Consider the following 576,716-nt stretch of genomic DNA (forward strand, 5'->3'; position numbering starts at 1 on the left):
AAAAAAAAAAGAATCTTGAAAGAGAGACAAGTTATTTTATAAGAAGGGGGTAAGATTCTTTTTTTTTGTTGTTTTTATATTGAGCTGCATGGGCTGTTTGTATATATTGGAGATTAATCCCTCATTGGTTGCTTCACTTGCTAATATTTTATTCCATTCTGAGGGTTGTCTTTTCATTTTGTGTATGGTTTCCTTACCTGTGCAAAAATCTTTAATTTAGTCCCATTTTCTTTTCTTTTTTTATTTAAACATCTTTATTGGAGTATAATTGCTTTACAATGTTGTGTTAGCTTCTGCTGTATAACAAAGTGAATCAGCTATATGCATACATATATCCCCATATCCACTCCCTCTTGCATCTCCCTCCCAACCCCCATTGGGTGAGCACAAAGCACTGAACTGATCTCCGGTGCTATGTGGCTGCTTCTCACTAGCTATCTATTTTACATTTGTTAGGGTATATATGTCCATACCACTCTCTCACTTCATCCCAGCTTACCCTTCCCCCCTCCATGTCCTCAAGCCCATTCTCTACATCTTTGTCTTTATACCTGTCCTGCCCCTAGATTCTTCAGAACCATCTTTTATTTTTATTTTTTTGATTCCATATATATGTGTTATCATATGGTATTTGTGTTTCTCTTTCTGATTTACTTCACTCTGTATGACAGACTCGAGGTCCGTCCACCTCACTACAAATAACTGAATTTCGTTTCAATTTATGGCTGAGCAATACACTATTGTATATATGTACCACATCTTTTTTATTCATTCATATGTCAATGGACACTTAGGTGGCTTCATATCCTGACTATTGTAAATAGTACTGCAATGAACATTGTGGCAAACGACTCTTTTTGAATTATGGTATTCTCAGAGTATATGCCTAGTAGTAGGTCATCTGGTAGTTCTGTTTTTAGTTTTTTAAGGAACATCCATACTGTTCTCCATAGTGACTGTATCAATTTACACTCCCAGCAACAATGCAAAAAGTTCCCTTTTCTCCACACCCTCTCCAGCATTTATTGTTTGTAGATTTTTTATGATGGCCATTCTAACTGGTGTGATGTGATACCTCACTGTGGTTTTGATTTGCATTTACCTAATGATTAGTAAAGCTGAGCATTCTTTCACATGTTTGTTGGCAATCTGTATAGCTTCTTTGGAGAAATGTCTGTTTAGGTGTTCTACCCAATTTTGGATTAGGTTGTTTGTTTTTTTGATACTGAACTACATGACCAGCTTGTATATTTTGGAGGTAAATCATTTGTCAGTTGTTTGTTTGCAAATATTTCCTCCCATTCTGAAGGTTGTCTTTACATCTTGTTTATGTTTTCCTTTGTTGTGCAAAAGCATTAAAGTTTCATTAGGTCCCATTTGTTTATTTTTGTTTTTATTTCCTATTGTCTAGGAGGTGGATCAAAAAGAATCTTGCTGTGATTTATGTCATAGACTGTTCTGCCTATGTTTTCCTCTAAGAGTTTTAGAGTGTCTAGCCCTACATTTAGGTCTTTAATCCAGTTTGAGTTTATTTTTGTGTATGGTGTTAGGCAGTGTTCCAATTTCATTCTTTTACATGTAGCTGTCCACTTTTCCCAGCACCACTTATTGAAGAGGCTGTCTTTTCTCCACTGTATATACTTGCCACTTTTGTCAAAGATAAGGTGACCATATGTATATGGGTTTATCTCTCTCTGGGCTTTCTATACTGTTCCATTGATCTATATTTCTGTTTTCGTGCCAGTACCATACTGTCTTGATTTCTGTAGCTTTGTAGTATAGTCTGAAGTCAGGGAGCCTGATTCCTCCAGCTGTTTTTCTTCCTCACGATTGCTTTGGCTATTCGAGATCTTTTGTGTTTCCATACAAATTATGCAATTTTTTTTCCTAGTTGTGTGAAAAATGCCATTGGCAGTTTGATAGGGATTGCATTGCATCTGTAGATTGCTTTGGGTAGTATAGTCATTTTCACAATGTTGATTCTTCTAATCCAAGAACATGGTATATCTCCCCATCTGTTTGTATCATCTTTAATTTCTTTCATCAGTGTCTTATAGTTTTCTTCACACAGGTATTTTTTCTCCTTACGTAGGTTTATTCCTAGGTATTTTATTCTTTTTGTTGCAATAGTAAATGGAGTGTTTCCTTAATATCTCTTTCAGAATTTTCATTGTTAGTGTACAGGAATGTAAGAGATTTCTGTGCATTAATTTTTTATCCAGCTGCTTTACCAAATTTATTGATTAGCTCTAGTAGTGTTCTGGTAGCATTTTTAGTATTCTGTATGTGTAGTATCATGTCATCTGCAAACAGTGACAGCTTTACTTCTTCTTTTTCAGTTTGGAATCCTTTTATTTCTTTTTTGTCTCTGATTGCTGTGGCTAAAACTTCCAAAACTATAGTGAGAGTGTGCAACGTTTTCTTGTTCCTGATCTTAGTGGAAATTTTTTTCAGTTTTTCACCATTGAGAATGATGTTGGCTGAGGGTTTTTCATATATGGCCTTTATTATGTTGAGGCAGGTTCCCTCTATGCCTACTTTCTGGAGAGTTTTTACCATAAATGGATGTTGAATTTAAAAGCTTTCTCTGCATCTATTGAGATTACCACATATTTTTTACCCTTCAATTTGTTAATATGGTGTATCACATTGATTGATTTACATATATTAAAGAATACTTGCATTCCTGGGATAAACCCACTTGATCATGGTGTATGATCCTTTTAATGTGCTGTTAGATTCTATTTGCTAGTATTTTGTTGAGGACTTTTGCATCTATGCTCATCAGTGATATTGGTCTATAGTTTTCTTTTTTTGTGTGTGACATCTTTCTCTGTTTTTGGTATCAGGGTGTCAGGGTGACGGCGGCCTCATAGAATGAGTTTGGGAGCATTCCTCCTTCTTCTATATTTTGGAAGAGTTTGAGAAAGATGAGTGTTAGCTCTTCTCTAAATGTTTGATAGAATTCGCCTTTGAATCCATCTGGTCCTGGGCTTTTGTTTGTTGGAAGATTTTTAATCACAGCTTCAGTTTCCGTGCTTTGATTGTTCTGTTCATATTTTCTATTTCTTCCTGGTTCAGTCTTGGAAGGTTGTGCTTTTCTAAAAAATTGTCCATTTCTCCCAGGTTGTCCATTTTATTGACATATAGTGCTTGTAGCAATCTCTCATGATCCTTTCTATTTTTGCAGTGTCAGTTGTTACTTCACCTTTTTCATTTCTAATTCTGTTGATTTGAATCTTCTCCCTTTTTTTTTCTTGATAAGTCTGGCCAATGGTTTATCAATTTTGTTTATATTCTCGAATAACCAGCTTTTAGTTTTATTGATCTTTGCTATTGTTTCCTTCATTTCTTTTTCATTTATTTCTGATCTGATCTTTATGATTTCTTTCCTTCTGCTAACTTTGGGTTTTGTTTGTTCTTCTTTCTCTATTTATTTTAGATGTAGGGTTAGGTTGTTTACTTGAGATTTTTCTTGTTTCTTGAGGTAAGATTGTATTGCTATAAGCTTCCCTCTTTGAATTGCTTTTGCTTCATCCCATAGGTTTTAGGTGGTCCTGTTTTCATTGTCATTTGTTTCTAGGTATTTTTTGATTTCCTCTTTGATTTTTTCAGTGATCTCTTCTATATTTAGTAGTGTATTGTTTAGCTTCCATGTGTTTGTATTTTTTGCAGTTTTATAGTATTGTGCCTTACATTAAGTCTTTAATTCATTTTGCATTTATTTTTGTGTATGGTGTTAGGAAGTGTTCTAATTTCATTCATTTACGTGTAGCTGTCCAGTTTTCACAGCATCATTAATTGAAGAGACTGTCTTTTCTCCATTGCATATTCTTACCTCCTTTGTCATAAACTAGGTGACTATAGGTGTGTGGGCAGAAAATCTAAGTAGACATTTCTCCACATAAGACATACAGATGGCTATAAAACACAGAGAAAAGGGAACCCTCATATGCTGTTGGTGGGAATGTAAATTGGTACAGCCACTATGGAGAACAGTATGGAGGTTCCTTAAAAAACTATTAGTAGAGCAACAGTATGGTCCAGTAATCCCACTCCTGGACATATATGTGAAGAAAACCATAATTCAAAAAGATATATGCACCTCAATGTTTACTGCACCCCTATTTACAATAGCCAAGACATGGAAGCAACCTAAATGTCCATCAACAGAGGAATGGATAAAGAAGATGTGATACATATATAAAATGGAATATTACTCAGCCATAAAAATAATTGAAATAATGTTATTTGTAGCCACATGGATGGACCTAGTGTTTGTCCTACTGAGTGAAGTAAGTTAAAGAGAGAAAGACAAATATCATATATTATCATTTATATGTGGAGTCTAAAAATGGGTACAAATGAACTTATCTATGAAACAGAAATAGAGTTACAGATGTAGGAAACAAACTTATGGTTCCCAGTGGGTAAGCAGGGGTGAGGGATAAAATGGGAGATTTTTATTGACATATACACACTACAATATATAAAATTGATAACTATTTCATAAGGACCTACTATATAGTACAGGAAACTGTACTCAATACTCTATAATGGACTCTCTGGAAATGAATCTAAAAAGGAGTGGATTATGTATATGTAAACTGATTCACTTTGCTGTATACCTGATACTAACACAGCATTGTAAATCAACTATAATCCAACAAAAGTTTCAAAAAACAGGAGGGGACAGGAATACTTTTTTGAAGCGAATATATGGGTAACATCATAAATACGAATATGTAGGAAAAGAGAACTGGGTACACTGGTAAACACTAAAAGTTTAGAAAAATACAAATAAGATTTTGAGAAGGAGAGAGTTACAATATAGAGGATTCTGGTTGTCAAAGAATGCAGGAAGATTACAGGTACTAAAGAATTTTGAGGCTAGAATTGGCATTTTGAAAATACAATTTGGAAACATTAGTGTAGTAAAACTGTGAAAAAGGGGAGTACCAAGAGCATTTGGAAACTACAGATTTCCAGATTGTAGTGGTAAACAGAGTGGAAAGAAAGGAGAATCATCATTATATTATGTTACTGAAGATAATTTGGAAAATATCCGAAGGTGACCTGCAACCTCAGACACTGGCCACTTAAAGATTTTTTTTTTTAATTTCATAAGAAAAGAGGATACTCATAGATGATAATTGTTGTCTTCTGAAGCCTTTGCCTGAGAGACACGCTGCAAGTCTTTAGTTAGGATTATTGAGAAACAGCTATTAATTCCTTTGTTTGAGTATCTTCCCTTCTTTATCTTTGGACATGTAAATTCCCAAAAATAGATTAGGAAAAAAAAATATTTCTTTTTTATCCCTATGATGCAAAATAAATTTGAAATAAACTCCACCATAATTCAAAATGTTTACTCTGAGCAGAATAATAACAAGAAATAAATAATCTCTTCTTTGCTAAAGATCACCTATAAGTTTTAAGTCACATCTCTTTGGTCTACACCAATTACAGAGGGAGCAATTCTAATTATATGGCCTGGGTCCCTTTGAACAATGAAGTGTCCTTATCGGACAGAGGGATGAGAAGAGTGGGAGTAACACCTAGACCTTGATGGATATTGACCTTTATTTACATTAATGGGCATCTGAAACCCTTGAGAGCTCTGCCACTTGGTGTAATGAATTTTTTGTCTCATTCATAAATGTAATCATAATCTGGCCCAGACTGGGGAGGCATCCACAAGTTTGGCAGATCCCAAAACACTTTGCAAATGCAATTTTTAAGAAAGAATTAGTGATGAAATTAGAATACTAAAAATGATATATGTTATTTCAGGTCTGAGTGGCTGGGGAAAGAAGATATACATCAGGAGAAATAGCAGATTTTGAATTGACACTAAAAAAATAATTCCAGATATTTTGAATGTGAGGTAATAGGGAAATATCCACATACTAAGTTGTAGAAATAATTTAACAGATATGGGCTGGATGTCAGCAGAGGAATACTGAGTTAAAAATATCGAAGTTATATACATAGAGGTTAAAACCATATAACTGGATTAGGAGAGAATTTGGAGGAAAAATAGCAAAGATACAAAGACTGAAGTTTGATGATTTTCCACATTTAGAAATTTGGTAAAAGCTATTATTAACAGAAGAGAACAGGCAAACCTGGGAGGCAAAAGGAGAATGAGAAACATTTTTGCTGAAGTCAGATAGCTAAATATTGATCATTTATTGATCAAATTAAAGCCAACATTATCTTTGCCATCTTCTAAAACTTTTAGTAAGCAATACTAATACTTAATTGCAATACAAAAGCATAGTACATACACACATATACATAATTATGTTACAGAGTAACTGGCTTATGTAAGAACATGTAGTGAAAATCAATTTGTAAAGCAAGTATCACCATTACTTTTATAATCCTCAAATGCTCAAAATGTAGTCCTAAGGTCACATGACTCTCATCAATCTGTAATTTGTCCCAGTCTATTTTTTTGCACATCACTGTCTGCCTTAGAAATGACAGCTATGATTCATTTTTTCATTGTCTGAAAACTATGTGGAAGCTATGGTACAAAGTTCTAATCACATCCCATAGTATTAACTTCCATGACATGGTATCTGGACATACAGTTGGACTGTGCTCCAGATAAGGCAAAATTTTACACTGAGTACCCCATATTGCACCCTTGAAAGTTCATTAGAAACCTCCACACTGTAAGGAATTGAGGCAGAACCTTAATCTCCTGGTAAATAGCTTGTGACATCCTGTAACATGAGAAAAACTAATTTTTTTTAAATCTAGATACAGGATTCTGGTTATCATGGTACACAGAGAAATGTATAGTCCTAAGACTCCAGTGGTGAAACATGGGAAAAAACGAAGATATTAAGTTTTAGAGAATCCCTAACTTGTTCAAACACAGATTACTTTTCTTTTCCCCATAAAGTGACATGATGATAATTGACTTCTGCATAAAAGCAATGTAATCTGGTAACTGAATAGGATGTGATCTTAAAAGTAATTTTTTATTGAGATGTAGTTGATGTACAATATTATATGTTATAGCTGTACAACAGAGATTCACAATTTTTAAATGTTATACTACCTGTATAGTTATTATAAAATATTAGCTATATTCCCTGTGTTGTATAATATATCCTTGTAGCTTATTTATTTTATACATAATAGATTGTAGCTCTTAATTTGCTACACCTCTCTTGTCCCTCCTCCCTTCCTTCTCCCTACTGTAAACCAGTAGTTTGTTCTCTATATCTGTGAGTCTATTTCCTTTTTGTTATATTCACTAGATGTTTTATTCTTTAGATTTCACATAAAAGTGATGTCATAGAGTAATTTGTCTTTCTCTGTCTGACTTATTTTACTTAGCATAATACCCTCTAAGTCCATGCATGTTGTTGCAAATGTCAAAATTTCATTCTTTTTTATGGATGACTAGTATTCAATCACATATGTATTACCACAGCTTCTTTATTCCTTCATCTGTTGATGAACACTTCAATTGCTTCCATATCTTGGCTATTGTAAATAATGCTGCTATGAACGTTGGGGTGCATGTATGTCTTTGAAATAATGATTTTGGGTTTTTTTGAATATATACCCAGTAGTGGAATTGTTGAGTTATATGGTAGTTCTTTTTTTAGTTTTTTGAGAAACCACCATACTGTTCTCCACAGTGGCTACACCAATTTACGTTCCCCTCAAGGGTGCATTCCCTTTTCTCAACATCCTCACCAACATTTGTTATTTATGGTCTTTTTGATGATAGCCATTCTGATTGGTGTGAAATGATATCTCATTGTGGTTTTGATTTGCATTTCTCTGATGATTAATGATGTTGAGCATTTTTTCATGTGCCTGTTGACCATCTGTATATCTTCTTTGAAAAAAAAATCAATTCAGGTTTTATGGCCATTTTGTAATCAGGTTGTTTGTTTTTTTGATGTTGAGCTCACCCTTGATTAGTCATGTCATTAGCAAATATTTTCTCCCATTCAGTTGGTTGTCTTTTTGTTTTGTCATGGTTTCCTTTTCTGTGCCAAACCTTTTAAGTCTCATTAGGTTTCATTTGTTTATATTTGCTTTTATTCCCAAAAAGTATTTTTATCTTCTATTTAATTATGAAAATTTTAGTGGAAGCATCCTTTCATCCTTTCTGACTCTGCCAAGGCCTGCCATAGGTACTATCCATAAAGTGTCCCCTTTAGCCACTTAGGAGTGTATTCCAGACAGTGGGCTGAGGGATGCCCAGCTCACAGTATGCATTTCTTGTAGTTTTTTCTGGGTCCTCTCTGAATGGTGATGCAAATTTGACTCACAGCTCCCTCAGAGACGTTTAATATCCTACGTTTGGTCTTTTGCAGAGGCACCCTTTCTGATTCATTTCTTTATACCAATGGTAAATGACGTTCAATGTGGAGGAGGTTTTTTTTTCTTTTGTTGTTCATAAGATGATCTTAAGAAAAAAAGTAATAATCTTTTTACTGAGTTGAAAAACTAAGTTCAGCAAATCCAACAAACATAGCTAAGAAATATATTGGTAGCTTTATAATTTAGTGCATACTAATATTCTCATTTATTTTCATATGTAATAATTTTTTGAAATATTCAATTATTTTAGAATGACCTGCATTTGACCCTCCTAGACACCATACAAACAACTTCTTCAGAAGTGACCCATAAGAGACAAATTAAAATTGACTGATGTATGACAGATACATGTGAAAATTAATCAATCTTAAAGGTATTTCACAAAAAAATTTAAATTATGCTTATAGAAATAAATATCTTAGTGGCTATCGGTTACTTTCTAACGTATGCTACTAGTCAAAACAAGGTTAGTTTTCATAATACTTTAAACTTCTTGTTCCAATGATTCTCAGCAAACTAGGAGTCATCTAATGTCACACAAAGAGAAATTTCATAATTTGATAGCTCAGCCTCACAGAAGATAACTGTGTAACATTTGTGCACTATACAATGATGATTTCCTCTTCTCAGCCTCTTTTGTGCCTGGCAAGCTCAAATGCCTTCACAGAAAGAAAGAAAAATAAATCTTGTTTGATTAATATACCATGTCTACTATCGACTTTTTATAGGCTAATAAGATAGTCAAGACAAAAGGGACTATTTTATTAGTCTCTTTCACAGAAATACAAAAGAAGTCTTGGTGAAGTCAGATAACTTTATAGGGTCTGCTGTAGTCTGAATGTTTGTGTTTCCCCCACCCGCCCCAAATTCCTATGTTGAAATTGTAACTCTTAAAGGTGGGATCTTTCATTAGTATTAGTAGGTGGGACCTTTGGGAGGTGACTAGGTCAAGAGGATGGAGCCGTCATAAATAAAATTAGTGCCCTTTTAGCAAAAGACACCACAGAGCTCCCCAGCCCTTTCACTATGTGAAGGTACAATGAAGAAGTCTTTGACCTGGAAAAGGGCTCTCACCCAAACATTTTTGCACCCTGATCTTGGACTTCCAGCCTCCATAACTGTGAGAAATAGATTTCTATTGTTTATAAGCTACCTAATCTGTGACCTTTTTTGGTAGCAGCCAAAACAGACTAACACAGGCTCTCAAAACAAATTTTTAAAAAGTGAGCTAAGACATGAATGCAAGACTTGTTCCCATTCTAGTGATTTAGTTATTATGGAAGGTCACCTATCAGTAAAAACCTGGGTCAGTATAACTTGAGAATATTACATACAAAGAACTAGAAAATATTAGTTTCAAATTTTACACTTGTATATACAATGTTAGATTCTAAGAATATATTTTCAAAGAATAATAATTTTAAATACCTTGTACATAACATAACAAAATAAGAGGAAATGAAACCCTTAAAATTTTTAAGTCTTTTCATTTTCCAAAGTGATCACAGTTGTAAGACTGTGAGAAGTGGGAAGTCAACAATCGCTACATCTCAGTTTTTGTTTACTTGAGTGGCAAAAAAGTAATTGCTAGAATCATTATGGCAGGTATAGACATTCCCTGAATTAATCATTTTATTCTCACACAACTGTAAATAAAATATGTGTTTTTATTGCCATATGCCTACTCATCATCCATAAAATAGATTTTTTTGTATTACTCTCCTGATACAAATGATAGTGCTGTCATGAAGTATATATATTCTTGAGAAAAAACCTTACTTTTTGAAAAAGCAGACACAATATATCAGAGCTTATGGGAAAATAGACTTATGTAGATCATTCAAAACCTATATAACTTTGCAATCAGACCCCAAATAAAAATAAGTATTAATTTAAATAGTAACACAATTCAGAAGACATGATAGATTCTTAATAAATAAAGCAGTTGTCCAGCGGTACCAACATCACCTGGAAAGTTTTTAGAAATGTACATTTAGAATGTACATTTTTAGAAATGTACATTCTCAGGCCCACTGAATCCCTAGCCTACTGAATCAAAAATTCTGGGGCAAGGCTGAGCAATCTGTGTTTTATCAAGCCCTCCAGGTGACTGCAACACAATTTAAGGCTAGTGAATCACTGTACTACACTATATAAAGGATTTCACCTTTCAAAGTAATAAAGAAGTGAAATTGCCAGATGGCAATAAAATAAGAAAGTAATCCAGATTGCTAAATTATGGAGTCAATAGCAAAATATACAAATGCCTGGTAAGTAGGCAGCCTCTAAATGACTCCCTATGTCTCAGCTTCCTTATATCAATGCCCTGTAAATGCAGTGAGACTTAGTGACTAGCTTCTAATAAAGAGAATACAACAAAATTAATGGGGTATTACTTCTGAGATTAGCTTCTGTCTTACTTCTCTCATTCTTTCAGTTGCTCACTGCTAAATTCTGAGCTGTCCACCTGGCAAAATAGCTTGGATCATCAACCAGGGAGGAACTGGGGTTCTCAGCCCAAAAGCCCATGAAGAAATGAAGCCTGCTAACAGCCACACATAGAAAAGAGCTTAGAAATGAATTTTCTCCCAGTTGAGCCTTGAGATGATGGTAGCCCTGTGAGAAATGCTTAGCCTGAGGCCCCAGCCTAGAAGTTCCATATGCCTGACCCAAAGAAGCTATTTTTAAAAACAAAGTTTGTTGTTTTAAGACACTATGTTTTAGGGGGTAATTTCTAATATAAACTGAGGGGAAGAAGTTCTGGTAAGTGGGTAGACTGCACAACACCATGTTTCTCTGCAATTAGTGTGCTTTGTATTCAGTGCTGTTATTTGATGAATAAACCACAAAAAGCACGGTGGGGGGATCACAAATGATCACATGCAACTACACATGTTATTCATATTATCCCTCACAAACTGACTGTGTGTGAGCTAATTTACTTCACAAACATGCATTTCATGTTGAGTCTGTTTTTCCAGAAGTAGCAATGTTTTTCTTAAGAATAATCATGAAGTTTATTAAAGTACATTTCAAATTTCTAAGGTTTAATCCACTCTTATGATTCCTTTAAGAATTACATAATGGGTATGTTAGAATAGGTACATTTTTCTATTTTGCCATCATTTCCTTTTCTTTCTTTTTTCATCCTCCTTACAAGGAGTCCTTTGGTAGAATGTTAGGGAGAAGATTTTGGTATAGTAATGCATCAAAAAAGAATTACAGTCAACAATACGAACAACAGGAATTGCCTTGCTCTAGGAAAAGGACTTTGACACTCTGAGCATCATCTCATTGTGCTCTGCCAAATTTATTCAATATTTGTTTATTTCCAGAAAGAAAAGACTATATCTAGGATTGAGGAAGGGTGGGGAAAATACAGAGTGAAGGAAAAGACAGGTGAATGTGGCAGTAGTGAAATAGGAATTGAGACAACAAAAGAGATTCCTAGATAAACTTCCAAGGAGAATTCTATGGAGAAAAATGTGATTTGATGGAAGAGCAGGAAATATTTTGCATCACATTTTGAATGCACATATGCTCATCATCAGTGTTTAGATAACACTGTTTTATTTCTCACAATGACCTACATACATACACAGCTTCCCAGGCACTGTGAACCAACTGAAGAGTGATATAAGTATTTTCATTTTTTATCATCCACTTGTCTCATATGTCAAATTTAAATGTATTAATGTGGCCCATTTAAATGAGATAATGTATGTAAAATATTCTGAGTGCCTAAAATAGTAAGAGTATTCAACAATTATGAATAATTAATTCTGTCACTTAATTTTAGCATATTGTTTAAATATATGACTACAGCAATTCAATAAACTTCAATTAATCAGAATCCAACTGAATAAACGGCATTTTGTTTTAATCTACAATTCAATCTTCCTGAAATAAGCTAATAAAAGGAAAATATTTTATACTTTCTGCTACAGGAATCTGAAACTAAGGGAATCCTTAGTTTAATAATAAGCATCTGGACATGATCTTTTAGGGATTCAGTAATACGTACTAACAACTCCAACACCAAATCTAACAACAGGGAAGCCACTTGGAGTCAGCCTATTTTTCTTTACATCAATAGAATTTAATAAATAACTTTAAAAGCTGAGCATTATGCTAGAAACCAAGAAGAAAGGAAGACAAAACCAACAAAGATAGCTCCTGGTATCATGAAGCCAGGTCTGAAGAAAACAGACAGACAGGTCTTAACAAATGAATACAGGTCTTTAATAAAGTAAGTGCAAATATGAAAATATTTGTTCAAAAGTAAAAGATGTGGATGACTTGAGTCACTTAACAGATTGCTACAAGTCACTGTATCTCAAATATATAACAATGACTTTATGTCAAAATCAGCAATTATCTTCCTAAAACATTGAATAAGGATTTCCTGTCCTAACTGTGACAGAATCTCTGATAATGAAGAAGAATTTTCATCCCTTTCTGGGGAAGGGATCAAATGGAGGTTTCCAAGTGTTCAAATTAGGGGGCTCACAGAGCAAAAAGCTAACCATCTTTTCTACTATTCTGACAAGCAGGAGTAGAATTTATTTCCAGACTTTTGCTTATCAACTTCTGATTTCCTTTGTTGTAGCACCCTTAGACAATCAAACAACTCATATCTCATCATTTTTCTGAACGTGTAAACCTGAATTTCACCACGATAATCACCTGCCTCCAGCCGGCTATCACTCAACCACCCAGGTCTCTGTGTGATTTATGAGACTGTGGCTAAGGGCTCAGCTTCAAATAGAACAATTTGTTTCTATCAGTAATAAAATATTTTTGAAACAGATTCTTGGAGTCAATATGCATTCAGTATAATTATCCTATCTTCTACAATTTTAGTATTATTTTACAGTATGATCAGTGATATCCAGAGAGAAAAAAAAAAGCATCCAAGGCACTAAGAATTGAAGAAATATATTACTTTCATTTCATTTAAAGCATTGTCTAAAACCAGGAACTAGACCATATTTAAGAATATTTTTTAATAACAGACTAAAATCAAAGAGTTTTTCTGGCTTATCTGTTATACTCTCTATTCCCTCTGCTATTCAGCTAATCATAATTGATGTAGTAATATGAAATTAATGTAGGGATTATGTTTCAAGTCATGAATCAGTTCCAGTAGGTTGTAGTGTAATAACTTATTAGACTAATTTTAAAAAAGGTTAGAAAACCCATGTAATATCTTGCACTACAAGCAGAGTCAGCATTAATTCAGATATGCACTGTGAAGCTTATGTTAAGGATAGATAATATGTATTAATAAATTCAAAAAACACAAAAACTAAAAATATGCACTCTAAATGGGGTAATTTTTATCTTATTGACTACATATTCAAAATATGAGGCTTGGGTTTTTTTAAGAAATAAAAAGAAAAACAAAACCCTAAAATCCAAAAACATCGTGCTTATTATTATTAACAAATAATAGTCCTTATTTAAAAGAATTAAATACTTTTCAGCTTATACGCTAAAGACAAAAGAGTTTCCACCATTTTTAACAGAAATATATTGTAAAATCAATGATGAGTTTAACAGACACTTATTAAATACCTCTGTCTGTTTAAAACATTGGGATAGATGTAATATACCCACTGGGTTCATGAAACCGTTCCCTGTTTTAGAATATAAATCCTGGATTCAACAAAGCAGTGTAAAATCTTGGGTTTAAAAAGTGACCTAGGGAATTAATTTAAATTGTGTATTTTAATGTATGCCAATCTACCTAATCTAAATGTTAACACTTGAATTATCAACAGAGCTCTCCACTTGCTGGGCATGGTTATGAGAAAATGGAGTAAATATTATTGCAAATTTCTTATAAAAAATATGTTATTTCCAGCCCTTTAAACACAAATTAAAATCCTGTAGTGTCAAAATAAATGAAAAATAAACAAAAACAAAAAAATAAACAAAAAAAATCAGACATGCTTGACTGTCAAAACCCATCATGGTGCTTATGAACTATACTTTTAAAATTTAGATAAGACCACAAAGTAGACACTTTCATTGACAACCTCACTTTCAATAACTTGCTTCATTCCTCAGTCAATTATGACTCCTTTTATCCTTTCCAGTACTCCAGAGTTGTCCCCCTAAAGATTTTACACTGCTCAGTTACATCTTTTAAAGTTCTAAATAAACAGCACATATCATTCCCCGTGAAGATTACACAAAAGAACCTTCTGATTCATAGATTTAGTAATTGTATTAGTCTCTAAACTTGGCTGTGTTTGTTCTATATTCTTCATGTTTTCAGTATCAGAGAGAGTATGTCTTGTCACTTTTAAGCAAAGAATGTAGTTCTGAAAGAAAAAAAAAAAAGGAAAAAGAACCTATGACATATTCACTGCCATAGTCAAACTTGTACAAGGGGTGTACGAGTCAAACTTGTACAGACCGTCACGGAAGTTAAAGAAGAAATGGGCCTTCACAAACAAACTGTCTGTTTCCTATTAAGTTTCTGCTTCTTCATCTACCTTTTGTTTATGCCTCTGAAGTTTCTTTTGGAAGATATTGATGTGATGGTAAAAGTAAAAACTTGCTTTAAGCACTCATCATACAAATTAAATTTTAAGTAAAAGCAATTGGTATTGCTGCTGAGTAAGTTCTTCCTGTAGATTGCTCAGACACTCTGTAAAATTGCCTGTTGACCTACTCCATGGACCAGAGATGCCGGTGGCCTGATAGCCAATCGTATCTATCATAGGTGACATTTATAGTGCAGAGCTCTGTGCAGTTGTGCCAAAAGTACACAGCAACTGCAAACAGGCTCTTTGAGATGATATGATATATTAAATTATATCTTGCACTCTCAATTGAAAAATGAGCATCCTGGAGAAATAAACACTCCTAAAAACCAAACTGGAAAAATATCAAAATTTGAAAGTAGCTAGGTACTTTTATTTTGCTAACTGATCATGTAAAAAGGCATAAAGTTGGCATATGCATACTAATGAAATGTAAAGTGCATCCATCTTTTTAATGTTTTAGGTTTGGTTTTGTGATATATACAGAATCATCTCCATTTTACAGATGAGAAAATTGAGTCTCAGCTGGATTAAGTGATTTATCTGAGTTAAAACAGTTATTAAGAAGGATTCACATGCACATAACATGCACATTTTGATTCTGAAGAATTTTCCATTTCTTTTTATCATGTTTTACATAATAAACAGTACTGTTTAGTTCTGAAAAAATCTTGTTTATGAATTATTCCCTGGGGGAGAAAGTGACTAAACATATATTGTGATTTCAAGGGTGCCAGGAAAGCTTCTAATTCCCCAAAGAACACATTATGTGGGAATCTCTATCTAGGGATAGACATAAAATAACATATATCTTGGACTTGATTGTGAAACTTTGAAATTGAAGCTGACCTGATGATTAACCTAGTCCTACTGTATCCTTTTAGCCATTATGGGTCTATGGCCAAGAGAGAGGATATCTTGTTTAAGTTCACTTATAATTTTACTTTCAGACTTAGGAATAGTATTATAGCTTTTTAAATTTCAAGTTTTTGCCTTTGTTCTATACCATTTTGCCTTTCTTATCAATAACATAAAAATCTGATATCAAGTGATAATATTTTGTGACTCTGATGAATTCATTAATGCTAAGATCACTTTAGTCTTGACCTGGGAATCCAATAACTGTCCTTATAAGAGACATAATGATGTAAAGTTTATTGATATATTAATAAGTAAAAACAGGTTGGCTAGAATAACACTTTAACTTAAATTTTAATCAGCCTCAGAACTATATTACAGGGAAAAGTTATCATCTGTATTTTAGATCTGCACTTGCACCTGTATTTAAGCTTTTAATAGTGGAAAATGAAAATGATCAGAGATTTGTAGCATTATTATATATAATCCATTTCCTTTGGATCTTTACCCAAAATATTTTTAGGTTTGGTCTTTGTTTCATTTTACTCCCCAAAGAGGATTCAGATTAAATTAACCAAGTTTTAAAATTCTCTCAGCTAAGTTTCTGATGGTTGGAGATGCCTATTATACATGTCACAATGGAAAATATAATCATCCAGAATTAGCTCTTTGGAAATCAAAGTATATGACTTAGAAGAGCTGTTCTGTGAGGATAGCAATATAATCATGACTTGCTGAACCTCATTTCCAACTTTCGCTCTACCCAAGAGCACCTGCTCAAATTTATATTTGAGACTCAAATGTTCAATTGAGAGCTCTAGGATTTTGGGAAAAAATACCATTCCCTGTGCTTCTAGGCATGAGCCAAGGGAAGTACAGAGGAAAATGATACACATGCCTGTTCATTGAGTGTAGTTTCTTCTCACTACAACACATCACAGATTTCTGGTGAGCCTATGGGGACATTACTCCTAAAGAGAATTGCTTCTGATTCATGTAGTTGAAAAGGACTACCCATAGGTAATAACTGACAGATTTGTCCTCCTCACACCTCAGCGATAGAATAATAGTTTAATAGCTCATTTGCTACAGACCAAAATCATTAAAATTGTCCAGGTCATCCTTAAAGTTATGATTTGGCTTTGTCAAGAAATCCTGACTCTTAATGATGCTATAGAAATACCAAATCATGGATGACTAATGATGAATGATAGCATACTTCAGGAGACTCAGTAAACTGAGGGAAAAAAAAGATCAAGATGAATAATTAGAATTATTGGCTGCTAGCATGGTAATCCAATGAAAGAATCAAAAAGTAATTTAAGCAATAAGAATCTCAGGGAATCAAGGGGGAAAAAACAACTTTCTGAATCAAAAATTATGATTTCCAAATTTTTAAATTTAGAACAATTCTACTTCCAGCAATTTGGCAGGTATGAAGGGCTTCAAAGCACAGCCATAACACCACCTAAAAATGCTGAAGACAGTTAAATGTATAAATAAACTTCCAAAAAGAATAGCAAGGTATTGATAAAAAATTGAAATTATATGGGGTAATCACAGTTCAGGCATACAAAAATGGAGTCAGTTGGCCTTTGAGGATCTGGTCTTAGACATATCAAAGCACCACTGAGAACTTAAACTTCCTTTGAAATGTACCAGACCCAAGGACACCAACAGCCGTATCCAGAATAACACCCACCAGCTGCAGCCTTACGGTCTCAAGTTCTCCCTTTGTAACTGTGCAACCATTTTAGACCCCAACAAATCCTTATTTAACAAGGACCCTTACTTCTTGCAACTTCCTATTATAATTCTTGATAAACAATTCAGGTAATTAACTGTAAACTTGGTTTTTTTTTTTTTTTTTTTTGCGGTATGCGGGCCTCTCACTGTTGTGGCCTCTCCTGTTGTGGAGCAGAGGCTCCGGACACGCAGGCTCAGAGGCCATGGCTCACGGGCCCAGCCGCTCCACGGCATGTGGGATCTTCCCGGACCGGGGCACGAACCCGTGTCCCCTGTATCGGCAGGCGGATTCTCAACCACTGTGCCACCAGGGAAGCCCTGTATTATTATTATTTTTTTTTCTGTTTATAAGCCTCCCCTGTTATGTAGGTCAGGGAAATACAATTCAATTTGTCTTGAATCAGTGTCTCCCAGGCTGCTGTATCAAGTCCCATTTTAGGTGTATATTAACTCAGGCAAGGATTGTCAATTGGCATTAAAGACTTTGTGACTTTTAAAAATCATTTAATACCAACATAACTGCCAAATCTCTCGTTTGTTCTCTAGCTTACATAGTGGTTGACTAATTGGTTAACATGGGCTCTGAACTTTCTTTTTCTGTATTGCCTTTTTAAATAGCACAAATTACATTCATGTAAAATGCTTTTGAAAACACAACCAACTCCCATTCCAAATTTGAATAAGAAATCTCTGAAAATGTTCCCATAAAAAGTAGAATGATTTAAAACAAATAAAATATAATAATGCAAAAAATAATTTTAATTTTCATACTATTCTGGCAATTTAGCTGACAAAATTTAATCTTTGTAGTATTATAATATTTATTTAAATTGTGTTTTACAGATACCAATGGTGTTTGAATATTTCCAGTCTGTAAGATCAAATACATATGAACCCAAGATAAGAATTTCCTTAATGTTTTCAGTATCCAAATTCAAATTAGAAGGCTCAACTCATAAAGCCTTAACTGACTCCCTGGCCAAAGTTCCATCTTAAAATGGTTGGAAACCAAGATAGAAAATTCAGAAACTCTTGGATGACAGGTCTTTGAACCTCTTTGTGAACACTGGCTTTGGCCTTAGGGAGGAGAAAACACAGCATGGATGCATGAGCATAATATACTAAACACAGTTTTGAACTTCTTGTTATGTCTTTCCCCTACCGATTGCCTTGAGACAACAAAAGGTACTCAAAGCTCTTGCTCAAATGTCCTCAGGAACAAAATTAGGACAACACAGAAACTCTGTGCTTAAGAGGACTTGAGGAAAACAGATTGTGACTAACTTAATTTCAGTGGTTGCTTCCCCCTTCTTGCCCTCTAAATGCCCATGACTGGTGAATTAATATGTAGGGTTATATTCTTCTAATACTGACGTTAGGGGGTATATAAAAAGGGGATGTTAGAAAGCATGAAGCCCTCACCCGTGGAGTTGTTTGGTAGGGTTAAAAGCAACTGACTGTGACTTTCTGGAGCCAAGCACACTTGAACATCCATTGCTTTATCCCCTGAACTCTTTGGGGCTAACTTGGACCAACCTTCACTATTCCACAGTCCTATCAAAGGAGCTGATACCCTGAGGAGAAATATGAGCTCAAAGGCTCAATAAACAAGATCTTTGAAGAGCACAATTTTTCATTTTTTTTTTCTTTTTGGCGGTACGTGGGCCTCTCACTGTTGTGGTCTCTCCCATTGCGGAGCACAGGCTCCGGATGCAGAGGCCCAGCGGCCATGGCTCACCGGCCCAGCTGCTGTGCGGCACGCGGGATCCTCCCAGACCGGGGCACAAACCTGCATCCCCTGCAGCGGCAGGCGGACTCTCAACCACTACGCCACCAGGGAAGCCCTATGCTTTAATATTTATATCTCTGACAGAATCTATAAATCTTTAGTGTGCATTGTTTTGATAAAATTGTGCTCTTCGGGCTTCCCTGGTGGCACAGTGGTTGAGAGTCCACCTGCCAATGCAGAGGACGCAGGTTCGTGCCCCGGTCCGGGAGGATCACACATGCCGCAGAGCGGCTGGGCCAGTGAGCCATGGCCGCTGGGCCTCCGCGTCTGGAGTCTGTGCTCCGCAACAGGAGAGGCCACAACAGTGAGAGGCCTGCGTACTGCAAAAAAAAAAAAAAAAAAAAAAAAAAAGAAAGAAAGAAAGAAAGAAAATTAAAACATAAAGTTTAAACTTAAGAATTTTAAATTAGCTTTAAAGACATACTAAAAGAGATAATACAAGATATTAACCAATATAAAATATGAGTGAGAAACCACAAATAAAATTGAAATACTAGATATGAAAAGTACAGTAGTTGGTTTGAAATCTCAGGAGCTTCCCGGGTGAAATCTGAAACTAGCCCTATATGTGGAAGGCAAGAAGAGATAGAAGAAAGAGGCAGGCCATTGTAGTTTGTAGGTGGCAGGTTTAATAATCAAAGGAACTTACTTATGAGGCTTGCTTTTGGTGACTGTAAATCAATATAACTCATAACCTGCCCATCAGAATCTTAAAAGTTTACACAGAGGCCTTAACAGGGTTCAGTTAGGTATATTGCCTAGATGATCTCAACAACATATTACTCTCTCAAGCCTGCACCCTTGAAAACAGCACTGGCTGTGGGAACAGTGGGCTGAACGGACATTCCAAGGACAGAGAATGGGGGTGAGAAAACTCTGATTGCCCAGGTACAGCGCAGGCAGAGGTCTACTGGCAACACTTAAAATATAAACTATTCAGGAATAAATGAATAAAATTTGTACAAGACCTTACCCTGAAAAACACTAAACATTATTGGAGACAGTAAAGAAGATCTTAATAAATAGAGAAATATAGCATATTTATGGATTAGACAACTCAATATTATTAAGATGTCAAATCTCTTGATTTTGATAGCTTCAGTGTAATTCCAGTTAAAGTCTATATCAGCTTATTTGTAGAAATTTACAAACTGATTCACACTTTTAGCAATCTATCATAAAGTTAAACATATATCTACTCTGTGATCCAGCAATTTTACCCTTGGGCCTTTGTCCAAGAGAAAATAAAACGTTATCTCCACAAATAAATTTAAATACATTTATTGCAGCTTTATCCCCAAATAACCAAAGTTTCAAATGTTGGTTATCTATTTATTGGCTCCTGGCTTCAAATTCACCCTTTTAGACTAATCTGTGAAAAAGGATCTGGGTCCTTTAAATATTTTTGTTTGTTCCATCTAGCACTGAAGTTTGCTCAACAGAATGCACTGGAGAGATATTGCAGAAGAAAAAAACAGTTTTAATTCCTAGTTCCAGTGGACTTACTCAGTTGGCCACTGCTGTGTGTGTGGTTTCTCCAGTCCACAGCTCAGGAATCACTCATCAGCCAGCAGCACTCAGCTTCACCCAGCACCCAGCTTCCCCCAGCAACCACCTTGGATGGCTTTGTAGCAGAGTAACACTGATGACATACCTCCCTGTGAACAGCCTTCTTCAGCACCCTAGAGGTCAGATTTCCAGTAAGTTTTGTAAGATATATTTCTAGCAAGTTCAGGTGGTTGGCACTATGGCTTTCCTGTCATTTTGTAATGCATAGCCACACCTTCTCCAACAAGGTCTGGATATAAACCTAAGGTTAGTATCTTCCTTGGGCACTCTGTCACAACCCTAAGTGTAGTGGCTGTTCCTTATAACTTCTGCTTCTATGTTCTTTACATTTTCCTTTACTTCTTACTAGTCAATCTTTGCTTGTCTAATTTTCTCTTAAAGTTAATCATTTTTTTAGTTTCATTGAATATAATTGACATACAATATAATTGACATACAACACTGTGTAAGCTTAAAGTGTACAGCATAACAAATTGACATATATATATATATATATATATATATATATATATATATATATATATATATATATATATAGTAAAATGATTACCACAGTGAGTTTAGTTAACATCCATCATGAAGAATTAATCATTCTTAGGGCTTCCGTGGTGGCACACTGGTTGAGAGTCCGCCTGCTGATGCAGGGGACACGGATTTGTGTCCTGGTCCAGGAAGATCCCACATGCCACAGAGCGGCTGGGCCCATGAGCCATGGCCACTGAGCCTGTGCGTCCAGAGCCTGTGCTCTGCAATGGGAGAGGCCACAACAGTGAGAGGCCCGTGTACGGAAAAAAAAAAAAAAAAATTAACCATTCTTAACATTAAATATTCTCTGTTCAAATTACTATGTGGTTTCTATCTCTTTATTGGACACAGATTATTTCAGTCCATCAATAGGAGAATAGATAAACAAGTTATATTTTATTGATATAATTACTACTCCATAATAAAAGTGACAAATGTCAAATATGAATGCAAATACACTATGTCAAAAAAAAATAAGCCGTATACAAAAAAAGGACATACTGCATAATTCCATTTACATAATGTTCTATACAGGCAAAACTTATTTACTACTATAGAAATCAAAATACTAATTGTACTTGAGTGCACAGTATTGGCTGGACAGAGGCATAAAGGAACTCTTTGAGGTGATAAAATTATTTTGTATCTTTCTTGTAATTATGGTTTACATGGGATATATATTTGCCAAAACTCACCAAACTTAAATCAAAATATATGCATTTTACTTAATTAAAAAAGTACTTTCAAGAAAATCTATAGGCAATTTTAGCAATAATGTGACAGTTTACAATTTTGACTGGATATAAGACCAATATCCAAAAGTCAGTTATGACTAAACATCAGAAAAAAAATAAATAAATAAATTAAAGGAAAAACTCAATTTACCATAGCATCTCAGAATAAGAAAAAAATCTAACAAAGATGTACAGTATCTCTACAGTGAAATGTGTAAAATTCATTAACAGCTACTTTACAAAACCTAAATAAAGTAAATTCTGTTTATGCATAAGAACACAATATTTCAGTGATATCAATTTTCCCTAAATTGTTACTTGAATCCAAGGGAAATCTAAATAAAATCCAAATGGTTTCATATAAAATTTTATGTGGAAGAATATATTTTTCCAAAATTACATTGCAATATTTATATTCCCATATGCTTTATAGAACCTTCCACTCCCTCATCAAGTTATGAAGCTTATTTCCTCTCCCCTTAAAAGCTCGTAGGCTTTTATGTTTGTTTTAATAAATAGAATGCAGCATAAGTGATAGTGCATTTTTTTCTGAGTCTAAGTGATAAAATACAATATAGATTCACTCTGGCAATATAGCTTCACTTTCTCTCTCTCTCTCTGTCAAGACACTTTTCCTGGGAACCTATCCACCATGTAATGAGAAAGCTTAGGCCACATCAGAGGCCATGTATAGTATTCTCATTGACAGCATAGCCAAAGTTCCAGCCAACAGTTAAAAAATAACCTGCAAGACATATGAATGAACAAGCCTTCAGATAATTCCAGATTCAGTTTTCATGCTATATTAGGTGACACCAATGAGCTGAGAATAGCTGTTACTCCACTACTCTTCCAATTCATAAATTCATGAGCAAAATAAATAACATTTTTGTTTTAAGCTTCCAACTTTTGGAGTGGTTTGTTATGCAGCAAATTATGAGACTATTTCATAAGAACAAAGTTCCAAGAAAACCCAAGACACTTAAAAGCAGTGGTGCACTTGCCCTATTGGTTATTGGGATTTGTAATAAATATATAACAACTAAGAGTGTTGTATTTGTGCAGCATTAGTAAAATGGAGTGTAATAGAGAGCCCAGAAACAGACCAATGCAACTTTAGTAGAAGACAGGTTAGCAGGTCAAATTAAAGGAAAAGGAGGAATTGTTCAATAAATTGATATGGAATAAATAGTTAAGCAAATGCAAAAGGATGAATTTGGATTCCTATCTCATACCAAATACAAACCCAACTTCAGATAGATTAAGGACTTAAACATCAAATAAATAAATAAACTTTAAAATGCTTAGTAGAAAATAAAGGTGAAAATTTTTTTTAAATCTTGGGGTAGGAAAAGTCTTTATAAAAAATGTAAAATGGAGAGACCTTCAAGATGGCAGAGGAGTAAGACATTGAGATCACCTCTACAAATACATCAAAAATACATCTACATGTGGGACAACACCTACAGAACACCTACTGAAAGCTGACAGAAGACCACAGACTTCCAAAAAGTCAAGAAAATCCTCATGTACTCAGGTAGGGCAAAAGAAAAAAAAAAAAGAGACAAAAGAATAAGGATGGGGCATATGTCTCTGGGAGGTAGCTGTGAAGGAGGAAAAGTTTCCACACACTAGGAAGCACTGGCAGAAGTGTAGGGAGAGCTTCAGAGCCACAGAGGAGGTCACAGCAACAAGGGGTGGAAAGGGCAAAGTAAAGCAAAGCAGAGAGATCCCCGCACAGAGGATCAGTGCCGACCAGCACACACAAACCTGAAACACTTGTCTGCTTACCCACCAGGGTTGGTGGGATGGCTGGGAGCTGAGGCTTGGGCTTCGGAGGTGACATCCCAGGGAGAGGACTTGGAATGGAAGTGTGAAGACAGCCTGAATGGGGCTACTGTGCCACAGCTAGCTGGGAGGGATTATGGGAAAATGTCTGGACCTGCCAGAGAGGCAAGACACCATTGTTTTGGGGTGTACAAGGAGAGGGGCTTCCTGCTCCAAGTGCCACAGATGACAAAGCAACGTCTAAGTGAGCTCCAGAGATAGGTGTGAGCTATGGCTATCACCTTGGACCTCAGAGGTAGGCATGGACAATTACTGCTGCCGTTGTTGCCACCAAGGATCCTGTGTGCAAACACAGGTAACTACCCACACCTTCCTGGGACCCTATGCATCATGCCACTTTCAGGGTCCCATGATCCAGGGCCAACTTTCCTGGGAGGACACACGGCACACTTCAGGCTGTTGCAACATCATGCCCCAGCCTCTGCCACCACAAGCATGCCCCACATTCCAACTGTGACTACTGTACTCCACCCTCTCCCCTGCCTGAGTGAGCAAGAGAGCCCTAATCAGCCGCTGTCTTAACCAGTTCCTGTCTGTATGGGGAACAGATATCTGAGGGTGGCCTACAAACAGAGGCAGGGCCAATATCAAAGCTGAACCCCAGAAGCTGTGTGAACAAAGAAGAGAAAGGGAAATTTTTCCATGCAGCCTCAGGAGCAGGGGACAAAATCCTTACAATCAGCTTGGTAAAACCTGCATGTGTGGAATACATGAATAGAAAATGAGTGTTCCCAAAATTGAAGTGGTGAACTTTGGGGCCAACTGTGGACTTGAGGTTTGCTTTCTGCATTTGATTTGTTTTTGGTTTTATGTTTATCTTAGTTTAGTTTTTAGTGATTGTTTTTACTTGTGGGTTTGTTTATTTGTTTGATTGCTCTCATCCTTTCTTTTTTTTTCTCTTCTTGTGAGTGTGTGTATGTATGTTTCTTTGTGTGATTTTGTCTGTTTAGTTTTGCTTTTACCACTTGTTTTTCAGTTCAGTCTGTTCATTATTTTTTCTTCTTTTTTTCTGAACAGTGAGGCTGGCAGGGTCTTGGTGCTCTGGCCAGATATTGGGCCTGAGTCTATAAGGTGGGAGAGCTGAGTGCACAAATTTGGACCACCAGAGACCTCGTGGCCCCAAGTAATATTAATCAGTGAGAGCTCTCCCAGAGATCTCCATCTCAACACTAAGGCCCAGCTCCACCAAACAGCCAGCAAACTCCATTGCTTGATGCCCCATACAAAACAACTAGAAAGACAGGGACACAACCACACCCATTATCAGAAAGGCTGCCTAAAGTCACACTAAATTCACAGACACCTCAAAACACACCACCTAACACGGCCCTGCCCAACAGAGGGACAAGATCTAGCACCACCCAACAGAAAACAGGCACCAGTCTTCCCCACAAGGAAAACTGCAGAAGTCACTGAACCAACATCACCCACTGGGGGTAGACACTAGAAATAAGAGGAATTACAAACATTCAGGCTGCAAAAAGGGGACCTCAAGCACAGTAAGTTAAACAAAATGAGAAGACAGAGAAATATGCAGCAGATGAAGGAGCAAGGTAAAAACCTAACCAGACCAAACAAATGAAGAGGAAATAGGCAGTCTACCTGAAAAATAATTCAGAGTAATGATAGTAAAGATGACCCAAAATCTCAGAAATAGAATGGAGAAAATACAAGAAACGAATAACAAGGATCTAGAAGAACTAAAGAACAAACAATGATGAACAACACAACAAATGAATTTTAAAATACTCCAGAAGGAATCAATATCAGAGTAACTGAGGCAGAAGGATGGATAAGTAAGTTGGAAGATAGAATAGTGAAAATAACAGCCACAGAGCAGAATAAAGAGAAAAGAATGAAAAGAATTGAGGACAGTCTCAGAGACATCTGGGACAAAATTAAATGCACCAACATTAGAATTACAGGGATCCCAGAAGAAGAAGAGAAAAAAGAAAGGGTCTGAGAAAATATTTGAAGAGATTACAGTTGAAAACTTCCCTAACATTGGAAAAGAAATAGTCAATCAAGTCTAGGAAGAGCAGAGTCCTGTACAGGATAAATCCAAGAAGGAACACGCCAAGACACATATTAATCAAACTATCAAATATTAAATATAAACAAAAATTATTAAAAGGAGCAAGGGAAAAAGAACAAACAACATACAGGGGAATCCCTATAAGGTTAACAGCTGATTTTTAAGCCAGAAGGGAGCAGCAGGATATATTTAATTTGATGAAATGGAAAAACCTACAACCAAGATTACTCTGCCCAGCAAGGATCTCATTCAGATTCAATGGAGAAATGAAAATCTTTACAGACAAGCAAAAGTTAAGAGAATTCAGCACCACCAAACCAGCTTTACAACAAATGCTAAAGGAACTTCTCTAGGTGGGAAACACAAGAAAAGGAAAAGACCTACAAAAACAAACCAAAAACAATTAAGAAAATGTTCATAGGAACATACAAATTGATAATTATCTTAAATGAAAATGGATTAAATGCTCCAACCAAAAGACACAGGCTCGCTGAGTGGATACAAAAACAAGACCCATACATATGCTGTCTACAAGAGACACAATTCAGACCTATGGACACATACAGACTGAAAGTCAGAGGATGGAAAAGATATTCCATGCAAACTGAAATCAAAAGAAAGCTGGAGTAGCAATTCTCATATCAGACAAAATACACTTTAAAATAAAGACCATAATAAGAGAAAAAGAAGGACATACATAATGATAAAGAGATCAATCTAAGAAGAAGATATAATACTTTTAAATATTTATTCACTCAACATAGGAGCACCTCAATATATAAGGCAAATGCTAACAACCATAAAAGGGGAAATTGACAGTAACAGAATAATAGTAGGGAATTTAACAACCTGCATTCACCAATGGACAGATCATACAAAATGAAAATAAATAAGGAAACACAAGCTTTATATGACATGTTAGACCAGATGGACTTAATAGATATTTATAGGAATTCCATCAGAAAACAAAAGAATACACGTTCTTCTCAAGTACATATGGAACATTCTCCAGGATAGATCATATCTTGGGTCAGAAATCAAGCCTCAGTAAATTTAACAAAACTGAAATCATATCAAGTATCTTTTCCAACCACAATGCTATGAGACTAGATATCAATCACAGGAAAAAAAATGTAAAAAACCAAACACATGAAGACTAAATAATACGCTAATAAATAACCAAGAGATCACTGAAGAAATCAAAGAGGATATAAAAAATACCAAGAAACAAATGACAATGAAAACAAGAAAACCCAAAACCTATGGGATGCAGCAAAAGCAGTTCTAAGAGGGAAATTTATAGCAACAAAATCCTACACCAAGAAACAAGAAAACTCTCAAATAAACAACCTGCCTTTACAGCTAAAGCAATTAGAGAAAAAGACCAAAATTCCCCCAAAGTTAGCAGAAGAAAGAACTCATAAAGATCCAATTAAAAATAAATGATAAAAAAATGAAGAAAACAATAGCAAAGATCAATAAAATTAAGTTTGTTCTCTGAGAAGATAAACAAAATTGATAAACCATTAGCCAGACTCATCAAGAAAAAAAGGGAGAAGACTCAAATCAACAGAATTAGAAATGAGAAAGAATTAACAACTGATACAGCAGAAATACAAAGGATAATGAGAGACTACTAAAAGCAAGTATATGCCAATAAAATGGACAATCTGGAAGAAATGGACAAATTATTAGAAAGGTACAACCTTCAAAGACTGAACCAGCAAGAAACAGAAAATATGAAAAGACCAATCACAAACATTGAAATTGAAACTGTGAAATTTAAAACTGTGAAAATTAAAAATCTTCCAACAAACAAAAACCCAGGACCAGGTGGCTTCAGAGGCAAATTCTATCAAACATTTAGAGAAGAGCTAACACCTATCCTTCTCAAACTCTTCCAAAATATAGCAGAGGTCAGAACACACCCAAACTCATTCTACGAGGCCACAATCACCCTGATACCAAAACCAGACAAAGATGACACAAAGAAAAAAATCTACAGGCCAATATCACTGATGAACATAGATGCAAAAATCCTCAACAAAATACTAGCAAACAGAATCCAACAGCACATTAAAAGGATCATACACCATGATCAAGTGGGAGTTATCCCAGGGATTCAAGGATTCTTCAACTTATGTAATTAAATCAATGTGATACATCGCATTAACAAACTGAAAAATAAAAACCATATAATTATCTCAACAGACACAGAAAAATCTCTTAACAAAATTCAACACACATTTATGATAAAAACTCTCCAGAAAGTGGGCATTGAGGGAAACTATCTCAACATAATAAAGGCTATATATGACAAACCCACAGCCAACATCATTCTCAATGGTGAAAAACTGAAACCATTTCCTCTAAGATAAGGAACAAGACAAGGAGGCCCACTCTCACCACTATTATTCAACATAGTTTTGGAAGTTTTAGCCATGGCAATCAGAGAAGAAAAAGGAATGAAAGGAATCCAAATTGGAAAAGAAGTAAATTTGTCACTGTTTGCAGATGACATGATACTATACATAAAGTATCCTAAAGATCCTACCAGAAAACTACTAAAGGTAATCAATGAATTTGGTAAAGTAGCAAGATACAAAATTAATGCACAGAAATCTCTTGCATTCCTATACACTAACAATGAAAAATCTGAAAGAAAAATTAAGGAAACACTCCCAGTTACCATGACAATGAAAAGAATAAAATACCTAGGAATAAACCTACCTAAGGAGACAAAAGAACTTTATGCAGAAAATTACAAGAGACTGACAAAAGAAATCAAAGATAACACAAACAGATGGAGAGATATACCATGTTCTTAGATTGGAAGAATCAACATTGTTATAATGATTATACTACCCAAAGAAATCTACAGACTTAATACAATCCCTATCAAACTACCAAGGGCATTTTTCACAGAACTAGAACAAAAAAAGTTCACAATTTGTATGGAAACACAAAAGACCCAATGTAGCCAAACAATCTTGAGAAAGAAAAATGGAGTTGGAGGAATCAGGCTCCCAGAATTCAGACTACACTACAAAGATACAGTAATCAAGACAGTATGATACTGGCACAGAAATAGAAATATAAATCAATGGAACAGGATAGAAAGCCCAGAGATAAACTCATGCCCATATGGTCACCTTATCTTTTACAAATTAAGGAAGAATATACAATGGAGAAAAGACAGCCTTTCAATAAGTGGTGCTGGGAAGACTGAACAGCTCCATGTAAAATAATGAAATTAGAACACTTCATAACACCATACACAAAAATAAAATCAAAATGGATTAAAGATCTCAATGTAAGGCCAGACACTATAAAACTCTTAGAGGAAAACCTAAGCAGGACACTATGATATAAATCACAGCAAGATCCTTTTTGACCCACCTCCTAGATTAATGGAAGTGAAAATAAACAAATGGGACCTAATGAAACAAAAGCTTTTGCACAGCAAAGGATACCGGAAACAAGACAGATAACCAACCCTCAGAATGGGAGAAAATATTTGCAAATGAAGCAACTGACAGAGAATTAATCTCCAAAATATACAAGCAGCTCATGCAGCTCAATATCATAAAAACAAACAACCCAATCAAAAATGGGCAGAAGACCTAAATAGACATTTCTCCAAAGAAGGTATGCAGATTGCCAACAAACACATGAAACATCACTAATCGTCAGAGAAATGCAAATCAAAACCACAATGAGGTATCACCTCACACCAGTCAGAATGGCCATCATCAAAAAATAGACAAACAATTAATGCTGGAGAGGGTGTGGAGGAAAGAGAACCCTCTTGCACTGTTGGTGGGAATGTAAATTGATACAGTCACTATGGAGAACAGTATGGAAGTTCCTTAAAAAACTAAAAATAGAACTACCATATGACCAAACAATCCCACTACTGGGCATATACAGTGAGAAATCCATAATTCAAAAAGAGACATGTATGACAATGTTCATTGTAACACTATTTACAATAGTCAGGACATGGAAGCAACCTAAGTGTCCATCAACAGATGAATGGCTAAAGAAGATGAGGCACATATATAAAATGGAATATTACACAGCCATAAAAAGAAACAAAATTGAGTTATTTGTAGTGAGCTGGATGGACCTAGAGTCTGTCATACAGAGTGAAGTAAGTTAGAAAGAGAAAAACAAATACCAGATTCTAACACATATATATGGAATAAAAGAAAAAAAAAGGTTTTGATGAATCTAGGGGCAGGACAGGAATAAAGATGCAGACATAGACAATGGACCTGAGGACATGGGGGTGGGAAGGTGAAGCTGGGATGAATTGAGAGAGTAGCATTGACATATATACACTACCAACTGTAAGATAGATGGCTAGTGGGAAGCAGCTGCATAGAACAGGGAGATTAGCTCAGTGCTTTGTGACCACCTAGAGGGGTAGGATAGGGAGGGTGGGAGGGAAACCCAAGAGTGAGTGGATATGGGAATATATATATATATATATATATATACACACACACACACACACACACACACACACACACATAGCTGATTCAGTCTGTTTTACAGCAGAAACTAACACGACATTGTAAAGCAATTATATTCCAATAAGGACATAAAAAAAATTAGCTATCAAGACACGAAAACACATGGAGGGACTTTATATACATCACTAAGTAAAAAGAAGCCAGTCTGAGAACACTCCATACTGTTTGATTCCAACTATATGACATTCTGGAAAAGGCAAAACTATGGAGACAACAAAAGATCACTGGTTGCCAGCGTGAGGGACGAAGAGGTGAATAAGCAGAGAAGAGAGGATTTTTAAGGGAGTGGAAATACTTTATATGATATTATAATGATGGATATATGTCATTAAGTATTTCTCAAAGCCCATAGAATGTACAGCACCAAAAGTGAGCCCTAAGGAAAACTATGGACTTTGGGTGATTATGATGTGTCCATGTAGCTTCATCCTTGGTAAAAAAAAAAAAAAATGTACCACTCTGGTGAGAAATGTTAATAATGAGAACAGCTATACACGTGTGGGGGCTGGTGGTATATAGGAAATCACTGTACCTTCATTTCAACTTTATTATAAACCTAAAACTTCTTTAAAAATAAAGTCTTTAAAACGTCAAAAAAATTAAATAACAGTGACTTTATGTGAAAAGACTCCATTCCTCCAAATTAATTATTTTCTATTTAATAAGTATCATTAAATGCCTACAATATGTATTAGTCAAATGGGATAGTGTGAGTTATTACATTGTCCCTCAAAGAGTGGTTCTTTTCCCTCCAACATTGGAATCACTGTAATATTGTCCAAGGTATATATCCATTGACCTCCTGAGAACTTCTGAATGGAATATCTGAGTTGAGAACCAGAAATTCTCAAAAGAACTAATCTAGATGATTCCTTTGTACTCTAAAGTTTGGGAATTATTTGATTAAGTGATTAAAAGCATGAGTTGCTAGAATCACCCAAATCACTAGAATTAGTATTTGGTTGGAGTCCCAGGCATTTTATTTACAAGCATGTAATTTTTATTGGGCAAATTAACTTCTCTGTGTTTCCATTTCCTTGCCATATTAAACTCAGTAAAAGAAAAAAACAATAAAATCTAAGTTGTATTGGTTTTATGAGGATTAAGGAGACAGCACAATGAAGTGTTAAACAAAGATTCTAAAATATTTTGATAGGTATGAAGTCCTAAGATTTTTGTTAATTAGCAAGACTGTAATGGTAAGCTAAGTATACCAATGCCACTTACCTCGATTTTAAAATTTAGTGGAATTTTAAATTTAATAAGAATTCAATGAATTTTACCTCCTCTGTGGGTGATGATGAATACAATAATGACTGAGGCTTAAAAAGCTTGAAGAAAAATTTAAAAAACTAAAGTATAATCACATGCTGTCAGAAAATTATTTTCTAAAGGAGAAAGACAGAGGCAAAGAGGAGAGTGTTTCTGTGGTCCATCTATGTTCTCTATGCTTTATACTTTGCTTCTGGCAATCCCTTTCTCCCAGTAACTTTCTTTTTATATTTAAAGGTTGCTGAATCTCATCATAGTGACCCAGGAATGATAGATTTGGATGATGAATAACATCCTTTGTGGGAAAAAAAATTGTATGCACACATCCTAGAGTTTTAAGCTTAATGTAATTACATGGCTATTATTTTTCTCAGTGGAAGTGATGGTCTATATTTTACCTTTCCTAATTTTCCCCTCTACTACCTTTCTACTTCAAGGTTTGCAAAGAATCAGGAGTTGTCCACTCAGTAGTGATGAATAAATAAAACAAGATTTTCACTGTCTTGAGTGTTATATTCCAGTGGATTGCGATCAGGATGATACAGATGATAAGAAAATACACACATACATAAATTGATAAGTAGGCATAGAGACTACTTGCAGATAGTGATAAATGCTAAGAACAAAATGAAATAAGGTGACATCATTGAAAGCGATGGGGTAAACTACTTTAGAATAGAGCATCTGGAAAAGATTCTGAATAGCTAATATGCTCAGAGGAATGAATTACATGAAAAAGTTAATCATTTAAAGGAATGGAAAATGGAATTTCAGGAATAAAATACACCCTAAATTGGAGATAAGCTTTTGTGTGTGTGTGTGTGTGAAGAAAGCCAAAGTGACTAGAACAGAGTGAGTAAATGTTTCCAAGATGGGTCTAAAAGATAGCCAGGTGCGAGATCATATGTGGTCTTAAAGGACACACAATAGAGAGTTCTCAATTATTTTCCAAGGATAAGGCATAGCCATTGGAGAGTTTGAGCAGTGGAGTGACATAATCTGATTTATGCTTTTCAAAGAAGAGTCTGGCTGCTGTGTAAAAGGTGAAACCTAATGAGGCAAGAAAGAAGGTGAGGTTAGTATTAGGATACTACTGCAATAGTCTAGGTGAAAGAGGATGGTGTTGTGAGTTTGGGTTTAAAACAGAAGTGGTAGTTTTGTGTTTCCATACAAATTGTGAATTTTTTTGTTCTAGTTCTGTGAAAAATGACAGTGGTAGTTTCATAGGGATTGCATTGACTCTGTAGGTTGCTTTGGGTAGTAGAGTCATTTTCACAATGTTGATTCTTCCAATCCAAGAACATGATATATCTCTCTATCTATTTGTATCATCTTTAATTTCTTTCATCAGTGTCTTATAATTTTCTGCATACAGGTCTTTTGTCTCCTTAGGTAAGTTTATTCCTAGATATATTATTCTTTTTGTTGCAATGGTAAATGGGAGTATTTTCTTAATTTCACTTTCAGAGTTTTCATCATTAGTGTGTAAGAATGCCAGAGATTTCTGTGCATTAATTTTGTATCCTGCTACTTTATCAAATTCATTGATTAGCTCTAGTAGTTTTCTGGTAGCATCTTTAGGATTCGCTATATATAGTATCATGTTATCTGCAAACAGTGAAAGCTTTACTTCTTCTTTTCCGATTTGGATTCCTTTTATTTCCTTTTCTTCTCTTATTGCTGTGGCTAAAACTTCCAAAACTATGTTGAATAAGAGTGGTGAGAGTGGGCAACCTTGTCTTGTTCCTGATCTTAGTGGAAATGGTTTTAGTTTTTCACCATTGAGGATAATGTTGGCTTTGGGTTTGTCATATATGGCCTTTATTATGTTGAGGAAATTTCCCTCTATGCCTACTTTCTGCAGGGTTTTTATCATAAATAGGTGTTGAATTTTGTTGAAAGCTTTCTCTACATCTATTGAGATGATCATATGGTTTTTCTCCTTCAATTGATTAATATGGTGTATCACGTTGATTGATTTGCATGTATTGAAGAATCCTTGCATTCCTGGAATAAACCCCACTTGATCATGGTGTATGATCTTTTTAATGTGCTGTTAGATTCTGTTTGCTAGTATTTTGTTGAGAATTTTTGCATCTATGTTCAACAGTGTTATTGGTTTGTAGTTTTCTTTCTTTGTGACATCTTTGTCTGGTTTTGGTGTCAGGGTGTTGGTGGCTTTGTAGAATGAGTTTGGGAGTATTCCTCCCTCTGTTATATTTTGGAAGAGTTTGAGAAGGATAGGTGTTAGCTCTTCTCTAAATGTTTGGTAGAATTCGCCTGTGAAGCCATCTGGTCCTGGGTTTTTTTTTGTTGGAAGATTTTTAATCACAGTTTCAGTTGGTGGGTATGTAAATTGATACAGGTACTATGGAGAACAGTATGGAGGTTCCTTAAAAAACTACAAATAGAACTACCATATGACCCAGCAATCCCACTCCTGGGCATATACCCTGAGAAAACCATAGTTCAAAAAGAGTCATGTACCACAATTTTCATTGCAGCTCTATTTACAATAGCCAGGACATGGAAGCAACCTAAGTGTCCATCAACAGATGAATGGATAAAGATGTGACACATATATACAATGGAATATTATTCAGCCATAAAAAGAAATGAAATTGAGTTATTTGTAGTGAGATGGATGGACCTAGAGTCTGTCATGCAGAGTGAAGTAAGTCAGAAAGAGAAAAACAAATACCATAGGCTAACACATATATATGGAATCTAAGAAAAATAAAAAAGGTCATGAAAAACTAGGAGTAAGATGGGAATAAAGACACAGACCTACTAGAGCATGGACTTGAGGATATGGGGAGGGGGAAGGGTAAGCTGTGACAAAGTGAGAGAGTGGCATGGTCATATATACACTACCAAACATAAAATAGATAGCTAGTGGGAAGCAGCCACATAGCACAGGGAGATCAGCTAGGTGGTTTGTGACCACTTAGAGGGGTGGGATAGGGAGGGTGGGAGGGAGGGAGATGCAAGAGGGAAGAGATATGGGAACATATATATATGTATAACTGTTTCACTTTGTTATAAAGCAGAAACTAACACCATTGTAAAGCAATTATACTCCAATAAAGATGCTAAAAAAAAAAAGAGAAGTTGTTGGATTGCAGAAGTATTTTGGAGGTGGAGAGAAGATTTACTGGTGGATTGAGTGTGTCATATGAGGGTAAGTGAGGAATCAACAGTGAGCTAGGTTTCAGGAATAAACAAATGGTTCAAGATAGAATGCTATATTTATTGGTATGAGGAAGGCTTGGAAAAATCGTTTTGACAATTTTAAATCTGAAAAGTCTGGAACTCAGTAGTGGCTTCCAGGAAAAAAATGAATTTGAATGTCATCTTGGATTGGTTGTAATGAAAGTCATGAGTCTTGATAAGATTATCTAGAGGATTCCTAGAAGAGGGAAACATCTGGAGCACTATGATGTTTACATGTCTGGTAGAAGAGGAACCATAAAAATGGACTTTAAAAAGACATTCATGAAGTAAGAAGAAAATCAGACATCTTAGGTATCCTTGAAGATGAGGATAGTGTGTGTTTCAAGAAAGAACTGCGATCACTTATGTCAAATGTTGCTAAAAGTCAAGTATAATTACAGTGACTTGACCACTAGTTCTGGTCATTTATAATCTTGAAAAGAGTGTTTTTATTGGAGTTTCAAGGAGAAAAGCCTCATTGGAGTAGGTTAGAGTGAGAATGAAAAGTAAGAAAAGGGAAAGAACAATAAAATAAATGTATCTTTTAAGGAAGTTTTGCATGAAAGAGAAATAGAAAAATGGGGCAGTGATTGGAAAAAAATGTGAGGATATGTGATGATTTTTTAAAAAGACGAATTGTATTAAGTCTTGTTACATCAGAGAAAGAAAAAGAACTTGTTATTGCAGGAGAGAAAAAAGCAATTGCAGAAGCAATGTCCTTGAGAAAAATTAATGGGAATGAAATTCAGGGCACAGATGGAGGGACTGACTTTAAATGGGACCAGGAACTCCTCTCCTATCATAACAAAAATTATATGGGATAGAAGTGGGTAGGCTGTTGGAACTGGTCCATGTCTTGTTCAGAGGTAGAAGGCTAGAATGTCAGTAATGTAGTGTGGGGAAATATGGACAAGAGAAGATCCCTGCCCTTAAAAAGCTAACAATTAAATAAATACATTATAATATTTATTTTTTTATAACATACTATCCTTGTTGATAATATTTTAAGTACAAATTTTGGCAATTTTATCTGCTTTGTTATCCAGCAAGATGTTATTTTTTTTTTTGGTCCTTGCACTTAAATGGTGCAGAAGCATAGGAATAAGTTTGCCTCATTGCACTTACCCATCCTTGTAGCCATATGTTTGCAAGCTGTTGGCATAGACTGATACTGCCAGTCATTTTTCCTGACACCATTTAAATCATAGCAATGGCAATAGCAATAGCAATTTCTAAAAATGATGCTGTCATTAATTCACTTCTTCAACGAGCAAGTTCTAATTTAAGGAATATTTGTGTTCAAAGATATTGAATATTTGTATATGAATAAATGAGAATTATGACTCCTTATGTGAGACTCAGTGATCTATTCTAGTTCAAATAAGACCAATCAAAGAAAATATCCTGGAGTAGTGGTTAACAGCCTAGTCTTAACACCAGGTATATCTGAGTTTATATCTCAGAATTCACAGGCTATCTGAACTTGGGAACATTTCTTAACCACTGTTTCTTAATGTCTTCATCTGAAAATAAGGGTAATACTTCTCTCTTTAATTAAAGTGATTTTGATGATTAAATAAGATAATATTTGTAAAGCATCAAATACCTTTAGTGCCTGGAATATTGTACAACAACTATTTAATATTTTTTCCTATGATTATCTATATCACTACTACTACTAGACAATATTTGAGTACTTATCACCTATCATGTCATAGTTTAAACTTTTTAAGATATAAGTTCCTTGAAATCCTACCAAAGTGTATTTAGTTAATATTTTATAAAAAAAGAAATGATACACAAAGAAATAAAGTGATTTTATTAAGGTCACCAAGCTAGTAAGTGGCAGAGTACACACAGAATTAAAACCCTGACAGTATAGTTCCAAGGCCCATGTTCTTAACCCCTATTCTCTCTGAATTTCACCACTACTATTCATGAGTAAAAGATATTCCTTGTTCTTTATCCTGTTAAGTGGGATATTTTCAGGAACCATGGTTCCTTATACAACTCTCATTAGAGAAAATCGTAGCAACAAGGATCTTAGTTATTGCTTTGTTCTGACTGGACATTTCCCATTTCTGGGGAGGAAGAATGTTTCTGCATTCTGGATACACTCAGCATTTCATAAGATGCAATGATAGAAGTAATGGTACCAATTCTACCAGATACAGTTGAAAAGCTTACTTAATTATATAAAGGATAAAATATAAAGGATAGATTTCTTTGAGAGAGAATTCCTTAATCTTCCCAAGTGAAGTAATGCAACCTCAACTACCTACAACAGTCTCATTTCATTGGTACCTTGTTCATTCTTGTACACAACCAAAGGATAACATTTCATGCTATCTGCATGGTTTAATTTTATATAAATTATGTGTTTCTCTCTATTCTCTTTCTATCACAGTAACAGTTGATTTATAAATAAGAGAGAAATCTTGATTCTCTTCTGAACATTTTTTCCTATGCCTAAGTTACTCCAATTGTCTCAGTAATATGGGTTACATAAATACTTCAGCTAAAAGGGCTCTGAATTAATGTGGCTACCTTGGCATCATGTGATAGAAAGTGTTATGTGGTTCTGAGGAACAGAATTAGATTTTAATATCAAATAAAATTAGTAAAATGTTCTTTGTTTTCCAGACAAGAAGGACTGAGGTGCCCCTGAAATTACAGTTCATGTTTTCCACAATCAAAAAGTATTCACATAGACACTCCCTCTGTATTTCCTCCAAAGGTGCTAATAAAGTGATCAGTGAATAGTGTTGAGACAAAGTAACTTTGTAGACTTTTAGGTCAAACAGATTTTGGTTCAAATCCTGGCTCTACCACTTAGCAATCATGTTATTCTGGGTTGTATCTTTAATATTTAACTTACTATAATACATACTTCATATTGTTGTATCAGGTGAGATAACACATAGAACATATTTGACACCCTTTTTACAATACTGTAATCAATCAATAGTCAGAACAGTCATATGTAACAGTTATAATACTTTCATTTACAATTAACATAAAGTCTAAACTAGATTAAACTCTAAGTAAATGTATTGACCCAAGGAAAGGGTAGTCTTTGGGACTGGCTAAATCCAATACCTTTTGTGCTATTTCTATGGGATTTTCCCAACTCTCCTCTCTTATTTAGCCTTATCAGGAGGGGGATTATTGGAAAAAAGACTTTTGTAATCTACATCGCATGCTTTCATACAACAATGTTCAGAGAAAGAAGGAAGATGTCTTTTCTCTTTAGATAAGCCCCAGCAAATATTCCATGCAACTTTTTGGCCTGAACTGAGTAAACTTTCTCATATGTGAATTACTCCTGATGGCTAGAGAAATGTCATAGACTGATCAACTTAGGCTTAGAATATTGCAACAAATAGATCAGAGATAGAAATCTGAAACTAAAATCAGGGAACTTTGGGGGAGGGGGAAAGTCAGGGATAGATGCAGGGAAGGCAACCAATAATGTCCATTTGGCTTTATTTTCATAATGAATGTTTATGTGTGTTTTTCTCCTATGTATTTAATGAGAATCTTAATGTTTTTAAATAAAGTTTCTAATTGTGTTGTTAAAAATATGTGTAAATGTTATTTCTTAGCCTAGTGATGGATAACATGACAAAAAAGCTTTGAGGTCTCAGAACCATGAAAATTCAAATACAGTTGTTAGACTAATACCTGTTTCAAAGTATTATAATAAGAGGATATGTGGTCATTCTTTTTACACAAGTTATGAGTTAACACATAGATTTACACTGTAAAAAAAAAAAACTTTGACAGTGGCATCTGAAAATTCTACAAAGTACATATTTATTAGTGGCGTCTGAAATATGAAAAAATTAGAATTAATAGGTACATAGCAATAAATATTATATATTATATGTATAACTGTATATATCTAGACATGTTCTAAGTATGACACATAATCGGCATTATATTACGTTGTTTTTTAGAATTATTTGGATGATTTTTCTTTATTTCTCTATAAGAATATTGATACATTAATTAATTAATCTCAAGTATAACCCAGCTTTCTGCAAAAATCTAGCTACAAATGCATAAGAATTCTAATAATGAACACCTGGTGTTAATACGCTAGAGCATTTCTAGGTTTTTTTGTAGTTGTACTGCTTGACACATGATGAAGCTATAACCTCCAGTGTGGTTATGAACCCTAACATCTGATGGTAGAAAGGATATTTTAACCTGTTGAAATTTTGACATTTGAATATTTATTCTCATAATGTTAGATGGTATCTGAATATCCAAATGAAAAAAAATGTTATGTTTCTTATGTTTTCTGGATTTTTTTAGACATTATTTTGATTCCATTAATTGGCAAAAATCATAAAAAATAGTAAAACTTGTGAAATTAAATTTGAACAGAGGATAAATTAAGTTAGCATTTGGGAATTGTTAAGTCTATTTCTTGAACTTTTATATTATGAACAGATTTTTGATAAGCAGAAAGAATCTCTTACAGAGGATTTTCCAGTTAATATATTTGTAGATGATATTTCAGAATTCTTTATTCATTTGACAAAAGAGAAGAATGTGTACACTTACTATATTTGAATAAGATCAGATCTAATTATTCCTATTTGTAAATAAGATTTATAATTTTCATTGTTCTAGAGTTTTGCAATAACCCAAGGCAATTTTTAACTCTGCCTCTCTGATTTACCGAAGTACGTGAAGCAGATTCAATCTAATCAGATTACTCTTTTGGCCATGTTCTGTACTGCATTTCCTCTACTTTCCTGATATTCTCCCCAAGGACTTAAGAGCAGCTAGAAATGCTGCATTTCCCCTGCAGCTGACTGAGGATAAAATCTCTTCTAAGACTGCAGTTCTATTTTACAAAGATAAAAGACAGCCTTCTCCACTAAAATCTGAACCAGACAATCATACAGGACTTCCTACTTGATACTGGCAAACAAACCTCGAGTTTGGTTTCCCCAGAAGCAAACGATGATATCCATTTGGTTAATATAACAAGCCATGCCCCTTTTCTATTAGTCAGAGTAAGCAAAATATTACTTGAAATGAGTTTATAGTCACTTGCGGTAGATAAAAACATTTCAGATCATCTGCCCATTTGTTTTAAACAGAAAGTTTCAGTATACTGAAATCTCCTAGTTCAGACCAAGTAGTCATCCTTGAAGTAGCTGGAGAGTAGTGGAAGATAAATATTTACTCTCTTAAAAGCTGCAAGATAAAATGCTACAATGTGCTCTATTAAAATTAAATCGATTAGTGCTTCACACAATCAGTGTGCAGAGTCTGGGCACTGACAATCAGCCATGAAGTGGGAGCTGCCAGTGGTAGTTCCAGGAACACAGCAAGGGTTTGATTAAAGTGAGTTTTCTACCATCTGTGGTCATGTTATGCTTGGGATAGTTCACATATTTGCAAGGGCAGCAGTAAATATGCCAACAGAGGCAACAGGTTTCCTTGAAGCAGAAAAGAAAGTGATCAATCAAGTTAAAGCTATGGCTTAAATCTGATAGCAAAGGATTCATGGAAAAGTGCTGACTTTGGCATTCTATGTGAAAAGACCATCCAGGATTGAAATATGCTAGAAAGATAATTCTTACTTGGACGATTTATAATGAAAATTTTAATTTGTTCTAATATTTGTCCAATTAAATCAGTTAGAGAAATTTTGGCTGAAAGTCAACCTTTACATTAGGGAGCAATATTTTTAAAAGGGTTTGGCTGGAAATGATGGCACCAATGTTTTATTTTATTTGGATGAGAGGAAAAATTAGAGAAGGAAAAGATGGAGGAAGAAAAACAATTGGACAAAAGGTGACTTTTCCCTCCAAAAACAATGTTGCAATCCATTTATCAATCTCCTGGTCCCATAAAATCCTTTTGTAGGAGTCAAGATTGTTGTCCATTCATTCAACAAATATGTATCATGTGCTTACTTCGCAGAAAGTGTCAGTGATGAAGCCCTAAGGGAGATAAACATCCCTGGCCTCCAGGAGTTTACATTCTAGGCTTAACCAATATGAACAAATAGTTTTATATCTATATTTAGTGATATTGCATCTTCTTTGATCAGAATAATCCAGTAAAAAGTAGCATCTTATCAAGTAATATAGTTTTTTTTCTATTTGCAATAAATACGTCACATCTCTTCCTTGATTTTTCAATGCCCTATATTTTTCCTCTTTACTTATTATCATCTTGCTTTATATTTTACACAGAGAATGAAAATCATTCCAAAAGATGTCCATCTCATGATCAAATTTATAACTCACCTGCATCTGCCAGTAACTTATTTCCTTTTTTACTGAAGAAATGGGAGAAATTTTCTTTCTCTTGGCAATTGACACTCTGCTTCTTCTTTATGACTTTACCTCTTTGGTTCTTTCTCTCTTCTTGCATCCTTATGCTCTCTCCCTGTCTGTCTCTCTCTCCCCTAGATGGTTTTCATATGCCAGAAATCATTCCTTCACAACATGTTTCACATCATGACACACATATAAAGTTATAATAATGTTAAATCACACTGGAGAAAACTGGTTAGACTGCCCAAGTACTGAGGCAAGTAGCTCCTCATTTCTTAGGCCATCTGGAGCATGACAAGCACAACTGTGGACCTGAGCACTTATGTAGGAAGATTTACATAAAAGATGAAATGTCTTTAATCTTATAATCAACCAAATAAACAAAACCTTCCTTTACCCCATATGGCCTATTCAGCTCCTTTCTGGTCTCCTTTATATCTAAAATTCTTACAATAATTTTCTGCACGTGCTTTTCCCAATCATTTCCTTATCTCTCTCTTACTCTTCAAAATACTCTAATCAACTTGCCTTCTCTAAAACTGCCATTGTCAAAATCAACAAATCTAATGCATATTTCTTTGCCTTTAATTTGAAAGCTTCCTTCTTTGAACTTTATTTCTTCTTCACTTTCATGATTTGACTTTCATGATTGATTTCAGAATTTCCTGGTGTTTTTTCCTGTGCCTTCCTGATTATATTATTTCTCAGTCTCCATTGCCAACTCCTCTGCCTCTATCTGACTAAGAACTAGGTTCTCTTCCCTCCTGCTTCTTTCTCCTGAGATCTTCTTATCCAGTCACATGGTTTTCATTACCACATATGTACTAATAAAACAAAATTTAAATTCTCAGTGTAGCCTTCTTGTCTTGGCATTTCCATTTGAATGTTCTACTGGTGTCTTAAATTTAATGAGTCTAAAATTAAATTATTTCTTCCTTTCTTCTTCAGGCTTCCTCATCTCAATAAAATTCCACAAAACAATAAGTTTTGTAGTAAATACCTCGAGTCTTCTAGATTCTTCTCTTTTTTTCACCCTTCATAACCAATCCATCAATGAGTCTCAGTAATTTAATCTTTCACACCACATAGAATCTATTCTCTTTCTTTTTTCTTCTACTACTCAGCTCATTTTCTCTCACCTGAATTACTGAAATAAGCTCCTGACATCTAACCTTACCTTCCACCTTTCCTTGGAAAAACAAAATGATCTTCTTAAAACATAAATTAAATTATTTCATACCTCTGAATAAAACATTTCAAAGTACATACAATCTATACTCTTCCATGGTTTACAATGCCCTGAACAATACAGCCTCTGCTTCTGTCTCTAAATTTTCTTGGTTTACTATCCTTTGACTAACAGATTCTTTGCCTTGTTTTCAGTCACTTATTTCTACTATCTAAAGATTTTTCCAAATAGGGATATTTTTGCTTATAATATTCTACCCACTTTCTCTTTGTATGACTGTCTCTTGCTTATCTTTTAAGGCTGAGCATAATTGTTTTCTACTCTTTTTGTTTTCTGACCATCATATCTAGAGTTGGTCTCTTCTGGCATTCCTTCTCAAGGGATACTGTCCTTTCTCTTCATGTTACTTATTTTAATTTTAAATTATATTGTAACTGCTTACTTATCAACTGTTGTGCCATCAGAAGATAAAACTTGTAAGGTTAAAAAACATTTTTGTCCTGTTCAAATAAATATGGCAAAGTGGTGCCACACAGTAGGAGTTCAATAAATTTTTGAGTGTTTCCATTTTAATATGGCAGACTGAGACATATGTCTCATTTTCCCTCTTCTTTCTCAATACCCCATTAAAATATATTGAAGAAATTAAAACAAAAAGAACATGAGGATATTCCATTACTGAATACATTTTTCAACAATGTCTAAAGAACCAAAAGGAAATCACTATTACAGATTGATTAGAGAGAGCAGAGGAAACCACAGTCTAGAATATACACTAATGCAGCTGTATCCAGGGAGGGAGCCAAGGTAAGCAACAAGTTCAGCAAAGGGAGAGGCAGGGATATGTACATAGTTGGAAACAGAGGAACTAATTGAAGTTTTATATATAGAACTCTTGATTTATTTATTCCTCTCCTCTCTACTCTATGTGGATACAGAAAGCTTTCAGTTAGTCACTTAAGCCTAAGTAAAAATATCAGAACTTTATTCTCTATGGAAATTATAAAAATCATCTGTAAAGTTAAAGCTGATACTTTGTTTTATCACACTAGATTAAAATTTTATTCTTTTTGGCATTTAGGAATTTTCCAGGGTAATAGGTAGAACCTCATCCAATACCTTAAAGCAAAAGATGGCTGACTATATTTACTTACCTAAGTACATAGAGGTCTTCTTTACTGCCTTAATTTAAAATATGAATAAATGATACATCACTCAACAATTAACATAAAAAAAACCAAGACAAGTAGAAAAGAATGTCCTAGAGGGACCCAAAAATATATTAGAAAATATTAACAATTACTCAACCCTTGCATTAGTATTCTTAGAGAGATTTAATTGGAATTATTGGAGGCAAAGAACTCTAAGAAAGTAAATGTATAACTTCAAATTTAAAAATAAAACTACAAGAAAAGGAAAATTATTTCGAGGGCCTCTCCAAAAATATAGAACACAAAGACAAATAGATGGTAAATATAATTTTTGAAAATAGAAATCAAAGACAATCAGGATCAATGTAGGATGTCCTATATTTGACTATATTTAAAAAATAGTGGAAACAAAGAATCCAGAGTTTTTGTCAAGAACAGGACCTAGATTGTTCTGAATAGAATGAAGAAAGAGACACATACTTAGATCTATGAGTGTAAAATGTCAGCATTCAAAGTGTTTAAAAGTTATGAAGTATTCCAGATTGAAAATAAATCATGATAAGATATCCATTAATAAATGAGAATTGAATGACAACAAACTTGTTAGTTGTACAAAAGGTTGTGGAGAAAACCATGAGAGTAATAAAAAAATCCAGTCTTTTTATACCTAGCCAAAAATTTCATCAAATGTGGGCAAACAAAGACATTTTCAGGACCTTAAACCTTATCTCCCATGAACCCTATTTTAGGAATTTACTGAATTAGAGTCTTAGAAAAACAACTGGTAGTCATAGCTTAGGGGAAGGGGAAAAGGTAGAGAGATTCAACTTCTCTTAGAGTCCTCTATGACAACTGTGCTACAAGGCTAGGGGCAAAAATTCAAATTAGACAAGAAGGAAAAATGGCTGGCAGTCACAGGAGAGGACGTTAAGAAACAAATAGGAGGTATGATAGAACTGATATCAAAATAGAAATTTGGAAAATCCAAAGGAAAAGATAAAGGTACAGAGTTCAAAAAATGGAAGAGAAAACAATCAGATGTCCATGGAAACATTAGAAATTACAGTTCAAATGAGAAATAAACTTTGGTCTCAGCAATTCTGTGTAACATTTTGCTTAATGGAGGTTGAAATTTAGTGTTTAGTGCTACTATGTAATTAGATTTTACATATTTCATCTTGTGCTTTTCCACACAAGTTAGTACTATTAAATACTGAGATTAATCCACAAACTTATAACTTCAATTGAACATATTCATCATTTGAGAGTTATTTACAGAATTCTATGAGATTCTTCTCTTGATATGCACCTTTTAATATGTCATTATACTGAGGATTAATCACTTCTATTTGAAGTTTAGGTGGAAGCTCCTCAAATGTACAGTTGAATGGATTTTCAAATGTGAAAATTTCTTTTACACTTGCATCAAGGTCCAAAAAAAAAAAAAATCTGGATCGGTAGTTTTAGCTCAGGAAATATATCCACCACAAATTTGCATGGGAAAAGAGATCTCGCTTTTTGTTTTAACTTGTTACAACATGGGAAGTGTTTAAAGCAGCTTAACATTACTTGTGACTCAAACAACAGCAGTTGTTGAAATGACTATGCTCCTGCATACACTGCACATATAAGCACTATTCTGCCTTTTACTTTTAGTTTGATTCATTAAGAAATATTATCATGTCTATAATTAATAGTGGTTGAAGCAATTATTTTCATTCAGAAAAAAAAAAAAAAGCAGTTTTGGTCCTGTGCTCAAAACAAACAAACAAAAAACCTCAATGAAATTTTATCACTGTCAAACCATCAAACTTCTGTGAAGTAGGTCAGGTCAGATTCTTTAGCTTCTATTTCTAACAAAATTTGACACAACTGATAACAGTTAAGTCATAAGAGCAAATGAAGCTCATATTTGCAATAAAAAATGATAGCGGTCACATTTTTTCCACAAAATACCTGCATGAATATTACAATGAATGTTCATAGGCTTTAACCACACTACATTTTCATAAGTTTCTAAACTTTGTCCAACTTTTCCTATTTCTACTACACATGCATTTTTATCATCATCTGTTGTAATATTTCTTACCAGATTCTTCTTCAGATTTTACTGAATTCATGTTTACTCAACTTCCTTGAAAGTATTCTTTCTGTCCACAGAGAGTATTCACATAAGTAGATTTTTTAACTACTTCAAACTTGGCATTGACTCTTCAAATAACGTCTGAGCAGTATCAATATCATCTGTTGACTTAGCAAGAACTACAGAGAAGTACTTGAAATCAATTGCTATGTTTTTTCTTAATTGACTATTGCAATTTTACTCAAGTTCTCAAATCTTTGAACAATTGTTCTCACTCAAAAGCTATTAGTCCTAACCAAGTTTATTTTTTCTGGGTACTTTGATCACTGCAATCAGACACAATTTAATTAAATGGCATTACTTGTTTGGTTTATGAATGAGCCATCCAGAAATATTTTAGTTTCAGCATAATTTTTAGTTTTTATTTTTGTGAAGAAATTCTGACATTATTAAATCTCCCATTTAAAATTTTCTACCTTTTTTCACTTTTCTGTAAGTTAAGAATATTGTCATAAGTACTTATGTTGACATCAATGTATATTATATTCTTTTCATATAATTATAATTGAATAATAAACACAATATTTGTCAACTAATTCTATAATAAAATAAACTATAATCTTAAAAGTATGACAAGATGAGTATGCACTTGAATTAAATAAATAATTCTTAGCTTGAGGTCCATACACAAACAGGTGGCAAGCTGCATTTGGTCCATGGGCCATGGTTTGCTGATCTGGTCAATTTGGACTATATCAAAAGGCTTTCTTGCCCACTGACTTCTGATTGGGCTTGTCAATGGTAGTACTGCCAAAGGATTGGTGGAAGGGAGAAGAATGAGTTTGGAGTATTTATCCCCTTGTTGTTGACTCCTCTCTGTGGGATTATTGCAGGTTATTTACGTACATTAACTGAAGGTTTTAAGGCTGCAACCTTCCACCTGAAGGTTTTAAGTCTTGTCAGGCAGCCTTCTACACACAGCTGTCTCTCTCTTTCTAGATTCCATTAGCTATTTCTTTCATTTGTTTCTTCATGTTTAGGTGTATTAAGGAGATTCCAGCATTACCAACCCTCGTCTAATGCACTGCCCTTATGTTTTCCTATGCTGTGGCTTTATAAATCGTTAATCAAATTATCCTAATTTGTGCAATATATTTTCTGCTGGGACCCTCACTGGTCCAAATACTAATGTTAATTTTTCAGAGTTAATGTATTATAACTTTACATCATTTCAAAAATATTAGGCACTTCCTAAGTGTAACTGCGACTGCATCTATTTCCTTTCCTGGCATACCTTTTTATTGCAAAAATTTGTATTGAGGATAGAGGAGGCTTGCAAGAGAATCAAACCCAGGGTGGAGTGAGGGAGAAAAAGAATCTTACTCTGAAGGTTAACTCCAAAGTCTGGCAGGTAAATTTTCTCTAGTTATTTTTGTGGTTAAAAATGTCCTCTAGCTAGTGGTCTTTACAAAATCCCTCCTAACTTACCACTGAAATACCCAGAAAACACAGAACAAATATGGAAACTATCAACAACACTAAACACTTAGGAATTATTTCTATTCTATTCCAGAGTTGGAGAAAATTTCACCATTTATAACACAGATGGAATTGAATTGAAAAACTAATTTGAGTTTCCCATGAGTATTAGGTACACAACTGCCAGTCTGGTTGAAAATCAAAAGACCCTCTGCTTCTCTCCCTATCTGCGTCTTGGTACAGGAATGCATTTTCTTAACTAATTGGGATACAGTCATACCTGGAAAGTATCAGGGTTGGTTTTGAGACTACTCTCCAACTCATCAAATTATTAATTAGGGTGTAAAGAAAGCATAGCTAAGGAAAATTGCCTTCTGATATATTTTTTTTAAATTATGAATTAAAGAAACATCTCTTGAACATCTACCATATGCTTGTCTCAATATTAGGTGTTGGGAGAATAAGACAATGTTCTCTTAAAGAACTTATAGTTTGGTGTGAAAATAAAACAATTAGACAGAATTTAGAACATGATGTCTCATGGGAGCATAGGGCTTAGGAGGTCAGGGAAGTTTTCCTGAAGGAAGCAATATATCTAAAATGATGTATGAAGTGTTATTTATGCTAGGCAATATAAGGAGATATGCATTGGAAAGAAAAGCATATGCATAGTTGTGAAAGAAATATAATTTCCAAAAGAAAACACTGAGATGATAAATGAATGGAATTCAGAAGAATCCTTTGTCAGATAAAAAACAAGTCCAGACTTTAGGTTTTTGTTTTTTTTTTTTTAATAAGAAGGATTCTATTTGATATTTTTATTTCAAGAGGACAGGAATGGGACTCTGGCAAAGGGGAGATTATCACTGCAAAATGGAGAACATTGGTACCATGAGCTATTCAATGTTCTCAAAGGTTAAGCAAAAGAGGTTTTCTTTCATAAGGAGAAGTAAACAAGACTGGAGAGAACAAGGTATGGGGAAGCGAGATGAAAGTGTGGCATGATTGGAATAGATCAGAGATTGTTTTACCTTGATACTAGCCTGTACTCCAGGGAGACCTTAAGGAAGTACTGCAATGCTAGCCCAGGTCAAAGATCAGTCAGAGTTCAGGGTCCCAGGAGAAGTAAAGAAGCTTAGGCAATATTTGATAATAAGCATTTTGTCCACATTGATCAGGGAGCAAGCAGTTCAGTTAATCATTTATGAAAAAAGAATGGAATTTGGAGATTCTTTGTCTGACCTTGTCATAGGTAAAAAAGTGGGACATTCTTGAACCTTATGTAAGTCATAGAGGAAGAGTGGTTCCATGCTTTAAGATGTTTATGAGAGAGAGGGACAAGCTGGCAGAGTAGGAGGACCTTGAACTCACCTACTCTCATGAGCACACTAAAATCACAACTAACTGCTGAATAACTATTGATTAAAAAGACTGTAATCTACCAAAAAAGAAAAAAAAAAAAGATATTCTACAACCAAAAACATGAAGAAACCACGAACCAGTAGGAGGGGTGCACATGTGATGTAATCAAATCCCATACCAGCCAGTTGGGTGGCCTACAAAATGGAGAATAATCGTATCACAGAACTTCTCCTACAAGAGTGAGAGCTCTGAGCCCCACACCAGACATCCCAGCCTAGGGGTCTGTCCTCTGGAGGAGGAGCCCCCAGAGCATTTGGCATTGAAGACCAGCAGGGCTTGATTGCAGGAGCTCCGTAAGACTAGGGGAAATAGAGACTCCACTTTTAGAGGACACACACAAGGTCTTGTGCACACCAGGACCCAGGGAAAAAGCAGTGACTCCATAGGAGCATGGGCAGACCTACCTGCTGGTCTTTCAGGGTCTCCTGGGGAGATGGGGGCAGCTGTGGCCCACCCTGGGGACACAGACACTGGTGGTGGAAATACTCAGAAATATTCAACTGCATGAACTCTCCTTGAGTCAGACATCTTGCTTGGGTCTTAGCACCAAGACCTGGCCCCACTCAAGAGCTGTAGGCCCCAATGCTGGGATGCCTCAGGCCAAACAATCAACATGGTACGAACACAGTCTCATCCATCAGCAGACAGGCTGCCTAAAGACTTCCTGATCCCACAGCTATCTCTAGATATGCCCCTTGACACAGCCCTGCCAATCAGAGGGCCACGACCCAGATCTACTCACCAGTGGGCAGACAATGACCCCTCCCTCCAGGAAGCCTCTAGATCAGCCTAATCCACCAGGGGGAAGACACCAGAAGCAAGGAAACTATGGTCCTGCAGCCTGCAGAACTAACACAAACACAGGTCAGAACCTACCCAGGGACCAGCTGGTCCCTGGCCCTTGGGTGACAATAGGGGAAGGTACTTCTGGTACACATAGGACATCCCCTACAGGAGGTCACTTCTCCAAGGTTGAGAAATGTAACATAGCTACTACATACATAAAAGCACAATAGAAATTTAAACAAAGTGAGATAGCAAAGGAATATGTTCCAGATGAGGGAACAAGATAAAACCCCAGAAGAACAACTAAGTGAAGTGGAGATAGCCAATCTACCTGAGAAAGAGTTCAGAGTAATGATAGTAAAGATGATCCAAGAACTTGGGAAAAGAATGGATGCCCAGAACAAGAAGTTACAAGAAGTTTTTAGCAATGAGTTAGAAAATATAAAGAATAACAAGCAGAGTTGAAGAATACAATAACTGAAATGAAAAAATATACTAGAAGCAATCAATAGAATAACTGAGGCAAAAGAATGGATCAGTGAGCTGGAAGACAGAATGGAAATGGAAATTCCATTGAATTTCTGAATGGAAATCAGAGCCACAGAACAGAATAAAGAAAAAAAGAATGAAAACAAATGAGGACAGTTTAAGTGATCTCTGGGACAATGTCAAACATTCACATTATAAGGGTCCCAGAAGGAGAAGAGGGAGAGAAAGGGCCTCAGAAAATATTTGAAGAGATAATAGCTGAAAAGTTCCCTAACATGGGACAGGAAACAGTATCTCAAGTCCAAGAAGCACAGAGAGTCCCATACAGGATAAACCCAAGGAGGAACACACCAAGACACATAGTAATCAAATTGACAAAAATTAAAGACAAAGAAAAAATATTAAAAGCAACAAGGGAAAGCAACAAATAACATAGAAGAAGAGAATCCCCATAAAATTATCAGCTGATTTTTCAGCAGAAACTCTGCAGGCCAGAAAGGAGTGGCATGATACATTTAAAGTGATTAAAGGGAAAAACCTACAACCAAGAACACTCTACCCAGCAAGGCTATCATTTGGATTCAATGGAGAATGATTTACAAAGAAGTTTTACAGAGAAGCAAAAGCTAAAAGAATTCAGCACCACCAAACCAGCTTTACAACAAATGCTAAAGGAACTTCTCTAGGTAGCAAAAAAAATGCCACAACTAGAAACAAGAAAGTTATGAAATGGGAAACCTCACCAGTAAAGGCAAACATACAGTAAGGTAAGAAACCATCCACAAACAAATATGATATCAAAACCAGTAATTGTGACAGTAGGAGAGTACATGTGCAGGATATTTGAAATGCTTTTGAAATTAAGAGATTAGCAACTTAAAACAATCTTATATGTATATGGACTGCTATATCAAAACCTTATGATAACTGCAAGCCAAAAATCTAAAATAGATATACACACAAATGAAAAAAAGGAATCCAAATACAACACTAAAAATAGTCATCAACTCACAAGAGAAGAGAACAAAAGAGAAAAGGAAGAAAAAATATCCTACAAAAACCAATCCAAAATAATTAGCAAAATGACAATAAGAACATACATATTGATAGTTACCCTAAATGTAAAAGGATTAAATGCTTTAACCAAATGACATACACTGGCTGAATGGATACAAAAGAAGACCCATATATATGTTGACTACAAGACACCCACTTCAGATCCAGAGACATGCAGACTGAAAGTGAGAGGATGGAAAAAGTTAGTTCATGCAAATGGAAGACAAAGGAAAGTTGGCTTAGCAATACTCATATCAGAAAAAATAAACTTTAAAATAAAGACTGTTAGAAAAGACAAAGAAGGACACTACATAATGATCAACGTATCAATCCAAGAAGATATAACAATTGTAAATATATATGCACCTAACAGAGGAGAACTTCAGAATATATAGGGCAAACATTAACAGACATAAAAGGAAAAATTGACAGTAACACAATAATAGTGGTGTACTTTAACACTTACTTACATCAATGGACCAATTATCTAGACAGAAAATCAATAATGGAACTCAGGCCTTAAATAACACATTAGACCAGATGGATTTAATTGGTATTTGTAGAGTGTACCATCTGAAAGCAGCAGAATACACATTCTTTTCAAGTGCACATGACATAAAAGGAAAAATTGACAGTAACACAATAATAGTGGTGTACTTTAACACTTACTTACATCAATGGACCAATTATCTAGACAGAAAATCAATAATGAAACTCAGGCCTTAAATAACACATTAGACCAGATGGATTTAATTGGTATTTGTAGAGTGTACCATCTGAAAGCAGCAGAATACACATTCTTTTCAAGTGTACATGGAACATTCTCCAGGATAGATGATGTGATGTATCACAAAGCAAGCCTCAATAAATTTTTCAAAATTGAAATTATATCAAGTAACTTTTCCAACCACAACACTATGAGATTAGAAATCAACTACAAGAAAAAAACTGCAAAAAACACAAACACATGGATGCTAAACCATATGCTACTAAACAACAAATGGATCACTAAGGAAATCAAAGAGGATATCAAAAAATACCTAGAGACAAATAAAAATAAAAACACAATGATCCAAATCCTATGGGACACAGCAAGAGCGTTTCTAAGGAATACAGTTGTACCTCAGGAAACAAAAATCTCAAGGAAACAACTTAACCTTACACCTAAACCAGCTAGGAAAAGAAGAACAAACAGAACCCGAAGTTAGTAGAAGGAAAGAAATCATAAAGAGCAGAGCAGAAATAAATGAAATAGAGATGAATAAAACAATAAACAAGATCAATAAAGCTAAAAGATAGTTCTTTGAGAAGATAAACAAAATTACTAAACCTTTAGCCAGACTCATCAAGAAAAAAAGAGAGAGGGCTGAAATCAATAAAATTAGAAATGAAAAATGAGAAGTTACAACTGACTCCACAAAATTACAAAGGATTATGAGAGACTACTACAAGCAACTATATGCCAATAAAATCAACAACCTAGAAGAAATGGACAAATTCTTAGCAAGATACAAACTCCCAAGACTGAACCAGGAAGAAATAGAAAATATGAACAGATAATCACAAGTACTGAAATGGAAACTGATTTAAAAACTCCCAACAAACAAAAGTCCAGGACCAGATGGCTTCACAGGCAAATTCTATCAAATATTTACAGAAGAGTTTACACCTACACTTCTGAAACTATTCAAAAAATTATAGAGGAAGGAACACTCCCAATCCCATTCTTTGAGGCCACCATCACCCTGATACCAAAACCAGACAAAGATACCATAAATAAAGGAAATTATAGGCCAATATTGCTGATGAACATAGATGCGAAAATCATGAACAAAATACTAGCAAACCAAATCCAATAATACATTACACCAATTATACACTATGATCAAGTGGGATTCCAGGGATGCAAGAATTTTTCAATATCTTCAAATCAATCAGTGTGATAAACCACATTAACAAATTGAAGACTAAAAACCATATGATCATCTCAATAGATGCAGAAAAATCTTTTGACAAAATTTAACACCTATTTATGATAAAAACTCTCCAGAAAGTGGGCATAGAGGGAACATACCTCAACATAATAAACGTCAAATATGACCAACCCACAGATAACATCATACTCAATGGTGACAAGCTGAAAACATTTCCTCTAAGATCAGGAACAAGTCAAGGATGTCCATTCTAGCTACTTTTATTCCACATAGTTTTGGACTTCAATAAAACACACAAAAAAAGATGTTTCTGAAACACAAAGGTTGGGGGTGGGGAAAGATTTCTTTAACCATCTCTGTTTTTCAGGATCACAGCATTCACTAAGGTAAATTTAACATTATCATCTTAATGTATTGTGTGTTCTCAGTTGTAGATTTACCATTAACTTCATCTGTATGAAATGTCAGAGACCAATCCTTGTGGGTAAGAGATGATTCTGCTTGAGATCATCAGAACCAAACAAATATGTTCCAGATGTTGAGAAATGAACTAGTTGTTAAAACTTACTCATGCACAACTTCCATTTCAAGTTGTATTGTTGTCATCTGATGGATTTAGGGGTTTATGCACTAACACCAAATTACCTTCACTCTGCAGGGCTTGGGGCCACAGCACCTAAAATGCAAAGTGCTATAAGCTATTACCCTTATTTCCTGCCCAGTGACTTTTTGAACTTTGGAGATCCAAATGACTATGTGTGAGGTGATGGAGTGGAATAAGGAAACAATGTTCTCACTATCTCAAAAAGCAGTACTTCCCCTGGATTATTGATTTTTTTTTTTACCGACCCTGGGTTTTTCGACCTGGGGACAGTTAGTGAGGATAGGGTCAGGTGACTTTTACTCCTCTCTCTCTGTTGTGGTTTCAATGAAGTGACACAAGGTAAGAACATTGTTTTTTTTCCAATTCCTGCCAAATTCTGTCAATGGATGGATTCTGTTTCCCTGTCCTTAGCTGGATTTGGAGATATTGTGGGGTTTTTTCAGTGTCTCCTTAGGAATTTTCATGAAATAGCAGAACAGACTGTATTGGAGGGACTGCTTGTCAAATGCTATTCTTAACCAAAAATCATAAACTAAAATCTTCTTTAAAAAGACAATTTCTGCTTAAATCAATGAGCAAGAAAGCAATTTAGGTGCTCAACAAGAATTTTGATATAGCTCAAAAGAATCTGTAATTAAATATGACAGATCAGCCTTAGAATTAAGCAATTAGCCTATGTCCTTTAGCTTTAAATGAAATAAAGTTTGGGCTAATGTAACTTAATGTCTAATAAATAACTGCAGCAAGTGAATTAATACATGTGAAAACTCCATCATCTGAAACCTTAAACAAAGGGAACTGACCAAGGTAGCCTTAACATTCTTCTCAGAATGACAGAATTTTAGACAAGTTTCTTCCTGACTATAGGCCCCTAACTTTTCTTAGAACATTTACTTTAGAAAACTTTTAATTGTAAATTTACTCCCCAGACTCTGAGATTTAAGTCTTCTCTTAGCCTGTAGCCAGTTTTACAAGCAAGTAATGTCTTTCCCATGGAACTGGGAGCCATCCCTTTGAAATGTAATCACTGAGAATATAGTGCCCCTATCTCTCCTAGTCTCTGGGGGAAGGTAGAAGCCTAACTTTTTCAAATGTCAACTAGCAAACACTGATGATCTAATCACATTTTTGGCCTCCTCCCTAATGTCCTCCAGTGATGTTCTACTAGCTCAACTCAGCACTAAAACTCTACTACCTATCATTTGAACAGAGTTGAATTTAATCTCTCTTTCCTATTTCAGTAGTCTTGAATAAATTATTCCTTGCCTGCTTAACTTTGATAAAATTTTTCTTTGACAAAAATATAGTTTTTACATTTGGCTTTTTTATAAAAATTATGCAGATTATATATTTTAGGTAAATGTGTGCTTATTTGTTTCTCAGTTTGTAATTGAGTAATTACTGAAACTCATCATTTCAGTTAATGTTCCAAAATACTGTGTAGTTTAAGAAATGTTTCTTTCAAGATAAAAACAATGAAATCTGGTGAAAGGAGGGTCCATGCACTACAAGGAAAAACTAATGAGATAACATTTGAAAGAAAGATATTTCATTTTATGAATGTGAAATTTTCCCATTTTCTTTTTTCTTCTCTTCCTTCCTTCTTTCTTTCCTTCCTATCTTTCTTCCTTCCTTCCTTGTTCCCTTTTTATAGATCTCTCTTTTCATGCAATTACTGTAATTGAAAGGACACAATCTGCTTTCCAATCTGTTTCAGTTATCATTTATAAAAGTAAAAAAATTCAGTGAACTTTGGGAAATTTCAGATAATTCATAGCATTTACCCTAAACACAATTTCTGTTAAATTTATAAAATTTCTTGATCACATTTAAGGAGAAAAAAAATGTGTGCCATATCCTGCATTTCTTGCTTTATACTTTATTCAAAGAAGATGAGGGGTGATCTTTAGCATTTGGGAACCAGGAGGTCTGCCAGACTATACAGTAATTCATTTTGAGCTAATTCTAATTCATCCTGCAACTCTCTTTTTATTTTTATTTATTGTTTTCCTCCTTTCTTGCTGTATATTAGTTTTTGCCCAGGTCAATTCTAACTCATATAGTGCAGAATGTTGCTGTAATTGTTAATGGCTGCCTCATCCAAAGACAAGTAGTAGTGATTATAAAACTCAAAAGTACATAAGAATCACAGTACGTACTTGTTAGAAGAGCAAATATTTGGACCCTTTCCTAGCAACTGATTTCAGTGCTCTCTGATGAGGTTTGGAATTTGCATTTTGAATAAGCATTTGATTTAGGTAGGAGGTAAGAGGATCAAATTTTGAGAAACATCAAGATGGAGTAAAACATTTGAATCTGACAAAATTAGGACAATGAAAACATTAATCGTGAGAGACTAAGAGAATTGGATTGAGGATATGTGTATGTTTATTAAATAAGAAGAATAAATGAAAAAGAGGCATATACCAGGCCCTGGTCCTGGCTCTGTAGACTACCCATGAGACTTAATTTTCAAACTCTGCTGACTATGTCTATCTTGTATCAGAGGGGAGCTGTACTTCAACCACCCTATTCTTTTAAAATAAAATATATTATAGTTGAGGTAATTAAAATAAGTTAAATTACCTATAAATATAATTATCCCCCTTTCCTCTTTGTTAACATACATTTACACTCTCATCTGGTCATATGTTGCTGATATTCCAGGATTTTTATTCTGTTTGGCCCTAGGAAAACTGTTAAACATATTTCTTTCACCACATTCTTCCTCATTCCCCTTTCTAGAATGCTAGTAGTTTTTTCTATAATGCTTCAAATAAAGCAACATATTCAATGTATTTCTTTTATTTCTCTTAGATGAGAGAGAAATTAGGAGAGCTAAGTGATAAATGAGTTGATAATTTAGTGTTTGCTTTATGCCCAATATAACTTGTAATGGCTGCCTTCTGGGGACAAGTTTAAAAGAGATATTCATATTTTAAAATGATAGTAATAATGATTAATACTATGTGCCAGATATTATTTATTTTCTCCTAACATTTCCTTGTTTCTGTACTATTATGAAAAGTAAGCATAAGTATACACCTAGTTTCATAAACACAGTTTTCATCAATAGAAAACTAAAAGGAAGTACCTAGAAGAGACAAAGAATATTTTTAGGATTTTACCTGAACTTTGGCTGGTTGTATTCTCTCTTTTAGGTCATGTGGCCAAAGTCCACCTAAGTGGATGTTGGATTGGGTCCCTATTGTCTCCTATCCCACCCCACAGAATGTCCTCCCCCATTCCTAATTCCCCCAGCTCTATCTCAAAACCACTTCCTGTCTACCTTTAGTTGGCAGTTTGAGTAGGATCTACTTGCCCGATCAAGAACAATTTTTACATATGGAGATATGAGAGATAGCAACACAATATAATATATCATAAAATATGTACATTTCTTAGAGATTCTCTGTTCCAACACACCTAAAGAAACAGTCTTCTATTTAGCACACTTTGGCATTGAGTGAGTGAGGTGAAGTGGAGTTATACAGGTAGACAATCCGACTTCTAAAGATTTGTGGGTGGGAATAATTTACCAATTCATATACCTTCTCATTATCTTTCAATTAAAACTTTGCAACACAAATTTCTAACTTTGCTTATCTTACGTTCTTAATGCAGGCGATCTCCCAACATTTCTCCTTTATTATGTGTTTACTGGTTAGAGTTTATTGTTCTCAGACTTAATGTTGTGTGATTTGAATGCCTTCTAGATACTAAAATTGCCATATTCAGGAAAGTACAATTTTATACATGCTTGATCTCATTCAATTTATTTTACAAAGCTTACCTACTGCCTCACAATTCTCACTGACAGTGCAGAATAATTATCATAAAGTAATTCAATTAACTTTTACTTTTCATGTTCTCAGCAAGGTCCTACTTAATTTCCATGCTAAGATCTGTATTTAAACACCAAATTATTAATACATGATATTCCTATCTAAGATCATTTTTCCCTAATTAACTAGATGAATGCATCTTGTTGATGACAGCTTTTGGAGCCTGCATTAACTATGTAGTTAGTTGCCCCTAGTTTTCCTTGTGTTCTTATACTTTAACACAAATAATTAAACAATATTTCATTTGAGAAATGCTTACTAAACACCTACAATGGACCTGAAGCTGAGTAGTACTGTCATATGAAAATGTGCTGACACTGAATTGTACTTCCCCATGAAAGTTGATTGTGCACCCCTTCACATGTCTGCATTACATATGACATTACATCAGCAGTTTGAAGTGGCCGTGGTGGAGTATTTACAACATCATAATGGGCAAATGTTAGATAGCTGGGGTTTTGGCTTTTTTACCCCCAGATGAGCTGATTTACCAGCACACAACTGGTAAATGTCAAGATATCATCTTTGTCCTCAAAGAGCTCAGTGACAGGTAGCTGGAAAAGACAAGTAAACCTCTGAATTTTCATACTGAAAAGATAATACTGGTGGTAATGTAAGTGTGATTAGAATAAGGATGAGGCTGAAAGTGCCTGTGGTGTTTAGTTGAATAGAGCTGGAGACCAAAAATGAAAATGTCAGTGGGGTTGTAAAGGTGTGCATAGAGTTTTGTAGGAGATTGACTTTGAAATAGTATATCGGTCTTCCACTACATTCATGAAAGCTGAACTGCAACAAGAACTGCTCTGCTAGAGCAATAAACTAAACAAAATATGTGAAAAAATAGCTTTCAAACATTGGACAACAGGTATCACTTGAATTATTTTTCTGTTCTTAATTGGCATCCATACTTTTATTGCTTCCTTCATTTAAATTTGGATTCTATATTGTTAAATTAATTTTTGTAAAAGGCAGTTCTCACCATGTCATTCTCTTGATCAAAAATTATATCATTGTAAAAGAATGCTGTAACAATAATAAAATTATAGAGTATTTTATTTTTGAAGTTGTGTGACAGGAAGCTGTATCAGATTGATGTAATGAGAGATTAAATAACAAGACCAAGGTCTCAGAAAATAGGGGTGCTGAAATTCAAATTCAGGAAATTTGTAGTAGTAATTTTTGTAACCATAAAATCCACTTACATTTCAAGAAGATGCTGCTTTATATCTTTTTGCCTATTTCAAATTCCCTGTGTATGGATCCCAATATATATTTCCTAAGTTATTCTTTACTATTTTTCTATAATAAAATTCAATTTTCTCATTTGTAAAATGTAGTACTCATCAAAGAGAATACTATAAAGATTTAATGTGGTAATCACATGCTTAACTTATAGTAAATATTCTATAAATATTAGCTCTCTGCTCCTCCCCTTTTTCCTTTTTCCCTTTATTTTGCTCTTCTTTTACCTCTTCTATTATACCTATTAATATTATATTTTCATATTAAACTGGATAACACTTTTAGCTCTTTTGTGTTCTTTACCTCAATCCATATAGTCCATTGTGTCATTTTTGTGAACATGTCTTATGTTCTCTTCTGTTTTATACATTTGTATACTTGTAACTTTTTGAAATTATACTTTATGTATTTTATATTAACTTGTGATTCCTTACAAAAGAGTACTTTGATTTGCATACTGTAGCACAATGCTGTTCATTAAATAGATTTACATTTTGTCTACTGAGAAATGAGTGGAATTTTAACATGAATTTTGAGGATGCTTTGAAATTTTAAAGGTTAGATCTTTTGAATCAAAGTCCAGGGTTATTATTTTTTAACTTAATTAGAGTTGCAGATATAAACAAAAATAGAAGGTCAAATATACTTTCTGAAATAAGCAGGTATAAAGTGTATACAATCAAGGTGAAATCCCATAAGGGTAAAGAGAAGGTAATTAGGTTAATAAGACAGAACATTTTGCATAAATACAAATAAGTCATGCTTAGCCTTGTGCAAAGACCTAAGAAAAAGCTGAAGGCATCATGGGTTACAAATTACATGTGTCATTGATATAGTTTCAAAAGAAAAAAAATGATACCAGGCTAAGTAAATTACAATGAAATATGCAAACACTCTTTATTTGCTTTTCCAAGTAGGGAAATTGGGATGATTAGCAACCTCCACTAAACTGAAAAATATTCAGGTCATTTATTGTTTGTTTGTTTACCCAATATTTAAAGAATTCTTTTGACATAAGAATATATTCGATAATTAGTTGAAGTGTTTGGATCCACATTATCTAAAAAACCAAGTGTATTTTATTAAATGTTAAGTGCTGGTATAAAAATGAATAACTCAAGCTACATGTAGTGTAATATATAGATAAGAACTGTGTGGTCTTGGTGTATAGTACATTTCTTTGTCTTTCTGGTTTCCATTTTCTTCCTCTTTAAACTTTCTTCCTCCCAGGCTGTTGTGTACTTCCCCCAAGTTCCCTTTCTCTGCTTAGTCAAGTGCACTGGTTATGGCATTGTATTACAGCTAATGTGCCAAATGCTTTAAAATCAAGGTCTATTTTTTGTAATTTTTATTTAACTTAATATATTTCTACTGCTTGGTTTCTATTTTTACAGCATAAATGTACAGAAATAGTAGAAAAACAACTAATATTTATAGAGTGCTTTTGCGCTTAGAAAGCACTTTCACCAGTTTTCTTTCTTTGATATTTTAAAACTAACCCATTTCCTCCCTTTTTTAAAAAAATGCTGAAACATGGAGAGATTGGTTCAAGATGGCGGAGTAGAAGGACGTGCTCTCACTCCCTCTTGTGAGAGCACTGGAATCACAACTAACTGCTGAACAATCATTAACAGAAAGACACTGGAACTCACCAAGAAAGATACCCCACATCCAAAGACAAAGGAGAAGTCACAGTGAGATGGTAAGAGGGGCACAATCACAATAAATTCAAATCCCATAACTGCTGGGTGGGTGACTCACAAACTGTAGAACACTTGTAACAGAAGTCCACCCACTGAAGTGAAGGTTCTGAGCCCAACATCAGACTTCCCAACCTGGAAGTCCAATAAAGGGAGGAAGAATTCTTAGAGAATCAGACTTTGAAGGCTAGTAGGATTTGATTGCAGGACTTCAACAGGACTGGGGGAAACAGAGACTCCACTCTTGGAGGGCACAGAAAAAGTAGTATGTGCATCAGGAAATGGGGGAAAGAGCAGTGACTCTATAGGAGACTGAACCAGACCTACCTGCTAGTGTTGGAGGGTCTCCTGCAGAGGCAGGCAGTAGATGTGGCTCACCGTGAGGACAAGGACACTGACAGCAGAAGTTCTAAGAAGTACTCCTTAGAATGAGCCCTCCCAGAGTTCGCCATTAGCCCCACAAAAGGGCCTGGGTAGGCTCCAGGTTTGGGTTGCCCAAGGCCAAACAAAAGGGAAGAAACTCAGCCCAACTCATTAGCAGACAAGTGGATTAAAGTTTTACTGAGCTCTGCCTACCAGAGCAACACCCAGCTCTACCCATCACCAGTCCCTCCCATCAGGAGTCTCGCACAAGCCACTTAGATAGCCTCAACACCAGAAGGCAGAGAGCAGAGCAAGAACTACAATCCTGCAACCTGTGGAAGGAAAACCACATTCACAAAAAGACAGACAAGATGAAAAGGCAGAGAGCTATATACCAGAAGAAAGAGCAAGATAAAACCTCAGAAAAACAACTAAATGAAGTGGAGATAGGCAACCTTTCAGAAAAAGAATTCAGAATAATTATAGTGAAGATGATCCAAGATCTCGAAAAAGAGTGGAGGCAAAGACTGAGAAGATGCAAGAAATGATTAAAAAACACGTAGAAGAATTAAAGAACAAACAAACAGAGATGAACAATGTGATAACTGAAATGAAAAATACACTAGAAGGAATCAATAGCAGAATAACTGAAGCAGAAGAACAGATAAGTGACCTGGAAGACAGAATGGTGGAATTCACTGCTGCAGAACAGAATAAAGAAAAAAGAATGAAAAGAAATGAAGAAAGCATATGAGACCTATGGGACAACATTAAATACAACAACATTGGCATTATAGGGGTCCCAGAAGGAGAAGAGAGAGAGAAAGAGCCCGAGAAAATATTTGAAGAGATTATAGTTGTACACTTCCCTAACATGGGAAAGGAAATAGCCACCCAAGTCCAGGAAGCGCAGAGTCCCATACAGGATAAACCTGAGGATAAACATGCCAAGACACACAGTAATCAAATTGGCAAAAATTAAAGACAAAGAAAAATTATTGAAAGCACCAAGGGAAAAATGACAAATAGCATACAAGGGAACTCCCATAAGGTTAACAGCTGATGTCTCAGCAGAAACTCTACAAACCAGAAAGGAGTGGAATGACATATTTAAAGTGATGAAAGAGAAGAACCTACTGCCAAGATTACTCTAGCCAGCAAGGATCCCATTCAGATTTGATGGAGAAATCAAAAACTCTACAGAGAAAGAAAAGCAAAAAGAATTCAGCACCTCCAAACCAGCTCTACAACAAATGCTAAAAGAACTTCTCTAGGAGGGAAACACAAGAGAAGAAAAGGACCTACAGTAACAAACCCAAAACAATTAAGAAAATGGTCATAGGAACATACATATCGATAATTGCCTTAAATCTGAATGGATTAAATGCTGCAACCAAAAGACACAGGCTTGCTGATTGGATACAAAAGCAAGACCCATATATATGCTGTCTACAAGAGACCCACTTCAGACCTAGGGACAAATACAGACTGAAAGCGACAGGATTGAAAAATATATTCCATGCAAATGGAAATCAAAGGAAAGTTGGAGTAGCAATAATCATATCAGATAAAACAGACTTTAAATAAAGAATGTTACAAGAGACAAGGAAGGACACTACATAATGATCAAGAGATCCATCCAAGAAGAAGAAATAACAATTATAAATATATATGCACCCAACATAGGAGCACCGCAATACATAAGGCAACTGAAAAGGGGAAATTGACAGTAACACAATAATAGTGGGGGACATTAACACCGCACTTAAATCAATGGACAGATCATCCAAAATGAAAATAAATAAGGAAACAGAAGCTTTAAATGACAAAATAGACCAGATAGATTTAATTAATATTTATAGGACATTCCATCCAAAACCAGCAGATTATACTTTCTTCTCAAGTGCACATGGAACATTCTCTAGGATAGATCACATCTTGGGTCACAAATCAAGCCTCAGTAAATTTAATAAAATTGAAATCATATCAAGCATCTTTTCTCATCACAATGCTATGAGAGGAGAAATCAATTACAGAGGGAAAAAAAACATGAAAAACACAAATACATGGAGGTTAAATGATACATTACTAAATAACCAGGAGATCACTGAAGAAATCAAAGAGGAAATCAAAAATTACCTCGAGACAAATGACAATGAAAACACGATGATCCAAAACCTATGGGATACAGCAAAAGCAGTTCTAAGAGGGAAGTTTATACAAATACAATCCCACCTCAAGAAACAACAAATATTTCAAATAAATAATCTAACCATACACTTAAAGGAACTAGACAAAGAACAAACAAAACCCAAATTTAGTAGAAGAAAAGAAATCATAAAGATCAGAGCAGAAATAAATGAAATAGAAATTAAGAAAACAATAGCAAAGATCAATAAAACTAAAACCTGATTCTTTGAGAAGATAAACAAAATGGATAAACCTTTAACCAGACTCATCAAGTAAAAGAGGGAGAGAGATCAAATCAAAAAACTTAGAAATGAAGGAGAATTTACAACAGGCACTGCAGAAATACAAAGCATCTTAAGAGACCACTACAAGCAAATCTATGCCAATAAAATGGACAACCTGGAAGAAATGGACAAATTCTTAGAAAGGTATAACCTCCTAAGACTGAACCAGAAAGAAATAGAAAATATGAACAGACAAACCACAAGTAACGAAGTTGAAACTGTGATTAAAAATGTTCCGACAAACAAAAGCCCAGGACCAGATGGCTTCACAGGTGAATTCTATCAATCATTTAGAGAAGACCTAACACTCATCCTTTGCAACTTCCAAAAACTGCAGAGAAAGGAACATTCCCAAACACATTGTATGATGCCACCATCACCCTGATACCAAAACCAGACAAAGATACTATTAAATAAGAAAATTACAGGCCAATATCACTGATGAATATAGACACATACATCCTTAGCAAAATACTAGCAAACAGAATCCAACAGCACATTAAAAGGATCATACACCATGATCAAGTGAGATTTATCCCAGGGATGCAACAATTCTTCAATATACACAAATCAATCAATGTGATACACCATATTAACCAATTGAAGGAGAAAAACTATATGATCATCTCAATTGACACAGAAAAAGCTTTTGACAAAATTCAACACCCATTTATGATAAAAACTCTACAGAAAGTGGGCATAGAGGGAACCTACCTCAACATAATAAAGGCCATATATGACAAACCCACAGCAAACATCGTTCTCAATGGTGAAAAACTGAAAGCATTTCCTCTAAGATCAGGAACAATACAAGGATGTCCACTATCACCACTTTATTCAACATAGTTTTGGAAGTCCTAGCCATGGCAATCGGAGAAGAAAAAGAAATAAAAGGAATACAAATTGGAAAAGAAGAAGTAAAATTGCCATGGTTTGCAGATGACATGATACTACACATAGAGAATCCTGAAGATGCCACCAGAAAACTACTAGAGCTAATCAATGAATTTGGTAAAGTTGTAGGATACAACATTAATGCACAGAAATCTCTTGCATTCTTAAAAACTAATGATGAAAAATCTGAAAGAGAAATTAAGGAAAGACTCCCATTTACCATTGAAACGAAAAGAATAAAATACCTAGGAATAGACCTACTAGGGAGAAAAAAGACCTATACGCAGAAAATTATAAGACACTGATGAAAGTAATTATAGATGATTCAGAGAGATGGAGAGTATACCATGTTGTTGGATTGGAGGAATCAACATTGTGAAAATGACTCCACTACCCAAAACAATCTACAGATTCAATGCAATTCCTTTCAATTTACCATTGACATTTTTTACAGAACTAGAACCAAAATATCTTAAAATTTGTATGGAGACACAAAAGACCTTGAATAGCAAAAACAGTCTTGAGGGAAATAACTGGAGTGGGAGGAATCAGGCTCCCTGACTTCAGACTATATTACAAAGCTACAGTAATCAAGACAATATGGTACTGGCACAAAAACAGAAATACAGATCAAGGGAACAGGATAGAATGCCCAGAGATAAACCCACGCACTTATGGTCAAATAATCTATGACATAGCAGGCAAGACTATACAATGTAGAAAAGACAGTCTCTTCAATAAGTGGTGTTGGGAGAATTGGACAGCTGCATGTAAAAGAATGAAATTAGAACACTCCCTAACACCATACACAAAAATAAACTTAAAATGGATTAAAGACCTAATGTAAGACTAGACACTATAAAACTCTTAGAGGAAAACACAGGAAGAACACTCTTTGACATAAATCACAGCAAGATCTTTTTTGATCCACCTCCTAGAGTAATGGAAATAAAACCAAAAATTATGAATGAAACTTAAAAGTTTTTGCACAGCAAAGGAAACTACAAACAAAACGAAAAGAGAACTCTCAGAATGGGAGAAAATATTTGCAAAGGAATCAATGGACAAAGGATTAATCTCCAAAATATATAAACAGCTCATGCAGCTCAATATTAAATAAACAAACAACCCAATCCAAAAATGAGCAGAAGACCTAAATAGATATTTCTCCAAAGAGGACATACAGGTGGCCAAGAGGCACATGAAAATCTGCTCAACATCACTAATTATTAGAGAAATGCAAATCAAAACTACAATGAGGTATCACCTCACACCAGATAGAATGAGCATCATCAGAAAATCTACAAACAACGAATGCTGGAGAGGGGGTGGAGAAAAGAGAACCCTCTTACACTGTTGGTGCAAATGTAAATTGATAGAGCCACTATGGAGAACAGTATGTAGGCTCCTTAAAAAACTAAAAAGGGAATTACTATATGACCCAGCAATGCCACTACTGGGCGCATAACCAGAGAAAACCATAATTCAAAAAGACACATACACCTCAGTGTTCATTGCAGCACTATTTACAATAGCTAGGACATGGAAGCTACCTAAATGCCCATTGACAGACGAATGGATAAAGATGTGGTATATATATACAATGGAATATTACTAAGCCATAAAAAGGAATGAAATTGGGTCATTTGTAGAGACATGGATGATCTACAAACTGTCATATAGAGTGAAGTAAGTCAGAAATAGAAAAACAAATATCGTATATGAACGCATATATTTGGAACCTAGAAAAATGGTACAGATGAACTGGTTTGTAGGGCAGAAATTGAGACACAGATGTAGAGAACAAATGTATGGACACCAAGGGGGGAAAGTGGCAGGGTACTGGTGGTAGTGGTGTGATGAATGGGGAGATTGGGATTAACATATATACACTAATATGTATAAAATGGATAACTAATAAGAACCTGCTGTCTAAAAATTAAATTAAATTAAATTAAAAAGTAAAAATAGGGCTTCCCTTGTGGCGCAGTGGTTGAGAGTCCACCTCACGATGGAGGGGACACGGGCTCATGCCCCGGTCCGGGAAGATCCCACATGCCGCGGAGCAGCTGGGCCCGTGAGCCATGGCCGCTGAGCCTGCACGTCCGGAGCCTGTGCTCCACACAACAACAACAACAACAACAACAAAAAGTAAAAATAATAATGCTGAATCTCTAGGAGTTTTTGATTTGCTTAGGGAAATATAGCTAGTAAATGGCAAAGCAAGGATTCAAACTTCATCTTCTACAGTCTGCAAAATCTCTGCAAAGTGACTTTCATCAGTGCAATACCAGGACTTATATACTTCCTTGCTCTTGGTAGGAGAAATATTCATTCTAAACTTTAAATAAAATTCATCCCTACTGCTCATTGTACATGATGGTGGTTTCTTTTATTCTTTGATTAAAATGTCCAACTTTAGAAGCAGAGAGTCCTCCAAGTTCCAGTCAGTTTATGATGGAGGATGCATTGCTATGTCCAGGACAACAATGAATTTAGGTAGCAAGGTTGGCAATCTTGGCAATGCAGTCTCATGCAACAGATGGATTTTAGTTGGACTCATCAGGGGGTGCTTACCATGAACACCTACAGGTGTGATCCAGTAAATTCGATCAGTAACCATGACTTGTGTGGCAGAGCAAACTTCTAGTCCATTGGCAAATCTCAAAAGGCAGTAAACTTGTAATAAGATTCCTTAAGCAGAGTATTGGCCAGAGTTATGAAAACATCCTTTTGTTCTGCCCATCAAGAGAAGATCACCTGTCCATTTTCAGTTCAGCACAGTTGGTGCTAAGGCTAAATAGTTCCGTAGACACCATAAGTTTTAGCCAATATTTCAGTCCAGGACACCATCAAAGTTGAGCTCACTCAAAATATTAGTGACCTAGATCCAGGAGTTCAGGGGAACCTTGTGAATCAAAGCCCCTTATCAAGCCAGTTTTACTTTCAGAGGCAGAGGGGACATAAACATTCTCCCAAAATTATAGCTGCCATTTTTTCATATAAAGTTGCAATGCTGCTGGCATGTAGCCTAGTGCATTCTTAGATATACAAATTGCATTTAATAAGGGAGGATTTTTGGCTCTTCCCTTTCCTTGTTTGTTGAGTTTGAGCTGACCCACCTCAAAATGGGAATATCAAAGTGGAAAGTCACACACTTCTGTTTCAGGTATTTCATTTCAATAAGCGCTCTAATGACAAGTCAATAGCTGCTTTACAAAAGGAGTTTACTTAGTCACCATGTCAGAGGAGACATGACTGCCAAACCTGAAGAGATACCATGGTGTAGAGGCTGCTTTTCATTGTCAGAGGTTCCAAAGGCAAAATCCTCAGCACTTGTAGCTCAAATGGAATATTAGGGTTGTGTGACTCCAAGTACTAGCATTGGTTTTTGGTACCAGTGACTTTTCCCAATTAGGGGAGCTCCTCTGGCACTTATGAACATTCAGCAGGTAAAACATCAATACAATTAATTATACATTCAGTAGTTTAGAAGCCACAACAACAGTACATTGAATTGTCTCAATGGATCCCACCAACAAGGTCACTTAGTTTTCCTTCCCCATTATAAACTCTGCCTAAAACTTATATGTTGAACTTGGGTACCACTTCCTCCCATGGAACCAGATATTATGGAGACTTGGGAGGACTCTACCCAAGAGAATAATAAATTTTGTAATTCTCCCCTCCCCAAAATTCCCCAACATTCTTGGAGTATAGCTTTTGGTTTTTCTTGGAGACAATAAGAACTACATCTCACTCTTAATAAGCTTTCTTATTAAAGTAGCTGAAGTTGACATCTGGGGAGAGCAGGAATCAGTGAGGATAAAGGGAGAGAATGCTACACACCAATAAGCAAGGTACATTTACTTTGGTTTCAAGAGGTGCTGAATTTCTGACCTCAAAAATGTATCTATGTTTGTCTCACAAGAATTTAAATATTGAAGGTCATTTCTAATTCTCCAGTGGGTCACCTTTGTCAGCATTGTAAACGATCTGGATCAGCAAAAGCCTCAATTTTAGTCAATGTCTAATCTATGTTTTCCCATAAGAGTTTTGTTTTGTTTGTTTTTTTCAGGGAATTCTTCCCTAGAGGATCAAAGCTCTCTTATAGCATCCAGAACCCGTTACAAAACAATACAAAACAAAATAAAACCCCTCAGATCTCCAACTATCATCTTCAAATGGATTTAAGATAGGCATAATAGACTGCAAGAGGGGCTAAGATATAAGACAGCCCAGTTATTTCCAGTGTTCCTCAAAGAGCATCGCATGCCCTTTCCCTGTTTCTGAAATGAAGTAGCCAAATTTTTGATTCACCTTGCTTCTGCCTATACCTCTTGTGAATTTTCCTCCTTCCATGCTATTTAGGTGCCCATTTTTATAACTGCTGTTTGAAAGTAAGTAGAACTACTTCTGTCCTTCCAGGATGAATCTTAGCACTAGGTATTACAATGGATGGACCTGAGGCTCCTCACCATATTGGCAAGAAACTCCTCCTTCCATCCACCCTCCCTCTCCCTCCATCCCTGTCCCCAACTATGGGAGAATTAACAATTATAGCACACTGTTCAGATAGCTGTCTTTGAGCCTACATTCAAGTTGTCAGAATGCAGCTGCTACCCAATTTTTTTCTAATTAACAGGCAATAAAGTTGAGAACCATTATTTTCCTGGTTGACCATACAATTTGATCAACATGTTTATTACCAATTTCCATGGATTTCCCATAAATTCTATTAGGCTGCGTGGCTTTCATTCTTCCTCTTCCAGAAATTCTTGTCTCTATCAGCATCCCATCTTCACTGCCAAAACATCTTTCTAGAACTGCAAAAGGTCTGATATTTTTACTTAATTTGCAAGGTAATAAGTTAGACTGCCACAAAACAGAGACAGTTTTGTGGATGCTGGGAGAAGACATGAGTCTCCTGTGTCAGAGACAAAGGACTTTATTTTTCATGACAGTAATAGTAGCAAGAGTATCCAAACTTTTGCATATATTACATGAATTCCAATTCTCCCAGGATGAAGAGGGCCAAATGACCCTTGCAAACATAGTGGGTTTCAGGAACTTGAATATTCTATAATAGGAAGTAAGCATGTTTGCCCTTTGCTTCTATAGGAATCATTGTCTCATTATGTTAAACAGCAAACAAGGCTACTCTTTGCTTCAGAGACACTATATCTTCTTAGTCTGACCACTATGCAAAGATCTTTGAAAAGAGAGCCCAGAACAAAGGGCAGTTAGTGAGTCACTCATGAGACATGTAGACACATGAGAGCCACTGAAAATCATCTCCTAACAATAACAATAATGTGAAATTATCACTAAACATAAATCACAATTTTGATAAAAATTGCATTGACTCTTTTAGGGAGGGAATTGGAATTAAAAATATCTTTCCTAATGAACAAATACTTCCCATATAAATTTGGTGCTGTTATCTATAGAATTACACACAGTCCATGATTTAAGATGGCTCAACCTACAATTTTTCAACTTTATGATGGTGAGAAAGCCATAAGCATTCAGTAGAAACAATATTTTGAATTTTGATCTCTTACTGGTCTAGCAATATGCAGTATGGTACTTTTTTGTGATGCTGGTGGTGGCAGCATGCCACAGCTCTAGTCAATCAAGTGATAACAGGGTAAACAACTGGTACAATTGTTTTTCAATTTCAGTACTAATTCAGTAAATTACATGAGACAGTCAACACTATTATAAAATAGGCTTTGCATTAGGTGATTTTGCCCAACAGTAAGCTAATGTGCATGTTCTGAGAACATTTAAGGTAAGGTAGGCTAAGTTATTATGTTTGGTAAATTAGGTGTATTAAATGCATTTTGATGATGATCTTTCAACTTATGATGGGTTTATCTGGAAGTAATCCCATCATAAATCGAGGAAGATCTATAAAGTGAATGGATGACTATCTCTTGTAATTTATGCATTAGTATTATACAATCAACCCTCAATATGTATATATTTTATTGAAATTCAAATATCTATTTCCTTTCCCCAGATTAGCTAGAATTATCATTGTTGCACAGCAACTATGTGTTCTCAGAAATAGTGCTAAGATGTTTGTTGAACAAGAAAGGATGGAAACAATTCATGGGGGATTGTATGTGAGCTGGACAGGGTCAAGAGAAGCTGGCGAGCTCCTGCTTGATATATCTTGCTGATACTGAAAGAAGGAGGCATTGTTGATATTCAGAGGGCCTTAAATTCTAGTCTGAAAAAGATTAATGCATGTTTACCATGTAATAACATGCTTTAGATAAGAAAGCTAACAAGTGTTGTATTTGGTAACATCTGTTTATATTTAATTGAGTAGTGACTTAATGGCATCCGTATGTAGAGCTGTTTTACAAAAACTACACATTGAAACACAATTTTGGAGGGAATGGAACAGTGATTTTTTCCTCAAAGGTGGTACTTTATAGTAATTTACCTCTTGTTAGCTATAAACTACAATTTTTTACACAATTTGGATAGTAAATTCTGATTTATTATAGTGATTGAATTAGTAACACAAACATTTCATAAACTTCTAATTATTTTTACAATTGTATTCTTAGCATATAAGCATATAATGAAAGAAGTCTTTTAATATGTTAATGTATCTATATGTTAATATAACATAAAAAGGAATAATGGTGTCTGAATAACAAAGCTCACAATGTGGTTACATTTAACAAACTCTAAAATAGTAATAAAAAAAAAGAGTTGGGATTTTTAAATCTAAGTTCAGAGCAAGAGAAATACTAGGATAGATAGAAATAGTCATACTATTTAGAGGTGATTTTAGTTTAAGCCATATATTAATAGAGACCAAGTTTGTTACTCAAATTACATTTTGCTTCTATCTTCTCTAACCTGAAGAACTATTTCAATCTAAAAAGCAAGAGGGAAGAAAGTCCATGATGGTTGAATAATTAGCAAGAGTAATCTCTTTACATATATTCATGTATTCTGTATCCCCAAATCTTTGAATCTATAGTTTCCAAATGTAATATGCAAATGATTTACTGAAAAAAGTAATGAAGTAAGAGTTAAGAGAGCAGCTGGTTTAACCTTGAGCAATTCATTTAAACTATCTGGTATTAATTTTCTAGGCTGTGAAATGAGCTTTTTGGATTAAGAAATGTGTGGGCAAATTAGATTGATGTTATATCTACCTTCTAACCAACCAGTTGTACTTCCTGTCTATAAATAACATTGCAATTATTAGGAGTTATAATAAGTCATGATCAAAGGCATTACCTAAGACATCTTGTTCATCACCAAAAACATCTTGGCTTTTAGACTGGAGAAACATTGGAAGATAGCACACCACCTTCCAATGTGAGTGCCCTTGAGACATGGACCACATGGTATGGTGACAGTTACTGTCCAATTGATCATTGCAACTTTCCAAGTAAGGAAAGGGGGAACAGACTTTGATCGACTGTTTAGTTCTTCCTAAGGACTGTACTAATACAAATCCTTAATGAGCTAAGCTTTTATTGGCCCAGTTCTGCAAACAGAGATCTTGAAATATATTAGCAAATAAATGGAGGAGCCAGATGTCTTTGCCATTTATTTTATATCAAATCTATTTTCTATGCAGTAAGTCACACCACTACTAAATAAAAAATTAAATGAAATAACATTGCTCTTTCTGGATGACTCATCTTTTGAATAGGCTTCATAATGACTCGAGGATAAAGATCATGGTTTATTCATTATGATCCTCTGAGCCTAGTGAAAAATCTGTACACACTAAGTGTTCATTAAATATTGTGTATACATTTTATTGAAGTTCAAATACTTGTTTCCATTCCCCAGATTAGTTAGTACTATCATAGTTGCAGAGTAACTCTGTATTCTCAGAAACAGTGCTAAGATGTTTGTTGAACAAGAAAGAATTGAAACAATTCATGGGGGAGTGCATGTGAGCTGGACAGTGTCAAGAGAAACTTGGTATATCTTGTTGACACTAAAAGAAGGATGCATTTGCTGATGATCAGAAAGTTTATGAAACATAATGGTATTTTTCTCATCAATGTATAAGATTTTTATTTAATGAAAACTTGTACCTCTCATCAGTTTTCTACTTGATGTAACAGTGCAGAACATTGAGATACTAGACATTTTAACTGGTAATAAGTGTGAGAATAGTTTTAAAACATGGAAAACCTAGATGAATTTCTGAGGACCCACACAACTATGTTTCATGGATTATTTAGGGATTAATAGTTTAAAGGATTCTCATTCAAAATAAATTTAATAAGTTTAATTAAAAATAAATCTATTATCAACAAATGCTTTATTAGAAGCATATAAAAAATAAAGAATATCATAATAGTATGGATGAAAGACTTGAAAAGTGGAAAATAAAATGGAAAGCAACAAATACTTTAGAATGATTAAAAGAAAAGTATTATATATAGAAAAAAGGAGATCCATCATGCAGATATTTCTGAATAGAGAACAAAATAAATGAACAAAAATACTAAAAGATATGACAGAAGGAAATTTATTAGAATAGTGATAGCACTGAATTTTACCAAATTAAGCAGATATAACACATTCTTGGGAAATTGATTTAAAAAAAAAAAAAAAAAGCAAAACAGTCAACAGGCTTCCAAGATCCAAACCAAGTGAAATAAAATACATACTTACATGACTAGCCCTAGAAATCTCCAATGAGTTTCATTATTTGATAGAAATAGTGATCTCTTATTTTTATATCAGCTCAACTTACTATTTAAGTTCAAAAGCAGCGGGTAGATTTTTTTTAACCAATAGAAATGAGGGAATATAGGAGCCATGAGTCCATTTTGAAACAACTGCTCCATGGTAAAATTCAGAGCATAAAACAAATATCGCATTTCTTACATGCATTGGATTGGTTTATATAAGTATCATTCATTCATTCTTTCAATAAAGATTTAACATTCTTCCTTTCTGAAGCAGCCGTTATGCTAGGTCCTGGTGATTCAGCAGCAAACAATTTAGCGGAGGTCCCTGATCCCATAGAGCTTACATTTTTTGTCTGGAAATTGGAGGAGGGGGGCGGAGATAAAACAATAATTTATCATGGTGACTGGCAGGTTGAGAGATCTTTCAGATAACTATTTAGAAAAGGATTCTCTGAGTAGGTGACCAGTATGCTGAAGATACTAATTGCAGCATTTGTACATGTACAAATGGTCAATAATTTATCAATATTTTGTATATTCTATATTCAGTTGCTCCCAAACTCTTCTAGGGATAAACTGGCCATAATTCTACAATTTCCTGGATTGTAGTCGTTTCTCACCATTTAAAGCTAACCTTACTTTTTTTTGTTTTGCTTATAAATTGATAACTGATTTTGTTGTATTTCTTAAATGGAAATATTTCAATTGTGCATTCATTTTAATAGCTTTATTGAAATATAATTGATATACAAAGAAATGCACATATTTAATGTGTACAATTTGATGAGTTTGAACATATGCAAACAACTTAATAATATCACCATCAAGGTAACAGACATATCTAATTTGTCCCAAAGTTTCCTTGTATCTCTTTGTATATGACTCTTAAGTATTTATATATAAAACATTAATCTCTTTTCCATTAAGATAATAAGGATATTCTTTAATCTTTTCATTAGTTGGATTCTAAAACAGTTAACTTGAGTTTGCTTTCCATGAATAAACACAATACAAGTCAAACACCTCCACTGTGTTATGTTTTAACTCATTTCTGCCAGAGTGACTCTCCCTCCTGGTCAAATAAATATGTTGGTTGGCAGGATAATTTTGCTAAGTGAAACAAATATGGTTCTTTTGTTGCAAAACATGGGGTTGAATCCTGACTCTACTCCTTTACTTGCTGTGTGACTTTAGGCAAACTACATATCTTTTCTCATACCAATGAAACGTGCATATTTGTGGCAAGACAACTGAACTAAAAATGTTTTTGCCATCACCTTTCTAATTTCTACCTTTAACATGCTAAAGGATTGGCCAAATAATAATATGGCTTTAATGTGGTACACTCATGCTCATGCTAGTTCCTAAGAATGAAAGACTGACCTACTCCATTATATCTTCGCAAAGACCAGAGCTGATTTAAGTCACTGGCTCTCCATTTCTGTTAAGAGTTCCACTTTTATTGACACTACTTAGGCTCTTTGTAACTCACTTTTAACTTTTCTCTATCATTTATCTTTTGTTCTTTTGACTGTTCCAGCCTCTGTTCCATATAATTCTCACTTTTTTTGTGCAATTGCTTGCTGATGTGAGTGTTGTTATTCACCTGGTAGGAACCATAATGATTTCTGAAGCATTAAGCATAATCCTTTTTCTTATGTTATGCTTGGTTATCTTCAGTTGCTAGATGTTCACAGGTCACTTTTACAGAGCCATAAACATTTTGTTAGTTTCTCCTTCCTTCCCTTTTACTTTCTTACTCTTCCTCTCTACCTTCCTCCCTTCCTCCCAATCTTCCTTCTTTCCCCCTTCTTGTTCTCCTATAATTCTGATTGTACTTCTTTCTTTAGCCTTAAGGAAGTCTAAAGTTAGACTTCTAAATAACTGAGATGAAACTGTATTTCAAATATATCATGTATATAATTTATATGTATATAGAGTTCAGAAATAACTTTACTCAATTGTACATATTTATACACTAAGAACATTAACCATATAAAATATCTAGTCAAATTTGAATTTTAAATAAACAACAGATAATTCTTTCGTGTATGTCCCAAATATTGCATGGGATATACTTATACTAAAAATTATTTGTTGTTTATCTGAAATTCACATTTAACTGTATTTTTATTTGCTAAATTTGGCAATCTTAACCCAAGTATTTCTTACAGGCCTGATAAATTAGTTTTTTAATCAAGCAGTGTTAAAAATCATTTTATAATTTTGAATGTTAAAGCTATGTCAGTTGTCCACCAGGGAGATGTAAACAACATTTACATCAGGAAAATTAGAAATTGCCAAATATAACATGACAAAATTCTTTATGACCTATATTATACCTGTCACAATAAAACTACCTATTTTCACTTTATAATAATTGAATATATTGTTGTATTATTTATTATAACCTATCTCTAATTTATTTTATTGGAATTAGAAACAGAGACATTTATTTACAAATAGGTAAATAGCCACCTTATACTGAATCAATATACTGACTTATTCTAAAACACTTAGAAATTTATTGATATCCTGGAGCAACAGATAATACAGAAGAAAAACTAAATAAGGAAGTTTGCAATGAGAAGCAAATGCTAAATCAGAAGGAACTTAAGTGGGGAGGGGAAACATGATTTTTTTTTTCTCTTTCTATAAAAGTATTTCTTATGGTAGAACAATTTCACATATATGTCAACATAACAGGCTATTTTTAAATAGAAGCCCTCTTTTAAATTATAAAATCCATAAAGAAAATTGATCATCATGTGTTGCTGCACCTACGCAAAAAAAAAAAAAGAAAAAAAATCATTGACAGGCTTCAAAGCCTTCCTCCTCCTCTCAGACATGCACATTATGATGACCTCTAGTGGTAAAGACAAGCAAATGTGCCAGCATACGCAGACACACCCAGACACACAGGCATAGAATAGCTTTTAATCAAGAAGCCTCATGTAGATATAAAAACTCACCTTACTATTACATCAATCCATGTGCTCTTCTGAATTCAATTCAGGGTAATATAAAATATAATTTAATATACTTAGTATAGGCAGATTATGAAACTTACTAAACTAACAGAGAAAATAGATTAAAATACATTTGTATCTAGTACATAGTAACACAATTTTAATTTTTGACTTCTTAACAATACAGGTATTGATTATGACTTTGAGTTAACATCAATTTATACATTCACAGAAGCTGAGAAATTTAGAATACTTCAGAAATTATTTGACTCAAACTCTTTATTTGACAAGTAGAATATATTGAGCAGAGAATGATTGGCAGGCTTGCTTAAATTCCATCAGCTATTTATTGACAAAGCTAGAACTAAGAAACGTCTCTAATACTACCATCTCAATGCAGTTTCTAATATCCACCAGTGCCTCCTAATTAACAGTTCACAATATTTGCTATAAGAGGAAAAAAAGAGCAGAACCTTGTGGTTTTGTATAGGGACCCAATATTCATTAAAGAAAGTCTATACCTTTCCTGAAGGAAGGTATTAATCATATTCTCTACAGACTATATTCATACCCTAAGAAGCAGGAAATAAGGTCCTATATTCTGATTAAGGTTAAGATATAGCTATGTATATATATCAATGACAAATAAAATTGAGGAAATTATTAAAATTGAATTTAATAACCTTAAGCCATTATGTTATAATAAAATAGGATCAAGAAATATAATAATAATATGAAAATATAGATTTCATTTGAATAGAGAACATTTTACATTAAATTTTAGTATGACATTTTAGTAAGAGCTCAAAATATTTAAATAATTATGATGTAATAATGGACTTTTTAAAATTAAAAAAAACTGGGGGATATTTTAGAGAAGATTCAAATCATAGATAAGAAAATGAATTACCTATGCTCTTCAAAGCCCCCAGAAACCTTGAAATTTAACATTTTATGGGAAATGTATTTATGGATTATTTTGTTTAAACAAATTGTAGGCTCATAAGCAGATTTCAAATACATTTTTCTGTTCTTGGTCAGTATCCCATATCATGAGTTTTCATATTTTTAATTTCACTTTTAAATGGAGGTACTTGAATGGCTTCTGATAAGGTGTTTATATATATATATATATATTTTAATGATTCACAAATTATTTTAGCTATGAAAAACTACATAATTTTGGTTTGGAAATTTGATCAAAATGACAAAGGTCATATGCACTTGGAAGCTTCACTGAATATTTTGCTTTGTAGTAAAACTCCCATTCCTGGTTGTTTTCAAGAAGTAGTTGAATGACTACCTATTAAGAATAGCTAAATTAATTTTTTCTTTGGGTGAGAGCACCCCCTCCCTTTCCACTTAATGAAGTGTCTCTCTAAATTTTGGATTAACAGTTCAGTCCTCACTGTCCTATGAAGTTTACTCCCAATGCAATTTAAATGAAAATTAAAAATTAATAAAAATTTCATGTAAACAATATCCAATATTTAACTTCATTGTCTTATTTCCAAGGCTTAAGAATCATCTAAGATTCTCTAAAGATATAAAATAAGTTATTTTTTTTACTAATTTTTATTAATTACTATTGGAGTATGGTTGCTTTAAAATATTGTGTTAGCCTCCACTGAACAGCAAAATGGATCAACCATGCACATAGAGATATCCCTTCATGTTTGGACTTCCCTCCCATTTAGGTTACCACAATGCATTAGGTAGAGTTCCCGGTGCTATATAGTATGTTCCCATCAGTTGTCTATTTTATACATAGTATCAATAATGTATATGTGTCAATCCCTGTTTCCCAACTCCTCCCACCCCACCCCTTTCCCCCTTGGTCTCCATACATTTGTTCTCAACGTCTATGTCTCTGTTTCTGCTTTGCAAATAAGATCATCTATCTATACCATTCTTCTAGATTCCTTATATATATATATATGTTATTATACAATATTTGCTTTTCTCTTTATGACTTCACTCTGTATGACACTCTCTAGGTCCATCCACGTCTCTACAAATGACCCAGTTTCATTCCTTTTTAATGCTAAGTAATATTCCATTTTATATAAGTACCATATCTTCTTTATCCATTCATCTCTCAATGGACATTAGGATGTTTCCATGTCCTGGCTATTGTAAATAGTGTTGCCATGAACGTTAGGGTGCATGTGTTTTTTTGAATTATGGTTTTCTCTGAGTATATGCCCAGTAGTGGGATTGCTGGGTCATATGGTAGTTCTATTTTTAGTTTTTAGGGAACCTCTATATTGTTTTCCATAGTGGCTATATCAATTTACATTCCCGCCAACAGAGCAAGAGGGTTCCCTTTTCTCCACACCCTCTCTAACATTTATTGTTTGTGGATATTTTGATGATGGCCATTCTGATCATTGTGAGGTAATACCTCATAGTAGTTTTGATTTGCATTTCTCTAATAACTAACGATGTTGAGCATCTTTTCATACGTTTGTTGGCCATCTGTATGTCTTCTTTGGAGAAATGTCTATTTAGGTCTTGCACCCGTTTTTGGATTGGGTTATTTGGTTTTTTTGATATTGAACTGCATGAACTGCTTGTATATTTTGAAGATTAATCCTTTGTCAGTTGCTTCATTTGCAAATATTTTCTCCCATTCTGTGCATTGTATTTTCTTCTTGCTTTTGGTTTCCTTTGCTGTGCAAAAGCTTTTAAGTTCCATTAGTTCCCATTTGTTTATTTTTGTTTTAATTTTCATTACTCTAGGAGGTGGGTCAAAAAAGACGTTGCTGTGATTTATGTCAAAGAGCGCTCTGCCTATGTTTTCCTCTAAGACTTTTATAATGTCTGGCCTTACATTTAGGTCTTTAATCCATTTTGAGTTTATTTTTGTGTATGGTGTTAGGGAGTGTTTTAATTTCATTTTTTAACATGGAGCTGTCCAGTTTTCCCAGCACCACTTATTGAAGAGGCTGTCTTTTCTCAAATGTATATTTTTACCTCCTTTGCCATATATTAGGTGACCTTAGTGTATGGGTTTATCTCTGGGCTTTCCATCCTGTTCCAGTGGCCTATATTTCTGTTTTTGCACCAGTACCATACTGTCTTGATTACTGTAGCTTTGTAGTATAGTCTGAAGTCAGGGAACCTGATTCCTCTAGCTCCGCTTTTCATTTCAAGATTGCTTTGGCTATTCAGGGACTTTTGTGTTTCCATACAAATTGTAAAATTTTTTGATCTAGTAATGTGAAAAATGCCATTGATAATTTGATATGGATTGCATTGAAACTGTATATTGCTTTGGGTAGCATAGTCATTTTCACAATATTGATTCTTCCAATCCAGGAACATTGTCTATCTCTCCATCTGTTTATGTCATCTTTGATTTCTTTCATAAGTGTTTTACAGTTTTCTGAGTACAGGTCTTTTACCTCCTTCAGTAGGTTTATTCCTAGATATTTTATTCTTTCTGTTGCAGTGGTAAATGGGATTGTTTCCTTAATTTCTCTTTCTGCCCTTTTATTATTAGTGTATAGGAATGCAAGAGATTTCTGTGCATTAATTTTCTATACCGCAGCTTTAACAAATTCATTGATGAGCTCTAGTAGTTTTCTGGTAACATCTTTAGGATTTTCTAGGTATAATATCATGTCACCTGCAAGCAGTGACAGTTTTCTTCTTTTTCAATTTGGGTTCCTTTTATTTCTTTTTCTTCTCTGATTGTCATGGCTAGGACCTCCAAAACTATGTTAAATAATAGTGATGAGAGTGGGCATCCTTGTCTTTTTCCTGATCTTACAGGAAATGTTTTCACTTTTTCACCATTGAGAATAATGTTTGCTGTGGGTTTGTCATATATAGCCTTTATTATTTTGAGGTAGTTTCCCTCTATGGCCACTTTCTGGAGAGTTTTTATCATAAATAGGTGTTGAATTTGGTTGAAAGTTTTTTCTGCTTCTACTGAGATGATCATATGGTTTTTATTCTTTAATTAATTAATGTCGTGTACCACATTGATTGATTTCTGTATATTAAAGAATCCTTGCATCTCTGGAATAAATCCCACTTGAACATGGTGTATGATCTTCAATGTGTTGCTGGATTCTGTTTGCTAGTATTCTGAGGATTTTTGCATCTAAGTTCATCAATGATATTGTCCTGTAATTTTCTTTTTTCGTGATATCTTTTGTTTTGGTATCAGGGCGATGGTAGCCTCGTAGAATGAGTTTGGGAGTGTTCCAACCTCTGCAATTTTTTGGAATAGTTTCAGAAGGGTAGGTGTTAACTTTTCCCTAAATGTTTGATAGAATTCACCTGTGAAGCCATCTGGTCCTGGACTTTTGCTTGTTGGAAGATTTCTAATCAGAGTTTCAATTTCAGTACTTGTGATTGGTCTGTTTATATTTTCTATTTCTTCTTGGTTCAGTCTTGGAAGGTTGTACTTTTGTAAGAATTTGTCCATTTCATCCAGGTCGTCCATTTTATTGGCATATAGTTTCTTGTAGTACTCTCATATGATCGTTTGTATTTCTATGGTGCCAGTTGTAACTTCTCCCTTTTCGTTTCTAAATTTTACTGATTTGAGTCCTCTCCTTTTCTTGATGACTCTAGCTAAAGGTTTATAAATTTTGTTTATCTTCTCAAAGAACCAGCTTTTAGTTTTATTGATCTTTGCTACTGTTTTCTTCATTTATATTTCATTTATTTCTGCTCTGATCTTTATGATTTCTTTCCTTCTACTAAATTTGGGTTTTGTTTCTTCTTCTTTCAGTAGTTGCTTTAAGTGTAAGGTTAGGTTCTTTGTTTGAGATTTTTCTTGTTTCTTGAGATAGGATTATATTGCTATAAACTTCCCTCTTAGAACGGCTTTTGCTGTGTCCCATAGGTTTTGGGTCATCGTGTTTTCATTGTCACTTGTTTCCAGGTATTTTTTAGTTTCCTTTTGAATTTCTTCAGTGATCTCTTGGTTATTTAGTAGCATATTGTTTAGCCTCCATGTGTTTGTATTTTTTATGGTATTTTCCTGTAATTACTTTCTAATCTCATAACGTTGTGGTCAGAAAAGATACTTGATATGATTTCAATTTTCTTAAGTTTACCAAGGCTTGACTTGTGACCCAAGGTGTTATCTATCCTGGAAAATGTTCCATGAACACTTGAGAAGAAAGTGTATTCTACCACTTTCGGGTGGAATGTCCTATAAATATCCACTTAAATGATATTTATATCTATTGTGTCATTGAAAGCTTGTGTTTCCTTATTTATTTTCTGTTTGGTTAATCTGTTCATTGGTGTAAGTGGGGTGTTAAAGTGCCCCACTATTTTTGTGTTACTGATGATTTCTTCTTTTATGGCTGTTAGCATTTGTATTATGTATTGAGGTGCTCCTATGTTGGGTGCATCAATATTTACAATTGTTATATCTTCTTCTTAGATTGATCATTATGTAGTGTCCTTCTTGCCTCTTGTAATAGTCTTTATTTTAAAGTCTATCTCATCTAATATGAGTATTGTTGGGTACATCAATATTTACAATTGTTATATCTTCTTCTTGGATTTATCCTTTGATCATTATATAGTGTCCTTCCTTGTCTCTTGTAATAGTCTTTATTTTAAAGTCTATCTCATCTGATATGTGTATTGCTACTCCAGCTTTCTTTTGATTCCTATTTGCATGGAATATCTTTTTCCATCCCCTCACTTTCATTCTGTATGTGTCCCTTGGTCTGAAGTGGGTCTCTTGTAGACAGCATATATACAGGTCTTATTTTTGCATGCATTCAGCTAGTCCATGTCTTTTGGTTGGAGCATTTAATCCATTTACATTTAAGGTAATTATAGATATGTACATTCCTATTATTATTATCTTAATTGTTTTGGGTTTGTTCTTGTAGTTTATTTATTTATTTATTTTTTCCTTGTGTTTCTCACATACAGAAGTTCCTTTAGCATTTGTTGTAATGCTGGATTGGTGGTGCTGAGTTCTTTTAGCTTTTGCTTCTCTATAAAGCTTTTGATTTTTCTGTCAATTATGAATGAGATCCACACTAGGTAGAGAAATCTTGGTTGTAGGGTTTTCCCTTTTATCACTTTAAATATGTCCTGCCATTCCCTTCTATCCTGCAAAGTTTCTGCTGAAAAATCAGCTGATAAACTTATGGGTATTCCCTTGTAGGTCATTTGTTGCATTTCCGTTGTTGCTTTTAATAGTTTTTCTTTGTATTTAATTTTTGTTAGTTTGATTAATATGTATCTTGGCATGTTTCTCCTTGGGTTTATCCTGTATGGAAATCTCTGCACTTTTCTTGATTGACTATTTCTTTTACCATGTTAGGGAAGTTTTTGACTATAATCTCTTCAGATATTTTCTCAGGTCCTTTTCCTTTCTCTTCTTCTTCTGGGATCCCTATAATTCGAATGTTGGTGCACTTGACGTTGTCCCAGAGGTCTCTGATACTGTCCTCAATTCTTTTCATTCTTTTTTCTTTATTCTGTTCCTTGGCAGTTATTTCTACCTTTCTACTTTCCAGCTCACTTTTTCTTTCTTCTGCATCAGTTATTCTGCTGTTGATTCCTTCTTGTGTATTCTTCATTTCAGTCATTTTGTTATTCATAACTGATTGTTTGTTCTATAGTTCTTTAGGTCCTTGTTAAACATTTCTTGTATTTTCTCTATTCTATTTCCTAGATCTTGGATCATCTTTATTATCATTACTCTGAATTCTTTTCTGATAGCTTGCCTATTTTCTCTTTATTTATTTGGTCTTGTGGGATTTTATCTTGCTCCTTTGTCTGCACCGTATTTCTCTGTTATTTCATTTTCTCTAACCTACTGTGTTTATGGTCTTCTTTTTTCAGGCTGCAGGGTTGTAGTTTCTCTTGTGTCTTTTGACTGACCACTGTTGAGTGAGTTAGGTCCAGGGGCTTGTGCAGGCTTCCTCGTGGGAGGGCCTGGTGTCTGCACTCTGGTGGGTGGAGCTGAGTCTTTTCCATCTGATGGGCAGGGCTGCATCAGGTGGTGTGTTTTAGGGGTGTCAGTGAGCTTAGTATGACTTTAGGTAGCCTGTTTACTGATGATGAAGCTCTGTTCCTGTCTTGCTGGTTGTTTGGTGTGAGGTGTTTAGCACTGTAGCCTGCAGGCAGTTTCGTGGGGCTGGGTCCTGTGTTGATATGGATACCTTCAAGAAGGTGCCAATTAATATTCACTGGGCTCAGGAATTCTCTGTTGTTCCAGCATCCTGGACTCTATTTTCCCTCCCCTGTGGCCCAGGCCTGACCCCTGGTTGGGGAACCAGGAGGCTGTAAGCTGCACAGTGCAGCCCAATAAAAAATAGAGAAAATAAAAGAAAAAAGAAAAATAAAACAAAACCCAAGCAAACAAACAGAAAAACAAACAGAGAAACAAAGCTCAGGGCAAATAGCAAGAACAGCAGCAAACAAATAGCAGCAACAGCAACACAACACTCTCTCTCTCTCTCTCTCTCTCTCTCTCTCTCTCACACACACACACACACACACACACACACACGAAAAAAAATAACCAAGGGAACACAACCAAACAAGAGTATTCTACTATGAGAACAGTTGATAAGGATTATACTAATGAAAACAAAGAATGAAAAATAAAACAGAAACAGAGGCAAGCAAACAACAACAAAAAATCAAATAAAACATAGAATATACAACTAAAAAGAACTGAAAAAAAGAGAAAGAGAAAAAATATATATAAAAAAATGAAGAACAAAAACAAGAGAAAAGCCACAGAGCAACAAAAAGGTAAAGGAAAAATATAAAAATAAAGACATATATATTAAGAAAATAACACAAGATTAAAAAATAAAAAAATAAAAGTAGAAAATCAAAACTGAAAGATAAAAAATAATAAAAGCAACAACACCAACAACTGAACAAAACGAAACAAACCAACAAAGAATAATAGTAATAAGAATATTTTCCTGGAGCCGCCTCCCAGGAGGTCTTCCAATACCTCTAAGTAGGTCTCTGGACCTGCTGTGGACACATTGGGCCAGTTCAGACTCTGATCTGGCTCAATTCCTGTGTGTATTTGCCCCCAAAGTCCCGTGCTGTGAAGGTTAGACTGTTCTAAGGTGTTGAAACACTCTTTGTCTATTCAGGTATTCTGCAAATGCAGGATTTACCCAGCTGATCTTGGAGATTTAATTCACAGCTTGCACTACTACATAGAAAGATCTGTGTTTCTCTTCTTTAGTTGCACCACCCCTTGGGCTCAGCTTGGTTTTAACCCCACCTCTGCATGTGTGCGCCCTCAGGTGTCTGATCCTTGTCCAGGTAAGTGGGAGTGAAAGCCATGGCTGCTTGGAGCACAGTTGGGTACTCCCAGTAGCTGCAGTGGCAGGAGCTGGTGTATGAGAACGTCATTGACCCCACCCCTCACAGCGCTTCTCAACAATGGTGCCTCGCTTTCCAAGCAGATCATGCTTCCTCTTGAGCATTCCTGCCCATGTGTCCCCTTACTCCCGTCCCTTCTATTGTGTATGTGCAGCCAACTGCGTTTCTCTCTCTAGGTCTGTTCTTTCAACCCCATGCTTTAGCCGTCCAACCATGCCAGCTTCAGCAGACTCTCCCCCCAGGCAGGGGCGTCCAGGGCTGATTCCCAAGGAAGTTTTGGGGTGGGCAGTGCTCAGGCCGCTGGAGCTTACACAGGCAGAGTCAACCCCAGTCCAAGGGCTGGGCACCCCTCCCAATGCCTGCAGAGGCTGAAGAAGCCACCTAAGGGGGTTATAATAGCGGCTCCGCCCCTTGCATGTTGCTCGACAATGATGCCTTGCTATGGTGTCTCAGGCTTTTTCCACAGACCTTCCCAGTTGTGGTGCCCCTTGCTCTTGTCCCTTCAGGCTGTCTTTTCACAGCCAAGAGCTGTCCTGTTCCTGGGTCTGCACTCCAAATCCCTCCTTCCAGCACCCAGCCCCCCTTTGCAACAGGCAACTCATGATTTAGGCTGGAATGCGCAGAGTTGCTGTGTTGATCATACGTGTGGTTCTTACTTTGCCTGGCCTTCCACAGACCGTCTGCTGCATTCTCCTTTGATCCCCCAAAGTTCCTTTTCTGTCCCAGCTGATTTCCCCTCCATGAGGGAGTCTTTCTTAATGTGGGTATCTCTCCTCACCTGCAGCCTCCCACCAGGGTTGCTGGTCTTTTTTTTGATTCCTCTTTTCTTTTTTCCTTTCTTTTATTCTTTTAGGTGTCCAAAGTCTACTGCTACCATTCAGCAAGAGCTCTGTGGGAAATGTTCCATTTGTTTTTGATGAACTTGTGAGGAGCGACAAATTCCACATCCTCCTATTCTGCCATCTTGACTCCCCCCTCAAAAGTTGTCTTTAAATTAACTACACTAAGAATTTTTTTTAAAGTAAAAGTAATTAAAAACGAGTAAGTGCAGATGTAACATTGATATAGACAAAATCCCAAAAGTGTTATTATGAATATATATATATATATATATATATATATATATATTCTTGCTCTAGAATTATTTACTGTAATGTTTAAATTGTATTTGTGGGTAGTATATTTGGTTGTCCTATAGAAACTATAAGAATCTAAAGCAAGGCATAAAATATTTTTCTGACTTCTTGGGTTAATAGGATGATGATTTTACTTAGACATATATGATGATACTGATGTTGAAGAAAATATTGGGTATAAAAATTTAGATAATTTTTTCTAATTCATTTTTAAGAATTTTTTAGATAAATTTTAATCTTACTGAGAATAATCACATATTTTACCAAAAAATAAATAAGTATTAACTATAGTGTCAAATTACAATTTACATACACTGACTAATACTCTTATATTGAAATCACACTGCTTACATTTTTATTATATAAACAAAAATTCTGTTTTAGTCTTAGCTCATTTGAAATGACTATAGCTATTTTTTCAAGGAAGAAATAAATTCTTGTAAGTCTCCATATTCCCAACATTGATTACTTTATAATTTACAGTGAATGAGTCACTTATTTTGACCTTGTGAATGACATAAAAACACAACCTTTCCAATGTAAACAGAATGATACATCTTAGTGATATTAATAAAACAATGACAACATTTAACATATATGGTAGGGAAAATGAATCTTTTGGAGGGATTTTATAAATGTGTATGGATACTAACTGCGTATTAGACTAACATGGTGATTGAAATGCCCTCCTTTTCAACAGAGGGGTGAAAGTGAGTCAGAGAATGAAAGATGTAGTGGACAATCAAGTTCAATATAATATTAAGTTTCTTAATAACAGTAAGCAGCATATTAATTATTCTGCCTACTCCAGCATTCAGGGAATTAGAGATAAGTGAGGTTAAATCATTTCAAAATGAAGAAACATACAATTGAAGCACTAGATAATATAGAACTAAGATTATTTTACATCTTTTCTTATCTTTCTATTACTGTCTTTCCTCTAATTATAACTATACTGCTATGGGTTAATTCACTTTTATTTTTGGTCTTATATGTAGAAAAAGGACATTTCAACTTAGATGTTTAGTTTCTCATTACTGTTGGAAATTAGCTTATAAAATATTTTCTGAACTCTGTAAGTTTGGATTCTGAGTCAATGCCTCTAATCTAAAATAGTCACTTCTATGTCATACATTTTTATTGTGATCTTACAGCTTTATGGATGCCAATCAAATTTCCATTCTATTTTCCATTTCCTTTTCTTTCCCTGTGAACTAATAAAAAGTGCATTTAATATACTGTGTAATAGTTCAAAAGGGATTAATTGTATTTTGATAAAAATGTTAAAGACTGCCATTCTATAGCTCCTTTTCATTTGCTAAGAAATGAAAACCTTTATCATTTCTGTTAATACCAGTAAAATACACAGTACTTGTTCCTCTCCAATACAAACTATTAGGAATGTTCTCATAGTGTCCTCACTCTGAACATTTCTAACTCTGTTTTCTTTTTTAACTTCTTTTGTTAACTGGAGTCCCAAATGAGTCTTTGCTACCTGCTTGCATGTGTATAACATGCAACAGTCACATGCTGTAATGATACCTTATGTTGTTTAGCATTTAAACATTTAAATATCTCACCACTCACCAAGCTATAAGTCTGATGATCCACAGAGTATTATTCAATTTTATTCTGCTATAATTATTTATATGGCATGAGTGAAACAGCAACAAAACTATTTCTTAAACCGAGTTGTTTGTTCACAGTGTTTTCTTGCATGTCTAACTAGTTTATAATGAATCTTTTTCTTTAAAAAGTGAAATAAGCTGTGAATCAGTCAGAATACATGTGTTTTTTACCTTTGTCTACTAGGCACATGACTTATTTAACATCACTGACCCTCAACCTCCTTTTCTGTATAATGAGGAATTTGAAGAACAGAACCTTAAAAATTTCCTTCCAACTTATAAATGCCATGTCTAGGTTGAAAATGATGTATAAGCATAGTAAAAGGGGGAGGTTTCAATGGACTGGCATGAAGAATAATTGGAGACCAAAAAAGAACATAGGCATGCACACATATTGGAGGCTACTGCAGTGGTTAGTCATGAAATGACAAGGGTATGAATTTATAAGGAACAGTGATAAACTACAGGTGCAGGTGAAGGAATGAATCACAGTAGTATTGGACAGAAAGACATGACAGCTACTGGTGACTTATTCAGCATGGAGCATAAATTAGTATTAGAGTCAAAGGTGTGTTCAAGATTTAGTGGAAAAGTTGGTCTAGATTGAAATGGGGAAACTAAGGGGGTACATCATCTAAGGAAAAGGTGGTGAACTTGTTTGGGAACATAATGAGTTTTAGGTGAAAGTGATGATATGAATTCTAGGCCATGGGGTTGAGCTTAAGGCTGGAGATATGAAAATCACCAGAGTAGAAGTAACGGACAAAACTTTCTGAGGGAGATGGTAGAGTGAGAGAAGAGCAGCATTAGACTCTGAGCTTCTGCAAATCCTGGTATGTGTTGTAGCATACCAAGGTCTCTGGGAAGAATATAATTGTAGTGCTGGAGAAATGGCCTCATAGGGTGATGGACACAACTGTGGGCACAGACAAAGCTCCCCCCATAGCCTAATGGTATAAAAGGCTGTATACCCACTATTTCTTTTCTTCTTTCAACTGGTGTGCTCCTCATACTTCCCATTCATTTGGACCTCCAAACTTCAGATAATCCATGATAAAGAAATAATAGGGAGGCACTGGAGGCTATCTCCACTCACCCACTTATATCAAAATCTTGCCTCTAAGATTTGCAATGCTAGCTATTTCCTTATGTTGATAGTAAATCCACATGAAAACAAATTTAAAGTCCAATACTTCATTTTCATCTGTCTTAGACCTTAACCAACTGAGGTGGTCTATCTTAACTCATTTCACTTTTACCTTTTTACATCCTCAATTGCTTGGTTTTTAATAGTGGTTAATGAAGGGGAATGAATGAACAAATAAATGAGCAGAAAACCAAATATTTGAGAAACACTCATAGTTATGGAGGTAAAAAGAGAGCGTAAGTCAATGAAGAAAATGGAAAAAAATCATACTTTCTTAACAGACTGATAAGAGCTAGCAACTTCTCAATTTTACCATGTGTATGAATCATGGGGGATCTTGGTACAGCCAGAGACTCAACATTTCTGACAAGCTCTCAGACCTTAAGTTTCTACCAGGGAGCATGCCTTAGGTGACAAGGCTTTAGATGATTGTTCTATACATGCATGCCCCTGCAAATAAAAGACGCATGAGAAAATGCCCATAGCTCAGCACTAATTCAATATTCTCTGAATTAAAAACAAGCAAACAATAAAAACACTGCAGATTCAACTGACGGAAGTAGGGGAGAAAGCACATTAATTGATATGATAGAAGAATGAACAAGTTTATGTAACTTTCCAAAGCTATAAACTCCTTTCTAAGGCTCTAGTTTATTAAGTTCAATGATGGTTGTAATATATTATTTACCTCCAATATTATTTTAGGTAGTTATTATTATTCACACATCCCAGCATCCCACTCAACTGCTCACTTTTAAGTATCTGTCATTTGCTTTTTGTGAGTTATATCATTTGCTTCCTCAGACCCTTTCTCTCCTATGTAATAGTCTATTGAATTGCTATTAACCTTCACCAGGGGCAATTATTCCTTTCTTCTGACTTCCTTATTCATTTTTTCAGTCTCTTTTGGATTCTCTGTTCTCCATTCACATGTAATTCCGAGATTGTTCATTAGTTTTGTGAAATTGTGAGAAGAAAGAATTTGAGAGAAAGCACAGTGAGAGCCAAGAGCTGGGAGGAAAAATTTCATTAACATTAAAAGGAATGGTGATATTCTATATCTTGACTTACTGTGGATAGGAAAACAAGTCCTTCTCCAAGAAGATCACCAACTAAGAAGCTAACACTAGTAAGATATGAGAATAGAAACTTCTTCATAATTCTACCCTTTAAAAGATAATCCTGTTTAACAGATGAGAAATGAAATAACAAATTCACCTGATAAAGGAAGTGATTACATTTCCATAGGTACCCAGCTGAGTCCACATGGAGAATTGTTATATCAGGCATATCGTACTAGCACAGATACAAGGTCTACAAAGAGCATAGATATTAAATGCTTAATGGAACATATGAAGGAAAAAATATAAGAACTTCTACATGGTAACTATTTCCACAGAACTAGCAAGTATACAAAAAGGTAGTGATAATTCAATCATCTCCTCCTAAGAAAATTTTTAAGATAAAGTCTAAAGCCTGAAACGTACTCAAGACTCTGATTTGACCTCTACATATCCATGCAACTTCTGACTTTGACCTTCCTTTATAACACCTTGGCCTCCAGCCCTGACAAACCATTTGTAGTTCTCCAGATCTTGTGTTTATACCTCCGTTGCACACAGGTCTGAAGTATCCTTCCTTCTTTTAACTGCCTATTAATTTTTTACTTTTTCTTCAAGATACCCTTTGAGAACCACTACTTTTGTGATGTATTGTCCAAGGACCTCAGGGAAAATCAACTATTTCTTCCACCTTGTTCTATATCATCTTGCATACATAATTACCTGAGTCCTTACAACATTGCTATAATTATTATATGTCTGTCTCAGTATTTTATTTCTGTATTCTGGAACTTTGAATATTCATTCATTTCAGTATATTCATTTATATATTCATTGCTCATTGAATGCTCACTAATGAATTTTTTAAAGTTTGTAAAAAATGTTATGATTACTAATCACTAATTTGAGATTATCTTTTGAATTTAGGATTCCCTACTTTCATTTCCCTTACGATGGGTCTCCAAGGACACCTCACTAGTACAGGCCCTTACAGTTTCACAGCTGGACTTAAACACTGTTTTAACTCTCTTTGAGCCCAGTCTTCCCCATGGCCAATTTTATGCATAATTTTGAAGATAATCTTCAGTAGATACCTATCCTTATATAAAATGTTTTAGCAATCATTGTTCACCTATTTAACTGAATGTTAACTAAATATTTCATTGCCAGCCCTTCCCCATATCTTGCCTTCCATAAATACCCTGTTAATGTATCTCTCTGTTCTGAGCTCAGCTATTTTCTTTGACAAACAGGTTGCTTGCAGTGAGAAATCCCTCCTTGTTGATAGGTCAGCAGCATTTAACTTGCATTCCACTTCCTTGATAAAGTCTTCTAATATTCTGGCTCATTTAGCAAGGACTTCACCATTTAGAACTGTTTTCTCATGTAAATCTTGTGTAAGTTTGTTTTACCTCCCTCCCTTCAATGCTATCTCCAGGATGAGTAAAACAACATTTTTTTTTCCCTGTATCTCTTCTCACTAAAATTTTGTACTTTGCTAGATATAATATATACATAAAAATAATTCTTAATTTATTAACAAATATTTCCCACCACATTTTGTTACTCTATATTGACATATAACACCTTGTACCTTCTATATAATGATCTTGCTTTCATGTTGCCTTCTAATTGTTTCAGGTACATAAATCAACTCAATCTACAGGTTATACAACTGTTAAGAGCAGAAACAGATTTCTATATGGAAAGTCAGTGGAGTGTATTGGGAAATGCACCGAAGTGGGAGTCAGAAAACTCAGGTCTTAATTCTGCCACTTGAATGATCTGCTGGAAAGTTATCTTTTATTACCATCGTTTTATCCACGTGTGAGATGAAAACAAAATCCTCAGGGATGTTTGTGAAAATTAAATGAGATACTATGTGTGGAAACATTCTGCAAACTATAATATGCTATACAGTATAAGGTATTTCTTATGTCTTCAAAATTCTTGTGGACAGGACATGCTGTGCACAAAACAGACTGTCAGGAAAGTCTCCCTGAGAGACTTGAGTCAAATTGGGTGGGTCATATTTCCTACAGTTTTTAAAGCATTAGTCAAAAAGTCCCATTCCTCAGCTTTATTACAGTCCAATGCAATTTTTGGCAAGATGTGTTTCAACATTTTCCATCTGCATGACCTCTTGTAGCTCTACTTCTTGCTTTACCAATTCACCCATGAAATTTGCTTTGTCAATTCTCTCTTCCACCTCACCGAGGTAGCTGCCATACCTGGAACAGTCTTTATTCTCAGCCTTGCCTACATTTCTTTCCAGTGGGCTCCTCTTCCCCTCTGCTGGTTGCCAAGGAGAAGCACGTTTATTGGCACGGCCCCCAAACAGATGCCTGCCTGTCTCCCTTCCCCCTTTCTCTTTCAGCCAAACCATCACCTGCCAAGGGCTGGTGGTTGCTGCCACCCCAGTCCACTGCCTCACACTGCTGCGGCTCGAGTCCTTTTTGGCATCCTCTACCGAAGTTCCCCTGCCAGCAGCCTCCCCCTCTTGACTGCAGCTCTCCTCGCTCCCGCCAGTCTCTCCCCCGCTTGGTCTGCGCGCAGCCTCTTCCTCCCGCCCTAGCCAGCTGCTTTACTCGCCTTTCTTCAGGCTGCTCCCTCTCCTTTCCTCCCCAGCCCTTCCCCAAGCTCCCACAGCGCGATCCTTTCAGGCGCCCCCGCCCTCTCTGGCCCGGTGTTTTGTTAACACCCGGACCACCTCTCCGGGGTCCCAGTGTGTACCTGTTTCCACCAGACAGAACATCTTTGGGAAGTGAGCATTTTCCTCGTGCTTTGTATTTGACTAGATTTCCCTCACGCCCCCACCCTTTGCCATCCCCGCGAGCCCAAAAGGCGGGATGTTATGATGGTAGAGAGAATTCAGGGAGACAACAGGCCACATACTTGGTTGGTGGGCCCCAACAAAGTTTTGGACGCTCAGGACTTGCCAGCTCAGGCTTTTTAAACTTGGCCTGCTGGCAACAGACCCGAGCCCCCAAGCAGCGCACAGTGACCCGGGCGCTCCCTCAGATTCCCAGCGTTTTTTCGACTGAGGACGACGGTCGCCCACCGGGACCAGGCCTGGGCAGCTCCCCAGCCCATACCAGGGTCCGCAGTCTGAGCCCCAGCCAGTCCCCGGCAGGAGAGGGGCGCACTTGTTTCTAGGTGCTCGGCGGAAGGTGGGCGAGACGAAAGAATGGAGCCGCCCAGGTTCTTGCGTGCTTGTCTCGAGGATAAGGGGTGGGTGGTATATTAAACACCACGTCTCAATTCAGGGCCCTTCTCCCGGGCTGTCTACTTTCAGTGCGCGGTACAGTGGCAGTTCCCCTTTACCAGCCGTCTCCTTTAAGAAGCGCGCGCGTGCGAGTCGGGTTGTGTGAGTGTGTTCGTGTGCAGATGTGTGTGTGTGTGTGTGTGCGCGTGTGCGTGTGTGTGTGTGCGCGCGCGCGCGCGCCGAGGGCCCAAGAGTCAGGCAGACCCCGGGAAGGAGGAGTTATGTAGATTACGGATGAACGTTCTGGAGGGGAGCGAGGAGAGGAGGGAAGGAGAAGCAGAGACGAGAGAGCGAGGAGCGGCCGAGGCCCTTCCCGCAGAAGCAGGAGGCGGTAGCGGCGGAGGAGGAGTGGGCGGTGGAGGAGGAGGACGCACCCTCTGGAGGCGGCGGCGGCTGCTGCGGCTGCGACTCGGTTCTTTGAGCCGGAACCGCCGGTGAACTTGGGCGCCACGTTCCCGGCCGCGGGCCCACGAGGATGGTGAATGCGAGCTGCTGCTGACTCTACCTCAGCCGCTGCTTCTCTGGGGGCTGCCGAGCGCGGGGGCCCTCTGTCTCCTCCCCTTGCCGGGCTGTGGGTGAACCTGCAGGCTCCTTACCCACCCGGAGGACTTTTGAAAGGAAACCAGGGAGGGAGGGAAAGGGAGAGAGGGAGAAAACGAAGGGGAGCTCGTCCATCCATTGAAGCACAGTTCACTATGATCTTACTCACATTCAGCACTGGAAGACGGTTGGATTTCGTGCATCATTCGGGGGTATTTTACTTGCAAACCTTGCTTTGGATTTTATGTGCTACCGTCTGCGGAACGGAGCAGTATTTCAATGTGGAGGTAAGAGTACGAGGGCTTTCTTCCTTCCCCCTTGCCTGGGCTGCTCCCTGAAACATATCGTTCGCTCGTCAGATCCTTGTAGCTCACAGCAGCCAGGGTCTCAACACATTGTTTCCCTTCCAGCCGCCAAGACCCGTGTTGAGTTTCCCTGTCTTAGGTGATGGATGCGCGTGAGACTGAGAATCCGTTATCCCCAGCAGCACAAAGCACCGTGCTGCGCGCTCAAAGACACAATTGTAGCCGATCCATGCTTCTTATCAAGGAAAGAGGCGAAGACCTAGAAGACCTACATATAGCAAACGTGTAGTTTCATAAAAGCAGTTTGAGTTTATAATAAATAAACTGCTCGGGAAACACAGAATTCATTGCTTGGCATAATGTGCTGCCTTGGTATTGTTCCTGAAATCTTTTTCCCTGTGTTTTGTGCCTAACAAAGGAGGTTAAAATCAAAGAATCTAGAGGAGAGCGTGGGAATACTTGATATGTTTAATAACATTACTTTGTGATAAAACACTTGACTAGACAGAGTCTTTTACTCATTTAGACATAACTTAATACACTGTAACTAGATCTGGCTTCACAGAGGACATGAAATCCATCTCTTGAAGTGTTTTCGCTTCCCCTCCCCCGCCAATTGAAAATAAATGTGGCCCAATGTAATAGTTCTGAGGTGTGTCTTACAATTTGATTTCACACTCTCATGGCAAAACATAGAGGATTTAGACTGTCATTTGCTTTACTTTGATAGCTTTGGGAACAGACAGACACAAAGCAAAAGGGAACTTAAGGATAACGACTTGTCAGACCTCTGCCAAAGTACTTTTCCTGTCATCAACTCAGCACTAAAGCCAGTAACATGCAATAAATCAATGGAAGCTTGTATACACCTGGGTTCTAACCAGTTTATCACCTACACGGTGGAGTACAAAGACAATAAGAGGGTCTTAGTAAAATATACTCCTTTTGATTAGATCTTCTGTCACCTCAAAAGAATTATTAAGTCTCTGAAGAATAATGTGATTTTTTCCCCTATATTGTTGATTCTTTAAAGCTTATTTTCATTTTGTTGGGTGTGTGTGTTTACACAACAGCAGAACCTGTTGCACAGTATTTGAATGTGTTTCATGTAACAGATTTATATACAAAGTGTGCATAATAAATGCCATATGTGAGGGCATATTCTGAATATAATTCTCTGTTGTATAAACTGTTCTTAGGACTACATGTAATAAGTGATGGTTAATAGAGAAACAAAATATTTGAAAAAGTAAGAACCATTATCAAGAATTAAGTTTACAGATATTAAGTATGATTATATTACACCCAAACCCTAATTCAAACCAAAACTGTTTAACCCTTTGAAAAATACAACTTTGTTTTTCTGAATAAAAGAGATGGAAAGGTAAATCTGGTAAGTCCAGACTTTTCTTGGTTGCAAATTTGAACTGTTGGAATTGCATGCCACAGATGGATTTTTGTTTCTAATGTTTAAATCAAGAGATAATTTAATGTGGAAATGAAAAAAAGTAAGCAGTTCATAGACTAGAGGAATGAAAGTGGCAAGCTGTTATTTATAAGGTTATAAACAGAAGGGCCTATTGCTTCAGATTGGTGGTGGTGGTGATGGTGGTGAGATGGGGTGTGGGGGAGGTGTTAAAAGTAGGGGCTAGTTTTATCTTGCTCAATCTGAAGAGGGAGGGAGAGCCTGGATTCATGGCCACCTGCTTTAGGAAAGTCTTAGATTTGCTTTCAGAGATTATTGGGATAACATAAGTGTATTGATGATCATTAGCTTTCCTTTTTGAGCCTAAATAAAATGTGCGTGTATTTCTTCATAGTTTGAATCCCTCAATCAGTTCAATAAGATATTATTATGGGAGAAAAAGTTATGATTTTGCTAAAAAAAATTTTATTTTGAATTTCTGTAATTTCTGTTCTTTCTTCAAGATACATTTTAAAAATTGTTCATGGAAAAAAGAGGGTTTTTTTTCCTTCCATTTTTAGAGTATTTAACTTATTCCATCCATATTTATTACACAATGCAAAGATTTAATTATGAAAGATAAGAGGCATGTGCCATCTGAGACCTTAAAAAGGATATTTGATACAAAGGAGATTTTCTAATTATTTAAAGTAGATTATGTTTCAGAGTTTGTATTATTCCCAAATAGCATTTTTTAAGCATTTGAACATATCCTTAGTTGGGTTTATATACTTATTTGTGTGTCATGATAACCTCCTTTTTTTAAAATCATAAGAATAGCTGCTAGGTAATTCAGCATACTATAAAGAACACGGATGACAGGATATTTTGTGACATGAATTTCTGCCTGATTCACTTTTATTAGATGTTTCTTTTTGGTAGGAAACAGTAATGGGAAGAATAGTCCATCACATCTTCAGAAAAGGCATTTATATTGTGTTGCACATTCTGATTGCAAAACATAAACTGAGACTGCTTCATTTGACTGATTCTTAAAGACAGTCTTAAATAAACAGTAATGGTATCAATCATGCATGAAGCTCATATGATCACAATTTTTTTTTCTAGCAAGCGCACTAAGTTATTATAGTTGGAACGAAGCTTCTAAGAGATGCTTTTTATGCTGACAACTGAGATTACAATGCTTTATTCCTCGCTGAGCTTCACAATTGGTGGGACCCCTATACTTTTAATTTCTACAATTTAATGTTTAAAAACCTGTGTTCCCTCCCCATCTAGGTGGGAGGGAGTTGGGTAGAGGTATTCATGTTAACTCTTTCCTGTCTGATTTTGAAAGTATAAATATTTGAAATTTTTAAATTTTAGAGCAGGAGATATTTGTTAATATGCTGATGAAAGCCTATTACAGAGAAAGAGTGCATTTTGTTTGTTTGTTTTTGTATTTAAGAAGCAAAAAGGAACATCTCTTACAGCTAAGAAGGGTAAGACACTACCAGAAGCAGTACTATGGAAGAGATTCAATAAATTCCCCTCCTTATATATTTCTGGTAGAACACTGTTTAATGCTAAAATTTCACTATACATTTGTTTAAAGATTTTTGTATATCACTGGATCCATTTATTGGAGTGCGCCTTTCAGTGTGTAATCATTAGCATGATGCAAAGGAGGTACATTGCTAATATTAACTAAAACTCAAAGACTGCTGTCATTGGACAGCAGTCTGAATCAGACGTGTTCATTGGTCAGAAGAAGCTAAATTGTTAGCAGAGAATCATGATTTAATCTGTACGCTCTAAAAAGTCATTTTGTGGCTAAAATAATTTTCATGTTGTAGTGGGGATTCTCATGATCCTGAGACTCCTTTATTTATTTATTTTTTTAACACTGCAAACACTTTTGTCATGAAATTAAGATAGAATATAGTTCATAATCAATAACTTTCATCATCAACTTTCATAGTTTGTCAAGTGTTAAATATTTATGTGAACATGTTCTTTATTTTTTTAAACAATAGCACACATTTCTAGTGAGAAAAATTATTTTAAGCCAATTTAATGGTAAAATAAAAGCATGTGATACTCTGAATGATGCACATATCAAAGCATGAGAAGAATGACTTGGTGACAAAAAGAACTTGATAAAACAAAAATTGATTTTGTTCCTTTCTTTGTTAAAGAAAGAAGAGAGATTCTAGATTTCTGAAGGCTGTTTTATGACAAATACTATGAATTGTGAGTGTAACCCTCCTACATTTTTCTTGCAGTGTTTAACTGATTTAGTATTTATTCACCTTTGTCAGGTTTATCTGAATCTACCTAAAAGTTCAGTTTCCTTGGATTAGCTTTGTACTGCATATCATCTTAGCAGGAATTAGTGGTGAGACATTTCAGAGATAAAAAAAAATATATTTTACAGATTTTAAAATGTCAGATGTTGGGATCTTTTCTCATATCTCTTATTTTCTACTTGCTTAAATAATCAACATGCATTATTTTATTTGCTCATGGAAGGATGGTGACAACGTGATCTGGTCAATCTCCTTGAGTAAGGGATTCTGACTACATCCCATAATTCTCCATGGTAGCAGTTTTATACTGGTCAATAGCAGGGGCTGCATAACTGATTCACAAAGGTTTTTAACCTGCAGCAACATTCCATGCTTTGGAATCCCAAGTTTGCTGGCCATTCAGAATATCAAAAGAACCAAGAACTCTGACAAAGAGGCCAGAAGACTCACTAGGCCTCAGGTTCTTCAGCTTCTCCTGTGTGTTCCACCTTAACTGTGCCTTTCTCTGTTCAGAATTGCTTGGTCAGGTTGCCCAAATCTAGGGTTATTCATGAAATCCTTACTATTGAGCCTATACCAGTGAGGTAGATTGTCTCATACTACCCCTGAGAAATCCACAGAAAATAACCATCCAAGTCCATCCCTTTGTACAGCTGGGTTTTCGCTTTCAGTCTCTTCATCCCTATCAAGTAAGAATAGAGTTGGGTTCAATAACAGCTTTTTAATCTCTAGAGTCAGGTGAAAAGTGATAGATCTGGGCTTCCCTGGTGGCGCAGTGGTTGAGAGCCCGCCTGCCGATGCAGAGGACGCGGGTTCGTGTCCCGGTCTGGGAAGATCCCACATGCCGCGGAGCGGCTGAGCCCGTGAGTCATGGCCGCTGAGCCTGTGCGTCCGGAGCCTGTGCTCCGCAACGGGAGAGGCCACAACAGTGAGAGGCCCGCGTACCACACACACACACACAAAGTGATAGATCTAAAGTTTATAGCTATTTCAGGTTATTAACATGAGAAAATTTTAATGCACTTGTTCAGTGGTATAATTATTTTCTCTTATGTTGGATTAATCAATTATTTTATGTAAATTTATTTTTCTGCCTGACCTACCCCAAGGTACTACTCAAAATGTATCTGATCAGAATATTTGGTAAATGACCAACTGAAATTATTTCTGGACCAAAAAAGGACATTGAACATTTAAATCAATTAGTTAAATTTGTTGAGTGTCAAAAGACAAAGACTGATTTCATTGTGCACCTTCAGGAACTTTCTGACCCTTCAGCATATATATTTCAAATTGAGAAAGTCATTTTTCATGTTACTTTCCATCACAATTCATTTTAAATATCTGTGAATGTAATTATATTCATCAAATAATTTTTTATTGTGGTATAGTATAGTGATTAAGAGCACGTATTCTGATTACTCTTCCATAAAAAAGAATGAAATGATGCCATTTGCACCAACATGGATGGACCTAGAAATTATCGTACTAAGTGAAATAAATCACAGAGAAAGACAAATATCATATGGTATCACTTATATATGGAATCTAAAAAATGATACAAATGAACTTATTTACAAAACAGAAACAGACTCACAGACATAGAAAATAAATTTATCATTACCAAAAGGGAAAGGAAGGGAAAGGGATAAATTAGGAGTCTGATATTAATAGATACTACTATATATAAAATAGATAAACAACAAGGACCTACTGTATAGCACAGGGAACTATATTTGATATCTTGTAATAACCTATAATAGAAAAGAATCTGAAATGGAATATATATATATATATATATATGCATATAAAATTGAATCACTTTGCTGCATACCAGAAACTAACACAACATTGTAAATCAACTATACTTAAATTAAAAAAAAAAAAAAGAGCTCATATTTTGTCACCAGATTGCCTGGATTTTAATCCCAGCCCTTTTACTTGCAACTTAATTGTTAAGTCAATAACAGGCAAGATAACCTCTGTGAGCCTCAGTGTACATATCTGTAAAACGGAGATACTAACAGTACTTGTCTCATAGGGGTTCTGATGATTAAATGAATACATGTATATCATATTAGGTAGATAGATAGTGGATAGACAGCAACATGCCTTCTCATAGTTAAATACTCCATACTATTTAGATATTGTTAGTAAAAATAAATGCTGATTCAAAGGTATAATAGCATCTAATTACAGAAAGTCTATCAGGTTAGGATATACCAGCTGGTCTAGGAAGATTTTATTTTAATACTTTTAAAATTTTACAAAATGTAATACACTAAAGTCAACCAAGCTAACATCAGTACATTTTCTTCCCGTGGGTTTTTCTTAGTTTAGTTCAGGAATGTGATTTTCACATTTTGCCTCATCATCTGTTACTATCATAGAATGTCAAGTTCAGCTGACACCTTCTTTTATAAGACTGAATTTGCTGAAATCTGTTTATCTTTTCTTCTAATACCATGGAAAAGAAATAGACCTTTATGATTCAATGGGCCTGTTTATTTTAACTGGCTCAATGCCCAAGTGCTTCCTATTCACGTTAGGAGTAGGATTTGATATATAACTTAGACCAGCTCAATGTTATACCCCAAATTCAGACCATAAACATCTTTTTTTTCTTTTAGTTAATAGGGGAAGGAGGAGGATGGGCAGAAAAAGATATTAAAGTGGTTTATTCAATGACAAAGAAGTTTAAAATAAAATAACTTGTGCATGTAACATTGGGAATAGAAGATAGCTAGCAATATAGTATAATGTAGCCCTAGGACAGAGGGTCAAGGGACGTGGCCTTTAACTTTGGTTCTTATACTAACATAGCCTTGATCTTCGGCAAAAAGACAATTGAACTAACCTGTCACTAAGGCCATTTCCAAATTTGAAGTTCTATTGTATGAACCTCCAAGCTTTAATTTATATAGCCAAAAGGGGAAAATGTACATATTTATCCTGTAAATTTTGGGGCAACTGGCTAACAAATGTTCAGATTTTTTCTTTCTGAAGTGCCTATCATGAAGAAATACAGAATGTGCAACTTAAATCTAACATTTGTTATCTTCTGTAGTGACACAGGGTGTTCCATTTTGGAAACTATCCTAGCCTTCTGCTGAGTAGTAAAAACACTGGCAGCAAATTATATGTAATTTTAAAATCAATTTTTTGCCAAGGTAGCAAACTTTAAAAATTTAATGTTAAAAACATGGCTTGATGTTATTTTGAAAAATACGTGTCATCTACAAGTGGTACTTCAATCATAGAAAGGCAAGTTGGAATGAAATCAAAATAGTTTTTTGGGGGAGGGTCTCAAAATTCAAATCCATCTATATCTATATATAAAAAATATACACATATTTTGTAGTGAAATGAAGTACTTATACTGTATATTCCTTTTGCCCACTGTGGAAAATAATTTTGGCGCCTGGCTCTTTGAGGGTTATTTTTGTTCTTCACAACACATTTGATTTTGAACGTGAAAAATCAGACTGCATTTGTTTTATGAAATATGCAGCTTATGCAAACAGCAAAACTATTCCAGGTTAAAAGGATAAACTACTAAGTTAAAATATGTGACACTCAACTTTTTTCTTTTGCCTTCTTTCCTTGGGAAAGTCATTTATAGATTTTGAGGTTATTCATGTAATCCTATTTGATTGTTGCTTCCTATAATTTAGCACTCTGAATAGATGTTCTTTGTCTTAGTGTCTCACCACTACCATTTGGCATTGTGCATCCTTGGGTTTGGATCAGTGGAATATCTTGATGAGCCACATAACAAGTTTAGGCAAGAGAGTAGGAGTAATCCCACGATAGGCTCCTAACCTTTGATTGTGACCTGTGGGTGTAGTATATAAAAGGAGGCTAGAGGGAGCAATTGAGCTGTTTAAAGATTCCAATGGTAGAACTTGGTTTAAAAATCAAGGCCAGTAGGTGCAATTAGATGTCTTAAAATGAATCATAGCCAATCATAGAGAGCTTAAGGAAATCAATGAACTATTCACGATTTAATGTGTGACTTAGGTTTACTAATAGCCATTTGGTACCGGTTATTACATATTTGATGAACTAAGAAGGAAATGAACACTTCTGGAGGAGTTTGGGAGGAGTTCTGGGCATGACAATATGACAAAGATTGTTACAATGTAGGACAGCTTTATATCTCCTTACACTATATATCGTAGTAACTGTAGATGCTTTTGGTATTCTCATTTTAACTAAAATGAAATAATTGTAGTCTTACAGATCAGAGTGGGATAAATCTAATTTGATTATGCCTTTTAGATATATAGCAAAAATCCACTTTTAAATGCTTGTCAGACTGTTATTTTATTTTTTAATGTTTACCAGGGTAATTTACTGAATAAATATTTTTTGATGAAAACACGTTTTAGAATATAGGTTTTACCTCTTTATCTTTTAAAAAAATATGTAAGAAATAAGCCACAAAAGTGTGAAATAGTGCTTTACCTTTAATAGGAACCTCAAATATGTTTTCAGTTGACCAGATTGTTATATAAGTGGAGATTAAAAAGGGGGCAGTCACTAATGCATTAGGGAGTGCTGACATTTAATTAAGATATTATAATCCACTTACAAGCATCATTCAGATTTTTTAAAGTTTTTAATCTAGTCAATTAAGTGAAATATGGATATATGAAGTAAGCCATGGCCCCACAGACAGATATTCTCAGGAGAGATAGTCCTTAGAGTGATGTATTCAAATGACCAAATAAACTACTCAATGGGATGGAATTTTACAGTATTTGTTTTAGTCATGCTCAAGTTATGGGGGAATAAACTGCCATTGTTTTAAGGAAGCTGGATACTTTTATGAACTTTATTTCATGTCCCCAAATTGCATGCACCTGAGGTGATGTCAGTGGACTACAGGCCTGTGCCTCTGCAGGTGCTGATGCAGTCAGACCCTAAGTGACATCAGTGGAAGCATTTTTTCCATGGGAACTTTTCACTGTTGAATTCATACCATGTGTTAATAGTTTCTCATTGTTTATAGCGATTAGAAATTTGAATTTGTTTTAGGTTTCTAATGTCTGTGTATTCATTCTCCCTTTAAACAATTGCAAGCCAGTTCCTTCTTGTAGCCCTACTTTTTCTTCTAGTTGAACTCTTGAGGGACTTTGTATTCTAGATATATTACAGGACACCAGGCTTGGAAATTGCGTAAAATTTTACAAGAAGCTACATTTTTTACTCTTCTCTCTTTCATTGTGAATAAGGCAGAATAAATTCAAAGAACTTCCAGAGTCAAATGTACACTCAATGATTTATATGAAATTGATAACCAGCTTACAAATACTCACTCCCAGTTACAGATAAAATTCTTTTGGACATCTGTGTGTTTTAATATTACAACAGCTCTATTCATAGAACTTGCTAACTTGCTCCTGTATGTAGATGGAGTGAAATCGTTTGTTAGTCCCGTGGATGAATCAAGCAAATTACTAAAACAGTCTTTGCCTTATTTTGACCATTCATAAAATGGATTTGTGATCTTTATTGCTTGTCTATAGCACAGGTTTTGTAATGACAGCATTGAGACAATCCCAAGCAATCTCTTTCTTAGGTAAGAAAAGGGTATATCTCAGTTTTTTCACTCCCGCAGATAACTGGGAATGTAGAAACAATTATGTGCCAGCATTATATTCTAATTAGACAAGGTCCAAATAGCCAGTAGAATAGAAATACCTGGAATTGATTTCACTGAACACCTTATTTTAATGATAAGAAAAACAGAGTTAATTATCACTGGTTGAGCATTTGCTATGTGCCTGATAGTATTCTAAGTGCTTCATATATTTTAACTCATTTACATTTTATTACAATCTTGTGAGATAGCACTACTATTTCTCTTTCACAGATAAGGAATCTGAGGCATGGAGAGGTTGAGGAACTTGCCAAGGCCACCCACCCCTGAATTTTCCTGAAGTGTAATAGCCCAGAATCAAAGCAGGCAGGTTGGCTATGGAGCCCAGGGTCCTAACCGAGTAAATACAGGCAAGAAATAACTCCCAGGTTCCCAGTAGGGACAGTGTAGTCCAGTTCCATTGCTCACATCTTTTATATTCCAAACTGGAAAGAAATCATTGACATGCATAAAGAAAATGCTAGGTCTATCCTAGTATAGAGACTTACCTGGAGTAAAAACTGAATAGACTGTTGTTGATTTGATTTGTTGATTCAAGAGTGATTATTTGGTGCTCAATATAAATTTATTGTTTAATACCCTTTATGATTTTTTACTTATAGAAAGTTGGTAACCTATGTTAAATTGCATAATACTAAATGTGGCACAATCTTAATTATATGTAATATTAAATTAATCATAATATCTCATTCCTTAACTATTTGTTATGTTGCATGTTGTCACATTAAATGTGAATTTCAAAGGTTTTAGGAAGATTTGATTACATTCCAAGATGAAAAGAGTAGAACATGTAAAGGAAAACCTGTTAGATCTGTGTTCCAGTGCCCTGCTGGGGAAGAATATGTATGTATATGGCTGCTGACTGGCATGAGTTCTGGAGTTTGTTATTTTTATATATTGCTTTGATTGGGTAGAAGCTACAAGGAAACAGATATATTTGATCATTTCTAATATATTTTTTTTTATTTTAATGTAAAAGAGAACTTACTCAGAAGTAGATCATTTCAGAGGTGGATGAGGTGCCTCAGAACTCGCTGTTTGAGAATAGGCCTGATATCTGGTTATTGTCTTTATTGTAGAGGCAATGGAAACTTCTTGGTGGTTGACCTAAGGATGTTTTAAAAATTCTTCAGTCCTTAAGATTGTTGCTGTATATAGCTTTCAAGGCTCACTTAGTTCATTTATTAGCGTTTTAAGGAAAGACTATTTCTAAACCAATTTACAAAGGTGACTTTATAAAACATTCTCAGTGTTAAGTATCCATTCAGCTATCTGTCACTTTCTCTATAGGCAGTATATCATAATGGCTATACGCAAGAACTTTGGAAGGAATGCTTAAAAATCTTAGCTGTGTCACCAAATCTCAGTAAACTTGAGTGAGCCAAGTTACTATTTATTTCCTCATGTGTAAAACAGAGGTAATAATACTCAACTCAAGGGTGGTTCTGAGATTAAAGAGGTAAAAGATAATGGGTCAAGATAAGTAATAGCCTTCTGATTTACTATTCCCTGCTGAAGTAAACAAACAAACAAAAAGGACAAACATATGAAACAGTGGTTTTTAAATCACTGGACATCAGGTAGTGAAGGACAGTCATCCCTGAAAGATGGGAAACAAACAAGATGAGCCCTATGATTATATCAATTTAGTTCATAGAGAGGGTTTCCAGGTGATAGTACAGGGAAGGCAGAACCAGGTTGAGCCATACAGACTCCTTGAGTTAAGGAGATGAAGCTGGGAGTATGGAGAAACCAAGGAGTTTAGAATTCACAGGTCAGAATACCAGAAAGGAGAATTCTGCAGAGAGAGAAAGCACTGGAGATCTGCAGAGCATTCCCCTTGAGTATTCAATTAAGAAGTGATCTGCACATTCCTGTGAAGTAACTAGTGGAGGCCAGAGAAAGAATCAACCAACAGGATCAGAGGGGACCATGCCTGCAGATCACACAGGGCTGGGAATAGTGCCCATTCTCACCAGCCACACTGGAAAACCTCATCATTTACAGGGTGTTGGGTAGAGTACTCAGAAGCATCTTGCTCCAGTAGTGGGAAAAAAAATCCCTGGACTGAAAACTGCTCTAGTTCTGCTTAAAAAGTCTTAAAAGCAAGACCTTAAAGGATCAAACTTTTTCTAAGTGACTAAACTGCTTTTCACAATAAAACTCAGTAAGACATATGGGAATACAAAAATCCAGCATTCAACAAGTTAAAATTCACAATGTCTGACATCCAATAAAAAAAATTACCAAGCACGCAAAAAAGCAGGAAGACACAATACATAAAGAGGAGAAATATCAATCTGTCTAAACTGTCCTCCCTCAGTGATTTCCATCACTTGGCACCACCTACCATATGTGTGTTCATGCGAGAAAAGTGGGCACCAATCCCCCAACTTCCTGCCCCTCACTCGTTACTTCTAATCAGTTGTCATTTTTTTCCCCTATAACATGCATCTTCGGTCTGTTCATTTCTCATATGTACTTGGCTACAGCCCTACTTTGAGCCTCTATAGCCAGTCTGGACATGCTGTATTATCCCATGGTCTGTACGACCTCTCATGATCAGACCCCACCCCTCTTTGTAGCCTCATAGCTCAAAGTTTATCTACTGAGCCCTGTGATTTAGCACAGCACTCAAACGAAAGATCCCTGTACAGGCCTAATATTATTGAAAACCCCCAAAAGTTTTTATTGTGTGATTTGTATCTGTCTATGTTTATAGTTCTAGACAAATAAACCTGAGAAAGTTTAAAAATATTTACTTAGAAATTCGTTTAAAACAATAATAATTAACTTAATGTATTAACATAGATAACATATTTTTATGAAAAGCACATTTTACAAAAGAGCAATTGTAAGAAAAAAAGATATTGTTTTACTTTTCTCCAAATACCTTTAATATCTGGCTTAACAAAAGATAGCTGGATTCTCATATTTGTTTCTTTTATGTTAAAGTTTTTAAATTGAAGTATAGTTAATTCACAAAATGCTGTGTTAATTTCAGGTGTACAGAAAATTGATTCAGTCATATATATATATATATTATTCTTTTTCAGATTCTTTTCAATTATAGGTTATTACAAGATATTGAATATAGTTCCCTGTAGTATACAGTAGGTCCTCGTTTATTTTTTATATAGTAGTGTGTGTATGTTAATCCCAAGCTCCTAATATATCTCTCCCCCTACTCTTAAGCTATCCTCTTTGGTAACCATAAGTTTGTTTTCTTTGTCCGTGAGTCTACTTCTGTTTTGTAAATAAGTTCATTTGTATAATTTTTTAGATTCCACATATAAGTGATATCATATGGTATTTGTCTTTTTCTGTCTGACTTACTTCACTTCATATGATAATCTCTAGGTCCATCCATATTGCTGCAAATGGCATTATTTCATTGTTTCTTGTGGCTGAGAACAAAAAAAATTAAAAATTTCATGGAAATACAAAAGGCCCCAAACAGCCAAAACAATCTTGAGAAAGAAGAACAGAGCTGAGGCTTCAGACTATACTACAAAGCTACAGTAATCAAAACAATATGGTACTGGCACAAAATAGACATTCAGATCAATGGAACAGGATAGAAAGCCCAGAAATAAATTAACACACTTATGGTCAAGTAATCTATGACAAAGGAGGCAAGAATATACAATGGAGAAAAGACAGTTTCTTCAATAAGTGGTGCTGGGAGAACTGGATGGCTACATGTAAAAGAATGGAATTAGAACATTCTCTAACACCATATACAAAAATAAACTCAAAATGGATTAAAAACCTAATACTAAAAACAGATACTATAAAACTCCTAGACATAAACGTAGGCAGAACACTGACATAAATTGAAACAATATTTTTTTGGATCCATCTCCTAGAGTAATGGAAATAAAAACAAAAATAAACAAATGGGAGCTAATTAAACTTAAAAGCTTTTGCATAGCAAAGGTAATCATAAACAAAACAAAAAGACAACCTATAGACTGGAAGAACATATTTGCAAATGTTGCTACCGACAAGGGATTAATTTCCAAAATATACAGACAGTTCATGCAGCTCAATATCAAAAAAACAACCCAATCAAAAAATGGACAGAAGACCTAAGCAGACAATTCTCACAAGAAGACATGCAGATGGCCAACAGACACATGAAAAGATGCTCAATATTGCTATTTATTAGAGAAATGCAAATCAAAACTACAATGAGGTCTCACCTCACACCAGTCAGAGTGGCCATCATTAAAAAGTTTACAAATAATAAACTCTGGAGAGGATGTGAAGAAAAAGGAACCTTCCAACACTGTTGGTGAGAATGTAGATTGGTATAGCCAATATGTAGAACAGTATGGAGATTCCTTAAAACACTAAAAATAAAGTTACCACAAGATCCAGCAGTCTCAGTCCTGGTCATATATTTGGAGAAAACTCTGATTCAAAAAGATACATGTACCCCAGTGTTCATGGCAGAACTATTTACAATAGCCAGACATGGAGGCAACCTAAATGTCGATCGACAGATGAGTGGATAAGGAAGAAAAAAAAAATGCACACACAAAATGGAATATTACTCTCATATTTGTTTATGCATTCACACTTGCAATATTATAAATCATGTAGCCCTGGTCAACACCACTGTCAATTGCAAGCTAATGAGAATGAAAAGGCAAATAATATCCTGTTAAAATATTATTGACCTAGCCAACTCCTGCAAGAGTTTTAGGACCCACAGAAGTTCCAGGATCAAACTTTGAGAACCACTGTATCAGCAGCTATACTGTTAATCTCTTTTCCTCCTAGATACCAAGATCCATTTTCCTTGGAGTCTTCATCAAAATTCTTAACCCTTTCATTTATTTCCCACCCTTCTACAGATTCTTCAGTGCCCAGCAAACATCATCTGATCTTCCCTAATTCCCATCTTTACCCCCATGAGAAGATGAGCCCATTATGCATTTATAATAACTTTTCTTATGCTTCAAAGTACCTATCATAATTATACAGAGTGTTTTACCTTCCCTCAAAGTTAGATACTGATATATTTATTTAAGACAAAAAGCTCACCCTTAAATTACTGTTGAAAATCCATTAAATGGCTTATTAATTGCTAAGACTTGGCACATGGACATGCAGAAGCCAAGTATCAACTTCTGTTTCTCAGCACCTTTGAATTTTGGTCTTCCTGTCTTTGGAATCATATAGGCCAAACTCATGTTTCCTGGGGAAGAAATTTAAGGAGACTTGAATTAGGTAATTTTTCTCTCTTTTTGCCTGGAGCATATGGTTAAATTTGCTGTATTACATTAAATCCATGTGCAAATAATCTGTTGTAAATGGTTTGTGTGTAATAAATTAATATCTCTAACGGTAAATTATAACTTTATGAGACAGAGTATATCTGCCTTGGTCACCACCACTGTATGCCATAAGCCTAATGCTGCCATGCAAAAAGTTGAGAGCTCAGCAGATACGTGATGGAGGAATGAATGGGTTACATCATCCCTATTCACAGGTGTTAAATTTCTAGTTTAGCTGACATCTTATGATCCATTTCAATAGTTATCTTTTCCTTTAACTCATTTTGCCCATACTAGGTGAAAATATGCTGTGTATATCTTACATTTACTTTAGTTACTTTATTCAATATATTTAACTTCTAATAATAAAAGGCCATATTTATCTTAGTGATTAATGGTTAACTAGTGAATAGACTGCACCCCTGGAATTTTTTCTAGTTATCATCATTACATTGCATCAGTGTTTCTGGTATAAATAAGTGTTTTTTATCTTATTCCACTGATAGAACATTTCTATAAATACCTATTGGCTTAGCATCAAAAAAAATGTAAAATTGGTCTTTGTTTTCAGAGGGGTGTATCAGAACATGTAGGGAAAATATAAAAGGAAAATAACCTTGTTCTGGTTCAGTGACTTCAGTTGTAGTTATTACTATTAATAAATGGCAACCTTCTCAAAAGAATATTCAGGAAAGAGCAAAAACAATTTTACTTGTATTTCATGGGACATCTTAAATCATTTCAATACCTCTTTTAGCTACATGGATGAGAAATAAATTGATATGCTGTCAAATTTTGCATCCATTAGCATGTAAAACCTAAGAGTGAATAATCACATAATAATTTGAATTTCTTTTAAATAACTTACATTAAAATTAGATCATCTTTAGTGTTCTAACAAGCACAATATTGAAGACACATGAAGAACTGACTCAAGAGATGTTAAAATTTGATGGATTTTCTCTTGCTGAACTCCTGCATATTGTTGATTGTCAGGATAAGAACAGCAGAAACACAAGACTTTCTTCAGTCTTTCATTGATACATGTACTGTCTGTCTGGATTACATCTTCCTTAAGAGGAGAGGAAATATAGTCTTCTGAATATGAAACAGTCCATTATTAACTTACTTTTGCATTTTAAAAGAAAAATGAGTCTTCTATTATAGCATCATATTAGGAATGGCAAACTTACTGAGTCTATTAGTTGAGGACAGCCATCTGTCTAAGGGTTTTCAGTTGCATTTATTTTTTTCGAAAACCTTGTTTTCTTTTCTCTGTGTTACTTGAGTAATTTCCAGAAACTTTCTAGACACACATACACACATAATGCATTCTTTCCTGTGTTCCTTCTTTTTTCCTTCTTATGGAAATACATTATTTAAAATATTCTATACATTTTAACATAACAATACACTTTGGTGAATTTTTCTTATCAGTACATAAAGAACAACCTCATACTTATAACTTACATATATGGTAATTTATTTAATTATAGCCTATTGCTGGATAATTAGGTCATTTTCAAGGTTACTTCTATTATAAACAGTAATACAGTATGCTTACCTAAGCTTGTGTGAGTTTAACAAATAAAATTTCTGGAAGTGGAATTGCTGCATTAATGACTATATTTATTTATAATTTTGGTGTATTTTGCCAAATTGCTACCCCCAAAATACATCAGTTTAATCTTTATCAAGAATGCTTTAGCATTATTGATTCCACACATACCTACCAGTACTTTTAATTTTTTTCCAAATCTGATGGGTGAAAAATTAATTTTTATACAAATTTAAACTAATACAAACATTTGGCACTTAAAAATATTTTAATTAATTAAATTTTTAATTCAAGAAATTTTTCCCTGCCATTCTTTGTCTTCTTTTCTTACTGATTTATAAGCTTTATACATATTTATTAAGAAAATTGACCCTTTTTCTGTCATACATAATAAAATGAATTTGTTGATATGTTTTGGTTTTGCTAATTTATTTTTTCAGGTTAATTAGTCATATATATTATGGATTTTAGTTTTGTATCATGCTTCAAAAAGTCTCCAGCATTTCAAATCTGTTTTTAAAAACAATTTTCTTTCTGTCTTTTTTTTTTTTTTCTGTTTAAATCTTTGATTTGCATAAAATACTTTTGGTACAGGCACTAAAATTAGACTATAACTCATGATTTCCTCAAAATTGATTAATAGGTGCTTTGGCACTATAGACTGAGTAGTAGTCTTTTCCTGTATATCACATAGGTTTTGTTGAGAACTAATAACTATAAAATACAGTGGTTTAAGACAAATTTGATTAGGTTTGATGGATCCAAAGGCTGAAGACACCTTGTTTTCATATAGCTTGGCGAGGGCAGCTGTGCTGTATATGTCACACATGCTCTTGGAACCAGAGGCATATGGGAACATGTTCCCTTGGTGATGGCAAAGGTGCTGGAGAGCAAGCAACCACATCAGTTCTTATCCTCGTAACTAGCACACGGTCTTTTCTGACCAAATTCTTTTACCTAAAGCAAGTTGGTTACTTGACAAGGCCCAAGGTCAAGGAGATCAGATGTGCACATTGCCTCTGATGAGACCAGGGTAAGGGTGTGGATGTAGGAGGAGTGAAGAATTGGGACTAGTAATTCAACCTATGACACTTTTACTGATTTAAATGCTGCCTTTATTATATACTAATTTTTACATATATCTTAGCCTATTTCTGAATACAGTTTTTTCCACTGATTTATTTAAATCTTCCTGGGAAAATACCAAACTATTTTGCTTATTCTCTTCAGTAATGTTTCGCAACTTTCTATAGGCATGTAGTTAATTTATTTTTCCTTTTTTTTGTTGTTGCTATTTAGAATGGGAACTTCTACTATACTTACCAAATGATTTTTATTTAAAGAAAAGCTAATGATTTTTTTAATATATTAATTTCAAATAACCACCTTGTTAAATCATCATATTGTATCACATAATTCTTCTGTAGAATCTCTTGAGTTGTCTGGGTACATGATCATGTCATTTATACTTAAAGATAATTTTACCTCCTCAATTTTTTCTTTAATTCATTCTTTTGGGTAATTGACTTCCAGAGCAGTATTAAGTAATTATTGTGATACTAGACACATTGTCTTTATTCTGACTTTAGGGGAAACGAAGACGCATTTGTTTTCAATTGTCAATCATTAGCCTTTAAAATAATTAAAATCCTAGTCACTTTATCCAGGATAGTTACTTCTAGAATCTCTGTATATTGCCTTTAGATTAAGATTGATGGTGAGTACACAGCATGTTTAGCATGACAAAAAATTGAAATTTGGTCTTATTAAATAATGTTCTTCACCTTTTTCTTGATTTTAGTGTGATTTTTCTTTTAATATTTCCTATAGTTTCCTTGAAAGTTTGACTCTTTGACTTATGTATTGTAGTATTTCCATGAATATTACAGTGGTTGGATAGACAAAAATCATTTTCTGAACAAAACAACAAATGGATTGATTGATTAATTTTGTGATGGAATTTGGGCATTTTATTCTAGACTTTTATTCTGGATTTTGTTTCATGCAAAGGAAGCCAATTTGAACTACCTGAGTGATAGAGGAGGTTTATTGGAAAATACTAGCAGAGTTCACAAATTGTGGGGAAGGGCTGACCAAGCCAGCCTGGGGCAACTGCAGATATCTTAAAGCTGAGACCTTGGAAGAGCTTTCTCTCTTACCCACATCTCTGCTTCTCTTTCTTGGTTGGCTTCATTCTCTCTTGCTGCAGATTATTTTTCTCCATGTGGTGTGGGTTTTCTATCAGCTGGAAACCATTTCTCTTTATCACCTTTCTGGGAGAAAATAACTTCCCTCTGTCAATATGCACACACTTCCAGCTCAACTATGAAAAACCCTAAAGAAGGTTTCTGATTAGTCCAGTTTGAATCGCATGCTTTTTCCTGTATGTAGCTGGAGGTAGTTTGTAGGGTCCATGAATGACAGCTCACAGTACAACTGGATAATGGAGGAATAGCACTTTCCACAGAAACCTGAGAAGGCATGTTGGACAGAACTTCAGCAATAGAGGTCTAAAACAGGTGAATTGATTTATCCTTTTTCTTTTCTTTCTGCTCTTCCCTTTTATCTGTCTTCCCCTCCCCCCTTTATTCCCAGCTGCCAACCCCAACACACACACATGCATTTACCTTCTTGACTATCTTTCACTTCCCTTTTCTTTTCACTGTCATCCATCTTCCCTCCATTTCTCTGGACAAGTTAGGATTAAGATGTGCCTTCTGTTGTAGCATTGTTACCTATTTGGAGTGAAGTTTCAGTGGTAAAGGAGTAAGAATAGTCATCACGCACAGATTACTCTGTATAATAAAAACAGAAATTAGAATAAATGAGGTAGATTTTTGAGCTAGTGTGACTGAGAAAACACAAACCCAAGAGGCTTAAGGTTGGGTTTAAGCCTTAGGTTAAATTTTGGATTTACACTCAATATTTGTACTCAAGAGGTGACAAATAAATAACTTTTTTCTCCAGAAACTTCTTTGATTTTATTTGAGAGGTGACAGCAAAGTGCTGAGTCTGTTGCTCTTTGCCCACTGCCCCCCCCCCCACAAGTCTATATTTTTCATGTTGGGACTTTAACCATAATCTAGATCAATGCTTTTCTGGGTGAGGAGTCTGAGGACATGGCTGTGGACATGACTTCACCTCAGGCTTCACTGAAAGTTCATTGCAGAAACCAGAGTAGAAAACAGGGCTTCAGACTCCAGTGTTCTTGAGAGGATTTATGAGGAATTGTGCTATTATTGAAAAATGGGCATTCTGCTATGCTATTAACAACCGAATTACAGAAATTACCACTGTAATATGGATTGGATAAATGTTATTTTATTTTTATTTGGATTCTGGCCCTCTGTTGACAAAAATACCTTGTGAAAAAATAAAATGTTTTAGCCATTTTAATATTGATGTATGAAATTATTTATGTATTTCCTAAAAAACAGTTTCAATAGGGCAAAAGAATAGAAAGAAAATATTAGGACATTACCAAATGCCTTCTAAATTCAGATTTTGACAAATTCATTTTGTCCGAAATAATTTTACTTGAGATATGCTTTCTTCCTCAAGAGCAAAGATGTTCACATGTTCTAGGCACTATTAAATAAGTGCCTTTGTTTCACCTTTGTTTCAATTTATCTGTAATGTTACAATTAAACACATTTCTAACTATATACACATAATACCATATTCATGCATGTATATATATGTGTGTGTGTGTGTGTGTGTGTGTGTGTGTGTGTGTGTGTGTGTGTGTGTGTGTGTTCTTGAAGGAAAGGTATGGAATGCAACAAAATATGAATGCATATATTGAAAGAGAGCTTTCTGAGTGATTTGGGAAAATAGCTTTTTATATACATCTAGAGATTTTCGTCTTATTTTAAAACTTTGTAGCAAATAAGTCAGGGTGATATTAAAAGGAGATAACTGTTTTCCTTCTTCCAGAAGAGGATAAGACACTTAAGCTCTAAGAGTTCTTTCTTAGGTCTTATATATAAGACTTATTGCAGATATAAAATGGAGAGAAGCTGAGAAGGTGGAATATTGGTGGAACAAGAGAAGGCTGAGAAAGGACTTTTTCTCTCCCAATGCACATTATCCTTAGAAGAACTAGCATTGCAAAAATGAATATTTGTCCTTTGATCCAGGATTATTGAATGGAGCTCTATGAGAGGTAACCCAAGTCTTTTATTGAGCTAGGTTTAAAATAAAGGATGATGCTGTTTTTATGGCAAGATAAATAATTGATTAAATTTTAATGTGTTATTATAAGGCAAAAATAAATATTTAAATGATACCTCCTCTCGTGTTAATATTTCAACTTCCTGCTTCTCCCCATCTTTAAACTCACACATAGAAAATAGTAAACTTTGTGATTCTTCTTGTTTTTCCCATCTACCTGTTTCAAAGTCATTTTTGTGCTTGTGACTGATGGCATTTCATTAGCTGGTAGAAGAGTTACTCCACTTCCAGGCTCTTAAAGAACAAGTCCTTCATGTACAGTTCTTTTTTTCAGTCTTAGCGGATTCTAAGGCTTATGTATTTTCCCATTCTCTCTCTCTCATTCTCTCTCTCTTCAGTGAGGGCTTGAGGGAGTGAGTATATTATTTATATCAAATAATTATTGGATAATATTTTAATAAGGAAAGTTGGAATTCACAGTTTAAGAGATAGAAGAGTAGAGTACAATAGAATTCACATCCCAGTCTTCATGATAGAATGTATTTTAAGTTTAGTAGTTGATACTATAAAGGTACTGGCCACTCTTTTCCAGAGAGACCACTTGCATATGGTTTACATTGCTTTCACATTTTTAATGTAAATGTTTTTCGCATTTCCCAACATGGCAGACATTTATATTCACTTTAATAGGAAATAAATATAAACCTACGGATAAGTATGTATACTAGTTTGTGTCTAGTATCTAGCACACACAAAGAATAGATGTTAAGACCTCTGCTGTCCATGTAGTCTGGAGAGACAAGGGATGCAGCCATGAAAAGAATATAGAATAGGCCATGTGTTCCCAAGTTCTGATGTTTCTAATATAAGCTGTCATTGATGGACTCCCTTATAGACTCTTTTATTCAAGGTTAGAGAGGAATGACTTTGTAAGAAGGGCTTTTATCTGTTTTATGAGATACAATGGACAGGTTTTCTTCCAGGTCAAAAAAAAACAGGATATATTGAGACAGTATAACAATATTGTTACAAATCTCCTCAAACTGACTCAGTTGATGACATAATGACAGTTCAGATCTTAGGTGGCAAGAAGTTTTGGTAAATATTTGGATAGCTACAAAATAGAGAGGAAGAATCATTCACTTTTATGTTTGTATTGTATGAATATCTATGGTGGTGCTTTTGTCTAAGTGTTATTTGAGGATGAGGAAGAAGTGGGTGATGGAAAATGGGACCTAAACTCCAGGATCCTTCCCTTGTTTGCTTACTACTTCCAGGTGGGAACCAGCTAGGGAATCAAGAGACATGGTATTAGCATTAATTGAGGAATTTGAAGTTTGGAGGACTTTTTTCTTTGCCTTTTTATTTAAACATCATATTGATACAAATTAATAACTTAAAGCATGAGACAGGAATTTATACATTTACTTTCTGAACAGAAGAGGTCAGCCATGAAAAAAATGAACTAATCTGTTTGCAATATATTCTTTTCAAATTAAGAACAGATGCATATGTATCTACAGAGTGTAGGTAAACAGGACTGAGCTTTTCACTGAATAAGCTCAACTTTATTCCTCTGTCCATTGTACCTTTTCTACCATGGAAGGTCATCTCCACCCCATTTCCCCGATACTGTGTGGTTTTAAAAGGTTAAGCTTAAAAAGAAAAAAAAGATTGGATTTGTACTAAGCAAGTTATAACCTACAAATATAATGTTAAAAATGAGCTAAGACAATTTTACTTATAGGCTGTCCATGTTTAAAAAATTCAGTGGATCCATTTAAAATTAATTATAATCATGTTTTGAAATTTAATTTGCTTTTTCAAACTGTGTACTCTTACCATGTAACACATGTATTTGAAGTAAAATACCACTGAAAAAACAATATAGATAACATTTATATAGGCAATCATAGAGTAAGTAGCACTGAATTGAAAAGATGCCATCAGTATTTAAATTTTTTGTTCATCATCTCTTGCTGTCACTTCTTTTTGTGCCATGGAGATGTGGGTCTCAAACTTCAATGTGTAGATGAGTCATCTGGAGGAGCTTGTCTAAAGTGATGATTCCTTGGCTCCTCCAGAAGGTCTATTTCAGGATGTCTGATGTAGAACTTCAGATTCTACATTTTGAAAAATGTTTCCCCTCCCCCAAAATGATTTTAATGTTGCCAAACTATTGATCTGGCTTTTAGAAGTACAGTTATAGAAATTCCTCAAGGATTGTTATCTGAGCAGTTCCACAGTTCCACGTGTTTTCCATTTCTTTCCCTAAATTGAAATCAGGTTTATTGGCCTGTAATTCTCTGCTTCGCTTCTTGTCCCACACATAAATTTGGCAATTACAAGCAGTACATTTTTTACCTCCCAGTCTACCCTTTGATACTTAGATGGATCTACTCTCTTACACTATTCCTAACATGGAGTGTTTAGGGAAGAGGAGGTGAAATGTTTTAAGGCTATTATGCGTTTTAACTGATTGTATTCAAAATGTTCCTGCTGCATTTTTTTCTTCTGTTTTCCAGTGGTGACCTGTCATTGGCTTTCTCCCCTTTTCTCTTTACCTTCTAATCACTTTGAACAGGCACAGGTATGATTTAGCTACCTTTCTTACTTTATTTTTTTCTCTACCTATTGTTAAGTCTAGATCTTTGCTTTTTGTACAACTGAACTTACTGAATTCACTTGCATATGGTAGAATTATAAGTTTGGTTGTGTTGAACATCTTTTCTCCGATTGTCATCTACATAAACTTGGCTTCTTTGCCTTGAAATATAGCCAAGATTTATTGAGCATTTGCCATTGTGTCAGATACTGTGCTAAATGTTATGTGTATTACCTTATTCCATTTTTAACTTTCTGAGGTATATATAATATTTAAAATTATTATTTAATATTTCAGTTATTAAATATTAATGTTTAAATACTAACATTTTAAATTATTAAATATTATATAATTATTTAAATATTTTAAAAGAAAAATGATACCAACTATCATATTTTATCATATTTTACCATATTCATTTTACAAACAAGAAAACTGAGGTCACAGAGAAGTTGAGAAGCTTGCCTAACTAAAGTCATGCAACTAGTAAGTGTGAAAGCTGGGAATCAGTTCCAGACAGTGTAACTCTAGAACACACTCAGGCAACTACTACAGAGCACTTACAATATGTAAGCTCGGGTAGACTTTCCGTTCCTGATTGTTTCAAGTCCCTTGCCAGCAGAGCACCAGGGAGTCTTTAAGAGAGACACACCATCATTTCTTTTCTCTAATAGGCAAGGCCTTAAACCTTTGGTGATTCATCCTGAGCTTTGGTATGGACCACATTCAGAGAAATCATCTCTGCAGTTAATCAAAATGATTCATGCAGCTTTATTCTCTCCAGCACCCATAAGGGACTGTTCTCAGGTCTCAGAGACCTTCTTGGTTATTACAGAGAAGTTGTATGAGTTTGGGAGAAGACCTTCTATAGGGCTTCTTTTCCAGATATTGACATTTCATCCTTAGAGCACTCTAAAATTTTTCTTCTGTTAATAGCACAGGTGATGGAAATACTCATACTCACTATATGGCCTTCAACAAACTGCTCTTGGGAGGTCATTTTTTCAGATCTGAGTACACAGTAGAGTGTCTGGCACATGTGTCTAGCTTTGTGGGAACTAATCCTTTGGACAAAGTCATATCTTAGCCAACCTGTTAAAATAGAAGGATTAAAGATTATAGCTATTGAAATTCCAAGTTTTAATAACATATTATATTATTTCTTTACAATAAACATACTGGAAACTTCTTTTTACTTTTAAAATAATAATTTTAGGATTCCTAGTCACAGTAACTTATTTTGAACTTACTCTATATTAAAAGAAAAATGATACCAACTATCTTGTTAGGAGTAAATGTGGCTGAAGCCACCGGTTTAAATAATAATTCCCTTCATTTCATACATCTTTTAGAATTCTCGAATGTAGAGTAATATTCTTATTCACCTTTTTATCCCAGCATCATGCCTGGCAATTAGTAAAAGCTAAATAAATGATTGCTGAATGATGGAGACTGAGGAAATTTGAGGCAGGATAAAATATTGGTTTATAAACATATTCTTGGTATTTTATTCAGACAAGTATATTAATAATTAGGATTAATATACAATTAATCTAAATGTTTATATATATATTTCTATTATGAAACATTTTAATGCAATCTAGCAAAATATTATGTCTAAAGTTTTGATTTTTCTTTTTTTTTCAGTCATGCACATTTATGGTGCTGTTTTATATCTTGTTAGAGAAAAATGGTACAGTACAAGGTTCATGATAATATAATCTGCATATGAAAATATATCTTGTAAAAGCAATGTATTACCATCTGTGCTTCACTTATAATTTCCAAAGAAATTACTACCCAATTTCCAGAATTACCTTATTTCTTTAACCAACATGTGTTTTATGAAAGCAGATTAAGGGTTGGAAAACATTTCTGTATTCTTTCCAGAAACCACCATGTTTATTAGGTTTGAGCAGTAATAAAAACAAAAGGCATTTAAAAATATCTTTCTTTGATAGACTCAGCCACTTTGGAAAATTGAGACCATCACTGAAAGCACACATAACTTAAATTGCTCTTTTTTAAAGGTATAAGATATGTTCTTTATTATGTAAAGTTTTCTCTGAAAGAGTCTATGAATACAGAGTTTATCGGGATCTGCCCAATCTATAGGTATATATCACTTTTTTTTTCTATTTCATTTTATCTTCTTCAACTTCTTATGTTGTGGATTACTTCTACCAATAGCAGTAATAGCACTTGATATTGTTGGGTTTTGCTCAGCTATTATTTTCCTTCCTGAATCCTTGGAGAGCCTACATTCTGGATTCCAGGGGTAAACAATCAAGTATTTGGTTATTGATGGAAAATTGGAATTCAATGTGGAACATAACTTCCAAATAAGTGGAGACTAATTTTAAATCCAGGAGGAAATGTGGAAGCAATGTGTGCCCTTGTTAATTACTAGTCACATCTGTGAATTAGAATGAGGTTTAATTCCTACATCCTTCATGCTATATCCCAAAGGATTCACAGTATTTTGTAAGATGAAGGAGATACTTACAACACTAATCCCTTGAAAATAGGAACTGAGACCTAAGTGGATGTTTCCCTCCTGTATTTCATTACTAATAGTGAAAATGTTAGGTCCAACAAAAAGAAACACAAATCAAAACACTGACACACACACACATAGCTTAATCATCAATTCATGCAGCTTCATAGTTGGTATGGATTTCAATGCCAGATGTTGCCTTAGGAAACTGTAATCCAAGCCCAGATGGATTGTCAAGAAAGCTTATTGTATGTGCATGCATTCACATGTGTGTATATAAATATGACAATAAGGTTTCCTTAGTTAATGAAATGTTAGGATTTATAAAACCACTTTATGAAAAGTCAATTAAACACACAAATATCTTCATGTATCAAGTTTCAATAACTTTCCATTTATGCTGGCTTGAATGACTGTTAATAACAATTGGACTGATGGTTGGTCTAGTTTTGAAGTGTTTTAGCATGGTCCTCAGGCTTCTTTTTATTTTTCCTTTTCTTTCTTCCTTATCAAAATATAGAATGCCTAAAAAAGTGTCTGTCACATAATAGTTGCTCATCAAACATCAGCAAACAGGACTTGGAATAACTAGGGATGCTTTATATAAAGAGGGGTGTTGAAGAGGGGGCATCCACTGGCCTGAATTTAAATCCTAAGTTTACTTATATTATGTAGTTTTGGATAAATTGCTTAAACACTGAAACTTATTTTGCTTTGCTAAGTTACCTATTCTATAGAGAATAGGATAATAGTGCCTATCTCATAAAGTTTTGAGAATTAAATGAGATTTAAAAATATACAGTATACACTTTAAAATATGTCCAGTATACCTTTATTTATATGTCCTTCAAGTTCAAAGAACATGGGTGATGCTCACTTTAAATGGAATGGATTAAAATTTTTAAAAAGTGTTTATTCTTATTGTCATTTAAATTATGATATTTGGAAGAAAGAACAATAGCTAATTAAATTGGATTTTGTTACTCTAAGATGTTTTTAATTGATAATGGGTTTGATTAGATAGGGGCTTACTTCCAGTTCAAAGCTACTTTATTTATTTATTTATTATTATTTTTTAACATCTTTATTGGAGTATAATTGCTTTACAATGGTATGTTATTTTCTGCTTTATAACAAAGTGAATCAGTTATACATATACATATATTCCCATATCTCTTCCCTCTTGCGTCTCCCTCCCTCCAATCCTCCCTATCCCATCCCTCTAGGTGGTCACCAAAGCTACTTTAAACTTTCATCAATCATCAACTTTTAGAGTTGTCTTTTTTAAAAAGTAGGTCATTTTGGGAAGGAGATTAGCTTAGATCAACATCAGCTAAATAAATAGTGAGGGGACACAGTGAAGAGAGAGAAAGTAGTAAGACATGAATTCTCAGAACCTAGAAAACTTTTAGTGTTAACTGTTTTAACTATTTTTAAATCTACTTAAAATCATCTATGGCATATCTTATGATATAACCAAAATTGCAGTTGTGATATTTAATTTACTTTTAAAGTCTTCTATTTGTAGTTTTCATAGCTGAGTGTTCACTACCTGGTGTTCATGGAATTCTAGAGAGTGAAGTAGATAGACATCAGGGCACTGTGAACTCCCTGAAGTCATGTGTAGTGTTTTTATATGTGTATATTCCAGAGATTCTTTCTTCAGATTCTCAAAGAAATCCAAAACCACCATCAACTGAGAGTAAAAACTACTGTCACTGTGTGTTAATATAAAAAAAAATAATATTTAGATTAAAGTAAAAGAGGTTTATAGGTTTTTGTTAATTTTTAATATATAAACATAATTTCTAATTAAATGCTAATATTTTCCACAAAGTGTTTCTATGCATATTTGATGTTGGTGATTGAAGTAAATAATGTTTATGGATTTCCACATTTGGGCTTTTATGAATACCAATGAAGGAAAGATTGTTTAGTAATCTAGATTATAAATAAAACCTGTTTTGTGAAGACCTCAGAGAGCAATCTTTTATGACTTACAGATTTAATTTTCCCAATCATATGATTTCTGTTACATATTTAACTTTCTAATATTTATTGATTTTTTAGAAGGCTTTTTGCTTACTGGCAATTTAAGTACGTAATAATCAGTATTATATCAAGACTGCTTTAGCTAGGATAGTACTTGTACCTAATGCTGATGGTTCCTCACCTGGTGTTCACAGCACCCTAGAGAATTAGGTATGTAGACATCAGGGCACTGTGAACTCTATGAAGTCAAATGCAGTATTTGTACATTAGTATTTCCTTAAGATTTTTTCTTCAAATTCTCAAGGGACTCCATAAGCCTCCCCAACAACTAATAGTTAAAACTGCCGAGACTGTGAACTAATATGAAAATTAAAAAAAAAATAGTAACAAATTAAATGAGGTTTAAAGGATTTTGCTAACTTTTAATTTAAAAATATAATTTCTTATTAAATGTTAATCTTTTCAACAAGGCAGGTAATTATTTTAGAATAATTCTTACTTAATAATTATTGATTTTGGCTTTCAAGGTACTATTTTCAGGAGGCAGCATCCATTGTGCAATGGAATGAGAATGGACTTTATATCGAGGTAGACCTAAGTTAAAAATAACACCTCCTCAAAATACTAACTGTGTATAACTTTAGGGAAATTGTTTAACATTTCTGAGTCTGTGTCTTCATTCATAAACTAAGACAGTAATGCTTACCTACGACTGTTAGTTGGAGGAGTAAAGATAATATTTATAAAGCATATGGTAAACAGTAAGTTCTCTAAAAATGCTAATTGTTTTTCACATTTTAAAAACTGCTATCTATTGAAAATGCAATTTAATTTTTTGAATTTTCTCTCATATTTCTGTTTTTAATCAATTTACCTGGAATATTAATTTGAAATAAAAAATGTTGCTAATGATTAATCTCTAAAAATCTAGGCTTGGCCTTCCCTTGGACTTTTTATTCTCACCTTCAGCTTTTATTAATTTGTTCACTCCAAGTATATTTTTCTACTTAATTAAAGAGAGAGAGCTTTAGTTTGCCTCTACCCCCAGTCTGGAAAAGTTTGTGCCTCCATGCCTCCTCACTCTAAGACACTAAGTTTACTTTCTGACCTCTGGTAAAAGCAGGGAGTGAACAAAGACCCTTAGACCAAAGCCCTGAAGTGCCTGTCCAAGGAGTCAAATCCTTCTACAGAAAGAAAGATCTTCTAGTTTACTTCTCTCATTATAGTATCTATTATTGTAGCTTCCAGTAGCTATTGGTTTTGGCATACAACAATACTGCTAGATTGAGGAGGACTTTAAAATATTTTAGCCACATCCATAGTAGAATATATGCTTATGTCCCTATTTTCTTTAAAATTTGACCTTATTTTTTAACTGACTTCACACATCAAGTTAAACAAGGTTTAATTCATTGGAAATGGATAATCTCTTCAGTTCTTGAATATTTAAGGGAATTTTTCCTATTCTACTTATGTAAGCAAAATGTGAGTAAAAATGGATATCCAGCATAGGTTATGGTTACTTCTATATCCAGAAGGTTGTAAACAAGTAAGGTGTCATGATTTGGTGAACACTGTTCTTGCTTTATTAATTTGGGATTGATGTTTAAATTCAATATGAAATGAATCAGGAATTCTCATTCCTCTCTCGCTGTTTTTTGCCTTAGAGTGTTGTGATTTCAAATTGTCCCTCACAAGTGAGATGGGACTTATTGAACTATTGTTAGATAGTTAAATTTAATACATGTCTACAAGGTCATAAAACCCTTGAAGTAGAAAATATTTAGAGATGGAAAAACCTTCATTAGACATAGACTTGAGGTCAAAAGAAAATTCTGAAATTATAGAGTCCATTTTTTTTCATTATACAGAAGAGGAAATTTCAGTTCAAAAAGGTTATAGATTTTCTCAATAGCATGGCTATTAAATGAAAGGACCCAAGCTGACAGGACTCTTTCCACTGTACCACACATAAAACAGGCACATGTCAATGTTTCTCTCTACATATATATCTTAGGGTCACATGATGTATAATGTGGGTGTTTCCACTGTATACTCCATCCTCCTTATTCATGGATTCCATAATTGTGAATTTACCTACTTGCTATGATTGATTGTTAAACTCAAAATCAATCAGTGATATTTTGCAGTTAATTCACAGACAGGCACAGAGAGGCAAAAAATGTGTGTTTCACCAATATACACACTCCCAGGCAAGGCCAAACAGGATAGAGATGGCTGGGGATAGCACAGTCCAGCACAGTGCAAGAAACTCTGGCTTAGTTGCATGGGGTTTGAACCCCAACTCAGACACCTGTTAGTGGGTTGACTTCAGGCAAGTCACTTAACACTCTGAACCTTGTTTTCTTTTTTGTAAAATAAAGAAAATAGAATTTACTAATTTAAGTTGTTTTTAGGATTTAAGATTATAATCACTGTGAGATGTGTAAGTGTATTTCCTCTTGAAGTCATGATTCAACATTTGCTAGTGTTTACAGTGATTTTTCAGAACATAAACTATTGCAAATAATTAGAAATGACTAGTTTTTAAGTAAGATCTAAAAGAAAATGTTTAGTGTGAAATGACTAGCACTATTGCAAAAAACACTTCCTATGTGAATGTGTGTTTTTGTGCATGTGTATGTGTGTATGTGTGATATATACGTATTTTATTTCTTCAAGCTTTTGAAATCTATTGCTCTTTTATTTTTATAAAATTTTCTTCCCGACAACAGTCTTCTGATGTGACAGTTGTTTTGATGATGTGCTTTATGGGTCAACTGTGTGTGCTATTACAACCATTTTCTATTTTGCTAGCTTTTGTAATAGCTTTAACATTTTTTTCCCTTGACGAACAACGTATAAATTTTAGATATATGGAAACATATGAAGAAGAAAAAAAAAGTGATCCATATCCCTATGACCTATATTTTCCTTATATTCTTTTTTCTCTGTGACCCCTTATCACTCTTATTCATCCATCCAATGTGCTTCTCTCTCCAAGCTATAAAATCTGAGTGGAATGTTCTCCCCTATGCCTATCTCCCAGTTGTGTGACTAGCCCATACTTGTCAGATATCAGCTTGAACCTCTCTGTCCCCACTCTCCACTGTATGCATGAAGGGCCCTACCTTTTCTCTAACTACAAGTTGAAATTGTCTTGTTTTTGTTCTGACTCTTTCTTAGACCCGTGAGCTTCTTAGTAAGGTAGAAAACACTGGAAGAGAATGATCTTAGAGGACATTTAGGAGCTTGATTTGGAATGTGGAGTTTGGGGCATTTGTATGTAGGGAATAAGAAAGCTGTTTGTAATACTTATTTAATCTTGACAAAAAGTTTTGGCTGGACTGTCACATATAAATATGTGAGTTTGAAATACACAGGTAGTAACCAGAGTCAAAGGCATGGTGAAGCTTACCTATAAGGAAAGGGGAAAGTATGTTAGGAAAACAAGAGAAGACCTAGAGAGGAGCATTCAGGGGCTCTTACAGTGATTGGCTTTGTGTAGCAAAAGTATATACAAAGGATATAGAAAATAAGAAGCTGGAGGGACAAGAAGAAAACAAGGAATGTACGGGGCTGGGGAAGTAAGGGGAGAAATTTACTGAGGAGGAAGAAGTGGGTAACATTTAGACATACTGTTGAGAAGTGGAAAGAGCTCATTGAATTCTTCAGTATGGACCACTATTGCTCACTCATTGAAATTACCTTGGAAGAATGATGGTGGTGCTCTAATCCTGACTGGAATAAGTTAGGAGTAAGCAGTTGTTGAGACAATAGATACCATAGAAATAGGAAGCTGGCTTTGAAGAGAAAGAAAGGTTATCACTGGAGGAGGATGAGATGACAGTTCTACATTTTTTTAAGTGGCAGATGCTTAAGTATGTTTAAAAGCCACTGGAAAAAGTTCTAGAGATGGACAGTGGTGATGGTTGTGTGTCAATGGAAATGACACTGAATTGTACACTTAAAAATAGTTAAAATGGTAAATTGTATGTCATGCATATTTTACCACAACAATAAAATTTTTAAAAAAGAAAAACAGACATTGGAAGGATCCAACTGAGAGGCAGAGGTGAAATATACAATAAAAAGAAGAGATAATCAAAAGTTTTGTCTCCAAATAAGGCAGCAAGGAGTTAGGACTAACATGGTTAGAGGGATTTGCCTTCGGAAGAAGAAATAGTTCATCTTTCATAAGTGAGAAAATGAATGACTTTTCATGGGGTAGTTTGGATTTTATTGTCTAAAAGGCCTTGGGGATAAAGTAAGATGGTAAGAAAGAAAAAAAAAATAGTCCTGTCCTTCCTGGAATTTATAGTTTGTCAGGGAGACCGACAATTAAAAAAGAAATAACAATAACATATACTAAATGCTGTTGTAAGGAAAATAAACCAGTTATGGGAGCCTATTAACAGGGGCACAGTAGAGACTATCAAGAATGAGCAAAGTTCACCTGGAGCAAATAACATTTAAGTTGCAGCCTGATGGCTAAGTAGGAATTAGTTAGGGGAAACAAGGACAGGGAAGAGTGTTTCTGACACAGAAATTTTAAAAAAAGATAGAAAAAAGAAAGTAGCCTTAGGAAAAAGTGGGAGTTTGAAACGTTCGAGAAAGGAATTAAAGCAGTGTTTAGTTGGCGGGAGTGGAATTATTTTAGGAAGACTTGATGCAAAAACTTGATCTGTAGAGAGAGGCACATGGTGAGTAATGGCATTCTGCAGCATTCTGGCCATATCCACTGTCTGTCATCTACTTCTTAGAAGCACTTCTCAGTGTTTCCAGACCCCAGTGCTTGTCTTCACTTGGCTTTAAGGAGACAACAGGTTGTATTGAAAAGAGCACTGAATTAGGAATCTTTAGAGCTACATGTAGTACCGTCTCTATCATTTATTGCTTACAAGGCCTTGGGCAAGTTATTTAACTTCTGTCTTAAAGTCAATACCATCATTGTAAATGGGAGGAATTAAGTTATAAGATCCTTCAGATACTTCTAACTAAACAATTCTTCATTATTTTTATTGTTATTATAGGCTAGATATGCACATATGCAGTATGTACCACATTGATAGTAAAAGACAAGTATTGACAGAAATTATTCAAGAGCTGTTTACCTATGTCTGTGATACATAAGCAGCATTATTTGTAAAAGCTGTTAGATTGGTGTGATAAAACACTGCTTTGTGTATTTTGAGGGTTAACAGTACTGGGCTGCCCTGGATAACATAGAGCCAGTGCCTGTTGCCATTTCATGTTACCTTCACTAAAACAGATGAAAAATGTATCTTAATGGTGCCAACAAGTAAATTTTCTTAGAAAGTACTGCTTGTGGACAAAAGGGGATGATACTTTGGGATAAACGATTTATGAAATCCATTTATTGTTAACAGTGATCACTCCAACATTTATTTAGTGCTCAAGTACAAAGTTATTAGTACCATTACATACTTTGAAAAATAATTATAACACTCTGCTTTAGTACTGTTAATGTAAAATAAAATAAAAAAAATAAAGAAGGAAGGAAAGATAAGCAAAGGAGGAATATGAGTACAATGGTTCTGTGTATAATAAAATTTGGCCACAATTATAATAAAGTCCAATATCATCTTAACCCCTGTTATCTTTCAACTCCCACAGTGAAACAGAACCAGTGGAACTCCATTGAAGAGGACTTATAGTGTTTATTAAATGATCTACTTCAGTATACCTAGAATCTATTGCCATTTGAGCCAAGGCCAGAATACTATGCATAAGAGATGCTTAGTAGTTAAAGGTGATGAATAAATGCCTCTATATCAGAATTCCATGTAGATACCACATAAAACATTCAATCCAGGAATGTAAAGTATGTTTTAAAATTAAGATATTTGTTAGTATCATACACTGTAATAATAGATTACAGAGAAAGACTGTATGGTCTTTTCAAAGAATGCCAAAAAGATTTTGACAAACTAACTTCCACAACTGTTTATTTTTAGAAAACAATAAAATATTGTTTAGTTGAATTTAGTTGAATTCAATTACACGACTACCTACTTAATAACCCATTTATTTACCAGCCTCAAGAAAAATAGTGTTCAATTGAAACATTTTTAGTTAATTCAGGGGAAAATAACTGAAAAGGGATCATGTTCACTATTGTTAATATTGTCATAGAAGCTCCAGTCAGTGTATTAGGAAAGAGGAAGAAAGAAGCACATACATATTAGAAAAAAAAATTATGATGTATTCAACATTGTCTTTGATTCCATTGAATGAATATTTATAGTTTTCCCTTTGTTATATTTTTTAACTCATTGTTTTCATGTGGAAAAACTGAGTGTTTTAATATTAATTCCTTACTGATATCTCTTAATATTTCTTTAAAACAAAATGTGTATATTTTTAGTTACCAAAGAACAGACAGGAATTATTTGTACAAAATGCCAAAACCCTTCCATGGGACATAAACAAACTTGTGGATGTATGGTGGTCTGGACAGGGGAATGTTTAGGAGATACTCTCAGAAATTTCCAGAGCAAATGAGTAGACATTTTTGAGACAAAGAAGGATTCCTAGATTGATAGTGTAGCATGGATAGGTTTAAGAAAACCAAGTCTGGAAAAGTACTGGCTGTCCATCCTATGATGGGCATCCTTGCACAGTGCTGCTCATGAGGTTCAGGTCAGGTTCTCTGTGTTATACAGAGTCAGATCTCTGAACTCTAGGTCTAGGCAAATGCATTGATTAAAGGTCCACAGGTGACTGCTACAGTCTTCCTGGTTAAGAGCTATTGACTGGAAGGATCACCAGCCTGGGGGTCAGTAGGCTAGGATTCTAATTTGATTGTGATATTACCAACTTCAAAGGTCGGAGTATCCTTCTCAAGGCAGCCAAAGCATTGTTACTACTTTGTCATATCAAGTTTGCTTTACGATCAGTTTGAAAATGGTTTCACCTTACTCTGAGCCTTCCACAGGTGTTTTGGCAAAGAAGCAGATTGGGATGCTTTCTTACCCTTGAGAGCTCTCTCTTAAGTCTTGTGCTGTCTACTCTTTCCTGTGGGCCAATAAAGTATTTTTATATTCCTTTTTGACTTTTCAGATGAGTTTAAGATGGATCCTAACATAGTATAAATAAATTCTTAGTTAAAACTGTATAATTTGTTTTGCTTTTTCTTTCAATCATCCTTAAAAGGTATTGAAAGGAGAATGGTTTATAATTCTATATGAATAGATAACCAGAGGAATTAAATTAAAATTTGAAATTCTAAAGACGTAGCCTTTGATCCAAGGCTTGCACTCTTTGGCCTTGCTGTATTTTATGACTTTCATTTCCTGCTTTGGGGTGAAATTTCATCTTTATTACTTTGTGTTCTTCTGATTTCATGTGAAGTTGGTAAAAGAGAACAGTGAATTGCTGATATGTTAAAATACTGGGCAAAATATCATAAGACTCTAGGGATTCAGAAAAGCAGAATGTAAATTTTAAGAAAATGTAATGATCTCCATAATTTAAATAATTTAAATGTTCAATTTTTAATTATTAGTGTACAGATTTCAATAAAGTTGTAAAAATTGGTTTAGTACAGACTGAAATTTGTTTATTATTAAATGATGTATTTATATTAACTCTACTTAATAATTGTAGTGATCTTCAAAATTTTTGATCAAGTATTTTAAGGATTAAATTTTTTGAGCATGGCTCAATTTTTATTTTATTTGGTTATTGATAAATTCTATTCATTGACTAAAGCATACCCAAATTAGAAGTAAAAAAGAATGATATTTAATAAATCAATAAGGAAAGAAGTTCTAATATTTTATTCCATCTCCCTGGTAGATTATCTTCCACATTTCCTGTGATGAATAAAGTTTCTATTATAGACCAATATCCTATTACATCAAATCTCCAAATTCCATTTTAAGTCTGAATTTCAGTAGATTTTTTCCTCAAAAAAATCTGACAAAAGTATTTTCTATTTATCTCTCATCTCTCTGTGTCTAACTAAAATGAAATATTCTATTGTCCACTGAACTCACATCTTCTTTTTTTAATTGAAGTATAGTTGATTTACAATGTTGTGTTACTCTCTGGTGTACAGCTAAATGATTCATATATATATATATATACACACAAACATACACATACACTTTTTCATATTCTTTTCCATTATGGTTTATTACAGGATATTGAATATAGTTCCCTGAGCTATACAGTAGGACCTAGTTTTTTATCTATCTCATATATAGTAGTTTGTATCTGCTAATCCCAAACTCCTAGTTTATCCTCCTCTTTCCCCTTTGGTAACCATAAATTTGTTTTCTATGTTTGTGTGAACTCACATCTTAAGACATAAACCTTAATCTCTTTTTTAAAAAACATATAGAGGTGGTATTTTGGTAGTTTTAGCCTTTAGCCATTTTTTTTACTTGATTATAGCAGCATGCATAGGTAGAGCTCTCTTTGTTCTACAGATAAATATGTTTCCTTTTTTCGTGTCAATACACAGAAATATAAGCTTTGCTGATGTGGTTTCAGTTTTAGAATACTTTTCAGAAACATGGCAATCCTCTATATGGAGAAAAAAATGCATGAATTAAGTGAACACAGCCAGATTTCAGTACTAATTTCAGGATATCTTTCTTAAATTATGAGACAAGTAAAAAGAAAACAGAGCAAACCATATGTGTACAAATTGTGCTTCTTAAAACAAATGCAGTTTGGCTTTTTATTAACTGACAGTTTTGTAAAAGCACAGGCAGTTTCCTCAACATTATCCATGGATGGAGAATCTGCTTGGTAATGAGAGACGTGGGAGAGGTGTGGGGAGTGTTGGGGAGACCATTGAATTCTGAACCAGTGAGGTTCATCTACCCCTGGGGACCCCCTGTTAATTTCTGCTGCCACTAACCTTCCATCTTCTGGGCATTACACTTCAGTCCAGGCAGTTTTATGCTTCTTACCTACAAGTACCATAGCTCCCTGATGCCTCATTGTGTTTCACTGAGGACTTTGTTGCTTATTAGAATTCTTTTTAGATGGTACCTTCTACCTTCTAATAGTAAGAATGTGTAGCAAACAGTTCTCCATTTTTTGTTTTTTCCTCTTGATTACCAAATGCAATGGCCCCTTTTATGGTGAAGTGGAGGTTGCCCCTTTTGCGGCTGTAATTAGTGATGTCCCAAAAAACTCCTGTCCACAACTTTGTGAGGTTGTTTTTACAAACCTTTCTGTACCTACTCCTACATGAGAACAATGCAGTGAGTGATTCAAACTCTCAAAACTTTCATACAATGTTCTTTGCTGTTGTCCTAAAACTTCTGAAATGTTTTCAGAAGGATGTTACCTTGCCATGGAATACTGTCCTTACTTAATACTAGACCAGTTCTGCCCAATCAAAATATAATGCAAGCTTCACAGGTAATTTTAGACATTCTGGTAGCCATGTTAAAAATGTAAAAATAAACAGATTGAATAGATTTAAATAATATATTTTCTTTAATGCAATATACCCAAAATATTATCATTTCAACATATAATCAATAAAATATTATTAATGAGATAGTTTCATTTTTGTCCATTGCTTCAGTTTTTCAATTTTAAAATGTGGTACTAACCACACTGCAAATTTTAAATAGCTACATGTTTCTATTACCTGTGACACATGTAATGGACAGTGAGCATTGGACCAATAATTCACCCTGTATGTATTTCCCTTCTTTAATTGTATGTAGCTACGTTATCCATGCAAATACACCAGTTTGGATTACATGATGTCCCCCAGATAATAAAGTAATGCTATTCCAAGCAAAACCTTATAAAATCTTCTCAAATTGCTTTCTAAAATGTGAAAACTTCCCCACTCCAAGGCAATCATTTGTTTCTACCAAATCACAGACATGATTCTCGCATTATTCTCCCATTTTAGGTCAAACAGTGAAATTTCACAATTTATACTAAAGTCTCTTCATGTTCTCATTAAAAAAAAAAACTTTTTAAAAAATGTTTGGCTATGCCTCCTGGCATGTGGGATCTTAGTTCCCCCACCAGAGATCAAACCCATACCACCTGCAGTGGAAGCACAAAGTCTTAACCACTGGACTGCCAGGGAAGTCCCTTCATGCTCCCATTTTTAAAATATTCTGAGCCATCTAGAAGAGTTTCACTTAGGTACCTTTTGGAGCCTGAGTCATTTCTTCAGCTATAACCTTGACATATGTTTCAACAGTAATTTATATAACTTCTACAAGTACTTCTAAGACTGAATACCCTTAACTATATGTCTCTTATACTTCCCATCACATCAGAGTCCTAGGGAATTAGCAACCTGCATGAAGATACTGTAGCACCGATATTGCAATATATCCAGGTCTCAGGACCAAACATGGCCACTGCAGCAGTTTAGGACCCAATCACTGTACAGCAGCATTTCCCATGTGGTAGATGTGTTCTCACAATCCATTACAAATCTTATATTTTAGACCCACATTGTGGGACTTAGTGTTACCTGGGGGATCAGGGTAAACAAGGGTATCAAAACAGCCAAAATTATAGGCTTCAGGATTTTATCTTGAGTGGTGATGGCTTAAAAACTATGAGACCAGGAGGAAGAACAGATTTAAGGGATCAGTGATAGCTATTTGCATTTGTCCTTTCTGGGCTTTTCTTTCAAATATTTTTAGGCATTTTACCTGCCATGTACATGTAACCAGGTATATGTAACCAGCATTAGCATCTTACTCAATGAAGATGTTCAATAAATTTGAGGGAATTCAATGCAATCAATTGTGCTGGGAAACATCTTATAAATACCCTTAAGATAACAGCACACCAAATATCACTGTGTGAGTGACTGCCTACCAGAGAGTAAGGATAAAACTGTGTTCTTAATTTCTCAAAAAAAACACAAAAGTATCATTCTGAGAATACACTGGACTGATATTGATGATATAAAGCTATTCTTATAGTTGAAAAGTAAATGTGTTGAAAATTATTCTTTGTGTTGTTGGTCATACACATAGTACAGTCTTGATAGTGGATCATAAATTCATTCCATGTCAAATCTACCATCTAAAAGGTAGCCAATTTTATAACATATCCCTTAGTAATAGTTAAGCAAACACGATCACCCTTATGGTTCACAATGTTGCTTTCAAGCCTGGATAAATATTAGTTCTCAAGTAACCAATTCATCTGCATCAGCCCTGGTAGATCAGGAAAGAGAAGGATGATACATGTTTGTTTCCAGTATGCTATCTCTGGAAGAAATCTGTGAATCCCTTGATTAGAATCTTCCTAAAGCTTAGAAGAATTTCTTCCTAATAGCACACCTGGGTGTAGATGTAGTTCTGAAGGCTTTGGGATTTTGTCTGAATAGCCTGAATAGAATATTCATAATTAAAGGGATTTGAAGTAAATACTGTTAATCATAGTGACAAATTAAATATATAGCAGAGATACATCCACAGTAATTAATATTGAGCAGCTGAGCTTTTCACTGCTTTTGCTCATATTCGAAATTCCAAATGTTTTGAAGTGGGAATAAAAATTTTAAGTGTAAAAGTTGAACATCTTTAGTTTTATTTTGGTGGCTTAAGAATAGTTAGTTACTATGTATTGCATATGCTCTTTTGCCTAAAGCAGATTTATTTCACTATTCTTTTAAACTGTGTAATGTAATTAAGATGTTTTAACTTTACTAATATTCAATAAACAGAAAAGAATCTATTATGGTGAAAATCTTATAAAGTGAAAAAATGTTTAGCCAACAATAAAGATAACTGCTTTAGTTTAGTGAATTACTATTGAATATATGTGATTTAATACATTCAACTGAATCATTATTTATTATTCTTTTTCTTAAACATGGAAGCAGAAAGAATGAAACTTGACCTAATTAACATTGAATTCATTGAACCAATGTAGAATGATAAATGAAACTTAACAGGGGTTGTCATATTTATAATTTAGAGATGGGGAGTGGTAACTTCTCTTCAGTGACGGGTAATTACCAACCCCTAAGTAGTATTGGGTAAAATCATATGAATCAAAATGACTATTTTATATACTTTCCTTCATGACATAAGACATGGACTTCACGGACAAGAAGCAAGAGATTTTAGTATTGTAAATCCTATTTAAAGGAAAACTTAAAAATATTTTCTTTGAAATCACAGGTGACTAAATTTTGTCTTCAGAGTTATTTAGGATAGCTCTTCACTGGAATTTTCCAAGAGATTGAATGGAACATTTGCATAAATACAAAGCAATGCATTTGAAAGCAGGAAGCAGAGAATTACTTTCATATCTTATTTAAGCTTTTGTAGAGACAGTAGAATTATCCTCAAAGGAAATGAGTAACACTCAAGACCAAAGATGCAGCAGACCATAGAATATTGGCTGAATATTAAAATACATATACATGCACATGCACACATAAACACATTTTAGCACACATTTAAACACATACAGACACACACATTTATACTTTTAGAGGTATAAGAAGCTACATAAACTCTTGCAATATAAGCTGTACCTTTGTTGTGTCTGTGTCACATGTGGGTACCTCACTGTTGCCATTATTTCTTAAGATAATTTTCATGGCTTGATTCTCTGTATTCACTTCTAAAATTTTTAAAATTTATTTGCTTAAAATTTTAATTTTTTACATGGTTTAATTGAAATGTTACATGATCTGAGTTATACCAGCCTTTAAAAAAGTTGTGTGCACTGGATTTCAGAAACATGATTTGAAATTGACAACTAGAAAACGGGAATATCTATGGCATCATTACAATCCTACTGTTTGTAAAAGGATTGGTAGTGCTGTTAGTTGATTTTATGAAGGCAGACATGAGGACATTAGATTCATAGCTTACAAGAATATGAGAATAGATTCCTATCTTGCCTACAAAGAAAATAAACACTGCTATATATTTTTCAAATGTTGACAATGGCATTATTTATAATGTTGGTGAGCAGTGTTCTCTGGGATTGTTATTGGAACTATGAGCATGAGTAAAAGGCCTCTTGATACAGTTTATTAGACCCAATTCTCATATTTTAATATTAAATAACGTATGGCAAGGACTGAATAGGACCAGAGGAATTCTGAACAAAATGGCTAATCTATATTGGAACTAAAAAAGCTTATCAATAACCAGGGGTAGTCTATATTAGTCTTAAAGATATTAAGGAATGGCATTCCATAACTACTTAGCCATATTCTACAATTATTCATTAATTAATTAATAAAATTAATTAATTAAAATAATATTTTTATTCCAAATAATCTCATATTTGTTTAACATATCCATCATAACTTTTTTTTTTTTTTACTATTTTAATTGTTAGCTGTTCCTTTGGATCCTTTTCTAGACTCACAGAAAATAATGAGAAGATTGACCTACAATTTCAATTGTCGTGGTTCCTTTTCAGAAATGGCACTATAAGACTAAATTATTTATATTCTTATCTGTTATAGATGTTTAAGTTCCCCTCAGATATCTTGCCTAGCTAATCATTGCTTTAACTATAGTGACTTTTATTGTTTACTCCTTAATGTGACTCTCTTTCTAGAAGACAATAATTTTTTTTGTAAGGATAGATCAGAGAATTGGGAAATGATGAAAAAATATGGCTTTATGTGCAAATATTTTTTTGGTATGACTCCCTTACATGGAGCACTCAGAGATGCAGCAAATATCAGTTTCCTTCCTTTCTTCAAGATCACAAGAGAAGGAGTCTGGTCAGACCCATTTACCTTTCACAGGGTTAACATTTAATTATTACAGATAGAATCTTCATCTGGGCAGTGTGCCTGATGGAATCTGTTTTCAAGTGAATTTACATGTTGTCCATTGTTTCATTTCCATACATTTATTTAACACATTTTTTTAGCATCTACTTTATGCCAGGAACAGTAGTGGGTACTCGAGATATAAATCTATATAAGACAGAGCCTCTTTCGCGGAGGAGTTTTCCCCTTCTGTTCGTAAAAGCAGGTGAAGGTTCACTCTCACAGTTCAATGAGAAAGGCAAGCATAGCAGTGATCCCTGGGCTTCAGGAGCTCACAGGATTTAGGACCAGTCTCTCATCAAAGCCAGGTTCTTTACTATTTAGCTATTGAAAACAAGAGAGACACCTTTTTTTCTGGAATGATTTATTTGAAGCCAGCCTTGTAGCAGAGATTGAGCTCTGGAATTCCATTACAGTTTTATTTCATTTGATTTGTCTAAAAGTATGGAATCATAGGATTTTGATTCTTAGTCTCTGTGAAATCTCGAGGTCAGATAGTCTAGGCTTCCCTTTAATATTCCTGACATGTTCACTTTTGGTGATCATTGCTCCCCTTACTGCGTGCTTACAAAACATCTCTGCTGGAATTTCACTAGCAATCAAAGCTCACTGGTCTACAATTTTGAAAATTCATCTCCTGCCAACCTTTTCTACATAGGTTTCACAATTGTATGCCTCTAGGTTTTGGCTGCTTTCCTGCTTTCTGTGACAACACAGATATCCATCATGGTTATGTGATCACATTTACCTGCAAGTTATTCCATTTATTAGATATAGATATAAGCATAGAATTATAGATATATAATATTATACAATATTAATTATTATATTCCCCAGAATATAATTTGTTTGGATTTAAAGATAACTGTAGTGAGTTCTTAGTCTCACTTTTCTATCTCTCTTAGTCATGTTTGTTCTTTCACTGTTTACAGTGTTTTTTCTTCATAGAGAAGTAGAAACAAAATAGAATTTAAGTCATTTTGATCTTGCACATATGTTTCAAGCACTAAGCTATATCTTCTTTTTTATTTTTCTTATTCTGGCATGACTTAATAGCATGTTCTCCTTTTGTGAGATTCAGAAGATTATTGAGGATTAATGGTTATGATCTTGATGATGATGATGTGATGCTATAAATAATGATAATGTTACCCCTAATATGACAGCCCTTATGATGATAACGATGATAATACTACTCCTAATATATACACTCTCTCATTTAGTTTCCATAAAAGCTTTATGAGGTAGCTATTATCTCCATTTTATAGATGGACAAATTGAGAGCTTAAATACCTCTTAAGTTGCTGAGCTAGTGTTCATATCCAGCCTTCTGTAGACCCAAAGCCATGTTTATAACCATAGTGCAACATACAGATAAAAATTTTACATATTTAAACAAACTTTTATTATCTAGCAAGTTCCTTTGTATTTGTTTTGTGGCTGCCCTTCTTACCACTTCACTTTTAATATTTCAACATTTTTTTGTCTGTGATTCTCAATTTTCAGGTAGTTTCCATTTTAGCGGTATATGTGGTCTTAATAAAACTTTTTATCTGGAACTTTGAGAATCAAGTTTCCTAAAGTCTGAATCCATGACTGATAATGCCTGATGTGCCATTCATTGGCTCATAAATAAATAAGTTTCTATCAAGATTCCCCCTGTATGCAGTTCACTAAAACATTTTTTGGTTAGAGTCACATATAGAGATGAACATCTTTATTTGTTTCCCTAACCCAAGTTATGGAAGAATGGCACAAAGTACATCAAGAATCAGGAGTCCATCAGTGTTCTTCCATAGTAAAATAGAATTCTAGTAGGTCAGAAGTAGTTGAAGTTTCTCATAGGTCTCTTTTATGTCAGTTTTGTAATCCATAAATTATCACTTATTTCTTCATCTGATATGATAGTCTTGGTATACTCCTCCATAGAATACTGTGTTTTTCCTCATTCATCTCATATTAAGTCCTTTTGGAACTTAAATGATATCCTAAGTCCAATTCAAGTGTGCCTACTTTACTTTAGTCTCATTTGTTTTGTATTCATACATCTAGCAAATGTCAGGTACTCTACCAGGTCCTGTATATACAGAGAAGTGAATAAGGGAGATGTCCTTACTTACTCATCTTTCAAATAGTTGCTGGAATGTCTGGAACTTGTTTGGATTCTGATTCAAGTAAGCCAACTCTTTCTAGGAACTCTGCTGGGAAAATAATTAATTATGTAAGAATAATAAGGTTCTATGAGTGTTAAAAGAGATACCAGCAGTCTTTGAAGGCACAAAATAGCTTTAGCCTACCTAGGCTTTTAAGGAAACATTTTTTTTTTTTTTTTTTGCGGTACGCGGGCCTCTCACTGTTGCGGCCTTTCCCGTTGCGGAGTACAGGCTCCGGACACGCAGGCTCAGCGGCCATGGCTCACAGGCCCAGCCGCTCCGCGGCATGTAGGGATCTTCCCAGACCGGGGCACGAACCCGCGTCCCCTGCATCGGCAGGCGGACTCTCAACCACTGCGCCACCAGGGAAGCCCTAAGGAAACATTTTGAAGGAAATGACAATCGGTCTGAAACCTGGTGACATGTATATGTGTTGCCTTTAGATGTTTATTTTGTGCCAAGGACTTTTTTTATAGGCTTAGGTCAGGCATATATTAATTCAATAACCATTTCATCCCTATCTCTATTTCTGACTGCAAGGAGTTTCTCTGATTCTCAGTGTTTATATCTATAAAATGTGCGTAATATGTTACTGTAAATATTGAATGAGGTATCTGTAAATGTTTTTGTAAACTATACATTGACTAAGTTAATTTCTCTTTGTATGCTTCTAATTATATGTAAGACACTGTATGGGTTGCAGTGGGCATACAGTAATTGCAGACCCTGTTCTCCAGTTCCGGCACAGGTTACCCACTCTTCTTTCTTTTTCTCCCTGATATTTAGACAAGTGATCTGATAAACTCTGTAGGAAATTTGAAAGTGGAATTATAACATTAGATGTCCCAAATTCATTAAAAGTGCTTTATTGAATACATGACTCAAGTCTGGTTTTCAGTTTCCTACTTAAGAGTTATGGCATTTTAATAATCCTGTTATTCATTTATTCAACACATATTTATTAAGACCTTCTATGGGTCACCATATTGGATTCTGAGGCTATGGTACTGTCCTTTGCATTAAGAAACTGGTTTTGAAGGCAGTGCCATCCCCAAAGGGTGACGTGCTTGAATGTGAACATGAATCTGTCAATTAAATTCTACAACAGTAGTGTTAAAGATGCTATATACTTGATTCTAACTACATAAAAGAAACAAGAGGTAAAAACTTTTTATGTCTGCATCTAATAGTTTTTCTAGTGTCAGTGAACATGTGAAACATATGCATTTTAAAAGAATGGCTTGTGAAATAAACTCCTTTTATTATGTCTAGTTTTCCTTTGAATTCCACTTAAAAACTGTTCTATTTCAAATGGGTCTCCCAAGAGTATACTAAAATGTTTTAATAGGTTATAGAGCTTAGTAGTGACCAGTAGTGTGGGTGCCATTCCAAGAGCTGAGTCAGAAGCCAGGAGGTCCACCCTGGTCTCAGTCTTGTTTTGCTCTTCTTAATCATTTCTTGTGTGTTTCTGAGTAAATATGTATTTCTATCATCTCTCTTCCTGTTTCTCTATTTCATTACTGAGCTTGGTGCTAGGTCCTTGTCTACTTTTATCCTGGCTCATGCTGGTTGCCTTATGAAGTGTTTTATTATAGTGACCATACTTGCTGTTTTGCTCCTTTTGATATTTAGGGCATTCACAGTGAAAGACAAGTAGTGGCTTTTATAACAGGAACATTGTTAGTTGGGCTTAAATGCCATAGATCAAGCCCTTTTGGTGGCTGCAGATAAAACCTGAATGACCACTCTGTCAGTGAGTTGCACTGTCAGATCAAATATTGGTCAAATCTTTTCAGGCCCCTGACAGAAAGATCTGAGTGATTTTAAATTTTATTACAATGCACTAATAACTGATTAGTATTATTTCCCATGAAAAAAGTTTAAAAATTTTAAAGGCAGTGAAATGCTAATGTTGAAACACCTTGGGGCATTACCAGTATACCCCACCCTTCTTGTGGTGTGTTCTGCGAACTCTGTGTCTCTCCCTTATCAGCAAGTGCAGTGGTTTCTGTTACAACCCAGTGTTTTAGCTTCTTATACTTGAGGAACTCTGCATAGATTCCCCATCCCAAGTTACTGTAAGAAACTCAGCCTGCCTTTGTATAGGGGATGCAGCTAAGAACCATAGTAGGTGTTCAGTTTTTTCACAGTGGGGATGGAAAGAATGGAAGAATAGTAGGTGGAAATATTAAGAAAAAAAGAGCAATAAAAAGTGGGGAATTTTGGAAGAAATAGAAAAATACCTATTGACATGATGAACGCAAACAATGCATTTGCATCAGTGTTCATCAGGTGGACAAGAAGGAAAATCAAAACCTTTGCTTAAAATCCAGATGCTTTGATGGCTAGACCAATGATTTTCTAACTGGCTTCTGTAGAGAAATTGGCTTACAAAGAATAAGGGAATTTGAGTTATTGTGACTCTGGCCCCCACCCCCAGCCCTTTAAACCAGAGCAGCCTCTGTTTTATCTCTTTTATGTACTAGACTTCCTATTAAGTTTTTATTTGAGGGAGGAAAAAAGAATTGTCTGGAAAAAATGGAATGCAAAACACAGAACTAGACTATACACTTCTTGAAGTTCTTCCTTGTGTTCGTAGGCATGTTTGTTGAATAGATGAATGAATTAATTTTGATGGAAAATCTGTTGTTTGTTGGAGATTCTAGTATATTTGGCAGGATTTTTCCATTTAATAAGAGAAAGGATTGTTTAAATCTACCTTTTCCTACATATACCATATTAAGAACTGCAGTTCCTTTCCTTTAACTTTTTCATTCACATTAGTATATAATGATAATGCAGTTTTCAATGTCACTGAATAGGAATGTGGTGTGAATTTTAGAACCAGTTATAGAATTTCCTTAAATATTTACCCCTTAATTTCTGCATTTTCCACTTTTTATTTATTTGTTAATAAACTATGATGAGTTTACACAAATTTGACTCTACCAAATATAGTACAACCTAAATTTCCTCATGAATTTTCCTTTCAGTATTTAGGAATAACATCATTTCACTATGTGCTGTATATTATAATTCTACAACGCTTAATTTTTAACATAGAAAGGAAAATTCACAACTAACCCTGAGATGGCATTCTCTTTTATGCATTCAGTGAGTATTTATTAAGTGCCTGCTATGCACTAGGTGTTGTGTTGGCTATATAAAAGTAGGGCAGGTGTGGTTCTTAGCCTACAAAAGCTCACAGTCTGCTGTGAGGAGGTAGGAAAATTAATAAGTGCAAGGGTGTTATGTCCGCAGAGAAATCACAGTACACTGGAGAAAGTCTTGGCTAAAGGAAAGTGCTTGAAATCTGAAGTGAAAAGACTTAAATTTAAGACTTGACCACTGCTACCAGTAGTGTCTTGGGCAAGTTACTTAACCTTTTGGACTACTTTTAGTTTTCTCAGCTGTAAAATGGCAATGGATCATCTCAAAAGTTTTATAAGAATTAAATGGCCATGCTTTATAAAGTGTTTTGCAATTCATAAAATTCTATAGAAATTTTAGGGCTCTCTCCCTCTAGGCCCTCCTGTGTAAAAGAAAATGCAAGTTCATGAGGTTTCTAGGCAGGTGTCAGGTAGCAAAATGTGGAATGACTAAGAATGATATCTTAGTTTCCCACAAGTACCATATAAATTAGCACTCATCATATAAGCATCTTCTCTCTGTATACAAATTCATTTTCTGTGTTCTTCCTGCTTTGAGGCCTATTTTAGAAAAGTTACTAGATTCTCAACTAATGTGGCCAGGTTCTGTAAGGAAATGTATAAAGCAAAGATTTTCAGGAGTCATGAAATAGCTATTTGAAGGTAATTGCACTGATTCAGCATGACTGAAGTCCAAATGATAAAATTGGTTAGAAAAAGACTGCGATATGTTACCTTATTCATACTCTAGGGCCTCCCATTAAAAAAACAAACAGTTGCTCATCTCAGGTAGGCACACTTCTTTTTGTTTCTACAAACTACTAAGTAGATCATCTCTTAGCATTAAATGGAATTATACTACTATGAAAATTTTCCTCAAAATTGTGAAATGCCCATTTTTCCATAGTAGGAGGGAACTTGGGAGAATTGGGTATCAGATGGGTGGAAATATGATGCCACAAAATGAACCCTGGTTAAGGTGGCAAGAAACCTGTTTCTTATGTAATTATATAACAATTTCACTGCATCGTCTGATCTATAAAATGATAAATGTATACTAGTTAATCTTTAAAACTGCTAACAGCACTGTGATCTTATAAGAAGTTATTGAATCTCAACTTGAATTTCACTTTTTTTTCCAACTCAAGAAAATTATGTTGAAGAATAGCATATCCAGTAATAACTAGATGCTATTAGACTGATGGATATAAACACATCTATCTATCACAGAATCAGAGACTTGGAGGGAAATTAAGACTTTATGTAGTCAACTAGGTCTTAGCCAGAGGTTTGGGGAGGGAGTTTGGAAGTGGGTAGGGGTGTTTTTGTTTTTTGCAGTAATAGGGACACCTCTAGCATTTTGGGGGACAGTGATGCTAAAGTCTTACAATGTTTGGAATTGTCCTACATGATGAAGAATTTTCTTTTACAGAATACCAACGATGCTTCATTGAGAAATACCAGTAAAGCAAGCTCTCATTTTATAAATGAGAAGGCAATTCTAAGTGAAAGATAATGGTCCTGAACACTGAGCAAATTTGTGACAGACCCCGGATTCCTCTGACAACCAGGTTATCCAACTCCATTTCTTTGTTTTCCTAAAGCCCCTTTTGTCAGCATAGATTTGTTTTCCATCTGCTTTGGAAAACTCTACCACCAAACTTTTTGGATTACACAAAAGTTGTCTAAAATATAATGTCATTGGTCAGCTTTTGGTTCTGGTTATATTACTTTCTTCCAAAGCATAAATCTCCCTGTAGTCATGGATTAGCCAAATATTACATTCTCAGAGAACAAAGATGAGATGATATGCCTTATTCACAATAGAATTGTCAGTGCCTCATGCAGTTTCTGGCTTTCATAATATCTTGAATGCTTGACACCTTAAGTGGGAAATCTAGAATGGATTTGGAGTCAAAAGACCACAATGAAGAGCATGTCCCAGCTAAATTACTAGTCTATGAGCTTGTAGAGCTACTTGACCACTCCACGACTCAGTGTCTTTTTCTGAAAAATGGAAATGATAACTTCTACCCTGACTTTGTCTACCTGAGAACTGAGTTTGAGGACTGGTAAGAATGAATGCTCAGGCACTTTGATTATATTCAAATTAAACTTTTCTTCAGTAAAGTTGAAGGGTACTACTTACAGCAAGCAACTTAGGTAGCATCAGATAGGGAATATTTGTTTAGTTTTACAGGTCTCTAATTCCGTCATGGTAGACATACTTGAGGAGGGGTAATACTAGGTAATGTCCTGCCGAGTCACCAAAACCTCTCAGGGCTTTTTTGCCCTGGTATCTGAAACTGTAGCATGATTTCTTTATATGTCTGTATAAACTATCTACGATTTAGTTTGGGGGCACTGTTTTTGCAATATACAATATTATAATAGCCCCATGTTATATAATGCTTAACCATCACAGAAGAGCCATATTACCACTTCGGTGTAATAATGACTAATCACTGGCATGGCAATTATATTACTGCTGTGTTCAAGGCCCAGGAGATTCTGAGCATGACAGGCCTGGCGATGGCCTGAATCATATCCCAAAGGATTGTTGTGAAAATTGAGATAATCACCTACATATGCCTGATACTGAGATGCTCAGTTTATGATGATTCTTCCCAGTGTTTACTCTAGGTTTCTAATATTTAAAACATGCAAATATTTAAAACATGCAAAATATTTCTACATTATCAAAAATATGGACTTATTTCTGATAAATAGCTATTGGCTGCTTTCCTGTGTCTAGCACTGACCTAAAGTGATATATACATATACATATATATATATATATATATATATATACACACACAAATACATGTATGACACTTATATATCACTATATACTTTTGCAGGGAGGTTGTAGGAGAAAATTATATCAGTCATGCACATTACACATTTTGTAGAGGACTTGTAAGCACCAGCCCCTAAATAGGTGGTATTATGGGTTGGATTGTGTTCCTGAAAAATTTATATTTTGAAGTCCTAACCCCCATTTCCTCAGAATGTGACCTCATATGGAGATAGAGTTTTTACAGAGATAATTAAGTTATAGTGAAATCGTTAAAGTGGCCCTAATCCAGTATAACTGGTATCCTTAAAAATAGGGGACACAGAGACATGCATAGAGGGAAAATGACATGAAGAGACATAGGGAGAAGCTGGCATGTACAAACCAAGGAAAGAGGTCTGCAACACTCTTCCCTCAGCCCTCTGAAGGAAATAGCCCTGACAACACCTTGGTTTTGGACTTCTAGCCTCCAGAACTGTACACAATATATTTCAGGTGTTTAAGCCACTCAGTCTGTGGTACTTTGTTACTTCAGCATGAGCATACTACTATGCAGGGTGGGTGGGAATTTGTCCTCACAGAGCCCCTCTCTGCCATGGCTTTCCTGTAATTTAAGCCTTGCTTTAAGTAATATGCCAGAACAGTTTATATATGCTGTGATACATTTAAAAGGATAAATGTCTTTGGAAAATTGAAGTCAGTATAGCTAGATATCCAAAAAGAAAAGACAAATTGAATTGCTTTTATAAGGAAATTACATATTTTTTGTCTTCTATTTGTTTTTGAATATATCTCTTGAGACAATGGAAAACGACATTATAATAATGCATAAAGCAAAGAGTCTTTTTTTTTAACATATTTATTGGAGTATAATTGCTTTACAATGGTGAGTTTGTTTCTGCTTTATAACAAGGTGAATCAGCGATACATATACATATATCCCCATATCTCTTCCCTCTTGTGTCTCCCTTCCTCCCACCCTCCCTATCCCACCCCTTTAGGTGGTCACAAAGCACCGAGCTGATCTCCCTGTACTATGAGGCTGCCTTGCACTAGCTATTGGTTTTACATTTGGTAGTGTATATATGTCCATGCCACTCTCTCACTTTGGCCCAGCTTACCCTTCCGCCTCTCTGTGTCCTCAAGTCCATTTTCCAGTAGGTATGCGTCTTTATTCCCGTCCTGCCCCTAGGTTCTTCATAAACTTTTTTTTTTTTTTTAGATTCCATATATATGTGTTAGCATATGGTGTTTGTTTTTCTCTTTCTGACTTACTTCACTCTGTATGACAGACTCTACATCCATCCACCTCACTTCAGATAACTCAATTTCGTTTCTTTTTATGGCTGAGTAATATTCCATTGTATATATGTGCCACATCTTCTTTATCATTCATCTGTCGATGAACACTTAGGTTGCTTCCATGTCCTGGCTATTGTAAGTAGAGCTGCAATGAACATTGTGGTACATGACTCTTTTTGAATTATGGTTTTCTCAGGGTATATGCCCAGTAGTGGGATTGCTGGGTCGTATGGTAGTTCTATTTTTAGTTTTTAAGGAACATCCATACTGTTCTCCATAGGGGCTATATCAATTTACATTCCCACCAACAGTGCAAGAGGGTTCCCTTTTCTCCACATCCTCTCCAGAATTTACTGTTTGTAGATTTTTTGATGATGAACATTCTGACTGGTGTGAGATGAGTTCTCATTGTAGTTTTGATTTGCATTTCTCTAATGATTAATGATGTTGCACATTCTTTCATGTGTTTGTTGACACTCTCTATATCTTCTTTGGAGAAATGTCTATTTAGGTCTTCTGCCCATTTTTGGATTGGGTTGTTTGTATTTTTGATATTGAACTGCATGAGCTGCTTGTAAATTCTGGAGATTAATCCTTTGTCAGTTCCTTCATTTGCAAATTTTTCTCCCATTCTGAGCATTGTCCTTTTGTCTTGTTTATGGTTCCCTTTGCTGTGAAAAGCTTTTAAGTTTCATTAGGTCCCATTTGTTTATTTTGTTTTTATTTCCATTTCTCTAGGAGGTGGGTCAAAAAGGATCTCTCTGTGATTTATGTCATAGACTGTTCTGCCTATGTTTTCCTCTAAGAGTTTTATAGTGTCTGGCTTTACATTTAGGTCTTTAATCCATTCTGAGTTTATTTTTGTGTATGGTGTTAAGGAGTGTTCTAATTTCATTCTTTTACATGTAGCTGTCCACTTTTCCCAGCACCACTTATTGAAGAGGCTGTCTTTTATGCATTATCAAAGATAAGGTGACCATATGTGCGTGGGTTTATCTCTGGGCTTTCTATCCTGTTCCATTGATCTATATTTCTATTTCTGTGCCAGTACCATACTGTCTTAATTACTGTAGCTTTGTAGTATAGTCTGAAATCTGGGAGCCTGATTCCTCCAGCTCCATTTTTCTCTCTCAAGATTGTTTTGGCTATTCAGGGTCTTTTGTGTTTCCATAAAAATTGAGAATTTTTTTGTTCTAGTTCTGTGAAAAATGCCAGTGGTAGTTTGATAGGGATTGCATTGAATCTGTAGATTGCTTTGGGTAGTAGAGTCATTTTCACAATGCTGATTCTTCCAATCCAAGAACATGATATATCTCTCCATCTATTTGTATCATCTTTAATTTCTTTCATCAATGTCTCATAGTTTTCTGCATACAGGTCTTTTGTCTCCTTAGGTAGGTTTATTCCTAGGTATTTTATTCTTTTTGTTGCAATGGTAAATGGAAGTGTTTCCTTAATTTCTCTTTCAGATTTTTTCATCATTAGTGTATAGGAATGCAAGAGATTTCTGTACATTAATTTTGTATCCTGATGCTTCACCAAATTCATTGATTAGCTCTAGTAGTTTTCTGGTAGCATCTTTTGGATTCTCTGTGTATAGTATCATGTCATCTGCAAACTGTGACAGCTTTACTTCTTCTTTTCCAAAATGGATTCCTTTTATTTCTTTTTCTTCTCCGATTGCTGTGGCTAAAACTTCCAAAACTATGTTGAATAATAGTGGTGAGAGTGGGCAACCTTGTCTTGTTCCTAATCTTGGTGGAAATGGTTTCAGTCTTTCACCATTGAGGATGATGTTGGCTGTGGGTTTGTCATATATGGTCTTTATTATGTTGAGGTAAGCTCCCTTTATCCCTACTTTCTGGAGGGTTTTTTTTCAAAAATGGGTGTTGAATTTTGTTGAAAGCTTTTTCTGTATCTCTTGACATGATCATATGTTTTTTTTCTTCAATTTGTTAATATGGTGTATCACATTGATGGATTTGCATATATTGAAGAATCCTTGCATTCCTGGGATAAACCCCACTTTATCATGGTGTATGATCCTTTTAATGTGCTGTTGGATTCTGTTTGCTAGTATTTTGTTGAGGAATTTTGCATCCATGTTCATCAGTGATACTGGCCTGTAGTTTTATTTCTTTGTGACATCTTTGTCTGGTTTTGGTATCAGGGTGATGGTGGCCTCCTAAAATGAGTTTAGGAGTTTTCCTCCCTCAGAGCAGAGAGTCTTGATTCTCACAATTGATTTCTTATATTTGTACTTTATGTAGAAGTGTGGTAGCAAAGATAGTGGTGTATAAGCATTCCTCTTGAATTCAAAAACTTCAGCTTACTCCAAAATTGCCAATTACCTGAAAAGAAAATTTGAAAAACAAGGAGTTTAAAATGCTTGCAAAACCCAAAGAAAGTCAAAAATCTATAAAAGAAACAACCAGTGGCCTATATAACTGGCACTGTATTGATGGAATCCAACAAACCTGAACATGCAGATTCTGCTGAGTAGTAAGCAGTTCTTCTTCCAGTAAAGAGCCTCAAGGTGTGTACTTTCTGCCTAATGGATGCAGAAACAGTAGAGAAAAAGTGGGTGGATCAACCTCTGTATCTGCTGAAGCTCCAGAAAAATGCTTTAGAATTTTATGACATGTAATATTGGTAGACAGTTTATATTACCATGCCAAGGTCATAGAAAACTGTGAGAATCAAATAAAATTCAAACACAATCTGCAAAAAGGAAATATTTTTTAATACTTATCTTTTCTACCTTTAATAAGTGTGGACATAGTTTTGATTCTTTAGTCAAGCCTGTCATGTGGCTCCACCCTGAAAAATGTCTGGCAGTCTTCTTTAGAGCTAAATTCAAGCAAATTTTACTATTTACTAAGAAGTTTATAGCTTTTATGTTTCCCATGCCTACCTTTTTTCTTATAACAATACATCTCACTGCTGTGCATAGTCCTGAGTGTTTATGTTTTATAATTTCATTTGTTTGTTTCTGATTTTTGGTGAGAGTGGAAGTTTAGCATCAATTGGCCAGAATTCAACTATCACTTTATTCCTGAGCATTGAAACACTCTTGTTTTGTCCCTGTGCTAGGCACTGGGATACACAAAAAGGAGACATAGTCCTTTGTCTTAAGGAACTCAGTCTTTAGAGGTTACTTACTTACTATATAAGTAGTCTTGACCAGGTTACTTTCTGAATCTTTGGTTATTTTTAACCTGATAGGTTTGCTTTGGGGATTAAATAATATAATGTGTGTATCATGCTAGGTGTAGTGCTCAGTGCATAGGATACACTCAGTAAATATTGTTATTCTTCTTCCATTGTGGATAATTATATGGCATATATGCAGTGTATATATATATATATATATATATATATATATACATACATACATAATGGAAAGTGCTTTGAGGTACTTCTCTAGTATTAGAGATGGGTGATGATTCATGATCTCCTTTGTGTGATATATTTTTGCCCGATGATTGGTAGAGAGTCTCAATTGGAGAAGGAGTTTTAATTGAGTGGCTGGATGGAAAATATATCCTGACTAGTGAAGTAGAGTGAGAAGTATTGATTATATTATCAAGTACAGCAGTGAAAAATGAGTGGTAGGACAGGAGTTCAGGGGATTGTACTTTAGAGATATAGTACAGTTTTAAATTGCAGAGGGTTTTTTTTTCCCCTCATAAAACTGGGCTGTTGAATATATAATAAAATGTTTTTTTTCTCTGGGGTGGATATTATGACTATCCATGTGAAATAATATTTGAATCAAAGATGGCATATTTGTCTGCTAAATGCTTTCTAATCTTGATAAACTAAATACCAAAGTTAGGAAAGATCCAACCCATTGTGAGTAACTACCTAACCCTAGATCATGGTAAAACAATTGTTTGTAGTGATGTCCTTGACACATAGGGGAATGATTAAATTAGGACCAATATGTTCTGCTTAATAAAGCTGGGAAATTTGTACTATGTTTGAGGCATATTTCAACAAAAAGTGTTAAATGCTGTCAGCATTTTCCTATGACAGTCTGGACTGAAATGAGCTGTTGGGTTTTTTTTTGTGTGGTACGCGGGCCTCTCACTGCTGTGGCCTCTCCCGTTGCGGAGCACAGGCTCCGGACGCACAGGCTCAGCGGCCATGGCTCACGGGCCCAGCCGCTCCGCGGCATGTGGGATCTTCCCGAACCGGGGCAGGAACCCGTGTCCCCTGCATCGGCAGGCGGACTCTCAACCACTGCGCCACCAGGGAAGCCCGGGCTGTTGGGTTTTTGAGTACGAGGTGCTTCTTAAAGTGCATTCATTATCTGAGATCACTAATGTAAAAATTAGCCATTTAATATTTGGAAGCTATATATGACTTAAAACAATTATTCCCTTAAAATGGGAATAATTTACTCTTAAGGCACTTATATACTGAAGTCTGATAGCCAATTGTTAAAGTACCTGTTAACTGAGGAACATGACAGAATTCATTAATGAAACATGAGGATTGTTTGGTTTTATAGTTATATTTATACTTTGTATATGCTTTGTATAGGCTTTATATATGTTTTTTCCTAATTTTTAATCTATACTAAAGTTGCTAAATCTCATGTGATTGTCATTGTTTGAAATTTTTTTTTTATTTTCACTAATAGTTTGGTCTTGTTTAATCGGCTTTCCTTCTTGGCAGAAGTAGAAGAGATCTGTCTTTTGGATACTATTTGTAAATGGATTAAGTCATTTACGATGTTAGACTATGGAGAGATGATATCCTGAATGCTCTGTTGGAGTTGTATACAGTAGAAAAATTAAACATATACTTATTTTAGCTACTTATTCAGAGATTCAATAACTAACTCTAGAAATCAGAAAAAATACAAACATTTTGGTGAAAAAGTAAGATGATTTGATGATGTCTAAGAGGGTCAAGGAAAATAGGTCTTTTACCTTCATTATGTTTTAATTTGTTATTTTATTTTGCAAAAACAAACATACATTCAGTAATTATTAGTGTTTTGTGAAATATTTTCTATGAGAATACAGGTAAGAAATGTACTCTTCTTTATGAAAAGCAATAGAACAATATTATAGAAATATAGAAAAGTAGAACAAAGGTGAAAAAATGAAACATAATTTTTATCACTTCCAGTATTCTTAATGGTCTGTTTTTTTTCAATGATACAATTGTGGGCCTGTTTTTGGAAAAAGTATAGACTTTTTCCATACGTAGCTTTTCACTTCACTTGGTCAACTAAGTTAAGCTAATGCTTTCTACCTTTAGTAGTGGCAACAAGTAAAGTTTTTTTAAAATTATTATTTATTTATTTATTTTTTGGATGCAGAGCAAGGAGCCAACAATTTAGCTACTTATGAGATTATGACTTATTCACATCAGTTTACCTGAATGACTGAACTCTTAAGAAATCCAGCTTCGAGTCAGATTGTTTCTGGTTTCACTGACAAATAATAATGGGGAAAGTGGGATGCTCGTTAGTAGCTGGAGCTGAAGGATAAGATCAACATGGACCTCGAGCATTTGTACCTCTTCCTAAAATAATCTTCCTAAGAATCAGTATTTTTCTTGTCTGCAAAGTTTTTAATGCAATCAATGTTACATTTTAACATAACTATAATCCTAATTGTTAGGATCTCTCTCTACACTTCATTTTTTCTGCAATTTTTAATTATTTGCCTAGGATTTGGAGGATTCATTCTGCAAAATACTATTGTTATTTTAGATTGTGGTAGATTTTACTATCAGTAGGGGTGTAGCAATATAGGGATAGGGATGTAGCAGTATAAAATGCCTTAAATTATATACAAACTACACCATTACCAGTATACAAACATTATCATTTTCATTTTTGTTTTTCTAATATAATACTCCCATTAATATTTGGTCTAATATACTCTATTATCTTTGAGACATTTCTGATGAAAACTCATCCAGTTTCCTAGATTAAACTATTTTTTTCCTAAAGCTGTAATTTTGGTTTGGCATAAAGTATCCAGGTAGTTACAGAGATGTTATAATGTAGATAGCATCCATCTCTGGTTCCCTAAAGGTCCTGCCTCTGGAGTTAGACAGACATGGGTTGAAACAATTCACCTACGAGACAAGGCACTCATCTCTTTGTGTCACAGAGACTTCATTTTCTTCATCTGTAACATGGAGATGATGACTGGTGAAAGGAGGAAAGTAAGGGAGGGAGGGAGGAGGCATGCTTCCGCATACTGTCACCACATGAAGTTCTTTGGACTTTATGGTGGTTCTAAAATCCTCATGTTGTTCTAAATGGTAAATGAATTCTCTGAATCACAGCTATGCAATTTGTATGTTAGATGTAACTCAATCAAATATTTTGACTTCAAATTATTTTCTATCAGTAGTATTCTATTTTTTTCTTTTTCTGCAGTATTACAACTTTTATACTATGCCTCTTCTCTATAAAAGGAAATTACAAGTTTCTAAGTTGTTGAGATAGGAGAACAATGGTAACATGATTCATTTTGCCCAGTTCAGAAATTTAAAAAAACACTTTTGGAGTTATAAGCCTTTATTATTTTCTCTTATTGTAAACAGTTATTTAACACTTACTGTGCACCAGGTGATGTGGAAATCACAGAATAAAATTTTGCTCAAAAGGCATACTTTTCACAAATAAGGTTCTATTTAGTCTTGCTTTTTTTTAGTGATTTCCTTAGTTTTAGAACAAAAGGCTACTAAGGAAGGGGAGACTTAGGAAAAGGGAATGAGGGCTTAGGCAAAGAGTAATCTTTTAAGTTGGGGAGAGACCTGATGTGTTAGACAGGAATTTGTATGCCTTATAGCTGACTCACTGGAAACTCACTTTGGTAAGCTAGTCATAATTTTTGAAATTGAAAACCTATTTTAGCTACTGATCTTAAGTATAGGCAATCATCATTCATGAAGGCAGGCAAGAAAGGAAATTATATACTACCCTAGCAGAGGTGTTAGCACAGACAGCTTGGACAGAGCAATGGGGAGGAAGATGTGAAGTAAGTCCTGAGCAAGAGAGAAAGAGAGACATCATTGAACTGCGACTCACCTAGATACAGGCAGTGAAGTTAGGTCCTCTTCCAATGTGCTTTACTCCTCCTCACCATCAGCCTACACTTCTATTCCTAGAAAATATGTTTCTTTCAGAGAGCTGAGAAGTACCTTTACAGAGGCCAATATAGTATTCTATATAAATGTAAATTTTATTAAGACAAAATTCACGTGTTGTTTCTTTTTGTATCACCTTTAATAAGAGAGAGAGACTCAGTGTGTCCCATAGGGAGTGCAGTCTGTAAATATTTATAAAAATTAAATGGCAGGGTATTTGCTCATTTAGTCAGTTTAACAAATATTTATTCAATGCATGTTATGAGTCAAGCATTGTTCTTAATATTTGTTATATGTTCATGGTTGAAGAAACAACTTCTGGGCTCATGGAGTTTATGTTTTAGTGAAATTCATAGCAATAAATTATAAATAAAATTAGAACAAGCTTTACTGTAAGAGATATTAAGCCCCATAAATTGTAGATCCCTTAGAGGGCATTAATCCATCTAGAAATATTCAATGTTTAGTAGGAGCATGAAATATGCCAATGTCAGTCAAAAGTAATCATGAAATATGCTTAACTTTTCATTTGTTTCTATTTCTCTTTCCCTGTTAGCTGCACTTTTTGTTCATACATCAAAATTCTGCACAGACATGACTGATAGTAACTCAAAATTCTGCACAGATATGACCTATAGTAACTCTTCTTTACTGCTGGAAGGTGACTCCTTCCTCTGTTCTCTTCCTTATGCAGGTTTCTAGAGAGCATTGTCCACAGGTATTTACTATTACATATACATGGATATCTTCCTAAGACATTCTGGACTATTTAAGAGCAAGGACTATTTGTGTGTTTGTTGAATGAATGTAGGTCCTTAAGTTTAAATGAAACCAACTTTTCTAAGAGTAGATTAACTGGATCAATTGAAATAAAATCAAATTCAGCTTCATTAAGTGTTTCAAGAAGTGCTATTAAGAGGATGCAAGGTGACAACTAGTTGTAAAATTTAAGAAAATTAAATTATTGAATTTAAAGTAAAAGAAGGTGAGAAAAGGCATTATAGTGAAAGCAGTGGCCATTCTTATTTGGGATAGAACAAAAGAAATTCAGCAGAATTGTAATGAATCTATGGTTCTTGTTTTGAAAACTGTCATATTATTATGTTCAGAATTGCTTAAATAGGTTCTGAAACAAAGGTAGGAAAATACACTTAGCTATGGTGACCTAACATAAACTTCTTGCAAGAAAAGCAGGTCATGATACGTCGACATTTTTATTTCTGCTAGGGAGGTTATATGCTGGTGACCCCAAGTTAGGAGTGTGTGTTGCCGCCCTTCTGATGGGGAAGAGATGATGTGTGTGTGTGTGTGTGTGTGTGTGTGTGTGTGTGTGTGTGTGTGTGTGTGATGGGGTGATTATGGAAGAATGGAGTGGGAAAGGAGAAAGGAAGAAAGCAAGATGATGATAAAGTGATGCATACATGCTTACTTCAGTAGTTGGTATTTCTTCTCAGAAAAAACCATAAGAATTAGCTATAAAAGAAACTTTGCCTGTTTCTTTTCTGGGTGTAAGTTGGTGCTTAGTCCCAGACAGGAAATCAAGCACTCAGATATGTATACAGGGTAGAGGAGAAGGGGAACTGAGGCCAGCAGTGCGGCATGACCTTGTGCTGGCTGAATCCAGCCCTGGTTTCAGTAGGTATGATTTCCTGCTGGTGTGGGAAAAGCCAATAAAGGCTCCAAAGCCCTAGAACACTGAATGGCTTCAGTATTCAGAACAAAAAAGAAAGCAGCTCAGAGCAGTTTTGATAGAATACAAAGGTGTTCAAACTCTTTGTATTTATCTAGATCTTATCTAATATACTATATTTTACTAAAGTTAAAAAATAATATTTTTCATTAATTGACAACATGTGGTTGTTTTCATTTATATGCTAGAGTACCTGTTCAAAATGTGGATGCTTCCAAAGTCTATTATGTTATGATTGACATCTAGGATGTTTTCCTACAAGTAAAAGGCTTTCACAATTGGTCTATTAAACATGTTTCCACAAAAAGGAATTCATATGTTGGGAGGAAAGTTTTCCATGGATCAACCACTGTTAATTTTGGGAAAGACTTGCCAAGTTCTTTGTGTATATTTTAAAAGATGATTGATTCTAATTAATCACAAATACTTTGATTCCTTCAGTTAAGGAGGAAAACAAATTATGCTTCAAGGCTTTTTCATCCTTTAAACAGTTTTTTTTGTTATTATACACAAAAATGTTTATTGGGTAGAAGAAGATCATAATAAAAATAACACTTGTCTTACAATCAAGAGACCTAGGTTCTTATCTTAGGTTCTTTAGCTGTATAACAATGGGCACAACACAGTTTTCTTGTCTGTGAAATGAGAGTTTTTTGAGCTAAAATAGTTGACATCTAGGTCTTTTGAGCTCTAAAATACTAGTTCCATTAGAGTAACCATAGACAAGTCTTTTGAGAATATTAAATAAATGTTAAATATTATTGGCAGAAATTTTTGCAAAGGATTTCTCTGAAAATAAAACTAAGATTGTGGCCAAATGGAAGGAACTGACCCAATTTCTGCAACCTAGAACTCCTAAACCAGTTCAGTGAATGGATGGACTCTTCCAGGGACTTTTTGCTGTCTCAAAATTACTCTAAATCATGATAGATTTGACTCCAGAAACTTTTGGCAAACTTTTAAGGACACAGCACGAGTTAAGACTACTGTTCACCAACAGTAAACCTTTGTGTTTCTTTGTTATTATAGGAACCTCAGGGAAGCAGCAGTGTAGCAGCAGAGGAAAGCCTGAATTTCGTTAGAAAAATGGGAAGATGCTGTTTCTTTAGGCATGTTATTCTCATTGCACTTCTTGCCTTCATTTATTATTTGAAGGGAAATGTGCATTATTATCTCTGTCACTTTAGGGGCAGGCTTGACATCAGAAAGGAAAGGATACTGATTTGAAATTTGTTAAACAGCATGAAAGCTCTGTTTATGTATTTGATTTCAACAATAACAGTGAAACCACAATAATGATAGTTAAATATAGCTTTTCCCCAAGGATTATCAACTTTATTTCAAAGGCCCTTTTTATGCTTGATCGCTGTGTTCTTTAAATTTTAACTTTAGACTTAGCTGTTTTCAATAACTCCAGCCTTCTATAATCTTTTAACAGCCTAGCATTATTCAAGGAAAAAAAATCTTTAGAATGAGCTTCATATCACTATCTTCTTTAAGTTTTATTCTGTTCTTGAATCTCATTTTCAAGTTGTTAAAAGCAATAACACAAATTGAGACTAAACCAAAATGTAGTTCTTTTATGTACTCACTTTCTGGGATGGTCTTCAAATTTTAGTTTTAGTTCCTATCCTGAAAGAGGTCAACAATTCAACAAACATTTATGGAAGTTCTACTACTTGCTGAAGCTCTATTATGCCCTGGGGATAAGTAGATGCTTAAGCCATGTGCCCACCCTGGGGGAATATTTGAGTACCTGTGGAGTTTTTCACAAAAAGAGATTATTTTAAAGTTATGGGGTAAGTGACAAAGGTTCTTTTATTGACCAAACTTTAGTCAGGATCCTGAACCTTCTCCTGGGCCCATCTGTCACTACCTTGTACAATTTAGTTTTGGCATGAACCTTGCTAAGTCACTTTAATCAGAACTTCACCCCCTGACACCATATCTGATCAGGTCACCTATCTTTACCATCTTTCAAGTAATGTCTGATCACTCTGACTTGTCTTCAGTAAGAATCCTGTTAGGTTGGTTTAGCTAGAACCCCTCTGCCCCTTACCCTTGATGGTTTCTCTTTGTAATTTTCTGTCCACTGACTCGCACTCTGCTTCTTGGCTCTTGCCACTTGCCCATGGTGTATTTGGAATTGAGCCCAGTTCTATACTAAGGTCTCTTACCCCTTATTGCAATAGTCCTGAATAAAATTTGTTTTTAACTTCTTTAACTACTGTCCAGTTCTGGTTTTCCTTTGACAGTTATGGTGCTGCAAATTGAATAGGATCAGATTCATCATTGGACCCCCAGACCACTCACCCAGGACCCTAAGTGTGCACCTTTGAAGCCTTTGCTTTTACTGCTGACTGATTGATCGGGGACCCATTGGTGAGTCTGACTCCTAAACCAGTGCTCCAGACAAACATCTGTTGGAGCTGGTAGAGACAGATTTTGATTTTTAAGTGTACACTAAAAGCTGGGTTAGAATCCCAGATAAACAAAGGCTGGATTAGATTCTTAGGCTTCTCCATTTGTAAGAGGCTATTCTCTAGAAGGAACAGAAGCTGTGTTAGAGTTGTTGTTTTACTCTGATGCTTTTGCAAAAGTGCTTTACCTAAGAAGATACTCATGCAAAAACTATAACAAGTACTGATTTCTAATAATACTACTGAATGAAGTAAAAATTTCCAGAACTCTAATGGAAAAACTGGATTAATAAAACTGCCATCCCAAGATCAAGCAAACCAGGTATCAAATAAACATGGAACTAAATAAAATGATGAGGATGATTATAATTTTATGGCTCTTTATTTGAAATATTGCTATTTCTTGATTTCTTTCCAGATTTAAGAAAACTTTTCATTTTCTTCTCTTAAGCTATCTATAACTGATAGCAATTTGGTAAATTATACCTTTGTAAACAGAACTTAAACAATTTATCTTTTTCTCCTTATCTGATCCCACCAGAATTTAGCAACTTTTAATGAGTATTCTTATTTTCAAGGAAATATATTTTTTATGTAAGTTCAATAAGAATCTGTTCTCTTCTCTTGGGCTTCCCTGGTGGCGCAGTGGTTGAGAGTCCGCCTGCTGACGCAGGAGACGTGGGTTCGTGCCCCAGTCCGGGAAGATCCCACATGCCGCGGAGCGACTGGGCCCGTGAGCCATGGCTGCTGAGCCTGCACGTCCGGAGCCTGTGCTCCGCAACGGGAGAGGCCACAACAGTGAGAGGCCTGCGTACCACAAAAAAAAAAAAAAAAAAAAAAGAATCTGCTCTCTTGAACAGATTCACAATTGGAAACACTGTGAACAGCTCACAATTGGAAACATTGATGATTTTGCCAAGACTTTGAGTGGAATGTCATATTTGAGAAAGGTGTGTGTATAATCAAAGGTGACAGCTTTAAGGACCTGTGGTTGATTTTATGGAGTCAATAAAGTCTCCCTTCAAAAAAACGATCTGGTGTTTTTCTTCTAGGGTTCCTGGCTTTTTAGGTTAGTAAGGAAAGTCACTTTTTTTAGGACCAGGAACCTCAGGATATTTTGGGGACCTGGAGAAGGAAGGAATTCACTCAACAGGTATGGCAGGCGAACTCTGATGGTGAGTCCTTGGCTTGGCTTCCTCCCCTAAGAGGCTTTTAAAAGTCTAATCTGAGATTGCTTATGAAAATTTCCAGCAGAACAAATTCAAAAGACCTATGTTGTCAATCTCTATTCTTGCTGCACTTATGTAAATAACCAGGCCAAGTTTAATGAAAATAGACTTACTTTGCAAACAAACTAACCTTACTTTGACTATCTTTGATAGAAATGATGGTGACTGTAGAGAGAAAAATTGTTTCAGTGGAAAACTATAGAACACTCTAGTGGATATTAAATTCTAGTCCTGTTCATTGTTGTTAAGGCTTCGTTATTTATCCCACAAACTGGACTGGATCATGAATTTTTCTAGTTTCCTCTAAAATCTGGCCACAACTATCCAAATTAATGTTTCTAATTTTTCTCCCTTCTGACTTGGAATCATTGAGAACTAAAATTATCTTTTCCCAAAGCCCTGCTAGCTGAAGCTGGATGACTTGATATAAACTTTAAGGAAATCAGCATAACAGATCATGTGTGGGCAATATCATGCCTGCTGCTGTGTGAGTTCAGAAGGTTCACTGGAACACCCCATGCCAACACTAGAGGCATTCAAACTGCAAACCAGGAATTCCACTGGATTACCAGTGCTGCCCTCACTCCACCATCTAATGATACTTCAAGTTTATCATCTAGAAATCTTCCTGACTGACTGCCCACTGAATTCAGAAACTGGATTTTTAACTATTAATCTCAGTTTTTCCTTTATTTTCATGGAAACTCCCCTCATTAAATGCCTGGCTGCTAGCACCATCTAGCAAATTCTCTCTACTACCAGTTCCCAATAGATGATTGAACTGATCCTTAATGAGTGAAAGATAACCTGATGAGAAATGGACCTATAATGTTCAAAAGAAAGAAGAATGTCCCTTCTTCCCTTGAACAAGAAATGGGACTGACAAAGATTCTTTGTTTGATCACCCTGGCGTGTCTTTAGCAAGAATTCTATTAGGTCAGTTTAGCTCAGAACCCCCTTACCCCTGATGCTGCCTGTTTGTAATTTTTCATTTACTGAATAACCACACCCCTCACCCCCATCACCCTGCTCCTTGGCTATAAATTCTCAATTACCTATGCTGCATTTGTAATCAAGTTCTCTTTTTCCTATTGTAAGAGTCCTGAAAAAATTGTTTTACTGCTTTAACTACTGTCCAAATCTGTTTCTTCTTTGACATAAGTGAGAAGGTAAAGGTAGGGCTGGGAATTCAAAACTCAGAAATCAAGGAACCATATTCCTCTGGGTCACCGCCTAAATTGATATATCTGGAAGTGTCTTCCCACCTTCCCAGGCACTGGTAGCCCTCAGAAGAATTTTTCCTTTGCATCAAGACCTTTTCACACTGGTGCCTAGGACCCTGCTCCTGTACTCTGCTCCTACATCTCTACCCCAGGGGCTCCTGAAACTGCTTCTTCAGATGTTGAACTCTTGTCCATAGAGCAGTTGCTATATTGGATGACCATGGGCATCAGGGACAGTGACTAATATAGCTCACTGTCAGGGGGGACTTGTGAGAGCAAAGATCGCTGCAGGGCACTGAGGATCGTTAGTAGTACCAACAGCAGCATCTTTTGGCTTCTATTTCTGTGTAGTGGTGCTGGTTAGTGGCCAATATTTAGAATTGTGAGTGTGGGTTAGATTCAGGAACAAGTTTATTATATTCTAAGTGTCTTGGAACTTCTCTTCCTAGAGTGGGAAATAGGTCAGAATTCTACCCCAGATAAAGCTTTATTTAAAAGAGAAAACAAAGCATTAGGTTACATGACCACATATATAAGTTATTTAACATTATATTTTTTTATGGAAAATATATTTGACCATTCAAAGTTTGATTTTGGAAAGAAAGAATATTAGCTCATTTATTTAGGTGAAAAGATTGGTTCTTGTTAGACACAGGCTAATTGTAAATTAATAAAATTATTTTTACAAATACAAACATAGTAACGTTGTTCGGTCCTGTCTTTGATGAAGAAAATGATAGAAGAATTTTGTTCTTATTTTTAAGTAATTAGAACATGATTTATGATAAGTTTGGCTTAGAAAATATTTAACTATACAAGACAGAATTGGTGAAGGAAGAATAAATGGGTTAAAAATACTGCCCAGAAAAATCACAAGCTGAAAACGGAGATGAGCTGTTTTAATAAGATCAGGGAAACCAGGTGCAGAGACGTTACAAAGATAAGCCGGGACAACCTTGAGGTTCAACCAAGTGGAGAGATAAGAATGACCTCTGGATAAATGAAAAGATAGAGTAGGAGAAAATGAAACTAGCAACTGCTGAGAAGTTCCTTAAAGCTATGACTACAGAAATGGGGATCTAAATGATTGGATTCCACCATATTCAAAAATGGACTGCCCATGCTGTACGCTTTACTGGTGGAAAAATTAGACTCTTGCTCAAGTATTCATTAGTGTGTATGAGTGTGGGAGTGTTCTGTGTTTGATGCACATATATAAAAGGGTTTTTAAAAATTAACCCTTCTCTTTTCTGCTCATCTTTTGGCAAATAAGTATGTGTTATTTTTAACTCAAATGTGTCAAGTCTTTATTTACAATGAATGCTGTTCAAGGCAACTCTGTTTTATTAGAGGAAAGCTTTGCTTTTAGGTTTGAAAACCCTTTACTGGTTCAAAGTCAGGCTCTACTAGTGATCCAGGATCTCGGAGAAGCTCTGTTTTCTAACTGTAACTTAGGATGTGTGTGTGTGTGTGTGTGTGAATTCTTTCCGTGTTTTTTTTTTATTTTATTTTAGAGTACATTTAGATTTACAGAGAAGTCATGATGATAATACAGACAGTTCCCGTACTCTCCAGAACAAACTTACCCTATTATTAACATCTTACATTAGTATGGTACATTTGTCGCAATTAATGGTCCAAGACCTATACCCTATTATTAACTAAAGTCCACACTTTATTTAGATTTATTTAGTTTATCTGGTGTCCATTTTTTGTTCCAAGATCCCATTCAGGACACCACATTCCATTTAGTTGTCATATCTCCTTATGCTCATCTCTGCTGTGATGACAGTTTCTTAGATTTGCCTTGTTCTTGATGACCTTGACAGTTTTGAGGAATATCAGTCAGATGCTTTTGTAGAATGTCCCTTAATTGATACTTGTCTAATGTTTTTCTCATGATTAGTCTAGTATTATGGGTTTTAAGAGGAAGACTACAGTGGAAAAGTACCATGTTCATCACACCATATCAAGAGTACATGCTATCAACCTATCACTGTTGTTAATTTTGATCATTTGACTGAGGTTCTGCACTATAAGCTTACTCTTTTTCCCCCCTTTCCATATTGTACTCTTTGGAAAGAAATCACTATGCATAGCCCACATTTAAGAAGGGTGGAATTATATTTTACCTCCAGGAGAATAACTATTTTATGAGAGAGATTGTGACAACTAAATACATATAAATATATATAAAACTAAGTGTATATAAAAGATTTGGAAAATATACAGTACTATTTAAATAAATATTATTAATGATAATCATCATAGTAAGAGTGTCAAATACATGCTAGATGTGCTATTAACCAGCATCTCTGCAAGTAATTTACAACTAAATTATAAAGTTGAGGGAAGAGATGAAGAGAAAGAAAATACAATTTTAATTAAGGAAACAACAGTCTTCCTAAATAATTGTTCTATCAGAATTTTCATTTCCACTGTTGCCAAGTGTTCTGAACTAGTTCACAGAGACGTGCTCACTTATTTTTCAAATCTACTACCTAGTTAGCACATGTTTTTTTCAATTTGAGCCAGATAAATCAAGTTATCTAATTTGCATTATCCTTTTACATACCAAACTTTTATAGACTCTCTCTTTACAATCAGTCAATTTTTCAATGTGAACTAGAGTGATACAGAAATATGGAAAAATATAACCCTACTATGATGTCATTTTAGATGTGCCCATTGGATCTGAAAAACAGAACAGGAATTAAAAACAACTCTTACACAGCAAGAGTGAGTGACTGCAGCCATCTATAGGTGTGTGTATGTAGGCGTGTGTGTGTATATAATATATATATATATATATATATATATATATATATATATATATATATATATATCTCCTGAAACTTCAGTCTTGAGTAAATATCCGTAAAGAAAATTTCTTTTCAGTGGACAAGCATACTCAATGTTCATTCAACAAAAACTACAAAAAATATTATAATAAAACAGTCACATTTGTAATTCATTTTGCCAGAAAAGTACTGGTAATATCTTTAAGGGTTAAAAAATGCAATGAATAGAAAACACAAAAATAAAAGTTAAAACTTTAAATTGTCAATACCTAGAAATGGAAGTTGGCTAAACTAGACACTTAATACATTTATAGATATTTATGTGAAATATAGAAAACAAAGCCTGTGTTTTTAATCAATTTTTACACAGAAATATAGGTATTAAATTGCCAGTAAAAATCAATGGTACATATTATTTTTCAAATGTTTTAGTGCAGAGACTTCCAGCAACTAACATAGAGCCTAGGAATTAGAAGTTTGCAATAGAGCCATGATTGGTTTGGAATTTCGAGACCAACGGAGAATTCCTTAAACTAAGGGTATTATTCAATCCTTATGCAATATTTCAACTTTAGAGGAACCAAGAGGTAGTATAAACACAGATTTGGATTTGAATCCCAACTGATTCATTTATTAGCTGTGTAACTTTCAACAAGTCACTTAGCCATCCTGTACCTGTTTTATATGTTTAGAGGTGCAAAGACGATGTTTGTGAAGAGACCAGTACACAGCAGTTGTTCAATGAAGATAAGTGATTATGAAAGTTGTTTGTTACTGACCTCTAGTAGGTGATTGCTGCTTCATATATCTTCTTTTGAGATCAAAAATAATAATACTGCTTTGCTTTTATTTTGAGAAAATAAGTATTAAAATTTTCTATATTTCTCAGGCTAGAAGTACACATAACACTCCTGGAAATTAATGTTACAATTGAGTAATCAATTATATAAATTTGACTGGGCTAAAGTATTAATGCAAGATCTTCTGAGAATTTTAAGTTCATTTAACTTTACTTATGCACTTAAAATGTTTCAGGTGTATAATTAAAAATACTGGAAAACAATGTGAAATATGGTTTAAATTCCTACAATTCTGTTAAATGTCAATCTTTTATCTGTTAAGAAGCAGGAAAATATTTGTTTCTAAAATTTTCTTAGTAAAAATGCTATTCAACTTCACTTTTACCTAGATCTTGATATTAGATTTTGGAACTTTATTTATTCCTTCTTAATGTTTGACAGAGCAGTGGTTTGTTTTTACGAAGCTGAGAAAATAGTTCAAAGGGGAAATAAAGTAAAATGAATTTGCTATTCAAAAGCTGAAAGTGTAGGCAATAATGAAAAACTTCCTATTAACTGTAGTGATTGAGAAATCAGTTAGAGAGCTGTAATTGTCCATTAAGATAATGAGCACCATGAGCTAGAAACAACATGTGTGGAACAGGGGCTAGTACCAAGCACCATGGGAAAAATTGCAACTCTTAGTGGGTCATAAAAACTAGAGGAGTGTAAAACTACACCAAAAGAACTACAGACACTGAGGGCTACTTTAGTAGATTTCAGGGGCTTCTTAATGACAATCTTGTACATATTTAATATGAATTTTAAGAGAGAAAATATTTTCATTTTCAACTGGCCTTTTGCATATTTTATATTAAATTAGTTATCATTCATAATTTGCTCATTACTCTACAAAACGACCTGATTTAATAGTTGAGCTCCCTTTATGCTTTGCCAAGGAAAAATAAGTTGATCCTAAGGAAAAATAAAATTGTTCCTATTTGATACTACTATTAATTTCATTTTGGTTTCAAAATGAAATTGATAGTAGTATAACATTTAAAATTGTATCTTTTTTTATTTGAGGGTATGAAAAACTTGGAACTTTTTATCTTGTTAATATTAACATTTCAATAGAAAATTTATTTAGTGTCTTCTATATGCTGGCATTGTTAACAGGTGCTTGGAATTAAAAATTAAGAAAGACATGGTACCTATGCCCAGTCTATTAAAACAAACAGACTGTAATCTTGTGCAATATGTTCTATATAGCAGAGGTTTATACAGAGTTTTGCAAAGTTTATGGCTAGGGAACTAAGTATTGATATTAATGATTTCTGAAGTTGGATCATGAAAATACAATAGAAATTTGTAAGGCAGAAATGGAGCATTTGGGATGATGAAAATGTATGTTTAGCCAAAATATTAAGATGTGAAATAATTTTGGAATAGAATAGGTGTCTCTACAGCTACAGCATATTTTAAATGGTGGGGAAATAGTAGAAGCTGCTGATAGAAGGCAAGGTAAGTTGGTTACATAGATGAATGTTGCTTATACAACTAGACTATTAATGTGTGCAAATAGTGTCAAAATGAAAGAGGTAAAATATTTTAGGAACATTATACCTAATTTATTTAAGCACTTTAGCGCTTGTTGAAAGGCAAACAAAATTTTAAAATCTACTTTCTAGCTGAGCTCACTTGCTTTGGAATATTAGAAATACACCTTGTTGGATAAAGACAAGTTCTCTCTTGCTCGCTTTTCTCACAGATTATTCTTTTCTCTACTCTCACAGCCCTACCTCAGACTTGTAGGGTTTCACAGCTACAAGCAGGAGTTCTTATTGCTTTTCCTTAAGGCCATGGTCTGGAGGAGATCTTGGTCGAGGAAGACCAAGGATAATACTCCAGAGAAATATTTGTCTGGCTGGGGGAAGGAAGTTCTCAGGTGTCAGTTAACATAATGTGGCTTCTATCCCTGAGCAAGTCCAAGTCAGAAGTCCCTCGTGACATAAGGATGTTGAGTGGGGAGGATACCCCAGGAGTCAGGAAGGATAGGTGTTCTCGTTAAAGATTAGGAGATGCATTTCTTCGTAAGGCGGGGGATATGATGTGAGCATAATTGTAATATCTGAATGGTCTTCACTACTTCTTCCTTGCATGTTTACTCTGTTTCAGTTCATCCATTCATTAGGCCTCTGCTGGACCTAAAGGCAAGTTACGAAGAACAATTCATGTTCTAGGCAGTCACTCAGCCCTCCAGTGGAGTGCCTCTTTCTGATCAGTAACTATGATGTCCACCCTTGCCTCTCTGGCTTTCAAATGTGGCTTTTTCCTTAAATCAACCTCTGTCCCCATCAGACATAATTATTTTCTGTCTACCCTCTCCCACTCCCAAAATTTCAAATGACATTTTGAACCTTGACTCTTCTATGTATCATGTGGTTTTATCTGCTTTTACACTTTGTTTCCACCTTTGCCTCTGGGATGAGGGTTTCTGGTTCCAAGGATCACTGAGGAACTCTGAAATTTGATTCATCCCAGCCAGCTTGTGTTAACGATAGGCTTTTTAAAACGAAACAAAACAAAACAGGATATCAAATATAAGATTTCTCCAAAATCATAACAAGCAGGATTTCAAATTAAATTTGATGAAACTACTCTTTTAAGTCCTGTAGTAATTGTAACTGTATTGTGATTGGAAAACACACTAAAAGTTTATTTTTAACCATGTCCAACACAGCCCCTGCAACAAAATTCTTTTCACCAACTTCTGCCTTGAGCACAGTTCCTTTTTCCAGTTCCCACACCAGGCAAGTCCTCTGTGTGTGTTGTGATGAGCATATGTGTTAGAGATTATTATCCTCAGAGTCCGACAGTAGGAATACTGGAAGCTCTGGAAGCCACGGAGCTTAAGCCAGGAGGTCCTGGGAATGAATGTTCTCCAGGAAAGAGGGAAAAGGGGCACCTGTGGGAAGCTGTGCCTTTGATGAAGACCTTAGCTTTTTTCACCTCTGGTTGTCTTCTACATCTTTGAAACTTTTATTTACATTTTCTGTCTGTTTATTCCTTTCTAATGCTTTCTGGGGACACTCCTTAATCTATACTGCCAGCTCACTAATTCATTCTTCAACCTGAACCATTCCACTCTTCAGTGTTGAGTTTATTATATCCACAATTATATTTGTTCACCCACTATCTCCAATTGTTTTCTTATTATATCTTTTTATGCTCATTCAAATAACCTGCTGTATAGCACAGGGAACTCTACTCAGTGCTCTGTGGTGACCTAAATGGGAAGGAAATCCAAAAAAGAGGGGATATATGTATACATATAGCTGATTCACTTTGCTGTACAGCAAAAACAACACAACATTGTAAAACAACTATACCCTAATAAAAAATTCTCACATATTTGATGATATTTAATATATTTCTTCAAAATATTTATCCTGTCTGGATCCATCAATTCTGATTTATATGGTAGATGGTTTTGTACATTGTCTTTCTTTTACGGAGACTATGCTATAAGTGGGTGGAATCTCCAGAGATTATTAGCTAATGAAACCTCAGCCTCAGTTTATGTCTCCCAATCTTTGGGAATTGTGTGTGTGCATGCCACTTTGGTGCCTCTCTCCCCCTCCCCTATTCAATTCTAATTTAGTTTGTCTGACAGGGGCCCAAGTTTCAGTTTCTTCAAAGCTGCCTTGGTGAAGTCAATGTGCAGCCATGTTTAAGAACCTCAGAGCCCTGACCATTGTAGTGGGAAGGAAATGCTTGGGGATAGCGGGGTACCCCTACTCTGTAATATGTTCCATGCAGCCGGGAATGGCAATGAAGTGATTAGTGAGTGATCTGCCCTGAGCAATGTGAAGCAAAAGAAAAACCAATATACCCAAGCCCACACCACATCCATGATCCAGGACTTGCCTTTTCTCTGGACTGTTCCGCCTAGAGTTGCCCTAGGGATTTCCCACTTTTTGCATCAATTCTCATCAATCTCCCTCTCCTTTGTGCACCCTCTCCTGGACTGACAGGAAGTCATTCTTGTTAGGAACCACAAGGGTAAATTCTCTAGCTTGTTAGCCTTTCCCTGTGAACAATGGCAGAGAATTCACAGTAACAACCACTATTATACAAGGACAGACTCTTATGTATCATATATTTTCCTGATGGCTGACACTTCTTTATACCCCCTTGATACTTTGTCCTCTGTTATAATGATGACAATTTACATTACTTAAAAAGCTATAAAATTCTTAAAATGACAAGATTAAATATACTTTATAGTAAGAAATATATCTATTAACTATTTCTACTTGAAATATTCTGATATAATTTTGTTGAGGATTTTTTAAAACATTATTTTAAAATGTCCTACTGTATTAAACACTGACTTCTGGATATATTTTAAAATTTTGTGAAGACTTAAGATAATCATAGTGAATATTATTGACTGCCCCATTATGTTTTGCAGTTCTTGGAACTATTCAATAGTTGTATTCTTCATTAGTTGGTTATTATTATTATTCCTTATGGCCTTCAGAAGAACTGCTTTCTCTGATTCTCTGTTTTATTCTGTAATAGTTTAAATAAAGGGATATTCATTCTGTTTAGAATCATATAAAAAGTAATACACTCAGAGTGACAGTTTTATGAACAAAATTCAATACAAAAATTTTTGAATTTTTTAATTCTGGGAAACAATGTTTGACACATTTCTTGTTTTGAAATTATGTCCAAATAGTTGAATTTGCTGGATTTAAATAACCACTAGATGAGAGAGATGGTAACTCTAATTAAATAGTATCACTTATCTCCTGATATGATATTTTCCTTAAACAATAACAGACTTGAATTCCTCCCTTCACTCATTAGCATATAAGCATCCTTAAAAAAAAATCTAGAGCACATTACCAATTCCCATAACAGATACTATGATGGTTCTATGAAACACATCCATAAGCATCTATTATCTTTTAAGGTGAAAGCTGGGCTGAATAGTGCTTATTGTTCAGTAGATTTTTATAGAATTGTCTTTATACACAGATGATATGTCACTAAACTGAAATTTTCTTTTCAGCTGTCTTGAGAGTTGATGTGAGATTGCTAGACAATCAGTCTTAAAGGTGACCAGATTGGCCATTCTGCTCATAATTTTGCCTGTATCACAGATGCACTCATATACTCTATTAGTCTATTTCTTAGGGGTGCTGTAGAAGAGATTTAAAGGTGCATGTTACTAAATTGGAAATAACCAAATTATTTGACAGATTCTATTTTCCAGATATAACAAGTGGTTCATAAAAACATTTGGCATACAATTTGACAAATCATCTGAATGAAAAATATTAGAATATCAAAATTTTCTTATAAATATGATCTCCAAATCAAAATCTAAATATCTTTATAATTTCCTCACTTTTTAAAAAATCAAGACACTGTTATACTGAAATAAAGCAGGACCATTTCACCTAGGTACTTGATAGGTCATTTCACTACTTTAATGTTTTCTGTAATGCATGGCTTACACAAGAAAACTTATTCATATTATGAAATATGATTTTTGTAATCATACCTTCCAATAGGGTAGAGCCCATGAGGAAAATAAAACATATTATTAAATATAAAACATATTCTCTTTGAAAATAGCCAGCCAAAATTTTGGCAAAACAAATATAAGCACTATTTTAGTTAGAATGAAAATAGATTGCTTTATACAAGTGTGTATCAAAAAGATCTTTTAAAATGTAATCTGACTTTGAGATCTTTACTTCATATGTTTCTTTACAGGCAGCAAACTAGCAGAACAGAGGAGATTGAGAATAACAGCATAAAGTAATACATTTCACAGGATCTTTACATATTTTTTCATAGACTGTGCAAACACTGACTATCACACTGAGTTGAAAATATTGGATTATTTTCAAAGAGGTTTAAATACTCAAGATAGGCCATCTTTTAAATAGGTTTAACCAATATTATTTTATCAGATCACTGGTTGTTCTTTTATTTGTTATTTAACCTGCTACAAAATTAATTTTAGGTGACCATATTGCCACAGAGCACTTTTTCTACTTAGAAAAGTTGGATTGAATTTTGTGTTTCCTGTTAGCTCTAGAATGTTTTATTAAAATCTGAATGTAATCAGTCTATTTTTGCCATGATTGATTGATTTTCTCCCAGCTAAAAAGAGACCCCTATTAAATAAAAGTGGTAAAAGACACCATCTTCAGAGTACATTAAACAAATCAAAATTCTACAGTTGCTTATCTGATAAAAGAATGATTCTTCCTAGTCTTATTGGGTCCTTGGCTTTATTTTGGTGGAATCTGCTGAGAATTTTTACTCCATCTCATGCATATCTGGTCTCCTCTATTCCTCTTGTAATCTGTGCAGGGTAATCTCATAATATCTCAGCTGTTCTTTCTTCCTCTGAGGCAGTTCCAGTAGTAAAACATTTCTCTTTGCCCTTACACAGGATCTGCCTGGGAGAGACTAGCTCACCTGTCAAAATACTGTAACTGTTGATTTCTAGCCCTGCCAGAGAGTACATCCATACTACTGCCAAACTCAGAGGGTCTGATATTTTAGGAACTCCTAAGGTCATCTATTTATACTATCCTTAGATTCTTAATAGTGAGGAATAGATTTTGTAGTTATTGGTTCTCTAGTGGAGTGGACCTTGTATGGTAAAAACTGTGATATGGGAACATAGGTATATAAATATATTTAACCAGAAGAATTTCCATTCTAATACTGGTGTATTGAGAGTCACACCTCTTAGGCATAATAGGCAAAAGAGGAAACCTCCACACTGAGAAGAGAAAGGTCAAGTAAAACATATGGCAAATAAAAAATAAAGATTTTGCCTTAAGGTGCAGGGAAGAAAAATAAAGTGAAATTAAATCAGTCTGGGCCTTAAGCTCCACATTCCAGTCTATTGGTGTGGATGGAAAGGAGATAAGAGATATTTCACTGGAGCTGAGGACATGTGTTTGGCCTGAGGTTTATTGATAGCCCTAGGAACATAAATCCCTGGGTATCGGGGAGACATCTAAGTAATATCTAATGAGACTGGAAAAGATAATAATTGAGTAATAGCAGAAGGATTTTCAAATGTTTATGACGCATAATTTTGTTCATGTCTATGAAAATCATGAAGTGAAAACAGATGTTATAACAGAGTAGTTAAGAGGGAAGCCTTCTGAGTAGCGCAGCTTGTGTTCAAACTCTAGGTCTCTCTTTTACCAGCTGTGTGACTTTGGGCAGGAGATTTCACTTCTCTGTGTCTTGGTTTTCTTATGTTAGAATGTATAGCATAGGGCTTATGGTTAGGATCAGTTAAGTTAATGAATGTAAAGTACTTACAAGAGTGCATGGTACATTTAAAAAATAAAAGATGCTTAATACATGTTAGCTATAAAAATGCTATTAGAGTAATTATGATATTATAATTATAATGTTATAAAGGAAAGGGGAATTTGACCTGTTTTTTTCATCTAGCCATGAACTACTCATCCCTAAGTAGTTTTCAGAACTCACTCTCAGAGTTTGATAAGGCTTTTATTTTCAGGCCCATTTCAGGTCACATTTAAGATCCTGTATTACATGTATTTTTTGTATATTCACAAAATAATAGCAATTTCTTATACTTTTCTGTTTCCTAATTTATAACAGTTTTTTTTTTTTCAAGTAGATAAGGCAGATATACTCTACAGATGAGAAAAGTGAATCTGCCTAGAAGTTTGTATTTATGAACCTGTGATTTGATAGAATATACTGCTGGCACAGGCCAAAGAAACATTTATGATTAGAGTGGTAATCAGCTGTTGCCTTGAGCATGGGAAATGTCATCAACTTAATTTTTAAAGGTTCTTTATTAGGATTTTTCACTGGGTAAATTAAAAAAAAACTTTATTTTTACCTTTAATAAAAAAACAATTCTAGTAACTAATTTACTTTCGTAAAATACTACATTACAGCTGTCTTTTGCTTTTGTCTTTTGCTTCCTTCTTGGTTAATACTTTGGCTCAAATGAATGGCTTTAAGAGTAAATTCTAGCAACCTGAGCTTTACATTATCTTCAACAGGCAACCCAAGGATTATTACCTAGAAAGAAGCTCATTATTCATCTCTTTTGAGCAGTTGCCCAAATGAAACAATGGTGTCATACATTATATTAACATGCAGCACAAAAGATCCCTGCTTACTAAACAATTCTGAGCTCAGGAAAAGCTTGGATCTTCTTCCAAATATTAATGTGAAAAAATAAAACAAAACAAAATACTTTACCTACATCAGCAGAAAACAAATGTTTAATGTAACTCCACAATAAATTTGAGGATTCTTGTCCTAAATACTGCTTTTTAAGCTTTACAGTCTTATTCTATCTTCCTCCAGATTCTACTGCTGCATTTCTCAAGTGATAGCATGATGACTAGAAATAAAATTAGGAAGACATAAGTGACAGAAATTAAATGCTTCTAGTCTCAAGAATGGCCAGGGCTGCTGTCACCCATAATTACATATGGAGCCTTGGATGCTGCCGAGAACCAGGTGTTTGTTGGCCTTTGCCTAGTGCATCAACTCTCTGATGAGTCTTTTCATCTAGCTTCCCTATAGTTTGTGTTGATGGAAGTATGAGCAAAATCTATCTCTGCCTTCTTAAATCATGCCACAGAGAATGATTCCAAATGCCATCTAATCCAGAAACTAAGCCTCAACAAACATATACGACCTTGGAAATATTTTTATCTTTCTACTCTAAAACTGATTGACAACTGTAACTTTCATTTTGGGGCACCATTCTTTAAGCCTGAAGTTGAGGTTGGGAAGAAGATAATAGCTTATTGAAATGACTGAGCACTCACATTCCTGAGAATGGAAAGTCCTGTAAAACGTGCTTGCAAATATATTTAATTTTGGCTTATGAGATCATATCATGCTCTCAGATATGTTAAAGGCATATAGGTTTACCATCACTACAACTAAATGACTATCTAGGTAACCTATGGCCATTAAAAAAAAAGATACTTGGGTGATATATATTAACAAATAACATTATTCTCTAACTCATTTTTTCACTGATGTAGGGATATAAGGATTAACTACTATTTGCTGGCTAACCTGAGGAAAGCTAAAGGTCAAATTTTTCTTATCATAGTATTTAAATTGTGACTATCCAAGTCTTTTATTATCATGACTTGTTTTGGCCATGATAGAGTTCTTCTATATTTACAATTTCAGAATACTGTTTTTACTTTAGAATGGACTCAAACCATCATTTTCAGAGTGCGTGCAGCACTCAGACTAGGAGTTCACCATGCCTGAGTGGAAGTTATGTGGACAACTCAATAACAGTGCATTTCTGTGGTACTGCACCCTCTACAATTTAGGAGAGCTTGGTTTTAAGTCTTCTGTTGGGGCACAATTCTTTGTATTGCTATGTCTGCATGAGGGAAATATACTTAACTTTATTGTAAAGTATCATTTGGCTTAAAATATCTCCTCTTCCACTCCAATCTTTGTCTGGAAGTGCCCAGAAATGATATTGTTGATTAGGCAGGATAAATGTCTAACCATTTGACAACTCACCTAGAAATCTTGCCTAGAATTTTTACTACAAAATGTAAGACACAAATGTTAGGAGCAAAATTAAAATAGAAAAAAAGTGATAAGTACAGTTTTTTCATGTTTAAATACTACTAACTACAGCTGTGTGCTCTATTCCTGTCACCATTAAGAGAGAAAATTATGTCTGTTTTATTACCTTATTTCAAGGTTTAACAGGAACTGGTTTCAAGTTTTCTTTTTTATTTTCTATCTACATCTAAAATATTATATATGTTATCTGGCTTAAATAAATATTGTGTGTTTTCTAATATGTCATTTATTTTTTCACCTTTATTCATGTATAAATGACATGTAAAATTACAATACATTTAAAATGTACAATGTGATGATTCGATATACATATACATTGTGAAAATATTCCCACAGTCAAAGTAATTAGCACATCCATCACATCAGACGTTTATCTTTTTTTTCTTTTTGATGAGAGCACCTAAGTTCTATTCTCCTAGCAAATTTCAGTTATACAAAATAGTATTATCAATTATAGTCACCATGTTATGTATGAGAACAAAAGATCTTATTCATCTTATAGCTGAAAATGTGTACTCTTTTTACCAACCTCTCCCAAATTCTCCCACCCCTCACCCTTGGCAGCCAGCATTCTGACTCTGTTTCTATGAATTTGACTTTCTATTTTTGAGATTCTACGTACAAGTGATGTCATGTAATATTTGTATTTCTCTGTCTAGCTTATTTCACTTAACATAATACACTTCAGGTTCATCCAGGTTCTAAACGGCAGGATTTCCTTCTATTTAAGGCTGAATAATAAGCCATTATATATATATATATATATATATATATATATATATAATTTTCTTTATTCCTTCATTCTCATGACACTTAGATTGTTTCCATACCTTGTCTATTGTGAATAATAATGCAATGAGTATGAGAGTACAGATATCTTTTTGAGATTATTGTTTCATTTCCTTTAGATATATAACCAGAAGTGGGATTGCTGGATCATATTGTGGTTCTATATTTAATTTCATGAGTAACCTCCATAATGTTTTCCATAGTGGCTATATTAGTTTACATTCTCACCACAGTGTACCAGGGTTCCCTTTTCTCTGAAACTTCATCAACATTTGTTATCTCTAGTCATTTTGATAATGGATACCTGAACAGGCTTGAGGTGACATCTCATTGTGGTTTTTGTTTGCATTTCCCTAATGATTAGTGATATTAAGCACCTTTTCATATACCTCTTGACCATTTGAATGTCTTCCTTGGGAAAAAAAAATGCTATTCAGGTCCTTTATTTATTTTTAGTGGGATTATTTATTTTTTAGCTTTGAATTGTATGAGTTCCTCACATATTGTGGATATTAAACCCTTATCAGATATGTAGTTTGTAAATATTTTTTTTTCCCATTCTGTATGTTGCCTTTTCATTTTGTTGATGGTTTCCTTTGCTGTGCAGAAGATTTTTAGTTTGACATAGTCCTACTTATTTATTTTTGCTTTCATTGCCTTTGCTTTTGCTGTCAAATCCAAAAGAATTGCTGCCAAAAACAATGTCAAAAAGAATAAAATACCTGTGAATAAACCTACCTAAGGTGGTAAAAGACTTATACTTGGAAAACTGTAAGACACTGATGAAAGAAATTGAAGATAGCACAAACGGATGTAAAGATATCCAGTGTTCTTGGATTGGAAGAAATAATATTGTTAAAATGACCATACTATCCAAGGCAATCTACAGATTCAATGCAGTCCCTATCAAAATACCAATGGCATTTTTCACAGAATTAGAACAAATAATCTTAAAATTTGTATGAAAACACAAAAGACCCCAAATAACCAAAACAATCTTGAGAAAGAACAGAGCTGGAGGAATCATGCTCCCTGACTTCAGACTATAATACAAAGCTACAGTAATCAAAAGAGTATGGTACTGGCACAAAAACAGACACATAGATCAATAGAACAGAATAAAGAGTCCAGAGATAAACCCACACACTCATAATGTATGAATGTTCCCTCTTTTTTCATAATGTATGAAAAAAGAGGGAACAATATGCAATAAAGAAAAGAAAGTCCCTTCAATAAGTGGTGTTGGGGAAAATGGACAGCTACATGTAAAAGAATGAAATTAGAACATTCTCTCGCACCATATACAAAAATAAACTCAAAATGGGTTAAAGACCTAAATGTAAGACTGGATACTATAAAACTCCCAAAGGAAAACATGGGCAGAACATCCTTTGACATAAATCATAGCAATATTTGTTTTTGAATCTGTCTCATAAAAGAAAGGAAATAAAAGCCAAAATTAAAAAAATGGGGTCTAATTAAACTGAAAAGCTTTTGCAAAGAAAAGGAAACCATCAAAAAGAAAAGACAACCTACTGAATTGGAGAAAACATTTTCTAATTATATGACTGATAAAGGGTCACTATCTAAAATATATACACAGCTCATACAACTCAACTTCAAATATCAATAAACAACCCAATTAAAAAATGGGCCAAAGACCTGAATAGACATTTTTCCAAAGAAGAAATGCAGATGGCTAACAGGCACATGAAAAATTGCTCAACATCACAAGTTATCAGGGAAATGCAAACCAAAATCAGGTGAGATAGCACCTCACATCTGGTTATCATCAAAAGAACACAAATAACAAATGTTGGCAAGAATTGGAAGAAAAGGGAACCCTGGTATACTATTGGTGGGAATGTAAATTGTTGCAGCCACTGTGTAAAGCAGTGGGAAACTTCCAGGTTCATCAAAAAACTAAAAATAGAGCTACCATGTGACCCAGAAATTCCATTCCTGTGTATATATCTGGAAAAAACAAAAACACTAATTTGAAAAGATACATACATTATTTACAACTTCCAAGATATGGAAGCAACCTTAATGTTGATCAACAGATGAATAGATAAAGATGTCACACACACACACACACACACACACACACACACACACAATGGAATACTACTCAGTCATAAAAAAGAATGAAAATGAAGAATGAAATTTTGCCATTTCAAGCAACATGGATGAACTTGGAGAGCATTATGCTAAGTGAAATAAGTCAGATAGAGAAAGATAAATACAATATGATATCACTTATGTGTGGAATCTAAAAATTTCCACAAACTAGTGAATATAAAAAATACAACAAACTAGTGAATATAACAAAAAAAGAACAATCTCACAGTGATAGAGAATATGCTAGTGGAGAATGAAGAAGGGGTGGAACAATATAGGGTCAGAGGATTAAGAGGTACAAAAATAAGCTACAATGATATACTGTACAACACAGGGAATATAACCAATATATTATTATAACTACAAATGAAGTTTAACCTTTTAAAGCTGTGAATCACTAATTTATGTATACTAATTTTATACCTTTCTCCTTTACTAAATTCTCATGGATTTTACTGCTTTTTTTCATAGATTGTCTTGGATTTTGAAAGAATTCAATTATATACTATCACCTGCTAGTAATACTAGTTTTACCTCTTACTTTCCACTCTTTGGCCCCTAATTATTTTTTTTCTAATTACATTGGTTAATATCTTCAGTACCATGTCTAACACAGGTGCTGATAGTAGACATCCTTATATTATTCTTGGCTTTTGTTGGAAACCCTCTAATGTTTCCCCATAAAATTAAATGTTGGATCTTGGATTGTGATATAAAATTGATCGAAAATGTCAAAAAAAAGTTGTGAATCACTATATTGTACACCTGTAACATATAATACTGTACATCAACTATACTTCAATAATAAAAAGAAAAACAATGTCAAAGAGCTTACCGTCCTTTTTCTCCTAGAAGTTTTATGGTTTCAGGTCTTATATTTAAGCCTTTAATTCATTTTGGGTTGATATTTGTGTATGGTGCAAATAGGCATTCAGTTTAATTCTTTTGCATGTGTATATCCAGTTTTCCCAGCACCATTTGTTGAAGGGACTATACTTACCCCATTGTATATTTTTGGTTCCTCTGTCAAAAATTAATTGACTGTATACACATAGGTTTATTTCTGGGCTCTCTATTCTATTCTATTGGTCTATGTGTCTGTTTTTATGCCAATGCCATACTACTTTGATTACCATACTTTTGTAATATAGTTTGAAATCTGGAAGCATCTTGCCTCAAGCTTTGTTCTTCTTTCTCAATATTTCTTTGACCATTTGGGGTCTTTTGTGGTTGCATATGAATTTTAGGATTTTAAAACTATCTTCTGTGAACATTGTCATTGGAATTTTGATAGGTGTTTCATTGAATCTGTAGATGGCTTTGGGTAGTTTGGGCATCTTAACAGTATTCATTTTTCGAATCCATGAACAGATTATCCTTCCACTTATTTGTGTCTTCTTAAATTTTCTTCATCAAAATTTTATAGTTTTCAGTGTACAGCTATTTCACTGCCTTGATTAAATTTATTTCTAAGTACTTTAATTTTTTGATGTTATTGTAATTGAGATTGTTTCCTTAATTTCTATTTTGGATAATTTGTTCTTGGTATATAGAAACATAACTGAGTATTGTAATTCCTGCAAACTTACTGAATTCATCTATTAGTTACAACAGTATTTTTTGTGGAGTCTTTAGGGTTTTCTATGTATAATATTATGTCGTCTGAAAATAGTGACTATTTTGCTTCTTCCTTTCTGTTTTGGGTGTCTTTCATTTCTTTTGCTTGCCTAATTGCTGTGGCTAAAACTTCCAGTACAATGTTGTAGAAAAGATTTGAGAGTGCACATCCTTGTCATGTTCTTGATCTTAGAAGAAAGGCTTTCAGCTTTTCACTAATAAAAATTATGTTAACACTGAACTTGTCATATATAATCTTTATTATTTTGAGGTACATTTCTTGTATACTCAATTTGTTGAGACTTTTTATCATGAAAGGATGTTTAATTTTGTCAAATGGCTTTTCTGCAGCTATTGAGATGATCATATGATTTTTATTCTTCATTTTTTCAATGTGATGTATCACATTTTTGATTTGCATATGCTGAATTATCTTTGAATCACTGGAATAAATTCCATTTGATCATGGTGTATGATCCTTGTATCATGCTTTTGAATTTGGTTTGTTAATATTTTGTTGAGGTTATTTGCATCTGTTTTCATCAGGGGAATTGATCTGTAATTTATTTTTTTCTTGCAGTGTCCATTTCTGGCTTTGATATCAGGGTAATGCAATGGCATATAATGAGTTTGGAAGTGTTCCCTCCTTTTCTAATTTTTGGAAGAGTTTGAGAAGGAATGGGATTAGTTCTTCAAATATTTGGTAGAATTCACCAGTAAAGCCTAGTCTTTGTTGGGAGGTTTTGATTACTGGTTCAATCTCCTTACTAGTAATTGGTTTGTTCAGATTTTCTGTTTCCTCATGATTCTGTCTTGGTAGGTTGTATGTTTCTATGAATTTATCTATTTCTTCTAGGTTATCTAATATGTTGGCGTATAACTATTCATAATGGTTTCTAATAATCCTTAGTATTTTTATGTTATCATTTGTAATGTCTTCTCTTTCTTTTCTGACTTTATTTAAATCTTTTTTCTTTTTTCTTTACTCAGTCTAGTCAAAGATTTGTCAATTTTGTTTATCTTTCCAAAAAATCAGCTCTTATTTTCATTAATATTTTCTTTCTAGTCACTATTTAATTTTTTCCCACTCTGATCTTTGCTACTTTCATTTTTCTACTAACTTTGGGCTTAATTTGTTCTTCTTTTTCTAATACTTTTAGGTGTAAATTTCAGTTGTTTCATTGAGATCTCTCTTTTTCATTTATGTAGGCATTTATCACTATGACTTTCCACTTAGATCAACTTTTGCTGCATTCAATAAGTTTTGGTATGTTGTATTTCCATTTTCATTTGTATCAAGATAGTTTTTGATTACCCTTTCGATTTCTTCTATGACCCATTGATTGTTTAGTAGCATATAGTTTAATCTTCACATATTTGTGAATCTTCCAGTTTCCTTTTTGTAATTGATTTCTAGTTTCATACCATTGTGGTTGGAAAATACACTTGATATTGTTTCAATTTTCCTAAATTTATTAAGACTTGTTTTGCAGCCTAACACATGATTTAAACTGAAGAATATTCCATGTATTCTTGAAAAGAATGTGAATTCTTCTCCTGTTGGATGGAATGTTCTATATACATTTGTTAGATCTATCTAGTCTAACATGTATTTTAAGACCGATTTTTAAATTTATTTTCTGTCTGGATTATCTAGCTATTGTTGAAAATTGGGTATTAAAGTCCTGTACTATAATGGTATTGCTATTTCTCCATTCATGTCTGTTAATATTTACTTTATATATTTAGTTGCTCTGATGTTGGGTGCATACATATTTATATTTGATTATATGCTCTTGATAAATTGACTCCTTTATAATTATATCATGTCCTTTGTCTCTTATTACAATTATATGCTTAAATTCTATGTTGTCTGATATAAATACAGCTATCTCTGCCATTTTTGGTTTACTTTTGCATGGAATATCATTTCCCATTCTTTTATTTTAAGTTAAGCGTGTTCTTAAAGCAGAAGTGAGTCTCTTGTATGCAGCATGTAATTGGGGTTTGTTTTTTAATCCATTCAATGAATCTATGTCTTTTGATTGGAGAATTTAGTTTATTTACATTTAAAATAGATATGGACTTACTGTAAGATCCTGTTAATTGTTTTCTGTCTCTTTTGCAGTTCCTTTATTCTTTTCTTCTTCTATTGCTCTCTTCCTTTGTGATTTGATGATTTTTTTGTAGTGGCATGCTTTGATTCCTTTCTCTATAGTTTTTGTGTATCTAGTGTAGGTTTTTACTCTGTGGTTTCCATGATACTTACAAAAAACAACTTATAGTAATAACTGTCTACCTTAAGCTGATAACTTCAAATGCATAAAAAAGCTCTACATTTTTACATGTCCCCTCAAATTTTATGTTTTTGATATCATATTCACATGTATTTATACTGTATATCCATTAACAAATTATTTTGTTAGAGTTATTTTGAGTACTTTTGTCTTTTAACCTTACACCACACTTTTAAGTTATTTACCCACCACCATTGTAATATTAGAGTATCCTGAATTAAACTATATACTTACTTTTACCAGTGAGTTTTATACTTTCATATGTTTTCATGTTACAAATTAGTATTCTTTTATTTCAGCTTGAAGAGCTCCCTTTAATGTTTCTTGTAAGGTCAGTTAAGTGATCTTCAGTTTTTGTTTTTCTAGAAGAATCTTTATCTCTCTTTCATTTCTGAAGGGCAGCTTTCAGGGGAAGAGTATTCTTGTTGTCTTTGTTTTTTTCCAGCACTTTGAAAATATCATCCCACTGCTTTTAAGCCACAAGGTTTCTGCTGAAAAATCTACTTATAGTCTTAAAGGTGTTATTTTCTATATAACAAGTTTTTTTGTTGTTGTTGCTTTTAAGATTCTCTCTTTGACCTTAAATTTTGTCAATTTAATTATAATGTATCTTGTTGTGGGTCTCTATATTCATCCTATTTGGCATTGGTTAGGCTTCCTGGACCAGGATGTCTATTTATTTTCTCAGGTTAGGCAATTTTTCAGCCATTATTTCTTTGTATAAGTTTTCTACTCCTTTCTCTCTTTTCCTTTTGAGACTCTTGTAATATATATATATAGTCCCATAAGCCCCTTAAGCTATCTTTACTCTTTTTCATTCTTTTTTTCTTTTTTCCCCTTTGATTGGATGAATTCCATAGCAGTGTCTCTGAATTTTCTGATCCTTTCTTCTGTTTGTTCTAGCTGTGCCTCTACTGAATTTTTCAGTTCACTTATTGTATTCTTCAGCACTATGATTTCTGTTTATACTTTTCTCTCTATTGAAATTCTCATGTTCAGTATTTGCACTCCTGATCTTGGTGAGCATGTTTATGACAGTTAAATTGAACTCTCTGTTTGGTAAATCACTTATCTCTACTTTATTAATAATGGTTTCTGGAGATTTATCTCATTCTTCTGTTTGAAATATTTGGTTGGCCAAAAAATTCATTCAGGTTTTTCCATAAGACAGTATGGAAAAACCCAAACAAACTTTTGGCCAGCCCAATATATTTCTTTGTTTCTTGATTTTCCTTGATGTTCTGTGTTAGTTTCTGCACAATGGCTCAAAGAGTCACTTTTTCCAGTCTTTATAGACTGGTCTTGCACAGGAGATGAACCTTGTCAATAAGCTAGCCCAGGCTCCTAGCTGCTGCTCAAACCTTTGTAATTGTTCAAGCCACGGTCCTTGTTCTTAGTGGCTGCCTGTAGTTGAGGGTGTCCCAAGACACCTCAAGACCTTTCAGTGTCCCAAAGGAGAGGACTGCAACAGCACCGAGATGCAGGCTGATTAGAAGCCAGACCCTCAGGCAGTAGCTGGGCACATGTGCAGTTGACTACACAGCCCTTCCAGGCAGACACTGGGAGAAGCGCGTTTTGCCCACTCCCTCTGTACTGAGTCTTTGTGGTATAGCTGTGGCAAGTGCTCACATGCCCATTAACAACTGCTTCTTTGTCATAATTCTGTGTGGCTATGAATGCAACCCCACTGGCTATCAGAGATAAATTATTTGGGAGCCCATTCCTTGAATGGCAGCTGTAAAAGTTGGACCCTGTATGTATACAGTTTCTTTCCTGATATACTGAGGTATTTTCCCGAAGTACTGGTAACTTGGTTTTATTGTTGGAATGAGCTTGAGGGAGAAGGCAGGAAAGTGCCCACCCACTCCCCTGGTCTCTGAGGGGGATCACATCCAGTACAGTATGAAGATGCATGCTCATTAAAAGCTGGACCCTCTGGGCTTCCCTGGTGGCGCAGTGATTGAGAGTTCGCCTGCCGATGTAGGGTACACGGGTTCGTGCCCCGCTCCGGGAAGATCCCACATGCCGCGGAGCAGCTGGGCCCGTGAGCCATGGCCGCTGAGCCCGCGCGTCCGGAGCCTGTGCTCCGCAACAGGAGAGGCCACCACAGTGACAGGCCCGCGTACCGCAAAAAAAAAAAAAAAAAAAAAAAAAAAAAGCTGAACCCTCAGGCAGCAGCTTGTAATGTTGCAGTCAAACACCTTCCAGGGAAAGACTGGGAGATGGTAGTGTTTGCCTGCTCCCTCTGTGCTGAGTCTTGGGGGAATAGCTGTGGCAAGTGCTTGTGTTCCTTTAAGAACTAATTCTTTGTTTGCTATAATAGTGTGGGACTCATGAATGCAAGTCCTGTTGACTTTCAGAGCCAGGTATTTTGGGACCCCATCCCTCAGGTGGGAGCTTTAAAAGTTGGGGCACCATATGTGTGGTCCAAGCCCTTCACTCCCAGAGAGAAGCTGGGAGTTGGGGGGTCCCTTCTGATTGTATGGCACTGTGCTAGGGGTGGGGTTTATAGTCAGAGTGTGTCTCAGCTTTCCCTATGGATTTAGGTGTGTGATTTTCTTATTCACCCCACGTGAAGGAGTCAGTCAGCTGGTTTCTGGATTTCTCTCAGTGAATTGCTCCAGGTATAGCTGTGTGCATTCAGTGCATATGTGAGAAGAGGGAAATTTAGAAGCCTCCTATGTCACTATCTTGGTCCTGCCTCTTAAAACCTCATTTAAACTGAAAAGTTTATATACTTCCAGTTGTTCAAGTAAAATTTAGATTAATTCTTAAGTTCTTATGTTTTGCCACAGCAAAAACAGGTATTCTAAAATATTGGTTTTGAGATACTTACCTATAATATAATATGTACATCATATTTCCCTTAGTATCTTTGCATATCCATTTTAGCTAAAAAGAGTACTTAGTAACAAATTTTTCTCTGTATATTTAAAATCTTCTCCTTCAGTCACAATATAAATTACAATTAAAGATAAGCATGCTTGTTGTTAATTTTTGTAAACATGTTTTCTTCTGAAAATAAGTTGAATATTATATCTGTGAGGTGATATTATTCAACCATATTTTGCTTACAGTTTATAATTTTTCTTATATCAGGTATTTATGAAATACAAAGTATTTTTCCAAAGTTTTATTTTTTAATATGTTGATCTTTTGAAGGAGATATCTGGTGCTTTGCTATGCCATTGAAAAAGGATATCGTCTGTATACTCAATGGAAACCTTACCATGGTTGGTCATTAGCTTGGAAGAGAGTCCTGTAATTCACTAGACTTTCAGTGGTGGACTTTGATTACATTTCCATTTTCTGAAGGGCAGTATAAATTTTTAATATATTTCTTTGAAATCAGTTTTTTTTAATGAGAAAAATAGTACTATTACTGAACCAAACTTGGGTCTACTCACCTGCATGCAATAAAGCTAATCTACTGACACCCCGTTGTGGTGAGGGAAAGTGCAGGATTTATTGCAGGGCACCAAGCAAAGAGTCCAGAGCAGCTAGTACTCCAAATACTGGAACTCTTGGATAGGTTTCATGAAAGCATTTTTAAAGGCCAGGTGAGGGGTGGGGTGGGGGTTACAGGGTAGGTAATCAGTTCATGCATAATTCTCTGACTGGCTGATGGTGAGGTAACAGGACAGTGTCATAGGGGTTAACATTACTGATTCTTAGGCTTCAGTAGGTCTGGGGGCTATGTGCTCATGGTCATCAAGTAGTTAACATCTTCCATTTCCTGGGGGCTTTAGCATCTGTAAAATGACTCTGGAAATGTGCACCAGAAACTATTATCTAGGTACTTCAGAGCGGAGCTAAAGTAGAGGAAGTGGGAGAGAGGTCTGTCCTGGGAAGGGTCTTGCTCAGTTGGGAATTGGGAAGCAGAATTAGTTCTCATAAGTTGTCTCATCAGCATAGAAATGTTGTAAAGAAGGGTAGCTTTTCCTTAGGCATATTTCTTCTAGGTTAAAATGATTCCTGGTGAAATATTTTTCAGCCAAGCACAGTACACTTCTCTAATGATAAAATTGTGTCCCCACAATCTTGCATCTTCTCCCCTGGTGACTGTTGTTCAGACATATGAACAATTTCCTTGCTGGGAAAATCCTTATGTTAATAAATATTGACTTCAGATTTGTTAATTGCAGTAATTAATATAACATCCATGCAAGCAGGGATTTTGTGTGATTTCTTCACTTAATGAGAGTGATTGGTGACTGGTCAATAGTGACTGACACATTGTAGATCTTCATTAAGTATGTTATTTTTTTGACTGAAAAAAATGCACAACCTGAAAGTTAAGAGTTATGTTTTGTTCAGTGGGCAAACCTGAGAAGTTAGGCCTGGGATGCAGCATCTCAGATAATGATGAGAAACTGTTCCGAAGAGGAAGTGGGGGGAGCCAGGATATATAGGACTTTTGGCAACAAAACCAGATGGTTGGAACATCAAAAGATTACTGTTAATAAAATTAAACCAGATATCTCAAGTTAAGGAATTGAGTGCTTTTCTATGTATGGAAAGATGCATGAGTCTGGCCTCACTGAAATCATTCCTTTGATATGCACCTCAGCTATTTGGGGCCAGTATCCTGTGTTTTATCATCCTGAGTTTCCTCAGGGTGCACCGTGAGGGGTGGCTACAGTGACTGAATTGGCAGTGGGCAGCCCCTTTGTCTCCATCCTGAATCTCCCTCAGGGCTCACTGTCTGGGAGGCTGTAATGTGATGGCTTGATGGCTGCAACATCCTTTGTTTACAGATATAGCAGGCAATATTTTGGTTCACAGTTCACATATGCATGAATGGATGCCTGACTGACTGAATGAATGGAGTAAAACTGATCCAAGCTAACCATTGGCTCTCCACAATAGAGATGTGGATGATGTTTCTATGCCGAATACAGTTGTGTTTTTCCTTATTTCAAGTTAAGGGGTACATCATTGTTCCCACCTATAATGGAAAACATAGAAAATTCTGTAAACTGTTCCTTCATTTTTTTTGAAAAAAATTCCTCTTGGTGATATTTTTGTTCAATATTAGAAAATATCTTTATCATAATCACTATTTAATTGAACTTTTTTGTATAGGGAATTCTCTCTTCATTAAAGAATTTATTAACCTTACAATCAACTTGATAATATAAACGTTTTTCTTCTTATAACAAAATTAATTTTAAGTGATACTATCATGTTCCTCATAATGCAATCAAGTTGTAGAATTCATTAGTCTTCTGCTAATGTGTTTCCTTTGAGAGCTTAAACAAAACTCATTGATTCATTTATCCGTTCATGAATTGAGACATTTGTTGAACACCTACAATATGTGAGTCATTATACTGAGGCCAAGAAATGCAATGGCTCAGGGCTTCACTGGTGGCACAGTGGTTGAGAGTCCGCCTGCTGATGCAAGGAACACGGGTTCGTGCCCTGGTCCGGGAAGATCCCACATGCCGTGGAGCAGCTAGGCCCATGAGCCATGGCCACTGAGCCTGCGCGTCCGGAGCCTGTGCTCTGCAACGGGAGAGGCCACAGCAGTGAGAGGCCCGCGTACTGCAAAAAAAAAAAAAGAAAAAAAAGAAATGCAATGACTCAGATGTCTCTGTCCACAGATGTTCAAAGTCTAGGAGGGAAGGGAATAACTGTGGTTAGTGAGTTAAGTGCTCAAGCATGGGGAGCATGTAGGCAAGGCATCAAAACCAAACCAGGAAATCATAGAGTTTTCTGTAGGAGTTGGTGAGTCAGATGATTTTTGAAGAGACAGCTCCACGCTGGCTATATAAAAAACATGGTTGTTCTGGAACAGTGATGGCAGGTGTACAAGAAGAGCAAAGAGAATCTGTGAAAGTATGGAGAAGTAAAATAGACATAGTGAATAGTTGTGGCTATAGCTGATAGTAGTACATGTAAGTCAGGAACTCTCTATTATATAGCAAACATTTGTGTGGTAGAATGGGTGGAATGGCTTCTTCCGCTTTTTATATTAAACTCTCCACCTAGGTAATTTCATTCACTCCCAAAGGAAATGCACATGTTTATCAAGAATATATGAAACACTAAACATGCCTATTGGTGGACTATAAAGTTAGCTTCAACATATTAACATGCAGAAACCATTTTTTGACAATGCAGCAAGTTAGAAGTAAAAAAATAAAGACATGTTTGAACATTTAAAAGCATGCTTCTAAACAACTCAGAGATTAAAAATAAATCATTATGGAAATGATAAAATATGAACTGAATGAAACACTTACTACCTGTCATTCCATGTGGGTTACAGCTGAAGTAATGCTTTACAAAAATAAATTTATAGTCCAAATGCTACATTAGAAAGAATAAAAGTTAAAAATTCATTAGCTAAGCATTCAACTTAGAAAATATACCCAAATATATCCAAAGATTTTAGGAAGAAGGAAATAGTGAAGGTAATTAATAAATTAATGAAGTAGAAAAAAATAAGCATATGATATAATAAACATAGAATAGAGTGGATCCACAAAGACTTATTCATTTTAGAAAGGCTAATAAAAATAGACAAAACTCCAGTAGGATTAATAATTTAAAAAAGGAATTACGCAATTACACTGGAAGTAGAGATGTAATTTTTATTACTACAGAGGTTGAATCACTAATAAGAGAATATTATGAACAACTTCATGCCAGTAAGCTCAGAAAGATGGACTGGAACAATTTGTAGATCACTGCAGTGGCCTCAAAATCAGTCCTCTAGACTTGGTTCGTAAGTCCTCTCAGTTCATTATCCACACAGTAAAGTGATCAGTTTACAAGGAAATCCAATCATGCTACTCTTCTGCTTCAGTATAAGCCAAAAATGATTTCTTGCTAGTCTAAGGGGAAAGTATAAAATCCTCAATGTTTCCTGCAAGAGGCGTCATCTTCCTTCCACCTCTCCATTTTCATCCGTTTCTGCTCTGTCCTTGTTTACTGCTCTCCTACCACATTGTTTTCCTCTGCCTCTGTTCCTAAAAAATGCTGAGTTCCTTTCTGTCTCAGGCTCTCCACCCAACCTATTCTCTCCATAGAGGCATATTTTTTCACCACATTCTCTTGAATAATTCTTACTTAGCTTTCAGATATCAGCTAAATGTTACTTCCTCCATGAGAGCTTCCCAGATTCCATAATCCCAGATTAGCTTGCACTAGTACAACCTTTCCCATTATTCTGTGCTTTTCTTTGACAAGTTCAATCCCATTTAGGTGTGATTATATTTTATTTATTTTTCATTATTCATTACATGTACATATACATTTCATAATGGCAAGAATCATGTCTGTTGAATTGACTGCTTTAATCCCCAGTGCCAGCCTAAAATCTGCCCCATTGTAAATTTTCAGTCCACTCACTCATTCATTCAGAAAAAAATGTTTATTGTGTATTTTTATGGACTTGGCTCCCTTAGAAGTTATGGCAACTCAGCAATGAACAAAACAGACAAAGTTGCTGCCCTTGTGGAGTTTAATTGTATCTATGTGTATGGGGATGTATGGATACCAAACAAAATAAATGAGTGAAGTGCTGTCTGATGGTGATAAGTGCTGTAGAGAAAAATAGAGATGTACTTTTAGAGAGTATGGACAGGAAAAACTTCACTGGGAAGTTTATTTGAATGATGATTTGAGAGTCTTCTCTAATACTTCCAGAAAAAATATATAATTATTCCTTCCTCAGGGCTTTTAAATTTTTATTTATAACAACTTCATTATAATTTTTTGTTTTATTTCATGTTGCTTGCCCAGCTTTGACAGTGGATGCCTTAAGGAATCTTTTAATTCCCGTCATGCTTGTATTTTCCAGTTAGTACTTTTGAACAAATTAAAGGATACTTGAATGAATGAAGATGTTTAAAGATAGACTGCAATTTATTTATTTTACACAGAGCTTTTAAAAAGGCTTTATCAATATATAAATAACATACAATAAACTGCACATATATAAAGTGTACACTTTGACAAGTTTTGATGTATGTATAAACTTATTTTGTAAGCATTTCTTCCTGCCTGTCCCCCTAGTCCCAAAGCAACCACTGGCCCACTTTCTGTTCGTATGGATTAGTTATCATTTTATTGAGTTTTATATAAAAGGAGTCATTCTGTATAAACTCTTTTGTGTCTGGCTTCTTACATTCAGCATACTATTTTAAGATTTATCCATGTTGTGTGTATCAATACTTCATTCTTTTTTATTGCTGAATAGTATTCTATCACATGGATGTAACAGAATTTATGTTTTCCTTGTTGATGGATTTACACAGGGTTTTAACCATTTGTCTGTGACTTACCTCTCCACAGACATATTAGTAGTAATAAAGTCTGCACGGATTGGGGGTAAAGAAACACCAAATACTAAGGTTGAAAATAGAGAAACAAGTGTAAAACTATTTATTCTAGATATTTTCAAATTAGTAGACATTTGTGTATTATAATATAGAGGTCTGAAAATTGCCTGTAACCACTGGCATGCTTTTTGGCTACAAGGAAGACTAAAGAGATGCTTGAATATTGGTAGAATCACTACTTGCTATCTCTATTTTTAAAATTATAGTAACTATAAAACTGTATGTTTAACTTCTACATTGGAAATCCTCTAAAACTATAGTTAAAACCTCATAAAGACAGTGTGGAAAAGAAAATTGCATAATCACTTTGCCTTTGCATGAAAAAAATAGTCCTTTTAGATTAATCTGTCATTTTCCTATTATGACTGCTAGATAAAGGGGGTATGAAAAAGTAATCTATTATTTTTGTATATGTATTATGTTTAATGTCATCACTTTTTTTCTAATGTTAAGTCTTAACCATAAATTAAGTGATCTTAAGTAAGGACATACTGCATCTTTCTTTTTTTTTTAGTTTTGAGTTTAATCAGCTTAAAATGCATCTGTCTATGTAGGGATACATCTCTCTCTCTCTAGCTATTGGCATCTATTAACATTTTTTTTTTAGAGTAGTGCTAGTCCAAAGAATAATTGGGAAGAGAATGAAAACAATACTTCTTCATTGTACTTTCACTTTCAATGCACTCTTCTAGAAAATGCCTCTCTGCCAGTGTTTTTGGACTGGTTTGAGGAAGGAGAGAGAGTCATCCAAATAAAAAATATTCACAAAGATGTTAGAATTTTCATATAGATATAATCTTCTTTTACAGTAGACATATAGACTTGTAAAAACTTACTCCAATTGCAAAGAAAAAATATTTTAATGTCAGACATTGGGGCTTGGCTGAGAGGGACAATTGATAGGGCAATGCCACCGATCTCTAAGATGTCAGCTTATCATGCCTGCAAGAAGGGCCAGTTCAGTCATCTTTGGTAGAGCTTTAAATACAAAGAATTCAAAATATTAAAAATAGAAGTATGGAGGAGAAATTGAAAGGGAATCCAGAAAAAAGGAAATATGACAATATTGCCTTGTTTGTAGGTAATTGACAATTCTTAGTAATTGACAATTGATTCCTAGATTTAGTCCTCCAATAATGGAAGCTGCTTTAGCAGTAATTCTAACTTTTTAAACTGAATTGTTTTGATGTATTTTTTTTATGTATTTCTTATCTCCCATCATTTAAACTATTTTATTTCTGGAATGTAGTATTGTTTAGTGATTAAAAATATAATCAGAAAAATCTGGATTTGAAGTTCTTCTTTCTCTTTTCTTATTTTTTGGATCATGATTGAATTATTTAACAGCTTCCTCTTCAAAACTCAGTGACCACATCTAAAAATGAGAAATTGTAATTTCTTCAAAATTTCTGTGATTGTTGGGATATTAAATGAGAAATACACATTAATGCTCTATCATAATGCCCAGTGCATAGTATGTGCTCAGTTAGTGAAGATTAATGGTGGCACCCATAATTATAAATTTTGATATTCTTCACAATATCTTTTTCCTTACCACTCACTCTTTCCTAGACACTACCCCTATACTGAAGTTAATAATGTGAAGATAAAAGGGGCACCTTCTCAATTAGGCAGTGTTAATAACTAATATTAAGTTTATAAAGCACTATATATACATCATCTCATATAATCATTTAAAAATGTGGAAGTATAGGGCTTCCCTGGTGGTGCAGTGGTTGAGAGTCCGCCTGCTGATGCAGGGGACACGGGTTTGTGCCCTGGTCCGGGAAAATCCCACATGCCGCGGAGCGGCTGGGCCCGTGAGCCATGGCCGCTGAGCCTGCACGTCCGGAGCCTGTGCTCCGCAACAGGAGAGGCCACAACAGTGAGAGGCCTGCATACCGCAAATCAAAAAAATGTGGAAGTATATATTATCACCCTATTTCATATAGTAGCAAACTGAAAATGCACAAAGAGAGAGAGAGATTTTAAGGAATTTGTTCAAGCAATTGTGGAGGCTGACAAGTTCAAAATCAGCAGGCCACTGAAGACCCAGAGAAGAGTCAATTTGGCATCTAGAGTCTGAAGGCAGTCTAGAAGCAGACTTTTGTCTTCCTCAGGAGAGGACTCTTTTTTTCCTCTTAAGGCCTTCACCTGATTGGATGAGATCTATCTACATTATGAAGAGTAAATCTGCTTAAAGTTTATTGATTTAAATGTTAATCTCATCTAAAAAATACCTTCACAGCAATATCTAGACTAGTGTTTGACCAAATATCTGGGTACTGTGGCCTAGCCAAATTGACACATAAAATCAACCCTCACAAATGGTTAGTGATAAGTTGACCTTTAGGTCCCCAGGATACAGGTTGGAGGTCACTTCTGTTCACTTCCCATACTCCTCATTCAGTGTTGCATGATGGACACCTTTCAACAGCTGTTTTTGCCACTAGGTGAAGGAGGTTGTTTGCCTACCAACAGTGTGGGCCTTGTGCAGCCCTGTGAATGTAATCTCCAGGCATGTAGTACAAAAAGATGGAGAGTTTGTATGTAGATCACCTAAGTTAAATTTGCAAAGTAAGGAATTTCTTAATAAATCCCCAACATTTTTTACCCATGCTTTAAAAAATGCATAAAAGTAGAGAAGACCAATTTTTATGTTATTCAATGTATAATTTCTATATCTGATTTTTGAGTGAAAAATTGTAATCTATTCTACTCAGTGTTAATTCTTTACATTTTTCCAACTGAATGAAAGAAAAGCAACAAAACAAAACAAAACAAAACAAAACCAAAAAATATGCAACAGTGGTGTAAGTTTTTATAGTTAAAATAGTTTTAATTAAGGATTTCTGCTATATCATCATCTGATTTGTCCTCTTCTTCAGAAGGACTATATTTGAAAAGCAATAGGCACTTTAGAAGAAATTCTTAGTATTTTAGTAATCATGTAAATGTGCTGTTTACATCTGTGGAAGCAATGTCTTTTGTTTCTCTTTAGTGATCTACCTACTTTTTCTTTTCTTCCTTCCTTTCTTCCTTCCTTCTTTCCTTCCTTCCTTCTTTCTTCCCCCCCTCCCTTTCTTCATTCCTTTTTTTCTTTCTTCCTTTTCTTTCTGTCCTTTCTTTTTTCTTTTAACACTCTACTGTTTTCAGAGAACAAATGCTAGATACTGAGATAATGGTTTGTATTTTTACCAGTGTACCTCAAAACTTTTGTTACAATGATGTGAGGTAAACATAAATAATATTTATTTTAGTAGAATACAGCAATGATAAAAATTAAAACTTGAAGCTGACCTTTTTTAAAAAGTAAATAAGCCAATCAAAAAGAAAAAGAAAGGGCTTCCCTGGTGGTGCAGTGGTTGAGAGTCCACCTGCCAATGCAGGGGACACGGGTTCGTGCCCCAGTCCGGGAAGATCCCACATGCCGCGGAGCAGCTGGGCCCATGAGCCATGGTCGCTGAGCTGGCGCGTCCGGAGCCTGTGCTCCGCAATGGGAGAGGTCACAACAGTGAGAGGCCCGCGTACTGCAAAAAAAAAAAAAAAAAGAAAAAGAAGATTTTTAATCCTTTTTGAAAATTTCATTTCTTCTATCACAGTATTTTCTCATTGGCTAAAGAAATGGCATAAACTTTTAAATATACTTCAAAATATTACAAAAGTTATACATGCATATGGTATGAAAAATACTGATGGATAGAAGCTAAAAAGTTAAAGCCTTATACATGGTCTCCTTTGATATGTGAGTTTTCCCTTTACAGGTGGCACTGATGATCTAGATCATTGTGTGTATAATCCAAGGTATGGAGAGGAGACAGGCAGGATGGCCCTCCTATGATGGGCTCACATCTGTAAACAATTCATCACACTATAATTAATTTCATTTTACAAGGCTGGAGGGAATGCCTGTTACTTTGAAGTTCTTCCTGCCTGCCTCAGTTTTCTCTGAGAGAGTGAATGGCATATTGTTTCATGTGCTATGTTACTAATAGTAACTAATAGAGACACTAAGTAGATGAAATCATTTCCAAGATAAAAGATTAATCATAATGATAGAGTAATATGCCTATGGTACTAAGGCATACATTTTCAGTCTTTGAGAACAAGCAAATGTACACACAAACAGAGATAACCAATAACAGCTTCATCCTCTTTAGCAAACGCTTCATTCCATGTCCATGTAGTAGGCAAGATACAATTAAGAAAAGCTGAATTCAGTAATGTGAATTTGAATCAGCTCTGTTATTAGCCAGATGTCTTTGAGCAAAAATGCATATGTCAATGCTTTCGGTTCTTCATCTATAAAATAAGACTGTTGGACTAAAAGAGTTTAAGGTCTTTCCACCTCCAAAACTCTTGTCAGAATTTTTATGGAAAATCTTATGGAAGATGGTCTTGTCAGTAAAATGGAGATGATAAGATTTAGGAGGATTATTAATTACCAAACAATCTGATGCTTATATGCTCATTTAAAATTAATTTATATAAGACTTTGAGCAGTCTTTGAAATAAATCTTTCATCTCTGAAAATGGAGATATTTATAACCTGGACTGACTTGTCTATATCACAGGAGCTGTAAAGTATTATATCAATGTATGTTTTCTTTAATTACTACTAATACTAATTCTGCCTTAAGTACTATATAGTGTGAGAAATCTTGAAAGAGATAGCTGGGAGTAAGTATTAGAGCAGGTTAGATCAGTGTTGGCCCAGACCTGAAAAGTGAGTCAGCAAGGAGAGAGAAGACAACAGTCTCAGTCCTGGGGTCAGTTTTAATTATTTATGTTCATGTTAGGCAGAACATTCTTCCATCACAATTATCATCACCAGCAACTAATGTCATCAGCAATTAACAGTTGAGGAGTGCTTATTTTATGCCAGGCACTGTTCTAAGTGCACTACATTTAATCCTCACAAAAATTAAATGGAATACATATTTTGGGGTCACACCACTAACTATAAAGTGGCAGATTTGGATTCCATTTCAGATTGATTCCAGAGTATGTGCTCTCAACCATTCCACTGCACTACCTCCTAATTTTTATGTTCAGTTTCCTCTGTTTACATGCTCTTTGTATGCTTTCTACTTCCAATTTCCATCCCTGTGCACAGATTTTTTACTTTCTGAAACCCTTATTTTTCCAGTAAATCATCAGTTTCAAGGTGAAAAGCTGGTGGTTTAGTTTACTGCTTGTGCATTCCTGCTAAGAAATCCAGTTATTTGACTGAAGACACCTAAGCCCATGTGCCAGTTGCCTGACTTGGATGTTATGGGTTTTTAAGATAAAACATGTAAAACTTCTTTAAAAAGTCATTTGGATGTAACTCAATATGTATTTTAACACATATGTTATTATTTTTTATCAGTGATTCTTAAATTTGGGGGTGATACAGAATCCTTCAAGAAGTTGAGCCTATAAAATCTTTATTCCAAAGGAAAGAAAGAAATGTATATCAACACACTTCATGAAAGTTGGGACTGCCTGAAACCTTTCCTAGGGCCACAGGTTAAGAACACCTGATCCATGGTTGAAGCTTTATTTATCCGCACATAGTAACTTTAGTAATGATATAATCTTATTATATTAACTCCTGAAAGACATTCAAACAAGGAATGAGTAAATGGAATAAAAGGCAATATATACTTTGGGGTTTTAAAAGGCAACCAACTCCTTTCCTCCATTAGTCTTTGACCTTCCTTTACTGCCCTTCTTTCCAGCAAGTCTGCTTTACTGAGTTACCAGAGTTAAAAGGGCCTAGCTCTAATTGTGTCTGTAAGTACAGGTCAGAGCCTAACCCTGAATTTTCTATATTTGTTCTAATAGCTTTTGAAAGAAACAAAGGATCTGCTCTAGTTAAAGAAGGGTCAAGGAAGAAAAGTTAGTTAAATGATTAAATCAGAAAGCAGTTATTAACTTAAAGACCACTGCTGGGGAGACCCATGGAACCCTGAGCCATTAAATCAGAAAGGGCTTGCATACATAAGTCCCAAGGCCAAAACTATTCCTGAAGTGGGTGGGTAAGAAAAGTGATTGTGTACACTTCATTTGGATTATATCATACTCTTGCTGAAATACTTTAACTTTTATTAAATTCCCAGGAAAACATGAATACCACATTTTAGATCTGTGGCACATCTAAAATTCTAGTTTATATTTCAGATGAAATCTGTGCTTCAAGATGATAGACTCAAATATGAATAAACATATTTGGTTAATTAAATGAGTTTCTAAGTAATCCATCTGCTATTTGGTAATATGAGCACAACTCCACTTTATGTTGTTTTATTAAGGATAAGTGATTTGAGGTTTTTCCATCTCTAAAAAATGAGCATAAATAGATTTTATTTATTAAAGCATCCGCTCAATGAAACACTGATTTAATCATTCATTGCTAGGTTAAAAAAAAATCTTTAACTGAATAATACTGTTCTCCAGAAGCTAGACTTATCTTCTTGAAGTTGTACATAATATATGTCATTTGCACATTTGGCCATGAAATAGAATCATTACTGTGAAATAACTAGACTTGACACCCACTTTGGGGACCATTTAAGGAAAGCAATTGAATAATATTGGAAAGTCCAGTGCTTTTGTATCCTGTACATTAAATATTGGTTCAATGTGAATAAACTTTGCTGTATGAGAAGTTTCCATGATACGGGCAGGCTGTGTCCCAACAAGTCTCCCCATTCATCATTATTCAGCATTTATTTCAATATGTGCAGGCAATATGCTGGCAGCTTTGTCATTTAAAGGAGAGAAAAGCCCCATCTCTGACACTGAAGAGTTCAACTTTGGTAGTGGAAGGTGCTCATCTGCCCAGATGGAATGTACTCTTGGAATGAAAAGGAATCATACTTGTATCATATGAGAATTAGTACTTGGATTTGACCATCAAGGAACTGAAATTAATAAGGGAAAAGTGGGATGAGAAGGGCATTTGAGGCTGATCAAAGGAACTACTTAAAGGCGGAGAGATCTGGGAATAATGCAGAAAAGGGCATACCATCTGGTCTGGATGAAACATGGATTGCCAATAGGAAAAGTGTAATGACAGAAATCTAGAAAAGCAGCTGCACCATAAAGTAAAAGGGCTTGAATTTCTGGCTTAGAAGCTCACAATTTATTTTGACAGGCAATTTTAAGGCATAAGGGGTAGGGGTAGAATTAAAATAATATCTCACATTTACTGAACATTTACTAGGTACTGAGTAATCTGGCTAGGAATTTTCGTATTTTATTTAATCCTATGGAAAATTTAAAAGTAGGTGTGTTATTTTTCCCTATTTTAATAGATGAATAATCTGTGTCATAGAGACATTAAGTAAGTTGTCCAAAGTCACTTATAATAAATGGCAGAGCCAGGGTTCAAACCTGGATCCCCTTGACTCCAGAGTCTAACTCTCTTATTTACTATACCATGATTTGACTTAGACCTTAGGAAGATAACTCTAGAAACACTGTATAGCTTAGGTCATGGAGAGAAGAAACTAGGGACTGTGAAAAAAGTAATGAGACACAAAATCAAGGTACTACTACTAGAAATGCATGGAATGGGCCTTAACATCAGTGCAAAGCTCAAAGCAGGGAACTTGGCCCAGGTGTTACTGTTTCCAGAGGAAGGATCTTCTTTTTTAACTAGAGTACACTTAGATGACACCTTTAATCCATCTGATCCAAAATATTTACTGGTTATACATTACTGGCCTGTATTAATCACTGTTTTTTCTCAAGTTGTTTTGTGTATGTAAATGCTTCATTTCTTTACGTAGCTTCTAAATTCACTGAAAACAAGAATTGTCTCTCATACTATCAAGCCTATGCCACACAGCCTTAACTGGATGCTAAATAAAGTTGTTGCTCAAAAAGAAATTGTCCGGGCTTCCCTGGTGGCGCAGTGGTTGAGAGTTCGCCTGCCAATGCAAGGGACACGTTCGTGCCCTGGTCCGAGAAGATCCCACATGCCGCGGAGCAGCTGGGCCCATGAGCCATGGCCGCTGAGCCTGCGCGTCTGGAGCCTGTGCTCGCAGCGGGAGAGGCTACGGCAATGAGAGGCCCGCTCACCGCAAAAAAAAAAAAAAAAAAAAATTGTCCACTTATATTGAAAGTCTGTTTGCTATTTATATTGGTGGTATTTGATTAATTTCACCGTGTGAGATAGTTACTGCTGACTTGCATTGGCTCCATTGTCAGAGAAAGTATGCTTGCACAGTAATCATATATTTAACTATTCGTTTGTAAACTGGCCCTCATACTCAGTGGACAGGGAGAGACCAAAAAAAGAGGCAGACCACTCCAGATTGGTAGGTAGCAGTTTTAATGAGTAAGGAAACTTAATTATGAGGCTTGCCATTGGTGGCCTCAAGACAATAGATCTCATCTCCAGACAGTATATCTTCATCATCAGAATCTTAAAAGTTTGTATAGAGGCCTTAACTAGATTCAGTCACACACGCAGTGTGGATAGTCTCAACATCACATGTCTATCTCAAGGCTGTGTCCTTGGGACAACTTCTGGGAATATGGAAGGCACATTCCTAGGACAGAGGAGAACATGGGAATCCTCGAATTGCCCAGATCCAGCACACAGTTTCAACTGGTGATCTCTTGATGACCTCCCCCAACTTTAACATCAGATGTGTAAGGGCCTTGAGTGCATCCTCTTAAGACTGAAAATATATAGAAAACTTCAGTATATACTGTGACTGTGTGTATCTGTGAAGAGTCTCAAATCACAGAACCATGTGAGGATCATTCAGTCTGTAATCCTGTTTTTTAAGTGGCCCGTGGCATTTCTGTTGAGAAAATTATGAGAAATGATCTGATATGTAGTAATGAGAACTCAAAAATATATAGTCCATTCAATATGTAGTAGTAAATGTATTAATAGCTCTGTGGAATTTGGAAAGTATTTGGCCAGTTTTATATACTAAGAAGTGTCTTTCTTCTGTGTCCCTGATTCATTGGAAGGTTGATTCAGTTTTCTCATCTGTAAAATGGTTTTCTGTGTAGTCTATGGTTAAGTCAATGCAATTAAAGAAATATAACATAGTTTCTTATAAAAAGCACTCTGAAATCTGAAATGAAAGCTATTTCAGAAGTTCAAATTGGCATTGAATATCCATCAAGGCTTAAATTGACGATGGGGACCATTTCTTTGCTTGCCCATATGTGAAATTTGATCCTCATAGATCAGAGTCTGGAGAAGTAAATGAGTGATAACCTCCAGGTTTCCTCCCCAATCCAATCACTCTTTTTATGGTTTGATATCTGTGCAGAAAAATAAATCCAGAATTTTTAAATGTCTTGACTCAGGAAGAATCCTTAGCATTGTTTCATGTTAGAATCTGGAATGTTTTAACACATTTTAGATAAGAAGATGAATCAGAACATGACATTTTCAAAGTTATAATCTAAAACTATGTATATATGTTTATCACATTAAAATATTTTGGAGAAAAAGTTTTTTAAATGGCCACATCCTAATACAGAACTTGTTTTAACTTTAGCATATTTGAAAATAAGGAAGTTAGAATCATTTTGGTGAAGCTAATATTTTTAGATAGAGGAAAGAGAGAACCAGCCAGTTATTTTCACAGGTGTTATTTAAGCTGTATAAGACTTGGGCACCTTTAACACTTACAAGCTGGTTACCTGGGTAACCTCCCAGTGACCTTTTATGGCTCTCATGAGCTTTAGTTGGAGAAAAGAGCTGCATGGTTTAAATATGGCATGTATAATGATTGTTTTGCTTTCTGTTACCACTGGACTTTCATTTCTGGACTTGGTAGAATGTGTGTTCTTTAAGTACTTTCCTGTGCTAACAGATTCTGCCCAAGGAAATTAAGTAAGGAGAAGCTGGATGATTTTATATTCTACTTTATCAAATGAACTGCAGCACACACTGGAAATCTCATAATGACTAAAGAATCAATAATTTTATGCCTATATTGGGTTAAGTAATGGCTCAGTTTTGAGTTGGATACACCCCTGTTATTTCAGTGAATCATTATAGAATCTATCCACTCTTTCTGGTCTGTTGATTCCACTTTCTTGTCTCAAGTCTACTGTGGATACAAAGAAGGATCAAAAAGGAAATTTTATAACTGTTTTCAAGATGGTATCATAGATATTTCAGGTAAAATATCTAGATAATATTTATTGAGGACCTTCTTTATGTTGAGCACTGACATATATATCATCTTTCAATTCAGCAATATTTGGAAGATGGAAGTTTTAATCCCCATTTTAGCAATAAGTATACTGAGACCTGGGAAGGTTATATGACTTCCTATTTCTGCACAGGTAGTAAATGCCAGAGGTCTTTTACTAGATGACTTGCAGTGACTTGATTTCTGAGTTCTAGGATTTTGTAATTTATATAATTTATGTAATTTATGCAACTTCATGTAACTCCCAGAATAATCATGGATAATTCACATCAGGTGGCAAATTTGAGAATAAGAAAAACCGTGCAGCTTGTTTATCCAGTATTTATAAAATGGCAGAGTAATCTTATAAATCATGATCACATTTCTTAGAAGACATTAATGTTGCTTTTTATTATTGATATTATTATTGAAAAATACAAACTCTAAGTAGCTCACAAGCTCACATATTGTCTGACTTTCTAGCCTTCACCCCATAAACTGGCTCATTACATATTGAGAATCAATATAGTAAAGGGAAAATTTAATTATTATTTTCCTATTGCTTTCATTTCTATCTGTCACTAAAAAATAATTTGATCTAGTGACTATCTAGTGGTAAGTATTTAGATTCAGTGTGAAATAGCAGTCTAGGTTCTCTGGATCTCAGTTTTTGATGACTAAACAATGAAACATCACATGTTCAAACTGCCATTTTTTTCTTCCCATTAAAGGTTGTGTGTGCAGACTGCTCCAGAGTTATATTTTGAGACATTAGCCCTTGACTATATCTCATTTAACCTCAGTTACTTAAAATAGTTTCTCTTTACTGTTCCTAGGGTAATGTGGTTCTAGGGCAGTGGTTCTACAACTGCAGTCCCCAGACCAGCAGCATCAATGTCACAAGGGGTCTTGTTGTAATTGCAAATTCCTGGCCCCACCCCAACCTCCTAAATCAGATCTTGGGGGTAGAGATCAGCAATCTGTGTTTTCAAGAAACCCTCTGGATGACTGTAAGGCACTCTAAAGTTTGAGAACCCATGTCCTAGAGATAAGCCAAAATGATGAATATTACAAATAGGTAATTCCGAGGTGTGTGACACTCAGTTTCTGTTTCTGTGTAAATCGTCTAATTGTTGATTACATTTTGTTTCTGAATATAAGTTTTCCCTGCTATGGGAAAGTAGAGCATTCCTCTTTTGAAAGTTGAAGTGGTGTAAAGCAAAGAAGCAATTACCTTAGGATACATCTTGCTAACAATGCACAAAATAAATGGTCGTAAAACACAGATGTTCACAAGACATAGTTCAAAGCTATGCCGGCTTGATGCTGAGCTGCTGAGTGTAGTTCCAGGGAAGGAGCTTGGTGGTGCCACTCTTGCTGCTCTGGTGCATGCTGCCTCTATAACTCCATTCAAAACAAATATTGAACACCATTTTTGCTTTTTGGCTTTTTTCATAAAGGCAAAATTCCTGTTTGGATTTCTTTTGTTTAGCGAGAACAGATACTAATGTAGGTCTTTTGTAAAAGTGAAGTGACGTAAAGTGTATTTTAGAAAAGTGGGGAATACCTGTATTTATTTACTTCTATTGACAAAGGGATGTGTATTTTGCCAGGATAATTTTGTACAAGGATGAAAAGACAGAACTACTCTGTCAAAAAGGGAGATGTAAGACAAAAAATTAAACTATACTGAATATTCTAACCAACTCTTAAATATATCATTTCTGCCACCCTGTGTTCCTGTATTCTTTGTTTGTTTTAATTTTGTTTTTGTTTGTTTGTTATTTTCTCCCAGTTTTATTGAGATATAATTCACATACAGCACTGTATAATTTTAAGGTGTAGAGCATAATGATTTGACTTACATATATCATGAAATGAATACCACAATAAATTTCGTGAACATCCATTATCTTATATAGATACAACAATAAAAAATAGAAAAAAATTTTTTTTCTTTGTGATGAGAACTCAGGATTTACTCTCTTAACAAATTTCATATAAAATGTACAGCAATGAAAATTATATTTACCATGTTGTACATGACATACCTAGTACTTATTTATCTTATAACTGGAAGTTTGTACCTTTTGACTATCTTCATCCAATCCCCCACCCCCGACCCATCCCTCAGCTCTGGTAACCACAAATCTAAACTTTTTCTATGAGTTTGTTTGTTAGTTTTTGAAGTATAATTGATCTACAACACTATGTTAGTTCCTGGTACATACAACAAAGTGATGTGATATTTCTATTTCAAAATGATCACTATGATAAGTCCAGCTGTCATCTGTCACTATACAGAGATATTGCATTGTTACTGACTATATTCCCATGCTGTACATTTCATACCTGTGACTCAAATATTGTGTAACTGGAAGAATGTACCTCTTAATCTCCCTCACCTATTTCTCTCTTCCCTCCACCACACTCCTCTCTGGCCACCAATTGTATGTTCTCTCTAACTATGACTCTGTTTCTGATTAGTTATGTTTGTTCATTTTTGATTTTTAGATTCCACATATAAGTGAAATCATACAGTATTTGTCTTTCTCTGACAGACTTATTTTACTTAGAATAATACCTCTAGATCCATCTGTGTTTTCACAAATGGCAAAAGGTTATTCTTTTTTATGGCTGAATAATATTACATTATATATATATATGTGTATATATATATATATATATCCATATTCTTGGTTGTAGGTTTTTCCCATTCATCACTTTAAATATATCATGCTATTCCCTTTTGTCTTGCAGATTTTCTGCTGAAAAGTCTGTTTACAGCCTTATGGGAATTCGCTTGTACATAACTAGTTGCTTCTCCCTTGATGCTTTTAATATTCTCTCTTTATCTTTAATTTTTGCCATTTTAATTACACTGTGTCTTGGTGTGGTCCTCTTTGCATTGATCTTGATAGAGACTCTCTGTGTTTCCTGGGCCTGGGTGTCTGTTTCTTTTCCAAGGTTAAGGAGTTTTTCAGCTAGTGTTTCTTCACATATGTTCTCTGCCTCTTTCTCTCTTTCTTCTCCTTCTGGGGCCCCTGTAAAATGAATATTATTATGATTGATATTGTCCTAGAGGTCTCTTAAACTGTTCTCATTTTTTAAAATCTTTTTTCTGTTTTCTGTTTAGCTTGAGTGATTTCCATTACCCATCTTCCAGCTCACTGATTTTTTTCCTCTGAATGATCTTATCTGCTGTTGTTTTCTTCTACTGTACTCTTTATTTCAGTTATTGTATTCTTCAGCTGTTTCATTCTTCTGTAAATTTTCTGACTCTTTGTTAAAAACCCCTAACTTTTCACACTGTTCATTTATTCTTCCCCTGAGTTGAGTTCTTCGAAAATCTTTATGATCATTACCCTAAACTCTACTAGGTAGGTTGCTTATCTTCACTCCACTAAGTTCTTCTTCTGGGGTTTCAACTTGTTTCTTCTTTTGGAACATATTCCTCTGTCAACTTATTTTGCTTACCTCACTGTTTTTATTTCTTTGTGTTTGGTAGGTTGGTTATGTTTCCCAGTCTTAGAGAAGTGGCCTATGGGGCCCAACAGGACATTTCCGCTGTGGTCACCAGAGCTATATGTGCTAGGGGTATCCTCTATGTGGGCTGCCTGGATTCTTCTGTTGTGGTGTGCTGATTACTATGGGTGGTCTTATAGGTGTGACTGGCCCCCATTATGGTTGTTTCCAGACACTGCCTTGTGCAGAGCGTACAGGGCACTGGTGTTTGAGGCTGGGTCATAAGGTGGGTGGCTGTGGAGCCCCAGGAAGTCTTGGGGCTAGTACTGACCCACTGGTAGGTAGAGCTCAGTCCTGGGGTTGCTAGCTGTGGGGTTGGTAATCCCGGAGATAGTGTGGCCTTCAGATGGGTGGAGCTCGTTCCTCATATGGTTAGCTGCAGGGACCAGGGTGACCTGGAGCTGGTGACATCCCACTGATAAGTGAGGATGGATTCCAGAATGGCTGGCTGAGTGCTCAAGTTTTCCTGGAACTGGTGTTGGTTTGGTGTTGGGCAGGGCCAGGGCCCAGGAAGTCCTGGGGTGGTGCCAGCATACTGGTGGGTGGACTAGGTCTTGACATGGCTACTTATGGGGCCACAGAAGTCCAGGGACTGGTGTTAGCCCACTGGTGGGTGGTGCCATGTCTCGGGGGCCCCAGGGCTGGTCCCCCTCCCACAAGTAGGTGAAGTGGTATTCTGGGTCTAGAGCTGGCCCATTGATGGGTGGTGCCAGGTCCTTTGATCTCTGGTGGGTGGGACCACATTTCCCTCTTGCTGGAGGATCAGGGGGTGCTAGAGCAGTGGGCCTGCTGGCAAAAGGGGCTGTGCCTTTGCCCAGCTAGCTGCTTAGCCTGGGAAGTCCCAGGACTGATGCAGCCTGGCTGGTGGGTAGGGTCATGTCCTGGCACTAATAAACTAGAGGGAGGATGTCAAAATGGATCTTACCAGCACCAGTATCCCTGTGGTGGGTTGAGCTCCCAGATATGGCTGCTATCAGTGTCTGATGTCCTTAACAAGAGTCCCAATTGCTTTCTGCCTCTCCAGGAGGCTCTCCAAGATCAGCAAATGGGTCTGACCCAAGCTCCTTTCAAATTACTGTGTCTGCCCTTGGTCCCAGGTGTGTTAGATTTTGAGTATGCCTTTTTAGGAGCAGAGTCTCTCTCTTCACCACAGCCCTCTAGCCCTCCCAAAAGTAAGCACCACTGGCCTTCAAAGCCAAACATTCTGAGGGCTTGTCTTCCCATGGCAGGATTCTCAGCCTCAGGAGGCCAGTGTGGGGCTTGGACATTTCACTCCTTGGGAAGAACTTCTGCAATTGTAATTATTCTTATGTTTGTGGGTAGCCTACCTGGGAATGTGGTTCTTTATTGTGTCTCCGCTCTTCCTACCCATCTTGTTTTGATTTCTTCTTTATATCTTTAGTTGTAGATCTTTCCTACTAGTCTTCAAGTCATTCTCATTGATAGCTGCTCTGTAAATAGTTTTAATTTTGGTGTGTCCATGGGAGGATGTAAAGTCAGGGTCTTACTACTCTGCCATCTTCTCCTTCCTTTGTTCCTATATTTTTTAAATGCCAAATTATTTCTTCTCAAACTCATATAGACTTGAACACACATCTGCAAGACTTGCTTTCATTTCCCTTGTTACCCACATTCATTGGTCTGTAAATTCAGCAATTTTACCTTCAGAGTTTACTCAAGTCCGTTCTCTTTCTTCCCACAATCACCACGACATTAGGTAATGGCTCTGTCCCCTTAACTGATCAGGTGACTATAGTATTTTTTAATCTAATATAATTTGTACAGATAAAAGTCACTAAAATACTACTCTGATACTGTAGTTCATCTGTAAATAAAAAACAAACTAAATATAACAAACCCTTGCTTACCTCATAAAAGTCAAATGTCTTATTCTTGCTAAGGCTTCTCTGTAATCTAGTTATAACCAGGCTTTTCTGTTCTACCTCCCCTCTCCCCCCACATGTTTTCTAGTCAAACTGAGATTTGAGAGCATAATCTTTTTTTTTTTTTTTTCCTGTCTTGACATTGTTTCCTCATGCTTTAATTTACTCTAGAATATGTGTTCTCATAGAATGTGGTCATCTATTAGAACCGTTAAACTCATTCACATTTTTTCAGCTTTATTGAGATGCAACTGACAAAAAAATTACATATATTTAATGTATACAACATGATGATTTGATATGTTGAATACTGAGAAGTGATTACCACAATCAGGCCAATTAACACCTCCATCACCTCACAGTTACCTTTTTTTTTTTTTTTTTTTTTGGTGGGAGAACACTAAGATCTACTCTTCCAGAAAATTCAAAGTATTTAATACAATACTGGTAACTATAGTCACCATGCTGTATATTAGATTCCCAGAATTTATTCATCTTATAACTGAAAGTTTGTGTCCTATGACCAGTTGTTCCCCCGTTTTTAAAATATGTATTCTGGAAAACTCAGAATATATAAAAAATGTACAGAACATAAGTAGCAATAATCTCATGTCACTTCATTCTTACCACTTTTATATGGGTGATTCTATTATTTATCCTCTTCTTTTGTATATTCTCATCATTGTAACATTATTGTGTATTTTTTTTGTAAACAATTTTTAGAGCATATTTTAAGTTCACAGCAAAATCAATGGGAAGATACAGAGATTTCCCATATAACCCCCACCCCTACACATGCATAGTCTCCTTATTATCAACATCCCCCACTAGAGTGGTACATTCGTTGCATTTGATTAACCTACATTTGTACATCATAATCACCCAAAGTCCATAGCTTACATTATGGTTCACTCTTCGTATTATACATGCTATGGGTTTTGACCAAAACATAATGACATGTATCTCTCATTACAGTATCAGAGTATTTTTACTACCCTAAAAATCCTCTGTGCTCCACTTGTGCATCTCTTCTCACCTCAACCCCTGGCAACCACAATTCTTTTTTACTGTCTCCATAGATTTGTCTTTTCTAGGAAATCATATAGTTGGAATCATATAGCATTTAGCCTTTTCAAATTGCTTCTTTCACTTAGTAATATGCATTTAAGTTCCCTCCATGTCTTTTCATGGCTTGCTAGCTCATTTCTTTTTAGTGTTAATAATATTCCATTGTCTGGATGTACCACAGTTTATCCATTTACTTACTGAAGGACATTTTTGTTGCTTCTGAGTTTTGGTAATTATGAAGAAAGATGCTATAAACATATATCTGCAGTTTTTTGTGTGGGCATAAGTTTTTGGCTCCTTTGGATAAATACCAAAGAGCATGATTGCTGGATCATATAGTAAGAGTCTGTTTAGTTTTATAAGAAACCACAAAAATGTCTTCCAAAGTGGCTGTACCATGTTGCATTCCCACCAGCAATGAATGAGAGTTCCTGTTGCTCGACATCCTTACCAGCATTTGATGTTGTCAGTGTTCTGGATTTTAAACATTCTAATAGGTATATACTATCTCATTGTTGTTTTAATTTACATTTTCCTGCAAACATATGATGTGAAGCATCTTTTCATATGCTTATTTGCCATCTGTATATCTTCTTTGGTGAAGTGTCTTTTGAGGTCTTTGGCCCATATTTTCACTGGGATGTTTTCTTTTTTTAATTTAAGAGTTCTTTGTATGTTTTGGCTAATAGCCCTTTATCAGATGTGTTCTTTACAAATATTTTCTCCCAGTCTGTGCCTTGTCTTCTCATTTTCTTGAAGTATTCAGTTTTGTATAGTGCTTACCATAAAAATTTTTAGGCTATTAAATTTTTGCTTTTAAAAATAATTTTATTAACTCTACAATAGCCTAGCAGGAATGTTCCATAGTTTATCTAATAGTTACCTTCTGAATTAAAATGCAGGCTATTTCAGGCTATATTCATGGGGGTAGGGTAGCTTTTATAAATATTGGCCTAAAAAATATCTTTGTATATCTCCAATTTCCCTATATTTTTGGTATTAAGATTGATGCTCAGAAATGAATTTATTCCATTTAATATTATAAATGCATAAGTAAAAATCACTTGTAATGTGCCACTTAGGAGGAACTACACATTATATTTTAATAAAATTCTTACAATCCTTTCTTTGGCAATCAATTTTTGTATGTAATTGGTACCATACATATTTTACTTGGTATTTTTAATATTTAACATAAGCATTTTATCATGTCATTAGAGGTCATAAAAATCATTTTAATGGCTGTATAATATTTCATTTAAAATGTATCAGTATTTAATCATTTTAATCACTATGCTTATTTTGATATGTCTATTAAAATAATTTGTGAGGAATAATTTTGTACAAATGTATCATTCTAATCTCATTTTCTTAATAATTTCCTAAAAGTGAATCAAAGGGTATGATCATAAATTAAAGCTCTTGAAACATCTTGCCAAAATTTCCAGAATGGTTTGCCAATTTATATTATTGATATTAGCAGGGCATGATATTGCTTGATTCAGTGCTCCCTTTTTAGGATTGAAGATGATAATATTTTAATCATTGCTGAGTTTATAAGGGAAAACAGCATTTTGTTTTTATTTGCATTTTTTTTGATTAGTCATGTTTGAATGTTTTCAAGTTCATTAGTCATTTGTATTCTAGGAATTTTCTGTATATAGTCATTACCAGTCATTACCATTAATTGTGGTTGTATGGTTTTCCATTTGATGTTAATGATATTGAAACTTTGTCAATTAAAGTCATTTTATAAAATAATATGACAATTATTTTTTAAGTTCTTACATATTTTAGGGAGTTTCCTCTTCAAAGTTAACTTAAACAGATTGATTATTGTACTTCAGAAATGAAGAGTCTGCTTATGAAGCACTTGTAGACCACAGATCAGAAATCATACTTTATTCTATAGATATTGCAGAGACTTTTAATTCCTTTGATCAAGAGTGGAAAACACAACCAGATTTATATATTGGGAACAACAAACATAGATCCTGGGGAAAGTATACTAGAGTTGGGGCAAGACTGAAAAAGGAGGCAGCCACTTAGGAAGCTGATTTATAATGTGGGTAAGATTTCTATCACCTGACCTTAAGAAACAGGGAAATGAGTAGAATCAAGACACATACCCAACTAAGACTGATACATCTTTGTCAAATTTTCCTAACAGGGTTATTTTAGCTTCATAAAATTTCTTTATGTTTCTAATTTTCTATACCTTTTTTTAGGCTTTGGAGTTATAAATTTGATGATATAAAAATATCATTATTTCTGTGGTAATTTTCTATCCTCCCTTATGAGTTATTAAATAAGCATTTCTTTACAAAAATATAATTTTCTGTTTTACAATCTCTTGTAATTAATTATGCTATATGTATATTGTATGAATTTAAATTATTTTCTTTTTCCTGTGAGTTAACCAATTGTCTAAAAGTGGAGGTACTTAACTGTCTACGTGAGACAAATTGTGATCTGACTGACTACACGTAAATAGCATTCATTTTAATTTTCTTGTCCATCTACTTTTTAGGACGTTTTCCTTAAAAATATATTTGACTTATGTGTTTATTCTTTCTAGATTACTTTTATATATTTATAGGTAGGAGGAAGAGGGAACAGAGCAGAGCAAACTGAATTGAATCTCTAGTTGTTTTACTGTTCTTAAATATTTTTGTCTACTTATTTCTATGAAAAATAATAATAGTAGGCCCTTTGAGTATCTCTTGCTTTAATATGTTTCAGGAAACAAATTTGTCTTGAATGTTTTTTATAGGGACTGGGTTTTTTTTTTTTTTAACATCTTTATTGGGGTATAATTGCTTTACAATGGTGTGTTAGTTTCTGCTTTATAACAAAGTGAATCAGTCATACATAAACATATGTTCCCATATGTCTTCCCTGTTGCGTCTCCCTCCCTCCCACCCTCCCCATCCCACCCCTCCAGGCTGTCACAAAGCACCGAGCCAATATCCCTGTGCCATGCGGCTGCTTCCCACTAGCTATCTACCTTACTGCGTTTGTTAGTGTGTATATGCCCATGACTCTCTCTCGCCCTGTCACAGCTCACCCTTCCCCCTCCCCATAACCTCAAGTCCGTTCTCTAAGAGGTCTGCGTCTTTATTCCTGCTTTACCCCTAGGTTCTTCATGACATTTTTTTCTTAAATTCCATATATATGTGTTAGCATACGGTATTTGTCTTTGTCTTTCCGACTTACTTCACTGTGTATGACAGACTCTAGGTCTATCCACCTCATTACAAATAGCTCAATTTCGTTTCTTTTTATGGCTGAGTAATATTCCATTGTATATATGTGCCACATCTTCTTTATCCATTCATTCGATGACGGGCACTTAGGTTGTTTCCATCTCCGGGCTATTGTAAATAGAGCTGCAATGAACATTTTGGTACATGACTCTTTTTGAATTTTGGTTTTCTCAGGGTATATGCCCAGTAGTGGGATTGCTGGGTCATATGGTAGTTCTATTTGTAGTTTCTTAAGGAACCTCCATACTGTTCTCCATAGTGGCTGAACCAATTCACATTCCCACCAGCAGTGCAAGAGTGTTCCCTTTTCTCCACACCCTCTCCAGCATTTATTGTTTCTAGATTTTTTGATGATGGCCATTCTGACTGGTGTGAGATGATATCTCATTGTAGTTTTGATTTGCATTTCTCTAATGATTAATGATGTTGAGCATTCTTTCATGTGTTTGTTGGCAGTCTGTATATCTTCTTTGGAGAAATGTCTATTTAGGTCTTCTGCCCATTTTTGGATTGGGTTGTTTGTTTTCTTGTTATTGAGCTGCATGAGCTGCTTGTAAATTTTGGAGATTAATCCTTTGTCGGTTGCTTCATTTGCAAATATTTTCTCCCATTCTGAGGGTTGTCTTTTGGTCTTGTTTATGGTTTCCTTTGCTGTGCAAAAGCTTTGAAGTTTCATTAGGTCCCATTTGTTTACTTTTGTTTTTATTTCCATTACTCTAGGAGGTGGGTCAGAAAGGATCTTGCTTTGATTTATGTCATAGAGTGTTCTGCCTATGTTTTCCTCTAAGAGTTTGATAGTTTCTGGCCTTACATTTAGGTCTTTAATCCATTTTGAGCTTATTTTTGTGTATGGTGTTAGGGAGTGATCTAATCTCATACTTTTACATGTACCTGTCCAGTTTTCCCAGCACCACTTATTGAAGAGGCTGTCCTTTCTCCATTGTACATTACTGCCACCTTTATCAAAGATAAGGTGTCCATATGTGCATGGGTTTATCTCTGGGCTTTCTATCCTGTTCCATTGATCTATCTTTCTGTTTTTGTGCCAGTACCATACCATCTTGATGACTGTAGCTTTGTAGTATAGTCTGAGGTCAGGGAGCCTGATTCCTCCAGTTCCTTCTTTCGTTCTCAAGATTGCTTTGGCTATTCGGGGTCTTTTGTGTTTCCATACAAATTATGAAATTTTTTGTTCTAGTTCTGTGAAAAATGCCAGTGGTAATTTGATAGGGATTGCATTGAATCGATAGATTGCTTTGGGTAGTAGAGTCATTTTCACAATGTTGATTCTTCCAATCCAAGAACATGGTATATCTCTCCATCTATTTATATCATCTTTAATTTCTTTCATCAGTGTCTTATAATTTTCTGCATACAGGTCTTTTGTCTCCTTAGGTAGGTTTATTCCTAGATATTTTATTCTTTGTGTTGCAATGGTAAATGGGAGTGTTTTCTTGATTTCACTTTCGGATTTTTCATCATTAGTATATAGGAATGCCAGAGATTTCTGTGTATTAATTTTGTATCCTGCCACTTTACCAAATTCATTGATTAGCTCTAGTAGTTTTCTGGTAGCATCTTTAGGGTTCTCTATGTATAGGATCATGTCATCTGCAAACAGTGACAGCTTTACTTCTTCTTTTCCAATTTGGATTCCTTTTATTTCCTTTTCTTCTCTGATTGCTGTGGCTAAAACTTCCAAAACAATGTTGAATAATAGTGGTGAGAGTGGGCAACCTTGTCTTGTTCCTGATCTTAGTGGAAATGCTTTCAGTTTTTCACCATTGAGGATGATGTTTGCTGTGGGCTTGTCATATATGGCCTTTATTATGTTGAGGAAAGTTCCCTCTATGCCTACTTTCTGCAGGGTTTTTATCATAAATGGGTGTTGAATTTTGTCAAAAGCTTTCTCTGCATCTATTGAGATGATCATATGGTTTTTCTCCTTCAATTTGTTAATATGGTTTATCACATTGATAGATTTGCGTATATTGAAGAATCCTTGCATTCCTGGAATAAACCCCACTTGATCATGGTGTATGATCCTTTTAATGTGCTGTTGGATTCTGTTTGCTAGTATTTTGTTGAGGATTTTTGCATCTATGTTCATCAGTGATATTGGCCTGTAGTTTTCTTTCTTTGTGACATCCTTGTCTGGTTTTGGTATCAAGGTGATGGTGGCCTCGTAGAAGGAGTTAGGGAGTGGTCCTCCCTCTGCTATATTTTGGAAGAGTTTGAGAAGGATAGGTGTTAGCTCTTCTCTAAATGTTTGATAGAATTCGCCTGTGAAGCCATCTGGTCCTGGGCTTTTCTTTGTTGGAAGATTTTTAATCACAGTTTCAATTTCAGTGCTTGTGATTGGTCTGTTCATATTTTCTATTTCTTCCTGATTCAGTCTTGGCAGGTTGTGCATTTCTAAGAATTTGTCCATTTCTTCCAGATTGTCCATTTTTTTGGCATAGAGTTGCTTGTAGTAATCTCTCATGATCTCTTTTATCTCTGCAGTGTCAGTTGTTACCTCTCCTTTTTCGTTTCTAATACTATTGATTTGAGTCTTCTCCCTTTTTTTCTTGATGAGTCTGGCTAGTGGTTTATCTATTTTGTTTATCTTCTCAAAGAACCAGCTTTTAGTTTTATTGATCTTTGCTATTGTTTCCTTCATTTCTTTTTCATTTATTTCTGATCTGATTTTTATGATTTCTTTCCTTCTGCTAGCTTTGGGGTTTTTTTTGTTCTTCTTTCTCTAATTGCTTGAGGTGCAAGGTTAGGTTGTTTATTCGAGATGTTTCCTGCTTCTTAAGGTGGGCTTGTATTGCTATAAACTTCCCCCTTAGAACTGCTTTTGCTGCATCCCACAGGCTTTGGGTCGTTGTGTCTCCATTGTCATTTGTTTCTAGGTATTTTTTGATTTCCTCTTTGATTTCTTCAGTGATCTCTTCATTATTAAGTAGTGTATTGTTTAGCCTCCATGTGTTTGTATTTTTTACAGATCTTTTCCTGTAATTGATATCTAGTCTCATGGCGTTGTGGTCAGAAAAGATACTTGATACAATTTCAATTTTCTTAAATTTACCAAGGCTTGATTTGTGACCTAAGATATGATCTATCCTGGAGAATGTTCCATGAGCACTTGAGAAAAATGTGTATTCTGTTGTTTTTGGATGGAGTGTCCTATAAATATCAATTAAGTCCATCTTGTTTAATGTATCATTTAAAGCTTGTGTTTCCTTATTTATTTTCATTTTGGATGATCTGTCCATGGGTGAAAGTGGGGTGTTTAAGTCCCCTACTATGAATGTGTTACTGTCGATTTCCCCTTTTATGGCTGTTAGTATTTGCCTTATGTATTGAGGTGCTCCTATGTTGGGTGCATAAATATTTACAATTGTTATATCTTCTTCTTGGATCGATCCCTTGATCATTATGTAGTGTCCTTCTTTGTCTCTTTTAATAGTCCTTATTTTAAAGTCTATTTTGTCTGATATGAAAATTGCTACTCCAGCTTTCTTTTGGCTTCCATTTGCATGGAATATCTTTTTCCATCCCCTTACTTTCAGTCTGTATGTGTCTCTAGGTCTGAAGTGGGTCTCTTGTAGACAGCATATATAAGGGTCTTGTTTTTGTATCCATTCAGCTAATCTGTGTCTTTTGGTGGGAGCATTTAGTCCATTTACATTTAAGGTAATTATCGATATGTATGTTCCTATTCCCATTTTCTAAATTGTTTTGTGTTCATTATTATAGATCTTTTCCTTCTCTTGTGTTTCTTGCCTAGAGACGTTCCTTTAGCATTTGTTGTAAAGCTGGTTTGGTGGTGCTGAACTCTCTCAGCTTTTGCTTGTCTGTAAAGGTTTTAATTTCTCCATCAAATCTGAATGAGATCCTTGCTGGGTAGAGTAGTCTTGGCTGCATGTTTTTCTCCTTCATCACTTTCAGTATGTCCTGCCACTCCCTTCTGGCTTGTAGGGTTTCTGTGAGAGATCAGCTGTTAACCTTATGGGGATTCCCTTATGTGTTATTTGTTGTTTTTCCCTTGCTGCTTTTAATATGCTTTCTTTGTATTTAATTTTTGACAGTTTGATTAATATGTGTCTTGGCGTATTTCTCCTTGTATTTATCTTGTATGGGACTCTCTGTGCTTCCTGGACTTGATTAACTATTTCCTTTCCCATATTAGGGAAGTTTTCAACTATAATCTCTTCAAATATTTTCTCAGTCCCTTTCTTTTTCTCTTCTTCTTCTGGAACCCCTATAATTCGAATGTTGGTGCGTTTAATGTTGTCCCAGAGGTCTCTGAGACTGTCCTCAGTTCTTTTCATTCTTTTTTCTTTATTCTGCTCTGCAGTAGTTATTTCCACTATTTTATCTTCCAGGTCACTTATCCGTTCTTCTGCCTCAGTTATTCTGCTATCGATCCCATCTAGAGTACTTTTAATTTCATTTATTGTGTTGTTCATCATTGCTTGTTTCATCTTTAGTTCTTCTAGGTCCTTGTTAACTGATTCTTGCATTTTGTCCAATCTATTGTCCATTCTATCTCCAAGATTTCAGATCAACCTTACTATCATTATTCTGAATTCTCTTTCAGGTAGACTGCCTATTTCCTCTTCATTTGTTAGGTCTGGTGCATTTTTATCTTGCTCCTTTATCTGCTGTGTGTTTTTCTGTCTTCTCATTTTGCTTATCTTACTGTGTTTGGGGTCTCCTTTTTGCAGGCTGCAGGTTTGTAGTTCCTCCTGTTTTTATGTCTGTCTCCAGTGGCTAAGGTTGGTTCAGTGGGTTGTGTAGGCTTCCTGGTGGATGGGGCTAGTGCCTGTGTTGTGGCGGATGAGGCTGGATCTTGTCTCTCTAGTGGGCAGGTTCACGTCTGGTGGTGTGTTTGGGGGTGTCTGTGGCCTTATTATGATTTTAGGCAGCCTCTCTGCTAATGGGTGGGGTTGTGTTCCTGTTTTGCTAGTTGTTTGGCATAGGTTTTCCAGCACTGTGGCTTGCTGGTCGTTGAGTGAAGCTGGGTGCTGGTGTTAAGATGGAGGTCTCTGGGAGATTTTCGCCATTTGATATTATGTGGAGCTGGGAGGTCTCTTGTTGATCAGTGTCCTGAAGTTGGCTGTCCTACCTCAGAGGCAGAGCCCTGCCTCCTGGCTGGAGCACCAAAAGCTTTTCATCCACAGGCTCAGGATAAAAGGGAGAAAAAGTAGAGGGAATTAGTAGAAGTATGAGGAAAGAAAGAAGGAAAGGAGGGTAGGAAGGAAGGAAGGAAGAAAGAAAGAAGCAAAGAAGGAAAGAAGGCAAGAAGGAAAGAAAGGAGGGAGGGAGGGAGGGAGGAAGGAAGGAAGGAGGGAAAGAAGGAAAAAAGACAGAAAGAAAGAAGATACAGTAAAAATAAAATAAAGTATAATAAAGTTATTGAATTAAAAACTTCTTATTTAGAAAAAAAAAAAAGGGACGGAAAGAACCTTAGGACAAATGTTGGAAGCAAAGCTATACAGACAAAATCTTACACAGAAGCATACACATACACCCTCACTAAAAGAGGTAAATGGGGAAAAATCCTAAATCTTGCTGTCAGAGACCACCTCCTCAATTTGGGATGATTCGTTGTCTAAAGGAGGGAAGGAAGGACGGAAAGAAAGAAAGAAAGAACGAAGGTAAAGTATAATAAGGTTATTAAAATTAATCATTAAGAAAAAAAAATTAAAAAAAAAACATGGACGGATAGAACCCTAGGACAAATGGTGGAAGCAAGACTATACAGACAAGATCTCACACAGAAGCATACACATACACATTCACAAAAAGAGGAAAGGGGAAAAAATCATAGATCTTGCTCCTAAAGTCCACTTCCTTAATTTGGGATGATTGATTGTCTATTCAGGTATTCCACAGATGCAGGGTACATCAAGTTGATTGTGGAGCTTTAATCCGCTGCTTCTGAGGCTGCTGGGAGAGATTTCCCTTTCTCTTCTTTGTTCTCACAGCTCCCAGGGCTAAGCTTTGGATTTGGCCCTGCCACTGCGTGTAGATCGCTGGAGGGCGTCTGTTTTTTGCTCAGACAGGATGGGGTTAAAAGAGCCGCTGATTGGGGGCTCTGGCGCACTCAGGCCGGCGGGGACGGAGGGGCACAGAGTGCGGGGCGGGCCTGCGGTGGCAAAGGCCGGCGTGACTTTGCACCAGCCTGAGGCGCGCTGTGCGCTCTCCCGGGGAAGTTGTCCCTGGATCCCGGGAACCCGGCAGTGGCGGGCTGCACAGGCTCCGCGGAAGAGGGGTGTGGAGAGTGACCTGTGCTCGCACACAGGCCCCTCGGTGGCGGCAGCAGCAGCCTTAACGTCTCCCGCCCGCCTCTGGGGTCCGCGCTTTTAGCCGCGGCTCGCGCCCGTCTCTGGGGTCCGCGCTTTCAGCCGCGGCTCGCGCCCGTCTCTGGATTCCGCGCTTTCAGCCGCGGCTCACGCCCGTCTCTGGGGTCCGCGCTTTCAGCCGCGGCTCGCGCCCGTCTCTGGGGTTCGCGCTTTTAACCGCGGCTCGCGCCCGTCTCTGGAGTTCCTTTAAGCAGCGTTCTTAAACCCCTCTCCTCACGCCTCAGGAAACAAAGAGGGAAGGAAAAGTCTCCTGCCTCTTCTGCAGGTGCAGGCTTTTCCCCGGACTCCCTCCCGGCTAGCTGTGGTGCACTAACCCCTTCAGGCTATGTTCAAGCCGCCAACCCCAGTCCTCTCCCTGCGCTCCGGCCTCAGCTCGCAGCCCCGCCCGCCCCGGCGGGTGAGCAGACAAGCCTCTCGGGCTGGTGAGTGCCGGTCGGCACCGATCCTCTGTGCGGGAATCTCCCCGCTTTGCCCTCCGCACCCATTGCTGCGCTCTCCTCCGCAGCTTCGAAGCTCCCCCCTCCGCCTCCCGCAGTCTCCGCCCGCGAAGGGGCTTCCTAGAGTGTGGAAACTTTTCCTCCTTCACAGTTCCCTCCCACTGGTGCAGGTGCCGTCCCTATTCTTTTGTCTCTGTTTTTTCTTTTGCCCTACCCAGGTACGTGGGGAGTTTCTTGCCTTTTGGGAGGTCTGAGGTCTTCTGCCAGCCTTCAGTAGGTGTTCTGTAGGAGTTGTTCCACGTGTAGATGTATTTCTGGTGTATCTGTGGGGAGGAAGGTGATCTCCGCGTCTTACTCTTCCGCCATCTTCCGCCTTCTCCCCCGGGACTGGGTTTTTTAAAGCATCTATTTGTGAGTTGCCATGAACACAGTTGAAAGGCAAAACTCTAACTAAGAAAATATTTTTAATTTTCATAAAAAGTTTTCCAACTTTACTATAAAAATTATGTAAGAAAACAGGGGACACATCACTTGGAAAAATGGACAGAGTATGAATCTGCAAGTCACACACACACTCAGAGTCCAGTTTTGCTAATGATCTAATAAATATAAATGGAAAGAATAAGATACATTTTTCCTATGAAATTAACAAAAACAATTATAATCAGAGCATTATCAAGAGAGTGGAGAAATGTGTGGTCCCAAACATGGGTTATGAGAGAAGTGAAAAACAGTACAACTTTTCTAGAGGGCAATATGACAGTATCAAGCTTTAAAATGTTTATTCATGTTGATTCTACTTTGGCACTTCTAGGAATTTTCACAGGAGAAAAATCAGAATTACACAAAAAGCTTTTTAAAAGCTTATTATGATAATGACTATTTTCAAACAACCTAAATTTCCAGCAGTAGGGAAGTAGGGATGGCTTAATTGATGGTAAACTTATGCATAATAATCCAATGCAACCACTACACTTCACGTGAAACAGAAAAATATTCATGAGATAGATTGGAAGGATGAAAACAAGTCTATATTCAGCATGAACCTAATGCACAATTAGGTGTTTGCATGTGTTTGTGTTTGGGGAAGGGTGGGGTGTGTGTTTGTGTATTTTGGTGTGAGTGTATATGGTATAGTATGAGGTTTAGTATGTATTTAAGTGATATGTTTGTGGGTTTGAGTGATAGTGGGAATTTGGAGATGTGTTTGTGTGTTTGGGGTGTGTGTATGGATTTGTCGATCTGTATCAGTATTTATGGGTGTGTTCACGTGTGAACAAATACTCAGAGATGAAAGAATTCAAAGCCAAAACATTGAAGTGATCATCATAGTTATAGTTGAATAGGCAGGATTAATTTTATTAATTATATTTTTCACCAATAAATGTATTTTCATGTGTGAATTAATGTATTCCATTATACTTAGAGAAAGATTATCACAATTAATTAAAACAAAAATATTTTTCGTAACTATAATGAAGTATCTCTTAGGATTATAAATAACCTTCCAATTCAGATAAATATGGTAATAAATTCTACTTGGATAAAACAATCTGGATGAATTTTAAGAGCAAAAAAGTGGAAAAGCAACAATTTGTATACATTTTTACTATGCTATGGAAATAGTTCATGTGAAGTGTGAAGTTTTAATTTGAACTAAATAATTTTAGTGTGAGCTATTCTGTTTCCCTTCAGTGCTTTTTTTTTTTTTTTTTCAGTACGCGGGCCTCTCACTGTAGTGGCCTGTCCCGTTGCGGAGCACAGGCTCCGAATGCGCAGGCTCAGCGGCCATGGCTCACGGGACCAGCCGCTCCGCGGCATGTGGGATCCTCCTGGACCAGGGCTTGAACCCGCGTCCCCTGCATCGGCAGGCGGACTCTCAACCACTGCGCCGCCAGGGGAGCCCCTCTCAGTGCATTTTTATCCATTTCAAACATAAAATATCTTATGGATGTTTCACATTAAAGCTATTTAAATTGAAATTATATGGTTTCAGAATGTATTTTTGATTTGAAAGAGATCCTTTATCCTTCAATGTAAAATGAAAGTTAGTATTTGAAATATTTAAACAGGTGGTGCTTGTTCATAAATGATTTGAAGTGTTAGGATTTATTTAACACCTCACTCAGGAAACATAGCAGAAAAGATCAGAGGTTAATCTAATCCTTTAAGCCAGAGACTCCCAAATTGTGTTCAGAGATGTTAATGGGTATTCTGGAAAAAAAGTACATAAATTAAAGGTTGTGTGGTCAAATAAGGTTAGGGAATGCTGTCTATTATAATCCTCTCTTGTTGATTTTCTGTTCATATTAGCTCTCTGAGATCCAACAGAATAAAAGCTATTTAGCTTTGTTTAATTCAATATTTACCACATAAGTTTGACTTTGGAATTTTTTTGTTTTTTGTTTTTTTCATGGATTGCCCATTAATGTGTCATGAAAGTAGAATTCTATAATTTGAGAAATAATGTGCTAAATTCTTCAGTTCAACCATAGTAACAGATTTACTTTCAGGTCAAAATAGCTGTTTCCAACAGTCTTGCATGGCTGATTCATTCAGATCATCCTCAAAACAAGAACAAAATATAGCAGTAAATAGTTTGTGGTAAAGTCATAAAAAATTATTTCTAAGAACTTGATATACAAATGTCATAGTAGAGAATTTTTATAAACTGACTAAAGAAAAATCTTTTCACAGGCAATAAACATATGTATATTAGGGAAAGACAATTATTGATAGAGAAAAATTAACCCCCCCAAATCTGCTTATGGTATATGTAACTATTTTTGCTATATTTTGAGTCGCTTCTAGATGATTACATATATTCTAGTCAGACATATGGTTCATATTAGATAGTGTCCAGAATCCTATAATATATTATTAAAGAGAAACTAAAGATAAAAATGGACCTCAATTTTTTTATAGCCTAATGTGGATGCATAGAATGAGAACAGACCAATTTCCTTCTTAGTAAAATCTACCATTAGATACAAAGGACCAGTACTAGCATTTTAATGTTTTGAAACTGTTTTTAACATTCAGATAATAATAGTAATTCCCTCACAATCCTCCAGAAGCCTAATTCATGTTTTTATCCTTTTGATTCACTACCACTCTAATTAGTTTCTCTAATGGCTTTCCCTTTCACAATCTATGCATCTTGGACCTCATGTCCTCTGTCATGTCCCTCATGCTTATTGCCACTTCTTTTGGACTATGAAAATCTGTGGTTTCTAGGTCCATATCAAATGCTTTCTGCCTGGTAAACATTTTCTGATTATCTTAGACTTAATTAATTATTTCTTATGCAGGTTACTATTGATAAGTTTTTAAAGGTCTCACCTCCACTCAATTGTAAGCTCTTTAAAGGGAAGTTCCATGTCTCTATACATGGGTCTCCTCTACAGTACCTGGTATTGTGTGGAGAGGACAGATCTGGAAAGATCTGTTGAGGTGAGAATGATATACCTGCTTGCATTCTATAATTACTCTATCCTAGTAATAAAATGCTATTTCGGTATGCATAGATTTATCAACTATTTTATCAAGATTTAAAAATCATGAAGGAAGAGCATGATTTTCTCCTTTAATAAAAAAAAAACACATAAAAAGATGGATATTTTGTAATACAACAAGCCAAAAACTTCCTAAAGCCTTGATGGAAAAGAAAACATAATCTGATTTGTACTTGTTTAAAATAATTATCTGTTTATAGGCCTTTAAGTTCATGTAAATCTCAGTGACACATTGGATAGGAGTGTAAAACATGAGTAAAACTACTCTTTTCTTGACTTACTTTCTGGATTTTGTTAATCATTGTTAGAACTTTTTTATTTACTCCCCTGATATATTAATATTCTCTACTATTTTGAATTCACTTTTAGTTTTTAAAGATTATTTCAATTCATCCTATCTACTGATTATATTTTATTGTAGTTTGGCAGTAATACATATATATTTTACTTTCCCAGGGATTTTATTTTTTGCTTCCTACTTCTTTTTTTTTTTTTTGCATAAGAATTCTCTTTTCTTTGAGGGTATTAATTGTAAGGATATTTTTTCGTTTGCTTTTTGACAGTTTTTGTGTGTCTGACAGTTTTTTGTGTTTTGCTTTCTCTTTAATTATTTTTTTAGTGTTATGTTATATGCTTTCTGCCAATTCTCACTTTGGAGGTTTTCTTTAATTATTTAGCAATCTTCAGCTATCTGTACCTGTGTCAGACATAGGCACTAAAAAGCTTGTTGAATAACAAGACCAGGCTTGCCAATTGGGGGTCTCACTGTATACAGTTGTGTAGTGATCTGGCCTCTAGGCTTTCATCATTTATAGAATTTTCTTTTAGCATTTGATTTCTCTAGAAAACTGTTACTGCCTAAGGAAAATAAACTTGCCTGCCAGCCTGGGACCCAGGTGGGGAGGACAGAAAGTCTCACCATTTAGTGTGCAGACTGTCACTCAACCAACCCTCCCCCCAGTAGCCATTCCAGTGTCTAATCTTTGTGCTTCACCCCCAACTTCTACCATGTCTCCCATCCCTCAGTTCTGAGTTGTTTTGGTTAAATTTTCTTAGAAACTAATCACATCTAGCTGCAGGATAGTCATCTGGGTGCACAGATGACCCAGATTGGATTCTTGAGAATCTGACTGATCCTTATATAACTTTTAGACAATCTTTGGGAGGTTGTTTTCTTATTTAGTAGAGTTTCAGGAGGGGGCAATATAAATGCATATGACTCAACCTGCCAGAAATCTTAAATATGTCACTTGTACATATGTAAAAAGTTAGTATTTTAAGTTATTGTACATATTTTTTTTTTTTTTTTTTTTTTTTGCGGTACGCGGGCCTCTCACCGTTGTGGCCTCTCCCGCCGCGGAGCACAGGCTCCGGACGCGCAGGCCCAGCGGCCACGGCTCACGGGCCCAGCCGCTCCGCGGCATGCGGGATCCTCCCGGACCGGGGCACGAACCTGCGTCCCCTGCACCGGCAGGCGGACTCCCAACCACTGCGCCACCAGGGAAGCCCAATTGTACATAATTTTGATGTTATAGCACTAAAAGCAAATTGGTCCATAACATCCACCTCATATTGACCTTTCCAAAGTGATTTTCTTCCTTTTGTGATATCACTTTTTTTTTGATTCTCACAGTGTAGATAATTATTCCTCTAAGAAATAAAGATCTTGCAACTCCTAACAAGTAAACCTAGTAATGATTATCAATGGATGATTCTAGCTGAAAAAAATATTGTATACACATAATCTGAATGTGAACAGTCCTCTACCAACTTACAAGATACACATGAATTGACTTGGGACCATGATAAATGACAACATGAAGATGCAATCAGTGGAATCTAGGCATATAGTTTGAAAGAATCTCTATAGAACAATATGGTTTCTTTGACAAATAATTGGAAGAAAATAAAAAGGTGAACTTGGGGAACTTATAAACTATAATAACCTAAAAGACTTAAAAATCACAATGTACAGAACCTATCTAGTTTCTGGTAAAAGCAAACTATAAAAATAAATTACAAAACAGGGAAATATGGAAGCTGACTGGATATTTGAAGCTATTATTAAATTATGGTGAATATTTTAATGGTAATAATGGTAATGCAATTCTTAAAAGTAGGTACTGAAGTAAATTATTAGTGAAATGATATCATGCCTTGTGATGTCTTGGATTTGCTTTACCATAATCTGGGGGAGGAGTAGGTAGGGGTAGAGATGAAACAAGATTGGGAATATATTGATAATTGTTGAAGGTGGTATGTGTATATTAAATACATTTACCATTCTCTCCACTTTTGTCTGGTTTGAAGTAAAAAAAAAGTCAAGTCTGTTTTTACTCCTTGCAAAAAAAATAAATGTATCTGCTTCTGAAAAATTCAAATCAGAATTCAAAGCTCTTCTAATTCAAAACAAGAAAATGGCATCAAGGATGCTAGCCTACAATTTGTAACACAAAGCTCTGCATATTAAGCTACTATATCTGCACTGAGATATGCATACTTATCAGGTTATTGAAATAAATAACCCTGGAATATTGTAAGGTTGTGTTTTATTTTAATCCAGTGAATATTGTCATTTGTATAAAATATTCTATTAAATAGCTATTTGTCCCATAGCTTAGTGTGTCTCTGTGTTTTTAGTGTACCAGAGAGCTGGCTCTACAAATTATTAAAATGAATGAGACTCTGATCCCAAAAGGCTACTTTAACAAAAGGTCTTATGGGTGAATAAAGTCATAGTCTTTCCTTCTTATTATGTGTCAATATTACTTCAATGCTCATCACTCTCTAGTGGTCCATGAACTTATACAGAGGAAAAGCCAAAGTCCTTAAAACAGACTGCATGATCTAACATTTCTTGGTTCTCTGGAAATTTTTTTGACTTTATCTCCTATTGAGTTGTCTTTTCTTACTCTATTCCAACTCTAAAGACATACTCTTGCCTGTGTCCTTGACAACTGTTAATTATTGCCTCTGCCTGGATCTGCATAACTCATTTCTCCACCTTCCTCCAGTCTTTACTCAAAATGTCATTTTCTTACTGAGGTTGTGCTTTACTATCCTGCCACTAATTGGGCATTTCCCTCCCCTATCCTCCTTTCTTGCTTATTTTTTTTTTCCTGTGGCTCTTATCTCTATACAATATTCTATATATTTACCTTTTGTCATCATATTTACTGTTTGTTTGTTATTTTTATCACCTCACCAGAATGAGAACCATACGAGGGCCAAGATTTTTCTCCCTTTTATGGTCTGCTCTAATGCCAGAGTGACTTGCTGTAGTTGGTACTACATAAATGCTTACAGATTTGATTTAAATGATCTAGCAACTATGGGCTACAAACTATATAACTTAGATAACCTTTAAGGGTTTCTAAAATGTAGCAATCATAAACTATTATTGGTTCTTTTCTGCAGTTTACTTAGGATGTCAATGCAACATCATATTATGAAGTTTGACTGATGTGCAATGCACCTCCTAAGCACGTGTGAAGCCACAAGGGCATTCTATCAATTTTCTGGATGGATACTTGACATCCGGCTACCATTAATGTTTTCTAGGTTTAGTGAGGATTCTCAATTGATGGCATTCTTGCTTTGGATTTAAATTGTCCTAATTTAGGTTATTGAGATTTTCTTACTTCCTGTTCATCATAGACTGATGCATATTTGCATCAACAGTGTCTTTGCTCCATACTTACCCAGTAGTAAACTAACAAATAAGGATAGGATGTACTGTGTCTTAAATATGATATTCATGCCTTTATTCCTAAAGAAGATGTGTACATAACACCCCCCTCATTTTTTTCCTTCGAGATGTTTTTCTTACTAAAATTAGCCAGGTAATAAGAGTAGAAGATCGTAAGATTTTTTGCCTGATAGTATGGACCATAAAAAAAGTGAATAAATTAAACAATAACAATAAATGGTATTGCCAGTCTTCTATCTTCTCTCAATGCTTTGTCATACATATTTGAAAACCAAGGTCAGGGCAGGGGTTAGGGGACAGGAGATGGAGAGACCAGTTCACATAGACACAGGCACTCCCTATGAAGGAGATATCTTCAAGTATCTAACTGGCTCAGCCAGCTGATTTTTTTGAATTTTCCCATAAACGATTATGTAATTTGCAAAAATAATGTTATTTTTCTACTTTTTTCTTACTCATATTTTCATATTTATTTTTATTTTTTGTCTTATATGAATTAACTGAAAATGATGAAAGTAGAGATTTTTTTTTCTGATTTTAAATATAATTCCTCTAGATCAAATTATCTGTGGCATGGGAGTAGGAGGTAGGATTGGTGCTGATGGAGATATGAGATTGGTTATGTAGAGAGGGATTGATCATATAACTGAATATGTTAAGGGGGATGGAACCTAGTTTTCATATTGGCAAAGAAGGGTGTTAGAAAGGCAGAAAGAGAAAAAAATTGTTTGACACCCTGTGGTGGATTAATATTATTGAGAACTGTGTTAAGAAATGGTTTTAAACACATATGTATATAGATTTAGAGAGATATAGATTTAAATCTATGTGAGTATGTGAGAGAGCAACATAGTAATAAATATTAGTGTAAACATATGTGTATGTGAATATGTATGTACACACAAACACATATGTGAATATACATACATATATCCCCTGGTTTTATACATTGAGAGAACTGAGATTAGCGGCAACTCAATAACAATCTTTTCCTCAGATATTACCTTCTAAATATTATTCACTAATAAAAGCAACTGCAACTCTTTAGAAAATGACTGATTCCAAGGCAGAGGCTGGGAAAGTATAAGAAGACCATTGAACATCTTATTGCACTAGAATAAAAGAAAGTGCTTAAACAATTGTGGGAACATGTCAAAAGGACACAAATAATAGCTTTAAGGCCCTCCTATTAGTCTAACATTAAAGTAAGTAATAATAGTAACAGATTAAAATCCATTGAATAAAATAGTAAATCATGAGTCCATACAGATGTAAATTCATAAGTAAATAATTTGAAAGTTCATGAGGAACTGGATATTTACATAGTTTCAGAATATATCATTAATTTATAGTGGAGGAACCTGGCAGACATGACCTAATCAAGTGATCCAAGTAAATGTCATCATTAATGGGACAAATTTAAATATTGTACCACTTGATGGATGCACACAGAATTACTTTGAGATATTCCTGCCAAAGTACATAGCCAAATCTAATTATAAGACAATATTAGGCAAACCATAGTTAATGGATACTCTCCAAAATAACTGGCTATTAGCCTCCCAAAATGTCAAGATCATGAAAGTGAAGAAACGAGTGAGGAGATATTCCAGATTAAGGAGACTAAGGTGACAACAACAGGTAACCCAGGCTTTTGAACTGGATCGTTTTGCTATTAAAAACCTTATTGAAAAATCTGTAAATAAAACCACCATATGACACAGCAATTCCAATCCTAGGTATATATCCAAAAAATAAAACCACTAATTAGAAACATGCACCCCTATGTTTATAGCAGCACTGTTTACAATACCCAAGATATGGAAGCAATGCAACACAACTGTCCATCAACAGAAGAATGGATAATGAAGATGTGAGATATATATATATATATATGCTATACAAAATGAACGAAATTTTGCTGTTTGCTACAACATGGATGAACCTAGAGGGTATTGTGTTTTGTGAAATAAGTCAAACAGAGAAAGGCAAATACTGTATAATATAACTTATATGTGGAATCTAAAAAAGTAATACAAACAAGTGTAAATAGCAAAAGAGAAACAGACTCACAGATACAGAAAACAAACTAGTGGTTACCAGTGAGGAGAGAGAAGAGGGGAGGGGCACATTAGGGGTATGCAATTAAGATATACAGACTACTATGTATAAAATAAATAAGCAAGATTGTCGAGATCGGTTCAAGATGGCAGAGTAGAAGGACATGCTCTCACTCCCTCTTGCGAGAGCACCAGAATCACAACTAACTGCTGAAAAATCATAGACAAGAAGACACTGGAACTGACGAGAAAAGATATGTCACATCCAAAGACAAAGGAGAAGTCACAATGAGACGGTAAGAGGCGCACAATCACAATAAAATCAAATCCCATATCTGTTGGGTGGGTGACTCACAAACTGGAGAACACTTATACCACAGAAGTCCACCCACTGGAGTGAAGGTTCTGAGTCCCACGTCAGGCTTCCCAACATAAGGGTTGGCAACAGGAGGAGGAATTCCTAGAGAATCAGACTTTGAAGGCTACCAAGATTTGATTACAGGACTTCAACAGGACTGGGGGAAACAGAGACTCCACTCTTGGAGGGCACACACAAAATAGTGTGCACATAGGGATCAAGGGGAAGGAGCAGTGATCCCATAGAAGACTGAACCAGACCTGCCTGCTAGTGTTGGAGGGTCTCCTACAGAAGCAGGGTGTGGCTGTGTCTCACCTTGAGGACAAGGACACTGGCAGCAGAAATTCTGGGAAGTACTCATTGGCATGAGGCCTCCCACAGTCCACCATTAGCTCCACCAAAGAGCCCAGAGAGGCTCCAGTGTTGGGTCACCTCAAGCCAAACAACCAACAGGCAGGGAACCAGCCCCACACATCAGCAGACAAGCGGATTAAAGTTTTACTGAGCTCTGCCCACCAGAGCAACAGCCAGCACTACCCACAACCAGTCCCTCCCATCAGGAAACTTGCACAAGCCTCTTAGATAGCCTAATCCACCAGAGGGAAGACAGCAGAAGCAAGAACTACAATCCTGCAGCCTGTGGAACAAAAACCACATACACAGAAAGATAGACAATATGAAAAGGCAGAGGGTTATGTACCAGATGAAGGAACAAGATAAAACCTCAAAAAAATAACTAAATGAAGTGGAGATAGGCAACCTTCCAGAAAAAGAATTCAGAAAAATGATAGTGAAGATGATCCAGGACATTGGAAAAATAATGTAGGCAAAGATCAAGAGGATGCAAAAAATGATTAACAGAGACTTAGAAGAATTAAAGAACAAACAAATAGAGATGAACAATACAGTAACTGAAATGAAAAATACACTAGGAAGAATCAATAGCAGAATAACTGAGGCAGAAGAATGGATAAGCGACCTGAAAGAGAGAATGGTTGCATTCATTGCTGCAGAACAGTATAAAGAAAAAAGAATGAAAAGAAATGAAGACAGCCCAGGAGACCTCTGGGACAACATTAAATGCACCAGCATTTGCATTATAGGGATCCCAGAAGGAGAAGAGAGAGAGAGAGAGAATGGACCCGAGAAAATATTTGAAGAGATAATAGTCAAAAACTTCCCTCACATGGGAAAGGAAATAGCCCCGCAGTCCAGGAAGCACAGAGAGTCCTATACAGGATAAACCCAAATATAAACATGCTGAGATGCAGAGTAATCAAATTGGGAAAAATTAAAGACAAAGAAAAATTATTGAAAGCAGCAAGGAAAATACAAGAAATAATATACAAAGGAACTCCCATAAGGATAAGAGCTGATTTCTCAGCAGAAACCCTACAAGCCAGAAGGGAGTGGCATGACATATTTAAAGTGTTGAAAGGGAAGAGCCTACAACCAAGATTTCTCTACCTGGCAAGGATCTCATTCAGATTCAATGGAGAAATCAAAAGCTGTACAAAGAATCAAAACTAAGAGAATTCAACACCACCAAATCAGCTTTACAACAAATGCTAAAGGAAATTCTCTAAGTGGGAAACACAAGAGAAGGAAAAAACCTACAAAAAAAAAGCCACAACAATTAAAAAACGGTAATAGGAACATACATATCAATAATTACCTTAAATGTGAATGGATTAAATGCACCAACCAAAAGACACAGGCTCACTGAGTGGATACAAAAAGAAGACCCATATATATGCTGTCTATAAGAGACCCACTTCAGACCTAGGGACACATACAGACTGAAATTGAGGGGATGGAAAAAGATATTTCATGCAAACGAAAATCAAAAGAAAGCTGGAGTAGCAATACTCATATCAGATGAAATAGACTTTAAAATAAAGAATGTTACAAGAGACAAGGAAGACACTACATAAAGATCAAGGGATCTATCCAAGAAGAAGATATAACAATTATAAATATATATGCACCCAACACAGGAGCACTTCAATATATAAGGCAACTGCTGACAGCTCTAAAAGAGAAATTGACAGGAACACAATAATAGTGGGGGACTTTAACACCGCACTTACACCAATGAACAGATAATCCAAAAAGAAAATTAATAAGGAACACAAGCTTTAAATGACACAAGAGACCAGATAGATTTAATTTATATTTATAGGACATTCCATCCAAAAAAAAGCAGATTACACTTTCTTCTCAAGTGTGCATGGAACATTCTCCAGGATAGATCACATCTTGGGTCAAAAATCAATCCACAGTAAATTAAAAAAAAAAATTGAAATCATATCAAGCATATTTTCTGACCACAACGCTATGAGATTAGAAATCAATTACAGGGAAAAAAATGTAAAAAAACAAAAACACATGGAGGCTAAACAATACATTACTAAATAAACAAGAGATCACTGAAGAAATCAAAGAGGAAAACAAAAAAATACCTAGAGACAAGTGACTATGAAAACACGACCATCCAAAACCCATGGGATGCAGCAAAAGAGGTTCTAATAGAGTATTTTATAGAAAAACAAGCCTATCTCAAGAAAAAAAAAGTCAAATAAACAATCTAAACTTACACCTAAAGAAACTAGAGAAAGAAGAACAAACAAAACCCTAAGTTAGCAGAAGGAAAGAAATCATAATGATCAGAGCAGAAATAAATGAAATAGAAACAAAGAAAACAAATAGCAAAGATTAATAAAACTAAAAGCTGGTTCTTTGGGAAGATAAACAAAATTGATAAACCATTAGCCAAACTCATCAAGTAAAAGAGGGAGAGACTCAAATCAATAAAGTTAGAAATTAAAAAGGAAAAGTTACAACAGACACTGCAGAAATACAAAGCATCCAAAGAAACTACTACAAGCAACTTTATGCCAATAAAATGGACAACCTGGAAGCAATGGACAAATTCTTTGAAAGGTATAACCTTCCAAGACTGAAACAGGAAGAAATAGAAAATATGAACAGACCAATCACAGTAATGAAATTGAAACTGTGATTAAAAATCTTTGAACAAACAAAAGCCCAGGACCAGATGTCTGCACAGGTGAATTCTATCAAACATTTAGAGAAGACTTAACACCCATCCTTCTCAAGCTACTCCAAAAAATTCCAGAGGAAGGAACACTCCCAAATGCATTCTATGAGGCCACCATCACCCTGATACCAAAACCAGACAAAGATACTACAAAAAAAGAAAATTACACACCAATATCACTGATGAATATAGATGCAAAAATTCTCAACAAAATACTAGCAAACAGAATCCAGCAACACATTAAAAGGATCATACACCATGGTTCAGCAGGATTTATCCCAAGGATGCAAGTATTCTTCAATATACGAAATCAATTAATGTGATACACCATATTAACAAATTGAAAAATAAAAACCATATGATCATCTCAATAGATGCAGAAAAATGTTTTGACAAAATTCAACATCAGTTTTTGTTAAAAACTCTCCAGAAAGTAGGCATAGAGGGAACCTACCTCAGCATAATAAAGACCATATATGACAAACCCACAGCAAACATCATTCTCAATGGTGAAAAACTGAAAGCATTTCCTCTAAGATCAGGAACAAGACAAGGATGTCAACTCTCACCATTATTATTCAACATAGTTTTGGAAGTCCTTGCCATGACAATCAGAGAGGAAAAAGAAATAAAAGGAATAAATATTGGAAAAGAAGAAGTAAAACTGTCACTATTTGCTGATGACATGATACTATACACAGAGAATCCTAAAGATGCCACCAGAAAACTACTAGAGCTAATCAGTGAATTTGGTAAAGTTTCAGGATACAAAATTAATGCACAGAAATCTCTTGCATTCCTATACACTAATGATGAAAAATCTGAAAGAGAAATTAAGGAAACACTCCCATTTACCATTGCAACAAAAAGAATAAAATACCTAAGAATAAACCTACCTAGGGAGACAAAAGACCTGTATGCAGTAAACTATAAGACACTGATGAATTAATTAAAGATGATACCAACAGATGGAGAGATATACCATGTTCTTGGATTGGAAGAATCAATATTGTGTAAATGACTCTACTATCCAAAGCAATCTACAGATTCAATGCAATCCCTATCAAATTACCAATGGCATCTTTTTATAGAACTGGAACAAAAAATATTAAAATTTGTATGGAGACACAGAAGACCCCAAATAGCCAAAGCAGTCTTGAGGGAAAAAAAACAGAGTGTGAGGAATCAGGCTCCCTGACTTCAGACTACACTACAAAGCTACAGTAATCAAGACAACATGGTAGAGCTTCCCTGATGGCGCCGTGGTTGGGCATCTGCTTGCCGATGCAGGGGACACGGGTTCGTGTCCCAGTCCAGGAAGGTCCCACATGTTGCAGAGTGGCTGGGCCATGGCCCATGGCCGCTGGGCCTGTGCATCTGGAGCCTGTGCTCCACAATGGGAGAGGCCACAACAGTAAGAGGCCCATGTACCACACACACACACAAAAAGACAATATGGTAGTAGCACAAAACCAGAAATATAGATCAATGGAACAGAATAGAAAGCCCAGAGATAAACCCACGCACCTGTGGTCAACTTATCTATGACAAAGGAGGCACACATATACAATGGAGAAAAGACAGTGTCTTCAATAAGTGGTGCTGGGAAAACTGGACAGCTACATGTAAAGAAAGAAATTAGAACACTCTCTAACACCATACACAAAAAGAAACTCAACATGAATTAGAGACCTAAATGTAAGACCAGACGCTATAAAGCTCTTAGCTGAAAACATAGGAATAGCATTCTTTGACATAAATCACAAGATCTTTTTTGATCCACCTCCTAGAGTAATGGAAATAAAGACAAAAATAAACAAACTGGACCTAAGGAAACTTAAAATGTTTTGCAAAGCAAAGGAAACTACAAACAAGTCAATAAGACAACCCTCAGAATGGGAGAAAATATTTGCAAATGAATCAATGGACAAAGGATTAATCTCCAAAATATATAAACAGCTCATGCAGCTCAATATTAAAGAAACAAACAACTCAATCCAAAATTGGGCAGAAGACCTAAATAGACATTTCTCCAAAGAAGACATACAGATGGACAAGAAGCACGTGAAAAGCTGCTCAACATCACTAATTATTAGAGAAATGCAAATCAAAATTACAATGAGGTATCACCTCACACCAGTTAGAATGGACATCATCAGAAAATCTACAAACAACGAATGCTGGAGAGGGTGTGGAGAAAAGGGAACCCTCTGGCACTGTTGGTGGGAATGTAAATTCATACAGCCACTATGGAGAACAGTATGGAGGTTCCTTAAGAAACTAAAAATAGAATTACCATATGACCCAGCAATCCCACTACTGGGCATATACCCAGAGAAAACCATAATTCAAAAAGACACATGCACCCCAATGTTCATTGCAGCACTATTTACAATAGGCAGGTCATGGAAACAACATAAATTTCCATTGACAGACGAATGGGTAAAGAATATGTGGTACATATATACAATGGAATATTACTCAGCCATAAAAAGGAACGAAATTGGGTGATTTGTAGAGACGTGTATGAATCTAAAGACTGTCATACAGAGTGAAGTAAGTCAGAAAGATAAAAACAATCATATATTAACGCATATATGTGGAACCTAGAAAAATAGTACAGATGAACCAGTTTGCAGGGCAGAGATTGAAACACAGATGTAGAGAACAAACATATGGACACCAAGGGTGTAAAGCAGCAGTGGGGGTGGGGGTGGTGTGATGAATTGGGAGATTGGGACTGATGTATGTACACTAATATGTATAAAAGGATAACTAATAAGAACCTGCTGTATAAAAAAATAAATAAAAGAAAATTCAAAAATTCCAAAAAAAATAAATAAAAAATAAATAAAAGACAAAAAAATAAAATAAATAAATAAGCAACAAAGATATATTGTATAGCGCAGAATTTTAGTCATTACCTTGTAATAATTTTTAATGAAGTATAAATTATAAAAATTCTGAATCACTATGCTGAGACTAATATAATATTGTAAATCAAGTATACTTCAATAAAAATAAAAACATTATTGAGACAACTGGATAACTTTGAACAGGGTCTGATGATTAAATGATAATAGTATATTGATGTTAATTTCCTGACATTGATGGTTATATTTAGCTATGTAGGAAATTTTTCATATTTATAATAAATACCGTATTCAGGGTAATGTTTTATTATGTCACTGGCAATTACTTCTCAATGTTTCAGAAAAATAAAAGTTCTATACTGTCTCTGAAAATTTTACAAGTTTTTGATTATTTCAAAATTTAAAAACTAGATTTTAAATTCTTAATCTATAATGTATCAATATTTCTGTAAAATGCAGTAAAAATATTATATAATGTCAAAATGTTATAATAGTTTTTAAAGGCTTACTACTAATGTTTGTACTTTACCTTGTAATAGATCAGTCAGAAGCAGTCATGACTTCAGATCTGTGCCAGTATGTGGACTACACTTTGCAGAGCATTGCTCTGGATTACATATAGTCTTTTGTGATAAAATATGTACTCATTATTTTTGGAAAATGGTTCTAGGAAATTGGCTTCATGTTGCACAAATGTGTGTGACATACCAAATACTTACGAACATGCATGGGCATTATGTAGTTTTTTTAAAGGCAGTCAAGATGGAATATATATATTCTGTTCTATTCAATATATTCTATATTGCTGCTTTTTTCTATTCATGGAATAAACTCAACTTGGCATATGCATTAGTCATACATGTCAGTCAGGATCCTGGCAGGAAGAAAGTGGCACACTAACCCAAAAGAATTACATTAGGGGACCATTTTCTGAGATTTAGGGAGGGTTAAGGGAACCTACAGGATAGAGTGAGGGACCCTGAGATTAGCAACAGCAGGCAGTTGTTACTACTTTTAGGATTAGGAGGGCAAATGGATGTGATTCAATTTTCAGAGCCTGGTGAAACCTGCAGTCATGGAAGAATCACTGTCCAACAGATGTGTGACCATAAAGAAATGCATTGAGGGTAGTAGAAGGGGCATGGATATCTCAACTTCCCCTTTCATTGGTCCTCTGTTCTCCACAGTTAGAGTCTCTTTTTGCACAATCCAACTGGAAATCAAATGGCAAGGGAGCCTCAGTGGTGTAGTCCATGGAAGTCAGCCTCCAAGGGTACAGGTCAAAGGGAGATAGAAAAGGGATTGTAGAGAGGCAAATGAAAAATAAACCATGTAGCATTTTTTAAAAATGTCTTTAGTTCAGTTGCTATTATTTACTTTAAAGTTTTCTATCTGTTCAGTCATGAAATTGTCTCTAATTTTCTATCTCTGTGTTTCTTTTCAGATTTAAGTATTAGAATGATAGTTCACTCATTGAATGAGTCCAAATGAATTCTGCCCACTTATTCTATGGTCTCTTCTTCAAGTGTTTGGAAGATTGCTGACTAAAGATTATCACACTAATAATAGACAGGAAGTTGAATCAAGAGTAGAATCAGGGAGACACTTTAAGAGGTCATTATCATTTTTCAGTTTTAAAAGTTTGAGCTCACAATCTAAGGCTAAGGACAGAGAGATGAAAATGGGTCTGAGATGTATTCACTGTGCACAATCAGTCAGATGTGTAGACTGGCTGATTGGTTGAAAGAGGTAAGAAAAAAAAATATGTTGAGATAACTTCCAAATTTGGAGTTTGGTTGACTGGATGGTATCATTTACCTCAATAATTAACATAAGGCTGGGCAATGTTTTCCCTGCACTGGAAGCCACATGAGCAGTGATAAAAGGTTCAGTTTTAAACATGGTGACTGATGTGCTATGGAGACATCTAAATGCAGATGTTTGTGAGAAAATGTGAAATATATTTCTGGAGTTCTGGAGGGAGAGCTCAAATGAGGTTACAGATAAAGGAATCATCAGCATTTAGTTATGGTTTAAGACATTATTATTGTTTTTATTATTATTAACAGCCTTCATATGTTGAAAAACCACAATATGTCAGGATCTTGGTAAAATCAGAGAAGTTTAGTAACTTGTTTCCTTAGGAGAAGATGAATTCTCTAAGTGTAGAGAAATTCAGAAGTCAGATTTTTATAGGGGTGGGGGAGTAGTGGTAAGGAAGAAACATCAGCAAATAAAAAATCTGATTTTTTTTCCAATTTTATATATATTGTTGATATTAACTATTCTAAGTGATTTTTTTTTCTAAACTGATTTTCTTTGGTCTGTAATAATGAGGCTAAGTACATAGCCTCAGGGTCATATAGTCACAAAGTTCATGAGAAAAACAACACCCAGGATTAGGACTAGGAAAAAAAATAAGGTCTTTCTAAAGCAATCTTGTGACCATCATAATTGATCTTATAATTGAACATTTTTTCTGTCTTTGCTCTGAATTTTAGGAAATCCAGATGAGTTGGGTGTATGGCACCTATACAAGATATTACAGTATACATAATCTATATGAATTTTGTCACTGGCATTATCTCAATGTCAACTCTTTTATCCCTAAATGTCAATGTTTTCTATTTTACTCCTATTCAATATATTTCTGTGAGCAACTTTAAATATTGAATGAGGTAGAATATTTTTTAAATGAATACCAATGTAATCATGTAATTCTGCTTCACAGAGCAGTTTTCCTAATTCTCAAACCATTTGGGTTTGCAGGGTCGACCCATTTCAAATGTTAATTTTCAGTATTTATCAAGTCAAAATAACATTTTAAATTAAACCCAAATGAATAACATATGAGAGTCAGTGTGGAAGATCTTAACATAATGTTTACTGGATAAGTGCTCTAATGATATTGCTACAGAAGTACAGAACTCATTATGTTTAATCAGTACAATACAACCCCTGATATTCATTTAAAATATATTGTTTTAAGCAATCTTCAAGAATTATGTGGGATATCATATGTTATACACTAAAAGAATTGCTTTTAGCCAGAGTTTGCCTCTGAATTTTCATATATTTACTAGGTCTTTTAAAATTATAATCACATAAAAGTTAAATACTACAGAGATGAAGTCTTCTGTTTCAACTCTTTACCCACAGTTTCCACTCATAAGAAGTAAACATGTTGAATGATTTTTTAGAAACATGTACAAATTTAAAATGCACATGCAAGCATAACATATAGATATGTATATACATGTGCTGTCACTAATAATTTGCATTCACCTCTTCCTATCTGTTCATATGGGTCCATTTGATTCTTCTTTATGAGTATATAATATTCTGTTATAATAATTTGTCCACTCATTCAATATTTATTGAGTGCCTAATCCATGCCAGGGACTTTTCTATATGCAGTTTAATAGGATATTCATGTTCTCTGCCCTGATGGAGCCTAAGAGTCCAGAAGGTGAGAGACAAAAAAGTAAATTAAATATCTATTTTGGAATTTACTTTAGAGGAATGAAATAGTTTATGCAAATATAAAGTAATAGGAGAGATGTATTTATTTAGGATGATTTGGAAAGTCTTCTCTCTGAGGAGGTGTCATTTGAGCTGAGACATGGAATACTGAACAAAAGCAGCCAGACATCAAGAGAAGGTCAAAGTCTCTTTTCCACACTGTTACATAGTATTCCACTGACATATTATACCACAATTTATTTATTCATTGCCTTCTCTAGTTAGAAGTTTTCTTTTTTCTCTATTAGAAAAATACTGTTATAAACATTTGGGCACAAGTCTCTTGGTATACATGTGCAAGAATTTCTCTAAGGCATATACCCAGAAATAAATTTGCACAGTCATAGATATTTATATATACTTTAATATATTCCAAATTGTTTCCCAACATATTGTGTATATTTACATTCCCAGTAGCAGTATGGAAGAAGGTCTATTGTTCAACAATTTGCCAGTACTTTGTAATGCTATTTTTTTCTTAAGTTATATTACTCTTAAGGGATATGACCTAAAATAATTCCCTCTCAACTTCACTGCCACTTTGATTCTTCTTACTTCCTGGTATCTCCACTGCCACTTTTGTTGGTGTCTTTCCATTGGTACCCCTTAAGTGTTGGTGTTTCATCCTTCTCTTTTGTGTTCTCTCTCTTTCTGTGTCCTACTTCTTATTTCCCTCTCTCTGTTCCACTATTGCCCTCAAAATGCACAGCCCTTATAATTTTGCTATTTTTGTTATATCAGTGTTCACATTGCCAGGGAGTGTATGATGACAAAGATGTAGCTTACCTGCCACATTACAATAGAGAAGTCAATTAAGGGTGAAGGAATGCGACACAGTTGATGTGTGTAAGTAACACTTAATCCATTAGAAGAATTATCCATGGATTGTAAAATGAAGAAAAGGTAGGAATTTGTATAGATAAATGCAATTAGGGACATGTCCTCAGAACAACAGATGATAAGCTATCACTGATGCCTGTTGCAGATTTTCAGCTAGTGTCTTAAAAGTATTGTAAACATAAATTACAAGACATGGCAGGAGGCGAGAGGAATCCAGCAATTAGAAAACAGAATTTATGGTAGAGAGTGGATACGGCTCCTACTTAAGAGGTGGAGATCCCAGACAGGCTCATGAGATGTTCATCAGTAATGGCACATGGTAGCAAAGGAATGGTTTTTATTTGTTTTGTGGTTTCTTCTTAATGGGTGTAGACATCACAGATATTTTTGTCAAGAAATATATCTGTTACCTAAAGTTGTCATGTATTCTTCAGATATTTTGGGAATATAATTATGTTATATAAATAATTATAACATGTACAAATGTGATTTTTTATCTATTATTGTTGAACTATAATATTTTGTGCTATACCCTGTGCTAAGCACTCTTGTAGGGATTTTTTTTTTATTTAACCCACACCACAATCCTATGAATTAGTGATAGTATTATCTCCATTACAGATGTACAAACTGAGACTTACAAAGGCCATTTACTTTGCTCAAGATCATAACTTGTAGGTATCTGATCCAGGCTTGAACCCGTGTCCTACAGACTCAAAGGCTATACCCATACCTACAACGTACTGTTACTTATCAGTGATGACTTAAGTGCCCAATGAGCTGCATGCACACTAAGTGCTATGAGAGGCTAGAGAGGGAGATAAGGAAAGATAAAGACTTCAAAGAAGGTGGGGACTTGATCAACCAAGGCACTTCGCTATATGCAGGGAAATAGTGGTATGGGGCTAATGTAAACATAGGCAGAGCCTGGGAAACACGTTCTATGGCCCATAAATAGACCAATTTGGATAATATCCAGGGAATATATAGGTTTTTAGACAGAGTTGAATTTGCAGAAGTAGATATGTATGAACTTTTAGTTTATTAAATGCAAGGATAAATTTTAAACCAGTATAGGAAGTAAATGATAGCAATCATAGTGTCTTTAACAGGAAAGTTAAAAAAAAGAAATACTATTTTAGGCTAACTAATCTTTCAGTACTAAGTAGGATAAATCAAAATGGAAAGAAATGGAGCCGGGAAATGAATTAGGCAATTAGGAAGTGTCACATTATTAAGCCTGGCCTAGGGAAGTGACCTTGAAGATTGAAAGGGGACAAAGGAGCCTCTTTATAAAAATTTTAAAATGCTTTCAAAGTTGTATTTAAATACTATTACCATTACCCAGTGAGGTTTAAGAGCCCTATCCATGTACCCCTATAGTGTCCATACAAGATTCTATCAGAATATCTGCTTGTTTCTCTGATGATTCAACTATGAAGCTCCTTGATGGCAAACAGTTTGCTATTTCTTTCTATCCTAGTGCCTAGTATTCTGTACAAAAAAAAAAAAAAAAAGTGAATATGCACCAAGCTTAAATAAGATAGTACTAATAATAATACCTGTAACATACTTTACAGCTTGCAGAGTTGTGTCTACCTTTGAAAGATATCATGAATTCATCTACTTACCCATCTCCCCAGCTACTGCCAGAATTGCATTTACTAACTGCTCCACTTGCACTTATATTCCCTTCAATTCATTGCCTATACAGCAGCCAGAATGATACTTTTCTAGTACAGATTTTATTGTATCACTTAAAGGCTTAAAACCATTTTCTGCTTTCAAATTAAAACCCTACAAGTTGTTGCATAATCTTGTCATATAATTCTCTTTTCTAGATTCATTCCCTCTCAACCAGAGTAGCTTTCTTTCAGTTTCTTGAAAACTCAGAGCTCTCTCATGATGCTCCAGTTATCTATTGCAATGAAACAACCTGCCCCAAAACTTAGTGGTTTAAAACAGCAACATTGGTTTTGCCCACGAATCTGTAATTTGGACAAGGCTCAGCCAAGGGAACTTGTCTCTGAGAGTACTACTCACAGGTTAGGAGCTGGAATCACCTGAAAGCATGTTATTCACTTGTTTGGCAGTTGATGTTAATTGGCTGAGGCTTTAGATGAGGCTGTCAGTGGTAACACCTATATGTGGCTTTTACATGTGGCTTGTGCTTTGTCACAGTGTGGAGGCTGGGTTCCCAGGGTAAGCCTCCCACAAGAGAGAGAACCAGGCAGAAGCTGTATCACATTTTCTAACATAGCCTCAAAAGTTAGGCAGCATCATATCCATCATACTCTGTTAATCTAAAGCAAGTACAAGGACTAACCCATAACCAAGTGGAGGGGAAATTAGACTCTTTTTTATGGGACAAATGTCAAAATTTTTACATCTTTTAAAACCACTACCCATGCCTCTGGGCATTTGTACCTGCCTATCTGTCACCTTAATATGAACTTCATTTTCTTTTCTTTTCTAACTTTTATACTTCAAGTTTCAGTTGAACTATCCGCTTACTACATGTGCCTTCTTATCCTCTACATCTAAATTAGGTCCTTTAGTTAGACTTCCACAACACTCCATGTTCTCTTAAAGTACTCGTTACCATCTGAAATGACATATTTACTTAATACTTGTATTGCCAGCCATCAGTCTGTCAGTTCCATAAGACCAAAGATTATTCATGTATTATTCACTGATATGACTGAAAAGCCTAGTCAAGAACCTGTACATTATAGTTTTTCTGTAAATACTTGTTTATTAATGTACAATGGAAGAGGTTTGCTTGTTTTTAAGACCCTTATTCTTTAGAGGAATTTGGAATAGGGCTTCTTACCCTTGAGAAACTTCAATTAACTTATTAACCCTAAAGCATATGTATTTTTAGAATACAGGTAACCTTATTTTAAAAAAAAGTGTTCTTAATGTCATAAAGCATTCAACCTTTTAATTTTCTTAGTTATAGTAAATGTTAAACTCTTTCAACCCTCAATGCTATGCTATTCCCCTAAAAAAAACAAAACCAAGTTTTACATTTCCAAGAACTATATACCCTCAGGGGCAAAGGATGTTGCAAGATTTTGAAGCACAAGATTGTCCCTGGAGAGAGAAAGCTGTTTTGTGAGAGCACCCAGTACTGAAAATGGAATACATGTGTTTTTGTTGTTTTTAAGTATTATTTCACTGTTCACTGTATCATCTGGAGTTATATCAGGAGAATCTATCCTCATTAACTCACCTTCCTGCATCAAATTAACTTTATGTTTAGTGCTTCCAAAAGTACAATATGCGAATGGATTGGCAATATGAAACCTCTTTTCTTACCATTTGGCAGAGATCAGAAAGAGACGGGAGACACCTCTCCTTTGTCTTCAGAGGACTATGCTGTTTTGAAGAGAAACTTTTAGAGAATTTAATTTTATTTTCAAACTTTTACTTTTAGAGAATCATAATAATTTCTAGCCTTCTGAGAGCTGCTCACACTTTCTCTTTGGTAACTGGTAGCATATGGGTTCTGTTGGGCAGATAGGTAATGCTTATATGTGCTTATAGTTTGTTTTTGTTTGTGTTTTGTTTTTTACAGTGAAATGGCCCATCTTCCCACTGATGGGATTCAGCTGTGTGAAACAAGACAGCTGATTTCTGACCTAGAATGTCCTGTGTAGATCAACCTTAATCTTATAAAGGCTAGGTGTGCCAAAGACTCACTCTTCTTGCCTTTTTGTCAGTTGTTAAGATCCAGAGCCATTTTATATCCACACTGAGACTTGTATTCCTGGACATCACCTACCTGCTCTGAGGTTGCCCTGAGCAAGTTGACTAACCCTTCTCAATCTATTTGCTCACCTGTAAGGTGAAGATAATAATACCAACCTCACAAGCTTGAATAGCCTAATATAGTAGAGAGATTAACACAGTGCCTGAATTAATAAATGTTAGTGTTTGGTGTGTTGTTTACACTGAATATCAGTGTTTTCCTAATAGCAATTTTCAAGTAGTAAAAAGAAGTCCCCATTGATGTTTATCTCCAGGTATGGGGAGGGAAGGTAGAATCTGAAGAGCCAAAGAAAAACCTAAAAACTGCTGTGTTCTTTTCCAACAGTGACCCAAGTTGTCACTCATATTTTATCTTGTTCTGTATTTCCTAGAGCTTATCTAGAGGTGCCTGGAAGTTACTAACTTTTGCCATGAATCTGATAAACTGAGGTTTGTTATTCATGTTTGAGGCACTTAATGTGAGTTTGAGGACTCTCATTTGGGTCCTAGTTGTGTGTGTCAGGGTGGGGAGGGGATGAATAATTGGGTAGTTAACTTAGTGAGCAGGAAACAGCAAACAGCAAAAGACCATATGTAAGGTTTCAATTGTGATATCAACTGGGCATTAATGTATGGGTTCCTCACTTAGATATCCTCATAATTCTATTACTCAAGCTCAGAAAATACCAGAAACTGTTTTAGGTGTTGTGCCTATCCTGTTAAATGAGAATAGAAGGATAAAGAACAAACATGTAAAAAACAAAGCTCCCATGTAGCGATTATGATAAATGCAGTGAGAGACTTAAATGGGATGTTACGTGGTGTTGGTGGTAGTGGTAAAGTGGAGTCAGGGAAGATTTCTATGAAGAAGTCTAATTTGAACTAAATTTATAAATATGAAGAGAAGTGTATTTTTGTATTTCATACATAAGAAAAATAAATGCAGTGCCCTAAGGTAGAAAATAATTTAGCTTGCTCCAGGAACAGGAAAAAAAAAAAAAAAAGGACCATGTGCTTCGAATGTTAAGAGAAGGTACTAGGAAAAGAAGTTAAAGGGATGTGTGCTCACTCCCTCTTTCAAGAGCACCAAACCACAACTAACTGCTGAACAATCATAAACAGAAAGACACTGGAACTCACCAAAAAAGATACCCTCCACAGACAAAGGAGAATCTGCAGTGAGATGGTAGGAGGGGCACAATCATGATTAAAATCAAATCCCATAACTGCTTGTTGGGTGACTCACAAACTGGAGTACAATTATACCACGGAAGTTCACCCACTGGAGTGAAGGTTCTGAGCCTCATGTCAGGCTTCCAAACCTGGGGATCTGGTAATGTGAGGAGAGAATTGGACTTTGAAGCCCAGTGGGATTTGATTGCAAGACTTTGACAGGACTGGGGGAAACAGAGACTCCACACTTGGAGGGCACACAGAAAGTAGTGTGCAAACCAGGACCAAGGGGGAAGGTGCAGTGACCTCATAAGAGGCTGAACCAGACCTAACTGTTAGTGTCAGAGGGTCTCCTGCAGAGGCAGGGGGCAGCTGTGGCTCACCACGGAACAAGGACGCTGGCAGCAGAAGTTCTGGGAAGTACTCATTGGTATGAGGTCTCCCAGAATCCACCATTAGCCCCACCAAAGAGCCTGTAGTCTCCAGTGCTACATTGTCTCAGGCCAAACAACCAACAGAGAGGGAACATAGCCCCATCCATCAGAAGACAAGAGGATTAAAGTTTTACTGAGCTCTGCCCATGAGAGTAACACCCAGCTCTACCCACAACTAGCCCCTCCCATTAGGAAGCTTGCACAAGCCTCTTAGATAGCCTAATCCATCCGAGGGCAGACAGCAGAAGCAAGAAGAACTACAGTCCTGCAGCCTGTGGAACAAAAACATATTCACAGAAAGACAGACAAGATGAAAAGGCAGAGGACTATGTCCCAGATGAAGGAATAAGATAAAACCCCCAAAAAAACAACTAAATGAACTGGAGATAGGCAACATTGCAGAAAATGAATTCAGAATAATAATAGTGAAGATGATCCAGGACCTTGGAAAAATAATGGAGGCAAAGATCGAGAAGATGCAAGAAATGTCTAAGAAAGACCTAGAAGATATAAAGAACAAGTACCTAGAAGAAATAAGAACAAACCAACAGAGATGAACAATACAATAACTGAAATGAAAAAATACACTAGAAGGAAACAATAGCAGAATAACTGAGGCAGAAGAACATATAAATGATCTGGAAGACAGAATGCTGAAACTCACTTCTATGGAAAAGAAAGGAAAAAAAGAATGAAAAGAGATGAAGACAGCCTGAGAGACCTCTGGGACAACATTAAACACACCAACATTCGCATTATAGGGATCCCAGAAAAAGAAGAGAGAGAGAAAACAGCCAAGAAAATATTTGAAAAGATTATAGTTGAAAACTTCCTGCACATGGGAAAGAAAATAGCCACCCAATTCCAGAAAAAGCAGAGAGTCCCATACAGGATAAACCCAAGGAGAAACACACCGAGACACATAGTAAACAAATTAACAAAAATTAAAGACCAAGAAAAATTATTGAAAGCAACAAGGGGAAAAGGACAAATAACATACAAGGGAACTCCCATAAGGTTAACAGCTGATTTCTCACAGAAACTTTGCAAGCCAGAAGGGAGTGGTAAGATAAAGTGATGAAAGGGAACAACCTACAACAAAGAATACTCTACCCAGCAAGGATCTCATTCAGATGCAATGGAGAAATCAAATGCTTTACAAACAAGCAAAAGCTAAGAGAATTCAGCACCACCAAACCAGCTGTACAACAAATGTTAAAGGAACTCTAAGCAGGAAACACAAGAGAAGAAAAGGACCTACAGTAAGAAACCCAAAACAATTAAGAAAATGGTAATAGGAACATGTATAGTGATAATTACTTTAAATGTGAATGGATTAAATGCTCCAACCAAAAGGCACAGACTGGCTGAATGGATACAAAAAGAAGACCCACATATATGCTTTCTACAAGAAACCCACTTCAGACCTAGGGACACATGCAGAATGAAAGTGAGGGGATGGAAAAAGATATTTCATGCAAATGGAAATCAGAAGAAAGCTGGAGTAGCAATATTCATATCAGATAAAATAGACTTTAAAATAAAGAATGTTACAAGAGACAAGAAAGGACACTACATACTGATCATGGGATCAGTCCAAGAAGAAGATATAACAATGATAAATATATATGCACCCAACAAAGGAGCACGTCAATACATAAGACAAATGCTAAGAGGTGTAAAAGGGGAAATCAACAGTAACACAGTAATAGTGGGAGACTTTAACACCTCACTTAAACCAATGAACAGATCATCCAGACAGTAAATTAATAAGAAAACACAAGCTTTAATTGACACAATAGACTGGATAGATTTAATTGATATTTATAGGACATTCTATCAAAAAACAGCAGATTACACTATCTTCTCAAGTGCACAGGGAACATTATCCAGGATACATCACATTGGGTCAAAAATCAATCCTCAGTAAATTTAAGAAAATTGAAATTGTATCAAGCATCTTTTCTGACCACAATGTTATGAGATTAGAAATAAATTACAGGGGAAAAAAGTAAAAAGTACAAACACCTGGAGGCTAAACAATACGTTACTAAATAACCAAGAGATCACTGAGAAATTAAAGAAGAAATAAAAAAATACCTTGAGACAAATGACAATAAAAACTACGGGATGCAGCAAAAGCTATGGGATACAGCAAAAGCAGTTCTAAGAGGGAAGTTTATAGCAATACATTCCTACTTCAAGAAGCAAGAAAAATTTCAAATAAACAATCTAACCTTACACCTAAAGGAACCAGAGAAAGAAGAACAAACAAAACCCAAAGTTAGTGGAAGGAAAGAAATCATAAAGATAAGAGCAGAAATAAATGAAATAGAAACAAAGAAAACAATAGCAAAGATCAATAAAACTAAAAGCTCGTTCTTTGGGAAGATAAACAAAATTGATAAACCTTTAGCCAGACTCATCAAGTAAAAGAGGGAGAGGAATCAAATCAATAAAGTTAGAAATTAAAAAGGAGAATTTACAACAGACACGGCAGAAATACAAACCATCCTGAGAGACTACTCAAGAAATTCTATGCCAATAAAATGGACAAACTGGGAGAAATGGAAAAATTCCTCGAAAGGTATAACTTTCCAAGACTGAACCAGGAAGAAATAGAAAATATGAACAGACCAATCACAGTAATGAAATTGAAACTGTGATTAAAAATCTTTGAACAAACAAAAGCCCAGGACCAGATGGCTTCACAGGCAAATTCAATTAAACATTTAGAGAAGAGCTAACACCTATCCTTCTCAAACTATTCCAAAAAATTGCAGAGGAAGGAACACCCCCAAATGCATTCTATGAGGCCACCATCACCCTGATACCAAAATCAGACAAAGATACTACAAAAAAAGAAAATTACACACCAATATCACTGATGAATATAGATGCAAAAGTCCTCAACAAAATGCGAGCAAACAGAATCCAGCAACACATTAAAAGCATCATACACCATGGTCCAGCAGCATTTATCCCAGTGATGCAAGGATTCTTCAATATATGCAAATCAATCAATGTGATACAATGTATTAACAAACTGAAGAATAAAATCCATATGATCAACTCAATAGATGCAGAAAAAGCTTTTGACAAAATTCAACACTCATTTATGATCAAAACTCTCCATTAATGGGCATAGAGGGAACCTACCTCACCATAATAAAGGCCATGTATGACAAACCCACAGCAAACATCATTCTCAATTGTGAAAAACTGAAAGCATTTCCTCTAAGATCAGGAGAAAGACAAGGATGTCCACTCTTGCCACTATTATTCAACAGTTTTATAAGTTTTACCTATGACAGAGAAGAAAAAGAAATAAAAGTAATACAAATTGGAATAGAAGAAGTAAAACTGTCACTGTTTGCAGATAACATGATACTATACATAGAGAATCCTCAAGATGCCACCAGAAAACTACTAGAGCTAATCAATGAATTTGGTACAGTTTCAGGATACAGAATTAATGCACAAAAATCCCTTGCATTCCTATACACTTACAATGAGAGATCAGAAAGAGAAATTCAGGAAATGATCCCATTCACCATTGCAACAAAAATAATAAAATACCTAGGAATAAACCTACCTAAGGAGGTCAAAGACCAGTACTCAGAAAACTATAAGGCACTGAGGAAAAAAATAAAAGATGACAAAAACTGATGGAGAGATAAACAATGTTCTAGGATTGGAAGAATCAATACTGTGAAAATGACTATATTACCCAAAGTGGTCTACAGAACCAGTGCAATCCGTATCAAATTACCAATGGCATTTTTTATAGAACTAGGACAAAAATCTTAAAATTTGTATGGAGACACACTAGACCCCAAATAGCCAAAGCAATCTTGAGAAGAAAAAAAAAAACAAACAGAGCTGGAGGAATCAGACTCCCTGACTTCAGACTACACTACAAAGGTACAGTACTCAAGACAATATGGTACTGGCACTAAAACAGAAATATAGATCAATGGAACATGATAGAAAACCCAGAGATAAACCCACACATCTATGGTCAACTAATCTATGACAAAAGGCAAGGATACACAATGGGGAAAAGGCAATCTCTTCAATAAGTGGTGTTGGGAAAACTGGTTAGCTATATGTAAAAGAATGAAATTAGAACACTCCCTAACACCATATACAAAAATAGACTTTAAATGGATTAAAGACCTAATGTAAGACTAGACACTATAAAACTCTTGGAGAAAATCATAGGAAGAACACTCTTTGACATAAATCACAGCAAGATTTTTTTTTGACCCACCTTCTAGAGTAATGGAAATAAAAACAAAAATAAACAAATGGGACCTAATGAAACTTAAAAGCTTTTGCAAAGCAAAGGAAACTATAAACAAGATGGAAGGACACCCCTCAGAATGGGAGTAAATATTTGCCAACAAGTCAAAGGACAAAGGATTAATCTCCAAAATATATAAACACATCATGCATCTCAATATCAAAAAAAACAAGCAACCCAATCAGAGAATGGGCACGGGACCTAAATAGACATTTCTCCAAAGAGACATACAGATGGCCAAGAGGCACATGAAAATCTGCTCAACATCACTAATTATTAGAGAAATGCAAATTAAAACTACAATGAGGTATCACCTCACACCTGTTAGAATGGGCATCATCAGAAAATCTACAAACAGTAAATGCTGGAGAGGGTGTGGAGAAAAGGGAACCCTCTGGCACTGTTGGTGGGAATGTAAATTGATACAACCACTGTGGAGAACAGTATGTAGGTTCCTTAAAAAACTAAAAATAGAATTACCATATGACCCAGCAATCCCACTACTGGGCAGAGAAACCATAATTGAAAAAGACACATGCACCCCAATGTTCATTGCAGCACTACTTACAATAGCTAGGTCATGGAAGCAACATAAACGCCCATCAACAGATGAATGGATAAAGAAGTTGTGGTACATATATACAGTGGAATATTACGCAGTCATAAAAAGGAACGAATTTGGGTCATTTGTAGAGACGTGGATGAATCTAAAGACTGCTATACAGAGTGAAGTATGTCAGAAATAGAAAAACAAATATCGTATATTAACGCATATATGTGGAACCTAGAAAAATGGTACTGATGAGCCGGTTTGCAAGGCAGAAATAGAGACACAGTTGTACAGAACAAATGCATCGACACCAAGGTGGGTCAGATGAATTGGGAGATTGTGATTGAACTATACACACTAATATGTATAAAATAGATAACTAAGAAGAACATGCTGTATAGCACAGGGAGCTCCACTTCACTGTACAGTAGCAACTAACACAACATGGTAAAACCACTATACCCCAATAAAAAAAAATAAAAATAAAATATTAGAAATATCATAAAAGAATAAAAGACTAAGAGATAATTTTGTGTCTGATACATAACAAGCTCAATAAATATTAATTTCCCTTTAGCTCCACTAGTTCCAAAAAGTAGAAAAAAAGTTAAAAGGTTAACCATGACTGTGCATGGACTTATAAGCCACAGTAAGGAGTTTGAATTTTATATTCAGTTGTTGGGTAACTCCTAAAGGTTTATAATCAAATGAATGATATAGGTTGATCTACTTAAAAAGACAGCTCATGCCACTTCATGCACATTAGGATTACTGTTATAAAAACAGTAATAAACAGAAAATAACAAGTGTTGGAGAAGATGTGGAGAAATAGAACCCCTTGTGCATTACTGGTGGGAAAGTAAAATAGTGAGGCTTCTGAGGAAAACAGTATGAGAATTCCTCAAAAAATTATACTTAGAATTGCCATATAATCCAGTAATTCCATTTCTAGATATAACCCCAGAAAACTGACAGTTGTGATTAAAATAGATATTTGTACACCAGTGTTTATAACAGTATTCTTTATAATATCCAAAAGATGGACAAAACACAAATGTTCATCAACGGATCAATGGATAAATAAAATGTGATATATACATTCAATACAATAGTATTCAGCTTTAAAAATTATATTTGTAATATCACATGTTGTAACACAGATAAATGTTGAAAACATCCTAAATGAAATAAGCCAGACACAGAAGGACAAATACTGTGTGTATCAGTAATGCGAGGTACATAGAGTAGTCAAATTCATAGACAGAAAGTAGAACAGTGGTTACCAAGGAATGGTAGAAGAGGAGGATGGGGAGTTATTGTTTAATGGATACAGAATTTCAGTTTGTAATTATGAAATAGCTCTGGGGATGGATGGTGGTGATGGATGCTTAACAATGTACTTAATGCCACCAAATTTTACTGTTGAAAATGGTTAAAACGGTAAATTTTAAGTTACATATATTTTACTGTAGTTAAACAAAAAACACTTCATATTAGTTGGGGAATGAGAGAGAATAGTAGCAATATGTAAAGCACAGAGGCCAGTTGGAGAATCTTGTAATTTCTGGTAGGTGCTCTGGACAAAGGAGTGGCAGCAGAAATAAGAGTTTCCATTCAATGTAAAATTGGAGCTAAGGAATGATGATGGATTGAGTATGAATGGTGAGAAAAAGGAGAATTAAGGGTGATTCCTATATTTTTGGGTTAAACAGCAGTGTCATAGCAGAGTCTGTGCATTATGGTGAGGTCAGGATTAAAGGGTTAAATTGGTGTGCCATCAACATGTGTATGGTATTTGAAGGATTAATTTTAGAAGAGATAACCGAGGAAACTGTAGATACAGTTGACCAGAAACACTGAGACTTATTGTAGTCTTATTATTATAGAAAGTGCTGGGAAGTAATTAATGAAGTGAGAAGAAAGGATAATTCTCTGGCAAAGATGGTTGTAGTGTTTTTTTTAAACTACGAAACAGAAATGGCCATAAGTATTCTGGCATGGAAATAAGAATATTAGTTGAGCTAGGCAAATTGGACAGTGCAAGGCTATTTTGCATTGGCAATTAGAGAAGCCCTCAGAAGTAGGAGCTAGTGTTATATCCAGAACATAGGCAACAACAGCTCCTTTCATGATGTAAAATGGAATGTTTTGTTTGTGTAAAAGCTACAAAAACTCACAGTTATTGTAGATATGTTTTCAGACGGTCTGCTTTCTCAGTTTGAAATGTGAATAGGGTCTCCTAGCATTTCCTAGGATATAGATAGGCAGTTGGGTCTCTTCCATGTCTAAGAGGCAGCCTTGAAGAACAAAGTTGACCTTGGGTGTAGTCAGATCTCTATTTGAATACTGATTACTCCTCTCTTATTGGTGTGTCCCTGGGTAAGTTATTTAATCTTTCTGGGGTTTTATTCTGTCATTTATAAAAGAGAGATAATAATGCTTAACTCGCAGAATTGCTATAAGATAAATCATGTAAATTGCCTAGTACCTAGTAGGCAGTAAAGGACTGACAGCAGTTGTTATTATTATGGAGGTCTGTTGGGGGTAGAACTGAAATTTCAGTGTGACCAAGAAATGGATTCTATACAACAAAGTAACAAAGGCATACTTGGAGACCAAATTATGAATTTTTTGGAAGTTATTCTAGGGAGTTTACTCTACAGGACTTCAGTAGCTTCAATAGTGCCTGACAGAAAGGAAAAGCTTGGGAATTGTCACAGCCAGAATATATTATATAGATATTGATAGACTGTGTTCTCATCCCTTAGGGAGAGTAAGTGACTATGTCATGGAGAGAATTTAAGGAATTAGCTTCACTTTAAAACATAGAGTATCTTCTTTCTATCAGATCATTGATCTCTGCACTTTCTATTGCATTCCTCCATCAGTCATTTTTTTTAACATTCACAATCTTATTTACCATTATATCTTTGAACTAACTAAACATTATATATGTTATAAAATATCCTCAAAATAGAAATAGTAAGATGAGTTAAGGATGACAAAATTAAATAATAATCTTTGTATTTTACATAATAATTGCATTTATATTGTTTTGCTCTTATTAGAACTATTTTTTCATGGAGAGTTCTATGGCTGACTATGGTTCATTATTTTGAAAATATTGATTTGATACTTTAAAATATGGCAATTTCAAGATTTGTTTATTTCTTTTTTTATTGGAGTATAGTCAACTTACAATATTATATTAATTTCAGGTGTATAACATAATGATTCAATATTTTTATAGATTATACACCATATAAAGTTATTATAAAATATTTACTATATTCCCTGTACTGTATATTACATCCTTGCAACTTATTTTTTTATACATATATCAATTGTTTGTACCTCTTAATTCCCTTCACCAATCTTGCTCCTCCCCCTACTCCTCTCCTCTCTGGTAGCCACTAGTTGTTCTCTGTATCTGAGTCTGTTTCTGTTTTGCTATATTTGTCCATTTGTCTTTATTTTTGGATTCCACATATAAGTGAAAATATACAGTATTTGTGTTTCTCTGGCTGCCTTACTTCACTAAGCATAAGATCCATATATTTGTAATCTCCTTAAAAATTGCCATGGACAAAAAGACACCTCATAAAGATATGTAAATGCAACAGAAAAAGCTATGTCATTAGCTAACTACAAACCACTAGGCTCGTTCTATAATCTTATTCATCAGTTATGCAAAGGTTTTTTGGCAAAATTCAGATGGCAAATTCTCATCTTCCATGATGTCTATCAATTGTTCTTAAAAACAAATCGAAAGGTGTTGCATTTTCATCTTTTTAACAAATGGACTTACAACCTACTGAAATTATTCTTTTGGCATGTTATTTTACAGGTGGAAAATTATGTTTCTGGAATTTTAAAGTAGGAAATTCTGAGACAGTTTTAATAGGTGATGTATTTATATCTTTTCAGTACAAATTCATGTGATAATGGAAACACTTCCAGACATGCATCTTTACAAAAATACTCTCTATATAGGGCATATTTCTTTCAAAAGCATTTTTTTCTCCTAATTGCTAAAACATCACTTTTATCTTAATGGGACAGATTTTATGTTCTTTTTATTCATATTCCCAATGTAGCTATTGAGTAGTATATTGCAGTTGACCCTTGAACAATACATGTTTGAACTGTGCAGGTTTGCTTACATGCAAACTTTTTCAATAAATGTATTGGAAAATTTTTTTGGAGATTTATGGCAATTTGAAAAAACCTTGCAGATGAACAACATAGCCTAGAAATACCGAAAAAATTAAGCAAAAGATATGTCACGAATGTATAAAATATATGTAAATATACACATACTTACAAATTATGTTATTCAACTGTTTATGTTGTCGGTAAGGCTTCTGGTCAACAGCACGCTATTAGTAATTACATTTTGGGGGAGTTAAAAGTTATACTCAGATTTTTGACTGCGTGGGGTGTCACTACCCCAACCCCTACATTGTTCAAGAGTCAGCTGTATTTGCAACCTCTTGTCTTTATGGAAAATGACAGCACTTTTGTCTTTTTGTAAAAGAAATGCAAAATTTATGTAAGTGTGACAACTTTTTAAGTACTTTGCCCTGAGATAAGCAGGAAACATCTATGTGGTACGAAATATTTTCTTGGTCATTCTCCATCACATCACAAAGTATTACAAAATTTCTTCTTTTTAAAATGACTAATCCATAAATCCATTTAAAAATAGCTGTATTTTGCAATGTGCTGGAATCAAGCTAACTATTGAAGGTGACACACTAAACCTGTTTGTACTGTGGAACTCCATCTCCTCCCTCAGGACACCTGCTTGAACACAGATGATGACTGTATGAAGTCTGTCCAAGTGAGGGAACCAGAATCAATCTGTGCATTAAATAAAAGTGAAGTTTATTTTTTCTTATTTTATAGGTAGGAGAGTTCATGCATAAATGTGTGGATGTGTGTATTAAATACAATGCTCTGGTATTTTGTGTCTAAGTTTCAAAGATATTTTGTACCTCTACGTCAAAGAAGCTAAAGCTGCACCCCACCCCCACCCCAGCCCAATAAAGGCAAGTTCAGTCCATCATCTACATGACTTAGGCTCAAGTAATGTCTTTTAGAAAATTCTCAGTAAAGACAGATAAGGAGACAGTGTATCGCAGTACTCTAACTTTCCAGCACAACAACTAACATATAATGGAATCTTATTAAGCGCTGTTGTCTTTTTGTTTGTTTATTTGTTTGTTTTTACCATTAGAGTTCAGCCATTACTGTTTGAGGGGCTTCACTCCCACAGTTGCTAAATACAAAGTACAATTCACTTTTTTTTTTTAAAGCATCTTCATTGGAGTATAATTGCTTTAAAATGTTGTGTTAGTTTCTGCTGTATAACAGTGAATCAGCTATACGTATACATATATCCCCATAACCCCTCCATCTTGCATCTTCACTTTTATGCAGAATGATAAAAGTCTCCTTAACCTTTACATCCTAAGTTTTTAGTTTCTATCATAAATTAGAGAATCACATGTTAAAGTGAAAAATATGGTCATGATGATCATTATAACTTTTAGTAATGGCCCCAGCTATTTTCCATCTTTTTGTCCAGTTGACAGTGTCTCTTGATTGGTAAGATGTTCAGTGGAGTATCTTTTGGTCCTTCCACTGCTTCATTTTCATTTAAGAAGCCATTTAAGCAACAGTATAATTCTAAAGAAATTGCATACTATATATGAAATTTCAAACACTGATTCATTCATGGTGGGGATGGGATGGTGATTTAGAGCTCCTTTAGATTTTTGAATGAACAGAAACACTAATTTTTGCCTCATTAACTTATCCTATGAATTTTCAATTTGACCAATTCTGAATGACTGCTCCCACATAAGTTTTTTGGTTAATAGGTAGTTATAATTCATATTTATAGCCACTTTTCAGACTAGACAATTTAGGTCCTAAATTCTGCTACTCTTTATAACCAGTGAATATATGGAATGTCAGTGAAAAATGTCCTCAAGCTTTTGCTAACTTTGCTGATGGTACCACAAAACAAGGTATGATCAGGTTTTAGTTGTTTATTTTGGTTAATAACAGAATTTTACAAGTATGTTTGGAAGTCTCATATTGAAAATGGAAAATAACTTGATAACAATGAAAATTTAACTATTAAAAATACATTCTTCCAGTTGCATTTTATTAAGAAACTCAGTTAATTATATCAGAATAGATTTAAATATTTTGTTAGTAAATATGTTCAATTTAACATGAAGCCAATAATTTTTAAAATGTATGTGCCAATATAATAAAAAATGCATAATTATTTAAAAGGAAGTGATTGTTATCATAAAAATATACTTATCACCCATTTCTTTGTTCTTCCATACTGAGTACTATAATTTGGATCATATAATCACTGGGTATATGAAGCTTGCATTTGGCTTTACCAAACATTAGCTGAAATGAAACTATGCCTGAAATAACTGGCTCAGTCACAAATAGGAATATGGACTGGCAAAGTGATCTTTCAGGTTAAGTAAGATTCCAAACCCTACTTCCCTTTTCTTCCTCTCCAAGAATTTCTATAATATCTAAAATACATCCCTTCATGCCCTAATAAATTTATTATTTTAATCATTTAATTTTTTTTTCAGGAGGAAGGATGTCTGTGTTTCATTTCATTGTGTTCTCTCATTTCAATGTGTTGGGTCCTGTCAGTGAGGGAGATTTAGGGTTCTTGCCTTTGTGATTCACTTGAGTAAATGAGTAATAATATCTTAATTTTATATTAAGGTATTGATAAACTTATTAGCCTCAACAGCTGGAGGAAAATTTACTTCTCTTGATTTCAGTACTGGACTGAGAGATTAAATAAGAATATATATTCTAAAAATGCTCTGCTTACATTTGCCATTAGGCATAAGAACCATTAACGTCTCCTCGTTGTTATTGCTGTTGAAAGCCATATTTCAGGATACCACCCTGATATATGGATATGGATAGCTAAGTCAATTAATACAGGTTTTCACTATATGGTTACATGAAATGCTTGTGACAAGGACACTTTCTTAATGAGTTTACTGGAACTTTGTGTGTCTGCTGCTCCTTATTTATATTAGAATCTAGTAAAGGCAATATCTATTAGCACAGAATTTAAGTGTTTGCCTTTTATTGCCTGATATATCTTCTTGATCTGCAGAGAAAATAACTATTCTGGTTTTTCCTCCATTTAGGTAATCACTAAGTGTAGGAAATTGGTTTTGTCCACAAGACAGCAAGGTATTTGAATATATTAGTAACAGAGAATGTAATTCAAGGTTAGATTTTGTTGCACCATTTGAGGTTCTGTAGTTGCTTGTTTTAGTGATAATGAGATGGGCTGAATCCTAGACAGTAAAAGGAGTCAAGATTTCCCTCAAAGAAAGCTGTTTGTCTCCTAATATATTTTCTATACTCTCAAATGCACGTCAATCCAGTGAGCAAAATAAAGCAAAGAAAACAAAATAAAAACTAATTTGCCAATTTTTTTACATTTCCCCTTTTTGTTTTGGGACTTGGGGAATTTTCAAGCAATATATGATTCTGTACCCTCTGTAGTTTCTCTTTCATCACAATTCTGACTACTTAAATCTCACCTGCATATTCAGTCTTGCTCATTCCAAGGACAAATCTTAACTTCAGTAGGAACAATTTCAAGAACTCAGAACAATTATTAAGCATAAAATAATAATATGGCTTATTGAGCAAGAATTATGCTGGTGGCTATATATATTCTCAAGCCTCACATGGACCCTACACATACAATATCATTTCCCCAAAATGCACACATAAAGAAAGTTTTCCTTAATTATCCATTATGTGCATTTGAAAACATTGAAAAGACATCAAGGCACAAAATAGGGATATATTTCATACCACAATGTATGAAGATGGATGTCTATGGTATAGTCTTTAAGAGATAAGGTGTACCTTCAAATTTTACTTTGTAGATTTAATTTAATTTTTTATCAAATAAGATACTATAATTTAGTAGAAAACAAAAACGTTATAAAGAAAGGTTTCTTCTATGTCACTTCTATTATACCCCAATTTCCCAAACTTCTTATTGTTCACTACTATAGAATGATGACATGCTAAGCCACCTATCTTGCTCTGTTTGTACAACAAACATGTTTTATTCTATAGAGTAGAATAAGGTTACTTATACCAAAGACTCCTATACTTCTTTGACGATTTCGAGCCAGTGTTTATTCCTGATCTTCACTTTTTGAACCTGATCTTAATTCATTGGTAACTTAAATGTCAGTGTTTACAAAGCACTATGAATTTCGGCCAGAGTGTTTTCCTACCCTTGATGCTGAGTGTACAGTATGGCTTGTATTTGGCTAGTTTTACATCACCATGTTGACCAGATTATCCTCATACAAAGAGCATTAGCATCTTATTATTTAGGGCTGCTTGGTACAGACTTTTTCCTATCATACCAAAAATGATTGGACTCTCAGAATTCTGTGGTCTCAACAACATAAATGAAATAACAGAAAACAAAAGCAAACTCAAGAGAGGATATCCCCTTGGTGATTAAAAAATTATTTAAACAGATATTTGTTTTCATCTGTATTTTATACATTGGATTATATATATATATATATATATATATATATATACACACATATATAGGCACTGAAGATAAAATTACTACTTGAAAGCATTGTAGGTATAGTCACTTACTTTTTACCTTGACCTAGAGTAAAGCTGTCTACAGCAGGCTTTGCTTCAATAAGAAATGTTATTGAGGCCTTGCTGAATTCATACTATAATGTGACACCAATATAGTCATGTTTGATCTTCCACTGTTTTGTGGAAATTTGCATTACAAATTTTAATTGATAATTATTCCTGGTCAATTATTGATGATGTCAGAAAAGATTTCTTGATTAACCAATAACAATGGTATGAAGAATGGACAACTCAAAGTGACCCATAATCTTACTGACATTGATTTGTCAGCCGAGAAACAGACTTTGATCATAAAATGGTAGATTCCTTAGCCTTTCTGATATTTTACAATTAAAAATAGTTATGCACTTTTTATTCATTTGGAGAAACAGCCTTTCATGATGAATGACATAATATAAAAAAGAATTTAGAGAAAAATCACCATTCTTTTTTTATGTAATTCTAACTTATTTGTTTGAAAGCCTAAGGCATAAATCAAATACATATTTTTTAGAGCATGCTATTTTTTCATTATGCACTTAAAATTCATATATTTTATAGTCTCTATTTGTATGTAAATCATAGGGCTTATTAACAGTTTTTTTCTTTGCTGTTCTCACAAACGTGATTGACAGTAGCTTAGCGCCCTTGAGTAACCTAGCAACAAGGTTTCTTACTCTATAGCAAGTAAGAAATGGATGCAAACAAAGTGCTATGGGAAAAAGAAAAGAGTTCAATTTCAGAATATTTGTGCATGTATACTATTAAAAATCACAATGAAATCTAATTTGGGTGAAATTGTTTGAAAATAGGTATTGAATTTCCTAGTAAGTAATATATTGCCAGTGAAATCTTGTCTCCTTCATTCAGGAAAAAAAAAAAAAAGGTCTATTTCAGACTGTACCACTGTTGACTAGGTTACTGAATATATGTCTTCCCTAGCAGCCTATTCATTATAGATTAGATGAGGAGAGTGTCTGGGCATGTTTTCACTATGTGGTAGATGAGTTTACTAGATGGAATTTCAACAGTAAACCTTCGTGACAGTGATGCATTTGCTAATCCCTTAAATAGTTTTAGAATAAATGTTTTGTCTTATTTTCAAGGGGTTGCACTGCACTTTTGGGGGGTCAATTTCTTGGAAATACCACAAAAGATTCCACCTTGTGTTTTACATGTTAAAAAGCTGATATATTTAATATCTCTTTTGGTGAAATTTAACTTCTATAATTGCTGTTTATTTTCAATGAGAAAATAACTCTTTTCTGTTTTAATTGTAAGGTCATAATGGAAGTGTATCAGGTATGGGGAGAAAGCTACAACTTCACAGGGTCATTATATGATGAATAGACTCAGGTGGGAGGGGAAACACATACTGGTGAATACCTTCCGTTAAATAGCACAGCTTTTATTTTGTGCCAAAGGCAGAATTACCTGGCCTTTCTCAATCTGACAGGAATCTTCAAGAAATCTTAGAGCCTTATGAAAGATTGAAGTAAGGGACAGCAGGATGGGATATGAGCTGGACATATGATTGTGCATTTAAAATGAATATATAGAATTGTAAAACTAGAAAGCATCCACTCTCTGGTAGAGATCCCCCCCAGATAACCCAAGTTTTTGTTATTTTTAAAATCTAACCTTAAATGACTCGGATTTTGGCTGTAATCATGACTGGGTGTAAGCTCAACATCGATATCTTCCTCTCACTATCCTCCCAAATCTCTCATCCCTAGGGAAGACCAGAACTAAAATCATGATATCCTTAAGGAGAGGGACAAATATTCTCACCTAAATAGTCTGATTTTATCTGTATGTGAAAAGTTTGGTCACTTACATGATTTGGTTTGAAGTGAATCAACTGTAAATAAATGAAAGGATATCCTTTACATGAGAAAGAGTTCCCTGTCCTTGAAGATATCTAGCTACAATTGGATAGACCAGTTGCATAGAATTCATACCCCAAATGTCATTATAGAATAATTGGTCTACATGTGATGATGCTACTGGTAACAGCTATAGTCAGTGACTAATTATTCAGGAAAATGACTTTTCAGATGTGGCATATGCACATTAACTTCCCCTTTCAGCATAGATGTCTCAGTGGGGTCATACTCTTGAAAAAATATCTTCATTTTGGGAAGTTGAGTTCCTAGAGGGCAGGGATGATCTTATTTGTGATTTTATCCAGTATCTACTATAGTATTCTATACAGTGTAAGCTTGAGAAAAATGATTAATCTTTTTCTTTACAATTAGAGTTTGTGTGTATGTTAGAAAGATCTGTAACAACCACTGAAATTATACTAAAATAACCTAAACTACATAATATGTGTTAAAAAGAGACAAAATTAAATAATATATGCCCTTAGGAGAGGAAATAAAGTTTAAAAATCAACTATAGACCGAACTTAATTACCATAAAATTCCTGTTAAATTGTGAAGTTGATCTAAAAAGAGCTGTACTTGTTATTGCAGGTTTGGTTACAGAAGTACGGCTACCTTCCACCGACTGACCCCAGAATGTCGGTGCTGCGCTCTGCAGAGACCATGCAGTCTGCCTTAGCTGCGATGCAGCAGTTCTACGGCATTAACATGACAGGAAAAGTGGACCGAAACACAATTGAGTAAGTAATGGCATCAGCACTCTTTTTTTCTCAGCTCTTGAGCCAAACTAAGTGGTCTGAAAAACCCTTAGTGAACTCCACCAACCACAAATGGAATGATATTTCTCATGAATGTTTCTTTGGAACTTAATCTATGTTAACTCCACTCCCCTGAAATTTCATAAAAAATTAAAACACAAAATTAAGTTTATTCACCTGGACTTAAGCAATACATTTTCAAATTAGGAAAGAAAATACCAACAATGGGAGTTAAAGTAGATGTACAGCTGAAGCCACTACTAGAAGAGTGGTGATAAGTGATGTGCTGGAGCTGGATTGTATGGCTGGAGGGAGTTGTGTGTGCACATCTCTTTCCCTAAATGATATCACAGCAGTAGCTTGAAATTGGCCAAAGTCAAAATATTGAAACCAAGGAAAATAGGAAACTGCAAATCAGGCTCTGTTTTTGAGGGGGAGGGAATCAGAGAGCCAGTTAATAGCTTACTAGCTTTCTGCTAGTGACAATTCTCATACTAGTTAAATCAAGGGAAGAGTTTTCACTGAAAAGTCTGTGCTTTCAATCTTTTAGTAACAAAGGACTTATTTCTACTCTTTAATAATATTTGTTATTTTACTTATTGTTTTATCAATCATATGTTCATTTATTTATTCAACCAGTCACACTTTACTGGGCATTTTATCTGTGAAAGAGGCATATACAGATCCAAAAGACATAGTCTCTTCTTCAAAGGATCTTCAAGTTAACTGTGTAGCTAGACACAGTCATAAATTGTTTTACCACAAGTACACTATGAAACAGCATTATTGTTTCTAGACAACAAAGGAGGAAATGATTAATTCTTTTAGTGCAGGGAAGAATTATTTGTGTTCATTGTCTTTGATACTCAAAAGTAAATCTACTTCAGCATTTATAATGATCAACACATATTAAACCTACACAATAGGGAAGATAAGAATACATTTTTCTCTCCACTTTTTCAAGTAGAAAACTGAAAGTCAAAGGCTAGTTGAAGTCCAGATTAGTTTCAGAGTCCAGATTTTTTGACATTTACTTGGGGAAGTTTCCACTATACCATGCTGTGTACCTTTGAGAAATGACACATTTTTCTTAAATACCTGAAGTGCCTGGACTCAGGAGTATATAATTAATTCTTACATGTTAAACTAATTTAATATATAATTTTAAAATTTTATTTTGCCTTCTAATACTTAAAGTATGATGTTAGTCATACTATTTCTATTTCATCAAAACAGAAAAAAACATATAACAATGGCTTGAAGATTAAACAGTTTTCAAGCAGTTTGAAAAACTAAATTGGGATAGGGAGGGTGGGAGGGAGGGAGATGAAAGAGGGACGAGATACAGGGACATATGTATATGTATAACAGATTCACTTTGTTGTAAAGCAGAAACTAACACACCATTGTAAAGTAATTATACTCCAATAAAGATGTTAAAAATAAATAAATAAATAAATACATTACCTCTCCTAACATTTTTCATAGATACTTAAATATTGAATTTGATTTGAGTCTGTGAAAACAGAATGAAGAATTAATATAATGCATTCTGTGAGAATGAGAAACCTGTTATTAATATTGGGAATACAATTTTGATATTTTGGATCTACTGCCCTGTAATCATCGCAATTCTCTCTTAATAGTATACTATCAAAAGTTCATTTTAAGTCATAAGATACCTCTTATCCAAAATAAATATAGTGTTAAATTAATAAGCAAAACCTCCAGCAAGCCCTGTGTTTCATTGCTGTGTACAATACAGAACTCCATTTATATTGTACTCTTTATCCCAACAACTTAAAAAGCACTCTGGACAAGCTTTCTTGTTCCCTAACACAGAGCTGATACCTTCTAATTCACTTTTTTGGAAATTATGACACAGTTTTTAAAAATACAATAAATGGTGACTTGGGAAACAAATTATTTTAAATATGCTTATTACTAGATACTAAAATTGAGAGAGTGGAGTCCTATAAAAGGTGTCATTTGTGTTTCCCCCCACTTTTGAAAGGCCCTGCTAATCATTGAAAAGACTCAGGATGGATAAGTTTGATTCCCTAAAATAGCTAGAAAAAGGTCTTTGTCAGGACATAATGGAAGAGGAATGTGTGCAGGATTTATTTGGACCCTTCCTGTGGAAAGGGGTCTGAACAGCAGTATGAAGTAAAAAATGCAGAGGTGCAGAAAAAGACACGGGTCTTTTCCTGGCATACAGTGGCTCAGATTACAGACCAAAAGAAAGGAATGTGTCAGTGTGCAGGTGTTAAAGTAACATTTCTGTGAGCTATAGCATTATAAAGAAAAGATCAACTAAATAAGCAGCCTTAAATTTAAAACCAACCAGTTTTTCTGCTTGCTTTTTGTTTTTTTTCTTTAAAAGAGTTTTGTTCTAACTCAGTTATTTTGAAATTAAAAATGCATCTTTCTCTTTAAAGAGAGTGTTACACTTGGTCGTTATTTCTATGTGAACCCATTAAAGCCTTGTTGAACCCTGGTCCTTTCCCTTCCTAGACTGTGATGCCTCCTCTGTCCTCTGTGTCATTCTCATTTTCACTCATACTAGAAACCCTGCTTCATACTAGAAGCAGCTTCATTTGCTTCCTGTCTGTTTTTTTCCACTGATGTATCCCCAGTCTTGGGGTATTGTTGCTCAGGGTACTCAGCTCAAATTATGTACCATTTTTGTAAGTGTAATCCCTATAATCATGCTACTTAAGCAATTTTCTGTGCTTCTGTAATATTAAATGAATGTGTGGTAACAATCCATGCTGAAATTGCATTCTATTATTTTACATAGTCAAATTATAATGTATGATTTTTTTCATCTAAGTCTTATTACATAAAATATGTAGTAAAATTAGAGACCTAGAATTATTCATCAGTATTAAAATAATGTCTTAGGATTCATTCATTCATTACGGCATTTAAATGCCATAAACATTTATCTAATTTTAGAGTCTTGTTGAAATCAATTGTTTTTAAATAAAGTAATTATATTCTTTTTTTGGCAGACAGACATTTGGCGGATTCAATCTATAATTCTTGGGTAATGAAAAGTAATGATGCCAATTATAATAATCCCTATATTACATTGAAGAAATTAACCATTTTCATGCAACAAATCTGGTTAGTACCTTAAGTGGCATATTATATAGCTTTTGAATTAACATTGGTATTGGAGAGATAGTAGTGGTAAATACTTATACCATCCCCACCCAAAATGAGCTAATTATCATATGTTGCAATGGTTCTTTTAAATTATTGGTTACTTAGCTAATTTTAGTAAGCAAGCTCACTTAAATTCCTTAATAAGTGAATTAATCTATGTTATGCATAAAAATGCAGAGTTTTGCAAGGACGGAAAAGGATAGCAAGGCAATAATAAGAATGAGTCTAATATGTTTTTATAATATTAATAGTAAGTATTTTAAAATTTTAGTTTATCTTTTTATGTGTGCACAATGTTATGCCCTGAAGCATACTTGATGGGATTTGTAAGGTGATCTTTCTTTCTGTTTTTATCTCTCTCTCTTTCTTTCTCTCTCTCCATATATATATATATGTGTATGTGTGTGTGTATACACATACAAACATATATACATTTATACATGTATACTGGATGATCTTAGTAATTCTGTTTAATTTATTTAAATCATGCCCAGAAATTTGTCTTAATTAAAAATTATTTTAAGACTGAATAAGTAGCTTTATTCAAAGAATTATTATGAAACTGTAGTGATATTTGAACTCCTGATTTTGGAATTCAAGTATTTATTTAGATATATCAAGAACTACAAGCTTTTTGGTTTACTTATCCAGATGTTCCATGATTTTTTTTCTTTTGTCTAAATTATCAAGTTAAGACTCTTCATTTTCAATTTGGATATAAAAGATAGATCCATCAGTAATTAAAGATTTTTCTTTGTTATTTTTTAACATAACAATGGTACTCAAAGCTATAATATTATAGCATGGGTCAGTCCACATCTTGGTAGCTGCAGAAGGTTGGTTAACAGCTAAATGAGCAGGGTCCTTAGAGCCCCATTCCAAAAGGTAAAAGGTGAGAGGTGAAAGCTTAAGAAAGAGGTGACGCTGTAACAGAGCTTTTGTTCACATTGCAGATCATGGAGACTTAATACACTTATTCTCTGTGCTTGGGTTTTTAAGTACTTTAACTTTGCAGTTTCAGCTTTGGAAATAACGTGTGGGTCCATGCAGGCTGCTAATGAGTTGATAGTAAAAAGAAACTCTGGACCAGAGTTAGCTGTAGATAGCTATCAGCCTATCTACATTTTGAGCCCTAAGTTAATTTTCTTTTGAAAAATCTTCTTCATTATTATTGAACTTGAATACAAGCAAAGCCTAAGGATTTTTAACATAATAAATATAAGCATATTTTAAAATTTCTAGAAATTTCTAGAAAGATTTCTTGGGACAACTATAATCATAGGTATTACTCTTACCTTTCATTAGAACTTGGAAAAGTTTGGAGGATAGAAACCTGTTTAATATATTATGTTGATGAATATTTTCTAAGATTACTTATGCCTAAGGCACAAAATATATATTTTTGAGTATTTTTCCCTTGGTAAAGGTAGATATATGTACACAGGGCCACTGTGTGGCACAGCCCCAACCCCAAAGCCAAAGAGTGGCATTCCCATCTTATTCTATTGAGGAGCTGCCTTCCTGCAGCCCCACTATAGGGGCATCAGGGGCATGGACTACAACTTGAAGGAGCTTCTTGGAGTCATGCAGTGGGCAGCCCTATATATTAGTTGGACATGAATGCCCAACTAATTAATTTCTTTTTTAACTGAAGCTAATGGATACTGTTTCCTATATAGTGGCTTTTAACATTACTGTAAACTTGCTTAGAAGATTATGGTTACTTTATTTACATAAAACAGAAGATAATGTGTCTGTTGGCATATTTGTTATCAAAATACTAAGAATATCCCTGTCTTGAATAACAAAGTGCTTTATGTCAACATACAAGTCAAAGTGAACTGAAAAATGTAGAAACATAGATATCTGTATGCTGCTGCTGCTGCTTCTACTACTACTAGTATAACTACTTCCTGATATTTTAAAAATAATATTAAAATTATAAGTTAATAATAATAGCAGTTACTATCTGCCAGGACCTGTTCTAAGTATTTCACCTGATTTAACTAATTGAATCCTCACATTAACTCAATAATAGTACAATCATTTCATTTTATAGAAGAGGAAACTAAGGAATAGAAAGAAACAGTAGACTGAATAATAGCACAGGGCTTGTGAGTCAGTGAAGCTGGATGGGAACCCTGGCAGTCTGGCTCTTGGATCCCTGCTTCCAACTTTTATAATGTAACTCCTCACAAGATAACTGATTTTTAGATATTTTTCATTTTTAAATTGAGTTAATTTAAACAAAGACATTAATGATCCACCAAACTAGTTTAAAAATGCTCCGTATTCTAAACAGTTAAACCAATACTGAATATTAGTATTATATTTATGAAAATTGGGGTGGTGCCGTGACTTACAACTTGAAATTACAAAATGTCTCTCTTGTAGCTCACTGCCCCCCACCCCCACCCCCACCCCCCGAGCCCAGTGCTCATTCCCCATGTCTTTGTTTGCTTTAGAATGTCAACTTAAAATTCTTAGCAAGGCTTCCCTGGTGGCGCAGTGGTTGGGAGTCCGACTGCCGATGCGGGGGACACAGGTTCGTGCCCCGTCTGGGAGGATCCCACATGCCGCGGAGCGGCTGGGCCTGTGAGCCATGGCCACTGAACCTGCGCATCCGGAGCCTCTTCTCTGCAATGGGAGAGGCCACAACAGTGAGAGGCCCGCGTGCCACAAAAAAAAAAAAAAAAAAAAAAAAAAATTCTTAGCAAATGAGTCAGTAAAGAAGCACAGGTATATGAGTGTGTATTGACACACTGAAAAAATAAGTGTTTTAGCTATGATACTTTCACAAAAAAGTACGACTTGAAAATCACACACACACACACACACACACATACACTTCAACACCTTTCCTTTTCATATGATGTAGTTATTACCTTGGGTGAGACAATCAATTTTACTTTTGCATGCAAAAGTAAAATTGCACTCTTTACTTCTGCACTCTTGTGTATAGGTAAATATGGGATTTATCAAATTGATATATGAATGGAACTAACATTTTGGTGCATGATAACTAGAAATGAACTGCCAGACTCTAACTGAATAAGAAAATTAACATGCCAATTTTACATTTAATATTAGACAGCATTTAATTCATTGATGAGTTCACTGACCATTCTTGGTATCACTGAGAACTTTAAAAATTGTAAGAGAAAGAAACAAATGCTTATAAAATTAAAGAACAAATGTTTGGAATCACATAAAAATCCCAAGGACAGATTTAGCTCAGATACTGTGTGACATATTTAGTGTCAAGATGTGCTCTGATCATGTTTTTGGGATTTTACATATTTTGATAATTAATACCTGCTAATATCTCTGTGCCAGAATATTTGGGTACATATATTGGTGAAATTAACATAGAGCTATCTTGACCAACCCTCATTAAGTGTTCTTTGAATTAAATTACTAGTTTATATTACCTCATGCCTGTTCTTATGTTTATTTCTTACACTTAAGTCATCTACATTATGATTTAATTTTATATAAAGTTTCACACAACATCTCTCTGCATAGTAAGCATTTGTTCAAGGCACAGAGCTGTAAGAGTTACAGAGTCCTCAAGAAACATATAGGATAGTGAGGGAGATCGGTATGTGCAAAAAAAAATGCATGAAGACAGTTCATTTGCTTCATGTTCTTCACTGGAAGCTTCCCTGGGCACCGGTCCCATACAGGCCTCTCTGGTTTGACTCGCAGGTTAGTAGAAGACAGAGACAGAGATGTACACATTGTAATATACACTATAATACATGCTGTGTTGAGATGGTAAACTGTACCTGTGGGAGTTGAATAATGAGGAGGATTAGGATTGTCATTGTAAATAAGGAGGCAAAAGTATTCCAGAGTTCACTGTATACAAAGGCAGAAAGAGCTTTGTTTCTGTAGAACTTGTGTGGATCTTGGGAAGCAGGGAGATGGGGGGCATCCTTGCTAAGTATGCCTGAATAAGATTCTGTCTATAAAAGAATTTCATACTTAGAATGTCTAGTAAATACATCAGTGTTTTGAAAAGATTTATCTTTAGGAGTGAGAAGGCACTGTTGAGAGTAAGAGATACAGAGAAGTTTTAAAGGCAGAAGATACTACATCATGATTGATTGGATGTGAAGAGAGATCAGTGGAAGATGTTACCTGGATACCTGGCTTAGGCATTAGAAAGACTTTGGGCTGAGATAAGGTATCAGAAGAATTGGTGCAAGTTTGGAGCTGAAAAATCATAATTTTAAATTACATGTAAAATTAGAAATGATGACAAGATAGCTAGATGGAGATGTGAGAAGACTTAACTAATTATATTGTTTTTCTGTTTTTTGTTTTTTGTTTTTATCATGAATGTCTTACCTTAGACTGGAACTCAGCAAGAACCCCTTACCTTATCTTTTATACACACTTTTTTTTCATATATCTCAGCGTATTATAAAAGCCTAAAAATATTGTAAGATAAATGGATCAGGATAGAATGAGTAAATATATAAACAAATAGTTGGAACATAAGAAAGAATTATATGAAATGGGCAAAAGCTGAAGAAATACATAAGGAATTTAGCAGAAATATGTTTCAGCATAGGAATCTAATACTCATCCCTAAAAGCCCTGTCCTTTGGAAGATGCAATGTTTCATTGAGAAAACTTTTACTAGGTCCAACATATGCACAACTTAAAATGGAAATTTACATTAGTAAATTTAAATGTTTTCAATGGCTGTCTTCATCTTTTAACTTTATGTATTGTTAAAGTAATTTTAGAGAATATATCCTCATTGAAAACATATTTCATCTGATAATGTATCAGGATAAATACAAATTGTCAAATTTTATCCCACAATCCATTTCAAAATTATTTCTTTCCCTAGAGTGTTTACTTCAATATTTTCTTTAGCTAAATGTAAGTGTAATCACATCAACATTAAGTAAATTTATTCATATTTAATAATTATTTATTCTTACAGCACTTTCAGGGAGATGTCAGAATAAGTACTTGGTTAAGAAATATAATTTTTGTTGAGCGTATGATTAATGAAATAGCCATTGATAAAAGCCACTTAAATTATCATTAATTAATTAATATTAACCATTAATGCTTAATATTTGTTAGTTGAATATGTATCTAGATCTTACAGAATATAATAAAAATATGTTTTCATTAAAAAATGTCCCTATCCACCTATTTATTAAGCCTCTTTTAAATTTTAGAGGTTGTACAGGTACAGGGAGTATGTAGATCCCCTGCCCTTGAGTGTTTTACACTCTAGTGAAATATATCTCAAACTTAGTGATTTAGAGCAGGAGTCCCCAACCCCACAGGCCACGGACTGTTAGGAACAGAGCCGCACAGCAGGAGGTGAGTGGTGGCTATCAAACAAAGCTTCATCTGCCACTCCCCATTTCTCCTTATCATTTGCATTACCAACTGAACCATACCCCCCGCCATGGAAAAATTGTCTTCCGTGAAACTGGTCCCTGGTGCCATAAAAGGTTGGGGATTGCTAATTCAGAGTGGCCTGGGAGTTTTAGTTAAAAGTAAAAAATCTCAATTCTTGGCTCCAGAGACTTCAGTTCCATAGGTCTGTATAACTTTCTAGGCATTAGCATTTACAAGACATCTCATTTGGTTTGGAGACTTTAATAAAGGGAAAGAGTGATTTCCTGAAGTAACTCTACAATGCATCATAAACTAGGATGGAGTTTGTTAAGTCTGTTAACTGCAATGTCTACATTTTTGCTGGTAGGAGAATAAAAAAGGAGAAACATATAATGCTTATCAGAAAAGTGTTTTCTTTCTTAAAAAGTAAAAGTCATGCTTTCATTGTTGCATGATGTTATTCTTATGTTTATAAAAGCTAGTTAGCTGATTTATCCATGTAATATGTAAACTATTTCAGTCATTTTCATGAAATGGACATCTTTAGACAGTCATCTCTGCAGTCAATTATTTTCCATTTAAAGAGTATAGAAATTATTTGATGAAATATAACAAAAATTAATTATTTTGCTCATTTCCACTTTCTGAAGCCTGTAATGCTATGAAGATTCTGCTTCAGTTCTGTAATTGTTAAATTAAATGGGCTAATGGATGATAAAGCCATTTTGAGTCACTAAAGAAAAACTAATAAAAATCATGTCAATCTTTCTCCTTAGACAAGAAGCAAGACTACATAGAAAACATGACAATGGTCAAATGAGACTCTCTAGAAAAAAATTTAGACAACTATATCTATATAAGTATTAAAAATCAATAAATCAAAACCAGCATTTTATTTTCCCAATGTTAATATTTAAATTTTACTGGTGTCATACTAAACATTACATTCAGAAATAAATTTCTTAAGCAGTGAATTCAGTTACTATTAAAGTTTCAAAGAGAATGGCTGTTATTTGAAAATTGGGATAATGCTTAAAGTGTAAAGAAGAAAAAAGTGGAGAAAGGCAAATGTTATTCTAAACAACAATTTCCTTCTATTTAAGCTAGAAGAGAGTAGCATATATCTTCTTGATTCCTGGAGTTTAGGTCATGTAATAGATTTTAAAAATTGTTGAATGTTAAAGCTGAAAGAGACCTTAGTGAAAATTTATTTTTAAAAGTCTCATTTTCTGAATGAGACTTTCCCAAGGTCATATATCTGTTAACAGCAGATTCTAGTTAGAAGCATCAGAATACCTTAGTTTACAGTTAGCCCAAAATGAATTAGAAAGAAAAGTTATCTAAAGGATATGAGTTATAAACTAGTGATTCTTGATCATTCCAGAAAAAAAAATGCTTTCTAAAATACTTTCTTTGCAAGAAAACTGACAAAATTCTCCTTTATGTTTTCCCGTTTTTATTACCACTGCCATAACTTCTCAATGGATTTCTCTTTGAAATTAATGATTAGCGTTGTTGGTAAATAACTGGAAAATATTGCTTTTTGCAGCTGGATGAAGAAGCCTCGATGTGGTGTACCTGACCAGACAAGAGGTAGCTCCAAATTTAATATTCGTCGAAAGCGGTATGCGTTAACAGGACAGAAGTGGCAGCACAAGCACATCACTTACAGGTAAAAGAGCTAATGATGAATTACTGTTTCTTTTCAATCTTTCACAACTATGTATTTCGACATTTTGTTTGAGATCTTATGCACACTGACTACATGGTAACATATAGTGATGTAATGTTAACATAAAAAAAAATTGCAATTGAGAAGAGAATAAATTGTCCATTTGGGGACCCTGTAGACAGACATTCCTTGAAATACTTTTGTAAGCTAGATCTTCCAGCTTCTTGAATAAATGTTAACATTCTGAAAGACTTTCAGATGAGTATTCTAACACACAACATTCTTTATCAAGTATTTATAATCTAAAAAATTATAAAATAATAAAGTATATAAATAATTGCAATTTAAACAATATATCTTTGAATTATTAACTAACTTTTGGTATCAGAGCAACCATTTAACTTTTTATCTTTTTACAACACTGCAAATGGATCATCCTTTCTTGTCTTCAATGAAGCATGCTTAAGGGATGAGAGTATCTTCCAATCTGGAGTAGCAATTGCTGCTAGTTCATACTCATTCATTAACTGATTGAACGACGTTTTATTGAGTACCAGTTTGGACAAAGAACAGTGCTAGTTACTGGGGATATTACAATAAATAAAACATAGGGATTCCATCCATCCTCATGAAATTTACAGTCACGTGGAGAATTTTAACAATCATATAAATGTGATGATGCCTGTTTTGAAAGAGAAGGAACAGGATGCAAGAGAAATGTAAACCATGTTTATTCAACCCAACTTAGAAAACCAGGGCTGGCCTCCCTTCTGTCTTGAGAGTAATATGGAGTATTAAAGGAAATTCTTTATATGATCACCTTAACAGATACAAAAATGCGTTCAAGAAAATTTAACCTCCATTTATGATAACTAGGAATCAAAGCAAAGAAAGATACTTAATCAGAATAATGGCATCTACAAAAACAAAAATTACAGCTTCATTATGTATTTCACATATAATATGACAACTGTAACATGAGATGTTCGGAAAAAAATCGTTAAGTGAAACAACAAAAAATACCTGCTATCTCTATCTCCATCCAATAACATTGTGCAACTACTTATAGTTGTAAGGTAATAAAAGAGAATAAAAGATATAAGGATCTGTAAAGAAATAAAACTATCTTTAGTCACAGTTGTATCACTTTCTAACAGAACACCCAGAATAAACTCTAGATATTTTTTTTAGAAATAATAAAAGAATATATCCAGCTTTAAAAATAATTAGTAGATTTTATTTTTAGAGCAATTTTAGGTTTACAGAAAAGTTGAGCAGATAGTATGGGTAGTTCTCACTGCCCCACCTCCTCCCAGTATACACACTCACATAGTCTCTCCCATTATTAAGATCTTAATTAGTATTAGATATTTGTTACAATTGTTGAGCCAGTATTGCTCTATTACTGACTAAAATCGATAGTTTACACCACAGTTCACTCTTTGTGTTGTAGTTTTATGGATTTTGACAAATGCATAATATCATATAGTATTACAGTGTCATACAGAATTAGTTTCACTGTTCTGAAAATCCTTTGTTGCACCTATTCATCCCGCTTCTCCTTAGGACACTACTGATGGTTTTAATGTCTCTATAGTTTTGCCTTTTCTAGAATGCCATATGGTTTGAAACACAGTTTGTAGCCATTTCAGACTGCTTTCCTTCACTTAATAATATGCATTTATTTCCTCCTTGTCTTTTTGTGACTTGATAGCTCATTTCTTTTTATTACTGAGTAATATTCCATTGTATGGATGTGTCACAATTTGCTTACCTGTTCACCTATTGAAGACTTCTTGGTTGCTTCCAGTTCTTGGCAATTATGAGTAAAGTTAGTATAAATGTGTGTGGGCTGGTTTTTGTGTGGACATTAATTTTCAACTTATTTGGCTAAATACCTGGGAGTATAATTTTGCTGATCATAAGGTAAGCCTATGGTTAGCTTTTTAAGAAACTACCAAACTATCTTCAAAGTGGCTAAACCATTTTGCATTACCACCAACAATGAATGGAAGTTACTGTTCCTCTACAACTTTGTCAGGATTTGGTGTTGTCAGTGTTCTGGATGTAACCATTCTAATACGTGGTTTCTCAAATTTTTAACTTGCAATTCCCTAATGCCATGTGAAGCTGAGCATATTTTTGTATGCTTATTTGCCATCTGTACATCTTCTTTTGTGAGATGACTGTTTAGATCTTTGCACCAACTTTTAATTGAGTTGCTATTTTAAAGGTTCTTTGTATATTTTGGATTACAAGTCTTTTATCAGATATGTTTTCAAATATGTTGTCTCAGTCTGTGGCTTGACATTCCATTCTCTTTTTAGTGTATTTTGCAGAGCAGAAGTCTTAATTTTAGTAAGGTAGAACTTATCAATTATTTTCATTTCTATATTGTGCTTTTGTTGTTATATCAAAAAAACATTGCCAAACAGAAGGTCACTTAGAATTTCTCCTATGTTATCTTCTAAAATTTTAATAGTTTGGCATTTACATTTAGGTCAATGATCCATTTTGAGTTTGTTTTTGGGAAAGGTGTAAAATCTATATTCATTTTTTTACATGTGGATGTTCAGTTGTTCCAGCACCACTGGTTGGAAAGACCATTCTATCTCCACTACCTTTGATCTTTTGTCAAAGATCAGTTGCCTATGTGCGTGGGTAAATTTTGGTGCTCTTTATTCTGCTTCATTGATCTATGTGTCTATTCATAAACCAATATCACACTTTCTTGATTACTGTGGTTTAGAGTAAGTCTTGATATCAGATAGTGTCAGTTTTCTGATTTTATTCTTCTTCTTCAGTATTATGTTGTGTTTTCAGAGTCTCTTGCCTTCCCACATAAACTTTAGAATCGGTTTGCCATTACAGGCATTCCTCAGAGATATTCTGTGTTCAGTTCTAGATCAACAAAATAAAGAGAATATAGCAATCAAGCTCATATAGCAATCAAGTGATGTCTTGAAATTTTTGGTTTCCCAGTGCATATAAAAGTTGTTTACACTATACTACAGTTTATTAAGTGTTCAGTAGCATTATGCCCAAAAGCACAATGAGCATGCCTTAGTTAAAAGTACTTTATTGATAAAACATGCTAACCTTCAGCTGTTGATGGCTACTGACTGCTCAGGGTGGTGGTTGGTGAAAGTCAAGGTGGCTGAGGCAAGTTCTTAAAAGAAGACAACAATGAAGTTTGCCACATTGATTTACTCTTCCTTGTATGAATAATTTCTCTCTAACATGCAGCGCTGTTTGTAGCATTTACCCACAGTAGCACTTTCAAAATTGGAGTCAAGTCTCTCAAACCCTGCCACTGTTTTAACAACCAAGTTTATGTCATATTCTGAATGCTGTTTTTTTTGTTATGTCAATAATCTTCATAGCATCTTCACCAAGAGTAGATTCCATTTCAAGAAACCACTTTGCTCATCAGTAAGAACCAACTTCTCATCATTTAAAGTTTTATCACGGGATTGCAGCAATTTAATCACATCTTTAGGCTCATGTTTCATTTTAATTCTCTTGTTATTTCCACCACATCTGCAGTTACTTCCTCCACTGAAGTCTTGAACCACTCAAAGTCATCCATGAGGACTGGAATCAATTTCTTCCAAACTCCTGTGAATATTGATATTTTATCTCTTTCCATGAATCACAAATGTTCTTAATGGCATAAAGAATGGTGAATCCTTTCCAAAACATTTTCAGTTTACTTTACCCAAATCCTTCAGAGGAATCACTATCTATGGCAGCTATAGCCCTACAAAATGTATTTCTTAAATAATAAGACTTGAAAGTTGAAATCACTCCTTGTTCCAAGGGCTGCAGAATGGATGTTGTGTTAGTAGGCATGAAAACAACATGAATCTTGTATATCTCCATCACAGGTCTTGGGTGACCAGGTGAATTGTTAATAAGCAGTAATATTTTGAAAGAAATCTTTTTTCTGAGCACTAGGTCTCAACAGTGGGCTTACAGTATTCAGTAAACCATGTTGTAAACAGATGTATTGTCATCCAGGCTTTGCTGTTTTACCCATAGAGCACAGGCAGAGTAGTTTTAGCATAATTTTAAGGGTCCGAGGATTTTTGAAATAGCAAATGAACATTGGTTTCAACTTAAAGTCACCAGCTGCATTATCCACTAGCAAGAGAATCAGCTTATCCTTTCAAGCTCTGAAGTCAGGCATTAAGTTCTCTTCTCTAGCTATGAATGTCCTAGATAGCATCTTCTTCTAATATAATAAAGCTGTTTCATCTACATTGAAAATTTAATGTTTAACGTAGCAATCTTTATTAATTATCTTGGCTAGATCTGGATAACTTGCTGAAGCTTCTGTATCAGCACTTGTTGCTTCACTTTGTGCTTTTATGTTATGGATATAGCTTCTTTCCTTCTTTCCTTAAACCTCATATACCAACCTCTGTTAGCTTCAAACTTTTCTTCGGCTAGATCTGGATAACTTGCTGCAGCTTCTGTATCAGCACTTTTTGCTTCACTTCGTGCTTTTATGTTATGGATATAGCTTCTTTCCTTAAACCTCATATACCAACCTCTGTTAGCTTCAAACTTTTCTTCTTCAGCTTCCTCACCTGTCTCAGCCTTCACAGAATTAAAGAGAGTTAGGGCCTTTCTCTGAATTAGGCTTTCGTTTAAAGGAATATTGTGGCTGGTTTGATCTATGTAGACCATTAAAACTTCCTCCATATAAGCAATAAAGCTGTTTTGCTTTCTTATTATTTGTGTGTTCACTGGAGTAGCACTTTTAATTTCCCTCAAGAACTTTTCATTTACTTTCATAGCTTAGCTAACCATTTGGGGCAGAGGTCTAGCTTTTGTCCTATCTCAGCTTTTGACATGCCTTCTAAACCTAATCATTTATTACTTTTACTTAAAGTGAGAGATGTGTGATTTTCCCCTCACTTGAATACTTAGAGACAGTTGTTAGGTAATTAATTGGTCTAATTTCAATATTGTTGGGCCTCAGGAAATAGGGAGGCCCAGTGAGAGAGAGAGCAATAGTGGAATGTCAGGTCAATGGAGCAGTCAGAACACAGACAACATTTCTTAACTTCACTGTTTTATGTGGGAGTGGTTCATGTTACCCCAAAACAATTACAGTAGTAACATCAAAGATCACTGTCACAGATCACCATAACAAATATAATAATAATTTAAAAGTTTGAAATATTGCGAGAATTACCAAAATGTGACACAGAGACACAGTGAGCAAATGCTTTTTGAAAAATGGTGCCAATAGACTTCCTCAACATAGGATTGCCACAAACCTTCGATTTATAAATAACACAATATCTGTGAGGCACAATAAAACAGGGTATGCCGGCACCCATGAAATAATTTAGCAGGACTTTTATTGTGAACGCCTTGAATATACAGATCATTCTGGGGAGAACTGACATCTTAATATTGATTGTTACCATTAATGAACATGAATATTTCCCCATTTGTTTAGGTTTTTGATTTCTTTCCTCAGAATTTTATACTTTTAATCTTATAAATCTTTTGTATATATCTTAGTCCATTTGGACTTCTATAACAAAATACCATGAGTGGCTTATAAACAGCAGAAATTTATTTCTCACAATTCTGGAGGCTGGGAGTCTGAAATCAAGGTGCCAGCATAGTTGGTGCCCTCTTCTAGGTCACAAACTTCTTGGATATTCACATACATAGCAGAAGGGCTAGAGATATTTGTGGGACACTAATCCCATTCATGAAGGTTCCATCTTCATGATCTAAGGACTTCCCAAAGGTCCCATCTCCTAATATTATCATCTTTGTGGGTTAGGATTTTAACATATGAATTTTAGGGGGACAAATATTCAAGCCATACTCACATATTTTGGATAGATTTATTTCTAAGGATTTCTTTAAATATTTTTTGTACTATAAGTTGTATTGTGTTTTAGATTTCAAATTCTAAATGTTTATTACTGATATATAAGATAGCAATTGACTTTTGTATATTAACCTTGTAGCCTAGAATTTTGCTATAAATCACTCATTAGTTCAGGATATTTTTTTGGTCAGTTCATTTATATTTTCTACATAGAAAATCATGTCATCTGAAAACAAGGATAGTTGTTGTTTTTTTTAATTCCCAATCTGTATTGCTTTTATTTCCTTTGCTTATTTTATTGCATTAGCTACTGCTTTCAGTGCAATGTTGAATAGGAGTGCTGGAAGCAGACATCATTGCCTTTTTCCTAGTCTTTAAGGGAAAAACATGTAATTCCTCACCATTAAGTATAATATAAGCTACAGGCTTTTTGTTAGATGTTTAATCAAGTTGAGGAAGTCCTCCCATTCCTAGTTTGCTGAATATTTTTAGTATGAGTGGAAGTTGTCTTTTGTCAAATGCTTTTTCTGTATCTATGCTATGATTGTATGTTTTTTCTTCTTTAGCCTTTTAATGTGATTGATTTCCTTAATTAATTTTCAAATGTGGAATGAGACTCTCATGCCTGGGCTAAATCCCACTTTGGCATGGTGAATAATTCTTTATATACATTGTAGAGTTTGATTTGCTAATTTTTGTTTAGGATTCCTACATCTATGTTCATGAGTAATATTGATAAGCGGTTTTCCTTTCTTGTAACGCCTTTATCTGGTTTTGGTAGTAGGGTAATGCTAGTTTCATAGAATGGGTTAAGAATTCTATTTTCTGGAAGAAATTTAGAGAATTGGTATGATTTCTTCCTGAAATGTTTAGTAGACTTCACCAGTGTAACCGTTTAGACCTAGTTCTTTTTTTTTTTTTTTTTGGAAGGGTATTAATTTCTAATTCAATTTATTTAATTGATATAGGACTGTTCAGATTACCTATTTCTCTTTGTAGAAGTTTTTATAGATTGTGTCTTTTAAAGGAGTTGTTCTGTTAAATCAGTAATAGCCTTTATAGGCTGCCTTAACAAAAACCTTGGTGGCTTAGACATCAGGAATTAAATTTCTCACAGTTTAGGAGCTTAGAAGTCTAAGATTGAGGTGCTGTCAGTGTCCTTTTCTGGTAAGGCCTCTTTTCCTGGTTTTTAGATGGCCACCTTCTCACTGTGTCCTTATCTGTGTCCTTTATAGGTCAGTTTTAGACCTATAAAGCTTACACAACTATGTTTCCTCTGTGTGTGGTTGGAGAGAAAGAGATTTCTGGTATCTTCTTCTCTTCTTATAAGGACACCAGACATACAGAATTAGGGTCCAACCTGTGACTTTATTTACTATCAAGTACCTCCTTAAAGTCCCTATCTCTGAATACAGTTACATTGAGAGTTAGGGCTTTAATATATGAATTTGGAGGTACACAATTCAGCCCATGACATCATCTAAGTTATCACATTTATGGACATACACTTGTTCATAGTATTCTTTTATCATCCTTTTAATATTCATGGTATCAGTACTGATGTGCCTTCTTTCATAACTGATAATAATTTGTGTCTTCTTTTTTTTATTTAGTCTGGCTAGAGGTTTATTAATTATATTAATCTTTTCAGAGAAATGGCTTTAATTTTTTTTCTGTATTGTTTTCCTGTTTTCAGTTTCATTGATTTCTGTTCCAACTTTATTTTTCTTCTGTTTGCTTTTTTTTCCCCAATTTCCTAAGATGATAGTTTAGATTAATTACTTTTATCTTTCTTTGCCTCCTAATATGCATTTAATGCTATATATTGTATTTTAAGCACTGTTTTTGCTGCATCCCACAAATTTTGATAAGTTGTATTGTCGTTTTAATTTAGTTCAAGTAATATTAAAATTTCCTTGAGATCTTCGTTCTTTGACTCACATGTTACTGATAAGTATGCTGCTGTATCTCCAAGCATTTTGAGATTTTCCCTAGTATTCTTGGTGAATGTTCCATGTGAGATTGAGAGTAATGAGTATTCTGCTGGTTTTGGATGAAGTGTTCTATACATGTTGATTAGATAAAGTTGATTAATGATGCTGTTCAGTTCAACTATATCCTTACTATTTTCTATCAGCAGGGTCTGTCAATTACTGATAGAGTGGTGTTGAAGTCTCCAACAAATGGTACACTTGCCTTTTTCTTCTTGAAGTTCTATCAGTTTTTGCCTCATTTATTTTGTTGCTCTGTTGTTAAACATATATATATTAAGGTTTGTTACACCTTGGAAAAATTGACACCTTTATCATTATGTAATGCCCCTCTTTATCTCTGATAATTTACTTTGCTCTGAGGAAGATTTTGTCTGAAAATAATATAGCTACTATGGTTTTATTTTGATTAGTGTAGCATGGTATATTTTTTATCCTCCTATTTTTAACTGTCAAAATCTACATATGTAAGGTGAGTTTCTTGTAGACAACATACAGTTGGGGATTGTTTTTTTTTTTTTTTAAATCCACTCTTATTGTCTTTATCTTTTCATTGGTATATTTAGGCTATTCACATTCCGAGTAGTTATTTATATAGTTAAATTAATATCTACTATATTTGTAACTTTTTGCTGCCCATTGCTGTTGTTCTTTGTTTTGTGGATTTTGTTTTGCTTTTGTTTTTATATTTCCTCTTTTTCTACCTTTTCTGGTCATATTGAGCATTGTATATATTACCATTTTCTATTAGTATATCAATATTCTTCTTGCTTGGTTCATATACTTCTTGCTTAGATGGTTTTTGAGGAGAAGTCTAATTGAATTGGTATCTTTGTTCCTCTGTAGATAAGGTGTTTTTCCCCCCTCTGGCTTCATTCAAGGTTTTATCTTTGTCTTTGGTTTTCTGCAGTTTGAATATAATATGTCTGCATGTAGATTTTTTCTCTGAAAGTCCTGGATCTGTGGTTTGGTGTGTGACATTATTTGAAATATGTCTCTGTTCATATCTCTCTTCTTCTTCTAGTATTCTCATTATGTTCTGTTACACTTAAATGTCCCATAATTCTTGGATGCTCTGTTCTGTTTTCCAGCCTTTTTTTTTTTTCCTTTGCTTTTCAATTTGGGAAGTTTCAACTGAGTTATTTTCAAGTTCACTGATTCTTCCCTTGGTTATATAGTCTTATGATGAACCTATCAGAGACATTTCTATTAATATATATATAAATATATATATATATTTTTAGCATTTCCTTTTAATTCTTTCTTGTAGTTTCCATCTCTCTGCTTATATTACTCATGTGTTTTTTTCTTGTTGTCCACTTTTCCCATTAGAACCCTTAGGATATTGATCATATTTAATTCAAATTTCTGGTCTGATAATTCAAAATCTCTGCCATAAAGAGTCTGGTTCTAATGCTTCTTTTGTCTCTTCAGTCTGTGTTTTCTCTTGACTTTTAGCATGTTATTAATTTTTTTGAAAGCCAGACATGATATATTGGGTCATGAAACTGAGATAATAAGCCTTTAGTGTGAAGTTTCATGTTCATCTGCTTAGGAGTTTGGCTGTTTATTTTTTCTTGTAGCTGTAGGTGTTGGAAGCTTCATTTTCTTCTACTGGCCTAGTTTTTGTCTCCCATGTTGTCTCTGAATATCCTAGAAGCTCTTTCTTAAATAAACTTTGTGTCTTGCAGCTTTCTAACTTGTAATCCACTGTTATTATACTGAGACTTGTTGGTGTGGTGTAAAGTATTGGGGTGAGGAAGCAGTCTATAATCCTGTGATTAAATGTCAGTTTTTTAGGTGGGCTTGACTTTTGGGGATCTTACACCCAGAATATTAGCATAGCCTTTTACTTCTTTTCTTCTACTATATCAGACGGGAATGATTCAGGGACTTTTGCTTCTGATTCTTCGTACTCTTCTGTGTCTCCAGTTTTGGGGGTGGAACTTTGCCCTGTAACTGCAATTCTCTGATGGAGCTATGAAGTGTTGTTTAGTTTTTGTTTGCTTAGCTTTTTTGTCTTATTGTGAGGTTGGGAGTGACAGCTTCCAAGCTCTTTACATGTCAGAACAGAAACTGGAAATTTTTTACAAGATCAATATACAAAGTAAACCGGCACACACACAGAGTATAATCTTTACAAAAATGACATTTAAAATAGACACAAAAGTATGAGTAAAGAATAAATCTACAAAAGATGTGTAAGCCCTTTAAGAAGAAAATTAGGAACTTTTATTGAAAGACATAAAAAGACCAAAAATAAATGTAGAGATATATTTTGCTCTTAATAGAAACTCTCAATATAATGAAAGTTCAGATCTTCCACAAATTCAATGCAATTTTAACAAAATTCCCAGTAATATTTTTTGTATAATTTAACAAACTGACTCAAAAATCTCTGAGGATTAGTGAAGGCCCAATATTAATCAAAATGTTCCCACTTACTAGATATGAAGACTTTCTTTAAATCAATACAAATTAAGGCAATATGTGGTGTTAGCACAGAGATAGACAAATAGTCCAACAGTGCAGACAAATGATCACAGAAATAGACCATTCATGTATTAAAAAATTGATTTATGCCAGAGCAGTCCTTGTAGATCAGTGAGGAAAGGATGGGCTATTTTACTTATTAACTTATTCTGTGATAATTGGTTATCTATACAGAAAACAATGAAATTAGGTTCTTACCTCATGCCATAGAAAAATCAATAAATACCAACTGGATTAAAGTATAATCAATTTTAGACCTATAAAGCTTACACAACTATGTATATTGATATTTATTTTTTTCCATTTCAGATTTTATTCTTTTTCTGACCTGATTTCCAAACTCTTGACAGTGTACCCTGTTTAGTGTCTCTGCATCCTTAGGTACTACCTACACCATTCAATTTTAAAAGAAAGAAAGAGAGAAACTAAGAGCCATTAGGTTCAGAACAGATCATAATTCAATCTATGTTGTATCCCTATACTGACAATTGTCTCAGTTAGTTTTGAATTTTCAAATAATTAGGTGTTTATCCCTGTAAACTTCCAGATTATTTTTTAATGTTTGATTATTGATATGCACATAATGTGATCAAGAGTTTTGGAGTAAGAAAAGTCTGGATTTTCATTCTGGCTCTGATACTTGCTACCTGTAAAACCAGGATCAAGTTACTTATTTTTCCAAGTCTCATTTTCCCTGTGTGTAAAGTGAGTATTGTAACAATACCTGCCTCACAGGCTTAGGAGACAATAAGTCAGATAGTAGGGAAAAAAACCAAAAACAGCATAGTGCTTGAAACTCAGTGCTTAATAAATGCCGATTATTATCTTAACTCCTTTAATTTATCAAAAAAATCCCAGAAATTGTTGAGAATATTATAACAGGATAAGAGAAAGTTGGGAGTGAGAGCTAAAGATATTACCTTCTAAAGTTAATATATATAAGGTGTTAAGAAGTTGCCTTGTATATAATAGGTAGTAAATAGTATCATTTGCTACTACTTTTTTTTTTACTATGTTTAGGAAAATAAATACAAAATATGACATTGGAGCTCAAAATGATTACAGAATGTGCCATTACAGAATAAAGACAGGAGTTGGAATGGGGGTGGTAGAATCTAGGTTTTATTAGATTGCAAACTCATTATGAGCCAACAGTATAATGTGGCTCAAAAAGAAAAGCTAGACTGTCCATAGTAGATTTATAGAAAGCAAAGTGTTCAAAGCAGTGGAGATGCTAATTTTATCTCTGCTTTGTTGGCCATGCCTTACCTGATGTATCTTTTTTTCTTTGGGCCACCACATTTTCTGCTGCTTCTTGACAAATTAATGTACACTTCTAAAAAGAAATCAAAATACTAAGAGATCTTGAATGCAGGTTGCATGAGGAAGAGCTCAAGATTAGAGACAAGTATTCTTAACATGATGGAAAGAATATTTAAGGGAGAAATTTCCTGTTATTTTCAAATACTTAAATATCTTTTTTATTTTAATTAATTAATTTATTTTTGGCTGCATTGGGTCTTCCTCGTTGCACGGCTTTCTCTAGTTTCAGTGAGCGGGGCCTACTCTTCATTATGGTGCATGGGCTTCTCATTGCGGTGGCTTCTCTTGTTGTGGAGCACAGGCTCTAGGCATGTGGGCTTCAGTAGTTGTGGTACACAGGCTCAGTAGTTGTGGCTCGTGGGCTCTAGAGTGCAAGCACAGTAGTTGTGGTGCACGGGGTTAGTTGCTCCGCAGCGTGTGAGATCTTCCCAGACCAGGGCTTGAACCCGTGTCCCCTGCATTGGCAGGCGGATTCTTAACCACTGTGCTACCAGGGAAACCCTATTTTCAAATACTTAAAGGCTTTAAGAGAAATCTAATATTTTGAGCTATCAGAAAATTAAATCATCCATCCTACAATTCTTTTTTCATCATTGGAAACATATAAACCAGGAAATTTATTCACTTGTCAGGGAAATTAGAGAACATTTGTGGAATGGTTGGAAAGTTCAATTATATAACTTTAAGATCTCTTCCTATCTTTAAAATGTGGGATTGAAAGGAACTTTCTATAATCAGTCCATTTAAAGGGAATGTCTAGGCCCCTACGCCTTCCACTTAAATGACCTCAATGTTTGATGCCTAGAAATGGGAACTTCTGAGGTTGTATCACTTACGTATTCTTAGGGATATATATAACTTTGGCTGATGCATAATATATATGCTGGTTATAACTGTAATACAAGTACTGGTGACCATTCATCTCTTACTTGAATTTTTATGATCAATTTCCTTTTGACAAATTTTGCTTCTTGGATAATCAGGTGTATTTAATTCAATAAATGATTATTGAACAGCATTATGTGGCAGAACTGTCAATAGACAGATGAGTTAGGCAAGGCCCCTGCTCCCATGGAGAATGTAGTCTAGTATGGGAGACAGGTATGTAAGTGAATAATTGTAAAATAGTATATTGTATGTTACTTCAAGACCATACAGGAGCTCCATTTAATCAGAGAACATATCCATTTTATGCTCCCCAGCACCTAGTAGAGTGTCTACTGTGTATTAGGTCCTCAAAAAATAGTTGTTGAAAAAATTAATGAATTTTTAGTAGTCTTTGGTTAAACTTTATTCAAAATAATAATAGGATCTTAATGAGTAACATCATTTTTTATCAAGTAGATATTTATTTCTCAGGTTTACTGAATATTATATAAAGTAGATTTAGCCTAAATTCCTTTTCTCTATAAAATATGAACTCCAAAATAATAACTTATATAATAAATGACCAATGGGATAGGTAATCAACTGCCAGATGCATCTATTTTAAAAAATTATAGTATATTACTGGACATATACCCTGAGAAAACCATAATTCAAAGACTCATGTACCAAAATGTTCATTGCAGCTCTATTTACAATAGCCAGGAGATGGAAACAACCTAAGTGTCCATCATCAGATTAATGGATAAAGAAGATGTGACACATATATAGAATGGAATATTACTCAGCCATAAAAAGAAACGAAATTGAGCTATTTGTAATGAGGTGGATAGACCTAGAGTCTGTCATACAGAGTGAAGTAAGTCAGAAAGAGAAAGACAAATACCGTATGCTAACACATATATATGGAATTTAAGAAAAAAAATGTCATGAAGAACCTAGGGGTAAGACAGGAATAAAGACACAGACCTACTAGAGAATGGACTTGAGGATATGGGGAGGAGAAAGGGTAAGTTGTGACAAAGCGAGAGAGAGGCATGGACATATATACACTAACAAACGTAAGGTAGATAGCTAGTGGGAAGCAGCCGCATAGCACAGGGAGATCAGCTTGGTGCTTTGTGACCACCTGGATGGGTGGGATAGGGAGGGTGGGAGGGAGGGAGATGCAAGGGGGAGGAGATATGGGAACATATGTATATGTATAACTGATTCACTTTGTTATAAAGCAGAAACTAACACACCATTGTAAAGCAATTATACTCTAATAAAGATGTAAAAAAAATATAGTATATTAATGAGTATTCATAATGTATTAGTGGATCTGATAGTATTATGTTATATTATATTAAATTAATTAGTATTGATTTTCCCAGTAAATTCTTCCTTTAGCTAACCTTGATTTTAAATCCATGCTTCTGTGACTACTAAGGATACAACCCTAGAAGTTATTATTTTACTTTAACAATATATGCAGAAAAAAGAAAGCTAGAAATTGCTAAAGAATAAGGAGTTCCTTCCCAGAGATATTTCTCACCATTCTCTCTAAACCCAATGAGCTCACTGAACTTGATTATCCTATTGACAAACTTGTGTATCCAGAGGATACACAGCAAGCTGAGAAACAGAAACTATTTAAATAAGACCCAAAGTAATATGTACCTAGGTCTGCCCTACCTGGAAAGCTAGCATCTTTGGAAATAGTTAAATATTTAATGTTAGCTTTCCTAGAGGGACTCCATAGTCAATCTCCACTCTGATGATTTCTTGTATTTAAAAAAAACGTGAAGTCACATCAACTATACAAACATAATATGGGTAAAAGTAAGTTAGTCTATTTAGTTCTCCTCTGATAGAACATTTTAATACATTCTGAATAAGGATCTGCTAATAATTTAAATATGTAGTTTATTATTTTTACTCTGTTATATTCTTAGAAATTGTCTACTTTCCTAGTTATGATAAATTCCATTTACTTGCTAATCTTTTTTAATAAAATGTTAGTATGCTTTTCTGAACAACTATTTTTATTTATTGAATTGAGTAAATGGTATTTAACCCTGGTCATACCAAAATATCTTGACATAAGCATATCATATAACTTCTGTATCTTAACTAAATACCGAAGTATTCAGTTTTATTTTTTCTTACTTTGAAAATTAGAGATAAAACAGTACCCAAAATTTGAAAAAGATTGATCACTTTATCAAAATTTTAGGAGGAAAGAGTCATTATTAGTATGTAGAATTTTTATTGAAGAAATTGGTATGCATCCAATGATACTGAAACTAGAGAATTCTGACTTTACATAGTAATTTTAGGCATTGGGTAACATGTACTGTCTCCTGAATACCTAAACAGAGTTTACTTGATTTGAAAATGATGAAACCTTTGGCAATGTCCTTGTTACACATTTCCCATAACTTCTATTCAAATGAACAAATATTTGATTATTTTACATTTCATATTAATTTATTTTACAGAACTAATGAAGCAAAATAATTCCTACAGTTCCATGAGTAAAGAAAACACATACATATTTTGGTAGAGTTTTGTTAATAAACCTCTTTCTCCCCAGATTTATTGTTTCTCTAAACGTCAAATTCTAACACTTTTTAAAATTACCCTAGAAATAGTGAAGTAAACTTAATATCTCACTTATCATGGAGAAATTTATGTATTGCTATTGAGAACTGTAAAGCAGAGTTCAAGCTTCTTTTAACTTTGAATATGTAATACCAAACACCAAAATATTTAGTTTTTTTCTTACTTTCATGTTAGAGATAAATTAATACTCTAATTTTGGAAAACAGTCATCACTCTATTAAAAACTTGAAAGGGAAATACTCCATTATTAGTACCTAAATTTTTTATTAAATGAATTGGTAGTGATTCAATGAAATTAAACCTAGAGAATCCTGACCTTACACAGTAACCTTAAAAATAAATTAACATACTTTGCCTTCAGTACCAATTATTCTGATGAACAATGATGTCTTGAATTTCCCACTTCATCAATTTTATTATGCAGGGTTGTATAAGACATGATTGTTAAAGATTATATATATGTATATATATATATATATATATATATATATATATATATATATATATATATATATATATATATTTTAGGTAAATGTTACAAAATTTACCAAACTGAAGGCTTAAAAGAATCAGTGAAATAGCATAATGAAAAAACCCAATAGAGAATTCAAAAAATGAAAACAATTATCTTATTAAAATGGAAAATATGTTCACTATAACCACTCTATTTCCACAAAAAAAGACAAAGTAAAAGCACTTTAAAATTAAATTAGTTTGTTTTTCAAATATAACCTTCATTTTATTTATTTTATAGTATTGTCTTTATTTTGCAAGTATATATTAACAATTTTGTGTATTACGTATTAGAATATTAAGAATAACAGTGTTTACTCTTAATATCATATGATGTCTCTGTGCTCTTTATTATTTCAGTTATTAGTAAATACAAAATATCTCTCAATGGCATAAAATTTCTAAGTTGGTTTTTATGCGTACCTAATTCAGAATTCCAGCTCTAACTCTGAAGTACACTAATGTGTCTTGTATTTTTTTAAAATTTTTATGGGAGTATAGTTGATTTACAATGTTGTGTTAGTTTCAGGTGTACAGCAATGTGAATCAGCCATGTATATATATATGTATATCTGTTCTTTTTCAGATTATTTTCCCACATAGGTCACCACAGAATACTGAGTAGAGTTCCCTGTGCTATACAGTAGGTCCCTATTAGTTACATATTTTATACATATCAGTGTGTATATGACAGTCCCAATCTCCTAATCTATCACTGCCCCCCACGTTTCTCCTCTGGTAACCACAATTTTGATTTTGAGGTCTCTGAGTCTGTTTCTATTCTGTAAATGTTTATTTGTATTATTTTTTATGATATTCCACATATATTTGTCTTTCTCTTACTTACTTCACTTAGTATGATAATCTCCAGGTCCATCCATGTTGCTGCAAATGACATTATTTCGTTCTTTTTTATGGCTGAGTAATATTCCATTGTATACATGTACCACATCTTCTTTATCAATTCTTCTGTCAATGGACATTTAGGTTGCTTCCATGTCTTAGCTATTGTAAATAGTTCTGCAATGAACACTGGAGTGCAGTAAGTGGGAATGTAAATTGGTACAACCATTATGGAGAACAGTACGGCGGTTCCTTAAAAAACTAAGTATAAAACTACCGTATGAACCAGCAATCCCACTCCTGGGCATATATCGGGAGAAAACTGTAATTTGAAAATATACTTATGTCTTGTATTTATGAATGACATCACAAATATTGTAGTTAAGCACATTTTGGAAATTCATCAGTACATAGCTTTGAAAAACACAGTGATGTGTTTTCAAGTCAAAGTGGTACTCCACATTTATTATTCTTTATTATATTATATTACTTCATTTTTCTCAGAACCACTGTGTACTTATATACATATACTAACATGATTTCATTTTTCTTTGCTGTAAGGTTACCCTTTATTTGAATATAAAATGATTTCTCCATTACATACTGAATCCAACACTAATTCCTATTAACAATATCCTCAGAACGTATACTGAATTTGTCTAATTCTTCATATCTCCATGACAACCACTCTAGTACATTTCTCTAATTTCACTTGCTCAAACTTCCAAAATGTTTGGTTCCAATCTTGTCCCCCTAGTCATTTTTCATCAGAAGCAGTGATCTTTGTAAACTGGAAAAATACCAGGATACGTCTCTGCTTAAAACTCTTCAGTGGTTTCCTTTCACAGAACATAACCCACTCCCTGCCAATTCTCTTTCATCTCATACCACTGTTCTGAGCATTCATTTTGCACCAGTTCACAAAGCAGTCGCATTCTCTGAACTGGCCAAGTTTGTTTGCGCTGCTCACTATTCTTTCTGGATGGAAATTCAGTGCTAGGCATGCATGGCTCCTTTTGTCATTGAAATCCCATTTATCATCTACTTATCTCACCTCCTCACCCCTCATTTATAACCATCTATAATTGTATTTTTTATTGTTTATCTCTTACCACTAAAATATATAAGTTCTACAAGATCAGAGTCTTATTCACAGTTTTATGTCTATCACCTAGAGCAGTACCTATTATGTAGTACATTCTTTCAAATGCTTGTCATAAAAATACTTGCCCACTAATGATGGGCTTCTGCGATCCGATAAGGTGGAAAGAAAATAAAAGACTATAAGGAAAATTAATTTAGACAAAATTCAAATTTACAACATTAATCTGCATGCATCGGCCATCAAATAGGTAATATAGAAAAGAAAGCATAAACAAAGTAAAAAGACAACCCTCAGAATGGGAGAAAATATTTGCAAATGAAGCAACTAACAAGGGATTAATCTCCAAAATATACAAACAGCTCATGCAGTTCAATATCAAAAAAACAAAAAACCCAATCAAAAACTGAGTGGAAGATCTAAATAGACATTTTGCCAAAGATATATAGATGGCCAAAAAGCACATGAAAAGACGCTCAGCATCACTAATTATTAGAGAAATGCAAATCAAAATGACAATGAGTCATCACTTCACACCAGTCAGACTGGCCATCATCAAAAAATCTACAAACAATAAATGCTGGAGAAAAGGGAACCCTCTTACACTGTTGGTGGGAATGTAAATCGGTACAGCCACTATGGAGAACAGTATGGAAGTTCCTTAAAAAACTAAAAATAGAGCTACCATATTATCCAGCAACCCCACTCCTAGGCATATATGCGGAAAAACCATACTTTGAAAAGTTACATGCAACACAGTGTTCTTTGCAGCACTATTTACGATAGCCAGGACATGGAAACAACCTAAATGTCCATCAACAGAGGAATGGATAAAGAATATGTGGTACATATATATACAACAGATTATTACTCAGCCTTAAAAAATAATGAAATAATGCTATTTACAACAACATGGATGGACCTAGAGATTGTCATACTGAGTGAAGTAAGTCAGACAGAGAAAGACAAATATATGATATTGCTTATATGTGAAATCTAGAAAAAAAGGGTACAAATGAACTTATTTACAAAACAGAAGTAGAGTCGCAGATGTAGAAAACATACTTATGGTTACCAAGGTATAAGTGGGGGGGAGGGATAAACTGGGAGATCAGGATTAACATATACACACTACTGTATATAAAATAGATAACTTATAGGAACCTACTGTATAGCACAGGGAACTCTACTGAACACTCTGTAATGGCCTATGTGAAAAAAGAATCTTAAAAAAGAGTGGATATATGTATATGTATAACAGATTCCCGTTGCTGTACACCTGAAACTAGCACAACATTGTAATACAACTATACCGTAATAAAAATAAATTAAAAAATAAAAATACATATGAAAAAATTAAAAAAAAATAATTCTTTAGCAAACAGACCTATGGTTGCCAAGAGGAAGGGGGAATGGAGGAGGGATGGATTGGGAGTTTGGGATTAGCAAACACAGACTATTATATATATATATATATATATATAACTGAACTGCCTTGCTGTACACCAGAAACCAACACAAAATTGTAAATCACTATACTTCAATAAAGTAATTTTTTTTTTACAAAAGAAAACAAAACCAGTAATTTAGAGATTAACAAGCTAAACAAAGTTGTTGATGCCCCAATATAGTTTACTCTTTTTCAAAAGAGAGTTCAAAGCATCACACTAAATGGGATACAAAGTTAAAACAAACAAACAAAACACTAAAACAACAAAAGATTTCATAACTTTCTCCCTGAGCAGGCATGAATTCTTTTGCTCTATCCATCCTTTGTCTCAGGTAAAAAATAATAATAATAATGGTGTCTTCCTTGACACTTCCTTTTCCCTCAGAGCTCGTGTCCAGCCATCAGTACATCTTGGCAAGTGTACCTTTAAAATATATCCAAAATCCAACTATTTCTCAATATCTCCACTGGTACTCCCCTGGCCCAAAGCAGTATCATTTCTCACCTGAAAATTTGCAAGAGTTCTCAGTGGGTGTCCCTACTCCTGCTCCACTTCAATATATTTTCCACATAAAGCTCGATCATTTCTTTAAAGCATAAGTCAAATGTCACTTTTCTGCTCATGACACTCCAGTTTTTTCCTCTCAGTTGGAGCAAAAGCCAAACTCCTTACAGTGGTCAACAAGCCCCTATCTCATTTGATTCTCTGTTGCTTTTCTGACCTCATATCTTGGCACTTGCCCTCTGTCTCTGCTCAAACTATACCAGCCACCTTGCTATTCTTCGAACATGCCGAGCATGTCTCCACATCAGGGCCTTTCACTTGCCATTTCTTCTTCCTGGAATACTCCCTGCCCCAACTCCATTTCACTTGGTTCACTTCATCATTTTCTTTATGTATAGTAAATGATACTTATCATCAAATAGTCATTGTAAGTCTGGTCTATGATACATATTAGAAATAGTGAAAACCTTGTTTCAGATGTGTGGCCTAGCTTAGAATTTAATATAACTGATTCTTGAGTGAGAATGTTTGGGATGAAAAACTAGCTCTGCCCTTCTAAATTTTCTTTAAATTCCTCTAAATCTCAACTTCTTGCTTTGTAAGATAGGTATACATGTCCATCTCACTGGGTTACTCAGGGGATATATAAGATATTGTGAAATGCTTGCCTGACTCATAGTAATTAATTAATTCCATTATTATTATGTCAGTATGATTCCTGCCTAATGTTTGTAATTATCCTGACATAGTTACAATTGTGTGAAAAATATAATCTGCATACTATATTTGCACCAGAAGTTATATCTTAAATATTTTTACATACAGCTAAATAGCTTTAAAACAACAAAATCAAATTTTGCTCTTTCAAATTTCAAATCCTGTGTATATTATGGCATGCAATAGAGACACCATGATTTGCATATCATCTAGCCTCCAATTCTCTTTCATTATTGCGCTGCAATAATAAAAATGCATTGCAATAATAAAATAATAATATTCACCTGAATATTATACCCTCCTATGCATTAAGACAGCCCCTTAGTGGAATTCATGGATTCACGGGTGTAAGATTATTGGTTGAAGTGGTCTGAAACTTAGTTATAACTCTTATGAAATTTACTCATTACTTTTCACAAAGATGGTATGAACTTATACTACCACAATATAAAATACTTACATATATATAAATTTGTTTCATTTATGTTCTATTTAGAAAAAATAGAAAAATAAATGATAAAAGAGAAATATCTGATCAGTGCTAGAGAAAAATACTTATATCTTTTTCCATTTGTTATTAACCTCAAGACAAATAAGCTAATAATGTCCAAGTTACTTCTTTAAATTCATATAACTGTTAAATATTTGTATTAAAAAGCTATTCACTCTCATTGCTTTATTTTGACTAGAAATAAGTATATAAGAAAACAATTGAATATCAGGAACTGTAATTAAATGACATTTTCTTTAAAAACTGAGAAATAATTTTGTATCCACTGATTTGTTGTTCATGGATAAGAGCATAAAGACATTGTTTGAAAGCAGCGTGTGTGCACAAAATACTGTGCCCCTAAAAGTAATTATTACCAGACAGAAATTGAATTTTTTATTTCAGCTTGAAACTGCTGCACCTGTTTGATCATTTGGCAAAGCTGCCTTTCTATTGTTGTTCAGGAGACAAAGTGACTGATTGATCTAATTACCTTAGTGTTAACCATTCTGCAGAGAAGATCTTCTCATTTATAGCCTTGGTAGATGAGTACTATATTGCTGAGAATTAAATGACCCAGCACAGGGAAATCTAGCTATAGAGACAGAAGGAATTAATTTCTTTCCTACTTAATATGAGACGTTTTTCTAATTTTTTACTCAACTGAATAGAGGAAAATATGTAATAAACCAATCTATAATAAGTCAGATTATATATAATAAAGCCATACTGATTACCTTTTTTTCTAAATTTCAGTATAAAGAACGTAACTCCAAAAGTAGGAGACCCTGAAACCCGTAAAGCTATTCGTCGTGCCTTTGACGTGTGGCAGAATGTAACTCCTCTGACGTTTGAAGAAGTTCCCTACAGTGAATTAGAAAATGGCAAACGTGATGTGGATATAACCATCATTTTTGCATCTGGCTTTCATGGAGACAGTTCTCCCTTTGATGGAGAGGGAGGGTTTTTGGCACATGCCTATTTCCCTGGACCAGGAATTGGGGGAGATACTCATTTCGACTCAGATGAGCCATGGACACTAGGAAATCCTAATCATGATGGTAAGTGCATAGTTTTTTTCATTATAAATACTTTTATTTTTGGATGCCCAAGTGATTTACTAATTTAAAAACTTAAACTAAACAAATAATTTGTTTTTAAAATTACCGAAAAATACATGAGGCTTTTTATAACATTTTAGAACAAGAATTTGTACGAGTCATTAGACAATAATAGTTTTTCATGTGGCTTTTGATTAAAGATTAGAACTTTACAGTGTATTCTATAAATGCTTTAAAGTGAATTTTGTTTTGTATAAAGAGTCATTTAAAAGTTTCTGTAGTATTCAAGTCATGGGACACACATTAAGTAAATTATGCTATTTTTTTACACTTAATTCCAGTGTTTCCACTTGAAACTTAACCCTGATTGACATTGGTGGTGTAGCTTCTACCATATCTTTTCTGTTTATTTTTTTCCATTATAACCTTTCTAATCTGTAAGTTTTCTCCTTCTCTTTTGTCTCATAATTTCCTTGGTCTCCCAATCTGACATATTCTTGTATGATATCTTTATAGAAACCAGATTCTTGCAAATCTATTCCAACATATCTATCAGTTTTCTAATCCTTATAGTTATTCTAATATGCAAAAATAATGTAAAAATTAAAAACTCAACAGCTAAAAGTATCGTTACTTGATATAAGAAGCATGTGTTTCTTCCTAGGGAACAATTTTGTGTTTAAAAAATATTCATAGAATTATAGGATTCTAGAGTTATAAGATTCTTAAGTCACCATCTCTCATAATTCTTGTAATCAATACTTAAATATTTTACTTTTTCACCACAGTAGAATGTTGAAAATACAAGTGTGCATTGTTTAATGACAACTAATCAGCTAATAAAACTCTTAATTCCTCCTTGATGAGTTAAGCCCAGCCGTCAAATTAAGCTTTGTTAGTTCCTTAGAAGGTTTAGTTAGCTGGATTAATGTAATAGTCTTGCATGTTTAGAACATGTAGGGTTCAAACACATTATGGATAGAATGAATTAGTTGAGTTAAACTTGAAATAACATTAATTTTCAAAGAGAAAAATATAATAAATAACTGTTCATGTTTTCCAAAAGGAAATAAAATATCTAGTATTGAACAAAATGATTTTTGTATTGTTATTAATAAGTGTATTTGCTATAATATAAAATTATGATTTCATTTTTAAGAACTGGTTTGGAGACTAATGGCAGCTATGTTGGGAGGATTCACTATACTGGAATGAAAGTCAGATACTTTGGAGTCAAACAGACGTACATTCCTGGCTAAATGTTCAGTAGCTCAATAACCTGCTAACATACTGTATACTTGATTTCATTCTTTACCTTGTATTGCAGGGCTGGGGACATTGTAAGGAGAAGTGCTTTCTATTTAGGCATGTTTAACTTACTGTATAGCTGAGAATCTAATAATAAAATATCTGCAACATGATAGTTGGCCCATACTTGTTTGATACATAATTCATTTAAAATTAAATGTGTTTATTTTTATCAATATCACACAGGAATTCAAATGAAGTAGCTCAGACTTCTTCAAGTCAATTGCTAAAAATGTTTTAAATAATGGAAAAATATTTGCATTCTAACTAATTGAGAAAAGTAGCACATATAATGGTAGAATTTTGCTGACATAGGCATAACTACATTTGCTTCCAAGGGAAAGATTTTCTTCTAAACTTCTGAACAGAGAAAATTGTATTTTATTCCAATAATGAGTCTAACTGTTAAAGATACTGTAAATGTGTAGCTTTGAAGTTGTGTTAATTTGGCTTTGTGGACTCATAAATTTAAAATTGTTTTAAAATTCTATATGAAGGAGATGGTGCCTATTAAATGGCCTATATTTTCTCTTAAAATGTGGAAATCATCAAGAAAGCTGCACGAATCCTTTAAATGTATTCTCTATTAGCTGTACTTTTTTAGGCATTAACTAATACTTTTAAAAAATAAGTTTTAAAAATATCTATAGGGGCATTTGAAGTGACATAGGAAATGAGAATTTTTCCACTGATTTGAGTATTATAGGTATTATTAATGTTTATTTGTTTTTTTGTGTGATTTAAGAAGTCTTTCAAGGAATATATACATGGGAAAGAATTCAGAAATGGGACATAGGAGCTAAATGTGTACAATCAAGTCGATGGACTTTTAACTCAGACTGTGTATTAATACATTTGATTGCCTTTTAAATTATACTGTAGAAGTATAATAACTTTTTACATATACATATATTAAAAACCTAAACAAAAAATTATTTAATATTTAGTGTTTCATTTGGATGAAAATATTTCTTTACTGGTCCAATAAGAATATTTTTCCTTTTCAGTGAGCATAAAGAAAATGATTCTGCAAAACAACAGTGTTCAGAATTGTAGGAGATTAAAGGAAAAGTTAACTGTTCAAGATGTAATACCATAAAGATTTACTGCTTAATTGAAATTCAGACTTTTAACTAGCAACAGGGCAGCTATGGTAATGTCATATGAAGTACTGATTGTTTATCAAAGGAAAACCCTCTAGCTTTGTTGTGGTACTGTTGAATGTGTGGAGAATTAATGTATTTGTACATCCTAGATCCTTTCTGTAAGGCTGTCTTTTTGTATCACAAATATACAGGCACAATTCTGACATCTTTACTGATAAAACTTTTTGTTTCTTTAATCTAGTCCTCCAATGTCCCCTGGCTTACTTCCCTGAAAATTTTTCTTTCTGTCCTACTCAGAGCTCTTAAGCATCTAGAAAACAGAGAAGCTTGAAAGTTTAGCAAAAATGCAAATGACAGAGCCTCTTGATAAGTACCCAGCTCATTTTCCACATCATATTGCTCAGTTAATGAAGGCAATTTGAATTCTGTCTACCTCAAAAGAGATAAAACAGTGTCTTAGTCTGCCAGTAATCCTTAATTCATTGTTGTGCACTTTCCTATCAATTTGCTTATAGTCATGATACCTTTTGAAAGCTTAAGCTAATGCTCATTAAGGAAATTACACAATACTTACATTAAAATAAATAAATAAGTACACCACACACACACACACACACACACACACACACACACACACACACCCCTTTAGTAAATAGAATGCCTTTTTTTGCTCCAAGATGTTTCTTTTTTTTCTTTAAGGAGTGGATAAGAAAAACATCTGCATAGTAATTCTAAACAGAAAATGTTACTGTGATATGGTTTTTAAAAAGTATACATTGCCCGAATGTGTGTTAGGAAATTTAAATCTAGCAAAATGTTAAGATTCATTTTGAACATCATTATCATATTGTTTCCTTGGCTACTGTATAAAGTTTAAATGGTAATGTCAATGTAAACACGAACTTACCACAAAGATTCTTTCTAATTAGACAAGTAATCTACCACAGTCAGAGGATTACAAATTGATAATCTCCAAACATAAAGGTTATCTATTAAAATAATATATAAAACTATGACAAGAGAAATATCCAGATGCATATCTTATTTTACTATGTAGTTCTATTAACTATTCTATTAACAAAAAGAATGCATTGCCTTGGCTCTGTTTATTGGTGTAAAGGTCACTGTCTAAAGTCAGAAGGTGATCATGAGGTGCTCAGAGCTGTTGTGGCAGTCTATCCACAAACTAAGGAGAGAGCGATGATGATGAAAATTTCATGAGACATCAAAATCCTTAAATCTATTGCATCATTATGACAGTTAATTTTATGTGTCAAGTTGATTGGTCTAAGGGATGCCCAGATAGCTGCTAAAATATCATTTCTGAATTTGCCTGTGGGGTGTTTCTGGGAGAGATTAGCATTTGATTTGGTAGACTGAGTAAAGAAGATCTTCCTTCACCCATGTGGGCAGGCATGATCCGATCCATTGAGGGCCAGTATAGAACAAAAGAGAATGGGTGAATTCTGTCTCCCTTCTTGATGTGGCACCTGCATCTTTCCCTGACTTTGTACTTCAGAACTCCTTGTTCTTGGGCCTTTGGACTCAAACTGAATTGTACCATCAGGTTTCCTGGTTCTTCAATTTGCTGACAACAGATAGCGGGACTTCTTAGACTCCATAACCTCATGAGCCAATTCCTATAATATATCTACTCTAATATAGCCATATATATCCTACTGATTGTATTTCTCTGAAGAATACAAACTAATATAGTCATTAAATGTGAAACGGTCAAATTCTACATCTAAGCCCACAAATTCTTTGAATAGACCAAGTTTAAGTTAAATATCTTCATGATATAATGTTTGAGTCAATGGACATGATTTATACAAACCAGGGAGAGTTAACTTTCTGTAAGAGAGATTTTGTCATTGGTGTGCAAATACAAGTTTACCAAGAGGCACACCTAGGCCTTAACAAGCTGTCTGTCACCTCCCCAATTTTTATGCTCATTTTGCAGCTGTATCTGCTATATAATATTTTTCAGATGCCTGCAGGTTTTGGACTTTGATCTTTGAGAACAGGAAGGGTTAGTTGCCGAACAGATATTACCAAGAGTCCTAGAAGTGCTGCAGTCTGTGGGAATATTATCTGTATCAATCTGTCTTGCGCTTTTTAAAAATACGGGAAGAACTTGATATGACGGGAGAGTCAAGGACTTTTACTCATCCTTAAAACCAGAGTATTTATTGAGATTTTAAACTGTAAAACTATTAGCTGTCTGCCACACAGTTATTACCTTACGATGCTTTACCAAAACTTTCTATAGTAATTTGGATTTGAAAACTATGATAGAGATTTTTTGATTGTTTTTAAAAACCTTCCTTCCCTCCTTCCTGGAATAAACTTCATTTCACTGAGTTTATTTCATTTCACTAGACCAGTGACCTAAAGTTTGATAGTCTTTACTTTTTCAAAACCTCTCAATTATGTTGTTTCATATGATTACTATGCAGGTTCTACTTGGTTCTTTATTTTTAGATCTTTGTGTCCAATTAGAGAATAGAAGATGAATTGATGTCATCACACTCAAAATATTGTTTCATTATATCAGTTTTATTAAAGTATATAGATGGATCATGTACATTAAAATACATGTAACATAGAGCAGAAACAGATAGAGCCAGACATTTCAATGGCTTAACACAATAGAATTTTATTTCTTGCTCATGTGGTGGGGCAGAGGGACTGTCCACTCAATCAGCCAGAGACCCAGAATAATGGAGGCTCAGCCATCATCAAGACATGATTTTCAGAGTTTCCTAAGGCATAAACATCCAGACAGCAGCTGAGCAAACCAAGGTAGTTTTGCTCATTTGCTTATGTGCCAGACCTGCAAGCAGTAAATATTATTTTCCCCCAAGTTCTACTAACTAGAATTCAATCCTATGGCCACATCTAATCATAAAGAAAGCTAGAGAAGGCTTATTTTTTTTTTATTGCAGTATAGTTGATTTATAATGTTGTGTTAGTTTCAGGTGTGCAACAAAGTGAATCAGTTATACGTATACATATATTCACTCTTTTTTAGATTCTTTTCATATATAGGCTATTAAAGAGTATTAAATATAGTTCCCTGTGCTATACCATAAGTCCTTATTAGTTATCTATTTTATATATAATAGTGTGTATATGTCAGTCCCAATCTCCCAATTTATCCCTCCCCCCCACTTGCCCCCTGGTGACCATAAGTTTGTTTTCTACATCTGTAACTCTATTTGTTTCATAGATAAGTTTATTTGTACCTTTGTTTTAGATTCCACATATAAGTGATATCATATGATATTTGTCTTTGTCTGACTTACTTCATTCAGTATGACAATCTCTAGGTCCATCCATTTTGCTGCAAATGGCATTATTTCATTCTCTTTTTTTTTTGACTAATATTCCATTGTATATATGTACCACATCTTTTAAAATATTTATTTATTTTATTGGAGTTTAGTTGCTTTACACAGTTGTGTTAGTTTCTGCTGTACAGCAAACTGAATCAACTATATATATATATATATATATATATATATATATATATATATATATATATATATTCCCTCTTTTTTGGATTTTCTTCCCTTTTAGGTCACCACAGAGCACCGAGTAGAGTTCCCTGTGTTATAGAGTAGGTTCTCATTAGTCATCTGTTTTATGCAGAGTAGTGTATATATGTCAATCCCAATCTCCCAGTTCATCCCACCCCCTCTTCCCTTGGCATCCATACATTTGTTCTCTACGTCCACATTTGTATTTCTGTTTTGCAAATAAGTTCATCTATACTATTTTTCTAGATTCCACAAATATATGTTAATATACGATATTTATTTTTCTCTTTCTGACTTCACTCTCTATGACAGTCTCTAGGTCCATCCACATCTCTGCAAATGACACAATTTTGTCCCTTTTTATGGCTGAGTAATACTCCATTGTATATATGTACCACATCTTCTTTATCCATTCCTCTGTTGATGGACATTTAGGTTGCTTCCATGACCTGGTTATTGTAAATAGTGCTGCAATAAACATTGCAGTGCATGTATCTTTTTGAACTATGGTTTTCTCCAGATATATGCCCAGGTTTGATGAGCAACTAGTCAGTGTCTGCCACACCAATAAGTTGTGAGGTAAAAACAATGCTAGATTGATATTAAATATACTACTCTGCATCTGTGGGTAAGCTGCTTAACTATAATTTCCCTTAATGCAGATTTTAACCTATTAATCATTATTTAGCTTCTGTCATTCCTCTTCTTATATAGTATGTGTAGGAATTATCTTTCTAATCCATCTTCTTATAGAGTATCTATCCTTAAATCTAGGTAGACAACCAAGTCTACCAATGAAGTACAATTTTCAAATTTAACCATTAGTTAGTTTATCAAAATAATGTCTTTAAGTTTTTGAAAAAAATCCAGTTGGTTGGAGTTAATAATTTGATAGTATTTTATTGACTAAATTATCAAGACCATTAATGAATTTCTACCTTACTTTTGTGTAATTGTTTTTTGCAGTATTACAACCATACCATTACAAAACCTGGCATTCTACCATTTTAGTAATTTCCTTATATTTTAAACACAACAAAACTATCAACTAACTGTTCCCACATTTAATCTATAACTCACTTCTTCATTTTTAATCAAATATTGCCACGACTTACCTCCTACACAGTCTGTTGATTAGGTATCAAAGCAGTAACAGAAATAGCCCATGTTGCAATTAACAGTGGAAATTATACTTTGCCGTTGACTGGATGCATCAGAGAACAAGAGAATGGGTCTACAAGAGACCAAGACAGGAATGTTCTACCTCTGTTAGGCACGGCTATGCTAAATGCATTTGCCCTGAACAATGGAAACTGACCTAAGACTATAGAATATCAGCCATTCTCCAGGTTTCAATTGAAATGGTTATTTGGCCAATATGAAGAAAGGTAGGGAAATTAAGAATAATTTAAAAACTCTCTCTGCTGGTTATTGTCAGTCTCATTCAAAGTTGCATAAAGAAGAAAACAGTGAAAAATAAATACTAATAGAAGCCAAATTTAATTGAAATTATTTAAAATTCAGCTTATATATTTAACTCATTTATTCCTCACACAAATTAATAAGGAAGATAGTGTAATTATTTCCACTTTGCAAGGAAATCGAGGCACAGAAAGTTTGGTAACTTGCTTAAGTTTACCTAGTTAGTAACAAAAAATGATACCATTAAAAAGATACTGAAAAAACTACCGGAAGACTCAGGAGAAAAGCCGATTGCTGAAAATACTTTATCGAGTGAACCAGAAAATCAATATTGGAAATAACTCAAAATACCCATAAAGGCTCTCTATGGAACAGGAAAATAAAACCTATTATTGCTTTAAAAACTGAATCTGTCATGTGGAAGAAAATCTTGGTAAGCATTTTCAGAAAAACATAATAAGATAAAATGATGTGAAATTAAGGATAGATATTAGAATACTTATAGATAACTCCAGTATAAGAAGTAAGATTCTTCCAAAAGAAGGAAGAGTAAAAAATTAAGTAAAATAAGTAAGCAAATGCCTATTAGAAAAGTCTTCTAAAGTATGACAGTAGTATGCAATTCAAAAGGAGTCATTGCATTCATTGCAAAATTACCAAATCAGATCCATAAATAAATACATCCTACAAGTAAAAACAAGATCCCATTAACCAAAAGGCAGAAAAAAAAAATATGGGTTCTTCTCAGAGGCCAAAATACAAGGCTAATCATTTTGTGTGTTCTTTTTTTGTTTTTTGTTTTTTTGCGGTACGTGGGCCTCTCACTGTTGTGGCCTCTCCCGTTGTGGAGCACAGGCTCCGGACACTCAGGCTCAGCGGCCATGGCTCACGGGCCCAGCTGCTCCGCGACATGTGAGATCTTCCCAGACCGGGGCACGAACCCGTGTCCCCTGCATCAGCAGGCGGACTCTCAACCACTGCACCACCAGGGAAGCCCCATTTTGTGTGTTTTTTAACCTTTGCTATTCTAATTGCTAAAAATGATGGAAGAAATTATACATAATATTCTTTTATATTCTAATAGCTTCCTTGTTCTTTTTAATATTAAACTTCATCTGTGGTTTTAAAATATTTCTATATAAATGATCTTTGTTTTAGAAATCATATGTGTTCTGAGTGATACTTCCTTATGATTTGGTAATAATATAAAAGTAGAAGGAAATTGTGGAGTAAATATTCAGCATTTATATAAAATATAACATTAGCATAGAGGTCTACTAATATTACTGTATTTTCATACACTCTCCTTTCAACAAACATTTCATTGATCATTAGGATATTAGTAATATGGTAGAAACCACTACTTCATATAGTAGGAACCCAAGGGAAAGACTAAACATTACATAAAATCCCAATAAAAATATTAATAAACCATAACATTTTAAAAGAAGATATTTTACAATCTAGGATAGAAACATAATACAATTATTTATAATACTGACTGTGAAAAGTATCATAATAGTGGTTTTAAAAGAGCACTCTTGAAATACCTGCTTCTAGAGGAGTAGATATTTCAAAGATTCTTCTTATTACTAAATAACTAATCAATGAAGCATACTTTTAACTGAGTAGATGGCACCACATTCAGCAAATAATATCTTCACAATATCAGGGAAACAATAAACTGAAACTAGAGTTTTGAGTAACCTGCATATGTGAAAAGCAGAGACCAAGGTTTATGTCAGGGACAAAGTGAATCTGAAGATTCTGTATTAAAATACCAGCACTTGGATATAGACAATATGATCCAAGATTCATAATATCACACACCCCCACATACACACTCAGATCCCAGTATAAGTGAATACATGTTCTCTTTAGCAGAAAGCATACTGGCTTTAGGCTCTCATATTTTTTTCATAGATAGATGTAATGTAAATGTAAAGATCACTAAACATAAAAGGAAATCAAGCATAATGAATGAGAATCAGCTTTAAAAAAGAGATTATTCCCCAGGAATTTAAGTTACTGAAATTATAAATTTAAAAAGATACAACTTCAGGGTGTGATAGCTCTAAAAAGGAGAGACGGAATCACAGAAATGAACAAGAAACAAGATATTATTTAAAAAGATGAAGAAGAGATGAAAAATAAAACCTAAAAATGTAATAGTAAGAATAAAATATAATAATAATGGGTAGGTTAAAGAACAGACTAAAATTAGCTATAGATAGTGAATAATAAGATAGATCTAAATAAATCCACAAATCACAGTATGGAGGGTAAAAAGGATGAAGCATACAAAAGATTAAGAGATAAGGAAAATAGAACAAAAGATCTAATATAAATACAATTGAAATCCCAGAAAGAGAGAATTACAAAAAAAAAAAAAAAAAAAAAGATAAGAAAAGAAGCAATATCTGAAGGTATACTAATTGATAATTACCTAGATATAAAAGTATAAATCCACAGATGGAATCCCAATTTATTCAAAAGAGTATAAATTCAAAAACACACACACACACACTTTAGAGTAAATGCAAGTTACCAAAGACAAAGGAAAGATTTTCAAAACAGATAGATGGAAAGCACACTTCACCTATAACTAGCCAGGAAATTCCCCAGACAATAAGGATCTCAATAACAATGAAATATTTTGAAATGCTCAGAATAAATAACTATCAGCCTAGAATTATCCAACAAAACTATCTTTCAGAAGTTAGAATGAAATAGAAAATTTTAAAAGGATAAAAAATTAGACAAATTGCAATTCAGTTAATAACTCTAAAAGACTTTCTAACACTTGACAAAATAACCCTATAACAAACTTAGATAAAAGAAATAATTTTGATCAAAGAAATTAATAAATATTCCATGTATGAAATAATAGTAATGTGTAATCTGTACAACTAAAAAGAGAAGAAGCTTACTGAAAAATAACTACATGAAAACCAGGGAAGCAGAGATCAATATTGAAATACTCTAAGATTCTCATATAATTTAACAATAAGGTTAAGGAATTAATTTTATATTCTGGTAAACAAGCATAATAAATTGCCAAAAGCAAACAATAAAATAAATAAATAAGTAAATAAGTAAATAAATAAATATAAATTAAAAAAAATTAAGCAGTGCATAACTTCCAAAATATGCATAGACACCAAAACAGGAACTACAAACTTGCAAAAAGGAGACCCCAAAGCAGTGTTAAAAAGGAGACCCCAACAAAGTAAGTTAAACAAAATAAGAAGACAGAAAAATATGCAGCAGATGAAGGAGCAAGGTAAAATCCCACCAGACCAAACAAATGAAGAGGAAATAGACAGCCTACCTAAAAAGAAATACACAGTAATGATAGTAAAGATGATCCAAAATCTTGGATATAGAATGGAGAAAATAAAAGAAGCATTTAACAAGGACCTAGAAGAACTAAAGAGCAAACAAACAATGATAAACAACACAATTCTCTGGAAGGAATCAAAAGCAGAATAACTGAGGCAGAAGAACAGATAAGTGACCTGGAAGATAATATAGTGGAAATAAATACCACAGAGCAGAATAAAGAAAAAAGAATGAAAAGAATTGAGGACAGTATCAGAGACCTCTGGGACAACATTAAATGCACCAATATTCAAAGTATAGGGGTCCTAGAAGAAGAACAGAAAAAGAAAGGGTCTGAGAAAATATTTAGATTATAGTCAAAAGCTTCCCTAACATGGGAAAAGAAATAGTCAGTCAAGTCCAGGAAGGGTAGAGAGTCTCATACAGGATAAATCTAAGGAGAAACATGCTAAGACACATTAATCAAACTCTCAAAATTAAAAACAAAGAAAAAATATTAAAAACAGCAAGGGAAAGCAACAAATAACATACAAGGGAATCTGCATAAGGTTAACAGCTGATCTTTCAGCAGAAATGCTGCCATCAGGAAGGGAGTGGCAGGACATAGTTAAAGTGATGAAAGGGAAAAACCTACAACCAAGTTTATTCTACCTAGCAAAGATTTCACTCAAATTCGAAGGAGAAATTAAAACTTTAAAGACAAGCAAAAGTTAAGAGAATTCATCACCAGCAAACCAGCTTTAAACAAATGCTAAAGGAACTTCTCTAGGCAGGAAACACAAGAAAAGGAAAAGACCTACAATAACAAACCCAAAACAATTAAGAAAATGATAATAGGGACATACATATTGATAATTACCTTGAATATAAATGGATTAAATGCTCCAACCAAAAGACATAGACTGGCTGAATGGATACAAAAACAAGACCCATATATATGGTGTCCACAAGAAACCCATTTCAGACCTAGGGACACATACAGACTGAAAGTGAGGGGATGAAAAAAGATATTCCATGCAATTAGAAATGAAAAGAAAACTGGAGTGGCAGTTCTCATATCAGACAAAATAGACTTTAAAATAAAGACTATTCCAAGAGACAAAGAAAGACATTACATAAAGATCAAGGAATCAATCCAAGAAGATATAACAATTAAAAGCATTTATGCAACCAATATAATAGCACTTCAGTACATAAGGCAAATGCTAATAGCCATAAAGAGGGAAATTAACAGAAACACAATAATAGTAAGGGACTTCAACACCCCACTTTCACCAATGGAAAGATCATCCAAAATGAAAATAAATAAGGAAACCCAAGCTTTAAATGACATATTAAACATGATGGACTTAATTGATATCTATAGGACATTCCATGCAAAAAAAAAAGAATACACTTTTTTTCTCAAGTGCTCATGGAACATTCTCCAGGACAGATCATATCTTGGGTCAAGTATCAAGCCTTGGTAAACTGAAGAAAATTGAAATTGTATCAAGTATTTTTCCATCCACAGTGTTATAAGACTAAGGATCAATTACAAGAAAAAAACTGTAAAATATACAAACACATGGAGACTAAACAATACACTACTTAATAACCAAGAGATCACTGAAGAAATCAAAGAGGAAACCAAAAAATACCTAGAAACAAATGACAATGAAAACACGATGACCCAAAACCTATGGGACACAGCAAAAGCACTTCCAGAGTGAAGTTTATAGCAATACAATTGTACCTCAAGAAACAAGAAAAATCTCAAAGAACCAAATATTACACCTAAAGCAATTAGAGAAAGAAGAACAAAAAAACCCAAAGTTTTCAGAAGGAAAGAAATAATACAGATCAGATCAGAAAGAAATGAAAAAGAAATGAAGAAAACAATAGCAAAGATCAATAAAACTAAAAGATGGTTCTTTGAGAAGATAAACAAAATTGATAAACCATTAGCCAGACTCAACAAGAATAAAAGGGAGAAGACTCAAATCAAAGGAATTAGAAATGAAAAGAAGTAACAACTGAGACTAAGCAACTATATGCCAATAAAATGGACAACCTGGAGGAAATTCTTAGCAAAGCACAACCGTCCAAGACTGAACCAGGAAGAAATAGAAAATATAAACAGACCAATCACAAGAAGTGAAATTGAAACTGTGATTAAAAATCTTCCAACAAACAAAAGCCCAGGACCAGATGTCTTCACAGGCGAATTCTATCAGATACTTAGAGAACAGGTAACACCTATCCTTCTCAAGCTCTTCCAAAACATAGCAGAGGGAGGAACATGCCCAAACTCATTCTAAGAGACCACCATCACTCTGATACCAAAACCAGACAAAGACGTCACAAAAAAAAGAAGAAATCTACAAGCCAATATCACTGATGAACATACATGCTGAAATCCTCAAAAAAATACTAGGAAACAGAATTCAACAGCATGTAAAAAGAATCTTATACCATGATCAAGTAGAGTTTATCCCAGCAATGCAAGGATTCTTCAATATACGCAAATCAATCAATGGGATTACACATTAACACATTAAGGAATAAAAACCATATGATAATCTCAATAGATGCCGAAAAAGCTTTTGACAAAATTCAACAACCATTTATGATAAACTCTCCAGAGAGCAGGCATAGACGGAACCTACCTCAACATAATAAAGGCCATATATGACACCCCCAGCCAACATTGTTCTCAGTGGTGCAAAATTGATATAATTTCCTCTAAGATCAAGAAAAAGACAAGGGTGCCCACTCTCACCACTATTATTCAACATATTTGGAAGTTTTAGCCACAGTAATCAGAGAAGAAAAAGAAATAAAAGGATTCTAAATCAGAAAAGAAGAAGTAAAACTGTCACGATTTGCAGGTGACGATACTATACAAAGAGAGTCCTAAAGATGCTACCAGAAAATTACTAGAGCTAATCAATGCATTTGGTTAAATAGCAGTGTACAAAATTAATGCACAGAAATCTCTTGCATTCCTATACACTAATGATGAAAATCTGAAAGAGAAATTAAGGAAACACTCCCATCTACCATTGCAACAAAAAGGATAAAATACTTAGAAATAAACCTACCTAAGGAGATAAAAGACCTGTATGCAGAAAACTATAAGACATTGATGAAAGAAAGATGATACAAACAGGTGGAGAGATATACCATGTTCTTGGATTGGAAGAATCAACACTGTGAAAATGACCATACTACTAAAAGCAATCTACAGATTCAATGCAATCCCTATCAAATTCCCAATGGCATGTCTCACAGAACTAGAACAAAAAATTTCACAATTTCTGTGGAAACACAAAAGACCCTGAATAGCCAAAGCAAACTTGAGAAAGAAAACCGGAGCTGGAGGAATCAGGATCCCTGGTTTCAGACTATACTACAAAGCTACAGTAATCAAGACAGTATGGTACTGGCACTAAAACAGAAATATAGATCAATGGAGCAGGATAGAAAACCCAGAGATAAACCCACATGCATATAGTCACCTTATCTTTGATAAAGAAGGCAAGAATATACAATGGAGAAAAGACAGCCTTTTTAATAAGTGGTGCTGGGAAAACTGGACAGCTCCACATAAAAAAATGAAATTAGAACACTCCCTAACACCACATACAGAAATAAAACTCAAAATGGTTTAAAGACCTAAATGTGAGGCCCAACACTACCAAACTCTTAGAGGAAAACATAGGCAGAACACTCTATGACATAAATCACAGCAAAATTCTTTTTGACCCAACTTCTAGATAAATGGAAATTAAAAAAAAAAAGGGACCTAATGAAACTTAAATGCTTTTGCACAGCAAAGGAAACATAAACAGATGAAAAGAAAACCCTCAGAATGGGAGAAAATATTTGCCAAATAAGCAACTGACAAAAGATTAATCCCCAAAATTTACAAGCAGTTCATGCAGCTCAATATCAAACAAAAACAAAAACAAAAACAACCCAATCCAAAAATGGGCTGAAGACCTAAATAGACATTTCTTCAAAGAAGATATATAGATTGCCAACAAACACATGAAAGGATGCTCAACATCACTAATCATAATCATTAGAGAAATGCAAATCAAAACTACAATGAGGTATCAACTCACACCCGTCAGAATGGCCATCATCAAAAAATCTACAACCAATAAATGCTGGAGAGGGTGTGGAGAAAAGGGAACCCTCCAACACGGTTGGTGGGAATGTAAATTGATACAACCACTATGGAGAACAGTATGGAGGTTCCTTAAAAAACTAAAAATCGAACCACCATATGACCCAGTGATCCCACTACTGGGCACATATCCTAAAAAAACCATAATTCAAAAGAGCCATGTATCACAATGTTCATTGCAGCACTATTTACAATAACCAGGACATGGAAGCAACCTAAGTGTCCATCAACAGATGAATGGATAAAGAAGATGTGGCACATATATACAATGGAATATTACTCAGCCATGAAAATAAATGAATTGAGTTATTTGTAGTGAGGTGGATGGACCTAGAATCTGTCATACAGAGTGAAGTAAGTCAGAAAGAGAAAAACAAATACCATACGCTAACGCATATAAATTGAATGTAAAAGAAAAAAAAACGGTTCTGATGAATATAGGGGTAGGACAGGAATAAAGGCACAGAGGTAGAGAATGGACTCGAGGATCGGGGATGGGGGAAGTTTAAGCTGGGAAGAAGTTAATGAGTAGCATTGACAGATATACACTACCAAATGTAAAATAGATAGCTAATGGGAAGCAGCTGCTTCACACAGGGAGCTCAGCTCCGTGCTTTGTGACTACCCAGAGGGGTGGGATAGGGTGGTGAGAGGGAGACACAAGAGCGAGGGCATGTCGGGATATATGTATACATGTCGCTTATTCACTTTGTTATACAGCTGAAATTAACACAATATTGTAAAGCAATTATACTGCAATAAAGCTGTTTAAAAAAATAAAGAAGCAAAAACCAGACACAGGCATATAAATTGCTTTTCAAAGCAAGAGAAAGATATCACAATTTTAAGAATAGTGATTAATTCTAAGGGAAGCAGAGGAATGAAATATGGTCTAGATATAAGTAGATGTAAAGGAGTTGGCAATAATTTATTTTTAAGTTGGGATGATGGATTTTCAGGTTTATGTTATTATGATATGCTTCATAGTTTACATATATGTTAAGGATATTGTTTTACATGTATCAAATATTGCATAATCAGAATTATATTATTAGAAAGGGTCTTGCTAAGAGTACAGAACCCCAAAATATTATTTGATCCTAATCAAATACACCAGTAACACTGAATAGAACTTTTCCTGCAAAAAAATATGTTTGAGTTGAGAATTAAGGGAAAATTATAATTTTGACAGAGAAATGGAAAGAAGAAAACATTAAGACAAAGAAACTACATGGAAAAAATCATAGAGTGTAAAATAATTAGGACATGTTGGCCTAGAACAGGATTTCTCAGCCTCAGCACTATTGAAATTTTGAGACCCATATTTTTGGGGAGCAGGGAGGAGTTTCCTATACATTAATTGCATTATCCCTGGCCTCTATCCATAGATGCTAGTATCAGCCTCAATTGTAAATAACCAAAATTGTCTTCCAGCCAAAACTGTCTCCAGTCTTTCCCAACTGTCCACTAGGGGAAGGAGAGTGCAAAATATTCCTCAGTTGAAATCCCTGGTCTAGAAAATGGGATAATTAAATGTGACCATTAGTATTAAGCTAAAACTATGAAGTTCAGTTTTATTTAATTTGTTGAAATTATTTAGTGACAGGCTGATGAAGTCGATTTCTATTATGGCCCATTGGAATCCACCAAACTCGATTTAACAAGAGAATAAAATGAACACACCTATGATTTAGAACAATTTATTCAGGTTGCAGGATATAAGCTATCTCATAAGGAGAAAATATGAAGAGTTGAGTATGAATCTCTTCAGGGCTAATTTCTCTATTTAAATTGTGTGACTTCTGTTGAATATTATCTCCTATACCATTATTTAATTCAAGATGTATATATATTGAGAATTACAGAGTAATAAAAAAGGAATAGCGTTTGAAAACACTCTACAGGCAATAGTGGATTCTATTAAAATGAGATTATTGTACAAAATAAAACATATAAGCATATGTAATAAATAATTTATTTTTTAACAATAAGATTTGACTTATTCAAATGTGAACATTCTGGTGGCTCCACCCTACCCAAGAGCAAGAACCTTTGATTACTTCTCTGTGGCAATTCTAGTTTAAATTTATCAAACCCACTATTTACAGTTTTTTAAAAAATTCTGATCAGAGTCTCAGGCTGTGTCTTGGATATATTTAGTTCTAAATTTCCTCATGCATAAAAGTAAATACTAGTTTCTGAATACCAAGGTATTCAATTTCAGAGTTGGAAAATTTGTCTCAAGTAGTATATTACTATTATATAATGATTCGCAAAATCACAACCTATTTCCTATTTACTTAAACTTATTTTTACATATATGAAATGGAATTTCACTCTAAGATTATTCCATATTATATTAATCTGTAATATATACAAATTATTCAATCTAAATTCTCCTTTCTCTGATTTTATCTTAACTTTTTAAACCAAAACCAAATTTTACCATTTTCTTCTATTTCATATTGTAAGTTTTCCAAAGGTGCATATGTATATATGTATGTGTGTATAGTACATTCAGGTTTCCTTAGAGCAAAATTGGTGCTTTGTTAGAACTTTCCTTTCACTTGCCAAGATTTACATTTTTTTGTAGCCACCTTCTCCTTTTAATTTTATTTTTAAAAGATGCATATTGGATAAAAAATAAGATCAAGAAAGCTGATATTTAGTTCTAGCAGATTTACTCATTCTATAGCAGTGTCAAAGAAGGAAATACTAACAATAAAATATATATTTTATGGTATATTAAACACATTTATATATTTATGTATTAAACCAGTGACAAAAAACCCTGGCTTAAAATAAAAGTTTTTTACCTAATGAAACTTTTCATTTAGAGCCCTTTTTTTGGGAGTGAATCTACAAAAATCTTAGCTGGATGAGTGGTACTAATGTTTTTTACCTAATAGAAACATGCTGGGGAAATGTTCATTTCTGATTTGCAGTTTATTTCTCAGCAAGGAGATCCAGAAAAAATAAATTAGTTGCAATTTAAACCTTTAAATTTACCTAAACTTTCAACCTAATTCCCTGGCCTTAACAGATAACCATGCATCTTAAATTGAAATCAGTTTATGTAGTTATATTCACAGATCTTTTCTGCCTCATCTTTGACTTTCACTCATTGTTTCCTCATGAATTCTTGCCTTTGGGAAAAAATGGATGTGTTTTATGCCCATCACCCCTTCCATCATAAAGTTCTACTCAGCCCTCAAGACCCTGCCTTTATCTAATCAGACTACCAAACTTTGTCTTAATCATTAACTCTTTTACTTGTAACTTTGCGATCCACAAATATATACAACACATTTACTTTAGTATCTTAAGAACTTAATGAATTCTTACATAATAAATGAAACCAAACCAGAGATGAGATATCTTACAACATGCATTTCCAGACATAATAGATCATATTTTTTATCTTTTCAACATATTTAAAATAATCATTTTAATCAGGTAATAAGAGAACTTCAAGTAGAACGCTTCACACTTTAGCCTGAGGTCAGCTGGTGCAAGTCACCAGAATAAAGTAAAAGAATCATTGAAGAAACATTGGGAAATAGTTCCCATTACCTGGGTTTATTATCAACTCATATTATTTAAGTCAAACTAACCTGACTCACCTTGATTTATTTTCAACCCTGACCATATTCTTTTCCAAACGTTATCTCTTCAGTTCAAGGTGGTGGGGTTGGGGCAATGACAGCAGGAAGGAGATCATTATCATCATAGCCTTCCCTCAGGTTGACTGTTCTGTCCATTTCTATTCAGGACCCTGGGAGTTTATATCTGTTATTATGCTATTTTTCAAAAATGAAGAACCATTTAACACTACTACCAGCAGTATATGAGTATACAATACAATAAATATGATATAATGTTAAAGATAATAAAAATAAAATAATACTATAAACTGGACTTTAAGCACTGTTAGACACCACAGATGAATTTTCATTTCACTGCAACTCTAGTATGTATAGTGTGTTATTATCCAAAAATTACAGATGAGGAAAGTAAAGTGCAAAGTGCTAAGTACTGAGTCCAAGGTCATAGTTTGTGAGTGGGGATGCAGGTCATCTACCCATATAGGATAGCTGAACAATATGAAATTTAAACCACCCAAAGCTACCCACCTGAGTTTAACTCCAGTAACACCTAATTTCTCACCTTGACCAATTTGAATAGGTAAAAATGTAATTTCACACATTTATAATTTTTGTTAATACTAGATGGCACATATTTTTGTACATATTATTCAACTGTATGTGTTTTGTGAATGTTCATTAGCTATTTCTCACCTTTGTTCTGATTGGACCATTCTATTGAATTATTTCATTAATTTGTAAAAGACCTTTAAATAGAAAGGATATTGGCAGTTTACCTGATTTGCTCCCACTTTGTCATTTTCAGAAAGTGGGAGAGAGCAAAACTACCTTATTTCATGGGGAAGAATTAGGGGGCTCCCTCTATTTGGCTTGCCTATGGGGAGTAGCCTGCCTTTATTTGGGTACCAGATTGATAGGCATAGGTTATTTTCCCAGTGTTGTATTACATTTTTTCAGTTTCATCCAAACATTTTATTGAAAAGTTGGGAAAGGCTGGTGTCACTATTTGATCTCAATGATATTTCAACTTTGATGATTTTTCAAATGATATATTCTTTTGTCTTTTCATTGTTTAAAATTTCCCCCTATAATAATATGTAAAATATATTTCTTAATTTCTTCAAGTATAGAATGTGGTTTAACAGACAGTATTTTATCCATTTTCTTTTTTTAATTTTTTGATGTGAAATAATTGGTTTTCTGAGTTCATAGGCAGCAGTTCTTTCTAATCAAAATGTTATGAAATTTACACAGTAAGTCTTATTAAGACTTTTGAAAAATATATAAAAATATTATAAAGAACTTACATATTCAGTATCTTACAAAAAATAATTCCATGGAATTCATAACAACAGTGGAAACCAGATTAATTTTACCTTTCAAGTTTCCATAATTGAATAAATTACAATTTGAGTTTAACTAAAGCACGTTTTGCTGTTGTGGTGCTTTTAAATTCATTGAAACTTGTCCCTTTGAAACATGGAGTTTCATTTCCCTCCCAATGAATATGGGCCCCTAAGTGAATCACTTCTAATGAATAAAATGTGGTGAAAGTGATGCTATGTGATTATGTGTTCTGAGACTATGTGCTAAAAAGCATATAGCTTCTGTTTGAAGCTGGTGAGATATCTCTTTCTCTCTCTCTCTTTCTTCCCTCATTCCTTCTCAAAATATTTGCCTTTAGAGCCCAATCATCATGTTTAACAGAAACCCAGGCCATGTGGAGAGACCCAGGTGGAGAAGGACCTCCACCAATAACCAACACTAATTTGCAAGTTATGAGAGTGTGCCACTTCAGAAGTGGATCTCCAGGTCCAGTCAACCTTTCAGAAGAATGCACATCCAGCCAGTATCTAATTGCAGCCTCATGAGAGACATTGACACAACTTGGAGCTAAGTTTCTTACAAATTTCTGGCACACAAAATCCATGAGAGACAATAAAGGCTTATTCTTGTTTAAACACATTGCTTTTGGAGGAGATCCATGATGTGGCATAAAATAACTGAAACAGCTGTGTACAAAGGCAAAGAAGGATATTTAGAAAATTACCTAGAAAATTCAAGGCAAAGAAATATAGCAATATTTTGTAGATAATAAATGCATGAAACATAAGGGAATATACATATACAAATTACTAATTGAAATATGAGCAGTTGTCTAATAGTCCTAACCTTACTTTCAGTCATTAATTGATGAGTATATAAAACAATGGAATGCTGTTAACTTTGATTCTTCTGCTTACATCAACAATTAAAGAAGAGGGTAGAGAACTGGCCATATTCCCTGCTTTTCTCATGTTTTTTAAATAAGTATGTGGACAAGGAATAGAAAAGATGCCTAAATATACAAAGATGCAAGTTTTGTTTCTAAAGATTTTTACTAGAGTCTTTGTGTAATACAAAAGTGTGAACTACTGTGAATTTAAATAGAATGACCTATAGGAAATATGGAGAATATATAGAAATAGCTACACATATGACAAGGGAATGTTTAATAATGGGGTACCCTAGAATAAATTCTATGACCCATTACTTCATAAATTATTTGAAGAAGAAAATGCATTGAGAAGCATGTGACATTTTATGGGCCCTAAACCCAATCAAGAAGAAAAATACTGAGATAAGTCTGAACAGCTATAAAAGAACTCACAGAGATATGACTAGCCATAAAATTGGAAGATGTGCTTGCTATGAGAATGTATAGGAATTTATCCAGAGAAAAATAACTCATGAGATATACAAAAAGTTAGAATCTGAACAATCAGCTATAAGTGAAAAACTTATTATTTGGAGTCAGAATAGCCTAGAGTTAATTTAGGAAAACAATTATGTCCAAAAAAAGTATGCTTAGAATTAAAATTATCAGAAGAATTTTAAAATGTCTTTATTTCTCACTGCCAAAATCAAAAGAGTGGTTGAGTGTACCTTAAAAATATAAATGCCTTGGCTATAATGGTCAATCTTCTGGTAGACAAATGTTCTCATTGAGTTAAAGGACAGATAAAATAATGTGTGTGTGTGTGTGTGTGTGTGTGTTTAAAGATATCAGAGAGCTGTTAGGAGATCTAGGACTTGAGAAGAAAAGACCCTGGTGAAAAAAGAACCCAAAAGAGAAAGGGGAGCCTATATACTAGGTAATAATCAGGCATTTTGAAAATTCTGAAACTATAGATAGAGAATTGTTGTTAACTTGCAGAGAAACCATGAGAACTTTTATGAATCTTATAGATATAGAGAAACAAAAAATTGGAGTTTGAGGATATGAAGGAAGCCATGACTGAGAGGTCAAGATTTCTGAGAACAGGGAAACAGCAAGAAGTAAACCCCAATACTTTTTTATACCCTTCAGGCTTTTGACAAATTTATAAAATGAACAGGATAAAATTCTAAGAGACAAGAAAAAAGCCACTGAAGCACAGAACACAGTTTTTAGTTGGCTTATGGCAGTAAGGACACAAAAATTAGAATATAAGACACGTCAATGGTGGTAGACTCTGGTAAACACCACATGTTCCAATTGGGACATCTAGAGAGTTACACCTTAGGAGCAGAATCTTAAAAGGAATGTAAACCAGATTCCATTCAGTCTCTGACAAGATTGAGATGATCTGTCCAAATTTCAGGACTGAATATTATCTGGATGAATATATCATCATCTAGGAACTCTGATTATTTTATACACAATGTCTGGCTTTCAGTAAAAAATTACTAGGCAACCCAAAGAACTGGACATAGAGAAAAACTTGAATATACACTCAAATATACCCACCCACCCCACACACACATATGATCCAGATATTGGAATTATCATTCATAGACTTTAAAAAACTATGGTGAACATGTCCAAGAAATAGATTAGAAGATGAGGAGGTTTCAACAGTTAAATTAAATTTATTACAAAGGATCAATAGAAATGTTTGAACTGAAAAAAATTAAATAAGTGGAATGAGTAACTTAGGTATATTTAATAGAAGAGTGACACAGTAGAAGACATGCTTAACAAATGTAAAGATAGATCAACAAAAATATCCAGGCTGAGGTATACAGAAATCAAAGAATCTAAAAAAGATAGACAAGAGCTGAGATATGCAAATAGGACACAATGAAAAATATGTAATGTGGAAATTCAGATAATGGAAAAGGAGAAAATAGAGAAAAAGAGTAAAACCAATATTTAAAGAGAAAATGGAAGGAAAATTTCCAAGACATATACAAAAATCACACCACAGATTAAAGAACTGTTAAAACCCCAACAAGATTAAACACAGAGAAAATTACTCATACATATTCTTAAAATCTGTAAAAAATACAAACACATGGAGGCTAAACAATACACTATTAAATAACCAAGAGATCACTGAAGAAATCAAAGAGGAAATCAAAAAGTACCTAGAAACAAATGGCAATGAAAACATGATGACCCAAAACCTATGGGATGCAGCAAAAGCAGTTCTAAGAGGGAAGTTTATAGCAATACAATCATACCTCAAGAAACATCTCAAATAAAAAACCTAACTTTACACCTAAAGCAGTTAGAGAAAGAAGAACAAAAAAACCCCCAAAGTTAGCGGAAGGAAAGAAATCATAAAGATCAAACCAGAAATAAATGAAAAAGAAATGAAGGAAATAATAGCAAAGATCAATAAAACTAAAAGCTAGTTCTTTGAGAAGATACACAAAATTGATAAACCATTAGTCAGACTCATCAAGAAAAAAAGGGAGAAGACTCAAATCAATAGAATTAGAAATAGAAAAGAAGTAACTGACACTGCAGAAATACAATGGATCATGAGAGATTACTACAAACAACAATATGCCAATAAAATGGACAACCTAGAAGAAATGGACAAATTCTTAGAAAGGCACAACCTTCCAAGACTGAACCAAGAATAAATACAAAATATAAACAGACCAATCACAAGAAGTGAAATTGAAACTGTGATTAAAAATCTTCCAACAAACAAAAGCCCAGGACCTGATGGCTTCACAGGCAAATTCTATCAAGCATTTAGAGAAGAGCTAACACCTATCCTTCTCAAACTCCTCCAAAATATAGCAGAGAGAGGAACACTCCCAAACTCATTCTAAGAGGCCACCATCGTCCTGCTACCAAAACCAGAAAAAGATGTCACAAACAAAAACAAAACTACAGGTCAATATCACTGATGAACATAGATGCAAAAATCCTCAACAAAATACTTGCAAACAGAATCCAAAAGCACATTAAAAGGATCATACACCATGATCAAGTGGGGTTTATCCCAAGAATGCAAGGATTATTCAATATACAGAAATCAATCCATGTGATAAGCCATATTAACAACTGAAGGAGAAAAACCATATGATCATCTCAATAGATGCAGAAAAAGCTTTCAACAAAATTCAATATTTATTTATAATAAAAACTCTCCAGAAAGTAGACATAGAGGGAACTTACCTCAGAATAATAAAGGCCATATATAACAACCCCACAGCCAACATTGTTCTCAATGGTGATAAATTGAAACCATTTCCCCTAAAATCAGGAACAAGACAAGGTTGTCCAGTCTCACCACTATTATTCAACATAATTTTGGCAGTTTTAGCCACAGCAATCAGAGAAGAAAAAGAAATAAAAGGAATCCGAATTGAAAAAGAAGAAGTAAAGCTGTCACTCTCTGAAGATGACTTGATACTATACATAGAGAATCCTAAAGACTCTACCAGAAAACAACTAGAGCTAATCAATGAATTTGGTTAAGTAACAGTGTACAAAATTAATGCACAGAAATCTCTTGCATTCCTATACACTAATTATGAAAATCTGAAAGAGAAATTAAGGAAACACTCCCATTTACCATTGCAACAGAAAGAATAAAATACCTAGGAATAAACCTATTCAAGGAGAAAAAAGACCTGTATACAGAAACCTATAAGACACTGATGAAAGAAATTAAAGATGATACAAACAGTTGGAGAGATATATCATGCTCTTGGATTGGAAGAATCAACATTTTGTAAATGACTATACTACCCAAAGCAATCTACAGATTCAGTGCACTCCCTATGAAACTACAACTGGCAGTTTTCACAGAACTAGAACAAAAAATTTCACAATTTGTATGGAAACACAAAAGACCCCAAATAGTCAAAGCAATCTTGAGAAAGACAAACGGAGCTGGAGGAATCAGGCTCCATGACTTCAGAATATACTACAAAGCTCCTATAATCAAGACAGTATGGTATGGATACAAAAACAGAAATACAAATCAATGGAACAGGATAGAAATCCCAGAGATATACCCACACACATATGGTCACTTTATTTTTAATAAAGGAGGTAAGAATATACAATAGAGAAAAGATAGCCTGTTCAATAAGTGGTGCTGGGAAAACCAGACAGCTACATGTGAAAGAATGAAATTAGAACACTCGTTAACACCATACACAAAAATAAACTCAAAATGGATTACAGACCTAAATGTAAGGCCAGACACTGTAAAACTTAGAGGAAATCATAGGCAGAACAGTCTATGACATAAATCACAGCAAGATCCTTTTTGACCCACCTCCCAGAGAAATGGAAATCAAAACAAAAATAAACAAATAGGACCTAATGAAACTTAAAAGCTTTTGCACAGCAAAGTTAACCATAAACAAGACAAAAAGACAACCCTCAGAATTGAAGAAAATATTGGCAAATGAAGCAACTGACGAAGGATTAAGCTCCAACATTTACAAGCAGCTCATGTAGTTCAATATCAAAAAAACAAACAACCCAACCCAAAAATGGGCAGAAAACCTAAACAGACATTTCTTCAAAGAAGATATACAGATTGCCAACAAACACATGAAAGGATGCTCAACACCACTAATCATTAGAGAAATGCAAATCAAAACTACAGTGAGGTATCACCTCACACTAATCAGAATGGTCATCATCAAAAAATCTAGAAACAATAAATGTTGGAGAGGGTGTGGAGAAAAGGGAACCCTCTTACACTGTTGGGAATGTAAATTGATACAGCCCCTATGGAGAACAGTATGGAGGTAACTCAAAAAACTAAAAATAGAATTACTATATGACCCAGCAATCCCACTACTGGGCATATACCCTGAGAAAACCATCATTCATAAAGAGTCATGTACCACAATATTCAATGCAGCCCTATTTACAGTAGCTAGGACATGGAAGCAACCTAAGTGTCCATCGATAGATGAATGGATAAAGAAGATGTGGCACATATATACAATGGAATATTAGTCAGGTATAAAATGAAATGAAATTGAGTTATTTGTAGTCAGGTGGCTGGACTTAGAGACTATCATACAGAGTGAAGTAAGTCAGAAAGAGAAAAACAAAGGCCATATGCTAACACATAGATATGGAATCTAGAAAACAAAAATGGTTCTGATGAACCTAGGGGCAGGACAGGAATAAAGATGCAGACGTAGAGAATGGACTTTAGGACATGGGGAGGGGGAAGGGTAAGCTAGGACAAAGTGAGAGAGTGGTATGGACAAATATACCCTACCAAATGTAAAATAGATAGCTCGTGGGAAGCAGCCACATAGCACAGGGAGATCAGATTGGTGCTTTGTGACCACCCAGAGGGGTGGCATAGGGAGGGTGGGAGGGAGAGGCAAGAGGGAGGAGATATGGGCATATATATATATATGTATAGCTGATTTACTTTGTTATACAGCAGAAACAAACACACCATTGTAAAGCAATTATACTCCAATAAAGATGTTTAAAAAAAAGAGATACATCATAGTAAAACTGTTAAAATCTAAGGAGAAAATCTTAAAACAGTGATAAGTGGTGAAGAAAGGGAGGAAGAGTCAAATTTACTTAAGAGAGAAACAGTAGCCATGACATCTGACTTCTCAACATTAATATGAGAGTCAAATACAATAGGATGACCTCTTTGACATGTTTAAAGAAAATAATGACTGACCTAAAACTCTGATTTCCAGACAAATAAAATCCAAAATAAAGCAGATCCACACTAGAATAAGTCCTAAATGATTTCAGGCAGATGGATATGCACAAGTCTAAGGATAACCTTAAAGAAGGAAAAGCCTCAATGGAGGGCTTATACTACCAGATATCAAGAGTGTTAATAAAGCTAGCATAAAAATCAGAGTGATATATAGCATCAGAAATAAAAAAAAAATTATTAGTGAAACAGTCTAAAATCCAGAAATAAATTCATATATAGTCCACTGTTTAATGACAGTCATTATATAGCAATATAGTAGGGAAAAGTGGCCTTTATGGTCAATAGTTCTAATCTGACTAGATATCCATATGGATAGAAAAAGATGAACATTGACAGCTAACCTTACACTATATACTTTAATGTGAAAGGTAAAACCATATAGTTTCCAAAATGTAACATAGGAAAATATCTTCATAACTGTGTCCAGAAAGTATTGTATGCAAGACACATTAAAAAAGCATTGACCATAAGTTAGACTTCATTATAATTAAGAACATTTGTTCATTTAAGAGAAAACACCATTAAGAGTATGAAAAGACAAGGTGTTTATTTGGAGTAGATATTTGTAATTCCTATATTCAGAATATATTGTTAGAATAAAATTCTTCATAGATTTCTTGCATTTCTGTACATCTTACATATGACGTAGTAACTACACTTTTTTCTGAGCTATCTTTCCAAACTGTATAGCAGACAGCCTTGAAAGATACAGATAGTGCACCACTCTGGAGCAAAGAGCAGTCATGCTTACTGCCCAGTATAATAAGCATATCTTTCTCTAGAATAAAGGGCAGGCATGCTTAGTGCCCATTATAAAAGATTTTGGTACTCTAATCTCAGATTTCTTCCTCTTTAATACATCACACTGAATGGGCCAAAATCACCCCCATAGAACTTGGGGTAATGGGAAACTAATAAAAATGTACTGATGTTCATGATGCTTGATTTACCATGAGTAATAAGATCCTCTGTCTCTGACCCAGGCGTCTTTTGTCTTCTTTCAGTCTGAAATGGTGTCAGGCTAGCTTCTTACTTCTCAAATAGGACAAAATCTCAGATCCTTCGCAGCCCTTGATGTAATGTCAACAAATCAAAAATAGGTAAGCTAATATAAAAATAGGCAAAATATATGAAGGAGCAATTCACAAAAAGGAATATGTGAATAAGCATGTGAAAATTGTTCAACATCATTAGTCTTCTGGGAAGTATAAATTAAAAACACAATGATATAGCACTCATCCTGCAGAAGAGTTAATAGAAAGATTGACTAGCAATTGTTCATGAGACTGTGAAACAATCAGAGCCCCATACAGTACTGAAGGTAGTGAAAAGTTGCTACTTACATTTTGGAAAACTATTTTTCACTATTTGAGCTGAAGGTGTGTATGCCCAGTGAATGGGCATTTCATTGTATGTGTGTGTACATGTATGGTGTGCTGTGTACAAAAAAGACTTGTAGTATAATATTCAAAGCAACACTATTTTTAAGAACCTCAATCTGGAACAACTTCAATATTTATCAACAACATGATAGATAATATATGGTGTTATGTATTTAACAGAATATTTTATAGTATTGAGAATGAACAATGTGCAAAACCATGGAAGAATCTCACTATATGCTTACCTATAAAAAGCCTTTCATGGAATAGATTTATACAATTTTGTTTCTTTAATGTAGAGTTCCAAACTAATCTTTGGTTGTAAGAATCTTATAACAGTTAGTTTGGAGATGTAGTGACCAGGAAGGAATCACAAGGGGATGGATTGCTAGTAACGTTCTATTTCTTGATCTAAACATTGATTACATGGATTATCAATTTGTGAAGATCAATTAAGCTGTACAATTAGGACATGTGCAATTTTGTAATATGTATATTTTACTGAAAAAAGTTTCAGTTACTGAAATTACTGAAAAAGTTTACTCTGAAAAACTTAATGTAACTGAACTGAGGAAGACATGGGAACCCACAAAATATGGCAGTGATCTCTACTTTACAACCAACATTCTAGAGTGCGTAATATCTCTACTGCTTTACTTCTCCTTCACTTTTCCCATTTAAATCCACCTTCAATCTCTAAGAAATCATTATCACTTCTTAGTTGCCAAATCCATTAACCTTTTTAGCTCATTCCTCTCTTGGTAACTACTTGTATTTAATCTATGTCTCGTAAAACTTTCAGCTCTTTTAAACTTCCTATTGGCTACTTACTCTATGTTCTTCTGTTTGAACTACTCTAAGTTACTCTTCTTCATGATTTCCTTCTCTTCTACCCTCTAAATATTAACCATGGATTTTATTTTGTTTTAGTGTTTTTTCTTTCTACACCCTTTGTCTTTCTCTTTATTCACTACCATGGATTAAACTACATATACAATAAAGACTTGGAGAAGTATAATATTAAGTCACTTTTCCTTGTGAACTCCAAACCCAAATTTCACTGCACCATAGGAATCTCAAATGAATATATTTAAAAGTTACCTTATTATATCCTCAGATCTGCTGCAGTTTTTATATTCTATACCTTTGTTAATATATCAGCACCCATCTAGTCATCTAAAGCAGAAACTTGGTGTCATCCTGAATTTTTTTTGTCTGTGTTTGTTTGTTTCTTTGCCCTTTATGTCAACTACTCTCCACATTAACTTGGTCACATTGATTCTGTTATTTAAACTCTGTTAGGCCATAATACCCTTGCCATCCATGGCACTGCTGGCTTGTTTCAGATTCTCATTGTTTCTCCTATTTGTATTTTGATTAGAACACAACTGGTTGCCCAAACTCCAGTTTCAAACCCCAAGACTCAGTCTTACAACAAAATTATAATGGAACTGTTCATTTTCTTATCTTAGATTTCAATAGCCTATACATAGTTTAATTTTAGCACCTGGAACACTCACAAAACTTCCTTGTACTTGTTTAAACATCCATCTGACAATCATAGACTGAGACTGGGACTTTATCTTATTGGTCTCTGAATCCACTATACTGGCAATGTTTTAGATGTTAAGCATATGGTCATTGAATGAATTTATGTCTCTGTGATTTTAGTTGTTTGTATTTTTCTGTTTATTTATCAGTCTCCCCTATCAGGCTAAACTAGTTTAGAGTAAGGTCTGTGTACTTGATCTGACAGTCAATAACTGTTTGCTTAATGAATAAATGCATGTAAAGGAATTAAGTTTGGCTGAAATTAACTTTGATTAGGCACTTGTAAGGTACTAAAAGATAAATTAAAAAGCTTTACAATTGTTGAAAGGAAGATAATGCATAAAGAATCAGTGGAATAATTGTGAGATAAGTAGTGAATTTATTATGGAAAAATCATAGTAGTTATATTGTTATCTTTTTATGATGGAAAACCTTGTTGGGGAAAATTCTATTCATATAATTTTCCAGAAATGAACAGATTGATATTTCAGGACAAGTCATCACATAAGCCTACGTGTATCAGTGGCATCAGATCCAGGTGTTTAATAGGGTGGGCAGAAAAATAGACTAGCAGGTCACATATATAGCCAAGCAATTTGGTAGAAATTAATAAAAGCTGCAAATAATAAAATGTGGGTACAAAATACAATTGTATTAAATAAATTATTAGGGGAACAACAATATTGTTTCCAGGAAGGGTAATCCCTACTAATTAATTGGGATGTGTTGAGAAGATACTTAAGAAACTCGAAAAAATATGTGGATTTAAATTATTTAGATTTTCAAAAATCTGACAATGGTCAATAGCAAAGACCATAAAACAGGTGACTGCTATCAAACTAAGATAGTAGATGGACCCACTTTATCCTGAAAAGGAAATTGTCTTAGAAACAGAAAATGAGATGTGTGGAAAACACAGGTACTTCTCTGGGTAAAAATAAAGTTTTTTGGGAAGATCTGTTCTAGATGTATAATTTAGAGAAATGCGAATAGCTTTAAGTTTGAAGTTTGGATATTGAATATTCAAATATAAAATAATAAAAACCAAAGCTCTTTGTATTAGTGTGAAGAAAGGTACTTTTACTAATCTAGGTGCTATGTGTCTTTAATAGCTTAGCGGCCAAAGGAGACTGGAGTTTTGAAAGCAATTGCATATGGTTAGCATTTTTTTTTAGAATTGGTAACATATTGTTGGAAATTTCTAATTAGCTGAGTAAGAAGCATATGTTATAAAATAATTTAAAATTATATATTTTTATCTACATTTTCCACAGGTGTTTTACATTTCTATTTGGTAGTGTCTTGCTTTTTCAAGCCTTTGATCCTAAAAGAGGCTCTGATTTATCTTTCCTTTTTTTTGCTTTCCATTTTCTATGTAACAGACAACTGTGCTTAATGATCTTCATGGTGATGATGAATTACAATCCGCTTCTCTCCCTTTATTTTTTACATAGTTGACCTGAAGGTATCACAAGATGGAGGCCAGAAGGATACAAAATGACAAAAAGTGAATATAATTAACATAATAGGTGATGATATGATGGTTAACATGATAGGAACTATGATGAATAGAGAAAAACATACTGAAATTTTTATATTAACTTTTGTAATGATATTTGTCACATTGTTAATGCAAGTTACAAGTGTTGCATTTAATTCTGCATTGTATTTTCAGCTCTAATTTTGTTTGTCCAAAAATTTGGCTACCGAAACTTGAGTTACTAATCTGAAAATATATCTACATAATATCCTTGTCAAAGATACAAAGGGAAGACTCTAGATTACTCATTATTATAACATGTGGAGATGGAACTACTTTAGCAGAATTAAATGGAAAGTGTATTCTTCATTAATCAATAAATATCATAACTCATTCAGTAAAGTTCATTTTAGCCTCCACTGGTTCCTTTTTATCACTTATTCCTTGTTCTGCAGCCAGTGTGGAAGAACAGTGACTGAGGAGGCTTATGCAAACTCCCAGTATGCAGCTAAAGATGAAGAAGCTCCTATATTTCTGAAAAATTCTTGGGAGAGCAGTTCTGAGCACAAACATTTCATATCAGAATTTAGCAAGTTGGATCTATTCTATAATATTTCTGTATCTATTTGAGTCATGTTGAAAAGTAGCAGATTTTGAAGTTTGTAATTTTTGCCTAAAACAAATTTATTAAAGTTGACAGCAGGGTAATTCGATAAGATTCTTATTTCCTCTAAGCTAAAGCAGCATGAATTCCTAAAACATTGTGTGGAATAAAATTCATCATAATCTAGATTATTTATCACTGATACTGTAGAAAATAAAGAAGGCAAAGTATTGAAAGGGAGAAAAATTGCTGACCTTGAGGACAAATCGACCTGAATTTGAATCCTGATTCTGCCAATTACCAGTAATATTCCTTGTTATTTATTTAACAATACTAGCTATGCAGTTTCCTCATAAGGAAAACATAGATGGAAGAATCTCCCTTGCATAATTATTATAATGAATGCAAATACCTAATACAATGTCTGAAACCTAGAAATTACTCCAAAATGGTAGCATTCACTATTATTATTAATGTTGGAGGACCCAGACTCCAAGTGGCTTCAAATGATTCACTTTTTGGTAATTGTACTCTTGTGTAATACCCTCCCTCTGTTCATATATGTGAGCTGCACAATGTGACTCACATTTAATGAATAGAATAGGGAAGAAATCATGGTAAACCACTTCCAAGATTATGTTGTAAATGACTGCAGGTTCCATCTCAGACAGTCCTTCTGTCTCTCTCTTACAGTCACTGTGGAGTAAATCAGAAAACATATCACGGGGATACTTAAGCAACATATGGAAAGCCCATGCGATGAGAATAGCATGTCTATCCAAGAGCTAACAGAAGCCATGGCCTACAGAACTGCCCCTAGTCATGACTTTTGACAGCCCAGACAACAGCTTTCCTTTTACAACCGTCATGAGAGATTTTGAGCCAGAACAACCCAGTTAAACTACTCTCAGTTTCCTGAGCCACAGGGTTTGTGAGATAATAAATGACTTTTGTTTTAAACTGCTCATTTGCTATATAGCAATGAAAAACTAGAACAATATTATCATTATTGAAGTTATTTACAAAGAGTGACTGAAAAATCATATTTTAAGGATTTTTCCCAAGACTTTTCAAGTATAAAAACTTACACACAAAATCTTTAATTTTCTACTTCTTTTTTTTTTTACTAAGGATATATTAATAATTTAGTGGAATAAACAAAATCTGCTTCTACACAGCTAAAAATAGCTTTTGGTAAATATTACTTTGTTAGGATAACTAATGAAACAGCATTAGTGATGGAATAAATAGAATCATTAAATACAGTTCAATTCTCATTTCTTAACATTGACTGCCTAAGGTGGTGTGATCACAATAAAGCAGATACTAAAAGTTTAAACAATGCGAAAAGAGGAGTAAATAATTTATAGGATTTATACATAGGGTATTAGCATGAAGAAACTGAGAGAGGTAAAAATTAATATAGTTTATTGGGGGACTCTTAAAAGTTAAGCTATGTATTGATGAACAGTGGCAGATGGACTGGGTAAGAAATGTTGAACCAGATTATGGGGGTTAGTTTATAATGGGTTATTTGAACTGTAGTTACTTAGACATCATTTTAGAATTTTGAGCAATGAAGTAATGTGATGATAGTGATGTTTTATCAACACACCCCTTCACACAGCACAGGGTGGTAGGTGTTCTCTAGTGGAGTATAGTTAAGTTCCTCAGAGACTTTTGTATCTCTTATGGATGGCATCTGTTACTGATTAAGCAGGCAGTGGATGATAAATTCTTACCGTGTGTATGGAAACTAAGTTCATGAGCAAACATTAAAGGAAATGATATTCCTTTTGGTGTCAGCATTGTTTCTCTTTTTAATTTTGTGTCATAAGGTTACATAAATGTCTTTTATGTTGGTTTAGGTGATGACGTTTATTCAAGGCAGGTTTTGTGTGTGTGTGTGTTTGTGATAATAAATCAATTGAAAGTCATATTCAGAACAGGGAAAAGACTTTGGGTTCAAACAGAACTAAGTACAAACTTGCCTGTGCCACTTAATCAGCTTTTAAGTCATTTACTCCAAATCTTCCTTTCTTCAGCTGTGATTTGAGGGTAATTATACCTACCTGAAGGGGTTGTTGTAAGGATTAACATTCTGGACCATTGTGGGTACTCTGTGGATATAAATTTTCATTCCCTTTTAGTAAATGAGGAAACTACTTTCCAGTTAATTAGGCCTTTTGCAATTAAAAGGTAATTAGTAGCAAAATAAATCTCAAAATCAGGAGTTTGCATGCCTTGCCTTTTTTTTAAGTCAATATTTGTAATACATTTTTAAGTCTTCCTGTCTGCTGAAGAAATTTCCGAGGCTACACTGAAGTTATTATATGAATTTATTTTCATAGGGTCTGTAAAATCATGAAACATAGGTGCCGTATTCATTGCTTTACTTACAAAACATACAGACACACACACAAATTTGTCAAGACATTTAGGTTATGGTTTCCTTCCAACTCATGTATCCTAGAAAGAAAACATTTTTCAGAACATTTGAAATTCATAAGCACATTGCCAATAGAATATTCTGCCAATTCCTAAGCTAAAACCCCAGACTTTCAAATATTTGTTTGCTAAATAAAATTGAGACAAGCTATTCTGCTACACCTCTGCTGAAGTAATTAAAATATGAGAGCGTTTTTTACACAATATGTTGAATAAATCACAGCCAGATGAAAAACATTTCTATTATTAAAAAAGAAATGTCTTTTTTGCTTTCATTTTCATCTTCTATTTTGGTTTCATCACTTTAAAAGCAAGCTTGAAGAAATTAGATAAGGAAGACACTTAGGTGACATCACATCCTTTTGCAAGATTCAGAAACATTTTTCAAAACTTTCTATGAACAACAGGCCAAGCATGAATCTTCTGAGTTTCTTCATATGTGCCATATAAATGTATATATTTTAAGTTCACTACTTTACTAAAATATTTTTGAAGAACTAGTTCACTTAATGCTCACTATTGTTGGCTACACAAATAAGTATCAAATTTGTGATTCTGCATTTAATTTTTTCTTCACATATGAATGATAATTAATTGCTCAAATAAAATTATACATTTATCTTATCACTCTTAGAACACAAATATGAATTCAGATCACTGCTCTAAAATGAGCATTGAAGGAAGTCAAACACATTTGCCTTTCACCATTGGTATCAATAGCTGTAACTAGTTATAAATAAATAAACAAATATATATGTATATAATAGGAAGCTTGCTGTAAAAATACATGATTATGTTAAGGTGTTAAGCTTATCATTGTTTCTATATTTTTCACATTTGGTTGGCTTTTACTAAAAAAAAAAATAAGGCAGTCTAGGGAGTGTAAAAAGGAGGATTGCTTTAGAGAAAAACAAAAAAGAAACACCTTTAAAAATGATGTCAATAATTTATATTAATAATTACAATTATTAATTATAATAAATTAATATAAAATATTAATTATATCAATATAAATTAATTATTAAGTTATATTAATAATTATAATTATTAATAATTAATATTAATCACCTTTGGCTCCCCTTGTTGAGCCAAAATAGGTTCTTCTGGGAAAATGCTTCTGTTAGGGAAAAAAGGAAAAACATCAGGAGTTCTGAATGAATCATTAATATATTATGGCTTCTTTACTATAGTCATGGTTGTTTGATTTATTTATTAATGTTTTATAAAAACAAATTTGTTTATAATTTGTTAATAAATCTCTATACAAACACTTGGGTATAGAGAATTGTTTTTGTTTGTTTGCTTTTCTTTTTTTCCTCCTGAAAACAGAAACTATGTATACCTAAACAATCAGGTTCATAACATCACCAAAAATGAATTATCAGGTGGCAGTGAACTAGGAAAAGCAAAATTCAGAAAACCACTCAACTTTTACCCTCCCAGCTTTTAAATTCTCTAATTCTTTAATATGTTCCCATCTTCAGAAAACATGCAGTTGTACTTGAATATGCGTCAGTCGTTTCTGCCCATGTAAACAATATCCAGTGCAAAGAAACACATTGTATGGGTTTAATCTGAGGGCCATATATACCCACTCAAGTGACTCAGTACACGACTAAATCTATTCAGGTCTTCTGTAATAACATTTCACTTGCTTTCCTGTTAATTCCTCCTTGCTACATCCCTCACATTGTAGTTTATATGCTCTTTCTGTGAGGGACTGTATTATAGACCTCAAGAGCAGGTAATTTTAAGCTTACTGTTCTATAATTTTCATTTTCATTTAGGAGGTAAAAATAAACCAGCTAAATACCTGAGTTTATCCAGGTGCCCAAATAAGCCCCACCTCCATCCTAACTCCTTAGGCTTCTTCCTTCCCCATCCTAAAATTACTTTCCCAACATTTTTCTAAGGATTCTGTACATACTTATGATTGGCTTAATAAGTGTTAGGGGAAGTTATCCAAAGTAAAATAAAAACAAAAATTTCTGGTGTCCAAACATGTAGGCTAAAAAAGCAGGAATTTTATGAACAAAACATATTAATTATTTTGCAAATTATTCTTCTCATATGAAAGTATGAATTGGATTCCAGCATTATGAACGTTTTGATAGATAGGTTGATAGGAGCAGAGGCATGCTGCATGCACAAACTGACCTTGAGCTTGCAGCTGTGTATACTATTTACAGAGGGCTTGCTTGTTCTAATTCTGCCTCTTTGCATCATAGTAAGCCCAATGCTTTTACTCAAAAAGACCCAACCTATCTCCTTGTTGTGACCCAGCCCTGTTTATTAGAAGTAACATATCAATGCTGTTACAGTAAACCTTTCAAGCACTTCTGCTGTAGGATAAGCTTATGTCAGTGAAGAAACGGATATAGTCAAACACATGTAGGAATCACAATCTAGATGTGCTGGTACAAGCAAGTGAATGAAACTTTTTACAACTTTGTTTTACCATTTCTTGCTAATTATTCATTATCCAGTTGAGCTCAAAAATTGCAGCATAGAGTCAATTTTAGATGCTATGGGAAAATAATGTGAAATATTTATAAAAGGATCTTAAATTGATAACTTTTAAGATCATAACCATTTAGTATACTAAATGGTATACTTTGAAAATTAAAATCTAGGTTCAATTTTTCTATCTTTAGCAGTAATGATAGTAAAATATGAAGCAATTTTTAATGTGGATTTTGGTGTTTAAGGGATTATGATCAACTTTAACTTAATGATGGGAAAGAGCATAACTCAAGAAATTATTTCAATCATTCTATCACTCAATTATTTTCCTTTCTAGTTTTCTGTTCCCTTCATCACTGCCTTAGTTTAGGTCCTCATCACCTAATAATTCTGGCTATTAAATCAGTCTTCTAACTGCTGCCTTTGCCTTCAGTCATTTCCCACTGCAATCATACCTGCACACTGATGCCAAATTACCCTACAGCAATATCATCTTTATATTAATTTTTCATGGTATTTGTTGCCTCCTACATAATGATCTAACTCTTAAACCTAGCATTCAGAACTCTTCAAAACTTGATCTTAGCATACTTTCCAACATTGTCACTCATAGATTTTTGATTCAAGACCATGTTTAACCAGTTAGTGCACTAGTTTTTGTAAAGTCAAAACTGATATTTAAATTCCAGTTCTGATACTTAACAGATTTCTGACCCTGGGTAATCCAATGTACTGAAGTTTCAATTTCTTGTCATGTAAAATGGGGAACTTTTAACACAAAACTTTGTAAAGTCTACTAATAATAGGAATAGGAGTAATAATAATAATAGTAGCAGCAGCAGCAGCAGCAACAGCAGCAGTAGTAGTAATAGCAGTAGTCAGAATAGGAGTAATAATAGTAGTAGTAACATACTAGCTGTTAACTACCAGTCTTTAAGCAGTAACCTATGTTTAGGTACTTCACAAAATATTTTATATACACTACATTATTGAATCCACCAACAGCCCTATAAGTAGGTTATTTTAGACCTACTTTACAAATAAAGAAACTGAATCACAGAGAGATTTATAAGTGACTAATCTTTTACAAACAATAGCTGAGTAAGGGTTTTAAATCTGATCTGTCTTAAAGGACTTAAGTGGAGTAAAACTAACTTCAAAATCACATGCAATATTGTGCTAATGCCTTCATTTTTCTTGGGAGAAATTCCGTAGTTTCTCAGATTCTCTGAGGAGCTTGTGAGCCCCCCAAAGCTCGGAATCATTGAGCTAAACTCTCAGTTCCTTAATTAAGAACAATGGACTTGGGAGATTTATCTTTTGAGACTCTGGTACTTCATATTGTCTGGCACACAGTAGAAAAATCAATTACATGATAGGATAAATTGTTTATCAATGAGTCTATAAATAGTTCCTTGCACATAGTGGATGATTAGTAATTATTCAAAAATATATGTCACATAGTTGCTGCTGATCTGGAAAATTGTAGCACTTAATGACAGGATTGTTATACTAGACATACTTAGAATTATGATTGAATAAATAGTACTTACGGTTCACATATAGTAAAAGGGCATATAATTAAAATCAGTTGCTGAAAAGTGGATTTGCATGTATTATACAATTATTTTTGTTTAGGTAGTCACTAAAATTGACCTCTTTTGCACTGGCTACAGAGAGAGGAATGTAAACCTCCAGAATCATCTTGACCATTAAGTTGAGCTGTCCGGGGGAAAGTATAGCACATATAAACCACACATGAATAAATGATATGGGACATAAATGAGAATGTTCTTAGACTCCTAACTAGGCTCAACAAGAGAAGGAAAAACACTCTTGTTAATATCATGTTGTAGTTGCCCACATCAAATCTCGATTTATTTTTTTAGAAGGACTATTTTGAATGTCGTGAAGACATGCCTAATTTACTAAAAAACAACAGACTTCATATCCAAACTATAGCCTAAATTAATAAAACATTTACCTTGGCCTTGATTATCCCACTATTTTCCTAGGGTTCCAATTTACCTGGCTAAAATAGACCAAAGTTATTTTAATTATATTGATTTACTCTAAAGTCCTTACTAAATTTAAAGCTATAAATGTTTGGTGGTGGCATATCTTTGAAAATACATTTACTGATTTTTGGAGGACCTATTAGATGACTATTTGTTTTCCTTATATTTTAATGGCCTGGTGTTTAATTATGCCTTATTATTGTAGACTAGTGGCATGCTCAAAACCTAACTGCATCCAAACAGGCAAACTCTGTAACAATCCCAGAAACCCTCCTCAATTGCTGAAGAAATGTTTTGAAATATAATTTGAAAATGGAAGTCCTTGTGCTGAACCTTTATCCTAATTGTAGCAGTACTATTTCCTTTTCTTTTGAAAATATTTTCTTTGTTGCAAGGCTTTAAGACTTGAAAATTAGAAGCAATGAAAATGATTAAAACTTTTTGAGCAGCCAGAATTGTACTGAGGAAGTGTTTTAAAATATTAAGTTCAGCATTTATTTAGTGGAGAAAAAAAAAAGAAACTATTGTTACAGATTTTTAGAAAGAGTTCTTATGCAGCAACTGTGCAGCAGCTGTGAGCTTCAAACAGGTGGCTTGATAGGGTGGCCCTTGTCTCCTGGATGCAGACTCTGAAGCCTTGAGCAGATATTTAGGGCTGAGGACAAAGTAGAGAAAGCCACTTCCTCAGCACACATTTTTTTGATCGTGGGCCTAGACTGTAACTGGGCTTAAATCAGTTCTACCGGTTACTAGGTAACTTTGGCCAAATCACACAACCTATGAAAGTCTTCATTTCCTGATCTGTAAAATGGTGATAAAAACAAAATTTAACTAATATGGTAAGACATAGTACACGTGAATTTTTTTTTTTTTTTTTTTTTTTTTTTTGTGGTACGCGGGCCTCTCACTGTTGTGGCCTCTCCCGTTGCGGAGCACAGGCTCCCGACGCGCAGGCTCAGCGGCCATGGCTCACGGGCTCAGCCGCTCTGTGGCATGTGGGATCTTCCTGGACCGGGACATGTCCCCTGCATCGGCAGGCGGACTCTCAACCACTGCGCAACCAGGAAAGCCCAGTACATGTGAATATTAACTGATATTCTTCGTGTTGCTTTTATAACATTTTATAAGAACTTTTTGTTTCCTTTAATTCTAGTCTTGGGACATCATTAACAGTACTATATACAGAAAAATCATTTAAAAGTTTGAGCATATGTGAAAGAAAATTAGATTTGTCATTTAAAAAAACTCAATAAAATTTATCTGACACATTTAAATGTTATTCAAAATTGTAACTTTATTGCATTATATTAGCTCGTATATGGTAAACAACTAATAAATTATTGTAATAATAAGCTTTTTTCATAGTTAAGCTATGACCCAATTGAGAGGAAGCATCTAGAGAAGGAGCCAAGGAATCATTCTGAAGCTTGAGGCCCTTGGGGATCAGGTGAAGTGTTGAGGATAGGAAGAGTGGGCAGGAAGAAGGCAAGAGAAGGGCACTAGACCCTTGAGGAACTGGAGGCTTGATGAAAGAGTAGAAGTGGAAATAAGAGACTTAAGAAAATCTTACCCAAGATCATCTTCTATCCCCTTCTATCTTGCAGAACACAGCAGTGATCTAACTCTTGTGTGGAGCTGGGCAGCCCGGATGTGGTTTAGAGCCCAACGCTCCTTTGTATGGAGAGCCTGACTGAGCAAGTGAAAGGGAGTGAGAAAGTATGGGTCATGAAGTTTCAATGAAAAATTCAGTGACATAATTCTGGTTCATAATAAATGCTCAAGACATAGTATTTTATTCTTGTTCTTTTTTCACATGTCTACAAGACTCTTCTGGCTCTCCAGCAGGGACCACAGGTTTTACTGTTCACCAAGAAAGAGACCCTTTCTTCAATAAAGTGCAAAGAGAATAGAAATAAAGGTGCAACCAAGGTACAAGGTTTTACACATTTGAAAGAACATATGAGACAGGAAAATAGCTGATATTTTTATCTTTGGAAGTTTTTAGTCACAGACTTTCCCTCAGACTTAGAATTTTTGCCAAACCTTTCAGTTTATGTAGAGATAATTGGACTGGACAATATTTAATACAATTTTTTATCTCAGGATTATTGTACAAACACTCAGATGCTTCAGAGTAGCTTCTTTTTCTACTCAGTTCTTTTCTTTTTTCAGCTTTTCTTTCCTGTTTCCTAATCCTAACCAAATGGTGAGGAATTAGAGTGCTAAAACGTCCCATATTACTTATCTGTTGATGCATAAAAAATTCACCCCGCAACTTAAAACAACAAACATTTACTATCTCACACAGTTCTGAGGGTCAAGAATCCAGGAGCGCTTAGCTGGGTGGTTTTGACTCAAGGTACATCATGAATGTGCAGTGAAATTATTGGCTGGAGCTGCAATTATTTGAAAGGGCTGGAGAATCTACTTCTAAGCTCACTCATACAGCTGTTGGCAGGAGGCCTCAGTTTTCCACATGTGCCTCTCCCCTCTATATAGGGCTATTTTTACAACATGGGAGCTGGATTCTCCAGAGTGAGTAATGAGAGAGAGAGAGAAATAACCAACAAGGAAGTCATGATGTATATTATGACCTAACGTTGGAAATCAGGTACCTTCACTTCTGTAGTATTCTGCTCTAGCAAGCAGATACAATGAAATACCAGGAGGTGGGAATTATTTGAGCCACCTTGGAGGCTGATCCCATATATTTCTTTAACTTCTCAACTAGCAAAACCAATGTGTGGATAGTGTGAGAGGACAGAGGTTTAAGAGGCCTATCCTATTTAGGCCCATCCTATTTAGAAGGCACTGAGGTAACTACCACTAATCAAAGATTTTATGATGATTTCTGAATTTTATTTCTAGACATGGATTTAAGTATTTTAAATTTAAGTATTTAAGTATTTGAAATTATGAATTTTCTCAAATTTGTTCTCAATCATTTAACCTACAAGTAAAAATTAAGAGTTTCTATGCATCAGAAGCTGTCAGGGCAATTATGATATGTGTTACGATCAAGTTATGTACAAAAAGCCAAGGATACACAGAGACAGAGGAACTAAATTTACCTGGGGAGTTGGAGAAGGATTCACAGAAGAGGTGTTTCTGAGTTTTGTTTTAAAAGGTTAATAAGATTTTGTAAGACTGACAAAGAGGTAAACAAGAAGATAAACATGAGAAAAACAAATGCAGAGTTTCAGCAAGTTTCAGAAGATAACATACAGAATGATATTATATTTTTAAAGCTATAATTTATTTAAACACACATATTTGATTAAATATAAGTAAGGAATTGAGAAATTCAAACTCAGGTTAGTGATTGCCTCTGGAGGGACTGGGACAGCCACAAGTAAGGGAGAAACCAGAGATAGATTCAATGGTGCTAGTGTTTGAATACGTTTATAGGATTATAGATGTCAGAATCATGTATGACAATTTTTACATATGAAATATTGTATAGTCATTTTTGATATTCAGTGTATTTTGTCAGCAGAGGGGACAGCATATGAAGATGCATGGAGGGGTGAATGAGCTTAGAATAAAATATAGAGACATAATTATGACAAGGAAATTATAAATAATGCATTATATTTCATAATATACAGTTCAGTATCCTGAAATTATATTGGAGTATACAAAGGAAAGAAGATTAGAGATTCAATTGAAAGCAACAAACTCAAAACTCAGAATCTTGCAAAAGAAGCAAGTACTATTTCTGTATTAAGAACCAGGAAGCTGATTTGTCCTTTATTGCCTGCATGATGATAAGATCAAGGCATATTACAATTGAGAATCTTGAATCATGTGAATTAATGATAAGTTACAGGAGCAGTTATTATTTTCACCATTAGGAAAGAGGGCTGGTGGATTTTAATTGTCTAAAACTCATCATGTGCCAACAACTTTTGTTCCGAGTGGCATTCAAATCACAGGGTGGTACTTCATTTAACAACTTACCCTTTTAAACTATTGTGAAGCTGCAAGTATGGTTTAATTATATTATTGCCAATCATCTGAAGAATGGTAATTACTTAGAGCTTTTGGCCAGTATTTCTGATTAAAAGTGCTGTGGCAAACTCAGTAGGCCATAGGTTCATGTCCTGAGCCTATTAATTTTCTTCTAAAGCTTTACTTTATTCCTTAGATGAGGAATCACTCCACCCTTGGAAAAGATGCTTAGAAAAACTTGACTGATCTGAAGTGAACATGAAATGTAATGACTTTTGCTGTTATCATTTTGATTTACTTTTTATTTTTTTTCATTTCTCTTACTAGCCAAAAAAAAAAAAAAAGTGACTAAAGCACTATTTTCCTGTGAGAGATTTGAAATGCTTGTTAATTCAACAAGGTCCAAAATGTTGATGGATAATTAACGGTGATATTTATCTGACCAAGAGTGAGAGAATGAGTTCCTACAAGTTTATCTACAAACAAAGTTCAGGATACATTTTTCCTAGGGAAGGGGATGTGATACACAGGAGGAAATTATGAAGATTGGATTCTTTTCCTTTTGAAGAATAAAGACAAGGCATAATCCCTGTAAAGCCACATTGGGACTTTCTGACAAAGAAGTTGTATCTGTTTTGATAAAAGAAGGCCAGGAGAGTCTAGAGGTATTTTCCAAACCAGCGCTATGGTCTTGCTGAGCTTAGCTGTCACCAGAGCTTCCTGGGAACCTTGAATGCCAACCCTTGAGTTTTCTGCTCTTGGTTCCACTGCCTTGTTTTTCGTTGGTCCTTTGGCTGCTTGATGGATCGTTGTTTTGTAATTAGGTCTGTTTTTTTGTTTTGTTTTGTTTTGTTTTTGCGGTACGCGGGCCTCTCACTGTCGTGGCCTCTCCCGTTGCGGAGCACAGGCTCCGGACACGCAGGCTCAGCGGCTATGGCTCATGGGCCCAGCCGCTCCGCGGCATGTGGGATCTTCCCGGACCGGGGCACGAAACTGTGCCCCCTGCATCGACAGGCGGATTCTCAACCACCGCGCCACCAGGGAAGCCCTAGGTCGGTTTTTGATAAAAATAATTATTTCACTTTTAGCTCACTGATGGCATATTCCAGCCAAATTTTACATGTATTTTCTGGGTGTGAGTATGCCCAGAAGCTGAGCGTATATGTGTCCTACCACTTTGCACCTTATTTGCAGTTGCAGTGTCTCATCTATATCGAATTTGTACCTTAACAAAGATGTCTCTGATATGAAATCACAGAGGTGCTCATTCCAGAGTTGGTGTTAGATGTCTGACATATAAAAATGCCTGTGACTCATCTTCTCCCTACCTTCCTCTCACCTGTGAGTATCCTATGAGAGACAACCTGAAGTCTTTTCCCTATTTTACGTACTCACAAACAGTCTCACAGTTCCTACATCTCTTATTAAATGACTCCCTCCTTCCTTCTGTTTTTTATCTCTGCCTGTGACTAGCACATGCTCACTAGATGATCCCTGATAGCATGTTTCATTGTTTGTTTTTTTTAACTCAAAGTGGCATCTTAAAAAAAATCCTGTTCTCCAGTATCTCTGAACTCCTGTGCCTTTTTATTCTCCACTGTCTGACGTTGTGAAATTCCACTCTCTGTCCTTACTTCCTCAAATCATTATAATTCCTCCTCTAAAAACAAACTTGTTCTGCATTTCCCAACAATGCAGAATGTGGAACTATCTTGCAGGCAGTAGAAAAATAAAAATTTAAGCAAAGACAGTTACCGGAAGTTGTCCTTTCTCCCACTATACATTTTTCCCTATATGCACCCTATAATTTCACTCCCTGTTTCGTCCTTAAGTCATGTTCTTTAATTCCTTTAAATGCATTCTTAAGGTAATAATAATCTCTTATATTTGACATTTTGGGATCATGAGTTTTAATTTTAGGCTCTTTCTTCTCTTTGTATCTGTCACCACAGAAGAATAACAGCCCCAACTCATTGATGCTCATGTGGTTCGACTAAACTTTTGGAATTTACAAATATACATGGAGGACTGGCTCTTTTCCTCAGGAGCTGAGTTATGATGATCCAGGAGTGGACAACATGTAGAGGCCATTAGCAGGGGTTTGACTGAACAAAGTCAGACAAAGTATCTCTGAGAGTTTGCGCTAAATAGATTTACTGTGCACGTTTACTACTAGTGGAAGAGATTTTTTTTTATTTTCAGTGAGAAACAGACCCTCTAAGATAAATACGTTTTGTTCAGATTATGTATGAATTGATTAGAGTTTGTATTTACAGAGCTAAGACTAGATTCCTAGTTTTCATGACTGCTAGCCTATGACTTTTATTTTACATTATTATAGGCTACTAAGAAAGAGAAGCCTTAGTCTAGGAGTTATAATAACCTAAGTTCTTGTCACAGCTCTGTAAATACAAAGATTTGCTATTCTTGACAAGATTTGTCCCTTCTATGCCATAATTTACTCATCTGTGTAAAAGTAGGTATTGTAACTACCCTATATTTTTTGCTGAATTCTTAGAATTATGTTCACTATGAAGGTTACATAAGTGAGATATAGTATATTACATGCTTTCTAATTGGAAGAATATTTCAACAGCAGTAGTAGCAATTTCTGATGCTAATGTTCTTTCTTCAACTTTTATTCTTTATTCTTCTCTTTCAGTTTCTAAATTTCTGTGACTTCACTATCATCACCTCCCCACCACCAACCCCCCTTTTAAAAATCACATATTGGATTTTGCCCATAGATAATCCAATGATAAAATCACACTGATAGTTGAAATAAAAAGTTCCCCTTATTTTTCTTGGGTAAAATTTTGATAACACCAATTGTCCTTGTCAATTCTATACTTGGATATTAGTATAATAGTGTCTTTTCTTCTCATTTGCACAGGAAATGACTTATTTCTTGTAGCGGTTCATGAACTGGGACATGCTCTGGGACTGGAGCATTCCAATGACCCTACTGCCATCATGGCTCCATTTTACCAGTACATGGAAACTGACAACTTCAAACTACCTAATGATGATTTGCAGGGCATCCAGAAAATATATGGTAGGTTACCACTGATTCTATTTGGTTAATCCTATAGTGAAGTGCAGAATTTCTGCTATGTTTTCTTTGTTGAGATAGATGCTCTAAGTATATTAGAGAGATAAATACTGAAAAAAAAATCTGGTCTATTGACAAAAGTCTTCTATCAATCAAGTTTGGTTGGCAACAATCCCAGATATCTTAATATGCAGATAATGGGAAAGTCTAGGCACTGATAAACTTTTCTTACTGAGTTTAATTGAAACCTGAAATTATAATAAAGGTCAGTTAAGCTTTAGTATTTAAAATTCTGGTAAAAATGTAATAAATGAATATAACCAATAAAAACAATGAGTCATAGAAGGCTTTCATATAAGATACTGAGACTTTGGTAGAAGCTGACAGATTGATTCTCAGTTTATGATATTTGATGGTTGATAGATGCTAGACAAATCACTTTGGAAAATGCTGAAAATACTCTTGTGTGATGGATGTAACAAAATGAACTCAAAAACATGTAATTATTGACTAAGAGGTAAAAGGTAACAAATGGCTACGTTTACTAACACATAATTCACAATAAATTTCTAGTAGAGTAAAATAATTTTAATTTATGGGGTTCAGTCAATGAATGCAAGGTAAGACAAAAGGAAGAAACACTATTACACATATTTACTATAATCCTAACTCCCTCAATAGGACAATTGACCTTTATAAAGACATTTATTCCACACAAAATTGTTAAGAACTTGACATTTATTATTAACATATAGAGAATATGCTTTACTAAATTAATGAAGTGAAGCTTTCATTTTACAATACAAAAACAAATGTGTGCTGTCTGTAATATTCAGTACTCAGAAGATGTCATTTGCATTTTTAAATATCACAGTTTAAGTTCACTAATCTGTTTTGCATTCATGAATTTTTCAAGTTCAATGTCTCAGTGGTGACCATTCTCTCAAGGTTAACATTAGTTTTGGAAAAAAAGGTCAACTTTTGTGCTGCTCTTTATTTGGGGGATACTGAGAAAAGAGAAATGTCCGGGACTCAAAACTAAATAGCTCATATGTTGAATGAGCTAGCCAATGCCTATGTGTGTGTCATCAGAAATTCTGCCAAAGTAGTTAACTGAAAGGAGGCTCTTTCTCATGACCTCATGAATTAGTAGTCTAGACTGAAGGTCTGCAAAAGAGTATTCTTTCCATATCTAAATAATAAGTGTGAACAGCTCTGTATTTCTTTTTAAAAACATAAATCCCTTGAGAAATGATGCTTTACATCTGTACCAAATTACATCTATAAACTTTGGCTTGATTTAGAAACCTCTTTTTAGAAATACTTCTTTACATTAATATTTTATTAGTGGTGTTTTAATCAATAGGTGTTTTAGATTCAGTATTCAAATGAAACACTCTTCTAGCAATCTGTGAAAACATTTCATTAGAAGAAAATAATGAAAGTCAGGAAAAGTTGATAAAATACAGTTAGATATATAGGGATAGAATAAACTTTGATTTGTTAATGAGCTATTAACAATATTAGAAATATTTGCGTAGAATCGTCTATCAAAATCTAGGATTAACTTTGGTGGAGCTTACATGCATGGTTCCAGTATTCATTTTAATTTATTTATAATTAATACACTACCTACTTCCAAAAAATTATTTGAAAGCAGACTTTCCAATAAGGGCTGTGGTGAAGCTATTTTAAAAATCATTAAAAATTAACAAAGAAGGCCTAGTTACTTGGATCCAGAATTCAGCACAATAAAGACAGTTTCCGATAGACTTAGCAGTGGTTTGTTGGGTAAGATGGTTTGTTTTTTCAGGAAGTATACAATCTTAAAGACCTCTTAACTTGCTTAGTCTGAACCCTCCACTGATAAGTGATTGTCCTATGTAGCATATTTTCCAGCACTATTCCAGTTTTAAGTGAGCCAAGTGCTGTCCTCATATTTTCAAAAGGTCCACCTGACAAGATTCCTCCACCAACAAGACCTCTACCGACAGTGCCCCCACACCGCTCTAATCCTCCAGCTGACCCAAGGAAGAATGACCGGCCCAAACCTCCCCGGCCTCCCACTGGCAGACCTTCCTATCCTGGAGCCAAACCCAACATCTGTGATGGGAACTTTAACACTCTAGCTATTCTTCGCCGTGAGATGTTTGTTTTCAAGGTAGGAAGCTGTGATTTTTTTTTTTTTTAACGGTAGATCAAGTGTCTACAGTGTCGCTTTAGAAAACAAGTTCTCATTCATTCTAACACCACCTTCCCAGACCTCTCACAGTTAGAAGTTTCAAAAAAAGTATCTTAAAATAAAATGCACAAATGGGCTTAAATGTCTAGCAGAAAATTGTTGTAACATTCTATTTTGGGAATGCATTTATGTCAGCAAAAGCTAAAATGCCTAGAAATGTGAGGCTAAAAAGTGCTGCATGTTATGAACAGATAAAAAAGCATAATTTAAATCATGAATAGGAACTAATAGAGATGATTTGCTTGGGAGCTTAGCCACTTCCAGGCGTACTGCAGCTACTCTATCTTTGGTTTGCACATCTTTATGAGATCCTTATAATTTCACTAGACAGTTAAAGCATTTTTTTTTAAGAGGAGTATTGATCATTTTGTTCAGGATCTACTGGTAGCCATTTACGTTAAATCTCCTCTATGAGACCATCACTTTGATTTTACATATACATTTTGTTGTTTTCTTTAGGCACGTATTTATAGCTATCTAATTTATATTGTTTTTTAAAAGGTTACAAGCTAAAACTAATTTTACATTTTGCTAAATGTGCTTTTCAGTGATGTTGAGTTCTCCAACAATAACACTAAAAAACAGTGTATCAAAATAAATTATATATACTAAAAAGTGAATGTAATGTAATACTGAAAAATATTTTCCCCTCAATGTTTATAAACCAATCTTAAAGATTAATGAAAACTGTAAGATTTATGTTGGTATTAGGGCACTAAAATAGCTACATTTTACCAATATCATCCATTTAAAAATAAAATAATGTGCTCTCTTTTTCATTAGACATGTATCAATAAATATTGAAATATTGCCCTACTTATCCTATCTACCAGAGGCCATACTTTGAAAATATAGATATTACATAATTTTTAATAGGCAAAGTACTTTATTTCCTATATTGGAAATTAAGATTTGGATTTAATATAATATGCACAAGAGCATCATAATTTCCTGGAAAAAAATCAATGCTTTTCTTCAAACACATGAATAGATTTTTGAATTTTATAAATGCCCTGCAGTGCTTAGTTAGATATCTCCCCTTTAATTTAAGTAGATTAATAAGTTTAAATTCAAGGAGTAAAGAAAAAAGGCTTACTATATATATATGTGTATATCTATATATATACATATATATAGATATACACATATACTCATACTCATTGTGGCTAAGACCACAGCAACTAGTTGAAATGAACACAAAATGCATTAATTTGTTTATTCTACAAGACACCAAATGACAACTGAAAGATTTTTTTTTCGCTGTTTTGACAGAATTTCCACATCCAAGCTTTGTACCTTGATATGCTGATATCACCAAAGTGGTGTCAACTTTATCTGAGAATAAGATATGAAATTGACTCTGGGTACATTCATTTCATTCTTCTTGTCTGTCTAATTAGATTGCCAATCTCAGAAGAGACCAGTATCTTCATGTCTAATGATCATTTTTACCAACTTTTTGCTCTGCACATTGTGGGAGATTAGTGAGTGCTCTGATTGACAAAAGAAGATCCTGTGATGGCTGGTTCTTGGAATCAGGAATGAGTAACAAGCACACAGACCAATTCTCAAATAAAATACAGTGGCCACTATTTTCAATGTCAAAGCAAGTGTATAAAGAAACATGAGTAAGGCCTGCTTCTCTAAACTCTCATGGCACCTTGGATTCCTTAATCAAAACTCTCTGCAGGACAGAGTTCCTAAACTCTGTCTGCATTTAATTTCTTTGTTTCACTAGCCCCTCCTCTCTTTCTGAGAATAGGTTCTGTAGAAGATATCTTCTGTACAATTTTTGTACTCATCTCCTCTTTCATATAATGAGTATGTATGCCCAGGGTAGTTTACCAGGTCCCCAGGATGTATGAATAGAAAGTAACACCCCAGTCTTTATGGAGCTCATACTCCAGGAGTGAAGACAAACATAAACCTAAGTACTTTTAAGATACAGGAGGAAACGACATGAAGAGAAAGAACTGAAGTCCAGTTGAGTAGGTCAAAACAACTTGACTGAGAAAAGGCTTATGCTGAATTTTGAGAGACACTTCTTAGGCACATTAAAAAGATTGGTATTTGACGTACTAAAATGTTGATGTACTGCGGGAGAGAAGATAGACATATTAACTCTAGTGCAAAGTGATAAATGTTATAAATCAGAAATATACAAGATTTGATCAAAGGGAAAAGAGGATGATTGAGTGACACCTGCTCCTGGTTAATAGCTACGTGGATTGGGTAACTAATATGTACCTGAATGTAAGCTAGGCACTTTACATTGATAATCTCTAAGCCTTATAATAACACTGCAAGATGAATAGTATTCTCTGTTTTACAAATGTGAAAACTGAAAATCAGGGCTTCCCTGGTGGCGCAGTGGTTGAGAGTCCGCCTGCCGATACAAGGGACGCGGGTTCGTGCCCCGGTCTGGGAAGATCCCACATGCTGCGGAGCGGCTGGGCCCGTGGGCCATGGCCGCTGAGCCTGCGCGTCCGGAGCCTGTGCTTCGCAGCGGGAGAGGCCACAACAGTGAGAGGCCTGTGTACTGAAAAAAACAAAACAAAACTGAAAATCAGAAAAGTTAAGTAGTCAGTAGTTGAATACAGGTCTACTTGATTCCAGAAACCTATGTCTTCCACCTTAAGTTTTACTAACTGAAAGAGGTAGGGAAAGCTTCAAAAGAAAAGTGGACTTTAAGATATATTTTAAAATAGTAAATATTCAAGAAATATTTATTAAACTCATGTTGTGAGGTTCTGTTTTAGGCACTGGCAGTGTAGCAGTTAAAACACACACACACACACACACACACACACACACACACAAACTACAGGCTAGACCTTAGTTTCTTGGCGCTTACATTCTAAGTTTTCAGAGTGGACATGTGGTTGAGAGTGCTTCACACAGAGGTTCTGCACCTGCCATGGAAGGCTGTGGGAGGGCATCCACATTGATTGAGCCCCCCAAATCTTGCTTTTCTCTGTTAATGACTGCTGGCCTTTTAACTTCTCTCTCTATACCTACATGATCTAGACTACCTTCACTTCTAAATTAACGTCGTTTTCCCCATACCTGATCTTCCCGCCTGAAGTTACTCTCTGTCAGTCTGTCTTGTGCACACCTACTTTTTAAATGTTCTTTCAATATGATCACCATTAGTTTTTATAGTTTGTTCCTTTATGGCTATCCCTTCAAGTACATTTTAAGATCACCCACTCTTTGATCACACTTTTAATAATGTAACAATTTTCTACTTTTCTTCATTACTAATTCTTTATGCAAACTGGAAACCTCTTTATCTCCTCAACCCTTAACCACTACACTCATTTCACATTAGTTTTACTACCTCAGGCCTCTCTGCCAGTCTCTGCTTATCCATAACTTCCATTCTCAACATCTTCCACATGTCCCAACCTCTTTAACTATTCTTCAACCCCAAATCTCTTTCTAGTGATTTTTATATTTATTCTCTACATCCAATTAGCATGCTTTTTATTTCTATATTCTCTATTTCTCATTTTAATGTGCTTCTTCACTAGATTATAAACTTCAGAGTAGGGATTGGTTCATATGGACTTTGTGGTGCCCGAGCAAATGAATAGGGATCTCAGTATAATATGCATTTAATGAAACTATAGCTATATCATGTTTATACAACAGTAATCAACAGATAGGACATTACTGAATGTATTTCATTCTGGTAGTTCATTATTCCTTGCCCAAGATCTCCATGAGTATTATTTACTTCAATTCTATATGTATGATTTTTAAGTAAAAAATAAGAAAATATAGATATAAATAAAAGGTAATATCATCAAGTAATTTTGTTTTCTAATTGGAAGGAGACTTTTTTTTAAATAGGAGTTTCAGCATAAATCTTTGGGTAGCAATCTTCTTCTTAGGGGATTTGATATACATTGAGCTTCCCAGGCACTCATTTATTTATAGTGACTTCACCTGGATATACTTTCTATATGGGAATATAAATAAATTATATATATATACAATATATTTTATATATTATATATAAATGTATATTTTTATATAATATATTATTATAAATACCATTTTCATATATTATTTATTTATGCATGGGAAAGTTAAGCTTTCCATGCAGCTTCATAATCTTTGGGGAAAGTAAAAACCTAAAGAGAGAAAATGAAAATCAAAAAAAAGTGCCAAGGAACAGAGAAACAAAATAGCAATAACAGAAGAAGCTCTGCCCTTACTTTATAGAAGGTGATTTTTAAGAGTGTTCCCTGAAGAGTGTAAGCTGCTGTTGTGACTGGGTTCACAACAATAATAAAAACTGATTGTTCAAATGAATACTCTCAAAGTTCCTTTGGACAAGATAAAAACATTGAATATTTAGTTATTGTGGTATGAAAGAGAATGGAAAGCAGAATTAGTCAACCTTGTAGAGGATATGTTTCAGTACACTGTATATTGTTACGTATGGAAGAATGCAGTGTTAAATATATATATTCTTCTTAAAGCTGAGGACAGTAAGAAAAACTATAAACAGCACCTAAAGTTCTTAGAGCTCAGAAAAAAAAAAGGCAAAAGAAAAGAAAAAGGATGATTCCATTGGACTACTGACTAGTTCTTTACATCAAAGGGAACAAGCAAAAGTCAGTGCTTTAAACTGGAGCTAGAAAGGATAGTGTTAAGAGGCAAAGGTGAAAGCTGTATGGAAGAGCATTCAAGGAAATACAGTAAAGGGTCTTCACAATTAATATAGAAAACCAAGCTCACAGCCCTGAGTAAAGAAAGCATTTCATCATTTATTCAAAAAAAAGGAAAAGAAAAGGAAGGAAAAAAACCAGAAATCATTTGGTTCCTTTTACTTTGTCAAATGTTTGTCTGTTCATTTGTCACAAAATGATTTGTTCTTAAATATGACCAGCTTCATTTACAACCACCTACTGAAGAATCATAGTTATCATTATTTCCATAGAAACAGATTTATTAACACTAGTTAACTGAAAGTACATTTAACCAAGTCTAGTAAGTACAAAGTATGATCCAATTTCATGTGCAATATAGTTTTGTTTCATAAAAGAAAAGATGTTATATGAGAGAGTGAGAAGAAAGATACTTGTTCAAAGAGATAAATTATATTTCCATAATGTTGGTTTGTGACTAAACTCCTTTCAATTGATCAGAATTGAACTTTGTGACTCTTCTATTCAGTAGTTTATAATCTCTTGGTATTTAATGTCAATTCGTTTCTTATTCTATGCTACACATCTCCCATGGAGCAATATTTGCTCCTTTCATTCATTTTTATTTTATTTTAAAATGTTTCTTCCTTTGTTGAATATTCCTCTGTTTCAACTTTATTGTCCTTGAAATCTGGAACTGTGCCTTTCTCACATCACTTGTATAGCTATATCACATTACTCACACAGAATATTTCTTCAATTTTTCAAGTGTATATTTTGCCTTTTCTGTATGTATGCCATTGAACTTTTGGAATTAAAAGTTGAAAATATGATTTTTCCTTTAAAATGCTTAAATTTTGTCAGGGAAAGGACAACGTGTAATTATCAATCAGAAATTGTTCCTTTAAATTGAAGCCCACAAAACAGAGAACAATAATGGCCCTTTATACTTAAGAGAATATTGGCTTAAGCCTGGGAATAATAAGATAATAGAAATAACTGTGGAGTCCAGGTGGTAACTTACCAATAAGCAGTGTGATCCAGAATAAGAAGAAAACCCAAATGTCAAAATCACTGAATATCTTTGGTCAGCTTTGAAATATCCAACATACAGACCTATAGGCTCAGAGAAGTGAGGAGAGGAAGCACTTGAGAGTTGCATACTAAGGTTCCTACTTGACCTCTCCACTCAGATGCCAAATTCAACATACTTAAACTTGAGCTACTGATCTTCCTTTATGAACCTACCCCCCTGCTTCTCTTTTTCCATTCAAAATAAGGGCAACTCCATCGTCCCATTTATTTAGTAAATAAAACTAAGGATAAAGCCAAATCCTGTTGGCACCCACTTTTCTCCCCTTCCACTGCCACAGTCCTAGCCAAAGGTACCATTACATCTCACCTTCATATTGGAATATCCTCCACATTCGTTCCCTTGTTTCCTCCCTTGCCCCATCCTTCCAACCTATTGTCAGTTCTGCATGCAGAATGATCCTGTAAAATCATGCATCAGATCATATAACTGCACTGTCTAAAACCCTTCAATGTCTGCCAAGGTTCCTATCAAACAATCCCACTTCTTGGTATGTATCCAAACGGGGTGGGGAACACTATCTCAAAGAGGTATCTGCACTCCCATGTTCATTACAGCGTTATTCACAGTAGCCAAGGTATGGAAACAAGCTAAGGGTCAACAAGATGAGTAGATAAAGAAAGTGTGACGTATACATATACATATATATACAATGGTATATTATTCACCTTAAAAGAAGAAGGAAATCCTGCCATTTGTGAGGCTATGGATGAATTTAGAGAACATTATGCTTAGGGAAATAAGCCAGACACAAAAAGACAAATATTGCATTATCTCGCTTATATGTAGAATGTGAAAAAGTTAGACTCATAGTAACAGAGAGTAGAATGGTGGTTACCAGGGGCTGAGGGGTGGAGAAATGGGGGATGTTTGTCAAAAGGTAAAACTTTCATTTATAAGATGTATTTCAGTTATAAGATGGAGTAGCATGGTGACTATAAACAAATAATGCATCATTTACCTGAAATTAGCTAAGAGGGTAAATCTCAAGTGTTCTCACCACAAACACACACACACACACACACACACACACACACACACATACATACACAGATTGATAACTATGTGAGGTGATGGATATGCTTATTAGTTTGATTGTAGGTAATCATTTCACAATGTATACTTATATCAAATCATCAAGTTGTGCACTTTAAATATATACAATTTTTATTTGTCAATAGTACCACAATAAAGTTGGGGGAAAAAAAATTTATTTCAGGTGCCCACAAGGCTCCATGATCAGCCCTTTTCACTCTCCCCTCTGATATCACCTCCATTTTCTTACTCCAATCACTTTTACTCACTCAATTCCAGGCACACCTGTCTCCCCTCTGTTCCTTGAACTTGCCAGGCTTTCTTGTCTTTGCAGGTCTTTCCCTATCAAATACCAAATATTCACATTATCTTCTAGATTTTTGCTGCTATGTGTAAAAGTCAGAAGACTCTCTCCAACCTCTAGTACTGTCCAAACTGTCTGTTGTTACATAGGTCCACATGGGGCTAGATATATGAAAGGGAACAATATTTGTAGAAATTCAGAAACGTTTATTGTGAGTTATATAAATTTTGTGCCATTTTTGTGACCCCAAAGAATTGATTTGTCTTTTACAGTTGGATGAATTCTCTCCCAGCTCTCAACTTAATGATTCACTCATTCCCATTGCACAGTGGTGTGTCATTGTTTACATCAGTATAGGATAATACTTAAAATCCTATCTCTAGACGTTAGAGATAAACTTGGAGTCAGATCCTTCTTGTCATAGGCTCCAAGCAAGGACTGTATCTACTCCTCTATTTACTGCTGAATTGCACAGTGCTCTGAACATAGTAGACAATAAATATTTGTTAAATAACTTACATTCCACAATGGCTAATAAATTCCACCATAGGTATGTAGTAAGTTCAGGAAATGGTAGCTATTATATAACAAGACAGACTTGGCATTTTGAATTACTCGTTATATTCATTAACTCAAATTCCCATGTTATTTGAAATTATCTTAAAAAGTAACTTTTAGCTGAATAAAGATCACAAAAAATGGCTCTAATTCTTAAGATATAAGGGAAAGGAATGGAAGACTTTTTTATTGTTGTTGTTTATATCATATGACTCCATAAAATGATTAAAAATATTTTGTTAGCAGAGTATTCAAAAAGTATTTTACAAACAAAGAAACAAAAATACTTAGAGAAATTGCACAGAATAATCTAAAATTACTCTGTGTCAGAGCTTAATTCTGTACTGCCAGGAAGTATTACCTGATAATATTAATAGTACTTTATAACTGGGGCTAGACTCACATTAGGACAAAGTGAGAAATTGCCAACACAGTATAGGCAGAGAATTAAATAAAATTTCCTTGCACCACAAAATCATAGTATTTCAAATATTTTAGGTAAACATTTTAGGCAGCAACTGGAATTATGTGTAATACTGCATTTTAATGTCAATATTAATTTTTTCAAAATACTTGTATTTAATTATGATTTAAAATTTACCCCTTGAAACATTTAAATTTTTTTATTGATATTTCTGACTGCTTAAGCTGTTGTAGCACATATACAAGAATTCGGTAGAATGGATTCATAGTCACCTGAGTTTCCAATTTCTTCTCTAGGCACTTTATTTTGGGGTAACCATAAACATTTTAAGCACAAATTTGGATACTTGTTTTAGATTCAATAAAACCATTTTTATTAATAGTATAAAACAGAACATTTAAAATATATATATAGTGCATATTTTGGAGACTAAAATATGTTTTATCATGTACATTTTATTTTGTTATTAATTTATAGTATGATTAGGGTGATCCTATATAGTCATGAAAAAATGTTTTTTGAAAGTATATTGCGAACTAATTGAAAAATCATTTCACTCCATAGCAATATGACTCTTCCTATTCTACAATTATTGATCTAAATATTTTCAGTGTCAAAGATATATATTTTCTTGTTCCATGTTTGTCATAATCTATATCTTTATATTGAGAGTTTTACAAAGAAAGTTCTCATATTCACCATATATGGTTCAAATCACTTTAACCTTAACGTATGTTTAGTTCAAGATTTATACTGCACATGAAGGTTGGGTTTATTTTTAATTTTAGAAGTTATGAAAACAGCACTTCTCCCAATTTTTTCCTTCATATTTGGCATTTGTGACTATACAACTTTTGACCTCATATTTCTGTAAAGCAAAAATGAAACTTTATTCTTTCCATTCCCTTTTTAAACTTTCAGTTAGTAGTATTGTGATTATCAGTTTGCTTTGTGGGTTATGTGAAGTAATTTAAACATTGAGTCAGCACTTCAAAATTTCTTAAAACAGCTGTTTATTTTATCTTTTGCAAGACAGTCTTAACATGTATAAATATCTAAGACAAAGCGGAGTGCAAAGTTCTCATTATTTGTAAATTATGTAACAATCTACTTGAAAACTTCCATGAAAATCAACAGGAAAAAATTACACTACTAACAATGTTAAGAAAGATATTCTGAACCATAGTAAAAAATTGAAATATAGTCTTTCTACTAACCACTTAGAATATAATTGAAAAATAATTTTCTTGACATAAAAAAGTAACTCATAGGATTAAAATTAATTAGCAGTATCTGGCCCATACATATTTATTAAATGATTAGTGTTTTTTACTTTTAACCCTGTCTTGTCTACATTTAACTTTTATAAGGGAGGTTCTTGACTGTTTTATTCATTCCTCTCTATGTGCTTATGATACTTTAAAGTTTCAGTGCATTATATTGTGTTTATTTACATAATTATGAGTAAGATTGGAAAAAAAAGATTTCAGGTTTAAGCTAGAGCATTAATATCTCTTACAATAAATAGGAAATGTGCATAGATTTAAAATTAGTAATCCCATGCATGGCAATTCATCCTGAAATAATGAAGTAAGTCTAAAATGAACAATGGTATTTATTACAGCTTTCTTGCCAATAGGAAACGATGTTTGAAGCAACCAAAATTATTCAGTAATATGGTAGTGGTGTAGCAAATAATAGTACATCAACTCAGTGGAATGTAATGCAATGACTTGAAGGGTGAATTAAAGAGAATATATGAAACAATGAGACATGATTATGATGTAAACACAAATAAAATAGTAAAACATAAAATTTTATGTATCATGAATTGCAGCATTTGAAATATGTGTGTTGATAAGCCATAGAATTTATAGAAAAGTGATGTTAGACAAATCTTAAATGATGGAATTGTGAGTGGTTTTTTAAATGTGTACTATTGTGATAATGTTGCATACACATATAATAGTTCAAAATAGAGTTGCACAACAAAAGATAGATATCTGTGAAGGCTGTAGTACATCAAATAATGGGGAAGCCATATTATTTTCAAAAATATAGGTAGTAAAAAGTTATTAAAGTATACAGTGGGAGGTGTGGGTAGGATGATAGAGTATGAAAACTCTGAGCTCACCTTCCCCCATGAGCGTACCAAAATTACAACTATTTACAGAGCAACTATCAATGAGAACAACCTGAAGAAAAGATTTTCAGCAACTAAAGCTTTAAGGAAGAAACCACAACCAGATGGGTATAATGCGTGGAGACGCAATAGAGTCAAGACCTACAGCTCCAGGTAGGCAACCCCCAAATGGGAGAATAATCACAATTTCAAGGGTTCTCCACCAAGGAGCAGTGTCTGATCCCCACATTGGTCTCCACAGCCTGGGGGTCCTTCAATGGAAAGATGAGCCCCCAGAATATCTGACTTTAAAGGTAAATGTGGCTTGTGTATGAGAGAGGAAAATGGCTGTAAGAAACAGAGGCTATGCACTTAAAGGAGGCCCACAAATTCTCACGCACTCTGCCAATGAGTGAAGAGGCAGTAATTTGAAAAGAGCCTAGGGCAGACCCAAGTGCTGATCTTAGAGAGTCGCCTTTAGGGGCAGGTGACAACTGGGATTCCCGCTGGAGATACAGATGCAGGCTGCAACCATTTGGGGAGCCCATTCTACCACGAGCACACTGGTGCTGACAAGCACAACTTTGGAATCCTCCCTGTAGCTCATAAGCATTCGGGGCTCACCTACCCACTCAACAGTTGGCACAAGTCCCAGGATCTCCTGAGCTGAGCAACAACAGTGTAAGGACCAAGCCCCAACTAATAGTGGGCCAAGGACTCAGCCCCACCCACTAGCAGGCTGGCTCCAGTCCTGGGCCCTACCACCTGGGCCCCCACTACCAGGACCCAGCACCACCCACCAGTGGACAGGCACCAGCCCTGAGATGCCTCAGGCCAGGCAGCCAGCTGCACAGGGTACCAGTTGCTGACAGCTTCAGTATGAAGCAGAGCCTGATAGCCAAATATGTTAGAGGGCAGCTCCACCTACTAATGAGCCACAGTACTTGTCCCCACTACAACAGAAGGTCTCATGAAGCCCACACAGGGGCACCCCTAGAGTATATAGCTCTGGTGACCAGAGAGGAGTGTACTGTTGAGCCCCATAGCATCTCCAACATACGGCCATTTTTCCAAGATCAGGAAATATTAACAAACTACCTAGTACATAGAAATAAAAACAGAAAATTAGGCAAAATGAGACAACAGAAGAATATGCTCCAAACAAAAGAACAAGATAAAAACAAAGAAGAGCTAGGGAAAATGGAGATAAAGATTCTACCCAGTAAGGAGTTTAAGATAATGATCATAAAGATGCTCAATGAGAAGACTGGATGAACACAGACATACAGAAGCTTAACAGAGTTAGAAAATATATACAAGAACCAAACAGCTGAAGAATACAATAACTGAAATAAATACCCTTGAAGGAGTCAAGTAGATTCGATGATATACAGAGGAATGGATCAGTGAACTGGAAAACAGAGTAGTGGAAATCACCCATGCTGAACAGAAAAAAGAAAAAAATAATAAATTAAAATTTTAATTAAGATTTTTTAAGGGACCTTGGGTACGATATCAAGTGTAACTAATATTCACATTATAGAGCTCCCAAAAGGAGAAGAGAGACAAAAAGGAGCAGAAAACTTATATGAAGACATAACAGCTGAAAACTTCCCTAACCTGGGAAAGGACAGAGCCATCCAGGTCCAGGAAGCACAGAGATTCCCAAACAAGATCAATTCAGAAGAGGTCCACAATAAACACATTATAATAAAAATGGCATAAAATGCAGACAAAGAGCTAATCTTAAAAGCAACAAGGAAAAGCAATTAGTTACATACAAGAGAACTCCCATAAGACAATCAGCTGACATTTCAGCAGAGACTTTGCAAACCAGAAAGAGTGGTACAATATTTAAAGTAATAAGAGGAAAAAGCCTACAAACAAGAATTATCTACTCAGAAATGCTATCACTCAGATTTGAAGAAGAAATTAAGAGTTTTATAGACAAACAGAAAATGAAAGAGTTTAGCACCACTAAAATGATTTTACAAGAAATATTAAGTGGACTTCTCAAGGTGGAAAAGAAAAGATGACCACTAGAAATATGAAAATTAGAAAAGAAAAATCCCATGACTAAAGGCAAATATTCAGGAAAGGTAGTAGATCAAACCCACCTGCAAAGCTAGTAGGAAGTTTAAAAGAAAAAGTTAGTAAAATAATCTATATTCACAATAAGTAGTTAAGGAATACACAAAACAAAAAGTTGTAAAATATAAGGTCAAAAACACTAAACTGGCTGCAGGGAGTGAAAATGATTGGTTGTTACATTGAATTCAAATGTAAAAAGATCATTAACTTAATCATGTAATGTACATATTGTTTTATACACACCTCATAGTAAGCACAAACCACAACTATATAATATATGCAAACACAAAAAAAAGAGAAAGGAACCCACATATAACACTAAAGAGAGTCATCAAATCAAAGGGAAAAGAGCTAAACGACAAGAAAGAGATTAACATTCCAATAAATAATTACTGTAAATATAAATGAAGTGAATGTTCCAATCAAAAGAGTGGCTGAATGGATTAAAAAAAAAGCAAGACCCACATATATATATTGCCATAAGGGACTCACTTCAATTCTAACACAGACCATAAGTGAAGGAATGGAAAAAAAGTGTACCATACAAATGGAAATGAAAAGAAAGCTGGGGTAGCAATATTTATATCAGATAAAATAGACTTTACAACAAAGACTGTAACAAGAGACAAAGAAGAACATTATATAATGATGAACAGATGAAGCAGAAGATATAAGAATTATAAATACAAAGGTACCCAATATAGGAGCACATAAATACATGCACAAGATACTAGTAAGCATAAATGGAGAAATTTACAGTAACAGAATAATAGTAGAGGACTTTACTACCCCACTTATATCAATGGATAGGTCATGTAGACAGAAAATCAGTAAGGAAACAAGGGCCTTAAGTGACATATTAGACTAGATGTACTTAATACATGTACTTAATAGATATATGGAGAACATTCCATTCCAAAGCAGCAGAATACATTCTTATCAAGTGCACCAGGAATATTCTCCAGGATAGATCACATGCTAGGCCACAAAATATATCTTAATAAATTCAAGAAGATTGAAATGATATTAAGCATCTTTTCTGACCACAATGCTATGAGACTAGAAATCAACTATAGAGGAAAAAATGCAAAAAACACAAACACATGAAGTCTAAACAATATGGCACTAAACAAACAATGGGTTACTGAAAAAACCAAGATGGATATCAAATATTATCTGGAGATAAAAGAAAATGGTAACACAACTATCCAAAATCTATGGGATTCAGCAAAATCATTTCTAAGAGGAAACTTTATAGTGATAAAAGCCCATCTCAGGAAACAAGAAAAGTCTCACATAAACGACCTAATCAAAAAACTAGAAAAAGATGAACAAACAAAACTCAAAGTTAGTAGAAGGAAAGAAATAGTAAACATCAAAGCAGGAATAAATAAAATAGAAACAAACAAAAAAAACAACAGAAAAGATCAATGAAACTAAGAACTGGTTCTTTGAAAAGATTAAAAAAATTAGTAAATTTTGGCAGACCTGTCAAAGGAAAAAGAGAGATAGGTCCCAAAATAAATGAAATCAGAAATGAAAGAGAATTTTCAGCTGACACCACAGAAATACAAAGGATCATAAGAGATTACTACAAACAGTTATATGTCAATAAAATGGACAACCTGATTGATATGAATAAAATCCTAGAAATGTACAGTATCCTAAGACTATGTCTGGAAGAAATAGAGAATATGAACAGACAAGTTATGAGTAATTAAACTGAACCAGAACTGAAAAAAAGAAGTTTAGGACCAGAAGGCTTTACAAGTGAATTCTACCAAACATTTAGAGAAGAATTAATACATATCCTTCTCAAACTACTCCAAAATATTCAAGAGGAAGGGATGCTTACAAAGTCGTTCCAAGAGAACAGCAACATGCTAACACCTAAACTAGACAAAGACACCACCAAAATAAAAAAAAAAAAGATAATTACCAGTCAACATCAATGAAGAATATAAATGCAAAAATCATTGACAAAATATTAGCAAACTTAATTCAACAACACATTAAAAGGACCATAAACGCTAATCAAGTAGGATTTACCCAAGGATGAAAGGATAGTTCAATATATGCAAATCAATCATTGCAACACCTCACATTAACAAATTGAAAAATAAAACTCATGTGATTATCTCAATAGATGAAGAAAACGCTTATGACAAAATTCAACATCCACTTATGACCAAAATTTTCAAGAATGTGGTATAGAGGGACCATACCTCAATGTAATAAAAGCTTTATATGACAAGCCCACAGGTAACAAACACAATGGTGAAAAGCTAAAAGCATTTCCTCTAAGATAAGAAACAAGAAAAGAATGCCCACTCTCATCACTTTTATTCAACATAGTATTGGAAGTCCTAGTCACAGCAGTCGGACAAAGAAAAGAACTAACAGGAATCCAAAATGGAAAAAAGATGTAAAACTGTCACTGTTTGCAGATAACACAATACTATAGAGCATTCTAAAGACACTGCCAAAAAATATTAGAACTCATAAATAAATTCAGTAAAGTTGTGGGAATAGTTAATATACACAATTTTGTTACATTTCTATACATTAAAAAGAAACTATCAGAAAGAGAATTTAAGAAAACAATTTACTCTTACATTTGCATCAAAAAATAACATACCCCTGAATAAATCTAACCAAGGAGGTAAAAAGACTTTTACTCAGAAAACTGTAAGACACTGATGAAAGAAATTGATTTTGACACAAATCCACAGAAAGATACACTGTGCTCATGGATTGGAAGAATTAATGTTGCTAAAATGAACATACTACCCAAGTTAATCTACAGGTTCAATGCAATACCTATAAAAATTCCAATGACATTTTTCACAGAACTATGAAAAATAATTCTAAAATTTGTGTGTAACTACAAAAGATTTTGAATAGCCAATACAACCTTGAGAAAGAAGAACAAGTTTAGAGGTAAAAGCTCTGTGATTTCAAACTATACTACAAAGCTACAGTAATCAAAATGGTATGATACTGGCACAAAAACAGACACATAGATCAATGAAACAGAATAGAGAGCCCAGAAATGAGCCCATACTTACATGATCAATTAATCTATGACCAAAAATAGCAAGAATATACAATGGGAAAAACAGCCTCTTCAATAAATGATGTTGAGAAACTGAATAACTACATTCAAAATAATTAAACTGGACTATTTTCTCATATCATATACAAAAAAAAAAACAAAAAACAAAAACAAAACCCTCAAAATAGATGAAAGACTCAAATGTAAGACCTGAAACCATACAACTCCTAGAAGGAAGCATAGGCAGTATGTTTTTGACACTGGTCTTAACAATATACATGTATATGTGTATATATATATTTGGTATATCTCCTCATGCAAGGGCAACAAAAGCAAAAATAAACAAATGGAACTACATCAAACTAAAAAGCTTTTCCAGAGCAAAGGAAACTATAAACACTAAGAAAAGGCAGCCTACTGAATGGGAGAAGATATTTGCAAATGATATATATGGTAAGAGGTTAATATCCAAATATTCAATGAACTTATACAACATCAGAAAACAAATAAGCTGATTAAAAAATGAACAGAGGAACTGAATAGACATTTGTCCAAAGAAGAAATACAGATGGCCAACAGACGCAGGGATGTTCAACATCATTACTCATCAGGGAAATGCAAACCAAAACCTCAGTGAGATATCACCTTACATCTATCAGAATGGCTGTTATTGAAAGGACAACAAATAAGTGTTGGTGAGGTTGTGCAGAAAAGGGAACGTTTATGCACTGTTTGGAGGAATGTAAATTGGTGCAGCCAATATGGAAAATAGTATAGAGGTTCTTTAAAAAATTAAAAATAGAACTACCATGTGATTCAACATTTTACTCCTGGGTATTTATCTGAAGAAAACAAAAACACTAATTCAAAAAGACATGTGCACCCCTATGTTCACTGTAGCATTATTTAAAATAGTCAAGACATGAAAGCAACCTAAGTGCTCATCAGTAGATTAATGGATAAAGATGTCATATACATATATATACACACACATATATATATACAAAATAGATGATGTAATATATTACATAGCTGTTTAAAAGAATGAGATTTTGCCATTTGAGACAACATGGGTGGACCTAATGGATATTTTGCCAAGTGAAATAGGTCATACTGAGAAAGGCAAATATGGTATGATTTCACTTATATGTGGAATCTAAAAAACATAACTAATGAACAAACATAACAAAACAGAAACAGAGTCATTGATACAGAGGTGAAACAGGTGGTTTCCAGATGGGCTGAGGGTGGGAGGATGAATGAAATAAGTGAGGGAGATTAAGAGGTACAAACTTCTAGTTACAAAATAAATAAATCATGGGAATAAAATGTACAGCATGGGGAATATAGTCAATAATATCATAATATATTTGTATGGTGACAGATCATAACTAGACTTATCAGGGTGATCATTTTGTAATGTAGAGAAATATTGAATCACTAGGTTGAGCTTGGAGTTAATATAGTGTCAGTGAGTTATACTTCAATTTAAAAATAGTTCGAGTGCATACTCAGAAAATAATACCTGCAACCCTATCATTTTATTTAAGTTAAAAAAATTAAAAATTAAGTATTCATTTGAATTTTTCCTTAGACTGTGAAAATGAGTATGCTCAAAATTACAGTGATAACTTTTGATAATGTGATTTAATCTGGCTAGCAAAGATGTACAATTAGATGAGGATCTTGCCCAGTATGCATTTATCATGAGTAAGAAGTCTCTAGAAAGTCAAGCTTACTAAATATTTTGCTTACAGTTTTGCCATTTTGTAGGCACCATGGTGAGAATTTATTCAGCTTACTATAGAAGTAGTTTTAAATCATGAAAAGTGACAAGGTATTTGGCAATTAATCCAGAGAGTGTTGTTAATTTATGCAATGTGACAGCTGTCATATAGCAAGTTTGTCAGCTCAACACTGATAAATTGAATTGTAAGCTGTGTAAGTCACTTACCACAAAGACTGGTACATAGCAAATGCTCCAGTAATTTCAGCAACTGCTATTAATGTTGCAATAGTAGTTGATGGTGTTGTTGCTATTATTATTATTATTACTATTAGTGTTGTGCAAAGCACTATGGTTGACCTTAAAGAGATTGCATAGGAGTCTATGACAACACTATTTGCTCTTAAGAATCTAACTATTGTATTCATTATTTTTTATTTTTTAAAGTTTTGAATGACTACCAAATAATAGCTAGACATTGGGAATGAAATGAAGTCCAAGCCACTCCCTTTTCTTTCCTTCAGGAAGATAATAGTCTAGCAGAGGAGATATCAGTAACTTGATGATCACAATGCCTTGTGATATACTTTAATAGGTTAATGCACAAAGTGCAGTGGGAGCACATAGGAGGACCACAAAAAGGAAGGATTTCTTGTAGAAGATATCTAATCTGCATCTGTTTGACTAATGTAAATTTAGCCAAGCTTGGAGGTAAGAAGGTGTAAGGTGCTGTGGGCAGCTAATGAAATTTGATGACAGATACAATTGGGACTACTTCCTAAAGGATCATTAATGCCATGTTGAGAACTTGAGGCTTTGTTCTGCAGGCTAGGTTAACTGCCCAGAAGAATTGACTAGGAGTGACTAGGTAGGAAAATAATGTAGGGGACAGAGCTAATGAGAAATATTAAGTCAATGTTGGCTTCTGGGAGAAGAACTGGTAAGAGCAAGACTGAGCCCCATTAATAATAGGTGGTACTGAAGACAACAAGCAAAACAGGGATTTGATGACCAGGGCAAAAGAGCAGCTCTAAGAATTGCAAACCTAGGAATAGGTGGTTGGTCACTGAATCACAGAGGGCCAGGACTGAATGTTTTTAAAAGATACCACTTGCCTCTAAATGTCATGGAGCTGAAATTATGAAGAGAATCAGAGGGTCACATGACAAGATGTCCTACCTGGAATTGGATGAGAAGTACCAGGCCCTTCAAGTACCAGAATATTGAGATTTCTGTAAAAAGAAGTTACAATGTTTCTCTTTCTCTGTAAAAGTATTATTTACTGAAACTTTATTTTTTAAAAAAGGTATATTATATTCTTTTAAAGTTATTTTTAAAATTTATTTTATTGAAGTATAGTTGATTTACAATGTTGTGTTAATTTCTGCTGTACAGCAACGTGATCCAGTTATACATATTTATACATTCTTATTCATATTCTTTTTCATTATGGTTTATCAGGATATTGAATATAGTTGCCTGTGCTATATTCAACAACGACCTTGTTGTTTATCCATTCTATATACCAGGGGTCCCCAAACCCTGGGCCGTGTATCAGCGGTCCACGGCCAGTTAGGAACTGGGCCAAACAGCCGGAGGTGAGCGGTGGGCTAGCGAGCAAAGCTTCATCTGCTGCTCCCCATTGCTCCCATTACCACCTGAACAATCCCCCCTCCCCAGTCTGTGGAAAAATTGTCTTCCATGAAACCAGTCCTTGGTGCCAAAAAGGTTGGGGACTGCTGCTATATATAATAGTTTGCATCTGCTATCCCAATCTCCCAATCCATCCCTCTTCCACCCCCACCTTGGCAACCACAAGTCTGTGAGTCTGTTTCATGGATAATTTCATTTGAGTCCACATAAATGATATCATATGGTATTTGCCTTTCCCTTTCTGACTTACTTCACTTAGTATTATAATCTCCAGGTCCATCCATGTTGCTGCAAATGGCATTATTTCATTATTTTTTATGACTGAGTAGTATTCCATTGTATATATGTGTCACATCTTTATCCATTCATCTGTTGATGGACATTTAGGTTGTTTTCTTGTCTTGGCTATTGTGAATAGTGCTGCTATGAATATAGGGGTGCATGTATCTCTTTGAATTATAGTTTTGTCCAGATATATGCCCAGAGGTAGGATTGCTGGATCATATGGCAACTCAATTTTTAGTTTTTTGAGGAAACTCCATACTGTTTTCTATAGTGGCTGCATCAATTTACATTCCCACCAACAGTGTAGGAGGGTCCCCTTTTCTGCACACCCTCTCCAGCATTTATTTGTAGATTTTTTTAAAGACTTTTCTTATTTATTTATTTATTTGGTTGCACTGGCTGTTAATTGCAGCTCGCCTGCTCCTTAGTTGCGGCTCACCGGCTCCTTAGTTGTGGCATGCAAACTCTTACTCGTGGCATGCATGTGGGATCTAGTTCCCTGACCAGGAATTGAAACTGGGCCCCCTGCATTGGGAGTTCAGAGTCTTACCCACTGTGCCACCAGGGAAGTCCCTGTAGAGTTTTTTAATGATGGCCATTCTGACCGGTGTGAGGTGGTACCTCATTGTGGTTTTGATTTGCATTTCTCTAATAATTAGCCATGTTGAGCATCTTTTCATGTGCCTGTTGGCCATCTGTACATCTTATTTGGAGAAATGTTTATTTAGGTCTTCTGCCCAGTTTTCAATTGGGTTGTTTGGGTTCTTTGTTGTTGTCATTGTTGAGTTGTATGAGCTGTGTGTATATTTTGGAAATTAAGTCCTTGTCCATAACATAATTTTCAAATATTTTCTCCCAGGCCATAGTTGTCATTACATTTCATTTACGGTTTCCTTTGCTGTACAAAAGCTTGTAAGTTTGATTAGGTCCCATTTGTTTATTTTCTCTTTTATTTCTATTGCCTAGGGAGATTGACCTATGAAAACATTGGTATGATTTACATCATATTCTTAAAATGCCCTATCAAAGGGCAGGAGGCATTTATATTGAGAACTAAGTGTGTCTATTGTTAAACCACTGTTTTTTGGCATTTAACCTAGAGAAGTTGCTGAGTCTCTGCATTCATTGGTCTGCACTGCTTTATTTATAAAGTGCAGTTATTTGTAACAGCTACTGGTCAGAACATTAAGCAAAGATTGTTTATATCCTTGATCTGAAGCTCTAAGGAGCTGATGTAAAAGCTGGCCATTTGTGAACTGCTGACACATACACTGCCTTGTTTGTAATTCTGAAGTCCTTTGAAATAGAGACAACATTTTCCAAGTTGTTCACTGCATTTGCAGTTACTATCATCAGAAAGAGAAATGCTGAAGCTTCTTGTTGATTCCTGAAAATTTCCACAATATTTGTTAAAATATATTGATTGTGTATACCGAGTTTTCTTATTGTTCTCATAAACAAAAGATCAATAGAGGGTCAAAACTAAGTTATATGACTGAATCATGTTGCTGTACACCTGAAACTAACACAATATTGTAAATAAACTATACTTTAATTTAAAAATTTTATATGATTAGAATTCTGAAGACTGTTGAAAAATTATAGTTTACTAAATAAACATGTAAGGACAATTCCCCTACACCTCTCTTATGGGAGATTCTTTTCCTTGAATAAATAAAAGTGGGAAATGGTTTATGTAGGAAAATAGGAGAAATGGTTACTTATATATAGTAATATTTTAATTAATTTATTTGATGAATATGTGTTTAGTGCCTGTTGTATTTAAGAAAATATACTAGGTTATGGTAAAAATGGAAAAGCCAGGTTTTGAACACGTGTATGACCAAGATTCCACCTCTGAGCCTGAGTTTCTTCTATAAGGTGAGAGTCTTTACAATTACCTCATTGCCACTGCCTTCAAAGAGATTACAGTTCAGAGTGGGAAATAGACAATAATCACCAAATCAGAAGAAGACAAGTAAAACTATACCTGTAGTAAGTGCAAAGAAAATAAGGTATATATTGCAATAAAAATATATACATGATTGTTTTGTTTTAGTTCTTAAAACTTGATCAATAATATCAGGGAAGTCTTTTCTGAGGAAGAGATAATTGAACTGACAGAGCTATCCCCTGTTTGTTGTAAGAAGAGCTATATATTCTGTTGAAGAGAAATCTAGATTAAAAGTCAAGAGACATGGATCTTAGTGCCGGGATATTATAAACATGATGAGAATTTCCATTTTTGGACTATAAATTTCATGTGTGTCAAATAAAGCAAATAATAGTAGCTGGGTAACTCATCTCAGAATGAGATAAGATATGCAAAACGAATTTGACTATTTAAAGAGCTGCACTAATGTGAGACATTGCAATCATTGACCAAATTTTAGGATGAATTTTTTTCTTAACGTGTGATACCAATATGTCATTTCTACAGTTTAAAATTTTTATTGTCAGTATATTGGAAGCTTCAGGTGTCTTAAAAACTAGATATTTCTAGACAGTAGAATAGTCAAATTAATAGTTAGCAGAAGTAATATGAAACCTGAAAAACATGACAAATTTAAATCGAGATTAGGAAGTAAAGTTTCAGTTAAATACTACCCGTTTTCCTCATCCTCTCTGGCTTTCAATTAAAGAATTCTGTTTCCCCCTAGTGAATAAATTGATTCTTATATTCCTTTCAGAATATGTATATAGAGATTTGATATTGTGAACCATTCCATAAGTTAGATTTTGTGAAAATAATTAATTATGGATATATTCCTTACCTGAGCATTTCTAAGAAAAATATAACATACAAAAATTTATTTAATTATAGTGATTAAGTTAAGCAATTTTTTAAAGAATCCACATATTTAATATTAATTTTATCCACATATTAGCTCTCATAGAATGAGAACAAAATAATGGTCATATAATTCCATCAACATCTAAAATTTTTCCCAAGTTTAGCTGTAATTTTCTTTAAAAATTTAGATACTTGTTGGCTTATTTTAGTTTTCCTTTTTATATTGATTAATTTTCATGATATTTTACTTGGTTTTGCTTTTAAATGTGTCAAACTAGAGCTGGGTCATGTTAATACTGAGCTCTAAAGCTGTTTTCTACTCTGCATTCTTTTTCTTAAAAGTCAATGTAGTGTTAAGCATTTCCATCAAAGTATTTACTTTCAGTTTTTTTTTTAAGCTGTAATTACATACTTGACCCTTAAAACAAATAATTACTGTGTTATGAAGAACTGGCCTAGTTCAAAAAGATGTCTGGCCTTTGCCCTTGCTTTGTGGACATAATCTTTGTCATACCTAATAGAAGTGTTTTGGTTAGGATTGGGACCAATCATGTGATTTAGGGAGGGACTTTGGGTTGTGCAATATCAGTTGACCTAGATACTGAGTCCAAACCTATGGGCAAGCAAGCAAGCATGCCTTCCAAATGAAGCCATAATAATAATAAAAAAAAAACTCTGGACACTGAAGCTCAGGTGTGCTTCCCTGCTTGGCAGTACCTCATGAGTACTGTCATACTTTGATACCAGGATGGTAATATATTCTGAGGACAATGGAACTTTCTTTTCTGAATCTCTTCATTTGGCTCATTTTTTAATCTGTGTTCTTTCCCAGTAATAAACCATAACCATTAGGCGTAATAGTTTTCAGTGGAGTTCTTTGAGTGATTTGAATCTAAGAGTGGTTTGGGGGACCCCCTGAACTTGCAGTTGGTGTCAGAAATGAGAGTGATCTTGTGTGGACTCTTCCCTCTAATTTTGTAGTTGGACCCTACATCCTTGAAGTTGGGATCAGTAGTCTTGGCAGACTAGGCAATCTAGAGGACTTGTGTCCTATATTTCACAGTTTGGCTAACTCCAGGAATTTGACAATATCTAAATTTCCCAAATTTCTTAAACTCAGAGATAACTCCACATTTTTCAGTTAAAATTAATTTTTTAAAATTAAATAACTTGTAGTGTATCACCTGTTAGTAATGCCTCCTTGAAACAGAGCATAGTTTTGTAATCCTTTAACAAACTAATTTGTAGATTTCCTTATAATTAAGTCTCACTTTCAGGATGGAAGAATGGGGTTTACCATATCCTAAGTCCCAGTCTTTTCTTGTCCCCATAGTTTGAATAGAAAGTTTGAGTAGCACTAATCATATATAGAAAAATTCCTTCACAACTTATTTACTGAGGATCATTATAGATCACATTGTGATTTAACTTTAAAAAAGTTATTTCTTGGGCTTCCCTGGTGGTGCAGTGGTTGAGAATCTGCCTGCCGATGCAAGGGACACGGGTTCGTGCCCCGGTCTGAGAAGACCCCACATGCCGTGGAGCAGCTAGGCCCATGAGCCATATGGCCACTGAGGCTGTGTGTCCGGAGCCTGTGCTCCGCAATGGGAGAGGCCACAACAGTGAAAGACCCGCGTACCATAAAAAAAAAAAAAGTTATTTCTTCCTTTCAAATAGTAAAAATTTAAACTAAAATTATAAGACATTTTCCCTGATATCAAAACTCACCTTAGGAACATTTAAAAGAGCTGACTTCTCAATAGAGAGCACTAAAAGAGTTATGGCAGGTGACCTCAAATATATAAACACTGCAATGTGAGGGGACTATTCTGTGTATGTGCAGAGGTAACACTAGAATCAACATCAGGAAGGCAGATTTTGCCTCAGTGATGTCTCCTCTCATACTGAAATTGTCACTGCAGAGACATGCTCAAAATTCAGAGATTTAAGTTTGCTCTATTGAACACAATAAATATGGTCTCTTTAAGTTTTTCAAACATATAATGTTAGGATGCTTCTAATCTCATTTTTCTGATGATGAATGAATCTGCTAGGAAATTAAAACAAATATATACACTCACACAGCTATTTATTTATTTATTTAGCCATCTATCTTTTTTATTAAAACTTGATTTCTTTAGAGTACTTTTATGTCAACCCATGTTGACACAAGTGGCAAGAGTTCATTCTTTCTAATGGATGAGTAATAGTTCACTGTATAGATATACAACTTTTTTTTATTCATTCATCTATTTATGGACACAAATTGCTTCCATATTTTGACTATTGTAAATAATGTTGTGATGAATATATGGGTGCATTTATCTTTTTGAATTAGTGTTTTTGTCTTCTTTGGGAAAATACCCAGGAGTGGAAATGCTGAACCACATGGTAGTTCTATTTTTAACTTTTTAAGGAACTTCCATACTGTTTTCCATAGTGACTTCACTAACTTATATTCCTCCCAACAGTGCACAAGGATTTCCTTTTCTCCATATCCTCACCAACACTTGCTATTTGTTGTCTCTTTGATAATAGACATTCTGACAGATGTGAGGTGATATCTCATTGAAGTTTTCATTTGCATTTCCCTGATTTTTAGTGATGTTGAGCATCCTTTTAAGTGTCTGTTGGCTATCTGTATTTCTTCTTTGGAAAAATATTCAGGTCTTCTGCCCATTTTTTAATCAAGTTGTTTTTTTTTGTTGTTGTTGAGTTGTATGAGCTCTTTGTTATTTTGGATATTAATTCTTTATCATATACATCATTTGCAAATATGTTCTCCCATCCCTGTCTTTTCATTTTGTTAGTAGTTTTCTTCACTGTGCAAAAGCTTTTGAGTTTGATGTAGTACATTTCTTTATTTTTACTTTTTTTGTCCTTGCATGATGAGACATATCCATAAAAATATTGCTAAGGCTAATGCAAAAGAAGATGCTTCCTATGTTTCCTTATAGGAGTTTTGTAGTTTCAGGTGTTACATTTAAGTCTGTCATCTATTTTGAGTTTACTTTTGTATATGGTAAGGGAAGGTCATCCAGTTTTACTTTTTGTATGTAGCATGTAGCTTTCTAGTTTTCCCAGCATCATTTATTGAAGAGGGTGTTTTTCCCATTGTATATTCTTGCCTTTTGGGTCATAGATTAATTGACTATGTAAATGTAGGTTTATTTCTGGGCTCTCTATTCTGTTTCATTGATCTATGTTTTTTTGGTGCCATTATCATACTGTTTTGATTACTGTAGATTTGTAGTACAGTTTGAAATCAGGGAACTTGATACTTCTAACTTTGTTCTTCTTTCTCAAGACCTTTTGTGTTTCCATACAAATTTTGGAATTATTTATTCTACTTCTGTAGAAAATATCATTGGAATTTTTGTAGGTTATGTATTGAATCTGTAGATTGCCTTGGGTGGTATGGTCATTTTATCAACATTAATTCTTTCAATCCATGAACACAATATATCTTTCCATGGGTTTATGTCAAAATCAATTTATTTTATCAGTGTCTTATAATTTTCTGAGTAAAAGTCTTTTACCTCTTTAGCTAGTTTTATTCTGAGGCATGTTGTTCTTTTTGATGCAATTGTAAAAGTGAACTGTTTCCTTAAATTCTCTTACTGATAGTTTGTTGTTAGTTTTTAGAAATGCCACAAATCTGTGTATATTAATTTTGTTCCTATAAATTTACTGAATTCATTTGTGCTTTTTAATAGTTTCCTAGTGGTGTCTTTAGGATTTTCTATATATGGTATCATGTCATGTCATCTGCAAAAGTCCATTTACACTTAAAGTAATTATGGATTTATATGTACTTATTGTCATTTTGTTAATTGTTAGGGGGTTGTTTTTATATTTTTTTTTTGTTCCTTTCTTTTTTAGCTCTTTTTCCTTTGATTTGATGACTCTCTTTAGTGTCATGTGTGGATTCCTTTCTCTTTTTTGTGTGTGCTTGTATATGTTATAGATTTCTGGTTTGTGGTTATTTTTACGTGTATATGTAACAACATACACATATGTTAAGTTGATGATCTCTTTATGTTTGAACGTAATATAACAACCTTGCTCTTTTACTCCTCTCACTATTTTTAATGTTTTTGACATTATATTTCACATGTTTTTGTTTTGGGTATCACTTAACCACTTTTTCTGGATATAGAGGATTTTACTACTTTTGCTTTTTATCCTTCCTACCATCTTTATTAATGGATGTTCTACTACTTTTATTGTATATGTGCCTTTACTAATGGGATTTTTCTTTTTATATAATCTTTATATTTCTCATTGTGGTCTTTTCTGCTTAGAAACATCCTTCTGACGTATCTTGTAAAACTGGTTAAATGTTGTTGAACTCATTTAATTTTTGCCTGTCTGTGAAAATCTTGATCTCATCTTCAAAATTGAATTATAGCCTTGCCTGGTAGAGTATTCTTGTTTGTCATTTATTTCCTTTCATCACTGTGAATATATTATGCCACTTTTATTTTGGCTGCAAAGTTTCTCTTGAAATGTCACTTGATAGTCTTATGGTAGCTTCCTTGTACATAGCTAATGTTGCCGAACTTCTGTACAGTCAAAAGTCTGTGTATAACTTAGAGTTGGCTGTTTGCATCCACAGTTCTTCCATAGCCACAGTTTTTCCATATCTATGTTTCTGCATCTGTGGTTTCTACCAACTGTAGTTTGTGTAGCACTGTGGTATTTACTATTGAAAAAAATCCACATGTATGTTTGTTTGTGAAGTTCAAACTCATTTTGTTCAAGGTTCAACTCTAGTTGCTTTTCCCTTGCTGCTTTTACAATTCTTTCTTTATCTTTATTTTTTGCCATTTTTCATTACAGTGTGTCATGTCTCTTTGGGTTGATCTTTTATGGACTCTCCATGATTCCTGGACCTGAATGTCTGTTTCCTTTCCCAGGTTAGAAATGCTTTCAGCTATTATTTCAACAACCAAGTTCTCTGCCTCTTTCTGTCTCTTGTCCTTCTGGGACCCCTATAATGCAAATGTCAGCATGCTTGGTGTTGTCCATAGGTTGCTTAAACTAGCCTCATTTTTTTAAACTGTTTGTCTTTTTCCTATTTAGCTTTAATGATTTCTACTAATCTGTCTTCCAGTTTGCTGATTTGTTCTTTTGTATCATCTAATCTACTATTGATTGATTCAAGTCTATTTTTTATTTCAATCATTGTATTCTTCAGCTCTGTTATTTTTCTTCTTTATATTTTCTAACTATCTGTTAAACTTCTTTCTCTGGAGTTTGTTGAGTATCTTTACTATCATTATCTTGAACTCTTTATTGAGTACATTGCTTATCTCTATGTCACTTAGTTCTTTTAGAGTTTTACCTTGTTCCTTCATTTGGAACATATTCCCCTGTTGCCTCATTTTGTCTAATTCTCTATTTTTATTTCTGTGTGTTAAGTAGTTGGGTTACATTACTCAATCTTGAAGAATTGGCCCTGTGCTGGAGACATCCTGTGGGGAACAGCAGCACACCCTTTTCTGGTCACCAAAGTTACATGCTCTATGGGTAGCTTCTATGTGGGCTGTGTAAGCTCTGTGTTGTGGTATGTCTGACTAATGTGGACACACCTGTAGGCAGGGCTGGCCCATGGCCCAGTTGTCTGTCAGCTCCTGCCTCTTGTAGAGACCATTGGTCTGTTGGTGGGGAGGCCAGGTTCTGGAGCAACTGGCTGCAGGACCTGTGTTTTCCTATAGCTGGTTCCAGCTTGCTGGTGGATTGACCTGGGTACTTGCCTGGCTGTGCACCCTGGAAAGTTTGGTACTGATGCTGACCAGTTGGTGACAGGTAAGCCCCCAGATTTAATATGCTTCTTGAGAGGACTCCAAAACTTCATTTGCCAACACCAGTGTCCTCATGGTAGAAGGAGCTCCCCATAATGGCTTCTGCCAGCAGAGTCTCTGTTTCCTACAGCCCTCCAGCTTTCCTGTACACAAGTCTCACTGGCCTTCAAAACCAGACATTCTGAGGGCTCATCCTCCTGCTGCAACACCCTTGGACTGGGGAGCCTGGTATGGTGCTTGGATCCCTTGCTTCTTGAAGAGAACCTCTGCAATTTTGATTAACCTCTTGTTTTTGAGTCACCTACACGGGTGTTTGTTTCTTGACTATACCATATCTCCAGCCCTCCTACTCACCTTGTGGTTTCTTCTTTATCACTTTAGTTGTTGAAAATCTTTCCTGGTCATCTTCATGTTCTCATTGATAGTTGCTCTGTAAACAGTTGTAATTTTGTTATGCCTTTGGGAAGAAGTAAACTCTGGGTTTTCTTATTCTGCCATCTTGGGCAGCCCTCCACACAGCTCTATATTTAGATATTACTTGTTAGAAGACAGGGTGACTTTCATGTGAGGGATGCAATTTTTTTGAATTCCATCAGCCTCCACATTGCCTGATGGGATGATTTCTAATCATCTTTTTGACAGGAGTTGTCTCAGTCTGGCGTAAATTATATGTCTAAGGCCTCACACAAAAGACCAAGAACTTAAATTGCCTGTTTTTTTGTAATAGCTCTATGTATCTTGTTTATTTAAAAAATACCAGAAGACAAAAAACAAAAGTGGCAGTGATCCTCTGAAGAAAGAAGAAAACAGAAAATTAAATTCTCAGTTTTGCTCAAAATGCCATTGCCAATGGCATTTGCATTTGAAATAAGAGCACTGAAGTGCTTCTTTCATTATGCCATTTAATACAATATGGCCAGTATGTTTTATTTTAAAGTTGTTTTCATTACTAATTCAGCATATGAAACATTACTTCCATAATATCCCAAAAGGATCTAGGAAAGCAACCCATAATCAAACGCATTAATATTTCTTTACTGAAATATAAATTGTCTCAATAACCATGGTAAAGCATCTCTAAAAATCCTCATATCAGTTCAAATCAGACTCTATGCTGAATGAGTTTTCAATCTGTCTGAATTTTAGGATTGTGGATGAGAGATTAGAGACGTGTACAGTGAATGTTGTCCAACAATGTAAACAAATAACATTTTGGTTATTTTTTCCTTTAGGAAAATTTTAGGAGTAACATTGTTTATGTTTCAAATTCTTATAAGGTACAAATATTAAAAAGTTTTGTGAGCTTAAAGTTTAACAAGTTATAACTGGCTTTTCTATTCCATTCTCTTATTTACAACTCTATTTCCAATGCTTACCATAGCACCTAGCTTTTGGAGGTGAAAAAATGCATCATTATTAAATGAATTCCTTTTACTCACTGATTTAGGAAGTCTATGGAATGCTCAGCTACTAACTTGACAATGTTATTCAAAAAGATACTGTTAAGGACACCCTTACTTTTTCATAGAATCATTAGATAATCAAGCATAGATTCGTGTTAAGGGAATGTACTCAATTCTGAAGAGATTTTTATGATAGCATAAAATCACCTTACAAATAATACTCAAGAGAGTTGTTGTTGTTGACCTTTCAAATATCTGTAAATAAGATAGCTGCTGCTGTGAATTTTCTTGTAAGTTTCAGCAGAGCTGGAAACTTGTCAACTTCCCCCATTTCCCATACAACTTGACATTGAAATTGCAAGAGGCATTCAAATAACCTTTCCCAGTAGTATGGAAGTGGAACTAAGGCCACAGAGATAAGAGACTTGCACAGAAGACCAAAGTCAGAGGCCACAGTCAAACCAGAATCCAAGACTCTTAGTCAATTCTCCCTAGCATTCAGTTTTGTTTTATGTTGCTAGAGGCAAAAAGAAATTTTAAAGAAAATCCTCTAGATGTTTCAGTCTATCTATAATTATAATAATTGCAATAAACTTACAAAAAATGAAGGCCATTTTCAAGGCATAATTAATAGAGCTTTTCTCTTTTAATGCCTTTCAGCAAATTGTTGCCTTCTTTTCTGCCACACCACTAACCATTGCCAGTAGTAAACTATTAATGTACTGTAAAATCTGTGGAGTTCTGCCTTTTATTTTTGTACCTAATCAACTCCCTGTATAATTTTGTAACCATGTGGCCCCACCCTGAATTACAGTTGCAAGCTATATGCATTAATAAGATGGAAACTACCAGGAATGAAATAAGCCATTGAAAGTGGTTAGGAAGGCCAAAGAAGGAAAACTGAAATCCTTTTGACAAGCAGTTTCTGAAGCTGCTGACATTCCTTTAAAAGGCCTTTTTCATCTTGGCTCACAGAGAGGCTTTGCATAGCACACCCAGTAAAACCTGTAATTGCTGCTGCAATACAAGGCACTAACAGTTTTTCATGAGACCTGGAAGGAAAATGGACAAACTTTCCTACTGCTGACATTTCAGTTTGAAGTTATGTTTTTCAAGTGTTGGATAAAAGAAACAAACACATAACTTCTTTTGGGATGTATTGCTGGTCAGTATCTACCTCTTTCATTTCCTTGAGAGCTGTGCATTGCAATGTCATAAATATTTTTAAAGATATTTTATAAATTACAAAAATGAAGTAACCTTTCTAAACACTGGATCTGTGCTACATACACTTAAGAATAGCCAGAACATAGTAAGAGGGAGAAATGTACTTTTTCTTTTGGTTACCTCATGTTTTACAATTTTGGTCAGTAAACAACACTGAAAATAATGCCATGGCCCATCTTAAAATAAAGTAATAATAATTAGAAAAGCAGTTAACAATATCATTAGTTATGTTTTTTTATCCTTCTGATTACTATCAATAATTTCAGATAATCATAATTCATTTTTACTAAATTAGTCTACAAATTAATAATAGCACAAAATAATCTTAATAAATTATTTTGGTAGTAATTCTCTTTGTCAGTAGAATCTGGTTGTCTAGCATGTATTTGTTACTTGCAAGGACTCTGTTGAGTTATGTAGAAGGAACCACCATAGAATAGTTATTTAAGAGCTAAAACATGTTTGTGGAAAAGAAATAAATATAACTATCCTACATGAAAATGAAAAATATACTATTGTGATGCCCCCAAACCCCACAATATGCAGTTATGTTATACATGAAATAAAGAGTTCTTTCTGTTATTTACAATAATACACTCCACCTTGGTCCAGGCCCAAGACAGACCTGCCTTATACTAAATAAATGTTTTCTTTTTTTTTTTTTTTTTTAGTATTAGCTGTTTTTTGTTTGTTTGTTTGTTTATACTACAGGTTCTTATTAGTCATCAATTTTATACACATCAGTGTATACATGTCAATCCCAATCACCCAATTCACACACCACCATCCGCATCCCACCACGGTTTTCCCCCCTTGGTGTCCATACATTTGTTCTCTACATCTGTGTTTCAGCTTCTGTCCTGCAAACCAGTTCATCTGTATCATTTTTCTAGGTTCCACATACATGCGTTAATATACGATATTTGTTTTACTCTTTCTGACTTACTTCACTCTGTATGACAGTCCTTAGATCCATCATCGTATCAACAAATGACTATATTTCATTCTTTTTATGGCTGAGTAATATTCCATTGTATGTATGTACCAAATCTTCTTTATCCATTCTTTGGTTGATGGGCATTTACGTTGCTTCCATACCCTAGCTATTGGAAATAGTGCTGCAATGAACATTGGGGTGCACGAGTCTTTTTGAATTATGGTATTCTCTAGATATATGCCCAGTAGTGGGATTGCTGGATCACATGGTAATTCTATTTTTAGTTTTTTAAGGAACCTCCATACTGTTCTCCATAGTGGCTGTATCAATTTACATTCCAACCAACAGGGCAAGAGGGTTCCCTTATCTACACACCCTCTCCAGCATTTATTTTTTATATTTTTATTTTTTTGCGGTACACGGGCTTCTCACTGTTGTGGCTTCTCCCTTTGTGGAGGACAGGCTCCGGACGCGCAGGCTCAGTGGCCATGGCTCATGAGCTTAGCCACTCCGCGGTATGTGAGATCTTCCCAGACCAGGGCACAAACCTGTGTCCCCTGCATCGGCAGGCAGACTCTCAACCACTGCGCCACCAGGGAAGCCCCAGCATTTAATTTTTGTAGATTTTCTAATGATGCCTATTCTAACTGATGTCAGGTGATACCTCATTGTAGTTTTGATTTGCATTTCTCTACTAATTAGTGATGTTGGGCAGCTTTTATTGTGCTTCTTGGCTATCTGTATGTCTTCTTTGCAGAAATGTCTATTTAGGTTTTCTGCCCATTTTTGGATTGGGTTGTTTGTTTCTTTAATATTGAGCTGCATGAACTATTTATATATTTTGGAGATTAATCTTTTGTCCGTTGATTTGTTTGCAAATATTTTCTCCCATTCTGAGGGTTATCTTTTCGTCTTGATTATGGTTTCCTTTACTGTGCAAAACCTTTGAAGTTTCATTAGGTCTCATGTGTTTATTTTTGTTTTTATTTCCATTACTCTACGGGGTGGATCAAAAAAAATCTTGCTGTGATTTATGTCAAAGAGTGTTCTTCCTATGTTTTCCTCGAAGAGTTTTATACTGTCCAGTTTTACATTTAGGTCTTGAATCCATTTTGAGTTTATTTTTCTGTATGGTGTTAGGGAGTGTTTTAATTTCATTCTTTTACATGTAGCTGTCCAGTTTTCCCAGCACCACATATTGAAGAGACTGTCTTTTCTCCATTGTATATCTTTGACTCCTTTGTCATATATTAATTCACCATAGGTGTGTGGGTTTATCTCTGGGATTTCTATCTTGTTCCATTGATCTATGTTGCTGTTTTTCTGCCAGTACCATATTGTCTTGATCACTGTAGCTTTGTAGTATAGTCCGAAGTCAGGGAGTCTGATTCCTCCAGCTCCGTTTTTTTCCTTCAAGATTGCTTTGGCTATTTGGGATCTTTTGTGTCTCCATAGAAATTTTAAGATGATTTGTTCTAGTTCCATAAAAAATTCCGTTGCTAATTTGATAGGAATTGCATTGAATCTGTAGATTGCTTTGGATAGTATAGTCATTTTCACAATATTCATTCTTCCAATCCAAGAACATGGTATATCTCTCCAACTGTTGGTATCATCTTTAATTTCTTTCATCAGTGTGTTATAATTTTCTGCATACAGGTCTTTTGTCTCCCCAGGTAGGTTTATTCCGAGATATTTTATACTTTTTGTTGCAATGGTAAATGGGAGTGTTTCCATAATTTCTCTTTGAGATTTTTATCAGTAATGCATAGGAATGCAAGAGATTCCTGTGCATTAATGTTGTATCCTGCAACTTTACCAAATTCATTGATTAGCTCTAGTAGTTTTCTGGTGGCAGTTTTAGGATTCTCTATGTATAGTATCATGTCATCTGTGAACAGTGACAGTTTTACTTCTTCTTTTCCAATTTGTATTCCTTTTATTTCTTTTTCTTTTCTGATTGCTGTGGCTAGGACTTCCAAAACTACGTTGAATAATAGTGGTGAGATTGGACATCCTTGTCTCTTTCCTCATCTTAGAGGAAATGCTTTCAGTTTTTCACCATTGAGAATGATGTTTGCTGTGGATTTGTCATATATGGCCTTTATTATGTTGAGGTAGTTTCCCTCTATACCCACTTTATGGAGAGTTTTTATTATAAATGGGTGTTGAATTTTGTCAAAAGCTTTTTCTGCATCTATTGAGGTAATCATATGGTTTTTATTCTTCAGTTTGTTAATATGGTGTATCACACTGATTAATTTGCATATATTGAAGAATCCTTGTATCCCTGGGATAAATCCCACTTGATCATGGTGTATGATCCTTTTAATGTGTTGTTGGAGTCTGTTTGCTAGTATTTTGTTGAGGATTTTTGCATCTATATTCATTACTGATATTGGTCTGTAACTTTCTTTTTTTGTAGTATCTTTGTCTGGTTTTGGTATCAGGGTGATGGTGGCCTCATAGAATGAGTTTGGGAGTGTTCCTTCCTCTGCAATTTTTTGGCATAGTTTGAGAAGGATGGGTGTTAGCTCTTATCTAAATATTTGATAGAATTACCTGTGAAGCCATTTGGTCCTGGACTTTGTTTGTTGGAAGATTTTTAATCACAGTTTCAATTTCATTACTTGTGGTTGGTCTGTTCATATTTTCTGTTTCTTCCTGGTTCAGTCTTGGAAGGCTATACCTCTCTAAGAATTTGTCTATTTCTTCCAGGTTGTCCATTTTATTTTCCTAGAACTGCTTGTAGTAGTCTCTTAGGATGCTTTGTATTTCTGTGGTGTCTGTTGTAACTTCTCCTTTTTCAATTCTAATTTTATTGATTTGAATCCTCTCCCCCTTTTTCTTGATGAGTCTGGTGAATGGCTTATCAATTTTGTTTATCTTCTCAAAGTACCAGCTTTTAGTTTTATTGATCTTTGCTATTGTTTTCTTTGTTTCTATTTCATATATTTCTGCTCTGATCTTTATGATTTCTTTCCTTCTGCTAACTTTGGGTTTTTTTGTTCTTCTTTCTCTAATTCCTTTAGGTGTAAGGTTAGAGTGTTTACTTGAGATTTTTCTTATTTCTTGAGGTAGGCTTGTATAGCTATAAACTTCCCTCTTAGAACTGCTTTTGCTGCATCCCATAGGTTTTGGATCACAGTATTTTCATTGTCATTTGTCTCTAGCTATTTTTTGATTTCTTCAGTGATCTCTTGGTTATTTAGTAACGTATTGTTTTGCCTCCATATTTTTGTGTTTTTTACGTTATTTTCCCCTGTAATTCATTTCTAATCTCATAGCATTGTGGTCAGAAAAGATGCTTGATATGATTTCAATTTTCTTAAATTTACTAAGGCTTGATTTGTGACCCAAGATGTGATCTATCCTAGAGAATGTTCCATGCGCACTTGAGACGAAAGTGTAATCTGCTGTTTTTGGATGGAATGTCCTATAAATATCAATTAAATCTATCTGGTCTATTGTGTCATTTAAAGCTTCTGTTTCCTTATTTATTTTCATTTTCTATGATCTGTCCATTGGTGTAAGTGAGGTGTTAAAGTATCCCTCTATTATTGTGTTGCTGTCAATTTCCTCTTTTATAGCTGTTAGCAGTTGACTTATGTCTTGAGGTGTTCCTAAGTTGGGTGCATATATATTTATAATCTTTATATCTTCTTCTTGGACTGATCCCATGATCATTACATAGTGTCCTTCCTTGTCTCTTGTAACATTCTTTATTTTAATGTCTATTATAGCTGATATGAGTATAGCTACTCCAGCTTTCTTTTGATTTCCATTTGCATGGAATATCTTTTTGCATCCCATCACTTTTAGTCTGTATGTGTCCCTAGGTCTGAAGTGGGTCTCTTGTAGACAGCATATATATGGGTCTTGTTTTTGTGTCCATTCAGCCAGCCAGTGTCTTTTGGTTGGAGTATTTAATCCATTCATGTTTAAAGTAATTATCTATATGTATGTTCCTTTGACCGTTTTCTTAATTGTTTTGGGATGGTTTTTGTAGGTCCTTTTCTTCTCTTGTGTTTCCCACTTAGAGAAGTTCCTTTTCATTTGTTGTAGAGCTTGTTTGGTGGTGCTGAATTCTCTTAGCTTTTGCTTGTCTGTAAAGCTTTTCATTTCTCCATCGGATATGAATGAGATCCTTGCTGGGTAGAGTAATCTTGGTTGTAGGTTCTTCTCTTTCATTACTTTAAGTATATCATGCCACTCCCTTCTGGCTTGTAGAGTTTCTGCTGACAAATCAGCTGTTAACGTTATGGGAGTTCCCTTGCATGTTATTTTTCATTTTACCCTTGTTGCTTTCAATATTTTTTCTTTGTCTTCAATTATTGCCAGTTTGATTACTATGTGACTTGGCATTTTTCTCCTTGGGTTTATCCTGTGTGGGACTCACTGCACTTCCTGGACTTGGGTGGCTATTTCCTTTCCCATGGTAGGGAAATTTTCTACTATAATCTCTTCAAATACTTTCTCGGGTCGTTTCTCTCTCTCTTCTCCTTCTGGGACCACTATAATGCGAATGTTGTTGCGTTTAATGTTGTCTCAGAGGTCTCTTAGTCTGTCTTCATTTCTTTTCATTCTTTTTTCTTTATTCTGTTCTGCAGCAGTAAATTCCGCCATTCTGTCTTCCAGGTCACTTATCCATTCTTCTGCCTCAGTTATTCTGCTATTAATTCTTTCCAGTTTAGTTTTCATTTTAGTTTTTGTATTGTTCATCTCTGTTTGTTTGTTCTTTAATTATTCTAGGTCTTTGTTAAACATTTCTTGCATCTTCTTGATCTTTGCCTCCTTTCTTTTTCCGAGGTCTTGGATCATCTTCACTATCATTATTCTGAATTCTTTTTCTGGAAGGTTGCCTATCTCCATTTCATTTAGTTGTTTTTCTGGGGTTTTATCTTGTTCCTTCATCTGGTACATAGCCCTCTGCCTTTTCGTCCTGTCTATCTTTCTGTGAATGTGGTTTTTGTTCCACAGTCTGCAGGATTGTAGTTCTTCTTGCTTCTGCTCTCTGCCCTCTGATGGATGAGGCTATCACTAAATAAATGTTACGGTACTTCGTATTAAAGTGAGAATTCAGTGTTGGTTTTGGACAAATTCTGATATAGTATGTAGAAAATTTTTTCTTAAATGTCTTAATTATTCATTTCAAACATAAGACATTTATTGAATCATTGAAATTGCTAGTGTAAACATGAAAATAAAAGGGAAAATGCCACTTAAGATTGTGTTTTGTGTTCAGCTGTAACCCAGACACCCTTAAAAGAAGTTATAACACTTCATTATTTGTAACCTGCGTATCCAGATAAAGCCTAAAATGATGTCTCTTCTGCTATTAAAAATGTCATTTGGGGATTATTTTAAAATCATCAATTATTTGTGTTGTTATTATCTTAACTATTTTTAACTTTTGTTTTAAATTTAATTTGTAAGAAATGCAAAGAACTACCAATATCTGGATGCAGAAAAAAAATACGGTAGTGTAAGTCAGAATTGCTTGTATTTTGAGAAGTTAAAATATGGTCGGGGGGGGGGCTTCCCTGGTGGCACAGTGGTTGAGAGTCTGCCTGCCGATGCAAGGGACATGGGTTTGTGCCCCGGTCTGGGAGGATCCCACATGCCGGGAGCGGCTGAGCCCGTGAGCCATGGCCGCTGAGCCTGCGTGTCTGGAGCCTGTGCTCCACAACAGGAGAGGCAAAAAAAAAAAAAAAGGTCAGGGGGCTTCCCTGGTGGCACAGTTGTTGAGAGTCCGCCTGCGGATGCAGGGGACATGGATTTGTGCCCCGGTCTGGGAAGATCCCACATGCCATGGAGTGGCTGGGCCTGTGAGCCATGACTGCTGAGCCTGCGCATCCGGAGCCTGTACTCTGCAATGGGAGAGGCCACAACAGTGAGAGCCCCACATACCACAAAAAAAAAAAAAAAAAAGAAAGAAAAGAAAGGTGGCCAAGAAGGAGGCCAGGTATCATTCAGTGGTGAAAGTAACAGTGTTTCAATGTCCAGTCCTTGTGTTTATGAGACAGGCTGCCTCAGTGGCTCAAACTTTAAACAACTCAGTTAACAAAGTAAAGACACCAAAGACTGCCTGATGCATGAGCTAAAATGACAACTTATCTGTTTACAGTGAGAATTATAATTATCATAATGAAAAGTGTGTATTATTTATTCTCAAAAAAAGTCTGCATTATAAGCCATATTATAATCAGAAAGCTTCTTCTGAAGCAGTTGGACAATCTTAATGGTGTCCTGGAGCCATCATTTTTTAATAGCTTGATACTGCCAGTGTTACTGCCAGCACATGGTTGAAATTGTAAACAGTTATGTGTTAAGATTTCAGGACACACACTCCCCTGGGTAGTATTGAAGTTCCCATGACCAAAGTCAGCCTCTTTTTACCCCCTATTCTTGACTATGTGCCGACTAAATTGCCCGTTTTCAAAACTTCCACTTATACAGGATTTCTTTAGAATATTTAGGATCTGAGACTTACATACCTTTGACATTATTCAATAGATTTGCATGCATCCCTAGCCTCCCGAAGAGATACTTGTCATCTTTTGAGTGAGTTATTGCTACATATGGCAATCTCTTTATTATAGGCTAACTTCTTATTTAACTTTCTTCGAAGTAAATTATGTGTACAAAATGTAACTTTGAAGTTACTACATTTCCAATATAAAGTTTGGAAAATATTAATGGCAAAGATCAAATTGGGAAAGAAATATAAACATATTTTTTTACTTTAAAGAATGCTTTTATATTTCTAAAAAGCATACTTCCACCATGAGTAACTTGAGTCTCCATTTCTTGCCCAAAGCATTCATTGATATATTCCTGTGATAAATATTTATAAGATGTCTGTCTTTGCCTGGAAGCTTCTTAGACCTGGGGGTATTGCAGTGAGCACCCCCAAATCCTTCTCCTACGATGAACTGTATTTGAGTGGAGGCGGAAACAGTGAAAAATCAAATAAATATACATAAGTGTATAAGGCATCCATAAATGCAGTGATTAAAGTGAAACACAGTAATGTAATAGAAGTTAAGGGTTGAGAAATGTGGGAGGATAGCTACTATAGTCTGGGTGGTCAAGAAGAGTCTTTCTGAAGAAGTGACGTTTTAGCTGAGGTTTCAATAGCAAAAGAAGCCAACAAGGCAAAAATATGAGAAAAGGGCATTGCAGTTAGACCTACAGCTAAATAACATTATGTTTTTGCTCAGGTTCTAAACAACAACAGCAAATTTTCTAAAAGTTGTGGTCATGGTACCTCCACCTGAGCTACCACAATTAGCATTTCAACTGACATCACCAGTGGGATTGTGGGAAGATTCCAAGTTTCTGATCAATAGTTACAGTGTTTCTGCTAAAGACTGGCTCTAGAAACATAGAGTTTAGGATTATCTCAGTAAACATTTTCCCATAGCCTTGGGCCACTATTGCATATATGAATTTATTTTATTAAAAATACAGGTGTTTTAAAAGAAATCAGGATGGGGAAAAAATCCTACCATCCATCAAGGACTATGGTAGCACTGTTCAATAAAACTTGTGATGATGAAGTGCTCTATGTATATGTGCTGTTCAGTATGGCAGCCACCTGTCATATGTGGCTGTTGAGCACCTGAAATGTGACTGGTGCAACAGAGGAGCTGATTTTTGAAGTTACATTTAATTAATTTAAATGTAAACGCATTGGTTAATACATTGATTAAAAGGATATCTTAAACACAGTACATTTATAATGAATTAGTCATATAGTCATGTTGCTGCTTTTACAACTTTCTCAATTGCTTTTCCTCTAACACAGACTGAAATATAGTTTTCTCCTTTCTGTGGTTTTAGAGGTAATTGTGAAACACTCGACACAGGGAAGAATTGAATCAGAACAATATACAAGAAGCTATTAAATTGAAGAGAATTAACCTCTGTTCCCTTATGTGTTTTGTGTTCAGTCATAATTTCCAGTGTTACTGACTAGTAAGAAATAGCAGTAACAGAAACTGGGTAAGGAATAAAAAAATCCGTAAGGATTTTCAGGGCAAAAATAGCTATTATTTGTGCTGTATCCCACCATCCAAAGAAATAGTTTAACAGGAATGAATGATAACATAGAAATATCTATATTTGCAATAGAAATATTGCAAAGTTATAGTTTATCTATATTTTTATTTGTCATTGATAATAGAAAAAATCTGGTTTTTAAAATCATACAAATGGCTATTTTGTTTAACGATGATGATTTCTTGCTGTTAACCTTAAAAAAGAAAAAAAAAAGCATTTTGGAAGATTAATAGGAAAGAGGAAGAAAAGACTTTCCAAATTCCAAGATTTTCCAGAAAAAATATTGATTACTTTTGTAAGCCCAGCTTGGCAGATGGAATAAAATACATTTGCTTCAGTATAATATTTGGTAACTATGTTAGTTTCGTATAAATAGGATCACATGAGACATATTTGAATCACTAAAACTATTTCAATATTATCCAAGACCATCTTTTTATAATTTTTATTTATGTATTTATTTTTAGTCTTCAACTTCAAGTTTGGAAATGAATGGAAAAATGCATATGTGTAAAGTTCTATTAAAAATATGATATAAACACACTTTTACTTATAACTAGTAACATACAAGTAATTTTTTAAATTTTCAAATAATTGCCCATTTTGATAATGGGTTTGAACAACAGAGAATGGTTGAGCTAAACAATATATTACCAACTCACATTATGGATAAGATAACTCACTAACTCAGTTTTCCTTTTAGAAAATAATGGTCTAAATGCAGCCTGACTCAAAAAAATTTGAGCCATAAATAACAAATATTAAGAAATATTGTATTAACGCAAAATGATTTTTATATTGTTTTTATTTAATCTTGAATAGAAAGAGTACTTATAAAATCAAGTAAAGTGATTTTCTTTAACATAATCCTTTTAAATATTAATTCATTTGCATACAATTAAAATAGCATTTGCTTCACACAATAATCAATAACCAACTTTTCAGGAATGGATGTATGGCATCAAGTGAGATTCATCTATATTTATAATGTCTATTAAAGGAATCACAATGGCAAATTTTTTTAATATCTTTATTGTAGTATAATTGCTTTAAATGGTGTGTTAGTTTCTGCTTTATAACAAAGTGAATCAGTTATACATATATATATGTTCTCATATCTCTTCCCTCTTGCATCTCCCTCCCTCCCACCCTCCCTATCCCACCCCTCTAGGCGGTCAAAAACCACCAAGTAGATCTCCCTGTGCTATGAGGCTACTTCCCACTAGCTATCTATTTTACGTTTGGTAGTGTATATATGTCAATGCCACTCTCTCACTTTGTCACAGCTTAACCATCCCCCTCCCCATATCAAGTCCATGCTCTTGTAGGTCTGTGTCTTTATTCCCGTCTTACCGCTAGGTTCTTCATGACCGTTTTTTTATTTTCTTAGATTCCATATATGTGTGTTAGCATACGGTATTTGTTTTTCTCTTTCTGACTTACATAACTCTGTATGACAGATTCTAGGTCCATCCACCTCACTACCAATAACTTAATTTCGTTTCTTTTTATGGCTGAGTAATATTCCATTATATATATGTGCCACATCTTCTTTATCCATTCATCTGTTGATGGACACTTAGGTTGCTTCCATGTCCTGGCTATTGTAAATAATGCTGCAATGAACATTGTGATACATGGTTCTTTTGAATTACGGTTTTCTCAGGATATGTGCCCAGTAGTGGGATCACTGGGTCATATGGTGGTTCGATTTTTAGTTTTTTAAGGAACCTCCATACTGTTCTCCATAGTGGTTGTATCAATTTACATTCCCACCAACCGTGTTGGAGGGTTCCCTTTTCTCCACACCCTCTCCAGCATTTGTTGGTTGTAGATTTTTTGATGATGGCCATTCTGACGGGTGTGAGTTGATACCTCATTGTAGTTTTGATTTGCATTTCTCTAATGATTAATGATGTTGAGCCTTCTTTCACATGTTTGTTGGCAATCTGTATATATTCTTTGGAAAAATGTCTATTTAGATGTTCTGCCCATTTTTCGATCGGGTTGTTTGTTTTTATTTGCTTTGAGCTGCATGAGCTGCTTGTATATTTTGGAGATTAATCCTTTGTCAGTTGCTTCATTTGCAAAAATTTTCTCCCATTCTGAGGGTTGTCTTTTGGTCTTGTTTATGGTTTCCTTTGTTGTGCAAAAGCTTTGAAGTTTCACTAGGTCCCATTTGTTTAATTTTGTTTTTATTTCCATTTCTCTAGGAGGTGGGTCAAAAAGGATCTTGCTGTGATTTATGTCATAGAGTGTTCTGTATATGTTTTCCTCAAAGTGTTTGATAGTGCTGGCCTTACATTTAGGTCTTTAATCCATTTTGAGTTTATTTTTGTATATGGTGTTAGGGAGTGTTCTATGTACCTGTCCAGTTTTCCCAGCACCACTTATTGAAGAGGCTATCTTTTCTCCACTATATATTCTTGCCTCCTTTATCAAAGATAAGGTGACCATATGTGCATGGGTTTATCTCTGGGCTTTCTATTCTGTTCCATTGATCTATATTTCTGTTTTTGTGCCAGTATCATACTGTCTCGATTACTGTACCTTTGTAGTATAGTCTAAAGCCAGGGAGACTGATTCCTTTAGCTCCATTTTTCGTTCTCAAGATTGCTTTGGCTATTCGGAGTCTTTTGTGTTTCCATATAAATTGTGAAATTTTTTGTTCTAGTTCTGTGAAAAATGTCATTGGTAATTTGATAGAGATTACACTGAATCTGTAGATTGCTTTTGGTAGTAGAGTCATTTTCACAATGTTGATTCTTCCAATCCAAGAACATGGCATATCTCTCCATTTATTTGTATCATCTTTAATTTCTTTCATCAGTGTCTTATAATTTGCTGCATACAGGTCTTTTGTCTCCTTAGGTAGGTTTATTCCTAGATATTTTATTCTTTTTGTTGCAATGGTAAATGTGAGTGTTTTCTTAATTTCACTTTCAGATTTTTCATCACTAGTGCATACGAATGCCAGAGAGTTCTGTGCATTAATTTTGTATCCTGCAACTTTACCAAATTCATTGATTAGCTCTAGTAGTTTTCTGGTGGCATCTTTAGGATTCTCTGTGTATAGTATCATGTCACCTGCAAACAGTTACAGCTTTACTTCTTCTTTTCCAATTTGGATTCCTTTTATTTCTTTTTCTTCTCTGATTGCTGTGGCTAAAACTTCCAAAACTATGTTGAATAAGAGTGGTGTGAGTGGGCAACCTTTTCTTATTCCTGAACTTAGTGGGAATGGTTTCAGTTTTTCACCATTGAGGACAATGTTGGCTGTGGATTTGTCATATATGTCCTTTATTATGTTGAGGAAGGTTCCCTGTATGCCTACTTTCTGCAGGGTTTTTATCATAAATCGGTGTTGAATTTTGTCACAAGGTTTCTCTGCATCTATTGAGATGATCATATTGTTTTTCTCCTTCAATTTGTTAATATGGTGTATCACATTGATTGATTTGCATATAGTGAAGAATCCTTGCATTCCTGGAATAAACCCCAGCTAATCATGGTGTATGATACTTTTAATGTGCTGTTGGATTCTGTTTGCTAGCATTTTGTTGAGGATTTTTGCATCTATGTTCATCAGTGATATTGGCCTGTAGTTTTCTTTCTTTGTGACATCTTTTTCTGGTTTTGGTATCAGTGTGATGGTGGCCTCGTAGAATGAGTTTGGAAGTGTTCCTCCCTCTGCTATATTTTGGAAGAGTTTGAGAAAGATAGGTGTTAGCTCTTCTCTAAGTGTTTGACAGAATTCTCCTGTGAAGCCATCTGTTACTGGGCTTTTGTTTGTTGGAAGATTTTTAATCACAGTTTCAATTTTAGTGCTTGTGATTGGTCTGTTCATATTTTCTATTTCTTCCTGGTTCAGTCTTGACAGGTTGTGCATTTCTAAGAATTTATCCATTTCTTCCAGGTTGTCCATTTTATTGGCATAGAGTTGCTTGTAGTAGTCTCTCATGATCCTTTGTCTTTCTGCAGTGTCAGTTGTTACTTCTCTTTTTAATTTCTAATTCTATTGATTTGAGTCTTCTCCCTCTTTTTCTTGATGAGTCTGGCTAATGGTGTATCAATTTTGTTTATCTTCTCAAAGAACCAGCTTTTAGTTTTCTTGATCTTTGCTATCATTTCCTTCATTACTTTTTCATTAATTTCTGATCTGATCTTTATGATTTCTTTCCTTCTGCTAACTTTGGGGTTTTTTTTTTCTTCTTTCTCTAATTGCTTTAGGTGTAAGGTTAAGTTGTTTATTTGAGATGTTTCCTGTTTCTTAAGATAATATTGTATTGCTATAAACTTCCCTCTTAGAACTTCTTTTGCTGCATCCCATAGGTTTTGGGTCGTCGTGTCCTCATTGTCATTTGTTTCTGGGTATTTTTTGATTTCCTTTTTGATTTCTTCAGTGATCACTTCGTTATTAAGTAGTATATTGTTTAGTCTCCATGTGTTTGTATTTTTTACAGATCTTTTCCTGTAATAGATATCTAGTCTCATAGCATTGTGGTCGGAAAAGATACTTGATATGGTTTCAATTTTCTTAAATTTACCAAGGCTAGATTTTCAAATTCTTTTTTAACCACACAGTACAAATCAAAAAAAAGTTGAAATGTGCTGAAATCTTGCAAAAACAATAAATGAGGAGTTATTTCTGTCTTCAGAAGACAGAGAAAAAAATTAAATTGCTCAACTAAATAAACTGGTCTTCTTTTTTCACTTTCATGTCAATTTGAATCTGCATGAAGAAATACAGGTAGGGTAACATATTCTCAATTATACTTGAACTTTCAACTATATCCCCCAACATATAAGTTGTAAATAAGTATAGCATAAATGAGCAGTTGAAATACATGTGATTGAGCAAGGAGGAATATTCCCACCTATTTAAATGCTTTTCATAAATTACCTTTTCTTTTTTTTAACACTTGGAGACTAATTTGGGTTACTGTTTGTTATCTGCAGTATTGTTTTATTCACTTGGCATCCTCACTCTAAGATGTGTATGTTTCAATATTTAGCATTTTACTATTGATACTTTACCTGAAACAAATGTCTTCTTCTTTCCAGTCATTGCAGTAATGTGCTTGCCTCCTGAAATCCCCAATGCTTTCTTTTCTAAACCCTAGTAAGCATCTGCCCCATAGCTAGAGCACAATGCTGCACAGCTTTTGTCAGATCCTTCTAATTCTACATTTATTCTTATTTTATTTTTTCCTCATTATAGTCCTTCATCTCTATACCTGCTTTCTTATATGTTCTATTTTATTGATCTGGCATTGGATATCTCATCAAGATACTGTTTTCATCTCATATAGCATTTATGTGCAGTTGCTTCTAGAATTTTTATTTTCCTCTTGTGACCACTCCACCCTCCCTAGAGCTCATCCCCACCACAAACAACTTAAACTTCTGGTTTTCAAATCTCATTTCCCCTTCTCCAAAAATGATATGTGTTCTCTTACCCACTATTACTCTCAACCTGGTGCAGCATAGATTATTTTGTACCTTCCTTTGGTATGATGTGTGTTACTTCCTTTTCTATAGTACCCCTATGAAAGGACCTATGAAAGTCTAGTCAACAACATCATCTTTCCTCACCTTCAAAGGCTTCTGAAATTCCTCTTAATTTATGAATCTTCCAACCAAGTGGAAGAGACATACCATTTGTTTTACTGAAAAATATTACCATCTTAAGCTTCTATAATTTCACAAACCATCAAATCTTATCTATCAATTTTATTTAATCTTCTGTTATTAGATTCCTTCTTGCTTAGAATAATTTTCAAAAATTATTCAACCACATCAATAGTTGTCCAAGGCTCCATTATTTAGCTGAAATATTAGGAAACTTAATAACTTATATTTACTTTGGAGAAGTTTCTCTCTTTTTTTTAATTCAACAGTAAGCAAATATTGCTTACTCATATAGTTTCACTTGATAGATTGTGAACCAATAGCACAAGTGCTTTACGTTTGCTAATGATTGTGATAATCTGACTTCCCTCAGAACAAATTTAGAAGTTCATTACTATTTTATTGCACATCAGGTAGTTTGTTGAGGACTTTCTTTGAGTTTAAGGAAAATCAATTACCTTTTGAACTCCCTAGTTAAGTAAATAAACCACAGCAAAACAGTAGCAACAGAAGGCATGTTTTCAAGATTATATTAGCATAAAGTAATTAGGTAAGGGTAATGAGGATTAGTCTCTCCTGTTATGGTAACAACTGCACCTGAACTCTGAACTAAGTCCCTTAACAATCTTTCACGGTTTTTTTGCTTTGTAATTTCTTGAGAATTTTCCACTCAATCTATGCTTATCTCTTAGGAGCAAACCTCTAATTCAACATAGACCTTTAACACCTAATTTGTTGACAAGTAACTTTGTATCCCTTTAAAAGAAAAAAAAAGTTTCCCTCCAGCATATTCCCTTCCGGGCATCTAGCCTGCTTTCCTCCCTTCCCCCTTAGGCTTCTGCCCTTGCTCAGAGATTTTGCATAGAGTCTATTGATGACTATTTCTGTCCAGGATATATTTCTTATCACTGATTGTCTGCTCTGTTTTCCACATTCTTTCAGCTCAATGAGTTTCCTCCATTTAGTATGGTTAGGACTGGGGGAAAAGAATATAACAGGTTGAAGAGGAAGCCATAAAAATAATACTCCATAGCTCTAGCTCAACCCTTGATTCTTCTGATGTCACATTATGAAACATCTCTTTCTCATGAAATATCTCTCTTTCCTCTTCTTTATATCATGACCTTGTCATGGCACCGTGGCCAATACTATACTACAGAATGCAATGGGAAAAACAGAAAGGTCACCTATAGGGAAGAAAGAGCTCTTGGGAAATAGAGGCATAGTATTAAGTGAATGTCCCTGGAGATGGTGAAGTCTGAATTGAGTCTTAAAAAAAAAAGGAAGGAAGGGAGGGAGGGAGGAAGGGAGAAAGCAAATGATAATGATGCTCATTTAGAACATGTAGAAACAGGCTGGCAAATGGATGATTTCCATATAGTGATCTAAGTTCTTTGGTAGATCTGGGTGCTGTATGGGCTGTAAAGAGGGACTGGGGAAGACTTTCTGTGGGGACACTTAAGTTAAACATTGACAAACCAGGTCCCCTACATCCAGGCCAAGGAAAAGATTTGCTCATGTGTCTCTCTTTCACTATCTCTTTTTCTCTGTCTTTGAACACTTATTTAACACACAGTGCTGGGTATTATTCCAGAACTGAGAAGTGCAGTGTTTGAATAAGATAGATGAGGTGCATACTATGATGAGAGACAGGTGACCAAATAAACAAGATAATTTGAGAGAACGATAGATATTATGAAGAAAATAAAACTTGATGAGCTGATAGAAAATAATTGAGGAGACAATTTTAGATTTTGTGGTTAAAAAACTAAATTGAATAACTGCCCTCTCAATTACCTTGAGTAAAAAATAACCTACACTTTATTCAGCAGGAACATGGTTTTTATTGTAAATGAGACAACTTTCTTCAGGTCAAAAATAAAGAGATGGTAATTCTTGATAGGTGTGCTAATGACACAGCTGTTTCCCAGCTCGTTATATTCACTAAATGGTAGTTCCCATTTTATAGAGATGGCAATAATAGCATTTCACACAGCCTTTGAAATTAGTTGTTTGCCTCTTTTCCCCTCTAGAATGAATGTACATTCTTAAAGAGTTCATATTTTTGGAATCCAGAACTGCTAGTTCAGTGGGAGGAATGAAATCTTTTCTTTTTTTTCAACTCAATTACATGATATGTGAATTGAAATTTAGATCACCCTGCCAATATTCATGATCCTCATAGGAGTGGAGGGAAAGCAAAATGTGATAGTACTGTGTGGTACAATCATATCTACCATTTGAGGCTCCTTTCCCTAAAGGCAGTGTATTGATTAAGCATTTTTTAGTAAACTGTTCTTTTCTCCATCACAATCATTGCAAAGTGGTTTCTGAACAAGAGTAGATGCAAAAAGAAACAGGAAAAAAATGATATAAGGACCTAAAAAGAAAACAGTGTCGACACACATCCATCTTTCATTTGCTCCTCAGATCTTTCTATTACAGGGCTTAACTACACTTCGTATAGAAATACTTCATAACCATTCATCATTTGCATATATAAATGGAATAAAAACAAATATTTATGTTATTACATTATGTATGGATAATTATTAATTTTCAGTTGTAAAAATTAGTATTCTTTTTGTTAAGATTTTATAAATACTAATTAACAAGTGATCCATATCTGACATATCACTAAACCTTTTAGTGTGTAGATTTTTCAATATAAGTTGATTGAAAAAAAATTTTTTTTACAGTTGGAGACTATAAAAAGTATCACATAAATTTAGCACATATGGTAAACAAATTATTCTGAAAATACCAATTCTCCTTTCATTTGAAACAAAAATATACATGTTATTTCTTAAAATAATTTACATTTCTAAATCCAGATGGTAACTATAATAGATTCTTTCTTGAAAATAGTTAAAGATATTAAGGGAGATTCCAGCATTGTGACTTTTGAAATTGATTTAGAAGAATCACTTGTTAATATCTTACTTCCTTCCTCCATTATAGTGAGTCTGTGTTTTAAGCATTTTTCAAAAACTACAGACAATATCCAGACCTATTTGACCTGTTGAGATGTACTGCTGTATCATTTCTCCTGGAATGACATTTGGTTAATCTTTGATTGATAAGCCCTGAAAATTGTGCCTGCAAAATCATTGCAGACATTCATGACTGTCTTGATGAGAAAGTATCTTTTAATGGTTACTTTCAACAGGTTTTCTCCTAAGGTTTATATATCTAAAGCCAGTTTGTGTCAGCCCTTGTGATAAAATAATGAAAGCTTCCCAGAATGGTATTACCTTTACTAGATACATCTTTTAAGCATCCTTTCATAGTTTTTTTTTTCTCTAAGTTATAATTTTACTTTTTCTTTTCCAATGTTGAAAAAGAAATATAGCTAATTATATGTAAATGGTCTTTCTCTCTTTAAATATACCAGTACCTTTCACAATTCACAATTTATTTATTTATTTATTTGACTGCGCTGGGTCTTTGTTGGCAGCATGCGGGATCTTCATTGCCGCGTGCGGGATCTTCAAAATTACAGAAAAGTTGGAAGAATGAGCATATGCACATCTAATATATAGATTTAAGAACGGTTAGTGTTGGCCTCTATTTTCTTTACATATGTATGTGTGCATGTGCAAAACACATGCCCAAGCGTTTGGTGAAACATTTGAAAGAAAGTTGTGGATATTATGAAACTTCACTTCCAAATAGAGGATCCGGTGACTATCCATGCATTGCATATGGTTGTTATGTCTATTTAGATCTTTTAACTGATTATTCTCTACAGCTTTTTTTCTCCCTGCCTTTTTTTTTCTTCTTCTTTCTTGCTGAGACTAGGCCAGTTCTCTTATATACCATCTCACATTCTGAAATGTGTTTGACTGTTTAAGTGTCATTTAACTTATTCCTTTTTCCTATAAACTGGAAGAAGTTAAGCCTAAAGGCTCAATGAAATTCTACTTTAAACATGTTTGGCTTCTACATGGTTGTACTTCATAGATGATCCTGTGGCCTTCAAATGTCTAGGTATTCTATGTTTTATCACGTTAGGTGGTGTATAATATCAAGTTACTATGACTGATGCAAAGCTTGATCACTTGGTTAAGGTGGCAACATTCATATCTCTGCATCATAAAGGTTTACTTTCAATATTAAAATTAGCATAAACACACACATGTACACTCAAGTGCATGTAAAATTTTGAGCAGGTCAGTGGAGTGTATCAATCTTAAGTGTCTAGTCTTGATATTGTATTTTTGTTATGAAAGAGGTATCACTGGAGGAAACGGGAGAGAGTGTAAGGAATCTCTGTTTTTTCTTAAAACTATAATGTGATTCTATAGTTACTTCAATATAAAAAGATTTTTTAAAACTTGTAGGTAATTTATGTGTTGGATTTAGTAATATATATTACTAAAAATGAATAGATTTAGCCTAATAGTTGTTATTCATTAATATGAATTGTATTCCAGTAGGCTCAGTAATTATGCACATGATTGAGAGATATAGGATCTAGCATATGGTATGATTAAACAATGTTTGACCACTAAATTTTATAAGAAATTCTGATCATTTGCTTTTACTCTGTGCATTTGAAGAATGTGTAAGACAATGAGTCAGTCCAAATGGGGAAAGTGTTAGCACCAAAGCATATTTTTTCTTTTAACTGCAAACATGGCCATCGGTAATCTTGTCTTCAAATTTCCCTTTTATTCCTCTTGACCTTTCAAAAAAGCAGTGGCCTGGGACAGATGCTCTCTTAGGAGGCATCTCTAAGGATGTTTCTCTTAGGCTTAGAAGTCCTTGCTGGCTCCATTTCCTGCCCAGATTTATGTAGCTACCCATGCACTGCTGGCTCCTTAACTCCAGTTACCTGTGAGATCACTTGATGATTCTGGCTTCCAAGGGTGGTTCCAGGGTGGAACTGGGGGTCTCAGAGGTGTCGTTCTGTCTTAGAAGCAGTAGAAACAAATACAGGCCTACCACAGAGTAGAAGGCCAACATTTCTTCCTCTAATTTTAAGCATTCATTCAGATTGCTTTCCCCCTTATTATGCATATAGCTGCCATGATTTGGGCTTTCTTCCACTATTATTACATGTCTGATTTTGCTTTCTTAAAAACCAGATTAATTTTGAACACCAGATTCCCCAGACACTCTCCAAGCCATATATTAAGTCCTCAAAAAAAAGAAAATATATGATTGCTTATAAATAAATCTGTATTATAGTCATAAATATTTTTCTAATATTTTTCATAACTGGTGAGTTCCCTTGATTTGATTAGAATGTCATTTTAATAAATAGTTTGGCACCCATATTAATCAGTTACCTTGATTTAAGCAATCGGGTATATTTGTTATTCAACACATGTGGTTTGATTAAAAAAAGATCAAGAGGTATGTCCATTAAATATGTTTAGGGCTCCTACACTTTGCAAGACACAGTGCTCAAAGCTGGTAATTCAGTATCCCTGCCAACCCACTGTTCTGGGGCACATAACACAGTGGAACAGTGGGAAGACTTCAAGACACAAAAATAATTATATAGTAACTGACTGGGTAAGTACTATAAAATTACAGACTACTGTGAAATAGTATAGTAGAGTCACCTAATTTCAATCAAGGAACAGCTAAGGCCTTTTTGTGGAAAGGATATTTTAGCTGAGAACTAATAGATGATTCACAATCAGTGAAAAGTATGAGGAAGGGAAGGAACATTCAAAGTGCAGCAAACTGCATAGGAGAAGTCTTGAGGAAGGAAAAAGCTTGACTCTATTGAGAAACCAGAAGGAAGCCCATGTGACTGGAACACCATGAACACAGAAGAACCCCGTAACGGGCTGCACAGGGGCTGGGGCCAGGGCTGAGTTTGAATTCTGCTTCAGATGCAGTAGGAGGCAAACCAGTGGCTTTCAGTTGGCATTGCAGTCATCTGAGTGAAATGCAGTGGCAGCCTGAGTAGGATGGTGACAGTGATGACGATGAAAAATCAAGAGATTTGAGATGCTATTTTAGAAGTGGGAAGGACTAGAGGAAGCCTGAGGTGGCACAGCAGGAGGGGGCTGTGAGAACAGTGAATGCCTTCTGGAAACGTTCATATTGAGACATGTGAGACATTCATAGATTTACAACAAGTTGTTGGTTAAATAAACAAATATTATATCTTAGAAGAGAAGTAAAAGTAAGTCATTTCTACTAATTGTTTTTTTATAAAGAGGCCTGAAGACAGCATCCTCTACTGCAAGTACATCAGTAACATCATCATCTTCATATGCAGACAGCAGGAGGACACCTTTTCTGTACAGTTGTCTGTGAACAACGTGCAGATTAGATTATAAACCAGAATTTTAAAGGGAACAGAAGAAAAGCAAACTGTATTTCTCTTGAATGTTACTTTTTGTGATATATACCATGGATTTGTTATCTTTGTGAAAAAAATGGTCTGTCTGGATCCCATACTACATGGAAAGAAAAATCTATGTATAAGCTCCAAAGTGTTCATATCTGAAGTGAAATATTGGTGTTTAAGTAGGAATTCCTATTTGGTAATTTTTAAGCACGATGCTTTATCACAAGTTGACTTTGCAAATGTGCTAGCTGTGATTATTTTTAGTGTATCTTATCCCTTCCCACCCTTTCTATAAGAGCTGTAGCCAAAAAGAGGTCAGAGGCAAGATATAAACAATATTTTTAGGGGGCTGTAGAGGTGATTCCTCATTCTTTCCTTTACATCATAGGCCAAAACAAAACACACATTGTTTGGAAAGGTGAAAACATTTTTTTTTTCATCCACCCATGGTTCAAAGTCCTTTATATATCATACCCTTGCAGAAAATGAAATATGTACTAATCATCTTTCTATTCATAGCACTTTTGTGTTCTTGTGACTCCCATATAGCTTTTGGCTTCTAAAAAAAATCACTTACTTTAACTTTGCCCTTTCCTCCCTAACTTTTGTTTTCTTTCAATAAATACTTACTGAGCTTCTACTGTGTGCAAGGCATTTTCCTGGAAATAGGAAGCCATAAGAAAACAAAAGACAGACCCGTTTGCCATCATTGAGCTGCTGTTCCGGTGGAGAGAGAATGAACAAAAAATAAGTAAAACATGTATTGTGTAAAACAATGGTAAATGTAATCAATAATGAAAAAGCAGAAGAGGGGAGAGAGTAAAAGCAAGTATGGGTGGGTGGAGTGAAGGGCTTCAATTTTAGATAAGGTGGTCAGAGAAAGTTTAATTTGGAAGGATAATTTGCACTGAGACCTCAATATTATTTTAAATATCCTCTCTCTGCAAATTAGTCACAAGCACTTTTTCTGAAGTGGCCATCTATTTTGACTGTGGTATGTGTTTACATCATCTGTGACAGAATACTTACTAAATTATTTGTACCATTGAATGCTGCTAAACAGAGGAGTTTTGAATAAATTGAATAGAATCACAACCAGAGCAACTACAATTTATATGACTCTCTGCCAAGGCTACTATCAATGAGAAATAATCATGAATTCATCTATGCTTCCGCATTACCTTGAGAAGATTTGCAAATTAACTCTGCTTATCTTGAGGGAGTAATTTCATTTCTTACATCATTAGTGGCATTTTGGGATTGTACTTCTATCTTCTGACTGCAGCCTATTTGTCCCAAAGAGCCACTGACCCTGTCTCAGTATGGGGGAGATTCTAGCAATGTGAAGTGTTTCTCTGAGAAAAATTGGAATATATTTCCAGGCTTTTTCATCCAATTTCTTCCTATTCTTCATCTTAAAGAGCTTTTTGTTTAATTGTTCCATAAATAATCATGGTCACTTATTTCTTTGTCAGAATCCAGTAGGTTTTTAGCCATTTTTATTTATTTTAGGATATATATTACAATAATTTAAAAATTTTTTATGTGGAGATTGGAATGACTTTAACACCCAGTTAAAAACCCCTGTTGCAGCTAGACCAAGATGCTGTTTTTGTTTTAAATTATCAGAATATCATCTGCTGACATTAAAGTTTGAATCTTAATGCCCATACATATTTTCTTAGATCAATCTTTTCAAGAAATAACTTTGTAATTTAAAATCAGCTTAATGTATCTCCTGTACGTGGATCAAAACATTTATTAATTCAGGATACCTGGTACTGTGGAAATTATCAACATAAGGTTAATAACATAAGGAGATGTTGTGGGAAGGAGATGCATGTCTAGAGCCAAAATATGATTAAAATTTGAAGAAGAAATAAGGAACAAGACAAAATTGTAAACAGAACTATAAACAGGAAAACCAGGGTACCTAGTTTCAATATAATTTTAACAATAACCACCAAGAGTTTTAACGTTACCATGTGCCAGATCCTCAGAAAGTCCTTTACATTTAATATAGTAATCATACTATGAGTCAGTTACTGGTAATAACTCAGTAACTAGCACCTCAACCAAGGTGACACAGTTATCAAGGAACAGAACAAGAATAAAATGTGAGCTCAGTCATTAATTAAGCTACTTCCTCCTTTTTTTTTTTTATTTTTTTTATTCAGTAGTCAGCACTTCCTCTGACCACAGCCGGGAAATGTTCTCTCTGATTTTTTAAAAATTAATTTATTTACTTATTTATTTTGGGCTGTGTTGGGTCTTCATTTCTGTGCGAGGACTTTCTCTAGTTGTGGCAAGTGGGGGCCACTCTTCATCGCAGTGCGCAGGCCTCTCACTATCGCGGCCTCTCTTGTTGCAGAGCACAGGCTCCAGACGCGCAGGCTCAGTAGTTGTGGCTCACGGGCTTGGTTGCTCCGCGGCATGTGGGATCCTCCCAGACCAGGGCTCGAACTCGTGTCCCCTGCATTAGCAGGCAGATTCTCAACCACTGCGCCACCAGGGAAGCCCCCTACTTCCTCCTTTATCTATAAATAGCAAAATAAGTAGAGAAGACAGCCCATTATAACTAGAGCAATTATTCAAAGATTATTAAGACAATTTTAATATTTGGGATTCATTTAGATAGGAAGAAATCTCCTTTTTATCATATCACCTGAAATCCAAGAATCCTTAGTAGATTGTGTGTGTGTGCATGAATGAATATATGAATAACTGACAAATTCTAGGAAATCTACTCAGGCTAAACTATTCTTAGCCAAAAGCTTGGGAAAGCTCTATAATAAATCACTTGCTAATACCTAAGCTGGGGGAAGAGAGCAGAGGACAATTGAAATGGAAGTATTTTTGTGATATGCACTTATCTAAATAGTACAAATATATAACTTGCAAGTAAAACTCTGCTTGTAAATACTGAAATAAAATGTAATAGTAAATTTTAATTTACTGGAAACTAATTTTTTTAAATATACCTAGTTTTTCTAATATTAAAGCACTTTGGATAGTTTCTAAATTATTCCAAAATTTTCAATAGAAAACAATTTAATGTCATCAGATATACATTTTGGGGAAAGAGTTTTTGCCCTTAGTGAGAATTTATGGTGAAAACTATTGTGTGTAGTCTAATTATTAAGTCAACAATATTTATAAATACATGCTATGTAGCAAGTCATATATATTATTCACTAGAGATAAGAGTAAACACATTTAATATAAAACGGCCTGTGCTATGACTGAGTGAAGTACAGGTTATTATGAGAGCGAATAGGAGAGGCAATTGACCCAGATTGGAATCCACTCTGCTGATCTTCCTTCAAGTTTACTTTGTTCATTTAAGGTGACAATATAATTTATCATCCAAACCAGGACACATTTGAAGGTGAAAGAGGACTCTACTTATAATTACATGGGAAAGTAGGTGTAACATGGGCATACCAGGAGGCATGGCCTCCCTATTTCATCCCAACACTTCAGGTGGAGATCTTGCACATGTCTGTAAATGCAAAGGTGCATGTGTTCATATGCTGCTCTTATATTTTGGAAAGCTCACTTAATCCACAAATCTGGCAGGAACTTGTCTGTGCTACCTCTGTTTTTCAATCTAGAAAGCCCTGGAGATAATGTAAACTGCCAAGATTAAGTATTTTTACATTATCTTTTTAACCACAATGTATGGATTAGACATTGGGTAGTTTACTACAGAACGTTTGTGATCATTCTGGGCAAGGTAGCTGTTTCTTTGACTGTTTTGATACAGGCCAGTGATAACAGCACTAGCTTAGCTGTGAAAGCATTAAACCATCACACAGGGAAATTCCCCAAGGTCTCACCTTTGTTGAAAGATGCTTGTGTTTGGTTTGTAGGACCAGTGGTTTTGGCGAGTAAGAAACAACAGAGTGATGGATGGATACCCCATGCAAATTACTTACTTCTGGCGGGGCTTGCCTCCTAGTATTGATGCAGTTTATGAAAACAGTGATGGGAATTTTGTCTTCTTTAAAGGTAAGGAACGTTTCCCATGTCTTGCTCTGCTGTATCTTGGTCATTTTGCCCAGGGCCTTGCTGCAGATATAGAGATGAATAAGTAAAGACTGTTGAGTGAGGTTAGGTAGCTAATTCATTTTATAAAATGAACCACATATGGTGGCTACAAATATAAATGAAGTAAAATCAAAGATAATTTTTAATTCTCTAAGTTACATTTTCTCATTTGGTATCCTCATTTGTAAGTCAAATTTAGGAGGCATTGTGATCGCTTAGAATTTTTAGATTTGACTTAAAAGCACCAGAAAAATAAATACACAAATAAGTGAATGAATGAATGAATTAAAAGTCATTTTTCTATTAACTAAGGGATTTGGGTTTTCTTTTTTTAAGAGCATTTGGAGCTGCTTGCTGTTTTTATGCAATGAAATCCATTTCACTTTTTATTTTCATATATAATCTCTTAAACTTTACTTGATTTAGTCAGTTTATGTTAAATAGTTTTCAATAAACTAAGAAATTGCTCATAAAGACAAGGAAAACTTATGAGTAGAAAAAATTCACCCAATCATTTTACCCAATAAAATTTATTATTTGTTCTTTATCTGAGTGACAAAATTCAATTGCACAAATACTAATGTCTAACATGCAAAAGTGAAATTATCTGGTAAAGTGAACTTAAGTCAAGTGACTGGTACTCCATCTTCTAAACTTACTAATATTCAAAACAATAAATCTTAAGTCTATTGGGGGGAAAGGGAACACAGACTGACTGAGTTGTAGGACTGAGAGAATTGTGAAGAGAACATGATCGGAGGAAAACTAGAGTGAAGAATGAATATGATTGAATGGATTAGCCAAGAGCCTACAGGTCTGAGAATAAGTTCAAATAAGGATTGAGATTGAGGGAAAAGAAAAGGATCTTAACCAAAAAGAAAAAGGCAATTATTCTCAGGATCAAACTAGAAGAATTCATAGCAGTGATGAGAGTAATGAAAACACAGGGTTTGAGAGACACTTGTGATATTTTAAGTGAAGTCCAAACAACACATGTAAAGTGAAAGTGTATACTCAGAACTTATCTTTACAAATTATAACTTGAGAAAGAGGGGTATAGTACATTAATTATAAGAACATGATGATCCTGCATTCATTCTGCCAATTTTGAGCACTTGCTAGCTGTAAGAACTGAACAGCTACTCAGTTCCCTTTGCCTCGGTTTCTCCACCTGGAAAATGGGATTAGTAGTGCTTGCCATTTTAGGATTAAAGACTAAATTAATGACTACATGTGAAGTGCTTGGTACATGCGAGCTCTCAATAAATGCCAACTATTACTGCTGCTGGTGTGATTACTATTAATATTCCTGCCCTCCTGCTATCTATAATAAGTGTATAAAGGAAGTAACCAAAAAAAAAAAAGCAATTATTCTCAGGATCAAGCTAGAAGAATTCATAGTAGTGAGAAGAGTAATGAAAACACAGGGTTTGAGAGACTCGTGATATTTAAGTGAAGCCCAAACCATCCATGTACTGTATCATTGTGGAAATGTACATGTACTGTACCATTGTGGACAAAGAAAGGATACATCGAAATGTTCTGAATCTTACGGGCATGATATTTGGAGAAAAATTACTCTCCCATACACTCTTCTTTGGTCCTGTGCTCGGTAGCAGCAGAAAAAAGTGAAGAATAAACCCTAGGCAGCCTATGGCTTGAGGGCTGTCCCATGGGGTCCTGTCTCATCACAGGATGAATAGTGCACTCTGACAAAACTGCCTGAGGAGAAACTGCCACAGTCATAAATCAGTGTTCCTACAGTTCTTTATTGCCTCAGGGCCTTCTCACTTTTTTCATGTTGTCTCTCCTCACTCACTCGCTCTGGAATGGCTAGCTCCGTTTCATCTTTAAACAGCTGGCATAAAAGGGACCTCCACAGAGTGCCCTCCCTGCCCACTCCATTTAAAGCAGTATCTTCCAACTTGCACAGCTCTTGTAAAAAACTGAAATTATCTACAGCATTCAAATGTAAATTTCATGAGAGATGGAGCTTGTTTATATTTTCTTGTACACCACTGTATTTTCAGTTCCCAGAACAGTGTTGGGTACATAGTAGGTGCTTAACAAACATTTTAATGAAAACAATATGGTTAAATATTAATTTGACTCAATAAGGTATTTCTTATGTCATCATGCTAACAACAGGAACAACTCTGTCTCTTGTCACATATATATTAAACTTTAAGAAAGTTTAGCTTGTTAGTGGTGTCATCATTTTTTTTTTCATTCTTTCTTTTTTTTTTCTTGCTGTACGTAGGCCTCTCACTGTTGTGGCCTCTCCCATTGCGGAGCACAGGCTCTGGACGCGCAGGCTCAGCAGCCATGGCTCATGGGCCCAACCGCTCCGCAGCATGTGGGATCTTCCCCAACTGGGGAACGAAACTGTGTCCCCTGCATCAGCAGGCGGACTCTCAACCACTGAGCCACCAGGGAAGCCCAGTGGTGTCTTCTTGATATATTTTCTGTATCAGGAAATGTCTAACCTTAGAACTTTGTCACTCCAAGGACCCTGCTGTGATGTTTCCTTCCTTCAGTTTACTCTCCACATTACCTTCAAATAAACCTTCTCAAAAACCAGCTATGAACATCAGCTCCCTTATTCCAAACATCATTGATTATGCAGAGGGAGCCATAAGCTCTGGTTGTTTCCAATAAGACCACTCCCTTCCCTGGTATCTATCTCATTATTGGCAGGAGAGTTAAGAGTCCTAGAACCCTGAGATTTGGGTGACACACCACTCCCTTTCCTACCCTTCTCACAATAGTAACAATCAAAATGAGTGTCTCAGCTTGCCACCATCTCTTTATGGCCTTTATCACCTTAAAGTCTAGATAATCAGATTAACTCTCACACCAAGACCATCATCCCCATCTTGCTCTATGGACCTTGAGACCACCTCATCTCTAGCAGTCCAATTTCCCTCCCTGTTTAATTTTCTACATATCATCCAGCAAACTATGTTTCACTTATTTATTGCTCATCTGTATCCCTCTCAATAGAATATCAGTTCATAAGGTCAAGGTTTTCTCTAGTTTTTTTTTTTTTCTTTTAAATACTGTTGTACTGACAAAGGAGTAATCTCCAAAATATACAAGCAGTTCATGCAGCTCAATATCAAAAAAACAAACAACCCAATCCATAAATGGGCAGAAGACCTAAATAGACATTTCTCCAAAGAAGATATACAGATTGCCAACAAACACATGAAAGAATGCTCAACATCACTAATCACTAGAGAAATGCAAGTCAAAACTACAATGAGGTATCACCTCACACCGGTCAGAATGGCCATCATCAGAAAACCTACAAAAAATAAATGTTGGAGAGGGTGTGGAGTAAAGGGAACCCTCTTGCCCTGTTGGTGGGAATGTAAATTGATACAGCCACTATGGAGAACAGTGTGGAGGTTCCTTAAAAAACTAAAAATAGAACTACCATATGACCCAGCAATGCCGCTACTGGGCATATACCCTGAGAAAACCATAATTCATAAAGAGTAATGTACCATAATATTCAAAGTAGCACTATTTACAGTAACCAGGACATGGAAGCAACCTAAGTGTCCATCAAGAGATGAATGGATAAAGAAGATGTGGCACATATATACAATGGAATATTAGTCAGCCATAGAAAAAAAATGAAATTGAGTTATTTGTAGTGAGGTGGATGGACTTAGAGACTGTCATACAGAGTGAGGTAAGTCAGAAAGAGAAAAACAAATACCATAGGCTAACACATATATATGGATTCTAAAAAAAAGAAAATGGTTCAGAAGAACCTAGGGGTAGGACAGGAATAAAGTACAGACATAGAGAATGGACTTGAGGACACGGGGAGGGGGAAGGGTAAGCTGGGACGAAGTTAGAGAATGGCATGGATATATATACACTACCAAATGTAAAATAGATAGCTAGTGGGAAGCAGCCACATAGCACAGGGAGATCAGCTCAGTGCTTTGTGTCCAACTAGAGGGGTAGGATAGGGAGGGTGGGAGGGAGGCACAAGAGGGAGAAGATATGGGGATATATGCATAGCTGATTCACTTTGTTATACAGTAGAAATTAACACACCATTGTAAAGCAATTTTACTACAATAAAGATGTTAAAAAATAAACAAACAAGCAAACAAATAAATAAATAACGAGCAAAGGAGGTATACAATTATAGCATATAGAGAGCTTTAGAATAAACCTTATTCTGAGTACATATTAAGTGTCACTAAACATCTGTCAACTGACGGGCAGGGAAAACAAGCCTCTTAAACTACAAAATAAACATTTTCTAAGTAAAAAATAAATAAATAAATAAATAAATAAATACTGTTGTATCCCCAAGATCTTAAACCAGGAGTTGACAAACTTTTTCTGTAATGACCAGATAGGAAATATTTTAGCCTTTGAAGCCCATACCATCTCTATTACATATCTTTTTTTTTTTTTAACCTTCAAAAATGTAAAAACTCTTCTTAGATCATGGGCTGTATAAAAACAGGTCGTTTGTCCTAGTTTGCTGAACTCTGTTTTAAGCAATAACTGGAATGTAGTAAACACTAAACAAATAATTATTTAATGAATGAAGAATAAAATTCAAGTCCCAATCTGTGTTTGTATTCACAACTCTATACACATTGGTCTCAGCCTATACCAGCCATCCTGGATAACTGTTACTAATGTGTTTAAGCATTATTCTTCTCCAAGTTGTTCTTTTCTTTGGCCCTCTTTCCCTTTTTTTCTTTCTCCTTTATGTTTTTCTCTTCTAATCTGTACTATACAGCAGTACTTGTACTTAACTAGTTTAGCCTTTTATTCCTTCTGTTTACCTGATGCCCATGTTGGTACACAAAGTTATTTAATCATATATTTCCTAAATGTACTTAGTATTAGCCTTGCTTTCATCTTACATAAGAATTTGAAGGTGTGGATTTGAATATAACCATAAACTAATATTATAATTTTAGTTATAAAATATAAATACTGTCTTAGTAATATAAATAAAGCATATGTTATATTCAAGTGAACTTTAATAAATATCTTAAGAATAGGAAGCTGCTAGATACAATTAAAACTTCATATTTTGGTATAATGTGTATAATTTTTGAACTTTGGGCAAAATTGTATGTGTTTGTATGTCATATGCAGTGGGAGTTGCCAGTACACAATTATAAAAACATATATTGCTTGCCTTCTATAGATGTGATCAGTTTTATATTCTTAATAGAATTTTATTGAGTTTTGTTATGTAAAAATATAGTATAAGGGTGGGCTCTGCTTCCAGCCAAGATGTAATAATAGGGATCAGATTTATCCTTCCACCTAAAACCACCAAAAATTGGACAAAGTATATAAAGTGATGATTTTCACGACATTGAACATCAAGAAATAAAGGCAGTGAATCTTGAGAGTTAAAAACAAAGAGAAATAAGCCCAGAAACCGCCCCAGTTTCCTGTCTTGAAAGAATTTCCAGGCTGTGGCCCAACATACAGAAATCCAAGCAAAGCTCAGAAGATTCTCTCAGTTGAGGAGATAGAGCTGAGAGTCAAGTGAGAATAAGGTGGCTATAGTTCACAAGACAAAGTAATGCAGAGGAAAGAGCTGCACAGAGTGAAGACCTAGAGATTATCAAAGAAAACTCCTAAGGGATGGGAGAGAGAATTGGTCAGCATATGTGTGTAAGGATGCAACTGAAGTCTGGAGAAAGAATCTTGTGATAGATATAAAAGAAGCAATGCCTGACCCTCACATAGGGCTAACAGTATTTGTTCCTACCAGTCACGTGTTGTCCATGGGCACTGGATAGAATACTGAGAAGAGTCTTGCCTCAGTAGTGGGGAATAATTATCCCAGAAGGAGCACTATTTCAGTCCTACCTAACAAATCTTAAAACACCTGAAGTAATCAAATTGTTTCTAAGTAACAGTCCTAGAACAAAGCTCAAGAATAATTATAGGGATATAAAAATATTCACCCAACCAGGCAAAATTCACAATGTCTGACTTTCCCCATAAGATCAGGAACAAGACAGGAGTGTTCATGCTTATCAATTCAATTCAACATTTTACTGGAGATTTTACCTAGTGTAATAAACATAAAGTAAAACTGTCAAAATGTTCACAGACAACATGACTGTCTATGTAGAAAATTGGATGCCATCAACCAATTATCTATAATTGATCAGTGAGTTTAGCAAAATTTCAAGATATAAGACCATAATACAAAAAATTAATTGTATTTCTATATGTTTTCAAGACTGTGAAGGGTCTAAGACTTTACCCTATTTGTAAGCTAGCAAGTTAGCCTGCCACACTTTCATGAATGTTGGCAGAAGACATGAGATTCCTGACTCAGAGAAAAAGAAAGACTCAAAAGCAGTAGCCATTTGTATGAGTTCCCTGAGCCCCAGTTCTCAAAGGGTGACATGAACTGGGCCTGTTAACGCCTATACTTGTAATCAGTTACGTGCAGGAGAGGAGCCACAAGCTTAGAGAAACTAAATTTTTTTTTAACATCTTTATTGGAGTATAATTGCTTTACAATGTTGTGTTAGTTTCTGATGAATAACAAAGTGAATCAGCTATATGTATACATATATCCCCATATCCCCTCCCTCTTGTGTCTCCCTCCCATCCTCCCTATCCCACCCCTCTAGGTAGTCACAAAGTACTGAGCTGATCTCCCTGTGCTATGTGGCTGCTTCCCACTAGCTATCTATTTTACATTTGGTAGAGTATATATGTCAATGCCACTCTCTCACTTCCTCAATAAGCAGTAAACTGCTTAACCTTTCCCCAGAGGAGGCCTTTTATTTATTTAATTGAAGAGTAAATAAACCCTCCCTTTATTGTGGAGGGAGATGCTTTCTCTATAACCCAGGATTGTTGATATACAAACATCTTTGGAAATAAAGTCCAAAAGAAAGACATTATCAGTGCCTCTGCTCATGAGACATGCTGAGAAGCAAGTGACGTAGGGATAATTTTCTCCCGTCACATACTAGCAAAGAATAATCAATAATTGAAATTAAAAAAAAAAATAAAATGACATCAAAAATATCAAATATTTAGGGATCAATCCAAATAAAATGTGTATGACCTAGACACTGAAAACTACAAAAATTTGCTAAATGAAAGTGAAGAAGACAAAGGGACAAATATGCCTTATTCATGGCTTCAAGAACTTGATATTATTACAACGTCAATTCCTGCCAAATTTATCTATAGATTCAGTACAATCCTAATAAAAATCTCAGCAGGCTTTTTGGTAGTTACTGTTAAGCTGATTCTAAAATTCATATGCAAATTCAAAAGACCTAGTATAGACAAAACCTGTTTGAAAACACTACTTGATTTCAAGTCTTATTTATTTATTTTTTTTGGCCTTGCCATGCAGCTTGTGGGATCTTAGTTCCCCCACCAGGGATCAAACCTGGACCCCCTGCAGTGGAGCTTGGATTCCTAACCACTGGACCACCAGGGAATTACCTCAGTTCTTATTTTAAAGCTACATTAATCAAGACAGTGTGTCATTGGTGTAAAGATAGAAAAACTAGATCAGTGAAACAAAATAGAGAGTCCAGAAATAGACTAAAAATATATATGAACAAGTAATTTCTGACAATAATACAGAGAAAATTTAGTGGAGAAAAGATAATTTTTCAACAAATGGTACTGAGAACATAGGATGTTCATATGCAAAAAAATAAATTCTAATCCACACCTTGTACCATATATAAAAATGAATTCTAAGTGGTCCAAAGCTAAATGTAAGACATATAACTGTAAAACAACTAGAAAAAATTAGGATAAAAGTATATGTGACTATGGCTTAAACCAAAATTTCTTATATTTAATGCCAAAATCACAATTCATAAAAGAAAATGGTAAGTTGGGCATCAAAATTTTTTAAATTTACTCTTCAAAGACACTAAGAGAATAAAAAGACATTCCATTAACTAAGAGAAAATATTTGCAAACACATATATGAAAAAGGATTTGTATCCAGAATATGTAAAGAATTCTCAAAACTCAATAAAAAGAAAGCAAGCAGCTCAAAAATAAGCAAAGGGTTTGAACAGAAACTTCAACAAGGATAATGTACAGATGCCATGTAAGCACATGAAAAGATACTAAGCAATATTAGTTATTAGGGAAATGTAAATTAAAACCACTATAAGATGCATATTTGTTAGAGTGGCTAAATTTAAAAAGACAGACCATGCCAAAGCAACCATGCCAAGCTGACAATTTCTTTAAAAGTTAAACATACAGACACCATTGCACTCAGACATTTTCCCAAGATAAATGAAAACATTTGTGCAAAGACATCTACACAAATATTCAAAGCAGACATATTTTTGTTAAACAAAAACTGAAAACTATTCATATATCCTCAATAGGTGAATAGATAAACAAACTATGGAATATTCATATAATGGAATACTACTCAGCAATAAAAAAGGATGAACTACTGATTTGTACTATAAATGAATGAAGCTCAAATAATTATGCTTAGTTAAAAACTTCAGACAAAAAAGGAGTACATGCTGTACTGTTATATTAATATAAAATTCTAGAAAGTGCAAACTAATCTATAGTGATACGAAATACCTCAGTGGTTGTCTAAGGACAAGTGAGATAGATTGGGCAGTATGGAATACAGAGAGGCATAAGAAAACATTTCAGGATGATGAACATGTTCATTATCTTGATTATATAGATCTGCTGGATATGCTGACAGATATATACATATGTTGAAACAAATTACATATTTTAAACATGTGCTGTTTATTGCTTGTCACATCAGTTTATGTTGGAATAGTTTAAGTATTTCATAAATTTAAATATATTGGTGACCATGGGTAGTAAAATTTTATTCCTTCATTGTTCCACATCATATTAATTATGAGCATCCAAATTAATACTGTTCTGGTTCAGTCACTTACTTAAGTCCAGTGATAATCAAGCAGGATGTCCCCAGATAGCAGAGATGCCTCATTCCCCAGCAACCTCTCTTCTTGGTTAAAGTTCTTGTGCTACTGAGAACAGTAACATGAGAAATTAACTAAATATTAATATAGAATTAATCCATTTACTGCAGATATCATATTTAAAATTATATAATCTCAATTTAATTTAGATGTTACAACTTACAATGATTATATTTTCAAATAAGTGTTCGTATTGGAAATGACTATATAACATATTTTGATGTCCACATTTTGAATAATTCCATATTTTTTATTTTATATTACTTATCTATGTTCTATTTCTTGCTCTCTATTCTATTTTCCCTAGTCTTATTTTTGTTTATATTTTACTATTTTATCACATTTTTGCATAATGAAACAAGGTATAAGTAAGTAGTTAAATATCTTAAGGAATTTTCTTTTCAACCACACATCTATAGTTATTGCTTTTGTTTTTCCTTAAGAAGCCAGTTCTTAATATCTCCCTTCACTGGTCAAGATGCTACTCAGTATAGCTGTGTATATTTGAGTGTAAGGCTGGTTGTATAAACTGCGAGCCTTTCCACTCCATGCTAGCCAGTCTCATGGTTTGGTATACGTGACACATGGTATACCTGTTGTTGTTTAGAATAATGATGTCTAAACAGACCCCCTCATTCCTCTACTTGATATTTATCAGTGAACTGAGTCAGTCTCTTCTACTTATGTTCAAAAGTTGTTTTATTTAGTGAGAAAGCCCCAGAAATAGAAAATGTATTGCCCTTCAGGGAAGTAATATGCTTTTCTCCAGCAACTTAATGTACTACACACTTTGTGCTAGTCAGCTGTCTGAATATCACTCAGGTAAATCCTGTGTAATAGAGTCATATTTTATAAGCACAATCAAGCCAGGTGTTTATATCCTCGATTACTAGTCATGTTCAGGTTGAATGGTTATGAGTTAATAATATCAAAAATCTATGTTAGAAATTGAGCTGGTGTAAAGTCTTTCAAGAGTTGGACGTAAATTTAAAAAACACCTTCAGTGTTGTCCAAATCAGTAGTAGTCAAAATTAAGTAGTTGAAAAATTGTCTCAAAAGTTGTCTCGTATTGTTGCTATCACTCAATAACTTTTAAGCAGGACTTAACCTATTTGACATTTTCGTTTCAAGAGGCAAAAATCTCTTATAGAATAGGAACCAAAATATCTGAGGCAGAAAAGAGGAGGGTAATAAAATTTGGGAATAAGAAAGGAATACAAAAGATGCATATCAAAAGAGAAGAGTTGTCTAAAATCTGTGGTACCACAAGATGACAAAAAAAGAAAACTTTTGCTTAAGAAATGGTTTATGTGACTTGCATTACTACTTTATTTCAAATGCTCATAAACTGCAATTTATTTATGCTGCTTACAAATTATCATGTTTGAAAGACTTAGGAAATGCTAATGAAGTTCATTTGAGGTAGAAATACATTGCTTCTTACATAGTAAAATGGATAATCTAAAAGATCTTTTAATATAAATATAAATAGATGAATATAGGATTACTTATTTCTGTATAGGAAATAATGGAAAATTGATGCCTAAAAAGTTACATTAAATTAAGAAATTTACATTCAGTGGCCTTGGTATACACAGTAATAGATTTATAACATGTAAACTGTGCTATTTTTTTGAATTAAAAATATTCAGAAAATTTTAATATTAATATTTTATATTGACATGAAGTGACCATCTAAACCAAGGGGCCAAACATTTAATATTTGAAAATCTCCCTTGGTATTTTACCTCTATGTATTTATAATTATTTAGAAAATCTATTGTATGATTTTCTTATGGCAGTTTTTATTTATACTTCAAACTGCAATATTTTTTCATCAATAGTGCTTCTGTGTCGAAATATTCCTCATTTTCAAAAACTTTTGCCACATACTTTTATTTCTTGTGTTTGAGTTTGAGTTCCCTGGAAAGCAAACACTATGATAAAGTTACAGGGAGGGAAGTAAACCTGTGAAAGATAAAAAGGGAGGAAGCAGGACTGGCACAGTGTCTTGGCAAACCCAACAAGAAACTCCAGGGCAAAGATTGCCCACTAGAGAAGTCCCAGGTAGGGCAGAAATAGCCAGAATCTAGTACCTGCTGTGCTCAGTCAGGAAGCTGGAAGCTGCCCAAAAAGAGCATGGACCAACAAAAGGCACTCAGCTGACTGCTTGGCCTAACTATCAGATCCAAAGGCATTCAGCTGAATGGCCAGTTCTTTATTCAGGGGAGATCTAAGCCACTCACCTCAGTGTCTACCACATTTGGATAAGTATTCAAATACTTCTCTGGATAAATTCTCTGCTTGCTTGATAATAAATGCTAGTAACGAAAAGTGGCATGACCTCCAAAATTGGGTATGTATTCAAATTTCTTGAGTAACCTACCTATAAACAATATAGAAATTAAAAGGTAATCCATAATTTCTCTTTCAGATATTTCATCATTAGTGTATAGGAATGCAGGAGATTTCTGTTCTTTAATTTTGTATCCTGTTGCTTTACAAAATTCATTGATTAGCTCTAGTAGTTTCCTGGTAGTATCTTTAGGATTCTCTATGTATGGTATTATGTCATCTGCAAACAGTGACAGTTTTACTTCTTTTCCAATTTGGATTCCTTTTATCTCTTTTTCTTCTCTGATTTGATTGCTGTGGATAAAACTTCCAAAACTATGTTGAATAATACTAATGAGAGTGGGCAACCTTGTCTTGTTCCTGATCTTAGTGGAAATGTTTTAAGTTTTTCACCATTGACAACGATGTTGGCTGTGGGTTTGTCATATATGGCCTTTAAGGAAACACTCCCATTTACCATTGCAACAAAAAACCTAGGAATAAACCTACTTAAGGAGACAGAAGACTTGTATGCAGAAAACTATAAGACACTGATGTAAGAAATTAAAGATGATACAAACAGTTGGAGAAATATACTATGTTCTTGGATTGGAAGAATCAATATTGAGAAAATGACTATACTACCCAAAGCAATCTACAGGTTCAATGCAATCCATATCAAACTACCAATGACATTTTTCACAGAACTAGAACAAAAAACTTCACAATTTGTATGGAAACACAAAAGACCCCAAAGAGCCACAGCAATCTTGAGGAAAAAAAAAAAAAAAAAAAAACAGAGCTGGAGGAATCAGGCTCCCTGACTTCAGACTCTACTACAAATTTACAGTAATCAAGACAGTATGGTACTGGCACAAAAACAGAAACATAGGTCAATAGAACAGGATAGAAAGCCCAGAAATAAACCCATGCACATATGATCACCTTATCTTTGATAAAGGGGGCAAGAATATACAATGGAGAAAAGACAGCCTCTTCTATAAGTGGTGCTGGGAAAACTGTACAGCTATATGTAAAAGAATGAAATTAGAACACTCCCTAAAACCATACACAAAAAAAAACTCAAAATGGATTAAAGACATAAATGTAAGGCCAGACTCTGTAAAACTCTTAGAGGGAAACAAAGGCAGAACACTCTATGACATAAATCACAGCAAGATCCTTTTTGACCCACCTCCTAGGGAAATGGAAATCAAAACAAAAATAAACAAATGGGACCTAATGAAACTTAAAAGCTTTTGCACAGTAAAGGAAACCATAACCAAGATGAAAAAGACAATCTTCAGAATGGGAGAAAATATTTGCGAATGAAGCAACTGACAAAGATTACTCTCCAAAATATACAAGCAGCACATGTAGCTCAATATCAAAAACACAAACAACCCAATCCAAAAATGGGCAGAAGACCACAATAGACATCTCTCCAAAGAAGATATAGAGATGGTCAAGAGGCACATGAAAAGATGCTCAACACCACTAATCATAATCATTAGAGAAATGCAAATCAACACTACAATGTGGTATCACCTCACACAAGTCAGAATGACATCATAAAAAAATCTACAACCAATAAATGCTGGAGAGGGTGTGGAGAAAAGGGAACCCTCCTACACTGTTGGTGGGAATGTAAATTGATACAGCCACTATGGAGAACAGTATGGAGGTTCCTTAAGAAACTAAAAATAGAACTACCATATGACCCAGCAATCCCACTACTGGGCATATACCCTGAGAAAACCATAATTCAAAAAGAGTCATGTACCACAATGTTCATTGCAGCTCTATTTACAATAGCCAGGACATGGAAACAACTTAAGTGTTCATTAAGAGATGAATGGATAAAGAAGATGTGGCACATATATACAATGGAATATTACTTAGCCATAAAAAGAAATGAAATTGAGTTATTTATAGTAAGATGGATGGACCTAGAGACTGTCCTACAGAGTGAAGTACGTCAGAAAGAGAAAAACAAATACCGTATGCTAACACATATATTTGGAATCTAATAAAAAACAATGGTTCAGAAGAACCTAGGGGACAGGAATAAAGACACAGATGTAGAGAATGGTCTTAAGGACACAGGGAGGGCGAAGGGTAACCTGGGACGAAGTGAGAGAGTGGCATTGACACATATACACTACCAAATGTAAAATAGATAGCTAGTGGGAAGCAGTCCCATAGTGCAGGGTGATCAGCTCGGTGCTTTGTGACCACCTAGAGGGGTGGGATTGGGAGGGTGGGAGAGAGACGATAGAGGGAAAGCATATGGGCATATAAGTATACATATAGCTGATTCACTTTGTTATATAGCAGAAACTAACACAACAATGTAAAGCAATTATACTCCAGTAAAGATGTTAAAATTATTTTTTAATTTAAAAAATATTGAAAAAAAATAATAAAGAAGAATGAAAAAAAAAGGTAATCCAAATAATGGGCATTGACATCAGTGTCCTTAATCATTGATTATTGACATTATTTATTTGTGTAGGTAGAAGGCAAATTTGTTCAGCCGAATATTGTGTTATATAAGAAGTACCATTTATTGGGTACTATAAGCCAAATACAGTTTGGGTATATTATACATTTGATCTATCATTATTTCCAGAACTTTTTATGAGAGGTGTTAGTATTTTATGTACAAATTAGGAAAGGAAGCCTCAGATTTAGTGACTTGCCCAATATCTCACAGCTAATAATTGGTAGAGCATTCATCCCCTAGTTCTGATTTCAAAGCTGTTGAATGTTCCACTAAATGACAGAGACTAATAAAGAATATATTATTTATGATAATTTTTAAAAAATTTATAGTGTTCTCAAAGAACACTAAAATTTAGTGGATAATCCACGTACAGGCTCATTTTATATGAAGAAAAGCCAGCCAATGTGAAATTATGTTCTAATTTTTTATGTAAAAGGTCGCATAGTAAATACTTTTGACTTTGCGGACCATAAGGTCTCTATCATAATTACTAAATGCTGTTGTTACATGATGAAAGCAGATTAAACAATATGTGAATGAATTGGTGTGTCTGTGTTAAGATAAAATTTTATTTACAAAAACCGGCAGCAGCTGGTGGCCCTAGTTTACTGACCACTGTTGTAATAGAAGATACAAAATATAAATGTATAAGTAGAGTTTTGTAGACTCTGAGCAGACAAAAATACAGTTGATTGTTTTAAAAACTTGGTAATTTAAAAAAGGTATCTAATTCATGGGGATACAATGAGCAAGGCATGAGCATAATACACTGGATTAATTAGTAAACACTTCCAAAAATAAATGTGGAATTGATAAAGTTGATAAAGGGGAAAGGAAGCAGGAAATTATCAGCAATTCTGAGAGCCAGACAGAGTGTATACATGTTCTGTTTTGAAAGTCAATTTGGAATTAAGTTAAGCACTGAATTAAGAGACCTGGACTGTAGTACAAATCTATTAGCAATTGGTTGTGTGATTTCAAGCACATAACTTTTTTGACTTGTAAAATAAATGTGTTAGGCTAGGCTGAATTCTCAACGTTTTTTTCTGATCCAGTACATGTGAACAATACAGTGCACTCCTCTCAGTAACAGTGGCTCAGTTCAAGGGTGTTACGAGAATAAGTAATAGTCTCAGCCTCCAGAGTAGGCACTGTCCTCCTGATAAAAATTCTTAAAAGTATTTAGACACTATACTTTTCCTTGTAGGAGTAAGCACGTAATTTAAAAATTCCTTTTGGTATTGTTTGCTTAGCTCTTTCTTGTGCTGGTCTCTCAGCTCCACAAAAGCAAGACCCTAGTGTGTTTCCTTCGTTGTTGTATCTACAGCTCCTAGTTCAGTGTCTGGCTATAATAGGCTCTTAACAAGTATACATTGGATGGCTAGCTGTCTGGCTGGCTGGCTGGCTGTCTGGCTGTCTGGCTGGATGCATTGCTTGGTGAATCTCATTGAAAAATTATTGGAATAGATGATCTATAAAGTCCCTTCAAAACCCAAACATTCATTGAGGTTATTTGTTTTATTTATAAAGCTTCTCTGTCTTTAACTCAGACTTGTTGATATTTTTCTCTGCATTCTGCCAAGTACAAAGTCAGTAAGGACCAGTTTTTTCCACTTATTCCAGAAATCAACCTCATATGAAATCCAGTAAATGCCTTCTTTCTGCCAAAGAGGCAATATTTTCCTAGAGAACCAGACCGTCTGATGGTAAGGTAGTTTAAAGATCCACTTCTCCTATTAAAAAAAAAATAGTTGAATATGAATCTTACATATTTACTGAAAATCTAAAAAATAGGAACAAAGTCACTTCAATTTTGTCATGTGAAAATCTTACCTCATCAAGATACAAAAGGAATTGTATAATTGTATTTCCTTAATAAGCACTTGGAGAATTAACTGTATGGCTCACAATCATTGTTGCATTATTTTCTTGAATTCTAATGCCACAAATACTCAGCAGGCAAGATGTTGTTCATTTTAAATTGTTTTGTATGTAACTGCTGGAATCTCATCATGCAACCTTACAGCAAATGTTTACTGATGAGTTTTCTTTTTTGTTTTGTGTTTTAAAGAGAAATGAATACATTTTAAAAATCCCCTAGTGTTTGTTCCTAAAAGAAAAAAAAATTAAAGCTAATTGAGACCTTTTAAGACAAAGGCCTTGATCACTAAAAGTGAAGGGCAAATAGTTTCTCTTTTATTGATGGAAAACTTTTGACCAACAGTATTGGGGAGTATTTCCAAAACACATTACAATTCCCTCTCCTCAGAATAATACTTTTATATAATAACAAGGCTTTTCTGGAAGAACTGTAAGTCTTTGTCTTTCTTCACACATTGTCCTCTCCTGAGACACACATAAAAAACTGTGTTTCTGTGAATATTTTCTCATGTTGTATGTACCAGGACACCCTGGGTACCCTTGAGCCTAGCAACATCACTAGAAGGCCTAGAAAGAGTGTGAAGAAATTTTCATGGAAAGGATTGAGTTTAGGAACTGCAAATGGAAGTGCTCTAAAGCATACTAGAGTGCTTCTGCTTGAAAGAAAAGAAAACCAACTGAGTTGAGCTGGTAAAAGTTTTACTCTTACGTAGCCGGCATGGGAGGCATTGAAACTATATACTGTTTCGTAATTAAAGCTGAGATGAAAGGAATGGATGTAATAAGTCACTGAGGTACAGGCTAACAGAACAGGACTTTCTTTCTCTTTCTTCTATTGTTGTAAGGTTTTCCATTTTAAATGCCACAGAGATATGACTAAAATATAGAGCAAGCTGGAAAACAGCTCTGTGGATTTTCCATCACACTAACTCTGGCAAGGAAGTGACCTGGGCCTTTTGGGTGTAGTTTTTTTCTTTATAAAGTATTCAGATTAAACAATGGCTCAGGAGAGGTGTATATTTTTATGATAATATTTCCCAACATACAATTAAATATAATCACACAGTACTGGGTCATGCTTTTAAATTTTCTTAGACTTGCTGATAGTTATAAAATTAATTTTCCTTCTATCAGCAAGACACAAGACTGAAGTCCATGATGTTGTTTATGTAATCTTTATTGTCCCTTTGTGTGAAAGTTTTGGATTTTGTATTCAATTATTTGTGTAATATTAAACATGGTTCTTTGAATCACTAACCATTTATAAAGCACCTGTTACTTTCCAGGCATTATATACAAGGTGCTACAGAAAAATGGAATCGGATATGTTTGTTCTCAAGTTGTACACAGTCTATAATGGGTGGCGGGCTTGTGATTCATTAAAGTGCAGAGTACAAAGTAAAATGATAAAAGTGAAGACTGAGCACTCTGGCAAAGTAAGAGGCCCACTTTGCTCAGCTAGGAACTGCTTTCCAAAGACATGATGTCAAGCTAAGTCTTGAAAGAGCCATACCAGTTTTCCAGAAAGGTAACTAAGCAGAATGTAATGTAATGTGTAATAAGAGACCCATATTAAGAAGAATCTTGAAATGACTTATAGTTGGGTTTGAGTTTTATTGCAAATGCAATGGGAAACCACTTTAAAATGTGAACAAAAGAGATAAAATCAGGCATACATTCTAGGGAGATATCTTTAATGACCTTATAGAAGATAGATAAAAGACAAGCAGACTGGAGGCAGGGAAACAAGGAAGGAGGCTTCTGGACTAATACAAGCTATAAAGTAAAAGGGCTGCTCTTAAGTCACAAGCCTGGAAGGCATATGATACAGTGGCTAACAGCCAGGACTTTGGCCAATGGACTTGGTCTTATACACCTAATATCTGTGTTATGTTTGGATGGTCAAAAAGTTATATTGAACAGTCTCATTCAATAAAAAGAAAAATAAACCCAACCAGGTTAATTGAGCTTAGGAGTGGGTGTGACAGGAAGTCACATAGCTCAGAAACTGGCTACACATGCCATCTCTCTAATAGGCCTCCTTGTTACTCTTCTATTTGTTCTTTGCATTTACCCCATTATTTTTTCTCTTTCAATCTACCTCTCTGATTACTCGATTTCTTCTTCCTCATAATGTATGCTTGCCTAAGGAATCATGGCTTCGTAGGCCTCCTAATGCATAATGACTATTCAGTTGCCTCTGCTGGGTGGGAAAGTCTCTCAATATTCCCTGAATCATATTAACAAGAAAGAGACATGAATGGCTCTGCTCATCTCTTCTGATCTTCCTAACCCATATCTCCATAACTCTGCAGACTTTTAACTGGCTCTAGGTTTGGAGTGGTAATATATAGGGAGGCTATGGAGAACAATGAGACCTACCTTAGAGCTTGTGGACAAAACACTTGACTTTAAAAGGGATGATGGAAAAGCATACCTAGAACCTGGGTCAAGAAGAATGATCTGCAGGGGGCAGGTTCAAGGAAGAGTTACAAAATCAAACCAGCTGAATGTAATGATACAATAGATATGAAAAACTATGAACAGGGAGGTTTCAGATGTGAGCCACTGAGTAACTAGCATACCAAACAGGGAAAAACAAGAAGAAAGGTCTTTTAATGAGTTCAAATTTGAGCACGTGGGTCAATTTTGTAGAAAATCCCTGTAGGTAACTGTATATATTTTTGGCTTTCAAGATATATTTGGACTATAGACAGCCATTTATGACCACTCTCTTTTCTAGATTCTTGGGTTTTTTTTACTTTAGTCTTCCTTCCTTGTCTCTTCCAACTCCTTCCTATTTGCCTACTCTTCCCTCATCCCTTATGTGATCTTTTTTGGGATCACATGTTTCTAGAAACCCAGTCCTGGTTTCTCTTCATGCTCTATATATTTCCCTGTATTATCTCATGAAATCATAAATTAGTAAATGCCATATTTATGCTTATGACTTAAAATCTATTATCTTCAAACACACATCCAATTGTCTATTTGACTTCTTGATTTAGATATCTAAATGATCTCTCAAACTTTTGAATTGAACCCCCAACAGCATATCCACCCCAGTCATCTTTGTCTATTTATGTAACGATATTATTCTCTCATTTACAAAAGTCAGAACTTCAGGATTTTCCATGATACAATCTTTTCCTCATTCCCCACAGCCAACCCATCGGCAATGCCTATAAATATCATCTCCAAAATATGTCATGATTCCTTTCCAACTCTATTGCTGCCATCTTATTCGAGACTACTTATAAATAAGTAAATAAATAAATAAATAAATAAACCTTTTAAACTGAATTATTCAGTGGCTTCCTATTTCACTTACAATAAAGTTTAAATTTTGACAAGGCCATGGAAATAGAGGTCCTCACCTCTATCCTCACTATATACTCCTACAATGTTTTGTTCTAGCTATTTAACAAGATTTTTCCCATTGGGACATTTGTTCTTGGTATTTCCTCCCCCTCAAACCATCCTCAATGGGTTGGCTCTTTTGAATTATGTGAGTCACAATTCATCTGTCACCCAAATAAAGGGATCTTTCCTATCTCCAATACAAAGAAGCCCCCCATCCACCACTACATTGTTATATCAATGTTTTTTTTTCTGTTTTATAGCACTTTTCTTTTTGAAATTATCTTCATTCTTTTTCTTATTTAAGGTCAGTTTTCCCCATACCCATTCACTGTGATCTAATCTCCATGAGTAGAGATGTTGCCCTTCTTTTCTTCTTTTGGCGGTACGCAGGCCTCTCACTGTTGTGGCCTCCCCATTGCGAAGCACAGGCTCTGGACGCGCAGGCTCAGCGGCCATGGCTCACAGGCCCAGTCTCTTTGCGGCATGTGGGATCTTCCCAGACAGGGACACGAACCCGTGTCCCTTGCATCGGCAGGCGGGCTCTCAACCACTGTGCCACCTGGGAAGCCCAAGATGTTGCCCTTCTTGTTCACTCCCATATCTCTAGTGCCTAAAGCAGTGCCTGGTATGTGTACTAAGTTGTTGATTAATAATTCAATTAATTAATTCTAGCAAAAGATCCTTTTCTTTCTTTTTTTAGGATGTATGGACAGCCTCTTACATGGCGAGTTTATTTTTCTTTTTATTGGGGTATAGTTGCTTTACAATGTTGTGTTACTTTCTGCTGTACAACAAAGTGAACCAGCTATATGTTTACATATACCTCCTCTTTTTTGGATTTCCTTCCATTTAGGTCACCACAGAACACTGAGTAGAGTACCCTGTGCTATAGAGCAGGTTCTCATTAGTTATCTATTTTATAAATATTAGTGTATATATGTCAATCCCAATCTCCCAATTCATCCCAACCTTCGTTTCCCCTCTTGGTGTTCATAAGTTGGTTCTCTACATCTGTGTTTCTATTTCTGCCTTGCAAACAGGTTCATCTGTACCATTTTTCCAGATTCCACATATATGCATTACTATAAGATATTTGTTTTTCTCTTTCTGACTTACTTCACTCTGTATGACAGTCTCTTAAGATCCATCAACAACTCTACAAAAGACCCAATTTCATTCCTTTTTGTGGCTGAGTAATATTCCATTGTATATATATTCCACATCTTCTTTATCCATTCCTCTGTTGATGGACATTTAGGTTGCTTCCAAGACCTGGCTGCTGTAAACAGTGCTGCAATGAACATTGGGGTTCATGTGTCTTTTTAAATTATGGTTTTCTCAAGATATATGCCCGGTAGTGGAATTGCTAGGTCATACTGTAATTCCATTCTTACTCTTTTAAAGCATCTCCATACTGTTCTCCATAGTGGCTGTATCAATTTACATTCCCACCAACAGTGTAGGAGGGTACCCTTTTCTCCACACCCTCTCCAGCACTTAATGTTTGTAGATTTTTTGATGATGGCCATTCTGACCAGTGTGATATGATACCTCATTGTAGTTTTGATTTGCATGTCTCTGATAATTAGTGATGTTAAGCATCTTTTCATGTGCCTCTTGGCCATCTGTATGTCTTCTATGGAGAAATGTCTATTTACGTCTTCCGCCCATTTTTGGATTGGACTGTTTTGTTTTGTTTTGTTTTTTGATATTGAGCTTCACATGCTGTTTGTATATTTTGGAGATTAATTCCTTGTATGCTGCTTCATTTGCAAATATTTTCTCCCATTTGGAGTGTTGTCTTTTCATTTTGTTTATGGTTTCTTTGCCATGCAAAAGTTTTAAGCTTCATTAGGTCCATTTGATTAGTTTTCTTTTTACTTTCATTACTCTAGGAGGTGGGTCAAAAAAGATATTGCTGTGATTTATGTCAAAGAGGGCTCTTTCTATGTTTTCCTCTAAGAGTATTACACTGTCTGGTCTTACATTCAGATCTTTAATCCATTTTAAGTTTATTTTTGTGTATGGTATTAGGGAATGTTCTAATTTCATTATTTTACATGTAACTGTCCAGTTTTCCCAGAACCACTTATTGAAGAGGCTATCTTATCTCCATTGTCTATTCTTGCCTCCTTTGTCAAAGATAAGGTGACCATATGTGTATGGGTTTAACTCTGGGCTTTCTATCCTGTTCCATTGATCTATATTTCTGTTTTAGTGCCAGTACCATACTGTCTTGATTATTGTAGCTTTGTAGTATAGTCTGAAGCCAGGGAGCCTGATTCCTCTAACTCCATTTTTCTTCCTCAAGATTGCTTTGGCTATTCGGGGTCTTTTGTGTCTCCATACAGATTTTAAGATTTTTTTGTTCTAGTCCTCTGAGAAATGCCATTGGTAATTTGATAGGGATTGCATTAAATCTGTAGATTGCTTTGGGCAGTATAGTCATTTTGACAATATTCAGTCTTCCAAACCAAGGACATGGTATATCTTTCCATCTGCTTGTGTCATCTTTGATTTTTATCATCAGTGTGTTATAGCTTTCAGAGTGCAGGTCTTTTACCTCCTTAGGTAGGTTTATTCCTAGGTATTTTATTCTTTTTGTTGCAATGGTAAATGGGATTGTTTCCTTTTTCTGACTTTCATTGTTAGTATATATTAATGCAAGAGATTTCTGTGCATTAATATTGTATCCTGCAACTTTACCAAATTCATTCATGAGCTCTAGTAGTTTTTTGGTGACATCGTTAGGATTTTTTATGCAGAGTATCATGGCATCTGTGAACAGTGACATTTTTATTTCTTCTTTTCCAATTTGGATTCCTTTTATATCTTTTCCTGCTCTGATTATCATGGCTAGCACTTGCAAAACTATGTTGAATAATAGTCGCGAGAGTGGACATCATTGTATTGTTCCTGAGCTTAGTGGAAATTGTTTCAGTTTTTCAGCACTGAGAATGATGGTTGTTGTGGGTTTGTCATATATGGCCTTTACTATGTTAAGGCAGGTTGCCTCTAGGAACACATTCTGGAGAGTTTTTATCATAAATGAGTGTTGAATTTTGTCAAAAGATTTTTCTGCATCTATTGAGATGATCATATGATTTTTACTCTTCAATTTTTTAATATGGTATATCACACTGATTTTCTTTTAACATCTTTATTGGAGTATAATTGCTTTACAATGTGGTGTTAGTTTCTGCTTTAGAACAAAGTGAACCTGCTATACATATACATATATCCCCATACCTCCTCTCTTCTGTCTCCCTCCCACCTGTGCTATCCCACCCCTGTAGGTGGTCACAAAGCAACAAGCTGATCTCTCTGTGCTATGGGACTGCTTCCCACTAGCTATCTATTTTACATTTGGTAGTATATATAAGTCCGTGCCACTCTCTCACTTTCTCACAGCCTACACTTCCCCCTCCCCATGTCCTCAAGTCCATTCTCTACGTCTGTGTCTTTATTGCTGTCTTGCCCCTAGGTTCTTCAGAGCCTTTTTTTTTTTTTTAGATTCCATATATGTGTCTTAGCATACATTGTTTGTTTTTCTCTTTCTGACTTATTTCACTCTGGATGACAGACTCTAGGTCCATCCACCTCACTACAAATAACTCAATTTCCTTTCCATTTATGGCTGAGTAATATTCCATTTATATATGTGCCACATCTTCTTTATCCATTCATCTGTTGATGGACACTTAGGTTGCTTTCATGTCCTGGCTATTGTAAATAGAGTTGCAATGAACAGTGTGGTACATGACTCTTGAATTATGGTATTTTCAGGGTATATGACCAATAGTGGGATTGTTGGGTCATATGGTAGTTCTATTTTTAGATTTTAAGGAACCTCCATACTGTTCTCCATAGTGGCTGTATCAATTTACATTCCCACCAACAGGGCAAGGGGGTTCCCTTTTCTCCACATGCATTCCAGCATTTATTGTTTGTAGATTTTTTGATGATGGCCATTCTGACTGGTGTGAGGTGATACCTCATTGTAGTTTTGATTTGGATTTCTCTAATGATTAGCGATGTTGAGCATTCTTTCATGTGTTTCTTGGCAATCTGTATATCTTCTTTGGAGAAATGTCTATTTAGGTCTTCTGCCCATTTTTGGATTGGGTTATTTGTTTTTTGATATTGAGCAGCAGGAGCTGCTTATAAATTTTGGAGATTAATCTTTTGTCAGTTGTTTCATTTGCAAATATTTTCTCCCATTCTGATGGTTCTCTTTTTGTCTTGTTTATCATTTCCTTTTCAGTGCAAATGCTTTTAAGTTTCATTAGGTCCCATTTGTTTATTTTTGTTTTGATTTCCATTTCCCTAGGAGGTGGGTCAAAAAGGATCTTGCTGTGATTTATGTCATAGAGTGTTCTGCCTATGTTTTCCTCTAAGAGTTTGATAGTGTCTGGCCTTACATTTAGGTGTTCACTCCATTTTGAGTTTTTTTGTATATAGTGTTAGGGAGTGTGCTTATTTCATTCTTTACATGTAGCTGTCCAGTTTTCCCAGCACCACTTATTGAAGAGGCTGTTTTTCTCCATTGTATGTTCTTGACTCCTTTATCAAAAATAAGGTGATCATATGTGCAGGGGTTTATCTCTGGGCTTTCTATCCTGTTCCATTGATCTCTATTGATCTGTGAAGTCTGGGAGCCTGATTCCTCCAGTTCCATTTTTCTTTCTCAAGATTGCTTTGGCTATTCAGGGTCTTTTTTATTTCCATACAAATTGTGAAGTTTTTTGTTCTAGTTCTGTGAAAAATGTCATTGGTAATTTGATAGGGATTGCATTGAATCTGTAGATTGCTTTGATAGTATAGTCATTTTCATAGTGTTGATTCTTCAAATCCAAGAACATGGTCTATCTCTCCAGCTGTTTGTATCATCTTTAATTACTTTCAGCAGTGTCTTATAACTTTCTGCATACAGGTCTTTTGTCTCCTTAGGTAGGTTTATTCCTAGGTATTTTATTCTTCTTTTTGCTATGGTAAAAGGTACTGTTTCCTTAACCTCTCTTTCAGATTTTTCATCATTAGTGTATAGGAATGCAAAACATTCATCTTCCTTAATTTTGTATCATGCTTATTTACCAAATTCATTGATTAGCTCTAGTAGTTTTCTGGTAGCATCTTTAGGATTCTCTATGTATAGTGTCATGTCATCTGCAAGTAGTGACACTTTTACTTCTTCTTTTCCAACTTGGATTCATTTTATTTCCTTTTCTTCTCTGATTGCTATGGCTAAAACTTCCAAATCTATGTTGAATAATAAGGGTGAAAGTGGACAACCTTGTCTTGTTTCTGATCTTAGTGGAAATGGCTTCAGTTTTTCACCATGGAGACCAATGTTGGCTGTGGGTTTGTCATATATGGCCTTTATTATGTTGAGATAAGTTCCCTCTATGCCTACTCTCTGGAGATTTTTTATCATAAATGGTTGAATTTTGTTGAAAGCTTTTTCTGCATCTATTGAGATGATCATATGTTTTTTCTCCTTCAGTTTGTTAATATGGTTTATCACATTGATTGATTTGCATGTACTGAAGAATCCTTGCATTGCTGGGATAAACTCCTCTTGATCTCAGTGTATGATCCTTTTCATGTGCTGTTGGATTCTGTTTGTTAGTATTTTGTTGAGGATTTTTACATCTATGTTCATCAGTGATATTGGTCTGTAAATTTCTTTTCTTGTAACATCTTTCTGTGGTTTTGGTATAAGGGTGATGGTGGCCTCGTAGAATGAGTTTGGGAGTGTTTCTCCCTCTGCTATATTTTGGAAGAGTTTGAGAAGGATAGGTGTTAGCTCTTTTCTAAATGTTTGATAGAATTCACCTGTGAAGCCATCTGGTCCTGGGTTTTTGTTTACTGGAAGATTTTTAATCACCGTTTCAATTTCAGTGTCTGTGATTGGTCTGTTTACATTTTCTATTTCTTCCTGGTTCAGTCTCAGAAGGTTGTGCTTTGCTAAGAATTTTCCATTTCTTCCAGCTTGTCCATTTTATTGGCATATAGTTGCTTAGTGTCAGTTGTTACTTCTCCTTTTTCTGTTCTAATTCTGTTGATTTTATTCTTCTCCCTTTTTTCTTGATGAGTCTGGCTAATGGTTTATCAATTTTGTTTATCTTCTCAAAGAACCAGTTTTTTAATTTTATTGATTTTTGCTATTGCTTTCTTCATTTCTTTTTCATTTATGTCTGATATGATCTTTATGATTTCTTTCCTTCTGGTAACCTTGGGGTTTTGTTTTTTCTTTCTTTCTCTAATTGCTTTAGGTGTAAGTTTAAGTTGTTTATTTGAGAAGATTCTTGTTTCTTGAGGTGGGATTGTATTGCTATAATCTTCCCTCTTAGAACTGCTTTTGCTGCATACCATAGGTTCTGGGTCATTGTGTTTTCATTGTCATTTGTCTCTAGGTATTTTTTGATTTCTGCTTTGATTTCTTCAGTGACGTCTTAGTTATTTAGTAGTGTATTGTTTAGCCTCCATGTGTCTGTATTTTTTACAGGTTTTTTCCTGTAATTATTATCTAGTCTCATAGCATTGTGGTTGGAAAAGATACTTGATATGATTTCAATTTCCTTAAATTTACCAAGGCTTGATTTGTGACCCAAGATATGGTCTCTCCTGGAGAATATTCCATAAGCACTTGAGAAGAAAGTGTATTCTGTTGTTTTTGGATGGAATGTTCTATAAATATCAATTAAGTACACCTTGATTAATGTATAATTTAAAGGTTGTGTTTCCTTATTTATTTTCATTTTGGATGATCCGTCCATTGGTGAAAGTGGAGTGTTAAAGTCCCCTACTATGATTGTGTTACTGTTGACTTCCCCTTTTAGGGCTGTTACCATTTGCCTTATGTATTGAAGTGCTCCTAAGTTGACTGCATAAATGTTTACAATTGTTATATGTTTTTCTTGGACTGATCCCATGATCATTATGTAGTCTGCTTCTTTGTCTCTTGTAATAGTCTTTATTTTAAAGTCCATTTTGTCTTAGATGAAAATTGCTATCCAGCTTTCTTTTGATTTCTGTTTGCATGGAATATCTTTTTCCATCCCCTCACTTTGATTGTATGTGTCCTTAGTTCTTAAGTGGGTCTCTTGTAGACAACATATATACAGGTCTCCTTTTTGTATCCATTGAGTCAGTCTATGTCTTTTGGTTGGAGCATTTAATCCATTTACATTTAAGGTAATTAACAATATGTATGTTCCTATTACCATTTTTTTAATTGTTTTGGGTTTGTTATTGTAGGTCTTTTCCTTCTCTTGTGTTTCTTGCCTAGAGAAGTTCCTTTAGCATTTGTTCTAAAGGTGGTCTGGTGATGCTGAATTCTCTTAGCTTTTGCTTGTCTGTAAAGATTTTAATTTCTCCATTGAATCTGAATGAGATCCTTGCTGGGTAGAGTAATCTTGGTTGTAAGTTTTCCCTTTCATCAGTTTAAACATGTCTTGCCACTCCCTTCTTGCTTTCAGTGTTTCTGCTGAAAGATCAGCTGTTAACCTTATGGGGATTCCCCTGTTTGTTATTTTTCCCTTGCTGCTTTTAATATTTTTTCTTTGTTTTTAATTGTTGATAGTTTGATTAATATATGTCTTTGTGTGTTTCTCCTTGGATTTATCCTCTATGGGACTTTCTTTGCTTCCTGGTCTTGATTGACTATTTCCTTTCCCATATTAGGGATTTTTCAACTATAATCTCTTCAAATATTTTCTCACTCCCTTTCTTTTTCTCTTCTTCTTCTGGACACCTATAATTCGAGTGTTGGTGCATTTAATGTTGTCCCAGCAGTCTCTAAGACTGTCCTCAATTATTTTGATTCTTTTTTTCTGTATTCTGCTCTGTAGTAGTTATTTACACTCTTTTATCTTTCAGATCAGTTATCCATTATTCTTCTTCAGTTATTCTATTGATTCTTTCTAAAGAGTTTTTATTTTCATTTATTGTGCTGTTCATCATTGTTTGTTTGCTCTTTATTTCTTCTAGGACCTTGTTAAACGTTTCTTGTATTTTCTGCATTCTATTTCCAAGATTTTGGATCATGTTTGCTATCATTACTCTGAATTCTTTTTCAGGTAGACTGCCTATTTTGTCTTCATTTTTTAGGCCTGGTGGGTTTTTACCTTGCTCCTTCATCTGTTGTGTGTTTCTCTGTCTTCTCATTTTGCTTAACTTAGTGTGTTTGGGGTCTCCTTTTTGCAGGCTGCTGGTTCATATTTCCTGTTGCTTTTGGTGTCTGCCCCCAGTTGGCAATGTTGATTCAGTGGGTTGTGTAGGCTTCCTGGTGGACAGGACTAGTGTCTGTGTTCTGGTGGATGAGGCTGCATCTTGTCTTTCTGGTAGGGAGGTCCACATCCTGTGGTGTGTTTTAGGGTGTCTGTGACCTTATTATGATTTTTAGGCAGCCTCTCTGCTAATGAGTGGGGTTGTGTTCCTGTGTTGCTAGTTGTTTGGCATAGCTTGTCCAGCACTGTAGTTTTCTGGTTGTTGAGTGGAGCTGGGTCTTAGCATTGAGATGGAGATCTCTTGGAGAGCTTCCACCATCTGATATTATGTGGATCCAGGAGGTTTTTGGTGGACCAATTCCTGAACTTGGCTCTCCCACCTCTGAGACACAGCCCTGACGCCTGGCCAGAGCACCAGGATCCTGTCAGCCACATGGCTCAGAAGGAAATGGAGAGAAAAAGAAACAAAGAATAAAATAAAATAAAGTTATTAAAATAAAAACCAAAAAATAATTATTAAAAATATTAAAAAATCAAAGTCAATTGAAAAAGGAAAAAAAAAAGGAAGAAAGAGAGCAACCAAACCAAAAAAACAAATCCAACAATTATAACAAGTGCTAACAGCTATACTAAAAGAAGAAAAAAACAAAACAAAACAAAACAAATCAAATAAACAAGCAAAAAAAAAAAACCCAGACAGAGAGAACCCTAGGGCAAATGGTAAAACAAAGCTGTACAGACAAATTCATACAAAGAAGCATACACATACACACTCACACAAAGAGAAAAAGGAAAAAGAAAAATATATATATATATATATAAAGAGAAAAGGAGGAAGAGAACAATCAAATCAATAAACAAATCTACCAATGATAATAATCTCTAAATAGTAAACTAAGATAAACATAAAACCAGAGAAAAATTGGATGCAGAAAGCAAACCCCAAGTGTACTGTTGCTCCCAAAGTCCACTGCCTCAATTTTGGGATGATTTATTGTCTATTCAGGTATTCCACAGATGTTGGGTACATCAATTTGATTGTGGAGATTTAATCCGCTGCTCCTGAGGCTGCTGGGAGAGATTTCTCTTTCTCTTCTTTGTTTGCACAGTTCCTGGGTTTCAGCTTTGTATTTGACCCCACCTCTGTCTGTAGGTCACCTGAGGGCGTCTGTTCTTTGCTCAGACAGGACAGAGTTAGAGTAGCAGCTGATTAGGGGGCTCTAGCTCACTCAGACTGAGGGGGAGGGAGGGATATGGAATGTGGGACAAGTCTGTGGTGGTAGAGGCCAGCATGATATTGCAACAGCCTGAGGCGTGCCATTTGTTCTCCTGGGGAAGTTGACCCTGGATCACGGGACCCTGGCACTTGTGGGCTGCACAGGTTCCCAGGAAGGGAGGTGTGGATAGTGACCTGTGCTTGCACACAGGTTTCTTGGTGGCCGCAGCAGCAGCCTTAGCGTTTCATGCCCGTCTGTGGTGTCCATGCTGATAGCTGTGTCTCACACCCATCTCTGGAGCTCATTTAGGTGGTGCTCTGAATCCCCTCTCCTCGCGCACCCTGAAACAATGGTCTCTTGCCTCTAGGCAGTTCCAGACATTTTCCCAAACTCCCTTCTGGCTAGCTGTGGCACACTTACCCCCTTCAGGCTGTGTTCACGCAGCCAACCCCAGTCCTTTCCCTGGGATCTGACCTCTGAAGCCTGAGCCTCTGTTCCCAGCCCCCACCCACTCCGGCAGGTGAGCAGACAAGCCTCTCTGGCTGGTGAGTGCTGGTTGGCATGGATCCTCTGTGTGGGAATCTCTCTGCTTTGCCCTCCAACCCCCTGTTGCTCTTCTCTCCTCTGTGGCTCCAAAGTTTTCCACCCGCCACCCCCCATCTCTGTCAGTGAAGTGGCTTCCTTGTGTATGGAAACTTTTTCTCCTTCACAGCTGCTTCCCAGAGGTGCAGGTCCCATCCCTATTCTTTTGTCTCTGTTTTTTCTTTTTTCTTTGCCCTACCCAGGTACGTGGGGAGTTTCTTGCCTTTTGGGAAGTCTGAGTTCTTCTGCCATTGTTCATTATGTGTTCGGTTCGAGTTGTTGTAGGTGTATTTCTGATGTATTTGTGGGGAGGAAGGTGATCTCTACATCTTACTCCACCATCTTAAAGGTCTCCCTCTATCACATTGATTGATTTGTGCATATTTAAGAATCCTTGCATCCCTAGGATAAATCCCACTTGATCATGAGGTATGATCCTTTTAATGTGTTTTTGGGTTCTGTTTGCTAGTATTTTGTTGTGGATTTTTGAGTCTATATTCATCAGTGATATTGGTCTTTAATTTTCTTTTTTGTGATATCTTTGTCTGGTTTAGGTATCAGAGTGATGGTAGCCTCATAGAATGAGGTTGTCAGTGTTCCTTCCTCTGTAATTTTTGGAAGAGTTTGAGAAGGATGGGTCTTAACTCTTCTCTAAATGTTTGATAGAATTCATGGGTCTTAGCTCTTCCCTAAATGTTTCATAGAATTTGCCTGTGAAGCCGTCTCATCCTGAACTTTTGTTTGTTGGAAGATTTTTAATCACAGTTTCAATTTCATTACATGTGATTGGTGTGTTTATATTTTCTATTTCATCCTGGTTCAGTCTTGGAAAGTTATACCTTTCTAAGAATTTGTCCATTTCCTCCAGGTTGTCCATCTTATTGGCATATAATTGCTTGTAGTAGTCTCTTACGATCTTTTGTCTTTCTGAGGTGTCCCGTGTAACTTCTCCTTTTTTATTTCTAATTTTATTTATTTTAGTCCACTCTCTCCTTTTCTTGATGAGTCTGGCTAAAGGTTTTTCAATTTTGATTATCTTCTAAAAAAATCAGATTTTAGTTTTATTGATCTTTGCTTTTGCTTTCATTGTTTCTATTTCATTTATTTCTGCTCTGATCTTTATGATTTCTTTTCTTCTACTAACTTTGTGGGGGTTTTTTGTTCTTCTTTCTCTAGTTATTTAGGTGTAAGTTTAGATTGTTTACTTGAGGTTTTTTTTGTTTCTTGTGGTAGGATTTTATTGCTATAACCTTCCCTCTTAGAACTGCTCTTGCTGCATCCCATAGGTTTTGGGTCAGTGTGTTTTCATTGTCATTTGTCTCTAGGTATTTTTTTGATTTCCTCTTTGATTTCTTCAGTGATGTCTTGGTTATTTAGTAGTGTATCATTTATCCTTTATGTGCTTGTGGTTTTTTACACTTTTTTTCCTGTAATTTATTTCTAATCTCATAGAATTGTTCTCAGAAAAGATGCTTGATATTTCAATTTTCTTAAATTTACTGAGGTTTGATTTGTGACCCAAGTTGTGATCTATCCTGGAGAATGTTTCATGTGCACTTGAGAAGAAAGTGTATTCTGTTTTGTTTTTTTTTAAATTAATTAATTATTTATTTTATTTGTGGCTGCCTTGGGTCTTCATTGCCATGCGTGGGCTTTCTCTAGTTGTGGCGAGTGGGGGCTACTCATTGTTGCAGTGTGTGGGCTTTTCATTGCTGTGGCTTCTCTTGTTGCAGAGCATGGACTCTAAACGTGCAGGCTTCAGTAGTTGTGGCACACATGCTCAGTAGTTGTGGCTCACAGGCTTAGTAGTTGTGGTTCACAGGCTTAGTTGCTCTGCATTATGTGGGATCTTCCCAGTCCAGGTATCGAACCCCTGTCCCCTGCATTGGCAGGCGGCTTCTTAACCACTGTGCCACCAGGGAAGTCCCTATTCTGTTGTTTTTGAATGGAATATCCTATAAATATCAGTCAACTCCATCATTTAAAGCTTGTGTTTCCCTATTTATTTTCATTTTCGATCATCTGTCCATTGGTGAAAGTGGGGTGTTAAAAAGTCCCCTACTATTATTGTGTTACTGTCGACTTCCCCTTTTAGAGATGTTACCATTTCCCTTATTTATTGAGGTGCTCCTATGTTCAGTGTATATATATTTATAATTGTTATATCTTCTTCTTGGATTGATCCCTTATCATTATATAGTGTCCTTCCTTTTCTATTGTAACAGTCTTTATTTTAAAGTCTATTTTATCTCATATGAGTATTGCTGCTCCAACTATCTTTTGATTTCCAGTTGCATGGAATATCTTTTTCCATCCCCTCACTTTCAGTCTGTATGTGTCTGTAGGTCTGAAGTGGGTCTCTTATAGACAGCGTATATATGGGTCTTGATTTTGTATCTATTCAGCCAGACTGTGTCTTTTGTTTTGAGCATTTGATCTATTCACATTTAAGGTAATTATTGATATGTATGTTCCTACTACCATTATCTTAATTGTTTTGGGTTTGTTTTTGTAGATTTTTTTTTATCTCTTCTGTCTCCTGCTTAGAGAATTTCTTTAGCATTTTTTGTAAAGCTGGTTTGGTGGTGCTGAATTCTCTTAACTTTTGCTTTTCTGTAAAGCTTTTGATTTCTCTATCAAATCTGAATGAGATCCTTGCTGTGTAGTGTAATTTTGTTGTAGGTTTTCCCCTTTCATCACTTTAAATATATCCTGCCACTCCCTTCTGGCCTTCAGAGTTTCTGCTGAAAAATCAGCTGATAATATTATGGGGTTTCCTTTGTATATTTTTTGTTGCTTTTCCCTTGCTGCTTTTAATATTTTTTCTTTGTATTTACTTTTTGTTAGTGTGATTAATATGTGTGTTGGCATGTTTCTTCTTGGCTTTGCCCTGTATGGGACTCTCTGCACTTCCTGGACTTGATTGACTATTTCCTTTCCCATGTTAGTGAAGTTTTTGATTATAATGTCTTCAAATATTTTCTCAGAACCTTTTCTCCTTATCTTCTTCTCCTGGTACCCCTATAATTTGAATGTCAGTGCACTTAATATTGTCCCAGATGTTTCTGAGATGGTCCTTAATTCTATTCATTCTTTTTTTTAATTCTGCTCCATGGCAGTTATTTCCATCATTCTATCTTACAGCTCATTTATCCGTTCTTCTGTCTCAGTTATTCTGCTATCTATTCTTTCTAGAGTATTTTTGATTTCAGTTATTATGTTGTTTATCACTGTTTGTTTGTTCTTTAGTTCTTCTAGGTCCTTGTTAAATGTTTCTGTATTTTCTTGATTCTATTTCTGAGATTTGGATCATCTTTATGATCATTACTCTGAATTCTTTTTCAGGTAGACTGCCTATTTCCTCTTCATTTTTTTGGTTTTGTGTGTTTCTACCTTGCTCCCTTGTCTGCAACATATTTCTCTGTCTTCTCATTTTGTTTAACTTACTGTTTTTGGGGCCTTCTTTCTTTAGGCTGCATGGCTGCAAGGTTGCATTCCCTCAGTCTTTTGGTGTTTACTTCCAGTATTTGAGGTTGGTCCAGTGTCTTGTGTAGGCTTCCTGGTGTGTGTGTGGGGGGGGTGGGGTGGGGGTGACTGGTGCCTGCATTCTGGTGGGTGGAGCTGGATCTTGTCCCTCTGATGGGCAGGGCCATGCCAGATGTTGTATTTTGGGGTGTCTGTGAGTTTAGTATGACTTTAGGCAGCCTGTCTGCTAATGTGTGGGGGTGTATTCCTGTCTTGCTAGTTGTTTGGCATGAGATATCTAGCAGTGGAACTCACTGGCTGTTGGGTGGGGCCAGGTCTTCTTGTTGAGATGGAGACTTCTGGAAGAGCTCTCACCAATTAATATTCCCTGGGGCCAGGAGTTCTCTGGTGATCCAGTGTCCTGGACTCGGCTCTCCCATCTCAGAGGCTCACGCCAACCCCTGGTCAGAGAACCAAGACCCTGCAATCTGCATAGCATGGAAGAAAAAAAAAATAAAGAAAACAAACTGACAAAGAAAAACCCCAAGACAAATGGTTATAGCAAAATCAAACAGACAAACACACACAAAGAAATACAGATACACACAGAAACAGAAAAGAAAAACAAAACAGAGAAAATAAAAAAGAAGAGAGCAACCAAACAAATAAATGAACCCCAAAATGAAAACAATAAAAGTTAAACTAACAAAAACAAAAAACAAATCAAAAGCAGAAAGCAAACGAAAAAAAGTCAAAGTATAAAACAAACACACAAAAATGATTAAAAAAAGAAAGAAGAAAACAAATGAAAAATGGAAAACAACAAAAAAAAAAGTAAAAATTTAAAAATATAAAAACAAAACAAAGGAACAAAAACCAGGAAAAAATACAATATTACAAAAAAAGTAAAAATAGAAAAAAAACTTATTAAAAATAAAAACATAAAAAAGAAAAGAAAAAATAAAGAAAAGAATAATGAAAAAGAACAACAGAATAAACAAAACAATAAAAAATAGTAATAATAATTATTATTTTCCTGTAGCCTCAGCTGTCATTGTGCTTGACTCCAGAGTGAGCCACAGCCAATCCCTGCCTACCCAGGAAGTCCTCCTATACCTCTAAGTAGGTCTCTGGAACTGACATGGGCACTGTGAGCCCAGCTCAGACTTTGACCTGCCCAACTCCTGCATGTCCTTATCCCCAAACTCCACAGTTGTTAAAGCTAGACCAACCTCAATTGTGGGGACACTCATCTATTCAGATATTCTACAGATGTAGGGTTTACTAAGCCAATTGCCGGGATTTAATCTACTGCTCCTGCAGCTGCATGGAGAGATTTCCATTCCTCTTCTTTGGTCACACCACCCCTGCAGTTCAGCTTTGCTTTTGGCCCCATCACTTATCTGCCCAGGTGAGAGGGGGCAAAAGCAGTGGCTAACTAGTGCACACTTACTCACTCAGGCAGGGGAGAGGGATGGATATGGCAGCCACAATTGAGATGTGAGGGGAGTGCCTGTGGTGGCAGAGGCCAGCAGGAAGTTGCAGTAGCCTGGGGCTCACTCTTCACTCTCCTGGGGAAGTTGGCCTTGGATCGTGGACCCCTCAACAGTGACAGGCTGCACAAGCCACTGGGAAGTTGTGGGCAGTGAGCTGTGCTTGCTCACAGGACCCTTGGCAGCAGCGGTGGCAGCAGTAGCAGTCAGCTCCTGCCTCTGGGGTCTGAGATAGCAGCTGCAGCTCGTGCCCACCCCTGAAGCTCATGTAGACTGTGTCCTCTGCCTGTGAGCAGAAGAAGCTCCTATGGCAGGCCTGGCCCTCTCCTCATGCACCCCCAACAATGGTTCTTTGACTCTCTGGCAGGCCCAAGCTTCTTCCCAGACTCCCTCATTTGTGGCACACTAGACCCTCAGGCTGTCTTCATGCAACCAACCCCAGTCCTCTCCCTGGGGTCTGACCTCTGAAGCCCAAGTCTGAGAACCCAGCTTCCACCTGCTCTGGTGGGTGAGCAGACAAATGTCTCAGGCTATGGAGTGCTGGGACCCTCTGTGCCGGACTCTCTCTGCTTTTCCCTCCATACACCTGTTGCTGTGCTCTCCTCTGAGGCTCTGAAGCTCCCCCTAGTCCCTGCCAGTGAGGGGGCTTCCTAGTGTGAGGAAACTTCTCCCCTTCACAGCTCCCTCCCATAGGTGCAAGTCCTGTCCTGATTCCTTTGTCTTTTTTTTTTTTTTCTTTTGCCCTACCCAGTTACATGGAGATTTTCTTGCCCTTTTGGAAGTCTGAGGTCTTCTGCCAGCGTTCAGTAGATGTTCTGTGGGAGTCATTCCTTGTGTAGATGTATTTATAATGTATCTGTGGGGAGAAGGTGTGCTCCATGTCTTACTCCTCCTCCATCTTGAGGGTTCTTCCCTGGCAAAAGATCTTTGATAGAGCTTCTCATTTCCACTCTTCACTCTAAGATCCATTTTCAAAAAAAGACCAAAGATCATCTTCTGAAAATAGGAAACAGACCATATGCCTTTGCTAATTTAATTTCTTTGATGGCTTACCAGTGTACTCAAACTAAGATCCAAGCCCATCATATAGGTTTTCAGTGCTACTATCTTCTTGCTTATTACATTCCAAGGATCTTATTTCAACTTTAATCATATAAAACTCTGCTTTTCTTGGAGCACTCTTCCCAGTATTCTTTGCATAGGTATCACCTTCTTCTCTTTCTTTAAATTTGGCTTAAGTGTTACTTCTTCAGAGATGCTTTCCTGATCTCCTTATTTAAAGTAAGTTCCCCTTATGTTTTCTTTTTCTCAACCCCTGATGTGTTTCCTTTGTAGCATTCAATAGTTTTTCAATTACTATAATTACATTTTTGTGTTTTTGGTTTTCATCTGCTGAATTCACTTGAGTATGGGATGATCAGGGTAGTGATCAGTTCTGTCTTGTTCTCTTTAGTATCCTTGGTACCTAACATGATACTTGGGACACTGGAGGTACTCAACAAATGTTGTTTTAATTTAAAATGATAACAAATGGTAGTAGAAACTCTTGGGGTAAATAAGATTACCCTGGTTACAAACTAGAGACTCCTACCTAAATCTAGCCTGAAGATGTGTTTTTTTGGTTCATTTGTATTGTGTTGATTTAGGCTAGTAAGTGGTTTTAAATTTTTTTAAATTCCTTTAGGTATAACATGAATGCTACAGTTTATCATAGTCCTCAGCTACAGATAGTATTGAAATATTTTAACAATGAGGAAGGGCTTACATCTAGTAGAAAGGACACAGGATACTTTGTAAGATATTAAGATAATGTTTTACTTTGCCAGATATTAACCTCAAGAGGAGTTAGTTACTCAAGAAGTTGCTTGAGTATAGAAAGATCCAGGATGTGTCTCAATATTTGAATACCTCTGCCACTCCACTCCTGTCATCTCTAGACTGGCCCTTATAAATATTTGAGTTTGTGACACCACTCTGTCCCTGTACAATTTAAAATTAAAAGAGAAGAGGGCAGAGAACAGAGCCTTGGGAAATGTCAACATTCAAGGACTGAGTAAAATAAATGAATCTCAGAGAGAAGCAGCTAGAGAAGAAAGAGCAACAAAAACAAAATGGTTTTCTAGCAGCTCAGGGAGAAAAGTTCTTTAAGTGGGCAACTGTGTCAATAGATAAGGGTGGAAAATTGTAGGCATTGGTGACTCCAGGACAAAATGTTTCAGTAGACAATAGGTATTAAGTCAACTTTCAGTGGAGTGAGAAATGGTTGCAGACAACTTGAGAGTCATACCAAAGATGGGAGTGGTGTACATAGTCTGCCAGGGCTGTAGGGCATAAGGAAGTGTGTTGTCTGTAGATAATTTCAAAACAGTAATAAAGCTGACTGAAGTTCATCTTTTTTTTAGTATTGCTGTACTCTGGCAATTCTGAACAAGTTTAGGGTTAAAATTTTGCTACCTTCAGTCATCACTCTTAAAGAGAAGGATAGTGTAACAGCTAGAAGAGGGCATCATGTTAAAAGAGGATGACTTTATTAAACTAGATGGACTTGTGAATGTTTATATATTAAAAGAAAAAGATCAGTCCAGAAGAAGTGTTTTAACAGAGTAGAGGTTGTAATCAGTACAGCAATCTGAGGGCATATAGAATGCCCAACACACAGGAATGATTTAGCCTTGAATGAAAATAAGGCCTCTAATTCCTAGAGGAAGAATCCCTGACCCTTGATTCAAAACTGTTTCAATAGGGCAAGTTCTAGATCTTTTTTATTTCTTAAATTAACACACAAATTCTGATTACATTATTAAGTAAGTTTTCATTTTGTCCACTTTTGAAAATAACATTTATGTTTCAAAAATAATGTCAGTATTCCAGGTGTGACTGCTACTAATTTATTTCATGGATTTCATGTAAAATAATTTTAAATGCATTGTGTTAGTAGATATATTCTAATTTCTGACATTAAATTAGTGTATTCTGCATTTGCACTTATTTCATACAGGTAACAAATATTGGGTGTTCAAGGACACGACTCTTCAACCTGGTTACCCTCATGACTTGATTACTCTTGGAAGCGGAATTCCCCCTCATGGTATTGATTCAGCCATTTGGTGGGAGGACGTTGGGAAAACCTATTTCTTCAAGGGGGACAGGTCAGTACACACTTCACATGAGGAAAACAGTTAACTAATGTTTAGAGAAGTCAATATATCTAGTCTATAATAGGCATGTACATTTGAGGAAAGAACCTGTGTAGATATAAGCACAAGAATTAATAGAATTGCAACCATTTTTAAACATATTTTAAAATAATATTCAAGGTAAATCTTTCTCTAATATACCCAAGTAATGTGACTTTCTTATGAATGTATATATATATATAGTATATATTCTTTCTCTTCTGTATAATCTTAACATGCCTATAAAGCTGTATAGGTCGTGTATTTTATCCTTACAATGCATTTTCTTGTAATTTTACTTACTTTACTTAAAAAGTACTTTTAAGAGAGGCTTTTTTTTTGCTTTTATATTTAAAGTTAAATTTTTACACTTTTCACACAGTTAATTTTGAACATTTTTAAATACTTTCAGTTTAGTCATGAGTTCTATTTCTTAGGACACTATTTATTTAGGTACCAGCAGATAGGTGCAATGAGCTAACTAAACTATCACTGGACTAAACACTTTTAGCTTGAAGTATAATATCTCTTGCTATTTTCTGTCATTTCTTTTCCTTTTATGACATTACTAACAGGGTTTGTAAAACAAAGTGAACTATTAGTTTATGACATACAGTAGCCACTAAGCATACTAATTTCACCCCCTGCCTACTTTTTGACAGATATTACATATAAAATATAAGCTGAAGGCTATATTTTTATTATTTAAAATTAATATTAGGTTAAAAAGAAATAAAGATGAAAAATCAAATTTTACTTACACTATTACTAGTTGGGTCAAAATGTGACACTCATAAGTAACCTTCATTGTTAGGTAAAACTTAAATATGTTATTTTACAAGTAAATTTAAAGCACGCACATGCACAAATACACATAAAAACAACAGGTTTTAATGAGCAACAAGCTAGTATTGAGTTCGCCTTATAATCTTAACATAATGTAACCCTATAAAATGTCTCCAACTTCATGAGAAAAATAAGGATATAAACCTTGTTTATTTTATACTTTGTAATTTTTGATAGCAAGTGACTTAAAACTGAGCTTTATCTGTGAACAAAAGGATCCTATCATTTGCGTCCATGGATAAAAATGTATAATTTTATTCTGTTACAAGCTTTTTATACATTAAATTTGTATATATTTCTATGGCAAAATATTCATAGCTTTTAATTCACTATCATGAAACTAAGGTTTTGCTGAATGTTTCTTACTAAATCACAAAACAAAATGATTCATCAAACAAAAACTCTATTAATGTAGAAGATACTACTTATCATCACAAAAAAGTATATGACTCTCAGTAAGATATGTGTAGTTAGAGTATGAAAAGAGAAGAATGAAGAAATTGCCACAGCATGGTGACCCCTAATGAAAATAAATCTGTGGACTTATATTCTTTAAAATAACAACCCTCAGGTTGTTAGAGTTTAATTCCTCAGCTGGTTTTAATTGCTTGAATGTACTCTTTCAGGACTAGGTTCAATACAGTCCTGTATTGTCCCCACCCCACCCCCACTCCCAGAAAGGGGTAGAAACAAAAGGCTGAGAAGACACCCTGGAGAAATTAACTTCTACAAGACAAAACATGAAAGCTTAACTTTCATATAACAGCTTTAATGAGGGTTTCATAGATGACAATAAAAACTGCCATTTTATTATCAGTTAGCCATACTTTTAAAAATGTTTCCATTCTAAAAACTTAGCACTTCTTGAAAAAATTAAGTTTAGAAATTAAATGTGGGCTACCTCAAGTCAGTGAAATCAATGAAGGTTACATACCAAATTTATAATGGAATAAAGATATAGTAAGTGAGAAAAGGAGTTTTAGTAAATTTATTTCTGACTTGACAAGCTTCATGCAAAATATAACAAAATATATAGAAATAGTTTGATTTTTAAGTTCTGCTTAAATAACTGCTTTTATAGGTTTTAAAAATATTTAAAGCAGGATCCCAACTAATTTCCATGTGTGTGATCTTATATATGAGTTCATGAATCACAGATGTTTTATAAACAGATGACTTCATATTTGTATAATTGCTTAATTCCAAAGTCACACAATTTATTAATACATTCATTCTAGATTAAAAGTAGATGGAAAAGACATTAAATTATCTAACTCAAACATTAAAACAACAATTTGCTTATCACTTTTATATGAGAATTCAGTGAGTTTTTCTTCCTTATAGGCATTATATATTTACAATACTTATCAATTTTAACTTTATATATTTTTCCATGTATATTTTGAGTGAAAATATTGAAAACATTTATCTTTATTTATTTCTTCCTCTTATTTCATTGACATTTTTCTGTTTTAAGAAAATGTAAAACAGATTTCTATTTCTCTAAGGTTAAGATCAGAAAAGGATTTTAGAGACAACTTAGTCCTGGTGTAAAAAACTCAATTGCTTTAAGGGATCATGCAAATAATATATACAGTGCTGGGTATAGGAGTAATATATACGGCAGTAGGGAGTGATAGGTACTGTGATGAGCTGGAAAGTACAAATACTCTAGAAAAGCATTCAAAATCAGAATCATTTATATAATTTGCTAGACAAACAAAGCATAGCTTTAAATTATATTTGATTCAAGTGCTGCCATATGTCAGTCCTACATCATATTCACTTCCTACCAAAGTCTAGACTGCCTCAGTTACATTCCATAGGTATTCATCCTTCTGTACCTGACTGCCTGTGGTGACAGCATAAATATGAGACAGCCCATTACATTCTCAATAGCTCTAATTCCTTCTTGCATAAGATTTCTGTACTCATCTTGGCATATCTCTCACTCATTTAGTTAAAACATTTTTTGAGCACATACTATGTGACATGTACTAGGTAATGAAGATATAGTAGTAAAAATAAAACACACGTATTCTTCTCCCATGGTCCTTAGATTCTATTAGGGGAGATAGTTGTAAACAGAGAAGAAATAAATGACCCTGATACATTAACATTGAGAAACACTACAAGAAATATAATAGGTGATGATGTGATAGAGGCTTGTGGGTGGTAAAGAGTGGTTGGGAAATTAGTGTGGAGGTCAAGAAAGGCCTAAATTGTGAAGGGTACACTGATGCAAGGACTTTAGTGGGGAGAAATTTCAACCACACGAAGCTATTCAGAACAGTGTGTTGTAAGTACCTGAAATAGCAGTACAAAAGCAAAAATGTTAGAATATTCAAATCAGAAAAAAATATTGTGGCTACAGCATAGTGGATAAGTGGTCAAGGAGGTCACACAGGTAAGCAGGGACCAGATTACGAGGCCCTGTAGAACATGGCAAAGACTGGATTTTTTAATTTTAAGTACAATGGAAAACATTGGAGGGTTTTCAACAGGAAAGTGTATGTTCTGATATGTATTCAAAAACATCATTATGGCCTCCGTGTGAAGAATGGACTTCAAAAGTGGAAGCAAGGAGATTAATTGGTAGGCTGTTGAAGTAGTACAAGGGGACACAATGGTAGCAGTGGAGATGGAGCAAAGAGTACAGTTTACATTTTGTATGTAATCATAACAAGTTTTTCTTATGGCTTGGATTTTACGGGTGAGAAAAGCAAATCAAAGACAACATCTAGGTTTATTGCCTAAATAACTGAGTAGATGGTGCCATTTCTGAAGATGTAGCAAAGAAAGGAAGGAATACTGGGGGAAGGGGACTAAGAGTTTGAAATGTTCGTTTTCGGTTTGAGATACCTGCTTACACACCAATTAGAGAAATCAAGCAGGTAGTAACAGTTCACAAGGAAAGGTGGGTTGGAGGCACAGATCTGAGAGTAATTTCATATAAATTGTATTGAAAGTAAGGGCCGACATGAAATCTCATACGTATAAAGATAGCTAAAGAAGTGTAGATGAAATGATGGTTCTTTAAACAGATCTGTAAATTCAGATTAAAATGTCCAGTTTCACTGTTTCACATATAGCATGGAACTCAGTCCCTCAGACTCCTACTTGCCCTTTTCTTAATATACTATAATTTGATACTTGGATACATTTTGATCTTCATAGCATTTAGCTCTAAAATGCTATGTTCCTAAATCATCTCAGCATCTTCTCACAAATATACCCAAGACTCTCTTGTCATACTTCATTCTAGGCTGAACCGTTGAGGATTTTAAGACATTTTCAAAGAAAGAAGATAAAATTTAGATCTATTTTGGTTTGTTTTATTATTATTACTACTAATAGCCAAACAGAAAAATACATTTATTTCCTATAGCTTAAGGTGTGTGTTTATGAAGTAATTCCTTTTTGTGTTTTTAAAATTATCCAACAGAGTACAGATTGATATTTTCAATTCTGTTACATTTTTAATAAGGCTTCTGAAGAAAGAGATTTTGTATGATTATTTGGGCGTGAATAAAAGTGGCCCTGGGTTTTGTGATAACAGAGGCAAGTAATCTGACTCTAGAGTAAGAAAATGAGACAAAGTGGATGAAGAAATGACCGGATCATATGAAATCAACCTTGGAGCCACTTTCTGTTCAGTTTGAGTTCAGTATCCAGAAACATTAAAGTATGTCATTTCAGAATTTTCTATACCATTTATTTGTTCACACAGAAGGAATTTAAGAAATTGTTGTATACTATTACATGGACAACTGTTTTGTCTTATGGTTATGACTCATGATCAAATCTAAAAAGTGATGAATAAATCCCATTTCCATTCATAATTTATTTTAAAGGATTGATTTACAATGCTTTTCTCAAAGAATCAGCAATTTAAAGTCATAATTCTACTGCAGAGATTATTGATATATCAGAAGAAAAAAATATAAGCTTTATTTATAATAGCTACTATCATTTGCTGACCTTACTGCACAAAATTCCAAAATTTTTCCATTATAATATCTAAATCTTAAACCCCTCCAAGTGGTTTATTTACACAATGTTCCAGATGAATATGCTAATATACTTCTCAATGAACCTATAAGCCTATTTTTCAGGGAGAAAAATATCAGTGGGATGAGCTTTTTTGTTCATGTTGAAATATGTTCAAATATGTTAGAAATTAAAATGCAAACCTATATTTATGAATAAGCCTAGGCATTTTTATAAGACAGCTGGATATAATGTGTATATATAATAATATAATGGACTCAATAATATTATGATTGAATATAGTTAGATGATTCTAATCACATTGAAGTTTACTGGACATATATCAAAGCTGACACAGCAGGTAACCTGAGGGCCCAATCTTATGCTGAGTTTTTCAAAGATGGTGAAATGATCCCAAGTTATAGTTTTGCATTATCTACTAATAAAAGGAGGGGAAAATTTCTTTTATCCTGAAAAATTCATACCAGGATTATGCTCCTACTAGAGGGTACAATAAAATTCACATTCCATAAATATTTTCTTGAAATGTGATCTCAATAAATCTTATGTGTCTTGCCCATAAGTGCTCAAAAAAGTGTTGGTAGGCAAATGGATCTATAAGCAAATAGAGCAAGGGATGAAGGAAAATTATATTGACACAATGAACATTAAGAATTTGAGTGAGGACCCCAAGAGGGTAAGATGACAGGGGGATTAATGTAAGAGTGTTATGTCAAGGGAAACACTAGCAGAATTGTGGTAGAAAATTGTACTAAACTATGAATCAAAGACCATTAGTTTGAGTTTCAACTCTAACATTCAAGAAGAGCAAATGTGACTAAGACCTTACCTTTGAATAATATGATGCCCAATGCTTTATCACTGACTGAATTGCATGACCATATATACTATATCTATGTTAGGACCTCAGCATAAGTATGTTTTAATATGCAATATAAAAGATATTTGAGGGATTTTAGTGAAATAAGATTAAAATAATGTATGTATATAAATTTACTTTATAGCTACAAAGCACTACATGAAGAATAGGTATTGTTACATGAACAGGGTTATAACTACATCTTGGAGAACAAACCTGGTTTCTGAATATGTAGTAATCTTCCTTAAATCATATGTAGAGTGTGATCCCATTGTCCCTAGGATTTTAAATTATTCCTGGGTTAGCAAAATTTTAAAACTTTCTTTAAGTTATGGTTTATGCCATCTAAAAATGCCATTTATTGTAAGATACATCATAAATTAATCTATCATTGAGGGGAAAACTCTGCCCAGTATGCTTTGACATAGTATTGAGGTGTGAAATACCTATAATAGAGATGTGAAATGTGAAAAAATATGTATCTTAGAATCCGTGAAATAAGGTATTTGATGATTTCTCTGTGAGAACTTTTCTTTATGATCAATTTCAGGAACCAGTTAATATATATGACTATTGTAAATCCCATTGAAATATTTACTTGAGAGAAGAGATCTGGAGATTCTGAGTGCAATCTCAACCCCATTAACCATGCTATATTCATCGCAGCGTGTTCTGTGATACAGGAATATTCAAAAATAACTTAAAAGCAGATGTTTCCATGAAAGAAAATATACTTTAGCTTTGGTAGAACTTTTCACTCCCTACTTGTCTTCTTCAGAAAGATAGGCCTGGCTACCATTATTTCAGCTCAGTGCTTCTCCCTGAAGCTTTTCCTGATCTCTCTATCAAATCTGCCCTTATCTTCTATGTGATAAGAATCTATGACAAACACTGCTACAGTGTATTTTCCTGTCTGGATAAAATCTGCCTTGTGACTTATTATTGGGATACATCCTGAAACAATCTTTTTTTCTTTTCCATGTGAATACTGAAGATGGAAGAAGTGCTAATATTCCACATGTTACTTATCTGAGGTATCTGGGAATCTATAGCAAAACATTCTTTACGAGATCCCACAGCTCTGTAGATAAAGGATTCTCCATAGACCTGAAGCAAGAGAATATACAGAAAAGACTGGATATTTTTTCTCTTTTTCTGATTTAAGCTAAATGCCTAATCCCAAGATAATGCATTGTGTGTTACTTCACAAATCTCTTCGTGAAATGCTACCTTTAGCATATGTTAAGAGATGTTTAGTGGTGTGGGGGAGAAAATGTTGTCAAACATATTTGGTATGTGTAGAAGAAAGAATAGTGACTTTTGAAATGGAACAGAACTGGTTATGAGTCATTGTCCTCCAAGAATTCTCCTCTCTCAAATGGAGACAATGACAATTCTCTCATGAGTTTATAGTGAATAAACATTTGGTATAATGCATAGAGCATTATGCCTGCCCTAAAATAGGCAATATCACTGTGAACTCCCAATGGTTTCACCCCAGTTTTGTCAATCCTTTTGAACATTCAGACATAAAAATTTTGACTCTTAGAACATATAAGCAATAATGAGTGATCCAAAGTAGGGAGGTTCACAATTTTTTCCTTAGATGTCTAGTGGGTCTGTGAAAGTGGCCCAATGGCCACCTTGTGAAGGGATGAGAGCTCTGAGAGTTCTGACTCTTAGCAAGCTTTGCTTTTATCTGTTTATCCATCTATACACCAAGGACTCTAGTCAAGACTTGCCCTAAGGTCTACAGTCATATACCTAATTGCTTCATCAACAACTACTTTGTTGTTTAACAGGCATCTGATTTTAACACACTTAAAATCAAACTCACAATTCCTCAAACCTCCTTAACTTACCTTTCCATGCTTCCTTATCTCACTGAATGGCAACATTATTCTTCTGGTTGTTCAGGCCCCAAATTCTTGAGTTATGCTCAACTTTGTTCTCTCACATACTGCATTCAATCCATTAGTAAGCTTTTTGGGCTTTTTCTTCAAAATAATATCCCAATCCCTTGAATCATCATCAGTTCTCCAGTACACATTCTAGCCCAAGGATTACTGAAATGACATCCTAACTAGTATCTCTTCTTCTACTTTACCTCCTTCAATCTGTTGAACTCATAGCAGCAGTGCGTTCCTTTCAAAAATAAGCCATATCTTGAAGGTCCTCTGCTCAAAATCTTCATTGGCTTCACATCTCTCTTAGAGGAAAACAAAAGGTTTTGCCATAGTTTAAGGGTCTATCTAATCACAGGTGCTGGTTCCCACTCTGACCTTGTCTCCCTTTTGCTAACTCTGTTCTAGTCACTCTAGCCTCACTGTGGATGCTCAAGTGCTCCAGGCTTATGCCTGCCACAGAAACTTTTGATAACTAGTTACTTTACCTGGAATGTTATGCTCCCCAAAACTACAGAATGTTGCTTCTCACTTCTTTCTGCTCTGTGCTTAAACAACGGCTTATCAAAGACCTTGCTATCCAGTATTTTTTCCTGCTTTGTTTTCTTAATAGATCTTACCACCTCCTATGATAGTATGCACTTATTGACATTTTTGTTTTTTGCCTGTAATCTCTACATATCCTAAAATATAAGATTGATAAGAGCTGGGGCATGTCTGTTTTGTCCAAGGTTGTATCACTGGCACCTACAGTAATGCTAGAAACACAGTAGGTACTCAATAAATATTTGTTAAATAAATGAATGGGTAAATGGATCAAGATTATGCTTATTTCAAATGATGTATTCTGGTGCTTAAGTAAGATTTTTAAAAATCATGAAAACCTCTGATTTCTACATAGGTTGGTGATACCCTTTTGAATTGTAACTATGCTTAGCTAGAGTTTTAAAATTAATTTTTAGCAGACTGAATAAATATAAAATAAAATATCCACTTTTAGCATATTCTAAAAAGGAAACAGAATAAATTGTGTACACTGTCTTTGCATGATTTAAATCAGTTCTTTAAATCACTAACAAGTACATAGGTAGCATGCAGCAAGGATTTAATGAATGCTAGCTAGCTGTTATTGTTTGTATACATAATTGTCTTTTCTATGCGTGTGTTGTTGTTGTTTATTTATCCTTTTCAGGTATTGGAGATATAGTGAAGAAATGAAAACCATGGATCCTGGCTATCCCAAACCAATCACAGTCTGGAAAGGTATCCCCGAATCTCCTCAGGGAGCCTTTGTGCACAAAGAAAATGGTATGCAACATGTGCATTATATATTTCATGAGCTTACTAAGTATTTGAATAATCTATCCTACTTGTTCACTATGCTAAATGATTAGAAAGTAACATACTAGGGCTATCTCATATTACATTTATATAAAATTTCCTTCATAGATTTATATTTAATATTATGCTCAAGATGTTTTTTTAACCTCAACCTATTTTAGTTTATAAGAAAAAAAAAGTAATTTTTAAAAATGAAGAGTGTTAATTCCTTTGAAGTAACCTCACCTATTTTCTACTAAAGTTCATGTAAAGATAATAATAACAGACGTATGTGGGACAGGAGCTGGTCACAAAGAAGATATGTTATAAATGTGGGCTGAGGATTGTACAGCATGTTGAGGATTATAATTTTTCATGTGTACCTTTGGCTTATAGTGTCAGCAAACAAGAAAGATCCCAGCTCAATACAGTAAGGCTAGAGTAGATGTATGATTGATTAATAACAGAAACATATCACAGAGCTGACTTGTTCTCCATCTCAGGATTCGGGATTCAGCCAGATCCTAAGGGAAGTTAGCCAAGCAATGGGTAATCAATACTTCTGTATCTGTTGGTAAAGTTTGAACATTTCTCTCCACATTCAGGGATTAGTAAATAGAAATAAACCATAATAATAATAATTCAAAATAAAATTTATACACAATATTCCAGAACAAAGGAAAGTGACATCAAACTGAAATACAGAGAAAAAGAAAATACTCTCTCAGATGATTTATAATAAGAATGAGAAGAAAATAATACATTATGTGGGTCCTAAATAGCATGAAAAATCTATAACATATATGCAACAAGAACAAAATAAACATCACTTGCAAGAGGAAAATTAAATGCATCTTGGAGAGGAATATTGAAAAAAAATAATGAAGAAACAGGGGAAAATGAAAAATTGACACCACCCACTGAAAACAATGGCTGATCATCAGCAAATTGCCAGAGTTTAAGAAAGCTTTACACTGAGTACAAGCTTGAAGGAACTGACACCCAGGATGATAGCAATCAGAAAAATAAAACGCAAACTGTGTTTTGACCATTGTTTTGACCATTGTTATATGTAATTTATACTACATTCTGTGTAAGGATATCCCACAAGTAAAACACTGTATGCTAAGTCAAAAAGAACCTTGAAGCCCTGATTATAGCACTTACTGGAATTATAGTTTTTTGTGTATTCTATTGGTTCAGAGAATTAAAGGACCAAGTTAATATATAGCCTGTATGTGACAAAAGCAGAAATCCACAGGAGAGGACAGATTGAGATGAAACATATCTGTCTGAGATAAAAAGGAAATCAATAAGAAAATAAAGTTACAATGCAGTCAAATTGGAGGCAGTAAAACCATATCAATATATGGCAAAAAACTCCACAAACTATGAAGATGCAGAAGACAAAGAAGTGAAAAAACATGAAAGATAATCACATGGAAAGCAGAAAACTGAGATGATCCCCTAAAATTAGAGCTGTCACTAAGAATCTAAGGGGGAGAGGAGATTTCTTGAGGTTAGATTAAAGGGGGTTGTTTCAGTCCAGATAAAACCAGCTCTAGCTTACCTTTACAGAAGTTCTACCACTGCTCTAGACTGCCCTCAATAAAAGTTATCACACACTATACAAAAATATATGCAAAGAAAATTAAGCCACGACCTTACCAGTGATTAAGTATAGCAAGTTTGATAAAATTTTTTTCAATTTCTTTCCTTTATTAATATTCTAAAATGAATATAACTTTTATAATAAAAATAACTTTTAAAATAAGTAATAATTATTTCAAAAGATTGAAAAAGTACACATAACCTTAATTCCTTAGCATATTAACTGGTTTTTTTTTTTCCCTGTTTCTATTTGTAAGTCCATTAAAATTTGAGATTTGATTCAGGTTCTCTGGAAATAAATCATAATTATATAAAGATAACAAAAAAATCTTCTGGCTGCATCTTGCCCCATGATTTTTCATATTCTTGTCCATCTGAAAATAATATTTGTTTAGTATAAATGGTTTCCTTACATTCAGAATTTAATATTTTATTTTCACATGGCAAAGAATAACTTTGTAAAATACTGGCAAAAAACAAAGAATGTTGGAAAAACCAGTGCTTACAAATGACAAAAAAATACAGATGAAACTTCAACACATCTATGTCTTCTGTACCTTACCTGGTCCAGCCCTTTCTTTGATATCCTTCAACATTGAGCTCACTTTTGATCTTTCAGGAATCCTTGAATATCCTTTTTGGTACACCATCCCTTGCCCTCAAAATCTCATATTACAACAATCCATTTATATGCCTGTTTGTTATCCCCTCTAGTGTAAACTCTCAAATGCAGGTACGTAGTAACCATTCAATAAACATTAGTTGTTGAAATTAATTTTATCCCTTCCATTACTCTAGACCTTCACTCCCTGCATTGAAGGAGATCTCCTATTTGTTTGAAACCCTTGTTCTGTAGGGTAGTGATATTAATCAATCTGGAACGTCTTAGTCTAGATAGTCTACCAATAGCAAATTCTCTACTTTTAGTTCTCTATTCAAATCTCATGCTTGTGTTTTTTACCTTGAATTCAAATTTTACACAACTTCTTCCCTTATGTTTTTTATAGAAGATCAAGTTCAACTTATTGAGTAAACACACTTATATTTATATAAATATAAATAAATTTATATACTCAAAGTAATTCCCTATAAGGATAAGTCCATGCATATGATACTTGATGGTCATAAAATCAGAGATGATAAAGCAATGAAATGTTTTCTCTAATTCTTCACCCTTCCACCAAGGTAGGAATTTCTTCCTAGGGATCTTCTCCTTATGGTAGTTTTCAAAAAAAAAAGAATCCCAGAAGCTTAAAATTGAGCTATAGATTTTTGAAGGATGTTTTCATATTAAGGTGGAATATGCCTTCCTATAATACCTATTGATATTAATTCTGCCACCTTGGCCAATGAAATGTGAATATGTGGTGCAATTTACTGACTTCCCACCATCTATCAGTTGTGCTACATAAATTTGTTATCTAATTTAATTGTCCAACACAAATACCTCTTTACCTCACTTATAATTATTTATGAATGAGGAAAACAGCATCAGCTAGTTTAATTAACTTACTCATGATCATGAAAGTGGTGATATTATATGTCTACGGTTTGAAACTAGACCATTCTAGCCTCACTGAATTTCTCTAATGCACTCTCTCCAAAGAGGAAAAATTAAAACATCTTTTCCTACATTATACCATTAAGGTAATTGACAATCTGTCATGTCAGGCCAGATTTTTCATTTTGTCATATTAGATATACCTTAGGGTTTCTCAGAATATAGCTTCTAATCCATCATCATCCCAGTTTTCACCTGTAACCATCTTAATTTAACAATTTTCTTATTTTCTTCTTTATTTTTAGCCCCTGAAAATAGCTACAATAATCCAAATGATATTTAACTTATGTCATATATATATATATATATATGAATTATTTCTTCTTGCTTTTGACAGTGTTTTAAACAATGGCATGAGTTTTTAACTTATACTAAAATTGTAGTAAATAATCACTGCATTTACCCACCTTCAAATCTCTAAGTTACTTGCTGTCAAGCCCTGCCTCCTAGGTATTCTATATTCTCTCCTTAGAAAATGCAATTTTAAGGTTAATACAAGATTCTGCTTTAACACTGCTGCATTTTATTTTACTGATTATAGCTCCACTTTTAGCCTGTTAAACTAGTTTTACTCTTGATTCTGTTGGTGTATTAATTCTCTACCCCGACCCTCACTCTCTGTTAAAATCTACACGTGGGATTCAAACAAATATTATCACAAGACCCAGGTTATTCATTCACATTTGTTAAACATTAATTAACTTTTACTAATAAATATACAATAGTAGAAAACAGAGAACACACAGGCACTGCCATGCAGGATCTTCTATGAAGTTATAACAAGGCAGCTATGGTAGACAATTTCTCCTTACATTTTAGGACTAAGCAATAGAACAGTCACCAGTGAAAACCAATCAAATACAAGGAAAAAAAAGTCATCATATAATTCATTACAGCCTAACTGACTTCTACCTCAGAATTTCTCAAAAATGATACTTCAGGTGAGTTCATCTGAAGTTTCTACTCTTAGTAAGCATAACATCTACAAGATTATAACATCAAAGTTACTCACAAAAGAAAAAAAATGAGTATATAAACATTTCTTCAACCCACTAATATTTCATAAATGGTTAAAAAATTATTGAATGAGATGAATTTTTCAGGATCAATGTTTGACAGATTTCTATTACCAAGATTTTAGGCTACTTCTTTTCAATTACTTTTATTCTCTTAACTCCTGCTGACTAGACTTCTTACCTCTAACAAGTGTATTCAGCCAACTATAATTCTACTGTATATGGAGTGTGTTAGTATAGAACTTGGCCTGCAGACATGATAAATATGAAAATGGAAACTTCTGAATTTTTATGTGATACCCAGTAGTTTCTTAGTAATTAGCTTTGACTAAACATTAAAGATGAGGACATTTCCAGCTGTTGGTTTCCAGTTTACAAATATAAGAAGTACATTCACCTGTCTGGAAGGTCTGTTTCATTCTAGATCAATGCCATTATTCAACTATAATCATCTAATGCACTTTATTTGGCAGGCCCTCGACGTTTGTTTATCCAAGCTTGTTGGGTAATTACGTTGGAGTTCATTAGCGTGATCAAATACCAACTTCCTGCATGCAGAAAAATTTGAATCTACATACATCTGTTTTCACTTGGCAAGTTGTTCTGATTGAAAAACTGCCCTTCAAAACTAAAAGCAATAGCTGATTTTCATGGCATTGAACAGAATGATTTCTAGAATGAAGTGACCTGAAGTGATGGTCTATCCTAGCTGAAAGTTTTTGAGAGATGTCAGAGTTTTTTGTTGTTATTGATTTAGGAGTGCTGTCTGTCACCACCTGTGATGTTGAACCAAGGAGTATTTGTGAAAAGACAAAAATCTCTAAAGGACCTGGCCTTAGAAAAATCATTAAGATTCAGGCTCTAAAGCTAGACCAAGATTTAAATCCTTTTTTCAACATGACTAGGGCATATCATTTTATCTGAGCTTCAGTATCTTTGCCTGAAAAGTATAGGTAGCTAATTCTACCTGACAGAGTGTTTATGAGGATTAAAAGATGTCATTTACTAAGTTGTTTTTTTTTTTGCGGTACGCGGGCCTCTCCCGTTGCAGAGCACAGGCTCCTGCATCGGCAGGTGGACTGTCAACCACTGCGCCACCAGGGAAGCCCCATTTACTAAGTTTTTAACACAGTGATTCTTCCATAATAAGTACTCAATAATGAAGGGGAAAAACCCTCATTTATGATTATTAACTCAAAAATAGGCATACTATTCAAAATTAGACATCTCCCAAAATATAGTTTTTAAGTAATTATAACATTAAAACATTTCTTATTTTCTTGAATTTTATCTCAAAGTCACAAAGAAACTTGACATGAAAGAGATATGGACAGAAAGAAAAACCTGGGCTTGCTCCCAGGAAAAAAAAAACAAAAGTTAAGAGAATAGTTCTAAGAAAAACACATATTTATAGTTTAATTGTCACAAGTTTACAAATCTATTATCTGCATCCATAATGTTTTGGAACATAAATCATATGTGTTGCTAAGTTACTTGAGCCTTCTACATACTACCTCCTCCCCCATGAAATATATGTTAGTTGGAAGTATTAAAGATAGAATTATAGATTTATTTATACTCTATTCATCCTTTACTCTAAAAGGATTAACAATAGCTTTAGAATTTCTGTAAAATGTAGCTAGGTGATAAAAATTTAACATAAGCTAAGTAAATAAGAAAGTTAAAAAATGAGGATAAAAGAAGAGACAAAATGGGCATGACCTAGAGCTGAAAAAGGTTACTGCACAAAATACAATAAATACGTATTTATTAAAATTCTTAGCATACAAAGGAAATCACCTTTAGTTTCGTGATTTATGATTTCTTGTGATTTCTTTTCCAAATGACAAAAACAAACTTGTTCCTTAGGAGGAGTACAACTATTCCTGATGCTAAGATGATTAGAAATTTCCTTTGAGGTGTTTCATGGAGACGCCTCCTTATGATATATTGCGCAATGTCCTCAATAGCTGCATGAGGGCAAACAGGGCTTCTGTTTATAAGGCTGTTTCGGCATCTTTCAATACAGGTTGATACTCTCACACTAATGTGTAATTCTGTACCAGCAATCCTATAAGCGAGCAACAGTATGAAGTTCTCTTTGCAGTGTAGACTAAGAGTAGATGTATAAAGCATGGTCTTTCAACAACTCTGTGCAAATATTATTTCTCTCTTTCAGCTGAGCTTTCCCTAGGCATTTGAGGGCGCAGTTTCTGGAGGACAAGTGCCAGATCCATTTCAATAGACAGCTGATCTGGGAATAGTGTTTTCCTACAAAAATTGAGTGGCTTTAACATACATCTTTTAAGTATCCTATTTAATTAAATTTCTATACATATACACTTTTACAAATAAGTGGTTCCTGTGTGTGTGTGTTTTCCCCCCACCAGGCTTTACGTATTTCTACAAAGGAAAGGAGTATTGGAAATTCAACAACCAGATACTCAAGGTAGAACCTGGATATCCCAGATCCATCCTCAAGGATTTTATGGGCTGTGACGGACCAACAGACAGAGATAAAGAAGGACACAGCCCACCAGATGATGTAGACATTGTCATCAAACTGGACAACACAGCCAGCACTGTGAAAGCCATAGCTATTGTCATTCCCTGCATCTTGGCCTTATGCCTCCTTGTATTGGTTTACACTGTGTTCCAGTTCAAGAGGAAAGGAACACCGCGCCACATACTGTACTGTAAACGCTCTATGCAAGAGTGGGTGTGATGTAGGGATTTTTCCTTTCTTTCTTTTCTAGGAGTTTGTGATAACTTGAGATTCAAGACAAGAGCTGTTATGCTGTTTCCTAGCTAGGAGCAGGCTTGTGGCAGCCTGATTTGGGGCTGACCTTTCAAACCCAGAGGGTTGCTGGTCCTGCACATGAATGGAAACGCACTCATGGGGAAGCTTCCATGATGCACAGTACCTGCCGTTCTTCAGTCCTTTGTCTTTTTTTGTCATTCAGTTCTAGGCCTTTCCTCTGCACGCTCAATGCCCAGTAAATTTTCAGGATTACCTAAAGAGGAAAAAGAAGAAAGATTCTTCTTAAAGGTTTCTAATATGTTTTTTTCTGATGTCTGAGCCCATTTCTGGGGGAAAAAAGCAAAATGGAAAACCCACAAATTTTTGCTTTACAGCAAGGAAAAAGAAAAGGTTAAACAAAATACCCACAATTGAACGTTCAGGAAAGTGTGAAGACCCAAAACAGCTTTGTCTCCAAAGAAGATAGTTCTCTGACTGCTATGGACAGTCTCCTATGCTTCGTTTTTGTCAGGTGGGAGACCTGGAATACACATGCAGGACTTTAGACTGTTGGGACAGCCATTTTCCAACAAACAAGGGGCCAAAATATCTGCAATATTGTAACAGCCTTAATACTACATCCATTTTTCATTTTATACAGCTGTTCTCAGCTATGTTCTCAATGTTTCATCACATTTATATTCACAGCTATATTCAAATGGGACATTTTAATTGTTTTGAAGTGTTTCTAAACCCCTTCCTGCCACCTTACCCCTACATCATTGTGATAATCTCCCCAAGTTGTATTAGGCCACTGCCCCAGGCCTTCCATGGGTCTGTCAGGAATATTCATTATAAGTGGAGCAAAAAGCAGTATGTCTTTAAAGTGGTTTAAAGTGACAGTTATTTTATAAGGATATGTGACACTAGTAATACATTGGTGTAACCCTTTGAGAACTATCAAATCAGCTTTCAGAGTCTTATGATCTGGTAAATTATTGAACTGGGCAATGGTAAAAACAGGCACAGGTTTAAGAAGTTCAGGTTTTTAAAACATATATCCTATAACCCCATGTAATTTTTAGTTGATTCACACTACTACGTAAATGCATTTATAACAAACAGAAATGATGTTACTTGCCAAAAATTTTCTGGCAAATAAAAAGGTATTTTATTAAATATCTTGTAAGAGTGAAATTTTATTTGAACAACTGATTATAACAGCCTGTCTTTTTTGTTGTTGTTGTTAGGCACAACACACAACACAATTTCTGTTTTAAAATCCATTGCATGAAAACTCAATTTGCCGTGGAAGACGCCGCTAGCATTGCCATCTAAAGAATGAATTAAAATGATGACTCTGAGATTGCATGAATATCCTCCAGTGTATTAGCTATCTATCGCATGTCAACCATAGTTCTCAAAGGGTTAGTGTGGCTTCTGGCATTTAGCCGTCCATTTGATAGCTGACAGAGCCAAGAGACCACCAAAGCATTTCATTGTTGAGTGTAATTTGTCCTAACAGCAGTATTGTCATTTTCAGGTGACCTGCAGAGCAGGTTTGTATCAATATTTTTTTCCTAGAGAAAAGTCAGCAACTGACAGACCTCTTAATTGATTTTTAGGCGCTGCTTCTTGCAGTGAAAGGCTTTACAGCCACTGGGCTGTGAACTTATTAGAGATGGTCAGAACGAATGCACCCCATGAGTCAGACATTGGCTTTGTGTGAAAGCCAGCTTTTGAGGGGATTAGCTTTTGAAACAATGAACAGCTTGCCTTGAAGTTGATTATTGATCTGTTGACTGTCATTAACAAAAACTTAAACATTGTCTTCTGTGAAAATTTTCCTTGAAGAGTCCTGTTCTATGTCTTTGCCCTTTGACCTTTAACTTGCAAACTGGCACAAACAGAGGAAGTCTTGTGTTGCTTCTCCATTGGAGTGTTAATTGTTCTCTAAAAACCTAGTAAGCATGAGCTGTTTCCTTAGAGTGGAGAGAGGAGTGTTGATGGTGGATCTGCAGATGGACACTTTGCTCTTTACATGCACACTTTAAAAATGCCGTATAGGTAGAAGTGACTTTTAATTTTCCTTTAATATAATTTCAAGTCTAAATTCATTTTAGTACAAATATAGAACTATGGAGAGAAAAAAAACTCAAAATACTTGAAAGGCCAGTGTGGCTTTTATATAAAGCAGGAATTTTATACTAGTGAAAATTTCTTACTCATTTGCTAATAATACACATTTCCAGATGATTTTAATGAGTGTAGGTATACATTCTTATTTGGAAATGGTTGGTTTGGCTGCCTTGAATTTGTATTTATACTCAACATAGCATGAAAATTAGAATGCCTCTCAGTTAAACTACATGTTTATGTTTTGGTTGGGGAAAATATTTTGTAATCATGGAGGGCATGTTGCAAATCCTTGCAGATTGTTATTTCTTACAACCTGAACATAAAGTAAGGCTAAGAAAAAAGGATAGTTAAAAAAAGTAATGGCTAATGGCTTTACAGCAAAACATTATGCAATGCAGACTGTATTTTGACAAGATGTTGGAGATTATGTGTGTGAAGGCCAAGAAAGCAAGGGGAGAGGACAAGAATTAGCCCTGTAGCTTTATTTCAGTGCTTCCATTCTAGACAATGCTGGTATTATAAAGAGTCGCTTCTACTGAGCATGGAGCGAGAACTATATACATAAGCTCATTTATACAATGTTTGCCTGTGGGAGGGTTTAATCTTTTTAGGGCCTGATGCCAAGAAAAAAAAAAAAAAGACTGGAAATTGTATTTTGCTGAAGATTGAAATGAGTAACCGTGTCATTTGGGGACATATGTAAATCATTGAGGAATTCCATCAACCTGCACCGAAAATTGATTTTTTTTTTCCTCTAAAATGAGAAAGAAACTAAAGAAGCAATCTTTTGCCTCTTTACTCATTTGTCACAATATCCTGATTCATCAGAAGACTATAAATATATAAGGGCTAGAAAATAACGATAGCATTAAGAAGGGAAAGACTCTGTCATTATGCTTGAATTCTGGAAATGTCATAGATAAGTGTTGGGCCATATTTTCCTCAATATGAGATGAGATTTATGTGATAAGAAAAGGCATATATGGTTTCTCTGTTTATTAGAACATTTAAATTTTCAGGTTGTGAGACTACAAGAGATAAGAAAATATTAAGTACAGCATAATCACAAACATTGGGATTCTATTTGCCTATTTTATGCCAGGCACTTTGTATGGTTACTACTTCTCTTCCACTTGGGGTTTGGGGAAAAAATGTCAATCCTAATGGAATAGTGAAAGGGAGAGTGACTAATTGGTCTAGCACATAAGAATAGTGATTCAAGAACAAGGTGAATAATAAATAAAACAATATAATGTACAAGTTCAGTATCAATAGAGATAAACAACATATCAAATATTTTTCAACATTCTATCACTGATAGCATGGAAAGTTCAGACCTAGGGTTTCCTAAATTGAAATGAAAACATATTCACAATGACAAAAAATAATTCACCTTCTGTTTCATTATTTCTCATTACTTTAATATAAATATAAATGTAAACAAGGTAATGTTTCTTACATAAATTAACTATATTATAATTTTAGCCAAATATTATTTTTCTATATATTATTAACTGGACTGAATGAAGTATTAAACAGCCAATCAGTCTGTGTTCTCTACAAAGCAGTTAAATCACATCAGATCTGTGGAAGAGGTTGTGAATTTAACTACTGACCTGTTTCAGAACAAAGTGTCTTCTGACATGGCATCAGAACAGGTGAATACAGATGCTCTTTACAATCGCAAAGGTAATGTGCATAAATTAGAGAACATTATATGATACTAGCAAAGACAACTTCTGTTATAAATCAGAGGGCAAGACTTTTCTGAATCAGATGTAATAAATTACTAAGTAATAATTTACAAAAAATAATTACTGAGTAATAAAGGATAGAGACTGATTTACTGAAACAAGCAAGTGTTACTTTTACTATTCAGATTGCTTGTAATCTTTTTCTATTGACATATAATTTGTGTGTTTCATATACTAGATACTTGTTTTTATTCACTTTCTGTGGGTGATTTAAAAAACACAATGTGGTGGATGAGGACATTGCCCAACTTCACTGGTATTTCCAATACATGGATGATGTGTATATATGGGATCCTAGGGAAACTAATATAATACTTTCCACTTCTACATATTATGCTGTTATCTCTAGTATGCTACAAATACACACTCACACTTTGTGGATCTTATAGTAGAATAAGCAATGTGGCCATATTGACTAAATTCAGTGTGCTACCGGAAAAGGAATGGATGTTATAATCAAATAGACTGAGTTAACACAAAATTCATTAAAATAATCCTTTTCTTTTTAAGTTTTGGAATTATTTCCAAAAACTAATAAAGGCAGTAGCTTACTGATAGTATTGAGTCTGTGAGACTGTAACATATACTGAAACAACCTCATGGCTGGTGGTGAAATCTTTTTCAGCAAACACAGCACAGAGTTGATTGAATTTTTGATTCTCTCAAGAACACGTTCCAAAATATCAGATGTTAAACAGAACATGCCATCTAAACCAAAAATGTTAAATTCAGATAAGCCATTATAAGTAGTCATGAGTACAATCTTATGATATCACAAGGTTTCATGACAATAATACTAGAAAATCTAACCATTTCATTGTATCTCATGCACCTTCCTGATTGATTTATTGTGATCACAGTTTATAACTGCCAGAACATATGTATCTATGTTACAGAGTCTATGTTGCCTAGTAGGGAACCATAGTTACATCAGAGAAGTTATATTTAAAAAATTAGAACTTCCTAAATATCAGAAAAACTTCATAATAAAGAATGCAGCAACCAGGCATAGCACCACATGATAAATATGAATTCTAAATGTTAAATTTATCATATATTATGAAAATTAAAGAAGAGGAAATATGAGTCTTTTGTAAAATATAAAACATCATATAGCACTCCTTAATACAACTGGAAAATTTACTTTAGCAAGTATAAAAATAGTAGAACAATGCAACTTCAGGCTCTTCACACTAGTGACAAGTATGTGATATATCAATGTATATAATTAGACAGTGGTCATTAGCTGTTACCCTGCATAAACACATCTGGTACTCATGCATTGCCTTCTAGGCTAAAAATGTCAAAGTTAGATATTCAGTAACCTCAATTGGAAAGATCTATATAATGTTAGAATCTCCTGAGAAAAGCCATGTCCCTAGGATAGAAATTTACCTCAATAATTATGTAACACAAAACACTTGGCAGAGTAGCAAAGAAGTTGCCTTAGTGTTTTAGTCTCATCTAATTGTAACCGTTGTCTTTCATGTACTACTCAAATCATTTTTAACACAACTGTGAGCTTATAACTGGACATGTCATGCATTATTTTTTAGAACAATGCTAATTCTTTATACTAAGTAAGGGTATAAGATCATGAGTGCTGTAATGCAGCACCTCAGGCACTCATAACTAAAGCTCTTAAGGAAAATGAAGGCATAGCCAGTAACTCATGGTTAGTGCATAATAAGTATAAAAAAGTATGGGAGATAATTCTGAAGATTTATGACGATTCTATGCTTTTTCAGTTTAAAGAGCAGCATGTCTTAAAATGAGTCTTATACTAACATTGGACTGGGAATAATGTTCAAGTTTGCACTCAACGAATCCTTATGTTCAAGAGCATACTGGACAGTGTAGGACAAACGCATCATAAACTAGGATGTTTTGCTGATTCACATAACTTTGCCATGTGCTCTGCTATAGAGCTGGATTTATATGCCATTAAGAAGGAAGAAGAAAATCAATTAAATATAAATATGAAAATTGCATTATGTTAGGCCACTTAGCTTCAAAGCAAGATGTTATTAACTCTTATATAGAAAAACCAGAAGGAGAAAATGGTGAACATGAATGAAATGATTAACTTTTTGATTTACAAAGACATTTCTTGAGTATCTTATCCACTTGTTTTTACCCATGAACAAATATCACTCACAATATAAACATTTCTATAGCACTTGGTCTGTAGCTAGATTGGATCCCAGGAGAAATACTTTTGGACACAGGCCTTTTTATACATGCCTCATACATGATGAAGCTTCAGTGACTGCATGTTACGATGCTTTTTCCTAGGATAGGATATGGTGCTGCTTGTACTTGCCATCTTTATTTGAATGTATGTTTCTATGTTGGCCTGCCTTGCCAAGATATAGATGAATAAAGCCTGGTGTGAGCTGTCCATTTGACAAGTTACTAGAACACGTTTCATTTGCTCTTATGTAATGCCAATTTGATCTTGTTCCGACTCTATATACTGACAACCCAGTTGCAAAGGTAAAATATACTCTACTTGAATGAATGATTCAATCCTTAAATCAATGTCATAGTTTTGCTACCACTGAAATATCACAGAGGCCACATTTTTATTATCTTCTCACAGCTCTTTAGTATATACTATTGCCTGTGTAAAATTAGATTTTTAGTTCTTTTTGTCACTTCTTTTGTATCTGAAGTGGAATCCATTATTCCTTTATATATTCATGAATGCAAAATTTCACAATTCAGTTACATTTTTATTTCCAAACAAACATTATTTCCAAACAAGTATGCTCTGTGTGCCTTATTTTTCTCTTCCTTCAGTTCTGAAATTATTTATTTGTGTTCTGTTTGTCACCCCTAAATACAGGTGGTTGGGAGGGATATATTATTTTGTGTTGTTCTGTGCAGTCTGTGCCTATATTTGCATTCCTTTCGATTTCTACCTAGCCCTCACCTTTTTTTTTACAGATTTGTTTTTCCCTTCCCTTTGTGAAAACCAGAATTGAATATCGTATGCGGTATCCTGAAAATATGTTTGCCCCTCAGTTTTCTTCCTTAACAAGTTTCATGCAAAGATTTAGTTCCAATAAATTTCACACACCTCCCAATCTCTTGCATTGTATTCTAACTTTTCTAGAGCTATTCCCCTGAGAAAAGTGAAATGCTGAGTATGAAGGCTGTTGTCTATCGATAAGCCAGCTAAGGAAGTTTGCTTTTGGTGAATGTATCTTAAATAATTTATACTGGAAAGTAAATACCATAATACAGTGTTTTGTTTAAGGTACATCAGGAGTACATGAATGCCTAAAACCTCAATACTTTGGTCTATTTCCCTTTATGTGTAAATTACATATATATTAAAAAGAATGAGAGAATAAGAGATTAAGAGGTGTTATAGTGGCAGCTTTTTGCTGTCTTTGTTTTGACTGCATCAGCATTTCTATTGTGGACCTCTATTTTCAGGGGTTTTAGAGACTCACCAGTAAAAATTTGCTTCAGGCTTAAAAGTCTTGAAATATTTTTTTTAGATATATAATTTTAAACCAATATATCTTGTTTTTATATTATAGGAGGGAAATAACTGGAGTTTACTAGTTCAATTTTGTGCTAATATAACTTTTAATGAGCTTAATTTTTTAATAAAACAAAATCTAACCAGTCCATAGTCTACTGATGGTTTTTTAAAAGAATCACTAATTGACATAGAGAAAATTGCCTGCTTTGTCAGTGTAGCAACCTATCTTCAAGATATTTTAAAACTTGTAACCTATATTAACATTATCTTGATTCTAACAGTGGATCAGTATGATAATGAATGCAATTTATGCCATCCATATGAGCTATCTGGTAATATAGATTTGGAAATATATAGTATATTTAGTAAATATATATGTATATGTATATTTACTAGGTAGATTAAGGGAGGTAAGTGCCCATAAATTTAGTTTGTCAAGTAAATACCATATATATTTTAAAAAATTGCACAGACATTTATCTTTCAGAATTAGATACAAGCAATTGCAAAGAAAAGTTGTCTCTTGAGTAAACAATACACATTTTATAGCTTCTTATGAAAATCATTTTTTTCTATATTGTAGTTATGGGAAATTAAAAGGATTTAATGCATAAAATTAATGCAGACTTTACTTAAATAGCATTAAACTATGAAGCAGAGAGAAACACTAGGAAATGAAATATTTAGGCTGTTATCTTTTGGTTTAAGACAATACTTTACCTTTATTTTCATTCCTATTGATATTTTCAGTTATGCAGAGAGTATTAAATTCTAACTTTAAGTGTCTGTATTGTTCACGTTACACTCAACACTATTTCATTAAATTTTTGATAATATGTAGTCTTCTGTGTGCAAGGAAAGAAAAAAATAACACACTTATTTGCTGAATGAGTTCTAAGGTTTGCAAGTTGTTAGTGATTTTTTTTGCCCACACAGGTTTCTATACATTTATACCATCTTAAATCTGGCATATATATATATATATATATATATATATATATATATATATATATATATATATATATATTTGTTTGTTTCAGATAGCTTCTATTGACAAACACAAAGCTTGTTTGTGTACAAATATAAAGCTAAATAAATGGTGCTAAAGTGTATTATGACTGTCAGATATAATCAGGCAAAATTTTGTGGTGCTTAAATTAATTTTTTCATTGATTTATTGATCAATGCATTGAACAGTGTTTATTATTCACAAGTTGTCCTTTATTGGTAAATCAAGGCCTCATAGCACATTGTTAAATAAAATGGTTGACTAGTCTATGTAACAGCTCACCAAGCTACTATCTCTTTAACTCCTTATAATGTTTCGTCAGTAAAGGTCAAGGGATCATAATATTAATCTCATCGCTGTAGACCATTAACATGACTGAACTTTTCCAGAAAGTACTTATGTTTACAATGCTATAACCCTTTGACTGCTACGGCAACCTTTAACTACACAAATGTCACAAGCTAGAATCATCAGCATGGTTTTTGCCATGGCAATCAAAGAGTTAAGGGCTGTGCAGTGATTTGTTTTATATTTATTAATTTATATTTATTTCATTTTCATTCAAGAAGGGGATTTTGGGTGGGGCCGTTTTTTTCTGCTGTAAGTGTCTTAACCTAGGGAAGGGTTAAATGGCTTTTTATACTATTGCATCTTCTGTACTTACCATCAATTCATTGTGTTGTAATTTAAAAAAAAAAACTGTCAATAAATAAGAGAACAGAAAAATGGTTCATAGACATTGTGGTTTACTCAGTGATGATATACATACATTTATGGTGATATATAGCAGTAGGCTTTGCTATCTATGTCTTCCTAATTGATATAAAACATAAAGTACAAACTCTAAAGTAATTTAGGCCAAAATCTCCTGTGTGTGTTTGCCTGAAATAGTAAGTATATTAAAATGGCCACGTCAACTGGAGAATTGTTTAACTGCTACCTAGATGCCTATGACTGTGACCAAGGACAGAAGCAAGAAATATTACTATATCAAATGTATTTCAGGCAAGTGCCCATGAACATAGGATATGTTAAGATTTCATTACCACTTGACAAAAATAAAAATTACATTTTGGATAAGTGAGTATAATTTATTGATTAAAGTCCTAAATTTAATCAAAGGAGTTGATATTGATATCAAAAGTCTTTGGCAGTATCCTATTTAAGGATTTTTTTCCTCCTTCTTTTTCTTTAAATGATAGGACTATAGTAAAGGGTGGCCATGAATAGAGAACTGACTCACAGAGAGAAAACAAGAGTAAGGATAAACATTTTCATACTTAATATTTTAATAAATTATTTTCTTAGAATATCAAATAGGTACATGTAACCAAGTGCTTGAACAAGTGTTTCCTAGAAAGCAAATCTAATATGTATCAATAGTTCTAAAAGATCATCTGAATTTTAAGAAGAATTAGGAAAGCATATTGGGAATAAAAGAAAATGTGTTCTCTCATGCAAAAATTAAGGTTCATCTGTGCACAAATAATTTAATATTATAAACTTTAATGCACACAAAAAGAGGAGCTCTGAAACAGAGCAACTAAGATAATCACAGAAATTTAATTGTCTGAAGTAATAAACAGACTAGAAGGACAGAGGACTGTTTATATTAAGTCTTTGAAATCTGCATCTAGGCTGAATCCTTGGAAATTTGGAGATCTTTCTCAAAGAGTTTAAAGAAATACTCAGATAAGAGTTGTACTTTTGGAACATGTCAGCATACAAAAACCTACAAGATTTAGTCAATTAACAGTATAGTTTATTTTTATTTGTAGAAGCTTTTAAATAAAAGATAGCCTTTATTTTTATAAGGCTATTAAGGATGTGTGACCATAAATATCAGGTTGAATCCAAGAATGAATCTCCCTTGTTTTTATTATCAAAGAGAAAAAAAGCTATAACAATTAATCTCACCTAGTAGAATTGTTTTTTTTAATATCTGAATCATTAATTTATATAATATGAAAATACACTATTATATCACTTATCTTACAACCAAAGACCAAATTAGAATAGTATATTGTTTAGAAAAATAAAAATCCAAATAGGGGTATTGAGAACCTAATAACACACCTAGCATACTATAGAAACACAAATATAATTTATTGCAGTGAGCAGTGTTTGCATACTTTAAACCTTTTATAAAAAGTATTGAATAGGCATAACTTCAACCCAGTTTGATACACCATCATTTCTTCAATTTAGTTACCACATGGTGTATCATTAGCTCTCCCTTCCCACTTCTTCCTCCTTCTCCTCCCCTCTGCCCCACCCCCTTGTCTGTCTCTCTCCTTTAATTGCTCTATTCCTTGAAAGAAAAATTTATAAAGTCACTCCTTTCATATCTTCCTAATTCAATTTTTTACTTCTTATTATTTATTTGTACTTCTCACCATGCACTTGATGTAAAATTTCTTCAATGTAAATGATATATTTATTACTTAACCCACTCTTCCTAATTCTCTATCTTACTTGGCTTCTTAGCAATATTTAATACTGATAGTTACTCTGCTATTCATACTTTTCCTAGACAGCTCCTTGAGGGTGGGACCTATTTATTTCTCACCTGTCTTCCATACCCAGAGCCTGATACAGTACCAAGTTCATAGTCGGTCCTCAGTTAAATGTTGGCTTCTAGACATTAGAGTTTAGAGGATTTCCCTCCACCATATCTAACTTTTTAAACTGGTTCTTTGAGCTTATATAATTCCCCCATATGTTCTTTTCTTTTCATGCAGTGTAAAACTTAATGGAACTGACAAAGTAGGTAGAAAGATAGAAATATCCTTCATCATCTATATATGCATCCACAATCCATTCATTTGTTCATTCAATGATATTGAGATCTGATGACATCCCAGGCATTTTAGGTGTCAGGGCTGAATCAGTGACTAAAAAGTCATTCAGCACAATGAGCAACAAATAGTATGTCAGGTCATAGGTTTAATGAAGGAAATCAGGGTCCAGGGATAAGATGGGGATATTTGGAACAGTAGGGTATTTCTAATCAGGTGCCATCTGAGTAGAGGTAAGAAAAATTGAGGGAGTGGGCTATGTGCACATCTGAAGGAAGAGCCAGTGCAAAGGCCCGGAGGAGGAATAAGCATGGTGTGTTGTAAGGAACAGCAAGGGGGCCATTGCAGCTACAGCAGAAAGAGCAAGGAGGAGAGGGGTGGATGTGTCCATGGAGGCAGTATTTGGGTCATGTCTTATGGAGCCTTAGGGGTACTGAAAGGAGCAAAGCTTTACGATGAGATGGGAAGCCGCTGGAGGGTTGTAAGCAAAGGACTGTAATGGGGCAAGGGTGGAAGCAGGGAGACCAATTAGGAAGGAAGCCACTTCAGTCAATAACAGGCAAAGAAGATGGTGACTTGGGCCAGGATGGAAGCAATGATGATGGCAAAAAGTGGTTGCCTTAGGGATGGACTCTGCAAGTCCAGCCAACAGGCTGTGGTGGAACAGCTGAGAGGTGAGAGGGAAAGAGGGAGCCAGGAAGATTGGAGTTGCTGTTTCCTGCAAATAGAACTGGTCTAGGGGGATTAGGATCCCATTTTGGACATCTTTCTGTACTGTTAGTAATGTTCTCATTCATGATGTGGTTGATGACTAGATAGGTATAGACATATGCAAAAATTATTGATCTGCACACTTAAGATGTATGCATTTTACTCTATGTAAGTTTTATCTCAAGGAAAAATTGCTGTTAAAGACTAAAAACAAAACCCCCAAAATGAAGTATTTAACTATACTAATAGTTACTAATGGGTCCACAAAAAACAGAGGACTGAGAAATGAACATTGGATTCAGCCCCTATATGTTCTTAACCTCTTTTATTTTACACTCTTTCATGGACCCTTATCCATAAGCATGGCTTTGGCTTTGTGGATGGGATATCTCATGAAATCCAGATTCACAATTTCCAGCCACTTGCTGGACAAATTAATCTGAATTTTTCTTTAGCTTCCAAGATTCAATCTACTAAGCATAAAACCCATCACCATCATTTTTCTCCCATCAAAGTAAACAAACTTCATCCCAAATTATCTAATTTATTAATGGCACTAAATTTTCTTGGTTACATATCCAAGAAAACACCAGTTGGTCTTGGACTTCTCCTTCTCCTTTTGCTTCACATGTCCCCGTTAGACATTTGCCAAGTCTATGAGTTCTACTTCTGCAGAATTACTGGCATCTGATTTTTCCTTGACATTCTTGTCCTATTTAAGGTTCATTACTTCTTCCTTTCTCAATCTCCTTTCCTAACACAACCTCTCTCAGACTATCTATGACAGAACGATCTTCTCAAATTAGAGTTTGAATTGTATCATTTCTCTATAAAGACAAAGATTTTACATGAAGACCTGCCAAAATCTGTTTTTAACTTGATTTTCAAGCTTTTCACCAGTATATATTTTTATAGCTGAAACCATCCAAATACTTGCCATCCCTTACCCATAGTTTGGCTCATGCTGTTCTCTCCACTTTGAATTCCACCTTTTCCTTCTTTATCTTTCCTGACTTCACTGAAGAGATAAAACTCCACAACTTTGAAACCTCTACTATCTTTTGCATCTTGTTTTGTTTCGAATGATCCTATTGATATTGTTAATATTGTTCCCCTTTCTTTTTAGAGGTCTCTCAATTCAATAAGTTGAATGGTCATACTCATACAACTTTTTAGACAAGGCTTATAATTTTATGTAAATTTGTTTTTATTATTTCTTGTCATTATCTAAGCTCCTGAGGATTGCAGCATCTAATACTGCAGCATCTAATGCAGTGCCTTGAATGAACTCCAGAAATGTTTGTTGCACTAAATTAAATTGTATTTTTAATGCAATTGGCATTAGAGAAGCTTTATTACACTTTGTTATATATTCTCGAACACACTTTCTGAGTCTTATGAATAAAGATATTTAAAAAACTTTTGTTTACAAGATACAATATTTTAAGCAGTTGACCTTGATTCTTTCCAAGATCTTACTTTTTTCAAAGCTCTTTAAATATTTCTCATTAAATAATAAAGAAAACCTCGAGTTTAGGCTAATCTTTTTTAATATTCATCCTTTACTTCTAATAATCATCTTTTGAACCAGAGAGAATTCTTTAGCAACAGTAGCTGAGTGAAGTGGGGAGAACTGTGTTTTGGAGGCACCAGTGTATAGCAGTTATCTGATTTAAAATATTAAAAAAAAATCAAATTCCACTTTCTCAAATGTGTGCATAACATGAAATAAATGTTTGCTTTTTTACTATGAATTGGTAGGGCAGATTACCTTACAAATGAGAAATCATGAAAAAAACTTTCAAACAAGAGTTGTTTTGCCTATTCAGAGGGAAATGCAGTCCAAATTCTTGCTGGTATTGGAGTCTAGTATTGGGGGCTAGTATTGGGTCACTATGACAGGATGTCAAGATAGTGTTCAATCTGCAAGGTAAATAAGAGATTGGTGACACAGATTCAAAAGGGAAAGAGACCTGTCAAGGACAGAAAAGAGGACATATAAATAGTTCAAGGGCAGGGAAAGACACAGGTTTTAAAAAATTATTTGTTGCTTAGAACAATTATCAGTGGGCCTTTACATTTTCAATATCTTTCACCTTGAACTCTTTAAAGATTTTACCTGGCTTGTGATGTGTGTCTCAAAGCTACCTCGGCACTTTCAAGTCAAATGATGGCATATACTTTCACTCCTTCCAAAGCCCTACTAAAACTATAAAAAATGATTTTCTTTTCTTTTCAAAGACTTAAAGGGAGTACAAAAGAGAAGACAATAGCAACATTTGGGAAGCTGGAAGCAAGTGGGCATCTGGTAACTGACCTACCACACCCAAGGCAATCAAATTATAAATTATAAATTTATAAACTGGCAGGAGCAATCAGAGAGCAAGCCCAAATGTATCACTAGTATGCTGAAGTCTCAGGGAGTGGAAGCAACAAGCACCTGGAAACAGGGTGAATGGAGTTGACTAAATTAAGGTCTGAAAATCATTCATAGGAACCAGTTAAATGCTCTAAGTCCTGTCCAGGCCTCTCCACTTTCTCTCCCCAGCCCCAACCTAAAGGTTTATTCTGTGGAGAGGGTAAAAATGGTCTCTGAATTGGGGATTGCCAGTGTTCTGTACCAATAACAGGGGATTAAGTGAGCTTCTACATTTTAAAAACTAATACAGAGACCTCCAGACTTGCTATGTTTCATCACTGGAATATCAGCAGCCAGTTTGTGGGGTAGCTTTTGTTCTTGTTTTTGTTGTTATTTCCTTTAGGCAAGAAAATGGAACACTCTTCTTTGATGAATCTGATCAATCCAAGAAGACAATAAAATCTGTAATCAGGGTTTTCCCAGCAAAAGGAAAGCAAGATTATTTTTAATAAAGCTCATATTGACAAGTCCCAGCCATGCAGGCAGTGTTTCCCATCAGCATTCCCCGCCCCCCCCACCCCCACCCCCCCCCCCCCGTTAAAAAGGATCAGAAAACCAGGGATTTCTAGGTATCTAAAGAAAGGTTAAAACAGAAAGCTAGTGACCAAAACAAAGAAACAAAATTAATAATAAGGAAGGAAACAGTTTATCAGGGAGAAAATAAAACCTTAATAAAATATCTCTTTTATCAGAAGAAAAAGTTGTTTTAATCTTTTGTTTGAGAATTAAAAACTCAATAGATTGGAAGACAAAGTTAAGTCTTTTCGAGAATACAACAAAATGAGAAAGATATGAAAAAATTACTGGGGCAAAATATTAGAAAATTAGAGAACACAGCCACAAGTCCAGAAACTACAATATTCATAAAATTGTAATTCCAGGAAAAAAACAAAAGAGAGAGAGAGAGAGGAAAAAAACAAAGGAGAGAAATTATTATCATAAAATTCAGTAAAATTACCCAGAATTTAGAGACATGGGTTTTCACACTGAATGTGCCTAGAGATGTCCTGTATAATGGATAAAAATAGCCATACAAAAAGGTGTATCACTGTGAAAATTCAGAGCACAGGGGACAAAGAAAACACTCTACAAGCTTTCAGAGACAAGGTGGAAAATTACAAAGCACAAAGAATTAGAATGGCCTCAGATTTTTCTAAAGTAACACAGAAAACTTGAAGATCATAGAGTAATGTCTTCAAAATACAGCATAAAATATTTCAATATAGAGTTCTATATATAAGCAAATATTAATTAAATGTTGAGTAAAATAGGGATAGGCAAAGTCTCAAAAAAATTTCTTCCCATGTTCCATTTCTCAGCTAGAGGATATGCTCCACTCAATTATGAGAAATTCAAGAAAGAGACACTGAATTCAAAAAAACAGGAGTTCCAAGTAAAGGAAGAAAGAAGTAAAGGGATTATCCAAAACAATGGTGATGGGCATTTTCAAGATTACAAAAGTGCACCAGGAATAAAAGACAAGCCGTTCAGAATGGAGCAGCAAGACCAAGAGACTAGCACGTTAAAGACTTTCATCCTCATGAATTTTGTTGCTGTGCCAGGCTTTTTAACCTATGAAGCTAAAGTGGGATGTGCTCCATCAAAACAAGAAAATAAATGAAGAATACCGACATGTAAGATCTGAGGAACAGAGATTCTATTTCTTGAGAAAGTCAAAGAAATTTCCTACAATAACAGCAAAGATAAATCCTAGGATAACAGGCCTAAAGAGCAGCTGATCCAAACTGAAAGAGAATGGATGACTCTAGTAGGTATATACATTCGGTAGGAGTATAACTACACACACACACACATATATATATACATATATATATGTAGTTATATTCACATGAAAGCACAAAGTGAAACCAATAGATTACTTGATGTGATTAACCTTGTGGAAAATTGTACCTAGAGGTTTTTGGAAGGTGTAGGGAGAATTAGCAATAGATAAAATAAAGATGAAACAAGTGTAAAAACAAGGCAATTAATTTAAGAAACATTTTTTAATTATTAAAAAGATCCCATTCAGTGCTCAGTTCTGAATAGTTATAGGCATAATAATGTAAAAATTGATTTTTTTCTTTAACCAAAAATTGTAATAAAGTATATTTAGAGGATAGGGGAAGGGAAGCAGAGATGACATAGGAAGACAGCTTAATCTTTAACATAGCAGGAAATCAAGAGATAATGTCTAAAATTGATTGATTTAAAGATAAAAATACATGTATATTACTTAGAAATACTGAAGTATTCAATTCCAGGAATAAAAACAATCACCCAAAAATACCAAAAGAGGTTCTGGGGAGGACTATGAGAATGGGGGATAGGGCTTGAAATGGTTATATTTTGTTATAGTATTATTTTAGCATTTTATGATATTTTAAATGATGTAACTATATTAATTTGATATAGAAAGTTTACATTAAAGCACAAAAAGAAAATCTATGGTCAGCTTGTTCACAAGTTTCTTCAACATAGGGATGCTTTGACCATAACTCCACATGCTTTGCCTCTACCACTGGACAATAATCATATTCATTAGGGACCACTGTTTTTCTTTTCATCCACTTTCCAACATATCCCTCCTTTGTCTTTGATCCCCATTACATTCTCCACACTTCTTTTTCAGTCTTTGTAGTCCCTCACTTGGCAGAGAGAAAGGAGAGTCATGAAAATCTTGGCAACTGATTTTCAAGGACACTTGACCCTTGCCTTAGGGAGATACTTGGTCAAATGTTTTTGGATGATGACAACTTAGGAAAGATATGTCATTCAGCTTTTTTAAGTTTGAGAAATGTTCTTCAAAGGAAAGGTCACTGGGGAAAGCAATAGTCAGTAATATTAAATTGGAACAGGATGTCAACCAACTCTAGGTCATCTGCCCTACCAGAAAGTGAGAATCCTCAAGTAGGTATGATTTAAGATCTGACAGAGAAATCTTTGTGTATTATAGAAATACTTGTAATATTAACGCTATATGCCAATTTAGTGGTGTTACAGTGAAATTATAAATTATCATTTCTGAAAAAAATGATTATCGATTCATTTGTCTGTTCTTTTGATATTAATTGAATCTCTGTTACATTTTAAATATTAGCTAGGGCAAGGGATAGGATGTGCAAACTGAAGTAGCAGAGTCAAATTTGCTTAAATTATACCTCATTGTAATTAATATATTACATTATATAAGATGCATAACACAATGTAACATAACATTAAAAAATGATATATAATGTGAGAAATAATATATTATAATATTACAGGTACAACCAGATCATGAGAGAATCCAGATGCTAACTCTATTTAGGATTTTCAGGGAAGATTTTATAAAGAAAGTAATGCATTTTTTTTTTTAAAGTGGAAGGTTAACTGGTAAACATCAGGAAAGTAGCATTTTAGGCCAAAGGTACAGCTTATAAAAAGACATATAAGTGTGACAGAGGACAGCATAATTTAAGAAAATGAGTTATTCTTCAACCAAAGCCCAATGTACAGGAAGGAGAGCTATGAATGACAAGTTCAAAAATATTGGCAAGGGCTACATCATGAAGGGATTTGATTCCTCTAAATTTTTTTTGCTCAGCCCACCTGGTCATTCTGAAACTACTCTTTACCATTTTAAGGCTTATTATTATTTTTTTTTGATAAACTCAGGTGGAGTTTTTTTTTAATTCTATTTTTTAAACTGAAACAGTAAAGTCAGCCATTTCTTCCACTCCCCTCAGCCCCTCGTCTCTTGCAACCACCAATCTGTTCTCTATATCTATAAGCTTGTTTCCTGTGTTTCATTTTTTGTTTTTGTTTTAGATTCCATGTAATATAAGAGAGATCACAGGATAATTATCTTTCTCTGCCTAATTTCACTTAGCATAATGCTCTCAAGGTCCATCCATTTTGTCCCAAATGGCAAGAGTTTATTCTTTTTCATGGCTGATTAACATTTCTTTATCCATTTTTCAACAATAGACACCTAGGTTGTATCTATATCTTGTAAATACTGCTGCAATGAACATGAAAATGCATATATCATTTAAAATTAGTGTCTTCATTTTCTTCAGATAAACATTCAGAAGTGGAATTGCTGGGTCAAACAGTAGTTCTGTTTTTAATTTGTTGAGGAAGCTTCATACTGTTTTCCATTGTATTTGTACCAATTTACATTCCAACCAACAGTGCATGAGAGGGCTCTCTTTTCTCCAAATCCTTGACAGAACTTGTGATTTCTTGTCTCCTTGATAAAGCTATTCTAACAGGTGTGAGGTGATGTCTCACTGTAATTTTGATTTGCATTTCCCTGATATTAATGATGTTAAGCATTGTTTCATATGTCTGTTGGCCATTCTTATGTCTTCTTTGGAAAAACATCTATTCAGATCTGCCATTTTTTTAATTGGACTTTTTTTCTTTTTTTTCTATTGAGTCATTTGAATTCTTTGTATATTTTGGATATTAGCCTGATATCAAATATATCATTTGCAATCACTTTCTCTCTTTCAATAGATTGTCTTTTCATCTTTCTTATGGTTTCCTTTCCTGTGCAGAAGACTTTTAGTTTGATATAGTCCCACTTGCTTATTTTTGCTTTCGTTGTTTTTTCTTTTGGTATCGAATTCCAAAATTCATCACCAAGACCTATGTCAAGAACTTTACCACCTCTGCTTTATTCTAGAAACTTTATGGTTTCAGATCTTACATTCAAGTTCTTAATTCATTTTGAGGTAATTTTTGTGTACGGTGTAAGATAGTGGTCACATTTCATTCTTTAGCAAGCAGCTGTCCAATTTTCCCAACACCATTTATTGAAAAGACTGCCTTTCCCCCATTGTATATTCTTTGTCATATTAATTGACCATACACACATGGATTTATTTCGTGGATCCATTCTGTTCCATTGACCTACATGTCTGTTTTTATGTCATATCATAAGTGTTTTGATTATTATAGCTTTGTAATATAGTTTGAAATCCCGAAGCATGAGGCCTCCAGCTTTGTTTTTATTTTCTCAAGATTGTGTTAGCTATTTGGAGAACTTTTCAGTCCCACACTAATTGTGGGATTGTTTTTTCTATTTCTGTAAAAATCCCCAATAAGGATTGCATTGAATTCATATATTGCTTTAGGTAGTATGGTCATTTTAACAATATTAATCCTTCCAATCCATGAGCACAGAATATTTATTTACTTGTACCATCTTCAATTTCTTTCAACAATGTTTTATGGCTTTTAGAGTGCAAATCTTTAACCATCTTGTTTAAATTTATTCCTAGGTATTTTATTCTTTTTGAGGTATTTGTAAATAGAATGTTCTTAAACACTTTCTGATAGTTCATTATTAGTGTAAAGAAACACAATAGATTTTTGCATATTAATTTTGTATCATGCAACTTGACCGAATTTGTATATAAATTTTAAGTCTTTTGATGGAGTCTTTAGGATTTTCTATATACAATATCTTGTCACTTGCAAATAGTGACAGTTTTATTAATTCCTTTCTGATTTGGAAGCCTTTTCTTTCTTCCTTCCTTCCTTTTCTTCCTTCCTTTTCTCCCTCTCTTCCTCCCTCCCTCCCTCCCTCCCTCCTTTCCTTCCTTCCTTCCTTCCTTCCTTCCTTCCTTCCTTCCTTCCTTCCTTCCTTCCTTCCTTCCTTCCTTCCTTCCTTCCCCCTTCCTTTTCCTTTCTCTCTCTCTTTCTTCCTTTCTTTCTTTATACTGTTTTTTCCCCTAATTGCTCTGACTATGCCTTCCAAAACTTTGTTGAATAAAAGTTGTGAGTGTGCACCATCCTTATCTTTTTCCTGGTCTAAGAGGAAAAGCTTTCAACTTTTCACCATTGAGAATGACATTAGCTGTGGGCTTGTCATATATAGCCTTTATTATGTTGAGTTATATTCCCTCTATACCTGCTTTGTTAAGAGTTTTTATCATAGATCACTGTTGAATTTTGTCAGATGCTTTTTTCTATATCTATTGAAGTCATCTTATGATTTTTATCCTTCATTTTTGTTAACATGGTGTATCACATTGACTGAATTGTGGATGTTGAACTACCTTTGCATCCCTGGAATAAATCCCACTTGATCATTGTGTATGAGCTTTTTTTAATATATTACTGAGTTCAGCTTGCTAATATTTTGTTGAGGATTTGTGCATTTATGTTCATCTGGGATATTAGCCTGTAGTTTCCTTTTCTTGTGGCATCCTTGTTTGGTTTTGTTATCAGGGTAATGCTGACCTCATAAAATGTGTTTGGAAGGACTCCCTTGTTCTTTTGTTCTTTTTTTTTTTTTTTTTTGAAGTGTTTGAGAATTGGTATTAATTCTTCTTTGAATATTTATTAGAATCCTCCCATGAAACTGTTTGGTCTGGACTTTTCTTTGTTGGGAGGTTTTTGATTACTGATTCAATCTTCTTGCTTGTAATTGGTCTGTTCAGATTTTCTATTTCATCATGATTCAGGCTTTGTAGACTGTGTTTCTAGGAGTTTATCCATTTCTTTTAGATTCTCCAAGTTGTTGATGTATAACTGTTCATACCAGTTTCTTTTGGTCCTTTGTATTTATGTGGTATCAATTGTAATATCTTCTCTTTCATTGCTGACTTTGTGTCCTCTGTTTTTCTTGGTGAATCTAAAGGTTTGCCAATTTCATTTATCTTTTCAAAGAATCAGCTCTTAGTTTCATTGATCTTTTCTATTGTCTTTTTAGTCTCCATTTCATTCACTTCTACTCTAATGTTTCTTATTTCCTTCTTTCTTAAACTTTGGGCTCTGTTAGTTTTTCTTTTTCTTTTTCCTTGAGTAATAAAGTCATGTTGTTTAATTGAGACTTTTCTTGTTTCTTGAGGTAGGCATTTATCACTATGAACTTCCCACTTAGAACTACTTTTGCTGCATCCTATAAATTTTGGTATGCTATATTTCCATTTTTCTCAAGGTTTTTTTTTTTTTTTTTGTGGTACATGGGCCTCTCCCTGCTGTGGCCTCTCCCATCGTGGAGCACAGGCTCCGGACACACAGGCCCAGCAGCCATGGCTTATGGGCCCAGCTGCTCCGCAGCATGTGGGATTCTCCCGGATCGGGGCACAAACTCATGTCCCCTGCATTGGCAGACAGACTCTCAACCACTGCACCACCAGGGAAGCCCTCAAGGTATTTTTTGATCTCTCTTTTAATTTTTTAAATCCATTGATGATTCTGTAGCATGTTGTAAATCTCCAGATATTTGTGAATTTTTCAGTTTTCTTAGTGTAATTAATTTCTAATTTCATACCTTTGTTGTCAGAAAAAAATGTGTGATATGATTTCAATTCTCATAGATTTATTAAGACTTGTTTTGTGGCCTAACATATGACCTATCTTGGAAAATGTTGCCTGTGAACTTGAGAAGAATGTGTATTCTGTTCATTTTGAATAGAATGTTTTGTAAATGTCTGTTAAATTCATCTGTTCTAGCATGTTGTTTAAGGCCAATGTTTCCTTACTGATTTTTTCTGGTCTGGATGATCTATACACTGATGTAAGTGGTGTATTAAAGTCCATTACTATTATTGTACTGCTGTCTATTTCTCAGGAGTTGTTTGTTTGGTCATGCAATTAAGACTCCCAACTGAAGTGGTTTTGGGCAGTAGAAGCTTAGGAGAGTAGGAGGACTAAGAATAGGAATGATCTTTCCTGGTTAGGCAATGAATGGTGAAAATTTGTCTATTTTAAAGGTGGTTTATATTTAATAGCTAATGGGCCAAGAAAGGGGCCAAGAAAAGGACAATTAAATTATTACCTTCACTACTTGGAATAAGGTAAAATCGAAGGAAGGCTTTAAAGGGCCCAGTTGCTACTGCTACATATCTTTAAGAAAGATATGGGAATATCAAAAACTATGGGCTGCAGGCATTATTTTTAATAACACGTGAAAGCTTAAAGGAAAAAATTAAATGAATATTTTATTGTCTTAGGCATTTACTGAAAATTTAGTACTTTCTAAGAATTTCTTAACTTTTGCAGCTTCAGCAAGCTTGAAACAAAACCCTCATTTGATCCAGTGTGTTGCCAAATTTCAATGTCCATTAATGCACAGTCTCATTAGGTCTCTTACATTAAATATAGGGTTTGAGTTGGGAAAGAATAGAACTACAGTCATTAAAATGAGAGGAATTATAGGATTCAAAGTACTCTAAAATTTCCAATTAATTGTGAGCTGAAGTATCACTTTTCCCCCAAACTAATGAGACTGTTTCCATTTTGCTTGAAGACCCCATGGTAACTTCTTCAATGGAGTTATCTTGCAAGAGAGAAGTTAATAAAATTCTTGCCTCATTCTTAACTCACTTAATTGTCTCCAGATATAAAAGCTAGAGTCATATTTCAACATGCCCTGAGGAGGAATTAATTAAAATGTCAAATATTGGAGAAAACAGCTTACATACCAAAATTTAGCTACTTTATGTCATCCATGTTCTGGGAAATATGTAGGAGGAAGGTTTCTGAAATTACTAGGCCAGATAGGGAACAATATATTTCTTAATTGGCCAAGTTTACCAGTAGGCTTTAATTACTAGAGATTCTGCAGCAAATGAGCTAGATGAAACAGCAGGGAATATTGTAAAACTGGAATCAACATTGGTTCACATAAATTGAAGATGAGATGCCAAATATTCCTTGATATAATAAAGAAAAAGGATACAAAAACTTAGTGAGAGGGAATGTTGGAGTGAATATATCACATGTAACTCATTCAACTATACCCAACCAGATTCCCAGATGAGGTCCCAGAAGGCAGTCCATGTGATGCAGAGAGAAGCATCATTTATTTTGAAAGAATACTTTAGAAGTTTTTCTCTGCTAACAAGGATGCTAGTGAGAGAAACTACAGATGAAAAGGGTTTACTATTTCAATGAGAATTCTATTAATATTTCAATGTTAGACTCCAAGAATCCAAAAGTCTAAGTAACAATAATTGACCACTAGAGACAAGGAGTGTGTGGTTACCATTACAATTAGTGTATCTTTGGGAGTAACTACTTAATCATAAAAGCCCCTGAGACCAAAATAGAAGAGCATCACACAAGATCCTATCTAAATTGCAGAACTGATAAAAATAATAAATCTAGTGAACAGAGGCCTGACTCAAGCCAGCTCATAAGAGAGTTAGAGCCTTGTCAGTTGACCTGAATCAGATCTCAGACCTGAATCAGTTCATAGACTCAGCATCCACTGAAATAAAAAAGAAACATCTAGTTACATCTGAGGAAGACCTTTCAATATTATCACAGTTGTGACAGTGAATCTTTCCTCTAATCTTCCCTGAAAGTATTTGTGGCCATTGCCAGGGTAATTATGTTCCACGGTAAGGTAATTAGCCACTTTTTTAGAGATTTTTAACAAAATTTTTATTTGAATATAGTGAATTTAAAATGTTGCGTTAGTTTCTGCTGTACAGCAAAGTGAATCAGTTATACATATACATATATTCACTCTTTTTTAGATTCTCTTCCCATATATGTCATTAAAGAGTACTGAAAAGAGTTCCCTGTGTTATACAGTAGGTCTTTTTATTAGTTATCTACTTTATATATAGTATATGTAAATCCCAATCTCCCAAATTATCCATCCCCCTCCTTCCCTCTCTGCAAACGTAAGTTTGTTTTCTACATCTGTGACTCTATTTCTGTTTGGTAAATAAGTTCATTTGTGACATTTTTTAGATTCCACATATAAGTGATATCATATGATATTTGTCTTTCTCTGTCTGAAAGATTTCACTCAGTATAACAACCTCTACATCCATCCATGTTGCTGCAAATGACATTATTTCATTCTTTTTTATGGCTAATATTCCACAGTATATATATACCACATCTTCTTTATCCATCCTATGTCAATGGACATTTAGGGTGCCTCCATGTCTTGGCTATTGTAAATAGAGCTGCAATGAATATTGTGGTGCAAGTATCTTTTCAAATTATTATTTTCTCCACATATATGCCCAGGACTGGGATTGCTGGGTCATATGGTAGTTCTATTTTTAGATTTTTATGGAACCTCCATACTGTTCTCCATAATGGCTGTACCAATTTATATTCCTACCAACAGTGTAGGAAGGTTCCCTTTTCTTCACACCCTTTCCAGCATTTATTATTTGTAGAGTTTTTGATGATGGCCAATCTGACCAGTGTGAGGTGATACCTCATTATAGTTTTGACTTGCATTTCTCTAATAATTAGTGACGTTGAGCATGTTTTCATGTGCTTTTTGGCCATCTATATGTCTTCTTTGGAGAACTGTCTATTTAGATCTTCTGCCCATTTTAGATTGGATTGTTTATTTTTTTCATATTGAGCTGCATGAGCTGTTTCTATATTTTGGAGATTAATCCCTTGTCAGCCACTTCACTTGCAAATATTTTCTCCCATTCTGTGAGTTGTCTTTCAGTCTTGTTTATGGTTTCCTTTGCTGTGCAAAAGATTTTAAGTTTAATTAGATCACATTTGTTTATTTTCTTTTTTATTTTCATTACTCTAGAAGGTGGATCAAAAATGGTCTTGCTGTGATTTATGTCAGAGAGTGTTCTGCCTATGTTTTCCTCTAAGAGTTTTATAGTGTCTGACTTTACATTTAGAGCTTTAATTCATTTTGAGTTTATTTTTGTGTCTGATGTTAGGTAGTGTTCTAATTTCTCTTTTACATGTAGCTGTCCAGTTTTTGCAGCATCACTTATTGAAGAGACTGTCTTTTCTCCATTGTATATTCTTGCCTCCTTTATCATAGATTAGGTGGCCATAGGTGCATGGTTTCATCTCTGGACTTTCTATCCTGTACCATTGATCTATATTTCTGTTTTTGTGCCAGTACCATACTGTCTTGATTACTGTAGCTTTGTAGTATAGTCTGAAGTGAGGGAGTCTGATTCCTCCAGCTCCATTTTTCTTTCTCAAGATTACTTTGGCTATTTGGGGTCTTTTATTTTTCCATACGAAGCGTGATTTTTGTTGTTGTTGTTCAAATTCTGTGAAAAATGACATTGGTAATTTTATAGGAATTGCATTGAATGTGTAGATTGCTTTGGGTAGTATAGTCATTTTGACAGTATTGATTCTTCCAGACCAAGAACATGGTATATCTCTCCCTCTGTTTGTGTCATACTTGATTTCTTTCAACAATAACTTATAATTTTCTGCATACAGGTCTCTTGTCTCCTTGAGTAGGTTTAACCCTAGGTATTTTATTCTTTTTGTTGCATTGGTAAATGGGAGTGTTTCCTTAATTGCTCTTTCAGATTTTTCATCATTAGTGTATATGAATGCAAGAGGTTTCTGTGTCTTAATTCTGTAATCTGCAAGTTTACCAAATTCATGGATGAGCTCGGTAGTGTTCTGGTAGCATTTCTGGTACTTCTTATTTGCCAGTTTGTATTCCTTTTATTTACTTTTCTTCTCTGATTGCCATGGCTAGGACTTCTAAAACTGTGTTGAATAGAAGTGGCAAGAGTTGACATCCTTGTTACCGATCTTAGAGGAAATGCTTTCAGTTTTTCACCATTGAGAATAATGTTTGCTGTGGGTTTGTTGTATACGGCCTTTATGAAGTTCTCGTAGGTCCCCTCTATGCCCACATTCTGGAGAGTTTTTATCATAAATAGGTGTTGAATTTTGTCAAAAATTTTTCTGCATCTATTGAGATGATCATATGCTTTTTATTTCTCAGTTTGTTCATGTGGTGTATCACACTGATTGATTTGCAAATATTGAAAACTTCTTGATTCCATGGAATAAATCTCACTTGATCATGGTGTATGATCCTTTTAATGTGTTGTTGGATTTGGTTTGCTAGTATTTTGATGAGTATTTTTGTGTCTATGTTCATCAGTGATATTGGCCTGTAACTTTCTTTTATTGTGATATCTTTGTCTGATTTTGGTAGCAGGGTGATGGTGGCCTCATAGAATGAGCTTGGGAGTGCCCCTTTGTCTACAATTTTTTGGAAGAGTTTGAGAAGGGTAGGTGTTAGCTCTTCTCTAAATGTTTGATAGGATTCGCCTGTGAAGCCATCTGGTCCTGAACTTTTGTTTATTGGAAGAATTTTAATCACAGTTTCAATTTCAGTACTTGTGATTAGTCTATTCATATTTTCTATTTCTTCCTGGTTCAGCCTTGGAAGGTTGTGTCTTTCTAAGGGTTTTTACATTTCCTCGAAGTTGTCCATTTCATTGGCATATAGTTGCTTGTAGTAGTCTCATGATCCTTTGTATTCCTGTGGTTTCAGGTTGTAACTGCTCCTTTTTCATTTCCAATTTTATTGATTTGAGTCCTCTCCCTCTTTTTCTTGTTGAGTCTGGCTAAATGTTTATTAAATTAGTTTATCTTCCCAAAGAACCAGCTTTTAATTTCACTGATCTTTGCTATTGTTTTCTTCATCTGTATTTCATTAATTTCTGCTCTTATTTTTATGATTTCTTTCCTTCTACTAACTTTGAATTTTATTTGTTCTTCTTTCTCTAGTTGCTTTAGGTGTAAGGTTAGGTGATTTATTTGATATTTTTCTTGTTTCCTGAGGTAAGATTGTATTGCTGGAAACTTCCTTCTTAGATCTGCTTTTGCTTTGTCCCATAGGCTTTGAATCATCATGTTTTCATTTTCATTAGTCTCTAGGTATTTTTTGCTTTCCTCTTTGATTTATTCAGTGACCCATTTGTTGTTTACTAACATACTGTTGAGTCTCCATGTGTGTCTGATTTTTACAGAGTTTTTTCCTCTAATTGATTTCTCATCTCATAGTGTTGTGGTCGAAAAAGATGTTTGATATGGTTTCAATTTTTCAACTCTGGTTTTGTGTTACTTTCAGTCTACATAAAGGTACTTAAACTATCTGTCTGTATAACAGAAACACTTGTAGAATTTCATAAATGCTCAATCTTATGTCTCATAACTGATATATTGAACAAATTATTCATCTACAATTATATCACAGTTGGTAGGAACTCAGAAAGTCTAATGTATCTAAGTAGGCTATCTCTAGAGTTTTCATTAAGTCTAAATTTAATGATAAGGCAACAGCCACATTTTACAATGAGAATCATGTAAGAAAAGATGTAATATTATTTTGAACATTGTAGAGGTGTAGTAAGAGTTGTATTAGAATAAAAAAATGTTAAAATGTCTAAAAAAAAAAAGAAAAGATGTTTGATATGATTTCAATTTTCTTAAATTTACTGAGGATTGATTTGTGAGCCAAGATGTGATCTATCCTGGAAAATGTTCCATGTTCACTTGAGAAGAAAGTGTTTGCTGCTGCTTTCGGATGGTATGTCCTGTTAACATTTAAGTCTATCTGGTCTAATATGTAATTTAAGGTTTGTGTTTCCTTATTACTTTTCTGTCTGGATGATCTATCCATTGGTGTAAGTGGAGTGTTAAAGTCCCCCACAATTATTGTGTTACTGTCAATTTCCCCTTTTATGGCTGTTAGCACTTGCCTTATGTATTGTTTTGTTCTTATGTTGGGTGCATAAATATTTACAGTTGTTATATCTTCTCAGATTGATCCCTTGATCATTATGTAGTGTCCTTCCTTGTCTCTTGCAACAGTCTTTATTTTAAAGTCTATTTTGTCTGATATGAGTATTGCTAGTCCAGTTTTCTTTTGATTTCCATTTGCATGGAATATCTTTTTCCATCCCCCCACTTTCAGTCTGTATGTGTCCCTAGGTCTGAAGTGGGTCTCTTGTAGACAGCATATATGCATCTTGTTTTTGTATCCAATCATTGAGTCTGTAACTTTTGTTTGGAACACTTAATCCATTTACATTCAAGGTTATTATTGATATATATGTTTCTATTACCATTTTCTTAATTGTTTTGGGTTTGTCTTTGTAGGTCTTTCTTCTTCCCTTTCTCTTTTGTCCTCTTGTCTTGTAGTTTGATGACCATATTTAATGTTGTGTTTTGGTTGCTTTTTCTTTTTTGTGTGTGTATCTATTGCAGGTTTTTTGTTTTCATTTCCCATGACATTTGATATAGCATTCTGTATATATAAAAGTTGTTTGAAGTTGTTGATCTCTTAATTTCAAAGGCAGTTCCCACTTCTTGCATTTGTAACCTCTTCTTCTCATGGTTGCTGGTTTTGATATGACATTTGTGTGGGGATGATTTCCTAGTTTTACTGTATGTTTGCCTTTACCAGTGAGCTTTCGCATTTGTGATTTTCTTTTTTTGTAGTGCAGCCTCTTTTCTCTCCCCCTGCCTAGAGAACTTCCTTTATCATTTGTTGTAAAGCTGGTTTGGTGGTGTTGAATTCTCTTAGCTTTTGCTTGTCTGTAAAGCTTTTGATTTCTCCATCAAATCTGAATGAGAGTTTTGTTTGGTAGAGTATTCGTGATCGTAGGTTTTTTCCTTTTATTGCTTTAAATATATCATGACACTCCCTTCTCACTTGCAGAGTTTCTGCTGAAAAATCAGCTGATCAACTTAGGGATTTACTTGTATGTTGTTTGTTTCTTTTCCCTTATTGCTTTTAATATTTTCTCTTTATCTTTAATTTTTATCAGTTTGATTACTGTATGTCTTGGCATGTTCCTCCTTGGGTTAATCCTATATGGGACTCTCTGCATTTCCTGGATTTGGGTGACTGTTTCCTTTCCCATGTTAGGGAAGTTTTCAGCTATTATCTCTTCAAATATTTTCTCAGGGCTTTTCTCTCTCCCTTCTCCTCCTGAGACCTCTATTATGCAAATGTTGGTTCATTTAATGTTGTCCCAGTGGTCTTTGAGACTGTCTTCATTTCTTTTCATTCTTTTTTCTTTATTCTGTTATGTAACAGTGATTTCCAATACTCTGTCTTCCAGCTCACTTATTCGTTCTTCTGCCTCAGTTATTTTTCTACTGATTCCTTCTAGTGTATTTTTCCTTTCAGTTACTGTGGTGCTCATTGCTGTTTGTTTTTTCTTAAATCTTCTAGTTCCTGTGGAGGAGGTTTTCTTGTATCTTCTTGGTCTGTGCCTCCATTCTTTTTCTGAGATTTTGGGTCACCTTTGCTATCATTACTCTGATTTTTTTTTTCAGGTATATTGCATATCTCCTCTTCATTTTGTTGTTCTTGGACGTTTTTATCATGCTCCTTTATCTGCAACATATTTCTCTGTCATCTCATGTTGTCTAACTTACTGTGTTAGTGGTCTCCTTTCCACAGGCTGAAAGAATCATAGTTCCTCTTGCTCTGATGTCTGCCCCTCATGGGTGAGTTTGGTCCAGGGGCTTGTGCAGGTTTGCTGGTGGAGGGGGATGGTGCCTGCCCTCTGTTGGGTGGAATTGTGTCTTGTCCCTCTGGTGGGGAGGCCCATGTCAAGTGGTGTGTTTTGGAGTGTCTGTGAGCTTAGTATGACTTTAGGTGTCCTGTTTGCTAATGGGTGGGGCTTTGTTCCTGTCTTGTTGATTGTTTGGCCAGAGACATTCCCAGCACTGGAGCCTGCAGGCTGTTTGGTGGGGATGGGTCTTGGTGCTGAAATGGGGACTTCTGGGAGAGCTCACTTTGATCAATATTCTCTGGGGCTTCTGCTATCTGTGTCCTTGCCTCCACAGTGAGCTACAGCCAACCCCCACTTACCCAGGAGACACTCCAAGACCCCTAGTTGGGTCTAGCCCAGGTTCTTATGGATGTACTGCTTTGTGCTATGTCCCAGTGCATGTGAGGTCTTGTGTGCGCATTCCAAGAATGGAGTCTGTGTTTCCTTCAACCCTGTGGAGCTCCTGCCCAAAGTCCTGATGACTTTCAAGGCTAAATGCTCTTGGGGTTTCTCCTCCTGACCCCAGGCCCTCAGACTGTCTTGGAGGGTTATTTTTATGTGGAAATATCTCTATGTACCCTGCATGGGCTACATAGAGAATACATATATTCTTTTTTTTTTTTCTTTTTTTGGTACGAGGGCTGTTTTTAGTATAGATGTCTGCCACCTCTGTCCTCAGTGTATGCTAGTTGTTATCCCCTTTATGGGAGGTGTGACTGATGTTGTGGTGACCACAGCCTGCCCTGGATATTAAGTGGGGCCTCCCCTTTGTTCTGTGGTTGTCACTGCCTTGTCAGAGGCAGGGTCTGTTCCTTAGCTGTTAGAATAGAGGCTCCCAGATCTGTTTCTTAGCTGAGATTCTGATCTGTGGTGTGAGGTAGGCAGGATTGGAGCACTCCCACTGGGAGAGAAGCCAATGAATATTCTCCCTTTGGAAGTGTTCACCTGTGAGCATGCTCTGTTGTGTCACATTTAACCCATTGTGTGAGCTCACAGGTTACTCTGTTGTTGGCACTGCTCTTGGCCCCACCTTAACCATGGGTTTGACAGCAGTTGGCCTTAGTGTCTCTCAGGCTTTGTTTTCACCAGGCCACCAGCATAGATCTGCTGAAGTCAGGTTCTACAATTGCAGTAATCATGGATCTGGACCCACTGCAGACACTATGGGGCAGCTCAGACTCTTGCCTGGCCCATCACCTGTGTGTATGTGTCCATAAAGTCCACACCTGCTAAAGCTTAGACCTGTTTTGACTACGGGAGCACTTGTTGCCCATTCAGATGTTCTGCAGGCACTGAGTTTACAAAGCCAGTTGTGAGGCTGTGATTCCAGCTGTGAGGAGAGATTTCAGCTCTTTTTCCTTGCATGCCCTCTGGGGCTCAGCTGTGGTTTTAGCTCCACCCACAAGTGTCTGCCCCCAAGACTGCCCCAGAGCACATAAGCCCACCCCAGTGAGGACAGGTCTCACTGGGGAGCTGGTGGCTGCTGGTGTGAGAGAGCCAGTCCTGGCAGGAGCCCTTCCTACTGCCTGGGGAGGAACGGACTGGTATGTGGGGAGAGAGGCTGCAATGGCGGCCCCGCTCTTTACACGTCACTCAACAATGGTGCTTCACTTCTCTGGTGGTCTGAGCTTCCTCCAGGAACATTCCTGCTTGCATAGCTCCTCTCTCCTGTTCCCCTCAGTCTGTCTCCTCACAGCCAACAGCAGTTTTCTCCCTAGGTCTGCTCTCCAAACCCCATGTTTCAACACCCAGTTCCCGTCTGCACCAGCAGACACATGTCTCAGGCTGGGACACACAGGGCTGTGGCTTGGACTCTCTGTGTAGTTCTCACTTTGTCCTGCCTGCCACAAACTGGTTGCTGTGCTCTCCTCCGAGCCCCTGAGGCTCCCCTTCTGTTCCAGCTGATCTCCCCACTGGTGAGGGGCTTCCCTGGATGTGGGAACTGTTCTTCTCCTTCAGTTACCCCCAGGGGTGCAGGTCTCAACCCACTTCCTCTCCTCTTCCTTTTCCCTTCTTCTTTCTTTTGTCCTACCTTGTTATGCAGTGATATTTCTTGTCCTTTTAGGTGTTCAAGGTCCTCTGCTAGTGTTCAGCCAGTTCTCTGTAAGAATTGTTCCATTTGTATATGTATTCTTGATTCCTTCGAGGGAAAAGGTGAACTCTACATTCTCCTACTCCTCCACCATCTTGACTCCCCCGTCTCATTTCTAGAGATATTTTAACACAGACTTTGCACTAACTCTAACTCCTAAGAACCTCAACAGCTACTCTGGTCTTCTAGGCAGGTATTTTATGGAGAGAGTTTTTGACTCAATGCAGCCCCAACAAGATCCTAACAAGTGCTAGTGTTATCTCCCTAATGAGTTGGGAATATTACATTTAGCATCTTGTAGAGTCTTTATCTTCAGTATTCATCTAAGTGAAGGGTGATAGCAATAAGTAGGATCCAAAGGAATCTCCCAGGTCTCCTTCTTCATACAAAAATTAAAACTACATCCCTGGAATAATGCACACAAAAAGTTAGGGCCATCATAAAAGTTTTTAAAAATTCAAAGATTGTTATTGCTACTACATCACCATTTAACTCCCCACTTTAGCCAGTTAAGAATATGAATGGGTTTTGGAGAATGATGATGGATCATCATGGTGATAATCAGGTGGTGATTTAAATTGTCATGAGTATCTCAGATGTGATCTCCTTACTGGAATAAATTGTTCATTCTCTGTCACTTGGTTTGATCTGACAAATGATTTTTTTTAAATTTATTCCAATTAGTACAGAATATCTTATTGAGTTTTCTCACTTGCCAAGGATAGCAGTACACCTTTGCCATATTGTACCATGTTATGTCAAATCTGTGTTATAATTTAGTTTGAAATGAAATAAATCATTCTTAGCCTTACATAGAATTCTTGTCTGCCATCTACACTGATGACAGCATGCTGATGATAGAATCTGAATAAGATGAGCTAGGAGATGCAGATGCATTCAGGTCAACATATGGAAAATAAATGTAAGAAGGAGGTTTGGCCAATCCAAAGAAATTTCTACGTGTCTAATTTTTTAGGGCAAGCTAGAATAGTCCCTGAATTAATAATATAAAGTAATAATTAAAAATTATTAATAAGTTGTTTTAGCTTATAGACACTACTATCAAGAAAGAGTTACATGTACCATTTTGGATATGCTCTTCAACTCATTTACTCAATAATCTAAGACTGCTTGATTTGAGTGGACTCAGAGAAAGAGGTATGTGTCCATAGTTTAAAGGATTTGCTTTCTGGCTATCATTACTCAGTGTATTTACTTATGCTCAAAATACATTTAGCATATTCAACATACAACAACCCATAAAATGAGAAATTTTCAAAGCTCTGGAATGAGAATAATGCACTTTACATCAAGTAATTATTCTCATTTTGAAAAATAATTCTTGACTTGCTACTATGCCCTATTAGATATTGAATCACCAACAATGAAATGCTGGCATTTTCTGTGAACTGAATGAAAGTTAAGCATGCCAGTAGGACTCCAATATCAAGTGGAAGTGGTATATACTGGATGAGGCCCAAGCAGGTCCTGATTGCACAAGTTGCATGAAAAGGTAATACACATTCCCAATTACCTGCACCTACTGCAAGGTCACGCCTTCCTCAAGGCACAGCAATAGGCTGAGGAGGAAATATTTCCAGTCTGTTTTATTGGTTATTTGAAATGCTGACACCAACCGAAGAGGACTGTTGCAGTGCAAGAGTTCAACTCAGGAGTGGCTCTGAAGGAAAACAGGGAAAAGAAATTCTTTAAGTGATAAATCTTCACTTTACACAGGAGGAGAGATAGTCAGAAATAACTGTCTATTCTGCTGCAGAGATAGTGGGTAATAGTTTTACTGGGTGACCCGGGAGTTGAAGGGGAAAAGACTGGAATCACAGTAACAAATTTGCCAGTGGATTTTCTTCATTGTTTCAGTTTTCAGAAACAGAGTAGTCTCTTTTCACAACAATGCTTTCTCATAACCAAAATCATGATCTATTTAACTGATAGCATTGCTCATGGTTTGAGTTTCCTGGCTATAAAATATCATAACATTTTAGATGTAAGAACATATTTTTTTTTCCCAAAAAGATATGAGATATAACATTGCCAGCTGATATCCAAGTATTTAAACTAGATGCAAAGCCTCTGAAATATTTTAACTAATAGTATCACTTTCACCAAGAGGGCTAGTATAATGTGGTGAGTAGAACTGGATAGGAGTCCAATGAATCACTAACTAAATTCTGAGAACCAAGGAAATCATATCCCTAATGTTTTTGTTTTCTATCTATTAAAATCATTGTTTTACTAGTCCTTTTTTATTCCAGGATTCTAAAGGTGATTGAAATGACAGGATTATTAAGAGGACAAGGTTTCATTAAAGAAACAAACATTTATATGATAATGTGGATAAGGTGTTAACATAATAGTTCATTTTGGAGCTATGAGTTCTATCTCTTGGATCATATATTTTAGATGTTGATTTTATATCATACTTCCTTTAATATAATACTGCAGTGTTTCTCAAAGGTGGCTAATTATCAAGAACTTTTAATGCATTAAGTGGCCATACAGATTGCTGAGTTCCATCTCAGCTTTGCTGAATTAAATTTAACAAACACTTCAAATAGTTTTGATGTTTGGCTATGGTTTGGGAACACAGCCATTTGACATTTCTAGCTAATTCTTTCCTGAGAATATTCTTTGCTTAGCCAACAGAAATCTTTCCTTTCCTGGGAATGTGACAGAATCCTATCATTTTCCATAATTCCTAGCTCAAGTTTGGGGGTGTAGTATTGTGTATGTATGTATATAATTGTCATTATATAATTAATTTAATGAACAAAGATTGAAGAGGCAATCCAGAGTATATTTCCTTCTGAATAAAGACTTTTAATATATTTGACAGATGGAAATGTTCCAACTTGAATTTGTTTGTGACTGTGAACTATCTAATTTACTGACAGTGATGTTCGATTTGACTCATTCATTCCTGCATTAGTCACGAAGTGAAACACCTTCTAAAGAGCATATTTAATTGTTCAGATGTTCGTGTGAAATTACTGCCATTAATCACAGTATTGATTATGCTTCTCCTGTCTTCTTGCAGTCTTCTATTTTTAAACAGTCCCCTGAAGTGACACACAGAGGCATCCCTGTTATCCATGACTTTCTAGTTTGTAATCTAATCGATAGATAAAAAATGTATTGCCTACCATTTAAATCTGCTGCTTGTGTTGAAAATGTAGTTATTTTTGTCACTTCCTGTTTGCCACAAAGCAAGTTCTCTTCTGTAGTTTCAACAACTGGACCACGTTTTCTTTAGTCATCATCTCCCTACATATTATGACTGACCTTAAGCAAAACCAAGTAGTAGGCAAAGCTTTTTTGGCTCTCCCCCAGCTCACTTGTCAGCACACCTCCTTAACCCACCCCTATTTTCTGCCTTTCAAACTGTAAGCTTCTAGATTGTGTTCAGTTTCAAAGATCTCAGCTATCAAGTAGCTTAGCTTAAAATGTATAAGCCTGTATGTCTCCTAGAGGGTATCCGCATTTTGATAGCAACCTTGAAAATCAATAGACATCCTGCCTCAAAACTGGGACACCTTATGGAGTTAAAAATATATAAAAATCACGTTTTAAAAACTCTCAGAGATTTCTATCTTTTAGGCCAAGTAAATTACTTTTCTTTTTGTGTAGGAGACGTTATCAGTTGTGTTAAATGATGTCTTTCTCGGCCTCAGTTCTCTAACCTGTAAAATAAAGTTATTGAACTAGATTATTCAAAGTCACTTCCAGCTCCAAAATTTCAGCATCTTAAGAATGTAAATTGATTCTTCATGGCTTGTATGGGACATGGTCACGCAGAACTGGGTCTTATATATCTCTAGTTCATATGTGGGTACTGTTTAGTATAACCTGGGTATCAGAATCTTGATGGCATTTGAATTTCTTTGGGTCTAGCATCCATATCCAACAATACGTAAAGGACTTTATAATGAAAAAAAAAAAAAATTAGTTGAGAGTGAACTTTCTGCCAGAAAGCATATAGAGTTAATGAAAAGTTACTTAAGTGATATACAAATCAAATATATACTCAAAAGCAAAACAAAAAGATATATATATATATATATATATATATATATATACACGAGATTATATATGATTTTTAGTTTGTCCTTGTATTAACTAAAATATCTCCTCTCTGTACTGAGTAAATAAAACTCAGAATCAGATTGGCTAATCATGCCCTATACCCAACATTTATGGGGCCTAGGCCAAAAGTACAAAATGAGGCCCACATACCAAATATCTAAATATTGATATTAATTGTTATAAGCCAAGCCAAGATAAAATGCATTCTACTCTTCTACCTTGACAAATAGACCTTCCCAACAACTTGAAAGTTAGGCTTTAATTTAGAAATCTCAGACTTCTGCCCCAGATTGGGGTGGAGTAGAACAAACATGTGAATGCAGACCCGGCCCAGGACTGTCCCATTTCTCTTTCCATCCCTGGCTTGATCCTGCATCTCAAGTAGCCACACCTCCAAACTCCTTCCACCAGCCCAACAACTGACGGTTACTCCCTACAATCCTGATGACATGGTCTACTCTCAAAAAGACAGACTCACACAAGCTCTGGAAGCAGCTTCAGAGTTATTTGGGCAGAGAATTCCAGGTGCTCAGGTGCCAGAGCATGTGTGTGCATCATCTCCAGATGGGCACATCTGCTCAGTCTTGTGGACTCCACACCTTGTGAAGAAGACTACAGCCAGAAGACCTCAAAAGCAGAGGCCTAAGAGAGGGACCCAATTGCCAAGGTCTAGGAGTCAGACTGCTAGGGCTAAAGGACTGTTCAGTTCCATCCCTACTTGAATGCTCTTACACTTTCATTATTATGTTTCTATGTTGTTTGATGATCCTTTTTTCTTTTTTTTTTTGGTTCTTTCCTTGGCCACATGGCTGTAACTGAATAGTTTTTTCCATGTCTTAGAATTTTTAGCATCTCTCTCTTTCTCTTTGCAAATGTTTACAGTTTAATCATAAATAACCTATATGTTTATAGCTATTCCTTTTTCTATTTTCTATGCTACAATATCATGGAATACTTGAGATACAGATTCATAACCTCTGCAAAATGCATGCTGCAAGTCAGCTATCAAAATAATTTTTCTCTCTGTTGCTCATTGTGGCGGTGGGAAGCGTTTATATAAGAGTGTTTAGGACTGGAAGAAAACAATGTCTATGTTGTCTGCCAACCAAAATTCTTCTCCATGCCAAAATCATTGTTTGGTAAATTTTGTATCTCACAATCAGATGTTTTTCCCCCTTCTTTCTTTCTGGAGTTTTGCAGTTTAACCATTCCAAGACCACTTAGGTGAGTTATATTTATGAATTAAACACTACTGTTAATTTCATGTTAATGAAATGTTTTTAAGACTCTGAACATATCATCTGCCTGAGGCAAAAATATTTCTTTTTAAGGAAAAATAATTAATACAGTCTATAGAAGAGCAGAATATTTCCACCATCTAATTAAGGAAAAAGTATACTGATCTTTTTTTTTTTTTAATTTTATTTATTTTTTTAACATCTTTATTGGAGTATAATTGCTTTACAATGGTATGTTAGTTTCACCTTCACAACAAAATGAATCAGTTATATATATACATATATTCCCATATCTCTTCCCGCTTGCGTCTCCCTCCCTCCCACCCTCCCTATCCCACCCCTCCAGGCGGTCACAAAGCACTGAGCTGATCTCCCTGTGCTATGCGGCTGCTTCCCACTAGCTGTCTACCTTACGTTTGGTAGTGTATATATGTCCATGCCTCTTTATCGCTTTGTCACTGTTTACCCTTCCCCCTCCCCATAGCCTCAAGTCCATTCTCTAGTAAGTCTGTGTCTTTATTCCTGTTTCACCCCTAGGTTTTTCATGACATTTTTTTTTCTTAAATTCCATATATATGTGTTAGCATACGGTATTTGTCTCTCTCTTTCTGACTTACTTCACTCTGTATGACAGACTCTAGGTCTATCCACCTCATTACAAATAGCTCAATTTCGTCTCTTTTTATGGCTGAGTAATATTCCATTGTATATATGTGCCACATCTTCTTTATCCATTCATCCGATGATGGACACTTAGGTTGTTTCCATCTTTGGGCTATTGTAAATAGAGCTGCAACGAACATTTTGGTACATTACTCTTTTTGAATTTTGGTCTTCTCAGGGTATATGCCCAGTAGTGGGATTGCTGGGTCATATGGTAGTTCTATTTGTAGCTTTTTAAGGAACCTCCATACTGTTCTCCACAGTGGCTGTATCAATTTACATTCCCACCAACAGTGTAAGAGGGTTCCCTTTTCTCCACACCCTCTCCAGCATTTATTGTTTGTAGATTTTTTGATGATGGCCATTCTGACTGGTGTGAGATGATATCTCATTGTAGTTTTGATTTGCATTTCTCTAATGATTAGTGATGTTGAGCATTCTTTCATGTGTTTGTTAGCAATCTGTATATCTTCTTTGGAGAAATGTCTATTTAGGTCTTCTGCCCATTTTTGGATTGGGTTTTTTGTTTTTTTGTTATTAAGCTGCATGAACTGCTTATAAATTTTGGAGATTAATCCTTTATCAGTTGCTTCATTTGCAAATATTTTCTCCCATTCTGAGGGTAGTCTTTTGGTCTTGTTTATGGTTTCCTTTGCTGCGCAAAAGCTTTTAAGTTTCATTAGGTCCCATTTGTTTACTTTTGTTTTTATTTCCATTTCCCTAGGAGGTGGGTCAAAAAGGACCTTGCTGTGATTTATGTCATAGAGTGTTCTGCCTATGTTTTCCTCTAAGAGTTTGATAGTTTCTGGCCTTACATTTAGGTCTTTAATCCATTTTGAGCTTATTTTTGTGTATGGTGTTAGGGAGTGATCTAATCTCATACTTTTACATGTAGCTGTCCAGTTTTCCCAGCACCACTTATTGAAGAGGCTGTCCTTTCTCCACTGTACATTTCTGCCTCCTTTGTCAAAGATAAGGTGACCATATGTGCGTGGGTTTATCTCTGGGCTTTCTATCCTGTTCCATTGATCTATATTTCTGTTTTTGTGCCAGTACCATACTGTCTTGATTACTGTAGCTTTGTAGTATAGTCTGAAGTCAGGAAGCCTGATTCCTCCAGTTCCATTTTTCGTTCTCAAGATTGCTTTGGCTATTCGGGGTCTTTTGTGTTTCCATACAAATTGTGAAATTTTTTGTTCTAGTTCTGTGAAAAATGCCAGTGGTAGTTTCATAGGGATTGCATTGAATCTGTAGATTGCTTTGGGTAGTAGAGTCATTTTCATAATGTTGATTCTTCCAATCCAAGAACATGGTATATCTCTCCATCTATTTGTATCATCTTTAATTTCTTTCATCAGTGTCTTATAATTTTCTGCATACAGGTCTTTTGTCTCCTTAGGTAGGTTTATTCCTAGGTATTTTATTCTTTTTGTTGCAATGGTAAATGGGAGTGTTTTCTTGATTTCACTTTCAGATTTTTCATCCTTAGTGTATAGGAATGCCAGAGATTTCTGTGCATTAATTTTGTATCCTGCTACTTTACCAAATTCATTGATTAGCTCTAGTAGTTTTCTGGTAGCATCTTTAGGATTCTCTATGTATAGTATCATGTCATCTGCAAACAGTGACAGCTTTACTTCTTCTTTTCCGATTTGGATTCCTTTTATTTCCTTTTCTTCTCTGATTGCTGTGGCTAAAACTTCCAAAACTATGTTGAATAAGAGTGGTGAGAGTGGGCAACCTTGTCTTGTTCCTGATCTTAGTGGAAATGCTTTCAGTTTTTCACCATAGAGGACGATGTTGGCTGTGGGTTTGTCATATATGGCCTTTATTATGTTGAGGAAAGTTCCCTCTATGCCTACTTTCTGCAGGGTTTTTATCATAAATTGGTGTTGAATTTTGTCAAAAGCTTTCTCTGCATCTATTGAGATGATCATATGGTTTTTCTCCTTCAATTTGTTAATATGGTGTATCACGTTGATTGATTTGCGTATATTGAAGAATCCTTGCATTCCTGGAATAAACCCCACTTGATCATGGTGTATGATCCGTTTAATGTGCTGTTGGATTCTGTTTGCTAGTATTTTGTTGAGGATCTTTGCATCTATGTTCATCAGTGATATTGGCCTGTAGTTTTCTTTCTTTGTGACATCCTTGTCTGGTTTTGGTATCAGGGTGATGGTGGCCTCGTAGAATGAGTTGGGGAGTGTTCCTCCCTCTGCTATATTTTGGAAGAGTCTGAGAAGGATAGGTGATAGCTCTTCTCTAAATGTTTGATAGAATTCGCCTGTGAAGCCATCTGGTCCTGGGCTTTTGCTTGTTGGAAGATTTTTAATCACAGTTTCAATTTCAGTGCTTGTGATTGGTCTGTTCATATTTTCTATTTCTTCCTGATTCAGTCTTGGCAGGTTGTGCCTTTCTAAGAATTTGTCCATTTCTTCCAGGTTGTCCATTTTATTGGCATAGAGTTGCTTGTAGTAATCTCTCATGATCTTTTGTATTTCTGCAGTGTCAGTTGTTACTTCTCCTTTTTCATTTCTAATTCTATTGATTTGAGTCTTCTCCCTTTTTTTCTTGATGAGTCTGGCTAATGGTTTATCAATTTTGTTTATCCTTTCAAAGAACCAGCTTTTAGTTTTATTGATCTTTGCTATCGTTTCCTTCATTTCTTTTTCATTTATTTCTGATCTGATTTTTATGATTTCTTTCCTCCTGCTAACTTTGGGGTTTTTTTATTCTTCTGTCTCTAATTGCTTTAGGTGCAAGGTTAGGTTGTTTATTCGAGATGTTTCCTGTTTCTTAAGGTAAGATTGTATTGCTATAAATGTCCCTCTTAGAACTGCTTTTGCTGCATCCCATAGATTTTGAGTCGTCATGTCTCCATTGTCATTTGTTTCTAGGTATTTTTTGATTTCCTCTTTGATTTCTTCAGTGATCACTTCGTTATTAAGTAGTGTATTGTTTAGCCTCCATGTGTTTGTATTTTTTACAGATTTTTCCTGTAATTGATATCTAGCCTCATAGCGTTGTGGTCGGAAAAGATACTTGATACAATTTCAATTTTCTTAAATTTACCAAGGCTTGATTTGTGACCCAAGATATGATCTATCCTGGAGAATGTTCCATGAGCACTTGAGAAAAATGTGTATTCTGTTGTTTTTGGATGGAATGTCCTATAAATATCAATTAACTCCATCTCGTTTAACGTATCATCTCGTTTAACGTATCATTTAACGTATCTTGTGTTTCCTTATTTATTTTCATTTTGGATGATCTGTCCATTGGTGAAAGTGGGGTGTTAAAGTCCCCTACTATGAATGTGTTACTGTCGATTTCCCCTTTTATGTTTGTCAGTATTTGCCTTATGTATTGAGGTGCACCTATGTTGGGTGCATAAATATTTACAATTGTTATATCTTCCTCTTGGATCGATCCCTTGATCATTATGTAGTGTCCTTCTTTGTCTCTTCTAATAGTCTTTGTTTTAAAGTCTATTTTGTCTGATATGAGAATTGCTACTCCAGCTTTCTTTTGGTTTCCATTTGCATGAAATACCTTTTTCCATCCCCTTACTTTCAGTCTGTATGTGTCTCTAGGTCTGAAGTGGGTCTCTTGTAGACAGCAAATATATGGGTCTTGTTTTTGTATCCATTCAGCCAATCTGTGTCTTTTGGTGGGAGCATTTAGTCCATTTACATTTAAGGTAATTATCGATATGTGTGTTCCCATTCCCATTTTCTTAATTGTTTTGGGTTCGTTATTGTAGGTCTTTTCCTTCTTTTGTGTTTCTTGCCTAGAGAAGTTCCTGTAGCAGTTGTTGTAGAGCTGGTTTGGTGGTGCTGAACTCTCTCAGCTTTTGCTTGTCTGTAAAGGTTTTAATTTCTCCATCAAATCTGAATGAGATCTTTGCTGGGTAGAGTAATCTTGGTTGCAGGTTTTTCTCCTTCAACACTTTCAATATGTCCTGCCACTCCCTTCTGGCTTGCAGAGTTTCTGCTGAAAGATCAGCTGTTAACCTTATGGGGATTCCCTTGTGTGTTATTTGTTGTTTTTCCCTTGCTGCTTTTAATATGTTTTCTTTGTATTTAACTTTTGACAGTTTGATTAATATGTGTCTTGGCGTATTTCTCCTTGGATTTATCCTGTATGGGACTCTCTGTGCTTCCTGGACTTGATTAACTATTTCCTTTCCCATATTAGGGAAGTTTTCAACTATAATCTCTTCAAATATTTTCTCAGTCCCTTTCTTTTTCTCTTCTTCTTCTGGAACCCCTATAATTCGAATGTTGGTGCGTTTAATGTTGTCCCAGAGGTCTCTGAGACTGTCCTCAGTTCTTTTCATTCTTTTTTCTTTATTCTGCTCTGCAGTAGTTATTTCCACTATTTTATCTTCCAGGTCACTTATCCGTTCTTCTGCCTCAGTTATTCTGCTATTGATCCCATCTAGAGTACTTTTAATTTCATTTATCGTGTTGTTCATCGTTGCTTGTTTCATCTTTAGTTCTTCTAGGTCCTTGTTAACTGATTCTTGCATTTTGTCCATTCTATTGTCCATTCTATCTCCAAGATTTTGGATCAACCTTACTATCATTATTCTGAATTCTTTTTCAGGTAGACTGCCTATTTCCTCTTCATTTGTTAGGTCTGGTGGGTTTTTATCTTGCTCCTTCATCTGCTGTGTGTTTTTCTGTCTTTTCATTTTGCTTATCTTACTGTGTTTGGGGTCTCCTTTTTTGCAGGCTGAAGGTTCGTAGTTCCTGTTGTTTTTTGTGTCAGTCCCCAGTGGCCAAGGTTGGTTCAGTGGGTTGTGTAGGCTTCCTGGTGGAGGGTACTAGTGCCTGTGTTCTGGTGGATGAGGCTGGATCTTGTCTTTCTGGTGGGTAGGTCCACGTCTGGTGGTGTGTTTTGGGGTGTCTGTAGACTTATTATGATTTTGGGCAGCCTCTCTGCTAAAGGGTGGGGTTGTGTTCCTGTCTTGCTAGTTGTTTGGCATAGGATGTCCAGCACTGTAGCTTGCTGGTCGTTGAGTGAAGCTGGGTGCTGGCGTTGAGATGGAGATCTCTCGGAGATTTTTGCTGTTTGATATTATGTGCCGCTGGGAGGCCTCTTGTGGACCAGTGTCCTGAAGTTGGCTCTCCCACCTCAGAGGCACAGCACTGACTCCTGGCTGCAGCACCAAGAGCCTTTCATCCACAGGGCTCCTTAATTTGGGATGATTCGTTGTCTATTCAGGTATTCCACAGATGCAGGGTATATCAAGTTGATTGTGGAGCTTTAATCCGCTGCTTCTGAGGTTGCTGGGAGAGATTTCCCTTTCTCTTCTTTGTTCTCACAGTTCCCAGGGGCTCAGCTTTGGATTTGGCCCCGCCTGTGCGTGTAGGTCGCCGGAGGGCGTCTGTTCTTTGCTCAGACAGGATGGGGTTAAAGGAGCCGCTGATTCGGAGGCTCTGGCTCACTCAGGCCGGGGGGTAGGGAGGGTCATGGAGTGTGGGGCGGGCCTGCGGCAGAGGCCGGCGTGACGTTGCAGCCTGAGGCGCGCCGTGCGTTTTCCCGGGGAAGTTGTTCCTGGATCCCGGGACCCTGGCAGTGGCGGGCTGCACAGGCTCCCCGGAAGGGCGTGTGGCTAGTGACCTGTGTTCGCACACAGGCCTCCTGGTGGCGGCAGCAGCGGCCTTAGCGTCTCTTGTCTGTCTCTGGGCTCCGCACTTTTAGCCGCGGCTCGCTCCTGTCCCTGGAGCTCTCTCAAGCAGCACTCTTAATCCCCTCTCCTCGTGCCCCAGGAAACAAAGAGGGACGTAAAAGTCTCTTGCCTCTTCGGCAGCTCCAGACCCCTCCCCGGACTCTCTCCCGGCTAGCCGCGGTGCACTAACGCCCTGCAGGCTGTGTTCACGCCGCCAACCCCAGTCCTCTCCCGGAGCTCCGACCGAAGCCCGAGCCTCAGCTCCCAGTCCCGCCCACCCCGGCGGGCGAGCAGACAAGCCTCTCGGCTGGTGAGTGCCGGTCGGCCCGATCCTCTGCGCTGGAATCTGTCCGCTTTGCCCTCCGCACACCTGTTGCTGTGCTCTCCTCCGCGGCTCCCAAGCTCCCCCACTCCGCCTCCCAAAGTCTCCACCCGCGAAGGGGCTTCCTAGTGTGTGGACACTTTTCCTCCTTCACAGCTCTCTCCCGCTGGTGCAGGACCCGTCCCTATCCTTTTGTCTCTGTTTAGTTTTTTCTTTTGCCCTAACCAGGTACGTGGGGGGTTCCTTGCCTTTTGGGAGGTCTGAGGTCTTCTGCCAGCGTTCAGTAGGTGCTCCATAGGAGTTGTTCCACGCGTAGATGTATTTCTGGTGTATCTGTGGGGAGGAAGGTGATCTCCGCGTCTTACTCTTCCGCCATCTTCCCGGAAGTCCCGTATACTGATCTTTAACTCTTACTCACAGTCAGAAACTGTTCTTATTTTTAAAATGAGATTTCTTTAAAATAATTTAAAAATACCAATTAAAGGAGAAAAAAGGAAACAAATCAGTATTTAAAAAGGGTGGTTTATTTTGCAGACTTTTAATTACAGAAACAAAAACTAGTAAAGCAGAAACTATTTTGGCTTTTATTTTCTCAGTGTCATTTTTATATAGTAAGTATAATTAATGTTAATAATAAAAGCTATTGATATTTCATTCCCATAGACTTTGCTAAAAACAAGGAGTGTCCATACTTTTGATATCTGATATTAGAAGTATCAGAATAATTGTTCTCTATATATTGCTCTAGCTTCTGACAGGGAAAAAACCTGTTGGTTCCTTCCTTTAGCAACGTCATCAATTTCTACTTGAATTTTCTCATAGTCTTAATCTCCCCAGAATCCCCCTAGAAGGTTGTCAGTGTTGGAATCAAATACTCAAATACACACTTGTAACAGGCTCCTAAGCAAGTAAGGCTAATAGCCACAGAAGTCTTCTGAAATCTGAATGTAAATGATGAATTGTGTTTATCATTTGAATGATTAAGGCAATATCAAGTGGAAGATTCCAGGAGTCTTAGAAAATCTCTGGAAGTTCTAAAAATAATTTTCATGTATTGGAGAAAAGCTATGATGAATGCTGTTCTATGCTCACCCCTGATTTTCAGCCTTTCCAGGATTTAAAGAAACAGAAAGCCACAAATGCTGCTTCATTCAACTAGTTCAGTGAAAGTTTATTGAAACAAGTGTGAAAAAAGTTCTGGTGTGTTGCAAATGAAGTAAAAGCAGAAGAAACAATGTGATATATATTTATCTGAGGTGTACAGTTCAGTTTTTAGAGGAGAATATATTTTTTCTACAGAAATTGAGGGAAGTTATCAAATTAATATGTGAAAGGGATACTCTGGAAATCACTTCAGAGTTGCTGGAAGTAGACTAGAGAGCAAATTCATTTCTGAACCTGTTAACTGTGCCTCTCAACAAGGCCAAGAAACAAAATTTTAAAAAAGTATCACAAACCATTTTTTTAGACCTAGAAAGCAACACGAACTGCAATCTTCTGTCAGATATGACAAAAAGTACTTTTGTCTAAATCTTTTTTTTTACCTTCAGAAAGAGTGAATATTGATGGGGTATTCAATTAGCACAACTGACTGAGGAGTAATGAGTAGAGGGTGTATCTGTAGAGTAGATGGGGCTTGGACAATAAGTTCTAACCTCAGTGGTTTTTGAATGTGGACTTTTAGAATCAGAAAAATCTGAGATCAAATTCAAGTTATTTTATTTAATAGCTGGGTAACTTTGGAAAGAGCAGAATGTACTATAAGTGGTTAGATTAAGTCATCAGTTTGAATTCATGGTTTTTAATATATACTTAGAGATTGGCAGATATGAAAATATGTTTAGATATGGCTATGTGTATGTATATATGGGTACATACAGGTTACCCTAGCTCAGTTAACTAAGAGGTCCTATAAGCAATGACCTACTAGTAGCAATGAGAAAAAGTAAATCACTCAAATCTTGGTTTCTAAATACCTTTATCCATTAAAATTCACCATGGCTTCTTAGAGAAAAGGCTGATTCAAGGGATGAAAAAGAGAAAGTATAAGAAGTGCCTGGAATATCTTGTTATGCCAGAAAGTAAGGAAGTGTTCAAGAGGGATGAAGTAATTCAAGAGAACACAGGAATCATCTTGAAGGGACTTCAAGTCATCAAAGTAGTCAAATCTGGAACAATTTGAATATAAAATAAGATAGTGATAGATTATAACTCACTGACTAAAAAACCCATGTGTTCCTACACATATATAAATGAATATAAATGGAAGAGAAAGGAACACTCTTTGTTATAGCAGGATGTTAGTCTATAAATATAGAAAGAAAGATGAAATTAGAAAATCATCAATGGAGCAAAAGTTGGTGGATTAAAGTTTAATGAGGTATAGAATATTTATATAGTCTCAAATTATCACCCCACAAATTGCTTATTAATTACAAATGGAAAAAGGTAAATTTTGTGTGAAGAAACTTGGTAGATACAACAATAACCAAGTACTAAAGTTACCAACATCAGAAACATAATCAGAAACATAATGCATGCTTTCTAATAGGATGCACTAAGGAAGAAGAAGATCATAGTATTCCTCCCCAAAATATATAACCTGAAACTAATTATGAGGAAGTACCAAAATATCCCAAACTGGGGAATTCTCTACAAAATAATTGGCCTGTACTCTTCAATAATGTCGAGGTGCATAAAAACAAAATCTAAGGAATTCTTTCCAATGAAAGGAGATTAACTAGACATGACAACTAATTGCAATGCTTGATCCTGGACTAAGAAAATAACAGCTATAAAGTATTTTATTGGGCATTCGACAAATTTGAGTATGAGCTATGGATTAGAGAAGTATTTTGCATCAATATTAAATTTCCTGATTTTGACAATTTGTCCAAGAGAATATAATTTTACTCAGGAAATATATAATGAAGCACTTAGAAGTAAAGGGGCATGATGCTTACACCTAACTCTCAAAAGGGTGAGAGAGAGAAGCAAAACAGAAAGAATTGATGGTAAAGCAAATGGGGCAAAATGTAAAAAATTGTGAATCTTGACAAAAGATATATAAGAGTTCCTTATATTATTCTTGAAATTATCTACTGAAATTATATTAAAATATAAAGGGAAGGAAGGAATGAAGGAAGGGAGGGAGGGAGGGAGGAAGGAAGGAAGGAAGGAAGGAAGGAAGGAAGGGGTGTGAGGGGGAGTGAGGTTGGCCATGACTGTGAGGTAGAATGTGCTTTCTCTGTCTTGGTGGTTTGCACTGTTTAGAATGAAGGGGTAAGCAATGGATGGGCAGGACTTTTGCATGACCAATCAACCAAATTTCTTCCTGTTGGGTCAGTTACCAGATTTGGTGCTGCTACTGTTTTATTCCTCACTTATGACCCTCAAAATACAATAAAATACAGGTTACTTTTTGGTTCACCAAGGAAGTGCTAAACTGATCTGGTTGGTGTGTACTTACTATTTGCTACTTTCTTTATTGAATTGGAATGTGTCTTCTTGTTGCAATATAATGTCTCCATATGTTTCAACAGCGAGGTAAAGGCATATTTCAGAGCTAAAATGGTTATAAAAAGTCTCTACCCACAACTAACCTAGAAACTGCCAATTTTGTGACCTGCTCTATGACTTATTAGTTGAAAAACTAGCTATTAATTTAGGAAAGAATATTACTTTTTACTGTTAAGAAAAATGTCATGATTCTTAAAACATTATAAGATGAAATGGATATAATAGAATAAAACCCCCAATGGCCTTTGAAAGTCTAAATTGGAAAATGCATTCTCAGTGCAATTTTAATTAAAGCAATTGAATTTAAGCAGCTGAGAGGTAAACAAGGAAATGGAATCTCTAAACCTTAATTTATCATTACGGTAGAACAGATTATGGAAATTGTATTTTAAATATAGGTCTCCATCGGTTTGAGCTAAAAAACTCTATCAGATACTGTGCTGCAAGTCATACTCCTGGTCTTTCATTTAATTGTTTTCTTGCCTAGTTGATTAAATAAAGATTAGTGTTTATTATCATCACAGCATTTTACAAGATTTAGCAAATGAAGCTAAACAGCCTTTCTATGAGATGGGCAAGCCCATTTCTTTATCCTCATTTACAGAGAGATAAATAAAAGAGAAAATTCAAGGTCTCAAGTAACACAGTAACAGGGAAAAGTAGAAAGTCATACAGCTTAACTTCTACCTAGGTCCTTGAACCACTTCTAGTATGTTCCATCTATTGATCACAAGAAACTTCAGATCTTTTGACAATTGTTAGGATTATATGATACCTGTGAAGAGATAAGTTCTCGCTAGCTTTCTCAGCTCACAGTAGAGGGAAGGGAGGGGTTAGTTTGTAGTAATCACTCATATTAGTTTCCTATTGACACTGTAACAGATTACCACAAACAGTGGCTTAAAAGACAACAGATTTATTCTCTTACATTTCTGGAAGTCAGAAGTCTGAAACTCAAGGTGTCAGCAGGGCTAGTTCCTTCTGGAGGCTCTAAGGCAGAACCCATTTCTCTGCTTTTGCATGTTTCTGGAGGTCACCTGCATTTTTTGGCTCATGCCCCTTCCTCCATCTTCAAAGTCAGCATCTTAACATGGTCAGATCTCTTTCACAGACTCTAAACCTACTGCCTCCCTCTTATAAGAACCTTTGTGATTATCTGGTCCACTGAGATAATTCAGGATATTCTCCTTCATCTAAAGATCCTTAACTTGATCACATTTGTAAATATCTTTTTGCTATATAAGACAACATATTCACAGATCCAGGGTTAAGGATGTAAGTATCTTTGGGTGGCCATTTTTCAGCCTACTGTACCTCTCAAAACTTATGTATGGAGGAAGGTAAGTGATATCCACTCTTTCTTCCCTTTACAGTCTTCAAATTAGAAATCCTGAGGTCACAAGTGGCTACCGAGACAGAAAAGTAAACCCCAAGGACACATCTCAATTGAAATGGAAAACTAAGGAAGCAATATGGTGTGGTAAATCAGAGCAGGGGCTTTGTAATAGAATGATTTGGATTCTAATCTGATATGGTACTGGTTGGGTAAGCAAGTCAATTCTCTAGTTAATGAATGAGCAGGCAAATTAAAACAAAATTTAAAAAAAGGCTCCAGCTTACATTAATTCTCCAAATCTCCTGTCCTTAATTCTTCAAAAATTTATTTCATACTACCTTCTAATATACCTTTTCCTCTGGCCTAAGAAACTTCGTGTTGACATACAACCTGAAACATACTGAGAAGTCACCATTTTGGACTATGTACCCACAGAAAGAAAACATACCCTATCTCTCTTTATCCCTACATTCCAACTGAGGCTTCTATCAATACTATTAGTCCTGACTTGGTCATTTACCAATAGGGAGACCTTAAGCAAGCCACATAATTCTCTGAGCCTCAATTTTCCTCTTTCTAAAATGGGCACAATAATCCTTACTTCAATAGAGTTTTGTGGGGTTTAAGTGAGATCATGCATGAAGACCATCTTGCCCATAATAAATGGTAGGTAAAAAACAAAAATAAATCCTCAAACCTTGGGATATGTTCCTCTCAAGAAACTCATTCCTCAAATTTCATTTTAAGCAAACACTTTTAGGCTATTCAGCCTAACAATGTGAGAAATATATGACAACAAAACTGACAGGTATACAGACACAAAAACCTTCTCTCTTGATAAATAAATATATATTAACATCCCACCAGGCACTATGCTAGGCACAGCTCTCCAGGTGTGCAATTTCAGAGAAGATGAATCATTACACATAAGCTGAAAAGCACAGTGATAAAGAGATGAACACACTGGTTTCAGAACAAAGGACAGACAGATGTTTACTTTCCTCTTCTCCCTGACATCTGTGGAATAAGGTGGTGAAAAGAAATTGGGCATCAACACAAATGATACCAATTCCTGGGTAAGTAAACATACTTTTCAAAGAATATGCATTCTTTGTTTTTAAGGCACTGGGCAGATAAGAAAGTATTGCTTTTCAGGCAAAACTAAGAAAACTACAGATAAAATACCAGTCCAACAATGTCAGCACGAAATCTTTTTATTCAGCCAAATTAGACCTATGTTCTGGCTGATTGCCCATGAAAACAGTAGTATTTTGTTAAACTAATTACATTGTTTCCTTGCAAAGAATAGTCTGAACTTTATCTGATTTCCTCTCTAAGTGATAATCCCTGTTGTAACCAAATTGCTTCATTCAGTAATGGAAAGGACTGGGAGCCTGTCTCTCATAGTCAAGCCTTTTGTTCTTCATTTCCTCTGCTGTCAAGTATCAACTGTCTCCACCTAGTTCCTCCTCACTCAGATATTCCAGCAACCTAAAGTCAAAGTAATTCCTAAACCACCACAAAAATAAAAAGTCACAGAAGCAAATATTCAGAGGGAAAAAAGAGTAGAGTGGGTGTATGTTGGCTCTTTCTTAATGGGTGTGAAGCATGTTCCATGTGTGGCTTTCACATTCTGTTAGGGCAGACTAGAATGTGATTTATAGACTCATATTACTTTTACTAAAATTCCACTGCAACAGAACAACTCAGGTGCCCTCCAGAGTTGTTTATAATAGGATTTTATCTTTATTAGAAAGAAAACAGCACTAGTTCCAGCTGCTCTTGCTTTGGATAAAAATTTTACTTTTCATCAGTAGAATGTATAGTTTAGTTTGACAGCTGCCCTCATATAATAAAATGCTATTTCATGTTATTTAGTTTAAAATTTCTCTCATAATGCTAGGAACAGATAAGAGATCCAGGTGCTGAATGGCATATTTTTAGTTTTGATGGAATGGACTTTGTCAACAAAGTTGAAAAAGTGAAAGAAAAAATAAAACAGAACTGCTAAAAAACAACCTTACTTGAATGAAATCTAAAGAATTTAGCCTGGTGTTTTCATGAGCTTTGCCAAAAGTGTAAATGAAAATAATAAAAATTGGTTCTGTCAGCAGAACTATATATTATACAAAATAAAATAGCTATTGAAAGAAAAATCACAACAGAATGAAAATATAATACTTGTGCTCTTTCCTTGTCTCCTTCACTATAAATATCTCTCAAAATGTAAACAAAAGAAAACAGTCAGGGCTTCCCTGGTGGTGCAGTGGTTGAGAGTCCGCCTGCCGATGCAGGGGACACAGGTTCGTGCCCCGGTCCGGGAAGATCCTACATGCCACAGAGCGGCTGGGCCCGTGAGCCATGGCCACTGAGCCTGTGCTCCACAACGGGAGAGGCCACAGCAGTGAGAAGCCTGCGTACGGCAAAAAAAAAAAAGAAAGAAAAAGAAAAAGAAAACAGCCAGCATTCTTGACTTTAGGAGACATAAATTAAGAGATTTTGAACAGGTTCTTTGAATTCTAAATGAGGAGGCAACCAAACATGGAATCATCAAATTGTCACTAATGGTAAAACAAACATCTAATTCTAGGACACTTAATTCTAGCTCATTTGTGAACTCAACCATGATTTAAATGCTATATGCAAGCAGAGGTATTAAAGTCCTTTACTTTTTATTACAACAGAAGGTTGAACCATCCCCTACACAAGTTATACAATCAAGTGCACTGTCATTAAAGAAGGGAAATTGTGTATAGTTAGAGCCCTGGAATTGGAAAGTGTAGAATTGGGGATTCTTGTTAGCTCAGCAAGACAAGGGTATTGACTATCCACAAGTCAGGATACAGACAGCCAACTCTCAAGGCTAGGTATATGTTCAGTTAGTTTATAGGCTCCAAGTAAACTTACCAGGTAGTACTTTTAAGCCCTAAAACTTGCATTATTTTTCTTGGAATGTTTAATTTCAAACTTTATCTATTTTCTCATCCCTTTATACAGCATGCTGAAAGTTGCCAAATTATCTGTTCCTAATATAGACATCCTGGAATAGGGAGGTGACTAGACAGTGCATCACATTTGGAAGCTCTCATCTGACTTATAGAAGCAGACTCACTATTTCTCCACAGTAGTAATTGACCATTTAATATGGTCTACATAGTGATGTGTGTGTAAGGTGTGTGTGTGTGTGTGTGTGTGTGTTGTAATGGCCATCACTTAGTCTACTACTGTGGCCATAAGCACTGAAGTGTTTAGATAATTATCCAGTAAGATTCTAAATCATTATTGGGAAATTAAATACTCAGATAATTGATGTATTAATATTTTATATTTATAATAATAAATAGGCCTATAGTATCTACTTTGTGCAAAGCTCTGTAAAAGGCAATGGAAAACATGAAACTAACTGAAACATCTGATCATCAAAGATATTCATAACCCAGGAGAGGTTGGGGGGGATGCAGGAGATAAGCTCATAAAAATAATAATAAATAAACCATAGTGAATAAATAGCATAGCTAACATCTTAGGTCAGTTTATTTTTTTCTTCACACTTTTATGAGATAGTGTAGTATTAGAAAAACTACCCAGTTTTTCACCTCCTGTGACTTTCTTTCCTGTGTGTCTTCTTTACTAACACACTGCTACCATATTCACACAGGGCACTGCTGGTTACCAAATGTGTGGAGACTTTTCTCCAGAGCAAGTGATTCTCTGCAACACCAGCTGGGTGTCCTACAATTCAACTCAATTCTGACACTAACCCACAAGACTGCCCTCCCCTTCCGCTCAATGTCAGATGCCAGTCTCAAGGCCTGGTTTTCATCTATGCTTCTGACCAGAGGTTCCAATAACCCCCCTCTTTGGGTTCAATTAATTTGCTAGACCAGCTCACAGAACTCAGGAAAACACTAACATTTACCAGCACAGGAATTTCTATCCCTGTGAAGTTGGGGTGTGTGGAGTTATGCTGGTGTGGAGCTGTTCATCAACCTAGAAGCTCTGAATCCTGTACTGCTGGGATTTTATGGAGGCTTCTTCTTGTATTTGTGATCAATTATTAACTCCATTTCCAGCTCCTCTCCCTCTCTGGAGGAAGCAGGGTGGAGCTGAAAGTTCCAAGCTTCCAATCATTACTTGGTTTTTCCTGTGACAACCTATCCAGGAACCACCCAGGCACCCGCCCAGCATTGCCTCAAGAGAAGGAAAGATTCTCCTAGTGCTCTGATCACTTAGGAATTTATTAGGATCTCAAAACAAGACATAGTTATAGGCATAATGATTGATGGTGGATATGTACTCTTTTTATGGGATGTCAGGGATGACTTATCTGAAGAGGTGGCATTTAAACTTTTCTCAGTTTGTTCAAAAATTCAGTAGTTTTATAACACTTTTTTTCATGAAAATAACGTGTGCTCATTGAGGAATATTTAGAAGTGTAAAAAAACATAAAAGAAAATTAAAAGTAATCCATCAAATAAAGTCAAGTATCCATTATTCTACCACGCACATGTAATTACTATCCTATGATATTTTAGTGTTTGTCCTATGAGATAATTAGAACATTGAAATCATATTGCTTACACAATTCTATATAGTGCTTTTTCTCTTTCTTTGGATGATGAATATTTTTCAGTATCACTAAATATTCTTTTAACATATGATTTTAATATTTGTATGGTATTCAACAACAGGAATGGACCACAGTTTATTTAGACTTTCTGTTGAATTATCCTTTCTGTTGTATTATCCTTTCTGTTGGATGTCTATATTACTAAATAATACCTAGATAATGACTTTTGTGCGTAACTTGTGAAATTCTCATATTATTTACTTAGGAAATATTCTTAAGTGCTGAATTTCTGGGGAAACAAATGTGCAAAGCCAAATTTGATCTCTGGAGAGCTCATATCAAATCATTCTTCCAACAACCTTTTATGAGTGCCAATTTAAGGCATTCTTTCTAATTAAGATTGTTATTTAATATGTATATCAGCTAATTTTATGAATGAAAATTTTGTTATAATTTATAGTTTGGATATTGATCTTCCATTGAAAAACACTCTAAATTCAGATCCCCAAATACAGATGATTGTTGAGAATCCTAGCTTGTCTGTTATCTGGAAAGCAGGTTGGTTGAAGGTGCTGCTTTCTAATCCTGATCTGTAGAAAAAGTGATGGCAGAATTAATTTTTGGCTTAAATCTATCCATTCATTCATTTATTATGCAGTCATAAAATATTTATTTAGTGCCTACCATGTGACAAGCAGTACCTAAGCTCTAAAGACTTAGCATTGAACAAAGCAAGCTCCTTGATCTCATGGAGATTTATTCTTATGGGGGAAAAACAAACACACACAATAAAAGCTAAATCCCAAAATATGTCACATTTTGATAACTGTTATGGAAATTGTAAGTGCCACCAACATGTAAACTCCATGAGAACAGCCTTTTTGACTATTTTTGTTGACTGCTATGCCCCTAATACCTAGAATAATGCCTGGAACATGACAGGTACACAGTGAGTGTTTGGTGAATGACATAATAAACAAATAAAATAAATGAAACAGGTTAATGGGATAGAGAATGTCTGTTGGGTGTGTGTGTGCTAATTAATATAGAGTGGTAAGGGAGATGCTCAACGCCAACATGATTTGAACAGACACCTTGGCTCCTACAAGAACTAGAAAGAGGGCCGGGATGGGTGCTGTGGAGATGATAGTGAGGAATAGAGGAGCAGAAGATGCATTGTGGAGGAGGAAAGGAGAGATGAGACCCTGTAAATAAAGTCCCTAGCATTTGGTCTCAGTGTGATGCAAATCTGTTGAAGAGTTTTAAAGGAGTGACAAAGTCTGACTTGTGTATTAAGAAGATTTCTCCTTCTTCCTGATTCTAGAGGCACAGAATGGAAGCAAGAGTACAACGTAAGGGAGACTGTTGCAGTAATCCACACTGTGGTCATGATGGCTTGGAAGAGTGTTAGCTGTGGAGACAGATAGATGGGCCCCTGGGCTAGATGGTTGCTGTTTGTCAAGTGGATTAAAACTGAAGCTTTGTTCTCTCCCAGCCACTCCAAGGACAAAGCTAGAGGCAGAAGCTGAGCTCTGTTGAAGTAAAGAGATAAGATGACCACTCCTGAGGTCAAGGGAAACTTCCCTGTCTGCACATGCACAGGAAGTTTCCTTAAGGGTCAAAAAGAAGGGAGCGCCACCCCATAATAGGTGTGGACGTGCACCCACAGGCCTCCGGGGTGGGATCTATCTTAGCAAAAGGTTGCACACACATGTTGGTGAGGGTCCTGGGACCAGTTGGGTGTGAAAAAAGAAACAAGATAATTGGCCAAAGGTAAACAAAGACCCTGAAGGACTATCCTATATAAGCAATTTAAATCACATTTTTACTGCACTCCTCCTTATTAGGGAGGACAACTGTACCCTTTCTTTCTGGGTGTGTATTTCTGCCTTGCTTCTGTCTTAAATAAACAAACTGCTTCTCTGTGTGCTCCCTCATACATTGTGCTGTGTCTCTAATAATAAAGTTTGTACCTGTTTTTACAGTTTTTGCCTCCTTGAAGCATTCTTGCTTTCAAACAGGGGAAAGAGCCAGGGCCACTTTACTTCTAACCTCTCGCCCCTGGTGATCTAGTGGCTAGGATTCCTGGTTTTTCATCCAGGCTGCCCAGGTTCAATTCCTGGGCAAGGAACTAAGATCTCTTTTCAGGACTGCTCACTGCTGTCTCTCCAAGATCAGTCTGAGGATAGAGCCAACAGTATTTGCTGGTATTTAGGATGTGGTATGAGAGAAAAACTTGAGTCAAGGGTGACTCCAAGGATCTGGTCCAAGAGAATAGAAGGATATAGTTGTCTTTTACTGGGGAAAAGTTGTGAAAATAATGGGGTTTTTTTAAACAGAAAATTAGGAAACTGTTTTTGAATATATTTAAATTGGTTTCAACAAATTTGTGAAGCAAAAAGCAATCTTTAATGTATTGAAAATATTTTAAACAAACCACCTGAAATTCTCCATTTTAGGAATTAAGGTGTATAATGAGAAAACAAAATAAGTTTATTTTAAATTATGTATAGTCACATATATCTTTGTAAAAAGCTGTTTCACTGAAATCCAGAGTAAGAAGCAGCACTGCCTTTGGAGCCCTTGAATTTAGTAACATATAAAGGGGAGGGATCAGTCTTTACTTTACAGTAGCAGCTTTGGTGTCTTGACGACCCTAGAGTTAAAAATATGGCAAAGATGCCTGATACACATGTCTGTACCTTTAAGATACCCAGTTGTGCATTGACGGTACCTAGCAGGAGTGTTCTTTGTGAGCCCAGTTAAGACAATGTTTGAGCTATTACTGTTAATCTGAATTTATCTCTTATTCGCCTACTGGTAAGTGCTTGAAAATACCAGTTATACAGCTTTTCAGTGCTGGAAATTTATACATGAATAATTTTAATTCTTATTATAAATTAGTACGGTCATTGAAATTTTATGAATATCTTCAGACTTTGCAATAATTTCACTTTGCATTCTACTGATAAATTTAATCCTTAACAAATAATTTTCTAACCATTCTTTGAAATAATTCAAAACAACCTTCAATGTTTCTTGTAATAATATAGATGTGTGAATGATTACCCAGAGGGAAAGTTCTTATGTCTCAGCAACCTAAGGCATCTATGTTATGATGTTATAGATTTTTCTCTATGTTTCTTGAACCATCAACAACTCTTTTAATTACAAGGAGCAGAACTAAAATATACAGTGATGGGTGTTGGAAGACACTGCAGGGTAATATTTTGTGACACCATGGAAGAAATATGTACTGCAGTAGTGAAGATGTAGCTTCCTCCAATGCAGAGGGAGTCAAGTTCAATTATCAAAAAGTATTAATAATGAGATTGCTTGCAAGTATACATACACATTTTTTTCAGGATCTACTTGACTGAATCACTGACACATTCTCAAAAAGAAATTTCATTTTGAGAAAATTCACCCAAAATTAATTCTAAAGCTCATGGAATTATCCTATTTTGTGGCTCACACGAAAAGCTTTTGCCTCTGATTTTTCTCTTTTAATATGGATTCCCTCTTTGCCTCTGATTTTTCTCTTTTAATATGGATTCCCTCGGGAACCTAAACTCAGGAAGCCTCCTGCATGCATCATAAATTTTCTACTGACATATTTAACTCAGCTTCCTCTGTTGGAGCCTAGTGTATTAACAAACAACTCCTCTGACTTCCTAGAACACACACATTTATTGAGTTACAAAGTGACCATTTTTTAGGCCTATTGGAACACAAAATAAAGCTCTCCTTTACCATAGGCCCATTGAAGGCCACTTTGATTCTTCCATCAATATTGAGAACTGCCAGAAAACTTTCATTTTTTTCCTGTGCCTGTTGGCAGTAGGAGAAAGGTTCTACTGAGTCCATTATCAGCAAACATGACTTTCTTGGATTGCAGAATGCTAAATTACAAATCAGTTGCTCTTTTCATCTCTGGATGTGAATGTGTGGGTTTTCTTCCTCTCTGAAACTGCCAGTTAGGAAGCAGGTTCTCCTATCCTGTATTTCAAAACCTTATTCACGAACTGACATTAGTGTTACAATTTCAGTAATGGACCCTAAAAAAGCATTGCAGCTAAATGGTTCTAATTTCAATTACAAATGACCATCGTTTAGAATGAATGCTCAGATGCTTCAGACTCCAACTAAATACACTATATCCTAATTGCTTTGCAATCTTTCAATTCAAATCAAGTGAACACAGCAACCCTGTTGCTTCAGTCTCTCCAAGAAGGTAAACACCAGGCTTTAATGGGATGTGCTAATAATAACTTCTCAAAGAAGTTAAAACTTCAATTCTTTTCAAGGCTGGCAATGAAAAGAAAATTCTAAAAGGAAAGACTGTGAGTATCTGAGATTAGTACTAAACTTAAAAAAAGTTTTGGAAACTTTGATAGCCTACTTAAAAAGATAGTCAAAGAACTCTAGTGAAATTTTTGTTTCAATATATGAAAGCAACAAGATGAAATTCAAGGCAGACTGGAAGACTTCCCCTTCATTTCTTTCCATTTGTAGATGCTTATCAGGGAATGGTCCTAACTAGCTCAGAAAATTTATTTCAAAACCTGTTTTATTTGTTCTTTTTTTTATTTTTTTATTTTTTTTATTTTTTTATTTTTTTGCGGGCCTCTCACTGTTGTGGCTCAGTGGCCATGGCTCACGGGCCCAGCCGCTGCGCGGCACGTGGGATCCTCCCGGACCGGGGCACGAACCCGCGCCCCCCGCGTCGGCAGGCGGACCCTCAACCACTGCGCCACCAGGGAAGCCCTCTTTTTTTTTATTTTTTAAAAAAACTTATTTATTTATTTATTAACATTTTTATTGGAGTATAATTGCTTTACAATGGTGTGTTAGTTTCTGCTTATAACAAAGTGAATCAGTTATACATATACATATACATATATCCCTATATCTCTTCCCTCTTGCATCTCCCTCCCTCCCACCCTCCCTATCCCACCCTTCTAGCTGGTCACAAATCACGGAGCTGATCTCCCTGTGCTATGCGACTGCTTCCCACTAGCTATCTATTTTACATTTAGTAGTGTATATATGTCCATATGTACACTACCACTCTCTCACTTTGTCCCAGCTTACCCTTCCCCCTCCCCGTGTCCTCAAGTCCATTCTCTAGTACAAAACCTGTTTTATTTGAATGGTTCCTATATTTTAATCACATAGAGAGTAATTTTAAAAATACTTTTCCCAACTCTATCTAGTCACCCATTTCTAAATATGAATCAAAAATAGGTCTGTGAGAAACAATTGGCAGTAGAAAGCAGAACACAGTATGAGACTAGTTGTGTAGCAATAATTCTTTGCTTTCTGAGAATTCTAAGGGAGAATTGAGGCATGAGGCCAGGGCCAGATTAAGACAAAATTCCAGAGTTGGGAAAACATTGGGTAAACACTCAGTGATTCCTATTCTCTCTAAAATGTTTAATTTGACATGTAAATGAAATATATTCATTTCATAATACATTTAGACACTCAATAAATGTTTGCTGAATGCAGTTATGAAATGAAAATTTTAAATGCAGAATTCATTACTTTATAATTATATATTCATAAGTCACTGTATGTTTACAAAGTACTTCTCAATCCTACTCTTCATTTTAGAGCAGAAGAAATAGATTTGGATTAGCATTAGCCATAATGAGTCTCAGCTGAATAGCACTTTACAACTTTCCCATATATTATTTCACTGAGAGATGTTAAATGCCTTGTACTAAACCACTCCAAACCATGCCCTAAGCAGTGTTCATTCCTTCGTGCCCACAGTACCCATTGAGCCATATTGCCTCTTCATCAGTCCCTGCATCATTATCTAGAGAAAAGCTGGGCGAAGAGCAAGTCCAAGTGCAGCTATTTATGGGATACCACTGAAGAGTATGATTATGGAATCTTTAATCCTTTACTATAACAAGATTTGTATGCTCTAATTTCCCAGCTTTTATCAGAGAATTCCAACTAAAAATTCCACATTACAATTTGAGAACACAAAATAAGATGGACAAATCAGATCCAGTAAGTTACTGTTCCCATTTTGTTCAAGAAACTGTAATTCCCTTAAACTTCAATTTGCCCACTTTACAGAAGCTGTTTTCTTGCCTTCTAAATAATTCAAATTATCTCATTTTCTTAAAAAAAATATGAAATTGTTTTTAAACTAGATTTGTGTGTCCTAAGAAATGAGGTAATGTAGAAGAGTGAAACAATACACTGTTAACAGATAAAATTCATTATCATTATATGCCAATTAGCTTGAAATAAACATGAAGCTCAAATGACACACTCTGTTTAACAACAAGAATAAATCACCGGGTTAGATATTGAGAAATAGAAATTTTAATCACTGAGAGTTTGGGTTTACTATTTCCAGCTACTTTCACATATTCATTTATTTAATTATCACAAAAGTGCTATTGTTGCACAATATTACAGTTGAGAAAATTGAGGCTCAGAACACTAAAAAAAAGCAGTATAGGATAGGGATAGGGTAGCACATAATAGCAGTCTTTAGTGTCAACCCAATATGATTTTAGTACCAGAGCTTATACCAACTTAGGCAATTTATTCAAAATTCAAAATTGCCAAGCCTCATTTCCTCTTCTATAACTTGGGCATGATGATAATACCTACTTCATATAGTGAGAATTAAATGGGTATGCATATAAGGTGTTTGGCACATGGTCAATATTCAATAAGTATTAGTTATATAGGTATATACTATTAGTAAATTTAATAATTTATATGACCAAAATACTGACCCAGAAGTAGCAGAGTTGATTTTTTTTTTTAATTAGGGTATAGTTGCTTTACAAGGTTGTGTTAGTTTCTGCTGTACAACGAAGTGAATCAGCTATATGTATACATATATCCCCTCCCTCTTGGAAACCCCCTCCCATCCCACCCATCTAGGTCATCACAGAGCACCGAGCTGAGCTCCCTGTGCTATACAGCTGGTTCCCACTAGCTATCTGTTTTACACGTGGTAGTGTATACATATCAATCCCAATCTCCCAATTCATCCCACCCTTCTTCCCTCCCCCCCATGTCTACAAGTCCATTCTCTACTACTGAGTCTCTATTCCTGCCCTGCAAATAGGTTCATCTGAACAATTCTTCTAGATTGAAGTAAGTCAGAAAGAGAAAAGCAGAGCTGATTTGATGCTAGCTCTGTCTGAGCACAGAATCTTTGCTCCTAGCTATTATAGTCTCTTGCCTTCCACCATCTGTAAAATGAGAGTTTTCAAAATGGGCCACGTGATCTTCTAGTTCTGAGATATTGTGATTCTGGGCTATGAAGATATTTATTATTTCCTCACTTTAGTTAGTCCATCTAAATATGTATTTCTACTATTAAAACCTAGAGATCACTAATTATAACAATGAATTCAGACCTTTCATGAAAATTGTCATTCCTTGCTTAGAATCAGTTATCTAACCTTAAAAATTTGTCCTAAAATGAGGACTTATTTGTCTAGCTCAGGATACTTTATTTATAATAATACAAGTTTGAAATAAAAAAAATTCCTTGTTTGAATTGCACAAATAGAATAAGGCATCATCTCAAATAACTACACAGAAAGTTCAAAATTTGGTACTGCCCACAATGGACCTTATTTTTTTAATTATAACTTTGAAGCCCAAGGCACATGCAATTAGTAGATTAGCACTTTCTTTGTTTTATTTGTGAAAAGAATTAGGTGACTCCAAACAGGGAATTTATTGAGTTTGAAAGGCATAAAATAATTTGAATATGTCAGTTAAGCTGGATTAAGTGAAACTATCTTGATTTCAAGGAATAATTTTGCATCATCCCTTTCAAGTGTGTAGTTGTGTGGAGGTACACAACATCAAAAGGAAAACTAAGTAAAGGTTGTGACTCTATGTTGCTGTAGCCCTAAATATGCACTTCACATAGAAAAGTTGGCTCAACCCACAGCATGTTATTTGACAAAGGCTGAGCTTTATTTCTGGAAAGAGGAGATTTGAAAACATTGTTTATGGTTGGGAAAAACAATATTTTTCCATTGGACTCAGTTATCATTTATATATACTCACAACATAATCTATTTTTTCATTGACAATTATTTTATATTCAATTTACCATGAGACGTTCATCGTCAAGGATAGATCTTAATAGTGTTTAGCAACATTCCACTGTAGGATAATTGTCTATCATGTATAAACATGTGTATTTAAATTTTTTTTAATATACTGAATGTTTCAATATGAGACCTTAATAGATGCATCTAATCATTAACTGAAAAAAGAAATCCCATACCATCACATTTGGAAAATCTCCCATATAAGAGAAGACACATAATTATCTGCTAATATAAGTTGGTCTTGACCTTGGAGTGTCTCACAAAACTGGCTGTCATTTCACTTATGGATGGATAACACCATCAGGAAATGGGATAATTTCTTCAAGTCTGTTCTCTTTCACAAATGTTTAGGCTTTGTATAAGTTGTGATTTCCTTTTTAGGTTGCCATTTATTGGTCTTTTCTATCCTTTAGAAAATAGAGGAAAATTAAATGTTTCTTTTGAAGATTGATTTGCAAAGATGGAAAGGAATATATAAAGTTGTTTTGAATTTCATTTATAGCATTATGTCTCTCTGTGAGGAAAAAATAGTATACAGTGAAAGTATAAGTGAAAAAGGAGCTTTTCATTAAAGAAATGGAAAAGGCAATGGGTATGAGAATCATCAAGTTCATCTTTCTTTCACAAAATAAGACAGAAATTAAAATATTTTAAAATATAGTGTGGGGTTTGTATTCCTTACTGCTCCTTACCACTTACCCCACAGTCACCCCTTCATGTCAACTAATCTGGGATGAACAAGGACTAGAAATCCTTCAACCATAACCTGGCCTGGTAGTAACACTTACCTATGTCCCTGCCATCAAGACTTCTGGGGATCACCTGCTCCCATTCTGGGTCATGCTAAGTAAATGCTTTGCTTGGGAAATCAGACTTTCCATCTACTATTGGATGTCTGGCCATCAGGCAAAGGTATATAAATGAAGATCAGTGTGGTGCAGCAGCAAGCACATGTGGGCCATCACCCAGAGTGTGATGCTATTTCTAGACAGACAATGGAAACAATAAAAAGGGGTTGATTTTGTGCTTCTACATAGTCTCCTATGGTTCCTGGCTACACTCTTTTCATTTGCAATGTAAGCTATGTATTAGACTCTGAAAGATAATTTTCCAAGGTATTGTGACTAGGTTCGTAGTTCATGACTTATGATTTTTCCAAAATCAATGAGTGCACTGGAATTTACCTTCAGTAAGTCTTATAGGTATGTCGTGGACCTTTAAGATTTTCTAAAGCCATCTTATTTAGAAGAAAAGAAGAATTTCAGTGTGTCCTGATGGAGTACTTCTAGAATGGAAGGGCCCAGTTTGTAATGCATTTTATTCAGTTGGCTTACTTTGAGATTGCAATGAGATCATTGATCCTAATTTGGCCATTCCAGTTGAAAACATTGTATTCTTGTGAAGATAAACAGAATAATTAATGCCTCAAAGAGAACCAAAGATAACATGTACTTTGAAGAAAGAAGAAAAGATAAAAATTATTTATCTTCAGGATGGGACTATAGACATATTATGGGGGTAAAAATCTGCACGTGGTGTATCTACAACTCGATGCTAACTGGCTGATACCAAGATAAAAGTGACAGGAGAGTGAAGGAGGAATGGTTTACCTGATTAAAAAATGAAGGGTGATCATGATGTGACAAGTTCTGAAGACAAGTAGCTTCAAGATCACAAGGAATACATAATTAGGAGCAGTATATCACTACAAATTAAATGTGTTGCATTCTTCATTTTTGTATCAGCTGGATCTGACATTCTAGTATATAAAACAATCTTGTAGAAAATTGTGGTTGTATATGACACTTAGGGAAACATAACAGTGTGCTTCTAGAGCAATAATGCTCCAATGTCCTCTGGTTGCTTTTACTAACCCTTTGGGCCACTGTATGGACACCATTTAATATTCAGATATTCTTTAATGGTGGTCTTGTCCTATTTTTAAAGTGTTCTACTGCCAAGACTCCAAAACTCTATGTGTTAAGTATTTTATGGATGTGATATTGGATTAACTGTCATAGCTTGATGCCAATACAATTTTAGGGATCAAAGTATAAAAGAAATAATAATACCTAATCAACAGCAAGAGATTTTAAAGCAATACAAGAAATATAGTGTATAGAGACAGCTGAAATTCTGTGAATTGAGGAGGAAAAAGTGGATTTGAAGAGTGAAGAGATAGATTAATACATATAGAAATAGAGATATAAACAGAAATCTAGTTTATATTCATACAAACATATACATCTGTATTTATATACATTTAAAAACATATATGCATATACAGTCAGTTATTATTATTATTAATGTTCTATAAAGTTACCAAAAAGATTAAGTTAGTGAATACTGAATCATTGCACATAAGGGATATGAAAGGTTAGGTTCCTGTGAGCCACCAGTCGCATTTTTATCAACTGAGAAATATATAACTTTGTTTTTTATGTGTTTCTGGTTAAAGACTCCTTATTGAATATTTATTGTCGATTCATTAACACTGAACTCATGGCCAGCAGCACTATAACTCATGCCTGAACAAAAAAAACTACTAACACACTTATTTTGTCCAAAAGGCACATCACAGCCTTTTGCACTTAGGAACACTAGACAGCACTTTATCACTACACTTGGGGGCCATCTTAAATAGCAAAATCATCAAAAAAAAAAAAAACAACACACACAAAGTGCTAAAAGTGTGTCTGCAAAACATTTGTTTATGTTATAAGGACTGTAACAAGGAAGCAGAGTGTCACCTTGTTTGACCTCAACTGGGAATGTGTGGTTTGGGGCAACTCAAATATTTCACTGCTGTGCACATGTCCATGAAAGACTGAAAAATCGCCAGAAATATTAATTTTAGGGTTGTGCAACAAATAAATTTTAGTGCATAGGCAAATTCACACATGCTGAATATGTGACTAATGAAGATCAACTATATATAGTATATACACATACATTGGTTATCTCCTTTTAAAATTCTTGCACAGGAGCTATCTCCTTATTTTCTTTGCATACGTATTAGTGATATTTCTGTATGTCACAATCTTGGTGGAATCTTAAGGATACATAAAAAAGCACAAGTGAATATGTAATCTATGCTGTGCACATACATTTACATTTTCAAGTCATTTCATATTCTTACACTATAATATATAAATGGCCCATTATATTATTGCCTAGTTGATACTGTTTGGTCATAAAGATCTCAACTCCCAAACTATTACAGGATATTTCATCAACTGATTCACATATGAGTTTTTACATCCAAGTTTTTATGTTTACGTGGGCATGCAATAAAGGCATAGCTAGAGGGTCTTTGCAGTAAAGTTATGATCACTGTTCTAGGCATATTTGTTCCACTTTTGAGAAAAGAATGATACTATGCTATGATCCATGAAATCAAACAAAAAGAATGCAAATTTTCTATTTTTAGGGTACATGCAAACAATAAAAGGAAAAAGTCCAAATTAATGAATAATGATAATTTTAAATTAAATATTCTCAGAATCAGTTCTAAATTGAGCTTGCACTGCTTTATTTATGCTCTCTCATCCAATAAATTTTAATTAGCAATATTTGCAAAATCCAGTTATGGGTGGTCAGCTAGGGAGGACTTGATGGCCAACCATGGTTTTATATGCATTGTAACGGCATAAACTGAGAGAGTTACAAGCAGACTTAATTCCTATTAATTAGTGTATTTTAGATGAGAAACCATAGATTGAAGCTTTCTTGGGTTCTTGAACTCACATACTATCTACCTGATGAGAGGTGGTGTGACAATCAGAGGTATTTCTGGGTCACTGTCATCAAACTCTACTGAATGGATGATTTTTTTTTTTTATGGAGCTGACTTTTAAGCAGAAACATGGAAGATGCAAAAGAAGTAGCTCTTGTGTTGTAGAGAGATAACTTCTTAAGTATGCTGAGACAGAGTGAATGGATGAAAAAACACTGGGAATTAGAGAAGGAGGCCACCACTAGAGGTTCCCAGACCTGTCCCTGAATTGTTAGGCTGTGAAGTTTTGGATCTAAGGTTCAGTGGTCAATTTTAAGCAGGCTGTGAAAATACATATTCTCTCCAGGGAATTTCTCTCAAAGAGTAGGCTCTTTGATTTCAGAACATCCCTGAAAAAAATATAGATTGAAAACTTCTCCCCAGATATCAGATTCATAGGCTGTATTGATAACCCAGAGTTGGAGAAAACACCCAAAGTATTTCTGGAAGCTGTTACAAGGACTTGACTAGGTCCCCAGGACCTATATTTCTGAAATTTGAAAGAATGGGTTTTCTTGAGGTTTCAGAAAACCTTCTATGGGTCCAGGGATTACCTTTTAAAACCTTTCTGGTTACTGAGATGTGTTAGAGGATCATTGACTACCAGGGTAGATTGTAGAGAAAAAAAAGAAGAAAGCCTGCACAGATGACACAAATGCATGAGCTACTGTGGAGAAATATGTGCATGTTGGCCACATTTGAATGCAGAAATGAGGGCCAGTTGTAAAGTTCCAAGTTTTCAGATCTAATACTGATAGAGAATGCTGAGGAAGAATTTGGGCTTTTAGATTTCCCTGGAAAATTCAATATCCTTTTATAATGAATTCAGTTGTACCTTTACTTTGTGGATATTTTAGTGAGTTTCTTGGGATTTTGTGTATCGATCACAAGTAGAATATGTTAATAACTGATTTTACATATCTGTAGGAGCAAAGGATAAGCCTTACTTAAGATAGTTTTTCTGAAAATATTTGATTTAGATATTCTCTATTATATCAAAATTTTTTACATAATGCAGTTTTTTTTACAAACAGAGCATATGTTTATTTGAATACATATATTTGTCTCTTAGTCTGAAAGGCAGATCATGTTGGTAAGTGAGCAAGTGATCTCTCTCATCATTTAACTCCCTTTGCAATGCTTTTGGTTAGTGCATCTTCCAAGACGGTAGATAGAATATGGTACAGAAGAGACATTGCCTCCAATTCTCTCATGTTTTTTGAATATCTTATTTACTCAGGATTACATGGACTAAATGTATGTTGTAAGCACATGCAAAATCATATTATATTTTGCATATGGCATTTGTAGTATGGAAGGCTCAGTGCCAGTAACTTTTTTTTCAAACAATACTTTAAAAAAATTTTTGAGAATGCTTAAAAGGGAAATTTTAAGAAAATATTTTAATTTAAAAATTTTAAGAAAAAAATTAAATTTAAAAAGAAAAAATTTACCCTACCACTCCATACCACTATAATACATTCACTGTTTTATTGTTTCAATGTAATTTTAAAGACCCTCCTTGTCCAAATTCATTTACATTTTTAAATAGTACCTCATATTTCCAGTCTTCTCAACTTTCATATTTTAATAGCTCAGAAATATTTTATTAAGTCGATGGAGATTTACTTACTTGATCAATCCTCTTTTGCTAGATAGTTTGTTTTCCTCCTCCCCTGCCCTTCACCTGGTCTTAGAAAAACTTGTAGTTTATACCTTTTTTCTTCTTTTGAATACTTATCTTAGGATAGATGTATTGTAATTAATAACGCGGCCACCAGCAGGCCAGCAATTTCAGTTTGATTGCTTCCTTCCATGTCTGCCTTCCATTACATACTTAGTGTTCAAATGCATTTGTTCATATGTAGATTTTCTAGACTATATTAAATCAAAATATGCCATATGTTTAAATAGAAATATTAGCAACAGGTCCCAGCAGCTGTCATTTCTGAACACAAGCTGAGAGTAAACTCCATTGATTTAATTAGGATATTTAGAAGAGTGAGTACATCAGATAAATTAGAGCAACATCTCCCACCCTCCATGCCATAGTCAAGAGTATGCTTTGGAAATAGACAAGTCTTCAAATCCAGATGTGTCTACCTATGTGGTTTATTTTTTGTTTTGTTTTGTTTTTCTTAATTTATTTTTATTTTATTTACTTATTTTTGGCTGCGTTGCGTCTTCATTGCTGCGGGCGGGCTTTCTGTAGTTGTGGTGAGCGGGGGCCACTCTTCGTTGCGGTGCGCGGGCTTCTCATTTCAGTGTCTTCTCTTTTTGTGGAGCACGGGCCCTAGGCATGCGGGCTCTAGAGCGCAGGCTCAGTAGCTGTGTCCTGCGGACCCAGTTGCTCTACAGCATGTGGGATCTTCCCGGACCAGAGCTCAAACCCACATCCCCTGCATTGGCAGGCGGATTCCTAACCACTGCACCACCAGGGAAGCCTGACTTATGTGTTTTCTGTCCTCTTCCTCATTTGGAAAAGAAAGGGTAATAATACATATCTGGGCTTCCCTGGTGGCGCAGTGGTTGAGAGTCTGCCTGCCGATGCAGGAGACATGGGTTCGTGACCCGGTCCGGGAAGAACCCACATGCCGCGGAGCGGCTGGGCCCGTGAGCCATGGCCGCTGAGCCTGTGCGTCTGGAGCCTCTGCTCCGCAATGGGAGAGGCCACAACAGTGAGAGGCCCGCGTATCACAAAAAACAAACAAACGAAAAAATAATAATACATATCTCCCCTGGGTGATGATAGAATGAAATGAAATGAGGGAAATACTACTCAGGTCATTGCCTGCCACAGAGCAAGGGCTTAATAACCCTAGAGCTTTGTGCTCTATTTAGAGAGGAGGAAAAGTCATCTGGGGTCTATCAATTCAGTATTAGTTGATTTCTGGTACCATAAAATGCTTAGTAGTGCCTTATTTTGTGGATAACAAGTGTATTCAAATGAGAAGAATGGCATTTCTGTGATTGTCTCAAGTCATGTTACCAATTCCTGATTTACTTTTTTAGCAGAGCTGAGAAAATATGTACAGTTATGAACTAGTGGGTGCAGGTGTATGTTTGGTTCTTTATAGTTGACCCTTATCCAGGCTTTTGTGAACATATGTATATCTAAACCTCTTTAAAACTATGTTCATTTTCTGGACAAATGGACAAAATCATTTTAGTGGTCAAATTAAAGAAAAGGAGAACTCCAAATATCTGCAGTCCTATGTTTGACAAAAGAATCCAGAAATATTTTTCCGTTTGAATAGCATTCTGCATTTAGACTGGAGAATGATAACTGGTAGATTATTTGAATGTAAAAAGCACAGACTGACTGTTAGGTAAGGCCACAATTTATAAGGAACTTGTATGATTTGCCTATGAAGAGAGCACATCCATTTCTCTGGTACCTGTAGGCAGAGAGGCAGGTCTGTGAAGAAAGAGAAAAGCAGTAAAGGCAAAGGGTATAAGACATCAAACAAATGCAAGCATTTGTACTTAGTCCATATATAGTTTTTCCTATCCTCAAAATAACTTGTTAGGAACTAGTTTCTCCTCAGTGGAACGCTGGCATCCCCTCACCAGTCCATTTCCTGATGGTTTGAAGGAAAGGCTAAGCTTTACAATGTTAAGGACAGTTGAAGAAACCATTTATTTTTGTCTTGCATGAAAATCATCATTTGAAAATGATTTAAGTTTTTATTAAATCAATAGTGGGCTGTTTGTATATACTAAAGATGGCCAGCTGCAGTTTGCTGATAGTCACAAAGACAACTGTTCTAGATATTCTATGCTGCTTTACCATTGCTCTGCAGTTGTGCTTGTCTCATTTGTCCCCGTTGCTTTTGCATTTCTTGCCATGTCATTGTATTGCAAAGTTTTAAAAGGAGAGAAAAATCCCACAAACTTCAAGGCACATTTTGTCAAAGATTGTAAAGAGGAAACCACCAAACAAGCAGCGATAGCCCAACATTCAGTCACAACCAGGAGTCTCCACTATGAAACCCACAGACTTGACCAGAGGCAGCTGTCAATTCTGTCAATCGTTTAGCTGCCTAGTTTTTTCATTTGTATGAGGTGAGATCGGCAGTTAGATGCATTGTTACATGTTTTGTAAAGGAAAAGTATCCTTAGCTTACACACACCTGACTTTTCATTTAGACAACTGGGGGCACCCGCAAAATTTCTCTGTCAAAATAGAGCGCAATTGGAAAAATGCAAAGAAACAAAAGTTAGATGGATGGAACTCAAAATTTAATTTTTTTTTCTGTTACCCCAGATATTTCTTTTATTTTTAATTTTTAATTGAACTTCCTGGAATCTCTATTCACCCTAACTGGACAAGAATAAGAAAAGGATGTTTATTTCCACCTCAATCTAAATAGAAATCTTGGAATTCATAACACTTTTTAAGTCAATTTCTTTCTATAGATATGTCTAAGAGAGTATCTGGATCTTATGGGATATGCAGTCACTTATTTGAGGATATCTTTTAGCCTCCCTCTTTTGAAGTCTTTCGACTGTCAATGTGACTAAAGTAGAAAGAGCATATCTAGGAGCCTAGAAAAAAAAATGTGAAAACAATTCATACATCAGCTCTATAGTTGTGCTCTATAAGGAAAACTATGTTTCAGTGAAAGCAAAAAACCATTCAAATCCTTAAATTAAATCATATCCTCCCATGATGGAGAGTGTTCCACTAGGTCCCACCTGTACCTGATCTCTCACCCTCAATCAGTGCCACTGTCACTGGCACCATTAAGAACCAGAGAGTCATAGTACAATCATTGAAGCCAGAATGTGATCAGTGCTTCATCTGCCCCTACCAACACACTCAAACTGAGGCACTGTTTGTTTTCTAATCTCATCCTGCTTGAAGCCTTAAAATAAGTTAACAATCCTACTCCTACATCGTTTTCAATTCCTTTGTTGCATATAGAGCACTTAAATGTACTAAAGAACTCTTTAATTTGCAAAATTACTAATTTATCATGTCATGTTAATGAACTGTCCCAAAACAGCTTTCCAAAGACGAAAATATGCTTCCACAGAGTAGCTGATGCACTGAACAGAATCTATTTAATATTCACTCACTGAAGACTTTGAAAACATTAATCAACCACATGATGATCTGGGATTTTACATTTTAAACCTCAGACCATCTGGGAAGTAGCCACTATTTAATCATTCCTCGAGGCAGCCTGTTCTAGTGAAAAATGCAAGGACCAGAGAAAGAAAGCAGGTTTTAAGTTGTACCCAATGCCAATTGATTGGTAATGGCTTCTTGAAGTCCTGGGTAGAAAGGGATTCTGGGACAACGTGGAAGCAAAGAGAAAAAGAGTATTGAAATTGATTAGCTATGTCTGTCATGCACCCAGGAAAAGGCCATAGCAGTTTATGTGGCACAGATAAGCAGTCCCTGCATGGACTGTGGAGATAAAAAGCCCTAGCTTCCATCCATGGTGCTCTCATTTTAGAGTTCTAGATCTTGTGCTACTTACTTAAGTTTTCAGTTTTAGTTTTGTCAACTTTAAAAAAAATATCGACAAATTATACAAACAAAATTGAGTTATTTGGGAATGGCAGAGGAATTGCAATTCAGGACAAGCCAGTTATGGAGAACTATAGGCAAATTCTACAAAGGAAAGGTATTTTTAATAGGTCTCAGGAGGAAATTGGGGAAGGTTGTTGAGACCAAAAGTTTTTGGAGAGTAAGAGTTCAAGGATGTGACGGTTTCTCATTGGCTATAAGGGTTAGAACATTGTCACTGCTGTAGCAAGAGATCTCCCTTTTTTTTTTTCTTTCTTAATAGCAGGAGATAACATTCTCAGGTGAAAAATGTTCTCCCTTGTCAGAATAATTCTTATCTTCTTTCTTCCTGCTGGTGAAGTAGGCTGCAGGAGTTACCTGCTGAGAACTCCTCCTTCAGGGATTCCAGACTCCATTTCCACAGTTTCCTTGTTAATAAGAAAGGGAAGGCTAATCAGTTTTACTCTGAAAAGTGGAGGAGGAAAAGTGTGTAAAGCCCCAACTTATTTTTAAATAAGTGTATATTGATTATTTGAGGGTTTTTTGAGAAGGTTCTTTTTTTTTTTTTTTTTTTGCGGTACGCAGGCCTCTCACTGCCGTGGCCTCTCTCGTTGCGGAGCACAGGCTCCGGACGCGCAGGCTCCGCGGCCATGGCCCACGGGCCCAGCCGCTCCGCGGCATGTGGGATCCTCCCAGACCGGGTCACGAACCCGTGTCCCCTGCATCGGCAGGCGGACTCTCAACCACTGTGCCACCAGGGAAGCCCGAGAAGGTTCTTGAACTACAATCAAAGTATAGTTTTTTGTCTACCACTCTTATATGGAACAAAGTTCTTTTCCATAATTAGATACACACAAAATTAAATTATTGTCACTTTAAAATATTTTAAGCACACAAAATATGCCTAAAACTCTGCAGATTAACATATATTTCATTATAATGTCCCTATTATTTCAATTCGACCAAGAACTTAATTTAGTTGCCATTAGATTTATGAAGTGTGGAAAGCTTTTAAGATCACTTGATTAAATGTAAATTCATCCTTTTTACTAATATTTGTTACTTACATGTAATACCCTAAATACAGTACTAAATGTGTGCACAGGATGTTATAAAATGAAATAACAATGAACATTTTCAGGCATATATATTTTTCCACATCATGATGGAGTAGCTATTTATGATTGTTCAAATTTTAGGTAATATTTTCATTATTATAAGATACAGTTTCAGCAGTGTTCAGGATTAAAAATCAATTATCTCTTCAGATTTTAAAATGACCAAATTAATTCTTTAGCTGATATAGCTCAATGAATATTATTCATTTTCCCCTGTTAAAAGATAAATTGAGGCACATTAAAATTTATGAGAGTCTGATCAAAGATCAATTGCAGTCAGGCAACACCAAATGTGAAGTGGTTAGGCGGGCTGCACTGACAGGAGCAAGGGGAGATATTTTTATAAAGAAGATAGGAAGCAAAACAAGAACATTATTTGATTGGCTCTAGTTTAAGTGGTTGCCTTATTTGGGAAAGACTGGTTGGTTGTTTGTGATTGTTTTTTCTTAAATTTGATTGTCTTGGATTCCGGTGTATTGACTGTGGCTTAGGTTTTAGTTTGCTTACATAGGCTACCAAGGCATTAGAACTACCACAATCCAGTGGCCTCCTTGTTTAATTACTTTAACACCCCTAATTTTGTTTCTAAAAATTTGAGCCTGATATTTGTATTAGGCAAGAGGATATCTTTGTTCTATTTGCTGCCTCTGCATTCTGAGAACATCTTGCTAAAGAAAATCTCTTAAATATCTTATAAATTTGATTTGTTTATTCATTGTAGTGGCAGCACCTGGTAGATTTGAGAAGAGAGAATGGTAATTAACATTGGCAGAAGAAAGGAAATTCAAACTGAAAATGACCACAATCCTTTATTTGTAGTAGACAAATAAACCTTTAAGAGAAAAGATTGTAGCTCCTAGGTTTTAGTGTAGGAAACTAAGGGGATATCAACTAGTAACATAATTTGTTACAGGCACTGTCCATGCATAGCTGGAACAACCAGTTGGAAAGTGAAAAATCGTTGTCAGTCAGTTAACCAGTTGTTTTGTCTACATTATAGAGTAAAGAAAAAGTTGAGTTTTTTGTTTTTTTTGCATTGCTCAATTGATTCAAATTTTAAATATTATATTCATTAGATATTTTGTTCCATGGAGCACAGAATCAGAAAACCTCTAGAGCAATTGCAAAGGGGCAACCTCGTTAAAGTTCATGAACTATGTTGTTGTTGATAGTTAATTGATTTAACAATAATCAGGTTTTCTTAAGTCTTAAGTTTTACAACTAAACAAGAAAGACTTCCTTTGAAAGATATATCTTTACCTTGAGTTTATCTATTTTATTTTATTTTTATTTTTTAATTTTTTCGGTAAGCGGGCCTCTCACTGTTGTGGCCTCCCCCATTGTGGAGCACAGGCTCCGGACGCGCAGGCTCAGCGGCCATGGGTCATGGGCCCAGCTGCCCAGCGGCATGTGGGATCATTCCCGGACCGGGGCACGAGCCCGTGTCCTCTGCATCGGCAGGCGGACTCTCAGCCACTGCGCCACCAGGGAAGCCCCAAGTTTATCAATTTTTAAAGCAAGCAATTCTTACTTCTTTCCACATGGCATAGAATTTAAAATACTGAAGGCAAATTAGAAGATGTAAACTTAATTCATAGATAAAATAGAATTTCTTTTCAGCTGAGCCCATGAAAAAGGAAGGGGAGGGCTTCCCTGGTGGTGCAGTGATTGAGAGTCAGCCTACTGATGCTGGGGACAAGGGTTCGTGCCCCGGTCCGGGAAGATCCCACATGCCGCGGAGCGGCTGGGCCCGTGAGCCATAGCCGCTGAGCCTGCACGTCCGGGAAGGGGAAAATTCTACACTTGCTAAATAATCTTTTCAGTTGTTTACTGCCTTCTATTCAACTCCAGTGACTTTGCATTTGTTGCTGCCCTCACTTAACTGCTTTATCATTCTCTTGTAGAACCCCTTAAAAATTTCCTTGGAAATACCAGCATTTTGGAGACATCAAAAAGAAGCCACATATAAGGCTTAAAACTTCTGAGTAGTTTTGTGTTTTATATTATATAATCATGCAAATTTTGCATTCTGCTTTGTAGAAACCCATATTTGTCCAAAAGAAATGATTTGCTGGGGGACTGGGGGCGGGAATCCAGAAGAATGTCCTACCTAGTGGCAGAGCAGTAGAAATTATGCTCACTCTCTCTGGACGGAGAGTGTTAGTTTCAAGTCCTGATCCTCCTCTTGCTGGTGATCTTGGCCAAGTTCCTTAGCTTTTCCATGCCTCAGTTTCATTATCTCAAAACTGAGAAGATTGGGCTTCCCTGGTGGCGCAGTGGTTGAGAGTCCGCCTGCCGATTCAGGGGACAAGGGTTCGTGCCCCGGTCCGGGAAGATCCCACATGCCGCAGAGCGGCTGGGCCCGTGAGCCATGGCCGCTGAGCCTGCGCGTCCGGAGCCTGTGCTCCGCAACGGGAGAGGCCACAACCGTGAGAGGCCCGCGTACCGCAAAAAAAAAAAAAAAAAAAAAAAAAAAGTGAGAAGATTAATATACCTTGTATGCATTCAATGTGCAAATTAAAAGCAAAAACATGGGTAAACTCCTTAGAGCAGTGACAGAACACACAATAAATACTAGATAATATTTATCTTTTATTTGTATTGGTTCTTTCATGTAAGAAAATTTGAACTGTAGAGAGTTAACTGCCTATCATGTTTAGCATCCCCTTGTGTTCCCTCTTCTGTCTTTGTGTTATGATACTGTGAGGAACAGCATCCTTATAAATATTAGAGAGCAACCACCTTTCAAAAAACAGCCCTTCGGTATATATTTATTGAGTATTTACCAAATATTTTGTTAGACACCAGGGATACCTAGAATGCTGAAGAGAGTGTAGGATGCAATCTCTTCTAGCTCCTATTGAGATTTTGATAATTATAAATGCTGTGTATTTTATGCTAATTCAGATTTTGCTAGTTTGAAATAGCACAATATAAAATATTAACTAAATCTCATTTCATGAACCAAATTTTCAAAAAAAATAATGCAAATGCTTTTTTGCATTTATTTCTATGAGATAATTAGTCCTGGATTAGGTGAGTTTTGAATAATACAAAGTCTTCAAGAATATATGCTTTACATAAATATCTTATTGCTTTACTGTTTTTTCTTCTGCTAGTAAGGTTACTTGTTTTAATAATAGGCTGAAAGGGTTTCTAGTCAGAGGTTACCCTCTTTTGTCAAAAGGCTTTAATTTTTTTTTAAATTTTGATTGAAGTATAGCCTATACATAGAAAAGTAAACAAGTCACAAGACAGTGTATAAAAATAAAAAAAATTTACAAATTTATCACACTATTTTAATCAGCATACATAAACAAAATCAGCATATTACCAGAAAGTTAAGAAGCCTACCCTATGCTTCCTGCCAGCCACTACCCACTACAAGGGCAAACTCTATCTAACTTCTAACACTGTTGATTGATTAGTTTTATTGTTTTTGAACTACAAATAGTCATTCAGCATGTGTTCTTTTGTGTCTAGCTAATTTCATGCAGTATTTTGTTTGCATTATTTTCCAAACAAATATATATGGGACTTCCCACTGGGGTTACAACTAAGTATTTCATATTAACAATATGCTAGTGACTGTATAAATTTATTTTATGTATAATCTCATTTAATCATTACATTAAGTCAAACATAGGTAGTTCTATTACCTGAACTTTATTGATGTGAACACTAAGCCTTAGAGTGGTAAATTATGTTCCCAGGATATACAATTGTAAGTGTCGGAACTGAAAGTCTAAACTCAATACAGACATACCACTCATTAGAAATGTTGTTATTTCACCAAGACCTTGGTTGATGTATAAGAAACATGCTTAGGTTTCCCTGGTGGCGCAGTGGTTGAGAGTCTGCCTGCCAATACAGGGGACACGAGTTCATGCCCTGGTCTGGGAAGATCCTACATGCCGCAGAGCGGCTGGGCCCGTGAGCCATGGCCGCTGAGCCTGCGTGTCCGGAGCCTGTGCTCCACAACGGTAGAGGCCACAATAGTGAGAGGCCCGTGTGCCGCAAAAAAAAAAAGAAACATGCTTGATTTTGGGGAAGAGTCAATTTTTAGATCGTAGCTTGCTGATAAACACTGTTGGTAATATACAAAATGGTATTAACTGGGGCATTTAATAGTATGGCATGATATTTTATAAAGCCGTAAAAGGAGCTACTCTTTTCTTGTTAAATAGTCTAAGTGTTAGTTACTATGTGATGAGTAATAGCAGAATTTTCAGATTTCAAAATCAGAAGCTACACAAATATGTCATAGATTTGGAAAAATTCATTCACTGCAGCTCTCTCCTTTGCTTCCAAAATAGTTGATATAATTCATATTCTGAGAAAATTTTAGGAAAATCTCAACATATAATGGTAGCTTTTTTTGTGTGTCTTAGAAATGTAACAAACCTGCAACTTCCATTAAGTTAAAAGATCAAATAGATATTTGGTAGCAATAATTAAAAATAAATCAATATTAAAAAGCGATATAAAAGAGGACCTTCTTTCAAAGGATGGTTCATGTAACTTAAGCTTCTAACAAGCATCTACTAATGATCATTGGCAAAACAAAGCATAATCTGAAATTTTCTCAACTTTATTTTTCTATTTTCAGAAATTTTATTTCTAAAGGTTATGCATTCTCTAAGTATATATACTTTTTAGCTAGAGGAAACAAAATTAACTGTTCTTTTGTAAGGGAATTTTAAAAAACAAAGGAACTTGTGAAAGAGACACATACCTTCCATCCAAATTAGATTCTCCTCTTCTTCCATAATGATGGAATTCCAAGGTAACCATGTAACCTCCTAGCCAAAAACTACATTTCCCAGAATCCCTTGTAGTCCTGGCTTTGCTACTAAATTTCCTCTATACGAGGAAATAATATGCCTTCTCAGTCATGATCTTTAAAGAATGCATCTTCCTTTTTTCTCCTTTCCTCATGTTTTCTGAAATGTGGATACAGTGTTGTGCCAGCTTATACCATGTGGGCACCTAAGGAAGATCCTCTAGGAAAGATGGAACAACAATCTGGAAAGATCCTGGATCTCTGGGTGATCTTGTAAAGTAGATCTGCTTTATTAGCCTGGGACAGCCCATATCCAGATTGCTATTAAGAAAGACATAAAATTCTGTCTTATGTAAGTACTTTTGAGTCTCAAACAGCTTTGTTAAACAGTTGAAATATATTCTAACTACCACATAATTTGGCACCTGAAAGTGATGTTTTGACACATCTTGAAATATGTAATATTTATTGGCTAAATTGTCAGGAGGTGGGAAGCAAGACACAAATATTCCCGGCTGAAAAGTTAGAATGTTATTAAAAAGAATTTGGTAAAATTGTTGCTTATGATATCTTGAACATCAGACCACATGCTGACCAGTACTATAACTCTAGAAAAATAGTTTTTAAAAAAGTCTTTAATGCCAATATACATTTGTGTGTAGTGATGTTTTAACAAATTCTGTAAAGGAAAAATGAACTCAGGCTATTGCTAACCATCTTACAAGGAGAAATTTAAATAGATACAGTGCTGATAAGGGGAATTCTCTTTGCCTGCATTCACCAATCCAAGTTGGCTGAGTGGCTGGTAACTAGGAGCACTGAAAGTTAAAAGAAAATACAAAAACTGCTTTTGTACCTTAAACTAAAACATTTATATGAGGTGGCTCTGAAGATAGCAAGAGATATACCCCCAAGTACTTCTCAAACACTTCCAATTTAAGAATTTTAGGGCAGAGAAAGGTAGCTATCTTGGTGGCAGAAATCATATTAAGGGGCTTTTCTTTATCACCTAAACCTATTCTTTAGATTGCTTTAAGGTAGTATCTACTAGGTTAAGAAAGAGGGATGAGAAGAGAGACTAGTGAATAAAAACAATAAAGTCTTTGGGCTTAAAAAATACAAATAAATGGGATCTTTGGTAGTTGTTACATGCACATGGAATTTGTTGGAGGTAAATATGCTGGAAATCTATTAAGTTTCCAGAGGACTGTATTGATAAAGAAATGTCAAACTTGCATGACAAAGGGCATGTGACCTATGCAATACCTGTGCCCTCAGAAGTGCAACCGCAGGAATAGGGCTGTAAAAGCTGTGCAGCTGTCAAGAAGGGCCAATTCTCTATCGTTCACTTCAGATGTGGTCACTGAAGATAATGGACAGAAAGAACCTTCCAGGGGAAAATTCTGGGATGAATGAAGGACAGTGTGTAAGGCTATTCCTCCAAGAGAACAGAACCAGGAGTTGTGGGATGGAATAAGAAAGGAACTTACTTCACTGCCAAGGCAGGGACATATTTGCAGTTTCTATCCAGTGGGATTTGATAATTATAGTGAACATGGGGCTGCTGTATATTTCCCATTTTCCCTTTTTCTGAATATAAGTGGGAGTGACATTATCTTTTTCTGACTCCAAAGTTTTACGCAAGTCATTTGTGTGTAGGGGGAGGGGAGATTTTTTTTTTTTTTTTTTTTTTTGGTAATACACGGGCTTCTCATTGTTGTGGCCTCTCCTGTTGCAGAGCACAGGCTCCAGACGCGCAGGCTCAGCAGCCATGGCTCACGGGCCCAGCCGCTCCGCGGCATGTGGGATCTTCCCAGACCGGGGCACGAACCCGTGTTCCCTGCATCGGCAGACAGACTCTCAACCACTGCGCCACCAGGAAAGTCTGGGAGGGGAGATTTGAATAACTTGTTATTTTGATTTAGAAGTCACCGGACCCCCCAAAATACACATAGAGATAGTTAGGTGATGAAAGGGCAGACAGTAGAAAGACTACTAGTTTCCAATACCCAATTACTCTTCCATAATATCACTTTTTATAAAAATCAAATTATTTTATCAGTCAAAGGCTACATTCCCCAGGTTCCCTTGAAATTATGCCTGTCTATTTCACTAAGTTTAGCAATGGTGTGTGAAGAAGGGATATGTGTCACTTTTAGGCTATACCCTTAAAAGGAAAGTGCATGCCTTCCTTCCCCCATTCCTTCATCCAGCTTCCTGAAACATGAAGTTGGTGATGAGTTAACTTGATTCATGTGGACAAAGAAACTACTTTGGGCTATGAAATAAAATTCATATTTTATGGCAAGACAAGAAAATTTTAAGCATAAAAACTCTTCTCTTCCCTTTGGCCTCCTTTCACCCCTTACTGTGCATTGTGTATCTATATTATGCATCGACCAAACCTCCCCCATTGGCATCCCCCTGCTCAAATATAAAGAGCAACATTCTCTTAGCATCAACAAGACAACTCCTTAAAGGTAACATTCCTTCCTGATCTTATAAGAGGTCATATGACCCACCAGGATGACACTGGATCTGGATTATGTAAACTGTCAACAATACACTGTTTGATGTACAGCACTCTGTCTCAAAAAATTTATATAACTGTACCTTGATTTCTAACAGGCAGAACAGTTCTCAGAGCTTTCTGAGATGCTCTTCCTGGGTTATATCCTCAAATTTGGCTCAGGTAAAATTTTCCAATTCTTTCTTAGATCGACTGATTAATTTTTTGTCGACAGGGGATACTGAAGCTACAAGCTAGAACTGACTGAGTTACTGGCTGCCATACAAGACTTGGACCATCATTTTGTCCCCTAAGGGAAATAAGCTGCTATCTTGTTGAAATGATTTAATTTGACAGTGCAACACAAAATACTGGTGTGCCACAAATGGATTTCATGCTGCCAAGGTATTGATCTTAACCCTTGGGGTGACTGGGTAGAACCTGAAGCTGCTAGAAACTTTAGACTTGTCACCATCTTCCCAAAAACTCTTTTTTGTTTAACCCTGTTCTAAGTATGTCATGACATTAGAAACACTGGGAAATTCTGCCCTAAACAATACAGAGTCTTATCGTTTTAGCTCGTGGGTAGCCTGCTTCACTGAATCCTCGAGAATGCCCTATAGTATAACCTTAAGAAATACAACACAGAAGTAACTAGGCTATGCAACTAATGGCAAGTAGAATTGCCTTTTATAGTAATTGGACATAGACTCTCATCTCTAAGCCCTCAGCCTGAGAAGGTGTAAAGGCAGCTTGCAGCTCCAGCCTCCATTCACCTGGTATCCTCCTCGATTCCTTTGGGTTACTAAAAGGATCCAGCAGGAGTGAGCCTAAGTAGGAAAGAAAAAGCACCAGGGATCTGCATGCACTGGCTCCATTACATGTGCTTCATTGCTGGTGTTGTCATCCCAACTTCCTAGCCCAATTTATAAATTCCCATGTGAAATTAATCCCAGTAAATTTCTGGTTGTCATTTTTGTCTGTCCTTACACATGGAGACCAGCCTGGTGGTCTGGCCTAGAATCCCAACTATTATTTAGAACAATTCCATCATAGTGGCTTAATGTAAAAAATAAGCCCAGAGAGCATAGTAGATCATATTATTAACATTAACAAGAGGTAGATAAGCAATCTATTGCAAAATGATTGAATATAACTCCCTGGGCTAAGAGCATGAGAAAATTTCTAGTTGCCTTTTGAATTTATACAAGATCAGAGATTCTTGGAGTCAGTCATAAACAAAGCTGATTTAATGACCCCTTGTTTGGAACACTAAACCATTCACAGATGTTAAGAAATATACTAAAAATGGGTTGGCAAACAGGATGATGAGGCCCCAGAGCCTCCACCCATCCACTCATCTTCTCAAGGGAATGATAACTCAAAATGTTACTTTCTGACCACCCTGGACTTGCTAAGTCTCAGAGGTCTCTATGCATCTATGACTAATGGTTTCTTTTCTTTCTGAAGTTTAAATGTGAAACAACTTGAAAAGGACCACACCTTCCCTCCGGGCCCTTAGTAACCATGAGAAAAAAAAAAAAAATCAGTGTTCCTTCCATATGGGCAACTGAGAAGCAGAATATAGAAATAAGTTATCTTGTGACATTAAGTAATGTTATAGGACAAGGAGCCAGAAAGCTCCTTTTCTGGAACTGTCCATCTGACCCTAAACAACATATATCTTCCTTTTTAAATGAAATCTTGACTGTGGCTCTTTCTGTAGGCATATTATGCAGGAAAAAACAAACATAGACTGGCCATTGACCTAGATGTATGTATGGCCTAGATTGGAAAGGATAAAATGGGTCAGTCAGGTCTCCTCTTTGAAAAATTTGAAGAAAGAAATATGAAGTAAATGAACTACTTAACTATAGGAATTTAAAAAGCAATATCTTGGCAGAGAGAGACCATTTCTTTGTCTTATAAACTCTTGTCATGCAAATTTCAGCACAAACTTGACTTCCTCAGGGAGGCCTTCCTTTATCTTTAGACTGTGTTAAATCTCCTTGCCTGTAGCATAATGAACTTGCCTTTGCTATATTCATCATAAGGACTTGTTTAAGGTCTTTTTCTTCTCTGTACTGTAGATTTGGGTGAGTGCTCAAGTGAGAAACCTGGGTGTCATTCATAAAGCCTCCCTCTCCTTCACTCCCCAGTCTAAACTATCAGCAAGCCCTGTAAATCCTACTTCCAAAATATATTTCAAATCTGACTACTTTTGTTCCATACCTATTGCCAGCTGCTTACCTAATTCCCCATTTTTTCTCAACTGGACAACAAAAGCCTCCAACAGTCTAAGTAGTTTCTGATTCCTACTTTTACCTCCTTTTTACCCACTTCCACAAAGTTAACTGAATGATCTTTATAAATGTAAATTGTTCCAAATCACTTGCTTGCCTAAAATGATTCAGAGGTTTTCCACTGTGCCTAGAATCAAATCTTAAGTCTTTGACACAGACTATAAAGCATGCCTGATCTCTTCCCTGCCCCCACTGAAACCTCACCTCATGCCACCACCCCCTCACTCACTGGGGTTTACTTTCACTGTCTAATTTTCATTTCTTCAAATTTACTAAGCTCTATTCCATGTCAAGGCCATTTTCAGAGCATCCTTCCACTCAGCCACCCTCAGTTTTCAACAGGCATTTCTTTAGATGGTTGTTCCCTTACTACGCAGTCTAAATTAGCTTTCCCTGATATACCCTTATAGCAACTTTTATAGTACTTTTCAAATTTTGGCAGCATGTGTTTATTTTTATGATTTTTTGTCTCTCCTCCTGAACTGACAGGTCTCTGAGGACAGGGGCCCTGTGTGCTTGGTTTAGTACATAGTATAATGCTTTGCACATAATATGTACCCAATACATTTATATTGGATTAATTAGAATATAAGCAAATAGACTGGTTTCTTGAGTGGAGGCAGACATGGAGAAAGGAGGTAGACAGAAGATAGAAAGATAGATAGATATGAAACAGGAAGGAAGGAGGCAGGGCACAACGTTTGAAAGAATGACGTAACCCAAGGACATGACATAAACTGATTAGAACCAAATGGGTCCAAGATGTGGACAAGTCGACTTTCTCCACTAGATCTTGAGCCTCAGTATACGCTCACATCAGCAAGCTAAATGACACAGCCATAGGCACCGTGACAGTTCCAAGACCATAAGGATCAAAAAGTGGGTGGTGGCCCAATTCCTGGAAATCCTTGCCCCTTTCTAAAATAGCTGGAATACTCCTCCCACTCATTAGCCTATGAAATTACCCACCCCTATAAAAACTGACAACCCCATACTCTGGTGCCTTTCCCACCTTCTGAGATGGCCCACACTCTGTCTGTGGAGTGTGTTTCTCTCTAAATAAATACACTTCTTACCTAGCACTTTGCCTCTCACTGAATTCTTTCTGTGATGAGACATCCAGAACCTGAGCTTCATTAAGTCCTGAAACCAGGTGTGTGATCTCAGTTGGAAGACTGTGGGGTTTGGCTGGGTTCGAGTCCTGGCCACATGGGTTCAAGCCCCAATCTGGGTTTAGGCTGGGTTTAAGTCCTGGCACGGGGGTTCAAGTCCTAGTCTGAGGTGCACTGTTTCAGATAGACAGTGACCAATCCTGAGAGGAATAAAAGAGTTAGTTCTTAGAGTTGTCATGATTTGCAAAAGTTCCAGTTTTGTTCAACTTGTACTTTTTTCAGAGGGAAGAAAACAGAGACAAACAAGCAAAAAAGTCTCTTTGAGTAATGAGCTAACATATGCTCCTTGAAATTAAGTAAACAAACCAACAACCCTAACTACCTAACTAAAGTAGTATATTATCATGATAAAGTGAATGTGTAGGTTGAAAATACAATAATTTGTCATTCCAAAGGAGAAAGGGACACAATTGTCTTAAATTAGATTATTTTTAGATTATTTGTATTCATTTGTTGGTGGTTAGCTTGTTAATCATCTGCCTCTCCCAGTTCTATGTAAGCTTCCAGGTGGCAAGACCTCTGTCTATGTTGTTTATAGATATATAGCCAGCATGAGTAAAACATAATGGTTTTAAAGTATATATGAATTTAAACTTTACTGTTGGAGAGTAGCAGAGGATGATGTGTGTGCAGAAAAATGCAAATAGCATTTAGGAACTTGCATATAGATTAGAACATATTTCCTCCTGGGGTTAGTTCTTGATGCCTGATAAACTTCTGTCCAATGACAAATGTGTTAAAATGGTGTTTGGAAACCTATATTATAAGTGAAACTTGTGGATTTCAACCCTGGGGAAGAGACAGAATTGAACACCTACTGTCCTAAATAGCAATTCTGCTAGAAATATTGCAGTGGAAACCTGGTGTTTTGGAAAGGATAATGTAATCAAGGCCTTTTAGCCAAAAAAAAAAAAAAAATGGATTACAGGATTGAGAAGGCAATTTCCTGGGTAGTACAACAACTAGTATTCATTTTTGTTTTTGACTTAAACACTGAGAAATATCTCTGAGGAGTCTGAGAATTCAAATGATCTAAATTTTTGGCTACCTTATACCTGCACAGAGGATATTCTCATATCTATGCAACAAACTTAAGAAGGATGCCATATATTCTTAATTTTCTCAGAAAAATAGTTTCTTCAGTACTGCTTTTATATACCTCTTCATTCATTCATTCTTTCAACACATATCTATCACCAATGTTTGATTGGGAAATTTTGCACAAATGAGTATCTACCAATTGAAACAATTATATTGAAAGTGACTATATGGGTCCAAAGAATGGGCTAGATCTTTATTCTCAACCGTAAGTGCGGATTAGCATCTTATGGGACAGTTTTAAAATTATTTATATGTAAGCACCACCAAAGGAGAGCTCATTCCAATTAAATTTGAGTTTCTGGGAGAGTGTCAAAGTATGGCTTTTTTGTAAAGCTCCCCCTGAATAGCTAGGGCTGCTGGTGAATTACTGTTATTTGTCAATGAAGCAGTCATTCTTCCTTCATGGTCTTCTGAACTGAGTTAGTGTTGACTGTGCCCAAAATGAGCCCAACACCTGCCATTTTCTCCATTTGAAGACAAAATTACTAAAAGATTTTGCCTTTCTTATTTCTTTTCAATCAGCTCTGTATCAGTTTGTGTTTCTTTGATTTGTAAATACCATTTTTTAGTAGAGAATCAATAAAAATATGTTTTTCAAATCTGTACACCTGTGTCATCTGCTAGTGAGAACTTGTAGTAAGCCAATGGAGAACTAGACCGGCAATATATGTTCCTTCCAACTAAGAGTAATTTCTAGTCAAACCCCACAAATCACTTGCATTATGCATAACATTTCACCTTGAATTTCCACAGGTTTGCATAAATGAAATATTTATTTTATTAAAATAAAATTAATAAATAAAAATTAATAAATAAAATCATTTTATTAATTTGCCAAATTAAGGATCTAGCCTTTTACAGAGTGGTAAAATAGAGTGAGTATTCAGGACCAGGAAAAATAGACTTATGATCTTCAGGATATTTTCTTTCCATCTTACTGTTAAATTTCCTCTAAGGTCCATCTTGTCATAATTATTATATGTATCTCAAAAGTGATGAAACTTTCAGTAATTGTGGAATTTTCATCTAAGGTGTTTCCTAAAGACAGAATATGAGACTTTTTTTCCCTGTTGTGTGAGCAGTGATATTAGATGTTAAAGGGAGTAAGTGGAGTGTGTTAGAGAAATGAGAAGACAAAGACATCCAGGAAAGGCATGTCACTTCACAGTATTAATCTTGTCCTAAGCAGTACTGAGCATGTGCCAACATCCCTGGAACAAAGCAACTTATGTGAAAGCCAAGGAGAGAAAGAGCAGGTGGTAGCAGAGGAGTCCAGGCACTCATAAAGCTTCCGCTCTTCAGTGGCCCAGCCTTGAAAAGCTGCCCTGATCGCGGAACTGAGTGACTGAATCTTAAAGTGATTGACACACTGTGAGTATCAGAGGGTGCTTCTGAGTCATCATGAACATGCACATGCAACAAAGAAATTTAAATGAATTGCTGCAATCTATCCACCTTTGTACACCAGCTCAAAATGTCAGTCTGTGAAAAGTCATTTCACTTTTTCCAGCTTACTATATTTGGATTAGATGGTTGAGAATGCACATTTAACCCAGCAAATTAATGGGGCTTCAACAATTCACTGGGCATAGTTGTCCTTCAAGGAAAAGAAATTAAGAAAGCAATTGCTAAGCAGATATTCAATCGTGGCAGCTTCCCTTTTAGTTGAGATCCCTATTGAAAGCCAATTTACTAATCCAGTTGAGTGTGGGTTAGTAAAAACATCCATTGACCATATTTTTATAGTGTCAATTATTCTTTTTTGTATCTTTACCAAATTCATGAATCATCTCTACTAATTGAGCATCATATGCAAGATGTTTAGTTTCTTTTTTCTTGCTAAAATCCTGGGTGAACAATTTACATGGGTCTAGGAATGATGGCAGGAACATCATGAAGTTTTCCAGAGGTCAGAAATGTATAAGTAAGCAGCTTAAAGAAATACTACATACTGTCCACGGACCCAGAGATATTAGATGATGCCTTTGCTTCATGCAGCATAATCAGTTCTGAGGCTGTTATTGAACACAGCCTCTGAACAGAGCAAGGTTCCTTGGCAAATAAACATCAACTTTACAAACCACACAGGCACACAGATGGCTCTGACCTTGCTCCTTTCCTTTTATCTTGGAAGCCTCCTGGGACTTCTCAGTGGGAGTCAATGTGTAAAATACAAAACAACCAAATACTCAAAGCTGTAGAAAAAAAGAAGCCGCAGGTTTGGAAATAGATGATGATGATTTATTTTGAAAAGTGGAAAGTATTGGAGGGTCTGATCCTGTGGCAGTGGGGTAGATTTCCTGGTTTGAGTAAAGATGACGCTTCTTGCCCTCATACAAGATTTTGCTCTTGACATTGTATGTGTTTTTCCCCTTTGTTGTAGTGTAAATCTCTGAAAGGCTATCAAAAACATATTTGTGTACCTCTTTCCTCTCTTTACAGTGTAATCACAAGTAGGGTGAAGGAGCTAATGGCCATTCATATGTTCACATAAATCAATTCAATAAATGAATTCCTTTGTAATACCTAGTTGAAACCAACTCTTTGAAAGAATGAGGGCTTTTATCAGGGTGAGATAATTTTGAAGAATTGGGGGACAGATAAGAATTTGGGGTAAAGCTTCTTTGGGAAGCTGTAGTGGGAAACGTAAAGTAGCTTCAGGACTCTGAATTATTTGAGAGTTAGGGAACAGGGCATAAAGGAAGTTAGAAAGTGTCCTAAAGACAAGTAGAGGAAAAATATGCTATTTAAATTTTTGTTTGTTTGTTTTGCACGTAGTAGATCAGGGCTTCCAGAGATACATAGTTTGAAAATGGCTACAACAGGACACACTACCAGAAATAAAGAGGACATTTTCTCACTTTTTTCTTGCCTTCTCTTTTTCCTATTTTCCTTCTTTTTCTTTTAACTTCACCTCCTTGTTAATAATAAAGACCATTTGTTGAGAGTCTAGCTTCAGAAGATACGTACTAAAACACATATTAAAGAGAATTGTACTAAGTTGCTATGAGGATTATGGCAACAATGACAAAAAATGATATCAACATCAGAGTGTGATGGGAAAGGTGATTCCAGGAATCTATCTCCCTAGGTGAACCTCCTGATATGAGAACCTGGCTATGTCTCTGCCTTACACATCAGATGCTGTGCTAGGTAGTTTACCAGCCTTGTTCACTTAACCTTCACAATAACCCTGTGTGGTTAATATTATTTCATTCCTACAGGAGATGGAAGATCACAGATGTACAGGAAATTTCTCAGGGTGGCACAATGAGCAATATTGTACCCAGAATTAAGCATAAGCCTGATTATGGTGCACAACATTATTTATGTGGGAAAATGTGACCTTACAAGTAACATTTAAAAGTACAGTGTGATCATATATTAGGGATGGCCCACAATGAAACTGTTTTAAAAAGGAGAAAGAGTACTCTGGATCAGCATTATGTGTTCTAGAACAACAACATTTATCACTCTCCTGGTTTTGAGAAAAGCATTTGCAACAAAGTAATATGATTTTGAAAGTTCACACACAGTTTTTCAGGTTCACTACTGTGTGGAGATACCTCTCACAGGAATGAGTAGAGCCAAAGTCCAGCTTGTACTCATCTGCCAGGCCTTGAGTTCAGTAAATTGTTCTCTCTCCTCTACAGGAGACACGTCTTTCTCCCTTCCTTCCTTCCTTCCATCCTTCCTTCCTTCCTTCCTTCCTTCCTTCCCTCCTTCCTTCCCTTCTCTTTTTTCTCCCAGAGGGAATTCTTTTTTTTTCTATTTTTATGAAGGCTAGCAGTGATTCTTTCCATGATGCAGAATTCTCTCTTGAAAGCAGAACTATATGCTACTGTGATACTAGAAGGCTCAATATGAAAGTCAGCCAAACACTGTCAACCAGATATTAATAATTAAACAGAATTTTAAAACTTTAATCATGACCCTGCTGATTAAATATGTTCCCTCCTAGGAATAGAAACTAGGATGTACTCTCCTGAAGTCCTGCTTGGAATCGTGCATAAGCATTAGCAAGCCATCCCGAGGAGAACACTGCTAAGAAAGAGCAGGGCTGAGTTAACATTTTTGGTAAGAGTGACCATGAAACAGTTCTCAAATGCATAGAATACAGAAAAACAGGAATGCAGAAAAGATGTGATTTGTATAATTCAAGATGTTCGAACAATTAAATAAATAAATTAGAGTTCTTTAAAAATAAGGTTGGTATGAAGTGAAAAAAATAGGGAGTAATTTTTCAGGGTTTATTATTTTGCTACAAATGTGGTATAATTTTTAAACCATTTACACAAGAAATGAGGCAAAGATTTTGTTCCCTTTATGCGACTTGAATGTGGTTAATGTAAATTGATAGTGTTGCTAATTAAAATGACTGCATCTTTATTTAGATGGTTTTCTGGGTATAAAAATTGCACATAATTGTATTATTAATGAAGTATTTATAGATATTTGGGTGGAGTTTGTTTTGCTTTAAGGCAGCTTTATGATTATTATTTTTATTATATATATAAACATTTTCTCTATCTTAGCAATGAAAGTCATTTTCCTAAATAATGAGAAACAACAAAAAACACATTATATATTACCCACTAAGGATTTGAGCATCATAAAATGAATATATAAAACCTCAAAACACAGAATTCTTGTTTATTTAAATAAAAGAAAATCTATTTTGTTTCAGTGGCCAGTAATGAACATTAAAGCTAAATAAAAATCCTTTGTGACTATTCAAGTGAAGACAAATTGACAATTAAGGCTGTAGAGTTGCAAAGTACATGTGAGACTGCTTTATTAATATTAATTTTAACATACATGGAAGGACCAACACATTGTAAGAAACACTATAAGATATAAATATTCAAGAAAAGGAAAAATAATTGGGCTATTTCTTCTGCAAAATATTTTATAAGTACAATTTAGAGAAGTGTAATTTACAGAGAAATGTTTAAATTATTCAGATATTTTTAAATGGAATTTTAGAGTTGACATAGAATGCAGTTATATAGAAAAATTATTTATATATAGCTTCTTTTTTTTTGCTGTGTGTTTCAGAGACTTCCAATACATTTGAACCCCACTCTGCCACTGTTCCCTATGTGAGTTCATTCAGGGTTAGACTCTAGCTCCCTTGACTCACCAGCTCTCTGAATTGGAGCAAGTCACCTAACTTTCTGTGAGCTTCAATATCTTCACCTGTACAATGGGACTCCACTTATCAGGCTGTTGTGTTGATCAGTTGAGATAATAGCCACAATGTCCTCAGGAGAATTCCTTTTATTATAGTTCAATTTAACATATGTGGAATACTATATAAAAGCTGCAAATCCTTTTCTTGCTGATTTACATTTTATGATATTTATAGCCCTCATTATGAAGTGTGTATGGGTTATTTTAAAAAATAGAAACAAGAGTGGTCAAACTGGTTAAGATCTACCTGAAATCTCCTAGTCAGGAGGTGGTGGCATTGAGTTGTTCTGACTCCAAAGCCTGTGCCAACCACTACACCCTGTAATTTTATATTTATAAAGCATGTTTCAAATAAAAGTAATTTGTTATGGAGAGACATTCACTGTAAAGTAGGCCCACTTGAATTCTTTCCATAGACTATTTGTTTTTAAAACACCAAAGGGACTTTGCTGTAGGTCTGTTACAATTTCAGTAGAAGTGGTGTGCTACCTATTATAATAGTGCTAGTTAGAAACAATATTGTCGGATTACATAGTATGTAGATGGTGCAGAGAAATAGCCTAAAATAAATTAGAATGGAATTGCTTTGGAAAATTCTTGGGTGGAGATGGAGATTGCTGGAAAATGTGAGAAAAAGCACTATATTGGGTTGAACAATTATGCTCAAATCAAGACTCTCTTGGATGCCCTGGAAATGATATAAGCAATTTTCAACTAGGAATGCTTGTGACCGTAAGCTAAGCTGAGGTAGTATAGCAACGTGAATGTGAGGCTCTTAGCCAACTGCCAGTTTATATCTTAGTTTCAGCTGGTACTAATTGTGTAGTGTAGGGCAAATTACTGTCTCTATATACTTCAGTGTTGTTTTCTCATGTGTAAATTGGTGATAATGATAATACTTCTCTATAGTTTTCTTGTGTGGATTAAATCACCTATTAGATGTAAAATGGTTGGAATAATATCTGACATAGAGAAACAGTTCCTGGAAAACAGTAAACATTTGACAATTGTTTGCTGCTCTTATTATTTTTATTGCTATGATATTATTATGAGATTCTTAAGACATTTATTTACCTTCCTATAGTTTTCATTTTCATTTCACTCCTAAATCCGCTGCAGCCAGCCTTTTGTTACCAGCCCTCCACTTAAACACTCTTCCTAAGTTTACCAATAAACTTCCAATTACAAAGTCCAGACCAGAGGGCAGACAGCAGAAGCAAGAAGAACTACAATTCTGCAGCTTGTGGAAGGAAAACCATATTCACAGAAAGATAGACAAAATGAAAAGGCAGAGGACTTTGTAACAGATGAAGGAACAAGATAAAACCCCAAAAAACAACTAAATGAAGTGGATATAAGCAACCTTCCAGAAAAAGAATTCAGAATAATGATAGTGAAGATGACCCAGGACCTTGGAAAAAGAATGGAGGCAAAGACTGAGAAGATGCAAGAAATGTTTAACAAAGACCTAGAAGAATTAAAGAACAAACAAACAGAGATGAACAATACAATAACTGAAATGAAAACTACACTAGAAGGAATGAATGACATAATAACAGAGGGTCCTGGAGGGTCCTTAGTCAACTTGTCTGTGGTGGGGTGGGGGTGGGGTGAGCAAACAGAAGTTAATGACCCTCACCCTTTCAATGATTATAGTTTCTAGACCTGTTCTCTACAAACACCAGTGTTTTCCTCTTATTGTAGGATTCTGTAAAAACACCAAAGGGAGGAAAGGGTAGTATCCCTTACGCACATGAATTCCCCAAATATGTCCATGGGACCCTCAAAACTAGATAATTGTATGAAATGACATGCTGCCCCTGCCCTGGATTAGGGAGAAAGATTCCAAGCCAATCTTAGCTCCGTTCTCAAGCCACAAAGTGGTGAAAGTGTTCTCAGCTCCTTTATTTACATTTACATTCTCAAATTCCCAGGGGACTCTCTGCAGTTAAGGCCCTTACCAGCCTTCCATTCTTTAGCCTTGAAACATCCCTCTAGGGTGTTCCTATTAATTCCTTTTTTCAGGGGCACTGCACAGCCCAGGGATGGGCTGTACAAAGTTCAAATCACAGCTCAACTGTTTACCATGTGTTATCTAGGGGCAGATTTTTTTTTTTCCTTTGACCACACCTTGCAGCATGCGGAATCTTAGTTCCCTGACCAGAGATCAAACCAGAGATCAAGAGGATATATGGTTCTTTGATGCTGATAAGAAACCTTGCTTTCACTTCTCCCCTGGAAGCTAGGGAGCCAGGGAACTCAAGTAGTGACAACAGAGCAGCTACTTAGGGGCTCTGAACCCCGGGGAAAATTGCTTCTGTGACTCAGTTTCTTTATATGTAGAGTGTATTAACATAATACATCATAATATTGTGCACTTACTGCCACACACTGTGCTTAATGTTTTACATGCACTTATTCATTCATTTAAATATTTACTGAGCACCTACTATGTGCAGGCATGCTTCTAGGCTCTGGCTACATAACAGTAAAAAAAGTCCCTGTGCTTCAGAATCCTACATTCAATGAATCCACCCAATGACCTTCTGATGTCAACGTTATTGTTACCCCTATTTGACAGATGACGGAATTGAAACTAAATGTGGTTAGGTAAAATCTGCCCCCAGGGAATTCCCTAGTGGTCCAATGGTTAGGTCTCCGAGCTTCCACTGCAGAGGTATATTCCTAATAATACCTCTCATAATCTTCCCATAGGTCATGCCTCTGTCATAGCAGATGTCACATGTATATCATTACCTACCACAGAGCTCGCCAGAGTGTAGGCACTCATTACATATTGTTGATTCCATAAATATTCAACAAAAACCTGCACACGGATGTTTATAGCAGCTTTATTCATAATTTCCAAAATTTCAAAGCCACAAAGATGTCCTTCTGTAGGTGAGTCAATTAATAAACCGGTTCATCCAGAGAGTGGAATATTATTCAGTGCTGAAAGGAAATGAGCTATTAAGCCATGAAAAGACAGGGAGGAACTTTAAATACATATTACTAAGTGAAAGAAGGAAATCTGAAGAGGCTACATACTTTGTGATTCCAACTATATGACATTTTGGAAAAGGTAAAACTATGGAGACAGTAAAAAGATAAATGGTTTCCAGGGGTTAAGGAGGAGGAGAGTAGTGAGTAAGCAGAGCACAAAGGAATTTTAGGACAGCGAAACTATTCCATGTAACTGTAATGGTGGATACATGCCATTATACATTTGTCAAAATCTCTAGAATGTACAACACCAAGAGTGAACTCTAATATGAATTATGGACTTTGGGTGATTGTGATGTTTCAATGTAGGTTTACTGATTATAACAAATGTACCAATCTGGTGCAATATGTTGATAGTGGAAGAAGGAGTGTGTGTGACGGGGCAGGGTGTATATGGGAACTCTCTGTACTTTACACTCAACTTTGTCTTGAATCTAAAACTGCTCTAAAAAATTATGAATAAATGAATATATAAATAAATAATCATATCTTAAGGGATGAGTTGAGCAGTGAAGATTTGTCAGAGCAAATGACATCTCGACTGGGGTTTGAAGCATTAGTAAACAGAATGCTAGAGAGACAAAAGGGAAGAAAGCCTTTCAGGTCGAGAAGACAGCCCGCCTAACATTCAGAGGCTTGAAAAAGCATTTTGAATTTAGAAGATAAATAACATAGGCAGATTAGTTTTATTGAAATATAATTTAACTAAACAAATACCCCTAAGTTTTTATTCATATAATTTGTAAGTTTCTAGCTTAAATTTAGTCTTCTGACATTATTCAGCATCTTTTGATTAATTTTTCTTGTCTGAATAGAGTCACCAGTTATATATAAGGTGAAAATATTTTGACAGACTGACATGCTAACTGATTAGCTTAAACGCTTCTAGCATCAGTTGAAGAGAGTCCATTGGATCTGTTTATGAGAAAACAAGGACTTTCTGATTCATACAGCTTCCTTTGTGCATCTGAAGACTATAGTTAAATAGTGTATAATACACTGAAAGAGACACTGTAGTTCACTAAAATGACATCCTGTGCCCTCAATAGGAGATTTTGACTCAGTTCCTACAGGACATAAAGTGTTTTCACAGGCTTTACAAGAAAGCACTGTTCAAGTTATAACACTAAGGTTTCTTTCATCCCACAGAGGAAAAAACTTTACAGCAAAAGAGAAGTTTACCCATCTCTTCTCACAAGAGTTAGAAGGCAGGGCACTGAGAGACTGTAGTTTAGATGCTTTGCTTGTGAATGGAACTAATCCTGGTAAGATACTGTCCAAAGTAAAAATACTGAAGCACAACATAATGAATCATTTTCTTTCTACAGACTGCTTTTTTATTATTCAGGTTTATGAATGTATCCATTGATGCTATCCTTGAGTTAGAGAAGGATTTTAAACATGAAATACTACAGAGAATTTGTAATACATAGTTTGTGTATGTGTATGTGTTTTAATGGAAAAAAATCGAAACTTGAATAGCTTTTCATTCACTGTTTATTCATTGCTTCATTCTTTCACAGAATGATTATTGAAAGACTCCTATGTGCAAAGCTTTGGGGAGGGTCGGTGGGGAAAGGAGGTTGAGAGTACACTAGATACTGAATCTTCCCTCAAATGTTTATAAATTTTAGAGGGAAATTAAGTATGTGGTTTTGTTGTTTTTTATGTATGTGCATGTATATTCATTGCATATTATATATATTACACATACATATTGATTGCATATTAATTACATATTATAAAGTGTATCCAAATTCACTTTTAAACTGTCTTACATTTCATTTCTTGCGCTAATATAATAGGAGAACAAACATTCAGAGATTAGATGTTTTTGAACACTCAGAATCATTTGGAAACTCCTAACAAAGTAATTGCCTACTTTCTGAAAATAGCTTTATTTAGGATAATAAGTCACATGTATAAACAATTAAAATTGGCCATTTTTCATTTTTCTTAATCTTCTGAATGGGTGTTGCATAAGAATTGATAGATTTATTGATAGTTACCATACATAGTTTAGATCTATCTAGATGACAACCCTATGTATATTTGTTACTGCACATTCTGTTATACTTTGCTGTTCCAGTTTTTAAAATTTCCTCTCATCAAAAGGAATTTACTTCTCAGTAAAAGGAAAAATAAATAAGGAGTGAAAAGTGGTAAGATGGACTTTTGAATATTGAAATAGAGAATTTTCTCACTGCAAAAAATAATATCCTTTTCTTCACAATTTTCAGTGCTCAGATCAGGAGATTTTTGTGAAAACTATGTGGCAGTTTAAATAAAGACAATATTATTAGAGGTGTCAATGGGGTGTTTTTTGGTCTTGTTTATTCTGGACATATATATTCACATTTTACATATTTCCTTTAAAGATAAAATTATGTTACTATATGGCAAATCTCAGCAAATAAATAACAAATCTGAGAGTTTATAGAAAATAGTTTAATTTTATTTTCTTTTAAAGAATTTGTGGAATAAATCATAATAGTGAATTGAGAAACATGAAAATGATGTCTACTTTGGATATGCAAAGATCACTTGATTTTAAATACTATAATATTTTATACTGCCCTTTTCAGAGAAATTACTGTGGCAATTTCCTGTCTGCATATGGTGACAGGTCATCCAGATAGTACTGATGTCTGCTCGAAAGACGTCTTTGAAAATATCTGTTGTATTGAGCATTAAAATGTGCTTTTTTTAAATCAAAAATTACTTTTCACATCTGTTATACCATGGACAATCTAATGAAATCCATACTTGACAGCAGAAAAGCTATTGACTTTTGCTCATGAGGGTCAAAGAAAACAAATTATGAATGTAAAAATACAAAATATAGAATCTAAATTTTCATCTATTTTTATAAAATTATCAAAATACATGAATCCAAGGTCAAGTTTCTGTCTAGTTTTTCAAATGTTTGAATTCAATATTTAGGTTGTAGCTAGTAGTGTGCTGGTAAAATGGCTTTCTGGAAAGGAAAAGAACAAAGCAGAACAAACATCACCACCACCACCACCACAGCAAAAAACAAGCCCTTATTTGTAGTAGTATTTGCCAGTTTCCATGGTGTAAATATTCCCACAAGGCTAATTTGAAGTTAACAATGGTTCAACAGCTTCTCACAAAATTCCTGAAATGTATGAATTAGTTCCTGTTAGTCAGTAGGAGCCAACTCCAGAACACCACTTGTATCCATGATAGAAATAACATATACTCTTTCTTATACTAGCTGCTATGAAGTCCAATTTGTTCTACTACATAAACATAGATGTCTCAGTTTACCTTTCGTCTTGAGCAGCCATTTTTAATTGCTAGAGAATCTTCTATGTAGGCAACATATACATTTGGGTAATATAGTTACCCAATTGTTCCTCCTCTCCATATTCTTCTAATAAATCTTTATTGTTTATTATGAGATATGGGTACTGAAATGTTTGGAGGGAGTTTGAATTTGAAGAGGATTATAAAAAAAATGGTACAAAATAGAGGGACCACTTGACCTATATAATTTGTATTGCAGCTTAGCTTTTTTGAACTTGTGACATCACTAACCCCACAACATATCCTTAATAAGGCTAGTAAAATATCTTATTATTCTGCAATTAAAACCAGTCACTGTTTTTATTACATCAAGACCATATTATTATAGACGTCAAATAAAAAATGTTAATAAAACAAGACAATGATATTGTGAATAGTTAGCTATCAGTTACAGTTTACAAGGACTTTATGAAGGCCCTGATCCTCAATTTATTTTATTTTTTGAGGGGCTAGCTCTTGGTGGTCCAATAAATTATCTGGACATTGTTATTATTATTTTTTATCAAATGGAGTATATTAGTTGCAGAACACATAACTCCAAAATTTAGTATCTTACTATAATAACTAACATTTATCAGCTCATATAGTTCCTATGGGTCACAAATTTGGGAGAGGCTTCCCATGATGGTTCCTGCTTGGGATCTTTCATGAAGTTGTAGTTGAGATGTCCTCCAGGGCTGCAGTCATTAAAGATCTGACTGGGATTGCAGGGTCTACTTCCAGTATGACTTCTATATCTAGGTGATTGGTGCTGGCAGTTGGCCATGTATATCCCTCTTGAACATGGGTCTCTTCAAAAGACTGCCTAACTGTTCTCACAACATCATAGCTTTCCTTCAGAGCAAGCAGTCCTAGAAAGAGTAAGGCAGAAGTAGCAGTGTTTTTATGACCTATGCTCAGAATTCAAACACTGCAATTTCCATAGCATCCTAGTGGTTACACAGGTCAGCCTGTGAGAGTAGACTGCAGTAGAGTACGAGGATGAGAAGTTGAGAATCACTGGGGTCATCTTAGAGGTTAACCACCACATGGAGGTTTTTGTCTTGCTTTTTTTTGTTTTGTTTTTGTTTTAAACAAATGTTATTGGAAAAGTATCCTGACAATATGGATGTTCAGTCAGTTGAGCCAATAGAATGATAGGCTAAAAGATTTCAGTGAATCTTAAGTGGCACTATTCAAATTTCTGATACTATATGAAATATAAAAATGATTTTGAAATCCTTTTATTTGCCTTGATGCTAGTTCTTCAATAAATAAATGAAGATGGTGAATGATTGATGCAAAGGGTAGAAGCAGGAGTTCTAATTTCATTTGTGTAATAGTACAGCATAGAGTTTAACAACACAAACCCTGTAACTACCTGTATTCAAAACTCAATTCTTCCACTCACTAGCTGAGTAGCCTTGGACAATTAAATAGCTCTCTGCCTCAGTTTCCTCGCCTGAAAAATCATGATAATAAGACGTACTTTACAAGATAATTTTTAGGAATGAACTATTTGACATGTGTCCCATGTTTAAAAGAGTGCCTGCATATAACTAAGGCTCTATGAATTTTAGCTCATTGATTTGTTAGTGTTAGACTCTATAATAAATTTTGGCTATTTTTTGGAGGAGGGGGACATACTGTATGTCAGGAACTTTCTTATCTTAACTCCTCATGGCAAACCTACAACATGGGTTATAATTGTTTTCACTTTATGCTAGAAGAACCAAGATGAATTAAGGTGAGGTAACTATCTTAAATAGGACAGTAAGTAGAAAGAAGTATTAGACCCAAGATTTATTTGGTGGTCGGCATGCTTAAGGGGATTTCTGAGGTGTAGCACTAGAGGTACTTAAAATTTTCAATAGTTTTACACATTAGAACTTCAATTTTGTTAACTGCTCCATCTTGTTGGCTAAGTAGAATTACTTAGGACATACCACATTTTTGATTTGGCTCAATATTATGCTATCTACTCTCTGGCCAAAATTTGCTTTTCCAGTGCAATTTCAGTCTTGTAAAGTCAAGTAACCAAGTGCCTACTTCAACGATATTTTTCTTGTAACCTTGAATTTGTGTATTATCATTGACAGTGATTACATAGGATAACAACTTTTCTAAAAGCAAAATGACATTATTATTAAGAATGATATAGATATATGTCATTTACATTCATTTTTAATGTCTGAATACTCACTTTCAAATATTGGCTAGAATTCTGAATGTAATATGGAGTAAAATCTTTTGTGTGTGTGCTTTTCATGGTTAAATTCAATCAGTCATATAAAATATAAATTATATTTAATATTGCAAGATTGTTAAAATTTTTAACTTTATATATAGAAAGTTATGAAGAAACTTCAAAATAAAGAGGGAAAAACATTCACAGTTAATATAATTATCATAAGAGGGTCTATTAGCTCAATAATTGTATGAAAAACATTTTTGAACCAGCACATGTTTATAAATATTAAATAGTAATTTGAGATAAAGTAATAGAAAAGTTATAATTTTAACATTTATAGTATTGTTTGTTTATAAGCTATGTGTCTACTACACCTTAAAGAATAACTGTTATTCATAATACTGAATAAAATAAATTTAAGCACAGTCTTTGATTTTTAGTTATTTAATTTCATTTAGGCTATAAGTCTTTCCAGTAAAAAGTCCTGTTTGATAATTCTTCACTTCTTGTGAAGATGAATTAAAAACCATATAAAATATTACACAAAGAAGAAAAAATCCAAAATTATACGGACTATATCTACAATAAGTTATCTTTAATTTGGGTAGAATGATGTGTATAAAATGTAAAGAAAATAAGAAAATATTATAGAAAGAAATGTCTCCCTCAAAACATATTTGTTCTTATGAAGCAAACAATTAAAATATAGACTTTAAAGGAAGCTTTAAGAGGAAAATTTCTTAGAGATCTGAAACTGTAAACATTACAAATCTAAACAAAATTTAGTTGAAATATTTACTACTGACTGCCAACCCTTTTCAATATTTAAAAGTGAAGAATTTCTCAGATTTGCAAGGCTGATTTTGTCCACTTATTCTGTCAGTGTAGCTCTATGACAGCCGGTCGTTTGATATGGTGGTTATTTACAAGACAATAAAAAGCATATTATTTTGAAATGGAGTAATTGTAACAATATCCATTCAACATTTCAATGAGAGTTCAGTCTCATCTCTGTGTGAAGACAAGTAAGCTTGCACTATTCACGTTGGAAAATAGGCAGGGAAATTCAAGCGTATACTTGTAATTGTGACAAGAGTGTCTGGTTAAGAAGACTACTGAAATATGTACTTTAGGGATAGATTATGAAACCATAAGAAATGGAGATGGACCTTACTTATAGATGTACTTCATTCTTCAGCCAGCATCTACTTGTTTGGTGTGCTTCCTAAAATTTGTAACTCAAATTATAGGGATTTCAACAGTTCCCTGAGGAGATCATTTTATGTGCCAGTGCATACATCTTTTTTTCTAATATTCAAGAATAAATCCTCTTTTAAATTTTTTTATCCAAGCAATAATAAGTACTATTCAGGATTTAATGAGCCTGGTTTTCTTCCCTGTGGGGTGGAAAAGCTCGCCTGAATAAACACTCTCTGGAGCTGCTGGGATTTATGCAGGGGAGGGAGTGGGGAGAGGAAGAAGCACAGCTTCTTTCCTGTGTTCATGCACCACAGTATCCTGCTCAGCCCCAGGAAGTAACTGTGCTTTATGCCTGAAGGGGCAGTGGGAGTTGGGGGAAAAGAAAAGAAAAAAAAAAATACAAGGGAAAAAAGAGCATTCATTATTTTCAGCAAACAGAGCAATGATTTGACTAAGCTATAGGAATCTAGAAAAAAATATGATGAAAAACTTCTGCATGAATATAATATTTTTATTAATAAGAAACGTCAAAGGAATATGGTCTCAAGAATCAGACAATGTTACTCTAAATCCAGTGAGTGTTACCTTATATTGCAAAGGTGACTTGCAGATGTGATTAAGTGATAGATCTTGAGATGGAGAGATTATCCTCTTTTATCCAGATGGGCCTTAATGGAATCACAAAGGTCCTTATAAGAGGGCAGAAAGAAAGTCAAAGGAGAAAGTAGCAGATGTGATAATGGAAACAAGATTTTGAGGTAATTTCAGGGAGAGGTCATGAGCCAAGAAATATGCAGGTAGTCAGTCTCCAGAAGCTAGAAAGGCAAGAAAATGGATTTTTCCTAGAGCCTCCAGAAAGAACCAGTCCTGCTAACACATTAGCTATAACTCAATGAAACTAATTTTTCTGATTTCTAGCCTCTAGAATTGTAAGAGAATTTGTGTTATTTTAAGCTACTATATTTATGGTTTTATGTTACAGCAGCAATAGGAAATGCATAGAAATTTTAAGCCAAGCTTGTGTTCCAGGCCATTTTGCCAAGGTTGGGAACATAAAAGTTTGGGACCCTGATACACCCCATTCCAGAAAGTGGAGTGGAGATCTCAACTGTTGAGTAACCAACCCATGTTTCTTTCTAAGATTAGATAAATTTTTCCTCCACTACTGGTACTAACAGTGGCCAGTTCTTTCTAGTATTATTCTCTACTGGGCCCTTAGGGAAAAGATAATAAATAGGTGAATTGGGGGCTGCAATTCACCCACCAAAGCCTAGAGGTTTGGTTTTGATCAGTATATAATTGAATTTTTATTTAAATTTCAGGAGATTTCCCATTAAAATGCATATTTCTACCTTCTTTTGAAAAACTGGAAAGTCTGGCAAATATGGCATTCCCACGTGAAAACCATTGTTTAGAATTGTCTCCTTTAGTTAGGGTGTGTGCTTGTCAGTTAGAAGTCTACAATGATACTCCTTCACTCTTTTAGTTACCTGCCAGGCTAATGTAGACATTTGAGTTTGTGATCAACAGTTAATGCCATTACAATTCAAGAAAGAGAGAGTCTTCAGTGAACTGCTGTTTTGGACCTTGCAACCCAATCTCCCCTAAGGAGAGAAAAAAAAAATGGTCTGGAGAGTTCAAGATGTGATGGAATAAAAATGCTGTGAACAAAATCAACCATAAAAATAAACAATGAATTGTTTTGCAATAAAAGCTTCAAAGAAGCAGTGATATTTGAATTTGGTCTTAAATAATTAAAAAAAAAAAATGAGTTATTGACCAGATGGTAAATTATCATTGACTGATCCAAACCCTGAGATGCCTTAGATGTAGGAGAAAAAAATGGACCTGAAGAACTTAAGTAAAGCCAGGCTAAAGGTCCTGGGAGGTGCCAGAGGGATCTATAATCTGGGGAGGACAGAAATAACAGTTCAATTGGTGAAAGGTTAGATGCAATGGTCAGAGGATGAGTTGGAGGACAGGCTGGGAATAGGATTTTGAGTTGTGTTTTTTGCTCCTATTACATTGTCTGGATAATTGGTGATTATTGATTGTCTCATCAGCAGTGTAAGACAGAATCTGTTAAGGGAGATTGAATTGAAGATACATTTAGTTTGGATTTAATGGAAGATAATGTGTTTGGTTTGTGGTCATTTCTCTGTAAAGTTATTTCTAGCTATCCTGATAAAAGAATGGCTACACTAAAAAGCTAAGAATTGTTTCTAAGCTATCTGTAATATGTTGTAGAATACCCTGCTCTAGTCATAAATGTGCATTACTCCACATTCCTGGACTGATGGGAAAAATCCAAAAGGTTCAAGGAACTGTAGAAAACAACACTAATCCTTGAACTCGATCGTTTCTATTTGTGTCTACATGTACAGCCTGGTTAGAATTGTTGTGTGTTTTTTTTAAGTCAATAGAAACCAAACAAAAAAAGAATTGGTGTTTATACTTACAGAGCTGCTTCTAATCCATGTGGTGAATTAGAAATCAGCTTCATTTCCTATGGAGGGACCAGCCCAGAGCTAGACTGCAAGGTTGGTGAACACTGAGGAGATCAAACTTTCACTCCTACATTGCTGTCACCAGGTCCTATTGTCCAGGGCACGACATGTCAACCATATGCAGCGACCCTGCAGGGAACAGACAGACTGTTTTGTAAATTTGGTTCAAAGAAATTACTCTTTTACTGGATAAAGATTAACAAAGTCAAATAGAACATTCCATCAAGAAATGCAGAGCTTGTCACCAGTGTACGAAGAACAACACATTCTCATTGAGGAGGCCTTATTTTGCTCACATTGGATAGGGAAATTTGTCCCATATTACCACAAAGTTATAAATATGTTGTAGGAATAAATAGACATGAGCAGCAGATCATGGTTTAAATGCATGTTGTGTATAAAATTGTTTAAAAAATAAATACTGCAATAATTATTATCTCTGATCATCATTTTACCTTTTGGTGTCAGCATCTAAAACAAATAAAAGAGTTCAAAGTATTCTTAGGGAGGTGCTCCATTTCTTCTGAGGTTTATTTTAAGATATCTGTCTACATGAACAATATTCCATGACTGTTTTATACTCCAAACCAAACTTGAAAAGTATTTTTTTAAAAAGCATGAAAACAAACTCTTCAAGTTCCTTCTCTGTTCCCAGTGCAGTTCAGATTTCTATTTGGAGAATGCATTAATTGTCCAGCAATGCTAACGGACAGTTAAGTAGAATGTGGAAATGTTTTTCAAGATCCTTCTTAGATCAGTTCCCTGTTTTAATATAGAACAGGTTTGTGTGACTTTATATGTAATTTAAAAAATAGATATGGCCACTAGTGTATTCAAGCAAAGGCAAAAATCTGTCTAAAGCATCAAGAAACAAAGATAAACAGGAAAACTCTGAAAATATGCTTGAATTTTCCTTTCTTTGCCTTTTCAAAATTGAAAATTATAAGGAAAATTTTATACATAAGTAAAACACAAAGCTAATTTTTGTTTTGTTTTTCCCACACCATTGTGTTCATGTTTTATAGAGGAATACAAGGTAAAGTTTTTCTTACCAGAAAGAAATCCATACTAGGCAATGTATTATCTTCAAATATTGCACATTTGGACATTTGTATCTGGCTATTGTCCTATTGTATTCTTATTTAGATTGAGCCCTGTTCCCTAAGCTGAATGTGTATGTGATGAGTCAAATGCTGTAATGATAATAACTGAGGAATGGAGTGAAAGAACAGATCCATCTCCAACTGGTCAGGCTGAGGGATGGTAAATGCCAACAGGATCTGACATGGAATCAATAAAGGGAAAACTCACGTTTCTTGGTTGCAATGTTCAAAAGAATCTACCTTTCATACCCAGATTTTCAAACACTGGGATATTGTATGAGCACTCACTGGGGCCTCTTTATACATTAGCAAGATTTGACTTTTCTGAGAAACATTTATCAGACGTGATAGGAAGTCTACAGGGCCAAATTTCTAGCATTTAAAGAATGAATTTTCTCTGTAGATATGATTGTTTTAAGTATGTGTGGTGGCATTTGTACAAGGAAATTTCATATCTTGTGTGAGGCCAGAGGTCACCACTCAGTTCAGGCTATGGAGACAGACTGGAATGCTGTTGTGATGAGTTTCTGTCAGTTGTTTCTTTGTCTAAGATACTGAGTGTGTCTATACAGAATATTTAAGAAAGTTAAAAATAATTAGAAGACACAACATTTAGCTTTGAGGATAATTGCACTTAATGGAGGAGAACAAGTGTTATTTGCCATTTACTTTTGCTCAGATTCAGCCTCCAGTGCCCTTTCTCCCATTCTCCATGAGTCAGGCAATTACCCACGCTTCAGTGTTCAATTCAGATATCACCTCCTCATGATGGCTTCTCTGTTCTTTCAGTGAAGAATTCAGCTAGAATCCATGTCTCCTTCCTTTACCCTCCTACAGTGTAGTGCACACCTCTAATTGCGATCTTCATTCTATTTTGTATATCTCATTACATACTAGGAGATCCCTGAGGACAGGAAATACATATTATGTAGCATTGCTGAATGTTTTAAATGCTGACAGGGTTGGTGAGTGATACTGGGGGAAAATAATCTTAGAATTAATTTCTGATTTTGCTTCTTGCCTATCCCATGGAAGTGGAACAAAAAATGAATGAGAACATTATAAGGATTTTTAATCTTTGCTCATTATATAGAGGTTTTCCTGAGGACTCCAAGCTCTCTCACTTTCTCCAAGAATCCTTCCTTGACACATATGATTGCCTGGGGCATGCAGACAAGAGTTTGTATCCTATATCTGAGCTTTCTTAAACTAGAGAAAAGGAGCCTGTATCAAACATCCTCTCATTCTGATACTATGCCCAAATCCAGATAGCAGCTGAGGAATGAATCACTGCCTGGAGCTTGAAGATGTGAGATTGCAAGGCAATTGCAAAATGCATTCTGGGTTTCCCAACAGCTGTAATCCAGAGCCCTTCCTCTCTTCTAGCTGTTCTACTTTATCTTGAGCTGAAAAAGTCACTGACAATTTCTGTCCGCTCTCAAATCTTCACAATTTTTCCTTGGCAGCTTCCAGTGATGGCGAATGTATACATCTGTATAAATAAGAGCATTATCTGTGCTTTAAAAATTGCACATAAATGTATGTTAACATCACTGAGCAGTGGCTGTCTATGTTTGCAAATAGAAACACACACACACACACACACACACACACACATGTTTTTAAAGGAGGTTAGGGATACTTTTAGAGAAATAAAGGTTATAATGGGGAAGAATGGTAGTGGTGGAGAGCTGACCTTATTGGATAAATGGATGAGTGATGAATTCAAATTTATGGAGGAAGTCTTGAGTACAGTTTTAAAGAAGGTATTAAATAAGGAAAATGCGCCATAGAGCAATCCATTGATAAAGATGTGTTGATTCATTAAGTGTCTGTGATCTGGTATCACGTTCAGTACCAACTTTCTAAAAGGCTAATGTTGAGATCAGTACTTGTACAAACCTGCTGGTTTGCTGTAGCTTGGTGAAGCAAGGAGCCCTAAAATGTGAACCTTGATTTTGTCTAATAAGAGGAGGAAAGACACTGATGGTAACCAAGGAAAACCAAGAAAAGAGAGGAATTCTTTTCTTCTTTCTTCTTTCTCTTCATTGCATGTCACAATTACTTTTTCTGCCCCAAACTGTGACAGTATGCAGAGAGCATCTTTCTTTGCAGATGTTCTCAGAGAAAATTGCTGCTGAAGCTAATCTTTGACACACCCTATTAAATGGGCTTAGCAGGGCTCTCATGAATACATGATAAGAGGGTTTAATTCCTGTATTTTGCCTGGGAAGATCCAGAAACCATTTCCTCTTGTGACCAAAGGGATTTCTGGCTTTCTTGACTGAGAATTGAAGAGATTTTAAATTATGCAGGGGCTTTGGTGAGGCAGAATAGTTTTCTTGTCACTGGACTGCATTTTGTACGATTAAATTAGCATTACTTTGGAGTTTGAAAAGCAAATACCAATTGCCAAATAAAACAAACTATGTGTCCTGATATTAATGGTGTACTGGAAAATGTCTTTATCTTTCTCAGTGACTGGTCATTTTTTCCCTTTAACTGTATAGAAATATAATTCAGCTGGATTGCCCATAAGGAATGATGAATTTCAAGTGTAAGAAAAAACTACCTATATAATATACTATGCTTCACTGACAAAGGAATCTGTTTTGTTTTACAAATAAGAGAGCTGGGAGAAAAAAAGCCATAAGAAGTAGGACAAAGAAGTTTAATATTAACTGGTGGTGGTCAGCATTATATGTAACAAATTTTCTCAGACATAAATGATCCAAATGATTTGTTTTTTTTCCATTAAATGTGACAAGAAATGTTTGAACAGTTGCTAGGAAAAATTCTTTATTAAAGGCACTTTGGAACATTCTGTTAAAACTTCACTTCAAGCACAGCTTTCTCACCCTTTTCCCAGCCAGTTTCAAAGTCTCCCTCTGTTGTTTCAATTTAATGCTTTTTTTTTTTTTTTTCCTTTTTGGTCTGTGCTGATAAAAAAGGCACCTCATGCTTTAACCCACTCTTAGGTCAGCCCATGATTCACCCTCCTGCCAGAGGGGCCCTTAAGTGTAGATATAAGCAGGCCACTCCTTTGCCTAAGATTTTTTTTTTTTGAGTCACATACAAAATCCTACCTGATTGAATCAGTCAATGTTTGTCAAATTCTGCTATTCTCTGTGTCACACATTTTGTTCAATCAACACATTTATTCAAAAAATAATTATAGAGCACCTACTAAGTGTACCATATCACTATAGACCATGTGGCTAAACCATCCCAGTCTCTGCTCCCATTCAACCCCCATTCTAGTGCCCTTTGTTCTCTGAGCTTCTCCTGTTCCTTGAAACCATATCTTTGATTATGGTAACTTCTTTGTCTTTCTCACCTTCGTTTGGCCAAATTCTTCTCATTTTTTAAAGATCCAACTTAAACAACACATCTTCCAAAAAGCCTTTGGTGGTGATCCTGAACTATGTCAACTTAACTAGTTAGACTATGGTTCCTAGAATTCCCTTCCCTGTACTGTTCCCAGTTAGGGTTGAGAACAGAGAAGTTTACATGAGAATTGGAAGGTGGAAGTGAAGAAGCAGCCTTTTTTAGGCTCTGAAGTAAGTGTGGTGCTAGGCTCCATGATAACTCCATACCTGCCATTGATTTGCAGGTTCACCTGCTGGTATGGGTGGCACCTGGGTCTACAGTTTTACCAGCTCCCACCAACCTTCCTCCTTCAGCTTCTCTAAGTCCTGACATATGCATTACTGTGGTGAAAGTTGCTAGCTTATTCTGCATATCCCCTGCATCACTAAGATTGGAAATGGTTCCAACTTCTCCTCATGGGGTCCAGTATGTTCTCATGAATTCTATTTTGTTCTGTGGGTTCCAATTAGTCCTTGCTCTCCCCATCTGATGTCCATCTTTCTTTTCTGGATTGTGACTTAACTGACCTACTGTAGCTAAGTCAATAGGTCAGACCTGATACTAAGAACAGAGGTAGAAGTCTTATATAGACTTCAACCAACAACCAGAATTGTGTAAAGTTTAATTCCTGTACTGGATGTCTCATTCAGTGCCACTCACAGTGATTCTGGTAGAAACCAGACTGATACAGAAGTTGTTATCAGAAATGGGGTGTCACTGTAACAAAACTCTAAAATATATGGCATTAGCTTTCAGACTAGGCAATGGGAGGACCTGTAAGGGCACTGAGGATATAGTTAGCAGAAGCCTGATGGATATCCAGGAGACTGTTGGTGATGCTTAAAGGCAAATAGAAAAATGTTGCTGGAAATTGGAGCAAAAGAGGACTTTGTTATAAACTGAAAGGAAATTTAGTGAAACTGTTACCTACTATAATGTAGAAAATAGTAAATATACCTAAGGAACTGATGGAGATGACTAAGGAAATTTTTCTTCAGAGTGTTTAAAGTGTCAACTAGTTTCTCTTAGCTGCAGATCTTAAACTAGAGGTAAAGAAAGGTGAGCTAAGGAAGGATATATTCAGTTTTTAAACAGAAATTAGAAAATATATAAAGATCCAAGACTTGCTGAATTTGATAATAAAATTACTTCAAATCCTCCTTCTCCCGAGCAAAATATGCTCCTCTAAAAAAAAGGCCTAAGGGCCAAGATGAAATCCAGGATGCCATCTGGAAATGTGGCAGCTGGGAAAGTAATGGATGAGGTCAAGGGTGTGATTGTAAATCTTTTGTTGTGACTTAAGAAAGATTTAAATTGGTGACTCATAGACCCTTTGAGATAGAAAAAAACACATTCTAAGGGTCTTAAAGACAACCCTTGCATATCCTCTCCACTGAGTAATAAGGTTTCTAAGAATCTTAAAGCGTTGTCCCTCAGCAACCTCATAAGGACCCAAAGTAGAGAAAGACTTATTTTAAAAACATTTGCAGGTGTGACTTTTGCTTACTGGAATGTAATATAACTTCATATATTAAGAAAACAAAACAAAACAGGATTTTAAAAGAATTCTATTATCTTGGACTAAAAGGTACAGAGGCAGTACAAAATGAAATGAGACTTTTGGAACCCCAAATTTTTGCAGATAAGAGTTAAACTGAAAAATCTATTTATCTCAGAAAATAACCAGACTTCGTAAACTGCTCAAACAAGAGATACATTTATGGAAGAGGAAGAATGATTCAGAGAGTAGAAATAGAAGACCAGAGGGCAGAGCCAAGAGCTATGGAATACAACTCCTACAGTTTTTCTGAGCCCAAAATAAAGAATGAAGAACATGGACTCTGTTGGATGTCAGAATTGCTGTAGACCAGTAACTGTTTTTTCTCTTCCCTTTCCCACTTTTAAAATGGGAGAAGGGCTCACTGGTGTCTCATGGGTGTGTGAACTTTGCATTTGCTAAGGGCCCTATTGGTTAGGAGGATCCTAGGCTTAGTTTAATTCTCTTTTGTCACCTTCTCGAAATTCTTAGTAATATTTGAATAAGGGGCCTTATTTGCACTGAAACTGATAAGTTGTGCAGCTGGTCACATATTGGAATGTTTATTGCAGGACTCTTCAACTGTTGTATATTTTGTGGGTGTAGTGGGGGAGGGGAGAATAGGGGTGAGAGATAACTTGTCTCTTATACCACTAGTCTTCATACTGAAAGGAACCTATATCCAAAGAGTTTCACCCATGCCTAGACCTGATGATGAAGTTCTGTACCTTGAGACTGAGCTGAAGGTTGTTAATGGGATGAAACTTTTAGGGGGCATAAGAAGGGAACAGTATAATTTATACACTGCCAAAGGACAGGCTGTGGAAGCTTTAAACGATTCTGACATTTTTCTTATTTAGAAATGGAGTATGTGTCCTTCTCATTGAATCCATGTGGATTTGTGATTGTCTCAACGAACAGAGAGTGTTGCAAGTAACAGCACGTGACTTCTGAGGTGAGATCATACAAGTCCAAGCAGCTTCCTCCTGGTTATTTTGGGATGCTAGCTACTGAGACCTCCTTAGAACACAGAAGTCATTCTGTGAGAACTCCATGCCAAGTATAGGTGCTCCAGTCAATAGTCACAACTGAGCTCAGCCTTCAATCCCATCCCTGGTGTATATGCAAGGGAAGAACACTCAGTGATTCTAATCCTCAATAGTTCAAGTCTTCCTAGACCATGCACAAGAGATCATGGAAGAAAATTAAGCCATCTCACTACACTGTCCAAATCTCTGACCTGCAGAATCCATCAGTATAATTCAATGGTAGTTATTTAATTTAATGCCACTAAGCTGGATGTGGTTTGTTACACAAAAATATTAGCTGGAATACCTTCTTTCTTATACTCACTCAGCTTTGGTTAGATAATATCCTTCTAAGTCTTCATATTTAACTTTGTAACCCATTCTTTATGCTTAATTTACTGCGTTGCAATTTATATGTTCATGTCTGTCTTCTTAACTATTAGTGGAGAGAAGTGTCTTATTCATCTATGAAATCCAGTGCCCTGCACATAATAGTTGCTTAAATACAGTTTGATGAAAAATTAAGCATAACTGCAAATAGTTTCTTCCCAACTACTGGTCACTCCACTTAACAACTTCAAAGTCTTGGCTCACATGTAACATTATTCTACTTTGAATTCTTGCCTCAACAGTAATTAAATATAAAATCTTTGAGTCAGGCAAGTGTATCTAAATATTAAACCCACACAATTCTGCTCTGAGTATTACTGCCTTAACAAAACTTATCAATTCACCACATTCTTTCCTGATCTGTGACCTATTTCTTCTCAAACATAGGCTTAGAATTCCAAGTTTATGAGAGATGAGCAAGAAGGCCAGGCTAATTCTGAGATCTAGTTCCTTCTTTGTCTGATAAGAGAGGTGATATGATGCAATACTCCCATCCACTCATCAGGATCCCCAAAAATGCTTCCTGTGAGAGAAGATTCCTTAACATTTGTGGCATGGTGGTTAAGAGATTGGTCTTTGGAGTCAGAAAGACCATGGTCCCAATTCACTATCTGCCTCTTTAAGCAAAGTATCTGAAACATTCTAAGTCTCATTTCCTAACCTATTAATGGAGATAATAATAGTGTCTAACTCATAGGGTTGTGGTTATAAATAAAATGAAATAATGCACATATCTAGTGTAGAGTAAATGTTTAATAAACATCAGCTATTATCCTCTCCAAACCAATAGGCACTGGCTTAGCATCAAATCTCTTCTATAGCCTCTCTACCCTCAGTTCTAAATATTGGAGTATGGCTTACTCCTTAAGTCTCTGTTTGGCCTTTTTCTGGATCCCTCTTTTGTCCTGAGTTATTTTTCTTCTTTCTTATTTACTTTCTATTTCCTGGTAAGCACACATCCACTGGCATCCCTTCCCAGGACTGTGACTTGGACTTATGTTCATCATTCTTCCACCAAGACATTGGAATCCTACTCTGAATCATAATTGTGAAGACGCAGCTGATACCTGGTGCTCAGCAACTCTAACGACAAACGACTTGGAGTCTTTGAGTTTCGTGTATTTTATCTACTGCCCATACCCAGCTTCCTATCTACTGCCTGGTCTGGTACTGGAGAATGCTACACACTTTTAAATCTGTCTCAATTGCCAGATTGAAACTTCTCAGTCAGAATTATCTTCCCCAATATGGCTGCGAGTCATCAACCATGTTCAGTTGCATCTTAAGATGATGCAATAAATAGAATCTCTGAGTAGAGTCTTCAGAGACTTATATATCTCCTGTCTCAGGTGAGGAATGGTTCTAGAAAAAGTGAAGAGAATTGGGCCTATAGAAAGGGGACAAATTCTCTCAGTGATGGGGTGGACAAGGAAACAGAGAGGCTTTTCTGGAAAGCAATGAGCTGATTAAGATTGTGGGAGTGGGAACTGAAGAGGAAGAAGAATATTTGAGAGACTAAATACAAAAAGTCATGACAGAAGGGCATGAGGAACTTGAGACAAAAAACATCCAAGGTCACTGGATAAGTGGTGGCACCACTGTTAGAAAAGGAAGTTGGGAAAAAGGAAGTGATTTGACTAACAATTCATTAAGCTAGTAAAAATTGATGTCATGGAAGAAAAACCTGGTAGTTTTTTAGTAAGAAGCTCAAAATATATTATCAGAACTCATAGGATAACTCAGGGTAGGGTACAAGTTTTGGAATTCAATTGCACATCAGCAGAGTAGAAATTGTGTGAATGAATGAGAAAAAACGTAATATAAGGTGAGCATGCTGTTAGGCTACACACACCTGAGAGAGAAGCATGAGAAAATGAACCAATGAAAAAACTCAAGAGTTGTTGAGGATTGAAGGAGAACAGAGAAAGTGTATTAATAGGGATGTCTAGGGAAGTGGGTTTCAAAAGAATGGATCACCAGTAGTAGCAAATGTAGCAGAAAGGTCAAGGAGGATGAAGTAGAGCAGTAACTACTGAATTTTAAACAAGATCATTGGTATCAGCCAAGAGAGCAGTATCAATACACCTATGTGGATGAAATCTAGCCTTCATGTGATTAAGAAAGTGGTGAAAAATTCAACAGCAAAAATTGTATTTCCAGCATCGTGAATCATTAAACTTAATGTACGCCTACAGTCACTGACGTTACTGGAAACCTTTGAGATATCATAGTTCAACACCTCAGAATAAAAAGTCTAGGGAGTTGGTAAATTTAAAACCTCTGTACTTTAAATTCCAAGGACTTTTTGGGAACTCACTATCTCAGGAGTTAATTTATTCATTTGTTAAAAGGTCCTTCTTACTAACTTGATGGCATATTAATTTGAGTCAATATATGATTTTCTTGAAGTTGTTTTACCCACGTATGTACTCTAGGTATCTATGTAGTCATGGCTCTTCAGAAATTGACTTCTTTTCCTTGTTCTTTTTCTTCTTTCTTCCTCCTCCTCCTCCTCCTCCTCTTCTTCTTCTCCTTCTCCTTCTCCTTCTCCTTTCCTCTCTTCCTCCTCCTCCTCCTCCTCCTCCTTCTTCTTCTTCTTCTCCTTCTTCTTCTTCTTCTTCTTCTTCTTCTTCTTCTTCTTCTTCTTCTTCTTCTTCTTCTTCTTCTTCTTCTTCTTCTTCTTCTTCTTCTTCTTCTTCTTCTTCTTCTTCTCCTCCTTCTTCTTCTCCTCCTTCTTCTCCTTCTCCTTCTCCTTCTCCTTCTCCTTCTCCTTCTCCTTCTTCTTCTTCTTCTTCTTCTTCTTCTTCTTCTTCTTCTTCTTCTTCTTCTTCTTCTTCTTCTTCTTCTTCTTCTTCTTCTTCTTCTCCTTCTCCTTCTCCTTCTCCTTCTCCTTCTCCTTCTCCTTCTCCTTCTCCTTCTTCTCCTTCTTCTTCTTCTTCTTCTTCTTCTTCTTCTTCTTCTTCTTCTTCTTCTTCTTCTTCTTCTTCTTCTTCTTCTTCTCCTTCTTCTTCTCCTTTTTCTTCTTCTTCTTCTCCTCCTCCTCCTCCTCCTCCTCCTCCACCTCCTCCTCCTCTCCTTCTCCTTCTCCTTCCTCTTCCCCTTCAAAATCTCATGACAGTGGTTTAGCAGTACTATTTTCAAAATACTATGGCTGATGAGCCTTGCAGTCACTAGCCTCCTACATTCATAGATGTTTACAGGAGATTTTTTCTACTCTACAAATAGAAAAACAAGCAAAACAGATGATGTAAAAGTTGCTGATGGAACCACTGCAGGCCAACTCAAATCATATCTCATTTTCTCATAAGTATTTAATTTTAAAAGAGTAAGTCAAATTTTTACAACCTTTGATCACATGTTGCTTTTGAACTATTTCATGATTATATACATGTATTTTCCCTTGTTTCAGTCTTTTGGGGAAAAAAAGGGATTTTATTGTACAAATAGCAGAGGTAAATTTAATTCAGTTCTTATAACTGAAGTCTCAAATAGATTTAGACTTTTGATATGCTGTGTTTACTCTTTATTTACAGTCACATTTCCATCTATCTGGAGAAGAGTAAAGTAAAAGGAATAAAGTGTTACTTCCATCCTCCAGGACTAACTTTCACACCTGTTTGCAAGATGAGATTTTAGTTGACTTGGGAGAGTACCTGACATTTTCAGAATTCAATTCCTTACTTGAATTCACTGGAGAGAGAAGAAATATTCATATATATGGTGACTCCACCAGAGTTGTTTGGAAGAGAGCATACACAAATATCTTGCCATATTTTTAGATATTTTAGATGTATACCCTCATGAGAACACATGCAGAAACAGATTATCTCTAAACATCTACCAGCTATGGAAAGCTCTAAACAAAATATGATGAAGGTGAAAACCCCTAACTCAGCCTCTCCTAAAGATCTTCTTTTTTCACACACACACACACACACACACACACACACACACACACTGTATTTTATTTTTACAAGCGATAAATAAACTGACACCAAGCATTGTAAATGGATGACCACAACAAAAGCAACAATGATTGCAATTACCAAACACGAAACACACTCATACTATGTCATAATATTGACATTCAGTCCAGTAATCCTCCATTGTAACAGCTCCTTTACTTTGCAGTGAAAATTGACTTGTATATTTTTTGCCTCTGAGTCCTTGTGAGATTTTTTTTTTTATTCAAACAGAAAGTTACAAAAATTATAACCATCCTCATCAGTTCACTCAGTCCCATGTAATTATTTTTTTTATCTTGATCCTTTGTTAGCACTTTTATGAATTCATCAGTTTCCCATTAGAGTTCTGAAAATGCTTAATCATTCAGTTTAGCAGTATAGTCAGTTACCAGAAACCTGTACTTGTCAGAGTCTTTTCCATGAATTCCTTGAAGATGAAACCCTTTTATAGGAACATTTTTGCAAAAGCATCAGAGTATACCCAGAACTGTCTGTAAATGACAAAAGACTTAAAAATGATGATGCTTAAAGATTTGATGAAAGTTCATAATAATGCAATTGACAAGGAAATTTAGTTATTTCTGACATATATATTTTAAAGTAATAACTAGAATTATGACTTATAACATTATACCAGAACATATGAGATTTTTAGAAATTTCATATAATGTCTGAAACATTTATATTAACATATTTCCATACAAATAAGCCAAAGAAAGTTTAGTATTAATTGTTTTTTTTTGGTTTGTTTGTTTGTTTTTCTATACTGCAGGTTCTTATTAGTCATCAATTTTATACACATCAGTGTATACATGTCAATCCCAATCACCGAATTCAGCACACCACCAAACCCACCCCACCGCAGTTTTCCCCCCTTGGTGTCCATACGTTTGTTCTCCACATCTGTGTCTCAACTTCTGCCCTGCAAACTGGTTCATCTGTACCATTTTTATAGGTTCCACATACATGCATTAATATATGATATTTGTTTTTCTCTTTCTGACTTACTTCACTCTGTATGACAGTCTCTAGATCCATCCACGTCTCAAAAAATGACTCAACTTCGTTCCTTTTTATGGCTGAGTAATATTCCATTGTATATATGTACCACAATTGCTTTATCCATTTGTCTGTCGATGGGCATTTATGTTGCTTTCATGACCTGGCTATTGTAAACAGTGCTGCAATGAACATTGGGGTGCATGTGCCTTATAGAATTATGGTCTTCTCTGGGTATATGCCCAGTAGTAGGATTGCTGGGTCATATGGTAATTCTATTTTTAGTTTTTTTAAGGAACCTCCATACTGTTCTCCATAGTGGCTATATCAATTTAACTTCCCACCAACAGTGCAAGAGGGTTCCCTTTTCTTCACACCCTCTCCAGCATTTGTTGTTTGTAGAATTTCTGGTGATGCCCATTCTAATTGGTGTGAGGTGATAACTCATTGTAGTTTTGATTTGCATTTCTCTAATCCTTAGTGATGTTGAGCAGCTTTTCATGTGCTTCTTGGCCATCTGTATGTCTTGGGAGAAATGTCTATTTAGGTCTTCTGCCCATTTTTGGATTGAGTTGTTTGTTTCTTTAATATTGAGCTGCATGAACTGCTTATATATTTTGGAGATTAATCCTTTGTCCATTGATTCATTTGCAAATATTTTCTCCCATTCTGAGTGTTGTCTTTTTGACTTGTTTATGGTTTCCTTTGCTATGCAAAAGCTTTGAAGTTTCATTAGGTCCCATTTGTTTATTTTTATTTCCATTACTTTGTAGGTGAATCGAAAAAGATCTTGCTGTGATTTATGTCAAAGAGTGTTCTGCCTATGTTTTCCTCTAAGAGTTTTATAGTGTCCAGTCTTACATTTAGGTCTCGAATCCATTTTGAGTTTATTTTTGTGTATGGTGTTAGGGAGTGTTCTAATTTCATTCTTTTACATGTAGCTGTCCAGTTTTCACCACACCACTTATTGAAGAGACTGTCTTTTCTCCATTGTATTATTTTTGCCTCCTTTGTCATAGATTAGTTGACCATAGGTGCGTGGGTTAAACTCTAGGCTCTCTATCTTTTTCCATTGATCTATGTTTCTGTTTTTGTGTCAGTACCCTATTGTCTTGATTACTGTAGCTTTGTAGTATAGTCTGAAGTCAGGGAGTCTGATTCCTCTAGCTCTATTTTTTCCTTCAAGACTGCTTTGGCTATTTGGGGTCTTTTTTGTCTCCATACAAATTTTAAGATGATTTGTTCTAGTTCCATAAAAAATGCCATTGGTACTTTGATAGGTATTGCATTGAATCTGTAGATTGCTTTGGGTAGTATAGTCATTTTCACAATATTGATTCTTCCAATCCAAGAACATGGTATATCTCTCCATCTGTTGGTAACATCTTTAATTTCTTTCATCAGTGTCTTATAGTTTTCTGCATACATGTCTTTTGTCTTCCTAGGTAGGTTTATACCTAGGTATTTTATTCTTTTTGTTGCAATGGTAAATGGGAGTGTTTCCATAATTTCTCTTTCGGATTTTTCATCTTTAGTGTATAGGAATGCATGAGATTTCTGTGCATTAATTTTGTATCCTGCTACTTTACCAAATTCATTGATTAGCTCTAGTAGTTTTCTGGTGGCATTTTTAGGATTCTCTATGTATAGTATCATGTCATCTGCAAACAGTGACAGTTTTACTTTTTCTTTTCCAATTTGTATTCCTTTTATTTCTTTTTCTTCTCTGATTGCCATGGCTAGGACTTCCAAAACTATGTTGAATAGCAGTGGTGAGAGTGGACATCCTTGCCTTCTTCCTGATCTTAGAGGAAATGCTTTCAATTTTTCACCATTGAGAATGATGTCTGCTGTGGATTTATCTTATATGCCCTTTATTACTTTGAGGTAGGTTCCCTCTATGTCCACTTTCTGGAGGGTTTTTATCATAAGTGGGTGTTGAATTTTGTCAAATGTTTTTTTCTGCATCTATTGAGATGATCATATGGTTTTATTCTTCAATTTGGTAATATGGTGTATCACATTGATTGATTTGCATATATTGAAGAATCCTTGCATCCCTGGGATAAATCCCACTTGATTGTGTTGTATGATCCTTTTAATGTGTTGTTGGTTTCTGTTTGTTAGTATTTTGTTGAGTTTTGCATCTATTTTCATCAATGATATTGGTCTATAATTTTCCTTATTTTTAGTATCTTTGTCTGGTTTTGGTATCAGGGTGATTGTGGCCTCATACAATGAGCTTGGGAGTGTTCCTTCCTCTGCAATTTTTTTGGAATAGTTTGAGAAGGATGGGTGTTAGCTCTTCTCTAGATGTTTGATAGAATTCACCTGTGAAGCCATCTGGTCCTGAACTTTTGTTTGTTGGAATATTTTTAATCACAGTTTCAATTTCATTACATGTGATTGGTCTGTTCATATGTTCTGTTTCTTCCTGGTTCAGTCTTGGAAGGTTATACCTTTCTACAATTTGTCCATTTCTTCCAGGTTGTCCATTTTATTGGCATAGAGTTTTTTATAGTAGTCGCTTAGGTTGTTTTCTATTTCTGCAGGTGTCTTTGGTGACTTCCCCTTTTTCATTTTTAATTTTATTGATTTGAGTCCTCTCCCCCTTCTTCTTAATGAGTCTGGTTAACGATTTATCAGTTTTGTTTATCTCCTCAAAGAACCAGCTTTTAGCTTTATTGATCTTTGCTATTGTTTTTTTGTTGCTGTTGTTTGTTTCTATTTCATTAATTTCTGCTCTGATCTTTATGATTTCTTTGCTTCTTCTAACTTTGGGTTTTGTTTGTTCTTCTTTCTCTAGTTCCTTTAGGTGTAAGGTTACATTGTTTACTTGAGATTTTTCTTGAGGTAGGGTTTTATAACTATAAACTTCCCTCTTAGAACTGCTTTTGCTGTATCCCATAGGTTTTGTGTCCTTGTGTTTTCATTGTCATTTGTCTCTAGGTATTTTTTGATTTCCTCTTTGATTTCTTCCATGATCTCTTGGTTATTTGGTAACATATTGTTTAGCCTTCATGTGTTTGTGTTTTTTTTCCCTGTAATTCATTTCTAATATCATAGTGTTGTGGTCAGAAAAGATGCTTGATATAATTTCAATTTTCTTAAATTTACTGAGGCTTGATTTGTGACCCAAGATGTGATCTATCCTAGAGAATGTTCCATGAGCACTTGAGAAGAAAGTGTAATGCTGGTTTTGGATGGAATGTCCTATAAATATCAATTAAATCTATCTGGTCTATTGTGTCATTTAAAGCTTTCCTTATTTATTTTCATTTTGGATGATCTGTCTATTGGTGTTAGTGGGGTGTTAAAGTCCCCCACTATTATTGTGTTGCAATTGCCTTATGTATTGATGTGCTCCTATGTTGGGTGCACATATATTTATAATTATTATATCTTCTTCTTGGATTGATCCCTTGATCATTATGTAGTGTCCTTCCTTGTCTCTTGTAACATTCTTTATTTTAAAGTCTATTTTATCTTATATGAGTTTAGCTACTCTGTCTTTCTTTTGATTTCCATTTGCATGGAATATCTTTTTCCATACCCTCACTTTCAGTCTGTATGTGTCCCTAGGTCTGAAGTGGGTCTCTTTTAGACAGCATATATATGGGTATTGTTTTTTTATCCATTCAGCAAGCCTGTGTCCTTTGGTTGGAAAATTTAATCCATTCACATTTAAAGTAATTATCGATAAGTATGTTCCTGTGACCATTTTCTTAATTGTTTTGGGTTTGTTTTTGTAGGTCCTTTTCTTCTCTTGTGTTTCCCACTTAGAGAAGTTCCTTTAGCATTTGTTGTGAAGCTGGTTTGGTGTTGCTGAATTCTCTTAGCTTTTGCTTGTCTGTAAAACTTTTGATTTCTCCATTGAATCTGAATGAGATCCTTGCTGGGAAGAGTAATCTTGGTTGTAGGTTCTTCCCTTTCATCAGTTTAAGTATATCATGCCACTCCCTTCTGGCTTGTAGTTTCTGCTGAGAAATCAGCTGTTAACCTTATGGGAGTTCCCTTGTATGTTATTTTTCATTTTTCCCTTGCTGCTTTCAGTAATTTTTCTTTGTCTTTAATTTTTGCCAATTTGATTATTATGTGTCTCGGCGTGTTTCTCCTGAGTTTATCCTGTATGGGACTCTGTGCACTTCCTGGACTTGGGTGGCTATTTCCTTCCCCATGTTAAGGAAGTTTTCCATTATAATCTCTTCAAATATTTTCTCTGGTCCTTTCTCTCTCTCTTCTCCTCCTGGCACCCTTATAATGTAAATGTTGTTGTGTTTAATGTTGTCCCAGAGGTCTCTTAGGCTGTTTTCATTTCTTTTCATTCTTTTTTCTTTATTCTGTTCTGCAGCAGTGAATTTCACCATTTTGTCTTCCAGGTTACTTATCTGTTTTTCTGCCTTGGTTATTCTGCTCTTGATTCCTTCTAGTATAGTTTTCATTTCAGTTATTGTATTGTTCATCTCTGTTTGTTTGTTCTTTAATTCTTCTAGGTCTTTTTAAACATTTCTTGCATCTTCTTGACCTTTACCTCCATTCTTTTTCCAATGTCCTGAATCATCTTCATTATCATTATTCTGAATTCTTTTGTCTATCTCCACTTTATTTAGTTGTTTTTCTGTGCTTTTATGTTGTTCCTTCATCTGGAAGATAGCCTTCTGGCTTTTTATCTTGTCTATCTTTCTGTGAATGTGTTTTTTTTCTCCCCACAGGCTGCAGGATTGTAGTTCTTCTTGCTTCTCTAAAGATCTTCTTATCATGACTTTTTCCCTACAGTCTCCCTCCAGTTTACTATTATTGTCTTTCCAACCAAAAGTAAAAGGTAATAGGGAGCCTCCTCTTCTTAGGAAGTCATGGATCACTTAACAGATTTCGTGAAGAGCCTGAGGAGACCACTGAGTATTATGCATGACTTAAAGCATGTTTAATACACCTCAGGAAGTATTGTAAATGCCTAGGGAGAAATTTTAAGAGGTAGACAGGGGTTTTGGAGAGGACAGAAAGGAATATTCAGTAGCTATTATTTTAGATATAGAGATATCATAAAGATTAAAATTACAAAATTTCCTACATAGTCTAATTAGAGATACATTTCTTTATGTGTAATGTAAAGCTTCTGGACCCACATGGCATAGTGATAATGTACCTTTCCAAATGCAATATAGTTTTCTAAATATCTCTCCAAATTGTAACCCCAATTCTTCTATAGGAGTACTGTTTGGAGTTGGAATTGAGGATCTACAGTCCCTCTATAGGAATTATCAGAAACAATTTGATAGGATTTATTACATTCTTTACATGGCTCATGAGTCCAATGTCTAAGTGAGATACTAATAAGAGGATCTGCCCAGGTCAAAATACTAATAGTGCCATGCTAAAAATCCACATTGACAGTTTCAAGCAAGATAATCATTCCACTTTTATGTTTCTTATCCTTTGCATTTCTGAATCTGAATTTCCTATTCTTTTACCTCTATGATATGATCATCTGTGCTGAAATAATTTCATTATTTATATTTTCCTGTGATGACAAAGGCATGGAGGAGAATGGTACTCAACATGCTTTAAAGACTTTCAATCAGAGTATAGGAAAAGATAATGGTAGATATTGAGTATTATAATGCTGATTAATGTAAAAAAAATGTTTCCAAGGAGTACTTCTGAAAGGTAATGTCAACTTTGGCAATTTGTTTGAGTTTTATACTCTAGTGTTTTGTAAGATGGAAGCATCCTCCTTAATTTATACTATTTTTACAAGTCATCATTACACCTGGATATGAGAAACTATCATAAACCCTCTTCATAAATAATCATGAAGATTAGGAAACTTATTTGTGTAATTTTCCCAATTTCATTAGCACTTGTCTTTTTTTTAAAAAAAAATCTAATTCTATTTTCTATTTTAAGAAAGAACAAATATCACTATACATAGAAAGATTTTAGACTACTGTTTGACATGACCAACAATAGCTCTATAAGTTTATTTCTTCATTACACATTGTTGAATTCAAACAACAAAAGTTTGTATTTATGACTAAAAAAATAGAAAAGAAATGTCAGTGACCATGGGGAGAAATTTGAATCTTTTTACATTGCTGATGAGAAGGTAAATTGCTTAGCCTTTGTGGAAAGCAGTTTGGCAGTTCCTCAAAAAGTTAAACACAGAATTACTTTATGATCCAACAATTTCACCCCTAGGTATATACTGAAAAGGATTGGAAAGAGTTAACAACAACAACAACAAAAAAAAACAGATACCAAATGTTCATAGCAGCATTATTCACAATAGCCAGAAGGTAGAAACAGCCCAAATGTCTATGAACAGTTGACTGGATAAACAAATATTGGTATATACATACAATTAAATATTTTCAGTAACAAAAAGGAATGAAGTACTGATACACGATGTAACATGTATGAACTTCAAAAGCATTATACTAGGTGAAGGAAGACAGACATGAAAGGTCACATACTACTGTATGATTCCATTTATATGAAATATCCCAAATAGATAGATCCATGAGAAAGAAAGCAGATAGGTGGTTAACAGGAGCTGATGGGGGAGAGGGAATGTAAGAGTAACTACTTAATAAGTACGAAATTTAATTCTGGAGTGATGGAAATGCTTTGAGACTAGATAGGGGTTATAGTTGCACAGCATTGTGAATGTACTAAATGTCACTGAATTGTTCATTTAATGGTAAAATTTACATCATGTGAATTTTATCTCAATGAAAAATTTGTGTTTATTAAAAACTAAGTTCAAGATTTAGGAGATTTTCTCAGCATATTTTATTGTGTTCAGTTTTATTTTCACTTCATAGAGTTAATCTTAAATTTCTGCATCACAAAGGAAAATGACAAGGCAAGGTTTCTAATTCCAACTTTAGGAATTTCCACCATAGGTGTGCCTTGTTTCAAACCATATACAGTAATTAAAACAGACATTGGAAAACAGATTACTGGGGGTTTACTCACTTCCCAACGTATTTTTTAAACTTTAAATTTTACTTGCTCAGAGTAATTTAAAATATAGGACTGCTCCATTAGTTAAAGTTGGAAGTTACTTTTTTAAATGTAATTTACAGACATCTCCACAGACATTTCAGGGACATCTCTTTGCCAGCAAAATTTCACAACAGTCTTCAAAAATTTAATTGTTTATCATCCAACTGGAGAAATAGTTTACCTGACTTGCTTGACTCTATCCAGTGTTGTAGGAAGACACACTTGGGCACCATCCACTGGTGATTTGTAGCCAAGTGGAATATTATGACAATAAGCACAGCAGATTCCTTATGTACCACTCATTTGGTTGCTCTTTTATTGGCAGAAAATATCTTGAGGTTACCCCTGCACCAGTGCATACTATTATAGCTGGCTCCTATTAAATGTAAAAATCTGGTTTTCTTTTTGGGATATTTCTTCCTGAGGTCAAAATCTTTGGTAATGAAACTGGCCTGGGACATAGGGACAAGTATAGATAGTTTCCCTTAAGTATCTTATTTCTAATACAAACATATGATTGAATCCTTTATGTCTTTCATTTTAATCCTTTCATTTGGTAGATATTTGATAGAATGAGAATATTTGCTATTGATGGCCCCATTAAATGGAATTTAATTTGTCAAGGAATAAATATTTTCTTCCTTTCACTTGATTTTAACCTCTGAGCTGTAGAAATCCTTAGCTAAACATTTCAGGGTGTTTTAAAAGATTGAAAGTATTTTATATATATATATATATATATATATATATATATATCTATATATCTATCTTATGCTTATGTCACTTTTCCTCATCACAATAAGTTTCCTTTCCACAGTACTAGAGTGCATACCCACTGACTACTAGAAAATGTTACCTAATATTGCTACCACAGAAGTGTACATCATTTAAATAATAAAATAAGGACATGTTTTATTAATAATGATTATAGATTTATGCCCTTTCACTCAGAAAAGAAATCACTTTGTATATTTTATTTGTACAAACATGTACACTCAGCAAAAGCCTCATCTTTCAATCTACTTCGGTTATAACTCAGTTTCTTAATATGGTACTATTTCAATAGGACTGTATGCTAATTTTTAAGTCATAAATTCACCATAATTTTCAAATAGTGGCAGCAAATTACACATAAATAAGAAGTGCAAAATCATAACCAAAATCTATTTAAATTTTAGATAACAAACATTGCCTTGGAGATCCAAAGAACAGAACAGAAATATACTTAAGCTACTCCAACATTTTAGCCCCTTTTACACATAGCAATTCAAGAACCATGCAGACTAAGATTTGCAGATCTGAAGATCAGAATAAACCAGAAACTGACATAACAGTGTGATATTTCTTTTATATTTAAGCACTTGAACATAGAAGTATGGCATGGCAGTAATAATGCACAACAGTTTAATCATCTCTCTCCTGGCATATTCAGATCAGATCAGGACTTTATTATAGAGTATTAATTTTTATTATAAACTCCACATGTTTCTGATCTTGAAGAAGTGAGCGAATCTGAGATAATTAAAATATATTGGGGAAAATGGAAAAATTTATATAATCTAGTTGGAAATGAGAAAGATGAAACACGTCAATCAGTTTTATTTTAATTGCTTAATTTATAGTGTCTACTATAGGTAAGACACTGTTCTCCTCGGTTAGGTCCAATCATGAACTCGTTGCACTTCCTTCGAGATTAGTCTTTTCTGTGCATATGCGTGCACGCAAGTGTGTGTGTGTGCTTGCACAAGGAGGAATGACAGGTATAAAAAGTAACAGTAGTACAAGATGGAATTACATTTTAAGGAGATTTGGAGGAATCAGTTACAGCTGGTTGAAGAAAACTTTTTTGGAAGGGTAAGATTTACATAAGTGACATTTAAAGAGAAGTGGGTGTGGAAGGCAGAACCTGTCTGTCCTGTTCACTGCTGTAACCCAAATGATAAGTCCCTGGAACAGAAAAGTGCTCAAAACACAGTTGTTTAATAAAAGAACAGTAGGCAAAAATGGGAGTATGGTTAGGAGGATAGATATTGTAGGTGCAAGGAAAAAACTAAGACAGGCAATAGAGGATAAAAGAAGAATTTGGGGAAACAGTTGTCCATCCATTTTTTCTGGGATTTTATGGGTGTATCATAACAATGGACACTAACATTTGTTGAGCACCTGATTTCCCAGGTTTTGTATATTATTGCTAAACTTCATTTTATAGATTAGGAAACTGGGGGTTGTTACTAAAGGTTAAAACTTGTTAAGGTCTAGGCTCTATTTCTGGTCAGGTGAACTTCTGTCAGACCAAGCACTCCAAAGATAACAAATATAAACTCAGAACAATATGTGAAAAGCAAACTAACATATATACAGCATAAATAAAAGCAGGATCAGTTGTTGACACTTAGGAAAAGGAAAGAGACTGGGTAAGTTCCTGTTATTATGTTCAGATATTTAGGAAGTAAAAAAAAGAACATGGAAATGGTGAATATATGGGGACATATACAAGTCAATGTTTTCCTTTTAAGTTCTTTAAAATATATATGACTAAAGTAAAAATTGTAATATTGTATTGTGGGGTTTGTAAAGTCTATAGATGTGATTCATATGACAGCTTCAAGAGTAAAGGACCTATATAGCAGCAAGGTTTCTTTTTTGTTGTTGTTTGTTTTTATAAATTGATTTATTTATTTGTTTTTGGCTGTGTTGGGTCTTCGTTGCTGCGTGCGGGCTTTCTCTAGTTGCAGCGAGCGGCGGCTACTCTTTGTTGCAGTGCGCGGGCTTCTCATTGTGGTGGCTTCTCTTGTTGTGGAACACATGCTCTAGGCAAGCAGACTTCAGTAGTTGTAGCACGCGGGCTTAGTAGTTGTGGCTCTTGGGGCTCTAGATCACAGGCTCAGTAGTTGTGGTGCACAGGCTTAGTTGCTCCGCGACATGTGTGATCTTCCTGGACCAGGGCTCGAATCCACGTCCCCTGCATTGGCAGGCAGATTCTTAACCACTGTACCACCAGGGAAGTCCCAGCAGCAAGGTTTCTAAATTTCACATGCATTAATATAATATTTTTGTGTGTGATATTCCTAACTTATTAAAATCAAACTTTTATTTTTAGATATTCGTAGATTCACATGCAGTTGCTAAGAAATAATTCAGAGAGATTTCATGCACACTTTATTCACTTCTCCCAAAGATAACATCTAACAGAAATCCAATGCATTATCATAAACAGGGTGACTCCTTATATTTTCCTTTTATAGCCACTTTTCCACCTCTATCCCCTCCTTAACTCCTGGCAACCATTAATCTGTTCTTCATTTCTCAAATTTTGTCATGTCAAGAATGTTTACAAGTGAAATCATATGGTATGTAATATTTAGGGACTGGCTTTTTTACTCAGTATTCTTTAGAGTTTCATGCAGAATGTTGTGTGTATCACTAGTTTGATCCTTTTTATTGCTAAGCAGTAGTCAGTGGCTTGGATATACCACAGTTTATTTAACCATTCACCTGCTGCAGGACATCTGGGTTGTTTCCAGTTCCGGTCTATTACAAATAAAGCTAGAATAATCATTCATGTACAGGTTTTGAGTGATCATAAATCTTCAGTTCTCAGAGATAAATGCCCAGGATTGCAATTGCTAAGTTATATAGTAGTTAGAGATTTAGTTTTTCTTTTTCTTTTTTTTTAAAGAATGGAGACTTTTTAAAAATTAATTAATTAATTAATTAATTTTTGCTGTGTTGGGTCTTCATTTCTGTGGGAGGACTTCCTCTAATTGTGGCAAGTGGGGGCCACTCTTCATCGCAATGAGCGGGCCTCTCACTGTCGTGGCCTCTCTTGTTGCGGAGCACAGGCTCCAGATGCGCAGGCTCAGTAGTTGTGGCTCATGGGCCCAGTTGCTCCGCGGCATGTGGGATCTTCCAAGACCAGGGCATGAACCCGTGTCCCCTGCATTAGCAGGAAGATTCTCAACCACTGTGCCACCAGGGAAGCCACAATATTTAGTTTTTAAAGAAACTGCCAAACTGGCTTCCAGACTGGCTGTATAATTTAACAGTCCCACCAGAAATGAATGAGTGATCCAGTTTTTCCACATCCTTCCCAGCATTTGGTGTTGTCACTGCTTTTTATTTCAGCCATTTTGATAGGTATGTACTAATAAATCATGGTGGTTATAATTTCCTTTTCCCTAGTAGCTAGTGATACTGAACATTTTTTCATGTGCATGTTTGCATATCTGCATATCCTCTTCTATGGTGAAATGTCTCTTCATGTCTTTTGCATACTTTCTAATTTGATTTTTTTGATCTTTTACTGTTGTTTTAAAAGTATATCTATTCCATCTTTCTGGAAGTGAAAGCCTTCAATATTTTAAAACATCATTGTGTACTAAACTGCACATGTTTAAAGCACACAGTTTTTTTTAAAGATTTTTTTGATGTGGACCATTTTTAAAGTCTTTATTGAATTTGTTACAATCTTGCTTCTGTTCTATGTTTTGGTTTTTTGGCTGCGAGGCATGTGGGATCTTAGCTCCCCAACCAGGGATTAAACCCGCATCCCATGCATTAAGGTGAACTCTTAACCACTGGACTCCCAGGGAAGTCCCTAAATCATACAGTTTTTATTGACATATACACCTATTAAATTGACAAACTGATTTTAAAAGTTATATGGAAAAGGCAAGGATGTAAAATAGCTAAAACAATTTTGAAAAATAACAGTTGGTGGACTTTCTGTCTTCAAGACTGAATACAAAGATTTAGTACTAAAAATTCAGTTGTCAACATTTTTTGGTATTAAAATAAGGATTAACAGATAGTTTGATGGAACAGGAGAGAGCTTCTGGAAATACACTCATGCTTATACAGTCTTTCCATTTCTCTACAATAATAACACAGCAATCTAATTGGAAAAGGAAAGTCTTTTCAATCAGTTGTGCTGACCAACTGATAGCCCCAAGGAAAATAGTAAACTTTAACTTCTACTTTACACTATACTTAGAAATTGATCCCAGGTGGATCATAGAATGCTATGAAATAATGAAAACCAAAGGAAACCAGGAAAAACTATTCTGTGTAGGATATTTATGGAAGATTTTCTCAGTAGCTCCGGTGAAAGGTAATAAGGAATTGAACAGAGGGAGAGCATCTGAGCATCTTCATAGGGTGGGTGGATGGAGAGGATTCCACAACTGACTGTGGGAGCTAAGGAAGTGAAAGTTGTCAATAACTTTGCCACTGGGTAGCAAAGGAATTGTGAAAATCTCAACAGAAATAAGGAATGAAAAAATAGGAATGAAAAGCATGTGTTCCTGTTGGATAGGTTATAAACACCTGAAATGTTCAGAAGGGTTGTGACCAATATTTTTCCTCATAACCACTGAAGAAAAATGCACCAATGTTACAATAGATGCAGGGACAGTGGAGAGCAGGAATGGCTAACCTCTGTGGAGTGTCGTTTGACTAGTTAATGAATAGTTGAGGGGCTGTGGGACTCTCTTCTTTCACCAATGAGATAAGATGTGGGTTGGGTATGAGTGATTGCTAACAACTGGCAAATTTTAGTTAAGTCACCTTTCAGTGAAGCAAGTTAGTTATTCTGTGCATCTGTTTCTTATGGGTCATCAGGTAGACAAATCAATAAGGTTACTGAATTAATAATTTTTGAAGGAATTTTTTAGTTTTCTAAACATCAATCCTCACCTTGGGTTGGTGAAAGCATGGTTGTTCAGTTAGAATGCTTCTGCTCAGTGTATTGAGTTCTGTAGTCTATAGAATTTCACATCCATTGTTAAAGGACAAATCTCATGTATCCAATATAGATATCAGCAACACGCAAGTATTTAATTATTAACATGGGCAGACTAAAGGAAAATACATTTATATCACAAGCATTTAAAATATTTATTAAATGTTCTGAACTTATATATTCCAAAGGAAAACGTGGATTCATTTCATATAAAATATCCAAACCTACTCTTTTATAATACATAACTGAAAATATATTTGTAATTTTACTACCTAATTAAATTTTGTTTGCTAATTTATTTCCTATATAGGAAAGACAACTGTTTCATGAGATAATGATATTTCACTTTCATTAATTTAAAATTACAGATCCTTTCAGATATTTAAACTTAATGTTAAATGATTTCTTTTGAATTCTGAAAGTGAATTTCATCTTTAGATTATTTTCCATTGTCTCCTGTTTTATTTCCCTTTCCTCATTTAATTTGTGCTATTAGATTGATGATCCTTGCACGACATTATGTTTGTGTAGTATCACAAAAAAGCCTAATAAAATGTTTTAAATATAAGAGAAAAAGTAAATTAATGAATGAATGATGCTTGAAACCCATATCAAGCATTATGACTTTATAATAGACATATCTGGGACAATGTATTAATACTATTATTATGATTTTTAAACAATTTTTTGTTATTAAATTTTTAATTTATTTAACTAATGTGGGACTTAAGAAGCAATGTGTGAGAAAATAATGCTTTTTAATGATACATCGCTTAATGTGTGATTACTGTTTTCTATTATTTAATCCAAGAAGAAATAGAAAGCTGCTTATACAAAGCACAAATTTTCCTAAGCCTTTTTGCTCCAATTTCAAATCATCTCGACCATAGCCTTTCTTGTAGGAAAAAAAAAAATCGCCTATTTAGAGACTCTAATCATTTTTCTTTTTATATATCCTTATATTTTAAATTTCTGCTAGATATTTCCATGTGTGTCCTGCTAATACTTGATACTCTTGGTCACCTGGAATATAACATATCAAACTTAATTTTATTATTTTCTATTTCAAGAAGGCATAACATTACAATTTCCCCAACTTCCTAAATTTTATCTGTGACATTAATATTCTCAGCTAGATCATAAATGTAATAAAGAACGTTTCCTTAAAAAGGAAAAGCATTTACACTTTGCATGTGCTTTTACACTTCTTTCTACATTTCTGCTGACACATTCTAAAACCTCAATAGTACCCACAGATTCAAATTAAATTTAGGACCCAAATCTCAAAAGTAAAATATTCTAAACTTTTTTTCCTGTATGCTCTATATCCAACCAATTTCAACATTAGGATAGTCTACTTCTCCCAATTTTTCTATGAAGAACAACTATCAACTACGGTGTGAACTGTGTGCTACACAATTTGCTTACACCCAGCATCACCCAACTCATTTAATCTCCATGCCTGCTTGGATCCAGATCCATTTCAGCCATTGGGAATTGGCTGCCAATCAATTCTAGTCACTATCGGTTCTTCAAATCCCCACACCATCCATGAAATACATCGGTTTTATTAATCCCATCTTAAGAAGAGGATCCTGAGACTTAGAGGTCAAGAGACTTACTGAATACCACACCACTAGTGATAATGGGAAGCAAGAACTAAGGCATGTTTAACTCCAAAGTGTCAACACAATCATTTGTACTTCCATAAGCGCAACCCTATTTTAGCCGTCGTCATTTTTAACTTCACCATTTTAACTAAATCTCTGGGTTTCTAACCTCTGGTCTGTCTTCGATATTCTACACAGAGTAACCAAACTAATATTCTTTATTTTTTTAAAAAAAAATCTCTGTCCAAGTATTTAGAGTGATTTCTTATTAACTGTGGAATAAAATCAAAATTATTTCCCTCTTCTGTGTGACTAACTCAAGGGGAGGTTTCCAGTGACAAGAAGAGACAAATCATAATAAGTTTTAAACAGCAAGAGAAGGGTTGTAGAAAAAGATTTAAATTGAGGAGGCTAAATTTGTACTGGGCATTTGGATTATACATGTCCTTTTGAAAGTTGAAGATATATATATATATATATATATATATATATATATATATATATATATATATATATATATATATTCTCAGTCAGCTCAAGTTACCATAACAAAATACCATAGATTGGGTGCCTTAAACAACAGGAATTTATTTCTCATATTTCCAGAGACCAAGAAGTCCAAGGTCAAGATAGCAACTGATTTGGTACCCAGATGAGCGCTCTTTCCTTGTTTGCAGATGGCCACCTTCTCACTGTGTTTTCACAAGGTGGAGAGAGACAGCAAGCTCTGGTGTCTCTTCTTCTTATAAAAACACGAATCTCATCGTGGGGGCTCCACTTTCATGGCCTCATCTAAATCTAATTATCTCCTAAAGGTCCCACCTGTAAATACCACCACATTGAGGGTGAGGGCTTCAGCATATGAATTGGTGGGACACATTTATATATATATATATATATATATATATATATATATATAAATGGAAAGACACCAGACGAGACAGAGATTCTGCAGTGCCGTTTGTAGATATTACTTTGATAAGAAGAATGCATAAATTCAAGAACATAAAAAATTCTATTACTAGTGAAAAAATAGTTTTATAAAAGGCAACTATTACTTCAAATCCCTTCTTTATGCCATGCATTGTTCTAGATTTATTCAAACATGGTGATATCTCCATTTTTTGAAATGGGGAAATAAATAGAGAAATAAATGTTAGTTACCCAAAGTTACACAGCTAGAAGGTTGTATTTAACTAGTGTTTTAACTAGTGTTCTGTTTTAACTAGTGTTCTGACTCCATATTCAGCGTTCATTCTACTATGGAAGATAGTAGAATACCACACAGAAAGATCACTGGATTGCAAAGAGATGATGAAATCTAGAAAGAGTGGCAGTGTTCACATTTGAAGAATAGACCCAACTTTATTTGAGGCTCATGTCCACTTAGAAAATGAAACTATAAGATATTAAAAACTGGAGCATATTTTGGCAGCCAGATTTCCTTTGGCAAAACTGGATTCAATTTGGTTTGGGCCTTCATACATAGCATATACTTAATAAGTGAGTGCTAATTAATCAGAGACTCCTTCAGATGAGACTTATCAAGAAAAATAATTTACAGAAAGACGACTCACTCAGCTTTTTCACAGAAAGCTAAGCAAGGGTATCACAAACGTTAAATTAATATGATTTTAGAGATAATTTGCATTTCAGTGTGTAAAGAATTTTTTATATATTCTATAATAAACCAACATATATTTTTTTAAATTTTGATCTCAGGGAGTATAAGGAAGAGGAAGCAGACAAAAGTCGAAAATGTGTAAGTCAATAAAGTATTATTAAGATAAATAAATAAATAAATAAATAAAACATACCTTCATTATCATCACTTTTGAAAGAATCAGTTTTTCAAATACTTTGTAAATAATTAAAACTCAATTTATTTTAATAGGATATCTGCTATCATGCATAAACGATGATAAAACAGTGATGTTAATAATAATGATGCATTACCCAAGAAGAAAAATTATAGTGTTCACCATAAATTTTTGTATATATCACCATCAGGAAACTTTGGTATGACCTAACTAAAATTTCAATGTTTAATTTTTGTTTAAATGTCTGAATCTCAACTTTCCACTTTGGAAGAATACTTTTTTATATTGAAGGATTATTTTACCTTTGAAGGGTGTTTTTGGTTAATATTTCTTAAAGAAATATGACATAAATATATTCCACAGGTTCTAAATTACACACTGTATGTGCATTTTCTGTATATATGGATTTATATGCTTGTATTTTTAATATTATAGTCATCCATGATCATGTTTCAATTTATTACGGCCTCATTTACTGAACTACAAATCTTTACCTCCACTTCTGCTTTATTGTCTTCTTATTGTTAAACCTGAAATAGAGGGTAATTAATTTCACACTTGCCATATAGAACAGCACAATGACCTTGAAATTCAGATAACAAATGGGCCACTTTTTCTATTGATACTTTTTTACTACTGCCCCATGTTCCTCAGGGCATTACAATACACAGAGCTTTGTTTCATTCACGTAAAACTTAGACCTTGACATTCAATTCTGTATCCTCCTGGCTTTTCCACAAAAAGTATTTTATCTTAACTCCCCTTGATGAACATGACAACTTATATTGTTATATCCTAAACACTTGAATATTTAAACACTAAAAAAAAAACCAAACAAACAATTTTTCACATAAATCTCTGTTGCAGGAAATTCTACTTATACTAGGTGTGGAAGTATCTGAAGTTTAAAGCCATATTACTCATTGTAAACTTTGTAGGGAGATGATATAAACCATCATGATTATGAAGGATTTATTTTAGAATAATTATCTTGTTTAAGTCAAAAAGATGCTTGAAAGGTTTTGATTGTGTTGCTAGCTTAATAATTATAGCCTGAACCTGAAGCAGGGAGCTTTCTGAAACTGAGTCCATGTAGATGATATCATAACTAGTTGACTGGGTCAATTCTTTTAAGCAACTGGTCATAAAATAAAAAATAAATAAATAAAATAAACAACCAGATCAAATCAGATTTTTGGCAGTGTATAGCAAACTAACTGGCTGAACATCTTACTCTTAAGTGGAAATTTTTTGTAGACATAGCCTCAAGCATATATACAAGGCACAGCTTGCTTTATTTTTGTTTTGACTCAAAGTTCTGGTCTAAGATTTCCACAGCCTTTGTCTTGAGTAGTTATACTGGATCACTTCTCATAGAGACTTGTAACCTTAACTATGTCTAAAGCACAACATTTTATTTTCTTAAAGAAAATTATGACCTTTATGAGGTACAGTCATAAAGTAATGAGATATTCCTTATACTTCTTGTAAATTGGCAGTCAAGGTAATTTTAAAACAGAAGTTCCTAAGAACATTTTGAAAAATAGGAGCTTTGTTGGAAAAAAAACACTCAACATCTGGATACAACCATCTTGAAGGACAATGCTTATTTTGTTATAGAAATTCTGACATACCCTGTTGCAAAAAAAAAAAAAAAACCCAAACCAAGAAACAGAACAATATGAAATCAATCACATATCTTTAATTTCCCCTGCTTATATTAATTGTTGTGGAGTTATAGAAAACTGTAGATAAAGTGTTTCCCTGCAAGCTGCTTTGATTAAATTGTTTTGAGGAACTTGGCTTGCTAATTATAGTTTAGGACACTTGTGATATAAAACTGCTGTAAGCGAGAGAGATAATAAAATAAGTTAGTTGAAGAGACTGAGCAAAAAGATGAGGAAAAGATCCAGAAGGACCTAGTTCCTCAAGTTTGACTCTAGCCTCAGTTTATGAGGTAAGGTTATAATGTGGATACTCAAGGGACCTATGGGACCTAGTCCAGCTTCTGAGGGTAGGAGGAAAAGGATATGTTGTGAGCAGAACTACTGAGAAACAGAAGAGGGCATAGAGCAGTCCCTGGAGTTCCCAGGGACAGGTTACTGGGGGACTGTGACCAGCACAGTAGCTAATGTGGACATGACCTTTTAACTCTGTTGCAACTTGTGATTATGGTTTATCTGTCAAGTTCATTTCAAATGGTTTGCCCTTTTTCGTTTCCTTTAAATCAGAGAAAAAGAGAAAAAATAGAGAAGGATAGCTGAATTTTTCACCAGGACTCAATATCAAAGTACCGGGGCATGGGGAAAAAAGCTTCAATAATATCAGTCTGTCATCTCCTAATCCACTCACTATTAGAACCAATTCAATCTTCTTTATTTGAAATCAGTACTCCTCTACTAAACCAGAGGGTTTTCCTATTTCTTCCAACTGTCCCTTATTCCTGAACACTTCATAAGGTAAGAAAACCTCATGAGCTTACTTGCTTTGTTGACTATTGACTTTTTGCTTGTGTGTGAGTTTGGGAAGGTTGTGGAATTAGGGGAAAAGGTATAATTTAAAGATAGCTGAATGATTTCCTGACACAATGCACACAAGTTCCACTAGAATCTCCACTGTGTATTAATTTTAAAAGTTTCCTTCTTTTTGAATCTGTATTCAAATCATGTCATGAGTGAATGCCAGAAGAGGTCATCCCAGACACTGGGACTCAGTTTCTGTAGGATGAAGTCATGTTCAGCTTTGCTATTTAGCAAATAGTTATTCATTAAACCTCAGATCTTTACTATTTTTATTTTTTCAGCAAGTTGTTCAGTTGACACATTAGCTAGGACTTGAGACTTTTCTTGGAGAAACTGTACTAAAACTCCTCTTGGAGTGATGGGTGTGATCCCACCCCTGCCCCTAGGATCATATAGAATCACAACATACGGCTATATTGCCTTTGGTCTTGCTGAGTTCCTAGATAAGAGGGACAAGGGAATTGAGCTAAAGTTGAAACACTTGACACACAGAAAACCAGAGACTGAGGGGCTGTCAGAGAAGGGCATCAAGGGACTACTAGTGGCAGCATAAAAATAGCTTGTAAAACCAAATATGAACACAAGATTTAATTAGTGCTTTCACTGTGGGGGGTCAGATTGGAACCATCTCCTCCTATTTTCGTAAAATAGTAAGTAGGCCAGACCTAGGTGAATCTGAACCCAAACACTGAGGAAAATCCATAACATTGAGGTTCTGTGGAAATGAATTTACTATGAGTTATTCTAGTTTTATAATTTTGACATGACTTTTTGTTTTAACTCAAAAAAAATTATTTAAAGCACACAGTAAAGATCACGTATTTGAATTCTAGAATCCAGGTTTTCTCTGAGAAGCAGGTTGTAGTTTGACACTCAAGGATATGCTCTTTGAGTGTTACTGGATTCAAGTGGATATTATTGAACTAATCTTTTTTTTTTTTTTTTTGCGGTATGCGGGCCCCTCACTGTTGTGGCCTCTCCCGTTGCGGAGCACAGGCTCCAGACACGCAGGCTCAGCGGCCATGGCTCACGGGCCTAGCCGCTCCACGGCATGTGGGATCTTCCCATACCGGGGCACGAACCTGTGTCCCCTGCATCGGCAGGTGGACTCAACCACTGCATCACCAGGGAAGCCCTTGACCTAATCTTTTGAACGGTGGTCCTCGTTGCTGAGCAACTCACATTTTCAACAGCCAAGTAAAATGATCACTCCACTTTCTCTCCCTTCACAGAAAGTGAAGCCTGGATAACCCATAGATAATTATTCAAGAGAAAACTAGAAAGTGTATTTATTATACATTATACATCCACATGGATAATATTACATCTCTTTTTTGAAGCATAATTAAAATGTTTGGAACATACATACATGAAAATGATGCTGATTTTACATGGAAATTTTCTTATTGTACCACATTTTTTTTTCACTAATTGATGGTGTTTGAGGAAATGATTACAGCACAGATTGCAGTGTTTTAAGCATATATTAGAGGTTAAACTATTAAATAATATAGGTCTAAAGTGTCCAACAATGATCATCTAACAGGCTTAACATTGTTAAATTTAGCATGGCTAGTTATATGCAACTCGATCTTACAGATTGCTACATGTCAAGTTAAGAAATATATTATGTTCCAATTTATAAAAGGACCTACCTGTTGAGTAGTATACTGATAAAAGAACAATTAAGTGTTAAAAGGTCCTAGTGGTATCCTAGCAACTTATTTAGGGTCTTGGAAACAAGGACCTCTGCACTGAATCAATTCCAGGAATTTGTAGCACTAGCCAGTGTTGAGATGGGGAAACTGCCAAGCCAGGGAAGAGAGTGATAATTATTATCTTCCAGGTGGTGTTTGTTATTAGTGAGTTAACTTCTTCCATTTTGTTTCCTCCAATGAACAGAAGATTACTAGAGTTTTGGTTAGTGCTGTTTCTCCGCAGAAAAGTCCATTTCCACCCAAAATTAACAAACATTTGACAAATGTATAGTGAATATATACTACAAATCCTGAATAGTTACGTAAGTTATACTGTTTAAACCTATTCACAAACTTTTTAAATAGCTAATGTCGACCAAGAAATAAGATCAGTGCTGTAAGGCAACAAAAACATTTATTTGGGGTCTTAAGAATTGCAATTCAGGAGACACAGATCTGAGTAGCAGCCCAAATGTTCTCTGAGAAATGTTGAAAACTCAAGGATTTTTAAAGGAGAAAAAGGAGGAAGCTTACATAAATTCTTTTGCAAGAATTATGATTGGTTCTGGCAGAGAAGAACCATTCTTGTCTATACATGATTGGTTGCTAAGGTTGTTACTATGCAAAAGTTCACTGTGTAAGTGTTCTTTCAGGATGTTGTGGCCCAGTTCAAAGTTCATGCTCCATCTAGGTGGAGAAGTACCAAGGCCCCACTTCCCCAGTGGCCTCCTGGCTCCATTTTAGTGTTCTGTCGACATTACAGACTCCATTTAATCATTCCTTCACACTATTATTACCCACATTTTATAGCTGAGGAAGCTGATGTTCACAAAGGTAAAATGATT

The 576,716-nt window shown here is 35.0% G+C and overlaps 1 protein-coding gene across 1 annotated transcript; it reads left to right on the forward strand.

Annotated features, from left to right (window-relative positions):
- Positions 1-92,902: 92,902 nt before the first annotated feature.
- Positions 92,903-442,153, forward strand: MMP16 (matrix metallopeptidase 16; the record flags this gene model as incomplete). Its single annotated transcript, XM_082674860.1, has 10 exons — positions 92,903-93,124; positions 253,938-254,086; positions 264,198-264,320; positions 285,856-286,160; positions 331,435-331,596; positions 333,543-333,754; positions 388,888-389,026; positions 426,123-426,273; positions 435,113-435,228; positions 441,819-442,153. Exons 1-10 carry the CDS (start codon positions 92,993-92,995, stop codon positions 442,151-442,153), a joined length of 1,824 nt encoding a protein of 607 aa, XP_082530986.1. The 5' UTR covers positions 92,903-92,992.
- Between the last annotated feature and the right edge of the window lie 134,563 nt (positions 442,154-576,716).

The sequence above is a fragment of the Grampus griseus genome (assembly GCF_964374135.1).
Source record: "Grampus griseus genome assembly, chromosome: 17".
Taxonomy (NCBI): Eukaryota; Metazoa; Chordata; class Mammalia; order Artiodactyla; family Delphinidae; genus Grampus; species Grampus griseus.